This window comes from Bos taurus, chromosome 28 (assembly GCF_002263795.3).
Source record: "Bos taurus isolate L1 Dominette 01449 registration number 42190680 breed Hereford chromosome 28, ARS-UCD2.0, whole genome shotgun sequence".
In the NCBI taxonomy this organism is placed as follows: Eukaryota; Metazoa; Chordata; class Mammalia; order Artiodactyla; family Bovidae; genus Bos; species Bos taurus.
Window position 1 is genome coordinate 8096411 of NC_037355.1, and position 576716 is coordinate 8673126.

Below are 576716 nucleotides of genomic sequence, written 5' to 3' on the forward strand. Positions count from 1 at the left end.
TCCACTAAAGTCTGGCTTCTGACGCCACTACTCTACCAAAATTGCTCTTGATAATGACACTGACATTTATTTTGTGAAATCTAGTGAATAGTTCTGTCTTCTCATATTATATGACTTCTCAGTAGCTGCGACTCGAGAGTCTTCCAGTCTGCTTCAACTTTTCTGGCTTAAGCCACCATTTCCTTTTGTGCCCTAGATGAAATGACTACAACAGCTCATAACTGACTCCCTTTTTTTTTTTTTTTTGGGCCCTGCAGCTTGCAAGATCTTAGTTCTCCATCACGAGATGTAACCCAGGCCCCGGCAGTGAAAGCACCGAGTCCTAACCATTGACCACAGGGAAATTCCCCATGAATGACCCTCTTAACCCTCCCTCAACCCTGCCTCCCCCTTCTGTTATCCTGTAGAACTAGAAGGATCTTCTTCCAGTTTATTTTTTCTTTTTTTTACCTTGTTCGATCCTTCTTATCTTGCAGTTGTCAGTTCAAATGTCACCTTGAAAGTTATCCTCCCCTTACTTTCCTACTTTCAGTTGCTAACATTATCACTGAACCATCTATTTTTTTTTAATTGCACCTCACACAATCTGAAATTATCTTATTTTTTTAATTTATGTGTCATCTGCCTCATACCATTAAGACATACATTTTTTTCCAGGACTGGAACATTGCATCTCTTTTTCTCTGCTAGACCTCTAGTGTCTAAAAATAGTGTTTGGTGCAGAACTGGCACTTACTGACTTGATGCATGAATGATGATACTCAAAATGAATTGCATTTATAAGTTTGTGTTCTTTTGATACAGTGCTTTAAATATGATTTTTACAGCAAAGGTGGGTAAGTAACCCTATCAACCTGTTCTATTGAGAAATCAAGGGATATGAGGACTAAAAAATCACCTTGATGACCTGAAGTTAGTGTTGATATTTGAAAGATAACTGTGGAAGAACTGGAGGGAAAAGAGAAGCCAGAAGTGCAGGCTAAAAAGGATTAAAGTGAGAGGAGGGTGAGGAATGAGAGACAGAATGTAGAGATCTCTTTCAGGGGAAAATTTAGCAGAGAAAACATTTCAAAAAGACGACATGGTTGAGGGAGAAGTGTACAGGATCACTGTCTAGAGAAAGGGACTGAAGGCAGAGAAGTGTCATTCTTTCATTCTAGGCAAAACCAGGGAACTGTTGTCACAACTCAGTGGAGACAGGAAATATTTTACAAAGAAAGGGAATATGCATGTTTCTGTATCCATGGGGCTGGTTTGAATTTGGTGGATGCCAATAATTTTCAAAAACTGTGGTCATTCTCTACCAAAAGATAACTTAAAAAAAGGGCACAGCTCTTCTCAGGACACAGATGAATGTCAGTAAATAACTTATCTTTATTCTGCTTCAGTTTTTGTCTAAATTGGGATCAATGGTATCCTCCATGGAGAAGGCGATGGCACCCTACTCCAGTACTCTTGCCTGGAAAATCCCATTGACGGAGGAGCCCTGTAGGCTGCAGTCCATGGGGTCGCTCAGAGTCGGACAGGACTGAGCGACTTCAGTTTCACTTTTCACCTTCATGCATTGGAGAAGGAAATGGCAACCCACTCCAGTATTCTTGCCTGGAGAATCCCAGGGACGGCAGAGCCTGGTGGGCTGCCGTCTATGGGGTCGCACGGAGTTGGACACGACTGAAGCGACTTAGCAGCAGCAGCAGCAGGTATCCTCCAACCTCCATGAGTGCAGGAGGCTTAATCAAAATAAACAGTGATAAAGCCTATCTGATAAAGCCATCTGTGTCAAACCTGTAGTCTAACAAAATTTATTAAGTTGCTGAAATAAGGAAAACCACACACCAGACGAATTGGAGGAGTTTAACTCAAAAAAAAAGGGGGTGGGGGGACAGGAAAAAGCGGACATAGCATAGAATTTGGTGGAGTGTAGATAAGAATTAAGCTCAGGCTTGAGCTATGAAGTTGACTCCAGGGTCATGTGTTCTCGAAAACTATTAATATAAAGTTAAATATGGAATGTTACATTTGAAAATACCTTATTTGAAGCAGTATGCCTGGGTTGGCAAAGTGTCAGAATGATCCCCAGGACTCAGCTCTGCCAGGCAGATATACGATATTCCATGATTACTGATATGATTTCACACAACAAAGCTTCTGGAAGTTTGTTTTTGGAACATGGTTTCTTAGCCTATGTCCTTTCATTAATCAACAAAAGCAGTTTTTACAGCTTCATAAGGGGCATCTCTATGTGTTGAAATTCTGTTTAATTTTGACATTCAGCTTGAAGGCTAGCCCCCTGAAGTGTTATTCAGTTTCTCTTTGGTTGGAATAAAGGCCTTTTAAAAGCAATAACTATACTATGGACATGATACGCTTTAATCATGTACCAGACTCCGCGACGGGGAAACTTTTATTTATCCGTCATCTCATTTGATCTTCCGGAGCAGGCAATGGCACCACACTCCAGTACTCTTGCCTGGAAAATCCCATGGCTGGAGGAGCCTGGTGGGCTCCCGTCCATGGGGTCGCACAGAGTCGGACACGACTGAAGAGACTTAGCAGCAGCAGCAGCATTTGATCTTCACAACTCTTGAGATATGAGAAAACTGTTAGAAATTAACATGTCTATGGAATTTCCTTTTTCTATTACTGCGTTTACTTTCATTCTGCCTTACGATTCAGCCCGTTAAATTTTTTTCCCCTAGCGTTTGAGGCATCAACACTAGTTTCTTTTCTATGACCACCTCAGACTTCCTATGTGGTAAATTCCCCACGAACATGGAACTGAATCTCATACGGGACTTGTAACTCGCTTCCGTGATAACTAGTAAACTGGAAAGAGCGCGATCCTTCTTTCCGTTATCCCAAGTTTAGGGGGCATCGCGGGGTCAGCCCAGGGGCCGAGTGTTTGGCTGGCTTTGGGCGGGCTGACCACACCTCCGGCTACCCAGACTCTTGAGCTGATTTTCAGCACTGAGATTCAGCTGCCGCAGCTCCCGTCCCCGGGGGCGGGACTTCCTGTCTTCCTAAAGGAGCACTTCCGACCAGAGCCGGAAGCTGCCTCGGGGCAAAGCGCGTGCCAGGGGCTGTCGCTCAGATCACCCTGGCTGGCTGCAGGCAGGTGAGCTTGGGGTGAGTCTGGGTAGCGGAGGAAGCACGCAATGCTAGCTGGCTCGTGACCCGTGCAACCGTGCAGGGCTCTCGGTCTTTTTCCCCTTTCTTAGAAACTTCCAAGATTGCCGGGCGTGGTCTGCTTCTTGAGGCTTTGACCGAATCCATCTGCACTTAAGTCTTTGACCGAATCCCCTTGCATTTGCGGGGGCGGGCGGGGTCTCCGGCCTGGCTGCGGGCGAGCGGGGCACACTGCATTGCACTTCACGGAAAAGCCTGTTGACTTGTCACTTGGAAATAGGTGAAAATGGTACAGGCGACCCACGACTTGGTGTCAGGTTAGAGAACCAACTCTGACCTTTTAAATGCTTTAACATTTATGATGTAGGAGAACTAATGTTAAGTGGGTGGAGAACGTATTTACAAGTATTACCTACTGTTCACTGCTGACAAGAGGACTGTTCTAGGTTGTGGATGGATCCAGATGAGGGTGTGGTATCCCTGTCCCTAAAGAAACTACAGTCCCGTTGTGAAAACAGGACTCACAAATGCCAAACTGTTACAGAAAGAGTAGACAGATTAAGAGTACAGACTTCTCTTGTCTCGCGTTAATATAGCCATGAGGACTGTTGTTTGTTATTTGTCTCAGCTTTTTTCATCTTTTTTAGTTTTAACCTTTGTGTATACTTTTATAATAAAATAGCATATTGCTGGGTATTTTTTTTTAATCTAAGTGGACAGTCTGTGCCTTTTGACTGGCAGCCTTACTGTACTTATATTCAAAGTCATTTCTGAGGTATTTGTTCAAGCCACAACCTTTTGAGTCATCCTTGACTCATCTCTTTCTCACACACATTTAACCTATCAGCAGCAAATCCAAGAACTCAGCCTTCAGAATCTATCCAGAGGCCCAAGCCCTTCTTACCACCTCCCCTTATCGAAATTGCAGCTATCTTTCACCTGGATTCCTGCAGTAGACACCTAACCAATCTGCTTTTTCTTATTTCAGCCTTTCCATCACATCTAGTGATTCTTCTTAAAAAAAAAAAAATCAGATTATCTCCCTCTCACAAAAGTCTCCATGGACTTCCCATTTCACTCAGATTGAAAGCCAGATTCTTTAGAACGACCCTCAAGGTGCTTTCTGATCCCGCCCTTGCTATATCTCTGATGTAATCTCCAGCTCCTCTCCCCCTTTATTCGGGTGCCTCAGGCACATCCTAACCTCAGGATATTCACACTTGGAATTCCTTTGTCTGAATGTCCACAGGGCTTAATCCCTTACCTCCTTCATATATTTTTTTTAACTTTACCTTTTCAGTGAGGACTTCCCTGGCATAGCCTTCCCTTACATTTCTATTGTACCCATCCTCCTCCTGCATATCACCATATGACCCGCTGTGGGATTGGTTCATTTCTCTGGCTCAGCAATGTTTACCCCACAACCATAGAAGCTTATGTATGAGAGCTGGTATTTTTCTGTATTTTGTTTATAGCTGTATCCCTAGTGCTTAAAACAATACCTGGCTTTTAGTGGGCTCTTTATAATTGTTGAAAAACCTTTTTTTGCCATTTTATAATTTGTACTCTCTGCCCTTTTTCTTTCTCTTTCCTTGCCTTTTTTTGAATTGAGGTTTTATCTTCTCTTTTTCCTTCTACTTGTTTGAAGATACATTATTCTATATACTTTATTTCTGTTCTTACAGTGGTTAATTTTAATTTTATTGTGGTTTAAAATTAATGTAGTTAATTTTACTGTGCATAATTGAAACTGATCGGAAAGCTTTGCAAAACTGTATTGTTTTTACCTGTAAGTTACTGGTTTTTTAACAGGCTTCCTGGATCAGCTCAGTATTTATTTTTGTAAGATGTAAATATTCAATAAAACTAGTAGTTGTTACTATTTTCTGGTGGTCTTTATTTTTTCCTTTTTGGTTTATTACAAAGTAAATTTGTCATATACATTAATAAAATATTTACTGTATACTTAGCACTCAAAGTTTTGTTTTTAAATATACAATACTTTTCCTCCCTTACGTTTTTGCTCTGAAATGTGCAAAAGAGTCCACTAGAAAATATGGTAGATATTATTATGAAATGAATATTGCCCAGAAAGCAGGTAGAGACTACCAGAAAGGGAATTTTAACAGTTTGCTGGTTATTAGGAGCAGATGGAATGAATTTGTGGGAGAGTTATATGGGAAGATTTGGTAGTATTTGAAAGTATGTGGAGAAAAGGCACAACCTGGTTCATTCATTTTATTAGTTCTGTTTCATATAGTTGTATAGCTGTGTCATAAAAATTGTAGGTTTGGTGTGGATTTAAGTCATTGGTGTTTGAAAGAGAAAACGTGTCTGCAGCCTCTTCAGAAACCTAAAGCTTTTGGAGGCACTACTTAAAATGATGTGAGACAATTCAGTGTGTGACGGCCAAGGAATACTGTGAGGATGTAGCAGAACTTTGACATGGTCTTTGACATCAGGTATGATGTGCATAGAGGACAGCAGGACATTATGCTAAGTGAAGTAAGCTGGTCACCAAAAGATAACTGTATGCTTTGACTTTCCTGACATATTTAGAGTAGGCAAGTTAATAGAAATGGAAGGTGGGACCTGGGGAGAGGAGGTTATGGGAGTTGTTTAATGGATATAGATTTTCAATTTTGCAAGACAAAAAAATTTTGGTGATTGCACAGCAGTGGGTGAATGTATATAATGTACTGAACTGTGCACTTAAAAATGGTTAAAGTAATAAATTTTATGGTATGTTTATTTTACAACAATTAAATTTCTTTTTAAAAAGGACCACAGGTGGGTTTCTTTAAAATTGGGCTGTTAAAACTCAGAAGTTGTTACATTTTAGGTGGTCCTTTTTGCCCATACTATTCAAAGGTGTTGTATTCCCACTTTCTGTAGTTTCCCATCCTGAATCTCCAATCAGTGAAACCTATCAGGTTTCACAACCTGGAAAGCTTGTTCTCAATTTCTGCTGCAGATTTCCATCAGCTTAATCAGAATGGTTTCCACATGGAGTCTGTCTCACTCTTAACCCTCCTGTTTCTTCACAGTTACTGAATTTGACCCTTACATTACTAATTCTAGGTCTTAATTGTTTACTGTTAGTTATCTCTCCTAATTAAACTCTTAAGTTCCTTACAAGAGACTGTCTTCTACTTATAATCTTGGTGACAGAAAGGTTAATGAGTGTCAGAATTCATAGCTTGTAAGTGCCTGAACCAGGATTACTACCTGGAGCGCCTGAATCTCAGTGCAGCATGTTTGCTATTGATGTTGTTTTCTACTTTATAAGTATCAGTGTGTGAATGATACTTCAGACCTCATGCTAAATTATTTTAATACAATTTGGAACAAATAGCAGGAAAGATACAGCAAATACGTTTAGAAAGATAACAATATGTATTGAAAAGCTTTTTTCTAAAATTAATTCACACAATGCCAGTGTTCTCACTGTTTCTGTTGGGCATCAAACATCATTTTGGATCCCTTGGTGGCTAAACAAGGTAGGAGATGTGGTAACTGAATCAGTACCTACGGGTGGAAGAGGCTCACTGGAATTAGACTTCCCCATGTCAACTACCATTATTCTTTTTTTTAATTAAATTTTTATTGTATATAAGAGTTTAGTTGATTTACAGTGTTGTATTAGTTTCAGGCGTATAGCACCTGATTCAGTTATACATCTGTCCTTTTTCAGATTCTTCTTTCTCTCTCCCTCTTCCTTTCCCCTCTGGTAACCATAAGTTTATTTTCAGAGTCTGGAGTTCTGTTTTTGTTTTGTAAATAAGTTCATTTGTATCATTTTATTTTTAGATTCCACACAGGATATAGGATATACTATTTCTGTCTGACTTAGTTCACTTAGTTTGATGATACATAGGTTCATCCATGTTGCTGCAAAATTCATCCTTTTTATGGCTGAAGAATACTCCGTTGCCTGTATGTACCACATCTCATTTATCCATTCCTCTGTCAGTGGTCATTTAGGTTGCTTCCGTGTCTTTTAACTATAGTGGTTGGATGGCATCACCGGCTTAATGGCCATGACTTATAGCAAGCTCTGAGAGTTGGTGATGAACAGGGAAGCCGGAATGCTGCAGTCCACGGGGTCACAAAGAGTTGGACACAACTGAGCAACTGAACTGAAATAGTGCTGCTATGAACACTGTATGCATATATCTTTTCAAATGATAGTTTTTTCCATATACATGGGCTTCCCAGGAGGCTCAGTGGTGAAAAATCTGCCTGCCAGTGCAGGAGACGCAGGAGACACAGGTTCAGTCCCGGGATCAGGAAAGACCCCTGGAGGAGGAAATGACAACCCATTCCAGTATTCTTGCTTGGGAAATCTCATGGACAGAGGAGCCTGGTGGGCTACAGTCCATACGGTCGCAAAGAGTGAGATGCGACTGAGGACAGCCAGATACATTCCAGGAGTGGCATTGCTTGATCATACGATAGGCTTATTTTTAGTTTTTTAAAGGAAACTCCATACTGTTCTCTATAATTGTACCAATTTACATTCCCAACAACAGTGTCGGGAGGTTCCCTTTTCTCCACACTCTCTAGCATTTACTGTTTGTAGACTTTAAAAATACATATTTATGTATTTATTTTTGGCTGTGCTGAGTCTTTGTTGCTGCCTGTGGGCTTTCTCCGGTTGCCGTGCATGGACCTCATTGTGGTGGCTTTTCTTGTTGCAGAGCATGGCCTCTAGGGGGTGTGGGCTTCATGCCCACATGGGCAGCACATGGGCTTAGTAGTTGTGCCACATGGACTTAGGTGCTCTGCGGCATGTGGAATCTTCCCAGACCAGGGATCAAACCCATGTCACCTGCATTGACAGGCCCATTCTTAACCACGGGACCACCTGGGAAGTCCCTGTTTATAGACTCTTTGATGGCCATGCTGATAGCTGTGAGTTGATTTGCATTTCTCTAATAATTAGAGACGTTGAGCCTCTTTTCATGTGCTTTTTGGCCATATGTGTGTCTTTGGAGAAATGTCTATTTAGATCTGCCAATTTTTTGATTGGACTCTTTTTTTTAATACATAAAGCTACATGAACTGTTTATGTATTTTGGAGATTAATCCCTTGTCAGTTGTCTCATTTGCAAATATTTTCTCCCATTTTGTGGGTTGTCTTTTCGTTTTGTTTATGATTTCTTTTGCTCTGCAAAAGCTGTTTTTTTATTTTGGCTCTGCTGAATCTTTGTTGCTGAATGGGCTTCTCTCCAGTTGGGGTGCACAGGCTTCTCACTGTGTGGTCTCTGTTGTTGGGGTGTGCTGGCTCAGTCGCTGTGTTGCATGGACTGAGTTGCACTGCAGCATGTGGGTTTTCCTGGACCGAGGATCAAACGCTGCATTGGCAGGTGGGTTCTTCACCACTGAGCCATCAGGGAGACCTCTGTTACTGGACTTTCTGTCCGGGTCTGTGGTTCTCTATTGCTGTTTTTATGCCAGTGCCATCCGAACTCTTTTAATTGCTATAGCATTTTCTAAAATCAGGGAGCCTGATTCTTCCACCTTTGTTTTTCTTTCTCAGAATCATTTTAGCTATTACTGGTCTTTTGTGTTTCCATACAGATTTCAAAAATTTTTGTTCTAGTTCTGTGAAAGATGCCATTGGTAATTTGATGGCGATTGCATTGAGTGTGAAGATTGCCTTGGGTAGTATAGTCATTTTAACTGAATTGATTCTTCAATCCAAGAACATGGTATATTTTTCTGTGTCATCTTCAATGTTTTCTTTTTCTCCTACCGCCCCCAGCCCCACCACCTTCAGTTCCTTTCATCATCATCATATAGTTTTTAGAGTACAGGTTTTTTGCCTCCTTTACTAGTTTTATTCCTAAGTATTTTATTCTTTTGATGTCGTGATAAATGGGATTATTTCCTTAATTTCTCTTTCACTAGTGTATAGAATGCAACAGACTTTTGTGTATTAATTTAGATTTCTTTGTATGTTCGTTTGTGTTTTTTGGATGTGCTGCACAGCAGATGTGATCGTAGCTTCCTCAACCAGGGATTAAGCCCATGCCCCTGGCAGTGGAAGCATGGAGTCGCGACCACTGGACTGCCAGAGAAGCCCTTCTGTGAATAAATTTCGTATCCTGCAACTTTACCAAGTGCATTAATTAGCTCAGGAGTTTTCTGGTAGCATCTTTATGATTTCATATGTATGGTAAGAATTGGACACGACTGAGCAACTGAACTAAACTGATGTCATCTACAGTTACAGTTTTACTTCTTTTCCAATTTGGGCTCCTTTTATTTATTTACTTTTTCTTCTCTGATTGCTGTGGCTAGGACTTCAAAAGTATGTTGAGTAAAAGCGGAAAGAGTGGATATCCTTGTCTTGTTCCTGATCTTAGAGGAAAGGCTTTCTGCTTTTCACCATTGAGAATGATGTTAGTCATGGGCTTGTCATATATGACTTTTATTACGTGGAGATAAGTTCCCTCTATGTCCACTTTCTGAAGAGTTTTTATCATGAATGAATAAGTTAAATTTTATTACAAGCATTTTCTCTGTTGAGATTATCATATGGTTTTTGTTCTTCAATTTGTTAATGTGGTGTATCACCCTGATTGTTTTGCAGATATTGAAAAATGCTTCATCCCAGGAATAAATCTCACTTAATAATCTAGTGTATGATCTATTTAATGCATTGTTGGGTTCAGTTTGCTGGTATTTTGTTGAGGATTTTTGCATCTATGTTCATCAGTGATACAGGCTTCTAATTTTCTTTTTTTGTGTGGTATCTTTGTCTGGTTTTTGCATCAGTGGTGGCGACCTAATATAATGAATTTGGGGGTATTCCTTCCTCTGCAAGCTTTTGTAAGAGTTTCAAAAGGATTGGTATTCAGTTCAGTCCAGTCGCTCAGTTGTGTCTGACTCTTCGCGACCCAGTGAGCTGCAGCACGCCAGGCCTCCCTGGCCAACACCAACTCCCGGAGCCCACCCAAACTCATGTCCATTGAGTCAGTGATGCCATCCAACCATCTCATCCTCTATCGTTCCCTTCTCCTGCCCCCAATCTTTCCCAGCAACAGGGTCTTTTCCAATGAGTCAGCTCTTCACATCAGATGGCCAAAATATTGCAGTTTCAGCTTCAACATCAGACCTTCCAATGATCACCCAGGACTGATCTCCTTTAGGATGGACTGGTTGGATCTCCTTGCAGTCCAAGGGACTCTCAAGAGTCTTCTCCAACACCACAGTTCAAAAGCATCAATTCTTCAACACTCAGCTTTCCCTATAGTCCAACTCTCACATCCATACATGACTATTGGAAAAACCATATCCTTGACTACACGAACCTTTGTTGGCAAAGTAAGATCTTTGCTTTTTAATAAAAAAAAAGTAAAATCTTTGCTTTTTGCTGCCTAGGTTGGTCATAACCTCCCTTCCAAGGAGTAAGCATCTTTTAATTTCATGGCTGCAGTCACCATCTGCAGTGATTTTGGAGCCCAGAAAAATAAAGTCTGTCACTGTTTCCACTGTTTCCCTATCTATTTGCCATGAAGTGATGGACCGGATGCCTTGATTGTAGTTTTCTGAATGTTGAGCTTTAAGCCAACCTTTTCACTCCCCTCTTTCACTTTCATCAAGAGGCTTTTTAGTTCCTCTTCACTTTCTGCCATAAGGGTGGTGTCATCTGCATATCTGAGGTTATTGATATTTCTCCCGGCAATCTTGATTCCAGCTTGTGCTTCTTCCAGCACAGTGTTTCTCATGATGTACTCTGCATAGAAGTTAAATAAGCAGGGTGACAGTATACAGCCTTGATATACTTATTTTCCTATTTGTAACCAGTCTGTTCCATGTCCAGTTCTAACTGTTGCTTCCTGACCTGCATACAGGTTTTTCAAGAGTCAGGTCTGGTGGTCTGGTATTCCCATCTCTCTCAGAATTTTCCATAGTTTATTGTGATCCACACAGTCAAAGGCTTTGGCATAGTCAATAAAGCAGAAATAGATGTTTTTCTGGAACTCTCTTGCTTTTCCCATGATGCAGCGAATGTTGGCAATTTGATCTCTGGTTCCTCTGCCTTTTCTAAAACCAGCTTGAACACCAGGAAGTTCACGGTTCACATATTGCTGAAGCCTGGCTTGGAGAATTTTGAGCATTACTTTACTAGCGTGTGAGATGAGTGCAATTGTGCGGTAGTTTGAGCATTCTTTGACATTGCCTTTCTTTGGGATTGGAATGAAAACTGACCTTTTCCAGTCCTGTGGCCACTTGCATGTTGAGTGCAGCACTTTCACAGCATCATCTTTCAGGGTTTGAAATAGCTCAACTGGAATTCCATCACCTCCACTAGCTTTGTTTGTAGTGATGCTTCCTAAGGCCCACTGGACTTCACACTCCAGGATGTGTGGCTCTAGGTGAGTGATCACACCATCGTGATTATCTGGGTCATGAAGATCTTTTTTGTACAGTTCTTCTGTGTATTCTTGCCACCTCTTCTTAATATCTTCTCCTTCTGTCAGGTCCATACCATTTCTGTCCTTTATTGAGCCCATCTTTGCATGAAATGGTCCCTTGGTATCTCTAATTTTCTTGAAGAGATCTCTAGTCTTTCCCATTCTGTTGTTTTCCTCTATTTGTTTGCATTGATCACTGAGGAAGGCTTTCTTATCTCTCCTTGCTGTTCTTGGAACTCTGCATTCAGATGCTTGTATCTTTATTTTTCTCCTTTGCTTTTCGCTTCTCTTCTTTTCACAGCTATTTGTAAGGCCTCCCCAGACAGCCATTTTGCTTTTTTGCATTTCTTTTTCCTGTGGATGGTCTTGATCCCTGTCTCCTGTACAATATCACAAACCTCATTCCATAGTTCATCAGGCACTCTGTCTATCAGATCTAATCCATTAAATCTATTTCTCACTTCCACTGTATAATCATAAGGGATTTGATTTAGGTCATACCTGAATGGTTTGGTGGTTTCCCCCACTTTCCTCAATTTAGGTCTGAATTTGGCAATAAAGAGTTCATGATCTGAGCCACAGTTAGGTCCCGTCTTGTTTTTAATGAGTGTATAGAGCTTCTCCATCTTTGGCTGCAAAGAATATAATCAATATGATTTCAGTGTTGGCCATCTGGTGATGTCCATGTGTAAGGTCTTCTTTTATGTTGTTGGAAGAGGGTGTTTACTATGACCAGTGTGTTCTCTTGGCAAAACTCTATTAGTCTTTGCCCTGCTTCATTCTGTACTCCAAGGCCAAATTTGCCTGTTACTCCAGGTGTTTCCTGACTTCTTTTTTTACTTTTGCATTCCAGTCCCCTATAATGAAAAGGACATCTTTTTTGGGTGTTAGTTCAAAGGTCTTGTAGGTCTTCATAGAACTGTCCAACTTCAGCTTCTTCAGCTTTATTGGTGGGGCATAGGCTTGGATTACCATGATATTGAATGGTTTGCCTTGGAAACGAACAGAGATCATTCTGTCGTTTTTGAGATTGCATCCAAGTACTGCATTTCAGATTCTTTTGTTGACCATGATGGCTACTCCATTTCTTCTAAGGGATTCTTGCCCACAGTAGTAGACATAATGGTCATCTGACTTAAATTCACCCATTCCAGCCCATTTTAGTTCGCTGATTCCTACAATGTTGACGTTCACTCTCCTGTTTGACCACTTCCAATTTGCCTTGATTCATGGACCTGACATTCCAGGTTCCTATGCAATATTGCTCTCTACAGCATTGAACTTCGCTTCTATCACCAGTCACATCCACAACCAGGTGTTGTTTTTTGCTTTGGCTCCATCCCTTCATTCTTTCTTAAGTTATTTCTCCACTGATCTCCAGTATCATATTGGGCACCTGCCATCCTGGGGAGTTCATCTTTCAGTGTCCTATCTTTTTGCCTTTTCATTACTGTTCTTGGGTTCTCATGGCAAGAATACTGAAGTGGTTTGCCATTCCCTTCTCCAGTGGACCACATTCTGTCAGACCTCTCCACCATGACCCGTCCGTCTTGGGTGGCCCCACACGGCATGGCTTAGTTTCATTGAGTTACACAAGGCTGTGGTCCATGTGATCAGATTGGCTAATAGTCTGTGATTGTGGTTTCAGTCTGTCTGCCGTCTTATGCCCTCCCTCAGCGCCTACCATCTTACTTGGGTTTCTGTTACCTTGGACGTCGTGTTTCTCTTCACGGCTGCTCCAGGAAAGTGAAGCCTCTTCTGTTTGCCTTGGACTTGGGGTATGTCCCCACGGCCACCGCTCCTGACCTTGGACATGGGATATCTCCTCTCTGCTGCTCGCCACTCCTGCGCTGCCCAACTGCCGCTAGCCCCTCCTGTACTGCAGGAGGTATTAACTCTTTTCTAAATGTGTGATAAAATTCTTCTGTGAAGCCATCTTGTCCTGGACTTTTGTTTGTAAAGAGTTTTTTTTTTTCTTTTTAAAATTTTTATTTATTTAGGCTGCACCAGCTCTTGGTTGTGGCACATGGATCTAGTTCACTGACCAGGGATTGAACCTGGGCCCCTGCATCGAGTGCAGAGTTATCCAGGGATAAGGGATAGTCTTATCTTACCAGGGAAGCCCCTGTTTATTGAAAGTCTTTTAATCATTATTTCAATTTCAGTCCTTGTGATAGGTCTGTTTATATTTTCTGTTTCTTCCTGGTTCAGTCTCAGAAGATTATACCTTTCCAAGAATTTGTCCATTTCTTCTGTGTTGTTCATTTTATTGGCATATATATATATATATATATATGTTTGGTTTAGTAGTCTCTCGTGATCCTTTTTATTTCTGTGGTGGTAGTTCTAACTCCTCAGTTTTCATTTCTGATTTTATTGACTTGAACTCTCCCGTTTTTTCCTGATGAGTCTGGCTAAAGTTTATCGGGTCTGTTTGTCTTTTCGAAGAACCAGCATTTAGTGTCATTGATCTTTTCTGTTGTTTTCCTTGTCTGTATTTCATTTATTTCTGCTCTGATATTTATGATTTCTTTCCTTCTACTAACTTTAGAATTTGTTCTTCCTTATCTAGTTGCTTTAGATGTACGTGTAGGTTGTTTATTTGGGATTTTTCTTTTTTCCTGAAGTAAGATTGTATGGCCATAAACTTCCCTCCTCAGTTCAGTTCAGTCGCTCAGTCGTGTCTGACTCTTTGTGACCCCATGAATCCCAGCACGCCAGGCCTCCCTGTCCATCACCAACTCCCGGAGTTCATCCAGACTCACGTCCATCGAGTCAGTGATGCCATCCAGCCATCTCATCCTCTGTTGTCCCCTTCTCCTCCTGCCCCCAATCCCTCCCAGCATCAGAGTCTTTTCCAACGAGTCAACTCTTCACATGAGGTGGCCAAAGTACTGGAGTTTCAGCTTTAGCATCATTCCTTCCAAAGAAATCCCAGGGCTGATCTCCTTCAGAATGGACTGGTTGCATCTCCTTGCAGTCCAAGGGACTCTCAAGAGTCTTCTCCAACACCACAGTTCAAAAGCATCAATTGTTCGGCGCTCAGCTTTCTTCACAGTCCAACTCTCACATCCATACATGACCACAGGAAAAACCATAGCCTTGACTAGATGGACCTTTGTTGGCAAAGTAATGTTTCTGCTTTTCAGTGTACTATCTAGGTTGGTTATAACTTTCCTTCCAGGGAGTAAGCGTCTTTTAATTTCATGGCTGAAATCACCATCTACAGTGAGTTTGGAGCCCAAAAAAATAAAGTCTGACACTGTTTCCACTGTTTCCCCATCTGTTTCCCATGAAGTGATGGGACCAGATGCCATGATCTTCGTTTACAGTTAGAACTGGACATGGAACAACAGACTGGTTCCAAATAGGGGAAGGAGTACGTCAAGGCTGTATATTGTCACCCTGCTTATTTAACTTATATGCAGAGTCCATCAAGAGAAACGCTGGGCTGGAGGAAGCACAAGCTGGAATCAAGATTGCCAGGAGAAATATCAATAACCTCAGATATGCAGATGACACCACTCTTATGGCAGAAAGTGAAGAGGAACTAAATAGAGTCTTGATGAAAGTGAAAGAGGAGAGTGAGAAAGTTGGCTTAAAGCTCAACATTCAGAAAACTTTCCTCCTAGAACTGCTTTTAGTGTGTCTCATAGTCTTTGGATCATGTTTTTGTTTTCATTTGTCTCTGGTTATTTTTTTATTTCCTCTGTGATTTCTTCAGTGATCCATTGGTCATTTGGTAGCATATTCTTTAGCCTCCATGTTGCTTTACAGTTTTTTTTTTTTCCTTGCAGTTGATTTCTAATCTCATGGCGTTGTGGTTAGAAAAGATGCGTGATATGATTTCAGCTTTCTTAAATTTATCAAGGCTTGCTTTGTGGCTCAGTATGCGGTCAGTCCTGGTCAATGTTCCATGTTCACTTGAAAAGAATGTGTATTCTGCTGCTTTTGCATGGAATGCTCTATGTTGTTGTCCAGTCGCTCAGTTGTGTCCGACTCTTTGCAACCCCGTGGACTGCCGCAAGCCAGGTTTCCCTGTCCTTCACTGTCTCCAGGAGTTTGCTCCAACTCATGTCCATTGAGTTGATGATGCCACCCAACCACCTCATCCTGTCGCCCCCTTCTCCTGTGTGTCTTCTCCTCCTAATGTGTCGTTTAAGTCTGGTGTTTCCTTATTGATTTTTCTGTCTGCATGGTCTGTCTGTTGATGTAAGTGGGGTATTAAATTCCCCCACTGTTATTGTGTTACTGTCAATTTCTCCATTTATGTCTCTTAACGTTTGTCATAATTCTTGAGGTACTCACGTGTTGGATGCATATATATTTACAATTGTTTTATCTTGTTCTTGGACTAATGCCTTGATCATTATGTAGTGTCTTTCTTTGTCTCTCATAGCAGTCTTTATTTTAAAGTTTATTTTCTCTGATATGAGTATTGCTTATCCAGCTTTCTTTTGGTTTCCATTTGCATAGAAAGCCTTTTTCCATCTCCTCACTTTCAGTCTGTACGTGTCCCTAGATGTGAAGTGTATCTTTTGTAGAGAGCATATATAAGGGTCTCGTTTTTGTATTCATTCAGCCAGTGTGTCTTTTGCTTGGAGCATTTAATCCATTTTTGTTTAAGATAATTAGTAATAGGTATTTCTTATTGCCATTTTGTTAAATTGTTTTGGATTTGTTTTTGTAGGTCTGTTTTCTTTCCTTGCTCTTTTGTTCTCCTGTGATTTGGTGACTGACTTTAGTGTTGTGTTCGGATTCCTTTTTCTTTTTGTGTGTGTTTATTGTAAGTTTTCAGATTGTGGTTACTGTGAGGTTTTTTTGTTTTGTTTTATTTTTTGGCCACACCATTTGGCTGTGGGATCTTAGTTGCCTGACCAAGGATCAAACCTGGACCCACTGCAGTGAAAACAGAGTGGTAACCACTGGACCACTAGAGAATTCCCACCATGAGGTTTTGATATAGCAGTCTACTATACTAGATTGTTTTAAGTTGCTGGTCACTTAATTTCAAATGTGTTCCCAATATTCTGCATCTGAAGTTTTCTCTTCTCATGATTGCTGATCTTGATACCATATTCATGTGTGAATGTTTTCCTCCCTTTACTGTATGTTTGGCTTTACCAGTGAACTTCCTCATTTATAATTTTTTTGTTTCTAATTGTAGCATTTTCTTTCCCATATGGAAAAGTTCTTTAGCATTTGTTGTAAAACTGGTTTCGTGGTACTGAATTCACTTAGCTTTTTTTTTCTTTTTGCTTGTCTCTGAAGTTTTTTATTTCTCTGGCAAACCTTAACAAGAGCCTTGCTGGTTAAAAGTATTCTTGAGTGTGGGTTTTTCCTTTTCGTTACTTTAAATATATTGTGCCAGTCCCTTCTGGCCTGCAGAGTTTCTGCTGAAAAATCAGCTGTTACCCTATGGGGATTCCCTTGTATGTTATTGTTGCTTTTAATATTTTCTTTTTGTCAGTTTGATTAACATGTGTCTCAGTGTGTTCTTCCTTGGGTTAATCCTATTTGGGACTCTCTGCACTTCCTGGACTTGAGTGTTTCTTTTTCCATGTTAGGAAAGTTTTCGCTATTATCTCTTCAGATATTTTCCCAGGCCTTCTCTCTCTCTCCTCCTTCTAGGACTCCTGTGCTGCAGATGTTGGTGCATTTATTGCTGTCCCAGAGGTCTCCTCGGAGAAGGCAATGGCAACCCACTCCAGTACTCTTGCCTGGAAAATCCCATGGACGGAGGAGCCTGGTAGGCTGCAGTCCATGGGGTTGTGAAGAGTCAGACATGACTGAGAGACTTCACTTTCATTTTTCACTTTCATGCATTGGAGAAGGCAGTGGCAACCCACTCCAGTGTTCTTGCCTGGAGAATCCCAGGGACGGGGGAACCTGGTGGGCTGCCACCTATGGGGTCACACGGAGTCGGACACAACTGAAGCGACTTAGCAGCAGCAGCAGAGGTCTCCTAGACTGTCCTCATTTGTTTTCATTCTTTATTCTGTTCCACAGCAGTGATTTCCATCAGTCTCTGCCTTCCACCTCACTCACTTGTTCTTCTGTCTCATTTACTCTGTTTATTCCTTTTAGTGTCCTTTTGATTGCAGTTATTGTATTGTTCATCTCAGTTTGTTCTTTAAAGCTTCTAGCTCTTTATTAAATGTTTGTTGTATCCTCTTGGTCTGTGCCCCTCGTCTTTTTCTGGGATCTTGGACCATCTTTACTGTCATCACTTTGAATTCTTTTTTGGGTAGAGTGCCTGTCTCCACTCTGCTTAGTTGTTCTTCGCGGGTTTTACCTTGTTGCTTCCTCTAGAGTTTATTTCTCTGATGATGTCTCATTTTGTCTTAACTTTCTCTGTGTGGCCTCTGTCACTCAGGCTGCAGGATTGTCATTTTTCTTGGTTCTGATGTCTGCCTCCTGGTGGGTGAAGTTTATCTTTGTGCTTGTGCATTCTTCCTGGCAGGAGGGACTGGTTCTTGCCCACAGGTGGGTGGAGCTGGGTCTTGTCCCTCTGGTGGGCAGGGCCATCTCAGTGGGAGTGTTTATAGGTGACTGTTGTCTTTGGATGACTCGGCAACCTTCTGCTGATGGGTGGGACTGTGTCCCACTTTTTGGTTGGTTGTCCTGAGGTATCCCAGCAGTGGAGCCTGGGTCTTGCTGCCAAAATGGTGATCTTTGGGAGAGTTCACACTGGTGAGTATTCGTTGGGGCATCTGCAATCAGTTTTTGCCCCCAAGGTGAGTTACTGCCAACCCCTGCTCCCCAGGAGACCTTCTGAGACCTGCAGGTAGGTCTGGCCAAGGCTTCTGTGGAGTCGGTGCTTTGTACTGGGGGTCCCAGTACACGTGAAAGCCTGCACACAGCTGGGAAGACCCAGCACAGCCAAAAAAATTTTTAAAAAGAACTGGGAAAAAAAAAACAAACCCAAACGCTAGAATTTCATATGAAACCATTTTTGTGAAATAAAGTTATCAAAATACTTTAAAAATGGTAGTATAATAGTATGTGTGTTTGTTTTCTGTTTTGTTCTTGGCCACTCTGTGCTGCCTGCAGGGTCTCAGTTCCCCAGCCAGGGACTGAACTGGTGCCGCCTGCAGGGGAAGTGCGGAATTGTAACCCCGGGTCTGACAGAGAAGTCCCTTCACTGTGTGTGTGTTTTACTAATATAGTAAGTAACATTCTGGTGGCAGGTGTAATAAATATTATAATTTCAAAGTGGTAATGAATGTAACATTTATTTTGAGATAGCATACCCTTTATTTAGGAAGAGACATTGTGGCAAAGGCTCAGTAACTGAACTTGTGGTCTCAAGGGTCCTTTCTGGGAAGATATATGCAGTACTGTGAATGTCACTAAAACTTGCTGGGATAGGCTTATTATTTGAATGGAAATATATCTTTGTTCAAAACAATCCAACATAAAATTTGTGAGATTGATAGTGTGTATCAGGAAGATACATATACTTGTTTGCAGCCAAGAGTATTGGCATTAGAGTGTTAAGCATAAATGAGAAAAGGAGAGAGAGAAAGAAGAGATCTATAGATCATACGATAAGAGGGAGAGTAAGGTTGTTGCTCTCCAGATTGTAAAAGTAGCACAAAAATAAGATAGAGGTGTGATGGACGATTTCAGTGATCTTAAATTCTGGCAGAGATCCTTTCCTTCCTAGGGACAAGACCATTTTTTTTTTTTTTTTTGAATCACTGCAGATAGTGACTGCAGCCGTGAAATTAAAAGACGCTTACTCCTTGGAAGGAAAGTTATGTCCAACCTAGATAGCATATTCAAAAGCAGAGACATTACTTTGCCAATAAAGGTCCGTCTAGTCAAGGCTATGGTTTTTCCTGTAGTCATGTATGGATGTGAGAGTTGGACTGTGAAGAAGGCTGAGCGCCTAAGAATTGATGCTTTTGAACTGTGGTGTGGGAGAAGATTCTTGCAAGTCCCTTGGACTGAAAGGAGATCCAACCAGTCCATTCTGAAGGAGATCAGCCCCGGGTGTTCTTTGGAAGGAATGATGCTAAAGCTGAAACTGCAGTACTTTGGCCATCTCATGCGAAGAGTTGACTCATTGGAAAAGACTCTGATGCTGGGAGGGATTGGGGGCAGGAGAAGGGGACGACAGAGGATGAGATGGCTGGATGGCATCACTGACTCAATGGACGTGAGTCTGAGTGAATTCTGGGAGTTGGTGATGGACAGGGAGGCCTGGCGTGCTGTGATTCATGGGGTTGCAAAGAGTTGGACACGACTGAGCGCCTGAACTGAACTGAAGTTCTTGGAAAAAACAAAATGAGAGAAAAGATTCCTTTGGTTTGAAATCTCATTGACAAGGAGGAAGAAACAAGTGAAGTAGGAGACCCTGAATGTTGCAGGAAAAGAAACTACTGTTTTTGAGTCTCTCCAGACAAAATGTTGAGTATAATCGAACTGTGTTTTGGGTATCAGGAAAACATATTTTAAAAACAGAGAATTACCGTACTTTTAGGATTCAGTGTCCCAGTCAAAGCTGAATCAAAGTTCTATAAAATCTAAAATTTGGGGGTCAAATTTTAAATTATTTTTAAAATTCTAGTAAAATACAGACACTATAAAATTTACCATCTTAACCTTTTTTAAATGTATAGTAGTGTTGCTGCTGCTGCTGCTAAGTCGCTTCAGTCGTGTCCGACTCTGTGCGACCCCATAGACGGCAGCCCACCAGGCTCCCCCATCCCTGGGACTCTCCAGGCAAGAACGCTGGAGTGGGTTGCCATTTCCTTCTCCAATGCATGAAAGTGAAAAGGGAAAGTGAAGTCGCCCAGTCGTGTCCGACTCCTAGTGACCCCAGGGACTGCAGCCCACCAGGCTCCTCCGTCCATGGGGTTCTCCAGGCAAGAGTACTGGAGTGGGGTGCCATTGCCTTCTCCGTAGCAGTGTTAAGTACATTTATATTATTGGTCAGCTATCAGTACCATCTGTCTTCAGAACACTTTTCATTTTGCCAAATTGAAACTGTCACCATTGAACAACTCATTTCCCTCTTACCACAGCATACAGTAGCCGAGATTCTGCTTTCTGTCTGAAGGTGACTACCCTAGGTACCTCTCTTAAGTGGAATCATACGGTATTTTTCCTTCTGTGACTGGCTTATTTCACTTAGTGTTGTTTTTCTGAGATTCATTCATGTGTCGTGTGGTAGAATTTCCTTCATTTTAAGGCTGAGTAATCCAGTGTGTGTATGTACTGTATTTGTTTTATCCATTCCTCCATCAATGGACATTTGAGTTATTTCCACCTTTTGGCTGTTGTGAATAATACTCCTGTGAATATCTGGGTGTGCAGATGTCTGCTTATGTCTCTCCATTCAGTTGTTTTCAAATTATTTTATTTGAGGAATTGTGTAGCATCTCATCATTAAGACCGTACAGAAAACAGTTTAGATTTTAAAGCCCAACTAAGAAAAAGATCAATAAACCAATAGGAAATTGACAAAGGATTCTGAACATGCAGTTCACAGAAAAGGAGATCAAAATTAATAGATGCTTAGTTCTCCTCATAAGAGGAAATGCAAATAAAATACATATTTCATTTATCAGACTGACAGGTAACTAAAAGGGTGTTAATATTCTGTGAAGGGCAAGGTTGTGATGATATGGGGGCTTATATACAGCTAATGGAGTTATATAGGGTCAGCCTCTAGAAAGGGGTGTTTGTAATCACTTACCAGAATTAAAAATGCACATACCCGTTGACTTAGCAGTACCCATTTTGAGAATGTTTCCTACAGATATTTTTTGCACAGCTGTAAAAGATAAATATATAGGATTAATCCTTGACGTATTGTTTGCAGTAGCAAAAACTTGGGAGTAACCTAAATGTCCATCAGCTTGAAGACTAGTTATATAAATTGTTCAGTTCAGTCGCTCAGTCGTGTCCAACTCTTTGCGACCCCATGAATCGCAGCACGCCAGGCCTCCCTGTCCATCACCAACTCCCAGAGTTCACTCACACTCACGTCCATCGAGTCAGTGATGCCATCCAGCCATCTCATCCTCTGTCGTCCCCTTCTCCTCCTGCCCCCAATCCCTCCCAGCATCAGAGTCTTTTCCAATGAGTCAAATCTTCGAATGAGGTGGCCAAAGTACTGGAGTTTCAGCTTTAGCATCATTCCTTCCAAAGAAATCCCAGAGCTGATCTCCTTCAGAATGGACTGGTTGGATCTCCTTGCAGTCCAAGGGACTCTCAAGAGTCTTTTCCAACACCACAGTTCAAAAGCATGTTATATCTATACAAATCCTATGCAGCTATAAAAAATTTAAACGCTCCTGATATGGCTCTAGGTAAGTCTGTAGGATGTATTATTGAATGAAAATACAAGGAATAGAATCACACATATAGTATGCCATCATCTGTGTAAAGAAAGAAAAGAATATGTTTGCTTATATGTGCATAAAATATGTATGGAAGTATCTATAAGATACAAATAAAGCTGTTGTCAGTGGTAAGGGAGAATGACTATTCAAAATTTAGGTGAAAAAGATATGCATAGAAAAAAGCAAAGGGGATTACTAAAATAGAGGAAGAGAGAGTTCTAAACCAATGACTTAGATCCTCTAACACACCTCTTAAGAAAAATAGCAGAACCTCAAAATCAACATGTGAAAAAACTTAAAAGCTTTTAGGATTGATTTAGACTAAAAAGTAGTATAAGAAAACCAACTCCTTGGGTATAGTAACACATTTCTTTCTTTTTTGTTGCTTTTCGTAATATATTTTTTAAAAACTAAATCTTAAACTATTTTTTGGCTGCGCCACTTAACCTGAAGGCTTAGTTCCCCAACCAGGGATTTAACCTGGGCCCCCAGCAGTTGAAGGTCAGAGGCCTACCCACTGGACTGCCAGGGGTCCAAATCCTAAACATTTTTAGATATATATAAAAAAAGAAAAATGCAATAGTCTTCCTTATCTGTGGAGGTTATGTTCTGAAACAACCAGTGGATTCCTGAAGCTGCAGATAGTACCTCTAATTATAGTGTTTCCCCCTCAAGTTTGTTTATGAATTAGACATGGTAAGAGATTAACAATAATGATAACATAGAACAATTGTAGTCATATAAAAGTAATAAAAGTTGTGTGAGTATGGTTTCTCAGTCTCAAGATATCTTATTACTGTAAAAGTTTAATGCCTTTTTCATTTAAACACTTACCATGCATGTGGTCAAATTGTCAACATCTGTTGGATCATAGAAAAAGCAAGAGAATTTTAGAAAAACAGCTACTTCTGCTTCATTGACTATGCTAAAGCCTTTGACTGTGTGGATCACAACAAACTCTGGAAAATTCTTAAAAGAGATTGGATACCAGACTACCTTATCTGCCTCCTGAGAAACCTGAATGATGGTCAAGAAGCGTTAGAACCAGACCTGGAACAACAGACTGGCTCCAAATTGGGAAAGGACTATGTCAAGTCTGTATATTGTCACGCTGCTTATTTAGCTTCTATACAGAGTACATCATGTGAAATGCTGGGCTGGACGAAGCACAAGCTGGAATCAAGATTGCCAAGAGAAATATCAATAACCTCAGATGTACAGCTGATACCACCCTTATGGCAGAAAGTGAAGAAGAACTAAAGAGCCTCTTAATGAAAGTGAAAGAGGAGAATGGAAAAGTTGGCTTAAAGCTCAATATTCAGAAAACGAAGATCATGGCATCTGGTCCCATCACTTCATGGCAAATAGATGGGGAAATAGTGGAAACAGTGTCACACTTTATTTTTGGGGGCTCCAAAATCACTGCAGATGGTGACTGCAACCATGAAATTAAAAGACACTTGCTCCTTGGAAGAAAAGCTATGACCAACCTAGACAGCATATTAAAAAGCAGAGACATTACTTTACCAGCAAAAGTCCATCTGGTCAAAGCTATGGTTTTTCCAGTAGTCACGTATGGATGTGAGAGTTGGACTATAAAGAAAGCTGAGTGCCAAAGAATTGATGCTTTTGAACTGTGGTGTTGGAGAAGACCTTGAGAGTCCCTTGGACTGCAAGGAGATCCAACCAGTCCATCATAAAGGAGATCAGTCCTGAATATTCATTGGAAGGACTGATGTTGAAGCTGAAACTCCAATACTTTGGCCACCTGATGTGAAGAACTGACTCATTGGAAAAGACCCTGATGCTGGGAAAGATTGAAGGTGGAGGAGAAGGGGGTGACAGAGGACGAGATAGTTGGATGGCATCCCTGACGCAATGGATGTGAATTTGAGTAGGCTCCAGGAGTTGATGATGGACAGGGAAGCCTGGCGTGCTGCAGTCCATGGGGTCGCAAAGAGTTGGATATGACTGAGGGACTGAATTGAACTGAAGCCTTCTTCCCCATTCCTCCTCTGTTTGATTGACAGGATTATGTCTCCTGACTGACTGTATTTTGATTTCAGTGAAACATTTCACAAAGTTCATGACATTCTTGAATGTGAGGTGGGTAATAGAAAGGCTTGTAAGTGAAAAGTGTTAACTCTTTGGTTAGAGTCTTATATTCTTTTCTGTCTTCGTTTTTACAAAACTACACAGGAGAGATAGTTAATATGTTGGACTATTTGATGTTTATATGAATGTAAAGTTCTACATTTATAATAATGATATAATGTATTAAATTCCTGCCTCAAACATTAGTTATACAAATACAGAATAGAGAAGGCCTGATTTGAAAGCTCTTGATGAGGATTCCTGAGAAATAAACAAGTAGATTTTCTCTTGGTGTCAGTGATAGTACTTCTTTTTTGACGAATAAATTGGTCATGGCTTTCTAGAATCTTAAGTGTATTTATTTACTTGGAATAATTGTCTCAAGAATTTTTCCTATGAAAATATTTAAGAGGATACTAATAGTTTTAAAAGATATTTTTAGCTGTTTTCTTTGGAATAGTAAATAATAAAAACATAACAATAGAGAAGCGATTAAATTGTGTTATCTACATGTCAAGAGTAAATTAGTTACTATGATTCTGTGGCTGTATAGAAAAATGTTGGCAGAATGTTAAATAGAACAGAAATTATATATCTGTTTCTATTGTAATGAAATTCTGTTTACATGTTAATGAGACTTGAAAGGACTTTTAAAACTATTGAGAACTGTTTTTTAGTGTAATGTAATAATATATGCATGCTCAGTCACTCAGTTGTGGTCGACTCTTTGCAACCCTGTGGAGTATGTCCTCCAGGCTCCTAGGAGTCCATGGGATTTTCCAGCCAAGAATACCGGAGTGGGTTGCCATTTCCTATTACAGGGAAGGTAATAATTAAATAGTGAAATTTAAGCATTTTAATTTTATGATCAGAAAGTGATATAGTTTATTTCCTTGCAGTCTTAATAACAAGCAGCAGTCTTTCCCATGAAAAGGAGAAAAAGTGAAATGTAATATTAGGCTATATTATTAGAGGTGTGATGTTCAGACCATTGAACCCACACAGGTCATCACATTTGGAATATGGTTTTCAGTTTTAGGTGTTTTGCTTTTGTTTTTATTGTAGTGTAATTGGTTTACAATGTTGTGTTAGTTTCTGGTGTACAAGTGTTTTCATATTAAGAAAAGAATCTGTAAATGAATCATGGAGGAGATCTTGGAATTCACATGAGGACGGAGGTGGGAATGTTTACCCTGTTAATGGGTTTTAGAAGGTGGGGACAGGAAGAGGAGAAAGGGGAAGTAATAATATAATTGACACCACCCTTATGGCAGAAAGTGAAGAGGAACTAAAAAGCCTCTTGATGAAAGTGAAAGTGGACAGTGAAAAAGTTGGCTTAAAGCTCAACATTCAGAAAACGAAGATCATGGCATCCAGTCCCATCACTTCATGGGAAATCGATGGGGAAACAGTGCAAACAGTGTCAGACTTTATTTTTCTGGGCTCCAGAATCACTACAGATGGTGACTGCAGCCATGAAATTAAAAGACGCTTACTCCTTGGAAGGAAAGTTATGACCAACCTAGATAGCATATTCAAAAGCAGAGACATTACTTTGCCAACAAAGGTTCATCTAGTCAAGGCTATGGTTTTTCCTGTGGTCATGTATGGATGTGAGAGTTGGACGGTGAAGAAGGCTGAGTGCCGAAGAATTGATGCTTTTGAACTGTGGTGTTGGAGAAGACTCTTGAGAGTCCCTTGGACTGCAAGGAGATCCAACCAGTCCATTCTGAAGGAGATCAGCCCTGGGATTTCTTTGGAAGGAATGATGCTAAAGCTGAAACTCTAATACTTTGGCCATCTCATGTGAACAGCTGACTCACTGGAAAAGACTCTGATGCTGGGAGGGATTGGGGGCAAGAGGAGAAGGGGACGACAGAGGATGAGATGGCTGGATGGCATCACTGACTCGATGGACGTGAGTCTGAGTGAACTCCGGGAGTTGGTGATGGATAGGGAGGCCTGGCGTGCTGCAATTCATGGGGTCGCAAGAGTCAGACACGACTGAGCGACTGATCTGATCAAATATTTAAATGTCAGCTGGAAAAGGGAATAGTTGTTTCTTTTAGCTGCAGAGGGCAGTACTAAAATCAGTGGGTGGAAATAACAGCAAACAGGCTGTGGAGTCCAGGGTGGACCAGTAACTAACATCCAGTGGATCTGACAACAGGATACAGGGACTTACTGGGTGACTGGCCAGAGGGAGAAGAAACCAAGGCGTAGGGCACCAAGACAAGGAGCCAGTCTCTAGTTCCTTCCAGAAGGTCACAGTATAAAGAAACAATTACTAGAAGAGTTAAGAGACTAGACAGGATCATCAAAAATACATAATGCAGGGAATTCTCTGCTGGTCCAGTGGTTAGGAGTTCACACTTTCACTTCTCGTGGCCCAGATTCAATCCCTGATTGGGTAACTAAGATCCCACAAGGTGCAGGATGCTGCCAAAAAAAAAAAAAACATCATGTAGAACCAGTTATTAACTGACCTTGGCTACCATATAACAGATGATCTTGGATCCTTTGGGCACAACATACAGATGGGAATGAATAGAATTGTCACTAGAGATCAAGTAGAATTGAGCAGGTGAAGGAACTTTAAACTTTTGTAAATTAATTATATGTATTAAAGGAAAATGAGGATGACTTCCTAATGTCTCCTTTCTCACTTCTGCTGTTTATGCCACTTGGTTTCCTAGTCACCAGTTGACCACTGCCCCTTTCTTCTTATCCAGACATCTTGCTGTGAGCGTGATCTATAAAGTGGTCTCCTTAGGCCAAGCCCCATCAAGAACTTCAGACTTATTGTGAGGCTTAGTTGTGAGTGTCTGGGTTTGGATAGCCCGCATGCACTCTAGTTCAAGGAACCAAGATTCGGACTTCTATTTGAACTTCTTGTAGGAATGGTGGTCTATAGTGACCTTACTAGTTTTTTCCTTGGGGACTAGAACTTCACATCAGGGCCCTACCTACTGACTAGACCTCTTAGCTGCATGACTCCACGTGTGTCTGAGCTTGCTAAACCATGGCTTCCCACACCTGCCCTCATCTTCCTGTTGACTTTTCTTCAGATTATCTGAACTGTTTTGCTTCTTCCCACCAATTTGAGGCTCCGGGCTGATTTCCCTTTTGCTTTTCAAACCTGCCAGGCAAGTTTAGATCTAGATGTTGGCTCCTCCTGACTGCCCTGTCTGCCCATGTTTGTCTTTCTTACTTTGCTTTTGTTGATGCCCTTTGATAATCAAACTGTCAAAATTCAGCCTCCCCTCCCCTGCGCCCTTTTTTTTTTTCTTCTTGCAGTACTTGCCTTATTGCAGTGTGCAGTGTTCTGGAATCAAACACAACATCTCAAGAGGTTTGCCTGTATTTTTTTTTTTTTATCATTTATTTATTGTTTTTATTAAATGGAACTATAGTTGTTTTGCAGTGTTGTGTTAATTTCTGCAGTACCACAAGTTGGTTCAGTTACACACACACACACACACATATATATACATGCATTCTTTTTTAAAATATTTTTTTCCATTATGGTTTATCATAGGATATTGAATATAACTCTTTGTGCTATACCAGTAGGACCTTCGGAGAAGGCAATGGCACCCCACTCCAGTACTCTTGCCTGGAAAATCCCATGGATGGAGGAGCCTGGTAGGCTGCAGTCTATGTGGTCGCTAAGAGTCACATACGACTGAGCGACTTCACTTTCACTTTCATGCATTGGCGAAGGAAATGGCAACCCACTCCAGTGTTCTTGCCTGGAGAATCCCAGGGACGGGGGAGCCTGGTGGGCTGCCGTCTATGGGGTCGCACAGAGTCGGACACGACTGAAGTGACTTAGCAGCAGCTTAGCAGCAGTAGGACCTTGTTGTTTATCCATTGTGTATGTAAAAACTTAACATCTACTAACCCAAGGATTCTACTCCATCACTCCCCTTGGCCACCACCAACTTGTTCTCTGGGTCTGTGATTCTGTTTCATAGATAAGTTCGTTTATGTCATATTTTAGATTCCACATACAAGTGATATCATGTGGTGTTTTCTTCCTCTTTCTGACTGACTTCACTTAGTATGATAATCTCTTGTTATGATAATCTCATGGATAGTCATCCATGTTGCTGCAAAGGGCATTATTTCCTTCTTTTGGACTGAGTGGTATTCCATTGTGTATATGCACCACATCTTCTTTATCCATTCATCTGTTCATGGACATTTAGGTTGCTTCCATGTCTTGGCTGTTGTGAACAGCGCTGCTGTGAACACAGGGGTGCATGTAACTCTTTGACATATAGGTTTGTTTGGATGTATGTCCCAGAGCGGGATTGCTGGATCATATGATAATCCTGTTTTTAATTCTCTGAGGAACCTCCATACTGTTTTCCACAGTGACTGCACCAACTTACATTCCCACCAGCAGTGTAGGAGGGTTCCCTTTTCTCCACACCCTCTCCAGCATGTATTATTTGTAGACTTTTTAATGATGATCAGTCTAACAGATGTGAGGTGGTACCTTATTGTAATTTTGATTTGCTTTTCTCTAATAATTAGTGATGTTGAGCATCTTTTCATGTGCTTATTGGCCATGTATTTCTTTGGAGGAATGTCTCTTTAGGTCTTCTGCCCAGATTTTGATTGGGTGGTTTGTTTTTGTTGTTGAGTTTTATGAGCTGTTTGTGTACTTTGGAAATTAAGCCCTTGTTGGTCACATCATTTGCAAATATTTTCTCGCATTCCAAAGGTTGTCTTTGTGTTTCATTTATGATTTCCTTTGCTGTGCAAAAGCTTGTAAATTTGATTAGGCTCCATTTGTTTATTTTTGCTTTTATTTCTAATGCCTTGGGAGACTGAAAGAAAACATTGGTACAGTTTATGTCAGAGAATGTTTTGTCTCTGATCTCTTGTAGGAGTTCTGTGGTGTCATATCTTATATTTAAGTCTTTAAGCCATTTTGTGTTTATTTCTGTATATGATGAGAGTGTGTGTTCTAACTTCATTGATTCATATGCAGCTGTCCAACTTTCTCAACACCACTTGCAGAGTCAGGGGGAAAAGCCAGAAAGAATAAAAGAAAACCAGGTTTTCCTCAGATTCTTTCTTAGAGGTTTCTTCCCTTTCTCTTTTAAATATTATATTTCCCCAGAGTTCTGTCAGTGATTGCTTTTCTTTTCACCTAGTACACTTCCAATCTCATCCACTGTTATACTGAGGTGATGACTCCCAAATACACAGTTCTAGTGAAAACGTGTCCTTTGAACTAGAGACCTACATCTGTCATGACATTCGATAGACGCCTCAAACAAGTGGTTTTCCCTCCCACACTCGACTCTCCTCTTGTATTACTCATGTTGCTGTTTGGTGCGACCATCTACCCCAGACACTATCTTGTCTTCCTAGTCTTCAGTTTTACCATTTCTATCCATTTAATCTCCAGACCCTGTTCTAGCTCTTAACTTTCTCCAAAATCCATACCCTTCTCTCAGGTTTAACTCACTGTACTTATACTCTGAGGCAGGAATCATACACGCAGGGTTTACTGGTTGTCATGTGGGGTCCAGTGTTTCAGCCAGCATGTGGTTAGTGCTTAGTATGTGTCAAATGAAAGGGTGGAGGCCAGTGTCTTGGTTCATTCTTTGCTGGTTTTCACCTGAGTTACAGCACTATTTCCCTAACTGGCCCCTCTGCTTTTTACTTCCTTTCAGTGTGTTGTCTATACCACCACTGTGTGACATGTCTAAAATATGACTTTTAAAAATCTGTAAATAATGTGTATTTCTGAAAGGTAAGGTATTTTAAAAAGCCATAACCACTATGCCATTATCATAGCTAAAAATTTCACAATTATTCTTTGACTTTTTAAATTTTAATTTTTGGCCTCACTGTGCAGCATTTGGGATCTTTAGTTCCTTGACCAGAGATCGAAGCTGTGCCCCCTTCAATGAACGTGTGGAATCCTAACCACTGGTCCAGGGAATTCCCCTTTCCATTTTTCCCCCCAAATAAATTGATTTTTAATTGTTACTGGAGACAATTATTCTTGAATATCATCAGCTATCTAGTCAGCGTTCAAATATTTTCTCATAATTTATTTTGAAAATTATTTACAGTTCTTAAGAGTTCAGGTTCCAAACAATGTTCATACATTGCAATTAGCTGACATCTCTTACATTTCCTTTAATCTTTTTTTTTCCCCCCCTTCCATCTCTTTCTTTTTTATCTGTTGAAAAAAACTGACTTACTGAAGTGGGAGTTGGATCTAGTGATCATTCCTCGAGAGATGATGCTTTTCTCTTGGGCCCCCTATTGTTAGGGTTCTAAATTTGTCATCATATGTGTTCCTTCCTGGCTCTGTGGATTTGTGTGTTTCTACTTCCTGGGCAGAGAATGATGCCTGTGTTGCATGTTTTCTTTCCCTTTTCTCTGTCACCTTGATCCCCCTCTCTTTTCCTTCCCTTCCCATCCTTAGTAAAAGTACACAGTCATGTGATGTGAGCTAACTAGAGTTAAGCAAGGTTTTTTTTTAATGCAGTAAATTATCAAAACGGAGAGTAAAGTAAAATCACATTCTGAGAGTCTGGTACATAAACCCTTAGGTTCTTCTCTTCACCAAAATAGGAAGGCTAAATTGGGTAGAAGCATTGACCTAATGAGCATCTGCATACAGTTAAAAAAAATTTTTTTTAAAGAATTTTACTAAGTTCTTGTCAATGTCATGTTTTTTTCCTAGATCTCATATTTTGGATTCTGGCTATGTTATAATGAACAGCACTTCGACATCAGATGTCATTGGTCGGAGAGTTGAAGTTAACGGGGAACATGCAACAGTGCGTTTTTCTGGCCTTGTCCCTCCTGTGGCAGGTAATTTATGACTTTGTGTGTGCGGGTTTATTTTGTAGTTGTTTCTGTTAGGTGTCTCAGTAGAGGTCTGTAATACCAATTTGAGGATGCTAACAAGCAAGTTATATATGCTCTGATACAGTTTTACTTCAGTGGTATCCATGACTTAATTTGATTATACACTTACCTAATTATTTAATGTTACTATTTTATATTAAGTCATTCTTAAAATATCTTCAGTGTAAACTTTAAACCATAACAAAACTTGAATTCCCATAATCGTAAGCTCAAAAATGAAGTAATATTTTTGAAATTTCTATTATCGTTAATCCATATGTATGTGTAATTCAAATTGATCTGAATACAATTTGTTTTTACCATTTTTCACTTATGATTTGGTATATATCTATGTTTCTATAGCATTATTTTACTTGTATTTCCTTTTTTATTGAGATAATTAACATATTAGTTTCAGGTGTACAATATAATGATGCAGTATTTGTATATGTTGCCTCTTGGCCACCTATAGGTCCTCTTTACAAATATTTTCTCCCAGTTTGTGTGTTGACATTTCATTTTGTTTATTGTTCCCTTTGCTGTACAAAAGCTTTTGAGTTTAAGTAGGTCCCATTTGTTTATTTTTGTTTTTATTCCCATTATTCTGGGAGACAGATTGAGAAAAGATATTGCTGCAGTTTATGTTGGAGAGTGTTCTGCTTATGTTTTCCTCTAGGAATTTTATGGTACCCAGTCTCACATTTAGATCTTTAATGCATTTTGAGTTTATTTTTGTGTATGATGTTAAAGAATGATCTAATTTCATTTTTTTTTACGTATAGCTGTCCATTTTTGCCGGCACCATTTGTTGAAGAGACTGTCTTTCCAACATTGCATGTTCTTGCTGTCTTTGTTATAGATTAAGTGACCATAGGTCCACGGGTTTATCTCTGGACTGTCTATCCTGTTCCATTGATCTATATTTCTGTTTTTGTGCCAGTACCATACTGTTTTGATGACTGTAGCTTTGTAGTATAGTCTTAAATCAGGGAGCCTGGTTCCTCTAGTTCTGTTTTTCTTTCTCAAGATTGCTTTTGCTGTTTGGGATCTTTTGTGTCTCCATACAGATTTTAAGATTATTTTCTAGTTCTATGGAAAATACCAGTGGTAATTTGGTAGGGATTGCATTGAATCTGTAGATTGCCTTGGGTAATATGGTCATTTTGACAGTACTGAGTCTTCCAATCCATGAATATGGTTTCCATCGGTTGTGTCTTCTTTGATTTCTTTCATCAGCATCTTACAGTTTTCAGAGTATAAATCTTTTGTCTCCTTAGGTTTATTCCTTGGTACTTTATTCTTTGTGATAAGATGGTAAGTGAAATTGTTTCTTGAATTTCTCTTTCTGATCTGTCATTGTTAGTGTATAGAAATGGATTTATTTGTATTTGGCTTGTGAGATCTCAGGTCCCTGACCAGGGACTGAACCCTAGCCATGGCAGTGAAAGCCCAAAGTCCTAACCACAAGGCCGCCAGAGCACTCCTTTACTTATATTTCTTAATGGTTACATTTAGTGTAGTACATAGTTTGTTTAATCATTCTTCCTTTTTAGGCATTAATTTCTAGTTTCTTTTTTTACTTTTGTCAATGACAGTAGTATAGTAGACTTATTTATATGTCTTAGTCAATCAGTCAACAAATATTTAAATACCTTCTATATATCAGGAATTGGCTTAAATGTATACAAGGTATTCAGTGGTAAATTTACACCAGAGGGTCTCAAAATATGGTCCTAAGGAGTATCAACGTCACTTGATTACTTGTTAGCAATGTACATTCTTGGGCCCCACCCCAGAACTACTGAATCAGAAACTCTGGAGTTGGGACCCAGCCATCTGCGTTTAAAGAAGCTCTCCAGGGCATTTTACTAGGTTCATTAAGGCTGAGAACCACTGAACTAGATAGTTATGGACTCTGCCTTCATGGACCTAAGATTTACCAGAATATTTAGTATGGAGAGGGTTTCTTCTCTTGTTTTACTTGGATTATTGGTAAATTGAAAGGGAAAATAACATTTAATCTTAAAGCCAGCTGATTAGCAACCTTCATGGCTAATTAAGCAGCATTGTGTACCAGTTGCTTTTATATGCTCTCCACTTTGAACAAGAACATTATTACAACTCTAAAATTATAACAGCTCTAGAATATAGATGTTATTTTTACAGATGAAGAGACCAAGACTCAGGTCTCAAAGCTTTCCTGTAAAAAGCTGGCATTTGAAACTGTGCTTTAGAGCCCATACCCTTTCTGTTATATTGCTTCTCAAGATTATGAATAGTTTACGATGCTTGATATATATTGCCAAGTTGCTGTCTGAAAGTAGTGGATCAATGTCCAATTCTTGGAAATTTTGAATGCACCGGTTCTCTGGGAAGTAGACTGAGATGGAGATTCACATTTAGGAAGTTTACTATTCAAAAATTGTATTAGGTAGTCCTCTTAGAATTGATAGTAATGCAAGGGAAGGGAAGGGAGCCGGATTGGGCACAGGGAGAAGTTGGGCCATGAGTGTTCTAGTCTTCTATTTATTTTTAATTTTTGTTTATTTTTGGCCGTGCTGGGTCTTCATTGCTTCACGTGGGCTTTCTCTAGTTGCAGCAAGCACAGGCGATACCCTTTACTGTGTTTCGTGGCTTCTCATTGCGATGGCTTCTCTTGCTGCAGAGCAGGGACTCTAGGCGAGCGGGCTTCAGTAGTTGTGGCCGTAGGCCCTGGGGCTCAGGCTCAGTAGTTGTGGCACGTGGGCTTAGTGACTCCATGGCATGTGGAATCTTCCTGGACCAGGGATCAAACCCGTGTCTCCTGTATTGTCAGACGGATTCTTATCCACTGAGCCAGGAAAGTCCAGGTGCCATGATTATTCTAAACAAAGGATTTATCTGATCTTGTGGGGGACCTCTGAAGATGGAATGGCCCTTCAGAGTCTTTCATAGTTGAGATGTGATGGTCTATCACTGGGTTGTGGCTGCCTTAGGAAGGAGGTGTGCTCTGGGCCAAGGTGTTTTCTCCCAGTGGAGACAATTCTAAAAGAGGGCCTGCAGCTGAGTGCCAACTGCCAAAAGCCAGTACTGCCAGCACCCAGGGGGAATTCATTCCAGTTCCTAAAGGCAGATTGGAGTGGCACCTCACAAATACAGTAAGTTAGGTGGAACCTATTTAATGGTACTTTAACAACATGGAGGGATGTACATTATTAAGTTGCCTGTGACTTGGACACTTTCTTCATGTATGTATTATCAGGCATTTTTCCCCCAGAAAATTATAATTCTGCCAAGAGGGAGCTTCTGTGTATTTACTTTTTATTAATTATATCATTGTATGCAGCATTTTTTTCCATTACTTCAGTTGGTGCTACTTTTGGATTTCTTGTAGAACTCATCTCTGGGATAGGTACAAAGATGCAGAGAAATGGAACACAGATATAGTACTTACTCCTTATTTCACTGGATGTGGCTGTAGGGCTGTTGGACAACTCAATGAGTTAAAAGCTTAAAAGCACTTAGACCAGTTACTGGTGTTTGCTGAGCACCTGGAATAGCCACGTCTAGCCCTCTGAGTGCTTATTAGGTGCTCAGTTTGTTTGTTGAATGACGGAATGATCTCTCATCCAGTGATGTTGACAGCATCATCCCTGTTTTCTGGATGAGGACATTGAGGCACAGAAAGGTTAAGTAGACCTGAGCTCACCTGGTTAGGAATTCATGAGGAGTTATTCTGACTCTTAACCCCTGAAGTGAAAGTGTTACTTGCTCAGTCGTGTCCTACTCTTTGGGACCCCGGGGACTGTGGCCCCCCAGGCTCCTCTGGTCCACAGAATTCTCCAGGCAAGCATACTGGAGTGGGTTGCCATTTCCTACACCAGGAGATCTTCCCGACCCAGGGATCAAACCAAGGTCTCCCACATTACAAGCAGATTCTTTACCGTCTAAGCCACTGGGAAGCCCTCCCTGAGCTGAGTAAAATGTGAAAGAAACACAAAGGCAGGGCATATTTGGAGCTGTGAAGGGAGGTGTCAGTTCAGGGGAAGGAATGAACCATGGAGTGGGAATTTGATCTGCTGCTCTATGCTACTGATTTCTGGGCTCTGCTGTTTTAGGGCTTTATTTGTTTTATCTGCTTTAGGGCTGCAGTGGGCAGAACTGTGAGCTCAGATTCCAACACTCTACACCTGGTTCCCCAGGTGGCAGGGCCGGGAACTCCCGCAGAGGTTCTGGGCAGGGCCTCTAGAGCGACCTGGGCTGATTGCTGAAAGCAGCTCAGCCCCATCTGCCTTGGCTGATCCTCAGTTCCTCCCCAGGCCTCTCCTTCAGGCCATGGTGTTGGGGAGCAGGGGCAGCCTTCACGAATCCTGTTAACATGGAGTCCAGTTAAGTCCAAGGGGGTGGCTCGCACTAGTATCCGCAGGTAAGATCTCCAGGTGGCCCTGCTTGCATCTGGCTGTCATTTAGGGAAATAATCACTGTTCACAAAAAAGAGCTTCACTCCTTTGCTCCGGTCCGTCTCCTGCTAAAGACACAGACTCTGAACATTTAACAAATGGTGGCTTCACAATTTAGAGGAAGAGCCAGGAGGCACCCAGACCCATGGAAGGAGGACGACAGAGCTGAGGGGTCCCCTTCCTCAGTCCACCCGTATCCTCCCCGCCTGCTCGGTCAGGCCGCTTTGTCTGGGGAACTGATTTTGTTTGGCTTGCTGCTGAAACAGAGCTGAGGGAGGTCCGTTGTCTGCGGCTGGTAGATGGAGACATCTTTGCCTTCCTTTCTTGGGAGAGTCCAGCTTTAGTACTGAGGACGGATGAGGAGGAAGAAGGGTAGGGGGAAAGGAGACTGCTCAGGAGCCAGGGATGTGCTCTCTCCTCAACTCTGGAACCCAGAAGAGTAACGAGGCCCTTGGAAGAGCCCCATGTTCAGCATGGGTAGTGGCCCTATAGCCCTGTGTGGGGGCCTGGGGGCCCTAATTCCTCTAGCCCCTCATGCCAGGGGACTGGGAGTGATGCCCTTAACCCCGCCCTTCACCTCAGTGTGAACAGCCTTCTCTCAAACTAAGAGTGAGCTCCCTGACCACCCACTTGGGGAGGAATTCATCCCAGCCCCTCTGTGCACTCCCCAGGGTGGTCCTGATGCTCAGAGGGCCACCTCGCAGGCAGCCTTTATTAAACTGTAAAACTCCACAAACCCACTTCACCTCAAGAAAGCAGCGGCTGACAACTTGGGCATCTCACAGATACTGCAAAGTAGAGTACGTGGGCCTCGTGGGGAGTGTCGGATCTTGTGGGACATTCTGGAAGCCTTGCTGCTGTGTTTTCTTTCTCTTTTCTTGGTATTTATTAACATAATATGTGACCATGGTAACAATAGAGGACAGAAAGCCTTATGATGAGAGCAGCTGTGTCCAGCTGTGGGTGTTTCTTGACTCATTGTCTGGTGTGTTTTCTTGGTTAATCCTGCTCATTTCTTCAGTGATGAGACGTTTTCTTCTAGGATACCTTTGATAATACCTTTGCATATTACCTGCTTTCCCCCCGCCCCCCGGTGATCCTTTTGGTTAGATATTGGATTTTCTGGATTTATTCTCTATTTTTCTCCTTACTATTTATTTGTTGGAAAAATTGTCTTGTAAAATTTCCCATATTCTGAATTTTTTAGATTGCATCCCCACGAAGTCATTAATATTTAGTTTTTCTGTCCCATACTTTCCCTGTAGGTTGGTAGTTACATACAGGCTTGATCAGATTCAGGTTTGATATTTTATTTTTTGTGCAGATATTTATGTTGTTGTTTAGTTGCTAAGTCATGTCTGACTCTTTGCGACCCCATGGAGCCCAAGAAAATAAAATCTATCACTGTTTCCACTGTTTCTCCATCTATTTGTCATGAACTGATGGGACCAGATGCCATGATCTTAAATTTTTGAATGTTGAGTTTTAAGCCAACTTTGTTACTCTCCTCTTTCACCCTCATCAAGAAGCTCTTTAGTTTTTCCTCACTGTCTGCCATTAGAGTGGGTATCATCTACATATCTGAGGTTCTTAATGTTTTTCCCGGTAATCTTGTGATTCCAGCTTGTGATTCATCCAGCCTGACATTTTGCATGGTGTACTCTGTAAATAAAGTAACAATATATACAGCCTTGTTGTACTCCTTTCCCAATTTTGAACTAATCAGTTGTTCCATGTCCAGTTCTAACTGTTGCTTTTTGACCTTTATACAGGTTTCTCAGGAGACAGGTAAAGTGGTCTGGTATTCCCATTTCTTTAAGAATTTTCCATAGTTAGTTGTGATCCACACAGTCAAAGGCTTTAGCTTAGGCAGTGAAGCAGATGTTTTTCTGGAATTCTCTTGCTTTCTCTATGAGCCAACTAATGTTGGAATTCTCTTGCTTTCTCTATGAACCAACTAATGTTGACAATTTGATCTCTGGTTCCTCTGCCTTTTTAAATTCAGCTTGAACATCTGGAAGTTCTTGGCTCACGTACTGCTGAAGCCGTGTGAAATGAGCTCAGTTGTTCGGTAGTTTCAGCATTCTTTGGCACTGCTTTTCTTTGGGATTGGAATGAAAGCTTTTTCCAGTCCTGTGGCCACTGCTGAACTTTCTAAATTTGCTAACATTTTGAGTGCAGCACTTTAACAGCATCATCCTTTAGGATTTTAAATAGCTTAACCGGAATTCCATCACCTCCACTAGCTTTGATCATAGTGATGCTTCCTAAGGCCCACTTGACTTCACACTCCAGAGTGTCCAGGCTCTAGGTGAGTGACCCCTAGAGTAACCATTGTGGTTATCTGAGTCATTAAGACCTTTTTTGTATAGTTCTTCTGTGTATTCTTGCCATCTCTTCTTGATCTCGTCTGCTTTTATTAGGTCCTCACCATTTCTGTCCTTTATCTTGCCCATACTTTCATGAAATGTTCCCTTAATGCTTCACTGTGCTTCTCTAAAACATAAACACATTTTCTTAAAAACAGTAGGTATACTTTAAACTTTAATTTCGATTCATTTTGTCATATTGGTGAATAGAGTTCTTTTAAACCAATAAGTCAGGTTATTAAAAAACTGTGTTCTTATTAACTTCTTGGTTTACAGTCCTTGAAGATACAAGGTGGAGTAGGTACATTCTTTAATATGGATAATCATATAGTCCTTCAAAATTACATATAATGTGATCTTTCAGGGCTTCCCTGGTGCCTCAGTTGGTAAAGAATCCGCCTGAAATGCCGGGGACCTGGGTTTGATCCCTGGGTTGGGAAGATCCCCTGGAGGAGGGCATGGCAACCCGCTCCAGTATTCTTGCCTGGAGAATCCCCATGGACAGAGGAGCCTAGCAGGATGCAGTCCATGGGGTTGCAAAGAGTTGGACACAACTGAGCCACTAAGCACACACACATGATCCTTCAACATTACAGGTCTTTTAATCTGCTGTTTATGCCGTCAGAATTCTACCCTAGCTTTTTTCTTTTGTAAAAAAAATTATTTTATATTGAAATATAGTTGATTTACATTATTATGTTAATTTCAGGTGTATGGCAAAGTCATTCAGTTATTTATATACATATATCAATTCTTTTTCAGATTCTTTCCCCATATAGGTTATTACAGACTATTGAGTAAAAGTTCCCTGTGCTCTACAGTATCCTTGTTGATTATCTATTTTATATATAGTTGTGTGCATATGTTAATCCCAACCTCATAATTTATCCCTCCCTACCCACCTTTCTCCTTGAGTAACCATAAGTTGGTTTTCTAAGTCTGTGAGTTTGTTTCTGTTTTGTTAATAAGTTCATTCCTATCATTTTTTGTTTATTTTTTCTTTTTTAAAAATTTTAAATTGGACAATAATTGCTTTACAGTGTTGTGTTGGTTTCTGCGTACAATAATGCAAATCAGCCGTAAGTATATATTGTATCCTCTTCTTCTGGAGCCTCCCTCATACCCCCTCCTATCATTTTTTAGATTGCCTGTGTATGCAGTATCATATGATATTTGTCTTTCTCTGACTTAAATTTACTTAGTATGATAAGATCTATCCATGTTGCTGTAAATGGCATTATTTCATTGTTTTTTATGGCTGAGGAATAGTCCATTTATATATGTTCCATATTTTCTTTACCCATTCCTCTGTTGGTAGACATTTAGGTTGTTTCCATGTCTTAGCTATTGTAAATACTCCTGCAGTGAATATTTGCGTGTATGTATTTTTTTAAACAATTTTTCTGAATTAAAAAATTTTAATTTTGTTTACTTCTTTTTGGCTGTGCTGGGTTTTCATTGCTGGTGCTTGAGCTTTCTCTAGTTGCAGCAAGTGGGGGCTGCTCTCTAGACGCCTTCTCCACAGAAGCCTCTTTGGTGTGAGGCTTCTCATTGCAGTGGCTTCTCTTGTTGTAGATCATGGGCTCTAGGGCCCGAGGGCTGAGTGGTTGTGGCGCACGGGCTTGGTTGCCATTTGGTATGGGAAATCTTCCCGGAGCAGGGATCCAATCCTTGTCCCCTGCATTGTCAGGCAGGCTCTTAAGCACTGCACCACCAGGAAAGTCCTCATGTATCTTTTTGAATTATGGTTTTCTTCAGATATATGCCTGGGAATGAGATTGTTGGATCATATGGTAAAGCTCTATTTTGAGATCTTCTTTTAAAAAAAATTTTTTTCTGGCTGCCTTATGGGGCTTGCAGGATCTTAGTTCCCCAACCAGGGATTGAACATGGGCCCCAGAGGTGAAAGTGCCCAGTCCTAACCACTGGATCATGAGGGCAATCTCTATTTTTACTTTTTCAAGGAAACTCCATACTGTTCTCTATAGTGGCTATACCAATTTACGTTCCTATCAACAGTGTAGGGAGTTCCTAAAAGGGAACAGGGTTCCCTTTTCTTTACACCCTCTCCAGCATTTGTTTGTAGACTTTTATTTGATGATGGTTATTCTGACCACTGTGAGGTGATACATCATTATAGTTTTGATTTGCATTTCTCTACTAGTTAGCAGTGTCAAGCATCTTCTCATGTGTCTGTTGGCTTTCTGTATGTCATCTTTGGAGACGTGTCTATTTAGATCTTCTGCCCATTTTTCAATTGGCTTGTTTGGGTTTTTTTGTTATTGAGTTGTGTGAGCTATTTGTGTATTTTGGAAATTAAGCCCTTGTCAGTTGTACTGTTTGCAAGTAGCTGTGTGGATTTATTTCTGGGCTTTCTATCCTTTTCCATTAATCTGTGTTTGTGTTTTTGTGCCAGTACCATATTGTTTTATTAAAGCTTTATAGTATAGTCTGAAGTCTGGGAATCTGATTACTCCAGCTCTATTTTTTTTTTTTTTTGACTCTTCAGGGTCTGTCGTGTTTCCATACAAATCTTAACAGTTTAAAGACCAGAGCTATATTAATACATCTTCTGTTACCCAAACATTATTGACTGGTGATGTTTCAGTATTCACTTGCATAACAAATCTCTGGCCACAGCCATTAGTTTCTGCAAAAATCCCCTAGTCAGTAACGTGTGAAGATTTTTTTGTTCTAGATCTGCAAAAAATGCCACTAGTAATTTAACAGGGGTTGCATTGAATCTGTGGATTACTTTGGATAGTATACTCATTTTGACAATATTGATTCTTCCAGTCCAGGAGCATGGTGTATGTTTCCATCTGTTTCTGTCATCTTTGATTTCTTTCATCAGTCTCTTAACAGTTTTCAGACTACAGGTCTTCTGCCTCCTTAGGTAGGTTTTTTCCTAGGTATTTTGTTCTTTTTGACACAATGATAAATGAGATTGTTTCCTTACATTTCTCTTTCTGACCTTTCATTGTTAGTGTATAGAAATGCACTATACAGTAGATCTACAAATACCGTAGATTTCTGTATATAATTTCGTATCCTGCAACTTTACCAAATTCATTGGTGAGCTCTAGTAGTTTTCTGGGAGCATCATTAGAATTTTCTTTGCATGGAATCATGTCATCTGCAAACAGTGACAGTTTTACATCTTCTTTTCCAATTTGGATTCCTTCTGTTTCTTCTTCTCTGATTACTATGGCTAGGACTTCCAAAACTGCATTGAATAAATGTGGTGAGAGTGGACATCCTTGTCTTGTTCCTGATCTTAGAGGAAATGCTTTCCGATTTTCACCATTGAGTATGTTGTTAGCTGTGGGTTTTTCATATGTGGCCTTTACTATGTTGAGGTATGTTCCCTCTGTTCACACTTTCTGGAGAGTTGTTCTCAGAAATAGATGTTGAATTTTGTCAGAAGCTTTTTTTGCATCTGTTAGGATGATAACATGGTTTTAATTCTTGACTTTGTTAATGTGTATCACACTGGTTGACTAGGGGATATTGAAACAGTTCTATCCCTGGAATAATTCCCACTTGATCATGGTGTATGATCCTTTTAGTATATTGTTAGATTCGGTTTGGTGGTATTTTGTTGAGGATTTTGCATCTACGTTCATCAGTGATACTGACCTGGTATTTTCTTTTTGTGTTTGTGATATCCTTGACTAGTTTTCTGTGAGTATGGTTTCAGTGTGTCTGCCCTCTGATGCCCTCTTGCAACACCTACCGTCTTACTTGGGTTTCTCTTACCTTGGGCGTGGGGTATCTCTTCACGGCTGCTCCAGCAAAGGGCAGCCATTGCTCACAGAAAACTAGTCAGTCTAATCACACTAGGACCATAGCCTTGTCTAACTCAAGAAACTAAGCCATGCCTGTGGGGCAACCCAAGATGGGCGGGTCATGGTGGAGCGATCTGACAGAATGTGGTCCACTGGAGAAGGGAATGGCAAACCACTTCAGTATTCTTGCCTTGAGAACCCCATGAACAGTATGAAAAGGCAAAATGATAGGATACTGAAAGAGGAACTCCCCAGGTCAGTAGGTGCCCAATATGCTACTGAAGATCAGTGGAGAATAACTCCAGAAAGAATGAAGGGATGGAGCCAAAGCAAAAAGAAAACCCAGCTGTGGATGTGACTGGTGATAGAAGCAAGGTCCGAGGCTGTAAAGAGCAATATTACATAGGAACCTGGAATGTCAGGTCCATGAATCAAGGCAAATTGGAAGTGGTCAAACAAGAGTTGGCAAGAGTGAATGTCGACATTCTAGGAATCAGCGAACTGAAATGGACTGGAATGGGTGAATTTAACTCAGATGACCATTATATCTACTACTGAGGGCAGGAATCCCTCAGAAGAAATGGAGTGGCCATCATGGTCAACAAAAGAGTGTGAAATGCAGTACTTGGATGCAATCTCAAAAATGACAAAATGATCTCTGTTCGTTTCCAAGGCAAACCATTCAATATCACAGTGATCCACGTCTATGCCCCAGCCAGTAACGCTGAAGAAGCTGAAGTTGAACAGTTCTGTGAAGACCTATAAGACCTTTTAGAACTAACACCCCAAAAAGATGTCCTTTTCATTATAGGGGACTGGAGTGCAAAAGTAGGAAGTCAAGAAACACCTGGAGTAACAGGCAAGTTTGGCCTTGGAATATGGAATGAAGCAGGGAAAAGACTAATAGAGTTTTGCCAAGAAAATGCACTGGTCATAACAAACACCCTCTTTCAACAACACAAGAGAAGACTCTACACATGGACATCACCAGATGGTCAACACCGAAATCAGATTGATTATATTCTTTGCAGCCAAAGATGGAGAAGCTCTATCCAGTCAGCAAAAACAAGACGGGAGCTGACTGTGGTTCAGATCATGAACTCCTTATTGACAAATTCAGACTGAAATTGAAGAAAGTGGGGAAAACCACTAGACCATTCAGGTATGACCTAAATCAAATCCCTTATGATTATACAGTAGAACTGAGAAATAGATTTAAGGGCCTAGATCTGACAGATAGAGTGCCTGATGAACTATGGAATGAGGTTCGTGACATTGTACAGGAGACAGGGATCAAGATCATCCCCATGGAAAAGAAATGCAAAAAAGCAAAATGGCTGTCTGAGGGGGCCTTACAAATAGCTGTGAAAAGAAGAGAAGTGAAAAGCAAAGGAGAAAAGGAAAGATATAAACATCTGAATGCAGAGTTCCAAAGAATAGCAAGAAGAAATAAGAAAGCCTTCTTCAGTGATCAATGCAAAGAAATAGAGAAAAACAACAGAATGGGAAAGACTAGGGATCTCTTCAAGAAAATCAGAGATACCAAAGGAACATTTCATGCAAAGATGAGCTCGATAAAGGACAGAAATGGTATGGACCTAACAGAAGCAGAAGATATTAAGAAGAGATGGCAAGAATACACAGAAGAACTGTACAAAAAAGATCTTCACGACCCAGATAATCACGATGGTGTGATCACTGACCTAGAGCCAGACATTCTGGAATGTGAAGTCAAGTGGGCCTTAGAAAGCATCACTACGAACAAAGCTAGTGGAGGTGATGGAATTCCAGTTGAGCTATTCCAAATCCTAAAAGATGATGCTGTGAAAGTGCTGCACTCAATATGCCAGCAAATTTGGAAAACTGGAAAACTCAGCAGTGGCCACAGGACTGGAAAAGGTCAGTTTTCATTCCAATCCCAAAGAAAAGCAGTGCCAAAGAATGCTCAAACTACCACACAATTGCACTCATCTCACACGCTAGTAAAGTAATGCTCAAAATTCTCCAAGCCAGGCTTCAGCAATATGTGAACCGTGAACTTCCTGATGTTCAAGCTGGTTTTAGACAAGGCAGAGGAACCAGAGATCAAATTGCCAACATCTGCTGGATCATGGACAAAGCAAGAGAGTTCCAGAAAAGCATCTATTTATGCTCTATTGACTATGCCAAAGCCTTTGACTGTGTGGATCACAATAAACTATGGACAATTCTTCAAGAGATGGGAATACCAGACCACCTGACCTGCCTCTTGAGAAATCTGTATGCAGGTCAGGAAGCAACAGTTAGAAGTGGACATGGAACAACAGACTGGTTCCAAATAGGCAAAGGAGTTCATTAAGGCTGTATATTGTCATCCTGCTTATTTAACTTCTATGCAGAGTACATCATGAGAAACGCTGGACTGGAAGAAGCACAAGCTGGAATCAAGATTGCCGGGAGAAATATCAATAGCCTCAGATATGCAGATGACACCACCCTTATGGCAGAAAGTGAAGAGGAACTAAAAAGCTTCTTGATGAAAGTAAAAGTGGAGAGTGAAAAACTTGGCTAAAAGCTCAACATTCAGAAAACGAAGATCATGGCATCCAGTCCCATCACTTCATGGGAAATAGATGGGAAAACAGTGGAAACAGTGTCAGACTTTATTTTTCTGGGCTCCAGAATCACTGCAGATGGTGACTTCAGCCATGAAATTAAAAGACGCTTACTCCTTGGAAGGAAAGTTATGACCAACCTAGATAGCATGTTGAAAAGCAGAGACGTTACTTTGCCAACAAAGGTCCGTCTAGTCAAGGCTATAGTTTTTCTTGTGGTCATGTATGGATGTGAGAGTTGGACTGTGAAGAAGGCTGAGCGCCGAAAAATTGATGTTTTTGAACCGTGGTGTTGGAGAAGACTCTTGAGAGTCCCTTGGACTGCAAGGAGATCCAACCAATCCATTCTGAAGGAGATGAGCCCTGGATTTCTTTGGAAGGAATGATGCTAAAGCTGAAACTCCAGTACTTTGGCCACCTCATGTGAGGAGTTGACTCATTGGAAAAGACTCTGATGCTGGGAGGGATTGGGGGCAGGAGGAGAAGGGGACAACAGAGAATGAGATGGCTGGATGGCATCACTGACTCGATGGATGTGAGTCTCAGTGAACTCCAGGAGTTGGTGATGGACAGGGAGGCCTGGCGTGCTGCGATTCATGGGGTCGCAAAGAGTCAGACACGACTGAGCAACTAATCTGATCTGATCTGATCTGATCTCCTTGGTTTTGGTATCAGAGTGATGGTGGCCTCATAGAATGACTTTGGGAGTGTTCCTTCCCCTGCAATTTTTTGAAAGAATTTCAGAAGGATACATGTTAACTCTTGTCTAAATGTTTGCCAAAATTCACCTGTGAAGCCATCTGGTCCTGGACTTTTTGTTTGTTGGGAGTTTTTTAAATTCATGGTTTCAATTTCAGTACTTGTGATTGATCTGTTCCTGTCTTCTATATTTTCGTGGTTGAGTTTTCAGAGATTGTTTTTTTCTTTTTTAAAAAATTTGTTAATTTATTTGGCTGCACTGGGTCTTCATTGCTGCCTCTGGGTTTTCTCTGCTTGCAGAGAGCGAGAGCTGTTCTTCACTGTGGTTCATGAGCTTCTCTTGCAGTGGCTTCTCTCATTGTGGAACACAGGCATGTGGGTTTTAGTAGTTGGGCACATGGGCTCAGTACTTGTGGTTTGTTGGCTCAGTAGTTGTGGTGCATGGGCTTAGTTGTTCCACAGCATGTGAGATCTTCCCTGACCAGGGAGTGATCCCATGTCCCCTGCATTGGCAGATGGATTCTTAACCTCTAGACCACCAGAGATGGAGAAGGCAATGGCACCCCACTCCAGTACTCTTGCCTGGAAAATCCCATGGATGGAGGAGCCTGATGGGCTGCAGTCCATGGGGCTGCTGAGAGTCGGACATGACTAAAGCGACTTAGCAGCAGCAGCAGACCACCAGAGAAGCCCTAGGTATTTTTTGGTTTCTTTGACATCTTCAGTGATCCATTGGTTGTTAAGTCGCATGTTGTTTAGCCTTCACATTTTTGTGTTTTTTACAGATTTTGTAATTCTTCCTTGTAATTGAAGATTAGATTAGAATCTTCAGGCAATGTGGTCAGAAAAGATACTTGATATTATTTCAATTTTGTTAAATTTACCAAGGCTCACTTTGTTACCCAACATATGATTTATCCTAGTGAATAATCCATGTGCACTTGAAAAAAATGTGCATTCTGCTGCTTTAGGATGGAATGCTCTGTAAATACCAGTTGAGTTCATTTGTTCTAATGTGTCACTTAAGGCCTCTGTTTCCTCGTTGATTTTATGTCTGAATGATCTGTCAGTTGATGTAAGTGGCGTGCTAAAATCACCCACTACTATTGTGTTGCTGTCAGTTCCTCCTTTTATGTCTGTTAACATTTGTTTTCTACACTGAGGTGCTTCTATGCTGTGTTCATCTATATTTACAATTGCTGTCTTCTTGAGTTGACTTCTTGATCATTTTGTAGTGTGTTTCTTTGACTCTTGTAGCAGTCTTTGTTTTATTTTTATTATTTATTTTTGGAGCAGTCTTTGTTTTAAAGACCTGTTTTTCTGATAATATTGCTACTCCAACTTTATTTTGAATTTCATTTGCATGGAATACCTTCTTCCATCCCCTCCCTTTCAGACTCTTTGCGTCTCTAATCTGAAGTGGGTCTCTTGTAGACAGCATACATATGGGTCTTGTTTTTATATCCATTCATCCAGTCTATGTCTTCTGGTTGGAGTAGTTAATCTATTTACATTTAAGGTAATTACCAATATGTATGTTCTCCTTCCCATTTTGCTCATTGTTTTGGATGTGCTTTTGTAGGTCTTTTTTCTTTTTTTTTCTCTTATGATTTTATGACTGTCTTTAGTGTTGAGGTTGAATTCCTTTTTCATTTTTTGCTGTGTGTGTTTATATATGTGTGCATGCATGCTCAGTCATGTCTGACTCTGTATGACCCTATGGACTGTAATCTGCAAGGCTTCTCTGTCCATGGGATTTTCCAGGCAAGAATCCTAGAGTAGGTTGCCATCTCCTCCTCCAGGGGATCTTCCTGAACTAGGGATCAAACCCAATTCTCCCACGTCTCCTGCACTGCAGACAGATTCTTTACCACTGAGCCATCAGAGAAGCCCATGTATATATGTACACATATATGTTTATATGTACATGTATACATACTTTATGTGTATATATAAATGTACTATATATTTATAGTGCATTTCTGGTTTGCAGTTACCAGGAGGTTTTGATACAGTAGTTAGAGGTCTTTTAATCTCCTGTTTGTGTCATCAAAATTTTACACTAGCTTTTTTCTTGATTAATGTTAGATATGAGTTTCTTAGTAGCCCGAATGGAGAGTTCCAAAGAATAGCCAGAAGAAATAAGAAAGCCTTCCTCAGTGATCATTGCAAAGAAATAGAGGAAAACAATAGAATAGGAAAGATTAGAGATCTCTTCAAGAAAATTAGAGATAACAAGGGAACATTTCATGCAGAGATGGGCACAATATAGGACAGAAATGGTATGGACCTAACAGAAGCAGAAGATATTAAGAAGAGGTGGCAAGAATACACAGAAGAACTACACAAAAAAGATCTTCATGACCCAGATAACCATGATGGTGTGATCACTGACCTAAAGCCAGACATCCTGGAATGCAAAGTCAAGTGGATCTTAGGAAGCATCACTACAAACAAAGCTAGTGGAGGTGATGGAATTCCAGTGGAGCTATTTCAAATCCTAAAAGATGATGCTGTGAAAGTGCTGCACTCAATATGCCACCAAATTTGGAAGACTCAGCAGTGGCCACAGGACTGGAAAAGGTCAGTTTTCATTCCAATCCCAAAGAAAGGCAATGCCAAAGAATGCTCAAACTACTGCACAGTTGTACTCATTTAACAAGCTAGCAAAGTAATGCTCAAAATTCTCCAAGCGAGGCTTCAACAGTACATGAACCAAGAACTTCCAGATATTCAATTGGATTTAGAAAAAGCAGAGGAACCAGAGATCAAATTGCCAACATCCATTGGGTCATCAAAAAAGCAAGAGTGTTCCAAAAAAACATCTTCTGCTTTGTTGACTATGCCAACACCTTTGACTGTGTGGATCACAACAAACTGGAAAATTCCTCAAGAGATGGGAATACCAGACCACCTGACCTGCCTCTTGAGAAACCTGTATGCAGGTCAGGAAGCAACAGTTAGAACTGGACATGAAACAACAGACTGGTTCCAAATAAGAAAAGAAGTACATCAAGGCTATATATTGTCACCCTGCTTGTTTAACTTATATGCAGAGTACATCATGAGAAATGCCAGGCTGGAATCAAGATTGCTGGGAGAAATATCAATAACCTCAGATATGCAGATGACACCACTGTTCTAGCAGAAAGTGAAGAGGAACTAAAGAGCCTTCTGATGAAAGTGAAAGAGGAGAGTGAAAAAGCTTAAAACTCAACATTCAAAAAACAAAGATCATGGCATCCGGTCCCATCACTTCATGGCAAATAGATGGGGAAACAATGGAAACAGTGACAGATTTTATTTTGGGGGGCTCCAAGATCACTGCACATGGTGACTGCAGCCATGAAATTAAAAGACGCTTACTCCTTGGAAGGAAACTTATAACCAACCTAGACAGCATATTGAAAAGCAGAGACATTACTTTGCCCACAAAGGTCCGTCTAGTCAAGGCTATGGTTTTTCTAGTAGTCATGTATGGATGTGAGAGTTGGACTGTGAAGAAGGCTGAGTGCCGAAGAACTGATGCTTTTGAACCGTGGTGTTGGAGAAGACTCTTGAGAGTCCCTTGGACTGCAAGGAGATCCAACATGTCCATCCTAAAGGAGATCAGTCCTGGGTGTTCATTGGAAGGACTGATGCTGAAGCTGAAACTCCAATACTTTGGCCACCTGATGCAAGGAACTGACTACTTGGAATAGACCCTGATGCTGGGAAAGATTGAAGGCAGGAGGAGAAAGGGACGACAGAGGATGAGATGGTTGGAATGGCATCACTGACTCGATGGACATGTGTTTTAGCAAGCTCCAGAAGTTGGTGATGGACAGGGAAGCCTGGCATGCTGCAGTGCAATGGATTGCAAAGAGTCAGACACTACTGATTGACTGAACTGACTGACTGATTATTGTTGTTATTACAATGAATTAGGAAAAAGTACTTTTTAAAATGTTCTTAGAACACTTAATTTTCATCTGTAGGAAAGTAATAATATGTTGGTTTTTGTTAGAGCGTAGTACTTTGCAGTCATCGGTGTGATGAATATAAAAATCTGTAATTACTGGCCCGCAGTGACAGAAAATGTGCTCTTTGTTTCACTAAACTATTACCCTTATCAACCATGTGTTGTAGGACTAGTAACAGATAAATAGAATACCTGTTGTTCAGTTTATTGTAAGTGACTTCAGTTTGGAATCTCTGTCGTTTCACTCTAGAAAGAAGTCTAGCCAAAGTAACATGTCTAGCAAGGGGAGTCTAATGCAGCGTACCTGGGATCTTGTTAGAAATATGAATTTTCAGTTTGGACATGAAGAGATTCTAATTCACTATTTCAGAGTTAAGTTCCAGGACTCATCACATAAAACGTGCTCCCTAGATGATTCTGATGTCCCATTTTGAGATTAAGTTTTTATTCCTTTGGTTGCACCAGGAAGCCACCAGAAAGCAAAATAAAACCATCTGAGCCCTTACAAAACCAAGCTTTCTATCCTGGACTTCGGCTGAGGCTTGAATTAAGAAATAGCCACTTCTGAAACACCAGTGGATATGTTATAAAGATGCTATGAAGTGTGATGTGTTCTTCATTATCTTAATGCCCTTTATACAAACAAACACTCTGTGACAAATTATTGTTAGCTCAGGGAATGGGAAAAAACGGAGATGGTTTTCCTACTGAACAAGAGGATTGCATCTTTTTCTTTTTGCTGCAAGGAAACTCAAAAGCTACTTGACTACTACTATTTCAATTATTCTCTCCTATCCTCTTTTAATGCTTCTTATCCACCCTCCTTCAGCTTTTTTTTGTTGTGTTGTTGTTAGCGATTTTTGATCTTTCAGTATCCAGTTTTCTTTCTTCTGAATAAAAAAAAAATATTATTGAATTATAGTTGATTTGCAATGTTGTGTTAATTTTCTGCTCTACAGAAAAGTGATTCAGTTTTACATATACATATTCTTTCTTTTTTTCTATTACGGCTTAAGCATCACAGGATATTGGACATGGTTCCCCATTCTATACAGTAAGACCTTGTTGGTTATCCATCTTACATATGATAGTTTGCAACTGCTAATCCCAAACTCCCAATCCTTCCCTACATGCCACCCCCCACACCTGGCAACCGCAAGTCTGTTCTCTTCATCTGGGAGTTTTCATTCTTTAGATATGTTCATTTGTATAATATTGTAGCTTCCACATGTAAGTGATGTCATATGGTATTTGTCTTTCTCTGATTTACTTTGCTTAGTATGATAATCTCTAGATTCATCCGTGTTGCTGCAGATGGCATTATTTCATTCTTTGTAATGGCTGAGTAATATTTCATTGTGTACATATACCATCTCTTTATCCATCCATCTGTTGATGGACATTTAGGTTGCTTCTGTGTCTTGGCTATTGTAAATAGTGCTGCTGTGAACATAGGGGTCATGTATTTTTGAATTAAGAGTTTTTTTAATTCTTTAATTCTTGTCTGGATACGTGTCTAGGACTGGGATTGCTGGGTCATATGTTAGCTCTATTTTTAATTTTTTGAGGAACACCCATATTGTTTTCCATAGTAGCTGCACCAATTTACACTCCCACCAACAGTGTCGGAGGGTTCCTCGTTCCCCACACCTTCTCCAGTATTTGTTATTTGTAGACTTTTTAATGGTTGTCGTTCTGACTGGTGTGAAATGGTACCTCATTGTAGTTTTGATTTGCATTTCTCTAATAATTAGCAACAATGTGCATCTGTTTATGTGCCTATAGCCCATCTGTTACGTCTTCTTTTCTCCAGGCTTATAAGTTTCTCTGGAGAAGCAGGATGAAGTTCAAGTTCTTTACCATGTTGCAGCCTCTCTTGACACAGTTGGGTGCAATCTCTTCTTTAGTCAGTTTCTGTTGGCTGTTGTTTTTCTTGGTTTCCAGTCATAGACTCTTGTCTTTTTCCGTGCTTAGTTGTTTTTCTTTGAGTGCCAGATATTGGTTGTAAAGAGCTGTAATTTGAGCTTTGCAGTGGTGGTGGCTTCTTCCAGAGAGGACTGAAGTGAACTCTGGCAGATGCAGAAGGTCCACAGCAATCCCAGATCATCTAAGCACATCTGGGAATGTGATTGAAGTTAACCTTCAGTTGCTACAGGGGTTAGTCTATTTAGGTTGGCTCCTTCTTGCTCTTGGGTTGAAAGCATTTCAAGCCCCAGAACAAAACCTAGAGGGTTTCGTGCAACCTGCACCTTCCTTGGGAGACTCTGATTTTCATTATTTATCTCTTATTCCCTCAAAAGTGAAAGTGAAAGTCACACAGTCGTGTCCGACTCTTTGCGATCATGGGCTATAGCCTGCCTGGCTCCTCTGTCCATGGAATTCTCCAGGCAAGAATACTGGAGTGGGTTGTCATTTCCTTCTCGAGGGAATCTTTCCAACCCAGGGATCGAACCCAGGTCTCCTGTACTGCAGGCAGATTCTTTACAGCTGAGCCACTAGGGAGCCTTAGTCCCTCAAAAGCTCTATCTAAAGCTGAACAAAGCTTTGTTCAGCTTTTTAGCTTTTCAACCTTTTCTGCCAGAATCAGCAGATGCCCAGGGGAAAAAAGTTGCTCTAAGGCTTCGCTTAACTCTGGGTTTCCCTCTTCTCTCAGATTTTGGCCTTATAATTCTTCAGTGCCTTTTTAGCTCTCTGGTGGTGTAAAAGATATATATATATATATGTGTGTGTGTGTGTATGTATTTTAAATTGTGTTAAGTTTTACATAACTGAACTTAACATTTTAGTCACCTTTAATTGTATAGTCCAGTGATTTTAAGTAGAATAATGTTGTACAGTCATCACCACCATTCATCTCCAGAACCTTCTTCATTTTACAGAAGTGAAACCCTGTAGCCATTAAGCAGTAATTTCCTGTTCTACCCTCCCCTCAGCTCCTGGCAAACACCATTCCACTTTCTGTTTCTATGAATTTGAGTATTCTAGGCATCTCATATAGGTGCCCCCAGACTTCGTCTCTGCTGTGACTGAACCACACACACAGTTGGGTTTCCAGGGCAGAGGCCCGGGACACCCCACTGAACCTGGAGTGCCGAGTCCTGCCTCTCTCCCTCCCCGCCCCCACATTCAGCCGCCTTTGTTTGGGGAGAGGCGCTGGGGTGTGGGGTGAGGTCCTATCTGGGTGGCCGAGGATGCCTTCCCCATCATGGCCCAGGAAACGGAGCCAGAAGTTCTCAGACCCCTCACTCCCCATTGCCTGGGGGGTTGTGGAAGTGGAAACACCCCAAGTTAGAAATCCTGACAGATTCCATGGTTTGGGCAGGAGCTCTGGGTTGGAGGTTGCAGGGGTCCCAGGAAGAGACTGGGGACCCATCCCATTGACCACCCTGATTCTACGCCATGTCCCCTCTTCTCTGTTTATGACCTCGAGACTTGGTCGACTGGCTCCCTTTCCACGGCTGTCGTCTGTTCTGGGTTGAACTGAGTTGAATGTGGGACCTCACTGCAAAAGAAACCTTGTTAAAATTCCTCCCACACGTTCTAGGGTTTTTTCTACTTGGACCTAACATTGGTCTCAATTTTGCCCTAATGTGCTCAGCTGTAAACACACATGTTTTCAAGGTTTTCAGTATGACCCCTTTAACTTCAACGGGAATCAGAATACCTTATGAATCAGAATACTCAGTGTTCCCCCTGCCCCCACAAGTCCATAGCAGGGGCATTGGGGTTTATTTTAATTGTAGGACATGATTTCTGTATTTGAGTTAATTTTTATCAGCCCCAGTTATGATGCCTCGTCATCAGTATTGGGTATGAACCTATTATTTAGAAACTTGGGTTTTTTTCTGAAAACATTTCTTTCCTATGCTCTAGTTTCATGATGTGGTTTTAGCAGAGTTAATCAGAAATGACTCAGTTTATACAATTTTATTCAGCTTCAAATTGGTTTGTGCTAGACAAGCCAATCCCAATGTCCTGCCACCCCACCCCCGGACAGTTGCTCGCGCACAGCAGCCACAGCTGGTGCTGAGACCTTGTGGACTCCTTTGTCAGTGCGCAGCTCCCTAGGGAGAGTGCCTCGGGCGTGGCAGCTTCAGGCACGCTTGCCCTTGGTGGCAGGCAGGTGCCAGGTGGACCTGGGTCTAAAGTGCCAGGTGATGGGGGAGCCAGGTGGTGAGTGCATGGACTTGGGGGTGAAGGACTGAACATTTCTCTCTTAAGAAAACCCGGGTGACTCTAGTGATGAAGAACCTGCCTGCCGGTGCAGGACACGTAAGAGATGTGAGTTCAGTCCTTGGGTCCAGAAGATCCCCTGAAGGAGGAAATGGCAACCCACTCCAGCATTCTTGCTTGGAGCATCCCATGGACAGAGGAGCCTGTTGGGCTGCAGTCCATGGAGTTGCAAAGAATCAGACATGACTGAAATGACGTAGCATGAATGTATTGTTTGTTTTTGTGTGTCTGGCTTAGTTCACTTAGCACAAAGTCCTTAGGGTTCATCCATGTTGTAGAATGTGTCAGAATTTCCTTCCTTTTTAAGACTGAATATTCCGTTGTGTGGACAGACCACGTTTTGTTTAGTAATTGATCTGTCATTGGACACTTTGTTTATCCGTTCATCCGTTCACTTTTGGCTATTTTGAATAATGCTGCTGTGAACACAAGTCTACTAATACCTATTTGAGTTCCTGCTGTCAGTTCTTTGGGTGTTTGCCCAGAAGTAGAATTGCTAGATCAGGTGATAATCCCGTGTGTAGCTTGCCCAGGAACCACTGCACTGTTTTCCACAGTTAGCTACACCATTTTACATTCCCACTAGCAATGCATAAAATTAACAATTTCCCCATATCCCTGCCAACACTTATTTTCTCTTTTGTTTTGTTGACACAAGCCATTCTAATTGGTGTAAAGTGATTTTTTAAAATTGTGTATCTAGATTTTCTAGTTCTCCACAGGAGGGTAGATCCAGAAGTGAAACTCTGTGTCTCACAGACTTTGGCACCTAGCCCAGTTCCGTGTGTGTGTGTGCTAAGTTGCTTCAGTCATGTCCAGTTCTTTGCGGTGCCTTGGACTATAACCTACCAGGCTCCTCTGTCCATGGGATAGTGGGTGCTTAATAAATATAGGGAGAAGAGAGAAGGGAGGGTAAGAGAATGCTCTGAAAACTAATGTGGTTTGCAAATATAAGATACGAGTTATACATGGCATAGTATGGTGGGTAAGTATTGGCTTCTGCAATTAGAATGACCTGAAGATGCGTGACTTTAGGTGTTATTTTACCTATATTGAAGAAAAATACTAATTATATATATATATAATTTTACTTTATGAACAGCATATTGCTAGGCTAGGACTCAAAAAAGTGTGTATTTGTTCAGGAACTGTTAAAAAGAAGATAGTGATAACATCTTGTTTGTAAAGATGAAATGTCTGTTGTAAGGATAACATGAAATAAAGCAAAGTTTTTGGTACATAAGTGCTCAGTAGCTATAGTTATTTTCTGCAGTTGTATTTTTTTGTTGATTTTTTTGAACCAAACTTACTGTTGCCTTTGCTGATTAAGTCCTGAGTCCAAGGTTACTTTTTTTTCCTAAAGACTTCTTTCTTCCCCAGTGGTGTCTCTGTGATATGGTTTCCGTTGCAAACTGTATTTGGTTGCAGAGAAATGGAGCCTGACCTTGTTCTAATTTCTCATTTGGGTTTTCTTGTTCTGCCAGGACTCTGGTTAGGAGTAGAATGGGACAATCCTGAGCGGGGAAAGCACGATGGAAGCCACGAAGGGACTGTGTATTTTAAATGCAGGTAATTTTCCATTTTGAACTGGCCTGGTTATCTTTGTTTATTTTTAAAATGTTCATGTGTTATTTGGTTGCGTCGGCTCTTGGCTGCAGCTCCTGGGATCTTCATTTGGGCACTCCTGCTGCCCTCCAGTTGCAGCACACAGGCTTATTTGCCCCCTGGCATGTGGGATCTGAGTTCCCCGGCCAGGGATTGAACCCAAGTTCCCTGAATTGGAAGAGGTTCTTGCCTGAACCCCAGGGAAGTCCCTGACATGGTTATGTAGGAGAATATTTAATAGTTGAATAAAGGGGAATGGAGAAGAGGCATTTGACTCTTGGGGTGGTTATAATGTAGAATTTAGTGTATTCTAAAAAGCCCATACTATTTGTAGAATTTTTTCCTTGTTTTTATTATCTTTTTAATTTGTTATGCTTTTTATTTATTTATTTTTGGCTGTGCTGAGGGCGGGCTTTCTCTAACTGCGGCAGGTGGGAGCTATGCTCTAGTTGCAGCGTGCAGACTTCTCATTGCAGTGGTTTCTCTTGCAGTGGAGCAGGGGTTCTAGGGCGTGTGTGCCTCAGTGGGTGCAGCTCTCGGGAGCTTAGTTGCCCCGAAGCACGTGGCATCTTCTTGGACCAGGGATTGAATCCGTGTCCCCCGCATGGCAGGAGGATTCTTAACTGCTCGACCACCAGAGGAGTCCTTTTCCCTTGTTTTTAAAACTCTCAGTCTTAACCTTAAAAGTGGGATTGCTTTCTTTGTCTTTTTCTGTGTATTTTTGTTTTGTGACGGGTTTTTCTTTTTTTATTGAATGGATATAAACACTTCTTACTGGTTCATTAACAAGATAGCCAATAAGAACCAGGTAATTAAACAAACTATAGAACCTCCAAATAGTGGAATGCTAGGCCACTATTTTAAAAAGCTCTTGTCATGAAAAGAATTATACATTATAGTGCTACTGATATTTTTACCTGTTTGATTTCAGAGAAACTATGTGAAGCTCTGAAAAGGATGGTGGGGAATTTCAGGCAGTCTTTCAAATTTTTATTGGTGTTTATTTTCCGTAAGTTTCAATTTCTTGCAAGAATCTTTTAATATTAAGCTTCGTTGCTGTTCAGTTGCTAAGTCTTGTACAACTCTTTGCAGCACCATGGACTGCAGTATGCCAGGCTTCCCTGTCCTTCACTATCCCCTAGAATTTGCTCAAATTCATGTCCATCGAGTCAGTGATGCAATCTAACCATCTCATCCTCTGTCCCTCCCTTCTCCTTTTGTCTGCAATCTTTTCCAGTGAGTCAGCTCTTCACATCAGCTGACTGTTGGCCAAACTGTTTCAGCATCCATTGAATGTTTAGGATTGACTGGTTTGATCTTGCAGTCTAAGGGACTCTCATGAGGCATCTCCATCACCACAGTTTGAACACATCAATTCTTCTGCACTCTGCCTTCTTTATGGTCCAATTCTTACATCTGTACATGACCCCTGGAAAAAACCATAGCTTTGATTAGATGGATCTTTGTCAGCAAAGTGATGTCTCTGCTTTTTTATACTCTGGCTTTGTCATAGTTTTCCTTCCAAGGAGCAAGCATCTTTTAATTTCATGGCTGCAGTCACTGTCTGCAGTGATTTTGGAGCCCGAGAAAATAAAATCCATCACTGCTTCCACTTTTTCTCCTTCTATTTGCCATGAAGTGATGGGATTGGATGCTATGATCTTAGTTTTTTGAATGTTGAGTTTTCAGCCAGCTTCTTCATTCTCTTTCACCTTTGTCAAGAGGCTCTTTAGTTCCATTGGAGTGGTATCATCTGCATATCTGAGGTTGTTGATATTCCTCCCAGCAGTCTTGATTCCAGCTTGTGATTCATCCAGCCCAGCATTTCACATGATGTACTTTGAATATAAGTTAAATAAGCAGAGTTACAACATACAGCCTTGTTGTACTCCTTTCCCAATTTTGAACCAGTCCGTTGTTCCATGTCTGATTCTAACTGTTGCTTCGTGACCTGCACACAGGTTTCTCAGGAGGCAGGTAAAATGATCTGGTATTTTCATCTCTTTAAGATGTTTCCATGTTTTGTTGTGATCCATATAGTTAAAAGCTTTAGTGTAGTCAAGGAAGCAATAGACGTTTTGTTTTTCTGGGATTGTTTTTTTGGGATTCCCTTTCTTTCTCTATAATCAAAGTGTTGGAATTTTAATCTCTAGTTCCTCTGCCTTTTCTAAACCCAGCTTGTACATCTGGAAGTTCTCTGTTCATGTACTGTTGAAGCCTGGCTTGATGGATATTGAGGATAACCTTACTAGCATGTGAAATGAATGCAAAAGTATGGTACTTTGAACATTATTTAGGGTTGTTCTTCTTTGGGATTAGAATGAAAATTGACCTTTCCAGTAGAGTGGCCACTGCTGAGTTTTCTAGATTTGCTGATGTATTGAATACAGCACTTTAACAGCATCATCTCTTAGGATTTTAAATAGCTCAGTTGAAATTCCATCACCTCCACCAGCTTTGTTCATAGTAATGCTTCCTAAGGCCCACTTGACTTCAGACTCCCAAATTGTCTGGTCTAGATGAGTGACCACACCATCATGGTTATCCAGATCTTTAAGACCTTTTTTGTATAGTTCTTCTGTGTATTCTTACCGCCTCTTCTTTATCTGTTCTGGTTCTGTTAGATCCTTAGTGTTTCTGTCCTTTATTGAGCCCATCTTTGCATGAAATGTCCCCTAGATACCTCCAGTTTTCTTGAGGAGATCTCTAATCTTTCCCATCCTGTTTGCATTGTTCATTTAAGAAGGCCTTCTTATCTCTCCTTGTTGTTCTCTGAGACTCTGCATCCAGTTGGGTATATCTTTCCTTTTCTCCCTTGTCTTTTGTTTTTCTTCTTTCCTCATCAGCTCAGACAACCATTTTGCCTTCTTAGCATTTCTTTTACTTTGGGGTGGTTTTGGTCACTGCATCCTGTACAATGTTATGAACCTCCATCCATAGTTCTTCAGGCACTCTGTCTACCAGATCTGGGATTGAATAAATTCAGTCCCTTGAATATATTTGTCACGTCCACTGTATAATCATAAGGGATTTGATTTGTCATACCTGAATGGCATAGTGGTTTCCCCTACTTTCTTCAATTTTTCAGTGAGAAGCTGATGATCTGAGCCACAGTCAGCTCCAGGTCTTTGTTTTTGCTGACTGTGTAGAGCTTCTCTGTCTTTGGCTACAAAGAACGTAATCAGTCTAATTTTGTGTTGACCATCTCGTAATGTCCATGTGTAGAATCATCTCTTGTGTTGTTGAAAGAAGCTGTTTTCTATGACCAGTGTATTCTCTTAGCAAAGCTCTGTTAGCCTTTACCCTGCTTCATTTTGTACTCCAAGGCCAAACTTGCCTGTTACTCCAGGTACCTTTTGACTTCCTGCTTTTCGTTCCAATCCCCTATGCTGAAAAGGACATCTTTTTGTGTGTGTTCGTTCTAGAAGTTCTTGTACGTCTTTAGCTGTAGCTGAGCTGTAGCTGAACTGTTTAAGTTCAGCTTCTTTGGCCTTGGTGGTTGGAGCATAGGCTTAGATTACTGTGATATTGAATGGTTTGTCGTTTTTGAAATTGTACCCAAGTACTGCATTCTGGACTCTTTTGTTTACTCTGAGGGCTACTCCATTTCTTCTAAGGGAATCTTGCCCACCGTAGTAGATACAATAGTCATCTGAATTAAAGTCGCCCATTCCCATCCATTTTAGTTCACAGATTGCTGAGAAGTCGATGTTCACTCTTGTCATCTCCTGGTTGACATCCAATTTACTTTAATTCATGGACCTAACTATTCCAGGTTTCTGTGCAGTAATGTTCTTTATAGCATCAGACTTTCACCACCAGACACATCCATAACTGAGCATCATTTCTGCTTTGGCCCAGCTGCTTCATTCTTTCTGGAGATATTAGTAATTTCCATCTGCTCTTTCCCAGTAGCATATTGGACACCTTCCAACCTGGGGGACTCATTTTACAGTGTCATATCTTTTTCCTTTTTTATACTGTTCATGAGGTTCTTGCAGCAAGAATCCTGGAGTAGTTTGCCATTTCCTCCTCCAGCGGACCATGTTTTATCAGAGCCCTTCCCTGTCACCTGTCCGTCTTGGGTGGCCCTGCACAACATAGCTCATAGCTTCATTGAGTTACACAAGTCCCTTCACCATGGAAAGGCTATGATCCCTGAAGGGGAATATTAAGCTTATCATTGTTTAAATGTTGTACAGTGAACACATTCCTGGAAATCAAGCAGCTTCATGCTTTGGTTTTAACAATCCTTAGAACCCCAAACAAATCACACTTTACTGACCTCTAAAATGAAGGTCAAAATTAGATAATCGCAAACTGTTTGCTAGTTCAGCAGTCTGTAATTTTGAAAAGTCAGGATAGAAGAATTGGCATGTTCCTAGAGGCCAGTGGTGATGACACATATGTCACAAGGCCAGCTCAGAATCTGTCAAGAGTTTATGGAGATGAAGGGAGCAATTTATGTGTTTAGAAAGATGTGGAAATAGAAATTTCTTATCTGGGCCTATTGATGCCTTACCTGGACCATGACCTCACACAGCCTCCAGTTGAGGGAATGTTTCCGGTGGAGCCTGCTCCAGCACCTCCCAAATCATCCATGGCTACATGTCCTTAGTGGTCTCTGGATGTGATGGTATTTTCAGTCTCTGAGTAGTACAGTGAAGATTGCCTCAGTCCTGGCAGATGTGGGATTTGCCCTGAAGTGCTGAAGGGTGCGGACTTGGTGTTTCAGTTCTTACTCTTGAAATAAGCATCTCCTTGTTTTATCGTGTCTCCTAGTTACAGCCTTGCCTGAGCATCTACACGTCAAAATACATATTATCTTATTATAAATTACTTTTGTTTCAATGAAATGGGCATTTTTTATTGACTTTGAAATCCTATATGGGTAGGTAATTGCATTTCAGGTTGTTTTGGGGGCAGTGTAAAAGGGTGCATTGGCTCTGATATGGTGGGTAACTACTGATCTAAACTAAAGGAATGACCTTTTCCTTTATAGTTGTTAATACTGATGTTAATATTCATTTGAACATGGCTTCAACTAGTAAAGATTATGTCAGTATCTAGGAATCTCTAAATCAGACAAAATAGATTATATCACATGCACTTGTTATTAAGTTAATTCAGATCTCTTACTAACTTTATTGGAGTCTTCCTTCATATTTCAAATTTTACTTGGAAAACCATAATTACAGTTTTTTTTTTTTTAACCATAGTAAGCATTTTAATGCTTTTATGCTGTTTCCATGAAGCCAGAGCAGTTTAACGTTGCCAGATGATAAATGTTCTCATCTTAGACTTGTGAAATAGGTAAATGACAAAAAGGCTTGGTGTACCCGTTCTAAATGAGGCAGGTGAATCAGAAGTTGCCATCTTGATAGCAGAACTCAAGTCTCCATCTCTTCAGAAGCATGTGTTAATATCAAGTGGCCGACATTGTGTTAGACATGCTGTAGCAGTGCAGTTATGTGCTCTAGCACACATGTCTTGTGAAGACTAGTTTGCTGGCCTCTGCACTGTAAGCGGGATATCAGGGTATATTGAATTGGGTGTTTGAAAACCCCCTGCTTCTTGAGTCTCCCCAGCATCTCAAGTTGCTGGGGTGACACCCTGACGCTTGAGAGCAGACCCTGGATAGGGTGGTTTTCAAAGCCCAGCTCAGGGCGTACATTCTGAACATGGGTGCAGGTAATTCCACATCATGTTTAGTTTCAGTCTGATTTCTGTATAACCTAAGGTAAATATGGCAGTCTCTTATTTATAATGTTTGGTTCAGTTCAGTCGCTCAGTCATGTCCGACTTTTTGCGACCCCATGAATCTCAGCACGCCAGGCCTCCCTGTCCATCACCAACTCCTGGAGTTCACTCAGACTCACGTCCATCGAGTCAGTGATGCCATCCAGCCATTTCATCCTCTGTCGTCCCCTTCTCCTCCTGCCCCCAATCCCTCCCAGCATCAGAGTCTTTTCCAATGAGTCAACTCTTCGCATGAGGTGGCCAAAGTATTGGAGTTTCAGCTTTAGCATCATTCCTTGCAAAGAAATCCCAGGGCCGATCTCCTTCAGAATGGACTGGTTGGATCTCCTTGCAGTCCAAGGGACTCTCAAGAGTCTTCTCCAACGCCACAGTTCAAAAGCATCAATTGTTTGGCTCTCAGCTTTCTTCACAGTCCAACTCTCACATCCATACCTGACCACTGGAAAAACCATAGCCTTGACTAGACAGACCTTTGTTGGCAAAGTAATGTCTCTGCTTTTGAATATGCTATCTAGGTTGGTCATAACTTTTCTTCCAAGGAGTAAGCGTCTTTTAATTTCATGGCTGAAATCACCATCTGCAGTGATTTTGGAGCCCCAAAAAATAAAGTCTGTCACTGTTACCACTATTTTCCCATCTATTTGCCATGAAGTGATGGGACCAGATGCCATGATCTTCATTTTCTGAATGTTGAGTTTTAAGCCAACTTTTTCACTCTCCTCTTTCACTTTCATCAAGAGGCTTTTTAGTTCCTCTTTTCTTTCTGCCATAAGGGTGGTGTCATCTGCATATCTGAGGTTATTGTTATTTCTCCCTGCAGTCTTGATTCCAGCTTGTGCTTCTTCCAGCCCAGCGTTTCTCATGATGTACTCTGCATATAAGTTAAATAAGCAGGGTGACAATATACAGCACCCATAATTAATATTTGTGACTTTTTCAGCATACAGTGGTAGTATACAGGTTTACCCCAAATGTGTGGCTGTGAACCAGTCATCAGTGTCTCTCTCAGGTGCTTCTTTTTCTCCATCTCTTGTCTTTTGAGGAGTTGAGTGGTTCAGTTAAGGTGATGAACCTTGAAGTTCTCTCTACCTTGTGTGTGGATTTACAGTGCTTTTTTCTCAACCTAAACAACCTATACTCTAAACTCTTAGAACTGTTTGGGTCAGTATTTTACCCTAAGCTGTTACTGAAAATGTTCGCTTTCTAGGTAATTATATGATTTCTCTGTTCTGGTGATCAAGAAATCTTAAAGTGTGTTCTTCAGCACCATGAATAGAATTTATACTTGGCATCAGAGGGGACATGGTATCTCAAACTTTATCCATGATACTGGCTAACTTAACAAATGGAAGCTTCTTGATTTACTGTGTGTAGCCTAAGATTGTCGTGAAGTATTTTGAAGTTCTTGAATGAGCATTAATAAATCAATATAAAATATTCTCCCTAGGGACTGGGATGAATTGGGAGATGGGGATTGACATATATACACTACTGATACTCTGTATGAAATAGATAACTAATGAGGATTGACTATATACACTGTACAGCAACTATATTGCAATAAAAATTTATTTAAAAATAAGTAAAATATTCTCCTGGTATGGTACAAAGTGCTTCCAGGGTGGCGCTAGTGGTAAAGAACGCATCTGCCTATGCAGGAGACGCAAGAGACAGGTTTGATCCCTGGGTTGAGAAAATCCCCTGGAGTAGGAAATGGCAACCTGCTCCAGTGTTCTTGCCTGGAAAATCCCATGGATATAGGATTCTATAGGATATAGGCTCTAGGCCATGGGGCCGCAAACAGTCGGACACAACTGAACGACTGAGCATGTGGTGTAAAGCGATAGAAGAATTTTTAAAATAATCACTAAGTGTGCTGATAGGTTACAGGCAGGGTGAATCTCCCTGCCTGTAAAAGGTGAGGAGAGAGATTTCGTTTTCAGAAGCTTTCCATGAATCAGGGCAAAATAGAAATTGTGACATTCAGAAGGAATGTGCAAAAAAAAGATGCCTATCTATTCGCCTTTTTTTTTTTTTTTTCCTCCCCTGCTGGGAAAATGAGTTAGTTCACCAGGTCAATTCTTGGTATACGTTAAATGAGTGAATAGTTCTCCCAGGGTGAATGGTTATGGTTGGTTACTTGATCTTGGTGAGAAGGCTCTGGGCAAGCTTGAAACAAGCAAGGTATCAAGATCAACAGTTATCTGATACTCCCCAGGGACCCAGTCTTTCCCAGCACCCAGCATTTAAACCATCCCCAGTTTAAAAAAAAGTTTACTATGGTACTTTTGGGCTCTGTTGGTCTCCCTTTACCTTTGAGTAGAGTTGCTGGATTCACTAAATAAAAAAAGAAAATTCACAGTGAAATTTTGATTTCAGATAAGCAGTAAATCATTTTTTAGTGTAAGCATGGGACATGCATCATACTGAAAAAAGATGGAAGAAACAATTGAAATTCAATTGAAAACCAATTTTTTATCTGAAATCCAGATTTAACTGGGCACCTGAATTTTATCTCTCTGTTGGGCAGACCTAATCTTGATTATAGTGCTTTGTGAGAGTCTTGTTTCTGCAAGGGCCATGGTCAGGATGTGAATTTTGCTGCCTGCATTCTGTAATTGGTGGGCAGAAGGAGGCAGGACCTTGAACATGCTGAGTGTTTATAAGAAAACAAATTCTGTGCTCTTCCCCCTTCACTCCTTCCCCTCCCCCAGTTTTTTCTCTTTAGACAGGATTCAGGATTTCAGTGTTGAGATGCAACATCTTGATAGTTTTTCTGTGGAATCTTTATGAATTACTAGTTTACCTTTGGAGATTTATGGTTATCGATGGGCACTCATTCAGCTGGTATTTTTCAGTATTTGCAGCACTGTTTTGTTTTCTGAGAGATCTGCCAGGAATGTTGCAGAGGAGACTGACCTTGGATGTGATCCTTGATCCGAAAAAGGCATAGCATCTACTTTGTAACCATCCAACACCATTCCTAACTCCTTTCTTCTGCCTGCAGCCAAACTAAACTCTAATAAAGGTCTATTCTTGAATTGTTCGTTGTTGTTAAGTCACTCAGTTGTATCCAACTCTTTGCAACCCCATGGACTGCAGCACGCCAGCCTTCACTGTCTTTTACCATCTCCCAGAACTTGCTCAAACTCATGTCCATTGAGTTGGTGATGCCATCCAACCATGTCATCCTCTGTCGTCCCCTTTTCCTCCTAGCTTCAACCTTTGCCAGCTTCAGGGTCTTTTCCGATGAGTTGGTTCTTTGCATCAGGTGTCCAGAGTACTGGAGCTTCAGTTTCAGCATCAGTCCTTCAGTGAAAACTCAGGGTTGATTTCCTTTAGGATTGACTAGTTTAATCTCCTTGCAGTCCAAGGGACTCTCTAGAGTCTTCTCCAATATCACAGCTCGAAAGCATCAATTCTTTGGTGCTCAGCCTTCTTTATGGTCCGACTCACATCCACACATGACTACTGGAAAAACTATAGCTTTGACTATGCCATGGAATTGTTCATTACCACAGTTTTTCCCTGGTGGCTCAGAGGTTAAAGTGTCTGCCTGCAATGCGGGAGACCTGGGTTCGATCCCCGGGTCGAGAAGATCCCCTGGAGAAGGAAGTGGCAACCCACTCCAGTACTCTTGCCTGGAGAATCCCATGGACGGAGGAGCCTGGTGGGCTACAGTCCACAGGGTTGCAAAGAGTCGGACATGAGTGAGCAACTTCACTTTCACAGTTTTTAAAAGTATACATTTAGGACAGAAATGAAAACCATGGTATTTGTTTTGCATTGTTGTTTTCTCATTTATTATTAAAGTGCTTGTTTTATTTCTTTACTAAACAGCATTAAATAATAATACCTACTAACAGATCTACTAACTACTAAAATTTGTGGTAGTGAGGAGAGTAGAGACAGAGATGCAGGAAAGGATAGTGCACTGGTCATCAGGACTCCACGATTTTTGGTCTTGGCTGTGCACCTCTGCGGAAGGTCCCCTGAAGAGGGCACAGAACCCACTCCAGTATTGTTGCCCGGAGAGTCCCGTGGACAGAGGAGCATGGTGACCTGCAGTCCATGGCGTTGCAAAGAGTTGGATGTGACTGAAGCAACTTTGCACAAGCACAGCTCGTGTACCTCTGTGATGGTCATCCCAGTATCTCCAACTGAAATGGAATTGAATTAGATGAGTTTCTTAAAGTGGGAGCTGAGGTTGCTCTGCATCAGAATCCCCTGGCCGCAGCCCAGTACCACTTAGTGTACATCCCAAGGTGGGTTCTAATAAGCTTTCCAGGTGACTGACTGACTGGGTTGAGTTTGAGAAGTCCTGCATTAGATCATCTCTTAGGTAGATTCCTTTGAACCTTTAAAAATGAGGCTAGCTACATTTAATGTCTTTAGCCGAGTGATAGAAATGTGTTTTATTAAAACAGAACTGTGTTCTTCACACTAGGATCCTTTCTAACAGTTCAGTTCAGTTCAGTCGCTCAGTCATGTCCAACTCTTTGTGACCCCATGGAGTGCAGCACACCAGGCTTTCCTGCACATCACCAATTGCCAGAGCTTGCTCAAACTCATGTCCATTGAGTTGGTGATACCATCCAACCATCTCCTCCTCTGTCATCCCCTTCTCCTGCCTTCAATCTTTCCCAGCATCAGGGTCTTTTCCAAGTAGTCAGTTCTTTGCATCAGGTGGCCAAAGTATTGTAATTTCAGCTTCAACATCAGTCCTTCCAGTGAATATTCAGGACTAATTTCCTTTAGGATTGAGTGGCTTGATCTCCTTGCAGTCCAAGGGACCCTCAAGAGTTTTCTCCAACACCGCAGTTCAAAAGCATCAGCTCCTTGGTTCTCAGCTTTCTTTATAGTCCAACTCTGATATCCATACATGACTACTGGAAAAGCCATAGCTTTGACTAGATGGACCTTTGTTGGCAAAGTAATGTCTCTGCTTTTTAATATGCTGCCTAGGTTGATCATAGCTTTTCTTCCAAGGGGCAAGCGTCTTAATTTCATGGCTGCAGTCACCATCTGGAGTAATTTTAGAGCCCCCCCCAAAATAGTCTGTCACTGTTTCCATTGTTTCTCCATCTATTTGTCAAGAAGTGATGGGACCAGATGCCATGATCGTTTTCTGAATGTTGAGTTTTAAGCCAACTTTTTCACTCTCCTCTTTCGCTTTCATCAAGAGGCTTTTTAGTTCCTCTTCACTTTCTGCCATAGGGTGGTGTCATCTGCGTATCTGAGGTTATTGATATTTCTCCCAGCAATCTTGATTCCAGCTTGTGCTTCATCCAGCCAGGCATTTCTCATGATGTACTCTGCATAGAAGTTAAATAAGCAGAGTGACAATATACAGCTTTGACATAGCCCTTTCCCAATTTGGAACCAGTCTGTTGTTCTATGTCCAGTTCTAACTGTTGCTTCCTGACCTGCATACAGGTTTCTCAAGACGCAGGTCAGGTGTATGGTATTCCCATCTCTTTCAGAATTTTCCACAGTTTATTGTGATCTACACATTCAACGGCTTTGGCATAATCGATAAAGCAGAAGTAGATACTTTTCTGGTATTCTCTTGCTTTTTTGATGATCCAGCAGATGTTGACAATTTGATCTCTGGTTCCTCTGCCTTTTCTAAATCCAGTTGAACACCTGGCAGTTCTCGGTTCATGTTCTGTTGAAACCTCACTTGGAGAATTTTGAGCATTACTTTGCTCGTGTGTGAGATGAGTGCAATGGTGAGGTAGTTTGAGCATTCTCTGGCATTGCCTTTCTTTGGGATTGGAATGAAAACTGACCTTTTCTGGCCCTGTGGCCGCTGCTGAGTTTTCCAAATTTGCTGGCATATTGACTGTGGTACTTTAACATCATCTTTTAGGATTTCAAATAGCTCAACTGGAATTCCATCACCTCCTCTAGCTTTGTTTGTAGTGATGCTTCCTAAGACCCACTTGACTTTGCATTCCAGGATTGCTCTAGGTGAGTGATCACATGGTCATGGTTTTCTGGGTCATGAAGATCTTTTTTGTGTAGTTCTGTGTATTCTTGCCACCTCTTCTCAATATCTTCTGCTTCTGTTAGGTCCATACCATCTCTGTCCTTTATTGTGCCCATTTTTGCATGAAGTATTCCTTTGGTATCTAATTTTCTTGAAGAGATCTCTAGTCTTTCCCATTCTTTTGTTTTCCTCTATTTCTTTGCAATGATCACTGAGGAAGGCTTTCTTACCTCTCCTCGCTATTCTTTGAAATTCTGCATTCAAAGGGGTATATCTTTCCTTTTTCTCCTTTAACTTTCTTTTCTTTTCTCAGCTTTTCTTTCTTTTGAGAAAACTTTCTTTTCTCAGCTATTTGTAAGGCCTCCTCAGACAACCATTTTGCTCTTTTGCATTTCTTTTTCTTGGAGATGGTCTTAATCACTGCCTCCTGTACAGTGTCACCAACCTCTGTCCATAGTTCTTCAGGCACTCTATCAAATCTAATCCCTTAAATTCCTACAGTTAAAGCAATATTATTTCTGCATTCTAATCTACATTAGGTGTGGACAAATACTGTTTAATTTCACTTATACGAGGTACCTAGAATAGCCAAATTCGTAGAATCAGAAAGGACACTGGTGGATGCCAGGGGCCAGATGGGAGTGGGTAGGGACTTAGTGTTTAATGGGGACAGAATTTCAGTTTGAGAAGGTGAACAGTCTGGGAGATGGATGATGGCGAGAGCCATACAACAGTGTGAACGTTGCGTACAGTTCAATTTGTTAAAATAGTATGTTTTATATTATGTGACTTTTACCACAATGAAAAAACATGTGAGAAAAAAAAAAAAACGAAGTATTTTCTAGGTAGCATCTGGTAGACAGTGGTCCTCTGATACCCCAGCAGACAACACAGATTCAGAACATGATTTTGCTGCAACAGAGAATTTAATTTCCTGCATCAACAGTTTCCCCCTCTTTGTAGGGTTATCTTCATCAGCATATAAGTTTCATGCCTTGTCCTGTCTTAAAACATACATTCCCCTTTCCAATAAAACTCCTCGGAGTGAGAGTAATCTAAGCCCAGTCTCCTCTCACTGGAATTCGCCTCACGGCCCCACCCCAGCTACTTCTTCCAGGGTTACTTTCCGATTGCTAGATTTTGTGGCAACAGAGATGTCCAGTCTCTGTCGCCTTCCGGTACGCTGCCCTCTCTGGGGTTCTCACGACCTCGGGGCCACTTTTTGCCTGAGGCATCACTTCTGACTCTGGGGTTACAAATACCTTTCACAATCTGGTAATCTCTCTAGAGCCACATTCCAGAAAAAAACGTATATATGTTTATATTGACAAAATTTATCGTCAGTATTTCATCCCCTTTAATTATGGTGATTTATAGGGAAGTTTGATTTCTCTAAGAGTTAAAGGGCATAAGCCAAAATAGTGTTTATTGTACAGTTTTTGGCGATTCGTGTATTTCATCATTTATTCTCTACTGTGATCAAAGGATACTACCATTTTTAGCTGTTTTGTAAGCATACTTGGATTTCCCTGAAAGTTAGGTCTTGTTGCCGTAATCCAGTGCTGACGGTGAAATGTAATGTGTCTAAAGATCTGTTTTGAGTGTCTTGAAAAGCCTGACAATAGTCCTTACATACAGCAATATGGTTAATATTTTTATTAAATTCTTATAGAAATTATTGCTAAAAATGGCTATAAAACAATTTTGTAATTTAAAATTATGTAAATTATGGTAAATATAAATTTATATAAAATATATAAATGGTGGTAAATATAAATTATGGTAGGATATCCTATACTTCTGTAGAATATAGGATATTCATGCTCTAATTTTATCCCCATATTTGAACTTTCATTTATTTCAGGTTATAATTTGGTCTGATCTGGTCTAATAATTTAAAAATTTTGTATGTAATCCTGTTATCCACAAGTATTTTCATTTCTTTGTGTCCTTATTCAATCTTTGTCTAGCCATAGATAAGATTCTTCTGTAGCTGTGTCATGTACAATTTGGATCAGTCTTTAGAAATCTCAGCATTATTCTGTAAGTAGTTTTCTTAAGTATTACAGCTAGAATACTTTAATGACCTCATCTATCTGGTTCACTTAATAGTTCCTGTCCAGCTGGACATTTTTATGGTTTCCAGAATTCCTCAGTTTTAAAAAATGCTATTATATAGACTCTTTGTAAGTGCAGTTTTGTTTTATTTTTAAATTATTGCCTGCTGACAGATTCCCAGGGGTATGATTATACAATCAAACACTAACTCAACCTTGCAGTCTTTGAATGTTAGGACTTTATTTTTTGCCAATTTTATTGAAAATAGTTTCATTGTTTGCATTTGCTTTTTTTTTAAATTTATTTTTTAAATTTTCAGTTTTTGGCCGTGCTGGATGTTAGTTGCGCTGTGAGCTGCTTCTCCAGTTGCGGCGGCGGGGGTGGGGCGGGCGCTCTCTAGTTACAGTACATGGGCTTCTCGTTGCTGTGGCTTCTCTTAATGTGGAGCGCGGGCTCTAGGCGTGCAGGCTTTAGTGGACTCAGTAGCTTTGGCTTGTGGGCTCTAGAGCACAGGCTCAGTAGTTGTGGAGCATGGGCTTTGTTGCCCTGCAGCATATGGGGTCTTCCCAGACCAGGGATCGAACCGTGTCTCCTACATTGGTGGGAGGATTCTTTACCATTGAACCACCAGGGAAGCCCCAAATTTGCATTTCTTAATCATTAGCAACGTGAAACTTTTCTCCATGGTTTTAATACTCTTTCCTGTTTTATGAATTATCTGTTCTATATTTCTTATCTGTTTATCTATTGGGATTTTACCTGCTTGCATCAGCTCTCAACACTTTATGATCAATTGTATCAATTACGCTTTTTAAAAAATATTCCCTTTTATGCTGTTTTTACTTTTTTAGCATACGGAAAATTTTAAAAACCTTCAGAACATTGCCTTACGGCCATTCTTGGTGGATGATACTTGCTTTCTCCTTCTTTTTAAAAATTGTTTAATTGCTTTTATTTGCTAATATATTTGTAAATGCAGACATTTTACATTTGTGGCAGACTGACAATTTATAAAGGATTTTAATATCCCCACAGATGATATTCTCTCTGTTCTATTTGTCTCCATTTCTAGGCACCCCACAGCTGGATCCTTCATTCGTCCACACAAAGTAAATTTTGGAGTAGACTTTCTCACTGCAATTAAGAACCGCTATGTGCTAGAAGATGAACCAAAGGAAGAGGAAACAGAGCAGATTGTTATAATTGGAAATAAACCTGTAGAAACCATTGGTTTTGACTCTGTTATAAAACAGCAAAGGTAAGTGAAACTGATAATGGTCGAGCTGACTTTGACAGTTTCATCCAAGTTTAGGGTTTAAGTTCACTTGACTGTGTGTCAGTGCTGAGAACTTTGCTCCCAAGCAGGTCTCTTTTCTGCACATCACCAAATTGCAATCAGAGGGATCCAAGGATTGAATGTTTAGGGGAAATTAAAGTTCTTATTTTAGCACAGGACTTTTCTAGATTGAAAGAAAAACATTGATTTGCCCGTTATTATTTGTACCATACTCTACTGTATTGACTAATTATCACGGAGCTAAGGTTGGCCATTTGCTGAGTCAGGGATGGAAACAGAAGTCTGCTTCGTTACCTGTGCCATGTAGCAGGATGGCACCTTCTAAAACCCAGTAGTTCCCGTCTCTGCACACCCTCATCACTGGGCTGCTTTTGAAACGTGCCGAATTCTGGGTCCCATCCCAGACCTACTGGATCAGAATACCATGGGCTCTTGCTTTTAAAATGTACCCCAAAGTGACTGTGTCTAAGGGGCACTAAATGCATTTTGAAAGTGCTGTGTTTGAACTTTCTCTGCACTTTCAAACTCTTTGAACACAGTGATGCTCTTCAGAGAGCCTCATTGCTTATTCTGATGCACCATGTGAACCAGAGTAGAAACTAATATTCACACAAAGCCGTGCACAACTGTGTGGTTTGGGTGACTTCCGAGGCTGCGCTACTTTAGTGATGGTTAGTGTGGTGTGTGACCCTGACCTGGGTGAGGCGTCCTAGTAGTGACCCCTGGTGGCCACTCTGGAGAGTAGATTTGCTGCTATTGACACCTTCAGTCTCTGAGAGAGTTAAACTGGGATTCTGTTCAAAATTAAGTTCTTTGCTATCTTTTTATTGTTCTCATTATTATTATTATGGTGATTTAAACATGATACAGAATTTAACTGCACATGGGCACAAGGTTGAAGAGTAAATACATTTCCTTTTTTAAAATTAAAAAAAATATATTTTTTAAAATTTTGGCTATACCCTGTGGCTTGCAGAATCTAAGTTCCCTGACCAGGGATTGAACCTAGGCCATGACTGTGAGAGCCCGGAGTCCTAACCACTAGACCATGAAGGAACTCCTAGTAAATTCATTTTTCGATATCTCTGGTTTTTAGCATTTTAAACACACACACACACAAAAGAAATCACGATTTTTGAAAAAGCAGTAACTTGACTATTAATTACAAACAACATACATTCATCGTTGAGGATTTAGAAAATATACATTGAACGAAAGAGTCATGACTAATGCACCACTGAGAGACAACGAATATGGATGATTTTTGCTTTATAGAACTTGATTTATAGAACTGTGGGGCTTCCCTGGTGGCTCAGATGGTAAGGAATCTGCCTGCAGTGCAAGAAGCCCAAGTTAGATCCTTGGGTCAGGAAGATCGCCTGGAGGAGAGAATGGCTACTCACTTTAGTATTCTTGCCCAGAAAATTCCATAGACAGAGGAGCCTGGCAGGCTGCCATCCATGGAGTCCTAAAGAATTGGACACAACTGAGTGACTAACGCTAACAGAACTATATCCTTCATAGGTTTAGAGTTCTTTGCTTAATTTTTTCCATTTAAAATGCAATTATTAAAAAAATTTTTTACACCAGAAGAGGTACTTTCTCCCCCTGTTGGTTGATCTCTTTCAGAGAACACCACGGGCACTGTGAGTGTTAACAAGTTGCCAACAGATTTTTCTCCCCTGGTTTATGAACAGCTGCATAACTCAGATTTCTAGTGAATGACTACGCTTGCGTATCAGCGTGTTCACTAATGGGCTAGTGTCTTTCTGGAAAGGACCCAGTGTTGGAGTCAGTCAGGCTGGGTTCAGATGTCAGCTCAGCCACTTTCTTTCTAGTCCTGACACCAGTTAGAGCTTCTTTGGTTTCTAAGCTTCAGTTTCCTCATTTCCAAAGTAATACCTAAGCTGTTAGAACTCTTAGGAATAACAAGTGGTAGGCATCACTGTTGGAGTGATGCTTGCTTTTTTTTTTTAAATTTGGCCTTGCTGTGCTGTGCGTGGGATCAACCTGTGCCCCCTGCTTTGGGAATGTGGAGTCTTAACCACACTCAATATGCCAGCAAATTTGGAAAACTCAGCAGTGGCCACAGGACTGGAAAAGGTCAGTTTTCATTCCGATCCCAAAGAAAGGCAATGCCAAAGAATGCTCAAACTACCGCACAATTGCACACATTCACATGCTAGTAAAGTAATGCTCAAAATTCTCCAAGACAGGCTTCAGCAATACATGAACCGTGAACTTCCTGATGTTCAAGCTGGTTTTAGAAAAGGCAGAGGAAGCACAGATCAAATCGCCAATATCCGCTGGATCATGGAAAAAGCAAGAGTTCCAGAAAAACATCTACTTCTGCTTTATTGACTATGCCAAAGCCTTTGACTGTGTGGATCACAATAAACTGTGGGAAATTCTGAAAGAAATGGGAATACCAGACCACCTGACCTGCATCTTGAGAAATCTGTATGCAGGTCAGGAAGCAACAGTTAGAACTGGACATGGAACAACAGACTGGTTCCAAGTAGGAAAAGGAGTGTCAAGGCTGTATATTGTCACCCTGTTTATTTAACTTCTATGCAGAGTACATCATGAGAAACGCTGGGCGGAAAGAAGCACAAGCTGGAATCAAGATTGCCGGGAGAAATATCAATCACCTCAGATATGCAGATGACACCACCCTTATGGCAGAAAGTGAAGAGGAACTAAAAAGCCTCTTGATGAAAGTGAAAGAGAAGGGTGAAAAAGTTGGCTTAAAGCTCAACATTCAGAAAACGAAGATCATGGCATCCGGTCCCATCACTTCATGGGAAATAGATGAGGAAACAGTGGAAACAGTGTCAGACTTTATTTTTCTGGGCTCCATAATCACTGCAGATGGTGACTACAGCCATGAAATTAAAAGACGCTTACTCCTTGGAAGGAAAGTTATGACCAACCTAGATAGCATATTCAAAAGCAGAGACATTACTTTGCCAACAAAGGTCTGGCTAGCCAAGGCTAAGGTTTTTCCAGTGGTCATGTATGGATGTGAGAGTTGGACTGTGAAGAAGGCTGAGCGCCGAAGAATTGATGCCTTTGAACTGTGTTGTTGGAGAAGACTCTTGAGAGTCCCTTGGACTGCAAGGAGATCCAACCAGTCCATCCTAAAGGAGACCAGTCCTGGGTGTTCATTGGAAGGACTGATGCTAAAGCTGAAACTCCAGTACTTTGGCCACGTCATGTGAAGAGTTGACTCATCGGAAAAGACTCTGATGCTGGGAGGGATTGGGGACAGAAGGAGAAGGGGCCGACAGAGGATGAGATGGCTGGATGGCATCACTGACTCAATGGACGTGAGTCTGAGTGAACTCCAGGAGTTGGTGATGGACAGGGAGGCCTGGCGTGCTGCGATTCATGGGTTTGCAAAGAGTCGGACACGACTGAGTGACTGAACTGAACTGAACCACTCGACTCAACCTCAACTTTAAGCCATTGTATTATCTCCTTAATAATTACAGCTGACCAGCTTTGAGTTTGCAGCGCTGAGAAAAGACTTATAATGAGGGAAGCAAAACCAAATGAAAACCACTGTGTATGGTTTCTCTTTGGAGATGACTGTGGCTCTGACTGAGGTCTGAATTGAGACCAGGATCCCTAAGCTTCCAGGCACCACATGGAACTCACGGGTCCAGCAGGATAGTTTTCATTTTAGAGGGGAACAGTGACATCTGCCGGACATGGTGTGAACTGCTAGTTGCAGGTAGTTGAGTGTCATGATATTCCTCTTCTTTCCATGGTGTCACATACCTGCAAAACTGGGTTTTGGGTCACTCTTGTGCTGAAAGAAAAGCGAGTACTGTATCTCCTGAAAATCATCATGGAACAGGAAAAGGAGGGGTGGGGTCCATTCAGACTCCAGGGTTTGAAAAGTTGCGTAATGCCCAGCAGACACTAGTTTGACAGGACATAAATAATTATAAACTTGTTTGGCCCTAATTGCTTACTAAATGGTACTTTCTTTTGGCCTCGAGGCACTGCGGAAAATGACTGAAAAGTTAAGGGCCCCGTGAACTGAGAAAGTTTGGCAGCCTATGCCCCAGAACTTTGCTGCTGCCTTTCCTTCATTTCTGTGACTGTAATAGCTCATGACTTGCAGGTTGGTCTTAGTATTCCCCCAGAGGTTGTCAGATTTATGTTTACTTTTATAAATGCTTGTAAAATGACTTAGTGTATGTCACACTGTATTCTGAGGGTTTCACAAATACCAACCCACTAAATGATAGCATGTAAAAGTTGTAAAATATACATAATGTAAAATTTACCATCTTAACCATTTTTTTTTAATTTGGCTGCATCGGGTCTTCGTTGCAGTGTGTGGGGTCTTTTCGTTGCTGTATGCAGACTCGGTTGTGGTGCGTAAGCTGAGTTGCTCTGAGGCATGTGGGATCTTAGTTCCTGGACCAGGGATTGAGCCTGCATCCCCTGAATTGCATGGCAGATTCTTAACCGCTGGACCAACAGGGAAATCCCCATCTTAACTTTAAGTGTATAGTTCAGTAGGGTTAGGTACATCCCACTGTTGTGTAACCAACAGCACTGTCCATCTTCAGGACCTTCTCTTCTTCCCAGACTGAAACCTTGCAGCCCTTAAACAGCAGCTCCACATCTCTCCCTCCCCCGGCCCATGGCAGCCACCGTTCTACATCTGTGTCTATGAAGTTGACTCTCATCTGGGTACCTCAGATAAATGCAGGCATATAGTGTTTGTCCTTTTGTGACTGGCCTCTTTCACATAGCATAATGTCTTCCAGGTTCACAAATGTTGTTCCTTCCTTTTTAAGACTGAATAATACTCCTTCATATGGACTGACCGCACTTTATTCCTTGGTCAGTGGGCACTCGGGTTGCTTGCATGTGACCCATTGTGAATAATGCCATCGTGATCACGGGCATGTGGATGTGCCATCTGAGGTGTAGAGATGTTAACACATCCAAGGCCAGAGGAGGGGTGGAATCAGGACTGAACGCAGGCAGTCTGACTCCAGATCCTGTGTTCTAAACACTCTCCGGTGCTGTAACACTTGGGCTCTTCGGATGAACAGAACACAGATTCTCTACACTTAAAAAAGTGTCTCAGAGTATCTAAAAAGGCTACAGATACACACACGTGCTCTCTAGGCTATATCCCTAGAGAGATTTTGCCACGTGAGTACAAAAAGTATACAGTAGTGTGTCCTTTAGCACCATTGGGAATAATCTCCCTGTCACCAGAGGAGCAAATAAATCAACTGTGGTCTCTCTGCGGTGAGACTGCAGGTGTGAACGCATGTATTCCAGAGCACGTGTCCATGTCCTCCCACCTCAGTGCTGAACAGGGTACTGTTGAGGGAGAAAGTGAGTCACAGGGAAATGAAAGTGAAGTCGCTCAGTCGTGTCTGACTCTTTGCGACCCCATGGACTGTAGCCCGCCAGGCTCCTCCGTGCATGGGATTTTCCAGGCAAGAATACTGGAGTGGGCTGCCATTGACAAGGGATCTTCCTGACCCAGGGATCGAACCCGGGTCTCCCGCACTGCAGGCAGACGCTTTACCATCTGAGCCACTAGGGAAGCCGTACGCTACCGTTCATGTCAAATTTTATAATATTCAAAACTGCAATAACTGTTTAGGAACATGGAAATATAGTAAAACTATTAAAGTCAAATAGTAAACTATAAAAAAATAGTAAAACTATTAAGAAATGCTTAAGATTAAGCCAACACTGACCCCAGTGCCCTGGTCCCCTACGGGGAGTGGAGGACGAGAGGAGAGGGCAGTGGAAAGGGGCTCAAGAGGATTTCAGTGTTGTGTATAATGTTTGTGATGCTTTCTTTTTTTTTTTTTTTTCCAGTAAGGCTTTATTTCTTAAGTTGGGCGGTGGATACTGTTATTTCTGGTGCCTTTTTATGTATCTAAAATGCTTTTTAATTTTTTAAAGGGCCGATGGATAGCGTACATGTTTATGTCTGCATGTGAACTATGTGTTTTTCATACAGTCAGCTGAGCAAGTTGCAAGACGTTTCTTTGAGGAACTGCGCAGTAAATGGTGCTGGTGACAAAGGAGAAATTGCCAAAGCTTGTCCTAGTATCCTTTCCAGTAAGAACGTGTCACTGGGGTCGGGCTGGATTGGACACTGGAGCCAGACACCCTGGTTCCCTACCCAATGTCCGTTCTCCTAACGGGGACTTGGTTTCACCTGAGGTTGTCGCTGCTCGGGTAAATTGTTACCTTCCTAGACTATTTGCTTTCAAGTGGGATGTGGGACTCACTCGGACCGGGGAGAGGTAAAATGGAGTGTCTGAACGGGGCTTCTGGCCATTGCCCACCACCCTGCCCGCCCCCTTTTTGAGCACAGACAGAGGGTCCAGGGCTCGGCAGCCAGGCTGTGGGGCGAGAGCCATCCAGGGGAGCCGCGAGGGAAGGCACGGAGAGGGACTGGCGCTTTGGGTGGGACCCGGGGCCACTGCACCAGCCCCGACGACCTTCCTGAGAGGGAGGGAAGTAAATCCTTTCCTTCATTAAGGTTCCTGCTCATGCAGCAATGCGGTTTGAAATCATACCTCAAAAACAAGCTTTTCCAAATTTGTCATCTATCTCTTGTAAGTGTGTTCTTTGTCTTTTGCCCTGTTTCTCTTATGCCCACACCTAAAAATAGAGGAGGTCAGTCTAAAAGAAAAATCATAATAAACTTGCCCTATTTTGTAGTCTGGTAGATTGGAGAAGGAAATGGCAACCCACTCCAGTATTCTTGCCTGGAGAATCCCAGGGACAGAGGAGCCTAGTGGGCTGCCGTCTGTGGGGTCGCACAGAGTCAGACACGACTGAAGCGACTTAGCAGCAGCAGCAGAGCACAGTTCAAGTGCTTCTTGGATCTGCTACAGTCCTAACAAACCTCAAATAAATGCATCTTTTGGCGTTAAAAACAAAAAGTGGCAAGTCAAATAGACTTTCTCTAACTTTAAAAGGTCTTCTCTCAATTCCTTAACCTGCCTCATCTCTGCATAATAGTTTATGCAAAAGACAGCAGCTCATAGGTCTCTCGACTGAGGAGATGCCTGATGAAGAGCTTTCTTTTAGCAAAATATTTCTAACCACTCTGACGCTACCTACCTTGTGATAGGAATTGAAGCATAGCTCCCCAAGCCAGTGTTTCAGAGGTGCAGTCCCTTGGCGCTGGGGTCTGCTGGGACTTGTGACCACTGGTCCTTTCTGCCCGTGAGTAGCGCCCCCACCCCACCTTTGCCCCAGATGCGGTCATTCCCTCTGCAGGTTAGGCAACAGAATCAGGGCATTGAGGTGGGTGTGGAATGGAGCTAGATATGGAGCAAAGTGCCACAGAAGTGCGTGGCGCATTCTATAATCTGCCTGGCCTCCTCCTAAATGGTTTCGGAAGACTGGGAATTGGGTGGTTCAACACTTCATTTTCAGCACAGAGAAAACCTCTGGTCAGCAGAGGGGTTTGGGTGTGCAGATCGGCTGATTGGAGTTGTCAGCAGTGTGCTGGGCAGTCAGCATCTTGCTTGTTTATACCGCTTTCTCCTGGGCAAGAATGTCCCCCAAGACATGAGGCAATGAGGTTTGCTGAGATAATCAAGTCACGGCCTATATTTGCAGACCCAGTGATGAATGCCTTGCACTTGCTGATTGAATTCTCGCCCGAAGCTGAAGGATTGCCTGGTGTGTTTAATCCAGTCATCGTTTCTAGACTGATCCTTCTCTCAGATCCTTCACTGAGCCAGGGCTGACGGTGGTGGGAGCATGTCAGATCGGAGAGCTTGGCTGGGAAGAGGTGTCTCTGAACTTGGGGAGGAGCCTCTGCTCACAGGAGCGAGAGTGACAGAGCCGGAGCGAGAGTGACAGAGCTCCCAGGACTGTGTGCGCTCAAGTGTGTGTGTGTGTGTGTGTGTGTGCACGCGTGCGTGTATGTGCATGTATGCGTGTGGGGCCACTACATCAGGTTGAAGTCCGAATACAGGTGGTCCCTGTGGAGAAGGAAGTGGCACCCCACTCCAGTACTCTTGCCTGGAAAACCCCAGGGACGGGTGAGCCTGGTGGGCTGCAGTCCATGGGGTCTCGAAGAGTCGGACACAACTGAGCAACCTCACTTTCACTTTTCATTTTCATGCATTGGAGAAGGAAATGGCAACCCACTCCACTGTTCTTGCCTGGAGAATCCCAGGGACGGGGGAGCCTGGTGGGCTGCTGTCTACGGGGTCACACAGAGTCGGACACAACTGAAGCGACTTAGCAGCAGCAGCAGCAGCTGTGCTCTGGACAGGCTAGTAGAAATACATATAATTCTAGCTACACAATGGAAAGCACAAGTGAATGGAGAATGACTGTACATGTACCCTTTCCAACCAGCCTGATGGCCTGGAGTTAGCAGGACTGATGAGAATGAAGGGCAGTGGGGGTTTGACCACCGGTCACAAAAAGCGCCCAGCCCAGCCACTGCACGCGGGTCCGCGTCTAGGGTGGAGCAGCGGTCGGGGCATGGCAGCATGAGGGGCTTCAGTGCAGGGGCAGGAGGAAGGGCCCACGTCAGGGTCAGCCCCACCGCCCCTGTGGTGGCTTTGAGACCCTCAGAGTGAGCAGGTGGCCAAGTGGCTGGGGGAGGAGCTCGGGGGACTGGGCACACTCTGTATCTAGGTGGCCCACACTTATAGCCCTTTTTCCTTCCATGTGGATGGACACCTTCAGGTGGCCGCTGTTCTCCTAGTGGTAGAGGCCCAGCTTTTCTCTGCTGCTTTCTCCACTGACTGCCACTCTGCTGGCAGCAAGCCCTGGAGCGTGAACGAGCACCGTTCTGCTCCGTGTTTCATCATCAGGGCCTAAGAATCCTGCCCCCAGAGTTCTGAGTGTTATTCCCAAGCCTTCGTGCAGTCTGTCCTTTCAGATCTCCTTAGGTCAGGAGCTGGCAAGCTGTCCCCTAAGGAGCCAGGGAATAAATACCTTAGGCCTGTGGCCAACCAGCAAACTGGGATATTGTGTGGATGCTTCCATGACCCCCTCAAATGTAACCATTTAAAACTGTGAACACCGTCCTTAGCTCTCTGGCCTCAGTATGCCCATAGCGGCTGGAGCAGGGTACAGGCTCTGATTTGCCGGCCTGCCTGGGTTCATCCCCTTCTGGGCCTTTCCTCCACCTGTCTTCCCCTCTTCCTGCCTCCTTGTGGAGCTTCTTCATTGGCAAGTCTTTCCTCTCCAACCAGCCCTGTTGATGGACGCCACTATTTGTATTAAAAGTGACTTTCTCCATGTTTTATGGGCAATGATGCCTTGTTGCATTGGAGGCTATAAGAAAATGGGTTTGGGGCTGAGGCTGATTGGGATCTAAACTCACAGCCGTTGGCCCACACCAGGCAGCACGGTTACTGACTGCTCGGTTTTTTTCTTCAGTGAAAAAGCAAAATGCTGCCTGCACCTGGTGGGCTACCAGGGCCGTGGGCCGTTGTTCTTTGATTCTGGTCTCTTTCCCTCTGTCGCTGCTCCCCCTCAGTCTGTCTGGCAGGCTGAGGTGCCAGAGGTCAGCACGCCTTTGACCCTCGGCCTTCCTGATGAGACGAGTCCAGCCTGCAGATGCCAGGCTCCTGCACTCCGGCCTCTGTCCCAGTCCTGTCTGTCTACTGTGTGCTACCTCTGTTGGGGTGTCTGTGGTCATCTCACACTGAAATGTCCCCTCAGACATGCTTCTCTGTAGTCTTTCTCCATAACGCGCAGTTCCAGTGACACCAGCCAAAACCCTCAGGGTTAATTTAACTCTTCCTTTTTTCTCGAATCTCATCTGAACCCACTGACAAGTCCCGTCAGCCTCTTCCCTCTGCTGCCCCTCTGGTTCAGGAGCCTCCCGCCTCCCCTTTCTGCTCTGTCTTCGTTTCCTTGCAGCGTGTCCCTTAGCAGTGCAGTAGAATGGCCTTTTAAAAGACCCGAGTGAGCCCACATCAGCAGCTCCCCTTGCAGGCAGAGACTAACAGAGACTTAGCCCTTTGTGATCTGACCTGGGCTCTGGGGCCTCCCTTCCAATGCCTCCACCCTGTCTGCGCTGGCAAACACGAGCTTGCTGCCCCCACCACAGGCCAAACCCATTCCAACTTCAGGGCGTTTGCTCGTGTCGTCCCTTCTGCCCAGATGCTCTTCTCCAGGGTGGCATTCCCTCATTTCCTTCAGCTCTGCTCACAGGTCACCTTCTCGGTAAGGTGGTCTTCGTGAGCACTGTGTATAAATCCTCCCACACCTCCTTTGCTGCAGGCCCAGCTCTGTTACTCTGAGGCATGTCTGTAACTGGCACACCAGAGATGCACATGCTTTTGATGGGCGTGTTCACTGCTAGACACTTGGTTTCCAGTTGTTATTTGCAGGATAGAGGAAAAGTTTCCATACATACTGGAGTAGTGTGTACAGTCCTCCTGGAGCCGGTCCAGCCCTTCAGGCTTTCCTCTGCCTCTTGATGGCACGCACTGCCACCATCCCCTGTGGCATCTGCGGCCTTTCTCTGTCCTGGGTTACCCACTCTTTATTCCTGTACCAGGGATGGTGGGTATCACACCAACTCCATCCAGTCTACAGGGGACCCTCAGAATTCCAGGTCATTCTTAGCCCTTTTGAACATGTCTCCAAAGTAACTGCTCTTGACCCCCTGGAGGCACCTCTCCTTATTTGGGGTCCCTAGGGTGCAGAGTTCAGCAGTAACCCCTGGGAGGAGACGTGCGCTTGACGTAAGGCTGCTGGACAAATCAGTTACCATGTCTGTTGGGTCTTTTCCTTTTTTGTTTTTTTGATGGGGGAGTGATGCTGGAATGGATTATTGTTAGTGACATTCGGTTTGCACTCACTTGATTGCGTCTGCCGCAAGTGTGCACTATGTGACAGTGCACCTTTCAGTTTCTAGATGAACACCTGCATGATTAAAAAAGGGTAAAAGTAATATGTGCTCGTGAAAAAATTTCAAGCAGACTAGAAAGTATAAAGTGAAAAGGTAAAAATCCCACGTTCCAGAACCGAGGTAATGACTGTCTTGTCTCTTACGCATCTTTCCATATTACTGCTTCTTAACACGTGCATTTAGATATTAGAAGCATCGACTTGTCAAAAAATCTGTTGTCATCATGGGAAGAAGTTATAGATATTGCCGATCAGCTCAAGCACCTAGAAGTCCTTAATCTCAGGTATGAACTGGTGGTTGCCTAACTGCACATGATTATGAAGTCCTAATCTCTCCTGCTCCTTCACAGCATCTCTGTGGGAGTGAGGCGGGGAGGACAGCCGAGTTGAATTTATTGAAGTTTAACGTATTCTTTAATATTCTTTGATCCTAGTTTTTTAAATGGTCACATGAGGTGATTCATTAATAGGGAATGTGTTTTACTTTTGATTAGATGGAACATTAGGTTACCATGTCAAACTGGAAGGTCTTCATGTTTTTTTACAAGCCTGACCATAGAAGATGGGCCATCTGGGTACCTTGATATTTAACTGGGGAGAAGGAGATGTGATTAAAAGTGCTTGTTCATTCTGAACCCTCTAGCCTTTAATTGCTTTAGGAATGAGTTATTTTAGTGGAGGTACTGTTTAATTCACTTCTGATAAGGGCTTTTCACTGAGCTCTGTATTTTACTGATGTTTGCCAAGCCTTCTTGAGTATCTGATTAGTTTTAATCTCAGGAGCTAACTTTCCAAGGGCTCAGCCAGGTTTCCCCTTTCACATCTGAGCCAGCCTCACACATACAGGTGAGTTGTACCTGACTCAGGCAGGTTCAGCAGAGCAGATAAACAGGCCTAAATTAATTATTCTTCCAAACAGAGCAAAGAGTATATTTTGACCCATAGTATCACCTCCTCTAGAAATAAGGGTTAATGTGCTTTATTTAATGATATTTTCCTTCAAAATGACAAGATATGGGGTACCTTCTGAAAAAAGATGTGGGGTAACTTCTGAGATTAGGATCTTGAGAGGGAACTTAAAGGGCAGCAATTTATTTCGTCCATACTGACAGCAGGCTTTGTTCAGAAGCAAAATTCTAGCTCACAGTCCAGCACATCTGTAAGAGTCTTGAGAGCAGGACTGAATTTTACAGCATGCAGAACAGCAGCTGACCTCACAGATCGCCGCCTGAGCCTCGTGTTTCAGATAATCTGCAGCCTCACCTGGCAGCCTAACCCTATGAACACACCTTTTCATGTCAGATACCAGTGAATTGTGTATTGTAACTATTAAAAATTAGGTAGTCTTGACACATTTCGTTTTTAATATAATTGCATTTTAAGGTTGAAACAAACCAGACCCCTCATGTTAAATCCCAAACTGTTGCCTTCGGTGACCATCTCAGCTGGGCCTCCTCTGTCGCAGTAATAAGCTTATCATGTCTTTTCTTCTACACAGTGAAAATAAACTAACATCTCCCTCGAGCTCACCATCTCCAACCGGAACATTTCCCACGCTGAAGGTTTTAGTCCTTAACCGGACAGGAGTAACATGGGCAGAGGTAATATGTCTCTTTGGTTTTGTTGCTCAGTTGCTCAGCTGTGTCTGACGCTTTGCTTTTACCTAGTAATAAGTAGTTTTAAATTCTTGGTTAAAGGAGGGAGTGAAGCGCAGCGGTGGCTTCATTTTAATCATCCTGTTATCCAGATAACAAGGGTCTTTTAAACAGCCTAACAGAAGGGGGTGACAAAATCCTCGTAGTTAGTAGAATTTTCTGTCTCTGAATCCGCCCTCTCTTTCTTGGCTCCTCTGGTTAGTTCTGGTGTCTCCTGAGCGGTTTGCACCAAGTGCACACCAAGCTTTGAAAAGCCTTTCAGCTCTCCCAACTTTCCCAGGAGTGATCTTAGGGCTGAGGCCGAGCCGCAAAGGGTTCTCATACCCTTTTCTTGTTTGGGGTTCAGCTCCTCGAAGCCACTGCTCAGGTACCCAGCTGGGTTTGAAAGTGGACTCGTGAGTCCTGGGCCGGGCCGCCTCTGCAATCTAGATCTGGTACTACTCGGCTCGGTCAGAGGTTGACTGACTCCACACATCGAGAACACTGCGATTTCAAACCAAGTGCGGATAAGTGCACCCCAGCCAGGGTGTGCATCTGTGAAGTCCCGCCGGGGGCCTCTGGAGGACAAGTGGCCTTGCCCTTGGGCTGTCCGTGCCTCCACCACCTGACTTCTTCCTTAAGGGCTTCTCCATGCAGAACGGGAAGGAAGGGCACAGTGGAGGTGGCAGTCCCGTCCAGTGAGAAAGTGTAAAAACAGTTATGGAGAAAGTTTGTCCTATTAGCACGTTCTCTATAAACCCAGATTGGCATCGAGACGTGAGGAAAGGTGTTTAACATCAGTTTCCTTCTGTTGGTTAAGTGAACTGTATCTAATAATGAGAATGTGGTAGTTACCATCCCCAGTTCCGCTTTGTACAGGTCAGGATACGCCTGGATGACGGGCGGATGCCTACCCTGATGGGTTCCGGGTGCCCGAAGTTTGTGCTCCCGTTATTGAAGCTCGGTCCCTTAACACCATAGTCGTATCAGCTGTCCACCAGCACTCCTCGGAGAAGGCAATGGCACCCCACTCCAGTACTCTTGACTGGAAAATCCCAGGGACGGAGGAGCCTGGTAGGCTGCAGTCCGTGGGGTTGCTATGAGTTGGACATGACTGAGTGACTTCACTTTCACGCATTGGAGAAGGAAATGGCAACCCACTCCAGTGTTCTTGCCTAGAGAATCCCAGGGACGGGGTAGCCTGGTGGACTGCCGTCTATGGGGTCGCACAGAGTCCGACACGACTGAAGCAACTTAGCAGCAGTAGCAACCAGCACTCCTGGCCTGAGACAGAATCTGTAACAAAATGTCCAAAGGCATTTATTTCTAAAACAGGAGCCACACTGAATTCATGTGGAAGTTCTAGTAATAAACACACGGGGGAGTGACTGAGGCCTCTCCACCCTGACTCGAGTTTCCCCTCAGGTGCTCCGCTGTGCCTCTGGCTGGCCTGTCCTTGAGAAGCTGTACCTTGAATCTAACAATATCATCATTTCAGAAAGGTAACCAGGGTTTACATCAATGCATCTGTCACCATTTAGCCATTCTTTTTATTTTTAGTTCAAAACATTTACATTTATTGAAATACTAGTTTTTCCAAACATCAAGAGTAGAGAGATGTAATCACATTCTCCGAGAAGTAGCTGTATATCATTTAGTCATTCTGAATAAATAAATGCTCCTAATTATACCTAATTTTTAGAAGAGTTTTCAAATAAGAAAAACACTTACTATTCATTGCCCCCTCAAATTAGACTGTCAATTCAAACTTCACTAAGAGGTTCTAATTGAGGAAACCCCATCAGAGTAAAAGTTTTAAGTTAAATATTTTTAAGCTTTGAATTGTATTAGTTTTACATATGTAATTTCTAAGTGGAAGTTCTGTAGGATGACCTGTAAGGATTAAATAATGGATTTTGAATTAGCATTATCTGCTCAAGGTCAGTGTACCAATGTACAGCCCTCCACACCCCCAGTTTTGCATCCACAGATCCAACCAACCACAGATCGAAAATACTCAGGAAAAAAAAAAATTTCAGAGAGTTCCTTAAAAGCCAGACTTGAATTTGCCATGCATTGGAACTGTTTACATCGTATTAGGTGTTTTAAGTACCCTACAGGTGATTTATAATATATGTACGTTATAGGCAAAGACTGTGTCATTTTCTATAAGGGACTTAGCATCCTCAGGTTGTGGTATCCTTAGGGGTCCTGGAACTAATTCCCCAGGGATACCTAGGGATGACCCTGTATGTAAAAAAAGCTTGTTGTCTTGTCAGTTAAGTAGGTTGTCGCCTAATCCTCCTCTCTTGTTGGTATCATTAGCGTGTAAAATAAACATGGACAAGTTTATAGCAAATTCTCCAAGGAGTCCAATGAATGAAATTACTGTTCAGAATGATTCTATTTATTTATTATATAGACACAGTTTTTTAAAAAAAACTTTTAATTTTGGATGCACATACATTTATAAGATGTATATATGTAGCCAGAGATCACCTGTACCCATTCCCCAGTTTCCCCCACTGGTAACATCTTGTAGAGCTATGGTCAGTATCACAGCTAGGACCCTGGCCCGGTCAAGATAAGAACATTCCCATCACCACCAGGATCCTTTATGGGGCCTTTTATAATATCATACACTTGCCTCCCACCCCACCCCCACACCCCTGATCTCTCCTTAACACCAGAGCCAGGTATTTTAAGGCTGTATCTTTGAAAAACAAATCTGTGTGAAAAAATTTTTATCTTCCATACAGGCCAACTGATGTTCTACAGACAGTGAAGTTGTTAGACCTTTCCTCTAATCAATTAATTGATGAAAACCAGCTGTTTCTCATAGCGTATCTGCCCAGGTAACCTGCTCCTAAAATGCCTGTTACAATAGAATTTAGTAGATTTTTAGTGAATGGATCCTATGCTGTATATACTTTCTCAGTGGAAATATAGTGATGATGGAAATCCCAAATTCAGTTAATTCCCTTTGGGAAATTTTTATTTGAATTCACGAAATGACTTGTCAACCACGTACAGTGTAGTCTGTGCCTGTACTGTGATACTCGAAGGATGAATATTTTGGACCTGATGCTAATATCACAAGTTTTCATTCAGTGAGCTTGGGGAAGTCCTTGTCTCTTTCCTGAGACCCATTCAGCACCTGGCACAGCAGGAGGCACCCGGTGTTGTTTTGGTGACTCAGAATTCATCAGAAGGTGGCACAGCAAGTCTGCTTTGTGTGCCCTACGTTGGACTTTATGGTTCCTAAGCATCTCACACAGGATGAAAACCTAGGGTGTAGGAAAAAATGTACATACAGATCTAGTCTGCTCGGATAGCACGTAGCATTTTATATTGTTCTGTGTGATCAAATTGCATGTTTTTACGTTTCAGATTAGAACAACTCATCCTCTCTGACATTGGAATCTCCTCTATACATTTTCCGGACGCTGGAATCGGTACCTAAGATTACCCAGTCCCCCTCCCGCGGCTGCCCCAGCCTCCAGCTTTCTCTCCCTTCTGCTGTGTAACTTAATGCTCTCTCTTCTAGGGTGCAAAACCTCCATGTTTCCTTCCTTGCAGTACCTTGTACTAAATGACAATCAGATAGCGCAGGTAAGAGTGTCCTCAGAACGTGTGCACTGCGTTACTTATTTCCACTCTCGGGATGCTGTTTGTAGGCTCCTGCTCTTAAGGAATATTTTAAGTTGAAAGAGAAACACTTCCTCAGAGTGAAACTCCTCATATAAACCCATACGTCAGTTTCCACAGCACAGTTGTAAAGTACGTGGTTTTCCTGGTGGGTGCTCGCTGTGGGATGAAATTCCTTGTCTCCGATGGAACTGGGGGCTTGCTTTTCTGCTACTGGTTCAAATACTCTGTTGAAAAGTTAGCCTGAAACATGTTTTTTTCATGTGTTTTGGATTTCAGTGGTCCTTTATGAACGAGCTGGATAAGTTGCAGAGTCTGCATGCGCTGTCCTGCACGAGAAACCCCCTGACTGAAGGCAGCAAAGATGCCCAGACCACACGGCAGTTCATCATCGCCAGGATCGGTCAGCTGAGGACCCTGAACAAGTGTGCGGTGAGTGCCAGTGTCCTGGGGAGGTATTTCTTAAACTGGAAATGAAATGGTCCAGTGTAAGAGACGCTGGAGCTGAGGATCATAAAAGCAGTCAGATATCATTTCCTTCAAATGGTATTATCCACGTGCACTTGAGTCGTGGCAGTTCTTTCTGGCCTAGCAGGTGGGGTTACACTCGGACGCCTGCAGAGAAACCACTGTTCGGCTGCTCCAGTCCAATTTATTGTCACTTAGCAGGGCTGGGCGGCGGAATACTAGGAACTCTCTCAGTAAGTCAGCTACTCCAGCCCAACAACCTCATGCTGTGGCCTCGGGCCTCAGGCAGGCTCCGTCCAGAAACTGGTCCATGGGCAGATACACTCATGAAGAAAAGGATAAAACAGAGATCCGTTGTTCTTTTTGAATAAACTCATGGATCTACAAATGTTAAAAAGGAAAGGCAGAAATTTGTCTCGTTGCCTCAGTTTTATTATTCTCTCCGGGTAGGCAGTGGAGAAGGATAGGGTGCCAGACACACATATTAGAAAAATGCTTTAATAGATTTGCTTTTTTCTCACATCCCTGTAGATTGAACCAGAGGAGAGGCGTGGGGCTGAGCTCGATTACCGAAAAGCATTTGGAAATGAATGGAAAAAGGCCGGGGGACATCAGGATCCAGAGAAAAACAGGCCAAATGAGGAATTTCTCGCAGCCCATCCTAGATACCAGGCACTCTGCCTCAGTACGTACTGTGCGCCAGGGCCCTCGCCTGGGCATGGGGGATCCCCACTGGGACAGGGTTTCTTGTGGGTGTTAGGGGAGGTCCTCCGTGTTGTTGCTTTTCTCCGCTGGGCATCTAAATGGACCAGAGGGGCTCCTGCAGCTCTCGGGGAGCAGGTAATTACTTAAACAGTTGTCTTTAGAGAAGGCACATCTGCAGCACCTCAGCGGGGGAGGGGAGAGCAGCTCTTCACCAGAAGCTTGTCTCTCCACGTACTCACCCAGCTTTCAGTTTCAGGAGGGTGGGTACTGCTTCCTCCTTTTAGGAAGGGCAGGAAGGACTCCAGGTCATCCCAACCCTGGCTGTACTCTGGGGAATCTTTTTAATGAAGAGCATTTAATGTGGAACCTAGGCACTGGTATTCTTTGAAGCTCTGCGGGTAATTTTAACGTTCATGAGTTGCACATTGTCTTCCTGAGTGCTCGCCCATCCTGGCGCCTGGTGGGCAAGGCGCTTCCTGACCTGCTCCAGCCTGGCTCCCTGGACACCGACACTCTGACTCCAGGGCTCCTTGTCCCTGATGTACTTTCCATTTTGTTTTGACTTCATTTTTATTCCAAATTTCACTTTTATGCAGTTTCTCTTTTACATCTTTCCTAATATGAGCTCACTGCATAAACGCTTCAGGCTGAAACATCTTTGAGGAACAGCTGCCTGTGGGAATCGCTTTCAGATTACTCCATTAGCTGGCCCGACTTCCTGGCCACTTGAGGTGAATTCTGAATCACTCAGGGGCAGGGAGGTGAAGGATCTAAAGCTGCCCTGCAGGTATGGCTCAGGTCTCCCCTCCTGCCGTGGTCTGGCCAAAGGTGGATGGCAGTCCCTCCTCCTCCTCTTTCTGCCTTGCGTAGAGGCTGCTTTTCTTGGCAGTGTACCTGGCTTCCAGTGGTGGTTCTGAGCACCCAAGCCAGCACTGCGCATACTGGCTGAAACCTAGTGACAGAGCCCATGAGTGGAGTTTTTCTCAGGATCCAGAAGGACAGGAACTGTGACCAAAGGTGAAATTTTGCATCCAAGTACTTGCAGGCACAGCCTCACCAGTCTCTCGGGACAGTGTCTCCCAGGATCAGTGATGTGACAGGCAGATGACAGAAGGGTTCCAGGCTTGGAAGCGGCTGCCGTCTGTCCTTCCCTCCAAAAAATACAGTAACCAAGTAACCAGATAAAAGGAAGCAGAGCCCAGGTTCCCATCCCAGTCGCAGCTGGGTTCATCCTGGGACAAGAAAAGGCTAGGTTGACACTTACCTATACATTTCTTCCCACCCCACCCCACCCCCCACAGTGGCCTTTTGGTTTATCATCCTTCTTTTTCTTTTTTATTTCTTCTTAAACAGAATATGGTGCACCTGAAGATGGGGAACTGAAAACACAACAACCATTTTTGCTCAAAAACCAGCTACTAAGTAAGAACTCCACATTCAAAGACTGCTGATTTATATTCGAGTCCTTAGATGCTAAAACAGATGGTGATGAGTGAAAGTTGCTCAGTCATGTCTGACTCTTTGCGACCTCATGGATTATACAGTCCATGGACTTCTCCAGGCCAGAATACTGGAGTGGGGAGCTGTTCCCTTCTCCAGGGGATCTTCCCAACCCAGGGATGAAACACAGGTCTCCCACACTGTGGGTGGATTCTTTACCACCTGAGCCACTGAGGAAGCCCTGATGGTGACCTAATAAGGATTGTTTTTTTCTCTTAAGTAAATATCTAGACAGGCACTTTAATTTTTAAGGAAACGATCTCAAACATACCTACATTCTAATGTTGAACATACTTATTTAACAGTGTTATAAATGTAGGAAGTATCTGAATAGTGAGTTGAACTCTGATTTGGAAATTCATAAACTTAAAAACCTAGGTAACTGTCAGGAAAGAAGTACTTAAGGGAAAAGGGAAAGCAGTAGAATGTTGGTCCAGCTATTTTTGTTGCTGTAATTCAGTGAAGTAGTAATAGAAGGAATTTCTATTCCTGTTCCTTTAGTGGGATCTGAGCTGCATTCTTTGGTCACTGCTGTTAATATGTGTATGATTTAAACCCTTCCTCCAGCAGGGCTCAATTAATGTCAATCTTTTTACTTTCAAGCACTGAAGATAAAATATCCCAATCAACATGATCAGAAAGTCATAGAGAAACAACTGCCGGGTAAGAATGGATGTCTCTCTCCCCTCTTTCTGCTTTTGAATCGCTGGCCCTCCCATGAGGCAGCTGGAAGCAGAACAGTTCATTCAGAGTGTGGGCTTTTACAGCTTGTAAGTGTTCACTAGTCTTCTACATTCTGAAGTACAATTGATCATGCTAAAACTACTCCTCCTGTGCACGCCTCCCCCCAGAAAGTTCAAGTCTCCCGTAGCTTCTTGGCTTGTCTAGAGAACAGTTTTAGAATCAGGAGCCCCTGTGTGCGGTTACTTCTTTACCCAGAGGAGGAGCCTAAGGGCTCGCCCTTCAGGGGCTCCCACAGGCCCCCTGCTGGCTAGTTCTCACAAGACTGCTCTGGGGGCTCTTCTGGGCCAGAGAAACAGTGGCGTTGGCTTGAGTGCTTGCTACTCCTTACCAGTCAGGAGCCCCTGCAGAGATAGCTCGTGGACACTGTTTAATGGACACATTTGAAAGTTTTCTCTCAAAAGATCAGTGTAACTTACCTTTCACTCAAAAGAGAAACATAGTCTGACTCTTAAGATTAAACTTGATTTACAGTTAAATACTAAAATATAAACAGCTTAAATTTAGTGCAGTGAGGACTTGAAGAAGTAAAATATCGTAAATGACTCTAGTGAAATACCTTTCTATTTGCCTGTCAGTGCAGTGAATTCACATTGATTTTTATCAAATAAAATAAGGTTATCCTGGTATTCTTTATGGAGGGCTTTTGTTGTGCCCAAAGAAATACCTTTACGATTGAAAACCATCATCTAATAGCAACTTACCAGTATTGCTCCATTTTTCCTTACTAGCAACCCAGTTTCTATTCCTGTGACATGTAATTTTGCTACTGTTACATAATGCTGAATTAAAATTAGTGGTTCCCCTTCATTTCTGTTTTCAAACTTAAATATTGCCAGTAAGGACCCTAATGGGAAAAGGCAAGTGAGAGAGGACCAGAACTTTTTGTTAATATAATTGATTTTGGACATGTTTGCATTTTTCCTTCTTTTACATGAAGTCAACTTGCAGGAACGCTCAGGAATGCTCTTATTAGGTCTGTGTTCCTCTAACTGGGGCCGTCCTTTCCCCCTGGAATAGTCACCGTGTTCGTCGGCTGAGCTTTATTCACCTTCAAGTAGAATTAACAGATTAGACTAATATGGAGAAATTATATGTAATAATTATGCTATAAACAATTTAAATCTGAGTCGTATATTCTCTAAACTCAGCAGTCGGAGTTATTAACCCATCACTAACCACCCTGTGAACAAGGAAAGCCAGTCTACCTAAACCCTTTGAAAGGACAAGATTATCCATATTCACAAATAAAAGAGCAAACTATGTCGATCGACATTATAAATGTCCATTTAGTGTCTGTTTTCAATACATAAACAAGAAAAGGCAAGTTTTTATTCTAAAATAAAGATAACATTTATTATCACAAGTTGCATAAAGACACAGCTTTTACAAAAATGTTTGATAGAAAAATATTTTTCTGAATACATGTGATATCTGTAGGAACACCCCACTATTGCTGTACTTCCAGCTAAAGCTTCAGAAAAACTATTTCTCATAATCAGAATTTCCAATATTTACCACAGCCCATCTTTGGAAAGAAGTTCATAGTGTTTTCTGAACGAGCCAAAGCATGTCCTCATTCGGTTACGCCCCTGGGCCCAGTGGTCCCCTGCATGTGTGTGCTGCACACCACGGCGATTAGACTGGGAGCATGTGGGTGTGCTGCACACACACACACCACGGCGATTAGACTGGGAGCACGCGGGGCAGTAGTCTACACACCTCACTTTACAGAGGAGGGAACTAAGGCCAGAGAGACTGATACAAGTCCTCACCGAGCCCAAACCTGACGCCAGCATCCTTCAAGTAAGTAATCACAGGTTTAAAAAGTTAATGATTTCACTCACATTTACTTCTGTGCTGAGAATGATTTCTGGTTTATTCAGAATAAGGGGGAAATATTAAATACCACAGACATGATACGAAAAGTCATCATCAAAGGGCACTTAGGTCTGACATCAGCTCCGTTTTCCCACAGCCTCCCGAACAAGCCCCTAAGTGGTGTGACACCCTGGTCTGGTGGCCCACGCTGGGTGTGAGCTGTCCCCTGGTCGTTGCTTGGGTAAACGGAGTACGGAAGGACAGTGACAGCTCTCGTTACCAGTGTGGTCTTGGCGCGTGAGCTCGACTTACAGGTAGCTGTCACCTGCGAGAACTGATGTTTTTCTTTTCCTTGACAGACTCCATGACAGTCCAAAAGGTGAAAGGCTTGCTGTCACGTCTCCTCAAAGTTCCCGTGTCAGAACTTCTGCTGTCCTACGAGAGTCCCAAAGTAAGTTGCCCAGAAAAAAACGCAAAGTCAAGCTGAGTTTCCCACAGTATGACTCACTGTTAAACTAAGTCTTCATGCAACATGGTTTGGTTCTGAATAGAAACCATACATCTTTGTTGGGGTGTGTGTGGGTATATGTGTTTTGCCACATCTGTCTTAATCACCCCACCTCTCTGCTCTAATTTTAGATGCCGGGCAAAGAGGTTGAACTAGAAAATGACCTACAGCCATTACGGTTCTACTCTGTGGAAAATGGAGACTGTCTCTTAGTGCGATGGTAACAGCAACCAATAAAATTCAGAGGTTTGACAATGTAGCATGACTGGGTTTCACTGAAAATAAATGACATCTTGGGACAATTCTTTCCCAAACAAAAGAGGTTTACAACTTGCTCTAAGTATAGAATAGCTGTATTTTTTCATAGGGAAGAAAACATTTCTAGGCATGTATATAACAGCAATAATAAAGGCTTTGCACCTACTAATGATTTTCAGATTTTATTTCATGGTTCATGACTGTATTTCATTATGAGAAGATGTAAGTACTAAATAGAACCTCACTAGTCTAAAAATCTGAAGTTAATGATGTATTTATAAGTATTAATGGAATGCTCAATTCATACTATTGGTTTAAAAGACTACTAAAATGATTTGGCTGATTTGGGAAAATCTTTAAACTGAAGAAAGCATATCCTCTATGCAATATATATGCTATGATCTCTCTTCTTAGTTGCACTGTTTTTAGAGTGCTCACAAAAATTATGTGCTTTTCCCTACAGTTATACCCTAAACTGAGCATACATTCTTTCTAACGAAGATTACCAGCTCTGATTGAAAATCACTTATATTAGGTAAACATTTTACAATGGAAGAAAGCAAAATTAATTGTTTCATCTATTTAGAAATATCTTTTCCTATGGTATTAAAACCCTGAGAGGTATGATTTTACTTATATTGATAAAATTTTAGCATTAAAAAAAGGAGTATTAATATAGCTGTGATCTTCAGGATTTATGTTAAATGGCAAAAGAATACTTGGAACTTAGTCTACTGAATGAATTTAAAACCAAGGTCCAGATGTGAGAAATACAGTGGTTCCTTTTCAGGTTGCCCACTTCATTCAGAGATTTACAAAATCTGACCTGATTTCCAGAAATCCCCACTTTGGTGTAAGTGACCACAGGTCACACAGCATGAGTTCTTTTTGGCCTGTAATTATCCTACTTAGCTGTCCAGAGCTAGTCTGCATTCCAGGCTGAAATTCAGACTGGAATACTCAACATTTCTGAACTAGGCCAAGTTTTAACCAAAATGATAGGTAATGAATTACTAACTAGAAATGATGCAATAGGACTCAGGAATATTGTTTTTACAAACAATTTGGTATTTTTCAAGTGAGCTTCCAATATATAAGTTTTCCTTGCACTACAGTTATCGGTTGTTTTTTAAAAAGAAAATTTTGTGCAAATGTTAAGAAATATCACATTGGTGAGAAGTGAAAGTGCCAGCCGAGAATTATCCTGAAAGACCGTATAATCTGCGGCCAAACCTCAGGCTTCTGCTCAGCCAGTCATTCGCCCACCTTGACCTTTAACACAGCAGATTGACCTCATCATCCTCTTCCTTCGCACCGACAAGGGTCACCGCAAAGCTCCTTTAGTCTCCACAGCTGCGCGAGCTCCTGAGGAGAGTACTGCGGGGAAGACAGCATTCCTGGTTCACAAGTCTTCTCACAGAGCCACAGGCTGTCCTGTTGGAACACAAAATGCAGGCTGACCCCCTGCTGCAGACAGAACGGGTGTTCAGGGGCACTTCCGGAGCCCGCTGAGGTGGTGGTCATTTCAAAGACGAGCGCGTGTGCGAACGCACTCAACTTATGGGGCACAGGGAGAGGGCACGGCAGTGACCCTGAGACCCTGGAACAAAGAAACAGTGTGGGAACCACAAATGCAGCGTCTCATCTTTGCTACTGGAGAAAAGCTGGCCCAACAGCACTGTGAACAAGAGCAAGTGTTCTGGAGAACCGGTTACGGTAGTTGGGGGGACAGAACCAGGGCTTTCTAGGTATTATCCAGTTTAGTTCTCACAATAACCTGTGAGCTAGGAATTATTTCCTTGTCATGAATGAGAAACTCAGTGAAGAAACTTGCTCCAGGTCACAGTGAAGTTCATGCTGGCAGGCTGAGTAGGAAAGGAGTAAAAAGGAGTCTTATCAGAGTTCAGGTTCTCACCCACCAGCCTACTTCCCAGCTCCATGGACTGGCTTCTTCTTCCAATAATATCAGAGTACAGATTCCATTCAATTTGAGAACATAAAAAGGAAGGACATAATAATCAGACTCCTTCCCACAGACAGCTGTGGCCCTGATGGCTGAGCACCTCCAGGGGTATTAAAGGAAATGGGAGGCTTTCTGTCTCTGCCCTGACCTTAGGTGGGTTGGGGAGGGTCTCCCCTGAGCCCCCACTTAGGTGGGCACACTGCTGGAGTCTCATTCTGTGGAACCGTCTCACGGCCAGGATCTGAAGTCAGCCAACTCCTGTAAGTTTTAAAGCTGCAAAGAATTGAATGAAATGTATAAAAACGTATAAACACTTGACTCATTGTGGGTAGGACAACTTCCATTTAAAACACTTCCTTTTTGCTTTATGAGACCCTGGCCAATGATGGTGAATTAAATCAAGTGCACAGTTGTTACAAGACTTTGCATTCACAGTTTCTGCCCAAGGCTGGATAAGAGAAACCTCACTTACCTCTTCTGAGCCCTGCGGCCAGCCCTGCTCAGGCTTGCTCACCTGGTATCTTTTAGGTCCTATGGCTGCCATCCAAATGCCCATGCTTACATCTTCACCCTACACATGCCCCAGAAGGTTCAGAAAGTAAACATTTCAGTGCTGCCTCATTGGTTAAGACAGTGTCACACCCACTCCCACATGTACTCTTTGCACTTGTTTTCTAATTACTCTAGCATGAAATGCTGAGCACGTTTTAACACTGATACACAAAGTAAAAGCTGCTGGTCATCATTCACATGAAGCAAACACGCCACAATGAAGTGAGACTATACACTAAGCAGGCGGCCAGCCCCTCTGCATGGACCTTAAACTTGCAGCACCAATAGTATGAAAGATACTGTGGATCTGAGACCCAGGCAGAGCTGTTTTATTGACACTGTCACCAGAAGCAGCAAAAAAAAAAAAAAAAAAGAAAGCTTATATTCATAAGAAGGAAGACTAAGCACACTGAAGACTAAACCTTTACACTCCTCCAGGGACTATGCCTTTAAATACAGGCTGAAAATGTAAGAAGTTACGTTCAAAGACGACTTAGGAATAAGATTTACAGCCAAGGTTTAAGGGATAGAAGTGTATCCCTAACCTCTGAGGGCTGCTGATTCCTATATAGAAGGAATACCATACATTCCCCAAGGGAAGCTGTTCTGCTTTTAGGGCTGAAATACGAGGTCGAGTTAAAAAAAAAAAAAAAAACCTGCTTGATGAGTGGACTTTTAGGTCAGAAGTCCTTAATTACCTGGTAGGTCTTCAATCTCCCCGAGTTGCCAGCAAGCCAGTGGACGATGTCCCTGGAGATAACATACCCTGACCCACACGCAAAAGCGGGGTATGCAGGGCTGGGGTACTCCAGCTCCTGCCACTTCCCAGTTCGGTCAACTGCCCAGTTCAGTCTGAAACTAAGATTGAAAGTGAGTCGGCTTCTGTTGTTTGGACACAGGTCCTCCCTACCACTAGCTAAGCCTGAGTCCTTAACTGACACCACAAAGGAACAAATTACAGAAGCAAGGAAAGAAGAGGTTATTTTTTTAGTCTTAAGGGATTAAGTATCTAGTGGTGTTTTTTATATAAAGACTGGTATGTTAAATTCTCTCATGGAGTTTCCGAATCATCTTGCATAGATATATTTAAAAAATAAATGAAAAATAAATCACTACTCCATATTTAGAGACATAGCAAATGGTTTCAGAAATGTATCATACATTTAAGGAAGAGCAGCTTCTAATTTCAGTAGTACTTGTAGGGCACGGTGATGAAAGTCACGTTAATTTCCCCCCTTCATTACATTAGCCTGAGATTTTCCATTTAAAAGTTTTTTCCCCTTTAATTGTAAATTAATAAAACATAGTAACTCAGGAGCCTAACGGGGAAATTTCCTATCTCAGCCATATTTTTTTAACTACATGTGCTCAGTACATGAAATGAACATCGATGGGCTAACAATGTTTAACTTACTTTCCCCACCAAAAATTAGGCCCGTCCAGATTCTTGAGGGCGATTCTATTAAACACAGCTTCCAAGTCTATATAACAGTCGTCATCTGTCTTTAGCAACAAATCAAAGCTGGTTGTTTCCACAGTCCTGTTGGCGAAAAGAGGGATACAGAGTCAAGGCACCCCTCCAGTATCAAGAGCACCTGCCCTAAGAGGAGACGGCTGCTGCCAACGAGTCCTCACTCGATGTTAGCAGAGTGGCCCAGCAGACGGGGGCCGAGCCGATCTGAAAGGTGTTAAGGACAAGAACATGATGGAAAAAAAGATTTGGCTTAAATGGAACATACAGTCAAACGCTTCTTAGGCCTTGTGCAGGTCAGGCCAGCGTGTCTGTCGAGCAGCAGAACTTTGCCCCTTGCATTCCTAACAAGAGGCCGAGGGTGAGGACACAGGTCCTTTCACAGAACACCAGCGCACGGAAGAATGTGTTCTTTGCTGCTGTCTATACTGTACTCGCGTTTTATGGTGTTTAAAAAGCTGAGTTAAAACACTGAAATACATTTCCCCTTAGAAACGATCTTCAGTAGTTCAGCCATCACCAACGACCTTCTGGAAGGCACAAAAGGGTGACTTCATTTATCTAGACGTTAAAAAGTATCTAATGGCAACTACAGACGAAACTGACTCTTCAGTTTCACACTGCCAACCCCTGCACCTCTTTGTTAAAAAACCCAGTCTTGGTAAGTAAGAACCAGTAAGATGACAGAAATTTGAACTAAGAAATCTGGAGAAAAGGTTTCATTAGGTCACAAAATGGTGAATTTTAACAACAGATCCACAACCGAAAGCATAACCCTATGTTTCTCAAGTTTTATTTTCCGTTAACAGCAGAAGATATACATACTATTTACTTGCTAATCAGAAATAAACTTCCGTGATAAGGGACACTGAGGTCACTGATGGAGCCCCTGGATAAAGATGAATGAATAACAAAGATGTCATTTACAGTGTGGAGGGTCGACTGGGACGAGTGGGAAGCGGGTCTGGACACGCAGCCTGTTAACAGATCGCTGCAGTGTCCTGGCAGACATGAGGGCCCAGAAGAGACAGCGGCAGAGAGACTAAGATCACAGAGACATGCAAGCAGAAAAGACAAAACCTGAACTTCCACAGTGGAGAATCAGCTCCCTATAGAAAGCCCTAGAACTCCGCAGTCCTGATCTCCACCACCTGGACCTCCACTACCCCTCCTCACCTCTTCACGTCCTTGCCTTGGCCCCACCAGCAGAAGCCCATCAGTGGCCTCGAGCTAAAAGAAGGTTTTTCTCACTACAGCTGTCAAACTTAATCCTGGTATTCTGGGCATACCCACACCTCCAACTCTTTTTTATATCTGCCCTCTAACCACAAGAGGACTCCAAAATTATACTGACTAGCCCCAGCTATGAAACTACATAAATGAATTTAACTGTCTACCCCTCAGGACCAGAAGTTGGTAATTTCCCATGAGCAACAGAGAAGAACAGAAGGGACAGCCTTTGGGGCTCATCAAGCAACAAGCTCTCTGATAAAGTTTTAAAAAAAGACAAAAGATATACGTATACTTAATGTGTTTGATCTAGACAGAGTTTGAAGGTTTTACATCTATAGTCAGCGTACAGTATCAGGCTCAACAGAAAGTTATGGGACTCTAGAGTAACTTAGTAATATTAACAACTACTTGTATTCAATTAATAAGTTACTATATACTTACTGTTGGTATTAAAAGGAATTACAACCAAGACCCAAGAAATACTGGAGGGTCTGGGAAGTAACAATATGGTAGACTCTAAGGGTTGTTGAATTTCATCTTACTAAAGGTTTTGGAATCAGGGCAGGTAGTTTTTCAATGAGTGGAGGACAGAACAGAAATACAATGTGGATGTTCAACTGAACAGAACTCAGATCAGTAACCTGGGTGTGAGTGACTGTAAATGGGAGATATTAGGTGGGTGGGGATGAAAACCACTTTCAAACTCACTGATTTTCACCTAATGTTGGCTCCAGACAACTATGGAAAAGCAGGAATGACTCAAAGTGAGCCATCTTTTACCTTGCTTTTGATTAATAGCACTCACATTATGGATCTGCTAGGAGAAAGAAGGCACCATTTCAGAAGATTAGTCCTCACAAAGAACTAGGGGATGACTGATCACACCACAGGTACTCAGGGCTCTTAGGTAGGTTGTTTAAAAAAATCTCAGTGGTTTGATGTTATTGATAAACTGCTTCTACATCAAAAGAAAAATAAAACAACACCTACCCAACATTTTTATAACATACCATCTATAGAAGTTCAGTAATTTTGCAGGAACATTTCGATAAGTGTCGACAACATCCACAAACACAATGTCGTCATAGAGGCTGCTTTCTTCCTTTAGTAAGGCATCCTCCTCGTGGAGATTATGTATATGATCGAGAAGTCTTCGAGGGCGAGAATGAAGGGTTTTTAAAAGAGCATCGCCTTCTAAAAGGAGAGAGGGGGTTTCAGGATGGGGAGCATGTGTACACCCGTGGCGGATTCATGTTGATGTATGGCAAAACCAATACAATATTGTAAAGTAATTAACCTCCAATTAAAATAAAAAAAAATAAAGTCAAAAAAAAATAATAGAAAATAAAAATAAATAAAAAGAGTTGGAAAAAAGAGCTACTGCAAGCTTAAGACCTAGAACTTGTAACATTATCACACTAATTCTCCTCCCAAGGCAACCTAACAGAAAACATTTGTTAGGGATTTTGAGGGAGGGAAACCAGGACTCCCACACACTGTTGGTGGGAGGATAAACTGAGGGGCTCACTGTGGGGAGCAATTCCGCAACACCTGGTTAGGCTGAAGGTGTCCGACTGTGTGCCTCACTAAGTCCAATTGTAGGTACGTTCCCAGAGACGTTATTTCACACGGTCACAAGGGTATTTATGGCAGCACGTTTGTGACAGTGATAAATGGAACCAGTCTAAATGCCTACCAATAAGAATGGCTAAATCATGGTATATTCACATAATGGGACACAGCAGTTAAACAAATTAACCTGCAGAGCAGCACTGCTCACAACAGCCAAGACAGGGGAACAACCTAATGTCCACTGACAGATGAATGGGTAAAGATACGGTACATACATACAGTGCAACACTGCTCAGCACAGAAAAGAATGATACAGCCATCTGCAGCCACATGGATGGACCTATCATTCTAAGTGAGGTAAGAAAGCAAGGGACAGATTCCACACGGTATCACTTATATGTAGGCTCTAAAAAACAGTACAAATGAAATTATTTACAAAACAGAAACATTCACAGACACAGAAAACAGACCTGTGGTTGCCAAGAGGGAAAGGGAGGAGAGCGGGATAGACCGGGAGTTTGGGGTTAGCAGATGCAAACTATGTATATATAGGATAGATACACAACAAGGTCCTACTGGGTAGCACAAGGAACTGTATTCCGTATCCTGCGATAAACCACAATGGAAGGGAATATGAAAAAGAAGCACATATGTATACACACACACACACATATATATCTAACTGAAACTTTCTGTACAGCAGAAATTAACACATTATAAATCAACTATACTTCAATAAAATATATTTTTAAAAAATCAACCTGATCTTGGATGTTAATAGGAACAGCACTAAAAAATAATGCTGAGTGAAAAAACGTATTTTGCTGATTGCTATATATACTACAGGTATAAATTATGAGATACTTTAATCAAAGCTGTATGTTATAGGAGAAAGTAGGATAGTAAGACTGGGAAGGATGCACGCGAGCTTTAGGACAGTGGTGTCCGCTCCGAGGGGAGCAGGAGGAGCAGGGGTGGGAAGTCCTAGGAGGGAGGGGCTTCTACTGTATCTGAAATGCTTCATTTCTCCAAAAAAAAAGCAAATATGAAAAAATGTAAACATTTATTAGTTCTAAGCAACAAGGACACGAGTGTTTCTTATAGCACTGTTTCTGGATTATCTGTGCTATTCCATAATAAAAATGATTACCGATGTGCTTAAAAGACAGTTTAATTACCATCTCACAAGCTAATGAATCATTTGTCACATTTGTGCATGGACTGTCCTCAAATAAGGCAGCAATTCTTTCACTGGCACAGGATTTTGTCAACTTAGAAAATCTCTGAAAAACGACAAATGGGTGGCTGAGCGGTGGGGGAAGGAAACTGAGAAGTAACTTAGTGCTCCGCTCTGTAACTGCAGACAGACTGCAGTGCGGGCTGAAGACCTGTTCTGATTTCCGCCTCTGCCACTGTCTGTGGGATACTGGACACACTGCACATTTCTGGGCCTCAGCATTCTCATCTGTAAAAGGGGGAGCTGGACTAAGTCTGTGGTTCTCAGGAATGCTTATGCAATACAGATTTCTAAGCCCCAGGCCTAGAGAGCCAGCGGGGCCCAGGAATCTGTATTTCTAACCTGTGACTTCCTGTAACTTTGATGTAGGTGGACCAGTAACGACCCTTTGAGAAGCACGGGCCTAAATGATCTTGGGTCCCTTCTCAATTCTTACTGTAACATCCTGTCACTTTAAAGGTAAGGATAAATATACACAATTTAATACTTGAAGGAAAGTACAAGTGTATAAAATTATGGCAATAGGAAAATGCTTGGTAACAAGAGCAGAAATTAAATACAGGCTTTTTCAGTAACAGATTGTACACTTTGGCTTATATTGCATATATCTGGAAACTGAGTATACTATCTGTTTTAAATCTGACCATCTGTCTAGGTGCTATCTACAAGAATCATACAGTTTACACCCTCTCAAACGTTAGAGGCATCAAATCCATCTAGCAAGCTTGTTAAAATACAGGTATCTGAGCTCCAATCCTGAAGATTCTTAACTTTCTAACCTGAGGCAGGGCCCAGCCAGAGATGCTAACGCCCAACAAAATTTGAGAATTTGTGTACCACGTGATTCTTAAGAAAACAGCACAAAAATTCTCAATTAAAAAAAAAATTCATAGTCAGCTTTTCAGATATATCCAGAACATGAGAAGTAAAATCTATTCATTCTAATTCCTTTACCCTAAAATTGAGATAGTTCTCTCTTGTCTGAAAGGCATTTTTCTCACCCGAATCTTAATCCTTTGGCCTCAGAGAGAAAATTTAAGATAAACAGTTGTTCAAGACACAGTAGCTGCTCCCTGTTGAAGAGTTCAGTGCCAGAAGTCTAAAGGGCCCCTCAAGTTTTTTAAGTCCCCTGACAGTACAGAGTTGACATAACTGGCACAAGAAAGCAAGCTGCGAGACATTAAGTCAGATGGTGTGTACACCTGTAGCCACCCCCAAGTGTGAGCTGCTTTATGAACCTGGCCTCCTGACCTGAGTTTTCCCCAGGGGACCCATTAGCTAGTCTCTGGTGAGCTAAGTTGATACCACCCCTGGCAGAGTGTTCTCATAGTTTTATGAACAATCTCTGGACTAAAATTAAGGATCCCTAAACTTTACATCTCGATGTTTAATGGCAAGTTTGTGGGCAAAACCTAGGTACCTATTCTGACTTTCCCTTAGGGGTGGTGTAAATACTGTGCGGGAACACTGTATAAATAAAGATGCTACCGGAAAAAAAAAGGCGCCACGGCCATTCCCATCTTCAAACTACATACAGTGGCCTCAAATAGAGGGTTCTGTCCCATCCTCAGTCCTGCACATTAAAGGAGTCCCCCTGAGGAACTGCCTCTCAGAATATGGACTCTGCTTCACCTCAGGGTGACTTCAGGGGAGCTGGGTCCAAATTCTTTCATAGGAATCCCTGATCTACAGAGCTGAGAAATCAGACAGGACCACCACTGGGCACCTTTGTTCTAAGTGATGCTCAGGACAAGTGACCACCACCACCAGCATCTACAATGGCTGTTCTCAGGGGTCACTAATGCAGAATTCTCAGAAGTTCACAAATGGTATTTCCAGAAGCATCACTGAAGACATGGCGACTCCTTTTTGAGGGTGATAGAAACGGTCTGGAATTAGTGGAGATGATAGCAGAATGAAGGATATACTAAAAAGTATGGAATCAAACACTTGAAAAGGATAAGCTATATGGTATATGAATTATTTGTCAATAAAAACTTTTTAATAACTAAAAAAAAAAAAAAGATTACCTTTCATGACTAAAGTATGAAGATGAAGTAGGTGAGATTCAGTATGCTTTTCAACTTCCAACCAGCTGACTTACCCTGAATGGTATAAATAAAACCTCCTGCAACTCCCTCCACACCTTCCATGAATTCATGAGGCAAGGCACCCTCCCCAGTCTGAAAGAAACGAGAACAGAAGTGCTTGATGCTTCATGGCTAAAAATACATTACTTACACTTGAAAATTGATTTTGCAAAATTCATAATGGCACATGAATCCACCTAAGATGCTATCAGGATATCAGCATTCTATTTTTGCTGTTGTCGTCTAATTATTACAATGTCCAAGATAGGTATACCCAATAATCTCCAGACTGGTGTTCAGAATTCCAGCTTACACAGAATCACATATTCTTGAACTTGCTACCAACATTATTACCAAAACCAACTTTATTGTACATCCTCAAACACCCACACTTAAAAATAAAATCACGATCACGTACTTGGAGAATGCCCGTGAGTTCAAATACACCAGGCGCATTTTACAGTGTCTGCTACCATACAGTGAAAAGCCCTCTAAGCCAACGGTTGAACCAGAGGAGCCCTGATGACTAATGACGTTGAAGGTGCCCAGAGATGATTGTGCCAAGAGCCGACAACAGTCCTGTCTACCTCTCAGCTTTGGAGGAGCTGCTGTTTTTAGAGACATGCCTCTTTCCACCTCACAGGTTACCCAAGGCCCTTCCTTGAAGTGAGGGGCTTCACCTTTGGGTATTACACCCCAACTTAACTCGTCTCCCAGCTGCTGCAGGCTGGATCAGACCGTCAGTCAAGCCTCAGCACCTTGACTACATTTTTTCTACATACTCACCCAATCAAGGGGCCTTACTGCCTGCCTAGTCCTTTTTTGAACAGATCCTTCTAGCAGAGCTCTACTGTACAAAGTAATGTTTTAAGGCCAGTGGACACACAAGTGTTCTGGGGTGACTGAGGTAAATCACCATTTAATTCAGAATATAATTTGTAGCTGAATGTGGAGAAAATCTCTAGAGGTGAATGCTACAGATTCCAACTTTGTAGCTCCACAAAAGACTGCACACTTTTTTTTGGAGGTGGGGGAAGAGTTGGTTTTTTCTTCTTTTTAAAAACTACACACTATACAGTTTGGGCTTGTTTAGAACTTGACAGCACTTTATTAACTTCTATCTAAAATGTCACATCTTGGCTTTTATTTTGCTTTTGAAAATTTTCTGAGGTTATTACTTGCTGGCAAGGGAGAAAGGCTTAGGAAAACTTCCAGCTCTGTGCATTTATGATGAAAACCTTTATTTGCACATGGGTTCCTTAGAACAGGCTCCTAAGCAATCAGTTTTGTTTTGTTTTTTTCCAGTTAGCTGAGTATTTAAGCTCCTGTTAACCCTCCACAAGGCTTCCTGGTGGCTCAGATGGTAAAGAACCTGCCTGCAATGCAGGCGACCCAGGTTCAATCCTGTGTCGAGAAGATCCCCTGGAGAAGGGAATGGGTACCCACTCCAGTATTCTTGCCTGGAGAATTCCACAGATAGAGAAGCCTGGTGGGATATAGTCCATGGGATCACATGACTGAGCTTTCACAGCCCTCCACAACCATATTCATTCCCAAAGCAGATCATGTGAATCTTTACCTTAAATCTAGCCCAAAACTCAGAAGTAAACTGATTTCCTTTTATGCAATCAACTGAATAGTATAGAATTCTGTCATGTTTTGCATATTTAAGTTTCACACACAGAGAAGGAGACAAGAAATTCAAGGTACTTGCTTTGAAAATAAGGAAAAAACCCTACAAATCCATAAAACACTGTATATTAAATGAAGGACTTTTCATAATCAAGGATGAAATCCTAAACATGGCCTCCAAGGCTAAGGCTGTAATTACACCTGAATGCGTGGGTCTGTCTGTTTAATGTCTGTCTTCCTCACTGGACTGTAAATCCCCCTGTGGGACAGTTACAGGTCTCCCAAGATTGTGCTTGCCTCACAATGAGTATGCAAAAATGCTTTCTGAATGTACAACAAACCTCACGATTTTCATTTCAAATTCAAGGATTAATTTATGTGAATAAGGTTAATTAATGAAATGTACTAACCCTGTGAATTTAAATGCCAAGTGCTTTCCTAATCATTAGGCCAGAATTCAAGGAGAACAATTCTATGACCACACCACACCGTCATTTATTTATTTAAAGTTCATCGTTTTAAGTCTGCTCACACCTTTTTTTTTATCATCCTACACTTTGAGAAATCTACCTGTTTTAAATTTTAAGAAAATTTGGCAAATGAAAAATAAAAACCACAAAGCCCAGCAATATAAATGACAGTGAACAGTCAATCTTACTTTCTAATACTTTTGTCTACAGTATTGTAACTGACATCATACAGTTAGGTGAGACTGAATACTCTACTACTGAGTAAGTGAACTTAAAAAGATGTTCACCTAAAAACTAACAAGAAATAAAACATCATACTTCCTAAAATTGCACTAATCTTAAGGCAAACTGTCTATGAAGGTTGAAGCTATAAAATCACAGAACATTTGAGTTTTTCGACTTTTATTATCGTGACTCAACAACACTTTCTATTACATATGTTCTAAAACATAAGATTCATTGTTCCATATGAGTTGGTGTAAAAGTAAACTTAAAAACATTTTAAGATTTTAAAAAATGCTAAGGTATGCGAAACAACCTTAAATAAAAAGGAAGGACTTACTGTAACGACTCTGAGAACTCCTCCTCCATCGTTAACGGTCACTTTGTGGAGATTCCTTGACACGAGGCCTTGGAGGTCTTGGCTCTCCCACACGATTGTACCTTCAAAGCTCTTTTGTAGAAAGATGAACACAGAGTCAGTTTCTTTATTGCTGTCATTTAGGTCTTCAGTAAGTTTCCAGGGAAAGGTTTATTTTTCTAAGACACATCAGTTAAAACTTCTATTGTGCACTCCAACACACCAATAGTAACATTTTAGTATATATCTTGGAGTCTTTTTACACACATCTAAATCAACATTTTCAAAGACCTATTTCTGACAGTTTTACATGCTGCTGTTCTGTCATTTCCCACTGCATCAAAGGCATTTCCTTCTGTGACTTCAGCTGTTACGACTGCTCTTTTTCAAGGGCTTGTACCAATGCCACGGAGTGAATGCATCCTGAGTCACTCCAACATCTCCCTACTGGCACACATTTCAGTTCAGTTCAGTTCAGTCGCTCAAGTCGTGTCCGACTCTTTGCGACCCCATGCACTGCAGCACACCAGGCCTCCCCTGTCCATCACCAACTCCCGGAGTTCACTCAAGCTCACATCCATCGAGTTGGTGATGCCATCCAGCCATCTCATCCTCTGTCATCCCCTTCTCCTCCTGACCCCAATCCCTCCCAGCATCAGAGGCTTTTCCAATGAGTCAAATCTTTGTATGAGGTGGCCAAAGTACTGGAGTTTCAGCTTTAGCATCATTCCTTCCAAAGAAATCCCAGGGCTGATCTCTTTTAGGATGGACTGGTTGGATCTCCTTGCAGTCCAAGGGACTCTCAAGAGTCTTCTCCAACACCACAGTTCAAAAGCATCAATTCTTCAGCGCTCAGCTTTCTTCACAGTCCAACTCTCACATCCATACATGACCACTGGAAAATCTACAGCCTTGACTAGATGGACCTTTGTTGGCAAAGTAATGTCTCTGCTTTTGAATATGCTATCTAGGTTGGTCATAACTTTCCTTCCCAGGAGTAAGCGTCTTTTAATTTCATGGCTGCAGTCACCATCTGCAGTGATTTTGGAGCCCCCCAAATTAAAGTCTGACACTGTTTCCACTGTTTCCCCATCTATTTGCCATGAAGTGATGGGACCAGATGCCATGATCTTCGTTTTCTGAATGCTGAGCTTTAAGCCAACTTTTTCACTCTCCTCTTTCACTTTCATCAAGAGGCTTTTTAGTTCCTCTTCACTTTCTGCCGTAAGGGTGGTGTCATCTGCATATCTGAGGTTATTGTTATTTCTCCCGGCAATCTTGATTCCAGCTTGTGCTTCTTCCGGCCCAGTGTTTCTCATGATGTACTCTGCATATAAGTTAAATAAGTAGGGTGACAATATACAGCCTTGACGTACTCCTTTTCCTATTTGGAACTAGTCTGTTGTTCCATGTCTAGTTCTAAGTGTTGCTTCCTGACCTGCATACAGGTTTCTCAAGAGGCAGGTCAGGTGGTCTGGTATTCCCATCTCTTTCAGAATTTTCCACAGTTTATTGTGATCCACACAGTCAAAGGCTTTGGCATAGTCAATAAAGCAGAAGTAGATGTTTTTCTGGAACTCTCTTGCTTTTTCCATGATCCAGCGGATGTTGGCAATTTGATCTCTGGTTCCTCTGCCTTTTCTAAAACCAGCTTGAACATCTGGAAGTTCAAGGTTCATGTACTGCTGAAGCCTGGCTTGGAGAATTTTGAGCATTACTTTACTAGCGTGTGAGATGAGTGCAATTGTGCGGTAGTTTCAGCATTCTTTGGCATTGCCTTTCTTTGGGACTGGAATGAAAACTGACCTTTTCCAGTCCTGTGGCCACTGCTGAGTTTTCCAAATGTGCTGGCATATTGAGTGCAGCACTTTCCCAGCATCATCTTTCAGGATTTGAAAGAGCTCAACTGGAATTCCATCACCTCCACTAGCTTTGTTCGTAGTGATGCTTTCTAAGGCCCACTTGACTTCACATTCCAGGATGTCTGGCTCTAGGTGAGTAATCACACCATCGTGATTATCTTGGTCGATCTTTTTTGTACAGTTCTTCTGTGTATTCTTGCCACTTCTTCTTAGTATCTTCTGCTTCTGTTAGGTCCATACCATTTCTGTCCTTATCGAGCCCATCTTTGCATGAAATGTTCCCTTGGTATCTCTAATTTTCTTGAAGAGAGCTCTACAGGAGATGGCAAGAGTGAACGTCAACATGCTAGGAATCAGCGAACTAAAATGGACTGGAATGGGTGAATTTAACTCAGATGACCATTATATCTACTACTGTGGGCAGGAATCCCTTAGAAGAAATGGAGTAGCCATCATGGTCAACAAAGGAGTCCAAAATGCAGTACTTGGATGCAATCTCAAAAACGACAGAATGATCTCTGTTCGTTTCCAAGGCAAACCATTCAATATCACAGTAATCCAAGTCTATGCCCCAACCAGTAATGCTGAAGAAGCTGAACGGTTCTATGAAGACCTACAGGATCTTTTAGAATTAACACCCCAAAAAAATGTCCTTTTCATTATAGGGGACTGGAATGCGAAAGTAGGAAGTCAAGAAACACCTGGAGTAACAGGCAAATTTGGCCTTGGAATATGGAATGAAGCAGGGCAAAGACTAACAGAGTTTTGCCAAGAAAATGCACTGGTCATAACAAACACCCCCTTCCAACAACACAAGAGAAGACTCTACACATGGACATCACCAGATGGTCAACACCAAAATCAGACTGATTTTATTCTTTGCAACCAAAGATGGAGAAGCTCTATACAGTCACCAAAAATAAGACTGGGAGCTGACTGTGACTCAGATCATGAACTCCTTATTGCCAAATTCAGACTTAAATTGAAGAAAGTAGGGAAAACCACTAGACCATTCAGATATGACCTAAATCAAATCCCTTATGATTATACAGTGGAAGTGAGAAATAGATTTAAGAGACTAGATCTGATAGACTGCCTGATTAACTATGGTTGGAGGTTCGTGACATTGTATAGGAGACGGGGATCAAGACCATCCCCATGGAAAAGAAATGCAAAAAAGCAAAATGGCTGTCTGGGGAGGCCTTACAAATAGCTGTGAAAAAAAGAGAAGCGAAAAGCAAAGGAGAAAAGGAAAGATATTAGCATCTGAATGCAGAGTTCCAAAGAATAGCAAGAAGAGATAAGAAAGCCTTCCTCAGAGATCAATGCAAAGAAATAGAGAAAAACAACAGAATGGGAAAGACTAGAGATCTCTTCAAGAAAATTAGAGATACCAAGGCATACATTTAGACCCGACTTCCCTGGTGGCTCAGATGGTAAAGTGTCTGCCTGCAATATGGGAGACCCAGGTTCGATCCCTGGGGTGGGAAGATCTCCTGGAGAAGGAAATGGCAACCTACTCCAGTATTCCTGCCTGGAGAATCCCAGGGACCGAGGAGCCTGGTAGGCTACAGTCCATGGGGTCGCAAAGAGTCGGACATGACTGAGCGACTTCACTTCACTTCAAATACCTACTAAAGCAATGTGAGGCGTGTTCTAGTGTAAATGTTTATTTTCCCCAATAAATCTGTTTTCTTTTGTTTTTTAAAATAAATCCCAATTTTCTGTATGACACAGGGAACCCAAAGCTGGTGCCCTGTGACAACGAGAGGGGTGGGATGGGTTTTAAGGTTTTAAGAGGGAGGAGATGTGTGTACCTATGGCTGATTCATGTTGATGAAAGACAGAAACAATCACAATACTGTAAAGTAATTATTCTCCAACTAAAGAGATGAAATTACGAGGACAGTAACAGAGATATTTTATATGCATTTCGGCACACACTGCCAAATTGCCTGTCATTAGCAATTTATAAGAATGCCTGGTTTCACTCTCCTTTTCCCAGTATGGGATATTAGTAAAAGAAGAGAAGTTTGAGCTAATTTAGTAGATTTAAAGAAATGATTTTTTAATTGGCGTTTCTTTTGATTTTTGGGAGGGGTGCCACGTGGCATGTGGGATCTAGTTCCCTGACCACGGATTGAACCTGCACCCTCTGCAATGGAAGCACGGAGTTTTAACCACTGGACCGCCAGGGAAATCCCTGTTCCTTCTGATTTTTAATGATGTGTATCAATTATACCATCTCTTCTGGGAAGTGCCTTGTCATGCTTCTTTACCATTTAACCACTGAGTTTTATATATTTCTTATTACTCTGTATGAGCTTGTAATAAATTACCTTAATCCTGTAATATTTTATATACTATTTTTCCAGAATTGTTTGCCGCTTCATATTACAGGTTTCTTTGTTTTTTCTTTCTTTGGCCATGCCACAAGGCCTGTGGGATCTCAGTTCCCCAACCAGGGGTTGAACCTGGGCCACCACAGTGAAAACGCCGAGTCCTCACCACTGGACTGCCAGGGGATTCCGGGTTTTTGTTTTTTTTTTAATCCATAACTTTTATCTTGTCAAATCAGACAAACTTTTCCTTAGTAATTATTAGTAATAAAATTGGAACTTAGAAGTTACGCTCCCGTCCCTCTTTTGAATTCTAGTATCGTCTAATCTCTCTACAGTTCCTGTTTTTAGTATCTGTGCATGGCTGGCTCCTCAGTACTGCCCAGGTCTCAGCTCCACGGTAGTCTCAGGAAGGCTTTCTCTAGAGACTGGACAGAAGGCAGCCAACTCCCAACTTCTATCACGTCAGCCCGTCTTCTTTTCTTAATATTTATTTATTTGGCTGCACCGGGTCCTAGTTGTGGCACGTGAACTCTTAGCTGCAGCCTGTGGGATCCAGTTCCCTGACCAGGGATGAACCCAGGCCCCTGCATCACAACTGTGGTCCGGTCTTAGCTATTGGACCGTCAGGGAAGTCCCCAGCCTGTCTTATTTTCTTAAACCACTTACCACTCTTGACATTTATTTTTCTATTGCCCATCTAACTGCTCCTCCCACTGGACTGCAAGCAGAACAGCAGTGATCTTGTCTGTCTTATCAGCCAGCATTAGAATGCCTGATACCAGGCCTTACTCAAATAAGGAGCTCAATGACACTGAACTCAAAAGCAAGTAGAATTCTGGTATACAACAGGACATAAAAGATACAGGTTTAGCATCCTAAAAATATTTTATGTATTAAAATTAAAAGATAAAGTACTTTATAGTAATGTTTCATTCAACCAGCATTATAAGGGAAGTAGACAGAACTGAACTTGTCCCATAAGCTAGGGCAACGATTTACAAGCTTTTTTTTTAAAAAAAAAAGACCATAAAACTTCTCTACCACGAAAGGTAAGAACATTGAAAGAATCTGGATTCCTTGGGCAGTGTGTCATTTTATATTTTGCAAATGTATCCTTAAATTTCATTATCTGTGAAACTCCTGGTGTGCGTTGCAGAGCCCTAGGGCTCCTCAGAGCAGACTCTGCAGACATAACCTGTGTCATCATTTCCCAGCCTTTACAGCGGAGAAGATGAGGCCTATGTAAAAGGGCTGTTTGAAGATCAGTGATAAAGCATATACTGCACAATGCATTGCCTTTTTAAAGGATTCCATTTCCTCATCTTACAAATAGCTCCTGCTCACTTCTACATTTCCCCTGGGAGACCTCAGCTCTTTATTAAACTTGATGTTCATTAACCTCGATCCTTTCTGTAAAAACAAGAAAATGTTCTCACACATAGATAATGTACACAGAAGCAGAAATTTTTTAAAGACTAGGAAGAGGACTTCCCTGGTGGCCCACTGGTTGAGAATCTGCCTTCCAAAGCAGGGGACGCGGGTTTGATCTCTGCTTGGGGAACTAAGATCCCACGTGCCACGGAGCAACGAAGCCTGCACACTCTGCAGCTGTGGAAGCCCGCATGCTCTAGGGCCCGTGTGCCACAACTAAGACCCTGTGCAGTTAAACAAAAAGACTGTGAAGAAATACACCAACCATGCTGTACAACAGATGGGTGGCATCATATTCTTTTAACTTTTCCGTATTTTTGTCAAGTTTTCAACAGTGAACAAGTATTACTTTCAAACATTTTCATATTTTTATAATCAGGAAAATTTTTCTGGTAACTAAACATGTATATAAAACTAAATTTGGGGTCAATCTTATTCCAGACATGAGCCATTATTTAAACTTTTGAATGTCTACTATGTACCAGGCTGTGGGCTATGTATTTGAAGATTAAAAGAAAAAAAAAAAATAGCCACATCTTTAAGTAAGCATAGTATGTCATAACATGCTCAGTGACAAAGGAAAGTCACTGGTGACGTCAGTCAGAACTTCAACGACTAGGAGAGCTGAGCTTAAAGGAGTTTGAGACCAGAAAAATAGGGAGGAGGCAGATAAAATAACAAATGAAAGGGGAGACTTGAAACAGCACTAAATATTCAGAAAAATGTTAAGTAGTGAGTGCACTACTGGTAAAGCACAAGGCTGAGGAAAGAGAGCAAAAGATAGGCTGAGGCCTGCTCTGTCTGCTCTAGCAGAGTCTGTTCTTTACCAAAGGCAGTGGGAAGCACAGAAGGTTACAAGTACAAGAGTCACACAATCATATTTGCAGTTTTAGAAAGGTCACTCCAGTCTCAGAGAGGCAACAGAGTAGAGGTTGGTAGGGAGAGTGGTAACTGAGTTATTTCAAAAATCCAGGTGAGAATAAGCAAACACCTATCTTAGGAATTAAGACTGCTGAGAAACTGATGAACTCACAAATAAATGTGAAGATATTCCATGATCATTGATTGGAAGAATTAAAAATGTTAAAATGTCGATACCGTTCAGTGCTGCTGCTGCCGCCAAGTCGCTTCAGTCGTCAGTGCAATCCCTATCAAAATCCCAACAGCATTTCTCACAGAAATAGAACAAACAATCCTAAAGTTTGTAAGGACTCAGGAAAGATCTTGAATAGCCAAAGCAATCTAGAGAAAGAAGAACAAAATTGGAGGCATCACGCTTCCTGATTTCAAACTATATGACAAAGCTATAGTAATCAAAACAGGGTAGCACTGACATTAAAAACAGACACATAGCTCAACGGAGCAGAACAGAGCTCAGAACTAAACCTGCACATACACAGTCACTTAATTCACAACGAAGGGACGAAGAATATACAATGGGAAAAGGACGGTCTTTTCTTTTTTTATTTGGTTAAATAATAAACACTGGACTGGATGAAGCACAAGCTGGAATCAAGATTGCCAGGAGAAATATCAGTAACCTCAGATATGCAGATGACACCACCCTTATGGCAGAAAGTGAAGAAGAACTAAAGACTCTTGATGAAAGTGAAAGAGGAGAATGGAAAAGTTGGCTTAAAGCTCAACATTCAGAAAACTAAGATCATGGCATCCGGTCCCATCACTTCATGGCAAATAGATGGGGAAACAATGGAAACAGTGAGAGACTTTAATTTTTTTGGGCTCCAGAATCACTGCAGATGGTGACTGCAGCCATGAAACTAAAAGACGCTTACTACTTAGAAGGAAAGTTATGACCAACCTAAGCATATTAAAAAGCAGAGACATTACTTTGTCAACAAATGTCTGTCTAGTCAAGGCTGTGGTCTTTCCAGTGGTCATGTATGGATATGAGAATTGGACTAGAAAGAAAGCTGAGCGCCAAAGAATTGATGCTTTTGAACTGTGGTGTTGGAGAAGACTCTTGAGAGTCCCTTGGATTGCAAGCAGATCCAACCAGTCCATCCTAAAGGACATCAGTCCTGGGTGTTCATTGGAAGGACTGATGTTGAAACTGAAACTCCAATACTTTGGGTCACCTGATGTGAGGAACTGACTCATTTGAAAAGACCCTGATGTTGGGGAAAGATTGAAGGTGGGAGGAGAAGGTGATGACAGAGGATGAGATGGTTGGATGCCATCACTGACTCAATGGACATGAGTTTGAGTAAACTCTGGGAGTTGGTGATGGACAGGGAGGCCTGGCGTGCTACAGTCCAATGGGTCGCAAAGAGTCAAACACAACTGAGCGACTGAACTGAACAAACATTTATTTCTCATAATTCTGGAGGCTGCAAAGTCCAAAATAAAGTCACCAGCACATTAAGGTGTCTGATAAGAGCCAGCTTCCTGATTCCAAGGTAGCTAGGACAGTCTTTCTTTAAAAAAAATGTTTAGGTCGTGCCATGCGGCATGCATGTTCTTTGTTTCCTGACCAGGGACTGAACCGGAGCTCCCTGCACTGGGAGTGTGGAGTCTTAACCACTCTGAACTCGGCAAGTGCCAAAAGGAATATCATTGTACTAACTTACGCTGCACACAAAAATCAACTCAAAAAGATTAAGAACTTGAACCTGAGACCTGAACCCATGAAACTCCTATAAGAAAACAGGCAGTGAGATACTTGCCATCGGCCTTAGGTATGAGTTTTTGAATTTGACACGAAAGCAAAGGCAAAAATAAACAGGCAGGACTACATCCAACTAAATAGCTCTAGACAGCAAAGGAAACTATCAACAAAATGAAAAGACAACCTACCAAATGAGAGAAAGTACTGACAAATCATAAAATATATAAGCACCCACACACAAAAACCCAAAGAATCCAAATTAAAGAAAGGGCAGAGTATCTGACATTTTTCCAAAGAAGACATTCAAATGGCCAACAGGTACATGAAAAGGTGCTCAACATTACCCAATCATAAGGGAAATGCAAATCAGAATCACAGTAAAATATAACCTCATACATGTTAGAATGGCTAGTATCAAAAAGACAAAATATAACAAATGTTGCTAATGTGTAGAAAAGGGAACCCTTGGGTACTGTAGGTGGGAATGTAAATTGGTGCAACCATTGTGAAAAAAGGTTTGAACTATTATATAATCCAACAATTCCACTTCTGGGTATCTATTCAAAAGAAATGAAAATACTAACTCAAAAAGATGCATGTGCCCTCATGTTCACTGCAGCTTTATTTATAACAGCTAAGACATGTAGGCAACCTAAGTGTCCATCAAGGGATGAACGGATAAAGAAGATAAGGTATTTGTATACAATGGAATATCATTCAGCCATAAAAAAAGAATAAGTCTTGTCATTTGCAACAACAGGAATAAATCCCGAGGGCATTATGCTAAGTGATTTCATCTCATTTATCTTAAACAAACAAAAACAACCGGAACTCATAAATACAGAGAATATATGGGTGGCTGCTAGAGGTGGGGGGTGGGAGGTAGCTAAAACAGGTGAAGGTGATCAAAAGGTGCAAACTTCCAGTTACAAAAAAAGAAGTCTCAGGATGTAATGAACAGCACAGTGACTACAGTTAATAATACTGTGTTGCATATTTAAAAGTTGCTAAGACAGATTCTTGCCCTTGAAATCCCATGGACAGGGAAGCCTGAGGGGCTACAGTCCATGGGGTCACAGAGTTGGACATGACTTACTAAACACCAAGGCAGATCTTAAAAATTCTCATCACAAGAAATGTTTATAACTCTGTCTGGTGATGGATATTAACTAGACTTGCATTGATCATTTTGTAACATATATAAATATTGAATCATTATACTATATACTTTAATAAAATGAAAGTCAGTTATATTTCGATTAAAAAATAAATTTAAAGAGACTGCCCTCTGAGTTGAACTAATTAAATCCTTATAGTAAAGAAAAAAATGTTCCTAGTAACTGGGAAGAGCTCTAAGGTTGAAGCTTAATTAGTAAAATCAATACCTTATAACACTAAAGGAAAGCTGGTTTCAGAGAGAATTCTGGCACTGCAGCAATGTCTAAGGAGAGAAAGATACAATAACCGGAAGGTATGAAGTCTTCTGGTCACATCCCACCTGAATGAGAAAGTTATCAAAAACACTCACCTCCCACTGCTGTAACCAAATTCAACTCCCAAACTAATGGTTCAGATTGTCTTTTAGGTGCCTTGACATACCAGGAGGAAGTTACCAGTTAGTGGCCTTAAGCATTCAAACCACCTTAATGTGCTGCTGCTGCTGCTAAGTCGCTTCAGTCGTGTTCGACTGTGTGTGACCCCACAGATGGCAGCCCACCAGGCTCCCCCGTCCCTGGGATTCTCCAGGCAAGAACACTGGAGTGGGTTGCCCTTTCCTTCTCCAATGCGTGAAAGTGAAAAGTCAAAGAGAAGTCACTCAGTCGTGTCCGACTCTTAGTGACCCCATGAACTGCAGGTCCTCTGTCCATGGGATTTTTTCAGGCAAGAGTACTGGAGTAGGGTGCCATCGCCTTCTCCACTTTAATGTGCTAACACCCATTAAAGATGAATCAACAGACACTCTGGTTTATATATTCTACAAGGTCAACGACAGGACTTGAAAGCTAAGTCCTAAACTCTTTGACTATATGAGGCTGCTTTTGGTTAATCATAAGTCTTTCTCCTGGAAACAACCACGTCTTCCCCTTGGAATATATCACGATCTTCTAAAACTTTAACACTGATAAAATTTGGAAGGACTAATACCAAATATGTTTCAGTTCAGTTCAGTCGCTCAGTTGTGTCTGACTCTGTGACCCCATGAACCACAGCACGCCAGGCCTCCCTGTCCATCACCAACTCCCAGAGTTTACCCAAACTCATGTCCATTGAGTTGGTGATGCCATCCAACCACCTTATCCTCTGTCGACCCCTTCTCCTCCTGCCTTCAATCTTTCCCAGCATCAGGAGCTTTTCCAGTGAGTCAGCTTTCTGCATCAAGTGGCCAAAGTATTGGAGTTTCAGCTTCAACATCAGTCCTTCCAATGAACACCCAGGGCTGATCTCCTTTAGGATGGACTGGTTGGATCTCCTTGTGGTCCAAGGGACTCTCAAGTCTTGTCCAACACCACAGTTCAAGAGCATCAATTCTTCTATGCTCAGCTTTCTTTATAGAATGTTTCTATGAAGACCTATAAGACCTTTTAGAACTAACACCCCCAAAATGATGTCCTTTTCATTATAGGGGACTGGAATGCGAAAGTAGGAAGTCAAGAAACAACTGGAGTCAGGCAAATTTGGCCTTGGAGTACAGAATGAAGCAGGGTAAAAGCTAACAGAGTTTTGCCAATAGAACACACTTGTCATAGCAAACACCCTCTTCCAACAACACAAGAGAAGACTCTACACATGGACATCACCAGATGGCCAACACTGAAATCAGATTGATTATATTCTTTGCAGCCAAAGATGGAGAAGCTCTATACAGTCAGCAAAACCAAGACCGGGAGCCGACTGTGGCTCAGATCATGAACTCCTGATTGCCAAATTCAGACTGAAATTGAAGAAAGTGGGGGAAACCAAATATGTTTAGGAGAAAGAATTGACAGGGCTTAGTGAATGCTTGGATATGAGAGCTGAGGATAAATTCCACGATTCTGGTTTGGAGACCTGAAAAAAAAGGAGACACTATGACCCAGGACTGAAAATACAGGAGGTGAGAATGGGTGGATGGAGATGCTATCACCACTAGAACACCCAGGGGACCTTCCAAGTGGAGGCGTTCAGCTGAAGTGCATACAGAGTTCGTAAGAAATGTGGGCTGCAGACAGACTGAACAGCCAGTAACAAACAGGTGGTAATAGATGAAACTGCCTAGAAGAATGAATAAAATAAACAGAAGGCTGGGTATCAGCTCTTAATGATTAAAGTTTAAGAGGAAAACAAAAGAGGAATAGGGAAGAAGGACTGCGTCAGATTAAGCAGAACCAGAAGGATGTATATCATATTGAGTTGGCCAATATGTTCATTCTGGTTTTCCCAAAAGATGTTACGGAAAAACCCAACAAACTTTTTGGCCCAACCCAACATAAGCTACGGAGAAGACGATGGCACCCCACTCCAGTACTCTTGCCTGGAAAATCCCATGGACGGAGGAGCCTGGTGGGCTGCAGTCCAGGGGGTCGCGAAGAGTTGGACACGACTGAGCGACTTCCCTTTCACTTTTCACTTTCATGCACTGGAGAAGGAAATGGCAACCCACTCCAGTGTTTTTGCCTGGAGAATCCCAGGGACGGGGGAGCCTGGTGGGCTGCCATCTATGGGGTCACACAGAGTCGGACACGACTGAAGTGACTTAGCAGCAGCAACATAAGCTAGAGAAAGCTGCAGTCAACTCAGGTAACGACTCAAAGTGTCCCCTAGAGGTAGCAGTTAGGTCACCAGGAATCTTTGTGATTGTAGTTCCAAATGAACCATATCAAAGTAAAAAGCTATGGTAACCCAAAAAAGCTTCACCTTGAAAACAGAAATCTGGCAAATACGACAAAGCAAGTAATTCTCTTGTCCACTCCATTCAACTGACACTTGGCACCTGACTGCTATTTCTCCTGCCCGGCACCAACTCCATCTTCCTTGACTGGGTCCCAGTATAAGATCCATAATATTGAGCAGGGACTTCCCTGGTGGTCCAGTGGCTATGCCTCAGTGTTCCCAATGCAGGGGGGCCCAGGGTAAACCCTTGCTCAGAGAACTAGATCCCACAGGCCCAAACTAAGAGTTTGCATGCCACAATGAAAGATCCTGATGCTGCAGCTAAGACCTGGGGCGGCCAAATGAATAAATATTAGAAAAAAATAATAATGTTAACTAAATTGAGTAGTTATCATAAACACTCATTGGCTCAAAAGTGATCCTGGTTCATTCACTCAACTTACAGAAGCTGCCAGTTGTTTTGTTGTGAGGGAGGGGAAGCGCTCTCCCTTCCCCACCTCTCCTGCACCTGCTCCATGTCACTGTTAACATTTCTGTTCCCCACTTCTCTCAAATGCCTTCTTCCTACTCTCTGACACAAAGCAATCACTAAGCTAGGAATCTCTGCAGATGCCTAACACCTTGTTTATGACAGTTCCCTGCTAAGATCAAGAAATTAAAGTAAAAGGGAGGGAGACTTCTGGACTTGTGGTTCAGTGGTTAAGAATCTGTGCTCCCAATACAGGGGGCCTGGGTTCAACCCTTGGTCAGGAAACTAAGATCCCACATGCTGCACAGCATGACCCAAAACAAGTATCCCTTGAAAGCAGACATAAAATATGTAATTGCTTCTGAAAATTAAAACATAATTACAAAAGTAAAAGGTAGGAAAGAACAGCACAGTGCAGGCTGGAAAAAAGAGCTCTCACAAGTCCTCTCACCTGTAACGTAAGTGAGCTATCTGCAACCCATGTGGTCCTTCTGTGTCCTATTTCTAACTCATCATGCAAACCAAAAGAGCAGCTTAAACATACACAGTATTTTTGCGCCTGTAACCATTAACAATTTCTTACGGCCTGCAGAGATGACTACTGCTGAAGAATTTTAACTTCCATAAAAAATAAGTATGTAAGTCCCCACGATACTGACAGGACTGTCTCTAGTGACTTGGTCTAATGAACAGGCTTTTTATTGAAATTAGTTTCCGGTTCAGGTGCACTCCTAAAAGAAATACGAAATTAGAGAAATATTTTAAGAGAAACACACAGCAGTCTTCTATTTAAATGTGCGACGCCGCCCCCCACACTGAGATTTCTGCTTTAGTGAGACACACAACGAAAACACTGCAAGAACCCTGCTTATTAGCTGACAAGCCACACTGCTGACATGTTACTCCAGCAGACTGTGAAGTTTAGAGAGAATATGATGATGAACAAATTATCTACTTCTCCCTTGCAAGTGGGATCAACGATCTGTTTTTCTTTGGTTATTCTCTGCTGATGATATGTAGGCAAACCCATTCATCACTAGCGCTTTTTTCTGTGCAAGTAAGTCCAACAAGGGCTTGATGCAGCAAAAGTGAATATATACGTGAAATTAAACAAGCTTTCGACAAAACCAGGATTTTGTGTAAAAGGAAAGGATTTTATTTTTAAAAGTTTTTTCTTTTAATAAGGCTAATATTTATTTCAGGACATTTAAAAAACAGATATATAGAAGAAAATAAAATTCATCCACAATCCTACTCCCTCAGATGTAGACACTATTAAATAAGTGCACGTTTATAAAAAGAAAAAAAGACTACTCGGATGTAATGAAAAATCAAAAGCCAATTTAGCTTAAAGCTTCAAGGGAAATAAAGATCACAAGGCTGGGATTTCCCTAGCAGTCCAGTGCTTAAGACCTTGTGCTCCCACTGCAGGGGGCCAGGGGTTCAATCCCTGGTTGAGGAACTAAGATCTCGCATGCCGTACGGCACAGCCAAAAAATAAAACAAGAATAAATAAAATAAAATCTCAATTAAAAAAAAAAACAGAACAAGGCTTTAGCTAGCGAACATCTTAATAACTGAAATGGCCACTGCCTGATTTGACTGAGTCCTTCCCATCATGAGTACCTTCTACCATATATACCAACCTGAACACAGGCAAGGAAGGCAGCCCTTTGCCCCAACCTAGATTCTTTTTCTGAAAAACTTCAAACCCATAGAAAAGTTCAGATTAACACAAAATCCTCTAGACTCAACAACTGGCAATGTTTGGCCACATGTGCGCTTTTTAATTTAACTTTCTGGCCATGCTGCATGGCACTGGGATCTTAGTCTCTCGACCAGGATCAAACCTGCCCCCCTTCAGCGGAAGCGCAGAGTATTAACCACTGAACCACCTGGGAAGTCCCTGGCTTTATCTCTGTCTACTCTTCTGCTGTTCTTTGTTGCTAAATCACTTGAAAGTAAAATACATTTCACCTTGGCTTCAGCACGGATTTCCTAAGGACAAAGACATTCTAAGGGAAAGTATAATATGGACTAACTAATTAATCAAACTGTAAATCTTTCTATGAAGTGACCAAGATAATGGAGTAGATGCATTATTGCGATTATGCTGAAGTTAATATTAAAGCTTATTTTGTTCCTCCTGGGACTCCTTCCTCTTCGAGTTTCTCAACCTGGGGAACCACTGGCATTTAGGGCCAGGTCATCTTGTGCTGTGGGGACCGTCCCTTATATTGTAGGATGTTGGGCAGCATCCCTGGCCTCCGCCACAGGAGGCAGGCATGTTCCACACCTGGCCGCAGCAACTAAAAGCAACTCCAGACATTTGCTAAGGGTCCCCCAGGAGAAGAGACCCTGCTCTCGAAGAACAAGAACCACAAATCCACATGAGAACCAGCAGTAAGAAGACAGCACACGTTGATCTACTGAACCTCACCACATGGCAGCACGTTCTAAACATTCTGCATCTACGAAATCACCTGAGTGTGTTAAGTGTGTGTGTGCTGAATCGTGTCCAACACTTTGCAACCCCATGGACTGTAGCCCGCCAGGCTCCCCTGTTCATGGAATTCTCCGGGCAAGAATACTGGAGTGGGTACTTATTTCCTACTCTAGGGGATCTTCACAATCCAGGGATTGTCCCTTGTGTCTCCTGCATTGGCAGGTGGATTCTTTACCACCACATCACTTGGGAAGCCCCATGAAATCATTTACATGCTAGAACAATCCTCTGAACTGGGTCTACCTTACAGAGGAGGGAACAGACACAGAGAGGGGAAGAAGTTAGTGCCGGGTCACGGAGCCGCTGAGCGGCAGAGCAGGGACTCAGGCTCACCCACAGGCGCCCAGTCACACACCTGCACCCAACCGTGCCCGCACAGACGTACTCACTTCCTGGTGCGGCAGTTTTTCCTTTCCTACTCATGCTAATCCTCGTGAGTCATTTGTGAAAATCAACCTTCCAGCAGGTTCCAGACCTTTCTGGACAGCACCTAACACGTGCTAGCACTCATGATCCCCACAGAATCACTCTCCTCTCCCTTGGGAATCACACAAGGTCTGAGCGAGGTTCTGCCCAAACTGGCTCTGAGTAGGAAAGGAGGACTCTCATCGATGACTTGCTTCAATCCTAGAAGACCTCACCAACAAGCCAGTGTAGGAAATCTGCTTACAGCTGTGTCTGGGACACAGCAGGGTAAGCACAACATCAATGTCAGCTCTTCTGTCCTCACTAGTTGGCTCGGTGGCTCAGTGGTAAAGAAGCCACCTGCTGATGAGGAGAGCCGGGTTCAATCCCTGGGTCAGGAAGATCCCCTAGAGAAGCAAACGGCACCCCACTCCAGGATTCTTGCCTGGGAAATCACACAGAGGAGCCTGGCAGGCTACAGTCCGTGGGGTCGCAAGAGAGTTGGACACAACTGAGCAACTAAACAACAACCCTCACCAGTACACAAGCGGCTCCATGGGTAGGGCCTGCTGTACTATGTCCTCCGGTGCTTGGCATATACTAAGTGCTCACAAAACATTTTCTGAGTAAATGAGTTAACAAATCAAAGAATGACTTCCTTCAAAAACTGAAATCCGGGATTTCCCTGGTGGTCCAGTGGTTTGGGTCCATACTTCCAAGGCAAGTGATGTGGGTTTGCTCCCCGGTCAGGAAATTATGATCTCATTTGCTGCAGAGCAACGAAGCCTGTGTGCTGCAGCTACTGAGGCCACACGCCACAGCCAGAGTCCCCGCACTGCAGTGAAAGATCTCGCATGATGCAACGGGGATGCCCTGTGCTGCAACTGAGACACGACGCAGACAAATAAACAAATATTTTTTTAAATTAAAAAAAATTGTTATTGGTGAAAATGAAAAATGTCTTAAAAAAACAAAAAATGAGATCCAACACTGAGCCCATCCTTCTTAGTTTGAACCACTATTATTAAGAGATACCTTTGATGGTGCGTATCTCCTTTAACTAGGAAAAAAGTTCATATATGAAATTTAAAAAGGACACAAACAGGTAAACTCATATAATGCTGATGACTATTCAAATGGATATAAACTGCTAAACTGTTCTCCAAAAAAAAATCATATGCCTCAAAAATATGTAAAAATTTGAACCCACAATTCATCCTAAGAAAACAACCAGTTGGGTACCCCAAAGAGAGTGTAAAGATGTTCACTGAAGTCTTTTTTCTAACACCAAGAACTTGGAAATTTTTTGTTTCAGTTTTGTTTTTCTTTACGTGTTTTTCAACAGAAGTTCACATATAGGTGAAATAAAGGAGCTCGCTTTGACTGTCATGGAATTAACACACACAGTTTGACTACCTGTACTCAGCTCCGAAGATCCAGAGCACGTTATAAAATGCGTGACTTTGTTGTTGCCCAGTGTGAACACCACCCACGTGACCGGTGGCAGGAAGAGGCTTCCTGGTTAGCCAGCAGGGCTGGTCAATCATCAGCTTCCACATCTTAATCCAGCTTTGGTGTCCCTGGGTGAATGCCAAAATTGACTGATGGTGTCTGCCAGAGAGGACTGGGAAACTGAGCCTTGCACAGTGGTTCCAAAACACTCTGCTCAGAAAGGTACTCAGACAGACTGGAATAGCCTGGAAAGGGTGAGGCTGACAGTAACGGTCTGTTCACGTCTAACTGTGTGATACACGATGTGATACAACCACATATGGGCTTAACTCCAGGGCTGACGAGGCCCTTGGCAGCTGAGGAATAGTTATGGTTTCAAACATCTTCCACAACTTGGAGAAGTTTAATTTATCTTGGAATGTGACCCACCCTTTGGCATTAGCCTATCTGCACTTCCTTTCACCTCCTTGTTGTTTAGATAAGCAACTATCTGATGTACTCAAACAGTGTCAGCGTCTTTCTAACAACCACACCTGCTACTAACCTTTGTCAATTAGGCAGTCATGCAGTGCTCTACTCCACTGAAGAAGCCATGGTAACATGCAATGCTTTTCAAGGTGTGGTTGGGAACCTCTGGGGCACCATGAAGCTCTCTGGTGGGAGGAGTGCACAGGGCTACAACTTAGTACACCCCTGGTGCAGTGTCATCTGTCACTCTGGAGAGCTGTCCTGGCAGGAAAGTATCAAATGCCTGCCCCTGGAAGCACATCTCCAGGGTGATAATGGCCCGCATCAAGACCAGAGTCTCTTCGTTATAGTACCTCGGGTAAGATGAATTGCTCCACAGGCTTGTACCACAGCTTGTTCACCTGCACACCACAGCTCGGAGGACTGAAGCGAGCACTGAAGAGGGCCTCCTACAGATTGGGTGGGGAAAAGACAAGAAGAAAAACTTCCCATCAGATGCAGCAAGTTCTCACACGGCTGACATTCTAAATTCTCAGTGGCCCCAACAGCGGCTACTAACATTGTGCTACTGCGGTTTAAGCATCATTTGGGCTTTCCAGGGCAATCGTGGTTATCAAGTAAAGCTATTTAAGATCACCAAGGCTGTCGTGAAGTTCTAAAACACTAAATATAATCCACATAACCTTAAAAAAATAAAAACGATACTTTGAGGTGAGGAGCATTAAGGGAAGTGTAAGGTGTTAAGTCAACTCAGTTCCTTAACCCCAAAGGGTTAAGAATAAACTGAAAGATCATAGACTTCTACATAGAACAAAGGTACTCAGCAATCACCCTTCAAAAAGAACCTTTAGAAGAACAAACAGAAACAAAAATGGGAACATTAAAAAAAGACTGATTCTCATTATGTCTATTGTTTTCTTTGGGTCCTTCCTTTTTGTTTTCGGCAAGAACATTTCCTTATTCTCATAGCTATTCTTAGATACCAATTTGCTACAGGAGATGCTTCTGTTAAAGCTATCAAGACCATGCAGAAGTTCAGAACGAAGGGAGTTTAAATGAATTAAGCGTATTTCTTTCATCAGTATTAGTCTATGGCAATACAGTGGTAATACTTTATACACCATGACTACCTGTGAACCCACTGCAATCCACCTGAGATCAGACATTCCTTGAGGACAAAGAGTTATCTCTCCTTGGGTAAAAAAAAAATATGGCAACTAAAAATTAAATTAACATGATAAAAATATTGTACATCTGAATCGAACTACTTGAGTGACAACTCAAAAAGACTACAGGGACTTCCCTGGTGGTTCAGTGGCTAAGACTCCATGCTCCCAGTGCAGGGGGCTCAGGTTTGATCCCTGGTCAGGGAACTAGATCCCACAGACTGCAACTAAGGCCTGGTGCAGCCACATAGATAAAGAAATAAAAGCAGCTTAAAAAAAAAACAAACCCACTACATATACTAAGACAATTAATCATGAAAAAAAATTCAAGATTGATCCTCATTTCTCGGTAAGGCTGACAGTGGAATTCAGAGTACGGCTCTTGCAGTTACCTATTTGAGCTTCAGTATCAATGCAACCTTTAATCACAATAATATATGAACTCCTATACTTAAGTAATAAAGCTCTTTTCACTAGAATCATAATGGCTGGAATCATCACTAAGATTTGCTCCCTCTCTTATATTTATGTCATTAAGCACATTTACAAACTAAACAAGTTCTTTAGAGGATGAAGGAATATGACAAACAAAAAAATTAATATTAAATTGATCTGGGTGTTCTGACATTGTATCTGTTAATAACAATCAACCTTAACACAAAAACATTTTTAAACATGCCTAAAAAAACTGCACAGGGTTCTACTTCCAGTGACAACAAGCCAAGTCTCCTACAGATAACAATTACGAACATGCACAAAGGATACACCGGAGGAAAAGCAATACCCAGAAGGTGAGAAAGGCACTGGATCTGCTTCCCCTATATTTTTTTTTAATGGCTCTTTGTCTGAGGCATACTCAGGGGACAACTAAAATTCTGAAATAAGAACTGCAGTCTTTCTGGTTCCAAATCGGAAGACAGAGTGGAGGCAAACACATTGGCTAACAAGTGAGGAAGAAAAACCCAGAAAGGAAAGGGTCACAGAGTTCTCAATCCTTCCTATTAACTCTGTCCTAGTCTGCAGCTGAGTCAGGAAAGACACATTTGAAGCAGAATCTGAGCAGCTCATCTAAGTCCAAGGGAACAGACTGGAGACATCAGCTGCTGCTCACCGTAAGGGAGACAGGGTTCAGGGTCCATGCCCAGCAATTTAACTGACGGCTAAAAGAAACAAACAACAAAACAAACAAAAGAGACCATAGCAAAAACCAGCAAAGCCAAAAGCTGGTTCTTCGAGAGGATAAATAAAATTGACAAACCATTAGCCAGACTCATCAGGAAAGAAAGGGAGAAAAATCATATCAATAAAATTAGAAATGAAAATGGAGAGATCACAACAGACAACACAGAAATACAAAGGATCATAAGAGACTACTATCAGCAATTATATGCCAATAAAATGGACAACTTGGAAGAAATGGACAAATTCTTAGAAAAGTACAACTTTCCCAAACTGGACCAAGAAGAAATAGAAAATCTTAACAGACCCATCACAAGCATGGAAATTGAAACTGTAATCAAAAATCTTCCAGCAAACAAAAGCCCAGGTCCAGACGGCTTCACAGCTGAAGTCTACCAAAAATTTAGAGAAGAGCTAACACCTATCCTGCTCAAACTTTTCCAAAAAATTGCAGAGGAAGGTAAACTTCCAAACTCATTCTATGAGGCCACCATCACCCTAATACCAAAACCTGACAAAGATGCCACAAAAAAAGAAAACTACAGGCCAGTATCACTGATGAACATAGACACAAAAATCCTCAACAAAATTCTAGCAATCAGAATCCAACAACACATTAAAAAGATCATACATCATGACCAAGTGGGCTTTATCCCAGGGATGCAAGGATTCTTCAGTATCATATGCAAATGTAATACACCACATTAACAAATTGAAAAATAAAAGCCATATGATTATCTCAAAAGATGCAGAGAAAGCCTTTGACAAAATTCAACATCCATTCATGATAAAAACTCTCCAGGAAGCAGGAATAAAAGGAACCTTCCAAAGCAAACCATTCAATATCACAGTAATCCAAGTCTATGCCCCAACCAGTAACGCTGAAGAAGCTGAACGGTTCTCTGAAGACCTCCAAGACCTTTTAGAACTAACACCAAAAAAGATGTCTTTTTCATTATAGGGGACTGGAATGCAAAAGTAGGAAGTCAAGAAACACCTGGAGTAACAGGCAAATTTGGCCTTGGAATACAGAATAAAGCAGGTCAAAGACTAACAGAGTTTTGCCAAGAGAACGCACTGGTCATAGAAAACACCCTCTTCCAACAACACAAGAGAAGACTCTACACATGGACATCACCAGATGGTCAACACTGATCAGACTAATTATATTCTTTGCAGTCAAAGATGGAGAAGCTCTATACAGTCGTAAAAACAAGACCGGGAGCTGACTGTGGCTCAGACCATGAACTCCTTATTGCCAAATTCAGACTTAAAATGAAGAAAGTAGGGAAAACCACTAGACCATTCAGATATGACCTAAATCAAATCCCTTATGATTATACAGTGGAGGTGAGAAACAGATTTAAGGGACTAGATCTGATAGAGTGCCTGATGAACTATGGACAGAGGTTCATGACATTGTACAGGAGACAGGGATCAAGACCATCCCCAGGGAAAAGAAATGCAAAAAAGCAAAATGGCTGTCTGGGGAGGCCTTACAAATAGCTGTGAAAAGAAGAGAAGCGAAAAGCAAAGGAGAAAAGGAAACATATAAGCATCTGAATGCAGAGTTCCAAAGAATAGCAAGGAGAGATAGGAAAGCCTTCCTCAGTGATCAATGCAAAGAAACAGAGGAAAACAACAGAATGGGGAAGACTAGAGATCTCTTCAAGAAAATTAGAGATACCAAGGGAACATTTTATGCAAAGATGGGCTCAATAAAGGACAGAAATGGTATGGACCTAACAGAAGCAGAAAATATTAAGAAGAGGTGGCAAGAATACACAGAAGAACTGTACAAAAAAGATCTTCACAACCAAGACAATCACGATGGTGTGATCACTCACCTAGAGCCAGACATCCTGGAATGTGAAGTCAAGTGGGCCTTAGAAAGCTAGTGGAGGTGATGGAATTCCAGTTGAGCTCTTTCAAATCCTGAAAGATGATGCTGGGAAAAGTGTTACACTCAATATCCCAGCAAATTTGGAAAACTCAGCAGTGGCCACAGGACTGGAAAAGTCAGTTTTCATTCCAATCCCAAAGAAAGGCAACGTCAAAGAATGCTCAAACTACCGCACAATTGCACTCATCTCACACGCTAGTAAAGTAATGCTCAAAATTCTCCAAGCCAGGCTTCAGCAGTACGTGAACTATGAACTTCCAGATGTTCAAGCTGGTTTTAGAAAAGGCAGAGGAACCAGAGATCAAATTGCCAACATCTGCTGGATCATCGAAAAAGCAAGAAAGTTCCAGAAAAACATCTATTTCTGCTTTATTGACTATGTGGCTCACAATAAACTGTGGAAAATTCTGAAAGAGATGGGAATACCAGACCACCTGACCTGCCTCTTGAGAAACCTGTATGCTGGTCAGGAAGCAACAGTTAGAACTGGACATGGAACAACAGACTGGTTCCAAATACAAAAAGGAGTACGTCAAGGCTGTATATGGTCACCCTGCTTATTTAACTTCTATGCACAGTACATCATGAGAAACGCCGTACTGGAAGAAACACAAGCTGGAATCAAGATTGCCGGGAGAAATATCAATAACCTCAGATATGTAGATGACACCACCCTTATGGCAGAAAGTGAAGAGGAACTCAAAAGCCTCTTGATGAAAGTGAAAGAGAAGAGTGAAAAAGTTGGCTTTAAGGTCAACATTCAGAAAACGAAGATCATGGCATCTGGTCCCATCACTTCATGGGAAATAGATGGGGCAACAGTGGAAACTGTGTCAGACTTTATTTTTTTGGGCTCCAAAATCACTGCAGATGGTGACTGCAGCCATGAAATGAGAAGACGCTTACTCCTTGGAAGGAAAGTTATGACCAACCTAGATAGCATATTCAAAAGCAGAGACATTATTTTGCCAACAAAGGTCCGTCTAGTCAAGGCTATAGTTTTTCTAGTGGTCATGTATAGATGTGAGAGTTGGACTGTGAAGAAAGCTGAGTGCCGAAGAATTGATGCTTTTGAACTGTGGTGTTGGAGAAGACTCTTGAGAGTCCCTTGGACTGCAAGGAGATCCAACCAGTCCATTCTGAAGGAGATCAGTCCTGGGTGTTCTTTGGAAGGACTGATGCTATTGCTGAAATTCCAATACTTTGGTTACCTCATGCTAAGAGTTGACTCATTGGAAAAGACTGTGATGCTGGGAGGGACTGGGGGCAGGAGGAGAAGGGGACGACAGAGGATGAGATGGCTGGATGGCATCACTGACTCGATGGACATGAATTTGGGTAAACTCCAGGAGTTGGTGATGGACAGGGAGGCCTGGTGTGCTGTAATTCATGGGGTCGTAAAGAGTCGGACACGACTGAGTGACTGAACTGAACCTCAACATAATAAAAGCTATATATGACAAACCCACAGAAAACATTATCCTCAATGGTGAAAAATTGAAAGTGTTTCCCCTAAAGTCAGGAACAAGACAAGGGTGTTATTTTCACCACTACTATTCAACATAGTTTTGGAAGTTTTGGCCACAGCAATCAGAGCAGAAAAAGAAATAAAGGAATCCAAATTGGAAAAGAATTAAAACTTTAAAGACTCCACCAGAAAATTACTAGAGCATGAATATAGTAAAGTTGCAGGATATAAAAATCAACACACAGAAACCCCTTGCATTCCTATACACTAATAATGAGAAAATACAAAGAGAAATTAAGGAAACAATTCCATTCACCATTGCAACGAAAAGAATAAAATATTTAGGAATATATCTACCTAACGAAACTAAAGACCTATATATAGAAAACTATAAAACACTGGTGAAACAAAGAGGACACTAATAGATGGAGAAATATACCATGTTCATGGATAAGAAAAATCAATATAGTGAAAATGAGTATACTACCCAAAGCAATCTATAGATTCAATGCAATTCCTATCAAGCTACAAATGGTATTTTTCACAGAGCTGTATGGAAATACAAAAAACCTCGAACAGCCAAAGCAAGCTTGAAAAAGAAGAATGGAACTGGAGGAATCAACTTGCCTGACTTCAGGCTCTACTACGAAGCCACAGTCATCAAGACAGTATGGTACTGGCACAAAGATAGAAATATAGATCAATGGAACAATACAAAGCCCAGAGATAAATCCATGCACCTATGGACACCTTATCTTTGACAAAGAAGGCAAGAATATACAATGGAGAAAAGACAATCTCTTTAACAAGTGGTGCTGGGAAAACTGGTCAACCACTTGTAAAAGAATGAAACGAGAACACTTTCTAACACCATACACAAAAATAAACTCAAAATGGATTAACGATCTAAACGTAAGACCAGAAACTATAAAACTCTTAGAGGAGAACATAGGCAAAACACTCTCCAACATAAATCACAGTAGGATCCTCTATGACCCACCTCCCAGAATATTGGAAATAAAAGCAAAAATAAACAAACAGGACCTAATTAAACTTAATAGCTTCTGCACAACAAAGGAAACTATAAGCAAGGTGAAAAGACAGCCTTCAGAATGGGAGAAAATAATAGCAAATGAAGCAACTGACAAAGAACTAATCTCAAAAATATACAAGCAACTCCTGAAGCTCAATTCCAGAAAAATAAATGACCCAATCAAAAAGTGGGCCAAAGAACTCAACAGACATTTCTCCATAGAAGACATACAGATGGCTAACAAACACATGAAAAGATGCTCAACATCACTCATTATCAGAGAAATGCAAATCAGAACAACAATGAGGTACCATCTCAGGGTAGTCAGAATGGCTGTGATCCAAAGGTCTACAAGCAATAAATGCTGGAGAGGGTGTGGAGAAAAGGGAACCCTCTTACACTGCTGGTGGGAATGTAAACTAGTATAGCTGCTATGGAGAACAGTGTGGAGATTCCTTAAAAAACTGGAAATAGAACTGCCATACGACCCAGCAATCCCACTCCTGGGCATACAGACGGAGGAAACCAGAAAGGAAAGAGACACGTGTACCCCAATGTTCATCGCAGCACTGTTTATAATAGCCAGGGCATGGAAGCAACCTAGATGTCCATCAGCAGATGAAGGGATAAGAAAGCTGTGGTACATACACACAATGGAGTATTACTCAGCCACAAAAAAGAATACATTTGAATCAGTTCTAATGAGGTGGATGAAACTGGAGCCTATTATACAGAGTGAAGTAAGCCAGAAAGAAAAACACCAATACAGTATACCAACGCATATATATGGAGTTTAGAAAGATGGTAACAATAACCCTGTATGCGAGACAGCAAAAGAGACACAGATGTATAGAACAGTCTTTTGGACTCTGGGAGAGGGCGAGGGTGGGATGATTTGGGAGAATGGCATTGAAACATGTATAATATATGGGAAACGAATCGCCAGTCCAGGTTCAATGCATGATAAAGGATACTCGGGGCTGGTGCACTCGGATGACCCAGAGGGATGTGATGGGGAGGGAGGTGGAAGGGGGGTTCATGATGAGGAACACGTGTACACCCAAGGCGGATTCATGTCAATGTATTGCAAAACCAATATAATATTGTAAAGTAATTAGCCTCCAATTAAAATAAATGTATTTATATATATATAAAAAAGAAACAAACAAAAGCAACTCTCCTCAAAGACTACAACAGGATCCACAATCTTACAGTGAATTATTCACAGTATCTAGGATTCAATCCAAAGTTACTCAATGTAAGATAAAACAGGAAAATGTTACTGTATGCAAGAGAAAAGATGATAATCAACAAAGACACGCCAAGTGACTCAAATTTAGTATAGCAGACAGGATTTTAAAGCCATCATTATAATCTAGGTCAAAACCACAGAGAAAATATGTTCAAGATGAATTTAGAAAAACAGGAAACTTAGAAAAATGGGATATTTTAGAGAAAAAGAAACTATAAGTAACTGAAATCCCAGAAGGAATGGACAGAAATGGGGCTGGGAAAAAATTTTCTTTATGAAAAATAGGTAAAAGTTCTCTAAATTTGTTAAAAGACATAAATTTACAGGTTGAAGGAACTTGGCAAACCCTGAGCGGAACACACGAAGAAAAACCACACCAAGATATAACACAGCCAAATGGCATAAAACCAAGTATGTATAAAGAGAAAGTCTTTAAAGTAGCCAAGATGACTTTTTCCTCTAATACATATTTAGCTGTTTAGAGCAAAAATCATGATACTGTGTTGTGGGATTTATAGCACACATAGATATAAGGCATGACAATTCGAACAAAAAGATGGGGAACAGTAAATGGAATTATATAGTTCCAAGGTTCTTATATTTTACATGAAGGGGTACAATGCTAAAGGAGACTGAAGAAGCTCAGAACATACATTGTAATTCTTATGTCAACCAGACTGACACAAAATAATAATACAAAGAGCTGTAGCTAAATGGAAAATAGAAATATTAAAATGGAATTCTAAAAAATACTCAACCCAAAAGAGGTAAAAAAGGAAGAAAAGAGAAACAAAAAACACAGGATAAATAGAAAACAAATAGCAAAAAGAAAAACTGAAATCCAACCACTTTAGTAATTGCCTTAAGTGTAAATGGAATAAATAGCCCTTATAAATAGCAGGGATTCTCAGACTTGGATAAAAAGGAATACCTAACTATATGCTTGGAGAAGGCAATGGCACCCCACTCCAGTACTCTTGCCTGGAAAATCCCATGGGCGGAGGAGCCTGGTGGGCTACAGTCCATGGGGTTGCTGAGAGGAGGGCAGGACTGAGGGACTTCACTTTCACGCCTTGGAGAAGGAAATGGCAACCCACCCCAGTATTCTTGCCTGGAGAATCCCAGGGACAGAGGAGCCTAGTGGTCTGCCATCTGTGGGGTCGCACAGAGTCAGACACGACTGAAGCGACTTAGCAGTAGCAGCAGCAACTATATGCTGTCCATAAGAAACACAATTTCCAGCCATATGTAAAAAGAATTAATACATCATGATCAAGAAGAATACCAAGTTGCTTTAACACTCCAAAGTTAATAAATGTAACCCAAAAACAATACAAGAAAAAAGGGGAAAAACCCTGGAAACATCCCTGTTGCCCATCGACAGAACAGATAAATACCATGTATTGCTGGAATACAACTTAGCAATTACAACAAGGCAAAGGAAAAATCTGCTGATATATACAATAACATGGATGAGTTTCTAAAACATCACATTGAGTGAAAGAAGCCTTACTCTGAAGAGTGCTTAGTATATGCTTCTACTTATAAATGAACTCCTACAACAGGCAACACTAGCCCATGATTAAAAACAAGAACAGTGATTGCCTCTAGGGAATGGGGCAGGGTGACAGGAGCCTGGATTACACAGGTTTATGTAGTTTATGCACATTATACTCTGTGATTTTTTTAAACCGTAAACAAATATTAAAATCTAGTTAATGATAAGCACACTGAAGTGTTTAGGGCTGAAATATTATTGAAGCCTGTGAGTTAATCTAAAACACATTTTTTTTTTTTGGCTGTGCTGTGCAATGTGTGGGATCTTAGTTACCCGACCAGGGATGAAACCTGTGTGCCCTGAGTTGGAAGCGTACAGTCTTAACAACTAGACCATGACTTTTTAGGAAAGTCCCTAAAATATATGTGTTTTTTTAAAAGCTAGATTGATGAATGACTGTAGTGCAAGGAGACCCAAGCAGTCCATTCTGAAGGAGATCAACCCTGGGATTTCTTTGGAAGGAATGATGCTAAAGCTGAAACTCCAGTACTTTGGCCACCTCATGCGAAGAGTTGACTCAGTGGAAAAAGACTCTGATGTTGGGAGGGATTGGGGGCAGGAGAAGCAGGGGACGACAGGGGATGAGATGGCTGGATGGCATCACTGACTCGATGGATGTGAGTCTGGGTGAACTCCGGGAGTTGATGATGGACAGGGAGGCCTGGCGTGCTGTGATTCATGGGGTCGCAAGGAGTCGGACACGACTGAGCGACTGAACTGAACTGAATAGATGTCATAAAGCAAATACAGCAAAACATTAACTACTGTAGAATTTACTTGGTGGATATATGGTGTGCTTAGTCACTTCAGTCATGTCCGACTCTCTACGACTCCATGGACCATGGCCCGCCAGGCTCCTCTGTCCATGGGATTCTCCAGGCAAGAATACTGGAGTGGGTTGCCATTTCCTCCTCCAGTGAGAAAGTATGAAGTGAGTGAAGTGAAGTTGCTTAGTCGTGTCCGACTCTTTGCAACCCCACGGATTGTAGCCTACCAGGCTCCTCCATCCATGGGATTTTCCAGGCAAGAGTACTGGAGTGGGTTGCCATTTCCTTCTCTGGATATATAGCACTCACTGTATAATTCTTTTAAGATTTCTATAGTTTAAAGTCCAAGGACAGATCTTTTCAAATACAATGCCTTGCTACACTCCTTCAGACAAACTCTGAACAAATTTGAGGAAACAAATGGGTTTCCTCAAATATCAGAAACAGTAACCCCAGCTGTTTTAAACTTTTATTTCCTCTATGCTCTTATTATAAAAAAGGTCTGACGTATCTGTTAGCCTGTATTATGTTGATAGACTTTTGGGGTTGGAAGGAAGAGGCAATCATACTTGCTTACACCTATGAGTCCCAAATATTTAATACTCATCAACAGCTTTTTAAATTCCTTAAGCTTTCAGGGATTTTAGGTTGGAAATTTCTAATCTGGTCCAACTCCTCCTTTCCTGGGTATAACATGTTTATTCATCAGTAGTCTCTTCTCAAACCAGCATTATAATACACTACACTACAGTGTGTCTAATCATAAGGGAAGACAGGTGGAAGTCTCCCAACCTACGCACTGCCACAAGGAAAAGGCTGATGATTTTGAAAAATAAAAATGGGGCAAAGCGTGTACGAAGCAGTGCATACCTCCTGTTCTGCCTGATAAAGCTTGACAGTGATGTTCCTCTGGAAACCCACATCACCGGCGTCGTAAAACACCCCGAGACTCGTAATAACGATTGGATAGAGAACCCGGAAGCTCACGCTGACAACTCGGTCCTCAGACAGCCCTGATGAAGTGTCTTCCAAAAGACTGAATGCTTCAATCTCCTGATTCAGAACTAAGGAAGTAATAATGAGAAAAGGAGTTTTACACAATCAAACACAATCTTTTATTTTACCAATATGAAGTACGCTTGATAGCAAAATCTTGATTTGTTATATAATTCTTTCACAAATGGCAATACATTTTTAAAGTGCTTCAGAAAAAAAAAAAACTTATTAAGAACAAAATTTTCAGCCACATCTTAGCAAAATAATTATTAGAGGTACTTTAATAAACTTTTGCATATGCATATATGCCTCTGTATGTATAAACACTATAGGGGAGTATTAAAGATTGGATAAATGGGGAAAGGTTGGATAAATGAGGATATTAAAAACAGTACTAATTGCAGTCATAAATAATGAGTACATTTGTCTTGCTCTGCAAATTCCAAAAATCCTACTGCACGTTGAGCACTTTTTGTGATGTCGGGCAGTTATCACTGTACAAAAGTAACTGAAATCAATTCAAATAGCACTGAAAAACTAGCCATATAGTATTGACAAAGATAAACACATTAAGCACAGCATTTCTGACCACCTACTATGTGTCACATACCATCAGATTTAATCTTTACAACTACCCTCTGTGGTTGTGGCATTATCTCCAGTTTACAGAGTCGGAAAATGAGCTCCAGAGATGTATCTGATTAAGGTCACAGAAAGTGACAGAGCAGAAATCAAACCCATATCTACTGACTTCAGATTCAGTGCTCTTTCTATTCCCCAGAGTCTAATCAATGACAAAAGCATCCCTTTTGGGATGCCTTATGCCTTTCTCAGCTACCATAAATGAATCAGGATAGACTACATGAAACAGTTAATATGGCTGAAAATATCAATGCCAGCTTGAGAAATAATCTAAAAACTTATTTTAAAAGATTATTCTACATTCTTTGTATGTTTTAGAGCTATGATTTTCCAACTCTGCAGGTCACACAGGCCCTGATGCAGGTCCCGTTAAAAACATGTGCACACATACTCATATTTATAAAATATATATGCATTGTCAGTGTATTCAATATTAAGGTTACATTTTATTTTCAGATAAGCAGAAATTCTGTTTCCTTCCCACACTCCAGAGGATCATTTGGATCCCTACCTTAGAGTTCCTAGTGTGCTATTTTACGCTTAGTAGCTGCTCAATAAAATAGGATTAAATAGAATTGTTGGCTCCTATCCACTTACAAACATGAGCAGGTGGGAAAAAAGGAGGATACAGATTTTGTCATGGGTTGGGGCAAGCACTGGCCAGACAGTCTAGACTCCAAATATACTGGAAAATAACAAAAATTTTTCTCTTTAATATTTTCAGTAAATAGGATATCCAAAGTGAAGCACGTCTATTAAAGATTATAACATACATATATTTATAAAATATACACATATTGTCAGTCAAGACATTCAATATTAATAAAGATTACATTTTATTTTCAGATACACAGAAATTCTGTTTTCTTCCCACACTTACCCAAATGATCCGCTAGGGTGTGGGAAGAAAACAGAATTTCTGTATATCTGAAAATAAAATGTAATCTTATTAATACCAAAATATTAATACTTAATACTTTAATATTAATACTTAATACTGTAAGTATTAATCTTAATACTGACAATACGTATATATTTTATAAATGAGAATATGTAAATAAAATTATAACCATCTAGAAAAATTATTTTCTATCTAAAACAAACGTAACTTGAACTTCAAGCCATCTGGACACAAGATAGCCTGCTGCTCCGATAATCCTATTAATCAAACTTCTATACATCCAGGGTATCATGATGATTAATGTTCATGATGACCTTAAGGTACTGAAATAAATCTAAATGCCATTTAAATCAAAGTGATAAAATCAGATTCTAAATACTAATTTAGCTATACCTATTTTTACAAATTGGTAACCTAAATATTATATACATGAAAACTTTCTATTAATGAAAATCTTCACTCCTTTACTATTAATGAATAACAGCACTTAAAATAATAGAAAGTCTGGTTAAAGCTTTCTTTAAATTTGGCTTGGCCTGGATTTGAATTTCAAATATAATCTGTTCTCTTACATCATCAGTAATACAATATTTTATTAGGTTCACGGTCCCTTTGGGACCTCAGTGAATGTTAAAGGGAAACATTCACTGTCACCCTCTCCCCAGAAAAACACAGTTATACGTAAAATTTTACTTACAATGTTAACTAAATTCATAGACATCCTAAGTAAGAAACATCTGTTTTACAATACAGACCTGAAAATATGGTCCAATTTATTTAAAAAGCTGATTACAACCCAATTTTATAAAAAGGTGGGTTTTTAAAAAAATAACAGTATTAAACACCAAACATATCCCAGAACTAAATACTTCATATGTATCAACTTATTTCATCCTCATGTCAGTCCTGACGGGGTAAGTATAATACTTTTCCCTCCAGTTTACAGATCAGGACACTGAGGTTGCAAGTTGTAAATAACTGTTTGAAGGCCATACAGCTAGGAAATGGCACAGCCTAGATTTAAAGCCAGGAAGCCTGACTACAGAGCCCTTACTCCTAACCATTACTCTGCTGCTACCTACACAGGCAAGGTGCACATAATCATACACATGTGACAGGTCTTAAAACACCTGAAGTCATACTCAGTAGATTCAAGATGTGGGGAAGTTTAACCTCCCTCAGAACCAGAGCTGAACATAATAGGAAATGCTAATAAATAAAGGTATAAAGTTATCACCTTCCTAAAATTGTTTCCCTGGCAACACAGAGAACCTAATTAGGACCACTTGTCTTTAATCTCATCAGAGCTCCCACAAATTTTTAACTGTAAAGAATAAAATAAAATTATTGTGTTTTCTTTCTTTTTTTTTTTATTATTTCTTTTGTACCTTAGGCAATAGTTCTTAGAGAAAGGTGATTCATAAGATCTGTATCAAGGCTATTATAAATCAACAGGCTGGTGAAATTAGCAGTTTTCTGTAAGTTTAAACTTTACTAACTCAGGATTTATCTACACACAAGGAATTTCCAGACGCGTGGGAACCATACTGAAAAATAAACTCTCCTGGATCCCAAAATCATATATATATTCATAAGGAATCTTCACAGACGCGCAAAGTGGTTAGTTTGTCAGAAAGGATGAAAGATAAATTTCAATGAAAGTTTGATTTTAGTCTGCCAAAAATAGACTGCTATACTATTTATCTCAACAACTCTTCCTTAACATCAAATTTGCACAGTAGCCCACCCACCCCTTAACTGCAGTTCCGCTTTCCCAAGTTTTCAGTTATCTACATTTAACTACTGTCCAAAAACATTAAATGAAAAATTCCAGTAATAATTCATAAGTTTTAAACTGCGGGCCCTTCTGAGCAGCATGATGCAATTTTGAGCCATCCAGCTTGATCCTGCCTGGTACGTGACTCATCCTTGTCCAGCACATCCCACCCATTAGTCACTCGGCAGCCGTCTGGGTTATCTGGTCAACCATCCACGCACTGCACTGCTTGTGTTCAAGTGATCCTTATTTTATGTCAATAAGGCCTCCAGGGGCAAGAGTGGTGATGCTGGCAACTCAGATGTGCCAAACAGAAGCCAGAAAGTGCTTCCTTTAGGTGAAAAAGTGAAAGCTCTCCACTGAATAAGGGAAGGAAAAAACATCATAGTTGAAGTTGCTAAGATCTACCATAAGAACAATAGTCTATCTGTGAAACTGTGAAGGAGGAAAAAGAAACCTGTGTTAATTTTGCTGTCACAATTCAAACTGCCAAAGTTATGGCCATGTGTGATAAGTGCTTAGTTATATGGAAAAGCATTAAATTTGTAAGTAAGATACTCTGAGAGACAGATCATACTCACATAACTTTTATTATAGTATGCCGTTACAACTGTTGCATTACTACTTACTGTTGTTAATCTCTTACTGTGCCTAATTAATAAATTAAACTGTATCACAGCTATGGAGGAACAGGGGAAAACAGTGTACATAGGATTTGGTTCTATGCAAGATTTCAGGCATCCACGGGCCGGGGGAGGTCTTGGAATGCATCTCCCGTGGGTAAGGGAGGACCATTGTACACGACAGTGGTAGGGCTAAGGAAAAGACTTACCTGGATTCGTGATGTTGAGTAGTTTGCAGGAATAAGGATCTTCCCTGTCCTCCACAGGCACAGTGCAGCCATGAGCACCTATTATGAACTTCACAAGGACACTGAGAGATGTGTTGGCATTAACATCAGTTACTGATCTTCACCTCGCCCATGCATGCTTCTTCATGCCCATTTCAGAGCTTTTACTTTGAGACAACGAGTATTTATTAGGATTAATTCTAACTTTATTCTTTTGGTCTAGCAAAAAGGGGGAACAGGCAAACCAGAAGTTGCTAACTGCCAAGTGACTGACGTGGAAGCCCTCTACCACAGGACAATATTAGGGCAAGCCTGGCCACCAGCAGACGCTCGGGCCGTTTAACTGCAAACTATGGTAAAGCCAACTTCTCATGCCCACACCTAAAAACTTGTCTCTATCGGTGAACTTCTTCACTCACTCCCTTCTCTTTCAGAAAGTGCTCCTTCTACTCAAGAGTAGCCTTTCTAGGCCAAGGCAGGGAACATGGGTTCGATCCCTGGTCCAGGAAGATCCCACATGAGTAGCAACAAGAGAAGCCAACGCACTGAGACGCCTGTGCACCACAACTAGAAATTAACTCCTGCTCACAACCAGAGAAAGCCCGCGTGCAGCAACAAAGACCCAGCACAGCCAAAAATAAATAAACAAAAATAATAAAAAAAAAAGTAGTGTTACTATCCCAGGAGAGGACTTCTCCTGAGATCTTGCTTCACTAGCCACCTGTAACCCACAGCTCCTTCCCTACACATAATAAGTATAATGAAGTCCTGACATTAATTTTTATCCACCGTCCTTCCCTCCTTGTCCCCATCCTTTCTTTCCTTTACAGTGAAGTCCTACAAGGGAGAAACTAAAATTGCAGCCTCTGGTTTTCCCTTCTCATTGTATACCACAAAATTTTAGTTTCAGTACCCACCACGCCCACAGAGATGTCTACTACGAATATAACTAGTGATCTGCTGCTTTATCAACACTCCTTACCCTTCCCTACTTGGCTTTCCTGAGCCTGGAGGGTGCAGTTCTCCTTAGAAAGCTCTCTTCCTTTTTCACGTGGCCCTGCTCGGTGGCTCCCAGCTCTTCCGGCCCAGCCTGTCCACTGAGTGGACATCACCCCTGGGCTTTGCCCTTGGATCACTTCTCACTCAACTCACTCTTTTCCTTTGCTCTTTTTGGACATTTTTTTCTGGCCTCGTCACATAGCATTTGGGATCTTAATTCCCTGACCAGGGATCAAACCCAAGCCCTCTGCAGTGGAAGCGTAAAGTCTTAACCACTGGACCACCAGGGAAGTCCCTCCCTGGACAATATTTATTTCTAAGGCTTCAACCAGCTTGGGAGTGATTCCTGAATTAGCATCTCTAGCTTGGACCCATCTTCTAAGGAAAAGATTCACAAATTTATGGTACATTTTCAGCTCGACGGCCCCCAAACAGCTGTGTGCTACAGCCTGCTCCCACTGTGCCATGAGGGCCGACTATAAAATTTTCAAGAATTTTGTGAGCTGGTTATTAACCACAGATTTTATTAAAAATTAAATTATATAAACTTACAACTAAATGCATTATATTAAGAACAAATGATACAAATACTCAGATTCATCATGTCTTAATTATTTCACCATCATCTCTGCTCCTGAGGTTATGTTGTATCTGTGTGGTGGGGATATTACGATGCTATGCCACTGCTGATCTTCCCCAAGTCTGTGTCTAGAGACATATACAGCTTGAAATTGGCCACAGTGGTAATACTTACACCATGGAAACGAGCAAGCACTACAAATAAAGGCTGGATTTATTGTTCTGTTGACTGTCCAGACGTAAAGTGATGGAGAAAATGTTAGTAATTCAGATTAAACTTAAAACTTGTGGGTACACGTATAACTGATTCACTTTGCTGTATAGCAGAAAGTAATACTACATTGTAAATCAACTAGTCTCCCAATAAAGATTCAGTTCAGTTGCTCAGTCGTGTCCAACTCTTTGCAACCCCATGGACTAAAGCACACCAGGCTTCCCTGTCCATCACCAACTCCCGGAGCTTGCTCAAACTCATGTCTATAGAGTTGGTGTCATCCAACCATCTCATCCTCCAAAATAAAATAAAAGCCTTAAAAAAAAATGAAACCACACACCCAAAAATTTGTGGCCATTCCACAGTGAATAGTACAAAAAACTGAGGAAATACTCCTCCCTTGTTCAAAACCTATGATCTGATTCAGCAAGGAGGTCACTCACTCCACTGACTCAGAGTTCTGTCACGTACCACAGCTGTCATTTAGTTTTACACTTGAAATATTCATGCCAGAATTATGCTCTTGTCAACTGCAGCAACAAGCCCGCTATAGATACAAAAGTCTGACAAATGATGAAGACACTCTGAGAATCAACTGGCTAGATGAAGTCTGAGACTTTTATAAACATTAGTTTCTGTCAATTATACACTACACAGCCTTTGTATCAATAAAGTTTATAACAAACATATACATACAAATAAGCATGCTTTTCTTCAGATAGCCAGTGGATAAACATTTAACATCACACCCCTGACTGCAGGTACCTCAAACTCAACAAATCTATAACTGAGCTCCTTTCTCATGAAACCTGCTCTTCTCATCTAGTACTTTTTGTCTCGATGTATGATTTCATTATTCTCCAAGTTAGAAAGCTAGCAAATATTCTAGCATTCTCTTTCTCTTTCTACGTTCAATAGCCTTATTTTCTTAAAAAGTCACCACTTTAGCTCAGCCCTTAGCAGTCCTTGTCTAAATGGGTCTCACCCACCCCTGAACTCTCAACACACTGTCTGGTTCCTGCCTGCTGCTGCTGCTAAGTCGCTTCAGTCGTGTCTGACTCTGTGCGACCCCACAGACAGCAGCCCACCAGGCTCCCCTGTCCCTGGGATTCTCCAGCCAAGAACACTGGAGTCGGTTGCCATTTCCTTCTCCAATGCATGAAAGTGAAAAGCGAAAGGGAAGTCGCTCAGTCGTGTCTGACTCTTCACGACCCCATGGACTGCAGCCTACCAGGCTCCTCCATCCATGGGATTTTCCAGGCAAGAGTACTGGAGTGGGTTGCCACTGCCTTCTCCGATATCACAGCACACATAACATTTTATTACACTACTACATCTATTTCCTTCTACTAAACTCCCAGCCCCCATAAAGGCTCGGGCTGTACTGGATTTATCTATACATAGCACACCACCTGCGCAAAGGATAATAAACACTTAAGAAACTGACAACTTACAGCTTCACTACAAAGGTTTTTAATTAAATAGAGTCCTTGAAATGTATGTGGAGTCTGGCTCCTTCAGTGAAATACAAGACTTGAAAGTAAGCCATAACCACAGAAATGCAAAGGCTTTCTTTTACTAACAGCCAATTATTCCAGAATACTTTTTACAAACTAGAATATAGCTGTTTAGAATAAAAGTATAAACAGAAATGAACAAATGTGTTAAATTATTGCAGATATTTACCGAATTTAAGCTACCTTAGTCTCACTAGATCCACAAAATTACTCTGCCCCAGGAAAAAGTATTGAGCTAATATCTATTTTTATATAGATAGCCCATCATTTTAATAAAACAAATCACCAAGCTTACTTAATTGAAAGCCCTAATGCTATGACAGCAAATAAACTATCGATGAGAGCCTGAATGTTAACTCTACTCATTATATGTAGCTCTCAATCATCCCCTCAATAGTTGTTGAGTGTCTTACTCTGCCAAGTTAGGTTCCAGGTGCTGGAAATATACCAGTGAAAAAAGCTGAAGCCCCTATGCTCATAAAACACAGTTTGTGGGGAAAGACAAAACTTGTAAATATACAACTAAGTATAATAAACATGCTAGCTTGTGATACATATCATAAAAGAAATAAGTCCAGTAAGAGAAGACAGAGTTGGAATGGTACTATTTAACATGGCACTGCCTGCGAAGGTGATATCTAAGCAGAGGCCTGAAGACAGTGAGGAAGTGAGCCATGAGGACATGCGTGGAACACGGGCACAGGCAGGGAATGGCAAGTGCAAAGGCCCTGAGGCAGGAGCACACTGAAGGTGTTCAAGGTGGCCAGGGCAGGGGGAGTAGACGCAGGTAAGGCCAAGGCCACCTGGGACCTCACTCTGAGCAAGAAGAGAAGTTAGTGGAGGTGTATGAGCAGAAAAGTGGCATAATTTGACTATTTTTAAAAGGATCATTCTAGTTACAGTATGGAAAATAAAACAAGGGATCAAAGGTGGAAGCAGAAAGTTCAGACACAGAGGCTCCTGCAGTAATCTAGGTGAGGGGTGATGATGGCCTGAACCAGCGTGCTGGTTCTGATGGTGGTGCAGGTGGGGAGAGGCTGGATTCCAGATCCAACGGAAAGGGAACACTGAGAAGATACGCTAGTAGACTGGATGTGGATAAAGATAACACTGTACTATGAATTGCAAAAACCTATTTTTCTGATGCTCTGACATTCCCCCCAACAGGCTGTGAGCATCCTGCCCAGATGACCAGGTACACGTGGGTGACGAGGCTGGTCCTGCCACAGGTTTGCCCTCTTGCCACCCCCTACCCCGACAGTGACCTAGTGACATTCAAACACAGCAATGAAATGCCCTCACACCTGTCGCTTGTACTTTCCTCTCTGACCCCCAATAAAGGCACCTGCTGTTGGGTCTTCCCTCTCTTGGCTCCCCACCTGCTCGGGTGAGTCCGTTCCCTGGATGCTCCTCCTACTCGGTCCCCTGCACTGGGGTGTTGGACCTCTCTCTCTTAGACCTGTGAGCATAATAAATCCTTTAATCTCCTATGCCTCAGGAAATTCCCAGGGTAATTTCCACTGCTGTGTTGCAATGATCCTTCAAGACCCCACAAGGGCGACTTACTCCTCCATTCACAAGACAAACACCCAAGTTTTTGGTCTGAGCAACTGGGAGAGAAGGTCATTAGTTTCTGAGCTGGGAAAGGCAATCAGAAGTGCAGGTTTTCAAGGTGGTTCTATAGCAGTGATGATTCCGAGGCCCTTCTATCATCATTTCGATCATGAACTAGAGAAACCTGTCTTGAAAAGGAATGGAAGCTGCTATGAGTAAGATAGGAAATCTATAAATTTCACTACTGGTGATGAGAAAATTCACAACCACAGTTCCCTCGTATACTACTCAGTCACAAACATGCCAGCTGTATACGATCCTGAGGGCCTTCTCTGCTTCTCAGTGACTTCACACAGCACAGAAGAATCTTCACACCACTAGGAGTCCACACTTCTCTGCCTCTCTTTCACTAGCCCCTCACTGCATAATCTTCAGAGGCTGCTTTTCCTGAGAAGACTAAGACCTTGGGCTCCTAACCAATAACTGAGCCATCTAATGCCAACACATGACATGCTGGTACTTCCCTGACGGTCCAGTGGTCCAAGAATCTGCCTTGCATTGGAAGGCACTCAGGTTTGATGCCTGGTTGGGGAACTAAGATCCCACACGCCATGGGGCAACTAAACTAAGCCTGTGTGCCACAACGCAAGAACCTGCACATTGCAACAAAAAATCCCACGTAATGCAACTAAGATCCAACAGCTAAATAAGTATTTAAAAAAACAGATAAATCAACTGTACTCCAATATAAAGTCAAATTAAAAAAAAAAACCACAACAACACGTGACATGCTATCAAAGCTCAAGTCTGGAAGGGTGGCTGAGAGAAAAAGAGGATGGCAAACTATACAAATCGTAGACCACACACAGCTAAAACCACCACAGAACAGAAACAAACTAAGTGTCTCCCAGTGAAGTCAGTCCAAAGCATATTTAGACACAAATCCATCTAGTAGAAACTACTCTGGAACAGAACCTTTTAAGGACCATTCTTCTAAATAAAAGCAAAAAAACCCCCAAAAGCCAATAAAGAAAAAGCAAACAAACCAACCACACTAGGTATCTATAAAAACTAGGTATGTGAACCACTGAATATGGAATATACTCCTCTCCAACTATCTTTTGGCTTAAAATCTTGGTTAAGTTTACTTTTAGGGCTCAACTACATGGAGAAAAAGCAAAATGAGATAGTCCTCTCTGCTGGGAAAAAGAGGCCACATATCTGAATTAATAGCTCTGACTATCCAAGAAGAGGTTTTTCAGAACACTCACTCAATATGGCAGGCAAGGTGTGAACTCAAGGAACCTACCGTTGACTTAGTGCTGGATGTTGTAGCAAATGCTTCAGCCAGGTGCTTCTTATCACATTGCGAAGCTGATGGTTATTGCGGGCTGACAGCACACCAACCACCACGTCATAGTGATTAGATTTCCACTGAGGAAATAAGGCCAACTGATCTAGAAATAAGCAACAATAAGCTGAAATGTCATGTCTCAATTACTGTTAAGTCCAATATGGAGCATACAAATGTTTATTACAAAATAATATATGTTGATGCTTGTAAAAAAAAAAAAAAGACAAATAAATACAAAGAAAAAAAATTGTAAAGCGCTCGTAACCTCACCATCCAGAGATATCCACTACTAACATTTTGGCGTAGCCGTTTTGTTTCCATACCTATATATGTATTTGCGCTCACACAGTACGTATGTCGGGCTTCCCTGGGCTCAGCCGGTAAAGAATCTGCCTGCATTGCAGGAGACCCCAGTTCAATCCCTGGGCTAGGAAGATCCCCTGGAGAAGGGATAGGCTACCCACTCCAGTATTCATGTGCTTCCCTGGTGGCTCAGCTGGTAAAGAATCCGTCTGCAATGCAGGAGACCCAGGTTCCATCCATGGGTTCAGAAGATCCCCAGGAGGAGGGCATAACAACCTACTCCAGTATTCTTGCCTGGAGAAGTCCCATGGACAGAGGAGCTGATGGGCTACAGTCTATGGGATCACAGAAGAGTCGGACACGACTGAGCACCTAAGTGCAGCACAGCATGCATGTCAATTCTTAAAAACAAGTGAGATGTTTCTCATGAGAATCAGTTCAGAAGGTCAATGTGGCATAAACTGCACAGCAGTGAGCAGCAAGAGCCAATTAAGCTATAGTCAGAATCCTGGCTCTTTAGCTATAAAAGTTATTTAACTTCTTAAGCTTTAGTTTCCTTAAGTAGAAACAGGTGTAATAATACTTCTCATAGAGTTGTTGTAAAAATTAAACAAAATAATGTGTATAAAGGTCCTGGCTTGGTGCCAGGCAAACAGCAGGCAATCAAGCAACTAACAACAACAAATTTGCTTTCAAAGGGGAAGCCACACATTAATATTGGTTACTAAGTCTGGGAGATAAAGCTGAAGGACTACCATGCTGCAAAGAATCAGAACCCTTATTTATGCCAATAAATTCTACAAGCAGCAAACATTTATCACTTAGTCTAAAGAGGGGAAATAGCATTTCTTTTTTTCTTTTACTTTTTGGCTGCATCACACAGCAAATGGGATCTTCCTTGACCAAGGATTGAACCCACACCCCCCACAATGGAAGTCTGGAGTCCTAACCACTGGACTGCCAGGGAAGTTCCTGAAACATTTCTAGTTTGAAGAAAAAAAAAAAATCAAGTGACAAGTCATTATTTTTACTGTCATATTTATGACTCATTTTCTATTGTCATTTAATGGACAAGATTACATCTTATAAATCTGTCCTCAGAAAAAGATAGAAAGATATTTTGTCCCTATTTATCATCAGCAGTTTCAAAGCTTGTAAGCTACAAGCCTATACATAGCTCTGATTAGGGATCCCATTTCATCTTTCTCCAGTGGTGAAAACTGATCCAAAATGTTTCCAAAAATAAATCATTGAAGGCCGGAGAGTGTTACTACATTAAACACAATGTTTTTGTATCCCATAGGATCTAGTTATTCAAAAGACAACAAAACTATGTTATTTCTTCAAGGGAGAATGATTTAAATGCTTATGTAAAATTAGCAATGACAACCCATTCCCTCCTCCTCCTTTATCAGAGAGACACTGGTAGTAAGTATATTTTATTGACAGCAGTGAGGCAAATGCAGTCACCCACACATAACTGACTGCAGAGCTGACATGCTGCCACAGTATCAGTAAGAAGCTATTCAAATCCTTGGGCCTCAGTTTCCTCATCAGAGAAGACTGACACCAAAAAGTCTTTAGATGCTCTATTTCATCTGTTTCAAAATGTCTTCTCAAAAGATTAAAAAGCTTTAAAAGATTAGAGGAAAATTTAAACGTATCCCAAATGCCTCAGTTATTGACATCGTGAGAAAACAAAGCTGCTGCACAAAAATCTCAACATAACTGAAACATCTCTTTAAATGCCAAACACCACTACCTTATTTTGGATCAGTAATCAAAATAGGTCTTTTATAGATGGATTACATGAGACATAATTCAACCTTTTCTTGATCGCAAAATCTCCTTAAAATTGTTCTCCGATCTCTCTTTCTCAACATTAATTCTAGCCGAAGCATCAACTCAGTTTCTTATCTTTTACTTGGACCTACAAGGGTATCCTAATGGTTTCACCCGGACCTCTTGAGATTTTTCTAAAAATAAACAAACAGACATGAAGATAACCATGTGGTATGTGAAAATCTCACGGATTACCGCTGTAAAGTACTTTTTGATCTTATTTCACTTCTCTCTGCCACTGCCAATCCTCTCTGCTTCTAATCCATGTCTAAGTTGCTTCTATTGAACTGTGTAACTTCCCATACATTTCTCTTTTTCTTGCAGAAGAGAAGTACATGTCAGATTTTCGCCTTCAGAGAACTTCTACTTCCAGGAAAACAGTTTTCTAAAGACTCAACTGAAAAACTCTGTTAGAACTAATAAATTCAGTAAGGTTACAGGATATATAATATACGAAAGTCAACTGTATTTCTATACAATATCAAACTATCAGAAAGAGAAATTAAGAAAACAATCCCAATTTTAATTGCATCAAAAAGAATAAAATACCTAGGAATAAACTTAACCAAGGTGGCAAAAGATCTGTACACTGAAAAGTATAAGATATTGATGAAATCAATTGCAAAACATAAAAACAAAAGATATCCCATGCTAATGGATCAGAAGCATTAATATTGTTAAGATGTCCATACTAGCTAAAGCAATCAACAGATTCAGTGTAATCTCTATTAAAATTTCAAGGACATTTTTCACAGAAACAGAAAAAAAAAAAATCCTAAAATTTGTATGGAACCGCAAAGACCTTGAATAGCCAAAGCAATCTAGAGAAAGAAGAACAAAGCTGGAAACACCATACTGCCTGGTTTCAAACCATATTATAAAGCTACGGTAATCAGTACAGTACTGGCATTAAAACAGACGCACACATCAATGGAACATAATAGAGAGCCCAGAAATAAACCCACATGTGTATGGTCCATTCAATTACAGCAAAGGAGCCAAGAATACACAACAAGGAAAGGACAGTCTCTTAAACAGATGATATGGGAAAACTGGACAGCCACATGCAAAGGAATGAAACGGAACCACTAACTTACCACTATACACAAAAATCAACTCAAAATGGATTAAAAACTTGAATGTAGGACCATAAAAGTCCTATAAGAAAACACAGGCAAGTAAGCTCCTTGATGGTGGTCTTTGCAATAATTTTTTTAGATGTGACACTAAAAGCAAAGACAACAAAAACAAAAATAAACGAGACTACATCATACTAAAAAGCTCCTGCACAGCAAAGGAAACCATCAACAAAAAGTGAACAGGCAACCAACTGAACAGAAGATATTTACAAATCATATCTGATTAATATGCAAAGCACATAAAGAACTCATACAACTCAATAGCAAAAATCCACAGAATCCTAGTTAAAACTGGGCAGAGGATCTGAATAGACGTGTCTCCAAAGAAGACATACAGCCTGCTGTCAGCTACGTGAAACGGTGCTCAAAATCACTCATCAGGGAAATGCCAATCAAAACCACAATGAAATCTCACCACACCCCCTGGCACAGCTAATACCAAAAAGGTAAGAAATAATAAATGTCGGAGAGGACGTAGGGAAGAGGGAACTCTTGTGCACACACTGTTGGTGGGAATGTAAATTGATGCAGCCACTATGAAAAACAGCATGGTGGTTCCTCAAAAAATTAAAGATAGAACTCCCATTCGAGCCAGCAAAACCACTTCTGGATATTATCTGAAGGAAATGAAAACTTCCACTAGAAAAGACAAGAATGGAGATGATATGCATGATAGTGAACATGGGGATGCTCACTGCAGCATTATTTTCTATAGTCAAGATATGGAAGCAACCTAAGTGTCCACTGATGGGTGAATGAAGAAAATGTATTCTTTACACACAATGGAATGTTACTCAGCCACAAAAAAGAAGGAAATCTTGCCATTTGCAGCAACACTCAAGACCCTGCGGGCATTATGCTAAGTGAAGTAAGTCAGACAAAGACAGACTAATAAAACAAAACACCAAATTCATAGAGAACAGATCAGTGTTCACCAGAGGATGCGGGTAGGCAAAACGGTAAGAGGTACAAACTTCCAGTTATAAAATAAGTAAGTTCCGGGGTTGTAAATACAGCATGATGACAACAGTTAATAATACCGTATTGTAGAGAGTTGCCTGGTGGCCTAGTGGTTAGGAGACCAGGCTTTCACTGCTGGGGCCTTGGGTTCAATCCCTGGTCAGAAAACAGATTCCACCAGCAGGGCCAAGAAAAGCAAAACAAAACTGCATTGTATTTAAATGTTGCTGAACAGAGTAGGTCTTCAAAGTTCTCATCAGAGGAAAAAGAAAACTGTGACTACGCGTGGTGACAGATGTTAACTAAATATATTATGGTTAGCTATATATATTTCAGGATATATACGTGTATCAAATCATTCAGCTGCACAACTGAACTGAGGCTTGTTAGTCAATTACACCCCAATTTTAAAAAGAGCCTGTGGTTTCTTCTACCACATGCCACCAATGTGTATCAGTGCAACAGATCTGTGAATACTGTTACACAGTATAAAACTCAAAGGGGACAGCTGCCTGGCGGCCTCGGGGTTAGGATTCAGTGCTTTCACTGCTGTGGCCCAGGTTTGACATCTAGTCAGGAAACCAGTATCCCGGCAGGCTGCATGGTGCAACCAAGGTTAAACACACACACAAACCCCTCCAAGTGGATGCTGTGTAAGAACGCAGCCCAACTTCTCAGACCCCTTCTGTATTTTTCTCACCTCTGCTCAGTGTTCCAAGCATAGGGTAACTTGTTCAATTCTCATGTCTGAAAATTGGGGGAAAAAAAAAACAACCCAACCCAACTAAAAAGTAAACATGGGCAAAAAAAGATAATTCACAGAAAAAGAAATGTAAAGAGCCAACACATCTACGAAAAACAGTTCAACGTCACTGGAAGCCAAGTTTGAATGACAGCAATAAGACACGAGTTTTCTCTTACATTCAAACTGACAAATATCTTCTTAAATGACAATGCCCTAATGATGGATATTTTGAAACAGGCAGTTGTTACCAGGAAAAGGCTACTTTCCTATGCTGCTGACAGGAACGTACTCCGGTATAATATTCTACAGGAAATTTCCCCACGATACATCAAATACCTCAGAATTCTGTAACTTTTGTCCTTAGCTAAAAATACATTTTAAAGAAATAACCGGTGATGCATTAAAAGATCTCTATTCATCACAGAGTCGTTTCTTAATAATGAAAAACTGCAAACTACATGAATACAATGGACAAGGCACTAGTTAAATAAATTATGGTGTATCCACATGCCAGAATACTACACAGCCACTGACATTATGCTTTAAAGAAATCATTAAATATTGTTCTACATCTTATGAAAAGAAGCAGGTTATGAGATCTATGTACATTGAGTGTGTTAGTCGCAGCTGTGTCCAGCTCTTTGTGACTCCCTGACTGTAGCCCGCCAGGCTCCTCTGTCCATGGAATGCTCCAGGCAAAAATACTGGAGTGGGAATTTCCTTCCTACTGGAGCCACTTCCTTCTCCAGGGGGTCTTCCTGACCCAGGAATCAAACCCAAGGCCCCTGCACTGAAGGCAAAGTCTTTACCACCTTAGCCACCAGGGAAGCCCTATGTACTATATGATTCTATTTACATAAAGCACATAAAGCCGGCAAATCTCTGCATTAAAGATTAGGATCCTGTTACCACTCCTGGCCATGGGAGCACAAAGGAAGCTTCTAAGGTGTTGGCAGTTTTCCTGTCTTTAATTTGGGTGCTGATTAACTGGGTGTATTCAGTTTGTATTAGAAATGGACACAGAACAACGAACTGGTTACAGACTGGGAAAGGAGTACGTCAAGCCTGTATATTGTCACCCTGTTTACTTAACTTATATGCAGAGTACATCATGCGAAATGCTGGGCTGGATGAAGCACAAGCTGGAATCAAGATTGCCAGGAGAAATATCAATAACCTCAGATATGCAGATGACACCACCCTTATGGCAGAAAGTGAAGAGGAACTAAAGAGCCTCTTGATGAAAGTGAAAGAGGAGACTGAAAAAGTTGGCTTAAAGCTCAGCATTCAGAAAATAAAGACCATGGCATCTGGTCCCATCACTTCCTGGCAAATAGATGGGGAAACAGTGAAAACAGTGGCTGACTTTATTTTTCTGGGCTCCAAAATCAATGCAGATGGTGACTGCAGTCATGAAATTAAAAAACACTTGCTCCTTGGAAGAAAAGCTATGACAAACCTAGAAAGCATAATAAAAAGCAGAGACATTACTTTGTCGACAAAGGCTCATCTAGTCAAGTTATGGTTTTTCCAGTAGTCATGTATGGATGTCAGAGCTGGACCATGAAGAAGGCTGAGCACCGAAAAACTGATGCTTTTGAACTGTGGTGTTGGAGAAGACTCTTGAGGCTCTCTTGCAGATCTGCAAGGAGATCAAACCAGTCCATCCTAAAGGAAATCACTCCTGAATATTCACTGGAAGGACTGATGAAGCGCCAATACTTCAGCCACCTGATGCAGAGCCGACTCACTGGAAAAGACCCTGATGCTGGGAAAGACTGAAGGCAGGAGAAGGGACAACAGAGGACGAGATGACTGGATGATATCACCAACTCGAAGGACCTGAGTTTGAGCAAGCTCCAGGAGATGGTGAAGGACAGGGAAGCCTGACACGCTGCAGTCCATGAGGCTGCAAAGTCGGACACAACTGAGTAACTGAACAACAAACTCGGTTTGTGAAATCACATCGAGTTTACATTTATGTGCACTTTTCTGAATATACATATCAAAAATTTTTAATACTAAATAATTCCCCAAACATGTTTTATGTATATACATTCAAAAACTGCCCAGTATAGATCATTTTCTTTCATTTTTTTAAAAACTAATTTCAAAATTTTCTATAAGAAGCATGTTTTACTTTTGTAAGTAAAAAATTTAAATCATGGTATGTGAATGGACGGTCTATGAATCACAAATCCATTCATACTCTGCCAGTTTTATCCTCTTGATCCATTCCTTTAAATTACTGAGCACTTCCTACATTCACTGCCTTAGATGGCAAACATATAGCAATAAACAAATCTTCATAATGTCAAGAATCATTAAAACTACACACAAGCTCCCCAAAGGCAATGACCATTTTTCTTCTTTAGTATGTAGGACACCCTGAGAGTCTGGCAATCTGCTAGCCTCTGGACTGAAAGTGGACATTCAAAATTTTATTAAAGACCAGTGGAGATAGAATTCAGAACTGAGTGTTCAAAACAAGCTCACAGATCCTTAAAATTGAGACTGAAATTTCCACTCTTATATGATTGCTCTCAGATGACATCAACCACAGATAGGCAGAAACCTAGAAAATGAAGAAAACATGTAAGTTCACCACAGATCTGATGATCAGGACAATCATTATACACACCAGCAGTACGTTCTCACCAATTTCAGATGCCAAAAAAAACACCTCACTAGCATGGGCATTAGCCTCCATCAAACCACCACTCCTCTCTAACATTCACGAAGTGTTCACCATGAATCAGGCACTCTTCTGGGTGTTTTATTAACAGAATCTTCACAATAACCCTATGAGGTCATCATCTTATAAATAAGGAAACAACAGAAGCACGGAGACAAGATTAACATTTAGGGATCATTTCAGATGAACCAGCCCTCGGCGAAACTGCTAAGCAAGCTCAATTTGTCTTTGACCTTCTACTTGCCCCATGTCAGTTTCCATTTAACAAACTATGAATACCTTGAGAGCTGAGACTAAAAACCCAGCGCTCTAAGGATTTGTTGAATGGCTATGCTTCTTTCCTGTCTTGGTTTCCTTCTTCCCAAATATCCTAGAGAGAAAAGACTTCTTTTGTTACATCATTTTTCTAAGTTAACTGCTAAATTAATTCCTGCTAAGGCACAACCCAAAAGCAGTACGTTAAAACCGAGATATCCTGTATCGTTATTCTCCAGCTCAAATGGCTGTCTATGCCTCTACGGTCCTCTCCTCACCCCAGGTGTGTGGGATTTCACAACAGAAGAGCTGCTTGCTCTTCATCAGCTGTTCTCTCTGACCAGGTCTCACCTGTTCAAGGTCATTAGAACAGCGTGCCTGTGTGCTAAGTCGCTTCAGTCGGGTCTGACTCTTAGCGCCCCTATGGACTGCAGCCCGCCAGGCTCCACAGATTCCCCAGGCAAGAACACTGGAGTGGATTGTCCCCTCCTCCAGGGAACCTTCCCGACCCAGGGGTCAAACCCGCGCTGCTTAAGTCTACTGCATCGGCAGGTGGGTTTTTTACCACCAGCACCACCTAGAAAGCCCCACATTAGAACAGCACCAGGCACTAACCCACCTGACTCAGTGCACTCAGGTTCCTGCCCAACTGTGGCCTCAAACAACCTCCCCGACCACTCTACTTAACACAGCAGCACACCATTCTCTGTCCTCTTACGCTGCTTTATTTTTGCCACCACACTTATCACTCTCCCCTATGACATTTAATAATTACTTTCCTATGTTCTGTCTTCCCTTCAAAATTGTAAACTGCATGAGGGCAGGGACATTATCTTGATTACTGCTTAAATTCCACACCTACAACAGGAGTTGGCAGTGAGACAGCTCTCAAACATCTGCAGAGTCAGCTCTCTAAAAGTTAGAGAGCCTTTTTTAATATTCAGGGGAGATAAACCTCCCTTTTGAAAAATACTGCCATGACTTAATGAAACTGAAGACAAAGAGGCAGAAAAGAGAACAAAAACGAAACTTAAAATGTAAACACCAGGGATGAATACTAACAAACTTTTGGGTTTTCTCTCTCACTTTAGGCTTAAGGGATAAGGGCTGAAATGTAAAAATGCTCAAATGTTTGTTTGAACTGGTGATAACACAATGAGAAAAGGATTTGTGGGAAATTTTAGCAATTGAGATGCTTCTTTTGTTTTTAGTTTCAAAAGTACCAGAAGTGCAAAAGGGACAGTTAGGACTCTCCAAGGTTTCACTTAGATTAAAATACTCTATTTACCATTTGACTGGATGTACAAGATCCATTTAAAGTCAACGTTAACTTACACACTAGTACTGAACTCCTCACTGAGAGCTGTGTCCCTTTCCAAGGTCTCCTTCCTAATTTCCTTAATCTAGCCTGGTCTCACAAGACGGCAGATAAGGCACCATCAAAACTAATGGAGGGGGGAAACTTAACTCTGAAAAAGAAAAAAGTTGTTTACAAAGTTACTTTTAATACTTTGAGGTGAGCCCACAGGACTTTAAAAAAAAAAAAAGGAAGGGGTAACTCCCTCACCCCCAAGAGTGGTCCAGGGAAGACTGGCTACTTGAGTGGAAGGTACCACAAGAGAGACAAGAGAGACCCAGTGCAGACTCAGGGCAAAGGGCTGCCATTGGGGCTGGGAGCTGTGAGCACTATGAGAAAATGCGAGCACGGTGGGACTAGCTCCAGGAACAAAGACAAGCATCAAGAGGGTTGGATGCGAAGTCATAAAACTTACAGAACTGGAGCAAATAATTTTTTAACACAAAAGACCCCAAATAGCCAAAACAATCTTAAGAAAGAAGAACAGAGCTGGAGGAATTAGGCTCCCTGACTTCAGACTACATTACAAAGCTACAATCATCAAAATAGTATGGTAGTGGGACAAAAACAGACACACACATCAGTGGGAACAGAGAGCCCAGAAATACACACACACACTTATGGTCCATTAATCTATGACAAAGGAGGCAAGATGAGACAATGGGAAAAAATCTCTTTAGTAAGTGGTGCTGGGAAAATCGCACAGCTATATGTAAAAGAACAAAATTAGAACATTCTCTAACACCATAAACAAAAATAAACTCAGAATGGATTAAAGACCCAATGTAAGATTCAGTTCAGTTCAGTCGCTCAATCGTGCGTGACTCTTTGCTACCCCATGGACTGCAGCACGCCAGGCTTCCCTGTCTATCACCAACTCCCGGAGCTTACTCAAACTCATGTCCATCGAGTTGGTCATCCTCTGTCATCCCCTTTTCCTCCCGCCCTTAATCTTTCCCAGCATCAGGGTCTTTTCAAATGAGTCAGTTCTTCGTATCAGGTGGCCAAAGTATCGGAGTTTCAGCTTCAACATCAGTCCTTCCAATGAAATTCAGGACTGATTTCCTTTAGGATTGACTGGTTGGATCTCCTTGCAGTCCAAGGGATCTCAAGAGACTTCTCCAACACCACAGTATATAATCTTACATATAATTTAATGTAAGATTAGATACTATAAACTCTTTGAGGAAAAAACAGGAAGAACATCTTTGCCATAAATCACAGCAATGTTTTTGGACCCAACTCCTAAAGGAAATAAAAGCAGAAATAAACAAATGGGATCTAGTTAAACTTAAAAGCTTTTGCACACCAAAGGAAACCACTGACAGAAACAAAAAGCCAATCTACCAAATAGGAGAAAATATTTACAAATGATATGACCAATGAGTGATTGACATCCAACATATATAAACAGCTCATATAATTCACCATCAAAAAACAACCTAATTAAAAAATGGGCAGAAGAACTGGAGACACTTTTCCAAAGAGGAAATGCAGATGGCCAACAGGCACATGAAAAGATGCTCAACATCCCTAAATCATTGCTGCTGCTGCTAAGTCGCTTCAGTCGTGTCCAACTCTTTGCGACCCCATAGACGGCAGCCCACCAGGCTCCCCCGTCCCTGGGATTCTCCAGGCAAGAACACTGTCCCTAATCATTAGGGAACTGCAAATCAAAATCACAACGAGATATCACTCCACACTTGTCAGAATGGCTATCATCTAAAAGAATACAGGGTTTTTGCTTGTTTATGGACCCTAAAAGATATTTAGGTCATAAATATCCCAAGTACACTCTAAAAATAAATTCCAGTAGAGCTCACTCATCAAACCAAAAAAAAAAAAAACTTGTAAAATACAAACACAATGAATCTTACAGAGCATTTATATATATATACACATCTATATATATAGTGCTCTCTCTCTCTCTCTCTATATATAGCACTTTTTCCTCAGGTCCATTTACAAAAGTCTAAAAAAAGAAAACAAAAACAAAATCCTAACCTGTTAAGTTAAATGTCCTGAAATGCTGCACTTTCATTAAATCATTTAAATAGGATCTTAATTCTATTCAGGTCACACAAATAGTCTTTTCAAAGAGCTTGTAGCTTGTCTAAGAGAAAAGGATTTTAAGAGAATGTTACCAGAATAAAGAACTCCAATTATAACAATGAGACTGCTTTGAGGATTGCCAAATTAGTTTCTATACTTTCTACTTCTAAGTTAAGGCACAGAGCCATCTCAAGATTGCAAATATTCAATTCTAATCCTTAAAAATACTGCACAAGCAAACAACTGTCTTGGGAAGAAGTGGTAAGAAAAAAATTCCCAATGGAGTTAAAAACCAAAACGACTATTATCTCATCTTTACAACAGCCTTCCAGGCTTCTTTAAATAATATGTCCTAGGGCAAGCCCTTAAAAAAGAAGACAAGAAAAAAAAGAAACCTTAAGTCTTAGGAGCGGTGGAATTCATTAACAGCAAATCCACCGTGCTGTGGGCAAAGCACTCTATTTATCAGGCTGTGAAGCGAACATGAACAAAGGTTTTCCCACGAAAGAATAACTTTTAGAGCAAACGGTTAACATAAGTAAAGAACTCGATACTTTCGTGTATGTTTCATTAGCAGGCTTTGCAAAGGAAACTCCCAGGAGCAACTCCACTCGGAGCCATTCCCTACTTCATGCCTAAATTTGTTCAACAGACTTACATCAGAGTTTTCAAAAAATACAAAGTACAGTACATTTTTAAAGCAAACTTCTTCCTTAAAAGCAAAACCCAGCCACCTTTTAAAACACGCACAAACTTGATCCCTGGCCCGAAGACCTCAAAGTCTTGACCGAATAAGACCAACAACTTGGGCAGGAAAAAAGCAACCTGGTAGCCCTGCGCTGGGCTGAGCAGCTGCCGCTCGGGGCAGAAGGACCCACGGGGCTTTGCTCCCGGGCAGGCGCCGGGCGACCCGGGCCAGGCCTGGGGACAGCCGGAGGACCTGCTGTCGCGTGCACCAGCCTTGTGGCCATTGAGAAACGCGGGGAGGTGGGAAGCGTCCTCAAGTTTGCCCGATGTTAACGCCCCGCGGATAAAGAGGGTTATTTGTTTCATCTGCGGAACTTCGCGTCGGGCCGCCCTCCCCCCAGTCCGGGACCCGCGGAGGAGGCCGCCAGGAGTCTCGGAGCCGGCCTCCCCGCCTCGGGGCCGCCCGGCCCGGCCCCAGGTCCTCACCTGCCGGGCCAGCCCCCGAGGCGCGGGCGGGCGGCGGGGAGCGCAGCCGCAGCCAGAGGTGCAGCGCGGCCCCGAGCACACACGGGCACAGCAGCACCAGCCAGTTTCGCATTGGCCGCCCCCGCCGGCTCCACCTCGCGCCCCCGCCGCGCGCCGGGCTCTCCCGCGTCCCGGTGGAGAGAGAGGGGACCTGCAAGTCGGGAGGCCCAGGGGAAGCGGCCAACTCCCTCACGACCACTCCGGGGACACCCGCCCTCGCGCCCGCTGCCGTCTAGGTTCCTCTCGGCTCCAGGGCCCGCGACTCACGTTCCTCCGACCGCGGGCGGCGGAGGATCAGCCGGCTGGAGCACCGCCCACTCCGCTGGGCCTTCCCCCAGCCCCGCCCACCTTTTCTCTCGCTTGCCCCGCCCCCTTCTCTCGCATCCCCTCCCGCTCCCACCAGCTAGCCGGGAGTCGAAGTCCCGCCCTGGGCTCAAGCAAGGAGTGGATCAATCATCCCGTGGCTGAGAAACCATATTTCCCATAATCCCAAGAACTCGCTTCCGTCACTCGGCGGTCGCAAAGGCGAAGCGCGAGGCCCCACATTGAGCATGCGCAACCTTCCTCGAGGCCTACTGCCCCCTGATGGCCAAGCCGAGGTAGTGCTGGGCCACCCAGGACTCCGGGACCGCCTTTACCCAGAGAGGGAAACACAGCTGAGGTGAAGTGTGCTGACAGCCTAAGGTGTAGAGGCGATGGAAAGGAGGACTCTTCCTTTAAATCACACAGGGCTTCCTTCTGCCGAATGCTAGTCTTGTGTGGGCGATGGGATCTTGCTGACGTCTCCTTGGCGCAGAGATCGGGGCGAGGCAGTCCAGTTGCCGTCAGCTGTGAATCATCCAGTATTAGTCCTGGTGCAACGTGTACCCGGCTCTTTGCCCTGTCCTGTCCTCTAGGAACTCCGATGACTAAGATCGCGCCTAGGAGTTAAATTGTGGAGTACGACAGTGACGGTCCAATCGAGGGTAAAATTCCACTGGCCCGGTTTCCAACTGGCTCTGGGAACTTGCAAGTAGAACGAGATGCAGGCACACCTGCTGCAGTGCGTGCGCCGGGACAACACGGGCTCCAAGACCCCTGTGCGCAGGACCCCTGCAGCGCTCCTTAGGGATGAGGTGCTGCCCATCGGCCTGAGGACTTGGCCCCTCCGGCTCGCCTCTGGTCAAACGCACGAGTACCGTGGTTGAGGCAGTGAGTGAAGGGGCGAGATGGTCAAGGTACCGATGTTGAGACGGAGAGGGTGAAAATGAGCGCCTGGCTTATGGTGTTCCGATTATTTGTTTTTAAGGTTTCCCAAATTGTAGAAACAGAAGATAACTAAGGGGTTGACCAAAAATTTAGGTTTAAGTAAGAACAAAAGACGCGTTTTTCATTTCTACCAAGGACTCTATTAAACATTCTCACTAACCAAAGGAACATTTTGGCCAACCCAATATATTGTTGGAAAAAGCCTTGGTTGAAAGCCACAGAAAATCCACTCAAACAGGCTTAAGGGATAAAGGGTAATTTATTCAAGTCACTGAACAGGCCAGAAGAGGTCTTAGGCACCGTCAGTACCAGTCTCACTGATTGGCAATTTAACTTCAGCAATTAAAATTACTTTTTATTTGATTGTTTTGTAATGTGGTCTGTATTACGTTTAAAATTTGTTTTAATTGTTGTATAAAAGCTATAAGCCTAAGGAGTTTATACTGTATGTTTGTACTATTTAAGTAAAATAAAAATAATTTAATTAATACAGGATCAAAAGGAATTTTTTCATCTTAAAGGAATTTGTATATTTGTTACTTGTCTCTTTTTATTATATCTCTATTTGTTAAGGGCTTCCCTGATAGCTCAGTTGGTAAAGAATCTGTCTGCAATGCAGGAGACCCAGTTCAATTCCTGGGTCAGGAAGATTCACTGGAGAAAGGATAGGCTACCCATTCCAGTATTCTTGGGCTTTCCTTGTGACTCAGCTGGTAAAGAATCAGCCTGCAGTGAGGGAGACCTGGGTTGGATCCCTGGGTTGGAAGATCCCCTGGAGAAGGTGACAGCTACCCACTCCAGTATTCTGGCCTGGAGAATTCCATGGAGTGTATAGTCCATGGGGTCACAAAGAGTCGGACACGACTGAGCGACTTTCACTTCACTAGTCATCTCTTGCTACCTAACAAATTACTCCAAAACTCTGAAAATGATAACAGTCATTTATTATGCCTCACAGTTTCTATGGGTCAGGAATTGAGGAACTAAATTTTGCTTCAGGATCTCCCATAAAGTTGCAGGCAGAGGTCAGCCGGGGCTGTGGTCATCTGAAGGCTTGACTGGTGCTGGAGAAGCCACTTCCTGGGTGGCTCCCTTCCATGCCTGGCAAGTTGGTGCTCTCTTTTGACCGTTCTAAGTGGGTCTTTCCAACGAGCTGCCTCAGAGTCTTCACACCATGGCAGCTTGCTTCCTAAGAGCTGGAGACCTGAGAGACCAGTGTAGATGGCACAGAGCCTTTTAGGATGAGTGCTGGAAGACATGCATGGTCACTTCTGCAAGATTCTATTGGTCACACAGACCAGCCTTGATTCACTGTGGGAGGGACCACATAAGAGTGTGGAGACCAGGAGGCAAGGATGATTGGCGGTCACCTTTGTTGTTGTTTGGTTGCTAAGTTGTCTCTGACTCTTTGCGACCCCATGAACTGTAGCATGCCAGACTTCCCTGCCCTTCACTATCTCCCAGAGTTTGCTCAAATTCATGTCCATTGAGTCAATGATGCCATCCAACCATCTCATCCTCTGTCACCCTCTTCCCCTCTTGCCCTCAGTCTTTCCCACCATCAGGGTCTTTTCCAGTGAGTCAGTTCTTCACATCAGGTAGTCAAAGTATTGGAGCTTCAGCTTCAGCATCAGTCCTTCGAGTGAATATTCAGGGTTGATTGCCTTTAGGATTGACTGATTTGATCTTCTTGCTGTCCAAGGGACTCTCAAGAGTCTTCTCCAGCACCATTAGTTTGAAAGCATCAATTCTTCAGCACTCAGCCTTCTTTATGGTCCAACCCCCACATTCTGTACATAACTACTGGAAAAACCAAGTGGGCATGTATGTGCTAGGTTTTGACTATATGGATCTTTGTTGGCAAAGTGATATCTCTGCTTCTTAGCTTCTTAATATGCTGTCTAGTTTTGCCATGGCTTTTTCCAAGGAGCAAGTGACTTTTAATTTCATGGCTGTGTTCACCATCTCCAGTGATTTTGGAGCCCAAGAAAATAAAATCTATCACTGTTTCCACTTTTTCTCCATCTATTTGCCATGAAGTGTTGGAACGAGAATGCCATGATCTTCGTTTTCTGAATGTTGAGTTTTAAGTCAGCCTTTTCACTCTCCTTTACCCTCATCAAGAGGTTCTTTAATTTCTCTTCGCCTTCTGCCATTAGAGTGGTAATATCTACGTATCTGAGGTTGTTGATATTTCTCCTGGCAATCTTGATTACAGCTTGTGCTTCATCCAGTCCAGCATTTTGCATGATGTACTCTGCATATAAGTTAAACAAGCAGGATGACAATATACAGCCTTGACGTACTCCTTTCCCAATCTTGAACCAGTCCATTGTTCCATGTCTGGTTCTAATTGTTGCTTCTTACCCTGCATACAGGTATCTCAAGAGACAGGTAAAGTGGTCTAGTATTCCCATCTCTTTTAAGACTTTTCCACAGGGTCACCTTAGATGCAGGCTACTGCAATATACTATGCAAATTTGAGAAACACTACTGTTTCTAAGGTCATGCAGTGATGAATCTGCCTGCCAATGCAGGAGATGCAAGAGACATGGGTTCAATCACTGGGTCAGGAAGATCCCTTGGAGGAGGAAATGGCAACCTGCTCCATATTCTTTCCTGGAAAACTCCATGGACAGAGGAGCCTGGCAGGCTACAGTTCTTGGGGTTGTAAAGAGTTGCACCCAACTGAGCATACACACACACACACACACACACACACACACACACACACACACTCTAATTCTAAACAGTCTGGGGAGTCCTTATGTGTGTGTATGTTACTCAGTCGTGTCTGACTCTTTGCAACCCTATGGAGTGTAGTCTGCCAGGCTCCTCTGTTCACAGGATTCTCCAGGCTTTAGGACGCCAACATATTCTTCATGGCCCCTAAAAGACAAGAAAGAACAATTTGTCATCCTTGTGAGAAACATGGAATTAGTAGGATATGATCATTGTGTCTCCTGGATATATGTCACCAATATCAGTGTGCCCTTGTCCCAGAATAAGGAAGGAGACAATGTCATGTCTAGAATTTTTTTTTTTTTTTTTGTCGCTCCTCACAACCCATGGAATCTTAGTTCCCAGACCAGGGATTGAACCTGTGCCCCCTGCAGTGGATGTGCAGAGTCCTAACCACTAAACCACCAAAAGTCCCCATTATGCTGACCTGCTTTCTATATTTTAATTAAGGAAATTGTCAGAAAGTAACAATTGGTTGTTACTAAGGGCGTCCTGCTTTTTTATCTTCAGAAAGGCAGTAAAATGCCTCTCTTAAAATCCTAAAATTTTCATCGTGTGATTAAAGAATTATAATGAGCTAACCCCAAAAGAGGTATAATCCCCAATTTAGGTAGATCTATTAATTCGTCAAATACTTACTTAGCACGTACTATGTGCCAGGCATTTTTGTAGGCGCTTGTGATAAATTTATGAACAAAAACAAAGGCTCCTGTCCCGTGATGGTGGGGGCTGGGGGCAGAAGACAGACTATAGATATAATCAAGAAATACATTTTACCAGCATGCACTACAGAAAATATGAAAAGTCGAACAGGGACAGGAAATTGGGAATGTGGGACTGAAATGGGGCGGATTGCAGTATTAAATAGCAGTATTTAAACAGCTGTTCAGAATTAGTGAGCATTAAAGGGAGGAATCAAGAAATCAAGTAAGACAGTAGGTGTTGCGAGAGGGCATCAGAGGGCAGACACACTGAAACCATACTCACAGGAAACTAGTCAATCTAATCACACTAGGACCACAGCCTTGTCTAACGCAATGAAACTAAGCCATGCCCATGGGGCAACCAAGATGGGTGGGCATGGTAGAGAGGTCTGACAGAATGTGGTCCACTGGAGAAGGGAATGGCAAACCACTTCAGTATTCTTGCCTTGAGAACCCCATGAACAGTATGAAAAGGCAAAATGATAGGATACTGAAAGAGGAACTCCCCAGGTCAGTAGGTGCCCAATATGCTACTGGAGATCCGTGGAGAAATAACTCCAGAAAGAATGAAGGGATGGAGTCAAAGCAAAAACAATATCCAGCTGTGGATGTTACTGGTGATAGAAGCAAGGTCCGATGCTGTTAAGAGCAATACTGCATAGGAACCTGGAATGTTAGGTTCATGAATCAAGGCAAATTGGAAGTGGTCAGAAAGGAGATGGCAAGACTGAATCTCGACATTCTAGGAATCAGTGAACTGAAATGGACTGGAATGGGTGAATTTAACTCAGATGACCATTATATCTACTCCTGTGGGCAGGAATCCCTTAGAAGAAATGGAGTAGCCATCATGGTCAACAAAAGAGTCTGAAATGCAATACTTGGATGCAATCTCAAAAACGACAGAATGATCTCTGTTCGTTTCCAAGGCAAACCATTCAATATCATGGTAATCCAAGTCTATGCCCCAACCAGTAACACTGAAGAAGCTGAAGTTGAATGGTTCTATGAAGACCTACAAGACCTTTTAGAACTAACACCCAAAAAAGATGTCCTTTTCATTATAGGGGACTGGAATGCAAAAGTAGGAAGTCAAGAAACACCTGGGGTAACAGGCAAATTTGGCCTTGGAATACGGAATGAAGCAGGGCAAAGACTGATAGAGTTTTGCCAAGAGAACGCACTGGTCATAGCAAACACCCTCTTCCAACAACACAAGAGAAGACTCTACACATGGACATCACCAGATGGTCAACACTGATCAGACTGATTATATTCTTTGCAGCCAAAGATGGAGAAGCTCTATACAGTCAGCAAAAACAAGATCGGGAGCTGACTGTGGCTCAGATCATAAAATCCTTTTTGCCAAATTCAGACTTAAATTGAAGAAAATAGGGAAAACCACTAGACCATTCAGGTATGATCTAAGTCAAATTCCTTATGATTATACAGTGGAAGTGAGGAATAAATTTAAGGGACTAGATATGATAGCTACAGTGCCTGATGAACTATGGATGGAGGTTCGTGACATTGTACAGGAGACAGGGATCAAGGTCATCCCCATGGAAAAGAAATGCAAAAAAGCAAAGTGGCTGTCTGGGGAGGCCTTACAAATAGCTGTGAAAAGAAGAGAAGTGAAAAGTAAAGGAGAAAAGGAAACATATAAGCATCTGAATGCAGAGTTCTAAAAAAAATAGCCAGGAGAGATAAGAAAGCCTTCCTCAGCGATCAGTGCAAAGAAACAGAGGAAAAAAACAGAATGGGAAAGACTAGAGATCTCTTCAAGAAAATTGGAGATACCAAGGGAACATTTCATGCAAAGATGGGCTCGATAAAGGACAGAAATGGTATGGACCTACCAGAAGCAGAAGATATTAAGACGAGGTGGCAAGAATATACAGAAGAACTGTACAAAAAAGATCTTCACGACCAAGATAATCACGATGGTATGATCACTCACCTATAGCCAGACATCCTGGAATGTGAAGTCAAGTGGGCCTTAGAAAGCATCACTACGAACAAAGCTAGTGGAGGTGATGGAATTCCAGTTGAGCTCTTTCAAATCCTGAAAGATGATGCTGTGAAAGTGCTGTACTCAACATGCCAGCAAATTTGGAAAACTCAGCAGTGGCCACAGGACTGGAAAAGGTCAGTTTTCATTCCAATCCCAAAGAAAGGCAATGCCAAAGAATGCTCAAACTACCACACAATTGCACTCATCTCACACGCTAGTAAAGTAATGCTCAAAATTCTCCAAGCCAGGCTTCAGCAGTACGGGAACCATGAACTTCCAGATATTCAAGCTGGTTTTAGAAAAGGCAGAGGAACCAGAGATCAAATTGCCAACATCTGCTGGATCATCGAAAAAGCAAGAGAGTTCCAGAAAAACATCTATTTCTGCTTTATTGACTATGCCAAAGCCTTTGACTGTGTGGATCACAATAAACTGTGGAAAATTTTGAAAGACATGGGAATACCAGACCACCTGACCTGCCTCTTGAGAAACCTGTATGCAGATCAGGAAGCAACAGTTAGAACTAGACACGGAACAACAGACTGGTTCCAAATAGGAAAAGGAGTACATCAAAGCTGTATATTGTCGTCCTGCTTATTTAACTTCTATGCAGAGTACATCATGAGAAACACTGGACTTGCAAAAGCACAAGCTGGAATCAAGATTGCCGGGAGAAATATCAATAACCTCAGATATGCAGATGACACCACCCTTATGGCAGAAAGTGAAGAGGAACTAAAAAGCCTCTTGATGAAAGTGAAAGAGGAGAGTGAAAAAGTTGGCTTAAAGCTCAACATTCAGAAAACTAAGATCATGACATCTGGTCCCATTACTTCATTGGAAATAGACGGGGAGACAGTGGAAGTAGTGTCAGACTTTATTTTTCTGGGCTCCAAAATCACTGCAGATGGTGACTGCAGCCATGAAATTAAAAGATGCTTACTCCTTGGAAGGAAAGTTATGACCAACCTAGATAACATATTGAAAGGCAGAGACATTACTTTGCCAACAAAGGTCCGTCTAGTCAAGGCTATGGTTTTTCCAGTGGTCATGTATGGATGTAAGAGTTGGATTGTGAAGAAAGCTGAGCACCGAAGAATTGATGCTTTTGAACTGTGGTGTTGGAGAAGACTCTTGAGAGTCCCTTGGACTGCAAGGAGATCCAATCAGTCCATCCTAAAGGAGATCAGTCCTGGGTGTTCATTGGAAGGACTGATGCTTAAGCTGAAACTCCAGTAATTTGGCCACCTCCTCCGAAGAGTTGACTCACTGGAAAAGACTCTGATGCTGGGAGGGATTGGGGTCAGGAGGAGAAGGGCACGACAGAGGATGAGATGGCTGGATGGCATCACTGACTTGATGGACATGAGTTTGGGTGAACTCTGGGAGTTGGTTTCAGATAGGGAGGCCTGGCGTGCTGCGATTCATGGGGTCGCAAAGAGTCGGACACGACTGAGCGACTGAACTGAACTGAAAGGGAGGAATAAACTAAACCATCCTAATATATTAACTAATCACCATGTTCCTTCCAACTACCAAGATGCTTTAACCTACTGAGGAAACTTCACTGGTGTCTGGTAGGCCTATAACAGAGATATGAGTAACTTTTACCATCTTCAGATATCACCACAGTGAGAGTGGCCTGTATCACCTGTTGACAGGACCAGTCACCCTTCTACGTCCTCGTTATCTTTTATCACCTGATAAACTTAAGACTAAAGTGAGTAAAGCACATAGAGATGATAAACTACAATGGAAAAGAACACTGAAAAAAGAATGCATGTTTATGTGTAACTGAATCACACTGCTGCACAGCAGAAATTAACAGGGACTTCCCTGGTGGCCCAGTGGCTAAGACTCCGGCTCCAGACGCAGGGGGCCCAGGTCTGATTGCTGGCCACAGAACTGAGACCCCGCATGCCACAGCTAAGAGTTTGTATGCAGCAACTTAGAGTTCACATGCCCCAACGAAGATGGAAGATTTTGAGTGCTGGTACTAAGACCCCATGCAGCCAAATAAGTAAATATTTTTTAAAAAGAGAAATTAACGCAACATTGTAAATCAACTATACTTCAATTAAAAAAAAAAACCGTGAAAAAAGGGCTTCCCTTGTTGTTCACTGGTTAAGAATCCACCTCACAATGCAGGGGACACCAGCTGACCCCTGGTCTAGGAAGATCCCACATGGCACAGAGCAGCTAAGCCCGTGAGCTGCAAATACTGGGCCCGCATGCAGCAGCTGCCGAGGCCAAGCACCCTACAGGCCGTGCTCTACAGCAAGAGAAGCCGCCACGATGAGAAGCCTGGGCCCCACGCCTGGAGAGGAGCCCCAGCTCGCCGCAACTAGAGAAAGCCCCCACGCTGCACCCAAGACCCAGTGCAGCCCCAAATAAATAAGTATTTTTCTAAATTGAAAAAAAAAAAATTGGTCCAAAAAAAGGTCAGGAGAGAGACAATCTGTATACTGGGAAGAATAAAAAATGTTAAACGCGGAGATGATGTGAACAGTCAGTGGAGTTAAGATGCTCCTCGTCTAAGATGGGAACAAGATAACAGAGAGTAAGAGTTAGGGAGAGGCAAACCAGAGAGGCTTGGTCACTCTGACTGCAGTTCAGGGTGAGCAGTGCTATGAGAAGGGAACCACGCATGGACTATGATGGCAGCACAGAGGAGGAGCATTGGACCCACCCCAAGGCGCCCCGGAGGAGGCTATCCCCTGAAAACAAAGGGCTGGGGCTTGAAGAGGCCAGTTAGCCAGGCCAGAGGGGGAGAAGGGCATTCAGGAGCATCCCAGGCAAAAATAAACAAAACAGCAAGAAAACAACCCCCAGACAGTGGTGACATGGCAATTAGGGAAATGCAAGCAATTTGGTAGGACCATAGGAAAGTTTGGACGAGGAAATGGTGAGAAAGTGAAGAGAAGGCCCAGGCCAGATCATGATTATATGCTGCTGCTGCTGCTGCTAAGTCACTTCAGTCATGTCCAACTCTGTGCGACCCCATAGACAGCAGCCCACCAGGCTCCACCATCCCTGGGATTCTCCAGGCAAGAACACTGGAGTGGGTTGCCATTTCCTTCTCCAATGCATGAAGTGAAAAGTGAAAGTGAAGTCACTCAGTCGTATCCAACTCTTCACGACCCCATGGATTGCAGCCTACCAGGCTCCTCCATCCATGGGATTTTCCAGGAAAGAGTACTGTAGTGGGTTGCTATTGCCTTCTCCAGATTATATGCTATGCTAAGGAATTTGGATTTTATCCTGAAGGTTCTGGAGAAGAATATTTTTTCTGACTACAAAAGTTGCACAAAATTATAAAAGGGAGTTTGGAAAATACAGAAAAATATAAGGAAGAAATTCTTTTTTTCTTTTTTTTTTTTGCTGTACCACAAAGCATGCAGGATCTTAGTTCCCCAACCAGGGATCAAACCCCATGTCCCTGCAGTGGAAGCTCAGAGTCTTAACCACTGGTTAAAGAAAGTTCCTTTTTCTAATTTTTTTTGAGAGAAGAAATTATATCATATCAAATACAAATCATATATTGCTTTTTCCCATTAAAATTTTGCTATTATACTATAAATAACAAATTTACATCCATTTATTTTTACCTAACATATAAACATTTTCATATTTAATTAGTAGTCTTAGAAAATATAACTTAATTGAGTAATCATTTGTCTACACTACCTGGTCACCTATTGTTGGACATATAGGTTATGCCCATTTTTCCCCTATAGTAAACGATATTGGCACTTCTGTGCATAATACTTCACCCACATTTTGGATTATTTCCTTTATAAATATTATTTTAAGGCTCTTTGTTCATGCTGGCATTGTATCAACATGTATGTCTTCCTTTAACAAGTACATTTCTAACTCATCCTACCTACATTAGCATTAAAAAAATTCTAATTCAAGGAGCAAAGTATTTTTTCATTAATGAGATTAAATATTTTTATGTTTATTAGGTGCTTCTATTTCTTTTGTAAATTATCTGTGTATTTTGGCTTTAATCTATTTGTAAGAGCCCTTTATATATTAAGGATATTAACCCTTTATATGTATATTTGTTGAAAATAGTTTTCTTATTGTCTTTTAATGTAATGACTTTTGATACATGAAACATTTAAAACTTTTATGAATTTAAATCATCAATATTTTCATTTTCCCATATTTTAGGACATTTCTAACCATAAGATCTGATCAATGTAGGCATATCTCATAGATGTTGTGGGTTCTGTCTCAGACTGCTCATATCGCAATAAAGCGAGTCACACAAATGTTTCATCCTCGCCAACACTTTCTATTTCTTGTCTTTTTGATGATACCCATCTAACATGTTTCAGGTGACATTTCACTGTGGTTTTGATTTGCATTTTCCTGATGATCAGTCATATTGGTCATGTTTTCAGGTACCTACTGGCCATCTTTTTGTCTTGTTTGGAAAAATTGTCTATTCAGATCCTTTGAATAGAGTCTAGTTCTTATTTGCCAACCAATGAAGTAAAAATTACCCTTGAAAATCTCTTAAATAGCCAAAATAGTATGTGTGATTTTGTGTATGCAAAAATCTGTGGATTTTTTCTTCTAATTCTTTATCATTAATGTTTCTCTGTAGCTCTTTATTCACTTTCTACCCTAAGGCAACCATCTTGCTTAGTCACTTAAACAGTAAGTTGAATTCTTTGGGCTTATAGTTGCTGCTGCTGCTGTTTATTCACTAAGTCATGTCTGACTGTTTGCAACCCCATGGACTGTAGCCTGCCAGGCTCCTCTTTCCATGGGATTTCCCAGCAAGAATTCTGGAGTGGGTTGCCATTTCCTTCTTCAGGGGATCTTCCTGGACCAGGGATTCAACCCGCATCTCCTGGTTGGTAGGTGGATTCTTAACCACTGAACCACCTGGGAAGCCCATGCTAATAGCTGGGAAACCTTTAAAACTAATCAGATGTTCTTTTCAAGGGTTTCAGGATTACTAGGCAGCCTTTGCCTAGGGCACACGCTGCTCACGTAATGTGTACTATTTAAATGATTCTTTTTAGAATCTTTCTTTTTTCAGCAAATAGTTGAATTCTTTTAAATTAAGAATTAGCTTAAATGATAATAAACAATCACACAATCTTTGCAGAAGACAGCTTTTTTTACACTACCAGATGGAATTCTTAACATTTCAGTCTGAGGCATCTTGTGTTTTGATTGTCCCACTTGTTTAAGGCTTCTCCAAGATGAGTAGGAAAACAGATACTGCCAAACTGTTTTACAAAACGTGTTCAAGGAAGAGGAAGAAGGCTGGTGTAATGGGAGCAGAATGAATAAAGAGGAGAAGAATACAGGATGAGATGAGAGATGTAGTCTCAAGTGAGAATATGATATAAATCATGAAAGGGATTCTCACTTTCACTCTGAAATGGACAGTAGTTACTTGATGGTTTTAAGAGGCGTAACATGATCTGATTGTGTTTTAGCAGGATCATCCACACTGCTCTGTTGAGAATGGACTGGCGGGGGCAGGGGAGGGGTACCTACCAGGAGTATCACAGGGGGAAGATGATGAGTATCATCTGCACTTTGAGGCAGGCTGCAGCAGCAAGGGCCAACCAGGAGGTGAAGGAATGTTTCTAGACTGGAACTAAATAGACCAGGTGGAGCTAAGAGGATGCAGTGATACACCATCAAGATCTCCCTTTCTGGATGGAGAGAGGACTGCTAATGAGTCTCAGCTGAATCTCCTTTTGGAAATCTCAGCTGACCCTGAGCTGAAGGGTGCTGCCTTGCCCAAGGGTACAGCTGTCTCCCTGGAGGCCACCTGCATACAGTGACTAGTTAAATATGGGAAAGAGATCTAGGATCATTCTGAAAAGCCATCCCATGGCCTTTGTTGCAACTGCATCCCAATTCATCTTCTTCCTCTGCCCAATTCGGCTTCCCTGACACACTTATAGGGCTTCCCTGATGGCTCAGCAGTTAAGAATCTGTCTGCAATGCAGGAGATGTAAGTTCAATCCCTGGATCAGGAAGATCCCCTGGAGGAGGGCATGGCAACCCACTCCAATATTCCTACCTGGAAAATTCCATGGACAGAGGAGACTGGTGGGCTACAGTCCATAGGGTTGCAAAGGTCAGACATGAGTGAGCAGACAGGCACTCCATTATAGGTGTCTCCAATAACCAATAAACCTCCTGTAAACACTCTGAGTTTGAGTCTGTTTCCCAGGAAACCTGATCTAAGACAATGAGTCTATTAAAACATAAATAAGGGACTTCCCTGGTAGTCCAGTGGCTAAGACTCTGGGTTCCCAATACAGGGGGCCCAGGTTCGATCCCTGGTCAGGGAACTAGATCCCACATGCTGCAACTAACTATCCTGCATGCCTGCAACTAAGACCCAGCACAGCCAAAAAAATAAGTAACTTAAAGACAAAAATACACAAATAAGACTATCCCACTTCTCAACCTAAAACCCTACAATGGCTCATCAGTTCACTCACAGGGAAGCTCAAGTCCTCACAACGGCCTACAGGGTCCTCTAACCTCATCCCTATTACCCTCCCCCTCTTGCCTTTGTTCCAGAGCCATACTTGGTCCTTTGCCCTCCCTTGAGAATGACACCTACATTCTTGGCTCGGGATCTTTGCACTGTGTGTTCCTTCGCTCTTTCTCCAAGTTCCTTCATAACTCACTCTTTCTCTTCCTTCAAGTCAGCTAAATTGCTACCTTCTCAAGGAAGCCTTCCCCATCCCTTCCACTGAAAATTATTAATACAACCTCCCCCAACTCCTAATCTCTATTATTCTATTCTACATCACTTATCACCCTCTAATATACTGTCCAGTCTACTTATTTTTTTCCCCCACGCAGAGCAAGAACTTTCCTCTGTTTTGTTTGCTGCCATATCCCAAGACAGGCACTTTGTAGGCATTCCATAAATATTTCTGAATGAATGACTGAGTGGATGAGTTAGGAAGTCCTTAGCAACTTGACTGCAGTAGAATCCATGATGTGTGATTACCCAGGGATGGTCTAATAGAGACACAAGGTTTTAGCTACAAGCAGAGGAAGAGGAAATTACAAAGCACACTGAAAGGAAGTCCGAATACAGGAGGAGAGCAGGAGAAAGTGTCACGGAAGATGGGAGTGCGGTGCGGAGGGAAGACAAGCAACTGAGAACAGTGCTGTCAATATACGAAGCAAGGTAAAGACTTACAGACTGGGGTCTTCCCTAGGGTCCAGTGGCTAAGGCTTTGAGCTCCCAGTGTAGGGGCCCTGGGTTCAACCCCTGGTCAGGAAACTAGATCCCATGTGCTGTAACTAAAAGGTCCTGCATGTGGCAAGGAAGATAGAAGATCCTGCGTGCTGCAGCTAAGACCCAACACAGCCAGATAAATAAATAAATGTTAAAAAGAAAGGTTGAATGTGTCCCCCACATTCATATACTGAAATCTCACTCCCAACAGTGATGGTATTTGGAGGTGGGGTCTTGGGAAGGTAGTAAAGTCATGAGGGTGGAGCCCTTATGGTAAGATTAGTGCCCTTATAAGAAGAGACTAGAGAGCTAGGTCATTCCCTTCTACCAATTTCTAGAACAAGAAATTTGCAGTCTGCAAGCCGGCAGAGGGTTCTCATCAAAATCCAATCATGCTGGCACCTTGATTTCAGATTCCAGTCTTCATAACTGTGAGAAATAAACTTCTACTGCTTATAAACCACTCTGTCTATGGTACTTTGTTAAAGCAGCTGGAACTAAGACAAAGACAGAAAGGTGCCTACTGATTTGATCTTGTAAGTGGTAGAATTTTGAGCTACTTAGGGCAGAAGGGAGTGTCCTGTGAGTTGAGGGAAGAATAAGATGTAATAAAGTAGAAATGGTGTACAGATTACTTTTTCAAGAAGCTTGATTGTGAAGGCAGGAAAGAGAATGGGAGCTAGGAGGAAGGTAAATCTCAGATTAAAGATGTGTGTGGGCACTTAGTTGGGAGAGATCAGACTAACTCAAGTATTTCATATGATGGAAAGATCCAGTAATAACCATATAATTTATCATCCACTTCAGAGTTTTGTGAGAAAAAGGACACCAGACAAGTGTTAATTGGATAGATGCCAGGACACCTGGGACTTGTAATAAAACAGGTATGTGCTATGCTGTGCTTAGTCATTCAGTCGTGTCCGACTCTCTGTGACCCCATGGACTGTAGCCTGCCAGGCTCCTCTGTCCATGGGGATTCTCCAGGCAAGAATACTGGAGTGGGTTGCCATGTCCTCCTCCAGGGGATCTTCCCAACCCAGGGATTGAATGCAGGTCTCCAGGATTGCGGCGGATTCTTTACCGTCTGAACCACCAGGGAAGCCCAAGAATAGAGTGGGTAAGATCTGCAGCGGATCTTACCGACCCAGGAATCGAACTGAGGCCTCCTGCATCGCAGGCGGATTCTTCAGCTGACATGCCAGGGACAGAGCTCTATCCAAAGCTCGGGTTCTCTATTCAAGGCAGTCCTCTGTGCACTTGGCAGTCGATTGCATTTTCTACCGGTAGGTGGCAGTAAAGAGCTTGCCGCTTAAAAAAATTTTTTTTTTTGAAAAAGGCGACTAAGTATTGGTAAAGGTTACTTTGAGTTCATTTCAGTTCAGTTAAGTCGCTCAGTCGTGTCCGACTCTTTGCGACCGCATGAATCGCAGCACGCCAGGCCTCCCTGTCCATCACCAACTCCCGGAGTTCACTCAGACTCACGTCCATCAAGTCAGTGATGCCATCCAGCCATCTCATCCTCTGTCATCCCCTTCTCCTCCTGCCCCCAATCCCTCCCAGCATCAGAGTCTTTTCCACTGAGTCAACTCTTCGCATGAGGTGGCCAAAGTACTGGAGTTTCAGCTTTAGCATCAGTCCTTCCAAAGAAAGCCCAGGGCTGATCTCCTTCAGAATGGACTGGTTGGATCTCCTTGCAGTCCAAGGGACTCAAGAGTCTTCTCCAACACCACAGTTCAAAAGCATCAATTCTTTGGCACTCAGCCTTCTTCACAGTCCAACTCTCACATCCATACATGACCACTGGAAAAACCACAGCCTTGACTAGACGGACCTTTGTTGGCAAAATAATGTCTCTGCTTTTCAATATGCTATCTAGGTTGGTCATAACTTTTCTTCCAAGGAGTAAGCATCTTTTAATTTCATGGCTGCAGTCACCATCTGCAGTGATTTTGGACCCCCCAAAAATAAAGTCTGACACTATTTCCACTGTTTCCCCATCTATTTCCCCCAGGCAAATGCTCCAAACAGATTTCAAACTGGGTTTTACTTCTGGAAAATTTACTATGTACCTTTTTGTGAAAAGAAACATCTCTAACACCTCTCAAAGAGGAAATAATATTTGAGCAATTATAAAATATGTTAGTTGTGTTTTCTTAGTGAGTCTTTTGACCTTTAAAATATGAACTTCTCTCTTTCTCCTAATACAGAGTAATTTCTATCAATGCCACCAGTTCCATTCAGTACATGCATTGCTATATGAATACATTTCTTATTTGTACATATAAATTTTTAGTCAAGTCCAATTTTGATAGATCTTGGGGGACCTGGCTATTGAGAGATTACAAATATTTCAAAATGATTACAAATGATATCAAAATTATTTTTATCAAAGATAAGACAAGAGTTGGCCAAAGATTAAACATTTTAGAAGTTGAAAATGATAAAGTGAAAGAGCACACATTATTTAAGTCATCTTGGAAGAATTTAAGACTTAAAATTCAGAAAAAACTCTAAGAGAAAAAGACAGAATTAGAATATTCTTTGCAGGCCCATCAAAGCTGAGTTCAAAACCGAATCGTATTTGTGAGTTATGTGACCTTGAGCAAGGAAAATATATAACCTCTTCAGGTCTCAGATTCCTAATCTGTGAAATGAGACTCACAGGGCATACTTTGAACATTAAATTGTTTTGAACATGAAATAAGAAAACATATGGGTGGACCTTCCAGGCGGTACAGTGGATAAGCATCTGCCTGCCAATGCAGAGGACACGGGTTCCATCCCTGGTCTGGAAAGATTCCGTATGGTGTGGAGCAACTGAGCTGGGGAGCCGTGACCAGTGGAGGCCTCGCACTTAGAGCCTGTGCTCTGCAACGAGAAGCCCCGGCAATGAGAAGTCCACGGCCACAACTGGAGAGGAGCCCCTGCTCGCCACAGCTAGAGAAAGCTCTCATGCAGTAGAAGACCCAGTGCAGCCAAAAATAATAAAAGAAATAAACTAGTTAATTAATGAAAAAAGAAAACATATGGGTAAAGTCGATAAATATGTTTCCTGCTCTCCTTCAAACATGAAGACAGCTAAACTAAAATGGGGCTATTACAACTTTAACTCTTAGAAAATATATCACAAAGATTAAGAAAATGAAATTCTAACAGTTGTTTTAAAACAAGCAAACAAACAATAAAACCCCCAAAAGGGCTGGACATAACTTGTTTTTATTCAATTTTACAACTCAATCCCAATTATTTAGTAAGAAGTTTCCTATAAGGGAATATGGGGACAAAAAATTGCAATATTTGGATTAGGGCCAGAATTCCAACACTTGGTGGTGAGTCCTCTGCCTTTTTTAAACTCAATGAATTGTATTGCTCTGTCACGTCCTCCACTTCCTCTTCAGCTTCATGGAAATGCTAAATGCCATCCACAATATCAACCATATTGAATTGCATGCACAGTGGTCTCAGTACTGGAGGGGTCTACCCCATACCAACTCCCTGTTAACATTAGAGGTCATGGATGTTGAGATGTGTCCTTTGGCCATTCTGGAATTGGCAAAGCCAGAGTCACTAACGGCTTTGACAATGAATAAGAAGTGTCTGCTGTCTCTGCAAGACTCCCCCAAATGCCCTTATTCTAGGAAATTCTACTAGCTCACTTCATCTCATCATGCAGGTGTCTTACCATCTCACATCATCACAAGCAGAAGAATGGTGAGTATACTGCAGTGAAATACTTTGAGGGGAGTTCCCCAGTGATCCAGTGATTAAGACTTCGTGCTCCCAATGCATGGGGTCTGGGTTTGATCCCTGGTCAGGGAACTACATCCCTCATAATGCACCTAAGAGTTCAAATGCCACAATGAAGATTGACGATCTCAAGTGCCATAACTAAGACCCAGCACAGTTAAAAAAATAAAAATATTTTTTTAAAAAGACATTTTGAGAGGCCACAGTTCTATAACTTTTATGACAATATATTGTTATAATCATTCGGTTTTACATTGGTTGCATTTGTTAATGTCTTACTGTGCCTAATTTACAAATCAAACTTTATCATAAGTATGTATGTATAGGAAAAAATAAACTGTATATAGGGTTTGGTACTAGCTGTGGCTTCAGGGTGCCAAAATTGGGGGTCTTGGAACATAATCCCCTGTGGATGCTGCTGCTGCTGCTGCTAAGTCACTTCAATCGTGTTCGACTCTGTGGGACCCCAGAGACGGCAACCCACCAGGTTCCCCCGTCCCTGGGATTCTTCAGGCAAGAACACTGGAGTGGGTTGCCGTTTCCTTCTCCAATGCATGAAAGTGAAAAGTGAAAGTGAAGTTGCTCAGTTGTGTCCGACTCTTCGCAACCCCATGGACTGCAGCCTACCAGGCGTCTCCGTCCATGGGATTTTCTAGGCAAGAGTACTGGAGTGGGGGTGCCATCGCCGGGGGCTATTGTCCATATTTCTCAAATTACAAAATAATTTAATACCCTTTGAGTGACTTGGGTTTTATGCACAAAAGAAGACATTCATTTGTACCCTTCTCTGCCCTGATTTTTTTCATCTTGTTCCTCCTTGTTCATTTGCTACCTGGAGATATGTGAGAAATCTTGCTTTTAGGAGATCAAAGAAAAAGTTTTTCTCCCATACCTTTGTGTTCTGTTTAGGTTAAAAATCAACATTGTTTTTCTACCCGCCTAAGGCATACTATTAAAATTACTTCAAAGCTTCTTGACCAAAATCTGTGCAGAGAAGCCTTATGGCGAATTGCAGCGTGATAATTTTGTAAGAAATGAATTTCAAATGCTAGGAGGGAGGATGGTACTGGGTTTCCAAAACGACAGACATTACATTAATTCAGCAAGCATATTAGAGGCATTCTGAGTCAGAGGACAGGATGATATTTTGATCTCAAAAGATAAAAGGGTAATTCCAAATAGCTAATTATGCATGGGGGTTCATTATCCGCATTGGCATAACTATTAGGGTGAATTTCGTCTGTGACAGTGGTGCCTGATCCCATCTTACACACTGTTAAACAGTTTTTCCTTCTGATTTATACACAATGAGGTGAAGATCTCTCTCCCCTGATGACTAGTGTTGGGGTACAAAGCCTATAATTACCTTCCATGGAGCCGGCAATCAGATGCTCTGTCGACCTCATCTGATCTCTCTAAAGGATTTGGCAGTGCAAGTGGGGTTTCTCGTGAAGTCAGAAGACCTGGTTTGGAATCCTAAATCTGTCACTTACTAAAAGCACAACTTCAGATGAGTTACTTCATTCTCTGAGCCTCAGTTGCCTTGTCTGTAGGATGCAACAAAGAATGCCTACCTCATAGGACGTTTGAAAAAGTAAATATAATAGTGTATGTGAAAACGCTCTGCAGGTGCCTAGAAATGTTGGTTTCCTTTCTTCTAGGAGGCTAGAGAAACACAGAGGGTAGAGAGCTGTGTCAGTCAGTGACTGCTGCATAAGAAACCACACCACAGCTCAGTGCTCACTCTCGTTCATGGATCTGCAAGTCAGGAGGGTGACAGCTGTAGATTGTGAATTGGATGGAGTGGCTCTACTTTGCTTGCCTGGTTCTGGGATTCATGCTGAAGGGACAGCCACTACCAGTCCCTTTTTATGGCACAGTCAGAAGCACAGGTGAGGTTTCTTAAGTTTGAGGCGCAGACGTGTTAGGTCACTGCCTCCCACAGGCCACGCCCAGTGTGTGTTGAAATACTCGCCACCTCCAGCAGGGGGAGCTGTGAAGCCACACGCAAAGGGCATGGATGCAGAGAACTGGGGAAAACAAGTAACTTCTCAGAGAAGCAAGAGCAGCCCCTATACCTCCTGAGTCAGTCAAGGTCAGGCTAATAAAATGCCCTTGTTCTCCAAGAGCGAAGGGATCGGGGTGGGGGAGTGGTCCAAAGAGAGCGTGGTCTGAAGGCGCCGGCCACTCCTCATTTGCAAAGCTATGAACAGTGGGACAGTGAGATTCACACAGCGCAGAGGCCTCTGCAATGTCAGATGAACTCCTTGGTCTAAAAATAGACAAATGACAATGACGAAAATCACTTCTCTGCTATAACAGTCATTTATCAAATGGCATTACAAAGAGGTCGATGGTGAGTATCTGCTCCCTGAATTAATGGACGCTCCCGGATTCTCTTCTCTTTGATCTGGTATCAAAGAGGACAGAAAGGACTCCCCCGACCGCTCACTTTACACTCCAGGAGGAGCTCTGATACGATACAGGGGAAGATGGGAGCTTCTGGAGGACACATGCCAGGGTGCTCAGGGGGAAGGAGTGTTGGGCGGGAGGAGGGAGAGGGCCACTGTTCCCTTCCTCTACTTGGGCTTCTCTTGAGCTGCCACGGGTTTGGAGGGACAAGGCCGGGCTGGGGTGCCTTCTGCTCAGGAGAGGTTGGACCACGGAAGGCAAATAGGATCATGGTGAAGCCCAACAGAAGGAAGGCTTGATGCCTAGGCTTGCCTCTGCTCCTTCCTCCACAAACACTGACCCAGCCATCTGGTGCATAAAAGGCACTGAGCTGAAAGACTAGCAAGGCAAAGACTAATGGAGAGATGGACTAATAAATGATCACAGGGACTTCCCTGGTGGTCCAGTGGCTAAGACTCCATGCTCCCAGTGCAGGGGGCCCAGGTTCAATCCCTGGTCAGGGAACTAGATCCCACATGAGCAACTACGAGTATGCTTGCCACGGTGAAAAGAGCCCACATGCTTCAACTAAGAGCTGGTGCAGCCAAATAAATAATAAACCCCAGCAAACAAAGAGCAGTCACAAAATACTGTGATTAGCACCAGAGGTAAAGGAAACCCAGGTGCTATTGGAATACACCAACCTTGGAAAAGTTAAGGAAGGCCTTGCAGAGGAGGTGTGATTCCTGGAATTAGTACGAGAGTTCAATCCAAGTTTTAGGTCATCAGAGGAAAAGGTGGGATGTTTTGTAGAGTTTGCAAGCACAGCTCATGCACACCAGAAATGCGAATGTGATAAACATAAATTCAAATAGGAAAGAGAACAGGGACTCAGTTGTAATTCTGCCTGTATATATGCCTGGCGAGGTTTAACTCCTTTTCGGTCATTTAACAAATATTCTGTGCCTGGATCCAGCAAAGTTTGAGCCAGACATGGCTCCTGCCTTCATGGAGGAAAGGACAATCAGGGTCACCACAGAGGAAGGACACGTTGCCTTTGAGCCTCCAGGAAGAGGGTGTGACCATGCAAAGAGCATGAGGAAAGGCTGGCAGAGGAAGGTGCTAGCCTGATGAAGCCAGGGCAAGGGAGGAGCATCCCAGAAATATAGATGTTTAAAGTATTACAGAACCTCCCTGGTGGTCCAACGGTTACGAATCCACCTGACAATGCAGGGGACACCGGTTCGGTCTCTGGTCCAGGAAGATCCCACATGCTGAGGGGCAACTAAGTCCATACTCTGCAACAGAGAAGTCAGCGCAATGAGAGGCCCATGCACCACCACTGGAGATTAGCCCCCGCTTGCCGCAACCAGAGAAAGCCCATCACAGCAGTGCAGACCCAACACAGCCAAAAATCAATAAATGCTATTTTTTTAGAGGACTGTAAAAAATCATTAAACTTAAAAAAATATATATTACACAAGGAAATTCAATTCTGCTGTATAGGAAACAAGAAAAGCAACTGGGATGGATAACAAGCAATGAACTTGTGACGCAGAGGCGGAAATTACATAACGTTTTAAGTAATCAATCTGTAAGACATGTCAAAGATAGGATAAATAAAGCACATGTGTGTGCTTTATACACATTTATACACATGTGTATAAATCAAAAGGATGGAGCAAAGGAGAGTGTCAGTCTACACAGAAGGGCTGGGAACACCAAACCAGACCGTACGTATTCATAAGACATGAGTCCTGCCACCCCCAGGTTGATGGCACCGCCATTCCTGCCCTGGCCATACCTGGTGTCATCTACACTGCCCCGCATATGCAGCTCACCCCAGATGCGGGTGAAAGGCATGGAGGATGATCAGGCTGTTGGTGAGCCCCTCTGGCTGGGGTGCTGCCCTGAGGCTCTCTGATGGGGAGATACTGGCCCTCCTGTCCAACCCCTCCTCTGGTCCTCATCATCATTGAGGAAGTTGGTGTGGCAGGGGGAGAAACAAGACAGCCAACATGCAGAACACAGAGTCCTGCCCTGCCCGCACCCCATTCTGAGTGTGCTGACCTGCCCTCTGCCTTTCCCCTCGCTACTTCCTGAGTCTTTTAACAACTTGCCGACTAGAGATGTATTAACATGTCTTGATTGGAGACGCATCAATGTTCACTTACATAACGCATTACTGGCCACAGGCATTAGTTTCTGCAAAATCCCCCAGTCAATAATGTGTTAGGTTGATCTGTTAACCCACGTGATGCAAACTCCCTGATGTGCTGTGTGGGGCTTTCTGCTCTGTGGCTTCCAGATTGTCTGCGTGGTGTTGACTACTGCGTCAGAATCATTTCCTGAGGCACATCGTGCTTTGTGAGTTTCTTCCACAGATCAGTAACCTGAGGTGAAGGACACCTTAAAATTAAGATGCGTTTATCCAGGATTGGGGTTCCACCAGGAGGGCTCAAAGAAAACAGGGTAAGGGGATCTAGGGAGTTGGCAAGATGTAGGTTGAAGATCCTTTCAGAGGATCTAACTCTTAGAGTTGGATCGTGGACACTAACTTGATGAGGGACAGAAAGGAGGAAAATAAAGGGTTATGTGAGTGGGAGGAAGTGAGGGATCTGTGTGCCAGAGGCCTCTGAGGGGATGGAGAAGAGGGAAGGATATGGCTGTGAGTGAGTGACAAGCCAGAAGGATGTGAGATTGTAGTGGGGGTGAGCTATCTGAATGTGTGCCTTATGTTTATCATATAACTTTGAAGTGATGAAGCGTCTACAGTTCAGAATCGCCTCAATGGCACCTCCATCATCTCAGCGCTTAATTCTCAGCACTGCCTTTCATGTGTGTGTAATGACTGGAAAGCCACTGTGCTGTGATACCCTTCATCATCTCGACCACTCCCTCCTTTGTTGATTAACCCATCACACAGCTAACTCAGCGCTTTTAGTGTAAGTTACCTTTCTACTTCCGGAGAAGGCATGGCACCCCACTCCAGTACTCTTGCCTGGAAAATCCCATGGATGGAGGAGCCTGGTAGGCTGCAGTCAGTGGGGTCAAAAAGAGTCGGACACGACTGAGCGACTTCACTTTCACTTTTCACTTTCCTGCATTGGAGAAGGAAATGGCAACCCACTCCAGTGATCTTGCCTGGAGAATCCCAGGGACAGGGAAGCCTGGTGGGTTGCCGTCTATGGGGTCACACAGAGTCGGACACGACTGAAGTGACTTAGCAGCAGCAGTACCTTTCTACTTGATTATACTACATGTTTATAAATGTCTTGACATTCGAATGGTTCAAACATTTTACAAAAATGTTTTGCTATACATATATGGAATGGATAAAAAACAAGGGCCTACTGTGTAGCACAGGGAACTATATTCAATATCCGGTGATAAACCACAATGGAAAAGAATATTTTAAAAAGAATATATATATATAACTGAATCTCTTTGCTGTACAGCAGAAATTAATACAACATTGTAAATCAACTATACTTCAGCAAAAAAAAAAAAAAAAAATTAAAAAGCCCAAATGTCCCGTTTTAAAATTTAATTCAACAAATGATTAAGTAGCTGCTGAGAGTCAGACACTGAGGCAAGCCCTGGGGTCTAACGGTGAAAAGATAAACATGATGCAGGGTGCTTAGGCAGAGGTCTTGCGGGTGGGGACCTTAGGTGACATGCAAATCCATAAGAAATAGGGGGGAAGGGGGCTGGGCACAACCTCTGAGAGAAAGACATAGCCCCAGGGCACAACATAAGCTGCTTAGAACCAAATGGGTCCAAGATGGCAGACAAGTCAACTTGTCTAGACCTTCATCCTCAGTATTGGCTCATTGTAACACACTGATAAGCTAAGTGACACAGTCAGAGGCGCTGTGACAGATCCAAGGTCAGCCTTCAAAGACCAAAATGTGGGCAGTGGGCCAACCCCTGGAAATCTCCACCCCCTTCCCCCAAACAGTTGGCATAATCTGCCCACTCATTAGCCTATGAAATGACCCAGCCCATAAAAGCTAACCACACCACATTTCGAGGCCCCCACACTTGCCCTCTGCCATGGCCTACACTCTGTTTGTGGAGTGTGTTTCTCTCTGAATGAAATCCATTTGTTACCTATCACTTTGTCTCTCACTGAATTCTTTCTGTGATGAGACGCAAAGGACCTGAGCCTCAGTAATCCAGACACCAGCTGAGTGATTCTAATTGAAAGATCATGGGTTCAATTCCCAAGGAGGGTTTTGTCTGGGTTCGAATACCAGCACATGGGCTCCAGTTCCATTCTGAGTTAAACAGTTTCATGTTTAACAGCGGACTCAGGACCACCTCCAAAGCAGCCCACTCACCCACATGAGTTTGAAAACCTCTGTCCCACCGGATGCTAACTTTGTCACACGCAGAACTGAAGCTTGTTTTCATTTGTTGGCAGCTCCCCATAGCATGTGGGATCTTAGTTCCCTGACCAGGGATCAACCCCCTGCAGCGTGGAAGCGTGGTGTCTTAACCACTGGACCTCCAAGAAGTCCCAGAGTTGCAGCTTCCTTGTTCTCTTCTCAGAGTTATCCAAAATAGCGTATTTGGGGAATAGCCTCTGGCTCATGCTTTTTTTTTTTTTTTAAGGTTTATTTATTTGCTCATTTTCGGCTGTGCTGGGTCCTTGCTGCTGCACTTGGGCTTTGTCTAGTTGCGGTGAATGTGCGTGGTTGCTCCCAGGCATGTGGGATCTGCCCAGACTGGGGATCAAGCTCAGGTCCCTTGCATTGCAAGGCAGATTCTTAATCACTGGAGCACCAGGGAAGCCCTGGCTCACGTTTTTACACTTTGACTGTCTGTGTGTCCATCAAAATATGTCATACTGTTTTGCTTTTCAAATCTACAAAAACAGCATATTTTAATTACTGTTCTATAACTTGCTCTTCTCACTCAGTGTTCTATCTTCAAGGCCTTATTTGATATATGTGGACCTAATTCATCCACTTGGGCTTCTGTTTATTACGAAATTGCACCGCTGGATGACTATGTCACAGTTTATTTTGGCATTTCCCCATGGGATGGACATATATACAAGAGTCACAATCTGCTAGGCACGGTTCTAAGTACTTTACAAATTCTCATTCATGTATCCTCATAGGTTGCATCATTTCCACCTTCATTTTACAAATGAGGAAACTGAGACACAGAGAGGCTAGCTAACCCACTCAGGGACACCCAGGGGATAAGTAGCAGAACTAAGATTCAAACCCAGATGTATCTCTCACATCAGAGTGTTTATCCTAACTCCTGAGCTGTGCGGCTGCTTTGAAGTGCTTCCCTGCGGGGTCGCAGAGTCGACAGGACAGTGTGCATGCTGTGAACATCTTACTGTACTTATCCTTATGCACATGAGCAGAGGTTCTTTCCTGGAACTGAGATTGATGGGTCCAGATGAGATCTCTCATTGTGATGAGTTCTTACGGCATTAACTAGACTGAGGAATAAAGCATCAGAGGAACAATTCTGAGGCTTTGACAGAATTCAGAGCAGTTAAATAGTTCTTCGATGTTTTACCCAGCTTTTAACCACAGGCTCTTTTCTGTCACTGTCATCATGCGAGAAGCGTTTAATAGATTATCAGATACTTTGGGAGAAGACAGAGTGGCCCACATCCAATTATCAACTCCTCTGGATTGCTTCATTCTCATCACAAAGGCACTTTCACACAACCATATGTTGCTGTGTGGTCCACTTAGGAATTGAACAATTCCTCTGTTTAATTTCAGCCCATAAATTTCACTTATTAGTCTGCTAAACCACTTAGAGGATTCTGTATTACTCTATATATCATTCTATACACTGGTCTAAACCAACGATTTTGAGCACATTTTTGTAATATTACTACAGTAAGAACAGAAGCTTTTGGTTTTGTAAACAGCCAGCACAACTGGTCTAAGTCCTTGAGGATGTTTGTGTAGGTTCTCTCTTCCCACTGTCTCATCCAGGGACAAAGTAGAGCACCCTTGTCTGAAAAGGACCAACGCACATGTTGCTGTCGTGACCAAGGGCACGCATTAAATTCAACAAATAGAACTGTCTTACAAATGAGATGTCCCCAACAAGCTCAGACATGAAATGGAAGTAGAATCAGGAGCATTTTGTTAATCTTTTCCGAAGCCTTTTTGCTTTGGCTGAGTCTGAAACAGCAAACTCATGGACTAAGACATGCATCTCAGAAATGGTGAGGTCCAAGCTTGATGTTTCACCTCCTTTGGTTCATTCCTGGGCCACTTCAGCAGGGGGCCAGGGGAAGAATGGATTTGTGAGTCTGATGCAGATACATCTTGCCTCCGTGGGCTTGTGTTTGAAGGCTAGCTCTCAGATCGTCAGTAGAGTGGTCCTGAGACAAGCTGGCACCTAAAACCTGGGATTCTTTGCCACCTGGACAAACATTTCCTTGAACAACAAAATACAAAGAAACTACAGGGGACTAAAAATAAGTGCATGCATGCCCAGTTGTGGCAAATTATGAGTAAGAAAACACAAAATCACCAAAAACCCAACTGCCATTTCTGAGGAATCTGGAGTGAAAGCAGGGAACTGCACATGACCCCTGCACACAGCACCACCAGCGGGGTGGGCAGACCACCTAAGCCACACCTCCAGCCCCACCCCTGGGCCCGCCCCCACCCTCACTCCATTTAAGGACCCACCCCAACCTTCACTCCATTTCAGAAATCAACCCACTCCCTAAGCTCCAACAAGGGCACCTGTTACTTGTTTTCACTCCCTCTTGCTACAGCTCAAGTCCCCAGAATGCCTCGCCTGAATTCCTCTGCTGGCCTCTTATCAATTTCTATTGAGTAAAGGGTCCAAGAACCTCAGAAGTAATAATCACTTAGTCTCTGCAAACTGTCATTTCCTAATTTATAAAATGGGGCTAATACCATTTCCTCAGTTAACTAGGGAATTCCTGTACCAATTCAACATTTACTGACTTCTCCAAATTCCTATTCTCAAGTTGCTGGCAATCCAGTAGGGTAATAGATGCCTGTGATTGTGCATATGTGTAATGCCAGGGAGGAAATCTTAATTTCCTAGCAGGTCACAAGAGGCACAGTTTCATTGGATAGATACTATGATACTCCCTTTCAAGGGAGAACTCCAGCACCTGTAGGTGAACTGGTGCCTTGAACTGAAAGAAACTAACAGCGCTACTTTGTGCGGAACACAAAAAGGGAGGCATCTGTTCCTGGGAGGAAGAAGGGAGGAAGGGACCCTCTCCCGCACGGGGGAGGAGTGACAGGGGAGCACCTCAGTTGGTGGAACAAACTTGTCCAAGTTCAGTTCAGTTCAGTCGCTCAGTCATGTCTGACTCTTTGCGACTCCATGAATTGCAGCACGCCAGGCCTCCCTGTCCATCACCAATTCCCAGAGTTCACCCAGACTCACATTCATCGAGTCAGTGATGCCATCCAGCCATCTCATCCTCTGTCGTCCCCTTTTCCTCTTACCCCCAATCCCTCCCAGCATCAGAGTCTTTCCCAATGAGTCAACTCTTCACATGAGGTGGCCAAAGTACTGGAGTTTCAGCTTTAGCATCATTCCTTCCAAAGAAATCCCAGGGCTGATCTCCTTCAGAATGGACTGGTTGGATCTCCTTGCAGCTTGTAATCAATAGAAACTTATTTCTCATAATTCTAGAGGCTGGGAAGTCCAAGATCAGGGTGCCAGCGTGGTTGGATGAGGGTTCATTTCCTCATTCCTAGTGCCTTTTTTCTCCCTTAATTTTTATGACAGTCTAGTTGCTTTACAATGCTGTGTTAGCTTTGTATATAGTCACTGTATAGTACAGTGAATCAGCTTTTCGTATACATATATCCCCTCTTTATCGGATTCCTTTACCATTTAGGTCACCCCAGAGCGCTGAGTAGAGTTCCCTGTGCTATACACAAACAATAAATGCTGGAGAGGATGTGGAGAAAAGGGAACCCTCTTGCACTGTTGATGGGAATGTAAATTGTTACAGCTACTGTGGAGAACAGTATGAAGGTTCCTTAAAAAACTAAAAATAAAGCTGGTGCCTTTTTGCTGTGTCTTCACATGGTGGAAGGGGTTAGGGATTTCTCTGGAGCCCCTTTTATAGGGGTACTAATCCCATTCACAAGTGTTCCACCCTCAAGACTTAAGTACCTCCTAAAGGTCCGCACCCTATCCTCTTTGGGGGTCAGGATTTAAACATATGAATTCTGGGGTCCCACAAAGATTTTAAACCATAGCACTATGTGTGTCCTGAGTTGTGATATAAAATATATTTCTTTTTGTGGACCATGGTAAAAAACAAAAGTGATAAAGCACTCTAGTATAATTATAATTAATACAGTATACAGTATTGTATATATAGTAATAATACAGTATATAGTATTGTATATATAGTAATTAATACAGTATACAGTATTGTGTATATAGTAATTAATACAGTATACGGTATTGTATATATAGTAATTAATACAGTATATGGTATTGTATATATAGTAATTAATACAGTATACAGTATTGTATATACAGTAATTAATACAGTATATGGTATTGTATATAATTAATACAGTATGTGGTATTTTGTATATACAGTAATTAATACAGTATATGGTATTTTGTATATACAGTAATCAATACAGTATACAGTATTGTATACATAGTAATTAATACAGTATACAGTATTGTATACATAGTAATTAATACACTATACAGTATTGTGTACATAGTAATTAATACAGTATACAGTATTGCATACATAGTAATTAATACCGTATACAGTATTGTATACATAGTAATTAATACAGTATACAGTATTGTATACATAGTAATTAATACAGTATACAGTATTGTATATATAGTAATAATACAGTATATAGTATTGTGATTATAATAGTAATCTTGACAGCTCACTCTGCCAGATGCCTAGAGTCTTTATAAGAGGAGTCTTGACACCCTTGTCATTGAAGTACTATTTACAGTTGCAAAGGGGTAGAAGTAACCTTATGTCCATGGAGGGATGAATGGATAAACAAAGTTATGCCCATACAATGGAATATTATTCAACCTTAAAACAGAAGGAAATGCTGTCCTATACCACAACACAGATGAACTTTGAGGACATCATGCTAAATGAAATAAGCCAGGCACGCTAGAACTGTAGGATTCCACTTCTATGATGCATATCTAAACGAATCAAAGTCACAGAAACAAGAACTAGGGACTTCCTGTGGTCTAGTGGCTAAGACTCCCTGCTCCTAATGCAGGGTGGCTGGGTTCAGTTCCTGGTCAGGGAACTAGATCCCACATGCCGCAGCTAAAGATCCCACATGTCAACTGAAGATCCCACATGGTGCAACAAGACCCGGGGCAGCCAAATAAATAAATACAATGAAAATAACTACCAAAAAAGATTAAAAAAAAAAAAAAAGAAACAGGAAGTAAATGGGGACTGCTGGGGGCTGGGGAGGCCAAGGGAAATCAGGAATATAGAATGTTAGCCATGCAAGATGAAAAAGTTCTAGAGGTCTGATGAACAACAGAACATGCATATAACATGCTATAGCGTATACTTAAAAATTGTTGAGGTTAAACTTCTGTTTTGTTTTTTAACACATACACACGTACATCTGTGGAGAAGGAAATGGCAACCCACTCCAGTATTCTTGCTTGGGAAACCCCATGGACAGAGGAGTCTGGTGGGGTACAGCCTACGGATTTGTGAGTCTGACATGACTTGGCGACTAAACAACGACAAGGCACACAAAAGGAGTCTTCACTCTAAGGTTCCCCACCACGGGGATGAGCAGTTCCTACCTTCCTGATTCTCCTACTTGTCTGTCTGCTTTCAAGGTCCTTTGGATCTTTCTTGGCATCTCCGCTGAGCCCCTTTAGACAACCTTCTTGCTCTGGGGTTTGTCTTTGATTTGTGGGAACTCCACTCCCCGCTGGAGGCCACTCTGGCCTCCCAGGCCTGAAGGAAGCTCACCTGGCAGGCTGGTAAGAAAGAGCATTGCAGACATCCTGTGCGTGCGCATCCCCACCTTACCTGCATCACCTACCTCACCGCACAACCTGCTCACAGCCTCCCCTCCACGTCTCCCCAAACATGGAAAACACCTGAAAAGGTCCTGGGCACTTTGCTTCTTTCTCTCTCCACTTTCCACCCACTTGCTTCCTCCTGGTAACAGGACTGTCTGCTCCCTGAAGACATGTGAGCTCAGGGCCATCTGGAGGGTCACGTGCTGCACCATGGGTCCATGTGTCTGGCTCCATGGTTCCTTGGCAGCTGCGCTAACAAAGATCAACTGAAATGGAAGATAGAGAAAATGGAGGTCAGGTCAGGGGGGAATACTCACATGATTTTTCAGTCCTTTCCCCTTACTGTGGTGGCCGGGAGAGTCCAGAATGCAAATCAGATAGATTCAACCCCCTTCCCCAAACTCTCAGTGGCTCTCTGATGCCCTCAGCAAAAAATTCACACCCCAGCCTCAGTTTACCAGGCCCCTCAGCCCCACCCTCCCTCAGCTCCCTGTTGGCCACTTCCTTACTTATAACTCCTCCAGGGCTCCAGAACTGCCTGCTGGGACTTCCCTGGTGGTCCAGTGGTTGAAACTTCACCTTCCCAATGCAGGGGGTGCAGGTTCGATCCCTGATCAGGGAGTTATGATCACACATGTCTCTGGGCCAAAAAACCAAAACATAAAACAGAAACAATATTGTAATAAATTCAATAAAGACTTTAAAATTATCCACGTCAAAAAAAAAAATCTTAAAAAAAAAAAACCGTATAACTACCTGTTGATAAAAAAAAAAACAAACCACATAACTACCTGTAGACACTCCCTCCCTCCTTGGACTCTTGTTTCTGCATTTGTTGGGTTCTCGGCCAGCTCTCGTTTCTACAGCTTTGCGACCTGGCTAATTCCTACTTATTTTTCAAGTCTTAGCAGACTCCACAAGTAAAGGCAACTTAATTGTCTGCCCCACCATCTAAGGAGCCCTCGGGAACAGAGCATTTTCATGAAAAAAAAAAAAAAGAAACAAAACATATAGCATCATTTTTTTCTTTCCTTTTCTTACTGAAGTCTTTAGTTTGAGCCATCAGGCACTTCTTCACTCCTAATTGTGCCTCTGGCTCAAGTGCAGCTCTGGGGACAGTAGGGTCCTTTTCCTGTCCCCCTTTAACACTTGTGAATTATTCCTTCTAAAAACAGGCTAACACAGTGGTTGAGAACACAGTGTGAAGTCAGACTTCCTGGGTTCGAATCATAGCTCTTCCACTTACTGATCGTGTTCGCTGATCTTGAGCAAGTGAGTTGATGGGCTGATGACAGCCAATTGTTAAATTTTCAGGAACATCGCAAGCCTGTTGGTATCATATTGGTAACTTGACATCAGCTTTGATGGAAGCATTAACACCATGAAAATGGACAGAATCTATAAATCCATACTTGCCCCCTTCTCTAACCTGCTTATTACTATTTTTTTAATGTAATTAATTTTAATTGGAGGCTATACTTTACAATATTGTAGTGATTTTTGCCATACATTGACATGAATCAGCCATGGGTGGACATGTGTTCATCATCCTGAACCCCCCTCCCACCTCCTTCCCCATCACATCCCTCTGGGGTCATCCCAGTGCACCAGCCCTGAGCACCCTGTCTCATGCATTGAACCTGGACTGGCGATCTGTTTCACATATGATAATATACATGTTTCAATGCCATTCTCTCAAATCATCCCACCCTCACCCTCTTCCACAGAGTCCAAAAGACTGTTCCATACATCTGTGTCTTGCATGTAGGGTCATTGTTACCATCTTTCTAAATTATATATATATATGCTTTAGTATACTGTATTGGTGTTTTTATTTCTGACTTACTTCACTCTGTATAATAGGCTCCAGTTTCATCCATCTCATTAGAACTGATTCAAATGCATTCTTTTTAATAGCTGAGTAATATTCCATTGTGTATATGTACCACAGCTTTCTTATCCATTCGTCTGCTGATGGACATCTAGGTTGCTTCCATGTCCTGGCTATTACAAACAGTGCTGCGATGAATATTGGGGTACATGTGTCTCTTTCCCTTCTGGTTTCCTCAGTGTGTATGCCCAGCAGTGGGATTGCTGGATCATAAGGCAGTTCTATTTCCAGTTTTTTAAGGAATCTCCACACTGTTCTCCATAGTGGCTGTACTAGTTTGCATTCCCACCAACAGTGAAAGAGGGTTCCCTTTTCTCCACACCCTCTCCAATGTTTATTGCTTGTAAACTTTTTGATAGCAGCCATTCTGACCGGTGTGAGATGGTACTTCACTGTGGTTTTGATTTGCATTTCTCTGATAATGAGTGACGTTGAGCATCTTTTCATGTGTTTGTTAGCCATCTGTATGTCTTCTTTGGAGAAATGTCTGTTTAGTTCTTTGGCCCATTTTTTGATTGGGTCGTTTATTTTTTTTGGAATTGAGCTGTGGCAGCTGCTTGTATATTTTTGAGATTAGTTCTTTGTCAGTGTGCTTATCACTGTTTACCAGCACACACCTGCTCAGTTTCCTCATCTGTAAACTAGGAGTCATAACAGCGAATACTGTCATGGAGAATTCTAGGAGAGTTAAATTAAACATGCTTACTTGTACATGGCAAATACTCAACAGTTGTGAGATGCTCTGGGTGTTTCTCCCATTTTACATGGTCCAGAGCCTTTCTGCCATTACTTCAAACTTGGTACCAGCCAGGAGAAGGCAATGGCACCCCACTCCAGTACTCTTGCCTGGAAAATCCCATGGATGGAGGAGCCTGGTAGGCTGCAGTCCATGGGGTCGAGAAGAGTTGGATACGACTGAGCGACTTCACTTTCAATTTTTCATTTTCATGCATTGGAGAAGGAAATGGCAACCCACTCCAGGGTTCTTGCCTGGAGAATCTCAGGGACGGGGAAGCCTGGTGGGCTGCCGTCTATGGGGTTGCACAGAGTCGGACAAGACTGAAGCAACTTAGCAGCAGCAGCAGCAAAGCCAGTAAAACGGTAATTAAATTGAAAAAAATCACTTAGATTAGTGCCTTAAAACAACTAGCTCATAATTGATAGGAAATGTGTGGTCTAATGTTTATGAGGCAGACACTGATTATAAAATCAGAATTTTTCTCAGTCTAGCATTGATTACTTTTTAAAATTTATTTTTAATTGGAGGACAATTGCTTTACAATGTTGTGTTGGTTTCTGCCATGCATCAATCTGAATTAGCCATAGGTATTCACATGTCCCCTCCCTCTTGAAACTCTCCTACCCTCCCACCCCACCCCTCTAAGTTGTCACAGAGCAACAGGCTGAGCTCCCTATGCTATGAAAACAACTTCCCACTAGCTGTCTTTTTTACATATGGTTGATTACTTTTGTTATATACATTTCCTTTGGCTAGCTGTTAGAATTTCTTTATGGAATTTCTATTTTTTCTGCTCCCAAGTAAAGCAAAAGCTGCAAAGATAGTTTATCACATTTTTTGGTAGTTCAGTAAACAAATATGCTCTAAAAAATGGAAATAGCTATGCTAAAGTAAAAGATGCACTGATAATTCACGTTAATTATATACAAGTTAGTCAAGATTTTGGTGGGCAAATAAACTCTTGGTAATGTGTTGTTGTTATCTGAGTGCTATAAAAATATTATATAATCTATATTATAAATATCTGACTCACTCTGACCACTAAAGAATTAATCACATATCTGTATTTAAATACAAATATTCTACTGGCAAAGCTTAAGTGTAGTGTTTTGTTACATGAGTCTCTCATTTATCCTCAATAGATTTGGGGGAACTTATTTTCTCTTAGTCTTCGTGATTAGTGGAATATTTAGATCTTAAGTTTACTTTATCAGCATTTACACTATAAGAGTGCATTAGTTGCTTAGTTGTGTCCGACTTTGAGGTCCCTTGGACTGTAGCCCACCAGGCTCCTCTGTCCATGGAATTTCCCAGGCAAGAATACTGGAGTGGGTTGGCATTTCCTTCTCCAGCGGATCTTCCTGACCCAGGGATCAAACCCAAGTCTCCCACATTGCAGGCAGATTCTTTACCACCAGGGACGCCCCAAGGAAAGTGTTATTAATGCATAGTTGATCATCACTGAATCATTATAGATTCTGCATCCAGGATACTCTGTATTAGAGACTTCTTCAACCAAGATGTTTAGAAGTTTATCTCTTCAAACAATTCCCCTCTTCATAAAAAAAAATATAGCCTGCTTTTAGGATGTTTATAAAATGTCAGAGGTCAGCATGGAAAAAGATAACAGCTTTTGGAGGACAGGGAATCCTGTTTCCTTCTCCTTCAAGATTCTCTGATGTCAAATTTGTTTGCTTCTGGGAATCCTCTCTCTCACAGCAGTCAGTTTTTTCAAGCCTTTCTCTGTTAGTGGAACTGAATGTGGCCTTAGTGGTAGGTTTCAGGATAATTACTATAAAGGTGTCTCCTTCTCCATAGGCGAGCAGGGACATTCCCAGAGGTTAGTCACCCCCTGGAAAAGTTTTTCTCCCACTTTCCCTTCCTCTTGCCTTTTCTGGTCTCCAGAGTTGGGCTTCCTGAGTCCCACACAATCAGTTCCAATCTGTGTTCAAGTATCCTTGCCCACATCTGTAGAGTTTTGTCCCCAACCCTTCCAAATGAGGCTGACTTGGAAAAAACAGTACCTGTCACCTGGTTGAAATCTGTGGTGTTCTTCTTCTGATCATGTCCACCATCTCTTCTGCTCATGAGGCCTCTGCCCTGAATCCTCAGGCCTGACTTCTGCCTATGCTGTGTCCCAGTCTGCAAGATTAGACTTCTACTACGGTCTCTACTTGGAGAAGGCAATGGCACCCCCCTCCAGTACTCTTGCCTGGAAAATTCCATGGATGGAGGAGCCTGGTAGGCTGCAGTCAGTGGGGTTGCGAAGAGTTGGACACGACTGAGCGACTTCACTTTCACTTTTCACTTTCATGCATTGGAGAAGGAAATGGCAACCCACTCCAGCGTTCTTGCCTGGAGAATCCCAGGGATGGGGGAGCCTGGTGGGCTGCCGTCTATGGGGTTGCACAGAGTCGGACACAACTGAAGCGACTTAGCAGCAGCAGTGGTCTCTACTCCCCATTCTTTTCCGACAAATTCTAGTTCCCCAGACATTACGTGAATCCGGATCTTACTCTAACCAGGCCCATCACAACTGGGGCCTGGCCCCGTGACCTGCCCTGTGGCCATGTGCCAGCTATTCGAAGTTTATGTGTCCCTGTCCCCGTGATGACTGACCGCCTGCTGGGACCCTTTGCATCACTTGCGTCCTTGGTCCCCTGTTTGGCTCCTTGCTATTTTCACTTGAACTCTGGGTGTCAAATATTTTTTTTTTTTGGCTGTACCCCACAACATATGGGACCTTAGTTCTCCAACCTGGGATCGAACCCATGCTCCCTTCATGGGAAGGTGAAGTCTTAACTGCAGGACTGCTGGTGAAGTCCTTGGGTATCAACTGTTACCCATTTACTCCAAGAGGTAGCCTGGTAAAGTGGTTAAGCGCATGCATCCTGGCACTGAACTATCTGGGTTCTAGCTTTGCCTGTTCCTACTTGGGTGACACGACAGTCACTCCACTTCCTGTGCCTCATTTTGTCATCTTTAAAATGGGCATAATCATAGTACTCTAAGTATTGTTCACAGGAGCTATAAAGTGATATTTGCAAAGGGCCTGAAAGTTGGATGGGCACCTGGTAAATTCTATATGAAAATTAGAAAATGGTATTAGTTTGCTAGGGCTGCCATAACAAAGTACCACAGACTGGGTGGCTTAAACAAGGGACATTTATTTTCTCACTGCTCTGCAGGACACAAGTCCAAGATCACAGTGTTGGCGGCATGGTTCCTTCAAAGGCGTCTCTGCTTGGCCTGCGCATGGTGGTCTCCTTGTGTTCTCACGCGGTCTTCCCTCCATGTGTGTCTGTGTCCTAACCTCCTCTTCTTATGAGGACACCACACTCATATTGCATTAGGTCCCACTCTAAAGACTTCATTTTGGCTTGATACCTCTGTCAAGACCCTGTCTTCAGGCTTCCCTGGTGGCTCAGTGGTGAGGAATCCACCTGCCAATGAAGGAAACTTGGTTTTGATCCCTGATTCGGAAAGATCTTTTTTGCTGCAGAGCAACCAAGCCCACATGCCACAACTATTGAGCCTATGCTCTGCTGCTGCTGCTGCTGCTAAGTCGCTTCAGTTGTGTCCGACTCTGTGCGACCCCATAGACGGCAGCCCACCAGTCTCCTCTGTCCATGGGATTTTCCAGGCAAGAGTACTGGAGTGGGGTGCCATCGCCTTCTCTGAGCCTGTCCTCTAGAGGCCGGGAATCACAACTACTGAGCCCACGTGCTGCAACCACTACAGCTTGGGCCCTCCAGAGCCCATGCTCTGCAACAGGAAAAGCCACCCCCATGAGAAGCCCATGCCCCACAACTGGAGAAAAGCCCGAGCAGCAATGAAGACCCAGTACAGCCAAAAAATACATTAATTAATTAAAAAAAAATTTTTAAGACTCTGTCCTCAAATGTAGTCACATTCTGAGTTACTGGGGGTTAAGACACCACCATATGAATTCTAGGGAGCCATAATAATTTAGCCTGTAACAATAATTCAATAACTGGCCCCTGGGCTCTGACAAGCCCCTGCCTCTCCCTAGCAGAACCCCTGGGGACCCCCTCCTCCATCTCTCCTCCAGCATCCAGCTGGGACAACAGGGGAACCTTCCTCACCAGTCCAGCCTGACCTACTGAGCCCCTCCTCCATGTCCTGCAGGATCTGGTATCTAGAGGAGGGGTCCCGCCTTAGCCGTTTTGGTCCAGCATGTTTTCATTCAAGATTGTCCAAGGGGGACTTCCCTAGTGGCCCAGCGGTTGAGAGTCCACCTTCCACTGTGGGGGATGGGGCTTCCATCCCTGGTCGAGGGGCTGGTATCCCACGTGCCACAGGGCAGCTAAGCCCACGTGCCACAACTAAGAAGCCCGAGTGTTGCAACTAAGACCCAACCCGGCCAAATAAAGAAATACTAAAAAACTGTCAAAGGTAAAAACCAGGGGATGATAACAGAGAAAAATCAGCTCAGCCACACAAAGACAGCACTGCTTGGTCATAGAAAGTTCCAGCCATCAGAGAGACCCTTAATGGTTTACTTCCTTGGGTGAATACCGTGGTCCCTTCAGAGACACTGAAGGTTTTACCAAACACTTTGTCCTCCTTCAGATAAGTAGTAGTATCACTTTTTAAAACAGCAATTCTGAAGTTTGCAGACTTACAATTTATAGGCCTGACCTCTGACTCTAATGGTCATGATTGCCAGGCCTTATTTCCTTGTCTAGCATGAGGCCCCTTCTTCACAAGGCTGTTCTAGGTCTGGGGACCTCCTCCTCCTTTACATATATAAAGAAGCCTATACTTCTGATGTGTCAAGGTGCTGGACTATGATGGCTGCTCAGCTACTGGCTGCTAAGCTTGACCTTCTCTCCTTCCTTTTTGATGCCTCTTTGATAAATGACTTTTTTTGGTAATTTTTTTTTTCTAGTTTTTGGCATTCAAGATCTTAGTTCCCTGACCAGGAATCAAATCTGTGCCCCCTGCAGTGGAAGTGTGGTGTCTTATCCACTAGACTGCCAGGGAAGTCCCAAGAAAGTCTTATTTTAACTGCTGAAACTGGTTTTGTTTCCACAATAAACAAACAGAGTCTTATTTTAAATTCTGAACCTGGTTTGGTTTCCACTATAATAAAAGATATATATGGTGGTGGTTCAGCTACTAAGTCATATATGACTCTTTGCAACTTCACAGACTGTAGCCTGCCAGGCATCTCTGCCCATGGGATTTCCCAGGCAAGAATACTGGCATGGGTTTCCATTTCCTTCTCCAGGGGATCTTCCCGACTCAGGAATTGAAGGCAGATTCTGAATTGCAGGCAGATTCTTTTATTGACTGAGCCACCAGAGAAGCCCTCAAAGACATATATCAGTTCAGTTCAGTTCAGTCTCTCAGTTGTGTCCAACTCTTTGCAGCATGAATCGCAGCACGCCAGGCCTCCCTGTCCATCACCAACTCCTGGAGTTCACTCAAACTCATGTCCATCGAGTCAGTGATGCCATCCAGCCATCTCATCCTCTGTCATCCCCTTCTCCTCCTGCCCCCAATCCCTCCCAGCATCAGGGTCTTTTCCAATGAGTCAACTCTTCGCATGAGGTGGCCAAAGTATTGGAGTTTCAGCTTTAGCATCAGTCCTTCCAATGAACATCCAGGACTGATCTCCTTTAGGATGAACTGGTTGGACCTCCTTGCAGTCCAAGGGACTCTCAAGAATCTTCTCCAACACCACAGTTCAAAAGTATATAGTCGGTCCCTATTTATTGAGCATGTGTATGTTCCAGGCAATGCTGAATACTTACGTTATTCCATTGAATTCTTCTAAAATATATGTTGCTATCCTCATTTTTCTAGATGAGGTCATGAAAGTTCAGAGCAGTGGTCGAGCTGGTAAGTGGCAGAGCTGGGTTTTAATTTGAGTCCCTCTGACTCCAAGACCAGGCTCCTTAGCACTCTGTGTTTTTTGGTCCCCCAAATACCTCCAGCCTCAATGATTATGTGTTGACCAAGTGGGGCCTCTCCTTTCTCTTGCATTGCCTTGTTTGCATGTAATTTTTCCTGCAGCAAGATGTGCCGATGGTGATCTGTACTTCTGAGTATGACAGACCAGGCAGAGCTAAGATGAGACAGTACATTATTTGATAAAAAAAAAAACAGGTGTCATAAAGTGGCATCAGCTACAGAGGGCTGACTTTATCAGGGGCAGTGATTGTCTTTACTCTGCCTGGGGATGGGTTTCTACTTAAAATTAAGTTAAATGAAGTTTAGCTAAAAAACCAAACAGAGAATTTAACAAAAAACGTAAAAGCCCCAAGTAAATGATAAGAATGTTCCAAATGCTTGGGAAGGAAAAGTCAGAGAATTAGTACTTAAGTGCACACCTGGGCATGGTAATAATAGGTCACTTTTGTCACAGAAACACATCAGTACCCCCTCCTCCAAACAATAGGCATTTAGGCCGGAACTAAACTGGCTAACGTTCCTTCATGCTTCACGGGACAATGTGTCCTTCCTCTTCCAGCTGTTCTTTCATCACTTACCAGGAACTGCTCTCCCCGGGCCTGAATTACTACAATTAAACCAGCATTCAGCCATACAGTGTGAAGGTGGGTTTACAGCACGCAGGTACTTTATGGTTTTTAAATGGCTTGAAAGCATAATCATACAGTAAAGCAGCGGTCCCCGACCCTTTTGGTACCAGGGACCAGTTTTGTGGAAGACCATTTTTCCACAGACCTGGTAGGGGGGATGATTTGAGGATGACTCAAGCATTACATTTACTGTGCACTTTATTTCTTTTATTATGACATCAGCCCCACCTCAGATCATCATTCCAGAGGTTGGGGACCCCTGCTGTAAAGTCAAGAGGGCTCGGGACTGCCCTGATGGTCCAGTGGTTAAGACTCCATGTTTCCACTACATGGGGGCATAGGATCCATCCCTGGTTGGAGAACTAAGATCCCAGGTGCTGTGGGCGCATAGCATGGCCAGAAAAATAGGCAGACCCAAAATGGAAAAACAAGCAGAAATATGAAGTTCAGTTAAAGTTGGAAAGACAAATAAAATTACCATTAAAAATTTAAAAAGAGCATTCTCCCAGGTTTCCTGGTAGCTTTTCTAAAAAACACAGAGTGAAGGATCTGAAAAGCTTTAAACTCTTATACTCCTTGATTTGACTACAGATGCTCTGGTGGTGGTAAGTTAGAAGGACTGATCAGAATTCCAGGCATCACTTAGTACTTGTTGAATATTGGATGAGTTACTTAAATCAAACTTAGTTTCCTCACATACATCTAAGGAATATCCATCTACAGAATGAGGGTAATTAATCTTACAACACAGTTGCTGTGAGGATTAAAATGTGAACACCTTGGTCGAGCACATTTTTTTCCTTTGCAATAAATGATGCACTCCACAGATAGTGGTTTCCTTCCTTCCTCGCCTCGGTTATTACTTCAGTGCCGTCTGAGGGTTCATTCACACTGGTTTGCAGCTTATGAAGAGCGCACACCCTCAGGGTCGCAGAAGTACTGGTAGTGACTTCCGCTCGCTCACTGGGATCATACTTACCGGGTTTGCATAGTGTGCCAGGGGACATGTTGGGGCCCAGGGATAAAACCCTGCCCTCGCGGAGCTGACGGTGTAGTCAGGGAGGCAGACGGGCACTGAGCGGGTGCACGTACAAATGTAAAACTGCAGCAACGACAGAGTGCTTCGGAGCACAGCAAGACCCTACAGATAGATGTGACTCGGTCAGAGGGTTCAGGGAAGGCTGGCACCTTTGGACTTGAGATCTGAAGAAGAAGACCAAGAGAGGCATGAGGAATGTCCTAGGCTGAGGGAGCAGCAGGTGCAAAAGCCCTGTGGCAGCAGGGAACAGGGCTAGTGAAGTGGACTTGAACAACCACCAGTGTAGGTGGAGCACGGGGTTTTGTGGGCAGTGATGTGTGCAAGTGACTTTGGAGAATAAGTGGGGCCTAAGAGGCCGTTCTAGCTTCCCAAGTGGCTCAGTGGTAGACTGCACCTGCCGATGCAGGAGACTCAGGTTTGATCCCTGGGTTGGGAAGATCCCCTGGAGGAGGGCACGGCAATCTGTTCTAGTATTTTTGCCTGGAAATCCCATGGACAGAGGAGCCTAGTGGGCTACAGTCCATGGGGTTGCAAAGAGTTGGACACGATTGAGCACACACACACACACACACACACACACACACACACACACACAAAAGGCCATTCTATGTCACTGGAGAATCTTTATCTTATTGAAGTACAATTGATTTACACTGTTGTGTTAGTTTTTGCTGTAAAGTGACTCGGTTATACTCTTTGCGACCCCATAGACTGTAGCCCACCATATATATATATGAGCTTCCCGGGTGGTGCTAGTGGTAAAGAATCCACCTGCCAATGCAGGAGATGCAGGTTCCATCCCTGGGTTGGGAAGATCCCCTGGAGAAGGAAAGGAAATGGAAACCCCTTCCAATATTCTTGCTTGGAGAATCCCATGGGCAGAGGAGCCAGGCAGGCTATAGTCTACGGGGCCTAAAGAGCCGGACATGCGCACGTGTGTGCACTCAGTCGCTTTTTTTCCTATTCTTTCCCATTACGGTTTATCACAGGATATTGAACAGTTCCCTGTGCTGTACAGTAGGACCTTGTTGTTTATCCATTCTAAAGGTAAGTGGTCACAATTGCTTCAGTGTTTGATTAACTACCATGCATGGACCCGAACATCTTATAAATCAGTAACTTATTAACAGTTAACACAGAATCAAGTGTTAAGGGTTTTATCAGAAATTGGATGGGGTATCAGGTCCTGACCAGCGGGAGTTGACATCAGCTCATCCACACGTATCTTCAGGGACATTGAAACTGGGCAGACCTCCAGCTTATTCCCCGCCCTTCCTGCTCTGGCTGTGCACCCTGGGGAGGGTAGAGTGGTGTGCACCCTGGGAGAAGGAGCTGGGACATGGGGCAGGGTGGAGAAACTGCCTGTGCCCTGCGTCCTCCCACCACGCTGAAGAGCTGAAGATGAAGTATAGGGGTGAAGTCTGTCTAATCTTTATCTCAGCCCATCTTCTTCTCAGGTCAAAACACTAGTTGTTTTTTGTTTGTTTTGGTTTTTGGCCACATGACACAGCTTGTGGGATCTCTAGTTTCCCGATCAGGGATTGAACCCATGCCCCCTGCACTGGAAGCATGGAGTCTAAACCATTGAACCATCAGGGGAGTCCCCAAACACTAGCTGTCATGACTCCCATGTCAAATTGGAGCAGTCATCAGAACAAAATCCCCTCTGACCTTTGTTCTCTTGCCATGACTCCCTCAGAGGGAAGCTGCTGCTGACTTAGACTCATTGTTGAGTTCTGTGGGGGTGGTGTTCAGCGTTGAAAGTAAGACCTATGGATTTGTGTAGCAGGAGTCCCAGCATGAAGTGACTCTGTGATCAGCCTGGGATCTGATGCATCAGAGCTGCACAAAGGAGAATGGCCAGGCCAGCTAGGAGCTGAGAGACAAGGAGCTCAGAATCAGCCAGAGGTTTGGAAGGGGCCCAGCATTCCTATGGGCGGGGGCAGAGTCGAGGGAGCTGGTTCCCTCCATGTATTTCCAGGTCGGGCTGCCTGGGACACTGGGTTGCATTCAGAAGATGAGTCATTGCAAAGCCAGCTGATGCCTGTAGAGCTCTTTCCCCCAGAGGTGGTGTCTGATAACAGGGCTTTGTGGCCTGTTATCCATTCATTCCAGTGGTCAGAAGCCAGGAGAGGCTGAGAGGAAGTCATCAGCCTCGCTGACAGAGAGGCTGAGCCAAGAGGGAAATCCCAGGAGGATTCCTCACTGTCCTCCCAACAACACAGATTCCACACATGGCATCCACACGCCCCATTCATAGGCTCTGTCTGCAATACTCTGGGAGCTACTCTCTGTCCAGAGAGCTGTGGATTACAAGTACTTTGTATTTCAGAATGTTATCACATACTTAAATGTCCCACTAACGATGTTACACCTAAAGGGGAGTAAAAAGTTGAGCTGTCAAAAAAAAAGTCGGGGTCGGGGGGACGGGAAATAACCATAGGATTCTCAATTGCTAAGCACACTTTTTATTGAAGTACAACATACATACAGAAAAGGGCACAAACCACAAGTGTACAGCTCAAAGAATTTTCACAAAATAGACATGCCCAAGTGACCAGCAACCGGATCAAGGAACAGAACATCCAAGGAACACCCTTGTGCCCATCTAAGAGTAACTTACATAACTACTTGCGAACAGCTTTGCCGGGTTTCTCACTTGATGTAAACAGAACTATACGGTACGGCTTTGCCTCCTCTTGTGAGACTCACAGTGCTGTCTGCGTGTCTGCACGAGTGTCGCTTCTCCTTGCTGTGTGGGGCTTCATTGTGTGAATAGACTATAACTTGTTTATCCGTTCAACATGGGCATGTGGGTACTTTCCAGTTTGGGGTTATTATGAACAGTGCTTCTCTGAATTTTCTAGTACATTTCTCTTGGTGAATATACATACACATTTCTTTTGGGTAGACACCTAGGAATGGAGTCTTTAGGTCATATGATAAGTACACTTGACTCAGGCTATTTCACAGAAGAATGAGGAATTTATTGGATGGAGCTTGAATGCTCACCGAACTGACAGAAAGCTAGAAAGGAGTTAGGAAGACAGGTGGGGGCCGAGACAGCCCAGTGGGGCCAAGGAATGAAGCAGAAACAATCTGCTCAGGACTCTGTCATCCCTAGACACCACCACCAGTGGGCGCCACCCCTGCGGCCTGCTAGTCTCGGAAACCTTCACGATGGGCCACTGCCAGCCCTGGACCATCACAGCTCCCATGAAATGAATCTCAGCATCCCTTCATTTCTGTGTCACTTGCACCAAACTCACAGTCCTAAGCATGGGTGTCCAAGGAGTCCACCCTAGGTCACTGGTCACTGCCTGGTCAGTCTGGTGCTGGAGAAGGGGGTGCACCTGAGACAGGGAAGGCGTTCCCATTTCAGCATCCATGGTGCTGGAGGCGCTGCATCCCACTACATTTGTTTATATGGGGTGATTTCATGATTTCCCCCTTCAGGAAACGGGTCAGGTGTTGGACAGTCAAGCTGGAAACACCACATGACAACTGCTTACTCCAGGCAGCTTCATCGGATCCCTACTTCTGCCGGGGGAGGGTCTTATCCACACACTTGTGCGTCTCACAGCCCATGCGCATGAGTTCGCCTTTACGGGCAACACTGAGTTCAGGGATACATTAGAAGGGGCAAGCCACACAAAATGCTGTAGGTTTGAAAGGCAAAGGTGTAGTGAGAGACAAAAAGCATTTCCTGGAGGGATGCAAGGCAGACAGGAGGAGAGGGAAGAGAACATGGAGGGATGGTGAAAGCGAAAACAAAAGGAAGAAAGTCTGGTGAAGTCCAGGAGTGCACTAGTTCTCTCTTGACCCGGTTTAGCTGGTTTCTGTGTTGTCCCACTGTCCCAGTCTCTCTGATGTGCTTTTATGGATTGTGCTTTGCTTGATCAAGTTAATGATGTTGACATGGACCACAGGATAAAGAGATCCTGGTCATAAACCAAAATAGAGGGAGACTGGAAGTCATATTACCACAGACAGCATACAATTATGCTATAGTTTGAGCACACAGCTTCCTAACAACACTGGTATTGTCAGGGAGCTTTCATGAAAGGAAGAATTGATTTCAACAAAAGAAGCCAAGAATAAAAATGTACTAAAATCATTTACAAGGGTAGCAAGTCACTAATTGATCTGAAAATTATATTGTCTTTTTTGCGGGTGATTTTATATGATTCTTCCAACTGAACCATGGATCTTTGAAGTCACGCATTCTAGATCCCTATACTATAACCTGGCATTCAGTAAATTTACTTGTTTTAAATGATAATCAGAGCTTTCATCTATGTAGCACCTCCCCCTATCTTAGAGCAAAGACAGGAGGAGTTCAGTTCAGTTGCTCAGTTGTGTCCAACTCTTTGTGACTCCATGACTCGCAGCACGCCAGGCCTCCCTGTCCATCACCAACTCCCGGAGTTTACTCAAACTCATGTCCATCGAGTTGGTGATGCCATCCAACCATCTCAATCTCTGTTGTCCCCTTCTCCTCCCTCCTTCAATCTTTCCCAGCATCAGGGTCTCCTCAAATCAGTCAGCTCTTCGCATCAGGTGGCCAAAGTACTGGAGTTTCAGCTTCAATATCAGTCCTTCCAGTGAACACCCAGGACTGATCTCCTTTATGATGGACAGGAGGAGTAACTGCCCACTATCCACAATCTGCAGACTGGAACGCTCCAGGCATACAGTGGCTTGCCTAGAATCACTCAGTGTAGCCACTGCCAGAGCCAGGGTGGGAGGAAATTTCCAAACAAATGGAACAGGGCAAACTTGGACAGAGCATTCACTCTCTACCCTGTGGTTTACTCCCTTCCTTTATTGGAGTGATAGGAGTTTGTCTTAGGTGGAACCTGCAAGTTTGTCTCAGAAAAATCAAAAGCTGTCAAGCCTTCCACGTGGGCAGACACATATCATTTTCCATAAGCTGCCAGAATATGGGACTGACACGTCTGCTCCCAGGGAAGATGGGAAGAGAAGTGTGCTGCTGAGCAGACCCCAGCAATGGTGCTTCGTGGCACACGGCTCAAGCTGTTTTCAGGTCTACCTACCTACCTGCAAACAGGTAGGGCTGGAAGACAGTGGAACTCAGGGGCTTAGGAGTTGGACTGTCTGCACTCAGGTCCCAGCCTTCTGGCTTACTATCTATAGCTTGGGGAAACTACATGGTCGCTCTGTGCCTCAGTTTTCCTCTTTTTAGAACAGATGTATGTTGTTGGAGGATTAAGTAAGTGGATACATGTGAATGCTTTGATCAGTGGAGGCTCCATGGTGAGTTGCTCCCCCTGACTCGCTCCTCTGGGGCAGGGGCCACCCTAGTGAAATCCTGCAGGGCCCAGTGCTGTGCCCAGAACAGGCCCGTATTAATGCAGCCCCTGCAGGGCAGGAGCCAGAATAGGAGGAAGCAGGATGAAGTGGTATTTGGAGAGAAGAAACATGCCCCTGGCCTGCTTGGCTGGAGCACGTAAAGAGAAGTGATGGGGCCACATTTACAGTTAAGCTCACTCCAATATCTACCCACCACCTGCATTTGCAGAAGGACCACCTACAAAGGGAATCAAGGACAATCAGTGGGAAACAGGGGTCTGGGCCCCCCATCTGGGGTTGAGTCACAGGGCCCCCGGATGACCCTATTTAGAAAACCATCCAGTGATGTGGGTTCTTTCTTTTTTAAACAGGATGATGGAAAAGCAGGAAATAGAAAACTTCCAGAACTTTCTCCAGGAAGAGAGATGGAACCTTTACCCACAGACTTCAGTTGGTCAAAATGCTCTAATTTGATACTGAATGATGGTAAATGGGGGGCTTGTTGAGTACCTCTTCTCTTCTCAATAAATTATCCACTGAAATGTATAAACTTGATGTAAGTAAACTTGGGAACTGATGTTTAAAAAGTTTAAGCCCTTACACCCATACTTATTTTTAACTTGGCACATTTGTTATTTGGCTATAAAAAAGGTGTATTTTCTTTACTAATAATGAAAATAACAGAAACATGAAAAGAAAAGGTGAAACTGCAGACAAGGAAGAAAACCAATGAAAAGACAGGCAGCGGGGTAACGCTGGTTGGGCAGGGGTGAGTGTGGGCAGAGCTCCCTAAAGCTAAGAGCATGCGTGGTCTCTACCAGGGATTTTAGAGACAGAAAAGGAGACATTTTCACAACAAATGGAGTCAGAGGATGGTACAAAAGAACTTCTTCTCTCGGAAGGGGTTTTCTGACGCAGGCACTGGGATGATGAGAGGGTCCTCCCTCACATGAGCTTCACAGTAGGCCAGGAGGTCCGCCGCTGCCTGGGAGACCTGGGGGGTACACAGCACAAGTGCAGGGTTAGAGGCCAGTTCACGGTGGGTCCAAGGCAGAGGTGTCGGTCTGGAAAGTGGACAAGCCTAGGATAGGCTGTGCTGCATGCACTGCTGATGACAAGGCACTCCGCGGCCTGGAGAGAGGGCTTGTGCAAATCCAGAGACGGGTTTTGAAAGTTGCCTCTGAGGAAATGTAATAGAGAAGAACAAGCCTGACTCCATATTGGATCTATTCCTTTAGCCCTAACCTTTGTGCTGTGTTATCTGTGCTTTGTCATGCAGGCTCTGCATCTTTCATAAAAGAATGCTCCTCCTGAAATATACAGGAGACCCCATTCTCAAGGCTCTGACCTTTAAAAGTATAACACTTTTCCATTCACAGAGAGATAGAAAGTTGCAGAACAGAGAAGAGCATTTATCTTGTTGGAGGTTTATGGGAATATTGTGACCAGAGCTATGCGGACAGCTGTGAGAACAAAGGATTCCAATACCAAGAAATTTGTAATAACCAGCCACCCTCTCTCCTCCTTTAGTATAAAAGAAACCCGAGTTCTAATTCAGGGAAGATGGTTCTTTGGGACACCAGTCCACCGTCTTCTCCATCTGCTGGCTCTCCAAATAAAGTCAGTCTTCTTTGCCCCGACAACTCGTCTCTCGACTTAGTGGCCTGTCATGGGTCAAGCAGGACGAGCTTGGACTAGGTGACAGAAAGAGGTGCCACCCAGTGGAAGTGTAGATCAATACCAGCAGAGGTATGAGGCACCATCAGGAGGGTCTAGATATCTAGTCCTACTCGGAACTGAGTGATGAGTGATGGTTCCAGGCCAGGAGCCTCAGCAATGACTCTGTAAAACGACCTCTAGACAGATAAAGCCAATTTCTGGCCCTGGTGATTGTAATTATTATTATTAGTGTTATTGTTTTACTGCAATCCACTCTCATGACCAACCCAGGCCCTTGATCCTCCCCAGGAGAACACAGATCATAAGCACATTACAGAGAACACACACACACATAAGCTACACACAACAAGCCCACAGTGAACTCGGAAGGCCAACTCTCTCTGAGGAGAGAGTTGCTCCTGACCAGAAACCTCTTTGATTTTCCTTTCAGGCTTCTCTGAAGCCTGTTGACACTTGGCAGCTGTGGATCAAATTACCTTGCAGGTAATCTCCAGGAGCTCCAGGGGAGAAGCAGGTGGGAGTAGCAAGGCGCTGGGAAGCGTTTGCTAAGAGGAGGAAGAGACCAGCTCATTGGCCCGTGGTCTAGGTCACGAGTCCAGCAAATGACTGGTCTGCCTATTGAATCATCCTGCCGGTTGGCTTGTTCTGCCTGTAAGCGCCTATTAGAGGCCACAGGCTGCAGGAAGTATATGGCAGTCAAAAGGAATCCTTTTCATGCAATTAGTGTCTAAATCTCCCCCAGAATGATAAACATGCTGCAGGTGAAAGAAAAACGTTTGAAGGCCCCCAGGACACACAAGCCATACACCTTCCAACCGGGTTTTAAAAATTGGCTGTTGGTACTTCCCTAGTGGCCCAGTGGCTAAGACTCCGCATTCCCAATGCAGGGGGCCTGGGTTCAATCGCTGGTCAAGGAACTAGATCGTACATGCTGCAACTAAGAGTTCACCTGCTGCAACTATTAACAAAAGTCTCGCATGCCACAACTAAGACCTGGTACAGCCAAACGAATAAATATTAAAAACAAAACAAAAACAATGCCACCAAGGCTCTACACTTAAAAAAGAAACTGGCCCATCTTCCAAAATTTTATAGAAAATCTTCTAATTTCCAGCCTAGATTTACCTATTTCAGCAGTGGCTAGAATATAACAAATAATTTTAGTGGAGATATGTAATACATTTTTCCTTCTGATGAAACAACTAAAAGTTGAGCCTATGAGTCCACCTAAATCCAGACAAAGTCTACATTTGTTGGGAGTGTGGGATGGAGCATCAGGCTTCCCTGTCCATCTTAGCCCCAAGGTGACTGTGCGACTTTAGGTAAGTCACTCAACTTCTCTGAGCTTTAGCTTCCTCATTTATAACATTGGGAGAGTTAGCTATCTCCAAGATCCTGTTTACTCTATATGGTCTGTAGTTTTAGCTCTGATAGCACCACCGCAGTGCTGTAGAGCCTAAATAAAATGGATGTTGGGTTGAATGAGAATGAAGTTTGCAGTGATTTACAGGACACCCATACAGGAATCTCCCAGGTGAGGTGGAGGCCACAGGTTAGGCCTGCAGGGGACCTATGAGGCCACCACGAGGGGCTAGAGAACAGGAGCAGGGAAGCTGACTCTGGAGCCCACAAAGGTGTGAGGGAGGGACTCTGCTGGTGGCCCAGTGGCTAAGGCTCCATGGTCCCAATGCAGGTGGCTGGGTTTGATTCCCGGGCAGGGAACTTAATTCCACACACTGCAACTACTATCAGAGTCATGTGCCACCACTAAAAGATCCTGCGTGCCACAGCAAAGACCTGGTGCAGCCAAACAAATAAATGTATTTTTTTTTAAAAACTCGATAGACATACAAAAAACCAGAATCACACCGTGAGTGTTTGGGTGTGGAGCCTGAGCCTGGCATCAGGCTTGTCACCTTCTGAACCAAAGCCAAGGGCTCTCCCCTGACTGCCTGGGTTGCAGTCCCCTCCTCTCTACTCCAGGCGTCTCCTTCAGCCCACAGAGGCAAGGGGTCTTCTCCATGGCCGCTGTGTTAGGATGACCACAGAATTCACCCAACAGTTCCTCCCACAACCACTGTGAACCGGTCTTCACCACTGCCCAGGCCAGCACGCGCAAGAAGGTGGCGATGTTCGAGCATCTGTCTTCCTCCCTAAGAGCCAGGTCCTCTTAGCTCTAACTTCAGTGAGTTCTTCCAGATGCTTCATTTAAGAAAGTCTTGGGACTTCCCTGCGGGTCCACTGGCTAAAACTCCATGCTCCCAATACAGGGGGTCAGGTGTGATCCCCGGGCAGGGAACTAGATCCCACACGCTGCAACTAGGAGTTCAAATGCCACAACTAAGATCCGGGACAGCCAAATATAAATAAATAAATATATATTTTTAAAGTCTTATCATCATCCCCTATCTCTAGTTTTCCTTTTTCCCATCTATTTCACTTTTGGGGACAAGGACATGCTTCCATTCATTCTGAATTCTCTATAAACCTTACAATTTCATCTAGGAAGCTGTGTGTCAATCTTTCAGCTAATTGAGAGGATATAGGGGAAAAAATAAGGCAAGACTTTTGCTTTCCAGGGGTCTGAGAAGACTCAAAAATTGTAACATTACTAAAATAATCAGGGTGCACTAAAACATCACAGAAGCACAGCTGCACACCTCTGCAGGGCTACGCAGACAGGGGTGTCTGAGTTCCCCACCCCATCCAGTTCCACATGGGGGCAGTTACCCTGGTGAACCTGCCCCTTTTATCCAGAGGCTGGTTCCAGCCAACTGATCCCAGAGACGTGATTTTCTGGCAAGCCAAGAATGGCTCATATCTTGTGGCAGATCCATATTAAACAAATCCAAGAGACAACCATATAAAATCATTAATCAAAATAATAGTTGGCATGAACTGAGTCCTTGTTATTAATATGCACCAAGCCCTGGAGCTAAACACATTGTCATATGTCTTGTGTGTGTGTGCATGCTCAGTCGTGCCCAACTCTTTGCGACCCCATGGACTGTAGCCTGCCAGACTTCTCTGCCTATGGAACTCTCCAGGCAAGAAGTTTGGTGCCGGGAGCCGGCGTGAGGAGCTCTACCAGTGGCAAAGGTCATGAGGAAGGAGGCTCGGCATACGCAAAGGCGGGATCGAGCCTCAGGAGTCCCCCTGGATATTCTCGAGCATCTACCCCCAAAAACCAGAGTCTGCCTACTTTACTGCTTTGTGCTCTCACCTCTGACTTTACGGGGGCTGTCCCCCACCACCATCTCGCTCTCTCTAAAAAGAGTTAACTTACAGCTCGAGTTAATAAAGTTCCTGGGCATTAGGAGTGTTTAAATCCAAACCCCTCAGATAGCTCTCTAACTTGCCTGACAAGTTTACCCGGACTCCTAAAGCTAGTCATATGATTGTTTACAGTCTCCCAGCTGTGAGAGGCATGGGAAGCTTAAGATATTCAAATAGCTTAGAGCCTCTCAGAGAGTTAGAAACTGTCAGAATAAAACTAGTAAAAGATTTCATTGATGAGCCAATGCTTGCTGCCAAGTTTCCATATCCCCCGTATTGTATCCTTGAATGTGTATTAATATAGTTGGTATGTAGTAAAAATAAGTAGTGGCCTTGGTGTTAGCAACTTTAGACCCTTAAAGTAATAAATTCTTTCCTTTGTTGTAAACCCACTGCACTTCTGCCCTATAGGAATGCAACTTTATCTAACACCTTTGGAGGATGGCGCCAAACCTTAAAATAATTACTCTTAGAGAAAATAAGTCTTACAGTTGACAAACCTTTGTCAGAGTCATAAAATGTTAATAGACCTTCTGGCCAGAAGATGATGTAAATCACCTAAACCATTTGTATACGATAAATTTGCAGGAAAGAAATCCTGGTTTCGATAAGGATTAAAGACTGCTGACTTTGCATGATTTCACATCCCCTATTATCCTCTACATGCAACTTAGGGTATAAAAGCCCCTGTTGAAAATAAAGCTACGGGCCTTGCTCACCGAAGCTTGGTCTCCCCACGTCATTCTTTCTTTCACATTCTGGCTGAGCCTCCATCTGGAGCGTGGAGGTCCTCTGCGACCATTTATTTGCCTGGGCTTCTAAGACCCACTCAAGAAGGTGCCTAAGGTGGGGCACCTTCCGCTATTCGAGAGGGCGACTGTGGCCTCTGTGGTCAGAGCTAACCTGATGTCACAGGTTATATTGATTTTCCGCGTAAACCAAGCTACTCAGCCTCTTTTCTCCGCTGAATTTTTCTACTGAGCTATCCTCATTCTATTACTCTTTATATCCTTGATGAATATTTAAATAAAGCCAGTGAACTCGCCGAAGCCGTCTCCCCTTCAAATTCCCTGGATCAGCCGGGGCTGGACCTTGGCAGTTTGGAGTGGGTTGCCATTTCCTCCTCCAGGGGATCTTCCTGACCCAGTGATCGAACTCACATCTCTTGCATCTCCTGCCTTGGCAGGCAGATTCTTTACCGCTGAGCCAAAGCTATGGCTTTTCCAGTAGTCATGTATGGATGTGAGAATTGGATCACAAAGGAAGCTGAGCACCGAGGAATTGATACTTTTGAACTGTGGTGTCGGAGAAGACTCTTGAGAGTCCCTTGGACTACAAGGAGATCAAACCAATCAATCCTAAAAGATATTAGTCCTGAATATTCATTGGAAGGACTGATGCTGAAGCTGAAGCTCCAATACTTTGGCCACCTGATGCAAAAAACTGACTCATTGGAAAAGACCCTGATGCTGGGAAAGATTGGAGGCAGGAGAAGGAGATGACAGAGAATGAGATGGTTGGATGGCATCACCGACTCGATGGACATGAGTTTGAGTAAGCTCCGGGAGTTGGTGGTGGACAGGGAAGTCTGGTGTGCTGTAGTCCATGGGGTCGCAAAGAGTCAGACATGACTGAGTGACTGAACTGAACTGAGCCACCAGGGAAGCCCCATTATATGTCTGGCCTCATTTAATTCTTCTAAATACTATTGTCAGGGACTCTTCCCTCCTGGAGGAGCCATGTATGGTGGCCAGCCCCCCCAGCCAGAGGCCTTTGAGGAGCCACGGGCAGCAGGATTGGAGGAGGTGGGGCCCAGTGACCACTCCCTGCCGCCAGATCCGCACCTACCCTACCAGTTGCTGCCAGGTCCAGGGCAGTATCATCGAGGACTGGTGACCTCGCCCCTGCCTGCTCCACCCGCCCTGCATGAGCCACTCTACTTGCCTTCTGAGTATGAAACAGCCCCCGGAAGCTTTGGGGGTTTTACTGAGGATGTTCCTACTTGCGAGACATGTGGGAAGACCTTCTCATGCTCTTACACACTGCGGCGTCACGCCACAGTGCACACGCGGGAGCGACCCTACGATGCCGCTACTGCCTGCGCAGCTACACGCAGTCAGGGGACCTGTACCGCCACATCCGCAAGGCTCACAATGAGGACCTGGCCAAACGCAGCAAACCGGATCCAGAGGCTGGCCCCGTCCTGGGAGCGCAGCCCCTCCCTGGCTTCCCGACTGCAGACAGACGAGCAGCAGTGCTGGAGGGCCACCCAGAGATTTTGTACTTGGTTCCAAAAACTGACATCGGGGAGAGCGTGCGCTGGGAGAGCGAGCATCCAGGCTTGCTCTTGCTGCCACCAGGGGGCAGCACGGAAGGTGGAAGCACCTGATTTCCTCGCTGGGGACGGAATGAAGATTCTGCCCAGGCTGAAGGTTCCTACCCTTTTCTTCTCTCAGCCACAGAGGACTTTATGGGTATTGCATCTCAGCCAACTCCTCGCCGCCCTGGAAATTTTCCTGAGATGTAATCGCTTCTCACTCTGCATTTTGGACCATAAAACTGGCAGTGAAAGTATTTCTCTGAACCGGTTGGCTGGTTTCTTCCACAAACCTGCATGCCTCCTGATTTTTTCTCCAGGCTTTTTAGGAATCTGACACCTGCATTTGGGGTAGGGGTCAGGTTGCTTAGGAAGAAAAAAGTGAGATAAGGAGAGGGTAATGTAGACTTTACTTAGGAAAAGTATACAAATTAGGTTATTTTACACAATTACGGTTTATTGTGGGAGAAGGCAATGGCAACCCAACTCCAGTACTCTTGCCTGGAAAATCCCATGGATGGAGGAGCCTGGTGGGCTGCAGTCCATGGGGTCCCTAGGAGTCCGACATGACTGAGCGACTTCACTTTCACTTCCATGCATTGGAGAAGGAAATGGCAACCCACTCCAGTATTCTTGCCTGGAGAATCCCAGGGACGGAGGAACCTGGTGGGCTGCCATCTATGGGGTTGCACAGAATTGGACACGACTGAAGCAACTTAGTAGCAGCAGCAGCAGCAGCAAAGTCACTTTACAGATGAGGAAACTAAGGCATGAAAGTTAAGAAATCTGTCCAAGTTCATACAACCAGTAAGAGAGAGACCAGGATTGAAGCCAAGCGGTCCGGCTACAGAAGCTAAACACTACAGTAGCTGCCTGATTAATTGCTCATGAAAACTGTACCTGGAAGGTGGCCTGGAAAGTTCTTGTCTGCTGGGCCAGCACACTCTTTTTGTAGACCAGCTACCTGGGAACTCATGTGACCAGAAGGAGAAGTCCTGCAACTAAAATTTCTTAGGTCATTTGTTTAATCCAGGGACAATTTAAAAATAATCTTTTGGTCATGCTGCACGGCATGTGGGATCTTAGTTCTCTGATCAGGGATTGAACCCACACCCACGGCACTGTCAGCATGGGATCTTAACCGCTGGACCACCAGGGCAGCCCCCCATGGACAATCTTGCCAAGAAAACCATGAGTGTCAGCAGCTGGGACTGGCTTCCTCTTCCTTTGCCCTGGCTTGGATGGATGCTCCAATATTGCTCTGAGACTCCTTCCTCTAGGCTGTGACCTGCATGCTGTTCGTGTATCAACAAGGATGCTATTACACTGGGTTGGCTCTAATTCCTTAGTAGCAGCCTTTTTAAACTAAGGGTTTCCCAGGTGGTGTTAGTGGTCAAGAATCTGCCTGCCAAGGCAGGAGATACAAGAGACCCAGGTTCAATCCCTGGGTTGGAAAGATCCCCTGGAGGAGGAAAATGGCAACCCACTCCAGTATTCTTGCTTGGAATATCCCATGGACTAGATGAGCCAGGTGGGCTACAGTCCACAGTGTCCCAAAGAGTTGGACATAACTGAGCACAGCACAGCCTTTTTAAACTAACGCCTAAGCCAGAGAACTTGAAAAGGTGAAACTTAAGACCACCACAAACAGCCAGCCAGGCTTTCCCACCTAATGCAACTGCTTAAGCTAAACCTGTCAAATAGTGCTTTGCTTCAGCATCTTTCTACAAACACCTTGCCCTCTGCCTGTCAACGGATGGTGCTAACTACCTTTGGTTTAACATTGCCAGCTTCGACTCCACCTGTGTCCAAATTAAATAAAAAAATTTTAATGTTCTTCAGTTTACCTACTAACAACAGGATCCAGCTGGTCTGAAGTTTGCAAATATTATTAGCAGGTATTTTTTGGTTTTTGGTTTACTAAATATCATCACTTTTTTTTTTTTTGGCTTTTTGGTTTGCTAAATATTATTTCAGCTTCCTTCCTCTTGATCAGTTTACTTGTTCAGATGCTTGTCAACATCCATTCATTGTGGGCAGATTTGACTAATTTTCTGAGAGCTACCGCACCGCAAGGGGGCACTGCATCCTCAACCATCCGGCCAAGGCATGGGAGGAGGGGTTCAAAAAATGGGGCTTTAGGGGTCGCCCTGCGGAGGTGCGGTAGTTTGAGCATTCTTTGGCATTGCCTTTCTTTGGGATTGGAATGAAAACTGACCTTTTCCAGTCCTGTGGCCACTGCTGAGTTTTCCAAATTTGCTGGCATATTGAGTGCAGCACTTTCCTAGCATCATCTTTCAGGATTTGAAATAGCTCAACTGGAATTCCATCACCTCCATTAGCTTTGTTCATAGTGATGCTTTCTAAGGCCCACTTGACTTCACATTCCAGGATGTCTGGCTCTAGGTGAGTGATCACACCATCGTGATTATCTTGGTCATGAAGATCTTTTTTGTATAGTTCTTCTGTGTATTCTTGCCATCTCTTCTTAATATCTTCTGCTTCTGTTAGGTCCATACCATTTCTGTCCTTTATCGAGCCCATCTTTGCATGAAATGTTCCCTTGGTATCTCTAATTTTCTTGAAAAGATGCCGAAGAATTGATGCTTTTGAACTGTGATGTTGGAGAAGACTCCTGAGAGTCCCTTCCAACCAGTCCATTCTGAAGGAGATCAGCCCTGGGTGTTCTTTGGAAGGAATGATGCTAAAGCTGAAACTCCAATACTTTGGCCACCTCATGCGAAGAGTTGACTCATTGGAAAAGACCCTGATGCTGGGAGGGATTGGGGGCAGAAGGAGAAGGGGACGGCAGAGGATGAGATGGCTGGATGGCATCACTGACTTGATGGGCGTGAGTCTGGGTGAACTCCAAGAGTTGGTGATGGACAGGGAGGCCTGCCGTGCTGCGATTCGTGGGGTCGCAAAGAGTCGGACACAACTGAGCGACTAAACTGAACTGAACTGAACTGTGGAGGTGAGTTAAGACTGGTCTCCTTCTGGTCTCACAGTTGTATATTTGCTCCCCTCACAGCCCCGGGTCTACAACCATGCCATTAACATGTGGCCTCACTAGCTCTAAGCAGGTCCAACCTAGGGCTTTTTCTGTCATATCAAAGGTGATACTGTGCTTGATGCCACAATTTTTCTTTCAAGAAAACAAGCTGTTCTTAGAATGCCTCCTTTTGTTGTTTCAGGGTCACAGATGTGTTTGCTTAGTTATATGTACACACCTCTGGATTGCAGAGTTCCATCTGGAGCACCTGTACTACAAGAATGAAACCAGAATTGTTAGTACTGGTACCAAGTGATCAGCACCCAGTTTTGTGTGGATCTGGGTCGGCTCCACACAGTATTAGCTTTATTATAGATGCACTCAAATTATTGAGAACATCCTACAGCACAGTATGAGCAAATTAAGTCATTTTACAATAAAAGGAGTTTTCCACCTTTTCCCACCTTCGCCATCAGCTTTATTTCATGCAGTGTCCAAGGTCCCTTTACTCCTGTATAACCAAAGTATCTTGGATAACCCCTGAAGCTTGCTGTAATGGGATCTGAAGATACACACATGTAACGATCATCTTAATGAGCCTTCCAGAGGAAAGGTGACACCCTAACACGCAGTTTAGTAGCCCGGCATTAATTAAACTAAAAACCCACTCCGTAGATTGAAAGGGAGGGTTTCCTTAATCAGCCCTAGATTGATTTTTATGGTTCAAAGTTTCCTTCAGTGTATACAAAATATTGCATGCAGACTTCACCATATCCTAGAAACATCTGCCATCTTTGAAACATAAAATAGACAATTTACTTTCTAAGAGAAATCTTTATTCTGAAATTTAAGACTCCGTTACTGTTTATGTTTTATCAAGCCTGAAGTCTGCTTTGCCTTTAAATCCGCTGTTACAAAATGCCCAGAGCATCTCTGCCTCCTCTCCTTAGTACTGAAGTGTTAAGAGTTACAGGATAACAGATGTTGAAAAGAGAAAAGAATTGGGAGCTAGGGAACAACTGTGGAATTTTACCATTACATTTCAGAGTAAAAGAGGTGATTAAAACAGCTCAAGTTAGCACATAATCCCATTTGTTGCACTATAATTACAAGCGTCAATGATGGGGAGAAAATGTTGCAATTACTAAGTCACATTCCAGGACAAGACAGATGACATAATTACTATTCTGGCTGTGACACCCACTGCATTTACCCTTTGCATCTAAGTATCTAAAGGACAGCAATTCACAGCTATTTTTCAGCAATCCTGGTCTATTTAACAATACTACTTGGAATAGATCACAGGCATTCTTGATGGCTCTGTCTGCTCCTCCCTTCCCCGCCAAGAAAAGAAAAGCGGGATCAGAGTCAAGAGTACAGCCAGGTTGCATCCCCCACTGTGCAACGATACCTTTTACCAGGTCAAACCTGGTACAAGTACCAACAGAAGAAATCATATGCCATGTATCCCTAATAAAAACCCGAGGATATTACATCTATGCCTCACCTCTGAATTCTGAGCAAGAGCTACAGGGTGAATCCTTGTGAATTTTTTTTTTTTCTTTCTTCTAATGTGGGATATTATTTGAGATTAACACATCAGTTTTGCTTTGTTTTTTAAAGAATCTGCCTGCAAGGTGGGAGACTGGGGTTTGATATCCGGGTCAGGAAGATCCCCTGGAGAAGGAAATGGCAACCCATTCCAGTGTTCTTGCCTGGAAAATCCCATGGACAGAGGAGCCTAGAGTTCATCAGGTCACAAAGAGTCAGACAGGACTGAGTGACTAATACTTATTATTTTTAAAGACTTTATTGAATTTGTTACAATATTGCTTCTGTTTTAGGCTTTGGATTTTTTTTGTCCCTGAGGCATGGGTGGGGTGCCATTGCCTTCTCCCAACCAGGGATTGAACCTGGACCTCCTGCACTGGAAGCGCAGTCTTAACCACTGGACTTCCAGGGAAGTCCTAACACCAGTTTTTAAGGGCATTCTTGAGATACTTCCAAGTAATTATGCTATAGGCTGAATGTGTGTGTCCTCCCACCACCCCCTAAGTTTATAAGTGAAACCAAAATCTCCAGTGCCATGGAGATGGGGTCTTTGGTAGGTAATTAGGTCCTGACGGTTGAAACTTCATGAATGGAACTGAGATGGGCTGGGACCTGGGACCCTTTGCTGCAATATTTGCACCTGGTCTCCTTGAGCACCGAAATACAAAGAAACTATAAGGGACTAAAAATAACTGTGCTACAATGTACAGCTGGGGCAAATTATGGACACAACATAGGAAAAGACCAAAACCCAACTGCTGCTCCAGAAGAGTCGGGAGCAAAAACAGGGTGTTGGGAGCAAAAGCTGGGTACTGCGCATGCCCCTTGCACACAACAGCACCAACACGGTGGGCAAACCTCCTAAACCACCCCTCTGGCTCCACCCCTCACCCCATATAAGGAGCCGGCTTGCCCTGCCTAGGAGAGTGAGGAAGCAAGGAAACCTGTTACTTCTTTCCTCCAGACCCCCACCACCAGCTGCAGCAGGAGCCCCAGAAAAGCCTTGCTTGAATTTCTTGTCTGGCCTCTGATCAATTTCTATTGATTAAAGAGGCCAAGAACCCTGGTAGGTGATAAAATTAGTGCTCTTAGGAGAAAAGGTCTCTCTCTCCCTCCCTTCCATGTGAGGTCACAGCAAGAAGGTAACCATTTGTAAACCTAGAAGAGAGGCCTCACCAGCACCTGACTGTTGGTACCTTGATCTCAGACTTCCCAGCCTACAGAGCTGTGAACAATGAATTTCTACTGTTTGAGTCACTGAAGTCCATGGTATTCTGATACAGCAGACATTTGGCTTCTAGTGGTTTCCAGCAAATGTTGTGTATTGACTAGATCAATATTGGAAATTCTCAATCATTGGGTCCTAGGCCACAAACAGCATCTAGTAGGGAGAAGGCAATGGCACCCCACTCCAGCACTCTTGCCTGGACAGTCCCATGGATGGAGGAGCCTGGTAGGCTGCAGTCCATGGGGTCGCGAAGAGTCGGACACGACTGAGCGACTTCACTTTCACTTTTCACTTTCATGCATTGGAGAAGGAAATGGCAACCCACTCCAGTGTTATTGCCTGGAGAATCCCAGGGATGGGGGAGCCTGGTGGGCTGCCATCTGTGGGGTCAAACAGAGTCGGACACGACTGACTCAACTTAGCAGCAGCAGCAGCAGGAAGTAAGGTTATTCCTGGAGGAAACCAGTGGGAGATATGTGTGAATACATGATAATATAACGGAGAGTCCTTCTCTGAATTCTAAAGTCAAATGTCCAGACTAACGAATCAGCTGCTGTTCACTATCACCAGCATATAGGGTTTTTTTTCACATCAAACGTTGATTGCACACTTGCAGCAACACAGATGGATCTAGAGATTATCACGCTAAGCGCAGTCAGACACAGACAGATAGACGTCATGTGGTATTACTTGTATGCAGAATCTTAAAAAAAAATGATACAAATGAACTTACAACAGAAACAGACTCACAGACCTGGAGAATGAATTTATGGTCACCAGCAGGAAGAGTGGGTGGGAGGGATAGATTAGGAGTTTGGGATTGACATGTACACACTGCTATACTTAAAACTGATAACCAACAAGGACCCACTATAAAAGTTGATTACATATTAAGAGGTAATTCTGAGATACTTGAAAGAGAGTTTTAATATCCCCAAGTTAATCTTAGTAAGAGCTTACTATTACATGGCTTTCACCATCAGGAACTGAAAAGCTCTCAGTTCGTTTAGAGTGATTAACCCAGGTCCACCCAGGATCTTGATTTAACCAAACCCTTTTAACAGGTTGATATGTGTCCTACATGACTCTGACCGCCTCTCAGCTTTGACACATCACAATTTCCCACAAAGGAAGCCAAAATTCAGTCATTTTGCAAGCTCACCAAAAGAGTGATGTATTTGGTGACAGAAACTAGTGAGTCACTTTAGAGTCTCCTGGGACTAATGTCGGCGTGAAAGATGAACATAACAAGTGGGTTCTAGCTCCAGTGATTCTAGAAAGCTAGCAGCATCTCAGAAAGGAAGCAGGGGGTTATGAGTCAGAAGACAATGTCCCAGATGGGCGGCACTCAGTTTCCACTCCTGTGGAAACAGCAATACCTGGTAGTTTGTGGCTAAATGACACAATAGATGTATTATATGTACAATGTATTATTATTTCATTATTCATTTGGCTACTTTTTGGTACGGTGGGAAAGCTGTTTGGGCCATAGACATGAAGTGGTTTTTGTTGTCACTAAACTGTGTCCGATTCTTTGCAGCCCCATGAACTGCAGCACATTAGGCTCCTCCGCCCTCCACTGTCTCCTGGAGTTTCCTCAAATTCATGTCCATTGAGTCGGTGATGCTATCTAACCATCTCATCCTCTGCTGCCCCTTACTCCTTTTGCAAGAAGTAATCTCTCAGAAATGATCAGGGCAATTTGATCTCCGAGGCGCCCTCGCCCACAATGTCCCTTGAATTGGGAGGCATGTTTCATCTTCCTGGTCTCCTACTCACATTCTACTCTCTGATTTAACCGAAAGATTTCTCTCCTTTTATCTGATACCTATTTCTTGAAGTGCTCATTCATAACCCCTGTTCTTAATTTTATGTCTAAATCTGATTGTAGAATGTTATCATCTGAATCATTTAAAGTCTAAAGGTCTGGGAAAGGGCTACGAATGTTTCTGGCAGAGGAAGGGGAAATGAAGACAAGGGTTAAACCTCAATTGCTAAACCAGCAGAAGCTGGAATAAGAAAGAGTTGCTACAGAGTATAGAAGAGACATATGAAAAAGGCAAAACTCTACAAGCATTGCCTCTAAAATTTGGCTAAATCATATGACATAACTTATATTTAATTTTTTTTAGAAATGCCATTCTTTCTACTGTAACATCATCTAACATCTTTCAAAAGATATTTATTTGGCTGAGTGGCATGTGAACTCTCAGTGTGGCATGTGAGATCTAGTTCCCTGACCAGGGATTGAAGCCGGTCACCTGCATTGGGAGTGTGGAGTCTTAGCCACCTGAACACTGGAAAGTCCCTATTATCTTAATTATATCCCTTTTCCTGGACTTCTCCAGACCCTTTAAATCATCCATGAGTGATCTATCAGAATGTGAAGATCTGCCCAATTTTGCTTTTTTTAAACTTGTTCACAGGGAACACCATATTTAAAGCCTTACTTCTTTTGTTTTAATAACTACTGACTTTGGCTTCAGAATTTTCTGCACTGGCTTCAGAAACTTCAGTTCAGTTCAGTCCAGTTGCTTATTTGTGTCCAGCTCTTTGCGACGCCATGAACTGCAGCACGCCAGGCCTCCCTGTCCATCACCAACTCCTGAAGCTCACTCAAACTCATGTCCATCTAGTTGGTGATGCCATCCAGCCATCTCATCCTCTGTCGTCCCCTTCTCCTCCTGCCCCCAATCCCTCCCAGCATCAGAGTCTTTTCCAATGAGTCAACACTTCGCATGAGGTGGCCAAAGTACTGGAGTTTAAGCTTCAGCATCATTCCTTCCAAAGAAATCCCAGGGCTGATCTCCTTCAGAATGGACTGGTTGGATCTCCTTGCAGTCCAAGGGACTCTCAAGAGTCTTCTCCAACACCACAGTTCAAAGGCATCAATTCTTTGGCACTCAGCTTTCTTCAGAGTCCAACTCTCACATCCATACATGACCACAGGAAAAACCATAGCCTTGACTAGACGGACCTTTGTTGGCAAAGTAATGTCTCTGCTTTTGAATATGCTATCTAGGTTGGTCATAACTTTCCTTACAAGGAGCAAGCGTCTTTTAATTTCATGGCTGCAGTCACCATCTGCAGTGATTTTGGAGCCCCCAAAAATAAAGTCTGACAATGTTTCCACTGTTTCCCCATCTATTTCCCATGAAGTGATGGGACCAGATGCCATGATCTTCGTTTTCTGAACATTGAGCTTTAAGCCAACTTTTTCACTCTCCTCTTTCACCTTCATCAAGAGGCTCTTTAGTTCCTCTTCACTTTCTGCCATAAGGGTGGTGTCATCTGCATATCTGAGGTTATTGATATTTCTCCTGGCAATCTTGATTCCAGCTTGTGCTTCTTCTAGCCCACCATTTCTCATGATGTACTCTGCATATAAGTTAAATAAGCAGGGTGACAATATACAGCCTTGAAGTACTCCTTTTACTATTTGGAACGAGTCTGTTGTTCCATGTCCAGTTCTAACTGTTGCTTCCTGACCTGTACATATGTTTCTCAAGAGGCAGGTCAGATGGTCTGGTATTCCCATCTCTTTCAGAATTTTCCAGTTTATTGTGATCCACACAGTCAAAGGCTTTGGCATAGTCAATAAAGCAGAAATAGATGTTTTTCTGGAACTCTCTTGCTTTTTCCATGATCCAACTTAATAGTACATGTTTTATCTCTTGCCAAAATAAAACCATAAAAAAATTTTGTTCCTTCCAAAGAATTCACAAACTGGCAGTGCAGCTGCAACTCTTAGGAAATGCTATAAAAAATAAGGATAACATGTACAGATGTGAGACCTGGACCATGAAGAACAGGCTGAGCATGGAAAAACTGATGTTTTCAAACTGTGGTGTTGGAGAAGACTCTTGAGAGTCCCTTGGACTGCAAGGAGATCCAACCAGTCTATCCTAAAAGAAATCAGTCCTAAATATTCATTGGAGGTTTGGGGCTGAATATCCAATACTTTGGCCACCTAATATGAAGAGCTGACTCATTGGAAAAGCCCCTGATGCTGGGAAAGATTGAAGGCAGGAGGAGAAGGGGGCGATAGAGGATGAGATGGTTGGATGGCACCACCGACTCAATGAACATCAGTTTGAGCAAGCTCTGAGAGATGGTGAAGGACAGGGAATCTGGCATGCTGTAGTCCATGGGGTCTCAAAGAGTCAGACACAACTTAATGACTGAACAACAGTGTGTTCAAGATGTATCTATTAGAAGAATTATGATTAAAAAAAAAACCCTGGTTCAAACACACACGTGAAACAAGAATCATGTTGATGCCCAAAGGGCTATGTCAGAAAACTTTTGGACACTTACCACTGGCTGCAGCAAACAGCTCTGGATTATCCAGCTCCTGGAGGAAATGATTAGTATAAAGACAATCCCAACCAAATTTACACTTTAATCTGGAATATAAGTTATGATTTCTATGCAATGTGTTTCCATAAGAATATGCTCATATTTTGCACTGGGCGGTTAATCCTGAAGAGATAGAAAGGCAGATTCTATACAAAAAGAATAATGCACATACAAATAATTAAATTGTTCAACTGAACTGACAGTAGTCAGACACCCCTCCCGGGTTTGAATACAGTGGCTTGGGCTGACGGTGTGGCGGTGAGATCCTGCACGGAGCAGACAGAGGAGCCCCCTTTTCTGTCTCCTGCACTAAGAGGTCACCTTGTGCGGCTCCCTCCCCCTTCAGACGCCCTCGTACTACACAGGTAAGAAGTTCAGAGGAGGGACTTCCTGGTGGCCCAGTGGTTGAGAATCCGCCTTGCAGGGGACGCAGGTTTGATTCCTGGTCAGGGAACTAAGATCCCTCATGCCATGGAGCAACTAAGCCTGCCCGCCACAATCAGAGAGTCTGTGCACCACAACAAAATATCCCACATAACCCAACAAAGATCCCTTGTGCTGCAACTAAGACCCAACACAGATGAATAAATAGATAACTATAAGAAAAAAAAGTCCAGAGGAGGGAGGGAGTGAGTGCTGGGGGAGGCAGCACTTCTGCAGGGGTGTGATTTCCAGGAAGAACTTGACTTTTGGAAATAGCTTTATTGCCTTTATGACAATAATAATCCTTATTTGTCTGTAAAATTACCCCAAAGGACAAAGATGGACATAAAAATCAACAGAAACCCTGCCATTTGGGGAGAACATTTGGTGAACATCTTTACAGACATCTTACTATCCATCTTCGTACACACAATGTCACATGCTGTTCTGCAATATGCTTTTATAATCACTCAGAGCACACAGATGTACAGCATTTAGTCAGATGATAGTGTAACACTGTCTGTATATAACTTCAGATGAAATAAAATTTGTACTTTATGGCAAGACAAGAAAAACTTAAGACACAAAAATTTTTCTCTGCCATTTGGCTGCCTCTCTCTCCCCACTGTGCACTCTGTGTGATGCATTGCACAAACCTCCCCTCTGGCAGAAATACCTGCTCAACCATGAAGTGCAATATTCTCCTGGCATCAGTAAGTTCAGTTCAGTCGCTCAGTTGTGTCTGACTCTTTGCGACCCCATGGACTGCAGCACGCAAGGCCTCCCTATCCATCACCAACTCCCGGAGTTTATTCAAACTCGTGTCCATTGAGTCGGTGATGCCGTCCAACCATCAATGTACTCGTGTACAAGCCTCAGTAAGACAACTCCTCCAAGATGACATTCCTTCTTGACCTTACGGGGTCACATGACCCACCACTTTGCACTTGCAGACCAGGATTATGTAAACTATCAATAACATTATTTGATGTACAGCCTTCTGACTCAAAAAACTTGCGTAACTCTGCTTTGACCTCTAACAGGCGGAACAGTTCTCAGAGCTTTCTGAGATGCTCTTCCCGAATTGAATCCTCAATTCGGTTCCAATAAAATCTTCCCTTTCTTTCTGATTAATTTTTCATTGACACTATTTAACCAATCCATGTGTATGCTTAGTTGCTCAATTGTCTGCAACTCTTTCCGACCCCATGGACTGTAGCCCTCTAGCCCTCCAGAGCCCTCCAGGGTCCTCTGTCCATGGGATTCTCCAGGCAAGAATACTGGGGTGGGTTGCCATTCCCTTCTCCAGGGGATCTTCCCAACCCAGGGATTGAACCTGGGTCTCCCGCATTGCTGACAGATTCTTTACTGTCTGAGCCACCAGGGAAGCCCAACCAATCCCTACTGATGGACAAAAACATAATTTTTTGACATTATAATAGTGCTCTGATGAAATTCTCACAGTCCTTCATTATTTGTGAGATTGTCTCCTTTGGGTAATCCCTAGAAGAGAGAGTGCTGGGTCAGAGCATGCACAATAAACATTTGATACATATTCCAAACCACTCTTTGGGAAGACTGTAGGTTTCCACTCCAACTATCAAAAAACTGCTCACTTCCTTTAACAGTTGATAACAATACGGGGTTTCAGCGACAATTAAAAACATCAATAGTCTGGATCTGTTTTTTTTTTCCCCAAGTGCATCTCACTGTGTTTTGGAGGCACAACTCTTGTATTATTTTTTTTTTTTAATTTTTTTTGGCTATGCCATGCAACTTGGAGGATCTTAATTCCCCGACCAGGGATCAAACCTGCAGGGCCTCCTGCAGTGGAAGTGCAGGGTCCTAAGCACTGGACCACCAGGAAGGTCCTCTTTATTATTTTTGAAGCTAAATGTCTCTTCATATATTGACCCTTTACATGTCTCCTTTTCAAATTGCCTATTCATGTCGGTTGTGCATTTTCTTTTAAAAAGGGAGGATCCTTTTTATCTGCTTTATTTTTTCTTAAAAGGGAGGCTGTTTTATATCTTATTTTTTCAGAGAAATTAAATTTAAAGATATTAACCTTTTGTTACTCAGGTAGCAAATGTTTCTCTTAATTTGTTGATTGGAAGATTTTTACCATATAGAATTTTTTTTTAAAATGCAATTAAAACTTTTATTTAATGAACTGTTCAGTTTAGTTCAGTCGCTCAGTTGTGTCCGACTCTTTGAGACCCCATGAATCGCAGCACACCAGGCCTCCCTGTCTATCACCAACTCCCGGAGTTCACTCAGACTCACGTCCATCGAGTCAGTGATGCCATCCAGCCATCTCATCCTCTGTCGTCCCCTTCTCCTCTTGTCCCCAATCCCTCCCAGAACCAGGGTCTTTTCCAATGAGTCAACTCTTCGCAGGAGGTGGCCAAAGTACTGGAGTTTCAGCTTTGGCATCATTCCTTCCAAAGAAATCCCAGGGCTGATCTCCTTCAGGATGGACTGGTTGGATCTCCTTATAGTCCAAGGGACTCTCAAGAGTCTTCTCCAACACCACAGTTCAAAAGCATCAATTCTTCAGTACTCAGCCTTCTTCACAGTCCAACTCTCACATCCATACATGACCACAGGAAAAACCATAGCCTTGATTAGACAGACCTTTGTTGGCAAAGTAATGTCTCTGCTTTTGAATATGCTATCTAGGTTGATCATAACTTTCCTTCCAAGGAGTAAGCGTCTTTTAATTTCATGGCTGCAGTCACCATCTGCAGTGATTTTGGAGCCCAGAAAAATAAAGTCTGACACTGTTTCCACTGTTTCCCCATCTATTTCCCATGAAGTGATGGGACCGGATGCCATGATCTTCGTTTTCTGAATGTTGAGCTTTAAGCCAATTTTTTCACTCTCCACTTTCACTTAGATTTTGGAATATGCTTGGCCTTCCCAAACTCACATTATATAAAATATTTGCTCCTATTTTACAAGTACTGTTTTGGTTTTGTTATATTTAAATCTTTGATTAAAGTTATAGACTGAAATATGTTTCCCCAGACTCATGTTGAAGCCATAACCCTTGAAGCCATAACCCCTGCAAACATTAATAAAGGCAAGAATACTGGAGTGGGTTGCCATGCCCTCCTCCAGGGGATCTTCCTGACCCAGGGATTAAACTCCAGTCTCTTATGTCTCCTGCCCTGGCAGGCAGGTTCTTTGCTGCTGCTGCTGCTAAGTCGCTTCAGTCGTGTCCGACTCTGTGTGACCCCATAGACAGCGGCAGCCCGCTAGGCTGCCCCGTCCCTGGGATTCTCCAGGCAAGAACACTGGAGAGGGTTGCCATTTCCCTCTCCAGTGCATGAAAGTGAAAAGTGAAAGTGAAGTCGCTCAGTCAGGTCCGACTCTTAGCGACCCCATGGACTGCAGCCTACCAGGCTCCTCCGTCCGTGGGATTTTCCAGGCAAGAGTACTGGAGTGGGGTGCCATTGCCTTACCAGCCTTATTAAAATGGAGCCAGGAAGCCAGAAGGGGGAGCTCTCAGGCAGAACTGTGCAAGTCAATTACAGGAAGCATTTCGGTTTCAAACACCAGCAGAAGAATCCTCAACAGAAAAGAATCATCAGTTACAAGCCCCAACAGGAAAAGAGGTACACGGAATCTCCTACAAGAAATCCACTACCCCCACAACTTGGCCAGTGAGAAACTACCATCACTCTGAACTCTCCTTTTTCTCTATAAAATAACATTCTTCTCCTTTGTTTGTTGGACTTGCCCATAGTTTCTGCTGTAGCATGATCTGCCTGAATTGCAAGTCTCTGCTATTTCCAAAGAAATCCATCTTTGCTGGTAAAGTAGCTGACTTTTATTTTTAAGGTCAATACTCCCAGTCTAACTGTATTTAGAGACAGGCCTCCACGGAGATAGCTGGCCCTCTGTATTCATGGATTTTGTATCCGTGGATTCAACCAACAACGAACTGAAAATGTTTGGGGGAAAAAAAGAAAAACAGAACGTTCCAAAAAGCAAAACTTGAATTTGCTGCACACCAGCAAGTATTTCATAGCATGTATGTTGTATTTACAATATTTACACAGCATTTACACTGTATTAGGCATTATAAGTCATCTAGAGATGATTTAAAGTACATGAGGAACCTCCCTGGTGGTCCAGTGGCTAAGATTCCGTGCTCCTAATGTAGGGGGCCAGGTTCAACCTCTGGTCAGGGAACTAGATCCCACACGCTGCAACCAAGAGTTCACATGCCTCAGCTAAAGATCCTGCATGTCATAACGAAGGCCTGGCAGGGCCAAATAAATGGTTTTTAAAACCTATATGAAAGGAAGAGTGTGGGTTATATGCAGATACTATACCATTTTATAAATGGAACTTGAGCATTCTTGAACTTTGGTATCTAAGGAAGGTCCTGGAAACAATCCCCTACAGATAAGAAAGAATGACTATAATTCAGGCTAGATGAGGTCATAAGGGTGGGACCCGAATCGAATAGGATTGCATGAGTTAATAAGAAGAGACCCTAGAAGGGTCTTCACATGAGCACAGAGGAAAGGCTGTGTGAGAACAGAGTGAGAAGGCAGCTAGCTGTCTGCCACAGGAGAGGCTTCAGCAGACTGCTCAAGTGTCTAAATTGGCAACTAACTTGCCAACACCTTAACCTTGGACTTCCAGCCTCCAGAAGGGTGAGAAAATAAATTTCTGACGTTTAAGCCACATATTCCGTGATATTCTGTTATGCCAGCCCTAGCAGACAAATATGGGGTTCCCTGGGGAATCAGCAGTAAGGAATCTGCCTGCAATGCAGAAGACCTGGGTTGGATCCCTGGGTCAGGAAGATCCCCTGGAGGAGGGCATGGCAACCCACTCCAGTACTCTTGTCTAGAGAACCCCATGGACAGAGGAGCCTGGCGGGCTTCAGTCCATAGGGTCTCAAAGAGTTGGACACGACTGAAGCGACTAAGCAGCAGCAGTTTCAGACAAATACAACCCATCTGATACTTATCTGGATAAAACTAATGGTATGCAACTTTATTTCCAAAAGGGTTAGCAATTTCTAGCAACATTAATAATCTGTTCTCTACTGAGCTGAGATGCCATCTGGATTGTACTTCAAATTCCCAATACACTTGGGCCTATTTAGGGACTTCCTATTTTTTTTCTGTTGATCTATTCCTAAAGGAGTATTATAAATTTTTAAATACTACAGTTTTATAATAAACTTGTAGGAGTATTCAACATATATTGTGTTCAGTCACTAAGTCACGTCCAACTCTTTGTGACCCCATGGATTGCAGCATGCCAGACTTTCCTGTCCTTCACTATCTCTCACTCAGAGTTTGTTCAAACTCATGCCCCTTGAGTCGGTGATGCCATCCAACCATCTCATACTATGCTGCCCCCTTCTCCTCCTGCCCTCAATCTTTCCCAGCATCAGGGCCCTTTCCAATGAGTCAGCTCTTTGGATCAGGAGGCCAAAGTACTGGAGCTTCAGCATCAGTCCTTCGAATGAATATTCAAGCTTGATTTCCTTTAGGATTGACTGGTTTGAGCTTCTTGCTGTCCAAGGGACTCCCAGGAGTCTTGTTCAGCACCACAACTCGAAAGCATCGTTTCTTTGACGCTCAGCCTTCTTTATGGTCCAACTTTCACATCCGTACATGATAACTAGAAAAAACATAGTTTTGATTATACGAACCTTTGTTGGCAAAGTGATGTCTCTGCTTTTTAGTAACACTGTCTAGGTTTGTCATAGCTTTTCTTCCAAAGAGCAAACATCTTTTAATTTCATGGCTATAGTCATTGTCTATAGTGATTTTGGAGCCCAAGAAAATAAAATCTGCCACTGTTTCCATTTTTTCCCCATCCATTTGCCATGAGTGATGGAACCCGATGTGATGATCTTAGGTTTTTGAATGTTTAGTGTTAAGCCAGCTTTTTCACTCTCTTCTTTCACCTTCATCAAGACGGTCTTTAGTTCCTCTTCATTTTCTGCCATAAGGGTGGTATCATCTGCATATCTGAGGTTACTGATATTTCTCCCAGCTCTTCCTCCTCAAATATATATACTTTTTAAAAAATTTCTGGACATTCTCACACATTTATCTAATTGAAATTAGAATTAAGTTTGCTTTCTGCTGTGTAGATATACAGACATATCTCGTTAATTGTGCTTCACTTTTTAGCACTTCATAGATATCGCGTTTTTATTAATTGAAGATTTGTGACAACCAAGCATTGTCAGATGATGATGAGCAATTTTAGCAATAAAGTGCTTTTAAATTTAAATGTAACATTTTTTATACACAATGCTATTATTACACACTTAACAGACAGCAGAATAGTGTAACCGTAATTTTTATATGCACTAGGAAACCAAAACATTTCTGTGACTCACTTTGTTGCTTTACTGTGGTGGCCTTTTAATCAAACCCGTAATATCTCCAAGGTCTGCCTGTATACAGTTTGTTTATCCATTAATCTGCTGATGGACACTTAGGTTGCGTCTACCTCACAGTGTTTCTGAATAATGCTGCTATGAACTAGGTGTACAAATGACTCTCAAAGAGCCTGATTTCAGTTCTTTGGGATGCATACTAAGAAGTGGAATTGATATATCCTATGAGTAATTCTTTAAAAAAATTTTTTTAGAGGAACTGCCATACAGTTTTTCCTAGTGGCCTCACCATTTACATTCTTGGCAATACTGCCCCAAGGTCAGAGAAGGCAATGGCACCCCACTCCAGTACTGTTTCCTGGAAAATCCCGTGGATGGAGGAGCCTGGAAGGTTGCAGTCCACGGGGTCGCTGAGGGTCAGACACGACTGAGCGACTTCACTTTCACTTTTCACTTTCATGCATGGGAGAAGGAAATGGCAACCCACTCCAGTGTTCTTGCCTGAAGAATCCCAGGGACGGGGGAGCCTCGTGGGCTGCCGTCTATGGGGTCGCACAGAGTCGGACACGACTGAAGCGACTTAGCAGCAGCAGCAGCCCCAAGGTTCCAATGTGTTGTTTTCTGTTTTGGTGACAGTAGCCATCCTGATGGCTGTGAGGTGATGAAAAACGTTTTAACACCAATGCTACCCCTTCTAGTGTTCTTGCTTGGAGAATTCCACGGACAGAGGAGCCTGGTGGGCTAGAGTCAACAGGGTCTCCAAGAGTCGGACACGACTTAGCGACTAACAATTTCACTTTCAACCTCAGCTGTAAGTGTATTTCAGGGTTGATTGTTTTCTGTTACATTCTTTTCTGGAATGTGACGAGCTATCTGGATCTGCACATTCCAATCTTCCTTTTAATATTCTTTCCTCAGGAGTATTTTCTGTTTCATCTGGTCTGCCAGGAACATCAGCATTCAATATTGACATGTTGTCAGTCTTATTTCTGTCATTCTCTAACTGCGTTGATCTGTGTCTTTTTCTTCTGCTTACTGTGAGAGTTTCTTAAGTCTGTTCTCTGTGCCATTAATTTTGATTTTCTGTAGCATGTGTTATATTCTTTGTCCATTAATTTTATTATTTTATTGAAGTATAGTTGATTTATAATGCTGTGTTAAGTTTCAGGTGTACAGCAAAGTGATTCAGTTATACGTACATTTATATCTGTTTTTCAGATTCTTTTCCCTTATAGGTTATTACAAAATACTGAGCAGAGCTCCCTGTGCTATACAGTAGGTCCCTGTTGGTTACCTATTTTATAGATAGTGATGTATCTCTCTGTTAATCCCGAACTCTTAGTTTATCCCTCTCCTGCTCCTTTCTCTTTTGGTAACCACAAATAAACAATACTACAATTTGCAAAAATACATGCACCCCAATGTTTGCTGCAGCACTATTTAAAATAGCCAAGACATGAAAATACCCAAGTGCCCATCAATAGACAACTGGGCTTAAGAAGATGTGATATATGTATGCACGTGTGTGCTTGATGGAATATTACTCAGCCACTAAAAAGAATGAAATATTGCCATCCGCAGCAACATGAATGGACTTAGAGAATAATACACTAAGTAAGTCAGGTAGAGAAAGACAAATATCATTTACATGTGGAATCTACAAAATAATATGGCCTTTCCTTGTGGCTCAGCTGGTAAAGAATCCGCCTGCAGTGTGGGAGACCTGGGTTCGATCCCTGGGTTGGGAAGATCCCCTGGAGAAGGGAAAGGCTACCTACTTCAGTATTCTGGACTGGAGAATTCCATGGACTGTATAGTCTACAGGGTTGCAAAGAGTTGGACATGACTGAGTGACTCCCTTTCACAAAATAATACAGATGACTTTATATACAAAAATAATACAAATGACTCTATATACAAAAGAGAAACAAGACTTACAGACAGAGAAAACAAACTCATAGTTACCAAAGGGGAAAAGGGTTGGGGGGAGATAATTAGGAGTACGGGATTAAGAGATACACACTACTGTTTACATAAAATAGATAATAAGGATTTACTGTGTAGCACAAGGAACTATGCTTGCCTGGAGAATCCCAGGGACGGGGGAGCCTGGTGGGCTGCCGTCTATGGGGTCGCAGAGTCGGACACAACTGAAGCGACTTAGCAGCACAAAGAACTATATTTAATACCTTTTAATAACCACAATGGAAAATAGTATGACATATATACACATAATTGAATCAGTTTGCTATACACCTGAAAATAACACAATATTGTAAATCAACCCTACTTCAATTGAAAAATAAAAGAAGTAATGCTGAAAAAACGGAAAGAATGGAAATGCCCAAGAATAGGGGACCAGTTAAACAATTGCACATCAGATGATAAAGATAGTAAAGATGTACATTTTAGGAGAGTATTTACTGACCTGGATATATAATCACAGTATACTGGTCAATGATAAATCAAATTGCAAAAAGTAATAAATTGAACTAAAATTTACATTTTCAGGCAAGATAAATCAAACACAAAGTTCTCTCTCTCTGGGCCTCCTCCCTCCTCCTAACGTGCAGGGTGCTTTTGCATTACACATGAACCAGAGCACCTCAAACATGGGAATGCTTGCTCAGCTGTAAAGAGCATTCCCCCGCTTTCTTCTGATGCTAGGAATACAACTTCTTAAAAGAACAGTGTTCTTTTCCAATGCTGTAGGCCATCATGGTGACTTGCTGCTCCCTTGCTAGCTGTTTACCTGGACTCTCTAACCTTGGTTAACTCTATGTAAAATATCAATATGTCATTTTGATGTACGATCCTTTGTCTTGAAAATGCATGTGACTGTACCTTCTACTTTTAATGGGCAGAACAGTGCTCAGAGCTTCTGAGAGTCTGTCTCCTAGGTTATCAGCCTCAGTGGGCTCAAATAAAGTTTCCTTTTCTCTTAACTTGATTGTTAATTGAACTTTTGTCAAGAAAATATACATTATAACCACAATTTTATAAGAAAACTAGGTATAGTTTATAAGTAAACAGCTAGATGGAAAAACATGAAAATATAGTGGCTATAGTTTAAATTTTCTTTATACTTTTCTATATTTTCCAAAATTTTCTAAAATAAGTGTTATTTGCATGAACAGAAAAATTGCATTATTTTCAAAATGAGATTTAATGCCCCTAGATACAGACATTCTCATTTTAATTTCTCCCTTTCTCCTTGAGGAGCCTTAAATATGCTTCAGGGAGTGTCTAATTCTCTACCACTCATTTATGGTTTGCAGAAAAGTTCTAAATAGAATAAGCACAGCACATGTAACCTCTATCTTGAACACCCATAAATTCAGTTTTTGGGTCTTTGTATTTCCTAACTAAAATGTTTTTTGATCATGTACCTGCGTTTCCTTTAAGCATCAAACAAGAAAATCTCCAAGACCAAAAGTAAATGGGAATAAGTCTTTCTCTAAAGGTATTGCCCTTTTCCAGACTGTTTTCACCAGATTTTTCATACCTCTGATGGAGAAGGATTGTGAACACTTGTCGTTATTTCTTGCAATAGAATCCCTCTTCTTTTGTGTCAATACTTTCAGCACTAACTTCATCACTGCTGCCATGCCTCTGGGTACCTTTGTGCCCACTCATCACCTGCCACTCTTCTTGACCTGCCCTACTTTTTTCAGTAGTCTATAGAAGGGCGGCTGATGGGGACTTCCCTGGTGGTCAGGCAGTTAAGAATCTGCCTGTCAATGCAGGGGACACAGGTTCGATCCCTGGTCTGGGATGATCCCACGAGCCGTGGGGCAACTCAGCCCATGCACCACAACCAGAGAAACCACTGCAGTGAGAAGCCCACGCACCGCAATGAAGAGTAGCTCCCGCTCACTGCAACTAGAGAAAGTCTGCACAACGAAGACCCAGCACAGTCAGCAATAAATAAATAAAATTAGAAAAAGAAAGGAGGCCAATGTGGAACAGGGTGATCTGTCAACAATCAGCAAATCGAGTTTAGGTTGACAAAATTAATTTCAGCCTAAAGGCAACCCTTTGGGGGGATGTGAGCACAAACATAGCTGTTTATCTACTGAAGGTGCATGAGGGAGCTGCGCCTAGTGCTGCTTGGCAAATGTCAGATTCCTGATCCCTGGCTGAGAGCTACTAGTTCACTGAGGGTGTCCATCCTTCCCCAGGGTCTGCCAGGATAGTCCGTGGGGTTGGCCCAGTGGCAGGAGAGTCAGGGCACCCTGAGCGGTGCCCAGTGGAGCAGGAGCTCCCAGCAGCCTTCCTGGGGCCTGGCCTGCTCAGGGCCTCTGTGCCTCCTCCAGGGGATGATGACTTCTCTGGAGCTGAAGTCTTCTCTCGGGCTGGACAGGTTGGCTCTAGAGACCATTTTCTTCACATAAGCCTCTTCTACTTTGCTTAGCTCATATCTGCCTTCAGTTCTCAACAAATTTTCCCTATTTGATGATCCATGCCGTGTATATGCTTTCCCGATAGAATTTTATATTGCTTGAGCCTCCAATGGGTGAGAGTAAGAATCAGGTTATGGGTGTTCTTTTCCAAGGGACCAAAACATCTTCCAAGTTATCTTTACATGCTCTTCATTTTTGTTAGGATCCTGAGTATTATTTTCTAAGCTTTCTGTTTTGGGGGAAGCCATACATGTTGAATCTTTCCTGTACTTACAATGAATGAAGTACATATGGATTTTTTTTAAAGAATTATTATTATTTTAAAAACTTTATTGGAGTATAGGTGGTTCAGACAGTAAAGAATCTGCCTGCAATGCGGGAGACCTGGGTACAATCCCTGGGTCAGGAAGATCCTCTGGAGGAGGGCATGGCAACCCACTCCAGTATTCTTGCCTGGAGAATCCCCATGGACAGAGGAGCCTGGTGGGCTACAGTCCACAGGGTTGCAGAGAGTCGGACACGACTGAGCGACTGAGCACAGCACGTAGTTGATTTACAATGTGTAGTGTCAGGCGTACAGCAAAGTGAATCAGTTGTATACACACATATATCCTCTCTTTTTTAGATTCTTTTCCCATATAGGTCATTACAGAGTCCTGAAAAGAGTTCCCTGTACTACACAGTAGGTCCTTGTTAGTTATCTTTTTCTTTTTTTAAAATATTTTCGAGTGGTTACTATCTGCTAGGTACTTCCTTTTGTTTTTATTTTATTTGTTTTGGCTGTGTCTCAGGGCATGTGGGATCTTAGCTCCCCAACCAGGGACCAAACCCATGCCCACTGCATTGGAAGCACAGAGTGTTAACCACTGGACCGCGCCGGGGAGGTCCCTGCTGCTGCTGCTGCTAAGTCGCGTCAGTCGTGTCCGACTCTGTGCGACCCCATAGACGGCAGCCCACCAGGCTCCCCCGTCCCTGGGATTCTCCAGGCAAGAACACTGGACTGGGTTGCCCTTTCCTTCTCCAATGCATGAAAGTGAAAAGTGAAAGTGAAGTCGCTCAGTCATGTCTGACTCTTAGCCACCCCATGGACTGTAGCCCACCAGGCTCCTCCGTCCAGGGGATTTTCCAGGCAAGAGTGCTGGAGTGGGTGCCATTGTAGTTACCTATTTTATATGCAGTAGTGTGTATACGTCAAAGCAGCTGATACGGTTCTCAAAGTGGAACACCCAGCTTTGTTGGGAAATGGGCTGGTGAGCTTGGAGGTGGGATGGAGAAGAGTCACCCGAATGCTGGGGGAGATGGAGGAGTCTGGGGAAGCAGTCAATAACATTAAAGGAATGCAGGTAGTGTAAGTTGCTTTTGGCAAGAAAGAGCTATCCTCAGGGGGCCCCTTTGTCTTACCACTAATCTTAAACGAGGCGCCCCCATGCTCCACTCATCCCCAGCCCTGGCACACCTTTCAAATCTTTTCATCACACAATATCTTGCCTAACTTGTGGGTTCTCTCCATAGGTCAAAGGAGTGTAATAGAAATGAAACATAAGTAGTGCACAGGTGACCAGATCTCTTCCCTAGCTTCCCCTTCAGGAATCTCCAGAACAAAGTGTGAACAAGACAGTATTTCAGGGAGAATCACAAGGGATCAAGAGGCCTGCACACAAGCCTGCATGCCGTGGGGGGTGGCTCTGATCCCCCATCTCAAGGCTCCACCAAGATTACTTCCCGTGTTTCCCCTTAAAAACTTCCATGGGCTAGCAAAATCCTCAGAGGTGGTTTCTAGGTGACACCAAGTTCACCATCTCCCCAGATTGCCAGCATTCTGATAAAAGCAATTTTTTCCTACCAACATTTGTCTCTCTCTCCAGTATTGATTTTTGAGTGGTGATCAGCTGGATCTGATTTGGTAAGGGTAGGGAGATTTAAGAAGGATGTTGAGGGTGAATGTGGGGAGAGTCTCTGTAACATGTGGGGTTTGCGGGCTGGCTGGGGGCTACATGGTGAAGTCTTCGTTCTATGTCCTACAAAATCTGCAATAAAGTCTACTTCAGTCTACTGCACCAGTGCTTTGGTGCAGATGATGTCTGAGGAGACAGACAGGACCTGAAGATCACAGTGGATGTTTCTACATTATACCTCCACGAACTGCCCAAACCTCTCTTGAGTTCACACTGATACTTTTTCCTACCTTTGCAACCCAAATAGCTGCATAATGCAGTATTTTCCCCCTTCTCTCTTTACTTCCCTGAGCTGCAAATATCATCCTTTCCTTCCTTTCCCCATGAGATACTCTTCCAAGCAGAGAAAACTATGAAGCCTGGAGGTGGGTTCTGCAGTTGGCAACACACTGTGTGAGCCATGGGGCTCGTCCCTGGCTTCCCACCCAACGTGTGTCCTTCCCGGGCTGTCCTCTGGGTGCCTCTACCCAGAGCTGGCTCTGTGGGACTCCTCTTTGCGATTATTTTTCCCACAGGGCCTCCAGCTGTTTCCACTTGTTCATGCCTCTCTCTGGGCTCCGTGGCTGGCATGGCACACAGGGGAACGCCTGGAGTTCCCCTCACTGTGTGAGATCAGAGAGCTCTAGGAACTGCTCCTCTCCTCCTCCCACACAGCTTCCCTCTGTCATTTACCCCCAGGATCCTTTTTTCCTTCTTCATTTCCTGTGATGAACCTTCACCCACCCTAGAGAGGCCACTTCTTTTTCCTGGTGACACTCTTCCAATTTCCTCCCTCCCCAAGGCACCTATTGGCTTCCCTGCTGGCTTAGTGGTAAAGAATCTGCCTGCCTAATGCAGGAGATGTGGGTTCAATCCCTGGATGGGGAAGATCCCCAGAGAACAAAATGGCAACTCATTCCAGCATTCTTGCCTAGAAAATCTCATGGACGGAGGAGCCTGGCGGGCTACAGTCCATGCAGTTGCAAAAAGTTGGACATGACTTAGCAACTGAACAACAAGGCACTTATCATGGTCAATTTGGGGGATTCAATTTGATGGATTCTCTTTCCACATCCTGTTTGTTGTCTGGCTAACTGATATCAATATACATCTTTTTTCCTCCCAAGTTGCATCAAGTAGATTTTTCCCCAAAGCCCTCCTGTGCCCTGAAGCAAGGGGTGTCTGCTGCTGCTGCTGCTAAGTCGCTTCAGTTGTGTCCGACTCTGTGCGACTCCAGAGACAGCAGTCCACCAGGCTCCCCCATCCCTGGGATTCTCCAGGCAAGAACACTGGAGTGGGTTGCCTTTTCCTTCTCCAATGCATGAAAGTGAAAAGTGAAAGTGAAGTCGCTCAGTCATGTTGGACTCTAGCGATCCCATGGACTGCAGCCCACCAGGCTCCTCCGTCCATGGGATTTTCCAGGCAAGAGTACTGGAGTGGGGTGCCACTGCCTTCTCCAAGGGGTGTCTAGTGCTTAAAAATCCAGTGTGAGCTTAACACTCGTTAGAATGGCTATTATTTTTAAGAAGGAAAATAAGTGTTGGCGAGGATGTGGAGCGACTGGATCCCCTGTGCATTGCTGGGGATGAAAGTGAAAAGGGTTAGTCACTGAGTCGTGTTCGACTCTTCGTGACCCTATGGACTACAGCTCACCAGGCCAGTCTGTCCATGAAATTCTCCAGGCAAGAAAACTGGAGCGGGTATCCATTCCTTTCTCCAGGGGAGTCTTCCTGACCCAGGAGTGAGGTTGAGGTGGATATAAAAAGGTATGGCTATCATGGAAACCAACATCGTGGTTTCTCAAAAAGTTGAACATAGAATTACTATATGACCCAGCAGTGCCACTTCTGGCTGCATACAGGGAAGAACTGAAAGCACCGCCCCAAGTGCACTCCATGTTCGTAGCAGCATTACTGACAAAAGGTGGAAACAACTCAAATGTCCATCAACACCCGAATAAGTAAATAAAATATGGTAGATACATGTAACGAAATACTATTCAGCCTTACAAAGGAATGAAATTCAGACACAGGCTACACCGGACAAAACTTGAAGGCAGATGCCAAGTGAAATAAGCCGTACACAAAATACAAATACTGCATGATTCCACTTTTAGGAACGAAGTACCCTGAACAGCCAAATTCATAGAGATGTAAAGTAGAAGAGAGGTTTCCAGGGGCTGTGCGGCAGGGGATGTGGAGTGAGAGTTTAACGGGTGGAGTTTCTGTTTGGAATAACGAAAAGGTTCTAGAAATGGATGACCGCATGATGTTGGGGATGTACATAATGCTATTAAATTACACACTTAAAAACGGTAAAAATGGCAAATTATATGTTATGTGTATCTAATCACGATTTTAAAAACTTAACGTTTGAGGTTGTGTGAGCACAAACAAAAAAATCACATGTGACTGTGAAGCTCTGGCTGGGATGTGGTTCCTGGGGCCACCTCTGTCCTCAGGCAGCCCCAGATCATCTCTTCAGGGATCAAACTCTGCCAGCTCAGAATCAGACCTGTCATGGGCCCTATAATCACCATAGAGGCTGTAGGGGCCCCGGGAGGCCTCTCACAAGATCAAGGAGCTGCAGTTCCACAACCCAGAACTGCAAGAACGGGCCGCCCAGCCCGTGACACCACCTGAATAGCACACTGGACTCTGAGTTGCCCTGTGACCTCCGCTCCTTCTCTGGGAGACTGACATATCCGGCAGTGACTCCTGAAGAGCTCTTCCCCATGGGGACATGTACTCCACCATGACTCCTGGGGTGCTGATGGTCATGAGAGAGGATCTGTTACCATGGAGAGCATCTTCCTTGACAATCCAGAACTCCCCACCAAGGCAACGGCTTCTGCTGCCCCCTGGCCTCTGGCAACGTTATCGACTGTGGTTAGGTCATCCCACGGCCCCAGCTGTTTTCATGGCCTGTTCCTGTGCACACAGCTGCCTTCCCAGCACAACAACAGGCTTCTCTGTCAAGTCCAAGTGCTTGCAATGAGCCACGGTCAGCTCATACTAGCCTTCCCTCCGCCCCCATGTCACTTCGCAACCAACCCCCAGCTCATGGCTCCAGGAAGTCTTCTCTGAGCAACGTGATGGGAACATTCCATTCGTTTTTCTAGCCCAGGACCGTGCCAAGGGCAGAGCGGGTGCTCAGGGATCTCTGTCCAACGAGTGCATCCCCTCGCATCCTTGTCCTCTCAGCAAAAGTCTGTCCTGCCTTTGAACTACTAGTGTCTGCAATGCTCATCCTTAGACCCGTTTCTACACCACTGGGCTCCTCCTCTTTTAGAACTGTTTCTTTTCTTGCTCCCTCCTCTAGGCTAGGGATTAAAGATGTTTTATTTGTAGCTGGTATCAGTATGTGCAGATACAGCCAGTCCGCTTAGACTGATGTGTATCATCCTGCATTCCCTTCTTGCTTTGTATACATCGTGTCACTTACTGGGCATGTTGCTGCCTCCTTGGATAGCTGGTACCCGAAGCTCCCTGGGGAGGGGGATGGATGGAAGCCGACTGATGGAGCTGGTGTTATCTGGTCATAGATCTGGGCAGTGGGAGCCTCGGGGAGGGACTGCTTGCTCCACCAACAGAGGGCAGTAGGAGTCACCCGCTGCCCCACGGATTCTGTCCTGTTTGGTTGAGAGCCCTGGTTTTATGTCCCCACAGGGCACAGACACACTGGACTGGTGTTTTCTGCTGTCACATGCCCGATGCACTTCCAGCTCCATTCGAGTCAATGAACCTAACTAAGCTGTATCTCAGGGCCACTCGCTCTGCCTGGCCTCCTGCTCCCTTTGAAGTGGCATCTGGGGAAGAGCTGGCGTTGTTCCCCCAGCATGAAGACATCTCGGCTCCTCAGTGAAGTGAACAGGGTAGGAGGACGCTGGTACCCTCCTTCCCTTTCCCCCGAGGAGGAGCTGACAGACGCATACACGATTTGACACGGCACTTCCCCCAGAACCCCTGTCAAAATACCTGATGTTGTCTCATCTCCGAGTCACTGGACCAGGCAGGAAAACTACGATGGACTGCATGGTTCAACTCCCTCTCTCGCTTATGGGCATGACAACTGAGTTAAAGAGAGCTGAGATGAACACGGGTCTATTTTAGGCGACTCCTTATGGAATTCACACACACTGTATATTTTGCATCCCTTGGCTCCTCGGGCATGCTTGGAACCCTGGAGCAAACGCTTGTCTGTAAATGTTACAGCTGCCAGCGTTGGCTGGATGCTCTACGGGATGACGTGTTCACTCTCACGTGGCTGCTTTGGACCCGGGGGTACTGTTGTGAGTGGAGTGCTGGTCAGAGGGCAGGCATGCCTGTGACACTTACCTTCACCCTGTCCATGCAGGCTTCCATCTTCAGCTGCTCCACAGCTTTCCGGGCTTGGGAGATGCTGGCGGTGCTGTTATTGGACATGCCTTCTTTCATTCTGCTGCCCCTGGAACAACCAAAGCTAAGGAGTTTGGAAGAGTTGGTTGTCTGAAAGCAGAGTCCCCCTGAGCTTTCTCCCCCTCCCATCCTCTGCAGCTTCTCTGTCCAGGTTGGGGAGTCACGGGAGCAGACCCTCCTGGGATCAGAGGATCACCTGAGTGATGGGAGCAAGACATGGGCTTCTTGGGCCACCTGCCATCCACTCCCTGTCGCTGGGGCTGAGAAAGCCTGACAACAGAAGCCCATGTCTTTCTCCTATCCTTACACCCCACTGCCATAAGGAATACCTTGACATTTGTTCAGTGATTTGTTAGTAATAAGTCATCTTCATACACATTTTTTTTTTTTTTCTTTTTTGCTGCATGGCACGTGGGATCTTAGTTCCCTGACCAGGGATTGAACCCGTGCCCCCTGCAGCGGAAGCGCAGAGTCTTAACCACCAGACCACCAGGGAACTCCACCACTGTCATACACATTCGTTCACTCTTTCCTCAAGCATCTCTAAAAGTTGGCAAAACAGTCTGAGTTTTGTTTTGCACATCAAGAAAGAGCAAAACTCAGAGAAATAAAGCCAAGAGCTTCTTCCCACAGCCAAGACCTGTTGGTCTAGGACTCAAACGCAAAGCGCTGCCGCTTAGCTCAGGGCTCTTTCCTCTCACAGAGCGCCCCCTAGCGTTTACAGTGCAAAGCACATGTTTCCCCTGCAAGAGCTTGCTTTATCATTCATTTTAATTTGCTATTATTCCAAAAAGTTTATATTGTTTTTAAATAACACACACACACAAACACCCCTATATCCCCTATTCCAAGCACGGAAGACCCCTGTGATGCTAACTGTTCTGTAGGAAAGCACACGCCATAGATTACTGTTACCCCGTTTAATGAGAAACTCCCTGGAGACCTACGTGGTCAGGCCTGAGAGCTGGGGGTGTGTCTCATAGGCGACAGTGGTTTTGTGTAGCGCACAGGGAGGTGTGAGGGGGCTGGGCCGGTCCCGGGGTGTGCAGACCACACTCTGGATTTCCTCATTCAAGCAATGACTCTCTGGCCCAGATGAGGCCTGACGTCAACTTCATTTATTCCCAGTGTTTGAAAAATAAAACTTGCCTGTTGTGATACGTGGCAGCCACTGAAGTCAGAGTTAACAGGGTTGTGTTCCTCTCTTGGTTGCAAACTTTTATTCAACAAGAAGAGAAGGAGAAGCAGAAGGGGTTTTGAAACTCGGGGGAGCAGCTGCCGACGCCCTACTCTACAGAGATGTGTGCGCATCTCTGCATGTGTGTTTGGGGCTGTGTCCCTGCCTGTGCCCAAGGCCTGACGGGCACTCTCTGCCGGCTTGTGCGTGCGGCGGTCCCCCTGTGAATGTGTCTGTTTATGCATCCTTGTGTCCACACAAAAGGAGGGAGAAGATGCAGGCCAGTTCCATGCCTCCCGAGCCCAACTGACAGGGGAAAAACGACCCTGAAATCATTGCCTTCAGGCCCTGATCCTCCTGCCCCATTTCTGAATCAATCCTTCTCTTTCCTCATCACCAGCTTGGGGCTTTCCAAGTTAGGGGACTTGGGGGTGGCAGGACCCAGGGGGCTGGTTAGAGGAAGCTGAGCTCAGGATCCGCAGGTGGGAAGAAAGGGAGAAGCGGGGGAGGCAGAGAGGGAGGAGGGGGCTCTGTACTGTGTGCGCGCCTGGGTATAAGGGTACGTGTGAATGTGTGCAGGTGAGGGTGTGTGTGAGTGTGTGCAGGTGAGTGGGGTGTGGGTATAAAGATGTATGGGTGGGGGGGTGTGAGTGTGCACACAGGTGTACAAGTGTGACGATGTGTGTGGGTGTGTGGGTGTGTGTGGTCAGGCATCTTTCTCCTCGGGCACATGGATACACTCACACAGAGAGCTTGCTTGGGGAGGTTCTGACGGCCAACTTTGTGGTGCGTAATTTGGTAAACTCAGAGTCGGGGGCAGGGCAGCGCACGATGCGGCAATCCCCACTACTGCTGATCTGACCTGACTCAGGACAGTCTTTACAGTTTCTGGATGAGTGGATGTCTTCGTGCCTTTTCAGCCATCCTCCCTAACATGCCTTATCTCCACAGACCCTTGTGAAGTGTTGGCTGGCAGAGCTCTGCAGTCCGTCTCTCCGGGAAATCTCTGAAAGACAGCTATTGCCTTTGGCCTGAAGGGACTGAGCAGCTTATACTGTGGGGGGAGGGGCGGCAGTGGTGATGTTGGTTGACAGCCCCCCGCATCCCCTTTGTCATAGCAAGTAGCTGGCCAAGGATGCTAGCCTGAGTAACATCTCTGTTCCTAGGTGGGGAAGGACACAGCTTGATTTCCAAGCCAAGGCCAGCAGCCCATGGAGATGGCTTGTATCTCCTGCTGCTCCCCCATCACCCACTCACACGAGGGATAATGTGAAATGAGGGGTGAAACAGCCTCCATAAGGGCCTTACATCTGGGCTGAGAATGCAGTGATGGCGTGAGGACCTGGCCACACATCGAGGATCCCGACAGCCAGTCTCACCCCAGGCCCACACGTGCACTGCTAGCAGCGACCCCCACCCTCCAGAGAGAACCTGTTCTTGGACAGGGCCCCTCACGTCCTCACCTGCTGAGAGATGGCAGAGTGTCAGGCCTGTGCCGGGGACCAGCTGGTGGCAGGAGCAGCTGACAGTCGACAGACGAGAGGCTGCGTCAGGACCCTGCTGTGAGCTCGCCTGGAAGCACAACCAGAGATGGGTCACCAATGCGGCAGGAGCCAGCTGATCCCCAGACAGCCCGTCCCTCGAAGTCCTGTCCTCGCGGCCAGCAGCTGTCTCTCCTGGAGCAGGCCACAGGGGAGATGGTGAGCTAAAGGTGGGAAGAGAAGCCCCCAAGCTGACAAAGAGCACAAGGAAACATCCAGAGGCCACAGACCACCTCTGCCAAACAGAAACAGTTTATATTTTCTTAAATTCTGAAACAATATGCCCATTGTAGAAAAATGTGAAGATGAAGAAAATTGGCTTCCCTGGTAGCTCAGATGGTAAAGCATCTGCCTACAATGCGGGAGACCTGGGTTCAATCCCTGGGTTGGGAAGATCCCCTGGAGGAGGAAATGGCAACCCACTCCAATACTGTTGCCTGGAAAATTCTATGGACGGAGGTGCCTGGTAAGCTATAGTCAATGGGATCGCAAAGAGTTGTACACAACTGAGCAACTTCACTTTACTTCCCTCCTCTGGGGCTTCCCATGGTGGCTCAGATGGCAAAAAGCCTTTCTGCAGGAGACTTGGGTTTGATCCCTGGGTCAGGAAGATCCGCTGGAGAAGGGAATAGCTGCCCACTCCAGTATTCTTGCCTAGAGAATCCCCATGGACAGAGGAACCTGGCGGGCTACAGTTCATGGGGTCACAAAGAGTCGGACACGACTGAGTGACTAACACACACTCCCTCTTCCAGAAAGGACGACTCTGGGACAATGGAACTCCCTCCCCCTGAACTCCTAGCACCCTGCCCTGCAGCATCCATCTCTTGGGATCCCAGTGTTGTTGTTGCTCAGTCCTATCTGACTCTTTGTGACCACATGGGCTGCAGCATGTCAGGCTTACCTGTCTTCACTATCTCCTGGAGTTTGCTCAAACTCATGTCCATTGAGTTGGTGATATCATCCAACCATCTCATTCTCTGTTGCCCCCTTCTCCTCCTGCCCTCAATCTTTCTCAGCATCAGGGTCTTTTCTAGTGAGTTGGCTCTTCACATCATCAGGTGGCCAAAGTATTGGAGCTTTGGCATCAGTTCTTCCAATGATCTTCTTCAGGGTTGATCTCCTTTCAGTATAGTTCAGTCGCTCAGTCATGTCCGACTCTTTGGGACCCCATGGACTGCAGCACGCCAGGCTTCCCTGTCCATCACCAACTTCTGGAGCTTGCTCAAACTCATGTTGATCAAGTTGGTGATGCCATTCAAACATCTCATCCTCTGTCATCCCCTTCTCCTCCTGCCCTCAATCTTTCCCAGCATCAATGTCTTTCCAATGAGTCAGTTCTCATCAGGTGGCCAAAGTATTAGAGCTTCAGCTTCAGCATCAGTCCTTCCAATGACTATTCAGGATTGATTTCCTATAGGATTGACTGGTTTGATCTCCTTTCTGTCCAAGGGACTCTCAAGAGTCTTCTCCAACACCACAGCTCAAAAGCATCAATTCTTCAGTGCTCAGCTTTATGATCCAACTCTCACATCCATACTTAACTACTGGAAAACCCATAGCTTTGACTATACAGACATTTGTTGGCAAAGTAATGTCTCTGCTTTTTAATATGCTGTCTAGGTAGCTTTTCTTCCAAGGAGCAAGAGTCTTTTAATTTCATGGCTGCACTCACCATCTGCAGTGATTTTGGAACCCAAGAAAATAGTCTCTCACTGTTTCCACTGTTTCCCCATCTATTTGCCATGAAGTGATGGGACCAGATGCCATGATCTTGGTTTGTTTGAATGTTGAATTTTCAGCCAACTTTTTCACTCTCCTCTTTCACTTTCATCAGAGATCCTAAAGGAAATCCCAGAAACAAAGCAAAAACAAAGCCAGACTAGACTCACAATGCTGTTTATTCCCCAGGCTAGAGGGGCCTCCAAACGTGTTTTGGTTTGAGATGTTTGGCCAGTTGTGCGGCTTCACAGACACCAATGCCTTCTGTTTCAAGGCGATTGTTTCTTCCTGTCACAGTAATTTGTTACATCTAGATGTTTCTCATCCCCCAAAAGCTGTTAGGCTTTTATGGAGTCTTATCCTCATCTCCTTCCCTGTTTTGTTTTCTCATTCTCTGCTGTTAGAAAACCCTTTTGGGGCTGTAATTTGAAAAGATACATGCACCCCAGTGTTCACAGAAGTGCTATTTACAACAGCTAAGACATGGAAACGACATAAACGCCCATCAACAGAGGAATGGATAAAGAAGACGTGGTTCATACATACAATGGAGTATTACTCAGCCATAAAAAAGAATGAAATAATGCCATTTACAGCAACATGAATGAACCCAGAGATTATTGTACTAAGTTAAATAGGTCAGAAAGAGTTTACTGATACCAGTTATATGTGGACTCTAACATATAACACAAATGAACTTACATTTGTGTAGAATATACAAAACAAATATGCATAAAATATACAAAACGAACTGACTCACAGACATAGAGGAGAGTCTTGTGGCTGCTGAGGGGACGGGGGAGGGATGGATTGGGAGTTTGGGGTTAATGGATGTAAATTATTATATATAGGATGGATAAACAACAAGGTCCTACTGTATAAAATAGGAAACTATAATCAATATCCTGAGATAAACCATAGAGGAAAAGAATTTTAAAAAGAACATATATATATTTGAACCACTTTGCTGTACAGCACAAATCAACACAACACTGTAAACATTAATAAATTTAAAAAAAGAAAATTCTTTTTGGCCTATTTCCTTGTTTTTTTTCACAGTCCTCTCGAGACCCACTTCCGTCTCTGTCTTCAAGCCACGGGTTTTCCAAGTGGGATCTCCACTGCTAGTTAGTTTCAGTCACTGTGGGGGCCCAGCAGGGTCCCAACTGGAGAAGCCAAGGAGGGTCCAGCAGGGTTTCCACCAGGAATCCCCACTCCCACAATAATCTTCCGAAGGGAGCCAGACAGACGGACAGACATGTCCTAGAGACCCTCCAGATGAGGAGCCAGACAATGGCCATACCTAAGACTTCCATGGCCAGGGATGCTTCCTCGTGGAGCTGGTCCCACCTCAGCAACCTGGACCTCCGCTTCCCTCTCTGCTCTGCAGAGAGATCCTGACATCCTAAGCCTTCCAAGCGAGGCGCGAGTCCACTGGCTCTCAGGCTTTGCTGTGCATCCTAGTCACGTGGGGTCCCAGCTGGTCCCCTTAGGGCACACACTCCATCAGCAGGGCAGGGAGGGACCCACAGAAGCAGCCCTGGGAGCTGGGGGGACAGGCGCAGGATCTCAGCCCCACCCAGGCCTGCGTGGAATCCACATTAACCCGAGTCATTCACATGTACCTTGTAGGTGGAGAAGCCCTCTGTTGGACTAGATCTTGAGCCCAAGATGAGACTTTCCCCAAGACACCTGAGATGGTAACGAAGGTGGCGGGTGGTGGGATCACTGCTCTCCTGACCCTCAATGTGAGCCACAGTCCCTTCCAGCTTTGGGGACTCCTCTTTCAGATGATTAATTCCGGTGGCACTTTAAGAGACCACACATCAGGAAAAAGCTGCATTGATTTCATCCACTTGGCATTTGCAGACAGTGTCTTCCCTCTGCTGCTTGGAGCGTCTTTCAGATGTCAGCCCACCAGCCGCTCTGGTCCCTTGAGGGGCTATAGGATCATCGCTGCTTCTCAAAGGAGGACAGGTGTTCGTATGGCCAGGAACCCAGCTCTTCACTGGCTTCCTTGATCTGGTTGCTGAAACATGCTTTCTTTCTTTAACTGGAGGATAATTGTTCACAATGTTGTGTTACTTCCACTGTACAACACGTGAATCAGCTGTACGTATACATATATCCCCTCCCTCCTGGACCTCCCTCCTACCCGACCATCCCACGCCTCTAGGTCATCACAGAGCACCGAGCTGGGCTCCTCATGCTATAGAGCAGCTTCCCACGAGCATCTATTTTACACATGGTAAAAAAACACTGCTTTTTAATAGCACTAAATGTTACCATGATGTTTTCCAAAGCTTTCCCCCCCCGCCCTGAGGAAAATATACTCATCCCTAAACAAAATGCTGTTGTCTCACTGTGGGGGCCTGGGAAGATCTACCAGGTGGCCATGGGCTGGGAGGAGCCCCTGGTGCACAGAGGTACATGGACGCCTGGGTTCCCAGAGCCAAAACAACCCAGGTCCACGTGGACATGACTCTTGCCTGGGCAAGAGCAAATCCAAGCTTCAGAGCAGTGATGTTAATTATCCATGGCTGCTGTTGTTTCAGATCCTAAATGAGCTAATTTAGCTCCTGGATGTGAAGCAGGGTAACTGCAGTCACATGCATTTGCTGACAGCAATGCTGGGCCTTGAGGAACAAGAGTCACAGTCTCCATCAGGGGTGTCACATGTGGTTCCAAGCATCAGGTTGACGGATGTCTTCTTACACATGCAGCATATATTTCTAAGTGGATGTAGAACCAGGGGACTTGAGGTGGACTGGAGTATATGTGTGGGTTTCTGTGAAAGACTCTGAGGCCAGGGGGCACGAGGCTTGCCTGTCCCCAGAGAGAGCTCAGGGGCCAGAGGAGAATAACTACAGCAGGACTGTAGGGTCATAGGTGTACACAAGCATCCAACAGAATCCACTCTCCCCTTTTCTCATTATAATATAATTGTAGCTGATAAAACAGATGCTCACATACTGAGGTATGGGGAGGTCATTATTGCTTACATACATGCATGACTTGAATTTTAGACTAGCTAAAGTAGACCGTTTGTGGCCAATCAAACCTACATTGTACAGCGGCTTTAAAAAAATTTTTCCCCCAAAAGTTTAAGTATCCTCTTGCATTTTCTGGCCCCTTTATTTTTTTCATTGCATTTTTGTTATTTTTATTTATTTTTAGGCTGTGCCATGTGGCACGCAGGATCTTAGTTCCCTGACCTGGGATGAAACCTGTGCCCCCTGTGTTGGGAGCTTGGAGTCTTAACCAGTGGACTTTCAGGGAAGACCCCAAACATCTGCTTTAAATATTAAAGAAAAGGGCACACTGACCATGTGAAAGATAAAGATTAAATGCCCCTCTTCCTGGGACACTAAGGCTGGGACTCCTTTGATAACAAAGACTCCCTTCCCAGGACCATGTGAAAGATAAAGATTAAATGCCCCTCTTCCTGGGACACTAAGGCTGGGACTCCTTTGATAACAAAGACTCCCTTCCCAGGTGCCAAGGCCATGCCGCCTTGCTGTGTACGTGCTGGTCTGTTTGTTTTTTAAAGTTTGAAGGAATGTATCCATAACTTGTTTCATGTTCTTTGTTCTGACCAGATATAAAAGTGTGCTGAATACCTTGAGAGGCTGTCTTCTGGGCTATATCTTCAGTACGGCTTCAATAGAATTCTTTCCTATTCCTATTATAGATTGTTTATTGATTATTTTCAGTGACATGGCCACGACCTCGACTTTCTCCAGCATCCCCAGCAGGTAGGCGTGGCTTTGTGAGTTTTCTCATCAGTGGAAAATGAGTGGAAAGACAGGCTGCCACTTCCCGCCTGGGCCTTAGAATACTGCGTGCGTGTGTGTGAGTGTGCGTGTGTGCCTCCACACACCTTCCCCACTCCATAATCTGGACCATGGATGTGTCGGCAATCAGCCAGGGCAGGCAAAGACAGGCCCCTGGGCAGCAGTTCCCCAAGCAGGATCCCTGGACCAACAGCCTTAGGATCACCTGGGAGTTTGTCAGAAATGCAAATTCTCAAGCTCTACTCAGACCTGCTGAGTGGGAGTGGAAAATGGTTTAATCAGTCCTTCAGGGGGTTGCAGTGCTCAGGAGAGACTAAGGACTACAGCCCAGAGGCAGGCGTGGGAAACAGATTATAAGGAGCCTGTGTCTCTGACATGCACTTACAGCTCAGCTGCCCCATCCAGCTGGGCTGCTCACCTCTGGCCTTGGAGGTGATGGAGAGAAACAGTTGTATGCATTTTACATCCCTGTCTTTCTGGGGCTCTCTGTTCCAGCAGCTTTGCATCTCCCTAACCAATGATGGTGATTTAGTCACTAAGTCGTGTCCAACTCGTGATCCCATGGAATATATCCTGCCAGGCTCCTCTGTCCATGGGTTTCTCCAGGCAAGATACTGAAGCGGGTTGCCATTTTCTTCTCCAGGGAATCTTCCCAACTCAGGGATCGATCACACAGCTCCTGTATTGGCAGGTGGTCTCCTGCGTTGCTGGCAGATTCTTTACCACTGGGGCACCAGGTAAGTATTTCAGTAGAAGTCTGTGGACTGTGCAAGGGAAACATTGTGGCCTTGAAAAGACTTTTGAGTCTTGAGACAAAAGTACTAACTTAATGCTGAGAACTACACAACATTAAGACGACTCAAAGAAATGGAAAGAGGAGGAGTCAATATTGTTAAAATGGTCACACTTCCCAATCTATAGAGTTAATGTGATCCCTATCACATTGTCCATGATATTTTTCACAGAACTAAGGCAAATAATCCTAAGATTTACACGGAACCATAAAAGGCCCAGAATTGCCAACGTGATGCTAAGGAAAAAGAACAAAGTTGAAGGCATAATCCTCCCAGACTTCAGGCAATATTACAAAGCTACAGTAATCCAAACAGCATGGTATTGGCATAAAAACAGACAAATGGACCAATGGAACAGCATACAGAGACCAGAAATGAACCTACACACTTACAGTATATTAATTTTTAAAGAAGGAGGCAAAAATATATGATGGGGAAAAGACAATCCTTCAGCAAGTGGGGTTGGAAAAGTTATCTGCATGTAAATCAGTGAAGCTAGAAAACATCCTCACATCATAAAAATAAACTCAAAATGGCTTAAAGACTTAAATGTAAGACATGACACCACAAAATTCCTAGAAGAGAACAGAGATGAAACATTCTTTGACAAAAATCATACCAATGTTTTCTTAGGTCTGTCTCCCAAGGCAATAGAAATAAAAGCAAAAATAAGGAAATGGGACCCAATCAAACTTACAAGCTTTTGCACAGCAAAAAAAAAAAAAAGAAAAGACAACTTATTGAATGAGAGAAAATACTTGCAAATGATGCGGCCAACAGGGTTTTATCCCCCAAATACACAAATAGCTCACACAGTTCAACAACCAAAAAACAACCTAATGGAAAAATGAGCAAAAAACCTAAAGAGACATTTCTCTAAAAAGACATACAGATGGCCAATAAGCTCATGAAAAGAACTCATCATCGCTAACAATTAAAGAAATGCAAATAAAAACCACAACGAAGTATCACTTAACACTGGTCAGATTGGACATCAGTAAAAAGTCTACAAATAATACGTGTTGGAGCAGGTGTGGAGATAAGGGAATTCTCTTGCACAGTTGGCGGGGATGTAAACCAGGCCAGCCACTATGGAAAACAACACGGAGGCTCCTCAGAAAACTAAAAATAGAGCTGAAACGTGACCCAGCAGTCCCACTGCTGGGCACACGCCTGGACAAACTCCGATTCAAAAGGATACACGCTCTGCTGTGTTCACAGCAGCACTACTTACAGTAGCCAAGACATGGAACCAACCTAAACGTCCATTAACAGATGCGTGGACACAGAAGGTGTGTACACAGGTGAAATGAACAGCACTTGGCCATTAAAAGGAATGAAAGGATGCCATTGGCAACGACATGGATGAGCCTAGAGATCATCATACGAAGCAAAGTAAGTAAGAAAGAGAACGACAAATACCGTATGGTATCACTTACATGTGGGATCTAAAATACAATACAAACAAACGTATCTACAAAACAGAATCAGACCCACAGATACAGGTGAGACTTGTGGTTGCCAAGGGGTGGGGAGGGAAGGATTGGGGCTTTGGGATTAGTAGATGCCAATTATAGCATTATATATAGAATGGATAAGCAACAAGGTCCCACTGTCCAGCACAGGGAATGATATTTAATATTCTGTGATAAACCATAATGGAAAAGAATATGAAAAAGAGTATATATGTAAAACTGACTTGCTTTGCTGTATAACAGAAATTAACACAAGCTTGTGAATCAACTATAAGTCAATAAATTTTTTTTTTTTTTTACTAACTTGAGAAATTCTATTTAGAAAACCCAATACAAGGAGGCATTGATTATAGCAAGGATTCCACCGTGAGAAGCTGTGTTCATGTCTGGATGACATTTCTGGACACAGACCGGTGGGGTCAGCCTGCTGAGTCTCCGGGGTGCTCAGGAAAGAATCAGATCACTGGAGAGAGAGCCCCAGAATAACCCTGGATTAATAGCCAGGCCTGGGGCTGGAGCCAGTTTCCAGTCCCACATGGTGTCTTCACGTAGATCTGCTCTCTGATCCAGTCCCCACAGGTTAAAGGGGCTACAGGTAGAATGTAAGGAAGTCACTTTGTCACCCTGAGATCCTGTCCGATGCTTGACCCACAGGTGACAATGCTTCTGGCACGAAAATTGGGGAGAGGCTCTCCCGACATTCAGAGTCATCATCTAGGATCCCTTCTCCTCAGCTTTTGGATAAATTGGTTCACAATTGTCACCAAGATATCATGCAGAGTGCACCTTGTGGAGTATCTCATCCCTCATCCGCCCCCCACAATAACGCAGGTCACATCTGCTTCAAAACAAAGGATCACTAAATCACCCCAAGATTCACAACTGCTAAAGTGGCAGAGGGTGCAGACTTCTATATGTATATATGGAAGCCCAAGTGGTGTGTTTAGCCTCACATGACAACCTTTGCTCTTTCTCAGTCATTTTGGGATGGAGATGACGTCTGGACCACTGGAGGGCAGTGGCAGAGAAGCAGGTGCTGTTACACGTACTGGATCACTTGAGCTCCACGTCTTCATGGGAACAGGTCCCCTTGGTCCTCTGAGCAGGGGCAGGGCCACTCCGGCTCCTACTAGAGCTACTTTGCAAATTAAATACAGTTGTAGTCAAGCTTGGTGCATTTTACAATCTGGGTCTCAATTACTCAATTTACATCTTGATTGCCTGATATCATCTGCCTGATCTAATAATAATCACACTGAGGCTAACCAGGCACAGGGTAAGAATCGTTCAGCATGGTATGTAGTGGAGTAGATTTGAGACAAAGCGTCCTTAGGAGAAACACGCTGAGTCTGAACGGTGCTGGAGCCTGCTGGTTACCAGTCCCCTGGTGACTGCCCTTCTTATCTGGTCCCGGTCCCATCACTTCATGGCAAATAGATGCGGAAACAGTGGAAACAGTGGCTGACCTGTTATTATTTTTCTGGGCTCCAAAATCACTGCAGATGGTGACTGCAGCCATGAAATTAAAAGACGCTTACTCCTTGGAAGGAAAGTTATGACCAACCTAGACAGCATATTAAAAAGCAGAGACATGACTTTGTCAACAAAGGTCCATCTAGTCAAGGCTACAGTTTTTCCAGTGGTCATGTATAGATGTGAGAGTTGGACTATAAAGAAAGCTGAGCGCTGAAGAATTGATGCTTTTGAACTGTGGTATTAGAGAAGACTCTTGAGAGTCCCTTGGAGAGCAAGGAGATCCAACCAGTCCATCCTAAAGGAGATCAGTCCTAGGTGTTCATTGGAAGGACTGATGTTGAAGCTGAAACTCCAATACTTTGGCCACCTGATGTGAAGAGCTGACTCATTGGAAAAGAGCCTGATGCTGGGAAAGACTGAGGGCAGGAGGAGAAGGGGTCAACAGAGGATGAGATGACTGGATGGCATCACGGACTCAATGGACATGAGTTTGGGTGGACTCCGGGAGTTGGTGATGGACAGGGAGGCCTGGTATGCTGCGGTTCATGGGGTCGCAAAGAGTCAGACATGACTGAGCGACTGAACTGAAGTGAACTAAAGCCAAAAAAAACTAGAGAAGGTTGGCAGACCAGCTGTCATATTTAAGAGCGCTTGATGAACTGGTGAAAATAAACAAAAGATTCATCTTCCCTGTGATCCTCCAGCCCAGACTCCCTAAGTTTTTCTTTGGCCCTTTCAGATGGAGTCCAAAGTCCTACTCGACAGGAACAAGTATTAAAAGGTCGAATATAGAGCGGCTTCCCTGGTGGTTCAGTGGTTAAGAACCCACCTGCCAATACAGGGGACATGGGTTCCAGAACTTCAAGATCGCTCATGCCTTGGAGGAACGGTGCTCGTGCTCTAGACCCCGTGCCTGGCAACTAGAGAAGCCACCACAGTGAGAAGCTAGGGAGTAGCCCCCACTCATGGCAACTAGGGAAAGCCCCCGCACAGCAACGAAGACCCAGTGCTGCCAAAAAGTAAATAAATTATTTATTTAAGAGTCTAATGGTGCTCTACTGCTTTTACACTGTGGGCCTCCCTGGTGGCTCAAACAATAAAGAATCCACCTGCAACATAGGCACCCCAGGTTCGATCCCTGGGTTGGGAAGATCCCCTGGAGTTGGGAATGGCAACCCACTCCAGTATCCTTGCCTGGAGAATCCCATGCACAGGCTCTCAAAGGGTCGGACTCGACTGAATGACTAAGCACAGTTTTACATCAGCCCTCACAGAGCATGAAGTCACCTCTTTTCTGCCTGCTGGGTTACATGTCCAAGCTGCTTAAGCTGGACCATGATGCTGAGATGCTGAAGGAGGCGGGAGGGTTGGTGTCACAGCCGGAAATCTGAAGATGCTGCAACTGCTGGCTGGCTCTGAAGATGGGAGGGGGACCTCAAGGAAGACATGTAGCCTCTAGAGGCTGGAAAAGACAAGAAACTGGGCTTTGGCTTAGGGTCTCCAGGCAGGGCTGGTTTCTTCTGAGGACCCTCTCCGTGGCCCGCAGGTGGCTGCCTTCTCGCTGTGGCCTCAAACGGTCTTTGCTCGGTGTGTGACGGTGTCCTAACTTCTTTTTATAAAGACACCACATGACCCCATTAATTAGCTCTTTAAAAGCCTATCTCCAAACAAAGTCATTCTGAATTTCATGTGGCACACAATTCCGCTCATTACCCTTTACCCTCTGGGTCCCCCCAAACTCATGTCCTTCCTACAAGAAAATAAATTCATCCCATCCCAACAGGCCAAAAGTCTTAATCTATTTCAGCATCGACTTGAAGTCCAAACTCTCATCTAAATGTCATCTAAATCAAGTGTGGGTAAGAACTTGAGTTGTGATTCATCTGGAAGAAAAAAATGCCTCTCCAGCTGTGAACCTGTGAAATCAGACAAGTTATCTGCTTCCAAAATACCACAGTGACAGGCATAAGACAGACATCCCCATTCTAACAGGGAGACGTCAGACAGGAGAACAGGGTCACGGGGCCCAGGTAAGCCTTTAGAAAGAGCCTGGTGTAGGTCAGACTGTGTCGCACCCCACTTTGACATGACATTATTTCAACAGAAAAGCTCCTTTCCAAAATGGAAAGTGGCTGACAGAAGATGATACTTTCGAGTTTTCCATGTAATTCTTGATTGAGAAAAGGATAAATGCTCTCATATGTCTGCTCCTAGCATTATTTAAGAACAAATTTTCTGTAGGCATTCTTAGGGCAAACCATTCATTTTCACATTTCTGGAGAATTCATCTTTTCAAAAAAAAAGATGATTTTGTTAGAAAGCATCAATATTTTACTCTATATTGTGTGTGTGCATATGTCAATTATTTCCAGTATTATTAGTTTCCTATGAGAGTTCAGGAGTAAAACAGATCAAATAAGATTTCTTTGTTGTCTTCGGCTCCATCACCGTTCTGTCTCACCTTTAGCAACCTGCTATTAGTCTTGGTCAAGGGTGCTATTTACAAACTGGCTCTTGAACACCAGAGACAAGGACAGAGAGTAAGCTGTGGCTCTTGGGAAAACCCGTAACACACCAGTGGCTCTCTTGAACCTAGGGAAGAACTGGCCTTGAAAGCAGCTCCTCGCAGGGGAGCGGCACATGTATAATGACATGTATCCACAATCACAGAATCTAACAGAACAGTCTCACCGCCAAAAAACTCTTCCGAGAATTTGTCCAAACCCATGGAATGTACGAAACCAAGAATAAACCCAGATGTCAACTGTGGGCGTTGGGTGATGATGTGTGTCAGTGTCTGTTTATAACTGTAGCTGTGCCTGATTTGTTGAGGACGCTGATAGCGGGGAGGCTGTACACACGTGGGAGTGGGGGTCCCTGGGAACTCTGTACCTTGTGTTCAGTTCTTCTGTGAACCTAAAACTGCTCTTAAAAAACAGTCAGTTAAAAAAGAAATCCTCAGCGTTCTGGCAGTCCCTGGCAACCACTTGTCTTTTTATTGTCTCCATGACGTTGTCTTTTCCAGAATGTCAAATAGTTGGAATCATACAGTATATGACCTTTTCAGATTGGCTTGTTTTACTTGGTAATATGCATTTAAGACTCTTCCATGTCTTACAGATGGTCAATGGGCACATGAAAAGCTGCTCAACATTGCTAATCATTAGAGAAATGCAAATCAAAGCTACAATGAGGCATGACTACACATTGGTCAAAATGGCCATCATTAAAGTCTACAAAAACACAAAGGCTGGAGAGGGTGTAGACAAAAGGGAACCCTCTACACTGCCAGTAAGTTGGTGCAGCTACTATGGAGAACAGTATGGAGGTTCCTCAAAACACTAACTCAAAAAGATAAGTGCACTCCTATGTTCATTGTTCGTAGTTAGCACTATTTATAATAGCCAAGACATGGAAGCAGCCTAAATGTCCACTGACAGATGAATGGATAAAGAAGATGTGCTACATATAGAAAATGGAATACTACTAAACCATAAAAAGAACAAAATAATGCCATTTGCAACAACACAGATGCAACTAGAGATTATCACACTAAGTGAAGTCAAAAGAGAAAGACAAATACCATATGATACCACTTATATGTGGAATATGACATTTGACACAGATGAACCTATCCACAAAAGATAAAGTTCACAGACAGAGAGGAGACTTGTAGCTGCCAAGGGAAAGGGAGAGAAGGGGTAGGGTGGACTGAGTTTAGAGTTAGTAGATGCAAACTGGGCTTCCCAGATGGTGCAGTGGTAAAGAATCCTCCTGCCAATGCAGGAGATGCAAGACACGTGGGTTCGATCCCTGGGTCAGGAAGATCCCCTGCAGGAGGAACTGGCAACCCACTCCAGTATTCTTGCCTGGAAAATTCTATGCACAGAGGGATCTGTGGGCTACCATCTATGGGGTCACAAAGAGTCGGACATGACTTAGTGATTAAACAACAACAACTTCACGTCTTGATCTTGAAAGAAAAAGAAGAACACAGTAATGCAATTTTCCTTCTAGAAGAAGAGAATTTGTAAGACCAAATGACAACTCAAAGTCAGCTGTCTTTATAAAGAGGATGGAACGGGGCTTCCTTGGTGGCCCAGTGGTTGAGACTCAGCCTTCCAAAGCAGGGCACGCAGGTTCAATCCCTGGTTGGGGAACTGAGATCCCACATTATCTCTGAGGCAGCAAAGCTTGTGCGCAACAACTAGGGAATCCATGCGCTGCAACAAAGACCCAGCACAACCAAAATGTAAAAATAATAATTTTTTTAGGAAGGAAGGAAGAACTGACACCGACTAACAGGGCCAATCCTTTGTCACGTGCATTAACGGGATTTCTCCAAGGCAGTTACTCATACTTTGCAGACAGAATGTTTTGTGGGGCTCAAGTGAACTATGCATGGAGGAGAAAATGTTATCAGCAGTGGAAGAAAAAAAAAAAAAAAAAAAAACAGGTCACATTTAAAAAGCCTGAAAATAATCTGGGTATTTTCCAAGAAAAAAGAGTCTGACCTGAGTTTTTCTTTAATGTATCAACACCCTGCTGAAGATCCCAGTAAAAGCAGTTGTTTGTGGAGAGTAGTCCTCAAGGAAAGGAAGTGGTGGCAATCGGCAGGGCTGGGGCTGGAGGCAAGCAGAGATAAATTCTCTGTTCCCAGCAGCCAAAGGAGCCACAGCCCCTGGGAGATGCTGAGCTGATCTGACCTGTGCCAGCTTCCCTACATGAAGCACTGGAGGAGAAAAAGCTCCTCCTGTACCAAATGGCTGGACCATACTGGGAACGCTCTGAGCCATGTCTGAGTAAGACAGTGGGCCGGGGAGGCTGGCTCTGGCTATTTCTCCTTTTAATCAGAAGTCAACTGGCTGTTGTGAAGAGGCATTTGAGATGGGAAAAGTCTAACTGAGAAAAGACTATAAAAAGCAAGAAAATGGGGACCTCCCTGGTGATCCAGCAGTTAAGACTTCCTCTTCCAATGCAGGGGGTGTGGGTTCAATCCCTGGTCAGGGAACTAACATCCCACATGCCTTACAGCCAAAAAATTAAAAAGCATAAAGCAGAAGCAATATTGTAACAAGCTCAATAAAGACATTTTTTTTTAAAGTAAGGAAATGATACAAGTGGTCCAGCTCACATACAAAATCTCTGTAAGTAAATAGAGAAGGATGCAAAGACCAATGTCCTGTGAACAGCTAGGGACTTGGCCATACAAGGGACTCCCCCCAATCTCTCCTTCGCTATTCACCTGAAACCATCACACTGTTGATTGGCTATTACATGCATGTTAAGTCACTTCAGTTGCGTCTGACTCTTTTCAGTCCTATGGGCCATAGCCCGCCCAGGCCCCTGTGCCCATGGGATTCTCCAGGCAAGAATACTGAAGCGTGTTGCCATTTCCTTTTTCAGGAGATCTTCCTGACCCAGGGATCGAACCCACGTCTCTTATGTCTCCTGCACTGGCAGGCGGGTTCTTTATCACTAGCACCACCTGGCAAGCCCCAATACAGAATAAAAAGTTAAAAAAAAACAACAGTACCCTAATCTGATAAGCAGATAAAATGAAGCTCTGCTCAAACAAAGGCTCACCTGGGGATGGGAGGAGACTCCAAAGCAGAGAGGGGTGGGGAGGTGGGGTCCCTGTGTGATGGCGCAGTTCACCCCACTGATCGCTAACTAGTTCCCACTTGGCCAGGGAGGGTGAGGGACCAACAGCCAGGTTCAGAACTGCCCTCTACACCTACCTGGGGAAGACCCCTCCCCTGAGGGTCTGCACTCACTGCCTGTGGAAGAAAGGAAAGCTGCTTAGAGAGTCTTCCTGCTCTGAGGCCAGAGGCTGATGCAGGAAAGCAATGAGGAAAACGTCGACAGCAAAGATATTTCTCCACAGGACTCGCCAGGCAAGAAAACCAGAGTCGGCAGCTGTTCTCTTCTGCAGGGATCTTCCCAACCCAGGGATTGAACCCGGTCTCCTGCACTGCAGGGAGATTCCTAACTGTCTGAGCCACCAGGGAATTCCTACATATTTAGAACGTTTACCTTAAGAAGACACTGTTAACGAACCAGAGTGTTAGAAACGGAAGGGATTTCACAAACCCTGGTTTCAGTAGTTTAAGCATACGGGTCCCTTCCAAAACAATACTAGTAATGAAAAATGCAGCTCCCTTTATGGCAGTACTTATTCATTTATATACATGGCTGCATAAGGTCTTAGTTGTGGCAGGCGGGATCTTCAGTGGCAGCATGCCAGGTCTAGTTCCCTGACCGAGGTCTCCTGTATTGGGAGTGCAGAGTCTCCCTGGACCACCAGGGAAGTCCCCTTTATGTCAGTACTTTTGATAACCACTGACTCAGGAGATATAAAATGATCTAAAGAACTCAGTAATAGACTGAGATTCATTGTTACCTTATCACTGTGCAGGAAGCATCACTATGAACAAAGCTAGCGGAGGTGATGGAATTCCAGCTGAGCTATTTCAAATCCTATAAGATGATGCTGTTAAAGTGTTGCACTCAATATGCCAGACAATTTGGAAAACTCAGCAGTGACCACAGGACTGGAAAGGTCAGTTTTCATTCTAATCTCAAAGAAAAGCAATGCCAAAAATACTGCAAGTTAGGCTTTGACAGTAGGTGGACTGAGAACTTCCAGATGTTCAAGCTGGATTTAGAAAAGGCAGAACCAGAGATCAAATCACCAACATCCACTGGGTGATAGAAAAAGCAAAGGAATTCCAGAAAAATGTCTATTTCTGCTTCACGGACTATGCTAAAGCCTTTGACTGTGTGGATCACAACAAACTCCGGAAAATTCTTAGAGATGGGAATACAAACCACTTTACCAGTCTCCTGAGAAACCTATATGCAAGTCAAGAAGCAACAGTTAAAACCAGACATGGAACAAGAGACTGGTTCAAAATTGGGAAAGGAGTACATCAAGGCTGTATATTATTATCCTGCTTATTTAACTTACATGCAGAGTAAATCATGTGAAATGCCAGGCTGGATCAATCACAAGCTGGAAACAAGACTGCTGGGGGAAATATCAACTATCTCAGATATGCAGATAATATTCTAATGGCACAAATCAAAGAGGAACTAAGGGGCCTCTTGATGAGAATGAAGGAGGAGAGTGAAAAGCTGGCTTAAAACTCAACATTCAAGAACTAAGGTCATGGCATCTGGTCCCATCACCTCATAGCAAATAGATGGAGAAACAGTGGAAACAGTGACAGATTCTACATTCTTGGGTTCCAAAATCACTGTGGATGGTGACTGCAGCCATGAAATTAAAAGACACTTGCTCCTTGGAAGAAAAGCTATGACAAACCTAGACAGAACATTAAAAAGCAGAGACATCACATCCATATAGACAAACCTATGTTTTTCCAGTAGTCATATACAGATGTGAAAGTTGGACCATAAAGAAGGCAGAGTGCCAAAGAATTGATCCTTTCAAACTGTGGTGCTAGAGAAGATTCTTGAGAGTTCTTAAACTGCAAGGAGATCAAACCAGTCAATCCTAAAGGAATCAACCCTGATCATTCATTGGAAGAACTGATGCTGAAGCTCCAATACTTTGGCTACCTGAAGCAAAGAGTTGACTCACTGGAAAAACTCTGATGCTGGAGAAGATTGAGGACAGGAGGAGAACGGGGCGACAGGATGAGATGGTTGGATGGCATCATCGATTCAATGAAAATGAGTTTGAGCAAACTCTGGGAGACAGTGAAGGACAGGGAAGCCTGGCATGCTGTAGTCCATCAGGTTGCAAAGAGTCGGACACAACAGCAACAATTCAAAAGCACAGCATCCTGTGTTCAGTCTACAGGGTTCCCGGTGGAGATGCGAATTTAGAGAACTCTTGCAGTAATTCTAGGTACCACCCTGAGGAAGCTGCAGGCTGGCAGAGGGGTGGTAACTTAAGTCCCTTAACTTCCTTTAACCAGCCAGTCAGTGGTTGATTATCTGGCCTCACTACACTGCTCGGGTAATAGCTAGGAATCTTTCCTTTCACTTCCATCTCAGGGACCCTGAGGGTCCTTCCTTTCCCTAAACAGGTGAGTCCAGACTAGGGTGTAGAAGGAGAATATTCTGACACTTCGTCTGTGCTTTATTTCCATGCTTCCCTGTTCAGTTCAGTTGTTCAGCTACGTCTGACTCTTTGCAACCCCATGGACTACAGCACGCCAGGCTTCCCTGTCCATCACCAACTCTTGAGCTTGCTCAAACTCACGTCCATTGAGTCAGTGATGCCATCCAACCATCTCATCCTTTATCGTCCACTTTTCCTCCTGCCTTCAATCTTTCCCAGCATCAGGGTCTTTTCCAATGTGTCAGTTCTTTGCATCAGGTGGCCAAAGTACTGGAGCTTCAACATCAGTCCTTCCAACGAATATTCAGGACTGATTTCCTTTAGAATTGACTGGTTGGATCTCCTTGCTGTTCAAGGGGCTCTCAAGAGTCTTCTCCAACACCACAGTTCAAAAGCATCAGTTCTTTGGAGCTCCGCTTTCTTTACAGTGCAACTCTCACATCCATACATGACTTCTGGAAAAACCATAGCTTTGACTAGACGGACCTTGTTGGTAAAGTGACATCTTTGGTTTTTAATATGCTGTCTAGGTTGGTCATAGCCTTTCTTCCAAGAAGCAAGCGTCTTTTAATTTCATGGCTGCAGTCACCATCTGCAGGGATTCTGCTTCCTGTACTTAAGCCGTCTCAGTCGGCCAGAGGCATCCGCAATGCCTGCTCGGGAGCTAGGATTATTAAGGCGAGAAGAGAAAGAGAGGTGTTTTGCTTTTCACTTGAAAGTAGATTCTGAAAGCCCTCCTCAGAAAGGAGTTTTGGGTGCCAACCGTTTGAACTGTACTAGGGAGTCTCTCATCTATGTGCTCAGTCCTTCCATCATGTCCGACTCTTGCAACCCCGCTGACTGTAGTCCATCAGGCTCCTGTGTCCATGGACTCTCCAGCAAGAATACTGAAGTGGGTTGCCATTTCCTACTCCAGGGCATCTTCCTGACCTAGAGAGCAAACCCTGGTCTCCTGCATTGACAGGCAGATTGATTATCGCTGCGCCGCCTGGGAAGCCCCTCTCATCTATGCGAGGACCCCAAAGGCACCTAGAAAGGGAGCAGAGAAAGGCTGGGACTGACCTGTCTCTAGACCCCTGTGTTGAGAGAGAAGGTGAGCAGAACAAGACAACCCAGGGGCCTGGGGGGCGTGTGTAAGGAGAGCAGTCAGCACTGAGAAGCAGACCTTCCTCGTCGCAGTGGGAGACCAGGCATGCAGCAACCTTCGCGTGTCTCATCAATAACCAAGGGTGCTTCCTGACTCCAGAGCAAACAAGGGCGCCACCTGCAGGGTGCTCAGGACCATGGGGTGCTGCTCGCTGCGGGAAGGGAGTTGGGAGGGGATGTCTGTGTTCTAAGGTCAAGTATGCACTGTGCGGAAGCAGGTCTTCAGGGCGAGTAGCTGATTTCCCCATCGAGGAGGCTATCTCGTGAAACTGATGCATGCAGGCATCCTTGAGTTTCCGGAAAACCTGAGCTCCTGCAGGTGGTGTTTGCTGGGAGTTACATCTCCTGGCTCCGGGGGAGGGGTGGGGGAAGTGGGAGAGACCAGCCTGGGAAATGGGCCTCTGGGATGCTTGGGCAAGCTGGGGGTGATCAGACGCAAGGAAGAAGGACCCACAGAGACCATCAGAGGTTTGTAAAACTCAAAAGACAATCCTGGGGGCTTCCCTGGTGGCTCAGTGGTAAAGAATCCACCTGCCAATGCAGGAGACATGGGTTCGATCCCTGATCTGGGAAGATCCCACATGCCACAGAGCAACTAAGCCTGTGCTGTGGAGTCTAGGAGCCACAACTGTTGACCCTCCCCTCCACTGCCTGCCTCTTCCACTCTGCATTCCTCACACTTGGAACATGCAGTGAGGAAAAATCAGCAGAACAGATAGTGAGGACTGTGAAAAAGAGAGAGAGACAGAAGCCCCACTAGGGGCACGTTTCACAATGAAAACCAGAGGGAGCCCAGGCTGGACCCGGGCCCTGGGCCAATCTGTGGGCGGCTTAGGTGAGTTGCCATGGTTACCGTGAAGCCTGGCCAGGGGCCACCAGAGCTTGGGGGTGAATAGAGGGTGACCAGGAGGTTCTGGAAACACAGAAAACAGAGACTCACCCTTGGGGAGAGACACGTTCTCATTGAAGGCTAATAAACCGTCATCCCCGACGTCAGCGAGTGGTGAGAGGTGGCGTGAGCAGCCTCGGATCAAACCCGCCACATCAGGGGGACCAAGGAATCGTAAACAAGGAGCAGGGCTGCAACTGCTCCAACGGCAGAGAGAATGAGTCATCCAGGGAAGCGGGGTGGTGGTGGTTTGCTGTGGCTTCGAAGAGGGGCGGGCTGAGCAGGCTCAGGGACTGCTGGGCAGCGGGGTGGGTCCCTTCTAAGGGATAAGAGAACTTGCAGTAGAAACAGCATGTATTCTATAGAATCGCTTTTGTTTTGTCCCAAACTTTGCATCTGTTCTCTGAAGCCTCACTACTTGGTTTCCCTTCTACCCTCCAGGTGGGCAGTCTCACCCACCACCTGTTACCACCTGGGTACCAGTGGCTGTGGTTCCATCTGCAGCCAGACATCTGCAGCCAGACTTCTGCTCCCCTGGAGGGCAGCTCTCCCTGCCCTCCATCTCCTACTTACTCCTCACAGCAGGTGCAGAGCACCAGGGCTGGGCCCTGCTAAATCCTGCATCTGCTGAACACCTGCCCCGGGGCCTGCTCCTCCAGAAAACACGCTTCCACCTGCCACTCATGAGTCTTCATCCCCTGGCTCTGCTCTGCCTGCTCCCCGCTCCTTGCTGTACTTTCCTGACTCTGAGCCTTCACACAGCCTGGCCCCTCTTGCTTAGAAGGCCCCTTCTCCTTTGTCTGGATTGAAAACTCTGACTCAGCTTTCCAGGGCCAGTTTAAGAGCTAAGCTTGCTGTCAGGTTCTTGCTGCGCCCGCCACTCCCCGGAAGAAGCGATGCTCCCAGCTTCACTGCTCCCACAGCACTTTAAATGCGGCCGTCACAGTGTTAACCTGGGGTGGGTGAGCTGTTTACACACACGTATTTCCCTCTAGATTATGAGTTCTTTGAAAGACATGTCTTATTCATCTTTAAATTGCTTGTGCCCAGAATACCTAGTGCATGAACTCAACTGCTTGCCCCACATTCAGTAAATGAACATCATTTTTTTTTTAAAAAGTATTTGTCTATTTAGTTGGCTGTACCAGTCTTAGTTGCGGCACGCATTATCTTTAGTCGTGGCGTGTGGGATCTAGTTTCCTGACCAGGGATTGAACCCCAGGCCCACTGCATTGGGCATGTGGAGTTGTAGCCACTGGACCACTGGGAAGTCCTCAGTAAATGAACATCTTGAAAATGTATGATTTATGAACAAGGTCTTACTGTGTAGCACAGGGAACTATATTCAATATCCTAAGAAAAACTATAATGGAAAAGAATATGAAAAAGAATATATATATATACGTATATGTACAATTGAGTCACTTTGCTGCACAGCAGAAATTGACACAATATTGCAAATCAACTATGCTTCAATAAAACATAAAATAAAATCGGAAGAGAAAGGCCACATTTTTAAAGAGTTCCCTCCAGTGGGAAAAAAAAATGTATGGTTTACATACAGTCTATCAGCCACACATCTACCACTTTCAGCAAAATATATGCATTGTGAAAGTCCTTTTCTGGTGTTCAGCAATCTGGATGAATGTAGTTTTCAGCCGTAAAGCTCAGGAAAAGCAGAGAAAGGCTGGCCTCCCTAGGAAGGCTGGTCACAGTGAGGATCGGCAGACTCCGTGGGGACAAATCCCCTGACCAAGAAAACGTGTCTGGGTCCAGGCCAACAATCAACTTATTTCAGACACTGTTCACTAAAACAGCTTTCAGCACAAGGAGAGAAGCTGGGGAGTTCAGAGGTGTGTGACCCCGAGGAGAGCACAGTGGACCTGGGGCCTGGACAGGACACACAGTGCTTTTGTCCGATCTCCTCTTAACAGGTCTAAGGGTGTAGAGACACAGCTGTGGTCACACACACTGCACGTGGATGGACGAAGCACAGAAAGGTCCGTGGGAAACAGCCAGAAACAGGCACAACTCGACAAGACCAACCAGGTGGAGAAGAATGCAGCTGAAATATCAAACCCCAACTGCAAGGGAGATGAGGTGAAGCCCCTCAGAGACACGGCTGGGGTGGTAGGGTCACCCGGGAACCCAAAGTCCAAGTCAGCAGAAGACTCCGGTGATCCTGTCCTGTCAGATAAAATTCAGCTGCAGAAGAAAATACAGGAGGCTAACGAAGGCCGGTTTATGTATCTGCACCTCACCTAGTTCTAGAAAGAATCTGGTGGCTGATGTCACTGTCAGCTTCCCTCTGTTATTTCCCTTGAGGTTCAATGCTTCGGCAATCTCCACTCAAGTTCCATCAGCCTTTCCTGGCCACAGAGCCATTAAAACTCCGGAAGCCTGACTGTTTTTACATCTCTGCAACATTTGCTTCCATATCAAACATACAAGGACACACTTCAGTAATCCGTCTCCTTAACCAGGACACGACCCTCCTTCGTTTGCATGGCCCCACAGGTGTCAGGGGCTAAATGAGCATCTACCGACCACCGGAACCCCCGGGTTATAAGTACAATCAACTGGGGCACAGAGCAAACAGGTTTTCCCCAAGACTGATGAACAGAAACTAAAAGCAAAGAGAGGTTAGTCATGCTGGTTTAGGATGCTACACTGGCTATGGGCTTCAGACTTTGCTAAGGAAAGGTTCTGCTAGAAATTCTGAGGCAGATCAGAATGTTATTGTTCTTTAGTCGCTCAGCTGTGTCTGACTCTTTTGTGACGCCATGGACTGTAGCCCACCAGGCTCCTCTGTCCATGGCATTCTCCAGGCAAGAATACTGGAGTGTGTTGCCGTGCCCTCCTCCAAGGGATCTTCCTGGCCTAAGGATGGAACCCAAGTCTCCTGCATTGGCAGGTGAATTCTTTATCACTGAGCCACCTGGGCAGCCTGGGATCAGAATATACCATCCCCAGATGGTGCCACCTTGGTATAAGGATTATTTTGAGCTAAAGGCAGCAGCATGCAGGAGGAACTCTCTGGCCTCCCCCCCTTTCTACCTAAAACCAGGACATAAATTTCTTTTTGTGAAAGTGTTTCCACACTCCCATCACCCAGGAGAAGGAAAACAACCAGTATTACTGAAGAAAGACATCACCAAGATGGGCCTACACAAGTAGACCTCACTAAAATAACCCTTATCTGTCATTAACTTTTGCCACACATATACCCACCCAAAATTTACCACCCCTAGAAGCTCAAACCCCACCCTCACCCGCTTTGTCATTTTCCCACAATTCACCTCCCTTTGTTAAAAGGGTATACAGGCTCTGAAGTGTATTCTTTGGGTTTCTCTCCTTTCCTGCAAAGGGCCTGTGTACATGCATAACAAACCTTTCCCCCTGTTAATCTAGCTCTATTTTCCTGTTATTTTCACCTGTCGTCAGTTTAATTTGCAGGCCCCACGTACAGAACGTAAGAGGGAAGAGAAAAAGTTTTTCCCCTCTCCTACATTCCCATAAAAGGTATACATAGCATGTAAAGTTTTTCCCCTCTCCTACATCTCCATAAAAGGTATACATAGCAGGTGCTCCAGAGCAACAGGACAGATGGCCGTCCTGAGAAAACACTCCAGAGGACACCAATTCTTGGGTATGCCTGGACCCTCATACAGATAAGATGGGAGGGTGGAGGCCACTGAGTGGGATCCACAGATAAAAAGGACGCCCCTCCAGGATGGGAGGGTCCTGACATCACCCACTGTCTGTCACCCTGGTCTTTGCCCCTCAACAGTGTCCAGACTTGAGTCACAGAGGCTGAGGGGCCATCATGGAAAAGAACCTACCGGTAATAAACTGCCCTCAGCAACTTCCTTACTTGCTTTCTATCCTTCTCGATACTCCCATTCCTCCTTGCTTCTTGTTTTCTGATTCCAGTTCTCCTACTTGAATCTTTATACTCACATATTGCTTTGGCAAACATCTCTTGATTTTACATATGTGGGTGATGAAACACTGGAAGAAGTAAATACAGTTGAATTCGGGAGCTACAGAGGGCACATTTATTTTTCACATTAACGCCTTTTTGCTGTGGCTGTAAAGGTGTTGTAATAAGAATTTTGGAACCAATTTAAAATGTTTTCCTTCTTCCTACTGCCATGGCCCTGCTCCTTTGCCTTTGGTGGTGACCCTGGGGAGGGGTTGAAGACAAGGCCCCACAACTGACAGTTAGACACGAGTGCCAGCAGGCGGCACGGGGACTAACGAGAAGTGCAGAAAGCACGGTTCCTGCCAGTTACTGGATTGAGGGCTATTGCTCTGCGTTGTGCTGCCTTTGATGGGGCAGAGAGAATAACGTGGGCCCCAGAGGGATGTCTGAAGCATTACTTCTATCATCTGTCTCTTCTATCTACTTCTTCAGCCTCACAGCACAAGCCCCATTCAGTTCAGTCGCTCAGTCATCTCTGACTCTTTGTGACCCCATGGACCACAGCACATCAGGCTTCCCTGTCCATCATTAACTCCCAGAGATTGCTCAAACTCATGTCCATCGAGTCGGTGATGCCATCCAACCATCTCATCCTCTCTCATCCCTGTCTCTTCTTGTCCTCAATCTTTCCCTCATGAGTCAGTTCTTTGCATCAGGTGGCCAAAGTACTGCAGCTTCAACTTCAGTCGTTCCAATGAATATTCAGGACTGATTTCCTTTAGGATTGACTGGTTTGATCTTGCAGTCCATGGGACTCCCAAGAGTCTTCTCTAATACCACAGTTCAAAAGTATCAATCCTTTGGAAGAAAGATCTCCTGGAGAAGGAAATGGCAATCCACTCCAGTATTCTTGCCTGGAGAATTCCATGGACAGAGGAGCCTGGTAGGTTACAGAGTTGCAAAGATCTGACCTGAGTACACACGTGCATGTACACCACAGAGATTGGTATATGCACTTCCTTGGTTAGTTTAAAAAGTCACCATCACCCACAAAAAGCCTGCCAGAATATTCCTGGATAAAAAGGACACTAAGGGCACATCGCTGTTGTTGTTTTGGCTAAAGAGAAACCTTTAACCTGAAATTAGAAGACAAACCTAGATAGTGTATTAAAAAGCAAAGACATCACTTTGTTGGTAGAGGTCCATATAGTCAAAGCTATGGTCCCTCCAGTAGTCATGTACGGATGTGAGAGCTGGACCGTAAAGATGCTGAGCGCTGAAGAAGTGATGCTTTCAAACTGTGGTGCTGGAGAAGACTCTTGAGAGTCCCTCGGACAGCAAGGAGATCCAGCCAGTCCATCCTAAAGGAAATCAACCCTGAATTCATTGGAAGGACTGATGCTGAAGCTCAAGCTCCAATACTTTGGACACCTGATGTGAACAGCTGACTCACTGGAAAAGACCCTGATGCTGGGAAACACTGAAGGTAGAAGGAGAAGAGGACACAGAGGATGAGATGGTTGGATGGCATCACTGATTCAATGGACAAGAACTTGGGGCAAACTCCGGGAGATGGTGAGGGACAGGGAAGACTGGCATGCTGCAGTCCATGGGGTGGCAAAGAGTCAGACACGGCTTGAACAACAACAACAAAGAGAAACTTTGCGGGTGCACTGTGAGGATTAAATGAGATCATCCGCATGATGGGCCCAGAGGAAGCCTGCTCTTTCCTCCACCCGGCTGCCCCATGCTCCCTCTGCCATCTGGTCCTCCCAGGCTGGGGCCCTGGTGACCTGCAGACACCTGGGAAAATCAAGGCTTTGGGCATAGATTAGCTTGACCACACTCCTCACTTCTCCTTGGACACCCAGGGCCCATTCCTCAAGCATCTTATCTTCAACATACCCACACTCCCCCAGCCTCACAGGACTCGCCATCTGGTTTGCCAAGTTCCACCAGGAAGACTGCACACCAGCTGCCATCTGACCTAACAAAAGCTCCTGGACAATTAAAGTGACTTGGAATGCTCCAGCTAGCTTGTTGAATAATTTCTTTTTAAGGACCCATTGTTTTCCTGTGTAATATTTTCTTTTCTTCCAGCAGTACTTCTCGCTTCTACTTTCTTCCCTAAATGCAAACTTCATTTGCACGTCTTCACTTCTGATCATTTAAAAAGATATTTGGTTTATTCTTCATATGGCTTTAACCAGCTACTTAAGACTTTTCAGTTGTTATTGTTCAGTTGCTAAGTTATGACTAACTCTTTGAGACCCCATGGACTGTAGCCTGCCAGGCTCCTCTGTCCACGGGATTTCCCAAGCAAGAATACAGGAGTGGGTTGCCATTTCCTTCTCCAGGGGATCTTCTCGACCCAGAGACTGAACCTGAGTATCCTGTATTGGCAGGCAGATTCTTTACCACTTAGCTATCAGGGAGGCTCCAAGAACTTTCAGTAGCATTACGCTAACTTCTATACTATAATTGATTTCACTGTTTTTCTTTTCTCACACTCATTCAGCTTCTCTTGACCTCCAATCAAAATTCCTTTGCTGGTTATTGTTGAAAGGATTTTTTGGTAGTATTTTTGGTGTACGAAAGAAGTTAAATTTCAGTTTCTGGTTTGAGAATACTGAGCAATCTCTCTTCCTGAATACTAAGCCTCTTGATGTCTGAGTATGTCTAGAGTGGAAAAAAATTAAAAATGGAGAAAATGTGCAAGGTTAGATACTAGTAAATTCTCATAAAGGTGTTCTGAGAACAAATCAGGTAATATCTTAAAGACATTTTGAAATTCCATTAAGAAAAAAGGGCAATCTACTAGCACATAATGCATTATAAGGTAGTCTTCCTTCTTCAACTAGAACAAAAATGAGACAAGGTAAGAAAAATGTGACAGTGAAATGTGGCTATAAATAAATGAGAATGATCTGTCTAGTAGACTTCAGTCTTTTCTCAGCCATTTGACTGCGTTCTTCAGTAAGCAGTAGTTATGTGGTGAGTCAGCGTGTGTGTGTGTGTGTGTGTGTGTGTGAGAGAGAGAGAGAGAGACATCATACACAGTCACTCCTAAGCCCAAACTCATCCTCCAGAGACAGCTGTCAGGCACTTGCTTCCTGGGAACCTGGGGAACAAGAGGACAGTGTCCAGTTCTCACCATTTCAAAGAATGTAGTAAGATTTGGGGGGCACCATGGATTGTCATTTTGGCTATAAAAACTGTAAAATGAATATAAGGAAAAGCTTTTTCCTTGTTTCTCCACCACTGCCTTGCATGAAATATGCGAAAGGCAATTATCTGGCCAATCACGGCATTACTGGGAATGGCCCTTTTGCAGTGCTTTTTCTCTCAGCTGGCCAAACATCTTCCAGAGGCTTCCCCTGAGCAACTGGGTGTTAAAGAGGCTGAGGATTTGAGCCATGTGTGGATGGAGAAAACAGGAAGCTGGTTGTCCTAAATAGTCATTTCAGCCCAATAACCTCAACATGAGGCTACTCATTAACTAGGGAAGCACCACAATAAACCTTGTATTTACATGAACTAGTTACGACGTGCGGTATCCATGTCTCATCACAGCTGATAACTGAGCCAACCTCACACTTCAAAAATAATTGCCAGTTTACAATGTACCCTGTCTTGTTTCTCAGGACTGAAACAGACTTTCCATTTATCACCTCGGTTGCTCCCACAGTAGCCTCCTGCAGGGAACAGGGCCAGATCAGAAGCTGGGTGCCTCCCTTCCCCCACCCCATGCAAAAATCAGGAAAAGGATTTCCCCAAAGAATCAAGAAGCCAGCCAAAGAGCCCGAGTCCCTTCCCTGCCTCTCTGAGGTGTCTGCCACTGAATTTTCTATGAGAAGGAAGCACCACCCGTGAGGGCTCATGAGCAGATGATAAGACTGGCACGTTTTAATGGGAAACACCAGCGCAGCCCAGCAGGCCCTTCACTCGGACTGAACCAGCCAGCCCCGTGCCAGCCTTTTACAGTCCTGGGAGGCGACAGAAAGAGAAGAAAACCAGTGTCGGCGGGGAGCTGGGGAGAGGGTGGGAGAACGCGTGTCCACGATCCACTTTATCACTTGATGAAACTTTAACATTTTTGCATTTCTGAGCATCCTAGCCCAAGACACACAGAAATAAGCAAGTCCTCCTTATTTTTAAATTACGAAGTCTTCTCCAGTCACACCTCTGCCCGCCGCCCCATCCCATCTTTTTGTTATTATTCCTAAGGTAATTTAAAACAGTAAATCAAAGCCTCCCCAACGCTGCTGGTTTGCGCGCGGCAAGCGCAGCCCATTTCAGCACCAGACTGGAGGACAGACGCCATAAGGGGCCCCCATGGTCCACTGACGCCGCCGGAACTGCTCCCAAAGCAGGTGTCCCGGTGACGAGGAATCAAGAGGGCTTCTTCGGGCCCAAAGAAATTTCCCCCAATAAAATGACCAACTAGCCACTCCATCTCTTCCGCCACTACTAGCCCTTCCACTTCTTCAATGGGGGACGTCCCTGCCATGACCTACTTACGGAAACAGGCTCCCCAGGAGCTTCCTCTGCTTCAAGCCGGACAAATGGGGCGACCGCGATCCCCAGGAGACCCCTTCAACGTTCCGAGTTGTCTGTCCAAACCTGCGCTCGGGTTTCCCAAGGGCTTTGCGGAGGGTCCCGGATTTGAGGAGCCCCCGCCGGGCCGCTGATACCCACCTGTGCCGGCGCCGCGAGGGCCAGGCTCGCCGTGCGCGGCCAAGATTATCACAGGTGTGCGTTTCGCGAGCTTCCTCCGACAGCTGTAGGACGACGCAGGCACCAGACCAGTCTCTCCAGTTGCAGAGACGGTCCAGCCCGAGTTTCCCTTTTGTCTCCGGCTCGTCCCGAGCTCACAGGAGCAAGGGCTGTGCCATCCGTTCCCCACCGACACGCCCCGACAGACCCGCCGGCGGGCGCCCACTTACCCGGGCCGAGGGCGCGGCTCACGCGCGGGCTTTGTCTCCGGGGCGGTGCTCGCGGGGGGCGGCCAGACCGAGTGGCATCGCCCCTCAAGCCCGGCGCCGGTTCCGCTCCGGGACTCCCGCACCTCGATACTGACCGGCTAGCGGTGGAAACGCGCGCCCCGCGCCGCCCCTCCTCCGCCCGCGGGGTCTCCGCGCCGCGTCATCGGCCCCGCCCCGCCCCGCGCCTCCCGGCCCGGGCGGGGGAAAGACCACGTGAGGCCGGGCGGGCGTGCAGTGGGCGAGCCCCGGCCCCGCTGGAGCGTGCAGTCACTCGGACACCAAGCACTCTGTCTGCTCAGCACCCCAGGCCGGGTTCCGTGAGCGCGTCCAGTTCCGGCCCCCGCAGAACGCGGACCCCCGGCCCCCGGCCTCTTCGCGTCCACGTTTTTTCGCGCCCCCTCCACGGCGGGGTCTCGCCGGGCGCCCGGGAAGGGCCGGGAAATCCCGCCCGCCGCCGTCGACGTCACTGATGCGTCACCGGGGCTCCCGCACCGGAGCTCCGCGCCCTCCGCTCGCCCCTCGGCCCGGCTTGCCGACCCCGCGCTCAGCTCCGCGCGCCCGCGGCTCGGCCCCGCGCCCCCCGTCTGGCCCCGCTCTCCACTAGGAGCGCGCGTCGCCCAGGGGCTGGGGGAAGGGAGATGAGGAGTAAAGGCAGGGTCTTAGGGCCGTGGTCCTCGCGGGCTTTGGGGACCAGAGCCTTTGGTATCTTCATCCTTGCTTGCGGGTTAGTTCCTGGACCAACCGTGCTGGGCGCGGCCAGCAGCCATCCATTACTAAAGAATACACAATATACCCACCCCACCCCCATGGGGGGCAGTGAAAGGAGAAATGCTTAATACACAAGGCGTTGTAGATTCACAGGGCATTGTCTCCATTTACCGGGACGTTGCTAAGTAACGGAAATGAGGGGACGACCGCGCCAGCCTAGCGCTTTGGGAGTGGGAACGAGCTGTGCTCCTGGGCTGCGACCAGTGTTCGTAGACAGCAGAAGCAGTTTCCGCGGGGAAATCCTTGGTGATGCTTCATGCCTTCTGAACTGTAAGCGTTTTGCGATGGAGATGTTTTAAATTTCTCCGTTATTATCATCCTTTTCCTTTAGGGAGAAACAGTATAGGCGCCGTCCATTTTTCCAACTCCTGGTAAAATAATACAAAACCTTTGGAATAGGAAAGCTACGTTACACTTCAAACAGTGTTAGCAAGATTGGTAGGAAAAGGAGGCCAATACCGCCCTGCCGTGCGGTAAAGGGCGCGCGGTTTCTTAGATCTCGAATCAGGGTTGACTCGACATTTGCCTTAGACAAATGTGCATCTTCCAAGACGCCAAGTGTCTGACGCAAATGCAGAGGTCAGGAAGGCCCACCTGGGGCCAGCAAACATCTCACACAGATTTTATTTTTTTTCCCCACTGCTTGGAAATGCCCATTTAAGGCACATAATTAAACTATGGTAAAAGGACTCAAAAAAGCCACTGCACTGACCTTTTTGGAAAAGTGAGAAAGATATATGAGTACTGCATTTAAAATTCAACAAATCTAAAATTGGGCTCGTTATTTCCACCCCAAATCGATTTCTTCTGTATTTCCTTGACTCAGAGGCACCACTCCCCAGGTAGCTGGCTAAGCTTGAATCCTCCGTTCCCTTAGTATCCCAACTCTCATCTCAATTAATTCTAATCAGTCGATTTTAAGAGAAATCAATATCGACACTTTCAGATTCCTCACTTATTTTATCTTTCGAATTTCTTACAATATCCCTTAAGATAGAATTGTCCGTTTTAAAGAGAAAGAAGAGGATCATTCGGAGCCAGTGGCTCCTCCACTGAATCCATTGACAAGCAAGATCAGCATCATCTGGGGGCTTAGAAATGCAAATTTTCAGGACCAATCCCAGCCCTGCTGAATGGGATGCGGCCCAGCAGTTGGTGATGTCAGCCTTCCTCTCCAGGTGATTCTGATTCTGTCTTATCTCTGTCCATCAGCCAGGACTGCTGTGTTCACAAAAACTCAATTAACCATCAAGCTAAGAAAAAAAGGGAATTTTATTTGAGCCAAACTCAGGATTACAACCCAGAAGATAGAAAGCTCGGAGAACAGTTAGAAGTCAAAGGCACAATCATATACTTTTTCTAGACAAAAGATCGTATATCAAAATGGCATGTTGATTTTTTACATGAAGTCCCCCAGGGATATAGGATATTATAGTCCAGGTAAGCCCATACATAACCCCCTACAGAGCTGAGAAATAAGCTTCTTAAAAGTAGCTGGTCTTTTAAGACGTTACATTGATAGAATCAGAAGAAAGGGTGGAAAATGATCTTGAGGCATGCACGCTCATCTTGGAGAACCGTCTTGATAATATGCAACAGAAATGTGCACTGCACATTTGGGAGGCAGGAGGTCCAAATGGACAGAAAGAGACAATTTTGTGTTTACATTTTCCTGTCCTGCCTAAAAATGTACATTTTATTTCCTTAGCCGCTGTCACCTGCAACCTGGCTCCAGACCCTGGACATCCATTTCCCTTCCTGTGCCCTGGGCTCTGATATCTTTGATATCCATATAGCCACACAGATTTCTTACAATGGTGTTTGCATGATGTATCTTTTCCCACCCTTTTAAACTTACTTGTATCTTTATTCTTAAAGAGGGAGTCTCTCTTCTTGGAGGCAGCAGAGAGTTGGATCTTGCTTTTATATTCAGCCTGACAAACCTGGCCTTTTAATTGGAGTGTTTGGATCACTTACTTCTTATGTAATTATCATGTGTTTGGGTTTAAATCTAGAGTCTTGCTATTAGTTTGTTTTCTGTTTGTCCTATTGTTGTTCAGAAGTTTTCCTATTTTTTTTTAAATTGAGGTATAGTTGATTTATTAATACAATATTATATTCGTTTCAGGTGTGCAACATAGTAATTCAAAATTTTTATAGGTTATACTCCATTTAAATTTATTATAAATATTGGCTATATTGCCTGTGCTGTATATCTTTGTAGCTTATTTATTTTCTAGATGGTAGTTTGTATCTCATAATCCCAAACCCCTGTCTTGCCTCTCTCCAATTTCCTCTTCTTCATGGGTAACCACTAGTGTGTTCTCTATGTCTGTCTGTTTCTGTTTTGTTATATTCATTCTTTTTATTTTTTAGATTCCACAAATAAATGATAACATTCAGTATGTCTTTATCTTATTTATTTCACTAAATGCCCTCCAAATCCATCCATGTTGTTGCAGATGGCAAAATTTTTATACTTTTTATGGCTGAGTAGTTTTCATTCCATTGTGTATATATATATGTTTATACACATCTTCTTTATCTAAATTCATGTGTTGGTGGACACTTAGGTTGCTTCCATATCTTGGCTATGGTAAATAGTGCTGCTGTGAACATTGGGGTGCTTGTATCTTTTCAAATTAGTGTTTCCATTTTCTTCAGATTTATGCCCAGGAGTGGAATTACTGGATCGTAGATCCAACCAGTCCATTCTGAAGGAGATCAGCCCTGGGATTTCTTTGGAAGGAATGATGCTAAAGCTGAAACTCCAGTACTTTGGCCACCTCATGCGAAGAGTTGACTCGTTGGAAAAGACTCTGATGCTGGGAGGGATTGGGGGCAGGAGAAGGGGACGACAGAGGATGAGATGGCTGGATGGCATCACTGACTTGATGGACCTGAGTCTCAGTGAACTCCAGGAGTTGGTGATGGACAGGGAGGCCTGGTGTGCTGTGATTCATGGGGTCACAAAGAGTCGGACACGACTGAGCGACTGAACTGAACTGACTGATGGTAGTTCCAGGTTTAGTTTTTTGAGGAACCTACAAACTGTTTTCCATTGAGGCTGCAACAATAACATTTCCACAACAGTGCAGGTGGGTTCCCTTTTCTCCACACCCTCTCCAACATGTATTATGTGTAGACTTCTTGGTGATGGCCATTCTGACTGGTGTGTGCTATACCTTATTGTGGTTTTGATTTTCATTTCTCTAATAATTAGCAACATTGAGCATCTTTTCATGTGCTTGTTGGCCACCTGTATATCTCCTTTAGAGAAATGTCTATTTAGGTCTTCTGCCCATTTTTTGATTGGGCTGTTTGTTGTCAATTATATCTCAATAAAACTGGAAAAATTTTAAATAATCACATAAAATCTAAATTTTTTTTTTTCATTTTGGATACTTTATCTCTAGAATTTCCATATGGTTTTCTGGAATCTTTCCTTTTTCTCATTAGATTTGTTTTTCTTTAAATCCTTGAGCATACTGAACATATTTTAATAGCTATTTTATTATGCTTCTCTCTGAATTCCATTTTCTTTCCTTTCTTGGTTTGTTTCCTTCAAATGAGTTTTCTCCAGTTTAGGGTCACATTTTCTTATTTCTTGCCTTATCTAGTAATTTTTAAATTGGATGCTAGACATTGCTAATGTATGTTGTTGTGTGCCTAGATTTTGTTGACTTAATAGGGACTTTGTCCTGGCAGGCAGTTAAGTTCCTTACGGATCAGTTTGATACTTTGGAATCTTATTTTAAAGGACTTCAGCCTCTATTCTAAGGCTAGTTAAGCCTTCCTATGGTGATATGACTCTTCTGAGGTATTGACTGGATGCTTGTATGTTCACCGAAGTCTTTTCCTCTGATTGGTTAGAACTCAATTCTCCTGGGAGCTCTAGGACTTGTTCATCTTACAGCTCCCTGGGAGTTCTTTGCTTAGACCTAGGGGATTTCATCTTCTGCACACACGACTTAGCATTCAGCCAGAGTCTCCAGGGCCTCCACAACTGGGAACCTGGTTCTCTTTGTCTGGGCAGCAACCTTCTGATGAACTCTGTGCCACAAATTCCAGTTTCTCAGCTTCCCCAAACTCTAATCTCTGATCCTCATTTCAAGACTTCTGTATTCTTCAGGAGGAGTCCCTTCTGCACCATGGCTTGTAGGTGCCCCCAGGCAGAAAGCTGAAGCAACAACGGGATTCACTTAGTTTAGCCTCTTTCACAGGGCTCATGGATCTGTGTTGCGTGTTTCCCAGTTTGAAAATCTTTGTTTCACACAGGATCTCCAGTTTCCAGTTGTCTATGATGGCAGGGTGAGTCTGATCCCAATTTCCCCAAAGTGGATGGGAGCAGAAGTCCTTGGTTTATCTTTTTAGTTTCCCCTCATTCCCTCACTTTCACCTTCTGGCCCTAACTCACTGACCACTTTCACTTTCTTATACCTTTGAATCTGGGCAACACTGGTTTCCTTCTGCTGCTGCTAAGTCGCTTCAGTCACATCTGACTCTGTGTGACCCCATGGACTGCAGCCCACCAGGCTCCTCCGTCCATGGGATTTTCCAGGCAAGAGTACTGGAGTGGGCAGCTATTGCCCTCTCCGCTGGTTTCCTCCTTCTGCTGCTGCTGCTGCTAAGTCGCTTCAGTCGTGTCCAACTCTGTGCGACCCCATAGACGGCAGCCCACCAGGCTCCCCCATCCCTGGGATTCTCCAGGCAAGAACACTGGAGTGGGTTGCCATTTCCTTCTCCAATGCATGAAAGTGAAAAATGAAAGTGAAATCGAGTCAGGTCCGACTCTTAGTGACCCCATGGTCTGCAGCCCACCAGGCTCCTCTGTCCATAGGATTTTCCAGGCAAGAGTACTGGAGTGGGGTGCCATTGCCTTCTCCCTGGTTTCCTTCTACCCTGGTCCAAATCTAGTAAGTTTCTTTTTTCTTCAAAATTTCTTATAAATATTTGTGTCCAGTATGTCTAACTCCTATCTAACTAGAGTACACATGAGTGGATTTTACTTGGTTGTAATAAAACACTGAGTGTACAATATTATCTATAGAAAGCACATAGATAATTAACTAATCCTCTAAGAAGAAAACAGAAGTCTTGAAATGAAGATGAAATTAGCTAAGTAACCATTTGTATTTAGGTTATATCAACAAGTATGAAAATTCTTTTTTTTTTTTTCCTAAAAATCTCAGAAAAAGTAGTCTTTTTTCTTAATGCTTGAAATGGTATTCTAAAGGTTTTTTTTTTTAAACAAAATTAAGATCTGAGGATGAAAGAATGACTTATTGTGATTAGCCTTCAGAAATTTTGATAAGAACAGTTTAATTTACTTTGGGAATGAGCCAAATTTTGCCACAAAACACTGTTTTCTAAACTCATCTCTTATTAACTTTGTTCATGAGAGAAAAAACAAGCTCAGCACTTGAGCAAGGATACTGTAGCCCAGACTAAAATGATCTCCTGGTCATTTTTGGCCTCAAAGGACACATTGTATTATTTAGTTTCTCTGAAATAGCTGAGTCACAACCCAGCACCCCCAAATGGCCAGGATGTATTTTTCTGTTCAGCTCACGGCACCCCACCCCAGCACTCTTGCCTGGAAAATCCCATGGACGGAGGAGCCTGGTGGGCTGCAGTCCATGGGGTCGCTAAGAGTCGGACAAGACTCAGCGACTTCATTTTCACTTTTCACTTTCATGCATTGGAGAAGGAAATGGCAACCCACTCCAGTGTTCTTGCCTGGAGAATCCCAGGGATGGAGGAGTCTGGTGGGCTGCTGTCTATGGGGTCACACAGAGTCGGACACAACTGAAGCGACTTAGCAGCAGCAGCAGCAGCATGTAACACAACAAAATTAGTGGTACCTCCTTGCCAACTCAGTGTACAGTCAAGTGTATATATTTTGTATCGACAGATGTAGCTGCTTTTTAAATTGTGAAGTTTAAAATTGAATATAACCTGGGATGGGGGAAGCTGATAAATGCCATGTGTGTTTGTACTCTGTGTGTGATACTCTGAAATACAAATTTATGCTGAACCTAAAATCTCTCTGCTTCCCTTTGACCTCAGTCTTGGATGGTTATTTCAAATGGCCATTCTTTGTTTTACTCCCCCAGCATCCCTCCCCAGCCCAACTGCTCAGGCAATTTTTTAAGCCTGTTAATTTTGAAATGCTTTGGCTTCATAGTATATGGAGTGTTGACCTAACCAGTATATTGCAAAAAAAAAAAAAAAAAATAGAGTTGCTCAAGGATTAGACAGTTTCTAAATAAATAGGGATATTTTGCCTCCAATTTGGGACACACTGGAAATAGCTGAAGAATAATCAGCAAAGTAAGGGTAACGTGGATAATTCAAAACCTCCAACAGTTTAAATGTCCAGATGTTAAGCTATTGAATTTCTTTTCTCCCTGCTCACTTTTCTAAATATTGCCTTGTAACCGTTCTTTCTCTTTTGACAATTTAATTATAATGTATCTTGGTGTGGGTTCCCTTGGGTTTATTTGGAAGTCTCTGGGCTTTCTGGATCTGAACTTCTGTTTTCTTCCTCAGGTTAGGAAGTTTTCAGCCATTATTTCTCCAAATAAGTCTTTTACCCCTTTCTTTCTTCTCCTTCTGGGATGCCTATAATGTAAATATTGATCTACTTGATGTTTTACCACAAGTCCTTTAAACTCTCTTCACTGTTTTTAAATTCCTTTTTCTGTTAGCTGCTCTGATTGGATGAGTTCCACTGCTGTCCCTGTCTTAGAGTTTACTGATCTTTTCTGGTGCTTCGTTGAATCTATTGTTGAACTCCTTTATTGTATTTTTCAGTTCAGTCATTATATTCTTCAGCTCTGTGATTTCTGTTTGGTAGTTTCTTACACTTTCTTTTTCTTTGTTGAGATTCTTGCTCTGTTCATGCATTGTTCTTATAAGTGTCAACAAAAAGTGATCAACAGTCAATCTAAGAAAACATGGAAAATTTTATGTGAGCCAGACTGAGGACTGTAGCCCAGGAGACAAGACAGTCTCTCAGAAAGCACTGAGAACTGTTCTGAAGAGGTGGAGGTGGGGGAGGTCAGGATACGTGATTCTGGTGATGAGTACCTGAAACCAAGCATTCATCTCAGGAGAAGGGTGCTGCCAGCCATGACGAACAGGCATCCTAGTTAATGGGTCTAGTGCTTCTCCAAGTTGGGAAGATCTGTATAAAAAACTTCTCCTGAAAATATCTAACTACCATAGGGCCAGTTCTGTCAGTTTTCCAGAGCACAGAGTACCTCATCCTGATCTTCACCCTGAATTCCTTTCAAAATGTGTTATAGGTCTGTGACTGTAGGGGCTTGATTCTAGGAGAATTGGATGGTAAGCAACATTCTCTATTGTACAGACCCTTCCCTTTTGGTCTTAATTTTGACCAAGATTTGGGAAGCATTTTGTCTTCCTATGCTTGGAATGCCCACCCCCAGGTCAGCCAAGGATTTCGTTGCTAGGCCATTTACTGTGCTATTCCAGACTAGGCCACCTTAACAGTAATCCAAAGCCTCTGGACCACCTGTCTTAACTAGTCTGTTATGGTCCTGAAAATGGTTCCTTCTGGTTGCGTCTTACCATTTCTAGAGTTAAACCATTACAGTCACTGCTCTTATAGAACTATAAATCTGGTCAGTTGTTTCAAGTTGCCTAATCATCTTAATTTTTATCTGAGGCTCAGTCATACATTTGGAAACGCAAGAAATAATAATCTTATAATATAGCTAGTAACATTAATAAGATCCTAAGTAAACATTTGGGATTCCCAGGTGGCTCACTGGTAAAAGAATCCGCCTGCCAATGCAGGAGACATGGGTTTGATCCCTGGGTTGGGAAGATCCCCTGGAGAAGTTATGTAGCTGCTGCCAGGAGGTGGCCATGGGGAAGATGTGGGTCACACTAAATGCAGATGCACCGTGCACACTCTGGGGAGGGAAGAGGAGGCCCAAACCTGCGGAGAAATAGTTTTATGTTTAATTTTTTCTTGTCTTTCCTTAAAATGTGAGTTTTTATTTCATCAGTGCATTGTCCTCCTGCTCTCAGCGAACATCTTTATGACTCTTCAGCAGGGTATAAACCTTGGCCTTGGTCAACTCTCCCCTACCCCCTGATGTTGCTGGTATGCCTGTGTGCAAAACCAGTTTTAGATTGTCAAATGAGCCTCATCTGGGGAATTTTCAGGGCAACACTTCCTTGTATCTTCCTTTCCTTGAGACCCTTTTGATGTCTTGGAGAGGGAACCCCTTCGAGTTGTCAACACTGGGAATGTGGCTCTGCTGTCTAACAAAAACACAACTGGGGACTTCCCTGGTGGTCCAGTGGTTAAGACTCTGCCTTGCAATGCTGGGGATGTGGGTTCAATCCCTGGAGCGGGGGGACTAAGATCCCACATGCCATGCGGCATGCCAAACAAGACAAAACTCAACTGGCTCTGCCCCAACTTCTAGGGTAACTAGGGCTCCTCGGGGAAGATGGGGTGTTTCAATGGACCAGTTGGGGAGCCCCCAGTCTGGTTCTTTACTTAACGGGAGCTGATAGGAAGGAGGTTTCGCTCAGGTCTTCCCTCTTTCTTGCAGTAAGCGCACTGACTAGGAGCCAGCTTTGCTGGTGGCCTGCATGTCTCACATCCCACGTTGGTGGCAGGGGGTGCCGACCTGTGAAGCTTTGTTATTCTTTCCTCCTGGGTTCCCTGAGGTGATGTGCAGCGCTGCCACAGACAAGGCGGCTTGCTTCTTCATCTTTTTCTTCTTCTGTTACATCTTGGTTATTGAAAACCTTCTAAAGGTCACCTCAACCATTCGGGAGGTGGGGGTGTTAGGCCTTGCTGTCATCTTCTGAAGTTTGTGGTGAGTTATTTGGAGCACTCAGGGCAAAGGGAAATAAATATAAGGGGTCTTCCTACAAGGAGAGTGAGGTCTTCTTCCTTGAGTTAGCAGCTGAGCAGGCCTAAGTCTGCACTTTTCCTGGAGTCCCTGCTCTGGTTAAAGGCCAGAAGCATTGCACACAGGGAATCTCATGCCAATTCTCTTCTCTCACAGAACAAGCCTAGTTGGAGCATGGTGCTATGACTTAACGAGCCATTCCCTGGCCATTTCTCCTGGTCACTTAGTTGGTGTTGTGGCCAGACAGCATTACAAAAGAAGAAAGGTGTTTTTTCATCACTGAGGTGGAGCCACAGTTTCCAGTGACTCACAATGCACCCTGATGGACTGGCCAAGGGGACTGATGTCTGGTTGCCCATATCCTTGGGTCTCAGTTGAGGATCTGCCTCTGACTACACAGAGGTCTAGACTAAGGTTTGGTGGAGACACAGATTCTGCTGTTTTTAGACCACTGAAAATTTCCTTCTCTGGAGAGTTGTTCTTCTGTAAGAAGTTCAGTAAGTTCTTCTGATTGGTGAAAGTGTATACTCAGGTCTACCAACCCTCTACAAATAATTCGTTACCAGGACCCTCTAACAGAAGTCAAAACCAGGGCTCCTTTGAGCTGTCAGAGCCAGGACCCTCTAACAGAAGTCAAAACCAGGGATCCTTTGGGCTGTCAGAGCCAGGACTCTCTAACAGAAGTCAAAACCAGGAAGAGACACACAGATTATTTCCCTGAAGCCTTTAGTGATCAGGTGTCCTGATCAGCCTCCACGACTCAGGAAGACAGGGGTGAAGTTGGTATTTCCCATTTTGTCAAAAATACGAGTACTCTTTACACATGCACACAAATACAACACAGTTGCTCAGACAAAAGATCAGACCAGTACAGCCTAACTATTCCATTCCCCTTCCCAGATGGAGACCTGACGACCAGACGGTGATGCTCCCGAGAGAGAATGGCCCAGATAGGCTTGTATCCTGGAAGGGCAGGAACCTGGGGGGATAACCCCCAGTCCCCGCAAGCTGGAGCAACTAACCCCAAAATGAACCGAGGGCTGACGGTAAGTCAGAATACTCCTCAGAGTTCCCACAAGTGACATGACCCCTGGCAGCTCCAGGGGTCACGAGGGAGGGGCTGCCCCAGCCGAGGTCCACCTGCCGCAGGTACAGGCTCCTGGCTGGCTTGTCAAAAACCGTTGCCAAACCCTAGGTTGTGTGCCCAACGCACAGCGAGACCAAACAAACCGAAACATCAGATTTTGGAGCAGAAAAGGGTTTGTTCCGGGATCAAGCAAGATCGGGCAGCTGGTGCTCAGAAGACCCGGACTCCCCAGTGGCTTTCAGGCCAGGGCTTTTAAAGATAGTGCTAGCGGAGAGGGTTGTAGGATGTGCGAGCAGCTTGCAGACCTTCTCCTTCTGACTGGTTGGTGGTGAAATAACAGGGTGATGTTTCCAGAATCTTACCTTCTGGTTCTAGCTGGTCTGGAGTCTACGTGCTTGTAGTCAGCATGTAGTTACTGTCCTTGACCAGATGGGAGGCCTTAGTTTCTTAGAACAGCTCAAAAAGGCTGCATCAAATTGTGTATTTCCCTTAAGGAGGAACGGAGTCCTGCAAGTTACTGATCTCAGCAGTAACTGCTTGAGTTTGCTCCATGGAAGTGAGTGAAGGCCTTCGAGACTAAAGGTTTTTCTTTTTCTAAAGGCTGATTGGAGGCTGGACCCTCAGGCAGAGGCTTTTAAGGCACACAAGTAGCCCTCTTTCTGGGGAAGACTGGAAGAGGCGCAGGAAGCCCTAGGATGTAATTAAGAAATGCTTCTTTGCTACTGTCCCATTGAAGCTGTGAACACAAGCCCTGCTGGCCACTAGAGCCAGGCCATAAGGGATGTGGCCTTTGGGTGGCAACGCTAGAAACGTCAAAAGTGCCTTTCTCTGAGACGCTAGAGACCTGGGCAGGACAGAGGGCCAGCATGAATGTGATACCCACCGGCCTCCCCAGCGCCTGCAGTGACCTCAGGATGTGTGCTTAAGCAGCAGCCCCTCTCCTGCCCCACCGCTGTGAAGATAAGCTCACAGGCCTCTTTCCTGGCAAGACGGGAGCTTGTCTGCTGCTTCTATACTGTTCCCTGGGTGGTGGCTGGTTCAGAACTGTTTCTCCATTTGTTACAGTCCTGTGGGACCTGGGAAAGTAAGCCTGGTTGGCTACCAGAGCCAGGGGATTGAAGGGGCATCCCTCTGGGAGGCAGCCACAAAATCTGGGGCCCCAGACCTGTGCCTTCCTAGGAAATTCTGGGAGAGGAGAGGCTGAGCATGAAGATGGTGCCTGCTGGTCTCGGCTGTCTTTGGGGAGTATTTCAGTGGCCTCTAGAAGTGTGTTAAATGCCTGCTCCTCAGGCTTTCGAGATACGCAACATGCCTCTTACCCAGAGAAGACTGGGCACCTTTCAGTCTGAGGCATCCGTGCTGGGCCCTGTGGTGCTAGCCTGGTGGGTCTGGGAGAGCCCCCGGAGACTTGTTTCTCAAATGCTATAGGCTCATGGGTCTTATGGACTAGGCCCACTGGCTTTCAAAGCTAGATGTTTTTTTTGGGGGGGTGCATCTCTCAGGTACAGGTCTTAAAATCTGGGATGCCGATGTGGGGTTAAAATCCTCCCCTCCTCAGGGAGCATCTGGGAGCTGTTGGTCCCCAGCCCTGACCGTGGGCTGCTGGGCTGGGAGTGGGGTTTGTGGTGAGAGCATGTCTCAGCCTCTCCTACCTGTTCTGATGTGATTTTGCTCACCAGCTTCTCAAGAGTTGCTTCACAAGCTCTTGGGGTTCTTTCAGAGGGAACTGTTCAGTGTGGAGCTGGGGAGTCAGGGTGTCTGTGCATGGGGGTGGGCTTGGGATTGCCCTATGGCACCCTCTGGAATGGGAACCCCCTGCAGCTCTTCTGTCTTTGACTCAAGACATTAATAGGTCATCCAGACTGGCGAGGAGCAGATCTGAGGGGCTAGGAAGTCTGTGGCTATACCACCCTGAACGTGCCCGATCCTGTCTGAGGGGCTGGGAAGAGCTTCCCCACTGCCCCTCCCTCCCCCTCACCTATATGTGGGCTTGCACTGTGCACTGCGGAGCGGAAGAGTCCATCTCAGGCTTGCAGGTAAAGTGAGGACGTCCGGCTGGGCTGGATCACACTGACACACGCTGCTCCTGAGTTCTTTTAGGAACAGAGACTGAGAAGCAGGTGCGCTCTTGGCTTGAGAATCCTTCAGACACCGCAGATGCAAAGCAGAAAAAAAGAGTAATTCTGTGTTCCTGGAGTGCGGTTGGGCAGATGGAACTCACCCACTGTTTTGCAGGGCCCTCGAGAGAAGCCGAGGCGTTTCCTTCACTGGACACCTGCTCGCTGATGGTCCTCAGTCCTTGGCAGATGGACGGCATGGAACACATCAGAGTTCATTTTCACCTGTCAGGGTTCTCGTCATCCATTCGTTGTCAATGACAATTTGACTTTTCTGGATCCCCTTTATCTAGATTGAATCCTTCAGTTACATTCTCTCAGAGGACCGTCTGCCCCTCTCTCACAGCACTGACCACGTCTGTAACAACTCACATCGTGTTGCTGACAGCATTTGCCCCAGGAGTGCAGGGAACCACTGCACCTCAGCACTTAGTGTGGCCCCTGGTACAGAGTGGGGCCAATACAGATATGCTGTTGGTGGGGGAGAACAAAGGGAGGGGCAAATGCTCTTTTTAAAAAAAAAAATGAGTGGTTTACCTTAGGATTTCTGTCTAAACTCCATTTAAAGGTTAAAACATAAAATTTCTCACAAAGACCACAATTCAGAAATGAAAGTTATCCTTTCCAGTGACATAAATTTATAGGGGGGCTAAAGAGAAACTATATGAGTTACCAAAAAAAGCCACCAATTTGAGATGTGGTCATAATATTTAAATTGTATTAAGAACAGGTCCTTAAATCTATTTTTATGAAATTTATTCCCAATTTGAAGTGGCAGTGTATACAAAGGTAACAGAGCTTGTGATAATTTACAGAAATATTTGCTACAGCATGCACATTATGACGTGTTTCAAACATATACATATTAAATTCATGCTGAATAAATAATCCCCCCCAATTTATTTTTTTATTTTTACATAAAAATATAATATTGCACTCTTAACAAGACCAGTTATTTTGCATATTTTCTCTTCAGATAAATGATGAAATTCAGCTTAAAAAAAAAAAAGACTGAGTAGCAATCTGTTCTAATAAGGAACTAATTTAAAGTTCTCAGTAGAAAAATGAATGCTAGACAATAGCTGCATTTTTTTTTAAACAAAGCAAATCACTTCAACGTGAATAGGAGTAATTTCATCTCTGCACCTAATTGGACCTCAGAATTAATAGCTGGTCTGTGCAAACCATGATCTGAATGTAGCCGTGGAGTGTTCTTACCTATGAATGCAACGGAAGGTTACCAGCACACGTGGCCACTTGCTTCCTCTCGTGTTTATCTTGACAGCAGAGACTTTGGAATTGTATATTATACAGTTTTTAAGCAGAATGTTTTAGAAAGTCTGGAAGTTACAAAAGTACTTCTGTAAACACTATATGAATTAAATTTCCATAACAAACACGCAAGTTATTCTTATCCAGGAATATATTTTTTTATCTCATGGTAACATTACTGAGCTTATTTTACAGTGTTTTCAAAGCCAATAAAGCAGCATCCCAAGTACTATCCTGATAGAAACAGACTATTGCAGGGTTCAGGAATTCTGTCTTTATCATGTGTAAGTTCGCTGTGGAGTACACAGATTTTTCTACTGTTCCTAGAATAGGTTAACAGAAACAGTGGGAACTGCTTTCTAAAAGAATAATTCTGCCTCCTATTTAAAACAAAGGAAGCTATCTCCTGTTCTTTGTAATTCTGTTTTGGGGAAGAAAACTCTCCAGCATTTTAGATTAAAAGCCTTATCTGGATTGCATTGCTAATACCTGTGCAAACTTCTTTTGTAGTGGAGGCTTTCTGTTGCAAACTGTTAAGCATTCAGTGCTCTGTAATGCTAGATATTAAAAAGAATTATCATTTTGTTTATTAAATCTTAGTGCCTCAACTAAGGATATTCATTATCTAGTGTTGCGGATTTTAAGTACAATTTTTATGAAGAAACAGAATGTGTCTGGAAATCAAAGATACCTGTGTTGTTATTTGTGGCCGTCAAACAAATTTTGGTTCTACTTTGAGCTAAGAAGGCAACAGGCAAAAACTGCCTAACACTGAGATTCAAATATTCAGATATTCCAAAAAATGTTTGGTGCAGAGGCACCTACTGAACTCCTTACTGCTCAAAGAAAGCAATAATCGAGTCCTGAATTCTCTCTCCTTATCCTTCCTTTTTGGGGGGAGAGGCAGGTGTGTGTGTTATCTTGGCAGAAAACTTTTAAAATATAATCTTTTAGAGCAAATTTTATGTAAACAATTAGCTAACCAATTTAAATTCTACTGGGATTTTTGGGGAGAATAATAGAAAATAATAGAAAACAGAAATAGATGATAAGTTTTTCTTTAGACTCCTCTATGGAAAAAAAAACTTCAAGGATATGATTTTAATTTACTGTGCCAGACTTCAACCTTGATACAACTCTCCAGATCATCACTAAATTAGAACAAAACTTTCCTTTCAGGACCTTGTGAGGCAGCAGAATTTTGTGGAGATGGATAGACTGTACCATTACTTGGATTTGTTTGGTCATCCCTGTCTTCAGGTTTGACCTCCTGAAACTGGCGAAGTCAGTAAATGTAGCCTGGAGTTAAAGTGCTGTGGAGAGTGCAGAGTTCCCCTCACTCATCCGGCTGCGTAGCTGCTGAGGAAGGAATAGAACATTGGATGTTTCAAGCGCTGCTGGTCCTTCCGACACCAGGCGATCACAGTCCCATCGCTGTTCGCTGTGTACAAATGGTGGCCATCACAGGAAAATGTAAGGCTGTTAAAAAAAAAGAGAGTCCCGTTTCTACGTTGTGTCTCTGAAAATTGTATCGGCATATTGGTGATCATGCGGAAATTGGTGTAAGAAGTTAAGAACCTTTACTGGAGCAGAGAGACAGACAAAATGACCACCTACAAGTGGTTTTGACTGTAATAATATGGTGTAATGGTTCTGCAGCCAAGTTTGTGATGCTCATTCTAACCAGGTGATACAGACTAAAACCAAGATCAAAAGATTGGCACACTCTGATCCTTCTTTGCATGTTTTCTTTTCCTTTCCTATTTAGGGTTATTACTTAACAAATACATGGGTATAGGAAACTTCAAAAAATATAACAGTACTACATTTTCTCTATATAGAAATAAATGAGGATTATTTTATGGAGGTATTTTATTTCCCTGAAAGAGGAAAAGATAAAAAATGTGTTATTAACATATAATTTCATTTCATTACACTTTACATTTAGTGAACTAAAAATAAATTTATTTTAATGAAGTAAAATTTGAATCACTTACTCCAATTGAGTTTTTAAAGTCGTATTTGTTAATGGAGCAGAGGGTAAGAGGTTGTTTATCAGTCTTGTCTAGCACACTCCTGTAGCTATCAGTCACCATAATGGTATTTTCAATAATGAAAGGAAAAAATATATAATTTCTACAGTTCAAGAGGCCTTCCCAGGCATGATCCCAGCATGCCCTTCTGTGAGGCTCTGAACTCCTGATCCAGATTTTAAGCTCCATGAACACAAATGCTTTGCCTCCTTCTGCCATGGGGTCCCGGACATCCTGGTGTTCGATAAATGGCCAGTTGTTTATAAGGATCCTCCTTACGTTCCTCTTTACTTCTGTGTGCTTTACCATCTCCCCAACAGAAACAGTCACAGAGTACAGTATGAAGCGGGGAGGGGTGGGGGAGGTTTACCTTACAATAGGCTTATTTGATTTAGGAAACGTAATTTCCCGCACAGGCTTTAAGTCCCAAGTACTCCATAACCTGGAGGAAGAAAAAAGTCATCATCTAATTACACAAACTCAAGTTTCCTTTACTAAAAATTTAACCGACGTGTCTATTTGTTAAAAATCCTCTGGTAAGGAAACACAATAAACGATTAATGTGGTTAATTCTGGGCAGTTTGCTCAGGTGGGTATGGGATTAAGAATACTTTGTGTATTTTCATATTGTTAATCTCAACAATTAAAAAATGAAGATCATGGCATTCAGTCCTATCACTTCATGGCAAATAGATGAGGAAACAATGGAACAGTGACAGACTTTATTTTCTTGGGCTCCAAAATCACTGCAAATGGTGACTGCAGCCATGAAATTGAAAGATCCTTGCTCCTTGGAAGAAAAGCTATGACAAACCTAGACAGCGTATTAAAAACCAAAGACGTTACTTTGCCAACAAAGGTCCATCTCGTCAAAGCTATGGTTTTTCCAGTAGTCACGTATGGATATCAGAGTTGGACCATAAAGAAAGCTGAGTGCTGAAGAACTGATGCTTTTGAACTGTGATATTAGAGAAGACTCTTGAGAGTCCCTTGGACTCCATGGAGATCAAACCAGTCAGTCGTAAAAGAAATCAGTCCTGAATAGTCACTGGAAGGACTGATGCTGAAGCTGAAGCTCCAATACTTCGGCCACCTGATGTGAAGAACTGACACTTTGGAAAAGACCCTGATGCTGGCAAAGACTGAAGGTGGGAGGAGAAAGGAATGACAGCACATGAGATAGTTGGATGGCATCACCTACACGATGGATATGAGTCTGAGTAAGCTCCAGGAGTTGGTGATGGACAGGGAAGCCTGGCGTGCTGCAGTCCATGGGGTTGCAAAGAGTCGGACACGACTGAGCAACTGAACTGAACTGCACCTTTTATAGTTAAACAATATAAAATTTCAAGAATGTACAAATTATTATTTAGAAATAAAACAGAAACACCAGAAGAACCTATATCCTAAGGTGATTTTAAATCTCTAAATATTAAATATTATTATGTTTAGATAGTAAAAAATATTTTTTGAAACTTCTATGTCCTTATGAGCAAAAGGACACAAAGAAATCAAACTCATCTTACCTTACAATTCCATTTTCTAATCCCCCAGCAATCACATTGATAGATATTCCCTCAGGCTGGTTAGAGAAAGCCACGGAACAAATGATCTCTCTGCAGTGTACGTGTCCAACGAGGTCCCCATTCACTGTCCAGAGTCTGAGGTCACTGCCTCCACCAGCTAAAACACCACAAAACCCCACAGGTCACCAGGGTGTGGATGTTGCAGAGCCCCCCACACTGGGCCCCAGAGGGGAATCCCTGAGGGCCTTGCTTGTCTGTCTGATGAAGTTCATAGGCAACTCGTGACTGAAGAGTGTATAAGTGAAACTACTACATAAGGCACACGGAGTTGGCCTATTTATCTAGAGATGATGACTAGTGAAAAAAATTAAAAACTTAACCTACAAGGTAGAGCAACAATGTAAATTAACCATGAATTTCTTTGTAGTCATAATATCTTAGCATACAAACTGCCAAATCTAATTCTGAAAGTACCTATAAAGCTAAACAACCTCCAAAAAGAGAAGAAAATATCCTGTGAAACTACAGTATCTTTAAGAAGTGAGTTATGGGACTTCTGAAGAAGAAATAAGTTACAGTCAAAGTTGAATTAAAAACTAATTCTTAAAAAGAAAGCTAATTCTTCAGAATGTCCAAGAGTGAATCTTATAAATCAATGTCTTATTAAATGAATTTTTTCTTTTCAAAGACCAGGAGTAATCAACTTTTTGTAGTTTTCCAGGCGATGGAGGAGGCAGTAATTGCTAGCCATCCTCAATAAACTGGGGCTGGCGGTCTGGGGCCTTATGGTGATGTGTCCAGCCTTTCTGGAGAAATGTTCTCATACTGATAAAGAGAAAGGTTAAGAGGAATGATAAAGTTGGGATGACATAGTATGTGTTATCACACTTTATTTTATCTCTCCATTAGAACTAACATAAAAGTAGAGAATTTATTTCTCTCCTTTATTAAGGCAGTGAAAAGATTCCATATTTTATAGCAAAGAAAGAAGTATTAGAAATACTTCTCAACTATAGAAATGCTAAAGACCATCAAATACCACAAACCAAAATGCCTAGTGTGTTGCAGTATTATTCACAACAGCCAAAAGGTGGGAACAACCCAGATGTTCATCAAGAGGTGAATGGATAAACAAAAGGTGGTGTATCTCTAAACAATGGAATTCATTTTTATTCAGCCATAAAAAGTGATGAAGTTCTGACAACAACATGGATAAATCTTGAAAATGTTATGTTCAGTCAAGTAACTGAGGGGGTAGGAGAACCACCTGCTACTCTGAATTTTAGAATATTATATTAACTTTATAGTACCACTGGCAATAGGAGAAGGCTATGAACTCTAGTTGAAATGCATGTATTTTTGATATAGTGGCAGAATGATTTTTAAAAGTACAGAAACCGTCTACTATAATATTTACATAGTTTAATAAATTTTATATCTTATCACTATAAAAACCACATCCCATAATAAGCCATGGGAAATCAGGATAAGGAAAGAATGAGTTTGCCAGTGTGTCTTTAGCCTCAATACAGAAAATTTTGAGATTATATATGTGTATACACACACATATACATATTATATATTATATACATACACATACATATATATTTATCTTAAATTTTGATTTTAAAGTTACTTGGATGGTTCTCACTAAAGAGTCAAGATTTTTTGATGGGTTAAATCTGGTTAACTTTCTTCCCTTCCTGGAGTATAAGAATAGGAGAATGAAATGTAGTTCAGGTCACTAAACATAAATTTGTCCTCTTCTAAAAAGTCATTACTTTTATCATGCTCTCGACCAAATGCTCTTTATGCCTCCTCCTGTATATGTACCGCGAGGCCTCAAACAAGTTGAGAAGGCCTTGCTGTTCAAAGTGGGAAGAAAGTTCTACCCATTACTCTACTACACTGTGCGTACTGCCTGCGGACACGTGAATACCCTGCTAGTGAGTTGGTAAAATAAGCAAAAGTAATTTGGTTTCTTGTTCCCATATGAATAGCTGATATAATATCACAGATATAAATCACTACTGGCAGCTGGAAAGTAATTAACTTTACAAAATTCAGCTCCCTCAGGATCAGTTCCAACTTCCAAATGTTGCCAAAACAAGAAAGTAGAGAACTCTAGATAAGTCATCACTATATTTCACCCCCCCAGATTCCCTCTTGATGTGTGTGACTCACTAAAAGCCTCTAATGTACAAATCAAGGAAGAAGAGTTAGCAAAGTCATCAATCATCTGTGCACACTTTTATTACCAAAGTCAACTATTTAAGATCTTTCTCTTTAGTTATGCTGACTGGGGAATAAGAATGTGTACATGACATTCATTATAACTGGAGGCTAAAGCCTGGCAAATATTAATACTTCACATCTGAAATCTTGAAGCATGACTGGAGACATTACTTTTCTTGAATATAAGAATGATGAGTGTGGTATGGTAAAAAAAAAAAGAACTCTGAACTTTGACCCATGACCCTGGCATAGAGCTCCTAAACTCTTGTTAATTTACTGTCTTTTGTATGTTAGGGAGATGACTCCTGGGGAGGTCCTAGACAGCTTCAGGTAGGGGCTGGCCAGCAGAGAAACTGCCCTTACAGCACCTCCCACCTCTGCCGAGGGGAGAGGCACTAGAGGCGGAGGTCAGTTCCTAATGGCCAATGACTGAATATACCAGGCCTACATAATGGAACTTCAAAAACACCCCTAAACAACAGCGGGGGAGACTGATGAGCACAGTCATGGGCCAGGAGGATGGTGCCTTCTGATTCCACAGGAAGAGACCTCTGGACCTTTTCTTGTGGCTGTTCACTTTGTAATGAACTACAGTAGTAAGTACAGTGTTTTATTGAGTTTTGTGAGTTGTCAGAGAGAATCATCGAAACTGGTGGGGGCCTTGAGACTCCCAAGTTTGCCAACTTCAACTAGTTAGTGCCAGAATTGAATTGCACCGTTGGACACCCATTTGGTGTCACAGAACCGGAGACCAGTTTAGTGTCTGGAAAGACCACACATTTGGTGTCAGGAAAAAACAATATAAAAAAACGCAAGCAAAGGATAAAACACTACCCACTGCAGATGTGTCAAAGATACCTGTACTCAGTGGACAAAAAGAAACAGTTTTTTGAAGACTCCTTTCAATTAATGGAAATGCAAACAGAAAACTTATGAGCTTGCCAACTGTTCTTACCTACTGGATGTATCAAGTTTTGTAATACATATACATGAAAATAAAACTAAAAGCCAGACCTTTGATTAGATGATCTTTCTCATGCAAATTTGGGGCACATTGTACCTCCATTGTTATTCTGTAATACTGTCTTGCAGGAACTAGAAGACACACACAATACAAAGCTGATCCTCTGCTGATGCCCTGGAGGAGGGTATGGCAACCCACTCCAGTGTTCTCACCTGGAGAATCCCCATAGAGAAGCCTGGCCGCCTACAGTCCATGGGGTCGCAAAGAGTCGGACACGACTGAGCAACTAAGCACAGCACATGGCTAAATTGATGGACTCAGTCTTCGACTTTATTGTATTTTAATACACATATGACAGAGGATTAGATGGTTGGATGGCACCACCGACTTGATGCACATAACTTTGAGTAAGTTCCGGGAGTTGGTGATGGACAGGGAAGCCTTGCATGCTGCTGTCCATGGGGTCGCAAGAGTCAGACACGACTGAGCAACTGAACTGAACTGAATACACATACATGCTATTCCCTAAGTATTCAGGTCTGGCAGGGACCAGAGGAACGTAATGTGATGGTTTAACCTCTGATGTAACCAGCTGGCTGAGCACACATTAGTACAACCACTCTGCTTTGGGTTTGGGGCCAACTCACCTGAGTCACACACCGTAGCAATGTCACCGGTAGTCTCACTGGCAGAGACGGCTGTGACTGGGCTTTTGTGTCCTGCTAGACTTTGTACATAGCATAATCTGAAAGACCAAAGACATGAATTTGCATATGAACATTAAATATAATTACATTCTTTTATTTATATAATTCTTTTGGTCAGTTTAGGTACCTACTATTTATAAGGGATTCCTGACTCTATTCCTAACTGATCACTTAATTCAATAAGATTACAAAGGTAAAGTCTGTATTTCATGCTTAAAGTTATTATAATGTAAAGATTATTTTAGTGCATCTGTTTCTCACAGTAAGAACTGAAACATTAAAAACAGCTATTTTAGAGCTGGAAATCTTCTGTACCTGTTTAAATCCCATATGATGCAGGTTCCGTCTCTGCTCACACTTATCATTATACTATACGGTTTGCAGACAAATAAACTGCTTATCTCTTCTGTGTGCCCATACAGATGTATCTGAGACTCCATTTCTATCTCTGAAGGCTAAAATTTAAAAAATAAGTATAAGATAAAAGCCATGACAAAAGGTATTCTAGTACTGTTATCTCAAAAACAGAAAAACCCAAGTGACTCAAACATTCGTCTCAAACAATTTTTTTTCAACCTAGTTCAACTTTTTCTAAAGAGTAGAACTAGTTAAACATTAAAAAAAGTTTTAATTGACTGTAATCTCATCAACTGATAAGCTTTTCCAGTCTGGCCAAATATACATGTACTTTAATAGTTATGAATATATCCATATAAATAGTTCTCTATTTCATATTTTATACATTCTCCCATAAGCATTTCTCATTTTTGATAGTGTATTCAAAATGATTTTTAAGTGTTATGATATTCTATACAGTTAGTATACCATAATTTACTTGAACATCCTTTATTGACAGATATTTAAAATTGTTTCCAATGTTTTCAAAATGTTAAATGCCATAAATAAATAAATTTTATTATTTATTTCATAATTCTAAAATGTATGTACATAAGTTTTGTCCCTCCTCTGTATCACTCCTTTAGAATAAATCTCCAGAATCCTCACAGTGGATCAGTGAGTATCACTAATTTTACAGCACTGATAGTGTACTCGCAAAGGCTTCGCACTGACTCCTGATGCTACCGATGGCGATGTATTACTCATCAATAGTTGTGGGTTCATTTTCAAAATCAAAGCTTGCAAACTCGTGTTCCAAGGTCCACATGGTTCACAGATGCCAGATGTCCACAGGGTATAACTTTTGTTTTATACTAGGTTTATATTGTCATAAAGTATTTCAACATTTCAAAGAAAATAGAGAAGTAGAAAGTATAAGTACAATGAAAATCTGAATACTGACCACTCAGTTAAACTAATCCTAACATTTTATAATATCAGCTTAATACAGAAAACATTAAATATTACCTAGTGTGTGTACTGTTTTACATCTTATTTCCTCTCCCTTCTCAGAAGTTATTATTATCCTGAATTTTGCATTTGTTTCCTGTGTATTTAGAATTTATGTTCTACTATATACTACTATAACAATAAACAACATACTGGGTTTCATGTCAATAAACTTTATAAATATGGTATTTATTGTTCTTTAGGCATCCGATCTATTTTGCCTTTTTTGATCACCATTGTTTTTAAAACATACCTGTGTTGACTTTATTAGCTGCAGTTCATCGATTTTAAGTGCTCCATAGTCCAGTGTCTTATTCACATAAAAATACATATTTTTTACCTAAAGACTCAGATGACCAGGCAATACCAGTCTTCCTTGGAACCACTGGCCTAAGTTGTGTGGCAGTGGCTTCTGTCTAGCTAGGGCATGTGGCCTTCAACTGAACACAATCACAGCAACAAGATGGCTCTGAACAAGGCCATGAGTCCTGGGTCTGGGCCCCTTCTGCTTCGCCTCTGGGACCTCCCCACAGGGCCAGGAGTCTGTGGGGCCACAGGGATGTGCCAGCACCCTTGCAGACCATGCTTCAGGGTGCCTGGGACTGAAGAATTGACTGTTCAGAAAGGCTTGAGCCCTTTCCTTCTCTGCTTGCATTTGTGTCTCAGCAGTCATTCTAAATCTTTGAAAATTTCCCAAGTTTTAAATGGCAATCAAGGTTGCTTTTAATTGCATTTCTCTTATTATAACTATTAATAAGCTTAACTTTTTTTTTTTTAAGCTTAACTTTTTCACAAATTCATTTTTTATCTGTAAATTTGTGTGCTTGGTTTTGTATATTTGTTACTACATTAGAAAATTATTTGTAGGGATTCCTCTATTAGTGGAATAGAATGCAAGCACCTTCCTCGTTTCTCCTGGATGACCTGGATCACCATGCCAGTCTAGGGACGCCTTATCCAAAGTTTAGTCTCAAGGATCCTGGACAGCCCAGGGAATTCCAATCTAGGCTGTATATTCAGGCAAGAGTTGGTCCCATCTGACTCATCCTCACTCTCAGGGACCAGCCTTTTGGACAAGAACCTCCTTGGGACCCTCTCCCCTGCTGCCCCCCGATTTTGCTGTGTGCCTTGTTACTTTTTTCTACCATCACTTCATGGGAAATAGATGGGGAAACAGTGGAAACAGTGTCAGACCTTATTTTGTTGGGCTCCAAAATCACTGCAGATGGTGACTGCAGCCATGAAATTAAAAGACGCTTACTCCTTGGAAGGAAAGTTATGACCAACCTAGATAGCATATTGAAAAGCAGAAACATTACTTTGCCAACAAAGGTTCGTCTAGTCAAGGCTATGGTTTTTCCAGTGGTCATGTATGGATGTGAGAATTGGACTGTGAAGAAGGCTGAGCGCTGAAGAATTGATGCCTTTGAACTGTGGTGTTGGAGAAGACTCTTGAGAGTCCCTTGGACTGCAAGGAGATCCAACCAGTCCATTCTGAAGGAGATGAGCCCTGGGATTTCTTTGGAAGGAATGATGCTAAAGCTGAAACTCCAGTACTTGGGCCACCTCATGCGAAATGTTGACTCATTGGAAAAGACTCTGATGCTGGGAGGGATTGGGGGCAGGAGGAGAAGGGGATGACAGAGGATGAGATGGCTGGATGGCATCACTGACTTGATGGACGTGAGTCAGTGAACTCCGGGAGTTGGTGATGGACAGGAGGCCTGGCGTGCTGCGGTTCATGGGGTCGCAAAGAGTCGGACATGACTGAGCGACTGAACTGAACTGATAAGGGGCTGTCTCAAGGTCAGTGTCAATACTCTAGGACTGACAGATAATCCAAGAATATCTAACTCAAGTCTAGAGCTCCCTCCTTGCTTGTTAAAATATATATACATATGTATGTGTATTTTTTTTACTTCATGACTATGAATAATATTTATGGGGTAAACAGAAAATAGGTACCCTATAGTGGTTGTTGAAATTTTAGATTTTGCACTTTAAAATGATTCTAAGAGTCAGTGTTACTAGATGATTCCCCGAGGGATCAGAAAATAATTTCCATGGGTAGAACAGAAATCTTCTGCTTGCGTACTTCTTCAGAAAATGTTCTTGAATTGTTTGATACTACCTTGGATAAATTGTATATTTATTCTCCCTGCCATCAATTTAGAGAATAGAAATACAGGTGTTCACTTATATAAAGATGACGTGGGCACATTAATTAGTGAAAAACGACTCAAGATCAGTTATTTTAGGATCAGTTATCACCTTTGAAGACCTTCTTCTCTAATATAAAAAGGGCTTATAGATAACAGTTCCCTATAACCAATCAACTTTCCTAGCTTCACTAGCTTAGGAAAGTATTTCATAAGATTCCCTTGAAAATATTTTCAAGCAACAATTATTTTAGTTATAGCATACATGGCACTTGGGAGCCTGTCTTTTGCTGTGTCAAGGGCAACACAAACAAGAACACAAATACTTTTAGAACCATGGCATTCAGTGGGTTTGGGCAGCGGAAACTAGTGAACATGAGGTGCTTCCTGCCAACCTCACAGGCACAGGGTCACACCTGCAACTTCAGGGACCCCAACATGATGAGATGGTGCCCAAGAAAAAGCGACAACACCCACAAAATCCCAGGTAACCTTCCCTTAGATCAACCAATGATAAAATCACACAGCTAAGATACACTTTTGGACATGGTTTAAATAGTAACTGTTTATCTCATGACTTGACTACCTATTAGGAGAAAAAGAAAACCCTTATATATAAGCTGAAAAATCAACTTTCAGCAAAGGGTAGAACTGAGGAAAGGTATGCAACATAAGACTTCACAAGCCTACAATAACTTCAAACTAACAGAAGCACACGTCTTGCTGTATTCAAATGATAACAGCTACACCTTTCATCTGCTGCTTCAGAGCTATGCTGTGTACAATTACTCCTATATTGACAACTTAATCCTTTTTTAAAAAAAAAACCAATACTGCATACTGTGTTAGTGTACAATTAAAAATTTAAATTGTAGGGAGAATGGAAATAAGGAAAACTTAGAACAAGACTGTTCAAAGTTTTGGGAAAAGAGGAAATAAAAGATGAAAGATAGTTTTTGGATGACAAGGAACAAATGATCTGAGCACACAAGCAGAGGACTACTCTGCAGCAGAGATCAGAATGTATGTGTAGGAAAAAGGAAAAAGGTGTGCTCAGAAGCGGAAAGGCAACGTCAGCAGTAAATATCAGAGACGTTAGAAAACTGACATCTGATTTAGGCCTTGGGGAGTAAAAAGAAAATGAGACATTCCAAAAGTGAAGGCCCACCCCTCTGCTCAGGCCTGTGTATAAGACCCTCACCTCTCTCAGTTCTACTCTGAACTACAGACAAAGTATCTGCCACTCCCAAACTACCATGCCTTTAATTCCAAGCGGTTAGTGTACTCTGATGAAATACTCTTTCCTCTTTTCTCCACTTAGTAAAATGATCCTTTAAGATCCAGCGCAAGTGTAGTTTTTCAGGCTCCCTGACACCTGGTTGGCCCACTTCTGGCTCTCTCACCCTGTGTGTCAGTCTTAGAGCACACACCCTGCTGTTCTGCAATAATCTGTAGGAGCCCACCTCCTGCTACAGAGTCCTCAGGACAGCTGCCTGCATCACCACAGCACCTTTTAACTGGTACCCTTCCTTCCAGTCTCATGGCCCTGTAAGCGTTTTTCCTTGCAGGCTCTACAGTGATAGTCTTAAAATGCTGATTGGATCATATCACTTTTGCTTCAAGCATTTTAATGACTCCTTAGACTAAGAGACAGAAACAATATTATGGTCACATTTATACCCTAAGGAAGGTGGAAAAGAACCTTAACAAGGGTTTAAAACTGAATAAACTTGCTCAGAAAAGTAAGGAACCTAGTGTCACCCTATGCTAGGAAAACAGGTTTCACCCAGTAGAACATGTTTTATAAAATAATGGAGAAAACTGTAATTAAAAAAGGCACACAGAATGTTCTAGAACAGAATGGTTATCACTGAGTTATCACTCTAAATTTGCCACTACTCTTCAACGGCACCACAGACAGCTGATTCAATAAAGAAATGAGAGTAAATTAAGAGAAGTATGGCATAATGTCTTCCTTTGTAGACTGTTTCAATAATTTAACTCACAAATCTTAAAAGATTCAGTGAATGGCTGAAAAATTTCTTCCAGTAAGTGGGAGAATAGAGACTGGCTACTTGGATTTTTCTGTCATTTAATTCACTCAGAGTGTATTAGGCATTCTGCAGTTCTAAATTTTACAGAATCTTGTGGGATACTCTCTAAGCATTCAGGTCGATACTGAGAACAGCGGGAAGCATCAAAATGTCACGAAAAAGCAGAGCATAACTCAAAATACTTTCTGTCTCTGACCGTATACAGTTATTTAAAAAATTCTTCTATGATCCTAATAAAGCTAAAATAGAGTTAGATATTGACCTTTTACATTATTAGATCTGTGAAGAAGAGATTAAAGTACAAAAAATGTAAGTTGCTCTTACACTAAATAAGTTATACTTTATAAAGGGTTTCTTCCCCTCACTGACGTGAAAATCCCACAAATGTGCCCAGGACCTACCGTGCCGCTTGTGAACCTGTTTGAGTAAGCTGTGATGACACCACACTTGCTCCCAGTGAACAGCTGGCAGCTGTCAGGGACCCAAGCACAACTAGTCACCTAAGAGAAGGACAAGTCAAAGATGAACATGCTTAGAAAGCATGAGAAATGCTTCTACTTTTCTGACATTTATTTTAAAAATATATGCTCACAAAATTAAGATAAATATTTTACTTGAAATGATTAGAATGGTGCAAGACACAGTAATAGAGTATTATGTAACTTTGAGATGTCTAAAAGCTATAAAATGTGATATAAACTGTCATGTTTTGGTTCTCTTATTGCGTTGTCGAAGGAATGCTGTCATCTTTTGAGAAAGTATAAAAGACGACCAGGGACACCGTTTCTTTCAGTTGTCATTGAACACAGTTGGGAATTCAGAATTTTTCATTTTCCAGTGATAACAGAAAAGAGAAGAAAATTTACAGGAATATGTTTCACAGTTAAGAGATCAATCAGAAGATGAGGCAAAGAGAGAGCAGGACCCTAATATGTAATGATGATAATGAAATTGATCAGATAAGTGAAATAGCAGAGTGTGGGTCTTTGTATGATAATATCCTGGACAAGTTTTCTCAAACTAAAGAACTAATAAGTGAATGACATATTCCAAGAACAAAATAAAATATGGTATTCTTATCTAGGGAGTCATTTGATTCCAAGTACTTTATCACACCACGTTTGCTCAAAATCTGGATCATCCTGTTTTGCTGAAAGGACTTGAGGAGAGTGTTTTTTCACCTTTAATGATGTTTCTGTGCCCAACTTCACATGACGGAAATAATTTTGCAGTATTGAAATTCTTACTAAAACTTCTAATAAGGTTGTTTTTCACTGCCCTTTATTCTTACTTTTGTTAGTTTACTAGTAAGCCAGATGACAAAAGGCAGTGACCTTTTTTTCAGGCATACTGAAGATTAAGCAAACAAGTCATTGCTCTCCTTTTTTTCACTGCCAAAAATTCCCTACAAGTAGCTGACTCCATTTCTTTGTTCTTTTTCTTTTAAACACTTTTATTTATTTCTGGCTGTGATGAGTCTTTGTTGCTGCACGAGATCTTCTCTAGCTGCGGACAGAGGGGGCTACTCTCAAGCTGCGGTGCACACTTCTCATTGTGGTGGCTTCTCTTGTTGCAGAGCCGGGTTCTAGAGCGGCAGCAGTTTCAGCTCCTGGGCTCTAGAGCACAGGTTTAGCAGTTGTGGTGCACGGGCTTAGTTGCTCCAAGGCATGGGGGATCTTTCCAGATCAGAGGTTGAACCCATGTCTCCTGGGAAGCCTTCCGTTGACTCCATTTCTAAGGTGCTCAGGGGATGGTGACAAATGTTAGGATGTGTGAGTAGACACCAGGTGTACGTAGGTAATGGAAGTCAGAAAGCAGTAAAAGAACTTCCCATGGAAAGACAGTCAAAGAGAGAAGGTTTAGCATATAATTTAGTCCTGGAAAGAGTTGTGTGTGTGTGTAGGTGTGTATGGTGTTTTATAGTTTACAATATACTTTCACAAACACTGGAGACATTTTTACAACAGTCTTATGAGAGAGTAGTGGGAGTATGACTACTCCAGTTTTAAGCAGGAGGAAAGAAACTCAAGTTGGGAAAGGTTAAGTTACTTGCAAAAGTCTACATAGTAAGTAACAGAGCTAGACACTAACACAGATCACAGGGATGGCAGGGCTTTAGTAAGGCCCAAGGCTCTTTCTACCATGCGGTGATGCCTGAATTCCCGGTCCATTTAAAAAAAGCCAGGTACAGTAGATGATGCTCTGGTTATTGAAAATGACATAGTAACAAAAGGCAAATTAACACTGAGAAAAAAATCAATTGTGATTTTGTTCCAACACTGCTGTGAGCTAATGCTGAGTAGGAGATTATGATACAGTCTCAACAAGAGATGGGGAGAGCAGGGGTCCCCCACTTCTGGGCCACAGACCAGTAGCAGTCCGTGGCCTGTTAGGAAGCGGGCCACACAGAAGCAGGTGAGTGGCTGGCAAGTGAGCGAAGCTTCATCTGTATTTACATCCACTCCCCATCACTCATATTACTGCCTGAGCTCCGCCTCCTGTCAGATCAGTGGCACTTGATTCTCATAGGAACACAAATGCTACTGTGAACTACATATGCAAGGGATCTAGGTTGTGGGCTCCTTAGGAGAATCATCCTGAAACCATCCCCCTATTCCCTGCTCTGTGGGACAAGAGTCTTCTGTAAAGCCAATCCCTGGTGCCAAAAAGGCTGGGGACTGCTGGGGTAGAGAACAAACTCTGGGGACACAGTCAGTACAGCAGCAGTTAGGAAGGCTGTCAGCACTGTAAACAAGGCATATGTCTAGCGTCATCAGCTTCTCAACTAACTACAGGATATTAAAGCCTAGCTGTCATCAGTCTGACTCCCTTTTAAAGCATTATGTTCAATTATTATTATAAAGTACTTCATAAAAATGTTTACCTGATATTGCTGTGAACTTTGTATAAAGTTTATTGGAGGCTCACTTTGTTTACTCTTCAACCTCAAAATGTTATCAGCATATCCCCAGCTCAGGATGGCTGACCACTGAATGTCAGTACTGTTCATGCTTCTCACACCTCAAGAAAGAGAAATAAAAGTATTAGTTGCCACTGATCAGTTATCATTGGACAGCCCACTGAAATGGCAGGTTAAAGACCATTCTGGCCTGTAAGGCCTGAAGTTCACATAGCAGAACATGGTCATTCCAGTACAAAATCATCTTTATAGCCATAGATGGACCAATTTATGTTAGTTTCATTTCTTTAAGGCTAATAGAATTCTAAGGTTGGAACTATATTCTTTTTCTCCTGTGTTATTTTGGTAGGGATTTATTTGACTTAGAACTAAAATTTCTGTTAAGAAATTTTTATAAAAGACAATGATAATTAAGCTTCCTCTATTTATGTTCTGTGATGCTTTTTCTTCTAATAATAAATATGAACTAGATAATGTTTAAATAACTTTCTAGATACCCCATACTAAAAAATCAATATGGAGAACTACTAATGCTAGAAAGGGACCACTGTTGGAGCAGAAGCAATCCTGAGAAGAATAATTTAATCCTGCAACTGCAAGGATTTTGTATGGGGGAACTCCATATAATGAGGTTCTGTTCTTTTCTTGTTCTACTCTCAACATAATATTATGTCCTTTTGGGATAAAGATCTGGACATCCTGACATCCTTTTCCAGTGTTTCTCATAATCTATGCCTTGTTGGCACACTGACTAGGGCTAATGCAGCATAAAAGCTGTAGGTAGCTGGTGCTGCCTGTACAACTAAGAAGCTTTGAGTTCCTTAAGGAGAGTGTGAGTACCTCGCTTAATACATAGCTGTATCTATAATATATAGAATGTGAGTACTCAGCATAATATATAGCATAAAACGTAGCACAATATAATATAAAGCAACAAAACAAATAAATATTTGTTGAATGAATCAAGAGCACATTGAAAATGTAGTTCACAGATTTCTTTTTGTTTTGTTGAGTATAATTCCAAATGTGGGCATCAGTTTTGCAATACAGAAATTAGGATAGCCTTGTTACATATATGCTCCTCTCTAGATAAGCCTCAGGACTTCCCAGATTTTACCACGAGGCCTGGCATGTGGTAAGAACTCAGTAACTGTCCCTGGTTTCTCATTCCAGCAACACAAGATGCACCATCTTTTTTTAAAAAGAAAAATCAACTTCTTCTTTACATATTAGAATAGTAGATCTTAAATAAGAGTTTGCAAGAAAATGACTTTTGGGGCATGTGCAGATTTAGACTCAAGCCCCAGAGATTCTAATTTGGTGTGTCTCCAATGGGACCAACTGAGTATACTTGGAAAAAAAGCACCTCAGACAATTTTGAGGCATTGTCAGTTCTCAAGTAATTGGCCTGTACTGAGCTAAAGACCATTAAACCATGGCAGTTTAGTTGCTATACTGTATTACACATGTGTAACTTGCTTGCTTGCTAAGTCATTTCAGTCGTGTCCGACTCTGTGTGACCCCATAGACGGCAGCCCACCAGGCTCCCCCGTCCCTGGGATTCTCCAGGCAAGAACACTGGAGTGGGTTGCCATTTCCTTCTCCAATGCATGAAAGTGAAAAGTGAAAGTGAAGTCCCTCAGTCGTGTCCGACCCTCAGCGACCCCATGGACTGCAGCCCACCAGGCTCCTCCGTCCATGGGATTTTCCAGGCAAGAGTACTGGAGTGGGGCGCCATTGCCTTCTCCGCATGTGTAACTAGAGGGCTGTTATTTAATATAACAGTGCTCGACACACATGACCTTCCATCTGCTAGCTGCACTCTTAGTCACTCAAGGCCTCTAGGAAATGCCCCTGTGGATGGTTCTACACTGGGTACAGCAGTGAATGCTCAGAGTCCCTGGCTCCAGAGTGCTTACAGTCTGATGGACGTTTATTTATTAAGCACTTAAGCATTTATTAAGCACACCAGAGTCAGGTGTTAACCATTCCTTATATTATTTCAATCAATCATTATAGTGAATTACCCTGTGAAGTAAGTCCTTTTATTACTCCCATTTCATAGATTAAAAGCCAGGACTCGAGAAGCATAAGTAATTTTCTCAAAATTACACAAAAATACACAGGTATTAGGCAGCAGAACTGGGGTGCAAATTCAGGCACCGTGCCACGCAAGCTCATGGCCATAACTTGTATGATACCACTTCCCTGGACACACCTAGATTCTGCCAAATTCCACTTACATTCTATGAGGAAATAAAGTGTAATTTGAAAGAACACAACTATTAAGGGCTTGTGACTGTAGTGGCACAAATAAGGTAGGTTAGCTATTATATTGGACATATTTAAGTCCCACCATGCTAAGTAATAATACCAGCCCCTTTCTCTCTGATCAACAGAGATAAACTTCAATCCATTTTAATTCATTTCTTAAAGGCAAATTATTCACACATTTCGATCCTCTAAGTGTTATTAGTAGTAAACTACTTGTGATGCATCTCATAGCTGACTGCAACATACTAGTGAGAATAAACTACCGATATTGCAACGATGATTAAACAGATTTACCTTACCCTCTTAGTTCACTAAACTTTGATAAAATGGTATGTGGCTTCTTTTATTACTGGCAACTATAAAGGCAATCATTCATCTCATGACAGAAGGGACAGTGAGTTTAAAAGAACTGTGGTCCAGCCAGCACGCTAAATTCCTTGAAGTGGCTGATGCTGGGGCACGGGTCCTGGGGCCCCTGCACTGTGGTGCTCCAGTGGTGGGCGGGGCTGTGAGGACCAGAGGAGCACAGCGCACAGAACCGACACCAAGAGGCGTCAGGCCCCCACTCTGGTTTCCAGGCAAATCTGCATACCCCTGACAGGCACAGATGGATGCCCTCAGTCATTCATTTAGTGCTTAAAGCCCAGGCCTAGGAAGTAGGGAGAGTTCTTTCACATCAAATAAAATGATTAATTTGGAAGGGCTGAGGAATTGCTTGAATGGAAAATGTCACTAGTTTTCCAGTGTGTAGGTGACATTTAGAAATATCAAGAGGGCCTCTACTGACAGCACTTTCCCATGTGTTGCTTTTAGTGAGTCAGTGCAGAGAGGTGAGAAAAAGATTGCTTTCCAGACATATGTATTTTTAAAACCTATTTTCAAGGCTATCATGATTTCCTCATTTTGTTTTACTTTCATGACTGTCTCTTCTGAGGTACTAGAACTGTTGGTCAAATAAGTCGTCTATTCTGGGATTCAAGAACCTCAAAGTGTATATTTCTATAAAATTGATAATGTTTTCATCTCGTGAGACATTTATTTATTCTTGTCTCCTTCAATTCTTCCTCTCATTTCAAATGACACTGCCTTTAGTTCTCATTTTTTTCATGTAGTACGTTTTAATTCCTACTTTGCATTAAATGAACACAAATTTGAATCTGGATTTTCACCAAGGACTCAGAAAACTCAGAAATGAAACAAAATAGCAGCACAGATGAGAGGAAACATTCAAATCTCTTGAAACATAGACCTAGGATGATTTTCATGTTTTATTTTACCTTGTTCTTTGCTATATGTCATCAGAAGACAGAAATTTCGGGACAAACCACAGATTGCTCTAGTGGGCAGAGCCTGGAGAGAACCAAATCTTTCTCCATGGGGCTGGCTGAAGCAGACCACAGGAACTGGAGCACTTGGGGAACCGACATACTCCCCCCATTTCAAGCCTTTTATCCATGACAAAGGACTCTAAAACCAAGAAAAGTAAAAAGTACATTTAAAAAATGGTAGTAAATATAGAATCACTCATAGAAATATGTGTTCTGGTGACTAGATACAGTGATAAACAAGACAGATGAGGAACACGTACTTCCATAGGTGGTGCAAGTGCTATGAACAAAGTCTAAGAAAGGGGAGAGGACTGAGAAAGAGAGTTGCTAGTTAGATGAGGGGTTGGGAAAGAGTCTCTGAGGCAAGCAGACACCTGAGTGAAATGTGTGCTCTATCCGGGGACAGGGCATGCCAGGTGGAGGGAACAGCCAGTGTGAAAGTCCTGAGATGGGAAGGAGGAGTTTAGTATCTGTTCCTATCACAAACAGACATCCTGCTCAGGTCCTGCACACGCACTGACTTTAATTAGCTAATGAGCAATAAGTATAGTGGCAAATGAAATGGTATTTATTACTTTTCAGGGATGGACTGTTAAATTATTTTGACATGTTAAAATAATAGATTCTAGTTAAAAATAATGACCCTGGTAATGAAAATGACTAAAATGATTTGTAAGGCTTCAAAATCATGACTTACACTGACAAGTAAACATAAAACAAAAAATACAGCTTTCAACTATGGAAAACAACATGAGTGATCTGGGTTCAGCAAAACAATATTGTCTACCATGTTGATCTTTCTGCTTGCATTTAACATGCAAATTTGATATATATGAGCTATGAGCATAAAGAGTTTACATTTAGTGTTCTACATTCAGTGTATTTAAGTAACTTTATTATAAGAAACAGTTGTCAAAACAAGGTCTGTAAAAACCATTTCCTCTTAAAGTGGATCACAGATGACTGCAATCTGAGATCTCTGCTTTATCTTACAACCTCTTTCCCTTGTCTTTTCATTTTCTATGATTCCCTTCTGCAAACCTCTTTAACACTTTACAAGTCACAGGCTCCCACTTAAGTTGCTTTAATAATGAAAAATTTAGCTGAGGATTAGAATCCATTTTACTCTTAAGGCTTGCTTGCTTTATTTTTCTATTTCAGAATATAAATTAATACTTAATTCCTACTTTAAGAGGCAATACTTCTTATCATGACAATCTGGAGGGGCCAAGAAATCATGTAATATTTCCCCCTTAATTGTGAACTCAAACATTTACACTTCTGGTCACTACTTCTGGTGGAAGCTGACAACCCGGACCATGCTAGGCATGTTTGCACTGGTTCCTACCCTCCCATTTGTGATGCCTGTTATGTCACTGCCTGGTGAGGCTTTCCCCAGTAATAACCCTCAGGGAGGCCACAATCTGACTTGAGCTCCCAGAGCACTCTCTTCACATCACTAATGCAGCATCTTCTACGCACAGGACTAGCAGTGCGGGCATCTGTATTCACTGCCTGGTGCACACCTTCAGGCTGGGACCATGGTACTCAATTCCCTGCCTCTAAAGTTTGGGAGAAGGCCTGACCTCTCAGGAGTTGAGCCGTGTTTTCCTGAATTCTATTGAAATCCAAATGACATACCGGATAGGTAATTTCCTTGACCTGTTCTCTGGTTTCTCTGAAAGCAAACTGCACCAACAACCCCACGGCGGCAGGAAGCTCCCCTTCGATGTTGAGCTTGGAGCCAGGTCTGCTCGCATGGGCTGACTGGAACAGCTGACGAGGGGTCTGGCCGTAGGTTTTTATCATGGTTTCTAGTGCTCGTCTTTGAACTGGATCTTCAACTGCAGAGACATCCATTCCAAAATACGTCTGAAGAGAAAAAGAGAATGAGAGGAATGTAAAAAGCAAGACTTGGTGATAATACCAAAGGGGAAAACAACTTGTTTTATTCTCCAGGCAATGGACAATGGAAAGGACTTCCTTTCTCAAATTTCAAATGGAAAGGATTTTAAAATGTTTTTGAACAGAGTGATAATCATTAATAGTCTCAAAGAGATCAGAATAGGAATCATCAATGCTTCTGAATGGATGAAACAAAAATAATTTATCTTGACTGGTGTTAATTAGGTAATTTTATAAAATTAATTTCTAATTTAAGAGAATATCATGTAAGACTTCATTTATCTGCACAGCAAAAGGAAACCATCAATAAACTGAAGACAGCCTACTGAATGAGAGAAATTGTTTACAAATCACGTACTGATAAAGGGTTAATATCCAAAACATATAAAGTGCAGGATGTGGAGAAAAGGAAGCCCTTGTGCACTGCTGGTGGGAATGTAAATTGATGCAGCCAGTATGGAAAACAGTATGGAGGTGCCTCAAAAAATTAAAAATTGAACTATCATATGATCAATATTTCTACTTCTGGGCATTTGAAAGTGAAAGTGAAAGTTGCTCTGTCATGTCTAACTCTTTGTGACACCACGGACTATATAGTCCATGGAATTCTCCAGGCCAGAATATTGGAGTGGGTAGCCTTTCCCTTCTCCAGGGGATCTTCCCAACCCAGGGATCAAACCCTGGTCTCCTGCACTGCAGGCAGATTCTTTACCAGCTGAGCCACAAAGGAAGCCCTCTGGGCATTTAAACAACATTAATTTGAAAAGATATATGTACCCCTATGTTCATTACAGCTTTATTTATAATAGCCAAGATATGGAAGCAACTTAAGCATGTATACATGGAATGGATAAAGAAGATCTGGTAAATATATATAACTAAATAGTATTCAGTCATAAAAAAGAATGAAATCTTGTTACAACATGGATGGAACTTAAAGGCATTATGCTAAGTGATATAAGTCAGACAGACAAAGGAAAATACCAAACAAATCAGTACGATTTCATTTATATGTGGAATCTAAACAAAAGACCAAGCTCATAGGACTGGTAGTTACCAAAGGTGGGGGTTGGGCAAATGAGTTAAAGGGGCCCACAAGGTACAAATTTCCAGTTACACAACAAATAAGTCATGGAGATGTAATGTGCAACATGATAACTACAATTAACAACACTGTATTGCACATTTGAAAAGTTACTAAGAGAGTAAATCTTAAAAGTCTTCATCACAAGAAAAAAAATTTTTGTAACTAAGTAGGGGGTGGATGTTAATTAGACTTATTGTGGTGATCATTTCACAAATAACTGAATCAGTATGTTGTATACTGGAAACTAATATAATGTATGTCAATTATACCTCAAATTGAAAAAAAAAGAAAAACAAAATGAGGTTTTTCTTTGGTCTTGTCTTTTAGTAAAAACTGATTTAAAAAATAAACAAATTTTTCAATTAAGTTGATCCAAAATAGCTTCTGCAGGCGATTAGTAAGTGGATCTATTTTTTCTGTGGCTGTCTGTCAGATATTGGTCAGAAAGCTGAGTCAACATCACTTCAGGTGGTCCACAAAATCAAAAGAGATAACAGAATTCAGGGATATGACAACATGGAGTCTGAAGAAAACTAGAGGATCCTGCCCCACTCCAACTTTCTCAATTCATAAGAATGAGAACTCGAAGTTCAAAGCACCTGTGTCTGCCTGAAATTGTGTGATATTCAAATGCCCTTTTGTTCTTTGTGTGAATATGCTCAAAGAAAGAGTCGGATGCCTCTCAAGACACAATGGCTGGTGTCACAGGATGCTTTTGTGTTGCTAACTCATATAATATCCCCCGTATCTTGAAGATGTCTACAAATATCAATTATTGAGATATGTTTTCTTACACACAGAGACATTAGTAAGGAACCTAGATTTTTGTATGTCTATGTCTTTTCTCTTGTCTGGGTTGAAGAATCAAGAGTCTAAACACCAGTAACACTGAAACCCAAGCAAAGTCTTTGTGGTTTCCATCTTGTAAGTTCAAGAGTAACACAACCATGCTTTACTCATCCTTGGAGAGGATTCATTTAATTCCGATTCCCTCTCTGTGTGTTTGCTTTTGAGGTTTCCACATATACTGCTGAACCTGACAAGAACCTGGCAGTGAGAAGACTGTAATGTGATGTATATTCTTTCAGCCCCCCCAGCCAACTCAGTGAGGTTGTCAGTGGAGGAGGAAGGACAGCTTCACCTCCCAGGCAAGGGGCAGAAGACTGGCTGAGAAACAGTCAATATGTTCCATCTTTAACCAAATCACCGCAGAAAGGCCAGCACACAGTATTCCATGTGACTGGTGTCCTCCATGCTGTCACCTTTCTTAGGACATGAAGCTAAAGAGAAAGGCGGGTTAGGGCAGTAATCAGCCTAGAAAAGGAGTAAAAATTCAGGATTTGCCATGCCACTGTCCTTTCTCTCTCCCACCTAATGTTGGTACATGTATCTTTTAAAAAAGACTTCATGTGTAATACTACATTGTTGAAAAAGTCACTTGTCCAAAGCGATATAGGCAAAAATGAACTGAGATACAATGCTGCCAGGTAGCTTAAGACAGTATTATTTAGGTTCTAATGAACTGAAAGAGAATCTGAAAGAGTAGCAGTGAGAACTGCAACCTCTTAAATGTAAAGGGTGTTATTACACCTTTGTTCTTAGTGCTGGAGTCAGACGGAAAGTGAGGTGCATTTTTTAAAGCTGGGTACAGACCTGTCATGTTTGTGTATCCTGCTTGTATGATTTAACTTTCAGTATTTAATCAGGAAGCAAATTCCATTTTCATATCTACAAATAACATTTCTATAAATGCCAAAATAAAGTTTCAAAGGTTCTTTAGAAGTTAAATAATCTTCAACATCTACTCCCCTTGCCCACCACACTCCCACCACCACAAGGGCTCCAATACCTGTTATAAATGCTTATCTAAGCAGACTCATTCTTTATGGTTGTTTAATTTAATAGACTCAAAAATTCAAAAGGAGATTGGAATAACCCTATAGCCAAGGCTCTTAAAATTTACTTTAAAATAGTACTTCTTCACCTTCTATGGTATCAGTTTCTAGTGAACCCCATACACTAGTGAATGATGAATTAAGATCAAAAGGCATTTTTACATTCCTTTTTACAAAGTTAACACTTATATTTAATTGGATGGCAGACATTACCCTGTATACATTTTCTTATTTATGAGGTTGGTATTATTGTTCACATTTTCCAAATCTGCACAAAAGTATAGAGAGGTTGAGGTGACACTGCAGGTCACACAGCAAGCAGCAGAGTCACAGAATGAGGATGTGAACTCAATCCTGGATTCAGAGACTGTGAACTTAAATGCTACACTTCGTTTTGTCCCACGAATTGAGCTTTGTTAAATTTCTAAAACAGGGCATCCCTGGTGGGCCAGTGGTTAGGACTCCATGCCTCCAATGCAGGGGGCAAGGATGTGGCAAAAAAAATAAAATGTATTTAAAATTTCTAGAACAATGGTACCAACTCTATCGTTTATAAAGCTCTAAAGTCCCAAAGAATTAATGAAAAAATCTAGTAAGATGAGAATTAAATGGTATATTTTAGCATGCATATACTTTTAATGTGAATTTTAAATGAGAATAATTGAAAATTTGTGCCAGTATTATAGGCACAGAGTATACTAAGGTTAATGTCCAAATTCTTAATTGCTTTTAATTTGTATTGGAGTATAATTGCTTTACAAGGTTGTGTTAGTTTCTGCTGTACAACAAAATGAACTTAATTGCTTATATTTTTATTTAGCTGTGCTGGGTCTTAGTTGCAGCATATGGGATCTAGTTCCCTGTCCAGGGATCAAACCCAGGCCCACTGCATTGGGAGCGCAGAGTCTTAGCCACTGGACGACCAGGGAAGCTCTTAACTGCTTTTAAAGTTACATTTTAGACCAAATATGAAGCTTAAAAATTATACCTCAGTCTTTAAAACCTTTAAAACTTACATATATACTTCTACAGAGGTATAGTTTACACACAATAAAACACTACAGATTTTTAAAGTACCATCTGATGGAACCATCATGAAAATCAAGGTACAGAGCATTTCTATCACCCAGAAAGTTCCCTGATGTCCTTTAGGCAGTCAATACCCTACTCCCTGGAGGCAACCGTTGTTCTGATTTCTACCACGAGGAGATTAATCTTCCTTGTTCTAGAATTTCAGGTAAATGGAGTGGATTCATACAGGGTGGATCAGGTTTCTTTCAGTCAGCATAAAATATTTCCTCTTTATTGTTGAGTAGTATTCCATTTATTCAATACCTGGAATTGTTAGTCTTTTATTTAGAGTCATTCTCAATGATATAAAGTGGTAACTCACTGTGGCTCTAATGTGCATTTCCCTGATGACTAAAGACATGACTTAGCATATATAAAGATATATATGCTAAGTCATGTCTGCCTCTTTTGCGACCCCATGGACTGTAGCCCGCCAGGCTCCTCTGTCCATGGGATTTCCCAGGCAAGAATACTGGAAGGGGTTGCTATTTCCTTCTCCAGGGGATCTTCCTGACCCAGGGTTCAAACCTGCATCTCTTGCATTGGCAGGTGGATTCTTTATTGCTGAGCCACAGGAAAGCCCTGATGACTAAAGATGCCAGCTTTTTTTCATTTGCTTACTGGACATTCATATATCTTCCCTCCCTGTGTGAATCTTATTCACCTTTGCATCCCCAGAGCCTGGGAAAATAAAACTTCCTGAAAAGGATAGTTTGTTTTTTTTTTTTAATGTAGACTAACAACATTGAAAAATGTACATTAAAGTGTAACAATTCGACTTCTGGGAATTTAAGTCAAAGAAGTAAAGCGGTACATAAAGAAATAATCGGAGGAATATTATTTTTAGTAGAAGAACACTAACAAAATATCCAAGAATACGGGACTAGTTAAATAAATTACCGGATATCCATATTTTGGAATAATAAGTAGCATTAATATTATTATATAAATGGGGGTCTCCCTGGTGCCTCAGTGCTAAAGAATCTGCCTGCCAATGCAGGAGACAAGGGTTTGATCCCTGATCAGGGAAGATCCCACATGCCGCAGAGCAACTAAGCCTGTGCACCACAACTACCGAAGCCTGCATACTCTGGAGCCCGAGCTCTGCAACCAGAGAAGCCACGGCAGTGAGAAGCCTGCACACAGAAACTGGAGAGTAGCCCCCGCTCTCCATGATTAGAGAAAAGCCTGCACAGCAGCGAAGACCCAGCACTGCCATAAATAAATAAATGAAATTCTTTTTTAAAAGATAATATTACAGAAATAAAATCATTATATAAATGAAGTGATATGTGTAGGAAAAAGAAAGTGGTTTGATATTTATCTTTAGATGGTGATATCAAAGTTGATCTTAAAATTTCTTCCTTTTGTAGTCTGTATCTTAGATATTATTCTAACAAGGCACAAATATTGTTTGTACAATAAGGAAAGGGGACGCAATTTAAAAACAGAACATGTATATAGGATGATGTGCAGAAAAGAGTTACACAGCAGGCCTGAACTGCTCTCCTTGGGAAGGTGTGTCTGGAAGGCCTGTCCTTGGCCTTGTCTGGGAACACGCATTTCAGAAGAGTTTCTACCTTTTTTACCTGATAAAAGTGGTTCACTGCACCCAAGCTGGACAATGTGGCATATCTTGAACACCTGGTTTCCTTCCGAGGCCCAGAACTTCTGGACATGAGAGGGTGCCCACATGACCAGTCCTCAATAAAAACCCCGCACGGCAGCCCTAATTCTGTCAGTTTGTTGCTGGAGGAACTGAGTGAGTTCTCTGTGACTCACTGGGATAAGTCTCTTGGAAGCTGGTGCCTGGTGCCCTCCAGCTCTGCCCCAAGTATCTTTTCCCTTTGCTGCTTTTGCTTTGTACCCTTCACCGTAAGTACAACTGTATGCTGAGTTCTTAAGTCCTCATCCAACCTGGGAGTGGTCTTAGGGAATCTCTGACAGACAGTATCTAAGTTATTCTTAAAGAGGTGAAACATAAACCTGAAAAAATCTTGGACAAGTTCCGTGTCTTTGTCAATTATTCTCTTGAACTTGAGTATTATAAAGAAACTGTCTAACTTTTAAATACTCAGGTTCTACCTTATATAAATGCAGAATTTTAAAAGAGTCACTTACAGCAGGATGAAAAACATTGATGGCTTGGACAGAGGCCTTCCCTTTTTGTTTATACCCGAATACCAAGTCAATCCACTGACAGATGTTCTGGGACACATAGTCAGACTCTAGAGCCTGTCGATGGATGAGGATAAAAAGACGGGGATCGTTACGTGCCCAAGGAGGGAGGTTGACGTGATTAACCCGCTCACCGTTCTGACGCACACCAAAATCGAAACCTAAAAGAGAAGATTAATATCAATGTTTATCTCCTCCAAATCATGCTTCCTTTGGCCCACTGAGCGGACCTGAAGAGTTCACAGAAATAGCTATTGTGTGTTATAACCAGGAAAAGGAGCATCCAAAGGATAGTAACACTGCTGCTCACCTGCTGACTTAACGACTCACAGAGCTGCATGGATCAACACTATCTATCCTAACTGAATCTGAAATCTTTCAAATTTATTCGTCCACCTCTTCATATCATATTGAAAAGAAGCAGAAAATCACTGCCTGCTAACTCTAATATTTCACTTATCAAATCTTCAAATGCACCAAGTGTGAAAACATCTCAATTGTAATCTTGATTAAAATAAAGTGAAGGCTTTTATATAAGCATTTCAGAATTATTGGTGTTATTACATAATAAATTTAAGGCTACTTGTGTGGTAAATATTAGCATTCTGCAATTTAAAAAACTCAACAAAGTATATACATTCCAAGAGTGAACTTAGTCTATTTATTTTATGGTAAATCTATAGGTCTGTTTTGATTTCATCTCCACTAAGCATTCCCATAGACACAAAATTATACTTAACATATTAAGAGGGATGTTCTGTGATGTAAATAAGGTGTTATCTAATTGTCTCATTAGACTGCTAGTGTAAACAAAAATCTCAGAAGTGTTTCTTTAAAAAAATTATCCTGGAGGAGTAGGAGGGAGCCTAGAGAGGGAAGGGATATATGTATGTATACATAAAACTGATTCATGTTGTACAGCAGACACTAACACAACACTGTAAAGCAATTATATTCCAGTTTAGAAAACTAAATAAAAAATTTTTAAAAATTATCCTAAACGAAATGTTACATTTGAACAGAAATTTTTTGCGCTATTTTTTATGGAAAGAAAATCTGATCATCATAACAGAACACAAATTTAAAAGAGCCTCTAAAAAGCTGATTATGCTCCATATGAAAGTAAGTTGCTGTCTGACTGCTTTTTGATCTTGTGAAAACAACTGGAAGGATCTTCACTAATTTTGGAAGTACCTGGAAATGACATGATATGATAGGAAATATAAACCAAGGGCTTATATAAAATTAACAAGGGGTGAGGGTCACCTCAAAAAGCCCAGCAGTCATCTGATAGCTGCAGGGTGACAGTGTCAAAATGGACTGGCTGAGCACCTCCAGACTCTGTGTGGCAGCTTCAAGGGAGGCAGCAGAGATTCACTGATTGAACTGATTGAACAGTAGTGATGAGGCATATAAGGGTTGAGCAGGAGAGGGTGAGCAGCAGGGGGCTCGATGAACTCAAATCATTTCTAACTTTCTGGAGCTCTGGACACATCAGAGGGGTAGACACTTCACCCAGAGCGGGTACCTGGAGGTACAATGAAAGGCCTACAGGAACGCTCATAGGAAATGGCAGGATGTATGCTATGGCAAGTTATCTTCTCCAAAAATGGCTATAACAACACTCGTTGCTGTGCATGCTTTTCTAGAATCTCACTACTCCCCTATTAAGTGGCAAAGTCTATGCTCCTTCCTTTTGAATGTGGGCAGGCCCTTGTGACTACCTCCCAAGCAGAATGCACTCGAAGGCCATGCTGTGGCCTCCAAGCTAGGCTGGAAAAGGCCATGCAGCCTCTGCTCATCTCTCTTGGGCCACTCGTGTTAGGAGCCCGGAGTTGCCAACTAGGATGTTGGAGGCTGCATGCTGCAAGAAGTCCACAATAGTCCATGTGGAGAAACCACGCGGAAAACTACAGACACTAAAGAAGGAGCAGCCCGCCAGCCTCATGCTGCTCTGTTTCCCTGGATGTTCCTGCTGCAGCCAATCTGAATGTAACCGCACAAGAGACCCTGAGCCAAAACCACAAAAGCCACCTGGCTGAGCTGTTCCTGAATTTCTGACCTGCAAAAACTGTCATGGGTGATACATTTAATGTTTTGAGTCACTAAGTACGGGCGTTATTTGTTATACAGCTATAGATAATGGGACAGAGAAGGCAATGGCACCCTACTCCAGTACTCTTGCCTGGAAAATCCAATGGATGGAGGAGCCTGGTGGGCTGCAGTCCATGGGGTCGCCAAGAGTCGGACACGACTGAGCGACTTCACTTTCACTTCTCACTTTCATGCATCGGAGAAGGAAATGGCAACCCACTCCAGTGTTCTTGCCTGGAGAATCCCAGGGACGGCGGAGCCTGGTGGGCTGCCGTCTATGGGGTTGCAAAGAGTCGGACACGACTGAAGTGACTTAGCAGCAGCAGCAGCATATATAATGGTAACATACATATAAGAAACCATGGACAGGGAGACAAGCAGCAGACTAACTGAGGCAGGAACCACAAGGCAGGTACCCCAAATTGAAGGTGTTGATATTTCACTGAGGCATTCCTTACTTGGGCAACACTATGAAACATGCTCCAAGTAATTAGCAGCACAGATTTATTAGTGATTATCTAAATAATTTCAGAGAAGCTAGTTAATACAGTAAAAAATTCTAAAGTAATTGGCCAACATGTTAACTTCTCTAAAGATATAATTCTCAATTTCACATATTCCTAAAAGTCACATAAAAATATGAAATTAAGTAGTGAAAGAAAAGACACCTTGTAAAGGATTAACTGATCTTACATTAAAGAGCAGGTATGATTAGCTGAGACTGTTGGTCACTGGCATCACAGAATATCTGATTTTATTTTCTAGTGTCACTTTTCATTATTCAATAACTCTAGTCAGAGTGTTTTACTTCTAACTTGGTCATTACTCATAAAATCATTGACATCTGGTTAATTTAGATTGTTCTTTAATAAATTCATGACTTTTAAAAGTAATCAGCATATTACAACTTTTATAATCAGAGAAAATAATAAAGCAATTTCTGTAACAAAATTAAAATACACATGTTTACAAATGCTTTAATAGTTAATATTTAAAATCCTCAAGCTCATTTGGAAATAAAATTATATACCTAGTAAGTAAAGGCATTTCTCTTATTTGGGGTCTCAAATTTTAGAACTTACAAAAGCTATTTTTATTTTTGGAAAATTATAAAGTAAGTACAAACTCTAAGAAATTTAAATTATAAATGATTTATTGCTGTACCTTCACGGTTAACTAAAAATTCTGGAAGATAGAAAAACTCTGGGATAAGTTCTTTCACATCAGTCATGGACTCAAAAGATGAGAGGCGCCAAGTTGTATTCGTAGAATGAAAAGTTCTGTCTGGAATGTCAAAACTTTGATCTAAAAAGAAATACAAATAACACACTTAAGACACAAAGACTTGATTCCATTTGAAACTTGTTATAATTTACTTTCAATACTTCAAAAATATTAAAATGATTTTATTTGTTCATAATGTAAAAGAGGTTATTTGTGTTCCTGAAAATAAATATTACTCTACATAATTTGAGACTGTATTATTTTTAAACTGTATTATGCTTTCACGTATAACTAGATACATTTATATAACTTGTTTAATTAATATTAAATATCTATATGCCCAAGAAGAATGAAAGTTCCATAAAAGCAGACACCTGGGATATCAACTATACCAAGCACATTCTAGGAACTAGATAATTATTTATTTATTGAATGAATAAATATGGAAGGAAAATTAAAGTTCAAGTAGGTAAAAATAGTTTTTACCCCATCAAGAAGCAGAATTATCGCTTTACCTCTAATCAGTAAAACTATTTTTCTTCTCTCTTTTCTTTTCTCTTTCTGGGGTGACAAGGGCACTGCTTTTTAAATGTTCTAACTCTTAGCTAAATAAATAAAATTCCCTATGAATGAAAATAAACTAATAGTTATTCTTTTAAGCTTTCCTTGTGTAGACTATTAACAATCAAGGACTGACTTTCAATTCTGTCTTTTCTGTCAACAGTTAACAGACTTTCTAGCCTAGAATATGAAATGGTATCTAAACTCCAGCTCTTGAAAACATCAGCAGTGTGGATTCTTCTTAGGCACCATGTGTACCATCTAAAACTCCCCTAACCTGTAGGAATTTGAACATATTTTTTCACCTGGAGACAGAGACTAATTTCAGCATCAAGCAAGGCACAATTTTTTTAAAAATATGCTAAATCTTCCCCAAGCCTGACCTGCTTTGCCAAGCAATGTTTTCTATCACTTTTACTGCCTTCTCCTCTATTCAGCTGAATCAGTTAGAATTGGCTGGGCACTAAATAAAATCTGGGATGAAATGAGGTTTGTAAATTTTTTTGTTTTGGTTTTTTTCCTCAGAAAGTAGGGAGGGCCACTTAAAAAAGTACTAACTCACTCAGGATAAAAAGTTATTAATCTAAATGGAATCCAGGAAAATTAAAGGCAATTCTGTGAGGCTATGGTGGAATCACAATACGTAGAACTGTGGAACAGGAGAAACACACTGAGGCTTCTGTTTGAATTTTTAAATTCTCTGTAGTTTCTTGATTTTTTAAAAAAGTAATACTACAAATCCCTATAATCTAGAACACGTGTGAACTCAAGTGGCAGTTGTTAACTTAGCACTTTTGCTCCCCGGGGGACATTTTTGGTTCTCATGGCTGGTGAGGGATGCCATGGGCATCTAGTAGGTCAAGGCCAGGGATGCCGCTAAATGTCCCAGAGTGCACAGGTCAGTCTCCATTACAGAGAACTATGTAGCTCCGAATGACTACAGTGCCAAAGTGAGAAACCCTGGATTAAAGGAGAAGTCTAGAAATAAATTAAAATGCCATCACAAATCATTTAAAATTAATCAGAAGAATAGAATGGGGACTGAGCTAGTCCCTGTTGTCTTTTTAAAAAATCATTCTTAAATACACAGTGAAGAAAATCTAGCATAATAGTTGATTGAGAGTTTTATATTAATAGATTCTTGGACGACATGAAAAGAAATGAAAGGCAATACCAGTTCTGTTATATACTGCCATTGTCCCAAACCACATCTGAAATAGTTTTTCATTTTTATTATTATTATCCTTTTGGCCGTACCACCTGACTTGCAGATCTTAGCCCGCTGACCAGGGATTGAATCTGTGCCCTCAGCAGTGAAAGTGTGGAGTCCTAACCACTAGGACTGCCAGAGAATTCCTGAAATATCCTTTTTTATTCTGACTGCTACTTTTTAATAACAGCATTCACAAATCAGAACACATCCAGAAAGATGAGCAGAACAGTGACAGGTTTGGAAACCAGAGCAAACATCGCTTAAATAAGTACAAAACTGTCTTACTTATTTCTGCATTCCTTGCAGCAAGCCTTGTATACAGGAGGCTCTTAACTACGGATAATTAGCCTAGGGATAAGCAAGAGTGAGAGGAGGAGGAGGCAGGGTAGTAATATTCAAATACTTGAACAGCTGTCATATGCAACATTTGTTTTGTGTACTGACAAATAGAAGAGGGACAAATACAAGAAAGCCCCTTTCACAGACCAAGTGGTCTACAGAATACAAAATTTATTCCCCCAAGAGGTTGCATGCATATGAGTGTAAATATATAAAGAAGTTCAAGAAGAGTCGAGTAATTGAATGGATAATGATTCCACAAAGGATTCTGTTCCAGGAGGAACAACTACAGGGCTAGTACCACTGACTCACGAGAAACTGACAGGACTTCTCACTAGAAATCAGTGTTCTCATTAGAAACCTACTTGCACACAAAGCAATAAATTCACCGGTTTCAAAGCCATCTTCAGGTGTGTGGGCGGCCACTGAAGATGACTCCCTAGGTGGTTACTATGGTGGAGGTGGCAGTGCAGGTCTCCTAATAGCCACCTACTGATGACAACTTAAAATTCCCCTTTGGGGGCCAAAGATAACAGGTTATCTGAAATCATTCAGTTGAACATTTTAAAAAAGTGAATTCATAACTTTAAAAGGGAGGGTAAAGTTTTTCCTATGTGAATGATATCTTAACTTTTAAAAAGTGAATTGCATTTTTATAAATGTAGAAAAGTTCAATTTGAGGCTGAAATCTGAGACATTATCGAGATGATTTGGCTTACTGCAGGTTTCTCTTAAAAAAAAAATTAAATTTATTGGACTGCACGTGGGATCTTCGATCTTCATTGTGGTATTCAGAATCTTTTAGTTGAGGCATGTGGGATCTAGTTAGTTCCCTGACCAGGAATCGAACCCAGGCCTCCTGCATTAGGAGTGCAGAGTCTTAGCCACTAGACCACCAGGGAAGTCCCAGCAGGTATCTTAAAGAGACTTTTGTTCAGAAAGTAAGCAGAATTCTTTTTCCTATGGTTTGATTAGTTTTAATACATTCTCAGGATGTCAGCAAACTGGTTTTCCCCTGATGACCAATCTGACCTTTGAGGCAGTTAGAAAACCATCCTTACCTTGATAAGCTAAAAACATCTTTGTGAAAGGAGGCATTCTGACCAGGAAGTGAAGCACAGTGCCGCTGTTGGAGTAGTGGGAGCCGTAGTGGTAGGGCTGCACCGGGGGCATAGGGTCGTCTTCCCGGGCTCCTTTGCGGTACTCCTCCTCCAGGTACTGAAGGACACGGGGACCAAATTGGTGATAGTGAGCTCCACGTAGAGCTGGAGAAGCCTCACTCATCTTCTTTGCCATCCTTCTCTACTGCCCCTTAGGTGCCATCCTCCATAGCTTGCCCTCAGCCTTCTGGAGTGTCTGGGGGCCTCCTCCTTGGTGTCCCAGTGAGGGCTGGCCACTCGAGAAGCATTTGGCTCTCTGCACGTTTACCCTCTTAGTCCCTCGTAGAAAACCCACCTGTTCTCAGTGGGTTGGTTCTCAGCCCTCTGGTCCCCACTAATGGCTCATAATGTTTAAACTGATCAACAAATAAGAACTGCCACTTTCACCAGAGATGTCTGCATTTTAAGAGGGCTTCAAAACGTAATGCTGTGTTCTTTAGAGAAATGCTTCTCTCACAGAGGAAGTGCAAGAGAAATGTAAAAACTGTATCGCATTATTGAAATTCTTTAATATAACATTTTATAGCTGTTTTGCAGTAGACTTACACAGAAATAAAAAAGAATTTGGTGATCCTTCAACTACTCTTATCTTCCCATCATAAAGTAAGAAGCTCAACCAAAGTTTTAATATCTGTCACTATTTTCATCTCCCATAGTTTCTGTCTCTAATAAAGTCAGGTGACAGTGAATTTTCTGGAGTCATTTCTTTTTGATTTCCATAAGCACTGCCCCATTTTTAGCTACAGAAGAATCAAGCATTGACAGCTGTAAGATTCCTGGAGGGATCTTTCTGAAATTTTGACATAAGATAACATGGTGAATATGAGAAAACTGCTTCAGCTGCTCCTATCTTCATACTGAGTGAAGAATACAACATATGCCTAATGAGTTTTTTTGAATTTCCAACAGGATTCCATTAACATTAACTTCACGGAAATAGATAATTAACTTCTATTTTAAACTTTAAAATCCAGTATTTTTTGTTAACAAACTTGTGTACAATTTGCTGAGATGAATAACAAGGGGTTATGGTAAACTACAAATATATTGATATTATTATATATAACACTAGGGAATATAAACAGCAGGTCCCTGGACATTTTTGTGATTTTTATAAGGAATATAATTATTTCATACATTTGAACGTAACAATGGATTATGAGCTTCCAATTTATACAATAATAAGTGTATTTATTTTGGGGGGGCAAAGTGTTTTCAGAGAATTAAGACAGAAAACAATATTTAAAATCACATAATGATTTCCAGTTGCCTGTCAGTTGCATACAGAAGTGGGAAACAGAAAAATCAATACTATACATTGAAAATTAGGTAAAATACAAGTCCAATAACCAAAAATCCAGTTTTAACTTATCAAAATACACAAGGAAAAACGGAATCTACCTTGTATGTGTCCACATAACGGTCTTCTTTTTCTTTATACTGCACAGCTATGGGCTTGGAAAGATTTCTATAAAGGAAGGGATGATGGAAAACATTGGAAGTGGGTTAATACTGTCAGAATTAAGTTGCCTCAGATGTGTACAAGTAAATAAGTGATCAACAAGATACTTGGCCCTTGTTTTAGTGCTTACACATGTTGCTTTGCCACTAACAGTCACCATTCACAATTATAATTTCATAAACTGTGAAGACAGGATGTTTCTAAACAGATGCGTATTGGAATTATGAAATTTTGACTTAAAAGTAACCAAGAAGAGTTTCTCCCTCCTCTCCCTGGTTCCTCTACTTCCTCAAATCGTAACTGATGCTGCCCATGGCAGATGATTCCCTGGAAGTTTCTGTCCCCATTTCCTGACCCTACACCCAGTTAGGCAATGAAGAGTGAAGGGCAGTTTGGCCAGGAGTATGATCATAAAAAGATGTTACGTAACTATTAGGTTAGTGAAAATTGAAAAAAACAACACATGCTCACAATGACTATGTTGAGATTTGGAGTGCAAGTATGAAATAAACATTTTATCTAATTCATGCATAGTGAGTGACCTATGTGTATGGTGGAGAGAATGTGGGTAAGCATGTGTATGTCTGTGCTGGTGTTTACACTGTATCAGGGAGGCAGGAAAACTGGGTGAATCCCCACTTTTAAAAGCTACAGAGTCAAGCAGCATGTCTGTGTGGCCCATCAAAGAGCAAGAGAACAAGATCCAACAAAGATGGACATGCTCCTCTGGCTGAGGTGCCCTCTGGTCTGGCACTGGGATGGAGCCACCTGGAGTTTCAACATCTGGTGCCACAACTAGAGAAACATGAAGATTTGCTCACATTTCAGTATGCCAAACCAGGTCTGCTTAGCCAGGGTGGATATATCTATTTTGGAGGAAAATTATTCCATAGGGATATTAAAATTAGCAATTAGAAAACACATTAATTTCATTTTTGAAACTTTCATAATCCTAAAAACTTTGTTAAAAAGTAAAAACAATTTTATATCAATAGAATAGATAAAAAGTCACAACTCAATATAGAAGAAATCATGATCCTGGCATGCAAGTTTTTCTAAAGAGTATAAATAGTTCTTTGTGAACACAAGTAATGTTGTTATGGATGGAAAATCAGAAGTTATTGATGAGGCAAATAGAATAAACCAAAAATCAACCACAATATATCACTACAACATATCTGGAAAGGTATGTTTTCCTCCTTATTTGTGTATGTATATCACTTTAAAATAAAAAGAACCCCCCATAATATATATTTCTACAGTATCATTTTTAACGACTACAATATAGAACAATTTACTCAAACCCAGTGTTGTACATTTAGGTTGATTCTAAATTTCAGTTACTTGCACTGTTACCAGCAATGAACTGGCTCCTGCACTCATGAAGCTCGCTTCCAGGCGTAACCCTTCTGGTCAAGTACATATCCTAAAGTATTTCCTAAGAAAATACTCTACGAAGATATTTCCTAAGAAAAAAGTCCTAGAAGTTAAATTGCTGAAACAGAGTATGCAATTTCTGAAGAGTTCTTTGGTTATATACAGTCAAACTGTCTTTCCGAAAGACTGCATCTCTTTATATCAGTAGTGTATAAATTTAAATGTACATTAGCAGTGTATAAAAATGTCTAAAAGAGAAATAATGTGCCATCTGCTCTTTTTAAATTGACAAATATATTAAACTGAATATGATTTCTTGAAGTTAAAATTAAAATATTCTAATATACTAAGTAGTATATTTGCAGTCAACTTTTTTTTAAAGTAAGAGAATTTTAAACTAAGAGAAGTGTAATTGACATATAACACTATATTGGTTTCAGGTATCCAACATAATGATTCAATATCTCTATATTCAAAATTACAAAATGATCATCACAATAAGTCTAGTAAACATGTGCCACCATATATACTTAAAATTTTTTGTGCTGTTAGAGAACTTTTAAGATTTACTCTCTTGGCATATTATTAACTATAGTCACCGTGCTCTACATCACATCCCCATAACTTGTTTATTTCATAACAAGAAGTTTGTACCATCTGACTCCCTTCACCCATCTTGCCACAACTCCTCCCAACCCCCACCCCTAATGCTTCTGGAAACCTACAATCTGTCCTCTGTATCAGTGAGATTAGCTTTTTGTTTTGTGTGTTTTGTTTTCACTTTTAGAGTTCATATATAAGTGAGATCACACTTCAGTTCAGTTGCTCAGACATATCCAACTCTTTGTGACCCCATGGACCATAGCATGCCAGGCCTCCCTGTCCATCACCAACTCCCGGAGTTTATCCAAACTCATGTCCATTGAGTCGGTGATGCCATCCAACCATTCATCCTCTGTTGTCCCCTTCTCCTCCTGCCTTCAATCTTTCCCAGCATCAGGGTCTTTTCAAATGAGTCAGTTCTTTGCATCAGGTGGCTAAAGGATTGGAATTTCAGCTTCAACATCAGTCCTTCCAATGAATACTTCAGGGATGGACTGGTTGGATCTCCTTACAGTCCAAGGGACTCTCAAGAGTCTTCTCCAATACCACAGTTCAAAAGCATCAATTCTTCAGTGCTCAGCTTTCTTTAGAGTCCAACTCTCCCATCCACACAGGACTACTGGAAAAACCATAGCCTTGACTAGACAGACCTTTGTTGGCAAAGTAATGTCTCTGCTTTTTAATATGCTGTCTAGGTTTGTCATAACTTTTCTTCCAAGGAGTAAGTGTCTTTTAATTTCATGGCTACAGTCACCATCTGCAGTGATTTTGGAGCCCCCCAAAATAAAATCTCTCACTGTTTCCCCATCTATTTGCCAACGAAATGATGGGACCAGATGCCATGATCTTAGTTTTCTGAATGTTGAGCTTTAAGCCAACTTTTTCACTCTCCTCTTTCACTTTCACCAAGAAGCTCTTTAATTCTTTGCTTTCTGCCATAAGGATGGTGTCATCTGCATATCTGAGGTTATTGATATTTCTCCCAGCAATCTTGATTCCAGCATATGCTTCCTCCAGCCCAGTGTTTCTCATGATGTACTCTGCATAGAAGTTAAATAAGCAGAGTGACAATATACAGCCTTGATGTACTCCTTTCCCTATTTGGAACCAGTCTGAAGTTCCATGTCCAGTTCTAACTGTCGCTTCCTGACCTGCATACAAATTTCTCAAGAGGCAGGTCAGGTGGTCTGATATTCCCATCTCTTTCAGAATTTTCCACAGTTTATTGTGATCCACACAGTCAAAGGCTTTGGCATAGTCAATCAAGCAGAAATAGATGCTTTTCTAGAACTCTCTTGCTTTTTTGATAATCCAATGGATGTTGGCAATTTGATCTCTGGTTCCTCTGCCTTTTCTAAAACTAGCTTGAACATCTGGAAGTTCACGATTCATGTACTATTGAAGCTGGCTCGGAGAATTTTGAGCATTACTTTGCTAGTGTGTGAGATGAGTGCAGTTGTGCAGTAGTTTGAGCATTCTTTGGCATTGCCTTTCTTTGGGACTGGAATGAAAACTGACCTTTTCCAGTCCTGTGGCCACTGCTGAGTTTTCCAAATTTGCTGGCATATTGAGTGCAGTACTTTCACAGCATCATCTTTTAGGATTTGAAATAGCTCAATTGGAATTCCATCACCTCCACTAGCTTTGTTCGTAGTGATGCTTTCTAAGGCCCACTTGACTTCACATTCCAGGATGTCTGGCTCTAGGTGAGTAATTATACCATCGTGATTATCTGGGTCGTGAAGATCTTTTTTGTATAGTTCTTCTGTGTATTCTTGCCACCTCTTCTTAATATCTTCTGCTTCTGGTAGGTCCATACCATTTCTGTCCTTTTTGAGTCCATCTTTGCATGAAATGTTCCCTTGGTATCTCTAATTTTCTTGAAGAGATCTCTCCATTCTGTTGTTTTCCTCTATTTCCTTGCACTGATCACTGAGGAAGGCTTTCATATCTCTCCTTGCTATTCTCTGGAACTCTGCATTCAAATGGGTATATCTTTCCTTTTCTCCTTACTTATCTGTATGGTATTTGTCTTTGTCTGACTTTTTCACTTAGCATAATGCCCTCAGGGGCCATTCATGTTGTCACAAGATTTCATTCTTGTTTTTTTTTTTTGTTTTTTATTAACACTAAATAGTATTCTTGTGTGTGTGTGTGTCTGTGTTGCATTTTCTTTATCTGCTCATTCACAGATGAACACTTAGGTTGTCTCTGTATCTTGGCCACTATAAATAATGCTGCAGTGAACATGAGGTGCAGATATTTTTTCGAGTTAGTGTTTTAATTTTCTCTGGATTAAATATCCAGAAGTAGAATGGCTGGAGCATAGGACAGTTTTATTTTTAATATTTGAGGAACCTCCATTATGTTTTTCACAGTGGTTGCACCAGTTTACATTCCCAGGAACAGTTGAGTGCAAAGGGTCTCTTCTCCACGTCCTTGCCAGGAGTTGCTATTTCTTGACTTTTTGATAATAGTCAGATAATGTTATTTAAAACTAAAGAAACAGAATAGTCCCTCATCAACTATGGCTATTTGGTTACTCTAAAATGCAACCGTTTCAGGAAAGGCAGGATAAAAGCTTAATTCTTTTCCTTAGCGGTCAAATCTTAAAAGTAGAGAACTGTTACCCCATCCAACAGCAACCAATGAGTTTAGTTTTGCTTTGTTTTGGGGGCCTTTAAAGAGTATTATTATTAACTTAAGTATTTTCTTTTTACTTAAATGTGTTTCAATCAGTTATGGCCTTTATACTTTTTGATGCTGTGAGAGCATCTTTGGCAGTGAGAGCCACTTCAAGTTGGCTCCTAAGTCCTTTATTTTTCTATAATTATAGTAAAAACAACACACATCACTGAACTTAGCATCTAGCCACCCTCCAGTACCTAGCTCAGTAGTGTTAACTAATTCACACTGTTGTGCAATAGATCTTTAAAGCTTTCTCACTTTGTAAAACTGAAACTCTACACCTACTGAGCAACAACTCCGCAAGTCCCCATCCGCTCTCCTTCCCCACCCCCCAACAAACACCATTTAACTGAGTCTGACTACCCTAAACAACCGACGTAAGTGGAATCACATGGTGTTTGTTATCTTGTGGCTGACTTATTCCATTTAGTACAATATCCCCAAAGTTCTTCCATGTGACAGGACTTCCCTCCTTCATAATGTTAAATAATGTTCCATATTACATATGTACCAAATTTTCCACAACTATTTATCCACAGATAGGCACCTGGGCTGCCTCCACCTCTTGGCTATGTGAATAGAGCTGCAGTGAACATGGGTGTGCAAATATGGCTCCCACTCTTTTGACAAGACTATATTAATTTTCTTGCTCTCTGATACAACAAAATGTCCCAGGCTCATCTTACGTGCTTTCTTCTAATAAACGTACAAGAAATGAGAAAATAGGAAATCACCATTCGGTAACCCCCAGTGAAATCACAGACTCAAGAAATAATCATCAATGAAACAAACAAGTTCAATGGGAGGCTGAACCCACAGATCAGCCTGAGCATCCTTAACAGTGGGATATCACATGCCTCCTGATAGTTCACACCACCACCTCTAGAGAGTTCTTGCTTAAAAAAAAGTTGAACCTGAGGCTAAGCAAGCCTTTAGAAGTAATTTCCAGTCCCTAGGAACAGTGGCTAGAGGAAAAAAGCTAAATGCTAATGTGGAACGGGGGACATTCTACAAGATAAATGACCTTTTTTCCTTAAAAAAAGCCAATGTTAGGAATAAGAAGAAAAATACATACATAAAAATAAGGGCTGTTCTAAGATTTATGTCTTTAGAGACAAAGCAACCAAAGGTGATACTGAGCCTGATTCAAACAAATCAACTATAAAAAGACATCTTTTATATAATCAGGGGACATTTAAAAATAGGCTGGCTATTAGATGATACCATGAAATTAATTGTTTTTATTTTCTTTGATATGATAATGGCACTGAAGTTATGTAACAAAATGTTTTACTTTTTTCTTAAGAGATGTATACTATAGAACATACGAGTGACATAAATGTGTGTGATTTGTCTTAAGAAAAAAAAGATGATGCAAGTTTGGCAAAAATTTTCATAATTATTGAGTTGGGGTGATAACCATATGGGGGTTTATTACACATTCATTCTGTTTTTTGCACGTTTGAAAATTTTCATGAGAAGAACTTTAATGACATAAATTCAGCACACTGACAAAGCCAATAGGTGATGATGTCTTCAGTTACCTGTAGACTGATGGGTCGCTGAGGTCAAGGGTCTCACTAACATAGTCTGCCAGTATGAACGGGAACACTGGATACTGCATGAGATCATTGAAAGATCGGCCGGCGTGTTTGTTTAGGTGAGTCAAATACTCAAAATTAGTAATTTGCCCAGTATACCACAAATGTGTCAGAGCGGTGATATTGCCATATTCCAGAAGATTAGGGAGGTTATTTGTTAGTATACTGTGGTATACATCATTGCGAACCTAGAACAGAAGGAGAAAAAAACAGCCCAGATTTTCAGTCTTGACACTTTCCTCCAAAGAATCCATGATATCATAGGCATGTTACTAATCTCAAGTCCTTAAAGAAAACACTTTTTGCCCAATAACACTGACTGGTGGGGAATTAAGGTTCAACTAGGTCTTCCTCTAAAGGTTGTGCTATATATATTTATTTATTGAAGTACAGTTGATTTACTATATTATATTAGCTTCAGGTGTACAACATAGTGATTCAATATTTTTATAAATTACACTCCATTTAAATGTTATGCAATACTGACTACAGTCCTTGTGCTGTACAGTATATCCTTATGGCTCATTTCCTACATAGTAGTTTGCACTCTGTAACCCCCTCTGCCTGCTCTCCCCCACTCACACCACTAGTTTAGTCCCCTCCTCTTTGAATCTGTCTCTGCTCTGTTGCACTCATTTACTTTTGGCTCTTAACCACTATGTTTTGCAGCTGGAGAAATCAGTAAGAGACTAAGAAGTCTGTTCAGAAAAATCACTTACATACAGACCCTAAAGGAAAAAAATCAATAAAAGAAAATGAAGAGTCTTCATCTACATACATGAAACACGCTGTAGTAGAAAGAGCAGGGTTTTCTGAATTAGACAGACCAGGTTTTTTTTCTTGCTTAAACCCTTTGTGCTGTAGTTCCCATACTGTAATATGGGGACAGTAAGATTTATTTCCTGAGAATGAAATAAAATATCCTACATAAAAACAGGATACCTCATTTTCACTACTGATGGAAAACTAATATATGAACTCTTTTTTAAAAGAGATTCAGAAAAATGCTGTCACAGAAAAAGGGTGTTCTGATTTCTTCTAAAGCAATTAAATGATAATTGGTAATAAATGGAAAAAAATAGAGGAACCAGGCCTTTCTAAAAACAAATCTGAATTACCCCTCTTAAATGTGTATATGCTTCAGGCATAGGAAGATGAGCCAAAGATGTGGATAATTAGGGATGAGAATAAAAGTGAATGAGAAGAATGAGTTTAGTTATGGAACAGGCATAAGACCACAGGGTTTTTAAGAACCTAAACCTGGAGGACTGTTCACAACAATGTGAATATACTTAACACTACTACACTGTATGCATGAAAATGGTTAAGACGGCAACTTCTATGCTATTTTTTTAAAATCAGAATCAAAAATAAAAATGAATCAGTTCAAGGCAAAAATAAAAATCTACCTACAGCCTAAATCTGAAGGTTGCCAGATGCTGAAGCTAAGGTTGGTGGGAGAGAATTTATGACAGTTTGCATACTAAACTCTGCAAGGAAAAGGAAACATGTATTCATTCAACAAACATCGACTGAGCACCTATATACCAGTATGCTCAAGATGCTAGAGCTGTAGCACTTAACAAAACAGTCTTTACATTCTGTTGGGCAGACACTGTTGGAGTCTATGAAGTGCTCTAGAGAAAAGAGAGGAAAGTCAAGGAAACAAAGGGATTCCTGGTACTAGGAGTGAGAAAGGGGTTGCTGTTTTAAATACATAATCAGGGAAGTCTCTCTGATAAGAGGGCATTTGATCAGGGACCTGAAAAAAGTAAGGGTGTGGGTCATGTAGATTTCTAAGAGGAAAAGCATTCTAGGCGGCATTTTAGGGAGCTCTAAGTGCAGAGGTTTTCAGGCATCAGTGTGACTGCTATAGTCAAGGAAAAGGAAGTCTCCACAGATGGACTAGAGAGAGTGAAGGATAGAACAGTAGAAGATAAGGTCAGAAAGAATAAGGAAGTGCTAAGGTTATTCCTAGAGGAGCTATCCCACGTTGAAGGTCAGGAAGGGCGGCGGTGAGGAGATACCCCTCGTCCAAGGTAAGGAGCAGTGGCTGCGCTGTGCTGGAGCAGCCGTGAAGAGATACCCCACACCCAAGATAAGAGAAACCCAAGTAAGATGGTAGGTGTTGCAAGAGGGCATCAGAGGGCAAACACACTGAAACCATACTCACAGAAAACTAGTCAATCTAATCATAATAGGACCACAGCCTTGTCTAACTCAATGAAACTAAGCCATGCCCATGGGGCAACCCAAGATGGGCGGGTCATTGTGGAGAGATATGACAGAATGTGGTCCACTGGAGAAGGGAATGGCAAACCACTTCACTATTCTTGCCTTGAGAACCCCATGAACAGTATGAAAAGGCAAAATGATAGGATACTGAAAGAGGAACTCCCCAGGTCAGTAGGTGCCCAATATACTACTGGAGATCAGTGGAGAAATAACTCCAGAAAGAATGAAGGGATGGAGCCAAAGCAAAAACAATACCCAGCTGTGGATGTGACTGGTGATAGAAGCAAAGTCCGATGCTGTAAAGAGCAATATTGCATAGGAACCTGGAATGTCACGTCCTTGAATGAAGGCAAATTGGAAGTGGTCAAACAAGAGATGGCAAGAGTGAATGTCGACATTCTAGGAATCAGCGAACTCAAATGGACTGGAATGTGTGAATTTAACTCAGATGAACATTATATCTATTACAGCGGGCAGGAATCCCTCAGAAGAAATGGAGTAGCCATGATGGTCAACAAAAGAGTCCAAAATGCAGTACTTGGATGCAATCTCAAAAACGACAGAATGATCTCTGTTCGTTTCCAAGGCAAACCATTCAATATCACAGTAATCCAAGTCTATGCCCCAACCAGTAATGCTGAAGAAGCTGAAGTTCAACGGTTCTATGAAGACCTATAAGACCTTTTAGAACTAACACCCAAAAAAGATGTCCTTTTCATTATAGGGGACTGGAATGCAAAAGTAGGAAGTCAAGAAACACCTGGAGTAACAGGCAAATTTGGCCTTGGAATACGGAATGAAGCAGGGCAAAGACTACTAGAGTTTTGCCAAGAAAATGCACTGGTCACATAACAAACACCCTCTTCCAAAAACACAAGAGAAGACTCTACACATGGACATCACCAGATGGTCAACACTGAAATCAGATTGATTGTGTTCTTTGCAGCCAAAGATGGAGAAGCTCTATACAGTCAGCAAAAACAAGACCAGAGCTGACTGTGGCTCAGACCTTGAACTCCTTATTGCCAAATTCAGACTTAAATTGAAGAAAGTAGGGAAAACCACTAGACCATTCAGTATGACCATTAGGTATGACCTAAATCAAGTCCCTTATGATTATACAGTGGAAGTGAGAAATAGATTTAAGGGACTAGATCTGATAGAGTGCCTGATGAACTATGGAATGAGGTTCATGACATTGTACAGGAGACAGGGATCAAGACCATCCCCATGGAAAAGAAATGCAAAAAATCAAAATGGCTGTCTGGGGAGGCCTTACAAATAGCTGTGAAAAGAAGAGAAATGAAAAGCAAAGGAGAAAAGGAAAGATATAAGCATCTGAATGCAGAGTTCCAAAGAATAGCAAGAAGAGATAAGAAAGCCTTCTTCAGCGATAATGCAAAGAAATAGAGGAAAACGACAGAATGGGAAAGACTAGAGATCTCTTCAAGAAAATCAGAGATACCAAAGGAATATTTCATGCAAAGATGGGCTTGATAAAGGACAGAAATGGTATGGACCTAACAGAAGCAGAAGATATTAAGAAGAGGTGGCAAGAATACACAGAACTGTACAAAAAAGATCTTCACGACCCAGATAATCACGATGGTGTGATCACTCATCTAGAGCCAGACATCCTGGAATGTGAAGTCAAGTAGGCCTTAGAAAGCATCACTATGAACAAAGCTAGTGGAGGTGATAGAATTCCAGTTGAACTATTCCAAATCCTGAAAGATGATGCTGTGAAAGTGCTGCACTCAATATGCCAGCAAATTTGGAAAACTCAGCAGTGGCCACAGGACTGGAAAAGGTCAGTTTTCATTCCAATCCCAACGAAAGGCAATGCCAAAGAATGCTCAAACTATTGCACAATTGCACTCATCTCACACGCTAGTAAAGTAATGCTCAAAATTCTCCAAGCCAGGCTTCAGCAATATGTGAACCGTGAACTTCCTGATGTTCAAGCTGGGTTTAGAAAAGGCAAAGGAACCAGAGACCAAATTGCCAACATCCGCTGGATCATGGAAAAAGCAAGTTTCAGAAAAACATCGATTTCTGCTTTATTGATTATGCCAAAGCCTTTGACTGTGTGGATCACAATCAACTGTGGAACATTCTGAAAGAGATGGGAATACCAGACCACCTGATCTGCCTCTTGAGAAATTTGTATGCAGGTCAGGAAGCAACAGTTAGAACTGGACAAGGAACAACAGACTGGTTCCAAATAGGGAAAGGAGTACGTCAAGGCTGTATATTGTCACCCTGCTTATTTAACTTCTATGCAGAGTACATCATGAGAAATGCTGGACTGGAAGAAACACAAGCTGGAATCAAGATTGCCGGGAGAAATATCAATAACCTCAGATATGCAGATGACACCACCCTTATGACAGAAAGTGAAGAAGAACTAAAAAGCCTCTTGATGAAAGTGAAAGTGGAGAGTGAAAAAGTTGGCTTAAAGCTCAACATTCAGAAAACGAAGATCATGGCATCTGGTCCCATCACTTCATGGGAAGCAGATGGGGAAACAGTGGAAACAGTGTCAGACTTTATTTTTCTGGGCTCCAAAATCACTGCAGATGGTGACTGCAGCCATGAAATTAAAAGACGCTTACTCCTTGGAAGGAGAGTTATGACCAACCTAGATAGCATATTGAAAAGCAGAGACATTACTTTGCCAACAAAGGTTCGTCTAGTCAAAGCTATGGTTTTTCCTGTGGTCATGTTTGTATGTGAGAGTTGGACTGTGAAGAAGGCTGAGCACAGAAGAATTGATGCTTTTGAACTATAGTGTTGGAGAAGACTCTTGAGAGTCCCTTGGACTGCAAGGAGATCCAACCAGTCCATTCTGAAGGAGATCAGCCCTGGGTGTTCTTTGAAAGGAATGATGCTAAAGCTGAAATTCCAATACTTTGGCCACCTCATGCGAAGAGTTGACTCATTGGAAAAGACTCTGATGCTGGGAGGGATTGGGGGCAGGAGAAGAAGGGGACGACAGAGGATGAGATGGCTGGATGGCATCACTGACTCAATGTACGTGAGTCTGAGTGAACTCCAGGAGTTGGTGATGGACAGGGAGACCTCGTGTGCTGAGATTCACGGGCTAGCAAAGAGTCGGACACGACTGAGCGACTGATCTGATCTGATCTGAAGGTTATTCAACATTGTAAGGTCCTGGCTTTAATGCAATGACAAAGAAAGTGGTCAGAGGGCTCTGAGGAGAGGAATCGCACGATCTGACCCATTTTAACTGCTGTGTTGAGAGCAGTCTGAAAGAAGAGGGAGTGTGGAAGCAGTGAGGCCAGTGAGGAGGCTAGTGCAATGATTTATGCAAGAGCTGACAGTGGCTTAGACCAGGATGGCAGCAGTGGAAACACTCAGATTCTGGGTATAGTTTGAGGGGCGAACCGACTGAATAAGAGCACATGATTAAGAGGAGTCAGAATAAGTGGGATGACAGAATAAGAGGAGTCAAGGATAACCCCAAGGTTTTTGAACTGGCCAAGCAGAAAGGTTGGAGTTGCCATTTATGGAGCTGGGGAAAACTGGAGATTTTAGGGGGAAAATTAGAAGTCAGTTTTGTCCATGTTAAATTTGAGATGCCAATTAGACTTTAATGCAGAAGTCCAGTGAGGAAGGTTTTCCCCACACTTTCTTTACAGAAAGAATAATCAGCTGTGTCAAATGCTGCTGCTAAGTCAAGTAAGATGAAGACTAAGAAACACAACTGTAGGGTTTAGCAACATCCAGGTCACTGGTGATGCTGACCAGAGGTTACAGGTAGGGTGGTGAGGAAAAAATCTGACTGGAGCATCTCAAAAGAGAATCTGAGGAGAGGAACTGGAAGCAGCAAGCATACACAATTTCTTCCAAGAGGTTTTCTATCAAGACAAGCAGACACACAGTAGCTGAAGCAATGTGGCAGTCAAGAAAGGGTTTGTCAAAAATGAAATCTACTATCAAGGTTAAACTACTTCAGGTTGGTTATACATTCATTTATTTACTTATTACAGATACAGTCACTCTGGGGAATAAAAATTTAATACAGTTTTGGAGGACAAAAATAGTCCTAACATAACCAAAGATTTACTTTAATCAGTACTAAGAAATAGGGTAATTTTCATTTGACTTCAGAAATAGTTAAAGTTTAAATAAGTTAAAACTTCATTTAGTCAGTATGAGTGTAATTAAACTGATTCCATGATCTTTTTGAAAAAGTATATCTATTAATATAGGCAAATTTACCTTGGTGTTATCAAATGCTAACAGGAGTGTTCTGCCATTTGTTAAAAATATTTCTACAGCATTATCCCTCAACTGCCACCAACGCTTGTGAACTTCTTTAATTTCTTCATATGTCCAGGAAAACGATGCTGGTTCCAATTCTCCTTGAAGGTTCTAAAGTCAAAGGAAATGACATGAAAGCATTTGCTCTACATGAAATAGAATCACTTTAATTTTACATTTTAAAACACTATCAAAATGCAATATAAAGCCTTCCTTCTGTGGCAAAGTAGCAGATAAGATTCTCTAAAAATCTTCCTGCTACTAAACACTTCAAAATGCTGGATAAAATCTAAAAACAACTGAGTTAATAAACTTCATTTAAACTTTGTTAATAGGCTATATTTTCCAGAGAAGTTTTATGTTTATAAACTGAGCAGATAGTATGGAGTTCCCACATATAGCTTTTCTGCACTCAGTTTCACTACGGTGAACATCTCGTGCTCATGTAGTACATGTGTTACAACTGATGAGCCACTATGGAATAGATTATTCTTAACTAAAGCCCATAGTTTAATCTCGGTGTTGTGTAGGTCAAATGGGTTTTGACAAATGTTTAATGACATGTGTCCACATTACAGTATCATACAGAACAGTCTCACTGCTGTGAGATTCCCTTCTGCTCCACCCAGCTGCCGCTGATCTTTTTGTTGCCTCTACTGTTTTCCTTTTTCCAGAAAGTCATACGGTTGGAATCATAAAGTATGTAGACTTTTCAGACTGATTTCTTTTAGTAAGCAAATATTCTTTTAAATGTATAGCTCAGCTTGCAAGAAAGTAAGGGAAAATGAAATCTCTAGGAGTCAAAAATAAAGAGAAATTTGAAAAACAGCAGTAAGGAGGAAGTGACACTTTGGTCTGCTCTATGTGTGTCTTACTGTGTCCCAACTAATTTTTAGAAATAGAGGCAGAAAATATATTACAAGGAAAGCAAAATGTTTTAATGCAAAGGTAATATTCTCATTCTTAAAACCAAATTCCTCCCTGTTTAGCTTCAACATGTAACATACTTTCAATTTAACAAACATTAATTAAGCATCTACAGGCAAGGTGCTTGTTAAGTGCTCTGCATGAAATAAATCTATACATGATAAAAAGGGGGCACAGGATATTTGCACATGTTTTGGAAAGGCAAGACAGCAAATGTCACACAGGAAATAAGCACAAATGCTACAAAAGTACACAGAAAGGAAGGATCCTTCAATTATTAAAAAGCAAGGGTCTTTTTAGAGCTTCCATTTAGGTGGAAAGGGTCATCTTTTGGACCCATCCAGAAAAAAAGCTGATTCATGTATCAACTATTAAACTCTTTTGTTCTAAAAAGATACATCTTTAAAAATAACATAACTATACTTTTGTTAGCTGGGATAAATACTGTAGTAATTGCTATGTAAATCACAAAATAATGCCTATTCAATTTTGGAGGATTACATGAAATACTTTAATGATTTTTTTAACATGATTTACTTTACAATAATATTTTATGTTTTCACTCCCTAATTTCTTTGAATCAAATATGTATTAACCAGTAAATCATACATAGTCTTATTTAAATGCATCCTTATGAATTCCTGGCTTTAGAACTTCTGAAACAAAGAGCCTTATTTCTCCTGTTACAGGACTCTCAAAGCAGTATTTTAATGGCATGTAAATGAATTCAAACAAATAAAATGTTTACTGTACCAAAATGTGAATTGAGTCCTTTTTGTTATTTTCAGATTAATGTAAGTATTTCCAGAAGAATAAAAATTATGACTACTAAGCTAAGTGAACATTAGGATTACTTAAGTTACTAAATCAGACAATATTTTTCTTTCTTTTTGAAGGCAAATGTATGTGACAATAAACAGGGAGTAGCAAGAAGTTTGATGCTACAGAGGATAGTGGTGAGAAAGAACGGACATAAACTGAAATAATACGAATGCTTCAGAATCTGACCCATAATACTTGCTGCTATGAAACTCAGAACATGAGTCAGAGCGGATGGCATGGTCTTCTTTTTAAAATTATCTTAAAAACTGGAATTCAGACAAATTTATACTGAGTGTGACAAGAAATGAACTCTTAACAGTTCTACCTGCTTTCTGGCTGTATTAAACTTATACATGTGGGAATTTGTCTAGATTCATATAAACGCAAATTTAAACCGCTACTCACAGAACACTCAACTGTATCAGAAGCGTTATCTTCCACAAAATACATTCCACATTTACCTGCAGAAAATAATTGGTTGTGAGTTTATAAATGTCTGTGCACTATTATCTTATATAGTTAAAAGCACCTCTGGAGTCAACTGGACCGAATTTGAATCACAGAACCCAGAAGGAGTTCTTAATACTCAGTAAGTATGGCTCAGAGGTTAAAGTGTCTGCCTGCAATGTGAGAGACCTGGGTTTGATCCCTGGGTCAGGAAGATCCCCTGGAGAAGGAAATGGCAACCCACTCCAGTATTCTTGCCTGGAGAATCCCATGGACGGAGGAGCCTGGTGGGCTACAGTCCACGGGGTCACAGAATTGGACATGACTGAGCAACTTCACTTTCACTTTCATTTTTGAATAGCATCCATGAGATCCTGGGCAAGCTGCCTAACCCCACTGTGCTTTAGTTTCCTTATAAAAATAATGGGGTAGGGAGAAGACTCTATTTCATAGGGTTACTATGGGAATTATATAGAATATATGTAAAATGTTTATTAACAGTGGTGCTTAGTGCTAAAAGGTGCTGGCTGTTTATTATTACCAGTATTTTTCTTAGGTTACTGGCATATTACTTTATTTTGTACACATTAACTGAATTCAAGTTATAAACTAAATTTTCTAGCAAAAGAGGAATCCTTAATTATTTTGCTGACTTAAACACTCAATAGGGCAGAAAAGTAACGTGTTAGTCGCTTAGTCATGTTCGACTCTTTGCAACCCCATGGGCTGTAGCATGCCAAGTTTCTCTGTCCATGGAATTCTCCAGGCAAGAATACTGGAGTGGGTAGCCATTCCCTCCTCCAGAGGATCTTCCTAATTCAGGGACCGAACCCGCGTCTTCTGTGCTACAGGCAGATTTTTTACTATCTGACCTCTGATGGCTCCATCAGGGCTCAGACAGTCCCCCCAATTTTCCTGCTTGAGAGGCTGTTAGTAATGCACATCCCTACATCACGTATCCAAACGGTGGGAACTTCCTGGAGCTCTGCACTGGATGCTGGTCACCCTGAGCCCTGGCATGGACAGCTCAGAGAAGGGCACCATCTCCATCCTAGTGACTGTGGGGCTCAGCCCTGGCAAGCTTGAAACTCTGCAATTTAGGGCTTTGAGGCTATAGAGCTGTAGCCTACTGCAGTGACTCTCTAATTTGAGGGTGTGTCAGAATCACTGCAGGGTGTATAAAAATATCATGTCTGGACCCCATCCACAGAGTTTCAGATTCAGTGGCTCTGGGCAGGGGCCTGAGAATTCATTTTTCTTAGACGTTCCCATGTGATCTGGATGCCCCTGATTTGAGAACAACTGGCCCACAGCATACAAATCAGTTCTTTAAGGAAACAGAGACTACGTGGTTTAATGCTATTCCTTCATGTCTTGAGGAAAAAATTTCTCACTAAATGTAACTATCCACGGATAGTCTTGGCCTTTCTCTCAGAAGTACAATGAGGAATATAAATTAAGAATAATCTCGAGGTGGATATATTTCATGTGTATAGGGATACCCATTAAAACAGTAGGCATATAACATACTAATGATTCTTTACTTTAGAATTAAAAACTGATATATAATAAAAAAAACAAATTTAAAAATATATACTCATGAAGAAAATTAACTTTATAAAAATTAAAATGCTGTTTATATGCTTTTCAAAAAATAAAACTGTTCATTTCTTCACATTCATGAGTCATATGCATTATAGACAATGTTAAGGCAAAATAACCTATACAATATTAGAGACAGTTTATCTCATTTAATGGCAGTCTGTCAAAACAATGTTTTAAATTATCTAAGAATAAAATAGGCGCAGTGAATATGTATAAAAATCTTCAAAATGTAACTTACCTAATAACAATTCACCAGCTGTCTCTCTAGATGGTGCAACGCTGATACACCTTCGATTGACTCTGTCAAAACATATTTAAAATTACTATGATTAAATGTTTTGAACAATTTCAGAGAATAAAAGCTTTATTTTATCTAGTAGAAGATTTCAGCAGAGCAGACAAGAGTTTCAAAAGCATATAATGTCTTGTTAGAGTCCACATGAAAATATTTTCTCATTTCTGACATTATAATGGCAGAGAAAATAACGGCAACTTTTAGAAAAGGTGAATGATCCCTACACCCTACACAGAATACAAGACTCAGTTATTTAAAACAAACTTCAATATTTTATATTTTGCAGTACATAAGCAAACATTGGTTCATGCCTCTGAACAAACACAGGAAAGAAACGGAGCGTTCTAGGAGCAAAGGGGGATTCAGAGTCAGAAAAGTTCTTCTATTCTTTAGTCCAGTCACTTAATCTTGACTCTCAAGTTTTTTATCTATAAAATGGGCCTGATAACAACCTCCACTACAACCACAGTGACAGTCCTATCAATAGTTACCATACTGACCCACAATCCTCAACAATGCTATGACATGTTAGGTGTGACTTATCTTCCTCACATAACAGACTAAGACTGAAGTCCAATGAAAACTCCCTATCAAAACTCTGTTCTCTTTGGATTTCGGGCATTCAACTTTGTCCTCTCTTGAGCCATGTTCAGGTCTTTTCTTAAACCATTGCATTATCTAAAATAAGCATCATATAAGCACTGCAATAGACTATTAAAGTATTTAACACATTCAACAAGAGAAGATGTCTTATGGATTCAAATTTACCTTATAGACTCACTTGCAGCTTTGTCTTTTACAGTAGAAGAGAAAGAAGAATGAGTTTTGTCTTCAAATAGGTAAGAGAGTGGTGGCTTGACCACATCTGTTGAGGAAAAGAGATTACATCATCTTTGTGTAATGACCACAGTTATCTGCTATTTATATGTTGAGTCAAGAAGGCACTATTACCTTCTGATTTCTGTCGATCCCTAAGCAGATACTTATTTGGAATAGTTAAGTAACATCTCTGTAAACGTCTCCTCTCTCGATTTGGCCCTTCTGTTGGATCCAACTGCCATGAAGTTGGATAGTAGATGGGGTCATACCAGACTGCTCTACAAGTAGAAAGAAAGGTTCAAGTGGCAATTTGAAGTACTTATAACTTAAAAAAACTATGTAAATATTTAATACATAAGTCAAAACTGATCCACTCAATTGAAAAATCCAACTATTTATATAACTAGACAGGGATATGCATACACATGGCTTTCCAGGTGGCTCAGTGGTAAAGAATCTGCCTGCCAATGCAGGAGACTCAGACAACGCAAGTTCGATCCCTGGGTCAGGAAGATCCCCTGGAGGAGGAAATGGCAACCCACTCCAGTATTCTTGCCTGGAGAATCCCATGGACAGAGGAGCCTGGAAGGCTGCAGTCCATGGGGTTGCAAAGAGTTGGACACAACTGAGCAACCGAGCACAAACACACTGCATACACACAGTACAGAAGAATAACAAAAAAAAAAGTATCCCTCTGCTCTGGAGTCCAGTCTCCTTGCCTCAAGGCAAGCTCTGCTACTAGCTTCTTATACCTATTACATTTTTAAAAAGATACAGCATGACTACTATATATGCTTTGTGATATATTAGACTTAGTATGGTCAACTAAAGAAAAAAAATCAATTTCCAAATAAATTTTTTTCATTTCCCATTTTGTCTATTATCTAATGTAACAAACAAAATTATTCATTTTTGTAGCAATTACATTTCTAAAAATGTTTTAAAATAATTAACATTTGAAATGAAAGGAAATAGTTTTTAGAAATAGATAAAAGAAGTAAATTACCCTTAATTCTACTACCCCAAACATACCAAAATACTGTTAGTGATTTTCATTTTTTAAAATTACAGTTATAACTCATATACACACATATTTTCTTATATACACATTCCTATATCCTGCCTTCTTTATTATTATTTTAAATGGCTAATATTATATTGAGTGAAAAGATCATACTGTATTTATTACTACTGTTATATACTTAGTTGTTTCTAATTCATTCACTAACATAAAAAATGCAGAGATGAAAATCTTTGTTTTTATTGATTTTGCATATTTTGAATATTTTCCTTAGGATAGAATCACTAAAATAGAATAACTGGAACTAGGAATAAATTGTTTATAGGGTTCCTGATATATTATGTCAAAGTATACAATGCCACCAAACCTCTGATCAAGAGCTAAGATACATTCTTCCTACTGTGGAGATGAGTTCCTAAAAAAACTTTTTATTTTAACATAAAAGGTAAAATATAGTATCTAAAAATTTTTAAAAACTAAATTAGCCTCTAGCAATATTCAATTTTTCCCATCTGCTTATTAATTCTATTTGTCTTATGTGAAGAATATATTCATGTCTTTTGCTCAAACTTTTGGGATTTAAATTTTTATTTTCAAACTTCTATGATTTTAAAATAATAAAAATACTAACTTTGAAATACATGCTGAAAATAAATTTTGATGTTTTGTTGTGGCTATGCTTGTTAAATACACTGGAAAAAAATGAAAGTTCAAAGCCATTAATTTCTTCTTTATAGTTTCTTCAATTGTGTTTGATTTTAGGAAGTTATCTATCAGAGTTGACAAATACTCTATTTTCTCCTGCTTTGTAAACTTTTTAAGTTTAATTCATTCATTCACCTGGAATTTGCTTTAGTATATAGCTCCTCAAAGTCATAATACTAATCAGTTATGTTAACCAAATTCAGAGAATACTATTTTAATTTCCCTCTTTTCACTATTTGTGATGCATCTTTTTAACTGTGTTACTGAAGTCTTAACTAGAAAAAGATGTATTTCCCAACTGTCTTGTTTCAGTGATTTCCCTATTCTTTTGCAAAGATATTTTAAAAAGAAAGCCAGTAAACATATTACTCTCTGGAAGAGCTAATGTCTCTCTCATTATTTTTTTCTCCCTCCTAAGAATTAAAAAATTCTCTTGGGTATATTCTTTAAGAGGAAATAAATTACAAATTATTAAACAGAAATATTTAAGCTAATGAGATAGTATTATGAATTTTATTCTAGAGTGAAAATAACATCAATATAAAACATTCGTGCAAGACCACTGAAAGCCCTCCCACATTGCCCACCTGTCATGCGTCAGTTGTTGAATAAGCTCCTGCCAGTGTCTGCTGGCACTCAGATCCACTTTGTACATTCCTCTGATATGCTGGATCACCTTTTTTCTCTCAATCCCTTGGGAAAGAGACACTGCCTGGGTGATATCTGCAGCTATTTTAGATATATCCTTTGATTTTGAATCCAAACGCTGAAAGAGACTAAACAGACAAGAAGCCTGTAAGTTAAGCGTATGTATAGGAACATTAAATGTATATCAAAACATGGTACATTAAAGCTAAAAGCATATGCAAAATATAATGGGGCTCCTAAAAGACATAACTTTTAGCACACGTGAAATCCTACCTTTGCTGATTATTATTAACTGTTTTCTGCCAGTTGGCTTTATTCACACCTTCTTCAGTTTCATATTTCCTTTGTTCCTAAAAGATTTAGATAATAATATACTATATAAAACTTATTATTTATCATTTAACACTGGCACAGAACCCAGCAAACTAAATTTAAAACCAAGTTAACAAAGGAAAAAAAATTGTCTCCTGGAGACCAGAATATTAAAATAATCACCTACTTAAATAATGTTCTAATTCCCCTTTGGTTCCACACACTTTGGGTCACGGAAATCAGGGTGGAATAGTTAACTAGGGCTGCCAAACCCAATGGGTTTGCATAGCTGCTTGCTTCCTTAGTTTGCTTTTTCACTAAAGAACTGAGAACTTGAGGCTGATGATTCAACTTGCTTGTCATTATTAAAACCTTTTTCTTCCCTGAAAGCTAGTGGTAATGAATATGGATGACCAAAGAGAATAAAATGCTCCTTAAAATAAGATTATTTGTTTTCTCATATTAAAAAAGCAATATAAAGTATAAGAAAATTATCATTTGAAATTCACCATCAGTGGTACTCTATAATAAAAAAATCTCTCAATCATTCTTTAGTTACAGTCAATGGGATCTCCTAAGAAAACTGTTTCTTATGGTTTCACTGACTCACCTCTTTGATCACTCTAATAAGGTCTGATTTTGTTGATGCACTGGGAGGGATGCACTTATGACCACATAATTTTAAAGCATTCATAAGCAGTTCTGCTGTGTCTAGTTCTTCTTCAGTCAATTCATCTTTGTGATTATGTATCAACTCTGACAAATACAAAACTAATTTGGCTCCATGCTTTAAAAAAAAAGTAACAATTTTTTTAATTAAAAAATTTTTAAGTCATAAAGAATGTTTATTTCTTACATTTAAATTCTTTAACAGTAAATTAAATTTTATTGCTGCATTTATTTGGCTGAATCTGGTTTAAATAAATCAGCTAAAAAGACATTTTGGGGACAACTGAAGAAATTCTCACATGATTATGCACCGAGTATATGATGACATTAGAGTATATGCTAATTTTGTTAGGTATAATAATGTTGTTATGGTGACATAAAAAAGTCTTTTGAAAAAATGTCATGATTTATATAATTTACTTTAAAATACCTCAGGAAAAAAATTATGATAAATATGATAAAAATACTAACAATAGTTAGACCTATGAGATGGTCATATGGTATTCATTAAGTATTCACTAGTCTCTATTTTTCTTAGTATGTTTGAACATTTTTATTGTTAAAGGTAAAAAAATGGAAAAAAGAGGAAAAAAAAGAAGAAAGGAATAGAAGTAATAAAGGAAAGAAGGAAAAAAGCAAGCACACAAGCTTTTGGGGAAAGAATTTTAGAGAGGGTTTGCTAAAGGAATACAGAAAATAAGCTTGGGATGAAGGAAAATAATTCTTAGTCCTTCTCATATGCTAAGTCACTTCAGTCATGTCCAACTCTGTGCGACCCCATAGACGGCAGCCCACCAGGCTCCCCCGTCCCTGGGATTCTCCAGGCAAGAACACTGGAGTGGGTTGCCATTTCCTTCTCCAATGCATGAAAGTGAAAAGTGAAAGTGAAGTCGCTCAGTTGTGTCCAACCCTCAGTGACCCCATGGACTGCAGCCTACCAGGCTCCTCCGTCCATGGGATTTTCCAGGCAAGAGCACTGGAGTGGGGTGCCATTGCTGAACTGGAAGGGAAACTTTCCTTTAAACTTTAAGGTAAGAGTCTCTTTAATTTCTGCTTAGGAGAATAAACACTGGAGAAAATACCAGAACAAAAAAGTATCTTTGGATCCATTGTTAAGCATTCACTATTCCCTGGGGAGAACAAAAGGTGAAAAACTCTAAAACCAGTTAGGATGTCAGTATTCAGTATGTGAATATTTGGGAGAAGGGTTTGGTTTAGGTTAGTCTTTTATGAACAGGCCCTATAGACAAAATGAAAATGTTACTTAAGAAATGAAAACGGTCCTTCCTAGTGTAAAACTAAACCAAACTTTGATTCACGATTTCTTAAGTGGCTCTTTTTTCTTTTTTTTTGAGCACACATACATACTTTTATTATCTATGCTGGGATTCCAAAAGACATGGCTACCATTTTTGCTTTAGACAATCATTTGACTTTGGAAACGTGAAATTTCATTTTTAGATAAGCTTTGTTTATACCACTTTTATGGGCCTCCCTGGCAGCTCAGACGGTAAAGATCTGCCTGCAGTGTGGGAGACTGGGGTTCAATCCCTGGGTTGGGAAGATCCCCTGGAGAACAGAATGGCAACCCACTCTAGTATTCTTGGCCGGGGAATTCAATGGACAGAGCAGCCTGGCGATCTACAGTCCATGGGGTCACAAAGATTTGGACATGACTGAGTGACTGATATGCACACACATGCCAGTTTTAGTGCTTTTTATTTATTGTGCAGATCAAAGCTTTCTTCCGTTAAGTGGCTCTTTCATGCCAGAGATATTACACTTGATTGTTAAGTGTACACTATATATTATTTAGACATTAACTTTGCCAACAAGTTAAACATGCGTAATTTTATTTTTTAACAATTTGCACTCATACAAATATCACTGTATTTGGCTTTATGATATTTTAAACTGTGAATAGTCAACAAATGGATTTGGAAACTATTACATTTTAGGTGATATTTAAATTCACATGCTGAATCACATCATGTCGTTTCCCAAAAGCATAAGATGAACATATGCAATGATGAAAATAGCAAAGCACATTTTAATGTAACATTTTAAATTAGTCAGGAGACAGCTGTTACCTGACCAAAAGAGAAAAATGAACAGATGCTCTGCAAGTAAAAGGCCTGAAGAGTTGGCAAATAAAGAGGAATGGTAAACGACTAGAATATTTTCATATGTGCATCTTAAAGGTAATAATCTTGATAGAACTCTAAAAATATTTCAGTTTAGTATTCGGTGATATTTTAAAATCATCTTGAAAAACTATCAGAAATGTTTTATTTTTTCATTCTGAATGTCCAAAGAAACATGATTTTCCTAGACACTGAAGCTGTTTCTAATAGCTCATTTTAACATCTTCTGATCAATCATTTATTGACTGTAGTTTCTGGGACTAGAAAAGTTGTTTTTGGAGACATGCACACATAGAAATCTTATTTCCTGCTCTCAGGAAACTGATTTAAGGAATTGAATTTAAACACAAATTCTTAGAAAATAACAAAATGTGTAAAAATAAAATTTTCAATGAAGTTTCAAGAAGAAAGAGTTCTGAGTTCCTACTAAAAGAAGGAAGGAAGGTTTTGAAGGTGGTACCATATGATGTGGGTGCATGGCTAAATGGACACACAGGCATATAGACAGACAAAGTGGAGGAAAGAGAGCGCTGCATGCTGTGGGGACAACATGAAAAAAGCAGCTTATCAGAAGAACCACAAGGGATGTGAAGATGTTATGAGAGAATAGATGAGGAGCCACAGACTGGCTGGAGAATTAACCAGATTCAATAGAAGAGAAGCTTGGAGCTTTAAAAATCAGGCAGACTACAGATGGAATCGAGCTTGTAGGCAGTTATAAAAAAGGCACAAGAAGAGCTCTCTATACTGCTGTGGAACCATTGCAGGATATATTGTTAGCTGAAGAAAGTAGAGTGAGAAGGATCTGTATGGTTCATTACCTTTTTTCATATAAAGAAGTGAGAGAGAGAATACATACACACACCCACGTGTGTGTGTGTGTGTGTCACAAATTTGCTTATACCCCCAATACAAATAAAAACCAAATAAGGATGGTAAGCTACAGGGAAAGGGAAAGAATGAGGGAAGGCTATAGAGATAAAAACTAGAAACTCTTCAACTGTGCTGTATTTCACAATTTTGATTTTGAAACCAGGCTGACATTTTACAGATGGCTCAGATGGTAAAGAATCTGCCTGCAATGTGAGAGATATGGGTTTGATCCCCGGGTTGGGATGATGCCCTGGAGAAGGGAACGGCAACCTACTCTAGTATTCTTGCCTGGAAAACCCCATGGACAGAAGAGCCTGGCAGGCTACGGTCCATGGGGTTGCAATGAGTTGGACATGACTGAGCATGTCCAAGAAATTTCCCTATGCCCTTTTCCATTCAGTTCCCCTTCTCACTGTCCCCTTCCTCACAGAGACAATTACTGTCCTAAATTCCATGACTATATCTTAATTTTGCCTGTTCTTGGGCTTCATATGAATGGAATCATAAAATGCCTACTCTTTGGTGTTTGGCTGTCCCTTTCAATGACACCACAATTCTGAGCTTCATCCATATTAATGGGTGCATCAGTAGTCAGTTCATTTTTATTGCTATGTAACAGTCTATTGTATAAATATACCACAGTTTAGTTATACATTCTCCCACTGACAGATACTTGGATTATTTCCAGTTTTTGGCTATTAGAAAAAAGGCTGTCACGGATATTCTCCTACTAGTCTTCTTATGGACATATGCTTTAATTTCTCTTAGGTAAATATCTAAAAATGGAATTTTAGCATCACAGGCTAAGAGTATATTTAATTTCATAAGAAACCGCTAAACAGAACAGTTACACCACTTAAATTCTCCATCTACTGCTTGCTAAGTGATAGAATTTATAGATTCCAAAACAGCTTGAGTATTTTGATTTTACCATTCCAGATGATCAACAAGTATTTTAACTTACTGTAAACATTTTTGAAATATGTTATATGTACTGCTATTTGAGCCATTCAGTATAGATGTTTCATGGATAATATAATGCTTTAAAAAGTCTTCAAACAGTTCTTAAAGAAAACACTTCAAGATTTAGTAACTAACTATGAAGGATCTTATAAGAACTCAGGTATAGAACTTCTTAAACACTGGAAAAAGGAAGGGGGATTAAACAGATTAAACAAATTGACTCTGGTAAATGGCATCTGAAGAAAGATCTCAGAAAATATTTGTTTGGTTAGAAAACTATATTCATGGTATTTGGCATGAAAATACAGTTTAAATTCAGCTCTTGATTTGTACAGTTTTATAATAGTTATTACTTATGAAGTATTGGGGTACTTACTTGCAGGGATGGGCTAAGACATTCTCGCAGTATTTCCTGATGATTTGGTTCACGAACTATTTCAAAAATTTGCTTTCTCTCTTGTGAAGGGTGGGCTGGAGACAACATATGCACGAGCAGTCTCCCAAGCTGCATTCGGAAGGTTTCCTTACAAGACCATAAGATTTTAGCCCACTGCTGTTTGGAACTACTGGTTTTACCTGAAGCCTTAAATCAAAACAGGAATGAATTAGGATCAAATTTCTTAAACAATAATGTAATAACCCCAACACAGCCCTAAAAAATCATGGAACATGTTTTATTCTAGAATTTTCAAACAGTTGAAATTAGGAAGATATACACATCCACACAAACAGGGTTTTAAAAGAGACGGATGTGCATAAGTGTTTATAGTGGCACCGTTCAAAATAGCCCAAAGGCAGGAACAAGGCAAATACCCACTGATGGATGAATGGGTGAATAAGTGCGATATATACTATCAGAACAGTGGTTAACAGGGATGGGGGGAGAGGTTAATGCGGAGTTACTGTTTAATGAACACAGAGTTTCAGTTTCTGATAAAGGAAAAATCCCTAGGGATGGACAGTGGTAATGGTTGCGCAACAATGTGAATGGACTTAATATCACTGATTTGTACATTTAAAAATTGTGAAAATAGCAAAATTTATGTTATGTATGGTGAGTGAGTGATGTTGCTTGGTCGTGTCCAATTCTTTGTGACCCCATGGACTGTAGGAGCCTACCATGCTCCTCCGTCCATGGGATTTTCCAGGCAAGAGTAGTGGAGTGGGTTGTCATTTCCTTCTCCAGAGGCTCTTTCCAATCCAGGGATCAAACCGGGTCTCTCTCATTGTAGGCAGACGCTTACTGTCTGAGCCACCAGGGAAGTCTTATTTTACCACAATTTAAAAAGGGAGAGATAAAGAAGCTAAAGTCCTAAGACACTTAAAAAAAACTACCCAGGGTTTGGAAATTTTAAATGGCAAAAAAAGAAAAAAAAGAACCATCAAAGAACAACAGTAAATAAGCCTACCTGGATTTTACAATATAAAAGAGAAGCATTCGTAATAGAGGCTTGAATTAGTACTAAAATATTGAATATTGCTGTTGTTGTTTAGTTGCTAAGTTGTGTTCGACTCTTTTACGACCCCATGGACCAGGTGGCGCTAGTGGTAAAGAACCTGCCTGCCAATGCAGGAGATGTAAGGGACCCAGGTTTGATCCCTGACTTGGCAAAATCCCTTGGAGAAGGGCATGGAAACCCATTCCAGTAGTCCTGCCTGGAGAATCCCATGGACAGAGAAGCCTCGTGAGCTACAGTCCATAAGATTGCAGAGTCAGACATAACTGAAGCAACTTAGCATGCATATATAGACTGTAGCCCATCAGGTTTCTCTGTCCATGGGATTTTCCAGGCAAGAATATTAGAGTGGGTTGCCATTTTCTTCTCCAAAGAATCTTCGTGACCCAGGGATCGAACCCTCGCCTCCTGTACTGGAAAGCAAATTCTTTACCACTGAGACACCAGGGAAGACTAAAATATTGAGTAAAACTGTCACAAATTAAGAATTGTATATAAATTGACCATCAATATCCCTTAACAAATAACCAAATAAGCTGTGCTTTCGAAGGTGGTCCCACAAGGGTTAACCTAATCCTGATCAAATATCCTTTATCTGGTTTAAAAATTGGAATTAGTACATTTTAGAGTTTATTTTGAGTTTTGGAAATGGCTCTCCAGTTACTCCTAGTCCTAAGGGCTCTTTGTGAATGACTCAGTTCTAAGTGGAACCTGCAGACAAGAAAATCTAGTTATACTGGCAGAATCATGATTTATGAGTTCTGCTAGAATGAGTGTACTGACCAATTTTTTCCCTATGTTCAACTATATATATGACCCACAAAAACCTAAGTGAGTTGACGATAAATGGAGCCTGATGCTTCTCAGTATTCTCTACATAATTTTGAAGATATTAGACCTGTTTAAGCCAACATCTGCACTTCATAATTATCCATAATAATAACTCTCGAGTAAGCAGCTATAAATAAAGTCCTTTAAAAACAGGTTATTAGTTTAAGCTCTCATAGTAATCATCAAATTCCTATTCTGATACAGAAAAGATACAGAAACTTCTACTCCTGAGAGAGAAAGGGATGACAGAGGATGAGATGGATGGCATCACCAACTCAATGGACATGAGTCTGAGCAAGCTCCGGGAGTTGGTGATGGATAGGGAAGCCCGGCGTGATGCAGTCTATGGGGTCGCAGAGTTGTACAGGACTGAGCAACTGAACTGAACTGAATACAGACACATAAAACCTCTACTCCTTCTTTGTGAATGAACATTTCCCATGTAACTAATTTACTCACACTAGATACTTTGAATCCTTCTACCAGATACATGAACATTTCTTTCTGAAATGGATTGAAAACAGAAGGCTGTTCATGATGAATATTTTCTTCAGAAATTTCAGTCTGGGAAGCTGAGGTCCTGCTTTGAGTTGTACTTTCTGGAGTACTCAAAATGTCAATAATATCTGGATTAAATTCTTTGAATTAAAAGAAGAATAAAAAATTAGTCAAATCACTAATACTGAGCCATTACAAATGATAGTGACAAAAATAATCTATGTAATTACTAATTCAGTTATCACAATATAAACACGTAATAGCTGCATTTGATGTAAAAAATACAATATACTAAAGAAAGTGAATTCACCTAAAACAATGCAGAAATTTAAGCATACAAGTCATGCAATCCTAAATTAAAGCTTTATTTTACTAATGAAGATGAATTAAACTACAAAATTATTAAAGTCATGAAGGTTCTTGTACAAATTGAAGACCATGTGATATTTACATTAGATAGACGTGCAGACCTGTTTAACTGGACATGCTCTCCCATTAAATGCTGTGCATGTGATAACAGTTCAATTTCACAGTTTACTCTAGAGGCTGGTTGTCCCAAATATAAATTAGAAAAGTTAAAAAAAAATGGGTGTCACTTGAAATTTTTTAGGATTTTGGCTTATTTGTATTGTTTTTGAGTATATTTCTTTGCATAGCTTTTTTAGTGTTTGTTATAGGCATTAACGTTCATACATAAACATCTAAATCATTAGCTCCTGTAGAAGTGCACCCTGAAACCACAAAGTTATAGCCCAACATTATATATCAGAATGGCTAAAACTGAAAACAGTGAAACTTCTAATGCTGGTGAAGACATGCAGAAAACTGGATCACTCATACATTGCTGGTAGGAATATAAAATTATACTGCCACTCTAGAAAAGTCTGGCAGTTCCTTAGCAAGAACAAAACACACAACTATCATACCACCTAGAAACTGCACTCTTGGATATTCATCCCAGAAAAGCAAAGACCTGAGTTCACACAAAAACTTTCACATACATGTTTATAGCAGCTAGCTCGATTTGTAATAGCCCCAAACTGGAAAGTACCCAGATCGTCTTTCAACAGGTAAATGATTAAACTGTACATCCATGCTATGGAATATTACTTACCAAAAACAAAAAGGGAACAGATTATTGATACATGTAACATCCAGGATGACTCTCCACAGAATTACGCTGAGTGAAAAAAGTCAATCTTACACATACTGTATGGTTATATGCTGTATGATTCCATTTATTTAACATTCTTCAAATGATGAAAATACAGAAATGAAGAACAGATTGATAGTTGCCAGTGATTAAGGAAGGGGCGGGTGTGGGAGAAAAGTGGATGTGGCTCTAAAAGGCAACATATAGATCTTATAGTGATGGAAGTGTTCTTTTTCTTGAGTGTCGTGATGTCAATATCTGGGTATGATACTGAACTATAGTTCTATGAGATCTATGGGGGGAAACTGGGTCAAGGGCACACAGGATCTCTCTGAAGTATTTTCTAACAATTGCGTGTGAATCTATGACTGTTTCAAAGGAAAGTTTAAAAAATATATTGGAGGTGCTATACTATTTTAACTTTCAATGGTCAGTATAGGCCAGCATTTAACATATTAAAAAGTAGAATTTTATTCAAGGATACTGGGTCCCAATAAATTATTTTACTAGTATGGATACTAAAAATTTTTTAATGCTGTTAAAAAAGCTGAAAGTTAGCCAGTTCTCTTTACTGTCTGAGCCACCAGGGAAACCCCTCTCTTAATTTATTCTCATTTCAATATCTGAGCAAGAACACATTTATTCTCTAGTCCTACCTTGATAAACAATCCTGTTAACTGCAAAAACGGTGAGCCTCTGCAACCTCTGTGCAAGCTCTGTTTCAGTTGCCTGGACAGGGTTCTCTTGGCTCATTCTCCGTTGCATCATCACATGAAGTTCATCACTTGCTACTGAACGCATTTTCATCAGAAGAGAGTCAGTTTGAGCAAGGAGAAATTTTCGAGGACCTTTAAGTATATAAATTAAAATTAAGTGCTGGAGTTAACAAGGATCAAAGAAACCATTTCTGCTATAACTTTTTGATTATCAGACAATGAAAAGAACTTTATTTAATTCAAAGGTAATTTATACAAGGAAAGACAGTGATTAAGAGAAAGTGATGTTTTTCCCTCTTTGAAGAAGTGCAACAGTACCTCTGATTTCAAAGTCCTAAATAACAATGCTACAGCTTGTGACATAGCTTAGTAGGATGGATATCCTTTGGAAAAATTTTAGTCCTCTGAAAAACTCAATTAGAAGGGTGTATATATTCAAACATTTTCAAATACTGTTTCACTTCTTTGTATTCCAAAATAATCAATAGATTTTTAAAAAGCATATCATGTTTTAGCAAGAACATTACTATTTTTGGGTAATTAACATTGCTGAAATGGCACCCCACTCCAGTACTCTTGCCTGGAAAATCCCATGGATGGAGGAGCCTGGTAGGCTGCAGTCCATGCGGTCTCAAAGAGTCGGACATGACTGAGCCACTTCACTTTCACTTTTCACTTTCTTGCACTGGAGAAGGAAATGGCAACCCACTCCAGTGTTCTTGCCTGGAGAATCCCATGGACGGCAGAGCCTGGTGGGCTGCCCTTTATGGGGTCGCACAGAGTCAGACACGACTGAAGTAACTTAGCAGCAGCAGCAGCAACATTGCTAAATTTTATAAATTATTTTTGAGATGTGTATATAGTGACATAGTAGGAATCAGTCAAATACAGTGAAGAACTGAGAAAGGAGAGTGTAATTTCAGTAATTTATTATTAAAATAATTTGAAACATGCATCACATGTGATTCAATCCTACGAAAAGCATTTCCTGAGAAAGGTTTCCTCAGGCTGAAGAGGCAGGAGCGGCTTCCTGCACCATTACTGCACCTGCTCCAAGAGGCACCCCACAGGGAGTGGATCCAGGAGAAAAGGAGGTAACTGAGTCTTGATTTACTGGATTGAAGGAGAAGGGCATCGGAAGATGACCATAGGAACCAAAATGACGTCTTGGTAGGTGAGGAGTAATGGAATCCTTCATTGGAACTGAACCTTTTTTTAAATTATGAAAGCATATATCAAAGTCCACAAATAGCCTCTATAAACATTACTTACAATAGGACTTAATGACTCATCCTGCAAGATACTGAAACATTTTAATAGCATTTTAGATTGTCCAGTATTTTAGGTAATCAGTATTTTTATCAGTTAATACAGCTTGGTGTGTAGAGTCACCTTTGAGACAAAAATGGAGCAAATACAAAGAAAAATTCATATCTGGGATATATTCAAGGATAATATTATCAGATTACGTTCTTAGTTTAAGCAAGTCATCCTAATCTCTGATACCACAGACCTGGAAGGAGTGGGTGTGAAAGGACACAAAAAGATGGGTGTGGGGCCCCATCCAGCAGTGGCTAATTCTAGGCCGTGGTGGATCTGTGACACAAGGAAGCTGGACTGGATGACTGTCAAGGTCTTTTATCAAGTTAAAAATTTTTAGGATACTATAAGCCTCATATATGTGGCTGGAATGTGAAGTCAAGTGGGCCTTAGGAAGCATCACTATGAACAAAGCTAGTGGAGGTGATGGAATTCCAGTTGAGCTATTTCAAATCCTGAAAGATGATGCTGTGAAACTGTTGCACTCAATATGCCAGCAAACTTGGAGAACTCACCAGTGGCCACAGGACTAGAAAAGGTCAGTTTTCATTCCAGTCCCTAAGAAAGGTAATGCCAAAGAATGCTCAACTACTACACAATTGCACTTATCTCACATGCTAGTAAAGTAATGCTTAAAATTCTCCAAGCCAGGCTTCAGCAATATGTGAACTGTGCCCTTCCAGATGTTCAAGCTGATATTAGAAAAGGCAGAGGAACCAGAGATCAAATTGCCAACATCTGCTGGATCATCGAAAAAGCAAGAGAGTTCCAGAAAAACATCGATTTCTGCTTGATTGACTATGCCAAAGCCTTTGACTGTGTGGATCACAATAAACTGTGGAAAATTCTGAAAGAGATAGGAATACCAGACCACCTGACCTGCTTCTTGAGAAACCATTATACAGGTCAGGAAGCAACAGTTAGAACTGGACATGGAACAACAGACTGGTTCCAAATAGGAAAAGGAGTATGTCAAGGCTGTATATTGTCATCCTGCTTATTTAACTTCTATGCAGAGTACATCATGAGAAACGCTGGGCTGGAGGAAGCACATGCTGGAATCAAGATTGCCGGGAGAAATATCAATAACCTCAGATATGCAGATGACACCACCCTTATGGCAGAAAGTGAAGAAGAACTAAAGAGCCTCTTGATGAAAATGAAAGAGGAGAGTAAAAAAATTGGCTTAAACCTCAACATTCAGAAAACTAAGATCATGCCATCTGGTCCCATCAATTCATGGCAAACAGATGGGGAAACAGTGGAAACAGTGTCAGACTTTATTTTTGGGGGCTCCAAAATCACTGCGGATGCAATCATGCAGCCATGAAATTAAAAGACGCTTGCTCCTTGGAAGGAAAGTTATGACCAACCTAGACAGCACATTAAAAAGCAGAGACATTACTTTGCCAACAAAGGTCCATCTAGTCAAGGCCATGGTTTTTCCCAGTGGTCATGTATGGATGTGAGAGTTGGACTATAAAGAAAGCTGAGCATCAAAGAATTGATGCTTTTGAACTGTGGGGCTGGAGAAGACTCTTGAGAGTCCCTTGGACTGCAACGAGATCCATCCAGTCCATCCTAAAGGAGATCAGTCCTGGGTGTTTACTGGAGGGACTGATGTTGAAGCTGAAACTCCAATACTTTGGCCACCTGATGCGAAGAGCTGACTCATTTGAAAAGACCCTGATGCTGGGAAAGATTGAGGGCAGGAGGAGAAGGGGACGACAGAGGATGAGATGGTTGGATGGCATCACCGACACAATGGACATGGATTTGTGTGGACTCTGGGACTTGGTGAGGGACAGGGAGGCCTGGCGTGCTGTAGTTCATGGGGTCGCAAAGAGTCAGACACGACTGAGTGACTGAACTGAACTGAACATTAGGATAAAATCAAAACTCCTTAACATGGCCCATATGACCTGGTCCATGCCATCCTGTAGCACCTCACCTGATGGCACCATCTCATCAAGGACTATACTCCAGCTACATGGTTTTCTTTCAGTTCTCTGAACAAGCTTAGCTTTTTGCTACCTTGGCACCTGTACATCAGCTGTTCATTCTGCCTGTAACACTCACTGACTTCTCTAATTCCTTTCTCATCCCTTGTATTGAAACCTTACTTCCTCAGAGACTTCCCTAACCCTACATGTAAGTCAGGTTGCCCTGCTCTATATGGTCTCTATTTCTATCCTCTGTATTTCTCTACCATTTTATGGTAGAAAGGTAGAATCTGTGTCTTTCTTAATCCTTGCATCTTTAACATTTAACTCAGTGCTGGGCACATGGTAGGAGCTCAAGGGATAACTGAATGAGAACAGCACTGAAGAGAAAGCTAGAGAATAATCTCCTCTTGGAGGAAAATCTTCTCAAACACTATAGTTTAACTTCTGAAACAAAGCAATGTTTTAAAATGTGAGTGATGTAAGAATATAGGAGAGTCAAACTACCTTCTATTTATAATTAAGTAAAATATTATTTAAATACTCACCAGCAATGCTCTTTCGCTTTTGAAACATTGTATGATGGGGAGCAGAAGGCGACTGAAGTGAATCTGTAAGGTTTTCAGAGTCATGATTTGCAGTGGTCCTTATAAATTCCATAGCAGCCTGGAGAACTCTAAACTGTAGAGCAACAGCCATATCTAAAAACAGAAGATACTAGAATGTTTTCAAGCTATGTGATTGTAATCGAATTGACTTTTATATTAATACTAATACAATATCAAAACCGTCAATAATGTTTTATTAGACATAAATTTTAAAATTTTGATCATGGGTTCTTGATGGTAGTAAACATTTTTGAACTGTCTTTAAAAGCAACTTTAAAGCAAATTTCCAAAGGATCACTATAAAAAATTCAATGGAAAAATACTAGCTCACAAATGTATTTCATTTCATGTAATTGTCTTAAAAGAATAGGCTTTTTAATACAGAAGGCAAAAGTTTAACCAGAAATTCTCACATTTTTCTGCTCCATATTCACTTTCATATTTGCCACCAAAGAAAATTAAAGGGTATTATTAGTCAACATAAGCCTTTTAGTTCGACTTGGCAAGAAAAATCAGCAGCTTCTTTTAATATGTTGCCAGCTACTAATTACATCAGGGCATCACTTGTAATTTTTGCCATTTAAAAAGGCTTCTTTTTAAAGCCAGTAAACAAAGTTAAGGGTGAACAATTAGTAAAACAGTTTTCTCTCCTCTAACCCACTCTCTCTATAGAAGCCAGAGAAAGAGATGAGGTTCTAATAACAGTTTTGGCTATTATACAACTGCTCCCCCCAATCCATACAAATTAAATCTTACTTTGGGTCCTCTTGTTTTTGCTATTTTGAAGATATCCAAGCAGTACAATAAGATCTTCAATAACTCTAAAATACTGTGAGCCTGAGGAACTGCAAGCATGAATTGTAACTGCTATGAAAAGTTGCTGTATATCACAAGCAAGTAATCTGTATTCATTCAAAGGAATGCTAAAGAAAAAGAATAAATAATTTAAGGCAAAAAGAACTGGTTTAAATTCCTGTTCTGTTAGCATGCATTCATTCATTCATGCATTCATTTGATATTTATCCATGCTTACTCTATAGCAGGTCATATGAACTACAGGCTAGGGACAGATAAAAAGACAGACTTTGACTCCTGTCAAAATTCAGCTTGCAGAGGACCAGACAAGTGAACAGATAACTATAACCAGTAAACAGTGGTAAGTGTAACAACAGAGACTAACACAGGATACTGTGGGCATGCACCACTAGGTTCCCAGCCACCAGAGGTTCTATGGGTATGAAGAGGTATATTCCGAGGCTTCTCAAACATGGTGACTCTGAATAAATTAATTGACCTTTCTGAATCCCACTTACACAAAGTATGGTTATTTTAAGAGTTAAAAGAGACAAAGGTTTGAACATATATTAATCACTTGCATGTGTGCCCAGTTACTTCGGTCATGTCTGACTCTTTGCTACCCTGTGAACTATAGCCCTCCAGGCTCCTCTGTCCATGGAATTCTCCAAGTAAGGATACTGGAGGGGGTTGCCATGCCCTCCTCCAGGGGATCTTCCTGACTCAGGATTGAACCTGTGTCTCCTACGTCTCCTGCACTGCAGGCAAATTCTTTACCAATGAGCCACTGGGAAGCCCACATTAATCACTTATAAGTTCCTAATAAATATGAATTAGTTACTTCTGTCCCTCAATTTTTAACCTTGATCATCCACCTCAGTGTGTGATATTAAGCTTCTCCACTCCATGTTTTCAAAATCAAGCAAGAGTTAGAAATGGTAACTTTTGAGGCCAATCAATAGAGTAGCGTGTACAGACATTCTGTAAGCACAATTTATTTAAAACAACAGCAGTAACAAACAGCTCTTAGAAGGAGCCTGCTGGTACTCTTTCCAAGTTCTACCAATTTCATGTACTATACTGTAATCAAGACTAGACGTTTTGAGGAAATACAATACTTTGTATTTCTCATCTGCGCAAGACACAGACCCTAAATAAGACAGGTGCCCAGTGAAAACTGAACTAAGCTGACTACGAATTCTCTCTTGTACCAAGAGGGTCTCCCTGGCCTAGTGAGTCTCCCGGGCCTAGAGAATCACTGAGGATATGCTCTGCCTTCTCTGCAAAAGTATATTAATATTTAATGCTTTAACATGCAGTAAGATGGTGCTTCTGAAGATTTGTAACATGAATATTATGCTAATAAAAATGTTACACTGTATATCCTAAATGAGGACACCAAAGGCACAAAACCCAAATAAAAATATAACCTCCTGATATATTTTTCAAAATTGTTAATCAATCTGGTGGGCAACCATTTGCCAATGTACTTCTGACTGAGGGGACATATGTATACTTCTGGCTGATTCAGTTGATATATGACAGAAACCAACACAACATTGTAAAGCAATTATTTTCCCATTAAAAATAAATAAATAAAAAAAAAAGAAATTCAGTATGGTAGTTAACAGTGGGAGAAAACAGTGGGTAGGAAAAGTGGGAGAGTATGTTGACTGTAAAGCAGAGACTTTTGAAGTGAGAAGATTCAGCCTCAAGTTCTCTATTTACTAGCTATATGATCTGCAACAAGTTATTATATCTCTCAAATTCTCAAATTTCCTATTCCAGAGGGGGATAATACTTTCTATAAGACCATAGTGGAAGCTTAGTTAATATATCTGAGGACAGGTAAATTTGTTCAGGGGCTTCCTAGGTGGCTCACGTGGTAGGAATCTGACTGCCAATGCAGGAGTTGCAGGTTCGATCCCTGGGTCAGGAAGATTCCTCAGAGAAGGAAATGGCAACCCACTTCAGTATTTTTGCCTGGGAAATCCCATGGACAGAGGGGTCACAGAGTCGGACATGACTGAAGCGACTGAGCACACACACAAATTTGTTCCTTGTTTTCAGGTTCTAAATACCTAAATGTAGGTCATATAAATATCTTTAAAAAAAAAAAAAACTTTATTGAAAATTATGGAAAATATACCCTCTCAAATCTAATCAGATTTGAAGGAAAGAAATTCTTTGAAAATATTATGGAATATCAAATGCTTTAAAGTAACCTGCTACTCAAGTTTTTTCTTTTCCAAAGTTGTTAATCAGAGGTAGTTTTAAACAATGATTTAAACTTACATCTTTTCTAATCCATTCAGGGTTGCTACTGTATTACATAACACGTAGAGTAGACCATTATCCAACAACATATCTGCTACCTTAGAACAAGAATTTAATATTTGGAGAAGAAGTAAGAGAGCATTATGCAAGAGCACATTGTCGTATAAGGAGGTCTCTATTAGTCCCAGTATAGGAATGACAGACCACTTCTGAAAAAGTCCCATGTTTTTCACATCTTCCAGATCAAATCTATAATAAATAATACACAAGAGCATGTTAGAAGCAACTAACCATGAAATAAGGAAAAAATGATTGCAAAATTGGCCATTTTGTTGATCTGATTTTGAGTTCCTGTATATTATTTGCCTCTGTGATGGAGGTTATGGTTTTTCCAGCGGTCATGTATGGATGTGAGAGTTGGACGATAAAGAAAACTGAGCACCAAAGAATTGATGCTTTTGAACTGTGGGGCTGGAGAAGACTCTTGAGAGTCCCTTGGACTGCAAGGAGATCCAACCAGTCCATCCTAAAGAAGATCAGTCCTGGGTGTTCATTGGTAGGACTGATGTTGAAGCTGAAACTCCAATACTTTGGCCACCTGATGCGAAGAGCTGACTCATTTGAAAAGACCCTGATGCTGGGAGGGATTGGAGGCAGGAGGAGAAGGGGACGACAGAGGATGAGATGGTTGGATGGCATCACCGACACAATGGACATGGGTTTGGGTGAACTCCAGGAGTTGGTGAGGGACAGGGAGGCCTGGCATGCTGCAGTTCATGGGGTCGCAAAGAGTCGGACATGACTGAGTGACTGAACTGAACTGAACTGAACTGATGGAGGGAAGTTATTGATGTGTTTTACACCTCATTTTCCTTATCTGTCAAATGTGTGTGATGATACCTGGTCTACTTTCTTCTCAAGGCTGTTGTGAGAATCAAATGAGATGATGCAGAATTGCTCTGAAAAAGCCAAAAGCTTATGCAAATGAAAAGCAATATTGTCAATGCTACAATTAATAGGTCAATTCCTTGATGTCTGAACTGGCCTACTTGCAAACAAGTAGCAGACACTTAATAAAAAGACACACTTCTCTCTACTTTATCAAATATAGAAATAACAGCTTAACATTTCTGCCAAACTTTTGGCTTGGGATAAAAATGTTCTTTAAGTTTTGCACTTATTCATTAATCCATGAGCATAACACCAGGTCAAAGCTCAGGAGTCGGTATGCTGGTTTACTCTTTTCTCAGATAACCAGCATCCCTGAGGGGAGTTCAGAGCTTGTCTATGGATCCCTCATGTAATCTGCTGCTGAGACTATGGGGGCCACCTTCTTCTCAGGTTAACACTGTATGCCAAATCTTAAATATCACTTTCTTTCATTTGATGCAGCATTTCTTTCTTTTCAGTGCCTAGCTAGTGAATGAAATGCAAAGCAAGAAGTTATAAAAAGAATATCACATGGAAAATAATAAATTGGTTCACCTGGAAAATGACTTCTAGCAGATTTTTTCTAAAAGTGATAGAATAATTTTAAGAGTCAGTTCAATAAATTTTACATTTAAGAAAAAAGATCCCCAATTCTGGTGAAGGGAAGAACCCACTTACTCTTCATCAAGGCCAATACGTCGGCCAAAGAACATTTCAATGAAGCATTCTAATAATTCCTGAGTTCCCCGATGAAGATACAACTGGTTGGCTAGTAAAGAAAACCCACGATTCTTCAGAAATTTATCTTTTTGTTCCTTGGATGCTCTATTAAAATATGCATCTAATAGCTAAGGAAAAAAATTAAGACAATTTAGATAATATATTAAAGTTTTATATAACATATACAAATCAGACAGTGTACTATACCTGTAGTTGTAAGTTGTTTAACTTCACGTGTATAGAACATACAAAGCTCGAAAAAAAGGGCCACCTCTTCAGCAAAACAAACAAACCTAAAACTTTCTGACTACTATAGAATGCTAATGATGCTCTGTCTTGGAGGTCTTAGGTAGCCTTAGTTGAATGTAAGTAGAACATTTGTGCCTAATTCTGAAAAAAGAAAGATTAGTCAACACTGTACAATGCTTTCTCTCAAAGAACAAAAATATATATCCTAAATCTCTATTTTTCTAAACTTCCTGACATTTTATTTATTCTAAGCATAGGCCTAAATTTTTACTTTCCCAGCATCTTAAATGTAACATTTATATAATCAAAGTAATTATTTTTCCTTCCAAACTCACTTCCTTCATGGTTCTGGTCTTAGAGCACAGAAGCACCATCCTCCTAGACTTTAAGGCTGATCTCACTTTGGGCTTTTCTCATCCTGATTGCCCACGTGTAATTAGCAAAATCTCTCTCCTCTATTCCAGGGAAGGTCTCTCAAATCTGTCAGTCCTTTGACTTCCCACTTCCCCAGATCAGGGACTCATCATCTCTCCCCTGGATCACAGTGCGAGCCTGCAAACACAGTGCTCCCACCTCTTTCCCCTGTGATCACTCCCTTACAGTGGTGATAAGACTATTCTTTCCTGAAACACACATCTCTTTACTGTCTTACTTAAAATCTTTCTAAGTTTACAGCATAATACAAAATTATGAATGCTTTTGCATGAATCCTGCCCTTGTTCCCCCATCAGAATTATTTGCTTTTCCTATGCTCCCATTCCTCTTTATTAAAACTACCACTGAAGCACCCATCACAGAAGCTCTTACATTTTACTTAGTTGTGTATATGTCTCTCTCCCACACTGGTCTATAAACTCTTGAATGCAGGGGCTTATTCCCTTTTATATCCCACAGAGCAACCAGCCCAGTGTTTTACACATGACATGGAAGCTAAGTAATTACTGGGTTGAACTGAGACTGCTTACACAATGTCCCACATCAAATTAAAACAGTGGGATTCTTTGAAGACCATTTCAAAGGGTTGTTTCCTAATGGGAACCATTCATATCAAACCTTTATTCACTCAATAATGTACTTAGGACCTTTTATACATCAAACACAAGATGCCTACCCTCATGGAGCTTATATTTCAGTGTGGGAGAGTAATAAAAAGTACATAAATTAAAAAGGTAATTATAAAACATAACTACGATGCTATTATAAAACAAATGAGGAGCAGGGCTAGACAGAAGATGATTAGGGAAAGTCTCTCTGAGAAGGTGACATCTGAGTTTAAACCTGAAGTTAATTGTCTAACATTTGACAATAATATACTCAGGGGAGACCTCCAATGATCTATGTGTTCCTTGTAAGTAGTAGATTTAAAAAACACACTGATACAAAGTAATATATGGAGGAAGGCTTAAAATTGGATGATAATACATATAAAAATTGGGATAAGCAGTAACAAATTATATCAGCTCATGATGCTTAAGAATAAAATAAGATTTCAGGTCTATTTGAATACATACATTCAAACTTTAAAGTACACATATATTTATTCTTCCAAATTAAAGCAACATATTTAGTATTTGCCCTTACTTTAATAACTTCTTGTTGTACAGCAGGTGATGGGTGGTTGACGAGGACTAAAAGTGTATCTGCTTGAATGAGCCTGTCCATCACATCTTCCAGCATAACATCAGGCAGGATGAGAAGAACTCCACTTAAGAGTTCATACAATCCACAGCATATAGGTACCAAGCAGTCTTCGGTTACACTAAAACAGAGACCCACAAAGGGTCATAAACACAATATCAGGGGAAAAAAAGTAGTGCATCATGATTACCTTAAGATGAGTAGTAATAATTTTCACATGTGAAACATAAGTTCATAAGGTTTAAAAATGTTTCCTGATTTAACTGTGATTAACAAATCTGCCATCACTTTTTAATCACCAGTAGTTTTTAGATATATAGTCTACTAAACACTAGTCTGCTCTACCTCTGTGATTTCCAACTGCCACTTGTGCTGTTTAAACTATTTAAAAATTCAGTTGCTCAGCTGCACTGGCCACACTTCAAGTGAGCATGTGTCTTTTGCAGTGGACAGCACAGGTGAACATTGCCATCACTGTGGGAAGTTTCACTGATGGTGCTGATTTGGGGAACAATAATAAACCATATAATTTTCCTGAACTGAAGAGTTTTTCTCTAATAATTATATGGAATTAAATTAACCATTAGATAATCTTTTCTTCAAGAATTATTTATGGTTTAGCCTTTAGTTAAATATGGAATTATCACCTAGTATTAAAGTAAGGAGAAAGGCATCTTTGCTTGTTGTTAACATACACGTTGTACTATGTTACAGAATACAGAGTCACAGAATAAAGAGATTCTACAAGTACAGAAATTCTTCAAAGAACAGTTTAAAAAAAGGGAGGAAGTGGCTGTCATACAAAAACACATGTACCTGTGAGCACCGGCAGTTCGGCTGTGGTGGGGCTCATAACCAAGGGAAAGAGCAAAGTTTTCCCAGTCATCGGCGTTCCTGTCAACAAGACTTGGCCACCGGCCGACAGCCGCAGAGCCGTTCTGTGAGGGGAAAGCTAGCCCCAGGCTGGCAATGGTGCTGTGGCTGCGCTGGAACGAGGCCAGTCCCTTTAGGTAAAGAGGTCGGCGTGGGCAGGACTCGTCCCCAGGACTGTCGTCGTCCGATCTGGGCTCTGCTCCGAAGTCTTTGTGATCTATGTTGACCGCCGGAAGTTCCAAGGCTCCTTTTGGGATATCACTGACAGAGGCTTGGGCCAAAAGGGCAGGTTCCGTTTCACAAACCATTTTTGCAGACTCACAGCTACTGATGAAGGCATCTTGTTTGCTTTTTTCCAGTGTCTCAGAACTCCTCAAAGGGCTCCATTTCTCTGGCTGGGAAGCAACGCCATCATCTACAAAACTCTGTAACTTGTCAATACTACAACCCAAACTTCCAGTCAGTTTTCGTGGCTTTATGTGAGGTGAAGCAGTAGGAAATGCTGGGAGGCTTCTAGAACGCAGCATACTGGCAGTTACCTGCTTTGGAACAGCACTGGAAGAATTGTTTCCTGGTAAGAGTAGACAGGAAAACAGCACTGAAAAGTCAGCTCAGTGGGATCACTTCTCCTTTGTACTGTCAGTCCCAACCACAGAAATAACCCATTTATCCAGTGATGTTCGTGAACACATACAGGATAATGACTGTAGTGACTAATGCTTAAAATTTGTGTTAAAACTATTTTTGTTTCAACTACTTTTAATTAAAAATTTTCCAAAATACCTATCTCTTGTTTCCTTAATAAAATATAATATTGACTGAATGATTCAAAGTTACTGGGATGAATGGTCCTAATGAAGTGAATTAAGTGAAAATCCATTTACCTCAGGCTAACAGTCCCTAGGATGCAGTTTGTTTTAGATTTTTTTTTTTTTGATGTGGACCTTTTTTAAAAAATCTTTTTTGAATTTGTTAACAAAATGTTTCTATCTTATGTTTTTCATTTTTTTTTGGCCACAAGGCATGCAGGATCTTAGCTCCTTGACCAGGGATTGAACCTGTATCCCCTGCATTTAAAGGTGAAGTCCTAACCACTGGACCACCAGGGAAGTCCCGAGGATGCAGTTTAACACAGTGGAAAGAGTGTTGGCTTTTTGATGAGACAGTTCTGTTAGTTAGGTGGCCCTAGGTAAATAATTTAATTATATGAGTGTTCTTTTCTTCAAAGGTAAAATAAGCACATAATAAATATGTGCTGAATAAACAGCAGTGATAGCCGTACTTGGAGTTATTATTACCAGGCTAAATGTCCCTAGACTCTTCTCTCACTCCTCATTTCTGCAGTCACTTTTTGCTGCTATTATTAAGAAGCAGTTTTTCTCTTCTTGCCACAGCTCTCCAGTTTTCTGCTCCTCATATTCTACACAGAAGGAGATAAGAAAAATCACTCTCATCCTTAGTGTATGGGATATAAATGAACGCTCCTGAAGGTGTGGTCTGTGGGCCAGGAGCACGGGTATCAGCACCGCTGTGTGGCTGCTGGAAATGTACATTCTCACGCTCCATCCCAGACCTACTGAATCAGAATGTAGAAGGCAGGGGCCCAGGGATCTGTGTTTTAACAAGCTTTCCAGGTGATTTTTCAGCATCTAAAACTTGAAAAGTACTGATATACAGTAAATAAGGACTGAATGAACTGCTTAGAGCTCAGGCTCTGTGGCAACAGAATAGCTCCATAATTCAGAAGTTCTTCCTAGTTATTTCTGGATTTTGGCTGGAGGAATAAGGCTGCCAAAGGGGTCTGTTCAAATGACCTGGAGAAAATGGGGGCATGATTGTACTAGAAAAAGTTTCAGAACGATGCTCAACGATTTTAAAAATGACATATCCTAAAAAATTCCAAATAAAACTAATTAAAACACAGCCTTAAAAATTATAATACAAGGCCATAAGATGTGCTAGGGAATAACTGAAACTCTTTGGGAGAGAAAGAAAATTGGAGCTTAATACCCAGATACTTTCACCTAGTATCCATGTCTCTATCTTACTGGCCTATTTAATAATCTGTATCAGAGCTGGAGGTGGGACCTAGTCTTTCATTGGCTAGTGAAATCTATGCTGAAAGAGGAAAACAGGCAGAGAAAACTTGGGGATAATGAAAAAGAAACCAGAAAGATAGGAAGTTTTCATAGAGAGTGGGAGACTGGAATTTCAGAGGTGGGAAGTATTCTTTGATGATGTTCAAGATGGACACAAGCAGACTGGAAGGTAAAGTAGAGGGAAGGTCCCCAGGGTCAAGGATCTCAATGAGGCTGCAGTACGGATGGCCACTCACACGGTAAGTGAAATGGTCCAGAATGAGTTCAGATGGAAAGAAGACAGCAGTTTTTGAAGACAAAGTTTTTGAAGAAAATGAGAAAATAAATCAGAAGCCTAATGAAAGACTGATAAAGGGGAACAAAGAATTTCAGAATAAAATAGCATGAGCCTCATCTATCTCCTAAGCTCTCCTGAGAATTACTTGCTCTACTGAGTGTGAGTTACTAATATCAGAAAGTAGTAAATGGAATCCTTAAATATATTCTGTAATTTTAAAGTTTGGCTTTCCATTTATTTAGTCTATCAGGCTGTGCAAACATGCATCTATATTCAGAACTAAATAGGAAAGGGCTACACTTTCATTATCACTTTCGTTTGTTTGTTTACCTTCAGGTGGTGAAGCAGTAAAATCTGATGGGCTTATTATCATAAATCCAGGACTAGTAACAGACTTTCCTCCACTGCTAGAATGCCTCAAGTACATGATTGATTGTACTTTTTCCTGAAAGATCTTGCCATCTAGAATCAAAATAAATTTTGAGAAAATTTTTAAAACGGGTAAGACAAAAATACAATGTTAAAAGCAAGTCATTAAATACAAACAGGTACAAAAATATTCAAAGTCAAAAAAATGGTGTACTTTATACTAATGCACATTTTGATATGTGAGGATACTCTACAATTTCTTACTTTAGACTCTTTTGTTAACGAACATTAGCTACATTAACTTCTATTTTCTTTGAATTCCAACTGTACTTATAGTTATTTCTATAGTGTAACAGCTAACTGTTCACTTTTTATATGCTAACATGATCTTTCGAAGGAGACTGTTCATTTCTTCATTACTTGAGGGAAGGTCTATGTCTTCTGTTTTTACACAGCCCCAGTATGACTCCAAAAATTAATACATCCAGCTTAATCTTCCTTTCTGAGCTTCATACTTCTAAATTCAACAGCTTGATTTCTTAAATGCAACACAAATGCAACAAATCTAAATGTGAGTCATCCTTCTGCCCTAAATTCACTCCTGCCTTGTTCTCTGGTTCCCATAGTACAAGTACCTGTTTCCCATGCAGGATCTGGGAGCCACCCTTGACCACAACCTTTCCTTTACCCATGTCAAGTCAGTCTCCAGGTTATACTGACTTTGTTTCTTGAACTCTTCTCATCCCTAGCACAGTGCTATAATGCAGGCTTTTATCACCCCTCACCTGGATTATCATCACAGACTTCTCAATGATATCCAGGATGGACATCTGGCCACCCTCAAATCCTCATAGCTACCAGCATTCTCTCCATCAAATGGTAAGCTCTGCTTAAAACCTTCCAGGGGCTCTCCGTTGCCTCCTTACCACTCTGGATAAAGTCCAAGTTTCTCATCTAGAGCAATCTCCATGAACTGTCTCCATGCCCCCTTACCAGCCTTCTTCCTGACATTAATGTCAGCAACACCAAGCCATTTGCTTTGCCTGGAAGGCCCTTCCCTTCAATTCCTAGTCAACTCAGAGCAGGTATCTCCTCCTTCAGGAAATAGCCCCTTGCAATGCACTGCTGTGCTTTCTACATGTTATACTTACCTGTTTATGCCTCTCTTCCCTTTACTAGACTGTAAGACCACATTTTACTCATCTTTGCAACTACTCTGTGCTACCAGAATCTTGACATTACTTTATTCACTAGATGTTTGCTGAACCTAATACAAAGTCATGCTGTATAATTTCACTTGGCTTTTTACTGCAGCTGTATCATTTTATTCACTATTACATGGCTTAAAATGGCTGTTTACAATCAGTTCCCCTCTCTAAATTTACTATTTAGCTTTCTCAATGTATTCTCTGGCTTGCTTTCTTACCACATCGCATTTTCTTAGTTTTTTAAAAAATCTCATTATTCCATTTTTTAAAAAAATACTGAGATTACTCTTTCTTGTTCCATCCTTTAAATAGTATTACCAATAATTCTATCCTTAGCTTCCTTGTTTCTCCCAACACTTTTCTTCAGTGGTCTCATCTGTTCCCTAAGCTTCAACTCACTTCTATGCACGTTGTTCCTCTATGCTGAATTATATTGTAATAACTGAGGTGGCGGTGAGGAGATACCCCTCGTCCAAAGTAAGGAGCAGTGGCTGCGCTTTGCTGGAGCAGCCGTGAAGAGATACCCCACACCCAAGGTAAGAGAAACCCAAGTAAGATGGTAGGTGCTGCAAGAGGGCATCAGAGGGCAGACACACTGAAACCATACTCACAGAAAACTAGTCAATCTAATCATACTAGGACCACAGCCTTGTCTAATTCAATGAAACTAAGCCATGCCCGTGGGGCAACCCAAGATGGGCGGGTCACGGTGGAGAGATCTGACAGACTGTGGTCCACTGGAGAAGGGAAGGGCAAACCACTTCACTATTCTTGCCTTGAGAACCCCATGAACAGTATGAAAAGGCAAAATGATAGGATACTGAAAGAGGAACTCCCTAGGTCAGTAGGTGCCCAATATACTACTGGAGATCAGTGGAGAAATAACTCCAGAAAGAATGAAGGGATGGAGCCAAAGCAAAAACAATACCCAGCTGTGGATGTGACTGGTGATAGAAGCAAGGTCCGATGCTGTAAAGAGCAATATTGCATAGGAACCTGGAATGTCACGTCCTTGAATCAAGGCAAATTGGAAGTGATCAAACAGGAGATGGCAAGAGTGAACGTTGACATTCTAGGAATCAGCAAACTAAAATGGACTGCAATGGGTGAATTTAACTCAGATGACCATTATATCTACTACTGTGGGCAGGAATCCCTCAGAAGAAATGGAGTAGCCATCATGGTCAACAAAAGAGTCTAAAATGCAGTACTTAGATGCAATCTCAAAAATGACAGAATGATCTCTTTTCATTTCCAAGGCAAACCATTCAATATCACAGTAATCCAAGTCTATGCCCCAACCAGTAATGCTGAAGAAGCTGAAGTTGAACGGTTCTATGAAGACCTACAAGACCTTTTAGAACTAACACCCAAAAAAGATGTCCTTTTCATTATAGGGGACTGGAATGCAAAACTAGGAAGTCAAGAAACACCCGGAGTAACAGGCAAATTTGGCCTTGGAATACGGAATGAAGCAGGGCAAAGACTATTAGAGTTTTGCCAAGAAAATGCACTGGTCATAGCAAACACCCTCTTCCAACAACACAAAAGAAGACTCTATACATGGACATCACCAGATGGTCAGCACTGAAATCAGATCGATTATATTCTTTGCAGCCAAAGATGGAGAAGCTCTATACAGTCAACAAAAACAAGACCAGGAGCTGACTGTGGCTCAGATCATGAACTCCTTATTACCAAATCCAGACTTAAATTGAAGAAAGTAGGGAAAACCACTAGACCATTCAGGTATGACCTAAATCAAATCCCTTATGATTATACAGTGGAAGTGAGAAATAGATTTAAGGGCCTAGATCTGATAGAGTGCCTGATGAACTATGGAATGAGGTTAGTGACACTGTACAAGAGACAGGGATCAAGATCATCCCCATGGAAAAGAACTGCAAAAAAGCAAAATGGCTGTCTGGGGAGGCCTTACAAATAGCTGTGAAAAGAAGAGAAGCAAAAAGCAAAGGAGAAAAGGAAAGATATAAGCATCTGAATGCAGAGTTCCAAAGAATAGCAAGAAGAGATAAGAAAGCCTTCCTCAGCAATCAATGCAAAGAAATAGAGGAAAACAACAGAATGGGAAAGACTAGAGATCTCTTCAAGAAAATTAGAGATACCAAGGGAACACTTCATGCAAAGATGGGCTCGATAAAGGACAGAAGTGATATGGACCTAACAGAAGCAGAAGATATTAAGAAGAGGTGGCAAGAATACACAGAAGAACTGTACAAAAAAGATCTTCACGACCCAGATAATCACGATGGTGTGATCACTCATCTAGAGCCAGATATACTGGAATGTGAAGTCAAGTGGGCCTTAGAAAGCATCACTACGAACAAAGCTAGTGGAGGTGATGGAATTCCAGTTAAGCTATTCCAAATCCTGAAAGATGATGCTGTGAAAGTGCTGCACTCAATATGCCAGCAAATTTGGAAAACTCAGCAGTGGCCACAGGACTGGAAAAGGGCACTTTTCATTCCAATCCCAAAGAAAGGCAATGCCAAAGAATGCTCAAATTACCACACAATTGCATTCATCTCACACACTAGTAAAGTAATGCTCAAAATTCTCCAAGACAGGCTTCAGCAATACGTGAACCGTGAACTTCCTGATGTTCAAGCTGGTTTTCGACAAGGCAGAGGAACCAGAGATCAAATTGCCAACATCCAGTGGATCATCAAAAAAGCAAGAGAGTTCCAGAAAATCATCTATTTCTGCTTTATTGACTATGCCAAAGCCTTTGACTGTGTGGATCACAATCAACTGTGGAAAATTCTGAAAGAGATGGGAATACCAGACCACCTGACCTGCCTCTTGAGAAATCTGTATGCAGGTCAGGAAGCAACAGTTAGAACTGGACATGGAACAACGGACTGGTTCCAAATAGGAAAAGGAGTACGTCAGGCTGTATATTGTCACCCTGCTTATTTAACTTATATGCAGAGTACATCATGAGAAACGCTGGGCTGGAAGAAGCACAAGCTGGAATCAAGATTGCCAGGAGAAATATCAATAACCTCAGAAATGCAGATAATACCACCCTTATGGCAGAAAGTGAAGAGGAACTAAAAAGCCTCTTGATGAAAGTGAAAGAGGAGAGTGAAAAAGTTGGCTTAAAGCTCAATATTCAGAAAACGAAGATCATGGCATCTGGTCCCATCACTTCATGGGAAATAGACAGGGAAACAGTGGAAACAGTGTCAGACTTTATTTTGGGGGGCTCCAAAATCACTGCAGATGGTGACTGCAGCCATGAAATTAAAAGACGCTTACTCCTTGGAAGGAGAGTTATGACCAACCTAGACAGCATATTGAAAAGCAGAGACATTACTTTGCCAACAAAGGTTCGTCTAGTCAAAGCTATGGTTTTTCCTGTGGTCATGTTTGTATGTGAGAGTTGGACTGTGAAGAAGGCTGAGCACCGAAGAATTGATGCTTTTGAACTATAGTGTTGGAGAAGACTCTTGAGAGTCCCTTGGACTGCAAGGAGATCCAACCAGTCCATTCTGAAAGAAATCAGCCCTGGGATTTCTTTGGAGGGAATGATGCTGAAGCTGAAACTCCAGTACTTTGGCCATCTCATGTTAAGAGTTGACTCACTGGAAAAGAGTCTAATGCTGGGAGGGATTGGGGGCAGGAGGAGAAGGGGACGACAGAGGATGAGATGGCTGGATGGCATCACTGACTCGATGGATGTGAGTCTGAGTGAACTCTGGGAGTTGGTGATGGACAGGGAGGCCTGGAGTGCTGCGATTCATGGGGTCGCAAAGAGTCAGACACGACTGATCGACTGAACTAACTGAACTGGTATCATATTCTTTGGCTCAAAACAAACACAACAAAACAAAATTCTTCAATTACTCCTGAGTAGAACACAGGTTTAAGTTCTCTGATCTTATATTCAAGGACTCATTTAATATGATTTTGTGTGTGGTTGAATAAATGATGATCCCAAGCTATATTTATGATACTATTTCTCTGCTGCTGCTGCTGCGATGCTTCAGTCGTGTCCGACTCTGTGCGACCCCAGAGACGGCAGCTCACCAGGCTCCCTCATCCCTGGGATTCTCCAGGCAAGAACACTGGAGTGGGTTGCCATTTCCTTCTCCAATGTATGAAAGTGAAAAGTGAAAGTGAAGTCGCTCAGTTGTGTCCTACTCTTTGCGACCACATGGACTGTAGCCTACTAGGCTCCTCCATCCATAGGATTTTCCAGGCAAGAGTACTGGAGTGGGTTGCCATTGCCTTCTCCTTTACAAATCTCCTATATTAGGTAAAATTCATTATTCTTTATTTTCTCTATTTTTCCTTGCTTTAAGTCACTCTCTTCACCTGATAGTAATTCTCTAATGCCCATGGGAGATTATTAATCTATTAAATCTCTCTCCATATCTGTCTGATGAAACCCTAACTCTCCTGAAATCAGATCAGTTCTTTTGTATCTATAAGGTACTTGCCAGATGTTATTTATTATAATTATTTCAGCACATACATTTACCCTCACCTCTTGGTTTTTAAGCTCTCTGAAGGTACAGACTATGTCTGGTTCACTGTATGGACCTCTGTCCTGTCCCATTTCCAGTGTGTAACTGAGCAGTTTCTAGCACAGAGGCCATTCAATGAATATGAAGCAAACATGGATCAAATGGGAAGAAAAAAACGAAAGTGGAAACAGCCAAGATCAAACAAAAATGATTATACCTACCTATGTGCAAAGAAAAATAGAAGTTTGTGGGGTTGTGACAAACATAAGTATTAGTAGGAGGATGAACTGCTAAAAGGAAATTGAAGATAATCGTCAATAATTCCAAATCCGGAGGAGATCCAAGGACTTCTGCTGTAATTTTCACAAAGGATCTACAAACCTCTTGGGGCATGGATATAAGCTGCCCCTCTTTGTGTTCCTGAAAAAAAAAAAAAAAAAACTCTCCTTAATTTAAAAAGAACTGTCAACTTAACTAACATTTCTCATTTAAGCAAGATAATTCTGTTTAAGATAGAACTGTGTTGGTTTCCTGCTCTAGACTAGATATTTACCATAAAACTGAGTTGCTATTTCTCTATTCAAGCAATCTTGCTATTAAAATTTATTAAAGCCAATGGCCCCATATAAATGTTAGCTACTACTAGTACTATTATCACTACTGCTTCTGCTACTACTAGTTTGGGTTTAAAAGAGAAAATTTCTGATAGACAAAACTGGTTACATGAACAGAGTATGTTCCAGTCTACAAAGTTATTACTCGCAACAGCTCAGAGAGGTTTTATCTTCATTTCTACAGTATGAAGGCCTGAAGTGATTGTATGACTAACTTAAACCACACAGAAAACATCTCAGTAGTGCAGCACAACTCAAACTCAGACCTTTGATCTCCTTCTACTGCATCATCTACTGCCTGGAATAATCAGACCTGGCAGAATGCTACATTACTGCCAAAAATAAAGACAGATATAAATAAATTACTTATATATTCCAACTCCACCTCCCCAGTGCATAGCAGCTGGCTTTTAGATCAAGGCTAGATCTTTCCTCTCTGTCCAAATACACAGTATATCTCTGCATCCACTCTTCTTCATATATTCTTTTGTATTGCTGAATCAGAAAACTTAAAATCTAGATATTAACTTTAACACAGGTTAGTTTAACTACCTCAGATATACGGAGAGAAGAGGAGTCTACAAAAGTCAGTCAAGATCTCACAATGGCCAAGTCAAGACAAGAACACAGATCTCCGAACTTGCAATTCAGTGTTATTTCTGCCTCAACCATCTTTTTTTTTTTTTTTTTTCCTAAATCGTACCCCTGTGACTTCCCAGTGCTCCTGGTCACCACTTCAATTACTCATTCCTGAGTTCAGCCCAGTCTAAGCTTCTTCAACTTTGCCCTCTCCACTGACTCCTTACAAATAGTCACTGGTATCCTACCTCATTAAAAAAAGAAACAAAAAACCCTTAAATTGACCTACTGTGAAGCTTTTGTTAACAGTCTGTTTCTCTTTTCTTTTGCTGTTGGACTTAATAATCATGTATTCTCACTACCTCCGATGATCCACCTACCACACATGCTTAAAGTTCCCAGAAATCTGGGTCTTGCCTTCTTCATTCTGATGAAATCTTGTAAGCTATTAAGAATTTCCAAGCTGATGGCATTCTCTCTGTCCACATTTTCCGGGAACTTCCTACCTTATTTGGCTCTAGAGACCACCCCTGTCTGGGCAGGTTCTCCTCTCTCTGCCTATTTTCTTTACCTCTTTCATAGGAAAAATTTCATTGGAAGTCCCACAGAATTTCAGTCCATGGTATTCAGTTATTAAACAAAAACCACTGCAGAAAATACCTCCAGAAGTAAAGTTACATAAGGAGTACCTGCAAAACCTGGCAAGTCAGTAGAAAGTGATGAACCACTCGAGCTTTCAATAACTGCTTAATATTAAACATCTGCTGCTGGTGGTCTGCTCTGATGAGGACTTCTAGGGCTGCCAGCAGAGTTTCCCAAACACCGTGCTGAGAAAACAAACATATGCACAGGGTTACTGAAAAACATGGCTCGTACTTTTTAGAAGACATGCAATACATCAATTTAACATTGTGTAAACACTCACAATTTGTCAAAGATTAAATCTGTCTGAAAAAGCAAATCTAAAAATTTATTCCCAGATTATTATTTTTTTTTGACAATAGGTCATTTCTAAAAATTTATGTTCAATGCAATGCTGCATTAGGGGCTTTAGGACACTAACCTTTCTGTGGCATTAAATGATGTACAGTATTTTCAAAAGATGAATTATCTTAGGGAACTTATTTACTATTTACTACAGAGAAACACATTACCCATATAAATTGTTTGCAAATAATTTATTTTGAAAGAGCATTATTAAAAACATATAGACTTCAATGCTAATTTGTGTACTCAGCATTTAATCAAATACTTTTAGGAAAAAAAATGTACTAAACTGAAAATATTTACTGACAGTGTAGAAATTCTGAATTTTTGGATTAATTTACTTTTAAGTCCAAATTATAGAATCCTCCACACAGTTACTAAACATGCAGTTTAAATAATTAGCATCCTCTTAAGGTACTTTAAAATGCTTCTCCCATAGTATTCACAATAATAGTGAAAAAGAAATCTTACATAGACAACCACTACTGAAAGATAATCTTCACCTCATTTTATTACTTCAAATGATCTTTCAACAAAGCTATCAACAAAAAGCAAAATTAACGGGTTTTGGTTGTAGGTTTGCTGTTTTTCCTGCCATTATATGATGGAAATGAATAATGAAAAGGCCAAGGAATTGATAGACTTAATCATACTATTCTAACCAAGGCCTCTCTCTTAACAGGACAGGATCAAGAAGCCCTGAAAGAAAAAGGCATATGAAAATTTGAAGACAAAGCAGCTCAAATATGAAAACCTGATTCAGGACTGAAAAAGAATATTACAACAGAATATTGCCTAAGTAAACCAACAACCAGACAACCAATGAACAAAAACCAGAACAACTCAGCTAAAAAAGCAATTAAAAAAGAAAATTAAAAAAAAAAAAGAAAGAAAAATTTATTTCAAATCCATAGAAGTATCCATGTATACCAGTTTTGAATTTGACCAAAAAATACTTTGCTTACTAGTCAAAAATTTTTAATGCTCAAATTAGCATCCTCTTTTGAAATACTAACACAGCTGTCAATTTTTAGTTAAGATTCAGTCTTATAATCTACAATTAAGCTATTTCTTTATTACATGTTTATATTCATACCGCCTTCGATCCAATCTGTTTGCATTTACTATCCCTATGTTCGTTAGCTTTCTCTCCTTGCAACATCATGGGTATTTTTATACATACGTATATATGTTGTTATTGTTTAGTTGCTAAGTGGTGTCCAACTCTTTGTGACCCATAGACTGTAGCCCATCAGGCTCCTCTGTCCAGAGGATTTCACAGGCAAGAATACTGGAGTGGGTTGTCATTTCCTTCTCCAGGGCATCTTCCTGATGCAGGGGTTGGACCTGTGTCTCCTGCATTGGCAGGCAGATTTTTTACTGCTGAGCAACAGAGAAGCTCACAAATGCATATATATTATATGTGAATGTACATGGAGATGTGCATTCTGAAATTCTGAAAGAGAATTTATTCAGAATGAGAAGTCACAATGAAATAGAAAGTTTTAAAAACTGAAAAATACCATAAAATCTAGAAAAAGCTAGCTGCTTGACACAGCTCCATAATACTTACGCCTGTATTTTGTAGGAGCATATTCTTGGACTGCTTCTTCATATAACAATAATTTGGTAATATAATTTTATACAGGGAGAATAGAAAAATAATCTGTCTCTCCTCTAGCATGTTTGGTCAAAATTTATTTTTGTTAATGATAGATTAGAAAAGTTTTCTTTAGCTTCATAACTTGTTATTGATAGTAAGTCTGGGGTGACTGGTGCCAAATTTGGAAGCAACCAAATATTTTAAAATTGTAAAGGTATACACGTTGAATTGGTCTTCAGTTGCATTTGATGATAATGGTGTTACACTCGAAATAACTCTAGACAATCTACAGTCTACACTAGAACTGAGGAGGCTCTACGAACCAAACCATAAAAACTATACTTTAGCTAGGGCAGAAGGAAAAAGCCCCACATTCACTTTCCTTGCTGGGTCCTTGTGAAGACCACACAATCCATCATCCTGTTGTTAAGATTGCCTAGATCTAAGATCAAAGCATGCTCCTTAGTTTATGCCTACCATGAAGCCAAGACTTCATAGCCTTGCTCCGCAAACGGACACAGCTCTGACTTCTGGACAACATGGCTCCCCTACTCAGAAGTGTGGCCGTTTCCCTCTCCTTGACTCAACTCTACACACTCTTAGCAGGATTCCCTTTCAGAGTTTATGGTAAATGCAAGTCTCTAATTGATTCAAGTGTTTTCCAGCATGAGTACTGCTCTAACTACTTTACTGCTGCTACTGCTGCTGCTAAGTCGCTTCAGTCATGTCCGACTCTTAGCGACCCCATGGACTGCAGCCTACCAGGCTCCTCCGTCCATGGATTTTCCAGGCAAGAGTACTGGAATGGGGTGCCACTGCCTTCTCCAACTACTTTACTACCTGCAGCCAAAGTTCTGATCCTGACTCTCCAGATCAACATTATCTATGGCTGTCTAAAACCTTGCACAGAAATTAATCTCTAGATTTCCATTTACAATTAACGCTACACTGAAGCAGTAAATTTGTTTTGTTTTTGAGGAGACTGATTAGATGAATATTTAAAAGCACTTGTTTCTCTGTGCAGCAAAGAAAACAGTCAACAAAGTGAAAAGGCAATATACAAAATGGGAGAAAACGCTTATAAACCATATATGAGATAAGGGATTAGTATGTAGAATATATAAATGACTCCTACAACTCATTAACAGAAAATCAAATAACTCAATAAAAAAATAATCAAATGACCTGAATGGACATCTTTCCAAAGAACATATACAAAGGGTCAATAAGTATATGAAAAGATGCTCTTCATCAACCAATCATCAGGGAAATGCAAATCAAAACTACAAGTTATTATTACTACCTCATATTCTACAGAATAGACACTATCAAAAAATAACAATTGTTGGTAAGCAGGTAAAGAAATTAGGAGGAGGAAAAGGCAACCCACTCTAGTGTTCTTGCCTGGAGAATCCCAGGGACGGCGGGGCCTGGTGGGCTGCCGTCTATAGCGTCGCACAGAGTCAGACATGACTGAAGCAACTTAACAGCAGCAGCAGCAGCAGGTAAAGAAATTGGATCCTTTGCACATTGCTGGTAGGACTGTAAAATGGTGCCTCTCTTACAGAAAATAGTATGGTATAGTAATTCTGTTTTTTAAAAATTAGAATTACTATATGACTCAGCAATCCTACTTTTGCATATGTGTCTAAAATAACTGAAAACAGGATCTCAGAGAGATCTCTGCACATTTATGTTCACGGCAGCATAATTCACAATAGCCAAAATGTGGAAGCAACCTAAGTGTCCATGACAGATGAACAGATAAAGAAAATGTGGAAAACACATACAATGGAATAGTGTAAGAAAGAAAACAGTCTTGTCATATGTTATAACACAGATTATCCTTGAGGACACAATGCTAAGTCAAATAAGCCAATCACAAAAAGGCAAACTCTGAATGATTTCACTTGTATTAAATATCTAATACAATCAAACCAAAGAAACAGAATGTAGAATGGTGGCTGCCAGGGACTCGGGGGAAGGGAAATGGGGAGCTGTTGTCCACTGGGTAGTCAAACCAAATGAAAAAGTTCTAGAGATCTGCCATATGACAAAGTGTATATGGTTAGTACTGTACATGTAAAAATTGCTAAGAGGGTAAATTCATAACAAACGCTTTTTAGCCACATAAAGTACATGCCTCTGCTTTATTCCATATCTTCCAGTCTAGCAATAGTTCCTCTAACAGTTTAACATCCTGGATTATAGCATTAGACTCTACATCCAACTTAAGTTCTCCATTCTCATTGATATGAATGATATCTTCACCACAGCAACCTTCAAGAAGGGTCTACAGAAAAACAGCATTAATACAAGATGCATCAATAATCAATCCAAAAATTCAACAGAAATATTAAGCTTTCAATCTTAGCAGTCATAACATTAAATTCAAAAGAAAACTACTGAATAACTCAGCAATTCACAAGGTATCTTTACCTTGTTTTGTAAAACAATTGAAGTAATAAGAAAACCCCCAAATTTCAAATATTTATAAATGACTATTTAGTTTCAAATATGGAGTAAAATAAACTATACCCTATATTTAAAATTCAATGAATCTGTTGAATTTTAAACTTTTTCTAAGAAGTATTCATGCCACAAGTGTATGGATCTTGCTCACTTTAAGAGTTGGAGTCTGGGGGCATGGGAACAGGCATTGGTCTTTTGCCTTAATACTAGAACCCTCGGGAAGAAATACTTTCACAACGTTACCAAGTGCTTTTAATTGGAAAGGTATTTAAAAATGTGATTACAGCTGAATCACAGTAAAAAGCTAATACGGCTTTAAGATAATAACTCTACAGCAGCACTGCCTCTTGAGAACGGCACAGCACTAGGTGTCTGGAGAACTGGGTTCGCCCCCATACCTGTGGGGTCTGAAGCAAGCAGCAGTCTATATGAGTCACTATCACCAGTCTACAGAAGGAGGGGCCAGCCCAGGAGGTATCACTGGCTTATCAAGATCTAAAAATCTTAATTTTTTCTTATATTCTTCTAAAATGTTTTAAAGGAAATGAAAATGTAATTATTTAAATGACGAAAAACCCAGAAGAGCCTTCGTTTGATTAAACACATACTATCAAGTTTCCTTAATTTTCTTCAGAAATAACTGAAACACGAAACTCTATTACCAGGAGACTTAATGAAGAGGTAAGTATCACTGCATACGAAACCCTTAGAATAAGTTTTATGAGAACGTACCTTCAAAATGTGAAAGCCAACAATGCATTTTTGTTTGATCAACACCTGATGAATCATGGAAAGTCCATTACAGTTTTCTAACTCATGTATTCTCTGTTGGTTGTATTTAATTAATGAGAGTATAACTCTCAATGCTAACGCTTGAGTTTCTTCACAGCTACTGAGTTCCACAACCTAAAAAAAAAAAGTAGATAAATTTTTTCTAATTTTTTGAGATTAAAAATTTAACATGTGGGGTTATCTTCCATTATGTAATACCAACCTATCAGTTTTATTTGAAAGTTTATTTTTTATTGCTGACACTGTAATTACTTAAGAACTGTAAACAAATAAAACCAATAAGTTCCATGCTCTTATGTCTCAAATATGCTATAAATTAACTATAATAACATTGATATTTAGAAGTCAGTAGCATTTTATTGGTGATCTGAAGTGTCAGCAAAATGCCTCATATTTTTGATGCTTAGTCAACAAACAGGCTCTATGTTCTATGCTGTGGAAGATGAAATAGACTGCTCAGACTGTAAACAGGCAGACTACCTACCTCCAGTGGGGCCTGCTGATAGGTCAAAACATAAGACGTAAGAATAAAAACTAAGGATTGTGACTTGTACTTCAATTCCCCCAATGCTTTCTGGCAACTACTATATGTAAGAAACAAACATCCTATTATGATTTGAAAAGGCAAAGAAGAGTGAGACAATATGAATGCATGAGAGCACAAAAACTACTTCTAACTCCACCCTGCTCAGGATGTGAAGCCTATGTGAAGAAGATCACTGGGAGAGAGAGCAAAACCACAGGAAGCAGGGATAAACAGGTGTCTAAGGGTGGGACGCAGTCAGGAGAGAGATGAAGATTGGATTCACAGTACGTCTAGGAGGCTGCAGGCTGCCTATCTGGCTGCAACCTGGATGGAGGAGATTAAGCTCAAGAGGTAGGCTATACCTGTAAGGGTTTTAAGGAAACTGAATTTTACTTTTGTAGGGGAGGAATGATACTGAACAGAGTTTCTGTATGTAAAAACATAGTTTAAAATTCTTTTTGGCAAGATCCTATATGTATGTGAGATAAAAAATTAATCATTTTTCTTGGGATCATCACTGTGTAAGAGTAATCAAAATAAAATGATGCCCCAACCTCTAATGCTGAAGAAGCTGAAGTTCAAAGGTTCTATGAAGACCTACAAGACCTTCTAGAACAAACACTAAAACAAGACATCATTTTCATCATAGGGGACTGGAATGCAAAAGTAGGAAGTCAAGAGATACCCAGAGTAATGGGCAAGTTTGGTTTTGGAGTACAGCACAAAGGCAGCAGAAAGGCTAACAGAGTTTCAACAAGAGAATGCACCAGTCTTAGCAAAACACCCTCTTCGAACAACACAAGAGACGACTCTCAGTTCAGTTCAGTTCAGTCGCTCAGTCGTGTTTGACTCTTTGCGATCCCATGAATTGCAGCACGCCAGGCCTCCCTGACATGAACATCACCACATGGTCAATACCAAAATTGGATTGATTATATTCTTTGCAGTCAAAGATGGAGAAGCTCTATACAGTGAGCAAAATCAAGACCGGGAGCTGACTGTGGCTCAGATCATGAACTCCCTATTGCAAAACTCAGACCTAAATGAAAAAAGTAGGGAAAACCAGTAGATTATTCAGGTATGACCTAAATCAAATCCCTTCTGATTATACAGTGGAAGTGCCAAATAGATTTAAGGGAGTAGATCTGATGATAGACAGAGTGTCTGATGAACTATGGATGGAGGTTCGTAACATTGTACAGGGGGTGGTGAACAAAACCATCCCCAAGAAAAAGAAATGCAAAAAGGCAAAATGGTTGTCTGAGAAGGCCTTACAAATAGCTGAGAAAAGAAGAGAAGTGAAAGGCAAAAGAGAAAAGGAAAGACATATCCATCTGAATGTAGAGTTCCAAAGAAAAGCAAGGAGAGATAAGAAAGCCTTCCTAAGTGATCAATGCAAAGAAATATAGAAAAGCAACAGAACGAGAAAGACTAGAGATCTATTCAAGAAAATTAGATATACCAAGGGAACATTTCATGCAAAGATGGGCTCAATAAAAGACAGAAATGGTATGGACCTAGCAGAAGCAGAAGATATTAAGAAAAGGTGTCAAAAAAACACAGAAGAACTATACAAAAAAGATCTTAATGACTCAGATAACCACGATGGTGTGATCACTCATCTAGAGCCAGACATCCTGGAGTGTGAAGTCAAGTGGGTCTTAGGAAGCATCACTATGAACAAAGCTAGTGGAGGTGATGGAATTCCAGCTGTGTTATTTCAAATTCTAAAAGATGATGCTGTGAAAGTGTTGCACTCAATATGCCAGCAAATTTGGAAAACTTAGCAGTGGCCACAGGACTGGAAAAAGTCAGTTTTCATTTCAATCCCAAAGAAAGGCAATGCCAAAGAACATTCAAACTACCACACAATTGCACTCATCTCAAACACTAGCAAAGTAATGTTCAAAATTCTCCAAGCTAAGCTTCAACAGTATGTGAACCAAGAATTTCCAGATGTTCAAGCTGGATTTAGAGAAGGCAGAGAAACTAGAGATCAAATGGCCAACATCTGCTGGATCACAGAAAAGGCAAGAAAATTCCAGAAAAATATCCACTTCTGTTTTATTGACTACACTAAAGCCTTTCTGAGGATCACAAAAAACTGAAAAATTCTTCAAGAGATGACCACTTTACCTGCTTCCTGAGAAATCTGTGTGCAGATCAAGGAGCAACAGTTAGAAACTGACATGGAACAATGTTCCATTTCTCAGGAAGCAGGTAAAGTGGTTCAAAACTGGCAAAGGCATATGTCAAGGCTGTAAATTGTCACTCTGCTTATTTAACTTTAATATTTATTTTATATGCAGAGTACATCATGTGAAATGCCAGGCTGGATGAAGCACACGCTGGAATCAAGATTGTCAGGAGAAATAGAAATAACCTCAGATATGCAGATGACACCACTTTTATGGCAGAGAGCAAAGAGGAACTAAAGAAGCCTCTTGATGAAAGTGAAAGCGGAGAATGAAAAAGTTGGCTTAAAACTCAACATTCAAAAGATGAAGATCATGGTATCTGGTTCCATCACTTCATGGCAAATAGATGGGGAAACAATGGAAACAGTGACAGACTTAATTTTCTTGGGCTCCAAAATCACTGCAGATGGTGACTGCAGCCATGAAATTAAGACGCTTGCTCCTTGGAAGAAAAGTTATGATCAACCTAGATAGCATATTAAAAAGCAGACATTACTTTGCCAATAAAGGTCCATCTATTCAAAGCTATGGTTTTTCCGGTCGTCATGTATGGATGTGAGTTCGACCATAAAGAAAGCTGAGCACCAAAGAATTGATGCTTTTGTACTGTGGTACTGGAGAAGACTCTTGAGAGTCCCTTGGACTGCAAGGAGATCCAACCAGTCAATCCTAAAGGAAATCAGTCCTGAATATTCACTGGAAGGACTGATGCTGAAGTTCCAATACTTTGGCCACCTGATGCAAAGAACTGACTCATTGGAAAAGACTCTGATGCTGGGATAGATTGAAGGCAGGAGGAGAAGGGGACAATAGAGGATGAGATGGCTGGATGGCATCACTGACTTGATGGACATGAATTTGAGCAAACTCTGGGAGTTGGTGATGGACAGGGAAGTTTGGTGTGCTGCAGTCCATGAGGTTGCAGAGTCAGACACAACTGAGCAACTGAACCGAACCGACTAAACTTGATGAAAAAGGAAAAACCAAGTATACACATTTTGAAATTATACAAAGCTATAAAAGTAGATCACAAAATGTTGACGAGAAGTTAAATGAAAAGTTTTTATTTTAAAACACTAGTTTAATATCTATTCAACTAGATACTACATGCAAAAAAGCGTATTAAAAATGGAAAAAGAAAAAGAAAGAAAGCTTAGAGTATGGCAGGTCAAATGCTAACCAAGTATTTATTTTATAAGCACAGTAACAATAACAACTAACATTGATATGTCTCTTATTACAAAAGTAATCAAAGGTGCCCCCACTAAAGAAAAAAAAGAAAGGGAGACATATGACAATGGTGCAGAAGTTACACTTAAGCATAAAATTTGGAAGTGAAAAAGATCAGGGTTGCTTTAATTAAACAAGGATTTGGACCACAAGGAAGTAGAAATGATTCATACTGAAGTGAGACCATTTGTACCCTCTATTTGGATTTCAGCAGTCCTTGAAACAGTCATGTACACCACTGTCTACTCCACCTCAGGAAAGAGATTGTTCCAGTCCACAGATGGCTAAACACAACAGATAAATAAACTTAATTCTCTAAAACAGTATCCATGGTGTGAATCAAACTTTTTGACTTTCTCCTTCTCTTTCAAAAAATTTCAATCCCAAATGAGTTATTTTTGTACTTATTTGTTGACCTTTATTTTTCTCCAAGCATATGGAAGTTTCAAGGGAAAAACAAGTTTCACAAATCTTGTTCTAAGAAATACATTTCTTCTCTATTTTTATTATAGCATTTTTTTTCTCATTGACAATATTAAATCTTATACACTTAATAGTTAATGGTTCTAATTACATTTCTAGATAACAGAAGACTCTGACATCTTCATAAATTATTTAATTAATTTATTTATTTGGCTGGACCACGTGGCATGCAGGATTCTTAGTTCCCTGACCAGGGATCGAACCTGTGCCCTTGGCATTGGGAGTGGAAAATCAACCACAAGAACACCAAGGAAGTCCCAAATCTTCATAAGTTAAAAAGAAATTTTAACAAAAAAATTATTGTGGTAGAAACTTTGATGACATTCTAAACAATGTGTGCTTTTTTAATCTTGAAAGTTTAATATAGTTGATACATAGCTTTACTGTTAATCAAAAAAGAATCCTAAAAGTTATCAATAATAAAGAAGTAGTTTCTCTTTAAATAAATTTACAATCAGTGATTCTTACCCTAGCAAAGAGAAAGACAAATATACCAGTTCCACCAATCTCATGCAGAATGCCTTGAAGGGTTTTACATTCAGTGGGCTGGAGATTCTTTAGATGATGAGGTTCTAATAAGATATTGTGAACTTCTTTTGAGCTGAAGGGTCTTTGAGAGAGTTGGGTTTTCATTTGACCTTTAAGTCTAATAACTGGCTCATAGATGGTGTACTGAGCAGGACAGTAAGTTGTATATACAACTGAAAGACTTTCCTGAAACACAAATATTTTCCTTCAATAACTAAACAGTTTAAAAAGTACATTATCAACTAGCAAATGGATTATTTCAAAGTGAAAAGACAAGCAAAAAATCTTTTTCTTTGTTTTAAAAAAGACAGTCACTGCACAAAACAAAGATAGACATGAGAAGCAAGACAGCTCTCCACAAAGAAAAAGACCCATTTCATTTAGGAGTGGTCAATACATGTAAACCATATGAAGGCTGAGAAAAATTCCAGCTTTGATCTTTTGAGAATAAACATGAAATTACACCTATCACCAGTAACAAATCCCTACCGTACTTATGTTCTATGAACTGTTCTATGCATTTATAAATAGTAACCAATCGTTACAACCCTATGAGATGGGACTCTGGGTCAATGTATTCAAATGTATTTTGGTATTGAATTTGCTCATGGGCTGCCTACTCATTTTAAATATGACTCTATAAACTAGAGCATTCTTTCCACTAGAATAAAACTCCAAACTATCAGCATACCTAACAAAGTGAGTATTTCTCCCAACCAAAGGGTAGTTTTGATTAGGTTCTAGCTCTCTGTCAAATATTCTATCAATTACTTTAAAAATTATGGTAAACTTTAAAAACAAAATGCACTCTGAGGTGCTCTCAATGGAGGCCGCTACAGAAGATCACGCTTGTGGAAAATGGTGTAGCAGCTGGGGGCTCTGGGCTTCCATCATTTTCAGCCCACCGTGATGCAAGTATAGTTTCATCAGACATCATCTAGCACCTTTGCAGACCAACCAAACTGATGACACAGTCTACTGTACATGATTATGCTGGGTAAAACAAAATCATAAATCTACAGTAGTTTTCATTAAAAATCTGGTAAAATGCCGATTATCTGAAACAAGTCCCATCTGATACCAACACCTTGCTAGGAGGGCACCATGTCTGTCTGACCTCTTACTGATGTCTCATAACCCCAAAATAGCAAGCTAAAAAAGTCAGGCTTAAAAAAATATGCTTTCAAAAAAGATTTTTCACAAAACCTGTATAATTTTTACTTGTGATAATTTCTGTTGAATTTTATGAATTATAACCTCCATTCTTTTCAGGCAAAATAAAAGGTTAAGAATACGTATTTTTTTGTGAAAAAGGGATTAACCAAAAACTAGAGAGCTAAAATTAATCTGAACAAACATCCATTGTACGAGCTCCTTGGTCTTCCTAAAGCAGAGATACTCAGTATGTGGGCCCCAACCAGCAGCAGCAGCATCACCTGGGAAGTTGTCAAAAATGCAAATTCTTGGGCCACACTTCAGATCTACTGAAGCAATCTATGTTTTGGCAAGTCCTCTGGGTGATTCTGGTTGGATACTACCCGTGCGTTATAGAATATTTACAATCTCTGGCCCCCATTCAATAACAGTGGACAGCCAAAATGCCCTTAACCTCCATTTCTGAATATTCCTTACGGAGAAAAAGATTGTGGGTCTAATACCAGATCTTTAGTTAAATTCTATATCTATTTTACCACAGATACTTAATACCACTCAAGACTTACATGTTTTAGACTATGAAGGATCAGTTTCCTAGTTGCTATAATGAAAAGTATCTATCACAATACTCCTAAACTGTGTATTAGTATAACAATATATTAGAATAATATATAAAATGCAATCAAGAGTCTCATATAAGCAGAATCAGCAATAATTTGAAAGCAAAATTCCTAGCTGCTGTTGTATTAAAGAATAAATATTCTAAAATCTGAATATGTATAATTAAAATTAATATAAATAAAAATTAGCACTTATTTATAAGTATGGAAAGGAAATATAATAAGCAATTTTCAAGGCTACCATGTATTATCTGTTATATCATAAATGTTTTTCTCGAATGATTAACCACAGGTATAACCTAAACTAATACTTAGTATAGAAATATGGTTCCAAGGAAAAGCAGATGAAAATTTGAAACCTGAAAACAAATTTTGAGGAAGTCAAAGTATTTTAATTAAAAAGAAAAACATTTGTAGGTAAAGAAAATGTTGAGAAACAGAAAAACTCTAAAAATCAAATCACAGCTAATTCACATTCAATAAACATACATAACAGTTTCTAAAAAGTTAAAACCTATAAAATGAAAACTTACAATTAAAAGACCAATGTCCACATCTTTGCTGGTCATAAAAAGTTCTCTGATTTGTTCACATTGCAAAATTTCTGTATTAATGTACTTGGAGTAGTCATTCACAGGCTTGCCATATTTACATGGCATTATGGACGTATGGTTGGGTCCACAAGCATACAGATAAAATGCCTCTTGCGAGCCAATCTTAGCCCCTGAATAGCAAAAAAAAAAAAAAAAAAAAAGTTCCTTATTTAAAATACTCCAGAATTTTTCATAAAAACAAGAAATCAGAGGGTTTTTGCTAGATTCTTTAGTTGTTCACTATATCTTTCAAAATTAATAAAGCCTCAATTTTCAAATTGGTGTAATGAGCAAGTAATCTATAGCAACTCTGGATGTAAGATGAATTAATATATATATATGTATATATATAAAGTTATCTGTAAAACTCTTGGTAAAATAAAGTAATATTTATATTTGCTCTTTAAGCTAAAAATAGGGGATTTTTTGGTTTTGTCCTTTTTTTTTTTTGCAAATGGAAATTTTATCTCAGTGAATTCCTTTTAAAAACAACATATGGATTGGTATCATTACTCCTTCATCCATCCATCTATTTATTCAATAAACACTGTCTAAATGCTATTATGTGGCAGGTTGAGTAATACATTTTTTAAAATCATGTATTTCTTCTTCACCTAAAATTTGGTATTTTTATATAATATACTAAAATTATAAGTAAGAGAGACAGCCAGTCTAACTTTACCTGCTATAATGCATTTTCTAGGATTATAAAGTGATTTAATATAAGCTTCTCTTTGGCAGTGGGGTGGGGGAGGATATGTGCCTTTGCATTAAATATATGTATCAATTATAAGAACCACTTAGATTATAAATATGTTAAAACAGTACATCTTGGAATCTTGGAAATACAGTACTTATTAAGTACAAGTAAAGGAACGGGGATAAATACTTTATCCAGGACAATTAACTTAGTTTAATACTTGTTAACTGAAGGAAAAACTTGAAAATGCTTTAAAGGGGAAAAACATACCATTGAAGAGGAGTAAATTTCCCAGGTCCCATTTTCCAGCCAATTGCAAAGATTCTTCTTGGGATGATAAACAATGGCCGATCATGCAAAATGTTTTATTGCTGTCAGATGACAAACTTGTTTTTCTTGGAAGCATAAAATCCAGAGTAACATCAGGCTTCCTACATTAAAAACAAAGTTAAATCAATTACTTCAGGGATTTTTATTTTTATTTATTTTTATTTTATTATTATTATTATTTTTTTTACAATATTGTATTGGTGTTGCCATACATCAACATGCATCCGCCATGGGTGTACACGTGTTCCCAATCCTGAACCCCCCTCCCACTTCCCTCCCCATACCATCCCTCTGGGTCATCCCAGTGCACCAGCCCCAAGTTTCTTGTATCCTGCATTGAACCTGGACTGGCGATTCATTTCTTATATGATATTATACATGTTTTAATGCCATTCTCCCAAATCATTCCCCCCTCCCTCTCCCAGAGTCCAAAAGACTGTTCTATACATCTGTGTCTCTGTTGGTGTCTCACATGCAGGGTTGTCGTTACCATCTTTCTAAATTCCATATATATGCATTAGTATACTGTATTGGTGGTTTTCTTTCTGGCTTACTTCACTCTGTATAATAGGCTCCAGTTTCATCCACCTCATTAGAACTGATTCAAATGTATTTTTTTTAATGGCTGAGTAATACTCCATTGTGTATATGTACCACAGCTTTTTTATCCATTCGTCTGCTGATGGCCATCTAGGTTGCTTCCATGTCCTGGCTATTATAAACAGTGCTGCGATGAACATTGGGGTACACATGTCTCTTTTAATTCTGGTTTCCTCAGTGTGTATGCCCAGCAGTGGGATTGCTGGATCATAAGGCAGTTCTATTTCCAGTTTTTTAAGGAATCTCCACACTGTTCTCCATAGTGGCTGTACTAGTTTGCATTCCTACCAACAGCGTAATAGGGTTCCCTTTTCTCCACACCCTCTCCAGCATTTATTGCTTGTAAACTTTTTGATCGCAGCCATTCTGACTGGCGTGAAATGAAGCAAATGAAGCAACTGACAAACAACTAATCTCAAAAATATACAAGCAACTCCTGCAGCTCAATTCCAGAAAAACAAACGACCCAATCAAAAAATGGGCCAAAGAACTAAATAGACATTTCTCCAAAGAAGACATACAGATGGCTAAGAAACACATGAAAAGATGCTCAACATCACTCATTATCAGAGAAATGCAAATCAAAACCACAATGAGGTACTTCAGGGATTTTTGAAGTGTGAATGTTTAATAACGCGAAATTCTTGAACAAGTTTCTTGGTTCAGTATTGGATAATTGGTAATGGGCGAGAGAGAAGGACTGATCCTCTTGTCTCTTGGTCCAAGGTGCTGGTGGTCCACAACCCCCCAAAGAAGAGGAAGGGGCAGAGACGCCTGGTGATCCGCACCAGGCCAAGGGAAGTATGACTGGACATTTGTTGCAAGTTTCCTTTGCCACTTGACTTCTACATATTCACCTTCCTGGTTTAAAATACAAATCTACCACCTCTCCCTGATTTTACCAGAAAGTCTCCCATCTCAGTACACAATTCCTAAAACCTCATGCCCTCTTCAAAAACTAATCAGGAAGAGTATCACTTCTTCAGGTTTTGTTCTGACAAGGCACTGAAATGCCAATGCTTTTTTTGCATTTTCTGTGTTTTCAGCACTAAATATTGCAGAGCTTTTGATTAATCTCTTGCTTTTCTTCATGGATAAAAGTTATAGGAACCCTCACAAAAGGCAAAGTAGGAAAAGGTAAACTAATGCTTTCTCCTAGAGACACACACGATGGGAGAACTTCATCTTCTTGTTTAAATTGCAGAGTGCCGAGCTCTTGCCTCATTCTAGAGTGTTTTAAACTCTCTTAAGACAATGAAGGTAGCTTGTAAAGACAAAGTTTGTGAATAAGACGAAGCACTTGCTGCTGCTGCTGCTGCTAAGTCGCTTCAGTCGTGTCCGACTCTGTGCGACCCCATAGACGGCAGCCCACCAGGCTCCCCCGTCCCTGGGATTCTCCAGGCAAGAACACTGGAGTGGGTTGCCATTTCCTTCTCCAATGCATGAAAGTGAAAAGAGAAAGTGAAATCGCTGTCATGTCCAACCCTCAGCGACCCGATGGACTGCAGCCCACCAGGCTCCTCTGCCCATGGGATTTTCCAGGCAAGAGTACTGGAGTGGGGTGCCATTGCCTTCTCCGAAGACAAAGCACTTAGAATAAGCTAATAATGAGAAATTCTATCTTGGTATATATTTATTTAAAAATTTTCCCTTAAGGCTTTCTATTCCATACTTAATATATACATTTAGCTATTTAAATAGGAATATTATTAACAAAGGAAAGATGTGATCTAACCTTTTTATTGAAGTTCAATTGACATACAACATTATAGTGAGACACCTATTCCTGTGCAGGCATCTCTCTCTTGAACCAACTAAATGGCTGTAACTGAAACAGTACTGCCACCTAGTGGCACTATGACTTAATTCAGTTCTTAAGGGTAAAGAAAACCTGTAAAATCAATACAAGATGAGTTCAACAAACACTAAAATAATTCACACTATCTACTATGTGCCATATATTCCTACCAGATTTGTGTTCTGTTCATCAAATAAAAATTAGCAGAAAATATTAACAATTTTTTTTCAGTGTCGTTACATCTTGAAATGTATTACTTGTAGAAATAACTTTATTAGTTCTGAGAGTGATAGAGTGCCAAATTTAAATCAAAGGAATAATATATTCCTTATATTCCTTGATCACTTGCTCAATGCTCTTTTACTAGATAAAATCATTAACTTATACCAAATGGTAAATTCAAAGTAATGTTCAAATAAGTGGGTGAGTAAAAATTGAGTGCTATGTTCATAATTTCAGAACTGGCCACAGAGAACATCTAGACACTCATTCTGAATATGTGTAATGATTAGTTTATGATTCCTATATCTGTCAGCCTGCCTGACTCACCAAAAGACTGTAGGGTTAGTAAAGCATGTATGTGGATGGTCAGTCGTGTCCAACTTTTTGTGACCCCCATGGACTGTAGCCTGCCGGGCTCCTCTGTCCATGGGATTCTCCAAGCAGGAATACTGGTGTGGGTTGCCATTTCCTCCTCCAGGGGATCTTCCTCCTGCATCCCCTGCATTGGCAAGCAGATTCTTTACCACCGAGTCACCTGGGAAGCCCGTTAAAGAGAGCAGAGGGTTTTAAAGCAGGGCTCTATCCAGGCTCAGAGTCCAGGTTGAGTTTCAGCCACCCTCCTCACTGCAAGCAGCATTTTGGGTTTCCGCTGCCTCACATGGAAGGACAGAGGCATCTCTTACTTTGTTGTGCAGCTAGAAGGACTAAATGAAGTCATCTGTGCAAAGTGCTTACTACACTGCCTAGTAGGTGCTGAGAGTTCCAGAAATGAGAAGAGTGTCCATCAGACTCTCACAGTCCCATCCCCAATCCCAACCAATTCAAGGTTCTGGAAACATATACTGATGTGCCACAGCTGCCTTCAGGCTTAGGCAGTTGTGAAGACAGAACTTCTCAGAAAATATTTTCTTTGGATTATAGAAATTGAGATTCAATGACATATTTTCATGTACTTTTTAAAATGAATAAACTGTTTCCTTTGGCAGACACTGCGGACTGGCTACCCCAAAGCTGTTCACAAGCCTCTTCTCCCAGCCTTCCTGAGGCTGCAAGGCTGTAAGCAGTTGACTCCCGCAGCCTTCAGAGCAGAGCTGACAGGCACACAGGCTTCCCTTCTTTCTCATAGGCCCTTTCCTCTGCCTGGCTCGCTCTTCCTCCCTCTTGTTCACACAAAACTCCATCTCCTTCCTTCAGGTCTCAGCTTAAATAATCTCTTTCTAGATAGGTCTTCCCTGATGCCCTTCTCTTAAGCAGGAAACCAGGTATTTTCTGTCTCGGGACCCATTTGTTGTCTTCACAGTACCTATCATGATTTATACACACACGTTTAATTGTGTACCTTGCTGTCTGCTTCTTCACTGAACTATGAACCCCCAAAAGGCAGGGGACATGTCTGTCTTGTTTACCAAGCTCCCAGGCCTAATATTGCATGTGCTCAGCACATAGCAATTCCTCAATAAATATTTGATGAACAAATGAACAAAAAAATCAATTAATTTGTGCTGAGGGTATATGTTATCTCTATGATCTAATCTACTCTGAGAGACTTTAGAGAGAATTGGACGATAATGCATATAAAGCACCTTGCAAAAGGTCTAGCAGCCTCATCCTGGATTCAAAGCTGCTGTCACGCAGCATCACCATGCCCGTTCATTTTTCTTTTTCATCATTCAACTTAGATATTCCTTCCAACCAGCTCGGTCCTTTCCTGTGTTATACTAGTTTTCAATTCTGTATTCCCTTTCATGCTATTTCATTCAATAAAATACTTTGCAACTCTTACAAATCCAAGATACCTTACAACTCTCTCTGAGTTAAACTTTACATTAAGATATTTCACAAGATATTTCTTATTAATTTGACTCACAGTTCTCCTGGTTTGTAAAAGTCAAATAGTACTATAACCAAACCTGGTATATTTCATGTGGTACATTTCTAGGTTTCTATCTTAATATACTGGTTTATATTTTTTTCTAGTCATTCTAATTTCTTTTGAAACTCTAGATTTAATTTTGGTATTAGCTTTATTAGCCACTTAAATAATGCCTTATGGATTTATCTTATATGGCCTTGCTGGACTAAATTCATAAATGTCTAAATGTTCAGATTTGTGCATGGTCCCCCAGATCCAAATATTAATCTTCAACAGTTTCTTCTAAGGCAAATTAATTTTGTATGTAAGTGATAAAAAAGAAAAATATCTCACTTGACAGATTCCTATTAAAATACAGTAAATTTCATCTACAGTCTTTTTGTAATTTGTATCAGAAGCTGTAACATAATAATTAAAATTATAACTGAGATTATTAAGTATTTACTAAAAGTGTTTCATACCTCTGTCCAGAGATCCATATGGAGATTTTCCCATGGATATTCTTTTTCCCTTGGGGCTGCTGTAAGTAGGTGAGTACTAAATGTTGCCATTTGCTTGGGAGGAAAATATTCTCCTGTGATTCAACCTGTGCTAGTAACACAACTTTTGTATCATCGTTTGAATCCATGCAGACACTGAACAAAAAGAGTAAAGGTATAGGCTGAAACATGAAATTTCTGGTATCAGTTTTTAACATGTATAGTTAAGTATAACTCTAGATATTTAAGTAAAATTTAAAAACCAGTTCTAGTATTAAACTAACTTGAAAAGTCAGGAGGTCTTTGTTTTATATCATAATCTGCTTGATTATTTTATTATACTATAACCTCAATTCATGAACTTAAAAACAGATTTGGCTCATTTGCTAGTATTAACAATTTGGGCAATAATCTTCAGGATTCAATTTGCAAAAAAAAAATTTATGATTACTATCTATATACCCATTGCCCTTTTAGTGCAATGTTTGCTTCATACAGAAATTAATACATATACATAAATATCTAAATGCTAGTATGTATCATTGGTCTAACCTACTCTGAGGGATTACTAAGAGAATTAAGATATAATTTACATAAACTACCTAGTAACCTTTATAACATTTACAGAATGCAGATCCCTAAGTAAAATATTTTACTTAAATTTTAATAAACATTATTGTAGTTCAGTTGCTTAGCGGTGCCTGACTGTTTGCGACCCCATGGACTGCAGCTTGCCAGGCTTCCCTGTCCTTTACCATCTCCCAGAGTTTGCTCAAACTCATGTCCATTGAGTCGGTGATGCCATCCAACCATCTTGTCCTCTGTTATCCCCTTCTCCTTCTGCCTTCAATCTTCCCCAGCATCAGGGTATTTTCCAACGAGTTGGCTCTTTGCAGCACGTGGCTGAAGTACTGGAGCATCAGTTTCAGCATCAGTCCTTCCGATGAATATTCAGGACTGATTTCCTTTAGGACTAACTCGTTTGATCTCCCTGCAGTTAAAGGGACTCTCGAGAGTCTTCTCCAACACCACAGTTCAAAAGCATCAATTCTTCAGCACTCAGCCACCTTCTTTATGATCCAACTTTTACATATTTATAAAAATAGTATCATACCATTCATATTCACTCAATACAAATAAAAGACTTGTATCTATACTAGTTAACAAAGGAGCCAAGAAAAAAGGACAAGACAGCAATGAGAACCTAAGTCTATGAGATAATGGCTATTAAATATATAATCTCCATGAAAAACAGCTGCCTGTTAACAACATCATAAGATCACTGCAATCAGATAGAATACATCCATATATAAGACTTAAGTAAGTATTTGGTCTAAGATACACTGAGAATTAACATAGTGAACTTAGAGTTTAATTACAGATTTTATATATTATTACAAAGATTATATTGTTTGAATCTACCTTCTTTTTTTTAAATAAGAGTTTTCTATTTTGTCACAATTATCTTTATAGCAGATTTCACATTAATGTCTTTTACATAAATTATTTAAATACCTAAGCTATTCATGGGGGGCAGAGTTGAGGATAATTATTACCGAAAGATAAAAGTGCCGGTGTGGGGATCAGCCCACACTTGGATGATCAGTGCTTTGGATCCCAATGAGATCATATGAACACAACCTTCTTCTATGAGCCTTTCACCAGGATTCACATATGCTGCACCTTCCAGTCTGTTGTTCTCTATGAAAAAAAGATGTTAGGATGATTAGTCAAGCATCTGACAAAAACTGAGTGGAAAAGTAATGTAAATTGAATTTTGCCACCTAAGAATTGACAGGTCTAAACAATGTACATGTGATATTACCGATGAGGTGCTATCTAATGTACATGGAGAGTTTTCTGTATTAGGTCATTTTGCTCTGCTCTTTAGATGTACAATTTATAAAAGAAAACTGTATTAACTACCCAACACATTAAATTATCTGCTAAGATTTCTTAAAAGTTCAACTTCCTAGGCTAACCCATAAAAATACCTAAGTATGCTATGCTAATAACTTGGAAATATGTCTGTGGAAAAGTAGACTCAGAGCTCCAACTGTAGATACCAGGTGACACTTCCCACCCTTCAGTCTTGACAGTGTCATTAAGGTTTTCTTCTCTATCTATAGGTCAGTGGAAGCCAAACCTCTGGCTCAGTCATTTCATTCATTCCACAGACCATAAGAATTAGCCCATTTTCCTACCACCATAAACTGCTTTTTAATGAACAAGTCCTTTCTACCTAGCAGTTTCATAGTCACAAAAGAGTGATTCAATAGGCTGTAGAAAGAACTGGAATGAAATTTATTCTCACTCTGGAGGTTGGCTGATGGGGTTACACATTTTGTGACAGGAACTAGGAGAGAGGCACTGAGGTAAGATACAGCGTAAGAAGGAGAGCTTGAACTACAAGAGAGAAAGGAGATGAAATGGAGGTGGAATGACAGGAGACAGGGAACAGCTAAGAGAAGGATGGTAAAGCGGCTACAGGGTTCTACGCCTTCCTTTTCAAGTATCAGGAGCCACCCTAACCCAGTAATGGGACCACGACAGAGGCATAAAATGGGGCTGGTGATCCCAGAGCAGTTGTGTATGTGGTGGTCCACCTGCCTCCCTCCTCATACTCCCCCTCCCACCCCACCCTAAGCAAAAGTACAGAAGAAAATAGTGTTTAAGGCTGTCCGACCACTCAGGCTTTGGTACGTCAGAACCTACCATCACTCAGGCATTCCATGAAGAACGTGTGGACAGTAAGTCAGAGTATCACTGTGTTCCTAGTGCTCAACTAAAACTGCCTTCTGAAAAGTCTTAGTACACAGATAATGCTGTTGTCATACCTGTTCCATCAAAACTACTGTCCAATAAAACCAGTGACTTGTTTCTTTTCCTTGTCTTCTTTCCTTTTTCTGTGGTACTCTCAGGTTCATGGATACACTCCACATTAAACCACAGGGAAATGCTGAAACCTTCTGACAGGTGTGGCTGTCCGAGCAAAGGCAAATGGACCGGGGCTATGTGCCAAGAGGAAAGCAGCTGCTGGGGAAAACTCTCACTGTCGCCCTCTTTCTTACTCTGTGACACTCTCGCTCTTCTCAACAGCCCCATGGCCTTACTGTTGAGGATCCCGGGGCACTTTTGTGATGAAACACCATTGCTTAAATTTGGAGTATGCAGTAAAGGGAAGGTTAGATACTGTGAAGGACTCATAGTAATGTCACTTTCAACAATTTTCAGAATACCCAGAAGAAGAATTTCCTAAAGGAAGAGAAAACCAAACAAAACTTTACAGCCATGTTACAAGGTACGTAATAATCTTGAAAATCAGGTTATAAACAAAAATACAAACATACACATATGTATATCAGCATTTATATTTAAATAACTTCCTACCTACTATATCATTAAAATTTTCATTTTTGTGTGTTACGATATTGGCTCAGACGGTAAAGTGTCTACCTACAATGCAGAAGACCCAGGTTCGATACCTGGGTTGGGAAGATCCTCTGGGGAAGGAAATGGCAACCCACTCCAGCACTCTTGCCTGGAAAATCCCATGGACGGTGTAGCATGGTAGGCTATAGTCCACTGGGTCGCAAAAAGTCAGACACAACTGAGCAACTTCACTTTCACTTTTCAAAATATGAAAGAGATTTCAGTCTTAAAACATATAATCTCTTGTGGTTAATTTGTTTTAGATTTAGAAGATTTTAAAAAGGTTCAAACCTAAAAAGTTCTGAGCTGGTTTTAAGTATTAGAAATTAAGTACAATGATTGTATCGGGAATCATGTCTACTGTCTACCAAAGAAAGGTGTTTATTTCCAAGTGCACTACAGTTACTTCTCTCAATTATTTTTAAATGAGGGATAGAACCAGAGACCTTGAAAATTCTTTAGGTTTCTGAATGGTATTTATGGCATGACTGACTTCGTAAAATTGAGTGCTCAGTTACTTTCCACCTTATTTTACATGCCTTTTCCCTAATCAAATAAAAAATTTTCATCTTTTTTAGATTTATTTATAATTACAAGTTTCTGGTTAAACTGAAACACAGAATGTACAAAAGAGATGAGAGGAAACAAGTATTTAATTAAAGGGAAAAGCAACGACTAAGGAGACTAGTAAAAAAAAATAGAAAAGATTAAGCCAGTACAATGTCCTACCCATTCATAAAATAACATCTAATGTCGATTACTATGATAAATGAACTCAGAAAAAATAGAACAGAAACATCCCATAAATATATAGTCAGTCCTCAATTGTCTGCACTAGTGGTTTTTGACCTCATGTTCCACAGAGCTCCTTCAGAATCTATAAGGCTCAAGTAGGGTGGTGAAACAGGCAGGGCTCAAGGAACATTCTCCAATCCTACTTCAAAGAAAGTAGCTCCAAGGCTTTCTGTTTTAATGCTTAAGCTTTGAGTCAAGATTTCATTATAAAAATGGGCTTCTCGGCAAAGAAGAGTCTAAAAATCACTAAGTTGCACCAACAGACAAGTGATAGAAGATAAATGAAGAGTGAATAATAATTTTCTAAAAAACATGATAACCTTCAAAATGGTTATCATTACTCATAATTATCTTTAGTAATTAAAATTATTCAGCATTTCTTAAGCACATAGACTTGGGGTGGAATCAGGTAAAGGGATTATGACCCCAATGATGTATCTAGCTTGCCAAAACAGAAGTGAAATAGTTAAAATTGTATAATAAAAAATTGAGAATTTTGTATGGCAAAACCACTACAATATTGTAAAGTAATTAGCCTCCGATTAAAATAAATAAATTTTTTTAAAAAACTCTGCAGGGAAAGACCCGATATTAACAGCAAAAAAAATTAAATTAAATTTAAAAAAAATTGAGAATTTCACACAATAACATGGAGTTGACTGTATAACAGTTACCACATCAAAAGAGGGAGCTTAGTGATTTCTAAAAAAAAAAAAATTCTATTAGGCATCAGTGAAAAAATGTCAAATTATAGCATATTTACTGTACAAGGAGATTTCTCCAGAAATATTCTCAAAAGAAGGGTTAGCTCTTCTGAACATGTTCTTGAACTCATCAAAGATACCAAAAGATCCACCAGTACTCTCTGGCATGCTAAATTAAAGAAAGAGAGAGGGGAAAAATTAAAGCCAATATACAATAATTAAAGGAACTGAAAAAACAATTTCACTGAAAGAGATTAAATATCAATACTATTGTCACATCTTAAATGGATTATAATTAATCTAATAATCCAAATATTTGCTGAAGAAATAGCAATATCACTAAATGAAAACCAACTAACCAGCTGACAAAAAAACAGTAAAACCACTTTTCTGAAAGAGTGGTTAGCTCAAAGTAAAATAAGGTTATTTAAAGAAGCATAAATTAATACAGTATTTCTTAAATAAGCTGACGCTGTTAGGTACTGTAAAAGAGTCTGCTACCTTCTCATGTTGAAAATGTTTAATTTATAACTATAACTTTCTAAAGAGAAAATTAGATGCTATAAACAAAAGTAGAAATATTAAAAATTATGAAAACATTTAAATATCACTAAAGATTAGTTTGCTGGGCATACACACGGAGGAAACCAGAAGGGAAAGAGACACGTGTACCCCAATGTTCATCGCAGCACTGTTTATAATAGCCAGGACATGGAAGCAACCTAGATGTCCATCAGCAGATGAATGGATAAGAAAGCTGTGGTACATATACACAATGGAGTATTACTCAGCCATTAAAAAGAATTCATTTGAATCAGTTCTAATGAGGTGGATGAAACTGGAGCCTATTATACAGAGTGAAGTAAGCCAGAAGGAAAAACACCATTACAGTATACTAACACATATATATAGAATTTAGAAAGATGATAACAGTAACCCTGTGTACGAGACAGCAAAAGAGACACTGATGTATGGAACAGTCTTATGGACTCTGTGGGAGAGGGAGAAGGTGAGAAGATTTGGGAGAATGGCATTGAAACATGTAAAATATCATGTATGAAACGAGATGCCAGTCCAGGTTCAATGCACAATACTGGATGCTTGGGGCTAGTGCACTGGGACGACCCAGAGGGATGGTATGGGGAGGGAGGAGGGAGGAGGGTTCAGGATGGGGAGCACATTTATACCTGTGATGGATTCATTTTGATATTTGGCAAAACTAGTACAATTATGTAAAGTTTAAAAATAAAATAAAATTAAATTAAAAAAAAGATTAGTTTGAACACTTTATTCTATCATGAGGCTTAGTATGAAATATAACTGGTAATGTACAAATTCATAGTACTTTTGAGAGTAAAATAATGAATAATATTTGTATATATTACATATGCTATATATATATTACATGTATAATACACAAATTCATAGAACATTTGAGAGTAAAATAATAAATAATATTTGTAGCATATATATTGCATATATATTAAAGTGATCAAAGTATATTTACATGCATTATCTCAGCTGATCCTAAACAAAAAGTCCTACAAAATAAATATTATCTCCCTTTTGGATATGACAAAATAATTCTGATACAAAACCTAAGAACAGAAGTCCTGTTTCAGCAACATGTTTTATAGAAGCCATGAACTGACACAGAAAGAAAATTGCAAGGAGACTAAGAAATAGCATGGACTTTATCCTGTAAGTAACATGAATCACATATTAAAAAGCAGAGACATTATTTTCCAACAAAGATCCATCTAGTCAAGGCTATGGTTTTTCCAGTGGTCATGTATGGATGTGACAGTTGGACTATAAAGAAAGCTGAGAGCCGAAGAATTGATGCTTTTGAACTGTGGTGTTGGAGAAGACTCTTGAGAGTCCCTTGGACTGCAAGGAGATCCAACCAGTCCATCCTAAAGATCAGTCCTGGGTGTTCATTGGAAGGACTGATGTTGAAGCTGAAACTCCAAATCTTTGGCCACCTAATGAGAAGAGCTGACTCACTGGAAAAGACCCTGATGCTGGGAAAGACTGAAGGCGAGAGGAGAAGGGGTTGCATCACCGACTCAATGGGGATGAGTTTGGGTAAATTCCAGGAGTTGGTGATGGACAGGGAGGCCTGGTGTACTGAGGTTCATGGGGTTGCAAAGAGTCAGACATGACTGAGCGACTGAACTGAACTGAACTGAACATGAATCAGTTACAGGTTTTAGAGTAAGAAAATAATATGACCAAAGTAAAGTGTATGTGTGTGGATTTTTTTTTTTCAGTTCAAAACTAATTGGTTCCAGTTCAAAATGGGGGACTAGAGACACAGACACACACACCCCTCTATCACCACAAAGTCACTGGACTAAAAGTACAGAATAACAAAAAGGAAGAAACCCATAATAGGAAAAAAGCAGGGGAGGCAGTGGGCACTAGAAGCACATCAAGTGAGAGATTTAAAAATATTTCCTGCAGATGGAAGGATAGAGAGGTAAAAGAGAAAGCTGCAGCCTAGGACTCTCTGAATTACAAAGGGACTCAGAGGAATGGAGAGCCAATCTGTGCAAAATCTGGGGAGAAAGTAACAACAGGGCTGCAAGCACAGGGATTAATAAAAGGTTTGTTTGTGAACATGTACCTCTCTCCCTTATTCTGAGTATTCAGCACAGATAATTCATCATTTACCATTAGGCCCCAAACTTGTTAACTGTTCTCTAAAGAAACTGAATGGATTCTGCCAACAAAAGGCAGGATGTATGCATTAGGGCTACCAACTATAACTGTAAAGTCTGCAGACTGGCCGAGTTGCCTAACCAAGGGGAAAAGCAGCAGCAGAAGAGTTGCTATGCAGAGTATACAGAGAGTAACTAGAGCATGCAGAGAATAACTAACACTCAACAACAACAAAAGAAACACCCTGATTTTTAAAAAGCATAAATGATTTGAATAGACATTTCTCTGAAGAAGATATACAAATGGCTAACAAGCACATGAAAAGATGATCAACATCACTTATCATTATGGAAATGCAAATAAAAACTACAGTGAGATACACAATGAAAAAAAATCAGACAAATTCCAGTAGGAAGACATCATGATCAGTCCTCCTTAAAACTCTCAAGGTCATTAAACAGGGAAAGTCTAAGAAACTGTCATAGCCAAGAGGGAACCTAAAGAGGTATGACAACAAAATGCAATGTGAATCCTGGATAAGATCTTTAAACAGAAGAAGAACATTAAGTACATATGAAGGCAATTTGAATAAACTATGAACTCTAGTTAATAATCTAACAATATAGGTACATTAACTATAGCAAATATACTAATGTTAACCTAGGTACTTTCTATACTAGGCTCAAACTCTCTGTAAAACTTTCTTTTGGAGTGACAGAAAAATTTTAAAATGGACAATTCTGAATATACTAAAAGACAGTAAACTGTATACTTCAAATGGGTGAAATATATAGTATGTTGATTATATCTCAAGTACATGAATTATACCTCAATAAAGCTGTTATTAAAAGATAATGGAATAGAATTTCTCAGAGCTAAGATACAAATAAGTCTTCAGATTAAAAAGGTCCATTAAGTGCCAGCACAATATATAAACATATAGCCATAATTAAGTAAATGGAGAAGAAGGGAAGGCTTTCCTCACAGTGTAATTCCAATTAAGAAATGAAGGAATCATGGAAATAGAAAATTCCTATTTGACAAATACCACCATATTAATTATTTCAGTCAAAAATTATCAATGGATACTAAAATGAGTAGGTTAAAGTAAGACAGAAAAAGGATATTTACATAGTCTCAAGCTATCTCCCCACAAGACACTAATTATAAAGAGAAAATAGTAACTTAACAATGGAAGCACCTTGCAAGATATTGTCTTAACCAAGTGATCAAAGGCAACATCATCACTGCTAAGATACAGATATCATGAACCCCTGGATATAATGCACTGAGGTATGCCTGCCCAAAATGCATAACTTGAATTTAACCATGAGAAAATATGTGACAAGCCCAAATTGACAGTTTATGCATGTCAGCCTTAATCCTCCAATTAAACTTTAGGTTTCTAGGGCTAAAATCTAGGGTTCTATCTAGTATATATAATATGACCATATTATATATTCATTATGAATTTCTAAAATGTCTGTGAAAGTACAAAGAAGAGAGTAGGCACTCAAGTAATACCTGACAGAGCAGCAATCCTTTAGACTGGGTTACAGTCTCGTAAGAAACAATAGCTAGAACCAGACATCAAACAATGGACTGGTTCAAAATTGGAAAAGGAATATGTCAAAGCTGTATTTTGTCACCCTGCTTATTTAACTTAAATGCAGAGTATATCATGTGAAATGCCGGGCTGGATGAACCACAAGCTGGAATCAAGTTTGCCCAAAGAAACAGCAATAACCTCAGACATGCAGATGACATCACCCTTATGGCAGAAAGCAAAGAGGAAGTAAAGAACCTCTTGATGAAAGTGAAAGAGGAGAGTGAAAAAGTTGGCTTAAAACTCAACATTCAAAAAACGAACATCATGGCATCCAGTCCTATCACTTCATGGGAAATAGATGGGGAAGAATAGAAACAGTGAGAGACTTTATTTTCTTGGGCTTCAAAATCACTGCAGATGGTGACTGTGGCCATGAAATTAAAGGATACTTGCTCCTTGGAAGAAAAGCTATGACAAACCTAGAGAGCATATTAAAAAGCAGAGACAGTACTTTGCCAACAAAGGTCTGTCTAGTCAAAGCTATGGTTATTCCAGTAGTCATGTATGGATGTGAGAGTTTGACCATGAAGAAAGCTAAGTGCCGAAGAATTGATGCTTTTGAACTGTGGTGTTGGAGAAGACTCTTGAGAGTCCCTTGGACTGCAAGGGGATCAAACCAGTCAATCCTAAAGGAAATCAATCCTTAATAGTCATTGGAAGGACTGAAGCTGAAGCTCCAATACTTTGGCCATCTGATGTGCAGAGCTGACTCATTGGAAAAAGACCCTGATGCTGGGAAAGACTGAAGGCAGGAGGAGAAGGGGACAATAGAGGACAAGACGGTTGGATAGCATCACCGACTCGATGGACATGAGTTTGAGCAAGCTCCGGGAGTCGGTGATGGACAGGGAACCTGGCGTGCTGCAATCCATGGGGTCACAAAGAGTTGGATATGACTGAGCGACTGAACTGAACTGAACAGTCTCGCAATGCCACTTCTAAATGCATGACCCTGAACAACTCATTTGATCACTTGGAATCTAGATTTTCCTCTCTAGAAATTCAAGATACTTATATTATGTCTACTGTATTGGTTTGAGAAACAGGAGAGATGATGCATATAAAGCTACTTCTGAAACCACACGGCACTATGCCAATGGAAGCTATTACTGTCAACTCTTCATTTCACATAACAAAATTATTTCAAAGCTATTGTTTAAAACCAAAGTTTCAACGCACCTTGAAAATCAGAATCAGTCTGTGTTAAAATACTCAAGAATCCTCCTAAAAGATTTTTCACAGTTCCCTGAAGATTAAAAAACAAAAAATTAAAAATTAAATTTCTTACCTCATGAAAGCATGAAGAAGTAATATCATAATAAATTACTTGATAGTATACTGTATATACGGTATATAGTATATACCGTGTATACTCCCGGAGTTCACTCAAACTCACGTCCATCGAGTCGGTGATGCCATCCAGCCATCTCATCCTCTGTCGTCCCCTTCTCCTCCTGCCCCCAGTCCCTCCCAGCATCAGGGTCAAAGATGGACTCGATGGACGTGAGTTTGAGTGAACTCTGGGAGTTGGTGATGGACAGGGAGGGCTGGCGTGCTGCAATTTATGGGGTCGCAAAGAGTCGGACATGACTGAACAACTGAATTGAACTGATACTGTATACATATCTAGATATTTTAAAATAAGTGGAGAGAATGCTATGTGTAGGGTTACACATAATTTTCATTTTGTTTTTCATACTGTTTTTTCTGATTTTTCAAAATAATGACCATATATCAAAATTAAATGCAATTTAAAAAATATTACTTGTTCTCAGAAATACACTAGGATTCTTATAGTTAGCCAATGACAACACTGATTTTTATCCTACTTTGGAAAACTATGGAAGCAGAAGATTTTTAGCCTATCACTTGTACTAAAAATATACCATAAAGTATTATAAAAGGTAAGTAATCATCTGAATTTTAGACAAGTTGGATTATATATAAATAAAGAGATGAGTAATTAGGGCATGTGTGTGATAAATACTGATCACATTTAATTAAATATATCTTTTACCTGTTGCATGAGTAGAAAAATATTCTTTTCTTTCTGTCTGATGATTTTCAAAAAACTCTCAAATACATGGGCAAGCACATCAAGTTTAGCTTTACCAGTAGAAAGCAAATTTAATTCCAACGTACAAATCTCAGGATAAATTATCTCCCCTTGAGAAAGGTTTTCAAGTAAGTCATTTGGACTGCTTGATGCAATGAAACTTTCTGCTTCAGGCTTTAAGTCTACCCCTAAAAGGAGAAAAAGAAAAGGTTATTTTTTATTCCCTTCCTAAGCACTGAAAAAAGTTTCACATCTCATTCACCACTTAGGAGATCTAGTGGCAAAAGTGCTATTTATAAGAAGATGCTCACAAGGTCTTTTCCCACTACTTGATTTTTGACTACAGTAATTATCCTGAATCATCAAGTCATATGGATATTTTGATGATAAACAAGTAGCCTTAAAAGTAATTTTGGTCTTCACTAGAAGCACAAGTACTATCAACAGTAATTTTTATAGACATGTGATGCATATTTAATACACTCCTATGAGACAACTGGAAAAAAGTACTATCCCAAACTTTCTGGTGCCAAAATACATAAATCATAGGGTAGTTCATTTGCTTATATCTCTGTGAAAACAGTAGGTTTGGCTATTGGTTGGATGAATTTTATACTTTGACCTTTTTCTCAGTGGGATATAGATACTGCCTCACCGAATATTACATTCTGGAAAATTTAACTGTTATGCTCTTTAAAGAAACTGCTGTACTCTTTTTAAAAGTTCATATAGGTAAGAAATTTATAAATTTCTACCTGGACCAAAATTCTTTAAGATCTAGTGAGCAAACTTACACAAAGGAGGGTATCTATCATTATTAAATCATGCCTGTATTATGATAAAACTGACACTATTATAGCAATATTTTTCAAAAGCACCTGCTTAGGGGGGAAGGGGGAGTGGGAAGTGGAAGAAGGTGGACTAGGGATGTAACATACCACATGGTGACTATAGTTACTACTGCTGTACGATATACGGGAAAGGTGTTAAGAGAATAAATACTAAGAGTTCTTATCACAAGGAAAAAATGTTTATTTCTTTTCTTTGTATTGTATCTATATGAGATAGTAAATGTTAACTAAAACTACTGTGGTAATCCTCTCACAATATATGTAAATCAAACCACCTTAAATTTATACGGTGATGTATGTCAATTATTTCTCAATAAAGCTGGAAAAAAGTTTGTTTAACAAATCAAGTAAGTCACAAGAATATATATGTATGAGGCTTTCAATCTGTGGCTGTTCCTTTGTTCTTTTTACTCTCTTAATGGTAAAATAAAAAAACAAAAAAAAAAACCACCTGCTATGGGTCCATCAAAGCCCTTTAAGTAGGACATCAGTGATTATTCCCATTCACTCAATTTGAAAGAGACAACAGCCATTGAAGAAAATAACTACTGCAAACTTAGTGAAGACTAACAGTATTGGCACAGTCATAAGACAAGCAAATAAAAAGATAAAGCCCTCCCAGAAATCTCCTGGCTCTATTCAATCCATATCTTCCATTCTACTCCATTCAAGATTTCGGCCTGGAAACAAAGGATCACATGCAATGTTATTTCCATCTTAAGGACAAGCTGGGCTGTGGTGAACTAAGAAACCTATGCTGCAGCATTCTTGGATGCCACAAAGAGATGTCTGTATTCCTTGTATTACTTAAATCTTTGTAACAAACTGCTTTCAAAACTCTTCCTGTCAGTGTCCGCTGGATAGATCTTTTCTATCAAGGCCTCAATGTAAACACATCTTCAGTGAGGCTTTCTTTGACTACCCAGTCACTATCACATCACCCTGTTTTATTTCTTCATACTGCTTATTTCTGATATTTCTTGTCTTTTCCACTAGAATACATATAAAAGCAGAGTCTTCTTCCACCGTGTATTCTTAGACACTCCATCAATGTTTGTGATAACAAAAATATATTTCATTGATTTAAACTGCTTACAGGGGCTTTCCTTAGCTCAGTTGGTAAAGAATCCACCTGCAATGCAGGAGACCCCAGTTTGATTCCTGGATTGGGAATATCCACTGGAGAAGGGATAGGCTACTCACTCCAGTATTCTTGGGCTTCCCTTGTAGCTCAGCTGGTAAAGAATCCACCTACAATGCAGGAGACCTGGGTTCGATCCCTGGGTTGAGAAGATTCCTCTGGAGAAAGCAAAGGCTACCCACTCCAGTATTCTGGCCTGGAGAACTCCATGGACTACAGTCCATGGGGTCACTAAGAGTCGGTCACAACTGAGCGACCTTCACTTTCACTTTCAAACTGCTTACAAGAATGCCAGAATTTGTTGTCAAGATCAAATAATGATGCAATACACTTTACAAATATAAGGCAATAAAAGTTCTAAAGTGATATTATTAAGAACCATTTGCTAGTTAATAATCTGACTTTCAAATGAAGTCACAAGTACTTCAGTGATATTTTACCATCATCCCAGGTTTCACTATCCTCAGGATTGCTTTCACTATCTGCTTCATAACCTTCTTCTTCAACCAGAAGTTTAAAACTGCAACACTGAGAATCCTCAGCTTCTTCTGAAAAATCACCAGGCTGGGATGACAGTTCTTCTTCAGACTGATGACTCTATAAGATCAGTATAATTAAATTAAGGCAAAAGTTGCAATGTTTGTTCATTTTTCTTAAATAAGATATTTATTACTCAAAAGTCATTTTGAAGACAGCTTCAGTATTTTAAGAAAAAAATCTAAGGAACTGATATTAACCATTATACACTATGAAATTCACACAGCATAATTCTCCAGAATTTCTTAGCCAACTTGATTAACACCTCAAAAAATAGGTGTCCTAACAAACTATAGGTCATTTCAGTTTTACTGAAAAGTAGGTCTAAGAAATTCCACTCTAGTTATATAAGAGGAGATGACTAAAAACCACAATGAGGTGGAATTATACTTCTTACAACTTTTTTTTTTTTTTACAGTCTTAAAAATATTATTATTTTTTTTTATTTTATTTTTAAACTTTACATAATTGTATTAGTTTTGCCAAATATCAAAATGAATCCGCCACAGGTATACGTGTGTTCCCCATCCTGAACCCTCCTCCCTCCTCCCTCCCCATACCATCCCTCTGGGTCGTCGCAGTGCACTAGCCCCAAGCATCCAGTATCGTGCATCGAACCTGGACTGGCAACTCGTTTCTTACATGATATTTTACATGTTTTGATGTCATTCTCCCAAATCTTCCCACCCTCTCCCTCTCCTTACAACTTAATGCAAATAAATACATATTATATTTACATATTTGCTCAAGAAAAGATTTTTCCAAAGGTTTTTATAAAGTATTTCATAAATTAGGTAACTAAAGACATGAAAAATTTTCAAAGAAACTGATTTTAAGATTTCAGAATGCAATTGTCTACATACAAGCATCTCTGAAATCAGAGCTCCAGCATTAACTCCCTGTGCAGTATCATGTGGCATGAAATTTTCCTTTTCTTATAAAAATGCTAATAATACCTTCACTTTAAAAAAACACACTTAAAGAAGCTCAGAGTACTTTTATCATTGCAACATTTTAAAAAGAAGAATAATCTTTTTTTTTTAATAGGTAGGTAGATATTTTACCCTACATAGGTATTCTGACATTTTAGGTAGGTATTTTAACATTTTCCAGTTAACCAATTGATTCAGTAATATGATTATGACATTAGTAGTTATTTTAGTAAGTTTTTACCTTATATGACAAACAGTAATGTAAACTATTATGGCAGAAGATTATAAAATGCCAATATGTCTAGACCAAGGAATTAAAAAAGAAGTTACACAAAGATAAACAAAGGTAAAAGAAACATGAAAGGAGAGGTAAATTAACTATGTATGTATATATCCGTTTCACGGAAAAAATTAAAATAGTTCTTTTAGAAAATGAAGTTAACACGAACAACTAAAAAACTATGAGTTCTTTCTATGCAAGGACCAGTCATTTTTATGTTGAATGATTTAAAATTAAAGTGAGAAGAGAGTTCTATAAATATTAGCCATATCACTATAGAATCAAATAAGGCAAAGAGGATAGTTGAGTCATCACTATCCCTGCATTATTACTTAATAAACTATCAGTTATATATGAGACATTAAATAATACTTTCCATCTTACTGGAAGCAACTGTCAGTAAATTTCCAGATTAGATGAAGAAAAGCGTGTCTCACCGCTCTCCTATGTTTTATGAGATGTAAATACAATCCATCCCAGAGGATGGAGACAGAACCCATTGAACTCACCTGACCAAATCCTGGCCCACATGTTCTAACCACATCACAGTGTCGCACTCTGAACCCACACACTTCTGCCTCTGCCAGTCACACCCAAACAGTAACAAGACAACTGTATGTTATTCATACCTTCTCAGTCATAGCATCATCGTGCTCAAAATCTGCTGAATGATTCCCCAGTGCAACTCGAAGCAGGGCATCAAATAAAGGCTTTGCTAATTCTGTTTCCGTCACCTTTGATTTGGAAAGATGATCCCTCATTTCAAGCAATATAGTTTCCACAGACAAGTTCTAAGGTAAAAGCAAAGGAACTAAGAATATCAACATGCTTTAAGAAAAAAAATAAACAGTGAGAAAACAAAGGATAAATTAATATTTATATTAAGTAAAAGCTAGTCCATTTACTTGCAGTTGATACGAAATTAAAATGACTGTATATATATCCAGTGCTTATACAAATATCCTCCTGTTACAATTAAGAATAATATTTTAATTTATCCAGTGCTTTACTCATCTTATTTGCTTTTGAATTTGAATGTATCATAAATTAATTGTATCAGGGGAAAAATGATTAGTTGAAACTCAAGGTTTCCATTAACCATTTCTAGATTTACTAACTCCTTTTCTTAGTGGTTCCTTAAGACTCTAAGAAGCACTTGTGTTCTAATTCTTTTCTCTTCCTCCCTTCTTTACTCCTTCCTATCTGTCCTGGAAGGGAACTCTCACTGCTTGTTCTTCTATTAGGGGATGAAGCCGTAAGGATGAATAGGAAATTGACTTCTCCCTTAACTCTGTCCAGTGGGAGACACAGATACACACAGACAAGATATGATGGAGCAGGAAATGGCAACCCACTCCAGTATTCTTGCCTGGAAAATCCCATGGACAGAGGAGCCTGGTGGGCTCCAGTCCATGGGGTCACAAAGAGTTGGAAGTGACTGAAGTGACTTAGCACGCAGGAAGAAAACAAGGGATCTGCCGTATTTGAAATTTCCTTAGAAGCAGGGCCTGAAACTAAGCATTCCTTTTTGGCTGAGATATGCTCTCAGGGGAAATTTGTAAAGGCATGAGGAAGGCAGAATATGCTGGGGGAAGAATCCAGCCAAAGATGTGGTTTCAGAATACATGTGTCACCCCAGCCCAATTCCATGGGAAGCTCTGGAGCCTGAACTGCACCACAGAGACTGTCCCCACTCCCAGAGCCATACCCATCAGTCACTGGCTCTCAGCACCCCACACCTTGGGAGATGGGTGCAGATGTGAGTCCTTAGCAGCCAACATCTGCAGCAGATGGTGCACAGGTGGATCAGCTTGGCAAGGGATATGGGCCGGGCACCAAACAGAACCACACCAAGACTGTTGAATGTGGACTTTAAAATACAATAGCTGGAGAAGGAAATGGCAACCCACTCCAGTATCCTTGCCTGGAAAATCTCATGGACAGAGGAGCCTGGTGGGCTGCAGTCCATGGGGTCGCAAAGAGTCGGGCATGACTGAGCGACTAACACTTACTTGCTGCTGCTGCTAATTACTTGCCCATTATTATTGATCTGACATCTGACATTTAATGTGTATTTAATGCCTTTCAGGGTTGGTGAATTTTGTCACATGGGTTCTGTATTCCAAACTAAACCCTAAGTTTCTTGAGGGCAAGAACAGGGTCATGTACTCCTCTGTGTCCACCACAGTACCTGGTACTGTGCTAAGCATACAGGAGCACCTCAAAACTCAGAATCTTTGGAAAAACAAAATGACAATAGCATTACATTAGAACTTTAAAAAATTTTACATTACACAATGGTTAGATGAAAGATAAGTTCTTACCTGATTGGGTAACTCCAACTCCAACTTTTGCTGACTAGCTCTGGTGCCATGAAGACAAATGGCAAGAAGGGCTTCCAAAAGTCGTATGCCCTGAAGTAAGGTTTCACTTTCTCGACTCATAAAGACTTTTGTTTCCTCAGGAACAGCTTCCACAGCTGGAATTTGTTCCACATTTATGGAAGAAAGATGCTCTGACTCTAATTTACCTAAACTGTCAGCACTCTTTTTCAGACTACTCAGTTCTGTTGGTGTGGGGTCAATTTTTACAGTCAAAGATAATAAATCCTCCTTCACAGTGATCTCAGGTTGAGAAATTCTGTTTAAATCTTGATTTTCATTCATGGTTCTATCTCCTTCCTTTCTCCCTTGCTCCTCTTCAGGATTTCTGAATAGATCCTGTATTACCATAAATATTAATTTATGGCATACTTGGAAACCACCGAGCCTATAAAACTGTTTCCGGAAAATGGGACTTAACATGTAGATCCAACGACACATGGACCAAACGTCAGCTGCTTGGTGCATGTGTCTGGGAGAGGGCAGGACGAGGCTTTCGAGAGAGAAACATGGCAGCATGTGTTGCAAAGGCTCGCTTGCTGTACTGTCATAGCCGGAAGTATCTTCTGAATCATTGGCTGATTCTCTGTCAGATTCTGCCTCTTTACTTACACACAAGAACGCCACACAGAGGAAGAGGTTAATTGTGCTGATATGAATATCCTGCACCACAGACTTCCGTTTCTTTGGATAAGCATCTTTGAGCCGGGCATAAAATTTACTAAGACTCTGAGAATCTGAATAAGCTTGCTGGTTATACAAAGTACCAACATTTAAGGATGACAACTCCTTCTGTTCAAGGTCTATCCCGTCAATACCTGGAATTGAAGAATCTTTCTGTTGTTCCCCTAGGCTGATTATCAGAGTTTCAAATGCTTTTAGTGAGTGATTTCGGATACCATCTAAGTAATTTAATTCAATTATTTGGTTTACTCCATTACAACTTAAAAACAAATCTCTTATTACCCTGTGAGAGAAAAAAAGTACAAAAGATTTACATATAGGCACATCGTTCATACACTATTTAAACATGTCATTGCTGCATATACTAAACACTATCTATTACAACTTTATCAATTATCGGGCTGAAGTCCTTAATTAGATATAACCAGGATTTCAAGTTGCTTTCTAACAACTTTTACATCCTTCTTCAAACACTGCATATATAATTCCAGTAGCATTTGAAAACAACAGATTACATGTCCCTCAAGTGAAACAAAGCAATTCAGGGAAGAATATTTTTCCGCAAATGGCAAATTTCTCTATATAAATTCTCCATGCCCCAATCACCTCCATATTTGTGATGGACACTCTGAAAGCAGGGAGGCCTTTGCATGCCCATTCATTTGGCTACTTGGTGGTTCACTCAGGACTTTTGTTTATTTTAAATCTGTATGTCATCAAGGGAAAGAAACTAAACTACAGATCTGAAGTTTTTCAGCTCTGTCTCAGGTAAAACTCATGAGTCTGGATCACTGGAATCTGAGAAATAATTTTAGTATAAACCAGCTCAGCAAAGATCCAGGCTGTCCACAAACACGCCACAGAGTTATAAAACTTTCAGATCAAAGACAGTTCTATTTAAACAATGTCAGAATGTCAGGATTTTTTTTAATGGTTGTGAAAATAATGATCACAGATATGTTATACTTTACTGTAAGTTTTTAAAATGGTATACGCATTAATTTCAAAGGCCAACTACCTATCAGAAGCAAGCTTCATTTACAAAATTATTTTTTAAGTATGAAAGTTGACAATCACAAAATCTGCAAAACTCACTGGTGGGATTCAAAGTATCTTAATTTTCTTCATTTTGCTTACCTATATTTTCTAGTTTTTCTACATACAGGTAATAAATGTAAATATGGTATTCAAAAAATAATAATTTCATTAATTTCACTGTTTTGATAATTATCATGCACATACACACTTTATGTACTATATATATATTTTACATAGCTCTAAATAAATGGGTGACTTTTTATTTTTTGTATGCTACTTATAAAATATTATAAGCATTTTCTCATGTCCCAATAGATCCTAGCTAACATTATTTTTGGCTAATAATATTACATCCAGTAAATATAATTAATTTAACTTTGCCCCTGCTGTTGGGTATCTGCGTTTTATCCATTTTTTTCTCAGATATAGATTTAAAACTTTACTTTTTTTTCAGAGAAATTAAAATCAATGGCTCTGTCCTCTTCTCTATAAACACCCCAGTAAAACAAACAAATAAATAAATGTTAAAAAAAAATCCGACATGGGATGGGAAATTTTTTTGTTGTTAAACTAAAATTAAATCCTAGGAAAAAATAAATAATAAAGATATTCAAACATCTTTGAACATGATTTTTCAACAATGAGAAAAAGTATCTACACACATATATAACAAACCTTGATTTAAGCAGGGTAGGCAGAGTTTTTAAATAAATCTGAAGTACTTCCTGGGGCAAACACTGGTTATGATGGCTACATACATGAGTCTGAGCTGAAGAAATGCTAAGCTGCTGACAATGATGTGCTAATTCAACTCCTCTTTGCAGCACAGGATTAAATATGCAGTTATACAGTTTCCACTGAACAACAACATTGCCTTTCTGGATCAAACTGCAAATGTGATTTGCAATCTGTACACTCTGTAATCTGTCCTCTTCGAAAACAAAATTCTGATAAGCCTCTAAGGCATCCCATTTCCACAACAAGTCTTCTGATCCACTGCTGGGCAGGATCCCTTGAAATCTGTAGGATGGACTAGATAAACCTGAGGAAGGTTCAGCATTGTAAGAGCTTCCCTGCAGGGTCTCCTCTAATTTGGCTAGTTGATCTGAGTCAACAGTACAGATGTTGCAAGCTGCTTTTTTAGTTTTCTGTGGTATCTCAGCTCCTCCTAACTGATCCAAAATGAGTTTGTTAAGAATATTCAGTATATGCTGCTGACAGCTTTTCAGTGCTGGCAATTTGAAAGCATGGAGGAGAGGAACAATCACAGATTTGGGATCCATACAACAGCATATGCCGATGTTCTGAACCCCTGAGAGGATCTGGACACACGTGCTGCTCAAGGAAGCCTGCTGCAGTAAGCGTAAACACTGATGAGCACACACAGCGATGCAACAGCACCGCTCAGGGTAATACACGTCTCCATCTGCCGTCTCTTCAAATGGGTTTTTGGAAACCTGGTTTTTAAAAGCCGAGACCAACAGACCTGAGAGGTCTCTATGGTGATGCATGAAGTGGGAATATTCACAACGTCTGTGCCTTTTTCTTGTACACATTGAATGATGCAGCTGCTCTGACTTCACTTTTTTGACAGTGCTCATTATTTTCATGACATTATTGATGAGAGCTTTCAAATGTCCTGAGGCCTCGGGAGGAACCCCATCTCTTACAACCAGCCATTCCATTTGAAGAACTGCTGTTTCAAATAAATGAAATCCGTGATGCTGAATGAATTCTTGGACCAGGTCCATGGCTTGACTGAAGAAGAATGGATTTGAAGCTGCACTTTGAAGACAACAGATCAGGATCTGCAGAACTCCCTCCAGCAGCTCAGGTAAAAGAAGCACTCTATGACAATACTTGGAAAACACAAAATCATCCTGAACCTCTTGTAGTGTTTTCTTCTGTCTTGGGGCAAAAGGGTCAGGTTGCTTTTCTAGGAAAGTTCTAATTTTTAAAGCTGCTCTAAGCAATTCTGTTAAATTTTTTCTGAGATTTTCTGGCATCACCTCTGCCATACTAATATCTACTGACATCAGATGCAGTACTGTTCGGAAAAGCATCCGTTGAATCAAAGCCACTGGTTCTTCAGTCCAACCTGCAGAAACCATCTGACCCTCCAAATTGTCACTGAGATTACAGCAGTCCCCAAAACCCGCTAGGAATTCAGTCAGTGTGGGCACTACACTGGCTGCGAGAGCAGAATTATGATTCAAGGTAATGTCAAACTTACAAACTTTCTCTAATAAAGATAACAAAACATGACATAAATCAAATGGAGAATTGTTCATGTGACTGATGGTAGACAAGGCAGCTGGCTCACTTAAAATGTCAGTGTTTGACTCCTCTCTTGGAATAATTTCTCTGGAATTTTCCAAAGCCATGGTGTCAGGAGGAGTCTGCTCTTTGGTTGATAAGTGGTTAAGCTTAGCTGTAAGGTGGTCTTCTTTAGGACACTGTTTTACAAAATGCTGCAGCACATGGGACCTTCTGTATTTAGTCATTACTATACTTTTGTCATCTGAATTAACTTCTGAATCTGAGGTGGAGAGCTGTGTCTTTCTTGCATCTCTTACAGAATAACGATGGGTAGTTTTACGTTGCCGCCTGCTTTTTCGAAAAACATTTACTTTTGCAGAAACCTGACCAGCCGGGGCACTTCCTTCTAAATATAATTTTTCCTGAGTAGATCTTTGAGAACTTGAGTTCTTTTCTTTGGTCAGGATTATACCAGCTGAGAATGGTAGATTAAAATCTGACAAAATGAAGAAAAAAAATTTAGAATACCTTAATACGTTTTAAAACTCAATATGCATAGGTGATTATCCTCTTACTTCTCTACTTTAGGAGTTTGTCCTCAGTATATTTTTATTATGGGGCTTCTTCTAGCTTTTTAGTATGTCTCTACTCCCCTTCCTCCCCACATCATCACTTCATTTCCTTATCCTGCTCAAAATACAAAGTGGCCCTGAATCAAAGAATACAAATTGATTTTGAAAACAAGGAGAACAGAGTTAGGAAAGCAATGCTGGTATTTAGCATTACTATTCTTACCACTTTACAAATCTCCTCTAATAACACCATTAATTAAGACACAGAGGTATACTATATCCTCAAAACAGTATTTAGTTTATAGCTCTGATATAACTTAGGAACCTTAAGATCTCCCCAAATTATTTCAAAATCATACAATAGATACAAATGTTCTCCAAGACTGGGGTTAAGAGAGATACTGATTCACAATATTTACTGCATGTGCTACGCAAGGAACCTGGTACAGGGGCAGATATTGCTGTTTCACCCTCAGTGCCCAGAACCTAGGGCTGCTGTGTGGTCAGCACTCAAGATCTATATCTTAGAGAAAAGAATAAATTTTCCATACTAATTAAAAAGATAATGACACTGGGCTTTTTCCTTTGCAATAATACAAAAGGTACACTTATAATTTAGAATGAATAAATAAAAATCTAAATAAAAGACTTGTGCTTTAAGAGAGGATTAAAAGGAGTCTGACAAATTCCACATATGCAAAAGATGCAGGCAATGAAGACAACTTCACCAAAAGAACACAAATTAGAGTTCTTAAGTGATTAACAATTTGTGAGTTCTATAAATTCAGAAGAAAATAAGAGCAGAGTCAGTGAATCAACAAAATAAGCAGGATAATATTATTACAAGACCTTAGATAAATCCCTTAAAAGAGAGCTCCATATCAGAAATATATTAAAAATGCATATATGGCATTAAAATACAATTCAAGAGATTTTTTTTTTCAACCTGAGAGATCCTTAAACATCTCACAATCTGCATATTCCAGAAGTGGTGAAGGGGGAAAACGGTTAATCCCTCTATTGAAACATTTAAACTAAGTTTCATGTACTTAATATGATATATATATATTTTTTTTCTGAATCAGAAATTAAAAATATGTTGACCTTAAGTGTAATAACCCTGTCTAGTCCTAACACAAAACATTACTTCAAATTTATCCTTTAAAAGCAACATTAGAAAAACTAAACCACAAACGTCTTTGATAGAGTACTGGTAATGGAAAGCAGTCTTTAAAATAAGCAGAGAATCTTTGATTTCTTCAAACTTTTCACACTCCATTTTTAAATGTTAGGCTGTTCTGCTTCTTCATCTGTTTTCTAATCATTATTACGTTCAAGGAATTCTCTATCGTTTTTATATTAGAAGAAATAAAAATGTATTTGCCTAAATAATTTTTCATATTAAATATCACACTAATATACACTGCTTTGATTTTGAGCTGCTATCAACCATCACAGTGAAGTAACCTTTCAATGCAAGTTTTTCCCCAGTAGAATTTTGATAACACAAGTGATATGACAAAGAAAAGAAACATACCTGTTGCCTTTTCTTCTTGAACAGGTATCTTCCATACCAATGGAAGGAGTGACAGAAGAAGGGTAAGGAGTTCTTCTCTGCATGTCAATGCCTGTATTAGAAATAAAAGAATCCTTCATGCTCTGAGGTCATGAAACACAGTAATTCCTAATACCTTATCTTTAAGTTGAAAAAAAATCCCATTTCTTGAGGAGGAAGAATCAAATTAACCTATCTTAAATCCAATTAAAGCTGTGATACTTTGCAATTTATAAACCCTTCCAAGGCTAGAAGAAGGTAAGGGTATTTGACAGTATTTAGCACATTCTTGCTGCTTTTTCCGAAAGTAGCTGTTACTACCACCATGCACACTGTAAGAATTCCTCACTTACAAAAAGATAAATTTGCTAGGTGCAAATGAAAAGTTAAGCCCTATTAATTAGCAAACCAGTAACAAAAATTACTAGAAAAACAAAAAGGCTTCATGCAGTTAAATTTAAAACTCAGAAAACACAATTTTCAAAAAGAGAAATGGACATTATTAATACAATAGTATATGTAAAGAGAGACAGACTTATTAGTGAAGGTCATCCAATAAGTATTTATTGACTGCACACTAGGTCCATAGCATTTACTGTCTTACCCTTTCTGGAGGATGTGGTCCAAGCCCTGGAGAAGGTCCCCTCATTTGGTCCATAGAACACATACACACAAAACAGTTAAAGAACAGAAGGCACGCAGCATGTGTACATACCCGGGTGTGGCACAGGCATTCAGTTTAGGAGTTCAGAAAAAGGAGCAAGCATTATCAGAGGTGTGGAAGTGCTACACCTGGGAAACTTGGGACATGGGTGGTTGAGGAATTAATGACAAATCAAGTGTAAATTGCTCATGTCAATCTGTGGGGAGGGGGTCAGAGTGGGTCAGGGTGACATAATCAGATTTGCCACTATATAGACAACAGAACTGGTGGGGAGGGGAAGGGACTAATCAGTGTTAGAGGCAGGGAAACAGTAATACAGACGAGATAATAATTATCTGAAGCCTCAGACAGTAACACTGAAAAGGAGGAGACATATTTGAGAAACTGTAAGGGAGAAATGAAATGTCTTGCAGCTGATTAACTATGGGGCATATGGGAGGGGAAAAAAAAAGATCCAAAAGAACTTGAAAGTTTCTGATTTAGGCCACTAGGTAACAAGTGATAACACAGTCATCAAGACAGGACATTTAGCAGTGGTGTTAGGTTGGGGTAAAGATGATGGATTCACTTTTTAGATATTACTGAGTTTGAGATGTCTGTTGGATCTCCAAATGGACTCAGCTTTTTAGTAAACAGCTGAATATACATGACTGGAACTTAAGAAAAAGATGTAAAGTAAATAATTGGGGTGTCATTCGAGCAGAGGTCAAGGACATGGGTGAAATTTCCTAGGACAGTATGCAGGAGGAGAGGGGCAGACTTCCCAGAACAGAGTTCTGGAGAACAACACTGAAAGAACCGCAGATGGTGGTGCTGAAGAGCAGCCTACAAAGGAGACTGATACGTTAACTCTCTCCAAAGAGAAGCAGAACAAGAAGTATCAAGGGAAGAGAGCAGTTCAGAAAAGAAAGAAAAGTTAACCAGGTCAAGAGTTGTTGATCTTTAATTGTGTAAGATGATAGGAGGAAAGCACTTAGCAAATACAGGGTCACTGGTGACCTTAACAAACACAGTTTTGATGGAGTGATGAGGGTGCAAATCAGATTACAAATAGGCTGAAGAGTCAAGGGGAATGAGAAAGTAGAGACAGGATTCCGATTATTACTTTCTAGCATCTTGGTTATGAAAAGGCTTAAAATTCTGCAAAAGCAAAATCTAAATCCCTTCTCAGGCCTGGAAGACCCTTCATGACATGATTCCTACTGACTTGTCCAGTTTTAACTCCTACCACCAAAGCCAACCCCTACCTACATGTATTATTAAGGTTTCCTGAACATCAATGGTCCTTCAAACATCTTCCTCACATGCACTGCTCTTACAATTCTCTCACCATCCTTCCATCTGCCAAGTACCAAATCATCCTTCAGGTCTTAGTTCCTCTGTGGGAAGACTTCTCTAATCGATTGCTCCTAGGTCAAGTAAGGTTTCATGCCCCTGATTTAGTATAGCAACCAATTTGCTGAATGGTTAATGTCTGAATGCCCATTTTCCTCTTTCATTCATTCAACAAATATTTCCTGAGCCTCTACTATGTGCCAGACATTCTGGATGTAGTGGTGAACAAGGAAGACAACACTCACATCCTTACAAAGCTGACACTAGCAGGTGAGACAGAAAACAGTGGTGACAGATAAGAAACTTTCAGACAGAATGCTGTGATATGGAGAAAATTAAATAAGATGGAAAGAGGAACATTTCAATAGGCTAGTCAGGATGGACCACTTGAGCAGATGCTTAACTGATGAGAAGGAAGAATCCATGCAAAGGCATGGAGGAAAAGAGCTCATAGGAAAGATACAAAGGGTGGGAATGGATTTGACTTTTTCATGAATGGCAGGCAGGACAGTGTGGCTGGAGCACAGCAAGGGGGAGGGCACTAAGAAAAGGCTGCAAGGCCAGCCAGGTGGACAGTGCCAGATACAAGGCGGCCTTGGGGAGGGGGGTCACATGAAGGGGTTTGGATTTATCTCTAAAGATGATGGGAGATTTTCCCAAACATACTTTCTCTCAGAGCATGAATTCCAGGGCTCAGGCCCTAGTCCTTAGCAATCACCTCCCTTTTTCCCACTCAATGCCTACTACACAGCTGGATGTTCATAAACATTACCTGCCTGAATGATTTTGAATTCTGGATGCAAAGTAAAAATTGTATCAAAGGGCAATTCTATGCCATTTCTATGTGCTTCACTTCAGAGTCAGCAGATGTCTAGATAACAATTGTATGTAGAGCTTCTACTCGGTACCCATCTCAACATTTTTTAAGATGCCAGCAAAAGATACATTATCTTGCAAAAAACAGTAAACCAATTTTGGACAGGTACATTCCTGCCTAGTCCCTCTAAGTTGAATCTTTATCTTTAGCAGAGGAACTAATAACATTCTAACAGAGCTTGCCAAAACCTCAAGGGTGTGTGAAGAAGTGCTACAGACAGGCTGTCCTTGTAATTCAGCATGTGTTCCTCCACAGTACACTGGCAAATCACCACTGCTGTGTGAACTGGCATTCCTGCCCCTGGCTTCTGAGACACGTGGCCTGGAACTGCTCTGTTTCCTTCCCACTTAGCTCAAGGCTCAATATGCCAAATTAGGCAATATATGACCCAAACAGAGCCATTCCCCGGCTATTCCTAAACTATCTGATCTAGTGAAATCACAGTACTCCTCATTTAATACTTACAATTTTATGTTCTCCCCTCTGCTTGGAAAATGACTGTGTCACACATTTTTAAATTCCCCACTGCAATAACAAACAGTGAGATCACTCTCATCCAGGTGGTAAGAATCATGTTCATGCCACATATCTACCAGGTGCCAGGCACTGTCTCTTCCACAATTCTATTGTTTTGATTGTATTTTATATTAATTGCCTATCCTAACCATCCAAAAGTAGTGATGGCAGGATGGAAGAGAAAGGGCAATTCTATTGGGAGGAAAGGCTGAAATCCCAAATCAGAGGCGATGTTTAGGAAGCTGCAGGCATATGGGCACCAGATCAGTGGGGTTCAAGGATCTTAGGATGACATGTTAAGGAATTTGGACTGAAGTTATTTTAATTTATATTAATGGCATTACTTTTAATTTTGACATGCTGAATTTAATGTTCCAGACATAGCAGAAATATATGTGCTATTTAAGTCCTTCATTTCTTCTATCACAATTTTATAATTATTTCTTAAATGTGTATCTATATACACACATGTGAACATTTCTTCAGTACTACTGTAAACAGAATCTTTTTAAAATTTTCTAGTTGTATAGATTTCACTAAAGGAAACAATATGTTTGTCTTATATTCTATAATTCTGTTGAACAGTTTTCTGGATGATCTTTGGGATTTTTCTGTACACATCAGTTTAAAAATTAACTTTTATTTCTCCATCTTTCTCACATTTAGCTGTCACTATTTTCATATTCCACTTTATTATTGCATGTTTTTAAAACATGATATCAAACAGAATAGTAATAAAGTTATTCTTATGCTGGTTCTATTGCAGAGCTTATAAAAAATTATTTTGATTTCTTCATACAAACAGGTCATACAACTCAATAACAATGAAAAACATCCAACTGAAAAATGGAAGACCTAAACAGACATTTTTCCAAAGAAGATATACAGATGGCCAGCAGGCACATGAAAAGATGTTCATCATCATTAATTATCAGAGAACTGCAAATCAAAAGTACAATGAGGTACCACCTCACACTGGTCAGAATGGCCATGATTTAAAAAGTCTACAAATAAATGCTAGCAAGAATGTAGAGAAAATGCTCCTACACAGTTGGTGGGAGTGTAAATTGGTGCAGCCACTATGGAAAACACTACAGAGGTTCCTCCAAAAACTAAAAATAGAGTTGCCACGTGATCCAGCAATCCCACCCCTGGGCATATATCCAGACAAAACTATAATTCAAAAAGATATGTGTGCTCCTATGTTCATATGAGCACTATTCACAATGGCCAAGACGTGGAAACAACCTAAATGTCTACTGACAGATGAATGGATAAAGAACACGTGGTACATACATACAACGGAATACTACTCTGCCAAAAAAAAAAAGAAATAATGCCATTTGTAGCAACATGGATGGACCAAGAGATTATCATACTAAGTGAAGTAAGACAGATAAAGACAAACACCATATAACAGTCACTTCCATGGAGAATTCTAAAACAGGACACAGATGAACCTATCTCCAAAACAGAAACAGACTCACAGACATAGAGAACAGACTTGTGGTTGCCAAGGAGGTCGGGGAGATGAGGAAGGGACAGATTGGGAGTTTGGAGTTAGCAGATTAAAACTTATTATACATAGAACTGATAAACAACAAGGTTCTAGTGTATAGCACAGTGAACTATATTCAATATCCTGTGATAAACCAAAATGGGAAAGAATATGAAAAAGAATATTCAATGAATCACTTTGCTGTACAGCAGAAATTAACACAACATTGTAAATCAACTATGTGAAATTTGCTCAGTCCTGTCCGACTCTTTGCTACTCCATGTTGAAAGTAACAAAGACTTTTTGCTACTAGTAATACTGTACTAGTAGCCCACCAGGCTCCTCTGTCCATGGGATTCTCCAGGCAAGAATACTGGAGTGGGTTGCCATTCCCTTCTCCAGGGGATCTTCCTGACCCAGGGATTGAACCCAGGTCTCCTGCGTTGCAGGCAGGCTCTTGACCATCTGAGCCACCAGGGAAGTCCTACTCATACCTTAATAAAAATAAATATAAATTTTTTTCTTTATTTCTGCTCTTTTTAGATGAAACTCTATTCTTAATCTATTTTTAGAGTTTTTGTCAAGAATAGATGAATTCTGCTAAATGTTTTTGATGTCTCAGGATAATTACATGTACTGTTTTCCCTACTGATGTCAGATACTATGCTTTGAAAAAAAAAATAGTTTTTCTTTATTTAGACCAGAAGTTGCAAACTTATTTTGTAACAGGCCAGAATGTAAACATTTTAGGCTTTGTGAGTCATATATGGCCTTTGTCCCATATTTTTGTTTCTTTTAACAGTGTTTCAAAAATGCCAAAACTCTTATTAGCTTGTGTGTTGCCCACAAACAGATCAGTGGCAACAGGACTTCGCCTATAGGCTATAGCCTGCCCAACCAGCTCCCAATTCCCTTTCCTCCTCTCCTCCCATCAAAAATGGGTTATTAAGTGGCTATAATACTAAGAGTATTATGTCACAACCCCAGAAAGACTTAAGGTGGTACCTAGTAGGCCCAGAGATTGCACTCATCTCACATGCTAGTAAAGTAATGCTCAAAATTCTCCAAGCCAGACTTCAGCAATATGTGAACACTGAACTTCCAGATGTTCAAGCTGGTCTTAGAAAAGGCAGAGGAACCAGAGATCAAATTGCCAACATCTGCTGGATCATCGAAAAAGAGAGTTCCAGAAAAACATCTATTTCTGCTTTATTGACTATGCCAAAGTCTTTGACTGTGTGGATCACAATAAACTGGAAAATTCTGAAAGAGATGGGAACACCAGACCACCTGACCTGCCTCTTGAGAAACCTATACACAGGTCAGGAAGCAACAGTTAGAACTGGACACGGAACAACAGGCTGGTTCCAAATAGGAAAAGGAGTACATCAAGGCTGTATATTGTCACCCTGCTTACTTAACTTTTATGCAGAGTACATCATGAGTAACGCTGGGCTGGATGAAGCACAAGCTGGAATCAAGACTGCTGGGAGAAATATCAGTAACCTCAGATATGCAGATGATACCACCCTTATGGCAGAAAGTGAAGAAGAACTAAGGAGCCTCTTGATGAAAGTGAAAGAGGAGAGTGAAAAAGTTGGCTTAAAGCTCAACATTCAGAAAACGAAGATCATGGCATCCGGTCCCATCACGTCATGGCAAATAGATGGGGAAATAGTGGAAACAGTGGCTGACTTTATTTTTCTGGGCTCCAAAATCACTACAGATGGTGACTGCAGCCATGAAATTAAAAGACGCTTACTCCTTGGGAAGGAAAGTTATGAGCAACCTAGGCAGCATATTAAAAAGCAGAGACATTACTTTGCCAACAAAGGTCCGTCTAATCAAGGCTATGGTTTTTCCAGTAGTCATGTATGGATGTGAGAGTTGGACTATAAAGAAAGCTGAGTGCCAAAGAATTGATGTTTTTGAACTGTGGTGTTGGAGAAGACTCTTGAGAGTCCCTTGGACTGCAAGGAGACCCAACCAGTCCATCCTAAAGGAGTGGGTGTTCATTGGAAAGACTGATGTTGAGGCTGAAACTCCAATACTTTGGCCACCTGATGCGAAGAGCTGACTGATTTGAAAAGACCCTGATGCTGGGAAAGATTGAGGGCATGAAGAGAAGGGGACGACAGAGGATGAGATGGTTGGATGGCATCATCGACTCAAAAGACATGGGTTTGGGTGGACTCTGGGAGTTGGTGATGGACAGGGAGGCCTGGTGTGCTGCGGTTCATGAGGTCGCAAGGAGTCGGACACGACTAAGTGACTGAACTGAACTGAGTAGACCCTGTTAGCCAGACAAAAGTAGAGTATTACTAAAAATTTTAAGGGTGTTTTTCCACACAAGCGTTACATGCCCAAAGTAGAAATCTGTCTGAAAAACAGAAAAAGGTATGTTAGAACACCTGCCTAGCTGGATTTCACTGGATGAGTGACTGCGAGTGCCTCCTCTCACTCTCCCTTGTTGAATACAAGTATGTATTGTGGTTAACTTGTTCCTGTCTCATCACTGTGTACAGGGTGTATGGGGGTGGATAATTTGTCTTTTTAGTTCACGAGTCTCTCAGTCAAGAAAAGCTGCTACTAAAGTGCTGCACCGGGAAGCCTAGAGTGCATACAGAACTGATGCATATCGTGAGCTCGTGGACTTCCGATCGGACGCCACGAGGGAACATTACTCTGAGAGTCCTGGGAGGGAGTATGGGAGAGATGCTAATAATCATGGCCAGAGGGAAAACACTATGGTAGATAAAACATGGCCACAAGTGATGTCCTCCCATCAAGTGCTGGAGTCTGTGTTCTCATCTTTTAAATCTGTGCTGGCCAAGTGACTTGCTTTGACCAACAGAATGTGGCAGAAGTGAGATTATATGACTTTCTTCAGCCTCCCCCTGAGCCTCTTGGAGTGCTTCCATCCATGGAAAGAAGCTGAGACTAGCCTTCTGAAAGACGAGAGGCCACATGGATGAGAACTGAGGCAGCCGGCCAACAGTCCCATCCAGCAGCCCTCAGTCTTCTGCCAACCAACTGCACATTTAGATGTAATCCCTGCTGACACCATAAGGAGCAGAGGTGGTGATCCCAGCTGAGCCTGTCTGAACTGCCAACCTCACAGAATCATTAGCAAATAAATCATTTTTTAATGCAGCCAATTTTTTGAATTGTGGTTTGTTACATAGCAATCAACTGATACACTCACTGCTCCTGTCTACTAGCCTAGGTGTAAAGGAGGTAATGCAATGGTTGATCTACTGCTGTCCAGTGGCTACCATTTCCACTGTGATCACACTCCCACTCTTCCAAGAAGTAGGAATGTCAGCATCTGCTATGCTCCCTCATCCCTGTTAGACCAATCATACACAGATAAATTCTGGCATATGTGTAAACAGAATCTGTAGATCTAGATGTAGTAATTTAAAATCCATTCATTGTTATTACCTTTACTAAATTGAAAAGTTTGCATTATTCTCCAACTGAAACAATTCTTGCTAATAATATTGTCAGTGACTGACTTGTCAAATCTGAAGAATACTTTTCGTTGTTTATTCTCTTACTTAAAAACCTCCCTAATATTTTCAGAATGAAATTAAGATTCCTTACTATGGTAGACTGACTTACTATGGTAGAGCCAACTCTTTAAAAAAGACCCTGATGCTGGAAAAGTCTGAAGGCAAAATGAGAAGGGGGCGGCAGAGGATGAGATGGTTAGACAGCATCACCCACTCAATGGACATGAGTTTGAGCAAACTCAGGGAGACAGGGAAGGACAGGGAAGCCTGGCGTGCTGCAGTCCATGGGGTCACAAAGAGTCACACATGACTGAGCAACTGAACAACAAAACTACAGTAGACAAGGCTTGCCATCAGCTTCCCCACTAGCCCAACCTCCACATGCAGCCTTTGCTTTAACCCTCCTAGGAGATTCTTCTCCAGAGCTCAGTGTGTTTGCATTTGCAGTTCCTTTGGTCTAATGCCTCCTCCCCCTTTACACTGCCAATTCCTGTTTACACATGTCAATCTGTCTAAGAAACATTTCCTGAGGACTCGCTCCTTTATATGCCCCAATAATTTTACAGTTTGTCATCCTTAAAAAACAAAATTTGTCCATCCCTTCAAAAGCGCTGAGTTCCTGGTAAAGACATCTCTATTCTTCTACCTCTGTATGTAGCACAGGTGCTAGAACATAGTAGATACTGTTGAATAAACCAGTGAATGAATTGTGTAGCCACAGTTTTAAAAGTCTGATATTTTCCAATTAAACTTACTTTATGTATTATGATGGTAGGCCAATTATATAGTACCACATATTAAAGAAACAATACTACAAAAATGTAAGAAGACTAAAGTATTCTCTTACATATAAAATAGCAAAGGTTAAAGAAACCCATTATATTTTTAAAACTATACTCTGTTCATAAATGTATAGCCTGTTCTTGATATTTTACTCAGCAAAATAATTAACAACTTTATAGAACATCCACAAAATGTGAATAGGTATGGAAACTATATAAACTGGAAATTTTAAAAGCAGAATGTTATATAACACATGGTTGTGTATTCTAGTTCAATTTTGATATATTTTTTTGGTAATAAATCATGTTATTTTTTACTCATTACATTAGAATTAAGTGATATATGTCCATGATTAGGGTACAGAAGAAATTAGAAACCATTACTATCAAATACAACATAGAAATAAATCACTTTTATGTTCGAAGAGATCTTTGAAGTCATCCAACTAGATGTATTTATGTTACTGATGTATATTACATTACTAATGAGGATACTGAGATCTGGAGCAATTGGGTCACCAAAGCCACCATCTAAATGATACTGATACCAACATTAAAATCAAGAGTAATTGTTGTTTTTTTAGGCTGGGCAGTTTTCAAGTTTCCAGTCTGTTATCTTTAACCATTAATAAGATTATATTTTTTCTATTTAAGTGTTTTTCCCCTAAGAATAAACAGATTAACATTTCTGTATATGATAAACTATGACCAAATTGGGTTTATTCCAGGAATGCAAAGTTAGTTCAACATTTAGAAACCATCAATGTAATCCACCTACATTAATAGAAAAAAATAATACGATAGTGTCAATAGGCACAGAAAAGGTATTTGACAAAACCTAACATTCATTCAGGATACAAACTCTCAACAAACTGGGAATAAAAGAGAATTTCCTTATTGTGATGAAAGGCATCTGGGAAAAATCTAGAGCTAACATAAGATTTAATGGAGAAATACTGACTGCCTTTCCCTCAGGCCAAACACAGGCAGGCTGTCCACTCTCATCACTTCCACCCACCACTGTACTAGAAGCCAAGGAAAAACACAAGAAAATGAAATAAAAGGCATAAAAATTTGAAAAGAAGTGAAATCATTTATAGATGACATGACTGTTTACACAGAAAATCCTAAGGAATGCACAGTAAAATTTCAAGATAGATAAGTAAATAAATTCAGTAAAATCACAGGGCACAAGGTCAACATACAAAAATCAACTGTATTTCTATGAGCAGCAAGCAGCAGAAAAATAAAAATTTTAAATGCCATTTATAATGTCATAAAAGGGATAAACTATTTAGAACAAATTTACCCCCAATTACATAAGACCTCAATGCTAAAAACCACAAAATACTGTAGAGAAATTTGAGAGGATTCAAACAAAGAGATTTATATCATGTTCATGGATTGAGAAACTCAGGACTGTTAGCATGTAAGATGGCCATTTTCTTCGAATTGATTTCTGGATTCAACAACATCACAACTGAAATCATAACAGGCACTTTGCAGAAATAATAAGCTGATTCTAAAATGTATATGGAAAGGCAAAGGATCTAGAATGTTCTTCAAACATTTTGAAAAAGAACAAATTAGAGAACTTACACCATTTAATTTCTGGAATTACTATAAAAGTTACAGTAATCAGGACAGTATAGTATTAGTGAAAGAAATTACAGAGTAGAAGAAGAGTTTAAAAATAAACTATAAATATATGGTCAATTGGTTTTTAACCAAGGTGGCAACGTTTTTCAGTAAGGGAAAGAACAGACTTTTAAGAAGAAATGTTGTAGAACAAATGAGTGGATGGGCAGAAATGAACCATAATTCCTACCTCAAATCATATTCAAATATTAATTCAAAATGGATCACAGACCTAAAAGACCTAAAAATAATAACAAAAGAGCCCCTAGGGGGAAAAACACTGGAGAATATCTGTGCAACTTTGGGTTTGTAAGACCAAGATTTCTTAGACAAGATATGAAAAGCACTATTCACAAAGGGAAAAAATTTGCTTTCCTAAAGACACTGTTGAGAAATGTAAAGGCAGGACCGTCCTGGTGGTCCAGTAGATAAGATTCTATGCTTCCACTACAGGAAGCACAGGTTCCTCCCCTGGTGGGGAACTAAGATCCTGCATGCCTCATAGCTCAGCAGGGAAAAAAGAAAGATATGAAAAGACAAGCCACAGAGAAAGTATCTGCAATTCAACAAAGATTTTTATCCAGAATACATAAAGAATTATAGCAACTGGATTATAAACAAATAACCTGAGTTTTAAAATGAGCACAAAACTTGAACAGATATTCACAAAAGAAGATATACAAACGGACATTAAACACACTAAAAAGTGCTCAACATCATCAGTTATCACAGAAATGCAAATTAAAATTGCAATGAGACACTGCTTTACATTCACTCAGAACGCCTAATACTAAAAAAATTGGCAATGTCAAATATTAGACAGGATATAGAACAACTGGAATTCTCATACACCACTGGTAGGAATGAAAATTCTCATACACCACTGAATGAATGAACAAAGTGGTAACCACTTTGAAAAACAGTTTAGCAATTTCTTATACTGCTAAACACCTACCCTGTAGCTGAGCAATCATATGCCTGGATCTTTATCCAGAAGAAATGAAAATATATTCACACAAAGACATTTATAAGAATATTCACAGCAGCTTTATTCACAATAGCTAAGTGTAAACAACCCAAATGGAGAAGAAAATGGCAACCCATTCCAGTATTCTTGCCTGGGAAATCCCATGGACAGAGGAGACTGGTGGGCTATACAGTCCATGGGGATCACAAAAGAGTAAGACACAATTTAGCAACTAAAGAACAACAACAAAACAACCCAAATGGTTAAACAACAGGAGTATGGTTAAAAAATTATGGTATATCCATACAACAAAGCACTAACCAGAAACAAAAAGTAATGAACTACTGATTTAAGCAACATGGATGAATCATCTCCGAGACACAAGCGTACACACTGCATGATTACATTTATGGGAAGTACTAGAACAAGCAACACTATACTTAGATGTTAAAAGTCAGAATAGCGGTTATCTTGCAGTGGGGGAAGGGGAGTGGCTGAGTGAAAAGGAGTATGACAAACTTTTCTAGGGTGGTGGAAATTTCTAACCATTGGTTTGGGTGGTGGTTATAGAAGTTACATATTTGTCAAAACTTACCCAACAAAATACTGTGCATTTCCTATACGTAAATTACGTATTAATAAAAAGTCTGCTTAATTCCTTATATTAAATATCTGTTAATAAAGCAGAAGTATTGCAAGGATTTAAACTGCCTCTTCTCCAGAGTATCCAAGAAGTGTTTCAACATATGAGAAACAGATAAAAGCTAGTTTCTCCTGTACAGCTTTGAATCCAGTGCTTTGATTTCATCTTAAATGATTAAATCTTACATAGTTAAATTCCCCTTAAAGAGCCTAAAGATCATTCTCCATTTTCTGGTTTAAACAATTAAATCTTGGGAAGTCTTATTTTTTAAATGGCTATTCATTAATATTTTATTTTCACTCTTCTTCTACTGTCCCTACCACCATTGCTACAGATATTCCAAAAAGTGAGTAACTAGGGAGAAAGAAGACATTAAAAAAATATTGCCATAGGAAAAAATGTTGCAATTATGAGTTGAATGAGTTCAATCATTTAATGGGCTTCAGATGGTAAAGAATCCACCTGCAACGCAGGAGACCCGGGTTTGATCCCTGGGTCAGGAAGTTGCCCTGGAGAAGGGAATGGCAACCCACTCCAGTATTCTTGTCTGGGAAATCTCATGGACAGAGGAGCATGGCAGGCTACAGTCCACGGGGTCACAAAGAGTCGAACAGGACTGAATGACTTTCACATTCACATTCAATCATTAAACAGTACAGTGAAAGATACTTCACAACTCAAAAGAGAAAGACAGAAAATAGATCAGTGTTTGCTGAGGGCCAAGGCGGATGGGAGGGACAGGGAAGTAATGGCTAAGGGCACCGGGTTTCTATTTGAGGGGGTGAAAATATTCTAAAACTGACTGTGGTGACAGTTGCATTTCTGTATGACTACACTGATCTTCTCTGGTGGCTCAGATGGTAAAGCGTCTGCCTACAATGCAGGAGACCTGGGTTCAATCCCTGGGCCGAGAAAATCCCCTGGAGAAGGGAATGGCAACCCACTACAGTATTCTTGCCTGGAAAATCCCATGGACGGAGGAACCTGGTTAGGCTACAGTCCATGGGGTCGCAAAGAGTTGGACACGACTGAGCGACTTCACTCAAAAACCTCCAAGTCGCACATATGAAATAGATTAATTCTTTGATATGTAAGCTATATTCCAATAAAGCTGGCATTTTAAAAAGCTACTGAAAGTTTGGGATTATATTGGAATTTACAGAGCAATTTGGAGAATAAAATATATTTATTATATTGACTTTTTCCCAGTACATGAAAATTATGTAGTTCCACCCTTATTTGGGTATTCTTTAGTTTCTCTCAACAACATTTTATAGTATTTTATAGAGAAATCTATATATAATTTATCAGATTTATTCCTGGATAACTGGTATTTCTGATGCTATATAAGTAGTATCTTTAAAAAAAAGAGAGAAAAAACACAGAATTGTTCTAATGTGGGGTAAGAAGATAAACAGAGCATGATATGTATACTAAATCATCAAAATTTTGAAATATAAAATCACTACATGTGGTCTAACAAATCATTTTTTATTTTAAAATTTATTTATAGAAGCCATACAAATATTTAAAAATTAAATTCCATTTAGTCATATTTGATCAATCACATTAAAAAAAGAATAAAATTACATAAACCTATATAATGTTATAAATCAATGCTACCTCAATAAAAATATTGGAGAAGAAAATGGCAACCCACTCCAGTGTTCTTGCCTGGAGAACCCCAGGGACGGGGGAGCCTGGTGGGAGGCCGTCTATGGGGTCGCACAGAGTCGGACACGACTGAAGCAAATTAGCAGCAGCAGCAATAAAAAGAAATTAAATTTAAAAATATATAAACCTGAAAATATTCTGAAAAATTCCATGACAGGTAGATACCACAGTGAACAAATACTTCCTGATTTATATTGTTAGGTTTCTTAGCTTATAGTGAAAATAGCCGCTTTAATTTTAGTATCTATATTTACCCAATATATGTATTTCTTAGCAAAATGCTTTCATGACAAGGAAATTTTATTTTACAACAGTTAAATTTACACTTAAAGTGTTTAAAGCTGTCTATCATACTGGTGCTACAGAGTGTTTATTATTCTTTAAATTTAAATTAATTGAAATATTATTACCTAACTACGTTAGTTAGTAGATGGTGAAAGCAGATGGTGGGCTTTTCTTTCATAAAATAAATATTTGTTTTCTAATCAAATGAAATAGATAAAAATTGCATTTAGGCTTCAAGTTAACCTTGTCTGAGTTATTTAATGTTTCCAGACCTCAGTCTTTCATCTACAAAAGGAGGTTAGATGAAAACATCTCCATAGTCCCAACTAGCTTTAAAATTCTGTTAATTCTATAAAAAGGAAACAGCAAAATACCATATGGTCTTACCATTGTTTAAGCAAACACAGTAATGTACGAAAACCAGATGATTTAGTAATTATTAGTTTACACAAAGGATTCTGTATTTTCACCCCAGAATTGGCACATTCTCTAAATATAATTTACACTAAACTTTAAAAAAATATACCTGATACTTATTGAAAGTACAAATGCAGATTTTTCTGAATCATGATCTTATCTCTACTAACATAGTTATCTCACACTGATATTAAAATTAAAAAGCATAGTGTATATGAAAGCATTTTAGAAAAAAGGTTGTTTATAACTGTAAGATATTTTAGACATTTTGGAAAGTATTCAAATAAACAGTATGTTCATAAATGGAGTTACTTTTCCTTGTCTGAGTGATGTGAGAGACAGGACTTTATCTCAAAAAGACTATCAGAAATTATGCAACCTAGAAATTACTTATCTATAATTAAAATTTACTGATTAAAAAAAATGATTTGATATGAAAATGTTACCTGATCAATGATAGAATTTAGCTTCGTAAGTAACAGAAATCCTCGGCCATGGACAAGGTATTGTCCGAGGGTTGCCATGTGGGTTTCCTCCTCTTCTTCCTCCCTGGCCTCCACTCTCTGGACCACTGCATTGCAAAGCCGGTTGACATCGGTCAGAAACTCACGTGCCAACGAGTTACTGTCAGTGCTCATGACCGAGCTATAAAATAAATATTACATAAAAGATTAGAAAAATAAAAATGTTGTATAAAACTATTAATATGTGTTTTTATTGCTATTTGTTTTTAATTGAAGACTGACTTTAAATTATTGGGCATTGGTACCTAACCTTATAATCTTTTCAGACACAGTTCTGATCTAGTCTGCTGCTAAGTTGCTTCAGTCGTGTCCGACTCTGTGCAACCCCATAGACGGCAGCCCACCAGGCTCCACCGTCCCTGGGATTCTCCAGGCAAGAACACTGGACTGGGTTGCCATTTCCTTCTCCAATGCATGAAAGTGAAAAGTGAAAGGGAAGTCGCTCAGTCGTGTCCGACTCTTAGCGACCCCATGGACTGCAGCCTACCAGGCTCCTCCATCCATGGGATTTTCCAGGCAAAAAGAGTACTGGAGTAGGGTGCCATTGCCTTCTCCTCTGATCTAGTCTGGTACTCCTTAAATATTCCTGCATGGCAGAAATCAGTCCTGGGTGTGCAATGACTGAGAAAGCACGGGTAAGTCACAGTGCTGGGAAAGAAAACACTAGTGGGTGGTGGCGGCTAAAGTAAATGCTGACTTCCTCTCTAAAATGGCCTCACTCTAGAATAAAAATAAACCCATTACTTATAAAATACTCTTGTTGTACATATTTTGAAAGATAAATGGATCTTTAAAAATATAAACTGTTTTTCACCTGACAGAACCCAAAGACGCTGACATCATTCTGTAGGTTTTGAGGCTGTGCACATTTTTTAATCTTACCAGAGGAGACTGGTAGAAAGTAAATAACCAAGAAACACGGAAAATTCATCAGATGTAGTACTGACAATGCACATAACTCAACTGAAGGGCTGACACTGTGAACAGCTATGACCAAGTTCATTCAAGGGTACGCAAGAATATAACTCTTCCACAAATGCAGCCCACTGACTATATAAGACATCATCAGTTGCAAGGCACACTGAAACTTTAGAAATTTTAAAAAATGTGAAAAACAAAAAAACTGTGGTAATAATTAGGGCCTATCTTCTAGAAATTAAGATAATAGAAATTAACATGAATTTTTAGACAATTGATGAGGAAATAAGTTCAATCTCACTTCCTAAACACATAAGATGCCATGTCAGTAAAAACAATTATATGCAGAAACATTTTTCCATATTTAAAAATGTATATAAAATACATACACAGTTACATATATAGGGTATCATATATAAATGATCTATTACCTGATTGTTTCATTTAGATAGTTCAGAAATCTCTACATGAACTCTTTCTCTGTTTAACAGCTGTATGCTTACTGTTTTTAATACATTCCACTGCATGTGTATTTTACATATAGTACATGTGTTTCATTAGTAGATGTACTATAACAATGTAGTCAATTTGTCATTGTTGAATATTTAGGTTGTTTCCAGCTTCTTACTATCATAAACAAACTGCAATAAACACCTTATAATACCTGCACATTTATCTTATTATTTCCTTGAAGTAGAAATTACTGTTATATATTTCTGTTAGGTTTATTCCAGGTGTCGTATAGTTTTCATCATTATTCTGAATGGGATTTTATTTTCCATTATATATTCTACTGCTAAGTCGCTTCAGTCGTGTCCGACTCTGTGCGACCCCATAGACGGCAGCCCACCACGCTCCCCCGTCCTTGGGATTCTCCAGGCAAGAACACTGGAGTGGTTTGCCATTTCCTTCTCCAATGCATGAAAGTGAAAAGTGAAAGTCAAGTCGCTCAATCATGTCCGACTGTTAGAGACCCCATGGACTGCAGCCCACCGGCTCCTCCATCCATGGGATTTTCCAGCAAGAGTACTGGAGTGGGGTGCCACTGCCTTCTCCATTATATATTCTAACTAGGATACAAAACTGGTATATAAGGGGCCTATAGGAAGTAGATTTATTTTGAGATATATATTCTAACTAGGATACAAAACTGGTATATAAGGGGCCTATAGGAAGTAGATTAATGTTGAGATATCCAAACCTTACTCCTATATCCAAACTTCCTACTGAACTCTCTTATTGATCTTCTTGGAATTTCCAGATCTAAAACCGTGTCAACTACAAATTACAAAAAATGTAAACTTTTCCATCCAATATGCACACACTTTTCACTCTTCTAGCTGCATTAGTTATTAACAGCACTAGCAGAACAACACTGGCAGGGGGGCACTTCTGCCTGGCACAGTAAGAAATACTTATTTCTTCCCACACACCTAATAAGAATGCTGAATTTAACTGAATGTTTTTCAGCCATTCTGAATGCCAACTGAAAAGATGATTGCATGGCATTTTTAAAAGATTTTTTTTTGGAACATTTCAAATGCCTGGAAAAAAACAAAGATTCTATAACGTGAGATTATAGCAAATACTCAGACCTCAGATCTAGCAAGTATTAACATTAAACTATGTTCAGTTCAGTTCTCGTGCTGGGGGGATGGGTGTGTGCATGTGTATGTGTGTAGAGAAATCAAACCTTATAGTACAGGAAAGCTACACTCCACCCATACCTCTTCCACCTCCTTAGTTGTTGTTTTATCATTTCCATATATATTTTTATAATTTTGATACATCATAGTCATAACATATTTAGTATCATTTATTTTTAAAACGTATGCACCTTTTTATAACTTTGCTTTTCCCTCTCAACATTAAGTTCATTCCTTTAAACCATTGCGCAATGAGCCACAGTATGAATAAACCATAATTTACATGTCTAGAAAGTTTAGTTATTTTCACTTTGGGTTTAAATTAACGTCATATAACTATTAGTTTCAAAGTCTTAGACTGAATCAAGTATTTTGGCTGTTAATATATGTTACATTAAATACTCACCAATCTTTCAACACTTCTGTAACATTTAGGGTCTTTATAATTTGAGTTCATGAACTGGACGAAACAAATATTCTTAGAACAAAGCTACACCTACCAAAAAAAAAAAAAAAAGCAGGATAAAACAAAACAAAACAGGATAACCATTTATGGCAATAGCTAAACACAAATAATTTTAAAAATTAAAAATCTGACACAAAAACCAGAGGCTAGTCTTCATATTTGATGTATGAAACAGCCAACAATTTTTTTTAATCTCAAGAGCACACTAAAAAATGCCTGTAGCTTTAAGAATGGGATCTTGAGAGATGAAGTCTTGGAACATATTTGATAGGTACAAGACAACCTGATCACAGCTCCCTACACCTCCTCTCCCAACTCCTAACTTATAACCTCCAGTAAACCACTATAAAGGAGGAAGAATTTGGCATCATCTGTCTTCTTAATAATGAAATCTAGAAGGCAGTAGAATATCATCTATATACTATGACAGTCAAGTTATTACTTTCCTGTAAAAGATATTTGAGGATACATGAGAACTCAGAAAATACTACAGCCAACAAATGAATAAACCACCACCAAGTTTCCTACCCTTTCTGAATTTTTAAAAATGAATTAATCGCCTATGTATAACACAGTGAAGGCTATTTCTAGAATATCAAAGGATAAATTCCTACTTCTGGGATAGCAAGAAGATGCTTCTCTGTAGTTTTCTCCTTTACTATAACTTTTACCTTTTACAGGCAGAGGCATGAAAAATATTTTCTTATTATAGTTATAAGGCAAACAGTAAGGTTTATTTTGAACCACAAGCTTTTAAAGTCAAAATGACCTTTAATTGCTTAAAATGCTCAAATCTAGAGCATTGTCTTGAATTCCGTTCAGCTTGACAGACGGTTCTTGTACTACACACTATTCTAGGCCCTTGAGAATAAAGTAGGCAGGAAATAGGACAGAACTGCCCTTAGACTACACAAGACTTTGTGTGAATTAGGGAAAAAACACTTTTCCTAGGATGGTGCAGCCCATGGCACACAGCTACCAAAGCACAGACTGGATCTCAGTCTTACTTGCCCACTCCACTGGCCAACCACCAGGGCATCAACTGCTCCATCAAACAAGAGAGTCCTGGAGTGGAGTCTCAAAACGCCTTCCATACCTGCTCCTACTGTATCATCCTTATATTTTTAACTCTAAAATTACAGACGAGGAAATCACCTATCGAACGATGAGCATAAGGAGGTAGTGTATAAATTGCTCTGACTATTGGCACCCTCTAGCCTGGATTACTACAAGATGGAGCCATTTATCTCAGATGCTAAAACGATTCCAGCTAACTCAGGCTGGCTACTAGAAGTGAAAGTTGCCAGAAAACTGGATCCATCTGTTTCTCTTACTGAGAGACATTTCCAGGTCAAGCGGAGGGACTTTTTAATGCTCTTACAAAGCCCCTGACATGGTTTCTTTATCTCCATATTGTACACGGTCCAGCTTGGATATCCATCCAAAATCATAAGCCCACCCACCACAACAATGAGCTGTGTCCTCCTGCACTCTGCCTCCTGCACTCATTATTCACAGCTGTACTTTGACTTTAAAAAAAATCACTCAATATTATGCTAGGTGTCCATAAAGTATGGAAATACAGTTTTTTAATAAATTGAAAATGTGCCTTTTAGAACATTACATGTTTTTGCCCCTGTGTAGCTACTTATCTGATGACTATCTTACCTCTTAGGTAACAAGTTCCTTAAGGCCAGGGACCCTGTCTTGTTACTTTTTGTACTTTATAGCAAAAATGCCAAATTTCAAATTCATCATCATTACAATTTTCAACTTATAACTATTGTTATAATGTCATAATAAATAAAACTTGCTCCCAACAATATTACTAGAATTTTTATACTCTTAAAATTTTACCATAAATGAAATGAATCCTAGCAAAATGCCTATAATCATATAAATGACCTTTTCAGAAAAACAAGAGGTTTCATTTTCTCTAATTCAGCGACTAGCAAAGTGTAAAATATAAAATAACCAAAAAAAAAAGCAAACAAAAAACTGACAGTGTATCAGTTATAACCTCTGGTTTTATGTCATTAGAAATGACATAAGTGTCATCATCAGTATGCCATTTAATTAAACAAACATTTATTGAACAGTTACTATACACCAGCTATTATTTTTGACACAAAAAGAAAAATCCCTTTGCTCATGGATTCTAGTGGGGCAGAGACACAAAAAATAAATGTAATGCCAGTGTAAAACAGAATAAGGATACAGAATGACAGGAAGGCTACTTTAGATAGGGTTGGCAGGGAATGTCTAAAGAGGACATTCTGAGCAAAACCCTGAATGAAGTAACAAAACAGTCCATGTAAGTATCTGGGGAAAAAGTATTACAGGGCATTGAGACTAGTGTATATTTGATGCACCAGATACTGAATACAAGAGAAAAAAAGAAGTTAGATATTACTACAGAAGTATGAAAAGTCACTCACTCTTACTTTTCAGGGACTGAAGTAAGATGTAGAAAGAAACAGGGGTGTTCCTCTGGAACGGTCTCTCCCGAACAGTGGAAGTCTCCTTCCTGCCCACCCTCCTTTCCTTGCCTAACCTCCAAAAATTTTTTTTTAAAAAAAAGAGAGACTACCAAGTTTTTTTTAAGGCTATGTGAGGAACAGCCCAGATCATTTATACATAAGACTGTTTGGGAGAGAAAGTATAGTAAAGTTTACCCTTAGCTCTGTCAAGTCTGACAGGTCTCTTAAGAAGCAAATAAAGGGTATCAGGTAGGCAGCTGGATATACCAAGCGGGTTCAGGTGGGAGGCTGGAACAGGTGAATCAGTTTGGGAGTTATCAGCATGCAGATGCATTTTAATGAGATAATATGGATGAAATAACCCAGAGGAATGCCATCTGAAAGAACTTTCTGCAATGATGGGACTGTGGCTAGTGGCTAGAGTACTCAACGCAGGGGCGGGGGGGGACGGGGACCCAGAGAATGAGTGCAAGTGGAGCAGAGAACAGGTTCTAGGACTGAGCCCTGGCGTCTACATCACTGAGTTAGGGAGATGAAGAGATTCCAGCATAGGAGGCCAGGAAGGAACAGCATGTGAGGCAGAAAAAATTCAGGAGCATGGTCCTTCCCAGAAACCAAGTGAGGAAAACCTGAAACAGGAAAGAGTGATCAACTGTGTCAAATACTGCTGAGAGGTTGAGTAAGATGGAAATGGGGAACTGACCACTGGATTTATCAACACGAAAGTTACTGACAACCCTGTCAAACAGTGTCTTAGTGGAGTGGCAAAGAATGGCGCAGAAATGGAGGCAAGGTGTTAGAAAACCCTTTAGAGGAGTTCTGTCAAAAAGGGTAGCAAGGAAATAGGTGGCAGCTTGAAGGGGACTCAGGATAGGGGAATTGTTTAGTTTTTTAAGAAAAAAAGATATTATGGCATGTTTGTAAGCTATCATAGCATATTCATGTAGCATGTTTCTCCAACAGAAAAAGGAAAACAGATGAAAAGCTACAATGAGGAGATAACACCAGCAACAATGAGGAGGCAAAATAAAGAGGCTCCAATGTGCAAGCAGAAGGAACAGTGCACTTGAGTCAATGGAGTAAGAAGCATGACAGAGTTCACAAGTACAGATGCAGGAAGACTCGTGTATCTGGCAGTAGGAAGACCAAGATTTGGAGGCTTCTATTTTCTCAGTGAAATAAACCACAGGGTAATCCAGCTGAGAGTGAGAAGTGGGAGGTGTTAAAGTGATGAGTGGAACAGTGTCAAAAGCAGCAGCCTCTAAGAGATTTCCCACACGGCTGCAGTAACTAAAATCAAGTTCCGCTGTTCAATAACTGTACCTATACTAGAGCCCAGCTCTCCATGTATCCCCCAAAACAGAATGATAGAACAGATGACGTCAAATACCTCATGGGATTCTATGTATATTACAGCTGCAGCATTCTCTTGATCTGCACATGTACATCCCTATCAAAAGCAGAAACTGGGTCATCTGCATGAATTAGTTTTAGAGACTCTCCTTAACCTTTCCTGTCCATCTATTCTTTCTGTAAACATTTGCAAATCTTTTAAAATGATCTTTAAGAAGCTTTTGTGGAGATAACTTCAAACTCACTAAAGTCTATGGAATCTACATTCTTTTTTATAATTTTGGAAGTTTATTCCTCACAATCTTCTAAAAGTTTTCAAATTCACTGTAATAACTCAAAGATTACCAGTTGAGCAATGACATTAACAAATTTTCTCAGAATCTGAACCTGAGGTGTGAATTCATTTAGAACAACCAGAGGTTCTGGTACAATCTCCTTCTCAATCTTGGGCTTACATTTTCTCCTATTATTCTTCTCACTTCTACCCTTATTAATCTGTGTATAGATCATTCTTCATGTTAGAGAAGATGCAAAGAAAACAGAAATTGAGAAGTTGCATTTATTCTGTCTCTGATCATAGAGTTGGTTTGTTTAAAAGAAGAATCTATTATTTGCTTGTTATTTTCATGTTCTATATATAAAATGTAAAGGTCAGTTTTGACATTTTAAAAATCTTAGCTCATTATTCTCAGAGGGTTGTGTTCCTCTTTTATATATAAATAATTTTGTTTTTGTTATTTGTTTCTCTTTCCTTGTCCTGCACATGTTATTTCAAAATGTGAGTTCATTTGGCCACATTGCCTCTACTTTTTCTTCACAAATTATTTCCAACTGTTCAATAAAGCCTCTGTCTATGGACATCTTACAACCACTTTCCCTTCTAGAAACTACATATGGCACCTTATCTATCTTTTCTTTGCTATTTAGGAACTCTGTATCTCCAATTCTCTATATTCCAGCTTTGCTTCAAGTCTTCTTTCTGTTTATTATTTATTCACTTACCTATAACTTACTAAACACCTGCTTTGTGCCAGGCACAAAGAGCACAAAGTGGGAAAGCAGTCCCAGTCTCTGCCCACCCCCAGGAAGATCACATTATGTGGTAAAGGCAAACCAATACACAGGGCACTGTGTACTGGTAAGAAGTACTGAACCCAATCTGAGTGGTCAGGGAAGCCTCATGAACGAGATAATTTTGAAAAAAGTTGAACAGGTAAAGGGAGAAAAGGAGAGAAGAAAGGCATTCCAGACAGGAAGAGAGGCTCAAGTCAAGTCCCCAGAACAATTACAGTAAGTTTGGTATCAAAAAGCAAAATGGGAAGCAGGAAAACAAGGATGGAGAGAATAGTGATCAAAGATAAATAAAAGGATTTCCTGGGGTGCTGGCTGAAACCTGTGAATTTCTGATGTGATCAATTTTCTCAAACGTTTCAGATTCTCCAGGATTCAGCTGCTTGGATCTCATAATAGAGAATACAGACTGTATCACTGATCTTGAAATGAGGGTTCTGGTGAGTGGAGGCAGCAGAAGCATAAGAGGAAGGAATCAGGGGTACAGGTGAAAGAATAATTCGTATGGTCAAAAACGGGGTACAAGCTGGGTAGAGAAAAGAAAAAGGCCAGACACATGTTGCCACACAAAGAGGAAATTCAGGTACTCAATCTCTATGAGAGAGAACAGAGAATGTAGCAAGGAAGATATGGGAATTTATAGATTTCTGAATCAAACAGTTCCAGATGATGACAACATTCAGAGTGTGACTCTGCATGTCAGTGTTGGAGGGGAAGTGAAAGGTCACTATAGTTGAGTAATCATGAAGTTAGTTTTCTGGACATTAGCTCTTCCCATTATGTTCACTAACAAAGCCCTCACAGAGGGTCAAAATTAGGCTCAGAGTATCAGCTCCCCGAGTATTTCCTTTACCTTCTGGAAATGCAATGGTCAATAAAATGAGCTTTGCTTTTACTGAGTGAGACCTCCCACAGACATTTTAGGAAGGCTGACTTTGATATTTTAGCTCTGATCTGGTTCTGGTTCTGGCTCTGCCACAACCTATTATCCAAAAGATCACAGAATTATGCTATCATCCTCAGTACAATGTATTTTTCAAACATTCACCTTCGTGAAATATGGTAGGGCTACTACACCTGCCCCTACACCAAGTCATGACTACATATTCTTAACTTTTAGGCATTTTTAAAATATATTATCGATTCTATGCTTTAAGCAGTGCTACTGATGATACTACATTTACCACAGAAGACAAAATCTCAACAATATGGCAAAAAGTTCTCCAGTGGTCACTAAGTTTCTTCCTCAAGAACTATTAAATAATGAGTGGTCTTGGTGATAAGGAGGACAGAGTCTACTGTGCTACAATTCACTTTTTCACTAATTCATTAATTCAACCAATATTTATTACTTAATAAATATTTCAATAAATGTGTACTAGTCTGTTTTTGCTAGTTTCTGAATCTGTTCTGAACAGTCAAATTATTAGTATTATAACAATGGTGAAAACAAAGGCGGGAGATTTGGAATCAAACAATTACTGTCCAGTCACACAGAGCTCTATGTGTGAAGTTTGGCCTCCTCCCCATAAAATGTCCACGGAGTTGCTATGTGGATCTTCAGAGATTATATGACATCGGTAAGCATTTTCGGAGAAGGCAATGGCACTCCACTCCAGTACTCTTGCCTGGAAAATCCCATGGATAGAGGAGCCTGGTAGGCTGCAATCCATGGGGTCGCTAAGAGTCGGGCACGACTGAGCGACTTCACTTTCACTTTTCACTTTCATGCATTGGAGAAGGAAATGGCAACCCACTCCAGTGTTCTTGCCTGGAGAATCCCAGGGACAGAGGAGCCTGGTGGTGGGCTGCCGTCTATGGGGTTGCACAGAGTCAGACACGACTGAAGCGACTTAGCAGCAGCAGCAGCAGCAGCAAGCATTTTTGGTAAATGTTTTATGCAGTTCAATTTTAAACGCTTCTGTTAGGTCCATACCATTTCTGTCCTTTATCGAGCCCATCTTTGCATGAAATGTTGCCTTGATATCTCTAATTTTCTTCAAGAGATCTCTGGTCTTTCCCATTCTGTTGTTTTCCTCTATTTGTTTGCATTGATCGCTGAGGAAGGCTTTCTTATCTCTTCTTGCTATTCTTTGGAACTCTGCATTCAGATGCTTATATCTTTCCTTTTCTCCTTTGCTTTTTGCTTCCCTTCTTTTCACAGCTATTTGTAAGGCCTCCTTAGACAGCCATTTTGCTTTCTTGCATTTCTTTTTCTTGGGGGTGGTCTTGATCCTTGTCTCCTGTACAATGTCATGAACCTCCGTCCATAGTTTATCAGGCACTCTGTCTATCAGATCTAGTCCCTTAAATCTATTTGGCACTTCCACTGTATAATCATAAGGGATTTGATTTAGGTCATACCTGAATGGTCTAGTGGTTTCCCCCACTTCCTTCAATTTAAGTCTGAATTTGGCAATAAGGAGTTCATGATCTGAGCCACAGTCAGCTCCAGTCTTGTTTTTGCTGACTGTATAGAGCTTCTCCATCTTTGATTGCAAAGAATATAATCAATCTGATTTTGGTGTTGACCATCTGGTGATCTCCATCTGTAGAGTCTTATGTTGCTGGAAGAGGGCGTTTGCTATGACCAGTGCATTCTCTTGGCAAAAGGACAGAAATGGTATGGACCAAACAGAAACAGAAGATATTAAGAAGAGGTGGCACGAATACACAGAACTATACAAAAAAGATCTTCATGAACCCAGATAACCATGATGGTCTGATCACTCACCCAGAGCCAGACATCCTGGAACAAACAAAGCTAGTAGAGGTGATGGAATTCCAGTTGAGCTATTTCAAATCCTAAAAGATGATGCTGTGAAAGTGCTGCACTCAATATGCCAGCAAATTTGGAAAACTCAGCAGTGGGCACAAGACTGGAAAAGGTCAGTTTTCATTCCAATCCCAAAGAAAGGCAATGCCAAAGAATGCTCAAACTACCACACAATTGCACTCATCTCACACGCTAGTAAAGTAATGCTCAAAATTCTCCAAGACAGGCTTCAGCAATACGTGAATCATGAACTTCCAGATGTTCAAGCTGTTTTTAGAAAAGGCAGAGGAGCCAGAGATCAAACTGCCAATATCTGCTGGATCATTGAAAAAGCAAGAGAGTTCCAGAAAAACATCTATTTCTGCTTTATTGACTATGCCAAAGCCTTTGACTGTGTGGATCAAAATAAACTGTGGAAAATTCTGAAAGAGATGAGAATACCAGACCACCCGACCTGCCTCTTGAGAAACCTATACACAGGTCAGGAAGCAACAGTTAGAACTGGACATGGAACAACACACTGGTTCCAAATAGGAAAAGGAGAACGTCAAGGCTGTATACTGTCACCCTGCTTATTTAACTTATATGCAGAGTACATCATGAGAAACTCTGGGCTGGAGGAAGCACAAGCTGGAATCAAGACTGCTGGGAGAAATATCAATAACCTCAGATATGCAGATGACACCACCCTTATGGCAGAAAATGAAGAGGAACTAAACAGCCTCTTGATGAAAGTGAAAGTGGAGAGTGAAAAAGTGGGCTTAAAGCTCAATATTCAGAAAACGAAGACCATGGTATCTGGTCCCATAACTTCAGGGCAAACAGATGGGGAAACAGTGGAAACAGTGACAGACTTTATTTTTTTGGGCTCCAAAATCACTGCAGATGGTGATTGCAGCCATGAAATTAAAAGACGCTTACTCCTTGGAAGGAAAGTTATGACCAGCCTAGATAGCATATTGAAAAGCAGAGACATTACTTTGCCAACAAAGGTCCATCTAGTCAAGGCTATGGTTTTTACAGTAGTCATGTATAGATGTAAGAGTTGAACTCTAAAGAAATCTGAGCACCAAAAAATTGATGCTTTTGAACTGTGATGTTGGAGAAGACTCTTGAGAGTCCCTTGGACTGCAAGGAGATCCAATCAGTCCATCCTAAAGGAAATCAGTTCTGAATATTCATTGGAAGGACGAATGTTGAAGCTGAAACTCTAATATTTTGGCCACATGATGCAAAGAGCTGACTCATTGGAAAAGACCCTGATGCTGGGAAAGATTGAGGGCGGGAGGAGAAGGGGCAACAGTGGATGAGATGGCAGCACCGACTCAATGGACATGAGTTTGGGTAAACTCGGGGAGTTGGTGATAGGCAGGCAGGCCTGGCGTGCTGCAGTTCATGGGGTCGGAAAGAGTGGACTGGACTGAGTGACTGAACTGATTTTAAATGCTTGACACCAGCGTAACATGTTCCAACAGAGAGTGCCATCTAGAGGAAGAAAAGATCACTACACTCTTTCCTCAGACCAGTTTGCAGAAAAATTAAGGGTATGCATATGGCTTCCGCAATATGTGAACCATGAACTTCCTGATGTTCAAGCTGGTTTTAGAAAAGGCAGAGGAACCAGAGATCAAATTTCCAACATCCACTGGATCACGGAAAAAGCAAGAGAGTTCCAGAAAAACATCAATTTCTGCTTTATTGACTATGCCAAAGCCTTTGACTGTGTGGATCACAATAAACTGTGGAAAATTCTGAAAGAGATGGAATACCAGACCACCTGATCTGCCTCTTGAGAAATTCATATTCACGTCAGGAAGCAAGGGTTAGAAATATAGACATGGAACAACAGACTAGTTCCAAATAGGAAAAGGAGTACGTAAAGGCTGTATATTGCCACCCTGCTTATTTAACTTATATGCAGAGTACATCATGAGAAACGCTGGGCTGGAGGAAGCACAAGCTGGAACCAAGATTGCCGGGAGAAATATCAATAACCTCAGATATGCAGATGACACTACCCTTATGGCAGAAAGTGAAGAGGAACTAAAAAGCCTCTTGATGAAAGTGAAAGTGGAGAGTGAAAAAGTGGGCTTAAAGCTCAACATTCAGAAAACGAAGATCATGGCATCTGGTCCCATCACTTCATGGGAAATAGATGGGGAAACAGTGGAAACAGTGTCAGACTTTATTTTTCTGGGCTCCAAAATCACTGCAGATGGTGACTGCAGCCATGAAATTAAAAGACACTTACTCCTTGGAAGGAAAGTTATGACCAACCTAGACAGCATATTCAAAAGCACAGACATTACTTTGCCAACAAAAGTTTGTCTAGTCAAGGCTATGGTTTTTCCTGTGGTCATGTATGGATGTGAGAGTTGGACTTTGAAGAAAGCTGAGCACCAAAGAATTGATGCTTTTGAACTGTGGTGTTGGAGAAGACTCTTGAGAGTCCCTTGGACTGCAAGGAGATCCAACCAGTCCATTCTGAAGGAGATCAGCCCTGGGATTTCTTTGGAAGGAATGATTCTAAAGCTGAGACTCCAGTACTTTGGCCACCTCATGTGAAGAGTTGACTCATTGGAAAAGACTCTGATGCTGGGAGGGATTGGGGGCAAGAGGAGAAGGGGACGACAGAGGATGAGATGGCTGGATGGCATCACTGACTCGATGGACGTGAGTCTCAGTGAACTCCGGGAGCTGGTGACGGACAGGGAGGCCTGGTGTGCTGCAATTCATGGGGTCGAAAAGAGTCGGACAAGATTGAGCGACTGATCTGATCTGATCTGATCTGATGATGGAGTTTCCAAGGAAACACTGAAAATAAAAGCAGAAAGTATCTGCATTTTTTGCCTTTTTCCTTGTCTTGTGACTTCTACAGTAAACAAGAAGAAAAAGAAAACTAACAAGAAAAAATGTTATAATAATGAACTTTATTCTTATGGCCTGATTAAAAACCATACTTTTCCTCATCTAACAGCATCATCTAAAGGACTCAATTCTTAATTTTTCACTGAACACCAAAATTTCTGGTAAATTGTCTTTTAAAATAATATTGGATTGGCCAAAAAGTTCATTTGCCTTTTTTTGCATGATGTTATGGGAAAATGCAAATGAACTTTTTGACCAACCCAGTATTAGGTACATACTTACTAAATCTGCTACTTACAGTAGTATTAGAGAAATTATAATCACAAAGAATATTTTTCAGAAATGTATTAGGTACCAAAAAATAGAAGACTACTAAAAATCATAGGATTATTGTGAGACTTACACAAAAATTACACAAAATAATTAGTACTCAGTGAATTCTTACTCAATCAGAATCTGTTGCAATCTGAAGCAGCTTTCATGAAAATAAGGGTTGTTCACATGAACTCTTAACTATGCTAAATCCCATTTCTTCACAGAGTTTAGTATATATTGATTATAAACTGATTTATGACTTTGCCAAAGATCTCACAGATTCTTTGCAACATATCACTAAAGATCAAAAAAACTTGAGGAAAAAATGATAACACTATTTTTATCATTTCGTGCAGTTACAAATGGCAGAAACTTTCCACTTCATACTCTCCAACCCCACATTCTATAGGTGACAATAATGAAAGCCAGCATTTCAAGGTCCTATGACAATTGTCTTGGGAGTTATATTATATTTTTAGAGCTAATTAACTGGAACTAAAATAACGACATTTAGAAGACACAGCTTTTTTTCTGTCAGGTCAATTAAAAATCAATGGGTAAGGAAGTTTCCTTAACACTGCCTCTAAACATTGCCCAGAATGTTGCCCAGAATCTTTACTCAAAGTTCACTAGTCTGCAATCTGTACACCTGTAAACAAGATTCAAAAATCTCCCCCTACACAATTTTGTAACCATAGCACAGAGCCAAACATACAAGAGATTTGGATGGGGGAAGGGAGAATATACTAGGAAATGATCTTGTTCAGATAATACAATTCTCTTTAAAGAATCAGCTAGATAAGACATATCGGTTGAGTTAAATTATACAACATCTAAGAAGCAAATATCTGCTAACCTAGGCTTTACCTTGTAAATGTTTGGTCATACTAGATATATTAAATAATAGCTATCAGAATGATTCCCAACTACAGACTTAAGACAGAAAGTTTACGATGATATTATTTACATACCAAATTTTTTTCTTCTTACAAATAGCTTACTTGCTTTTATTCTAATTGAAGTATAGTTGATTTATAATAATATTACATTAGTTTCAGGTGTACAACATAGTGATTTAATATTTTTATAAATTATCTTCCATTTAAAGTTACTACAAACTAATGGCTATATTTTCCCGTGTTGTACAATATACTCTTGTTGCTTATCCATTTATTACCTATATTTATTAATATAAGCATCTTTACAACCTATGTTATAGTGGAAAATAAATATTCTCTTGAGAAAATTGAAGTAAAATTTGATAGTCATTGAATATGAAAAAGTAAAACATATTTCATGGGCTTATTTTTACAAAATCCTTGGAATTTAAAATGAGAATTAAAGGGTGTGACACTTCAACAAAGTTCTAAATTAAATAGCTAAATCGGAGATCCATAAAAACTACCTTACTGCTGCTGCTGCTAAGTTGCTTCAGTCGTGTCCAACTCTGTGCGACCCCATAGATGGCAGCCCACCAGGCTCCCCTGTCCCTTGGATTCTCTAGGCAAGAACACTGGAGTGGGTTGCCATGTCCTTCTCCAATGCAGGAAAGTGAAAAGTGAAAGTGAAGTCCCTCAGTCGTGCCCGACTCTTAGCGACCCCATGGACTGCAGCCTACCAGGCTCCTCCGTCCATGGATTTTCCAGGCAAGAGTACTGGAGTGGGGTGCCATTGCCTTCTCTGAAAAACTACCTTAGTGATAATATAAACCTTTTTTGCAAGATAAATCACAATCCCATAATTACTGATAATTCACCATACTTGAGGATGATGTTCAACTTCCATTTAATGATTAACTTCAAAAGAAATTATGACAGTTGTTTCAGATTATAGCTGTTGTTTAGAGCTCAGGTGCTTCTTGACAAATATTGAACTTGATTTTCCGAATTCTGCATGAAAGAATATCTGGTTCACAGTCAGGATGTCACACATTCTTATGAAGTTTAGACTGGTCTCCAGCTCCTTGAATACTAATGTGGTATTCATGGGAAGAAAAAAAATGTCATTAAAACTTTGAACTTTGGACCCTAAGGATTCTGAGTAACTACCCCAGTCCCCCTGGGGAACTCAACTGACAGTTCCAATTCAGATGGCTAAGAACACATTTGTCATGCCCCCAACCCAGTTCCCTGTCAAGCAAGGGGAGAAGGTGTTCCCACACATCCAAGTCATTTGGGGTGGCCCTGATGATCAAGGAAAGGGCTCCAAAAGTAGGGTAGCACATGTGAGGCAAACCCTAAGGCCAGTTAAGCTTGATGATGTTAACACCAGAACTTCCCCAAACCTTCTTCCCAGGGTTCTCTCACAATGCCACTTTCAGGGACACTGTAGTTTAAACAACCTAGAGAAGAGCCTTATAGATATAAATACCTCATATAACATTGTCTGCAAAGGCAAATCGTTTACAGTCTGGATAACTATCTTAACAGAGCCCACTCTAATACTCTTGCCTGGAAAAAATCCCATGGATAGAGGAGCCTGGTGGGCTGCAGTCCATGGGGTCGCTGAGAGTCGGACACGACTGAGCGACTTCACTTTCACTCTTCACTTTCATGCACTGGAGAAGGAAATGGCAACCCACTCCAGTGTTCTTGCCTGGAGAATCACAGGGATGGTAGAGCCTGGTGGGCTGCCATCTATGGGGTCGCACAGAGTCGGACACAACTGAAGTGACTTAGCAGCAGCAGCAGCAGTATCTCCCTCAAAATTTTACATTAATAGATAAGAACCCTAAGACAGATGGAGGTTAAGAGATTTCCCAAAAGTCACAGGGCTTTACATCTTCAGATTCCTATCCAATGTTCTTCCTAATACGGCATTAAATTTTTGAGAAATGTCGCATAGCCAAACCAAAAAAGAATCTGCCTGCAATGCAGGAGACCTAGGTTTAATCCCTGGATCAGGAAGATCCCCTGGAGAAGGGAAAGGCTACCCACTCCAGTATTCTTGCCTGGAGAATTTCATGGACTGAAGAGCCTGGCAGGCTATAGCCCATAGGGTCACAAAGAATCGGACATGACTTAGTGATTAACACTTTCACAGCCAAACTATATCTTTTAGAATATTACCTGTCAGCACATTCTAGTGATTGGGTCTGGCACTAAGTGTAACTATAATTAGGCAGTAATCATGCCTATCTGTCCTCCAGGCAATATATCCTGCCATCCTAAACTTCTCAAGGTCTTCTACAGGTTCATGTTATCATTTTCCATGTTTCCTCATGTCTCATTCACATCAAGAAGTGAACTGAAAAAAAGAAAATTCTGCTCCTCCTGGAAAGAAGTATTTATATTTTAACAACAAGTAACACCTTCCGCTCTAATGGGGATTGCAACATAAGAGGGATAAAAGTTGACTGGCTCTGACCTAGTGTTCCATATTAAATATATCAGATCAGCTCAGTCGCTCAGTCGTGTCCGACTCTTTCGACCCCATGAATCGCAGCACGCCAGGCCTCCCTGTCCATCACAAACTCCCGGAGTTCACTGAGACTCACGTCCATCGAGTCAGTGATGCCATCCAGCCACCTCATCCTCTGTCGTTTCCTTCTCCTCCTGCCCCCAATCCCTCCCAGCATCACAGTCTTTTCCAATGAGTCAACTCTTTGCATGAGGTGGCCAAAGTACTGGAGTTTCAGGTTTAGCATCATTCCTTCCAAAGAAATCCCAGGGCTGATCTCCTTCAGAATGGACTGGTTGGATCTCCTTGCAGTCCAAGGGACTCTCAAGAGTCTTCTCCAACACCACGGTTCAAAAGCATCAATTCTTCGGCGCTCAGCCTTCTTCATAGTCCAACTCTCACATCCATACATGACCACAGGAAAAACCATAGCCTTGACTAGACGAACCTTTGTTGGCAAAGTAATGTCTCTTCTTTTGAATATGCTATCTGGGTTGGTCATAGCTTTCCTTCCAAGGAGTAAGCGTCTTTTAATTTCATGGCTGCAGTCGCCACCTGCAGTGATTTTGGAGCCCAGAAAAATAAAGTCTGACACTGTTTCCACTGTTTCCCCATCTATTTCCCATGAAGTGGTGGACCAGATGCCATGATCTTCGTTTTCTGAATGTTGAGCTTTAAGCCAACTTTTTCACTCTCCACTTGCACTTTCATCAAGAGGCTTTTTAGTTCCTCTTCACTTTCTGCCATATATAGAACTATATAATAACCCTTAACTAGTAAATGTGGAGGAAAATTTGATTGGCTCAGAAAGGAGAGGTCATCCTGGCTCCTTGTACAAAAACGTGGCCAGGAAATAAGGAACCCAAGCACAGTGTAGCAAGGCAGAATTTTAAAGGAAATTCCAAGAAAGTCATACCCAAGTGTATCACACTAAAGCCCTTCAAAAAGCAGTTCGTTTTCTCTAAAACAAATTGGACAAGCAGATAACTCAAAAGATTATCTGTATTTGATCCTGGGCACCATAAAAGAATGGAAATTTTGAGACATTGTGGCTGCACCAAAAGGAACGATGAAGGCCCGTCAACTAAATCATCTCTCTGGGCTGTACATTCCTACTGGGAATAATTTTGCTAGAAGTTTTACACTGAATAGCTCATCCATCTCCGTAACAGATCTCTAGATTTTTACAGAATGATAATGATGGTGATACACCTAATACCTACCATGTTTAATTACTACACACTGGGCACTTCCATAAGCACTCTATTGGAGTGGTTGGTTTAATCCTCATAACAGTCTTGTAACTACAAATATACCCTTATTTGTCACATGTTGGAAATTGAAGCACAGTGAGGTTAGGTAACTGTTCAAGGTCACAGAGCTACAAGTATCAGACGCAGGATTCAGAACCAGGCAGTCTCTCTGTATTCTATCAAATTTCTCTTCTTCAAAACAAACACTGACTCCTCCCTCCAACAAATCAGCTCTTCCTTCCTCATTCCTGTTTCAGTTAATGGCCTCTACCCAGCCACTCAAGAGAAAAAGAAAGAATAGCACTTCATCTGGGTAGTCAATTCTTCCTCTTGACAGCTGGCTGGTTCACCTCTGCATCTCCTACTCGCTTATTCTGTGACCTTAGACTTGATTTCCTCTAAGTCTCAGTTTCTTATCTATAAAACTGAGTTCCTAAGAGCACCTCGAGTTGTTGTGAATGTTAAAACTAAATGAGATAGCACTCTGCCTGGCAGACTGTCAAAAGATCAATAATTGTTAGCTGTTATGATCATCACCTTGAATCTGGTCCTTGCCCTCTCATCTTATGACGAAGCATTCTCCGGTCCTCATCTCTCTCACTTGCAATACCAACAGCCTCTTAATTGGTCGCTTTTCCTGGTGCATTTCCATTCAGTTCAAATTCTACAACTGCTAAAAATGTCAGCCACATTCCTTAAAATAATAAATGGTACTTCAATTCCTAGGGAATAAGATCCTAATTCCTTATTATCATGCTATGGAATTCCCTCCGCTAACTTTTGTTTTTAATCTCTCAACACATCTCAAAACACAATGTACCATGCCATAATTCCTCCTAAAGGTTCTCAACATTATTTCACTTTTTTTTTTTTTTTAAATCATGTTGCTGCTGCTACGAAATTCCCACTAACTACCAATTACTTTTCTAAATGCCTGCATCTTAGGACTCACTACATTGTATTATGGGATTACACTGTTTCTTTCAAAGCTAGATTATATTTTATCAAGGGAAATCAGGTCTTATTTGTTTAAAAATAAGTCAAATAGTAAGAGGTCAATAAATAGAAACCAATTCATTTAATACTAACTTTGACAGTAAACATTTTGTTACTCAAATTCCTTTATGAAATATTCCCACACCTAAAGCACTGAGAAATAAACAGGCACATTTACAGGAGCCTTTCTCCATACCACGCAAGAACTTAATGTATTAAGGAAAGTGCTACAGAAACACCTAAAAACCTTTACTAATATTTAGATTAGAAACAAAAAACTTCAGCGATAAAAGCGTAGATGTTTATTCTTCCTATGTTAAAGAGTATGATTCGGAGTTTACAGTTTCAAAGTTCTTTATTTATTTATTTTCTCCCTCACCTCGGGCCGGGCCGCCGCCGCGGCGCGTGCGCGCGCTCACCTGCAGCCTCCGCCGAAGCTTCGGCGGCCCGCGCTCCGCCCCCACCCAGTGGGAAGCGCCTCAAAGTTCTTTAAAATCAACAGTAGACATGGTGGTTTTCCATACCTCCTAAAGAAACACACACACACAAAATCCTGGAGCCTTATGCTAAATGTGAAACAAAAACAGTAAAAAATAATTTATAGAGTAACATCATAATGATGAACAGTTTTTAACATATATATTGTATAAGGTAAAGGGCCTGCAAAATAAGTTTCAAAAATACTGAACACAGGTATTGACAAGCTTGAAAGACTTCTTGCAAATGTAGATTGTTCTGGTTTCCTCATTCCTCTGTAATTCTTACAGACACAATGAAAATTAGCTTCCCTTCTAAAGAAAAAAATTCAGCTGAGGCAATTATAGACAAATGTGTTTACTATTACAGAAGAGTTCACAGCAAGAAAAACAACAGTAAGACCAAACTGAGATCTGGTTGCTTCATCTGCTGTTCTCTAACCATTCATGAGGATGGACAGATAGTAGGAGAGAAGGGCACAGGGACTGGGAGTGATCAAGAACAGAAGTAAAACAGAAATACATATTAAACAGTTTCTGAGATAATGCATTTCAGATTCAACCTACACTTTATATTGTTTTTCAACCACACTGGTATCATTACAATCTAGTTTCTATCACTGTGATCTGCATGTAGACATGTGCAAAGAAAAAGGGTTAAAGTTACACATGAACTACATACTAGAAACCAAACACCATTGTTTTCCATGTTGTATAAGGCATCTTTTAGCTATGGGATTACATTTTTTAAGTGTATTAAAATATTCAAGAATTTGGTGGTATAAGAGAAAGAATACTAGACTAAAAGTCAAAACACTTTCAGTTTTCTGTTTTGCGTCAAATTCTTTGGGATCTCAGGCAAAGTGCTTTTCTGATCCCCATTCTTCTTATACATATTCAAACAAAGACACAAGTAGATGATCTCTAAGTATTTTTTAGGCTATGGGCTTTCGTTAACAGTACAATAGTCAGAAAATAGTAATACTGTAATGCTTGTGAACTGTGGTGTTGGAGAAGACTCTTGAGAGTCCCTTGGACTGCAAGGAGATCCAACCAGTCCATTCTGAAGGAGATCGGTCCTGGGTGTTCTTTGGAAGGACTGATGCTAAAGCTGAAACTCCAATACTTTGGCTACCTCATGCGAAGAGCTAATTTATTGGAAAAGACTCTGATGCTTGGAGGGATTGGGGGCAGGAGGAGAAGGGGATGACAGAGGATGGGATGGCTAGATGGCATCACTGACTCAATGGACACGAGTTTGGGTGAACTCCGGGAGTTGGTGACGGACAGGGAGGCCTGGCGTGCTGCAATTCATGGGGTCGCAAAGAACTGGACACGACTGAGCAACTGAACTGAACTGAATAGTCATATAGTAACTGTAAGCATCAAGATTAAGATTAAAATTACACATTCTAAATGTTTCTTTAAACTGCGCATCATTAGGTTTTGTCAAAACCAGAGATTCTATTAAAAAAAAAATAAGATGTAGAGAAAATAAATACATTTCAGTAATATGGAATGTATGACTTTAGAAATAGACTCCAAAATTTTAAAATAAAGCTAACAGAGAAAAGCAGGAACAGTTATCAGCATTACTGTCTTTGGAATCATCGTTAATAGGAAATCCAGAAAATGGCAAAGGATTTTAATCTTTAATAGACTAAAAGAAAAGTCATAGTGTATTAAAGGTTCAGATAAGTAAATATCAAAAAGTAGTGTAAGAGTGAGCTGACAAATATAAACAGCTGCCCTACAAGTCACACCAGCAAAATTTCCTCTTACCATTGGCCAGGATACACTGATTTTTGCACTTCAATGAACGAATATTCAGAAAATGTAACAATGAATGCATTTTATGAACTGACTAATGTTCTCCTTGCCTTTCAAATAAAGTACATAGTTATAATAATTGAAGAACCCATTCTCACCATTGTTTTAATTTTACACTCATCTAAACTTTGTATAATAATTATGTTGTTGAAAAAATATTTATGCAATTAGGGCTTCCCTGGTAGCTCAGACAGTAAAACGTCTGCCTACAATGCGGGAGACCCGGGTTCGATCCCTGGGTCGGGAAGTTCCCCTGGAGAAGGAAATGGCAACCCACTCCAGTACTCTTGCCTGGAAAATCCCATGGATGGAGGAGCCTGGTAGGCTACAGTCCATGGGGTCCCAAAGAGTCAGACACAACTGAGTGACTTCACTTCACTTCATGATTATTACTCTTCAACCTAAGGAACCAAGACAAGTGAACTACAAAACTAGTAAGAATTCCACTGCAGCAAATTACATTTTGATCAGAACAAATTTAAAGAGGGAAGAAAAAAATTAACATACTATTATTGCTCTTTATATGTTCATAACAGAAAACATGTATATAGATATGAATTCACTTTTGTTAAATAGAAATTACCAAAACCAGTGAATTCAGCCAAGAATCAAATGTAACCACAATAGAAAACAAATATACTTAACCAGAAAATATTTCCAATGTACAAACACAGTTAACTTTTAAAAAAGCTAGTAAGTGAGAATTATAAGAACAAATCCATAGAAAATAGCAAATCCATTCTAATAACAACCTTGGAGATGGAACATGGTTCTACTATTCCACAAAAACACAGGATTAAAAGTAGAGGGGGAAAAAAACAGAAACCTAGAGTTAATCCACAACCTAGATGTCACTTTCCAATATTTCATCCAAATTAGGAATTCCCTCCTTTCTATAAACACTCTCCACCCATTTCAGTTTCTGACAAATTATGGTTATTATGAAGTTTGTCTTCCTTGATCTAAAATATTTCTTTCTCTCACTTTCACTCTTCTGATTACTACAAAATTACTGACTAGACATTATTAGGAGGCACTGCTAGCACTTCCATTTTCTTCTCAGTTTTTAACCCTTCATCTCCATTGGCTTTTTCTCTATGTTTAAAAAGAAAGAAAGAAAAAAAGCCTGTTGACATCTTCCTCTTTCAAGATTACTCAAGGGTAATCTGCACTGGAAGTAGTCTTTTCACTCCCCCCCCCCCCCAGCCCCCTGCCACACACACATACTCTGTACACAGCAGCTTGGATTTTGCACATACCACTCTACTGAAACTATTCAAGTCAAGACCAACAATAAACTTCTAACTGCCAGACTCAATCCAACGGATATCCTTGTCTCGTTTGACCTCTCTGAGGAACATGAGGCATCAGTCAGTGAGTCAGTTCAGTCACTCAGTCGTGTCCGACTCTTTGCAACCTCATGGACTGCAGCACGCCAGGCCTCCCTGTCCATCACCAACTCCCGGAGCTTGCTCAAACTCATGTCCATTGAGTTGGTAATGCCATCCAACCATTTCATCTTCTGTCATCCCCCTTTCCTCCTGCCTTCAGTCTTTCCCAACATCAGGGTCTTTTCAATAAAGCATATGAGATTATTAATCACTCATTCTTAAATTTCTCTTGTCTCTTGACATGTGTGTGTTCATGCTAAGTTGCTTTAGTCATGTCTGATTCTTTGTGACCCCATGGACTAGAGCTGGCCAAGCTTCAGTCTGTAGCCTGTACAGCCTACAGTCTGTCTGTGGGATTCTCCAGGTAAGAATACTGGAATGGGTTGTCATGTCCTGCTCCATCTCATGACATGGAAGATGCCAAATCTCTTTTGGTTTTCCTCCTGCCCCTCTGACCTCTCCTTCTGTCTCCTTGTCTGGATGCTTCTTCACCAGCTCCTTCACATTGGTGAGCCTCTGCATTCTCCCCTCTGCCTCACTTCCCTTTGTGTTCTTTGACAATCTTATCCATCCAAGGTTTCAGGGGTCATCTATATAATAATGGCTTCCAAAATTTCCTCTAGAGATTAATTCATAACTTCCTTCAAATTTCCAGACCCTTATAGAACAAGACATACCCAGAACATTTCAGGGCAGTGTTGTGGGGTTAGAATAATCTTAGGTTAGTAAGCTCCATTCACGTGCCTCTAATTCAAGGCTCAATTCATTTCCCAACATCTACAACCCCTTTCCAGGGTGGTATGTCATCAGGTTACCAATGACTGATATGACTAAATAGCTTGATTTGTCCAGGACAGTCCTACTTTATGCTTGTTGTCCCACAGTAATTATTAATGTCTTTTCATTTTCAAAATAACATCAGTTTAGTCAATATATAATCAGCCTACCTGCCACCATCCTTTCTGATTTTTAATGCACAACTAGATGAGTCCTCCTGGCTCAACTCTGAATTCTTTACTCCCTACCATTAGAATCCCTAGTTCTGTTGCTAAGAAACTTTCCTATATCCTCTACTTCCACACAAGAGGATCACTTCATCTCCTTCTCTTAATAAATCACTATGGACACCCAGATCCCAGGCCAGGAAGACAAGTCAGTACTATTCTGGTTTCCAAAGGTGATTTGGACATTATTATCCCACTCCATCCCCTTTTAAGGCTATAACTATAGTTATAGTTGTCACTGACTGACCTTTGAGTCATTCATTTATTGAGAACTTTGTCATACAATTTCTGTCTTCCTCTCCACACAAGATCTGTTATTCCAGGGCTTCACTACCCATGAGAAAATTTAATGCCAACACACTAGGATTTAGAGTACTTTGACTTCCTTTTCTTCAATGACCCCTACTTGGCAGAAGGCCAGCATGATTTAGGAGTTGGGCATAAATAAGGGTTCTGGGGCTAGAAAGACTCAGGTACCTCCAAGCTGTGTGCCTTGGGGAAAATTACTTAATCTCACTAAGCCCCAGTTTCTTCATTTGTAAAATGGAGCTCCTAATATGTGCTTCACAGGATGGTTGTGAAAAATAAGTTCGATTTAGTATTAAATAATAATAATGCTCATAGGTTTATTATGAGAAGCTCATAATTAATCCATAAGAAGCATTCAGTATAGTGACTAGCACAAAGCACACAATAAACAGTTGCTTGTATTAGTATTAGTATTGTAATTAGTGCTATTAATCTTTACCCACCATCATCGGTCATACTTTGGCTCTTATTTACCAGAATCTTAAATTTAGGACTCTCACATCACATTTTTCCATCTCTCATACTCCTTTACTTCCACTAGTCCTACAGCTTACTCATGGGATTCTTCATCCTCTTCATTCTCCACATTTGTCAGCCCTGTCATGGCTTCACTTTCTTCCTTAATCAAGCAGGATACTTAAAAGTTCAGCCCTTCAGTTAACAACCTCATCACCACCGGTAATCTCTTGACTTCACACCACCCTCTACCCAAGTTCTCCATCATACCTTCCCTTCCAATCCCCATCCAGGTTCAGCCTATTTGCCTTCTGCTCTGTTACAGGAACTGCTGGAGAAAACTGCTTCAGCATGGACAGCCTCTTTCTATGTTTGTGATTGCAGGGGCGTTAAACACTATCAGCGATTAGGTCACTTGTCCTTGGTCAAGGCCACTTTCCAATCACAGTGGTAACTTGTACTTTCCCCACAAAAATACCCCAATCCATGCTCTTCCTTCTCAATCTCAGCAGATAACCTTGCTCCACAGAAACAAATGAAACTATCCTGGCTACTCATTTGTCTCTGTGTCTACTCCTTATATCCTTTTCCTTTTTCAAAAGGAATATGCATCACTACTTTTCTTTAGGATAACCCTTTCACCTGTGCACCTGTACTCTTGTTCCCAATCCTTCCACTGCCTCTGAGATTATGTCTATTTTCTTCCTTCTCTTGTGACTTCAATTTTCCCTCCTTTTTAATAGCCCCTTTCCTGCAGTCCACTAAAGTATCCTTTTTCTTCCATGTTTGAAGAAAAACAAACCTTCCCTAATCACATCTCCCTGCTCAAATCTCCACCCACTGTCCTCCCTGCTTTACCAAAAGTATTTGAAAGAATATATTTACTGAATGAATGAAAACTTTTTTTACTTGGTTCAGACTTCTCTCCTGAGCTCCAGACCTACATATGTTAAAATTTTAAATTATATGTGACTCATTCCAGATTCAGTTTCAAGAAACAAAACAGCTACTTCACCAAACCGATGTTAACTGATCTCCCTATCTACTCCTCTCTGTCTTTTTAGAATATCGATTACTAGCATCACCATTGGCACCCCACTCCAGTGCTCTTGCCTGGAAAATCCCATGGATGGAGGAGCCTGGTAGGCTGCAGTCCATGGGGTCGCTAAGAGTCGGACAAGACTGAGGGAATTCACTTTCACTTTTCACTTTCATGCATTGGAGAAGGAAATGGCAACCCACTCCAGTGTTCTTGCCTGGAGAATCCCAGGGACGGCGGAGCCTGGTGGGTTTACGGGGTTGCACAGAGTCGGACACGGAGCCTGCCGTTTATGGGGTTGCACAGAGTCGGACACGACTGGAGCGACTTAGCAGCAGCAGCAGCAGCATCACCAGCAGCAGCACCACCATTCACCTAATCCAGAATCCTTAACGCCCTCTTTGATTCCTCCCTCTTTTTCCCCTACCTCGTATCTAAACAAGTCCTTGCTAAAATCTCCCATGAAAGTGAAAGTGTTACTCAGTCATGTCCGACTCTTTGTAACTCCACAGAGTGTACACCCACCAGGCTCCTCTGTCCATGGAATTCTTCAGGCAAGGATACTGGAGAGGGTTGCCATTCCCTTCTCCAGGGAATTTTACCAACCCAGGGATCAAAGCTGTGTTTCCTGCACTGCAGGCAGTTTCTTTACCATCTGAGCCACCAGGAAGCCCCAAATCTCCCATATGTGTCCCTTTTGTGTCTCCCCAGGATCCCTACTGTTGAGCCCCTCCTCCCCTGATAGTACTTAACAGGGATGGTGTGAAGGTTAAATGAGATGCTAAATGGGAATGCATTCTGTAGTGAGGTACTCATAAAGATTATTTAATATTATTATATCCTTGGCAAAATGAGCATGAGGTTAGCATAATATGATGTATTCTTTAAAAACCTATTCTGCATCTTAGTAATCAGTACTTTATTTCTAATCACAAATCACAAAGCATCTGTTTGGCAATCTGGTCTACAATTTTTATAGAAATCAGTCAGTGCCAAGATGTTTAACGTATAGTTTCCAGGCTTCACCTCCTCACACATTTTTTGATTTAAAATGTGCAACTCTTCGGGTTTCTGGCAAAAATCTATTCTCTTTACTTTTTATAGACGAGTGGCAGTAGTTGTAGAGAATATGTGTGGTACTTACTCTACCTTATTATTCATCTATTTCTTCCACTTATCTAAAGTGGCTAAAAGTTCTCTAATTTCCTGATCTGTCTTGAGTTTCAACTTCAAAGAATCACATTTGAATGGAATAATGACCAGCCTTTTGGAAAACTATTTGATTTCTTTCTTGGCTAATTAAGATGATTACACCTTTTAAACATTACCCTTTTATATTATTAGATAAGATTTTTCTTTGTTTTTTTTTTTTTTTTTTGTCTTCCCAGAAGTTAGACTTGGATAGCATTCAAAACTTCCCAATGTCTCAATTACTGTAAAACAAAGCCAGGAGAATTAAGAGGCACAGGATAAACACTGGTGAGAAGCAATAGCAAAGAGAATACAGACTCCTTATCAACTCTAAGATCAGTTTATAGCTATTTATGTATGGATGTGAGAGTTGGACTATAAAGAAAGCTGAGTGCTGAAGAATTGATGCTTTTGAACTGTGGTGTTGAAGGCTCTTCAGAGTCCCTTGGACCGCAAGGAGATCCAACCAGTCCATCCTAAAGGAGATCAGTCCTGTGTGTTCATTGGAAGGAACTGATGTTGAAGCTTAAACTCTAATCTTTTGGCCACCTGATAGAAAGAGCTGACTCACTGGAAAAGACCCTAATGCTGGGAAAGCTTGAAGGCAGGGGGAGAAGGGGACGGCAGAGATTGAGATGGTTGGATGGCTTCACCAACTCAATGGAGACGAGTTTGGGTAAACTCCAGGAGTTAGTGATGGACAGGGAGGCCTGGCGTGCTACAGTCCACGGGCTCAAATGAGTCAGACACAACTGAGCGACTGAACTAAACTGATTTTTAGATACTTATGTAACATACTTATCTAACATGTTTTTATATACTTTCATGTGTTTTGGTTTAAAATCCTTTTTAAAATATTAGTGTACTACTGGGGTTCTGAAACTGTTAAGGGGTAGACCTTAAATATTAAGACCATAATATATTTTTCATACAAGTTGTACAGATCAAATTCTATTGCTCCAAATACTGCATAATTTGATGAAGAAAATCTCCACTGAATATGTGATGGCCCATTTATGTCAAGCAATCTTTAATGAAACAGAAGAATTAGGATAATCTCTGTATATTACTGACTACTAGTAAAGTATTAAAAATACAGGTCATTTCCATTGTAATTCACAAATGGCCAAGTGAAGCCACATTTGATAACAAAATTCCTGAAGCTTGAAAAAATTCTTGAACTTAAGCCAGGTATCCAAACACAATTCAGAAAAAGGTTAATCAGATGAAGGTGTTCAAGTTAGATACAACAACAAATTAAAAATGTATTCTGAAATTCTGGATTATATGGCTTTCTCTACAACTGAAACAGATGCTCTAAGTGCATGCAAGTAAAAACAAAGCTACATTTGATGAAAAAGATGATTAGGTTGGTCCAAAAGTCTAGAAAGAAAATGAGTATGAAAAAAAGTTGGCAGTTCATGGTTGAAAATATTAAGTCCCTATTATAGTCAAGATAACATAGAAGTGTCTTCAATACAAAGTCACTGGGTCTACTACTACTAATCTCCACTTGGAGTCTAATTTCATTATTTTCTAACCAACTTCTAACCTTCTCTCAACCAAGTTGCTCCTCTCATGAATCTCACCTCAATATATGTCTACTCCATCTATCTACTTGCTCCGGACAGAAATTCTGGTGTCCTTTAAGTCACCTGTTGACCTTACCCTCAATTTATTGAGAAATCAACCACTCTACCAATTCTACTATGGTCCAAAGTACAACCTCTCTGGCCTGGATTATGGGAAAGGTCCTGGAATTGACATCACAGCTTCTGCCCAACACCTCACCCCACCCCAGATTAAATCTATTCTCCATCCAGCCACCAGAGTGATCCTTTTAAAAGGCAAGTCTGATTATATGTCTTCTCTATTCAAAAGGATGAGCCCCCTTCCTCCTCAGAGTGGAAGCCCAAGTCCTTCAAAGGCCTACAAGCCCTTGCACAATCTGATTCCCCATTCCCACTTACCCCTCTCCTGCATTTCCACTGCTTTTCCTTTGCTCACTCCACCACAGCCAAATCAGCCTCTGCTGCCCTCAAATGCACCCAGGACACTCCTGCCTCTAAGCATTCTGCAAGTGCCTTTCTTTCTGCTTGAACACTCTTCCCTCAGAGAGGTGCAGGGATTGCCCTTTCACTTCCCTGTGGTCTTGGGCTCAAATGTCATCTTCTCTAGGAAGTCTTCCTTGGCTATCTCTAGTTAAAGCTGCAAGTCTCTTAGACAACAGATCTGTGGTTGTCAAAGGGGAGGGGACAGAGTGGGAGGTTGGGGTTAGCAGATGTAAGCTAGTATATGGAACAGATAATCAACGAGGTACTAATGTACAGCACAGAGAACCATATTCAGTATCCTATGGAAAAGGTATTTTAAAAAAAGAATGTATGTGCGTGTGTGTGTATAAAACTGAATCACTTTGCTGTACAGCAGAAATTAGCACAACATTGTAAATCAACTATACTTTGATAAAACAAAATAAAACTGCAAGTCTCTCCCTCATCCATGCTTTTTCTCTATAGTACTTAACACCATCAGACAAAGAACATATTTTATTATCTGCGATCCCCTACTAATGCAAACTTCCTGCTGGAGAGGATATTTATCTGTTTATAAAACTGGTACACAGTAGGTACTCAAAAATATTTACTATATTCACATATAATCTTATAGCTTACAAATTCACTTTAATGTAAATTAAACTATATAGTAACTCATTTCCTCCCGATGCTCCCTCACTTCTCCAAATTTTCCAACCTTTGTAGTAACAACGTGGATGACAACAAAGAGCTGTCAGAAAAAAAAAAAATGTTGCTGGCTACTTGCAAAGCTCTTTAAAACAGATCCCCCATATTAATTAACTACATTTATAAGATGAAAGCACAAAGTCAACATCTTTATTAGCATAAGGTTCCTAGGTGTGGAAGTTTAAAGTAACAGAGCAGAATAGCCAAGGATCATCAGGAAGAAAAGACCAATTCAGTTTGTGCAATCTGCTAAACAAACCCCAAGGAAAGTGCAAGCTGAATTCAATATTCAAGGAAACATTCTGGTCTGAATTCAACACCAAAGTATTAAACACGAGATTCAACTCTCTTAAAATGTTGTATCTGCTTAAAACAACCTCATCAACTACCAAGTGCTATCGCTGGGTGTGTATGGTTGTTTTGTTTTGTTTAACCCAGTAAGACCCAGAGCTAGGAAGCGTTTTTTAAAGCCTCTAAACCTTACCCCCTCTGCCACCAAGCAACCAACTGGCCTCCACACTGTGGTGCTGGGGTCTCCCTGGGTTATTTCCCATACAGAAAATTATACAGTTATAATCCCACCAGAGGCCAACCCGCACCTCAGACAAGACGCCAATGATGCCCGGGACAGACGGCAGATGTCTCAGAGGATCCTCTAAAGAGTCTCTCGCCCGGGCATAGGGCTTTACAGGCAGGGGAAAAAAGGCAGAGGGCTGAGGCGCAGAGGAGATGACAGGTGGGCGAACACCCGCGGGGCAAGATCTTACAGCGCGACCCGCAGGGTGGTGGCGCCGAAACTGTCAACTCCAGCCGTCAACCTGCCGGTGTGGGCCCGGCCCGGGTGCAAGTTGTGCCGGGGCAAAGGATAACAAATGCAATCAAGACCGCAGCAAGTCGCCGCCAGCTTGCCTGACCTCCGCCCTCTAAGCGCCGGGAAATAAAGTTAGTGGCCGCTGGCCGCCGCAAAGGTCCAGAGAAGCCGGGCAGAGCTCGCGCCCGCCGCTCAGGTGCTGTCAAAGGCTCCCCGGGCGCGGCGGGGAGACGTCCCGGAGCCCCAGAGCCGGAAAGAAGCCTCGGGCCGGCGCGTCGAGGCCGAGTCCCCCGCGCCCTCAGCCCTGCCACCGCGACCCCGAGCCGGGGCTGACTGCCACCCCCAACCGCCTTCCCTCCAGGCCACCGATAGGATCCGGGACCCCCAACAGCGGTCGGCATGCCCGGGCCCGGCGGCCGCCTTTACCTGCTCTCTGGCCGCCAATGACGCGCGTTCCTCCTCACCGGGAGAATCCCGAGTCGACGCCGCTGACGCCGCCGCCACCGCCACCACAAATTCCCTACCCCCCGCCCCCTTAGGTAACCCAGGAAACCGGGTACACCACCCCCTCCCTCCCCCCCGTCCGGCCCCCAGACTCGCTCCTGCGCTTGCGCACTTGCCCGCCTCACGCGTCCCGAGCCCCGCCCCTCGCCGGTAAGGCAGCGCCAGCGTCGCAGTCGTAACGCGTGGAGGCCGGAGCCAATGAGGAAGAGAGGAAGGCAGGCCGAGCTCTCGGGGTGGGGCCGGGGCCGGGGCCCGGGCTTTCTCCTCGCGGCCGGGTGGCTGGTCCCGCGTCCTCGCTCTTTCAGGGCTTTGCGAGGCGGGTTGCGTCACACCCTAGGTAGAGCCTGCTCCGTTTGAAAAGCACCAAGTCCATGCGTAGCGTCCTCTCCCTCCGTTCAACATAGATAATCATACTGTGCCCCTTCTCTGGGTCCGGAGGATGGGAGAAGAAATATGGGAAGGGGTTGGGAGAGGGAGAAAGGGTTACCCACGAGGAACTCTGCCCTTCCTCCGGGGCCTGGAAAAAAGAAACATTTTGCAAAGGTTACTGTAGGCTTATTACAAAAACGTAAAGAGGTTTACGAAGCTACTTTAGAATTAAGTGCAAAGGTGTATGTTTAACCCTCTTCACACACAGGCAGTGTGCACTGTCAAAGTTGTGTGTCTTACAATAGCAGTGCCTCCAGAGGGTGGGAACCATAGGTTAAATATAAGGCTATTTTAGCTTCATCACTGACTGTCAGGTCCAGCATATGGCTGACAGGCTACTGATGCCGTAGTTTGGCATCACCACCTAGTCACTGCGGCTGGCCTTGCGGTGGAATGTCTAAGATACTGGAAAAGAACCTGAGCTTTGAGGCTTCAAAGTCTAGGGTTCAAGTCCTACCTAATACAAGGTACAGCTGACCCTTGAACAAGAGGGAAGCTATTAGGGGCACTGGCCCGCTACTAGTTAAAAATCCTGCCTATAGCTTTATAATCATTACTCCATCTATGGATTCAACCAACTTCAGATGGTGCAGTACTGTATTACAGATTTAGTGAACAACTTTTGCATGTAAGTGGACTGGTGCCCTTTCAAACCCGTTGTTCAGAGGTCAACTGTATAAGCAATGGTTTACTAATTGAAATGAGCTGGTTTAGAATCAACAACTTTACATGGGAATCTAGAAATAATTCAGGATATTATATCCCAAGGCTGTGTACCATCTGATCCAGTGACTTCCATCTGATCCAGTGACTAACCAAGTAAATAGGTGCCCAGTGATGTGGTTTGAAGGGGCTCTTGGGGAAATCCCAGACTTTACAATCTTCCCACTGACTTCTACAGTTCAACCATTGACAGTTCACCCACCTCCTCCCACAGTCTTTTAAAACTGGACTACTCCAGGGATGGGCAATGCATGAAATCTCCAGCAAGTTAATGAAAGAGATGCGATTTACTTAACAAATATATAGTGACACCTACTTGTGTTGGTACTGTGTGCTAAGTGCCTAAGATACTTTGGGGAATTTCCCTGAATTCAGAGGAAGAGGAAGCCAAATGACCTACTTCACAGTTTTACCTATAACCAAACCTACTCTTATTTATACGCCAACTTTCACACACTAATCTCAAAAACACCCTTTTTTTTCTTTAATGGCCAAAAGAGATCAGAAGTGTTAAGTAACAAGCTAGTTTCTGTTTCTCAAATGGGAAATAATAGACAGTCATGATTTTGTTAAAGGCAAAGAGAACAAAACAGACTTTATATGACAATGGTACACAATTGGCCCTCAAAGTATTATTTTCTTATAAAAGGCACAAAGTAATGTCTTTTGTGACTATTCTTTTCTCTTTCTATCTGAGTTTTAAAGTATTTTAACCATGGTATTAACTCTGTATAAGAGTATCTTAGAACATAGATGTTAAATATACATATTAGATAAAACTTATTTAAAATATTTCAGATGAACACACAAAATAATGTGTAATCAAGCACACGCAATAGAAGGAAGAATAAAGACAAGTGACAGATATCTAGAAGGAAGCCCTACTTATGCATTTATCACATGCTGGAAAACTTCATAAGTGGGCAGTTCTCCAGGTAATTTGACTCTAAAATTAGTTTCTAAAGGGAGATTCTAAAATCAAGGTTTTAAAAGATGCAGTTAATGTATATGTGCATAATTTCACAGCCAAGTCACCAAAATATGTTAAAATAATCGTTTTGTGGCTACATGCATATGTAAATCGGACCATGTCACATTTCTGCACAAAACCCTGTAGTGGCTCCCCATTTCACGCAGGTAAAACCAAAGTCCTTACAATGGCTTGCAGAATTCTGCACCAACTGGATCCCCATAACTTCATCTCTTCCTACTCTGCCATCTTGAAGGCACACTGGCCTCTTTACTGTTTACCAACCACTCTAGATACATTCCTGTCCTAAGGCCTTGGCAGTGGCTGTTCCCTCTGCTTGAAATGCTTTTTCTCCAGAGAGCCACATAGATAACTCCCTTACCTCCTTCCTTTCTTTGCTCACATTTCATCATCTCAATGAAATTTACCTCAACACTGCCATTAAGCCTCAACAAGAGGGGACTCTGCCCATACTTAAGTCTTCCTCATATCACAAATACCATTGATTCCCATTCCCTGTACCAAATTCATAGGTTGGAGCCTTAACGCATATGTGACTCAGTGTGGAGACAGAACCTTAAAGGAGGTAATTAAGGTTAAATTAGGTCATAAGGGTGGAGCCCTCATCCAGTGGAACTAGTATCCTTATGAGAAGGGGAAGAGTCACCAGAATTTTCCACACAGGCATACAGGAAAGGCTATGTGAGAACATAGTGGAACTATGGCTATCTGCAAACCAGGAAGAGAGGTCTCATGAAAACGAACTCTGCTCGAACCTTGATCTGGAATTTCTATCCACAAGAATGATGAGAAAATAAATTTCTGTTGTTTAAGACACCTAGGTTGCAGTATTTTGTTATGGCAACCCTAGAACTTATGAAATGTTATCATAAGAAATCCATGTTTGCTATCCATTTCTATTCAAAAGTCAAGAGCCCAGGGAATCAGCGCAGATTAAAAATTCACAAGAACCCTCATGGTAGCTCATTCAGAAGACCAGAAAAACAAAGGAAGAGTTCAAGGTATCAGCAAGTTCACAGAACAGAATATTACTTGACCAATTCAAAAGTTGGACCAGTCAGGTTCAACGTGAGGAACAGGTAAAGATTTATATGTGTTTCACTGCCTACTCAAAAGAACCCTGTGCTACCTAAGAAGATTCTTAATTCTTAATGTAAATTATATATATTAATATATATAATATATATTATATATATTAATTATATAATAATCTCATACATGCCATTAGTTTCAACCATCAAAAAATATCCCTAAGTCTACCTATCACCACAAATGGAATTCACTAGTGGAACTGTAATTAACACTGAGGCATTATTTCAGGCCATCATTCAATTACTGAGTCTTTTGGATGTACTTGTGATGTCTGAGGCTTTGAGATGCAGAGATAGATGAAAGACATTCTACTATGGAGAACAATATGGAAGTTCCTTAAAAAACAAAAATAGAGTTACGATATTATCCAACAATCCCACTCCTGGACATACATCTGGTGAAAACTATAATTTGAAAAGATACATGCATGCCAATATTCATAGCATGATATGGAAGCAATATAAATGTCTATTGATAGATGAATGGATAAGGAAGATATGTGTATATATAGATGTGTGTGTGTACACACACACACACACACACACACAATGGAATATTACTCAGCCATAAAAAGAATGAAGTGCTATTAAATTTTTATCCTAAGGATCCCCAGGGATCCCGGGGGCACTGTGGAGGGACATCCAACCCCATCCCTGGGATCAGAAAAGCTGACTCTAGACTTGAGACTTAAAAACCTCAGTCGACTTCAGGCAGGCCAATTTTCTCTAACTGATTTTACTGCTCCCGTGTGCATGCTAAGTCGCTTCAGTCATGTCTGACTCTGAGCAACCCTATATGGACTGTAGCCTCCAACTGCCCATGGGATTCTGCAGGCAAGAATATTGGAAAGGGTTGCCATTTCCTTCTCCAGGGGATCTTCCCAACCCAGGGATCGAATCTGAGTCTCTTAAATCTCCTGCATTGGTAAGTGAGTTCTTTACCACTAGCGCCACCTGAGAAGCCCTAGTCCAGGATAAAATTTTTAAAATGAGACCAATATAGTGAGTTTTTCCACAAAGTCAAGTTTATTCAATTCAAAAGATTGCCCTCTATTCTGAAACTATGCCCTTCCTACTTTTTGGAATTCAAATAACCTTTCTTTATGATACGGCAATTAGAGCCTAACATATGTTTAATGGCCTTTCTTGACCTTAATCAGCAATAAAAAGTTGGGAAGCTGATGGGTCCCTGAAAGAGTTTATTGTTTTGTCATTAGTATGGTTATTACTTTTGCTTTTTCGTAGCAGTCTCTAAAATCCATATGTCCAGAAACCGAAACAGGCCTGCAGGATGTTCTAAGCTCATGCTCCCCCATGGACAAGCAGCATCAGCATGTGAGAAGTCCAGAGCCTAGGGCCATGCCCCCAACTCACTGAGTCATACCTGGCATTTCAACAAGATCCTCAGATGACTTCTATGCACACTAAAGTTTAAGAAGTACTTGTCCTGGAGGAGAAAGAACATATGTAAAATCTGGTGAGAGGGCAGACACAGAGAACAGACTTGTGGTTGCCAAGATGGGGTGAGGTAGAGATGAATTGGGAGTTTGGCGTTAGTAGATGCAAACTATTATAAATAGAATGGATGAACAACAAGGTCCTACCATATAGCACAGGGAACTATATACAATATTCTGTGATAAATCATAATGGAAAAGAATATGAAAAAGAATGCATATCTATGTATAACTGAATCACTTTGCTATACAGTAGAAATTAACACAACACTGTAAATCAACTATACTTCAATTAAAAAAAAACTGGTGAGAGAGATAACAGCGCTTGAAGATCCTTTTTGAAATAGAAAGAGTAAAGGCCACATTTCAGGAATGTTGACGGTGATGCTAGGAAGGCGGGTGGGTGAAGATGACTAATATATCCCTCTGCTCCAACTGTATGCAGGTCAAGAAGCAACAGTTGGAACCAGACATGGAACAATGGACTGGTTCAAAATTGGGAAAGGAGTATGTCAAGCCTGTATATTGTCACTCTGTTTATTTAACTTATATGCAGAGTACATCATGTGAAATGCTGGGCTGGATGAAGCACAAGCTGGAATCAAGATTGCTGGGAGAAATATCAATAACCTCAGATATGCAGATGACACTACCCTTATGGCAGAAAGTGAAGAGGAACTAAAGAGCTTCTTGATGAAAGTAAAAGAGGAGAGTGAAAAAACTGGTTTAAAACTCAACATTCAAAAAACTAAGATCATGGCATCTGGCCCCATCACTTCATGGCAAATAGATGGGGAAAGAATGGAAACAGTGAGAGACTTTATTTTCTTGGGCTTCAAAATCACTGCAGATGGTGACTGTAGCCATGAAATTAAAAGACACATGCTCCCTGAAAGAAAAGCTATGACCAATTTAGACACCATATTAAAAAGCAGAGACATTACTTTGCTGACAAAGATCCATCTAGTCAAAGCTATGGTTTTACCAGTAGTCATGTATAGATGTGAGAGTTGGACCATAAAGATAGCTGAGCACCAAATAATTGATGCTTTTGAACTGTGGTGTTGGAGAAGACTCTTGAGAGTCTCTTGGACTGCAAGGAGATCCAACCAGTCCATCCTAGAGGAAATTAGTCCTGAATATTCATTGGAAGGACTGATGCTGAAGCTCCAATACTTTGGCCACCTGATGTGAAAAGCTGACTCTTTAGAAAAAGACCCTGCTGCCAGGAAAGATTGAAAGCAGGAGGAGAAGGGGACGACATAGGATGAGATGGTTGGATGGTGTCACCGACTCAATGGACATGAGTTTGAGCAAACTCCGGGAGTTGGTGATGGACAGGGAAGCCTGGCGTGCTGTAGTCCACGGGGTTGCAAAGAGTCGGACACAACTGAGCGACTGAACTGACTGACTGCTTCAACTGTAGCCAGGTAGATAATTGCTCCCTATTTCAACCTGGTTGTTTCTAGCTAAGCCATGTTCCATGTTGCTTAAAATGTCTAGTCACTTGTTGAAGAACCTCAAAGCATAGGTTAAACTCTGTAGAGTAAAGTGAAGTAGCTCAGTCGTGTCCGACTCTTTGTGACCCCATGGACTGTAGCCTACCAGGCTCCTCTGTCCATTGGATTTCCCAGGCAATAATCTTGGAGTGGATTGCCATGTCCTTCTCCAGGGGATCTTCCCAACCCAGGGATCGAACCCGGGTCTACTACATTGTAGACAGACACTTTACCATCTGAGCCACCAGGGCAGACGTTAAACTCTGTAGGACAAATAAATGTCTTATCTTGGGCCTATTGTGTAGCAATTAGCAAAGTGCTGATAAAGCACATTATAATTATAATAATAGGTTGTGCTGATTCTCCAGAGGAGCTGGTGGAGAGTCTGTTTTAATAAGGACCAGACATGGGACTTCTCTGGTGGTTCAGTAGCTAAGACTGCATGCTCCCAATGCAGGGGACCTGGGTTCAATCCCTGGTCAGGGAACTAGATTCCACATGCCACAACTGAGAGTTCACATGCCACAAAGATCCCTTGCACTGCAATTAAGACCCAAGAGAGCCAAATTAAATAATAAGTAAATATAAAAAAATAAGAACCAGCACCAAAGGATAACGGTTTACCCTAAGCCAGGGTGTGGCTACATCACACTGATGGAAGGAGCCTACCCCACCCAACTGCTTCAATGTCTCAATTAGTCTTTGTCCTGTATCAGCAGAAGACTGTAGTGAATGCACAAAAGGCACACTCTTGCCTGTTTCGTATTTATAAGTTAAGATATAAAGTATGCATTTTCTCTTTTATCTGCTAAGAGGGAAAGAATGTCCCAAGTACATGTGACGGATAAGCCAGAACACAATTGAATACAGTGGTCCTTCCTTTTGTCTGTTAACTCCTGGTGAGTCATGCATGTATGTGCGCTCAGTTATGTCTGACTCTTTTCGACCCCATGGACTGTAACTCGCCAGGCTTCTCTGTTCATGGAATTTTCCAGGCAAAAATACTGGAGTGGGTTGCTGTCTCCTTCTCTAGGAGATCTTCCTGACCCAGCGATCAAACCCACGTCTCCTGCAGTGGCAGGTGGATTCCTTGCCACTGTACCACCTGGGAATCACTGTAACTCCCAGTGTGTGTTATAATCACTCAGTCGTGTCTGATTCTTTGCAACCCCATGAACTGTAGGCTACCAGGCTCCTCTGTCCATGGGATTCTCCAGGCAAGAATACTGCAGTGGGTTGCCATGCCCTCCTCCAGGGGATCTTCCAGATCCAGGGATTGAACCCAGGTCTCCTGCATTGCAGGCAGATTCTGTACCATCTGAGCCCCCAAGGAAGCCTGTAACTCCCAGTATGTATTGTTTTTTTTGTAATTTTTTGTCTTCTCAAATACACTTTGAGTTTAATAAGTTGTGAGGGCTGCATTTTAACTTTCTGTATTCCCAAATGCCTGAAACAGTAGCTGCTCAGTATGTTTTTATTTTAAATAAACGAGGCAGAGGATGATACAGAAGAATATAGCACCTGAAAGAATTCTCTATGGCCTGTGGTCACATTGTAAATTGACTATACTTCAATTAAAAACAAAACAAAACAAAAAAAAGACTGGTGATTATGGTGGTTTGAAAATCCTTTTAAAAATAGGTCAATAGTTGTTAGAGTTGTGTCTTTTATACTTTGGGAAATTTTATTCAAATCCTAATTTTTGTGTCTGGAATACCAGACTGTTTCATACCTGTGTACATTCTGATGTGGCATCCTGTTAGTAAAGTGTTATTTTTATGAATGGATAAATAAGATGGGATACTACTCAACTGAGAATGAAATAATGCCATTTAACAATGTGGATGAACGTAGAGATTATTATACTAAGTAGCACACAAGTAAAGTAAGTCAGACAAAGATAAATACCATATAATATCACTTATATGTGGAATCTAAAATAGGACACAAATGAGCTTATCTATGGGAGAGACTCACAGACATAGAGAACAGACTTGTGGTTGCCAAGGGGAAAGGCAGGGAGTGATGAATTGGGAGTTTGGGGTGAGCAGATGCAAAATATTATACATAGAATGAACAAATAACAGGGTCCTACTGTATACCACAGGGAATTACATTCAATATCCTGTAATAAACCATAATGGGAAGGAATATCAAGAAGAATATATATGTATAATTGACTCACTTTGCTGTACAGCAGAAATCAACACATTATAAATCAACCATACTTCAATAGAATAAATTTTTTTTAAATGCTATGTTTTTGCAATGAGAAATCAAACTTGTAAAAAAAATGCATAATCATTTTCCCAGTTCACAATGCAAACTAGTCTGAGAGGCAGAGACTTGTTGTATATTTGGGATCAGAACTGAATATTAATGTAGTGTGACCCCACCTTCAGCCTAAGCCATGTTTACCTGTCAAATTTAGGTGGGCCCTAGTGGGGCCCTCCATGAACAGACTTACATGAGATATGGAAGAGTATTCTGGGGAAGCTCTCATTCTAAGTTTCTCTGGAACACAAGCTCATCAAAAATAAAACTTGGGCTGCACAGGACTTCCCTGGTGGTCCAGTGGCTAAGACTCCACACTCCCAAGGCTGGGGGCCCAGTTTCCATCCCTGTTCTGGGAACTAGATCCTGTATGCTGCAATGAAGATTGAAGATCCTGTGTGCCACAACTAACTCCTGGTGCAGCCAAATAATTAAATAAATAAAAATAAGTATTAAAAAAAAATCCAAAGGAACAACTTGGGCTGCAGAAGGGAAGAGATGAATGTACGTACAGCATGGGATCTGATATCCAAATTTGCTCTTCACCAGCATCTGAGACATTTCTAAGTCCTGGGATTTCAAAGATATTTCAAAGGCATCTGAGATTAAAAACAAACAAACAAACTGAAAGGTCTGCTTTCACTAAAATGTCTGGAGAATCTCTGGTGCCAGGCAGCACTGCCTTTAAACAAGTGGTCACAGCAGAGAAAAGAGAACAGCTCTACTGTGCCATGTGGAAGGGCCTGCAGTGCACCAGCCAGAGTGGAAGGCGGGCACTCACTTCTTTAGATTTGCCTGGAGCCTTGACTTCAAAGCAAAAACCCTCCTCTCTGCCCAGCTTGTGCTGACATTAGAGCAACGTAGGACATGAAGGACTCCACGGGATTCACTTTGTAAACAGATGGCTTATGGCCAACTTTTGCCTTTTTCATGCAACTACTCCATGAGTAAAGTGCTGCGACAGTTGTATTATTTAATAGTATGGATGCAGCCCAGGCATGCTATCCTATTGAAAATAAAATATAGACTCTGTTTGGGGCTTCCCTGGGTGGCTCAGATGGTAAAGAATCTGCCTGCAATGCAGGACACCCAGGTTTGATGCCTGGGTCAGGAAGATCCCCTGGAGAAAGGAATGGCAACCCACTCCAGTATTGTTGCCTAGAGAATCCCATGGACAGAGGAGGCTGGCCGGCTATGGTCCATGGGGTCCCAAAAAGTCAGACACGACCGAGCAACTGACACAACAACAATAGACACTGTTTGGAAATATAACAATATCCAAGCATAAAAAGTAATCCAAAACACACAAAAATATTGGGGAAAATTCAGACATTTTGTTCGAAATAAATCACTGAAATATAAAATTAAGAAGGGTGGGGAGTTCCCTGGCAGTCCAGTGGCTAGGATTTAGCACATCACTGCTGGTGGCCCACGTTCAATCCCTGGTTGGGGAACTAACATCCCACAAGTCAAGCCAGGTAGCCAATTTGGAAAAAAAAAAAAAAGGGAGAAGACAGGGTGTTTCTAGATTCTAGAAATCTGAGGAATACAGGTAAGACATTTTAAAGCACTTTTGGGAACTGTGAAGAACCTTAAAGAAACAAGATAGTTAAAAACATCTGGGTCTATTTAATAACATTATCTTCTGGATTTTCAATCCATATTTTTAAAAAATCATCATGTTGCCTCATATGGGTCACTGTGGTAGAGCAGTTTAGTTAGCAAATCCCCAAGGCAACATGCCAGGAGCAGGTGAACTCAACCTTCAGCTGGATGAAGACTCCGGGCCAGGAGATAGTCTTTCCAAAACGCAGTGCCTCCCTGGGCAAGGGGGAAGCTACTTTGTGGCAAGTGACTGTGGCCCTCTTGGTGGTCTTTGTGGCCAGGGTACAAGCTACTATTTGACTCAGATTCTTCTGAATTCTATCTGATTTCTGAAAGATACCCCACTATTTTATACCTCTCTCCCTTCCCCTCCCAACATGCCTAAGAATCAGATAATAGCCACCTGAAAGAAAAAGAACAATGCTAGAGTTTCTTCTCCAGTTGTTAAAAGCATCAACCGAGATTTTGTCTAAAATGTACCCTCCCTGAAGGTAGGGATTTTGTTTCCGTCTACTGTATCCTTGGTGCCTAAAAGAGAGGCACTCATAAAGATGTACAGATGCTCAATAAAGGTTACTATGCGGAGAAGGCAATGGTACTCTACTCCAGTACTCTTGCCTGGAAAATCCCATGGACGGAGGAGCCTGGTGGGCTGCAGTCCATGAGGTCGCTAAGAGTCGGACATGACTGAGCGACTTCACTTTCACTTTTCACTTTCATGCATTGGAGGAGGAAATGGCAACCCACTCCAGAATCCTTGCCTGGAGAATCCCAGGGACAGGGGAGCCTGGTGGGCTGCCATCTATGGGGTTGCACAGAGTTGGACACAACTGAAGCGACTGAGCAGCAGCAGCAGCAGCAGCAAAGGTTACTATGATTATTGTTGCTGAAATTATTATTATTGTTGTTGTAGATAATATTATTATATTATCTGTCACCAGGCTTCCCTGGTGGCTCAGACGGTAAAGAATCTGCCTGCAATACAGGAGACCTGGGTTCCATCCCTGGGTTGGGAAGATCCCCTGGAGGCAGGCATGGCAACCCACTCCAGTATTCTTGACTGGAGGATTCCCATGGACAGAGGAGCCTGGCGGACTACAGTCCATGGGGTCACAAAGAGTTGGACACGACTGAGCAACTAAGCATAGCACAGCACAGCACACTGTTGAAATTATTGTTGTTGGTGTAAATAATATTATTATTATAGATAATATTATTGACAGTTTTCTTCATTCTAATATTTGGAATGACTCTATGTGATAAATGTCAAATACATTTCTTAACCAGTGTATTCATGACCATCATTTTGCTGTTCCTCATATTTTATCTGTTTGCAGTTGTAACTTTCAAATCATGTATTTTACAAGATAAATCACTTTTGCTGTCACATTTGCTGTCCTTTGAAATCACAATTGCTGTCACATTGCCTCTGTTTACCAGATAAGCTATATCACTAGAACACTTACTTTGGATGTCTGAAGATCTTTCTGAACATAATGTGAGCCAATAATTCTAAAGCTTAAATATGCTGTTTTGGTATTATTCAAGTATATATAATCCAATACTAGATTCAACTGAATAATCACAAAGAAGCATCAACCAAGAATTTGAGGTCACCTAATCAAAGGACTAGAACAGCAAGGAGATCCTTGGACAGCAAGGAGATCCAACTAGTCCATCCTAAAGGAAATCAGTCCTGAATATTCATTGGAAGGAGTGATGCTGAAGCTGAAACTCCAATACTTCAGCTGCCTGATGTGAAGAACTGACTCGTTGGAAAAGACCCTGATGCTGGGAAAGATTGAAGGCGGGAGAAGGGGATGACAGAGGATGAGATGGTTGGATGGCATATGGCATCACTGACTCAGTGGGCGTGAGTCTGAGTAAACTCTAGGAGTTGATGATGGACAAGGAGGCCTGGCATGCTGCAATCCATGGGGTCACAAAGAGTCGGACACGACTGAGCGACTGAACTGAACTGAGTCAAAGGAATAGCTGGCCAGGAAATATACTATAAAGCACAGTCACAGGACCACTTGCCCCTCAGGATAACCCATCCTGCCTCGTTTCCTGCCCTGTAGCACTCTTCTGGGACTCAGCTGCTGACTGATAATTAGGTATAATTTAGAGCAGGAGGGTTTCCTGACGGGATGTAGAAAACACTGCATTTCCTGGCAGCTATGCCCCTGCTAGTTGTTGGAAACCTGGCTTCTGACCCTTTGCTTGCTCTCTACCACACCCAACTCAGGCAGCTTAGGAAGCCAGCTGCTCATATACCGAAGGCAGTGCTCAGGTAAACATCCTACCCACAGTGGCTGATTCTTAATGAAGAGACATGGTTTTAGAATGTTCAACCCTGAGGTGAATGCACAAGCAGGTCTGTGGGAGTTTCCTGAGTTTGCATAAATTCAAGTCTGACCTATTATAGATGTCCTTGAAAATAAGATAAATCCCTGGCCACAGGAGACTGGTTCACAAGGAGGGGTACAAGATGGTGAATGGGTGAGTGCCAACACTATGTACTCCAAGTGCCACCTGTGTTTCTGGGCTTCCTAGCCAGACGCCTGAGGACTAGGCTGAAAGACACCATTTAAAGGGAAAGAAAACAGGGAAAGACATTTTCCTCCAAAGGGACAGTCTCTTGTTTCAATACCATACATTATACTCATCTTTCCCCCTCTCATTAGAAATGTCACTTTATTCCATACTAAAGTTCTTTGTCTTTTCCAGGCTGTCTCTGAATGCTCTAGAATAGAGAAATATAGATCTATATAAACCAGTAGCCCTGAAAAAGATCTCAGTCTTTAGAAGAACTGCTGTCTCATTGTTTTCCTTCTATTTTATTGCTATTACATATATAACACTGTGCCTTTTGTCTTGTATATATAAGTGATTGATTATGTCACTTGAATTCTATAATTGTTCCAAACATGCATTCTGTTTACTGGTCACTTCTTTAGTTTCAGGGAGAGAAGAAGGAGAAATGGAAGAGGAAGAATATATCCCATTCAATCAATTTACTATTCTACATGAAAAAAATAGATCAGCAGTCTTGCCTTATCCTGCCTTCTCTTCTGGAGAATCAACAGCACAGACATTCTGAAAACACAGAAGACAAGAATGTAAGATCTAAAAGTAACTTTATTGGTCAGTTCTCCTAAGGCAAGAAAGCTATGCTAATTTATTGCTCAGTAAAACTTTTATGATTTGGCACCAGCATCTTAACAGTGACTCCCAACATATCTTTGCTACTCCTAAATGTACCATAGACATAAGCATGTGAAGTAGGTTTGGGTATTTTTTTCTACCTACAAGTTTTATAAAAACTCACATTGATACTGCCTGCATGGAACGCACACATATTGTACAGGACTTATCATCTATTTTTATCAGGAGAATTTTTAATAATCTTGGCTCTGATAATAATCAGGGCCTTCTTTCTTTGTGCCTACTTCTTATTTATGGAAAACTGTCTCCTTGACTGCCCAGTGTTACAATTCCTCAAGCAGCTTTCCTATCACTTTTCAAATGCTCCTGGAATTCCACTGCTTATTCAAAGATTTTTCATATCCAAGTGGGAATAATCAAGTACGGCTGTACTTTCAATCCCACTCCTGGGCAAATATCAGGAGAAAACCATAATTAGAAAAGATAATGCGGCCCAGTGTTCACTGCAGTACTATTCACAATAGCCAGGACATGGAAGCAACTTAAACGCCCACTGAGAGAGGAATGGATCAAGAAGATGTGGTACATACAGACAACGGACATATAGACAGTCATAAAAAAGAATGAAATAATGCCATTTGTAGCAACTTGGACGGACGTAGAGACTGTCATACTAAATGACGTAAGTCCAACAGAGAAAGATGTATCATACGATATCACTTGTGTGTGGAATCTGAAAAGATAATACAAATGAGCTTATTTACAAAATAAAAACAGACTCACAGACTTAGAAAACAAATTTATGGCTACCAAAGGGGCAAGGTGGGGGGCAGGGACAAATCAGAAGTTTGGGACTAACATATACACACTGCTGCTGCTGCTAAATCACTTCAGTCGTGTCCGACTCTGTGCGACCCCATAGACTACAGCCTACCACGCTCCTCCATCCATGGGATTTTCCAGGCAAGAACACTGGAGTGGGTTGCCATTTCCTTCTCCAATGCATGAAAGTGAAAAGTGAAAGGGAAGTCGCTCAGTCGTGTCCGACTCAGCGACCCCATGGACTACAGCCTACCACGCTCCTCCATCCATGGGATTTTCCAGGCAAGAGTACTGGAGTGGGGTGCCATTGCCTTCTCCGAACATATACACACTACTATATATAAAATAGACAGTTAAGAAGGACCTACTGTATAGCATAGGGAACTCTAATCTGTATTTTGTAATAACTTATATGGGAAAAGAATCTGAAAAATAATGGATATATGTGTATATATAATTGATTCACTTTGCTGTACAGCAGAAACTAACATCACAAATCAATTATATCCCAATACAAAATGAAAATTAAGTTAAAAACATAAGTTCCATTCAAACCTCAAAAAAATATGGTTGCACTTTATCCTTTAAAGAATTCCATTTAGCTTCCTTTGAGGAAGGACATGAATCTGATACACTACTCTTCAGGTCAACTAAATAGGCTCCAGTGTTGCAAAGGGTGCCAGTCACTATGATAATTCAGATGATCCTTACTTTGAAGTTACCAGAATGCTTTCACTTAGATTGCTCTTTTCTCATGAATGTATTGGGGTATTTGTTATTTTACTGATGGTAAAATTAAAGCCTAGAAAATTAAGTTACTTGCTGTTAGTAACAGGCAGGGTGGGGCTAGAGTTCAGGTTCCTTGATTCCAACTGTCTAAGCAGGTCATGACAGAGTAATAACTACAAAATTTACTAACTGGATTTCTTGAAAGGATTGTCTTAGAAGCATTTTGCCAGAGTTTAATTTTAGAGTTCAAGCGTTAACCGCATTGTCATGTTTCAACTGGTTTGCAGCTTCTCTATGTGGAAAACCTACTTTTACTACAGGGAAAAGTCACATATTCTTTCCAGGGTTTTTGTTGTGCTTTAATTATTAAACATGGCTCCAAGGGAATTCATATATAGCTACATTATTACATTGAAGATGCACACTTATCATGCACAGTTACCTTTGAGGGAAAAGAGTGGGAGCTAGAATGACCATATGATCCAGCAGTTCCACGTCTAGGTATTTTCCCCAAAGAACTTGACTTGAAGGAGGACTTGAACAGACACTGTACTTGTAACTCTGATGTTCATAGCAGCATCATTCACAATAAACAAAGGGTAGAAGCAACTCGAGTATCTATAGGTGGATGAATGGATAAACAAAATGTGGCCTCTGCATCCAATGAAATTTAATTCAGCTTTAAAAGGGAAGGAAGTTCTGATACTTGCTACAACATGGATGAACCTTGAGGATATTATGTTAAATGAAACATATCAGCCATAAAGGGAAATGTATTACATGATTCCACATATATGAGGCACTTTGAATAATTAAATTCATAGAGATGTAAAGTAGAATGACAGTTCCCAGGGACTAGGAGAAGGGTGTATTTAATGGGGAAAGAGTATCACTTGGGGATGATGAAAAAGTTCCAGCAATAGATGGTGATAAAGTTTGTACAACAATGTGAATGTACTTAATGCCACGGAACTGTACACTTAAAATGGTTAAAATGACGAATTTGATGTTTTATATATTTCAACAGACACACACACAGGAAACAGAACAATTACTTCTGATCTGGAGGAAGGAGTATAGGAAGGCTTCTCAGAGGAGGTGCCTTCGTGTTCAAAGATGAGAAGAGGTTTCTTAGGCAGGAGAGAAGGAAAAGCTCTTCTAGACTGAGAGAATAACTTCAGGAAATAGGAAGGCAATTCCAAGGTTATATTCAAGGACTAACAAATTATTCAGGTGACTGCAGACTTGAGGGTAAGTTACAGGAGAGGAAGTTGCAATGGCAAGGTGGGCGCAGGGATCTTGAAGCCTCCTGCATGCCATGAAATGAGTTTGGGCTTTATTCTGCCAACAATGGGAAGACTGGAGTCCTTTAAGCTTGGTTTGTGTGTGTGTGAGTCAGTCAGTTGTGTCCGACTCTTTGTGACCCCATGAACTGTAGCCCACCAGGCTCCTCTGTCCATGGAGTTCTCCAGGCAAGAATACTGGAATGGGTTGCCCTTCCCTTCTCCAGGGGATCTTCTTGACCAGGGATTTCCTGCATTGCAGACAGATTCTTTACCCTCTGAGCCACCAGGGAAGCCAACCAAACTTGCAGTTTAGAAGGATGATGCTTAGCAGTTGTGTGAGGAATGGGTTGGAGGGGGAAGACTAGAGGCAGGGGGATTGGTGGGGAGACTGGCCAAAGCTCAAGAGGAAGAGAATGAAGGCCACACTGAGGGGATGTGGGAATGGAGGGGGCTGTTTAGCAAGACATGGGAACCAGCAAGAGGTGTGGAGTGGGAAGGCCCTTGGGGTGGACCACAGCCCAGGCCACTTGGCTTCTGAGTAGACAGAGTTGTCTTTTCATCTCTTTATCTTCATCCACATCTCCAGCCAGGCTGACCGACACACAAGCTCTCCTGGTCTCCTGGCTCAGAACAATCACCCAATACCCCTCCCAAACTTGACCTTACTTGGGCTTATTCTTCCTTCCCGATACCTAAAGCCCTGCCCTCTATAGTGTCCTCAGCCCCTTCTCCATCCAGCAGACATTCTGGCTCTTCCTAGCTTTTCCTCTAATCTCATTCACAGGCTTTCCCTTCCCCTCTAACTCCAGCCTTAGACTTTCTTATTTATCTCTTTGTAATTCCCCACTCCAATCCTTAGTTCTGTGCTGTCTCCCTCCTCCTCCTAGACCAGTCTTTACCTGCAAGATAGAGGGACTGGAGCTATCCTTAGCATAGATCAAGAATACAATAGAAACTCAAAGGTTAGAGATCTGGTAGTGGATGTGTGTGAGAGAGAGTGCATGTTGGATATGCTGGGTTTGATGCACCTTGTCTAGTAGCATCCCCCAGGAGCCCTTCTACATCCACTTGCTACATGAGTCCTTGGACCTATGCCATGCCCAAGACAGACAACCTCAGTTTTCTGGCATCCAAGAATCAGAGCTGGAATCTCCCCAATGAGAGTCATTGGTTCACCCCCTCTACAGGAGTGTCTTCATTCTCCTTTCTTTCTGCGCAGTATCTCCAAGCAAGCAGGGTGTAGCAATCAGCCCCCGAGAGCCCTGGGGCTGCCAGGAATTCAGCTGCTAATCATCTTCCTCAGTGGCTCTAAAGCTCTTAGCCTGTACCCAGCCTGCCCACCAAAGCTTCACACATGCTTGACTGGCACTGGGAGGTCTCAGAAACACTTTAACCTACCTGTACAGTGATTACCTTTCTCAGGTGAGCAAGGAGTTCTTGCCTTAGTCGTCACTCTGAGGCATCTTCACTATAGGCTATTCAGCAACCACCTACTCTGCGTCGCTGCAGTGAAACTGGTCTCTTCCATGCTGTTATGCAAGCCAGGTCTCTTACTTGCAGTTAACTTCTGGCTTCTGTTCAGCTGCCTTAGGATAGGATCATTCTCCTAGCATTATAAGAACAGGCACAGTTGAGTCAAGCAGCCAGAAACCCCATTAAATGGCAAAGGCAAATCCTGCTGCACTCTGATGTCATCGGAGGAAGATACGGGAGCAGATGGTAAAGAAATAGCTTCATGCAGCACAAGAAGCTTCCAATACCACTTCCCCATGGGAGAATGACTGCTTGGTCAAAAGAGGCAATGTACCCAACACTCTGGCATTACAGCTGCTCTTTTCAAAACCAAATCATCATTGGAAATGATTTCTTGTGAGCTCTCTGCTGCGTTTTCATTCGGGGATGAGGCCAGACAACGTCTGTGTTGCTGGGAAGGCAAGTGGCCCTCTCTTCCCCTGGTTCTTTGGCAGATGGCCATGCTTGGATCACATGGGGAATTTGGCAAATCGAGTCCGATTCCTTTGCAGTGCAGCTGCAGCAAAGATTTCCAGTTACTGATTTTCTGGTGGCTCCTATGAGTCAGAGCGCCCTGATTCTCCTGCAGAGGGGCAGAGCCAGAGTTTATCCCTGTGAAGATCATCATTACTCTTTTTTCTGAGAACTCTGCAGTCCTTAGAGGGCCTAGAACCACACTAAATGCTAGAATGGGAGTCCTAAGCCTTGTCACTGCCACTCATCACCTGGTTACAAACTTTCACCAAGCTGGCAGTGTAATTTTTTTTTTTTTTTTTGCCCTTCTTTTGTGCTGACAGCTGCCTCTCTCTTTTCTTTCCCCAGTGTTTATTCTTCTTAAAAATTTTGATTTAAAAATGCGCGTGTTCCATCGCTCAGTCGTGTGCAACTCTTTGTGACCCCTTGGACTGTAGCCCGCCAGGCTCCTCTGTCCATGGGGTTTTCCAGGCAAGAATACTGGAGTGGGTTGCCATTTCCTCCCCCAGGGAAACTTCCTGACCCAGAGATTGAATCCACATCTCTAGTGTCTCCTGCATTGGCAGGCAGATTCTTTTACTACTGCGCCATGTTTTAAATACCACACCTACTGTGAATTTCTGAACTAATATTTTCATTAAAAAATTCATGTGCATATATATGTATATATAAAAATGATAAATTGTTACCTTTTTTTGAACTTTTAAGCCAGGTCCTAGGTTAGTATTTCGCAAACATTATTGTACTTAATCCTCATAACAATTCTGCCAGGTAAGTATTCTTGTTTCCATTTTATAGATAAGAAATTTGCTACTTGTCCAATGTCACACTGCTTTTATTCTTTTTACTCTCACATAGTTGCTTTATTCTTGTCAATTATGTGTTTTAATATTTATTTAAAAATTTTTTATTGATGTATAGTTGATTTACAATAATGTGTTCATTGGAAGTGTATGGCTAAGTGATTCCATTTATATGAATATTCTTTTTCAAATCCTTTTCCATTATGGTTTATTATAAGATATTGCATATAGTTTCCTGTGCTATACAGTAGAACTTTGTTTTTAGCTGTTTCATAGATGGCAATCCACTCCAGTGTTCTTGCCTGGAGAATCCCAGGGACAGGGGAGCCTGGTGGGCTGCCGTCCATGGGGTCACACAGAGTCGTACACGACTGAAGTGACTTAGCAGCAGCAGCAGCAGATAGCAGTTTGTACCTGCTAATCCCAAACTACTAATTTATCCCTCCCCTCACCCTTTCCCCTTTCCTCTTTGAGTTATGGTAAGTTCGTTTGTCATGCTGCTTTTAAATGGCAGTGCGAGCCAACTTAACTTCCAGTTCTGTGTTCTTAACTATTTACTAGGCTACTGTGTGTATGACACGTGTATGTATATATAGACTGTATAGACGATGTGCAAGAAATACTTGTTAAATTTCTATTATGTATTATATATGCTTGATCTGAACTTTCAGTATTACTACTGTACCCAGAAACTGATGCTAATTTTGTTGTATTCTGGACACAGGTTACAACTAAACAAATTCATATTGTAACATCATGGTGGTGCCTAGAACAATGGCTATTAAAGTGGAAGCTTATAATATAGGTATTATCACATTACTTATGGTTCTCAACTTCCACACCCAGCTGAACACTAAAGCACCTGGCATAGTTCCTAAACAAAGAGTTGTAAATGTATTCAAATATATTCTGCGCCGTGTACATATTAGACTCTTGATGAATATCTGCAATAAATAGTGATCGCAGGCCCTGCTTGTGATGACTGTCATTGCTTGGGCCATGTCTGGGACTCCCTGAGCCACACTCAGTGAAATGAGCTGCTGCTGCTGCTAAGTCGCTTCAGTCCTGTCCAACTCTGTGCGACCCCATAGACGGAAGCCCACCAGGCACCCCCATCCCTGGGATTCTCCAGGCAAGAACACTGGAGTGGGTTGCCATTTCCTTCTCCAACGCATGAAAGTGAAACGTGAAAGTGAAGTCGCTCAGTCGTGTCCAACTCTTCGTGACCCCATGGACTGCAGCCCACCAGGCTCCTCCGTCCATGGGATTTTCCAGGCAAGAGTACTGGAGTGGGGTGCCATCGCCTTCTCCGAGCGAAATGAGCAGGTGGACCGTATTTACCACCCTTGTGTTAGCTCTAGTTCAACTCAGTGGCATACACCCAACAGAGATGTAAGGGTCAAAGAGACTGAGAGAAAGTTCCTTATCCTTAAAACGTGAATATTGTTTGAATGCTATTGATAATACAGTCACCATCAATGTATACCACTAAGGAAAAAAAATTCCTTCTTTACTTTGAAAGGTTTACTAGCTGTGTTTCCTGTTGTAATACACACCAAAAAAACCCCTGAAGTACTTTGAATACCTGTGAAGATTTACCTCTCCAAGAGTTCCTTGCATTTATCATGAGGCTTCCTGACTCATGATACTTATATACTTTAATACTTGACTTTAATACTTCTGCTGGGACTTCCCTTCCTGGTGGTCCAGTGGTTAAGAATCCCTCTTGCAATGCAGAGGACTCTGGATCAATCCCTGGTCAGGGAGCTAAGACCCCACATGCCTCATTAAAACCAAGCTTGGGAGTTGCAGCTACTGAGCCCACACCTTGGAAGTCCGTGTGCCTCAATGAAAGATACCACATGAAGCAACAAAGATCCCACAAGATCCAATGCAGCCAAATAAAAAAATATTAGAAAAAAATACCACTGCTGTATAACTACCTACCACAGTTTGATATACTGAATTAATGTTTTCTTCCCAAAAGCTTTCTGGAGGAAAAACTATCTTGGCCCAATTAGGAATTAGATCCTTGTTAATAAACAGGATGCAAATGGTTCATTTGGAAGACAGAGCTCCTGCCTTTACAGGTTTCAATAATTTAGTTAAATACTCTTCTGAGGCACAGGGTGATACTGAATGGCTTGAAAGTTGATGCAGATTCCAAAATGCCTACTCACATTTTCAGTAGCAGTAATCCTTTCCTGGAGGTCTTAGAGATCCTGATTTTATGACATAAACAGGTCATTTGCTAAGTCACTTCAGTCGTGTCCGACTCTGTGCGACCCCATAGACAGCAGCCCACCAGGCTCCCCTGTCCCTGGGATTCTCCAGGCAAGAACACTGGAGTGGGTTGCCATTTCCTTCTCCAGTGCATGAAAGTGAAAAGTGAAAGTGAAGTTGCTCAGTCGTATCCGACTCTTAGCGACCCCATGGACTGCAGCCTACCAGGCTCCTCCGTCCATGGGATTCTCCAGGCAAGAACACTGGAGTGGGTTGCCATTTACTTCTCCAATGCATGAAAGTGAAAAGTGAAGGTGAAATCGCTCAGTCGTGTCTGACTCTGTGAGACCCCATGGACTGCCGCCTACCAGGCTCCTCCGTCCATGGGATTTTCCAGGCAAGAGTACTGGAGTGGGGTGCCATTGCCTTCTCCAAACAGGTCATTTAGGGCAACACAAACAGTAAACTAGATTTTCCCTGTTTCCAACTTGAAGAATCTGTATAGTTCAATTACTATAGTGCCCTAAATGAGACCCAGGTAATTTGAAAGAGTTAACTTCATAAAGGTGTGTTAATATTTTCATTTATTCAGAATTTATATCTTGTCTGGTTTTGAAAGGGCACAAGATAATCCCACCCCCCTCCCCACACACACACACAAAAAAACCCATAATAAAAATGGAGTAATTTAAGGTTGAAAATACAACAGGGACTCTGTCAATGGGTGAATACAACCAGTTACCTGAGGTGAGCTGCTTATTATAGTTGGGCTCTGAATTTGGTCTAGATTCCTAATGTTGCTGCTGCTGCTGCTAAGTTGCTTCAGTCTTTTCCGACTCTGTGTGACCCCACAGATGGCAGCCTGCCAGGCTCCTCCATCCCGGGGATTCTCCAAGCAAGAACACTGGAGTGGGTTGCCATTTCTTTCTCCAATGCAAGAAAGTGAAAAGTGAAAGTGAAGTCATTCAGTCGTGTCCGACTCTTTGCGACCCCATGGACTGCAGCCTACCAGGCTCCTCCATCCATGGGATTTTCCAGGCAAGAGTACTGGAGTGGGGTGCCACTGCCTTCTCCTATGGTCACCATAGGCCAGACCAAAAAATTAAAGGAAAAAGTTTTAATCTTATATCTGATTAAAGATAAATGGCACTAAATCAGCATTAAATTCAGTTCAGTTCAGTCGCTCAGTCGTGTCCAACTCTTTTCGACCCCATGAATCGCAGCACGCCAGGCCTCCCTGTCCATCACCAGCTCCCGGAGTTCACCCAGACTCATGTCCATCGAGTCAGTGATGCCATCCAGCCATCTCCTCCTCTGTCGTCCCCTTCTCCTCCTGCCTCCAATCCCTCCCAGCATCACAGTCTTTTCCAATGAGTCAGCTCTTCACATGAGGTGGCCAAAGTACTGGAGTTTCAGCTTTAGCATCATTCCTTCCAAAGAAATCCCAGGGCTGATCTCCTTCAGAATGGACTGGTTGGATCTCCTTGCAGTCCAAGGGACTCTCAAGAGTCTTCTCCAACACCACAGTTCAAAAGCATCGATTCTTTGGTGCTCAGCCTTCTCCGTAGTCCGACTCTCACATCCATACATGACCACTGGAAAAACCATAGCCCTGAAGCATTAAATGAATTAACATTAAATTCAAGGGTGGGACCTAAACCGTTTATGCTTAAAGAGTTATTATACTCTTGAAAACATATCAGTAGAAAAAGAAAATGGTCATTAAATATTTCTCCTATTTATACATTGTCTACTATTATTATTAGAGATGAGAGAATGGCATATTAAAAATGTCAGGACTTCCCTGGAGGTCCATTGGTTAAGACCACTCTTCCACTGTGGTGGATGTGGGTTCAATCCCTGGTCAGGGAACTAAGATCCTTCATTTGTGCAGTGCAATCAAAAAAAAGTCAGAGTTAGAGCGGAGTAGTGGAGTGAGGAGAAAAGCTCAAGTTACTGTCATTTACAAGCCTTCAGTACCTGTCCATGTGGTTTGGAAGTGTTGAGAGAGCAGTTGGGTAGGAAAGATACAAGGATTACCACCCTGCTGGGTGGCTTGTAGAGCACTATCTTACAGAGAGGACTGAAAAACTCAGTTAGCCTCCTTTCTAAGGAACTCTGCTTCTTGATAATTGGAACTACCAGCCCTCCTCCTCCCCACCTTTCCAGCCCCTAGAATCCTTTCTTGAATATATGAAAAGGGGGACTCATTTGGCACCTCCTCAAAAAGTTAAACATGGAATTACATAGGATCCAGCAATTTTACTTCCAGGTATATACCCTGAAGAACTGAAAACAGAGACTCAAACAGATATTTACACTCCCATGTTCACAGCAGCATTATTACCAATAGCCAAAAGGTGGAAGTAAGCCAAGTGTCCATTGACGGATAAACGGATAAACAAGAAGTGGTCTAGCCATTGTTGCTCTTGTTCAGTCACTAAGTCGTGTCTGGCTCTTTGTGACCCCACAAACTAGAGCACACCCTGAGTCTTCTCTATTTCCCTGAGTTTGCTGAAACTCACGTCCATTGAACTGGTGATGCTATCCAACTATCTCATACTCTGCCACCCCCTTCTCCTTTTGCCTTCAATCTTTCCCAGCATCAGAGTCTTTTCCAATGAGTTGGCTCTTCACACCAGGTGGCCAAAGTATTGGCACTTCAGCTTCAGCATCAGTCCTTCAAATGAAAATTCAGGGTTCATTTCCTTTAGGACTGGCTGGTTTGATCTCCTTGCAGTCCTAGAGACTCTCTAGAGTCTTCTCCAGCACCATGATTCAAAAGCATGAGCTCTTCAGTGCTCAGCCTTTTTTATGGTCCAACTCTCACATCCATACACGACTACTAGAAAAACCATAGTTTTGACTATATGGACCTTTGTCAGCAAAGTAATGTCTCTGCTTTTCAATATGCTGTCTAGGTTGGTCATAGCTTTTCTTCCAAGGAGCAAGTGTCTTTTAATTTCATGGCTGCAGTCACCATCTGCAGTGATTTTGAAGCCCAAGAAAATAAAGAAGTCTCTCCCTATTTCCATTTTTTCCCATCTATTTGCCATGAAGTGATGGGACCAGATGCCATGATATTAGTTTTTTTAATGTTGAGTTTTAAGCCAACTTTTTCACTCTTCTCTTTCACTTTCATCAAGAGGCTCTTTAGTTCTTCTTCAATTTCTGCCATGGTGGTGTCATCTGTGTATCTGAGGTTATTGCTATTTCTCCCCACAATCTTGATTCCAGCACTAGAGAGATACATCTGTATATCTGGGATTGTTCATATTTCTCCCAGCAATCTTGATTCTAGTTTGTGGTTCATCTAGCCCAGCATTTCACATGATGTAGTCTGCATAAAAGTTAAATAAGCAGGGTGACAATACATAGCCTTGTCATACTCCTTTCCCAGTTTTGAACCAGTCATTCCACATCTGGTTCTAACTGTTGCTTCTTGACCCACATATAGATTTCCCAGGAGACAAGTAAGACCTTCATATAGTCAGTAAAAATAAGACCAGGAGCTGAATGTGGCTCAGATCATGAACTCCTTATTGGAAAATTCAGACTTAATTGAAGAAAGCAGGGAAAACCACTAGACCATTCAGGTATGACCTAAATCAAATCCCTTAGGATTATATAGTGGAAGTGACAAACAGAAACAAGGGATAAGATCTAATAGACAGAGTGCCTGAAGAAATGTGGAGGCAGTGATCAAAACCATCCTTAAGAAAAAGAAATGCAAAAGGCAAAATGGTTGTCTGAGGAGGCCTTACAAATAGCAGAGAAGAGACGCTAAAGGCATGAGAGAAAAGGAAAAATATACCCACCTGAAGTCAAGTGGGCTTTAGAAAGCATCACTACGAACAAAGCTAGTGGAGGTGATGGAATTCCAGTTGAGCTATTTCAAATCCTGAAAGATGATGCTGGGAAAGTGCTGCTCAATATGCCAGCAAGTTTGGAAAACTCAGCAGTGGCCACAGCACTGGAAAAGGTCAGTTTTCATTCCAGTCCCTAAGATAGGCAATGCCAAAGAATGCTCAAACTACCACACAATTGCACTCATCTCACACGCTAGTAAAGTAATGCTCAAAATTCTCCAAGACAGGCTTCAGCAATACGTGAACCATGAACTTCCAGATGTTCAAGCTGGTTTTAGAAAAGGCAGAGGAACCAGAGATCAAATTGCCAACATCCGCTGGATCATGGAAAAAGCAAGAGAGTTCCAGAAAAACATCGATTTCTGCTTTATTGACTATGCCAAAGCCTTTGACTGTGTGGATCACAATAAACTGTGGGAAATTCTGAAAGAAATAGGAATACCAGACCACCTGACCTGCCTCTTGAGAAATCTGTATGCAGGTCAGGAAGTAACAGTTAGAACTGGACATGGAACAACAGACTGGTTCCAAATAAGGGAAGGAGTACGTCAAGGCTATATATTGTCACCCTGCTTATTTAACTTATATGCAGAGTACATCATGAGAAACACTGGGCTGGAAGAAGCACAAGCTGGAATCAAGACTGCCGGGATTAATATCAATAACCTCAGATATGCAGATGACACCACCCTTATGGCAGAAAGCGAACAGGAACTAAAAAGCCTCTTGATGTGAAAGAGGCTTGAAGTGAAAGAGGAGAGTGAAAAAGTTGGCTTAAAGCTCAACATTCAGAAAACTAATATCATGGCATCTGGTGCCATCACTTCATGGCACATAGATGGGGAAACAGTGGAAACAGTGTCAGACTTTATTTTCTTGGGCTCCAAAATCACTGCAGATGGTGACTGCAGCCATGAAATTAAAAGACGTTTAACCCTTGGAAGGAAAGTTATGACCAAGCTAGATAGCATATTCAAAAGCAGAGACATTACTTTGCCAACGAGAGTTGGACTGTGAAGAAAGCTGAGCACCGAAGAATTGATGCTTTTGAACTGTGGTGTTGGAGAAGACTCTTGAGAGTCCCTTGGACTGCAAGGAGATCCAACCAGTCCATTCTAAAGGAGAACAGTCCTGGGTGTTCATTGGAAGGACTGATGCTGAAGCTGAAACTCCAATACTTTGGCCACCTCATGCAAAGAGTTGATTGACTGGAAAAGACCCTGATGCTGGGAAGGATTGGGGGCAGGAGGAGAAGGGGATGACAGAGGATGAGATGGCTGGATGGCATCAGCGACTCGATGGACATGAGTTTGAGTAAATTCTGGGAGTTGGTGATGGACAGGGAGGCCTGGCGTGCTGCAATTCATGGGGTTGCAAAGAGTCAGACACAACTGAGCGACTGAACTGAACTGAACTGAATGCATAATTCCAAAGAATAGCAAGGAGAAATAAGAAAACCTTCCTAAGTGAACAATGCATAGAAATAGAGGGAAAAAATAGAATGGGAAAGACTAGAGATCTCTTCAAGAAAGTTAGAAATACTAAGGGAACATCTCATGCAAAGATGGGTTCAATAAAGGACAGAAGTGGTATGGACCTAACAGAAGCAGAAGATATTAAAAAAGAGTGGCAAGAATACATAGAAGAACTATACAGAAAGGATCTCCATGACCCAGATAACCACGATGGTGTGATCACTCACTTAGAGCCAGATATCCTGGAGTGTGAAGTCAAGTGGGTCTTAGAAAGCATCACTACGAACAAAGCTAGTGGAGGTGATGGAATTCCAGCTGAGCTATTTCAAGCCCTTGTAAACACACTACTATGTATAAAATAGGTAACTAATGATAACTTGCTGTATAGCACAAGGGACTCTACTTAGTACTCTGTAATGTATTGTATATGGGAAAAGAATCTTTAAAAAAAAAAAAAAACAGAAAAGTGGATATATATGTGTGTATAATTGATTCTCTTTGTTGTACATCTGAAACTAACGCAACAGTGTAAATCAACTACTCCAGTAAAGTTTTTAATTATGAAAAATAAAAATAAAGATTCCCCTTTCATGTCTGTTTATTAAAAAGTAACTATGAAGATAGAGATTCATAGAGGCTCTCACAGAGAAGGCATAGACAGCCTGCCAAGTAGGACGGGTCCAGGCTGACCAGGAAAGTTAAGAAAGGGGACGTGCCTGGCCAAGGTCTCTGGGAAAATAAATAGGCTTATCAGTTATCCTTTGACCTGCAAATACTGTCCTTTTGTCAGGAAAACAGACCATCCCATTTTCAGATTCCAGAAAGTTAACCCAGAAAGAGGTAGGTGTGTTTCCTAAATTCTCCCACATGCAAGCATCTGGTGCTAGATTCAGAGGTAGAGAGACAGCGGACATGAATTTCTTATTTGTGCTTTTTCTATAATTAACACAAAAAAGGAGATTATGCACAGAAGGGGAGGAGGGAATGGGGAAGAAGGAATAGGGGATTTCAGAGTCATTCAGTTATCTCACTTCAGCTTTTAAGGGCTGACATTAACCTGTAAGACAAGGTTACTTATGATAGTGCTGAAGTGAATATTTGAAGTGATAAGTCTTTGTTTTCTCTATTAATTAATCTAATTTCTTTTGAAGGTTTTACAAAGTGTCCTAGATTGTAAAATTCATTTTATAGACACCTAGAATCATAGGTTTTTTTCTAACTTAAAAAATATTTTTATATATTCATTGGACATGCCGCATGTGGGATCTTAGTTCTCCAACCAGGGATTGAATCCATGCATGCTTCCATTGGGAGCTTAGCGTCTCAACCACTGGACCACCAGGGAAGTCTTATCAGTTCAGTTCAGTTGCTCAGTCGCGTCCAACTCTTTGCGACCCCATAACTGCAGCACGCCAGGCCTCCCTGTCCATCACCAACTCCCAGAGTTTACCCAAACTCGTGTCCATTGAGTCAGTGATGCCATCCAACCATCTCATCCTCTGTTGTCCCCTTCTCCTCCTTCCTTCAATCTTCCCCAGCATCGGGGTCTTTTCCAATGAGTCAGCTCTTCGCATCAGGTGGCCAAAGTATTGGAGTTTCAGCTTCAACATTAGTCCTTCCAATGAATATTCAGGACTGATTCAGGAAATCCCATAGAATCACAGAATTTTAAAGAAGGATCTTTATGGATTTTATAGTGAAATATGATTGTATGTTACATAAAGTTAGGTCTTGGCAGTTCTACTTTCTTGAAAATAATCCATGTTTACAGGTTTATTAACAATCAGGCACAACGTCATTTATGCTTCCAAGTAGAAATGGATTTTCTCACTTTATGGACTGATGTGTGTAGTCCAAAGACCCTTGAGCCAGAAGACCTGAGTTCTACCCCAGTCCTGCGGTCACCAGATTTTTGACTGTCCATGAGAAGTGAACTGCCTGTATGTGATTGCTAAGAGGCTATAATCAATGTTGTTCAAAAAGCAGAATGGACATTGGCAAACATAAAATCCACATGATAAGTATACATAGATTATACTATGATTATACTATAATGTTAAGCGAGAAAAGTTGCTCTCACAGATTATTAGCAAAAGAAATTCTCTCCGGAAATAATGTACATTGAAATTGGTTGAATATTGATGGAACCTTCACCTTCTGAATTAGAAGGGCCTGTGTATTCTCTTCTGAATGGTTTTCAGAAAAGGAGTTTAAACAGCTCTCCCAGGTAATTGTCTCAATGTCTAAAGAGCCTAATAGTGAGCAAAGCTCTTCCTTTCTCTTATTCCACTGCTAACTTTGGTCTTAATCCCAGGAAGTGGAGCAGAAAGGGCACAGATTTAGATACAAGCCTGTGCTGGCTTTTCCACCTCCTGGCTTTGTGTATGATCCAGAGGAAGATAAATTATCCTCTGTGCCCAGGTCCCTTATCTATTAAGTGAGGAAACCAATAATGCTTAGAGCCAGTATCCATAGAAAACACTTTATAAGGTGACAAAAATGCTGATGATTATCCTTCTAAGGTGTCATATTTAGAAAAAGATAAGGTATTAACATGCTGATTTTAAGCGATTAATTAATGTGTTGCAATTCAGTACAACCTCACAGAAGAATTGCATGAGACATAATGTGAAGTAGAGGAAGATGGACTCAACACAGTAGTTTCTAAGTGATTCAACAGAGGGGGCTTCTGGGGTCTGGGAACGTTCCCTTTATCTGTTAGTAACACAGGTGTGATCAATTTGTGATCACTCACTCATTTTGAGATTAGGATGTGTGCACTTTTCTGTACATATGCCCTATTTCAGGCTTCCCTGGTGGCTCAGATGGTAAAGAATCCGCCTGCAATGAGGGAGACCTTGGTTCTATCCTTGGGTAGGGAAGATCCCCTAGAGGAGGGCATGGCAACCCACTCCAGAATTCTTGCCTGGAGAATCCCCATGGACAGAGGAACCTGGTGGGCTACAGTCCATGGGGCCACAATGAGTTGGACATGACCGAGCAACTAAGCCCTATTTCAATAAAAAACTTAAAAATTTTGATCTACAAAAATTAGATATTGCGCATAAAAAACAACAGCAACAACATTAAAAATCTCCAGATTTCTCCATGTTTTGGAGACAGTGAAGAGGTTCCAAACAAGCATCCCCAAAACGTATCACTTTGGCACATGGATTATTCTGAGCTGAAGGCAATCGAGACGCAGCAGACTCAAGGAAACTTTTACCTGCCCCTCACTTTTTTTTTTTTAATGTGGACCACTTTTAAAGTCTTTATTGAACTTGTTAGAATATTTCTTCTGTTTTTTTGTTTTGGTTTTTGACTGTGAGGCATGTGGGTGGGATCTTAGTCCCCTAATCAGGGTCTGAACCCGTACCCCCTGTACTGGAAGGCCCGTTAAGAGAGCTAGTACTAGACGTAACTTACATCTGAAAAACCTGCTGTGTATTAAGGCAAATATGTAATTACCAGACATCTGCTCTTAATACTTTCCTGTGAATGACCCGCCTCCCCTTTGAAGCCTCAGGCCCCTGTCCAGCTGTTCCTTAGCTCAGGGTGGCCTATGAGCATCAGCCGCCCCACCTGCCCTTGAGTCTTATTGTCTTTGTAGGACTCCAGTATGTACATAGCTAAATTTGTTTTTCTCCTGTTAATCCGCCTTACCTCATTTTTTGTTGTTGTTAGACCAGCCACAGAGCCTAAACGGAGAGAAGGAAAATTTTTTCTGTCCTGACTGTAGGCACTCTTAATATTTGGATATTGATCCTTCCAGAAAGTTTTCTCTATATATAAACATATATTTTGTGAAAATGAAATCACACTCTACCTCTTTTGGCAACCCAATTTCATCACCAGTTAAGATTAATATATTATAGAGTCCATGCAGTAACATTGCATGTTATCAACTGCACAGTACTGAAGTCTATTTTATCGATGCCCTATTTTGTTATTACAAATACTGATAAGTAAGACTTGCTCAAACATCTTGGCTCAGTATTGGGTTTATCTTTTTAAGATTATAAAAATGGAATTGGGGGCTCTAAGGCACACATCTCTAAGGCATGGGGTTCTCTTCTATAAAGACTGCACCAATTTACTTTCCCATCTACACTGGTTGAAAATTCCCTTTTCCCCTGTTGCCTTGCCAAAAATTGATATTATCACCCTTTTAATCTTTGCCAACCTGGAAGTTTTGCATGACTGAGCACAAGGGTCACAGAAGAGGCAACAGGGGTGTTAAGTTCCATCTCTGAGCTAGAACAGGCTTGGGTCTGCCTCCCCGCTCCGAATCTCAGCTTCCTCAGCTATAAAATGAGATAAAAGATAATGTTTCCTAAAGAGAAGAGTTCAATAGCTTAACACAAGTCATGACCACCCCTGACTCCAAAACTCCCTCCCATTCCTGTCTGTCCCTAGCATCGTAGATGGTTCTCTATGAATGTAAATCACACTCCATCACTCCTTTCCTTAAAACTCTTCCTTGATCATTGTACGTAGAACAAAATCTAAACTCCTGGCTCCGTCTGACCCCACCTGCTCTGCTTTTGCCTGCCTCCCTGGCAGATGTTGGATGTTGGCAGGACTTGCTTTTCCTTGCTCAGCTTTTCGAGGCTGCACTGGCCTCTTTCATTCCTTGCTCAGGCCCCAGGCCAGTTTCCTGGACTGCTCCTTCTCCTGCTCCTTCCTGTCCTTGTCAGCTTTTGTTGTCTAGTCGCTAAGTTGTGTCCAACTCTTTTGTGACCACATGGACTGTAGCCCACCAGGCTCCTCCATCCATGGGATTTCCCAGGCAAGAATACTGGAGTGGGGTGCCATTTCCTTCTCCAGGGGCTCTTTCCAACCTCGGGATCAAGCCTGTGTCTCCTGCATTGACAGGTGGATTCTTTACCATTGAACCACCAGGGAAACACTTGTCTACTTCAGTTTAAAAACCACATTGTTGGGACTCCCCCGGCAGTCCAGTGGATAAGAATCCATGCTGCAGGGGCCATGGGTTCTGTCCCTGCTCAGGGAACTAAGACCCTGCCTGGCATGTGGTGTGGCCCAAAAGTTAAAAAATAAATAAATAAATAAAAGTAAAAGGAACTTCCTTAAAAAAAACAAAACAAACCACATCCTTAGATAGACCCTCCCTGCCCTATCTGCTGTTTTCTCTCACAGTATCCTGTCTAGTCCCTTTACAGTTTTAATTACCATATGTAACTATATATTTCTTTGCTTATTTTGGTATTTCCTGTCTTCTCACTGCCTGGTAAGTTCAATGATGACAGAGACAAGGCCTCTTTGGTTCACTGCTGTAACCTCTGTGCGTGCCTCCTTAATAGATGCTCAATAAACACTAGCTCACTGAGTGAAGAGTTGTTTCACTTTCCCTTTGGTTTGGTGGCTTATAAACCAATAGCACTGTGATATGCGAAGTTAGTCACTCGGTCCTCTCCGACTCTTTGCAACCCAATGGACTGTGTAGCCCGCCAGGCTCCTCTGTCCATGGAATTCTCCAGGCAAGAATACTAGAGTGGGTAACCATTCCCTTCTCCAGGGGATCTTCCTGACCCAGGGATCAGACCTGGGCCTCACGCATTGTGGGTGGATTCTTTACAATCTGAGCCACCAGGGAATAAGTGATATGCAAGGTAGCTAATCTGTGACCTGTCTATCCGGGCAGCTCTCTTTTGGATCTGACCCTCACCCAGGTCATTTCTGACCCTTCCCTGGCCTCCATCCCTGGGTTTCTGTTTTCTATTTCACCTTCTGCAGGTCTGAAAAGAAATATCTGCTATTTTGTATTGCTTGTTCAGTGTTTGAAGTGCCTCCCGTCAACATAGGGAATCATCAGTTCAGTTCAGTTGCTCAGTCATGTCTGACTCTAGATGGACCTTTGTTGGCAAAGTAATGTCTCTGCTTTTGAATAAGCTAAGTTGATCATAACTTTCCTTCCAAGGAGTAAGTGTCTTTTAATTTCATGGCTGCAGTCATCATCTGCAGTGATTTTGGAGCCCAAGAAAATAAAGTCTGACACTGTTTCCACTGTTTCCCCATCTATTTCCCATGAAGTGATGGGACCAGATGCCATGATCTTCGTTTTCTGAATGTTGAGCTCTGAATGTTGAGTTTAAGCCAACTTTTTCACTCTCCTCTTTCACTTTCATCAAGAAGCTCTTTAGTTCCTCTTCACTTTCTGCCATAAGGGTGGTATCATCTGCATATCTGAGGTTATTGATATTTCTTCAGGAAATCTTGATTCCAGCTTGTGCTTCCTCCAGCCCAGAATTTCTCATGATGTACCCTGCATATAAGTTAAATAAGCAGGGTGACAATATACAGCCTTGACGTACTCCTTTCCCTATTTGGAACCAGTCTGTTGTTCCATGTCCAGTTCTAACTGTTGCTTCCTGACCTGCATACAGATTTCTCAAGAGGCAGATCAGGTGATCTGGTATTCCCTTCTCTTTCAGAATTTTTCAGAGTTTGTTGTGATCCACACAGTCAAAGGCTTTGGCATAGTCAATAAAGCAGAAATAGATGTTTTTCTGGAACTCTCTTGCTTTTTTGATGATCCAGCAGATGTTGGCAATTTGATCTCTGGTTCCTCTGCCTTTTCTAAAACCAGCTGAAACATCTGGAAGTTCATGGTTCACATATTGCTGAAGTCTGGCTTGGAGAATTTTGAGCATTACTTTACTAGCGTGTGAAGTGAATGCAATTGTGCAGTAGTTTGAGCATTCTTTGGGTTACCTTTCTTAGGGACTGGAATGAAAACTGAGCTTTTCCAGTCCTGTGGCCACTGCTGAATTTTCCAAATTTGGTGGCATATTGAGTGCAGCACTTTCACAGCATCACCTTTTAGGATTTGAAATAGCTCAACTGGAATTCCATCACCTCCACTAGTTTTGTTCATAGTGATGCTTCCTAAGGCCCACTTGACTTCACATTCCAGGATACCTGGCTCTAGGTGAGTGATCACACCATCGTGATTATCTGGGTCATGAGATCTTTTTTTTATAGCTCTTCTGTGTATTCTTGTCACCTCCACTTAATATCTTCTGTTTCTGTTAGGTCCATACCATTTCTGTCCTCTATCGAGCCCATCTTTACATGAAATGTTTCCTGTTTTTTCTAATTTTCTTGAAGAGATCTCTAGTCTTTCCCATTCTATTGTTTTCCTCTACTTCTTTGCAATGATCATTGAGGAAGGCTTTCTTATCTCTCCTTGCTATTCTTTGGAACTCTGCATTCAAATGGGTATATCTTTCCTTTTCTCCTTTGCTTTTCACTTCTCTTCTTTTCACATCTATTTTTAAGGCCTCCTCAGATAGCCATCTTGCTTTTTTGCATTTCTTTTTCTTGGGGATGGTCTTGATAACTGTCTCCTGTACAATAGGGAACAATAGGGAACCATATATTATACCAATCTAGTTTCTTCAAATGACACTCCATTTCTTGATGTACTGAAATGTTAGCTACTCAGTTGTGTCTGACTCTGTGACCACATGTACTGTAGCCTGCTAGGCTCCTCTGTCCATGGAATTCTCTAGGCAAGAATACTGGAGTGGATTGCCCTTCCCTTCTGCAGGGGATCTTCCTGACCCAGGGATCAAACCCAGGTCTCCTGTATTGCAGGTAGGTTCTTTACTATCTGAGCCATCAAGGAAGTCCTGGGGTACTGAGGGGATTGATAAATGTTAATTCATTCAGTATTTACTTACTAAGTGCCTACAGAGTGCCAGGCACTCTATTAAGCACTCAGGGTACAAAGATGCATACGATACAGCATTTCCTAACTTCAAGGAGCTCCTAGTCTGGGGAGGGAAGCACCTAATTACAATATCCTGTAGCAGGTGTGATGATTTGCTGCATAAAAGACAAAGTCTCTTAGGGGAAGGAGATCTAATCCACTTTGAGCGAGAGGAAGATCCGGCCAGTCTTCCTGGAGGATATGTCATTGGATCTGAGTTAGATAAAGGGGACGGAGGCATCACAAGTACAGGGAATCACAGGAGCCCAGACATGGACCTGAAAAGCACCATTCTGTGCATATATAGCACCAGTGGTGCTAGAAAACAAAGTGCAGTCAGAGAAATAAGTCATAGTGATGGGCCAGGGCCTGATCAGGAGGCTCTGGAGTCATGGTTAGAAGCCTGGACATTTAAGTAGGAAAAGGTCCCTAAACATTTTAATGAGGGGTAGGTGATGGGGCAAGGCGATGGTTTGAGAGGATGCGTTTGGCGCTAGGGAGACCAGGTGAATTGGATGAAGTTGTGGCCTGGGGCAGAGGTCACAGAGAGAGAGAGTTAGGGACAGTTTGAAGCATCTTTAAGAAGTAAAACTCATAGGACTTGGTTACTGATGAAGTGTAGGGCAGGTTGGCTGAAGGTTGCTGAGAGAGATGAGAGTCCAGAGCTTGGGTGAAGCAGAGATGATGGGATTGCATCAGCCAAGGGCACACTGGGGAAGCAGGTTTGGTGAGCTGGAGTGAGGTGACCCCTCGGGTTTGGGATGTGTTGAAGCTGAGGTGCTTGTAGGAACCTGGGAGAAACATGCCCAGAGCTGAGGGTTGGAAATCAAAGTTTGGGTGTCATTAATCCCCTGAGAGCATGTGAAATACAACGAGTAGAGACCCAAGTATGGTACCCAGGGAAACCCCAAAATTTGTCCTCAGGTGGAGTGAGAGAAAGGTAGATGTAATCTGCATCCCCTCTAGTCATCTGTTCTGCCACACTTGTTAACCTTGTTCCCATTGCCTTCAGATTTCCCCTTGAGTAGGCTTGGGTAGCCAATCCCTTAATAGCTAGAATAGCTGTCATTTATTGAGCACTTACTAAGTGCTACATATATTCTAAGTGCTTCGCCTGCCTTGATTTCTTTACTCTGTGCAAAAGCCCACCCTATGAGGTGCTTTCCATGTTGGGAGAACTGAGTGCACAAGTGAGCAACCTGCCCCAGGCCAGACTATTGATAAGTAGGGGGAACAACTGTATGTGGGGACAATTCCCTTTCTAGGAACAGAGTTGTTCTCCATCACAAACCAGAAGCAAAGCTCTGTCTTTCATTTTCTCTGTCTTTCTCTTAGACAGCTGCAGTGTTGCTTATGAACATTTCTGAGCCCTAAAGAATGACCAAAGGGAGAAGGAACTTTTTAATGAGGTCTAGATTCCAATTGGAGAAGGCAATGGCACCCCACTCCAGTACTCTTGCCTGGAAAATCCCATGGATGGAAGACCCTGGTGGGCTCCAGTCCATGGGGTTGCTAAGAGTCAGGCATGACTGAGCAACTTCACTTTCACTTTTCACTTTCATGCATTGGAGAAGGAAATGGCAACCCACTCCAGTATTCTTGCCTGGAGAATCCCAGGGACAGAGGAGCCTAGTGGGCTGCCGTCTATGGGGTCGCACAGAGTCAGACATGACTGAAGCGACTTAGCAGCAGTAGCAGTAGATTCCAATTAGCCTTATTGTGAATTAATTTTGGTTTTTCTCTCAAGTACCAGGGTTCAATACAATGCTGCTGAGTATGGCAGGGCACCATCATCCTGATGAGCACACAATTCCTGTAAATATCCTTTGTTTTCGAATGCACGTATTAGCGAGGCGAGACACAATTCCTTTGAATAACAACAGAGATCTCACATGTGTCACAGCTACTCCATGGTTGAATGGGCCTTCCCCATACTCCCTTCATGATTTCAATGTTGAACAGTATATTATAAAACACTCTGTGTATAAAAAACATAATTACACAGCTTTATCATGTTGTGTCATTATATAGTTTGGGGGGAATAGTCCAAGGCTCACTCTTATCAGCCAGTCATTTTATAGAGAATGTTTTCTGTAATTTTTTGGTAATGTTATATTTTCTGATGTTATAATCCAAAGCTGGATAATGATGACCTGTTATAAAGCATTCAGAGGAAAAATATATAAAGCTAGGAACATGAATCTTTTATTGGTGTGTCAGTGAAGGTCTGGAAATATTCTAGAACTCTTTAATATGATTGCTGGCATGAGAGTGTAAATAAGAGTTATTATCATTAAGAACTTGTTTTAAGTTAGAAGTAAGACTTTATTTATTTTTAAAATATTTATTTCTTTATTTGTGCTGGGTCTTATTTGTGGCACATAGGATCTTTGATCCTTATTGCAGTACACAAGATCTTTAGTTGCACATGCAACCTCTTAGCTGTGTGGGATCCAGTTTCCTGATTAGGGATCAAACCCAGGTCCCCTGAATTGGGAGTGTGGAGGCTTTAGCCACTGGACCCACGGGGAAGTTCAAGAAAACAATCTTATTTACAACTGCATCAAAAAAGAATAAAGGACTAAACTAAATCAAAGAGGTGAAAGACTTGTATACTGAAAACTATAAGACACTGATGAATTGATGAAGACACAAATAAATGGAAGGATATTCCATGCTCATGGATTGGAAGAATTAATCTTATTAATTCCATACTACTCAAGTAATCTACAGTTTCAATGCAATCCTTATCAAAAGTCCAATGACATTTTTCCCAGAAATAGAACAAACAATCCTAAAATTTGTATGGAACCACAAAAGATCCTGAATAGCTAACACAATCTTGAGAAAGAAGAACGAAGCTGGAGACATCACATTTCCTGACTTCAAACAATATTACAAAGCTATAGTAAGCAAAACAGTGTGATGTTGGCATAAAATTGGACACTTAGGTCAGTGAAAGAGAATAGAGAGACCAGAAAGAAAACCATGAAAAATGGCCAATGAATCTACTACAAGGGAGCTGGAGAATATATAATGAGGAAAAGACAATCTCTTCAATAAATGTTTATGGGAAAACTGGACAGCCAGATACAAAATATTAAACCTTAAGCATACCAAAAAATCAATCAAAATGAATTAAAAACCCAAACATAAGCCCTGTAGAAGTCCAGGAAGAAAACATAGGTGGTAAGCTCCTTGACATTGGTTTTGGTGAAGATTGTTTGGTTTTCACACAAAAAGAAAAGGCAGCAAAAGCAAAAACAAACAAGGGGGACTACATTAAAAACTACATTAAACTTCTACACAGCAAAGGAAACCATTAACAAAATGGAAAGGCAACTCACTGAATGGCAGAAAATACTTGCAAGTCAGATATTTGATAAAGGAATATATCCAAAATATATAAAAGACTCATATAACTTAGGGAAAAAATCAAACAGGCCAATTAAAAATGGGTAAATTAGACATTTTTCCAAAGAAGAAACAGGAACAGACTCACAGATGTAGAAAACATAGATTACCAAAGGGGAAGGGGTAGGGGAGGGATAAATAAGGAGTTTGGATTAGTGATACAAACTACTATATAGAAAACAGATAAACAAGGTCCTATTGTATAGCACAGGGAACTACAGCCAGTACCCTGTAATATACCATAACGGAAAAGGATGTGAGAAAGAGTATGTGTATATATGTAAATGGAATCACTTTGCTATACACCAGAAACTAACACAACATTGTAAATCAACTATAGGTGTGCGTGCTAAGTCACTTCAGTCATGTCTGACTCTTTGTAGACCCCATTCTCCAGGCAAGAATACTGGAGCAGGTTGTCATGCCCTCCTCCAGGGGTTCTTCCAGACCCAGGGATGGAACTCTTGTCTCCTGCATCTCCTCCATTGTAGGTGGATTCTTTACTGCTGAACCACTGGGGAAGCCTCAAATCAACTATACTTCAACAAAAAAAAAAGCACAATGAGATATCACATACCTGTTAGAATGCTATGCTATGCTAAGTCACTTCAGTCGTGTCCGACTCTGTGTGACCCCATAAACGGCAGCCACCAGGCTCCCTCGTCCCTGGGATTCTCCAGGCAAGAACACTGGAGTGGGTTGCCATTTCCTTCTCCAATGCATGAAAGTGAAAAGTGAAAGCGAAGTCGCTCAGTCATGTCTGACTCTTAGCGACCCCATGGACTGCAGCCCACCAGGCTTCTCCGCCTATGGGATTTTCCAGGCAAGAGTACTGGAGTGGGGTGCCATTGCCTTCTCCAACCTGTTAGAATAGCTATTATCAAAAAGGCAAGAAATAACATGTTTTGGCCAGGATGTAGAGAAGGGAACCCTTGTGTACTGTTGGTGGGAATGTAATTTGGTACAGCCACTATGGATAACAGTTTGGAGGTTCCTGAAAAAATTAAAAATAGAACCACCATATGATTCAGCAATTCCACTTCTGGGCACATGTCTGAATGAAATAAAAGTACTAAATTAAAAGATACACACATCCCTATGTTCATTACAGCATTATTTTCAATAGTCAAGACATGGAAGCACGCTGAGTGTTCATTAATGGATGCAAGGATAAAGAAAACGAAGTACACATACACAATGGAGTGTTAGCCATAATAAAGGAAAGAACTTCTGCCATTTGAAACAACATGGATGGACCTTAAGGGTATTAAGTGAAAAAAGTCAGACAGAGAAAGACAAATACCATAAGATCTCACTTGTATGAGGCATCTTAAATGAAAAAAATAAAACCAAAAAACCAAAACCCCCAAACTCATAGATACAGAGGTGTGATACAGGGGTAGGCAAAATGGGTAGAGGGAGTTAAAGAGTTCAAACCTCCAGTTATAAAATAAATAAGTCCTGAGGATGTTATGTACAGCATGGTGACTATAGATAATAATGGGGTTATAGCTTCCCTGGGGGCTCAGATGGTAAAGAATCTGCTTGCAGTGCAGGAGATCTGGGTTCCATCTCTGGGTCGGGAAGATCCCCTAGAGAAGGGATTGTCTACCCACTCCAGTGTTCTTGCCTGGAGAATTCCATGGACAGAGGTACCTGGTGGGCTACAGTTCATGGGGTCATTAAGAGTACTGTACTGTAAACTTCAAAGGAGCTTGTTGTTGTTCAGTTGCTCAGTCATGTTCGACTCTTTGCAACCCCATGGACTGCAGCACGCCAGGCTTCCCGTACTTCACCATCTCCCAAACTCATGTCCGTTGAGTCAGCGAAGTCATCCAACTATCTCGTCCTCTGTCATCCCCTTCTCCTCCTGCCCTCAATCTTTCTCAGCGTCAGGGTCTTTTCTAATGAAAGCTTCTAATAGATCTTAAAAGTCCTCATCACAAGAAAAACAATTACAACCATGTGTAGTGATGGATGTTAAGTAGACTTAATGAGGTGATCATTTTGCAATGAATGCAAATATCTAATCATTATATGGTTCACCTGAAACCGTGTGTGCCATGTGCTCAGGGTCTTTAACTGTGACTCCATGGATAGTAGCCCGCCAGGCTTCTCTGCCTTTTCATTCTGTTCATGGGGTTCTTTTCATACTGTTCATGGGGGGTTGGATGGCATCACCGACTCAATGGACATAGCAGGCTCCGGGAGTTGGCGATGGACACAGAAGCCTGGCATGCTGCAGTCCATGGGGTCACAAAGAGTTGGACACAACTGAGCGACTGAACTGAACTGAGGCTTCTCTGTCCATGGAATTTTTGAGGCAAGAACACTGGACTGGATTGCCATTTCCTACTCCAGGGGTTCTTCTCAAACCAGGAATCAAACCCACATCTCTTGTGCATGCCGTATTGGCGGCAGATTCTTTGCTACATCTGACACTAATATAATGCTATATGTTAAGTATATCTCAAAACCAAAACCCCACAGAATTTCTAATTCCTCATTGGGCAGAAATAACCATAAAAGTTAGATATTATTTCCAAATAATTTGCAAAGTAAGGCAAAAAAGGAGAAATCATCTATTTCATCTATTAGTAAAAAGCCAAAGCACCGAAAATCCATCTTAAATGTTATAGACAAACTCATGCTTTTATAGAACTAGTTCATTCAGAGGTGTTAAAAATATATATGTATATTAATACATCCACATATATAATGTATCTTGATAACCAAATTGTGTCTCTTTAAATTTATTTTTTTTAATTGAGGACAATTGCTTTACAATGTTGTGTTGGTTTCTGCCGTACCACAATGTGAATCAGTCATAACTATATATATATATATCCTTCCTCTTGAGCCTTGCTCCCACCCTCAACCCTATTTGTGTCCCTTCAGCATTGCCCAACTTTTTTGGCACCAGGGATGGGTTTCGTGGAAAACAGTTTTTCCGTGGACCAGTGTAACGGGGATGGTTTCAGGATGAGTCAAGCTCATTGCATTTTTTGTGCACTTTACTCCTATTACTATCACACCAGCTCCACCTCAGACCATCAGGCACTCGGTCCCAGAGGCTGGGGACCTCTACCTTTAAATATTACACCAGAATCTAGTGCCCCATACACCTCACTATCCCCAGCCCTGAAAATCAAAACCATCTTGAGGAACTTGTATATCACAGAGTTTAAGGCATGAAGGGAAAGCTGCCCACACACAATCTCTTCTGCCAACACTCAAAACTCACCATCTTGAATTTATGACTTTCTGATTATTACTGTTCTTCCTCTCTCCCACATGTACACATACAAAACACTCCACAAACACACACCTTCTTTCTCTATAGTCCTTTATTAAAAAGTAAACACAATGTTGTAATAATAGCTCAAATCTACTAATAATAGCTAACTTTGCGGACTGTCTACTTTATGCCTGATGCCATATAATCTATGGAATACTCCGGTGTGGAACTTGTTATAATAATGTCTCGTTTTATGATGAGGAAATTGAAGCTCAGAGAGGTTAAGGAGTAATGCAGCCTTTGGCCACAGAGTAGTTTCTGGGTTTACCTGTATCACAGTTTCTATGACTTAATCCCCTTGAGACTCACATTTCTTTTGAGAGCAATATGTGAATGCTATTTGTCCAAACTTCATAGATCTACTAAGGATTAAACATGATAATCTATTTGAGGAACTCAGCTCAGTGCCAGGCACACAGTAAGCATTCAAGTGACGATTATTCTGCTGCTGGTGGTGATGTAATTGGCCAAAAGTCAATAGTCGCTAGAAGGTGAAGTCATGCTGCTACTGAACTCCCAGAATCCCTTCCATTAGAGGCAAGGCCTCACCTCTGGGTAGGTGGCAAGATAGAAGTTAAAGGGTATCTATTTACCTCCTTCAAACTAATGACAGATTTTGAACAACCACAGATACCATTTTCAAAGTGTCTCTTTACCTCGACCTTTCCCATCAGGTGAACCAGTCAGAGAATCAGCAGTGGGACAACACCTCAAGCCATCTAGAGTCTCGGTCTCTGCAGCTGCTCTCAATATTTCAGTTCTGTTGTGACCTACATGGGAAGGAAATCCAAAAAAGAGGGGATATATGTATACATTCTGGAGAAGGCACCCCACTCTAGTATTCTTGCCTGGAAAATCCCGTGGATGGAGGAGCCTAGTAGGCTGCAGTCCATGGGGTCACTAAGAGTCGGACACGACTGAGCTACTTCACTTTCTCTTTTCACTTTCATGCATTGGAGAAGGAAATAGCAACCCACTCCAGTGTTCTTGCCTGGAGAATCCCAGGGACGGGGGAGCCTGGTGGGCTGCCGTCTATGGGGTCACACAGAGTCAGACACAACTGAAGTGACTTAGCATAGCATATGTATATATTCGGCTGATTCACTTTTCTGTAAGCAAAAACTACCACAACATTGGAAAGCAACTATACTTCAATCAAAATTAATTTAAAAAAAGAAAAAAATTCCAGTTCTACCATCCAGTCTTGATTGGCAAATGGTGCTATTTAAATCTCTTCTTTGAATGGCCATTTTACAACTGCCAACTATACAATTTGCCTGTTTCCCCTACTACGCTTCCACACCCCCTCTCCCAACACGCACATTTTTTCCATCTGGATTCTACAATTTATCATTTAGTCAAAAGTTTTTTTGTTTTTTTTTTTAACATCTCCTTTGCTTAAATTTTGTTCAGTTACTAACAGCTCAAGAAAGGAAACTGAATTTAGCTTCTCTCCTCATCCTTCTCCGCCTTTCTCCTTGTTCCCCTGAATGAAGACCCTACTCCTTCTGAAAGGCTTCTAGTTTTCTCAAGGACTTTCATCCCTTTTATCCAGCATCTTCAGTTTCTCCTTTTAAAGAGAAACTCGATGTTTAAATGTAGAAACTAAACTAAAAGTCTAAATGTCTTATGGGCATAGAAATTATTTCCAAGGTCCTATCTTTACCAAAGAACCTACGTTTTCCTCCAGCTAGGGTCCAGCTGCTTGGCTGCCCTGCCCAGGAAACCTGTCGACTTCCTTTTCTCTCTTCCTCTCTTCTAGCTCCTCCGGCTGGCTCTGGCCCCTCCCCTTCCACTAAGATTGTTCTCTCAAGGTTGTCAGAGACAACATGCTGCCTTTTAAAATTGCAGCCTTATCAAACAGTTATTTCTCTGTCTTCATTTGACTTTACTTCTCGGCAGCATTTGGCAAAATGACCACTCTCCTGCTTAAACATGGTCTTTCCCTGGCTTCTGGGATTTCTCCTGGGTTTTCCTGGGTTCTCCTGGGTTTTCCACTGATCATTTCTTTGCTGGTTTCTCCTCACCCACTGGGTCCATTTTGGTGAATTCCAGTTGTATTAGTTTTCTAGAGCTGCTGGAACAAATTACCATGGACTGGGGGGCTTAAATGACAGCAAGGTACTGTCTTACAGTGCTGAAGGCCACAAGTCCAAGATCAAGATGTTCAGCAGGCAAGGAGGAGGGCAGTTGGGGAGGGAAGTTAGCAGATGCAAACTAGTATATATAGGATGGATAAACAGCAAGGTCCTACTCTACAGCACAGGGAACTATGTTTGATATCTTATGATGAACCATAATGGAAAAGAATGTATATATGTACATATGTATACACATATATATGTACACATACATGTGTATATATATATGTATGCTATACATATGTACAGCAGAAATTAACGTAACATTGTGAATCAATGTTACAAAGAAAACTATACTTACCAAAAAAAAAAAAAACAAACCAGGGTTGGTTCCTTGGCTTCTGGAGGTTTACTGGTATTTCATAAAGGTATGAAATACCAAAGAATTTTAGATTTCTCCAGTATTCTTGCCTGGAGAATCCTATTGACAGAGGAGCCTGGCAGGCTACAGTCCATGGGTCATAAAGAGTTGGACACAACTGAAGTGACTTAGTACATATCCACGCATATCTTGTAGATCTCTGCCTTCACCTTTATATGGCATCCTGCCTGTGTGTGGATTTCCATGTCCAAATTTCTCCTTTTGATAAGGACATCCATCATATTGGATGAAGAGCGCAACTTAACTGACCTCATCTTGACTAACTATATCTGCAGCAGTCCTATTTCCAAATAAGGTCACATTCTGAAGTACTAGGGGTTAGGACTTCAGCATGTGAAATTTTTTTGCAGGGGGGATACAATTCAATCCATAACATCAGTCTTGGGGCTTTGTTCCACCTCAGATGATCCTGCATCATCCTGTGGCTTAAATGTTGTCTGTATTCCAAAGTTTCCAATTCCAGATCTAGCCTGACCTATCCTAGAACTGTAGACGAGTTCTCAAAGTGTGTTCCCCAAACAGGGCCACCAAGGTGACCTGGGGAATTGTTTAAAAATGTAGATTTTCAGGTCTCACCTCAGACCTACTGAATCAGAAAATCTGGGAGCAGGGCTCTGCAGTCTGTCTTAACAAGCACTCCAGGGGAATCTGATACAGGCTGGTTTTAAGAACCATGACTCCAGACTCACCTATCCAAGAGTCTATCTTTAAAGTTCTACTTGGAAACCTAATAGGTTCCTCAGACAGAAGTCCTATTTTTACATCCTCCCTTGCCCTGCCCTCCCCATTCAGATCATTCCACTCCATCCTCACCTTAGAAAATGGCACCACCGTATCACAGTGGGGGAATATTCCAGATAGGAAAAAGCTAATGAAGAGAGAAGAAGCTCAGTGTGTGCTCAAGGAACAGAGAGATGTATAGTCTGGTTGCAGTGGAGAATACAAAGAATGGAGTGACACAAGCCAGGTGTGAAGGGTGAGCGGGGAGGCAGAGGCTTTGGGTGTTGTGCAGACGCATAATGGTGACAAACACGTTTTGTGGCATCCACATCTTCCACGGTGGAGCTCCCTGGCCTTCTGGGAAGTGGCCTTTCCTGAAACAGCAGTGAGGACTCAACTCAGCAGTTAGCAGAGCTCATCATCATAGATGTAAGGAAGCCCTGCCCAGGTCCCTTTTACTCACAGGTGCCTCTGTGCCCCAGCCTCTATGAGGGCTGGCTGAGGACAACTCCCAGCCCAGTCTCCTGGGAATGGTCCCCTAGCAAACCAGAATCATGGCTCCCACAAGGCCACGTCCCATTCTCAGCAGACTGTCTACACCCAGGCACAAAAACTCACGCCCCTTGTGTTAAGGGGGACTGGCTACATAGTGGGGTTTCCAGAGCTGCCTGGAGGGATGAGCTTGAAGTCAGCCTCTGAGAGAGCTCATCCTTATGTATGTTGATAAGCAGCCCAGGGCCCTCAAGGAGGAAGGGGTCCAAGGCCCTGGAGAAGGATAAAGGGGTCCGAGGCTCTCAAGGAGGAGAAAAGGACAAGAGTTTTTTTTCTACACTGCTTTGTCTTAGTCGGACTTCCCTGGTGGCTCAGACGGTAAAGCGTCTGTCTACAATGCGGGAGACCTGGGTTCGATCCCTGGGTCAGGAAGATTCCCTGGAGAAGGAAATGGCAACCCACTCCAGTACTCTTGCCTAGAAAATCCTATGGACGGAGGAGCCTGGTGCAGGCTACTGTCCATGGGGTCGCAAAGAGCCGGACACGACTGAGCGACTTCACTTACCCTTGTCTTAGTCACTATAAGAGTGTATCTTGCTTGAGGACATGTTTCTCCTTAACAAGAACCTTCTGACTAATTGTGTTATCTTAAGACATATATTGTGGGAGTGGGTCTGGTAAGATCTTTCTATTGTTAGCTCTAATCTTGTTAATTTAGGATGTATGTTGTAGGGGTGGGTCTGGTAAAAATATATAAGGCCTTGATAAGACTAGTTGTGGGGGGCACTCTCCATCCCCCTTCTGATGTCTATGTCAGAAGATTTCTCTGTCTCCTTTTATACTTTAATAAAACTGCTACACTAAAGCTCTTGAGTGATCAAGCCTGGTTCCTGGTCCCGAAGCTAAATCTTCAGAGATCCTGAATCTGACATCGTTCACCAAACCTCCAGCTAAGACCCAATCTTGCTTGGGTTTTCTTATGTCCTATATTACTTCCCTCACTCCCCTTCTCCTAAGAAAACTTCCTGCTTCTTGAGAACCCCATTTGCTTTAGAGGGGAAGCTTCTTAGAGGGCTTGAGTAAGTGGGGTGTTGGTTGGCCACAGTTTCAAAAGCCCACAAAAGTAAAGAGGGCCCTGAAGAGGAATTTGATCCCTCTGGACAGAGGCTGGGGGTGTTGCTGATGATAATGGGGTTGCCTTTATCCAAAGTGAAAAGTCTCTTATGTGAGGATTATTGGCTTTGGTTTATTATTATTATTTATCCGTTGGGCTGCACTGGCTCTTAGTTGTGGCATGTGAGATCTTTAGTTGCAGCATTGGGGATCTAGTCCCCTGACCAGGGATCAAACCCAGGCCTCTTGCATTGGGAACATGGAGTCTTTAGCCACTGAGCCAACAGGGAAGTCTCTACTGGCTTTGTTAAATCATAGTCCTAAATCCCTGAATCTGAGGCATTCATCAAACTCCTAGCCTATTGATTGTTAAGGTTCCTGATCTATGGGACAAGTTCTTTTCTAGAATAGTCTGCTGTACCTTCCCATCTCTGCTCCTCACATTTGAAAATAATGTGACTGAAGGCAGGTGGTCTTTGGTGGTTGAGTCCAACTCCCCGTCACTCCCAGACCAGACTGGCATCCTCATTGGCTCTGTGTACCCTTTGCTTCCCTAAAGCAGCACTTACCAGACTGCATTGTCCATATTATTGCCCATCTATTGCCCACTCCAGTACTCTTGCCTGGAAAATCCCATGGATGGAGGAGCCTGGTAGGCTGCAGTCCATGGGGTCACTAGGAGTCGGACATGACTGAGCAACTTCACTTTGACTTTTCACTTTCATGCATTGGAGAAGGAAATGGCAACCCACTCCAGTGTTCTTGCCTGGAGAATCCCAAGGACAGAGGAGCCTGGTGGGCTGCCGTCTATGGGGTCGCACAGAGTCGGACACTACTGAAGCGAATTAGCAGCAGCAGCAGCAGCAGCTTTGCCTAATAAGGCCAGGAAGGGAATGGCTACCCACTTTCCTGGGAAATCCCATGGACAGAAGAGCCTGGTGGGCTACAGTTCATGCAATCACAAGAGCTGGACGTGACTTAGTGACTAAAACAAACAAACAAGGTCAGAAAGAACCAAGAACACTGAGCATAATTCCCTTGTGGTCTCATGGAAGATACTTAGAATATATACGTGGAATGATAAAAACTGACACAGTTAATGAATGAATGATCAATATTCCAAACTGCATGAATTACATGCAAATGAGAATTTGTTTTCACTTACACAATGTCCCTTTGCTGTCTTTTTGACCTGTTTGCCCATGGGTGGTGAAAACTGTCTTCCAGTCCCCTTTGATCATTGCAACAGACAACAGAACTAGTGTGTGATTGAGTACTTAACTTTGAATTAACCAATTAACATTTATTTCAGCATAAGTCATTTTAAAAATAGAGATTTAAAAAGTGTTCTTCTCAAAAAGACTGTCTTGTTGAATTCAAATGTAGGTTTGGCTTGGGACTTTCCCAGTGGTCCAGTACTTAGGACTCTGAATGTTCATTTTTTGAGGATCTGGGTTCAATCCCTGGTCTGGGAAATTAAGATTCCATAAGCTGTACAGCTAAAACATCCTCTCAATTTGGTTTAATATCTGTTCTTTTGTTATTCTTTTTGTGGAAATAAACTTACAAATCATTAAAAATTTCTTCTGCAGATCATGTAAGCACAGAGCTCTGACTGTAGGTGCAATCAGCACATGGTATTGCTTGGCTAGAAAGGCAAGCTTGCTGGTTCAATTCCTGCTCTGTGTACTTGTAGGGGAATCAGCACCCCGATAGCAGGACATGTTGGAATCTGAATCCAACTGAAGGGTGGGCAGGCCCACTTTAAACACCAGGTACCTTGAAAGTTTTGGCACTAGGTCTCTTGCTTCAGGCTTTGAAATAAAATCAAAGCTGGCTTTGGCCTTGACATGAGCTTTCGTCTAATGATAGTCTGGTAGGTATGCCTACAGCAGCTTTTAAAAATTTAAATTGTACCCTTTAATGACAGGAACACAAAGTCTTTGAGTTTCTTGGCATCTGAGAGGTGAGTCATGCATTTTATAGACACAGAATTGAAAGAGGAATGACCTGTATGAGGCCAGACAGAATGTAGTGACTCCATTACCATGAGGCCGCCCAGAACAACTGGATTTGCTGCCCATCTTCTCATCCCTCCGCTGGACCAGGTGAGAGCCTTAGAGGAGAAAAGCCATTCTGGCCACCGAGGTGAGAAGAAACAGATGCCAAAGTACACAGCTCTTAAAATGGTAGAGACAGATCCAGGGTGTACTTCTGCTGTGCCCCATTGAGGTGTGGAAATACAGGCGATGGCTTCTTCCCACCTGCTCCTGCCCCACTTGACTTCTGAAAATCAGCCAACACTCTTCCTTCAGCAAACATGTGCTGGGTTCTGGGCAAAACAACATTAAAATAAAAACAGAAAAGGTGAACCATGACATTGACTAATTGCCCCAAAACCCCAAAGCTAGAAGACATGTGATCCTGCATTTTCTCATTAGAGATGGAGACAATTTACTTGTCACTCACAGAAATTCTCCCGGTTTCTTGGGCATAATGGATGTTCACAAAAGCATTCTTCATCTTCTGAATACCTATTTAAGCTAGATACCACTGGTTAGTTTGTATGGTCTCCATTTAATCCTCAGTACAATTATTATTGACTGGGCAACTGTGAAGCACTGACATTGTTGGGGACCAGAGATACAAAATGAATCAGGCACAGTTCTTACTCTCCAGAGTTTTACTGTCTTACGTTGTTCCTTTGCTAAGTCATGTCTGACTTTTAGCGACACATGAACTGCAGCATGCCAGGTTTCCCTGTCCTTATCTCCCTGAGTTTGCTCAAACTCATGTCCATTGAGTCAGTGATGGCCTCCAAACATCTCATCCTCTGTCGTCCCCTTCTCTTCTTGTTCGCAGTCTTTCCCATAATCAGAGTCTTTTCCCATGAGTCGGCTTTTCACATCAGGTGACCAAAGCATTGGAGCTTCAGCATCAGTCCCTCCAATGAATATTCAGCGTTGATTTCCTTTAAGATTGACTAGTTTGATCTCCTTGAGTTCCAGGGGCTCTCAAGAGTCTTCTCCAACACCACAATTCGAAAACATCAATTCTTCGGCCACTCAGCCTTCTTTATGGTCCAACTCTCACATCTGTACATGATTACCGGAAAAACCATAGCTTTGACTATATGGACCTTTGTCAGCAAAGTGATGTCTCTGATTTTTAATATGCTGTCTAGGTTTGTCATAGCTTTTCTTGTCTAGTGTGGAAGATATATTCATGATCAAGAAATTAAAGTACAGTAAATACAATGGAATATCAACTCACACTAGTGAGAATGGTCATCACCAAAAAACCTACAAATGATAAATGCTGGAGAGGGTGTAGAGAGAAGGGAACACTCTTACACTGTTAGTTGGAAAGTAAATTGGTACAGCCACTATGGGGAACAGTATTGAGGTTCCTTAAATCTAAAAATAGTACTATGTATTCTAGCAATTCCATTCCTGGGCATATATACAGAGAAAAACATGATTCAAAAGGATACATGCACCCCAATGCTCACTGAAGCACTAGTTACAATAGCCAAGATATGGAAACAACATATATATCCATGGACAGATGAATGGATAAAGAAGACGTGGTACATATACACAATGAAACACTGCTGCTGCTGCTGCTAAGTTGCTTCAGTCGTGTCCAACTCTGTGCAACCCCATAGACGGCAGCCCACCAGGCTCCCCTGTCCCTGGGATTCTCCAGGCAAGAACACTGGAGTGGGTTGCCATTTCCTTCTCCAGTGCATGAAAGTGAAAAGTGAAAGTGAAGTCACTCAGTCGTGTCCGACTCTTAGCGACCCCATGGACTGCAGCCTACCAAGCTCCTCTGTCCATGGGATTTTCCAGGCAAAAGTGCTGGAGTGGGTTGCCATTGCCTTCTCCACAATGAAACACTACTCAGCCATTAAAAATAATAAAATAACACCTGTGGAAACAATATAGATGGATCTGAGATTATCATACTAAGTCAAGTAAGTCAGAGAGAAAAATATCATACAATATCACTTATATGTGGATCTTAAAAATATACAAATAAACTTATTTACAAAACAGAATCAGACTCATAGACTTAGAGAATGAACTTATAGTTACCAGGGGGCAAGCAGGGGGAAGGAAGAGTTAGGGAGTTTGGAACTGACCTGTACAGACTGCTATATTTAAAATAGATAACAGACAAGGATCTACTGTAATAAACAAAATAAACATATATGTTTTTTAAAAAGAAATTACAATACAGTATAATAAGGGCAAAGAGGTGAGCCCAAATGGCTATGAGATCACCTAGGAGGAAAGTCTAACCCAGTTTTAGGGTTCCCAGGAAGTCTTTTTGTGGGAAGTGATATCTAAGCAATATTCAATGTGAATTATTATCTCTGGAGTTACCTATTAGCCTCAGAGTTTGTGGAAGACAGAACACTGGCCCCCATTTCTTAACAAACTAAAAATAGAACTACAACATGACTCAGTAATCCCACTCCTGGGCATATCCTGGAGAAAGTCATAATTCAAAAAGATATATGTACCCCAGTGTTCATTGCAGCACTATTTACAATAGCCAAAACACGGAAGCAACCTAAATGTCCACTGATGAAGAAATGAGTAAAAATATACTATAAAAATACAATGGAATACTACTCAGTCATAAGAAGGAATGAAATCGTGCCATTCGCAGAGACATGGATGGATCTAGAGACTGTCATATAAAGTGAAGTAAGTCAGAAAGAGAAAAACAAATATCATATATTAATGCATATATGTGCAATCCAGGAAAATGGTATCAGTTCAGTTCAGTCGCTCAGTCATGTCCAACTCTTTGCGACCCCATGAATCGCAGCACGCCAGGCCTCCCTGTCCAAATCAGCAGTGGCCACAGGACTGGAAAAGGTCAGTTTTCATTCCAATCCCAAAGAAAGGCAATGCCAAAGAATGCTCAAACTACCGCACAATTGCACTTATCTCACACGCTAGTAAAGTAATGCTCAAAATTCTCCAAGACAGGCTTCAGCAATACGTGAACTGTGAACTTCCTGATGTTCAAGCTGGTTTTAGAAAAGGCAGAGGAAGCAGAGATCAAATTGCCAACATCCGCTGGATCATGGACAAAGCAAGAGAGTTCCAGAAAAACATATATTTCTGCTTTATTGACTACGCCAAGCCTTTGACTGTGTGGATCACAATAAACTGTGGAAAATTCTGAAAGAGATGGGAATACCAGACCACTTGACCTGCCTCTTGAGAAATCTGTATGCAGGTCAGGAAGTAACAGTTAGAACTGGACATGGAACAACAGACTGGTTCCAAATAGGAAAAGGAGTACATCAAGGCTGTATATTGTCCACCCTGCTTATTTAACTTCTATGCAGAGTACATCATGAGAAACGCTGGGCTGGAGGAAGCACAAGCTGGAATCAAGATTGCCAGGAGAAATATCAATAACCTCAGATATGCAGATGACACCACCCTTATGGGAGAAAGTGAAGAGGAACTAAAAAGCCTCTTGATGAAAGTGAAAGTGGAGAGTGAAAAAGTTGGCTTAAAGCTCAACATTCAGAAAACGAAGATCATGGCATCCGGTCCCATCACTTCATGGGAAATAGACAGGGAAACAGTGGAAACAGTGTCAGACTTTATTTTCTTGGGCTCCAAAATCACCGCAGATGGTGACTGCAGCCATGAAATTAAAAGACGCTTACTCCTTGGAAGAAAAGTTATGACCAACCTAGATAGCATATTCAAAAGCAGAGACATTACTTTGCCAACAAAGGTCCGTCTAGCCAAGGCTATGGTTTTTCCTGTGTTCATGTATGGATGTGAGAGTTGGCCTGTGAAGAAAGCTGAGCACCGAAGAATTGATGCTTTTGAACTGTGGTGTTGGAGAAGACTCTTGAGAGTCCCTTGGACTGCAAGGAGATCCAACCAGTCCATTCGGAAGGAGATCAGCCCTGGGATTTCTTTGGAAGGAATGATGCTAAAGCTGAGACTCCAGTACTTTGGCCACCTCATGTGAAGAGTTGACTCACTGGCAAAGACTCTGATGTTGGGAGGGATTGGGGGCAGGAGGAGAAGGGGGTGACAGAGGATGAGATGGCTGGATGGCATCACTGACTCGATGGACATGAGTCTGGGTGAACTCCGGGAGTTGGTGATGGACAGGGAGGCCTGGAGTGCTGCTATTCATGGGGTCACAAAGAGTCGGACATGACTGAGTGACTGAACTGAACTGAACTGATGGCTGATTCATTTTGCTGTAAAGCAGAAACTATTAACATAACATTGTGAAGCAACTATCAGTTTAGTTCAGTCGTTCAGTCATGTCCGACTCTTTGTGACCCCATGAATCGCAGCACGCCAGGCCTCCCTGTCCATCACCAACTCCGGAGTTCACTCAAACTCACGTCCATGGATTCTGTGATGTCATCCGGCCATCTCATCCTCCCTTGTCCCCTTCTCCTCCTGCCCCCAACCCCTCCCAGCATCACAGTCTTTTCCAATGAGTCAACTCTTCGCATGAGGTGGCCAAAGTACTGGAGTTTCAGCTTTAGCATCATTCCTTCCAAAGAACACCCAGGGCTGATCTCCTTTAGAATGGACTGGTTGGATCTCCTTGCAGTCCAAGGGACTCTCAAGAGTCTTCTCCAACACCACAGTTCAAAGCATCAATTCTTTAGCACTCAGCTTTTTACACAGTCCAACTCTCACATCCATACATGACCACTGGAAAAACCATAGCCTTGACTAGACGGACCTATACTCCAATAAACATGAACAAAAGAACACTGGCCCCCGAAGATGTCCACATCTTAATCCTCAGAACCTAAGAATATGTTGTGTTACATGGCAACAACAACAAAAAAACTTTGCTGATGTGATTATATTAAAAATATTGAGACAAGGAGATCATTTGGAATTGTCTGGGTAGGCCTGATGTAAGAACATCCCTTATAAGAGGGAGGGAGAAGGTCAAAGTCAGTTGTGGGAGATGTACTGATAGAACCAAGAGGTTGAAATGATGAGAGGCAGAGGCCACAGGGAATACAGGAGGCCTCCAGATGCTGAAACAAGTAGGGAAACAGAACCTCCTTGAGAGCCTTCTAAAGGAAACTGTGCTGCTAACACTTGGCTTTAATCAGTAAGACTCCTTTTGGACTTGTTCTAGAGCTGTGATCACATACGTTGGTGCAGCCTTAAGCCACTGGGTATGTAGTAACTTGTCACAGCAGCAATAGAAAACTAATACAGATTTTAAGTAATAACTTTTCCAGCGTCACAAATGAGGATGAAGCAAGGATTAAAACCAAGAGTGAATATTCCAAAGCCTGGATGGTCTTTCCCCCAAATTTATATTACTTCTTAAGAAACTCCTTGGGTATCTGCTCAATATGTTTCTTTTTTTTTTTATTGGAGTATAATTGCTTTACAATGTTGTATTGGATTCTCCTGTATAATGAAGCGAATCAGCTATTGTTGTTGGTTGTTCAGTCGCTCAGTCGTGTCTGACTCTGCAACCCCACGAACTGTAGCACTCCAGGCTTCCCTGTTTTTCACCATCTTCTTGAGTTTGCTCAGACTCCTGTCCATTGAGTTGGTGGTGCTGTCTAATCATCTCATCCTCTGCTGCCCCTTCTCTTGCCCACAATCTTTCCCAGCATCAGGGTCTTTTCCAATGAGTTAGCTGTTTGCATCAGGTGGTCAAAGTATTGGAGCTTCAGCTTTATTATCAGTCCTTTCAATGAACATTCAGTGTTGATTTCCTTTAGGATTGACTGGTTTGATCTTGCTGTTCAAAGAACTTTCAATAATCTTCTCCAGCACCACAGTTCAAAAGCATCAATTCTTCGGTGCTCAGCATTCTTTATGGTCCAACTCTCACATCCGTACATGATTACTTGAAAAACCATAGTTTTAACTATATGGACTTGTGTCAGTAAAGTGGTATCTCTGCTTTTTAATGTGTTATCTAGATTTGTCATAGCTTTTCTTCCAAGGAGCAAACATCTTTTAACTTCATAGCTGCAGTCACTGTCTGCAGTGATTTTGGAGCCCAAGAAAATAAAATCTGTCACTGTTTTCACTTTTTCCCCATCTATTTGTCATGAAGCAATGGGACTTCATGCCCATGATCTGAGTTTTCTGAATGTTGAGTTTCAAGCCAGCTTTTTCACTCTCCTCTTTTACCTTTAGTTTCTCTTTGATTTCTGCCATTAGAGTGCTATCATCTGCATATCTGAGGTTATGGATATTTCTCCTAGCAATCTTGATTCCAGCTGGTGATTCATACAGCCCAGCATTTCACATGATATACTCTGCATATAAATTAAATAAGGATGGTGACAAAATACAGCCTTGACGTACTCATTGATGTACTCCTTTCCCAATTTTGAACCAGTCTATTGTTCCATATTGGTTCTGTTTCTTCTTGGCCTGCATGCAGGTTTCTCAGGAGACAGGTAAGGTGGTCTGGTATTGCCATCTCTTTAAGAATTTCGCACACTTTTCTGTCTTCAACTATATGTATACATATATCCCCTCGCTCTTAAACCTGCCTCCCACCCTCCACTAGGGCATCAGAGTCTTTTCAGTATATTTTGAAGAGCTTGTCTGCCAGCCTCCTTCCCTTCTCTCTTGCCTAAGGCACAAGTATGTACTTATGAAGATAGTACATGGTATTTGGTGCTAACATGCTGGAATGCCAAACAGAGGACATCTGTGGATCAGTACATTGTTTTCTGAATAGCACAGTAGAAGGAGAACTGGATTAATGATAAGAGATTTAGACTCTAGTTCTAATGCTGGTGGCTCAGACGGTAAAGCGTCTGTCTACAATGCGGGAAACCTGGGTTCGAGCCCTGGGTTGGAAAGATCCCCTGGAGAAGGAAATGGCAAGCCACTCCAGGACTATTGCCTGGAAAATCCCATGGACAGAGGAGCCTGGTAGGCTACAGTCTATGGGGTCACAAAGAGTGGGACTCAACTGAGCGACTTCACTTTCACTTTCACTTTCACTTTCTAATGCTGTAACCAGCTCTGGCACTTGAGCAAACCCCTTCACATTTCTGGGTTTCCTAGGTGAGGTGCTAGTTGTAAAGAATCCACCTGCCAATGCAGGCGACAAAAGAGAGGTGGGTTTGATCCCTGGGTCAAGAAGATCCCCTGGAGGAGGGCATGGAAACCCACTCCAGTATTCTTGCTTGGAAAATCCCATGGACAGAGGAGCCTGACAGGCTACAGTCCATGGAGTTGCAGAGTCAGACACGACTAAAGCAACTTGGCACACATGCATGCTTCATATTTCTGGGCTTCATTTTGCTCATCTGCAAAACAAGACCTTGAGCGAGATGGTTTTTCATGTTGCTCTAGTTTTAACCTCCTACAATTTCTAAAGACTTCCAGGATGTCCTATCCCTCCTTAGCACACACTTTGAAACCAGTAAGCCCCCAATGGGAGCTCAATTTTAGCAGCTTGGATACCAGTTCATTTATTATTTAATCAAGGAAATGGAAAGACTCCTCTCTTCTCTCAAAGAGGTCAGTGTTAGCAGAGATCATCTGAAATACCCTGAGTTTCAGAAACTCTGAATATCAAGCTGAAAGGTTAGTTAGCAACTGGCAAAGTGGAAGACAATGATCTTGGTTTGTAAATTCTGTCATTGCACATCAAGTATTACGTGAATGGTTCTAGAGGTACAGCAGTTCTAGCTCATTCTAGGAATGGTTACACTCTATGTTAGCTGGTGCCCCAGAGACTGAAAGGAGAGCCTGAAATAAGATCTGGATCTTTGGCAAATGATCTTAGGGGCCTCGGTACAAAAGAGTCAGGTCTGTCTCAGATTATGTTTTCAAACTAAATGCTAATTTGTTAACCCAGAGCGATTCTGAGGCTTTAACTCTGCTGGAGTGATACCCTGTGGGTTTCAAGCAACCTTAACATTTGGCATGTCACAGCTTTGGATCTTGGATGCATGGAACCTGCAGCACAAATTTCTTGTGACCCTTCTGTGCTGGTCTTGGTACAATTCTATGAAACCTGTTGATGCTGTCCAAGTTGCTTCCTCCACAATCCTCTGCTTTCTGCCTGCGAATGCCTGGGAAGACTTAGGCAACATACTGACTATTAATCCAACCAGTCAACAAATAATAAACAATACAATGGCCTTAAAATACTTTTCCTTCTTGACCTTTCTATACAGAGCTTGATGTAATCATCACTCTCTTCTAGAACACGTTTCCATCTTCTTCTAAGATGCTTTACTCTTTCCACTCCCCTTCTCTGCTGCTCCTGCTTCATCTCCATGTCTGTCTTCTTCCCTTGGCTGCTCATCTTAGTCTTCCATTCCTATCCTTGATTTTCAATTCTTTCCTCTGCATGTTACCTCCCTTGATAACCTCATCCAATCACAGTGCTTGATTAGCATCCTAAAGCTGACAGTTCTGGAGTTGACAGAGAGCTTGGAACCTCTCTTGAGCCCCAGTTTCCACTATACTGAGGTGCTGGGGTCACAGAGCCCAGGCTGGATCTCATTTCTGATACCCAGAAAAGCTGTGAGAATGTGGACAAGTGACTTGAGCCTCAATCTCCTTATTTGTACAATGGGAGGATCACACAATAGATCTCAGGATGTTGTAGTAAGCACAAAAGAAGTAAATGCTATAAAGTGATTGGCACCTAGCAATCGCAACCCATGCTATCTGTAATCCTTATTTGAATAATTGAGCTTTTTCCCAGGAAAGAAAAAATAAATATTTAATATCTCTCAGGTAGATACTTTCATCTGATAGGAAATAAAATTTGAAATGTGTTCAGTACCCACACGTACTAAAGTGAAGAAGAGAATATAAGGCAATAGGTATTTAAGCCAAACAAAACTGAGCAAGTAAGGCCATAGTGGTCACAATGATGTTGATACATTTTGGTCAAAGTGGATCCTGTGTCAGTGCTCTAAGTTTGAATGATTGAGCTTTACTCAATCTTTTTTTTTTAATATTTTTTTTATATATTTTTTTAATCTATGTATTTTGGTGTGTGCTGGCTCTTTGTTGCTGTGTGGGTTTTTCTCTAGTTGCGGAAAGCAGGGATTCTTCCTCATTGCAGTTCTCGGACTTTTCATTGCAGTGGCTTCTTTTGTTGCAGAGCGTGGGCTCAGTAGTTGCGGTTCCTGGCCTCTAGAGCACAGGCTCAATAGTTGTGGCTCATGGGCTTAGTTGCTTTATATTCTCTTCTTCACTTTAGTATATGTGGGATCTTCTCAGATCTGGGATCAACCTGTATCTCCTGCATTGGCAGGCAGATTCTTTATTGCTGAGCCACTAGGGAAGCCCAGTAATTGAGGTTTTTAATTTGCATACTTTGTTAGCAGATCCATGGGACAACTCTCCTCCCTGAAAAATGAAACAGTTCATGCAACCCCTCCAATAATTCCTATTTCTGTGAATGGTGTCACCTGACTTCCAATTTTATAATCCCATGAGTTTGAACTCAACTTTGAGTCTTTCTCTTTTTGATCCCTATATATGATGAACAGGACTTCCCTGGTGGATCAGTGGTAAAGAATTCACCTGTCATTACAGGAGATACAGGTTCGATCCCTGAGCCAGGAAGATCCCCTGGAGAAGGAAATGGCAATCCACTCCAGCCTTCTTGCCTGGAAAATCCTATGGACAGAGGAGCCTGGTGGGCAATAGTCCACGGGATTACAAAAGAGTTGGAAATGCCTTAGCGAGTAAACAATGACATCTGATGAATGGCCAGATCCTTCCTCTCAGTTCAAAACTGTCTCTTCTTCTCCATTCCTGTCCCCAGTAGTCACTGCTCCCTAACAAATCTCCCTTAGTCTCAGATTTTTGTGCTGCCAATCCATGAATGTTCATCTTGGCCCAGAGTTGTAATTTCATGCTCTCCTGGTCTTAAACACACTTCCAATGACTCATCCTTCTTGTTGAATGAAAGCCAGTTCCTCAGGGTAACACTCAAGTTTGTACAAAGCAGGGTTGAGACTTGGTGCAGGGTGTGTGTGTGAGCGGAGACAGGACTAACCTTGTGATGCTGGAATAGGCATCAGCTTGGGGTGGGGGAAAAGAGGAGTCACTTGGTTGTTCTAACTGGCAGAGTTGGAGGACTTCCCTGTGATCCAGAGGTTAAGATTCTGCACTCCCAATGCAGGGGTCCCAGGTTCAATCCCTGGCCAGGGAACAAGATCCCACATGCCACCACTAAAGACCTTGCGTGCTACAACTAAGACCCAGAGCAGTCAAATAATTTTTTTTTTAAGTGGCAGAGAGTCTATGTATAAACAGAATACATAACTGTAGTCTGTATAGCAGCAAATATAAAAAATCATATGGGTATGAATAACATTCAATCACAGATATTTATCAAGCATCTACTACATACCAGACAGGATGGCTGGGTGTTGGGAATGTAGCAGTGAAGAGCTCTGCTCTCAGAAATTTACAGGTAGAGAGGGAGCTGGGGAAATCCACAGGCAGTCATAACACAGCATGGAAAATGCTGAGGGCTTCCATGGGACTATACAGGAGTGGCTCCCATCCAGGTGGAGGCAGGTGGGGAATGAGAAAACCTCTAGGAGGAAAGGACATCTTAGTGGAGACGGATGTGCTGGACTCATTCAGCCAGGTGAGGGTGGAGAGGTAAGGGCAGGAGGGAATGTTTCAAGATGGGGTCTCATGGGCCCACCTAATGACAGAGACCCTTGGTGGCTTTGTGCCAGAGGGATGAGGCTTAGCTGGGGCCAGAAGTCAGGGGTGTTGAAAGAAGAGACTAAGGAGGTGAGCAGGGGCTGGATTAGGAAGAACTTATTTTGGGGGCCATGCCTAAAGAATATGGGATCTTAATTCCTCAACCAGGAATTGAACCCACACCCCTCTTTCACTGGGAGCATGGAGTCTTAATCACTAGACCACCAGGGAAGTCCAGAAGAACTTTCTTTGCCATGATAAAAGGGTTAGATGTTTTCCTGGGGATAAACAGGAACCACTGACAAGTTTTAAGTATGGGAATGTGCTCATCAGATTTTATTATCAGAAACTGAGAAAAAGGCCAAAATGTTAGCTGTGGATAAATATCCCAATCATTAGAACTCAAACAATTTCAATAAGAGGTGTACCCTGGAGATACTGTGGGTTTAGTTCCAGACCATTGCAATAAAGCAATGCACACGCACATGAATTTTTTGGTTTCCCAGCGCATACACAAGTTATACTTACACTATACTATAGTCTATTGTGTGATAGCATCATATCTAAAAAAAGGTGCATGTTTTAATTTAAAAATACTTTATTGCTAAAAAAGGCTGGCCATCACCTGAACCTTCAGTGAGTCGTAGCAGTACCAAAGATCACTGATTACAGATCACCATAACAATGAGAATAATCATGAAAAAGCTTTGAAATATTGCCAGAATTATCAATATGTGACACAGAAACATGAAGTGAGCATAATGGCACCAATAGACTTGCCTGATGCAAAATCGCTCCAAACCTTCAATTTGTAAAAAACACAGTATCTGCAAAGCACAATAAAGCAGAAGGCAATAAAATAAGATCTGCCTGTACTTCTGTTTGGATATCTGGCACAAATTCAATTTTAAGACCTCAGTTGTACTTAGTTCTTTACCTCTGACCCCTGAAGTTTATAAGTAACAAGGGAAGTCATCAACTGATTTATGTGCTGCTGTCAAGATAAATATTTATTAGGATCGCAATTTAGGATGTCAGAGTCAGAAAAGAATCCAGATGGGATTAGCTTAAAAATAAAGATGCTAGTGCACAACATGATGGGTTCTGATTTTTTTTTTTTTTTCTGATTTGCTGCCTTGATTTAGCAGCATCTGTCTTCTGCAGCGCTGAGTAACTGCAGAATAACCCAAAGTGGAGACACCATACCTGGATGAGCACCAAGGGGGGGCCCTAGGCCTGGCCAATCCCAAAATGCCACTTCTCAGGGAGATGAGGCTATGGCAGGTGCTGCAGGAAAAGCCTGAAGCAGGTTCACCAGGAAAGAGAAGAGAATGGGGTGGTGAGGTCAGGCTTCATAGGAGGGGACTTGGCACCCTTATGTTAATGGACATTGGCCTTTTTAGCCTAATTTTAAAAGACAGAGATATAATCTTCCCTCCAGGTCCAGACTCAAAGACTTCCTTAATAGACCTTGGTCCTAGGAAGCATATATCTTTAGGGAAAAAATCTGTCTTAAAGGCTTAGTCATCACAGAGCTACTGTAGCATACCTCCACAGCTCAGGAAAAGGGAATTAGTCACAGAGTGGAGACGACTTAGATTTGATTATTTCCCATGATAAAGATTGAAGAAGTGGTTCCCCAAACCTCATGTATTTTTGAAAATCATTGAAAATTTCTGCATCACCCTTAGCCTACAATAACTGGTGTCACCAATCTAGGGGACCTCTCTGGACTTTAAGTTAATGCTATAGAATGTGCTTACATTTCAGAAAGCCATGGCATTTTTGTTCCATCTGTGTAACAGTGAGATTTCATATGCAAGCAATATTGTACAGCGCAGACTCAGTGAGAGACCTGCTTCTGTTCATCATTTGGAACCACCATTTATCTACTGTGTGACTTTGAATAAGTTACTTAACCTCTCTGTTGGGGAGCCTCTGGCCAAAAAGAGGATACAAATTATCTAAATGGGGATTAAAGATATCTACATTATAGATTGTTCTGAGGATTAAAAAAGAAAATTCAGGGATTTCTCTGGTGGCGCAGGGGTTAAGATTCCATGCTTCCACTGCTGGGAGCATGAGTTGGATCCCTGGTTGGGCAACTAAGATCCCACATTCATCGTAGCCAAAACAAAAAAAAAGTAAAAGAAAGAGAGGGAGAGAATTCATGTAAAGTACTCAGCACAGAAAAATCATTTCAGAAACTGTTTTTTTGTTTATAGATTTCTGTTATTCTGTTGGAATAAACTCACACCAGGGAAAAGAGGTAACAGGGATAAACAGCACTGTAAATGTTATCATTATCACCGTCCCATTCACACCCCAAATAGTCTTGTTTACTTGTTACCTTACTGATGGTGTCAGTTATGACACTAGCTGATTAATGTCAACCTATTAATAATATTTTACTTCTTCTGGGGGAATTTGTGTTTCTTCTGATTCCTGGTGGCTCAGACCATAAAGAATCTGCCTGCAATGTGGGAGACCTGGGTTCGATCACTGGATTGGGAAGATCCCTTAGAGAAGGGAATGGCAACCCACTCCAGTATCCTTGCCTGGAGAATCCCAAGGACAGAGAAGCCTGGTGGGCTATAGTCCGTGGAGTCACAAAGAGTTGGACAGGACTGAGTGACTAACCCTTTTCCACTATAATTTACCTGCTCTTGGCATCTGTTTATTTTTCAGTTAGGGGCAAGTCATCTTTTCCTCCTTAATCTCAATTTAAATCTACCTGCACACATTCACCTCACAGCTGTGTCAAGGCTCAGACCTTGAGAAAACGAAGCAGCCCTGGCTTAGATCTGCATCGAAACATGGAAGGTTTCACAAGCTCCTTTACAGTTTGCTCATCATCCTCTCACACACTTTCCTTCTATTGCATCATTTCTTCCACAAGAACACTTAACACTTTTTTTTTCTTTCTCTTAGTCCTTTTGCCACTTCCTGTTTTCCCTAAATACTTAGTCTCCCCTCCCCGACTAAAGAGACACTGACCAGGAGATTTTGTACATAAACCACTATGGATCCCAGAGGGAAAACTGAAACCAAAGGAAAAACTGCACTCTGCTCACTCTGGTGTCTTCTGCAACATGGTTGCAAATTATAAGTACTTAGCCAATCATTTACCATCTACTGGGCACTCACATGTGTCAGGCAAGCGGCTGGCACCTGTCCAAGATGGAAGGCTATGGACCAAAGCTCAAGGATCTCAGACCAAAGACAAGACCCCGAAGGATCTTCCAAGGTAATAGAAATAAAAACAAAAATAAACAAATGGGACCTAATCAATCTTATAAGCTTTTGCCCATCTAAGGAAACCATAAAAAAATGAAAAGACAACCTACAGAATGGGAGAAAATATTTGCAAATTATGTGACCAACAAGGGTCACTTTCCAAAATATAGAAGAGCTCATATAAGTTGCTGACAAAAAAAAATCCAATTGAAAAATGAGCAGAAGGCCTAAGTAGACATTTCTCCAAAGAAGAAATACAGATGACCAGGAGGCACATGAAAAGATGCTCAACATCACCAATTATTCAGTTTAGTTCAGTCGCTCAGTTGTGTCTGCCTCTTTGCGACTCCATGGACTGCAGCACGCCAGGCTTCCCTGTCCCTCACTAATTATTCAGTTCAGTTCAGTTCAGTTCAGTCGCTCAGTCGTGTCCGACTCTTTGAGACCCCATGAATCACAGCACGCCAGGCCTCCCTGTCCATCACCAACTCCTGGAGTTCACTCAGACTCACGTCCATCGAGTCAGTGATGCCATCCAGCCATCTCATCCTCTGTCGTCCCCTTCTCCTCCTGCCCCCACTCCCTCCCAGCATCACAGTCTTTTCCAATGAGTCAACTCTTCGCCTGAGGTGGCCAAAGTACTGGAGTTTCAGCTTTAGCATCATTCCTTCCAAAGAAATCCCAGGGCTGATCTCCTTCCGAATGGACTGGTTGGATCTCCTTGCAGTCCAAGGGACTCTCAAGAGTCTTCTCCAACACCACAGTTCAAAGGCATCAATTCTTCGGCGCTCAGCCTTCTTCACAGTCCAACTCTCACATCCATACGTGACCACAGGAAAAACCATAGCCTTGACTAGATGGACCTTTGTTGGCAAAGTAATGTCTCTGCTTTTGAATATGCTATCTAGGTTGGTCATAACTTTCCTTCCAAGGAGTAAGCGTCTTTTAATTTCATGGCTGCAGTCACCATCTGCAGTGATTTTGGAGCCCAAAAAAAGAAAGTCTGACACTGTTTCCACTGTTTCCCCATCTATTTCCCATGAAGTGATGGGACCGGATGCCACTAATTATTAGAGAAATGCAAATCAAATCTGTAAAGAAGTATCACCTCTCACCAGTCAGAATGGCCACTATTAAAAAGTCTACAATAACAAATGCTGGAGAGTACACAGGGAAAAGGGAAACTTCCGACACTTGGTGGGAATGTAAGTTGGTGCAGACACTATGGAAAACTGTACAGAGGCTCCTCAAAAAACTAAAAATAGAGAAAACATATGATCCAACAATCTTATTCCTGGGTATATATCCAGACAAAACTGTAATTCAAAAAGATACACGCATCTCTATGTTCATAGCAGCACTGTTCACAAAGCCGAAACATGGAATCAACCTAAATGTCCATTGAGAAAGGAATGGATAAAGGTGTGGAAGATACATACAATGTGGTACATATATACTACTCAGCCATAAAATGAATGAAATAATGTCATTTGCAGCAACATGGCTGCAACTAGAGATTAGCATACTAAAGTGACGTCAGCAGGAGAAAGACAAACACTATATGACATCACTTATATGTGGAATCTGAAATGTGACATGAATGAACGTATCTGTGAAACAGAAAGAGAATCGCAGACGCAGAGAACAGACTGGTGGTTGCCCAGGGAGGGGGTGTGAGGGGTGGATTGGGAGGTTGGGGTTAGCAGCTGTAAGCTTTCTTATATATAGGATGGATAAACAACAGAGTCCTGCTGTACAGCACAGGGAACTATCAATATCCTTTGATAAACCATAATGGAAAAGAATATGAAAAAGAATATATATGTATAACTGAGTCACTGTGCTGTATAGCAGAAATTAATACACTATAAATCAACTATACTTCAATTAAAAAAAAAAAAAAACTGAAGGAAGATACCAGACTTGGTGAAGTGGTGGCTGTGAACCTATGAATGGGGGCCATACTGATTTCTGTGCTATACAGCAGGTTCTTATTAGTTACCTGTTTTATATACAGTGGTGTATATATGTCAGAAAAGTGTGGAATACTTCACAAATTTGCATGGGGTATACTGCGTGTAAAATATGTCTGTGCTGAAGGCATTTGTATTTTAATGTTTGTCTGTCGTCTTCTCCTTAGTGAAGTCCTAGAAGAGAGAGTCATCATCATATTTTTTCTCAGAGCATCCAGGGCTTTGTCCACAGTGCCCCACAAGCAATCCTTCCCTTCCATCTGCATCACGAGCCGTGGGGTCAGAAAACCAGGATACAGTCAGGCCAGCACAGATTAAGTGCCAGCTGACTTCTTCTCCCTCGTATGGTGGGTTCAAGTCCTGATTCTATTGCAACCTGGTACAGCAACAGAAGGGGCTTCCCAGGTGGCACTAGTGGTAAAGAACCCACCTGCCAATGCAGGAGACATGAGACACAGGTTCGATCCCTGGGTCAGAAAGATACCCCAGAGAAGGAAACGGCAGCCCACTCCAGTATTCTTGCCTGGAGAATCTCATGGACAGAGGAGCCTGGCGGGCTACGGCCCATAGGGTCACAAAGAGTCATACATGACTGAAGCGACTTAGCATGCACATACAGAGCAACAGAAATCTGCACGTGATACAGCAGTTGCTTTTTGAAATGCACTTATTGTGCTAAGCATTTTACACAAATTATATCTTTTCATTCTCATAGCAAGACTATAAGGTAGATACAGTCATTAAATAACTCGCTCCAGGTCACACAGCTGATAAGTGGTGCTTTCAGACTATGAATCCAGGTGGGTCTCTCATAATACTATACTATACAATACTGCTTGCCCATGCCATCTGTTTCACAGATGAAATTTTAAAAGAGATTATACACTTGGTAGATTGGCAAGGACTAGGAAGCTGAGTGATGTCCAGGCAGGGGAGAGCCTGAGAACAGTGTGCTTTGCTAGCCCTTGTAGATGAGATGATGGATCTTTCCTCCTCCGTTCCTAAGTCAGAATTTGCTCAGGTAGCCTCCTGTGTCCAGCTCCAGAATGGAATCCAAGTATTTCAAGCCATTATTTTCCAAACCATCAACATGCACTTTGCTGATTCCCAACCAGTGTCTTTCGAAAAAATGAAGTTGAATAAAAACAGTGTATATTGTACCTTTCCACTGGAGTTCTGGTTTGTGTGAGAAGATAAATGTCTTTATTCTTAAAGCCAGTTTGTGTTGGGATTGTTGCTCCTTTGCAGCTGAAAGCATCCTGGATGATTCACTGACGGTGTGAACAGTGCGATATTTTTGGAGGGCCATCTGACTCCATGCGTCAAAAATTTCAGTAAACATACTCAGCAATACCACTTCCAGGAATATGTCTCAAAGAAGGAAATGTGTGTATGTGCCATTTAAAAGGATGTTCATGGAATCAATATTTTTAATAGAAAGAAACAGGACTAAATAACTGTCAATAAAGATGATATAAAATATGTTGTATTCCCAATTCTAGGGCTTCCCAGGTGGTTCAGTGGTAAAGAATCCACCTGCCAATGCAGGAGACACAGAAGACTCAGATTCAATTCCTGGGTCAGGAAGACCCCCTGGAGGAGGAAATGGCAACCCACGAATCCCATGGACAGAGGAGCCTGGCAGGCTACAATCCATGGAGTCACAAAGAGTCAGACATGACTGAGCGACTAGACACGAGCACAAATACAAGCTGGATTCTACGCAAGGGAAAGCTATGCAACCAGTAATGGACGAGATTTATAAGTCAGTGAATTGTCCACACTGTCTTAGGATAAATGACACAAACAGGAAATTATTTGAGCATGGAGTTAAAAAGTTAAGACAGTTTGTTTGGAGTGATTTTTGATAGAGACAAATATCATCACTAGATGCTGACACCATTGGATAAAGGATGGTGGAGAAGGATGTGCACATGTTCTCAGAGGATCACCTAAGGTTCTTTATTGATTACAAGGCTAGGGGGACTTTATATCAGACTGCAGTTGCCACCGTAACCAAGCGATCAGACTTTGCAATCCCAACAACGAGACACTGTGAGCCTCCTGACACGATGCCTTGTAAACTACCACCCAGGTCATATCCTTGTCAGAAAGATTACGCCAGATATACTCAAAAGGAAACAAATTCAGACTGGGGGGCCTTCAACAAGACCACTGGCTTGGACTCTTCAAAAATGTTCATGTCTGGGAATTCCCTGGTGGTCCAGTGGTCCGGACTCCAAGTTTCCACTGCTGGGGCCCAGGTTTGATCCCTGGTTGGGGAAATAAGATCCTGCAAGTCACACAGTGTGCCAACAACAACAAAAATGTCAGCATCACAAGAGGAAAAAAAAAGACAAGAAAGAAATATTCTAGAACTGTGCTGTCCAACAGAAATGTAATATGAGCTATATATGCAATTAAAAAATTTTAAATAGCCACAGGTAAAACTAATTTTAATAATGTATTTTTTGCCCAATACATTCAATGTATTATTATTTCAATATGCAATCAATATGCAGAATTACTGATGAAATAATGTACATTTTTTTGTGTGCGCTAAGTCTTGAATACACTCAATTTGGGCCAGCCATATTTCAAGGGCTTAAGAGCCATATACAGTGCTTGCTTTGGCAGTGCATAGACTAAAACTGGAATGATACAGAGAAGATTAGCATGGCCCCTGTAGAAGGATGACATGCAAATTTGTGGAGTATTCCACATTTTTCTGACATATATACACCACTGTATATAAAACAGGTAACTAATAAGAACCTGCTGTATAGCACAGAGAACTCCGCTCAATACTTTGTAATAGCCTATTTAGGAAAAGAATCTAACAAAAATTAAGAGTGGATGTTGTATATGTGTAACTGAATCATTGTGCTGTACACCTGAAGCTAACACAACATTATAAATCAACTATACTCCAAAAAAGGTTTTTTTTTAAAAAACAGTCACATACAACCGGGGACTTCTGTATTGAATGGCATAGCTCTAGAGTAAAGAAGGCTGGGGGTCCAGTGGTTAAGACTTCGCCTTCCAGTGCAGAGACTGCAGGTTCGATCTCTGGTCAGGTAACTAAGATCCCACATACCACATGCCTCGTGGCCAAAAAAACAAAACATAAAACAGAAGCAATATTGTAACAAACTCAATAAAGACTTTAAAAATGGTCCACATCAAAATAAAAGAAAGATGAGTAAAGAGACAGTCGCCAAATGAAATGTGGGATCCTGTATTGGAACTGCGTGTCTAATGGGAGAAAGTGTAGACTGTATATAAGATACTATTATTATATGTATGGTAAAGTTCTTGGTAAAAATAGTAGTTAGTTATATAAAGTGTGTGTATATGTTCAGTTGCTCAGTTGTGTCTGGCTTTTTGCTACCCTATAGATTGTAGCCCACCAGGTTCCTCTGTCCATGGGATTTCCCAAGCAAGAATACCAGAGTGTATTGCCATGCCCTCCTCCAGGGGATCTTTCCAATCCAGGGATCCAACTTGTGTCTCCTGTGTCTCCAGCATTGCAGGCGGATTCTTTACCGCTGAAAGAATGATGCTATTCTTAGGAGATATATGCTAAAGTAATTGAATGTCAAGTATAATGCCTGCAACTTACTTTTAAATGGTTCAACAGTGGTGCTAAGTCGATAAATAGAGATTGAAATAGATACAGATGTACAGAAGAAGGGTGCAAATACTAACAAACAACTGGTGAATCTAGGGAAAGAATATTCAGGTATTTATTGTACTGCTTTTACCAAACTTTTTTACGGTTTGATAGGCCTGAGAGAAAAAACAGATTACAGTAATGATAATGGCATTTTAGATTCTTTACAGTTCACAGCATATTTTCATATATATTGTGAATTTAATCCTTTCAAAGTCTATGAAGGTAGATATTTGGCATGTTTGACCTTTGTTTTATAGTAAAAACAAAAAAAACCCAAAACATTTCTTTGGTGCCCAAACACATGCCAGGCACAACACATACATTTTCTCTTTTAATTTTTCAAAGGACTCCCAGCGGCAGGTGGAGTCTCTTCCATTCATAATATCTGACATCTGGGGCTTTGGTAGGTCAGGGGATTGCCAGGGTCACAATCTGGGCAAGCTCCAGAGGTAGGGTTTTAATGCATCTCTGTCCCCCTCTGGGGACTGAGCTCTTTTCTCTCTTTGCCTCCTGTTTGTAAGTCCTGTTTCACAAATGTAGAAATGGGGAGCCCAGAGAAGTTAGGTAATTTTTTCAAAGTCACATAGCTACCAAGGGGCAAAAGCAGAAGTCAAACCTAGTCTTCACTCTGTCTCCAATTCCACAGCTCTTTGTTCACAGCAGCCAAACCAGTGGAATGGCCCCTCCCCTCCAGTGAATGCCCTGAAGTCAATCTGGGCTCTAATGGGGTGACTCATGTGAGAAGAAATCTTGGAGAAAGGGCCCTTGGCACAGGAAATTAGTTGAGTTGTTGAAGTGGTGCCAAGGAAAGGCCCGCGATCTAAGAGCAGGCGTGGCTGCAGAGAAGCTTTGTCAAAATAAGAGCACGACTGCACTAAGTCATCTGATGCTCTGATTAAGAAGCATGAGTTGCCACACCATGTGATGGGGTGGCCATAAGCTCCAGCCCTGGAGACATGACCTGGCACAGATTCTATTACTGGAGCACCAGGGTGGTATTCAGGCAGGGTTATGTATGGGGGGAGTACAGTGGGGGAAGCAAGTCAGGACTACAGTCTCACAACTGTGCTGAACTTTTACAAAAGTAAATATGAATACTTTTCCATATTCAATGAAATTTCATTTAAATTTTTAAATGAAAACTAAATTTTTCATTTTGATTTTAATGATCCGAATAAAAGACTGGGTGCTTTACTGAAAGTCACAGGTTGGAGAACAATGAAGTCATTTGTCCAAAAACTCAAATAAGAAAATAGCCATCACAACAGGAATCTGAGGGGACAGTGCATTTTACATCAGAACAGCCTCAGGGCAGTGAGGACTTCTAAAGGGTGATCATCCCTTCAGGGACCACTTCATCCTTCCCATTGAGTAGGAGACTCCAGCAGGGGCTCACGAGGGGGCTGTGAAGCTGAGAAAGTCATCCTTCTGTTACTGAGTCCAAGCTCATACTGCTCGCCTCATGACAGGCTGATAAATTGAGAGATGAGTTGTTGGGGCAAGGAACTTTATTCAGAAATAAATGCAGATGGAGAAGATGGTAGACTCATCCCAAAGAACCATCTTGCCTGGGTTAGAATTCAGGCTCCTTTTATACTAAAAGGAGAGGGAGTAAAGTCAAACATTTTCTGGTTCTTGTCTGTCTCTGGAGGGAATGTGTTAATTTCTTCCTCCCTGTAGTCATTCACAGGTGGGCTTGGTCAAGTTGTTTCTTGTGAGATAAACAAAGGTATTTTATCTTAATGCTCATTACCTGGGAAGCAGGGTTCCCATAGATGGGCTGCTGCTGCTAAGTCGCTTCAGTCGTGTCCAACTCTGTGCGACCCCATGGACTGCAGCCTACCAGGCTCCTCCATCCATGGGATTTTCCAGGCAAGAACACTGGAGTGGGTTGCCATTGCCTTCTCCGGCCAGAGATGGGCAATTGTATATAATTTAAGCTTATAGGCAACATCCCTTTAGAGATTACCTTGTAATAGAATACAAAAGTTCTTCTCTGTTACATTCTAAGCGCAGATCTTGAACTACGAATCACTACCTGAACTGCTGGAGGGAACTGACTGGCTATCCTAGCGGAGTCCTGGACCTTTCCAGGCTCAGCCTCCTAAGACAGCGTGTGTCCTTAGGGAATCCTGGAACACACTGCAAGACCCTCACCCTGCCTGTGGCATAGCCTAGACTGAGAGTCATGATGGCCTCTTTTCTTTTTTCAATTTTATTGACATATAGTTGATTTACAATGTTCTGTTAATTTCTGCTGCACAGCAAAGTGACTCAGTTATACACATATGTGTATATATATACATTCATTTTTGTATTCTTTTCCATTATAGTTCATCACAAAGTATTGAATATAGTTTCCTGTGCTATGCAGTACAGCCTTGCTGTTTGCGCATGCCCACCAGTAGATACCAGTCCCCAGTAGGGTAGACCTGCTGGCAGAAATCAAGGCTAGCAGCCAAGGTCTGTCATTCAGATATCCCACGTGGGTGTGACTGCTGAGTTAATAAATTCTGCAGAACTCCATCTTCATCCTGAACTGGCCTTGTCATATGGTCAAGTTCACCTGAGACTTTCATCCAAACTCATCGGAAAGGGATATGACATGAGGACTACAAAGACTGGCAGCAAAGGCTTACACCGAGACCCTTCCAAAGCAACCTCCAGACTGACCACCAGCATGTCTTCCCTGTTGTTCAGTTTGAATCCCCATTGTTTTTTAATCCAAATCTTTGCCTTGCCAAGCACTAGGAAAAGCAGGTCTTACCCAGTTAAGGGCTGACACAAAGGGGTCTCTACCTGTGGCCTGGTGACTCTGCAGCCCAGAGGGGCTCACACTGTCCTGGGTCCCCCAAGTTCCCACTGTGCCCCAAGGTGGGGGACCAGACCCCAGAGCTGGAAGAAACTTGTGTGGCTCAGAGTCAGCAGAATCCTCTGTGCTGGAAAAGACTTCACACTGACCACAGCATCTTGTGACTCACAGTACCAAACGCTGCTCCTAGCTGGAGGAAATGATGACACTTCCAGCCCTTAGAGGAGATCTGTGGTCGCTGTAATCAGACTAGTACCCTGTTCTGTTTCAGTGACGAAGGGTCACATTTTCCTTTGAACTGAGAAAATTCATGTCAGGCGTAATCATACCACCTCCCTCCTTCTCGTTCCCATTCTTCCTCTCTTCCCTCCACCACACTTTCTTTTACCCTTTCCTCTGTGTTTACAGGAATGTGAAACTCACATAACACACAATGAACCATTTCAAAGGGTAGGGCCCAGTGGCATTTCATGCATTCAGAACTGTGCAACCATCATCTCTCTCTGTTTTCAAACCTTTTCATCACCCCGAGGACCCCACAGGGAGGAAGGAGTCATTCTTGTTTCCATTTCTCCAAGGCCCTGGCAGCAGCAACTAACATGCTTTCTATCTTTATAGATTCACTTATTCTGGACATTTCATATAAAAGGAAGCATGCAATATTGCAGGGGCCCCCGAACTCTGAGATCTAATGCTTGATCTGCGCTCGAGCTGATGTAATAATAATAGAAATAAGGCTTACACACAATAAATGTAATATGCTTGAATTATCCTGAAACCATCCAGGAAAAAAGTACCTTCTATGAGACTGGTCCCTGGTGCCAACAATTTGGGGACCCATATTGAATACGGGACCCTCTGGTCTGGTATCTTGCACTTAACATTCTGATTTCAAGGTTCATCCAAGCCATCGCATGTAACAGCACTTCATTCCCTTCTATGACTGGATAGTATTCCATTGTATGGATATGTCACAATTTGTTTATCTAGTCATCTACAGATGGGCATTTGGGTGGTTTCCACCTCTTGCCTATTATGAATAACACTGCTGTAAGCATTCACGCACAAGTGTCTCTGTAGATGTTTTCATTTCTCTGGAGTGTACACCTAGAATTTTAAGAAAATATCAAATGTTTTTCCAAAGCAGCTGCACCAGTTTGCATTCCCACCAGCAGAGGAGGGTAACACTTTCTTTCATCTGATGAAACAAAACAACATCAAAACAATTGGCTCATCATAAAATAGTGAGCCTGCTGAGGACGTTTAGATAACCAACCATCTTTTGCAACAGTGATTCACCAAGTGTGGAAAGGTGAGCTTGAAACAAACCCGCCCAGCTGGTCCCCAGCTTTCCCTGAAGGGCAGAATAAGATCTTTGAGTAGGGAGAGGCTTCACTGAAAGTTCTCTCCCCTGTGCTGGCTCTCCAGCTGCTCTTCTCATTCAATTCTGGCCCATCAGTAGGTCGGCTTGGCTGGATACCCACTGAGCACAGAACACTGACCGGGCCAGCTGGTGGGAAGATGCACAGAAAAAGGTGCCAGGGGTATTCAAGGAGCATACGATAATCCAGACAAGTCTGAACAGATAATACAAGGGTGGCATTTTAGAGCTGGAGAGGATTGTGGGATCTCAACTCAAAATCAGGCACAAGGTTGGAGTTGAGGGAACTGAACCCCCAGCTTCATGGACTCACATCTGGCCAGTCAGTGTCAGGACATGAGAAGTCAGACCCGCCGTGGTGAGAGGAGCCCTCATCTACTTTGCTGGGATTCCTGGGTTGGTCCCATGAGGCAAGCTGAGAGGTTGGGGAAACACAGATCCTTCAGTCCTGCCCAGACCAACCAGAACCGACTCTCTCGGAAGATCTGTGCTCTCAGAAGATCTGATCAGGAAGTTTGGGGAACCTGCCGCCAAATGTAAACAATGATAAAGCTGATTTAACAGCACCAAAAGTGCCTAGTCTTAATTTTTAATGTTGATATGGCCTTACATTTGAGTGAAAAATTGGAAGTCATCATGTTTACTTGATATGTGGTTTCTGTTGGAGCTTGCCTTAGGCTCTGGTGGTCTGATGGTTCAGATAGTCAATCTATGGCATGCATGTGTCACACCCACCCACCAACCCCCCTGCACACCACACACACACACCCAGAATGGATGGAGGTTGCCCCACCTCTTTTAACCCAGATTATAGCAACTAAACTCACTGTTCTATACCTTGCTTTGAAAACAAAACTAAATCCCTTATCTAATCTGATAATAGTCATTAATAAAAAGCCTGTGAAATAGATATTTTTTAAATCCTGATTTCACAGATGAAGAAACCAAGATTCTATGGGTCTCAGCTACTTGCTTAAAGTCATGAAACCAGTGATGGGTTAAATTCTGTCCCCATGAAAGGGTATGTTGGTGTCCTAACCCCCCGTAGCTTAGAAGGTGACCTTATTTGGAGATAAGATCTTTATAGAAGCAATCAAGTTAAAATGAGGTCATTAGGATCTTATAAAGTGGGAAGTTTAGACACAGACACCCACAAGGTGAGAACCTCTTAAGAAGATGAAGGCAGAGATCAGGGTGAGAAAGAACACTGGATTGCCACCCACCAAAAGCTGAGGGAGAGGACTGAGACAGATTCTCCCGTACAACCTAGAAGGAGCCCACCCTGCAAACTCCTTGATCTTGGACTTCCAACCCTCAGAACAGTGAGACAATATGTTTCTACTCTCTTAAGTCAGCCAGACTGTGGTCCTTTGTATGGCAGCTGCAGCCAACTAATATACCAGCCAAACTGAGAATCAAACACAGGTCTGTCAATATCTAATTAGACTGTGCATGACCGACTCAGGGAGTCTGGAGTATAGTGGGGGACAGATGTGAGCAAAAACATTCGGCAGTTCTCTGACAGCTCTGTGCCAAGACCAGAGGAGCACAGAGTAGGAGTGTGGGGGATGGGAGGGAGGGGTTTTAGAGGCAATTTCCAGCAGGTGGAGTCTGGATATGACTGTGTGCTCAAGTCAGTTCCAGGGTTGTAATCTAGAATGCTGTGCAGCAAGTACATGCAGAGGGCTCATAGAGCTTGCCCCTCCCCCCCCCCCACACACACACACACAGGTGTGAACAGTACCGTGGACAGTGGAGAGAGATACCCCCTAGGAGGCAAACACAGAGTCCTCGCTCCCTTCCATCTCTTGGACAAGTCATATAGTCTCCAAGGCCTTGGTTATTCCAGCGATAAAGTCAAGAACATCATATCTTCCTAACCTAAAGGACTAGAGTCCCATTTAAGGTCCATATATGAGGGTTCTGTCTGGGAGAGGGTGGCCTCCTGTGAGGCCAGTGGCTCCCAACCTTGGCTCAGCCTGGGAAACTTTTGAACTATCCAGATTCCAGGGTCCCTCTCCTATAGCCTTTGATTCAGAACTGCCATATTGGAGAACGGCATGGCAACCCACTTCAGTGTTCTTGCCTGGAGAATCCCATGGACAGAGGAGCCTGGCAGGCTACAGTCCATAGGGTCGCAAAGAGTTGGACACAACTGAGCCACTAACACTTCCTTACTTACCAAGGCATGTACGTGTGTGCTAAGTTGCTTCAGTGTGCTAAGTGCACACATGTATATGTGTACATACACATGCACACACACCTTGCTCAGTTGAAGGGCCGTGCTACAGAGGAGTCATGGACAGGTCTGGGTAGACCATGAGAGTTCTGCTGGGGTAAGTGGGGGCCACAACTGCAGGATCCGCACCCAGCACATGAGTAAAAATAAACATTGCTGTGCCTGAGTTGAGGAAAATTCAGGGCATGGGGATGCTGGCAGTGTGAGGGGTATAAAAGCAGAACCCAGTGAAAGGTGTTTAGGAAGACTTTTGTCACCATGAAATGACATGCCAGGCCTGGTGGCTACTTAGGAGGAGTTATGGGGTCAGAGAAGAGGGTCTGATAAGGAACTGTGAGCAGGCCCCTCTGAGTGGGGGTCTGAGAGACCCGAGGCAGGTGAATGGGGAGACTGGATATTTGTGGGTAGCGTCAAGGGGAATGTTGACCCAGGAGTCTGAAGTGCCTGCTAAATCGCTTCAGTTGTGTTTGACTCTATGTGACCTGATAAACTATAGCCTGCCAGGCTCCTCTGTCCAATGGGATTCTCCAGGCAAGAATAGTAGAGTGGGTTGCCATGCCCTCTTCGAGGGGATCTTCCCGACTCAGGGATCAAACCCACATGTCTTTACACCTCCTGCGTTGTCAGGCAGGTTCTTTACCACTAGCACCACCTAGGAAGCCTGGGCTCACTGTGTAGGGATGCACTGTAAACAGTGGCTGGAAGACACATTCTGAAATTTTAATCAAGGGGAAGGAGTGTTTAATATTGTCAGATACAACAGACATGCTTAATTTAAATAAGCTTGTTTTGGCATTAACTGACTTGCTGACTGTCGGGAGCTGCGTTAGGCATTACTGACAAAATGGAGGCACGGCCCTAAACCTCCTCCCTTTGTTCCGCAGGCACGGACCCGGAATGAAGGAGTTAGGCTTTGTGATTCTGACTTGTTTTTCCCTTTCCTCAGATGAGTTGACTGAAGAGAATATTAAGGTGCTTATTGTTTTTGAGAGGAGCACGAGAAGGCATAAAGCCTTCTGCAGCTGTGCTCAAAGAATAATTCATAAAGTTAATCACTGACATTTGTTCAAGGACTTTTACAAAAAAGTGTTCCAGGGTGAGCACACAGGCCGCAGCTTGAGGCCATGGGAGGGATTGCTATCTGAAGCCCATTTGTGAGAAAAGTGTTTATGGTAAAGGAGTTTGCCAAATTGAGGGCTTAGGAATAATTAAAATAGTTAGAAGCTAAAGATTTAAGGACTGCTGTAATGTTAGCATATTCTACTATAGCTTATAGAAATTAGGGACTTTAGAGATATTATTAGGTAGAAGCCCTTTCTAAGAAATAGTGAGCTTGGAATACTAGGGGCAAACAGGACTTAGAAAGATAAGAAATAAACTGAGGAATGTTGTATGCAGCCCAGACATTAGCCTGAGTTACAGTGTATTCACAAGGACACATGAGAAAAAGTAGATAAGAAAATCGCTGAGGAAGGAACTCCTTTTGAGGGGCAACATGATTTTTGGAGAAAAATAAATCTGGGTCAATGGGACCTAAAAATATCAAACCTCTGACCTAACGCTTTTGTAAAAGTATAAAAGAGAATCATAAGCTTGAAATAAACAGGCAGTCCAAGAAAAATGAGAGGCTGCCTCAGTTTCTCACCGGCACCACCCATCCCTTCAGGTTGAATCCCTGGCTGCCGGAGCTGAACTCTGGCAGCTGACGCAATCACTAGTGATCTATCATGTGTAGTAACATGCGACATCAGAACCCAAAGGTCAAGGGCATGGTGATGTCCCAAGGCTAGTTCCTCATAAAGAAATGAACACTCTACTGACTTGTAGGAGTTACAGGCAAGTAGACTTGGGGCTCAATAAAAAGGATATTAAACTAAAGTCCAAAACATTTCTCTATCAATAGAAATAGCTGACTGATATCTAGGGGAGCAGAGCTGAGTTGGGTAGTGAATTTATCCTAAGTCATTCAAGTGACTTAGGATATTGGGCTTCCCTCATAGCTCAGTTGGTAAAGAACCCGCCTGCAATGCAGGAGACCTCAGTTTGATTCCTGGATCAGGAAGATCCGCTGGAGAAGGGATAGGCTACCCACTCCAATATTCTTGGACTTTCCTTGTGGCTAAGCTGGTAAAGAATCTGCCTGCAATGTGGGAGACCTGGGTTCGATCCCTGGGTTGGGAAGATCCCCTAGAGAAGGTAAAGTCTACCCACTCCAGTATTCTGGCCTGGAGAATTCCATGGACTGTGTCCATTGAGGTCGCAGAGTCAGAAACAACTGAGCAACTTTCCCTTTCACTTTTCATTCAAGTGAGAAAAAAAAAAAAAAACTAAGAGGTGAACAGAGGCTGTAACCTCTGGAGTGTTTGACCTGAAGTGTCAGACAGAGGAAGTCAGGTTCAAATTTCAAGTCCCAGGGGGTCAAGGCAGGTCAAGTCAAAGCAGCCCTGAAACCAAGTAGGAAAGCCCAGAGCTGGAAGCCAATTCAAGCCTGGAGCAGAGCAGGATCCAAGGCAGAAGGTCCCAGGTACTTACTGTGTGCGAATGTGCCACCCGTAGCTGGTGGCTGAGAGAAGCTTACATGTCCTGGCAGAATGGCTACATACTTTGTGACCAGTGTGAAATAAGAATTCAAGGTCTCCTTGGTGAAAAACTGAGAATTTCAAGACAGCAAGAGCAGGGACCGTTTTTTTTTTTTTTCAATGTGCACTATTTTTAAAACCTTTATTGAATTTGTCACAATATTGCTTCTGTTTTATGTCTTTGTTTTTTGGCCTTGAGACATGTGGGATCTTGGCTCCCCAGCAGGGATCAAATCCGCACCCACTGCATTGGAAGGCCAAGTCTTAACCATTGGACCCCTGCAGGGCCCTTCTGACTGTGGGTCCCGTGCAACTCTACAGGTCGTTTGCCTGTGAAGCTGATCCTGGGGACGGGTTTGGTGGGGAAGGAAGGCAGTAAGCTCATGGCTGTGTGTGTTACAGCGGAATCTGGTAAGCCCATAGTGGTCATGTCTGTGCTGGATGAAACAGCCCAGAGAATGCCGACTAAAGCCATCCTGATGCTACGAGTCTTTCATTCTAGCAGCTACAAGCACCCTGGGAGTTGGTAGACTGTGTCACATGGTCCAGAATAATCAGTAAAAAAAAGACAAAGCCAAGGTCCCTCAAGACTCATGTCTAACAATCCAATCACAGGCTCTCCCCTGTATCATGTTCTGCAGCCTATCCCAGCCAGACTACAACTTGGCTGTAACTGAAACAGGAGAGCAGGACAGTAGCAGTGGTACAAATAGTCTTGGGCAGGTAGGGTTCAGCTGACCACATTCATGACTTTCCTAAGGTTACCAATACATTCTTGGTACCAGAGATCACAGGCCCTTCATCTCTTTTGAAGGGTCTATTTCCTTTATGTCATGCAGAGTGATGCTTGAAAGGTAGGAAGTGGAAGGGTGACAGTGTGGTCATTGGAATCACGCTACGATGTTGTAACACTCTTGCCTGAGAATAGATCATGGGGGAAAGTACATTCAATCTCCAATCAAAGTCAAGAATCTAAGCAAACCACTGTCCCTTCTCCTCCTGGAAGAAAAAAAGATGATCTGCAATGTTGAGGTTAACAGCCTGCAGAACTTAGAGGTCACACTTAGAAGTCAATCTTTTACCCATATAGGTATACACACACATTCTCCAGGCAAGAATACCAGAGTGGGTTGCCATTCCCTTCTCCAGGGGATTTTCCCAACCCAGGGATCAAACCTAGTCTCTCTGTGAAGAAAGCTGAGCACCGAAGAATTGCTGCTTTTCAACTGTGGTGTTGGAGAAGACTCTTGAGAGTCCCTTGGATTGCAAGGAGATCCAACCAGTCCATCCTAAAGGAACCAGTCCTGGGTGTTCATTGGAAGGATAGATGCTGAGGCTGAAACTCCAGTACTTTGGCCACCTCATGCGAAGAGCTGACTCATTGGAAAAGACCCTGATGCTGGGCGGGATTGGGGGCGGGAGGAGAAGGGGACGACAGAGTATGAGATGGCTGGATGGCATCATCGACTGGATGCATATGAGTCTGGGTGAACTCTGGGAGCTGGTGATGCACAGGGAGGCCTGGTGTGCTGCGGTTCATTGGGTCACAAAGAGTCGGACACGACTGAGTGACTGAACTGAACTGATATGGGGAAAATGGATTTCTCCCATGTCTGCCAGTGGCTGGGGTTGAAATTACGTAGTGCAAGTGTCAAGCTCTTTCCTCCCCACCTAGACTTGCCAAACGTGGTTTGCAAAGCACGTTTCTTCCTCATGCAAAGAACCAGGAACTCAGAGGTTAGACATAAGACCACCAACTGGTTAAAAATAAATAAAAAGAAAGGAAAAAACACCCCAAAAGATTTTCGAGGCCTAGCTGTCTTGAAGCCGTGCACTGACAGAGCTGCAACTTAGTTCTGTATATACTCCAGTGGTATTTTGACTCCAGAATAAAGGTTGGGTGTTTTCACAGTCTACTTTCTGCATAGGTCTGGTGATGCCTGAGGTTTAGAGAAATCAGACACTGAACCAAACAGGTGGAGAATGTGAAAGGGATCGTTCAGGTGTTTCCTCAGATTAAATAGAAGGTTACTCCACAGGCAGTGGCACTAATGGCTCACGTTGATAGACCATCACTAGTCCAGGCCATTTACTATTTTACTTTAAGGATTTGTCAAAGATGCCAATGTGTATAGAGGAAAGAGTGGGAAAGTTGCACACACGTTTATTTTACTTCTTCACACCAATTGGACATCATTTGTATTTGGCCCTTGCGACCAAATACAGGTGCTACTAAACACAGGTCTGTTGTAGACCAAATACAGGTCTACAGGTGCTCTCTTCACCCAGGAAGAGGGGCTGAGGTCACAGTTATTTTAGGAGGAAATTGTGTTTTGGGTAAGTCTTGAAAAGCAAAGCTTACAAAGTCATGGTATGTGTACCTACATGCTTAAAACGATGGTAGACTAAGAGAAAAATCAAGATAGAAAAAATTATGAAAAATATATTAAACTGAACTATTATTTTTCCTGAAAAGTAGTCTAATGTTTTCATTTCTCTCTTCAACTCTAAACCCTATGAAGGCAGGGTGGTTGCCATGTCTGTGAAGTGCTGACTGTTGCTTGCAAAATGGGACCCTGTTCTCTAACAGTGTGTAACAGAAGACCTCCAAAGGGACAGAAGAATAAATTAATGATGGGGTGGTGAACAAGTGTTGGAGCAATAGAGCGCTGATAATTGCACATCATCAAAGTCCTTAATGCTACTGAACTGTATGCTTTCAAATGGTTATGGTGGTAATTTATGTGTGTATTTAAAATTCAGAAGTGAAAATGAATAAAAAGCTCAAAGCTTCCCTGGTCCATTGTCAGATGAGTCCATACCATAGTTCAGTTACCATACCATACCATAGTTCAGACAGAAAAATGTCATGAGTCAAATCACATCTACTCAAGAAGAAGGAACCCCACATATATCGTGGTGAGCCTGTCAGACTGACATTATGTCTGCTATCACATTGGAATAAAAAAAAACAGCAAAAAAAAAAAAAAAAAAAAAAACAGCAACTAGACATTATCAAAAGGAAATCCCCTAGACTGGCAAAAAGTGTCTGTAAGGGGTTGGCGAATTGTGGTCCCCGTGTTGAATCCAGCCCCATTGCGTGTTTTTGTGTCTTGTGGGAGCTAATAATGGTTTTCATTATTTTCCAATGGTTGAGAAAAAGATCAACAGGAGAATACTGTTTTGTGACCCATGATCATGACAGGAATTGACTTTTCAGTGCCCCTAAGTAAACCTTGACTGGAACACACCTCCTCCCCATTCCTTTAGGTATTGTCTATGGCGCTTTAAAGCCATAATGGCAGATTTCAGTAACAGCAATGGAGACCATATGTCCTGTAAAGCCAAAAGTATTTCTTATGTGACTCCTTATTTAAGCAGTTTGCTGGCCCTTGCTCTGGAGAGTGGCCACTGCTGGTAGGAGAGAGTGGGCCCCCACCTGCCCTTGCTCCAACATACCCTCACCCACATTGTGTTTTTAGATTTTTTTTGAAATAGTTGATTTACAGTGTTGTAGCAATCTCTGCTGTACAACAAAGTGACTTAGTTATACACATACATGCATTCTTTTTCATATTATTTTCCACTGTGATTTATCACAGGAAATCAACTACAGTTCCCTGTGTGTGTCAGTAGGACTTTGCTGTTTATTCTGTGTATAATAGTTTGCATTTGCTAACCCTAAACTCCCAGTCCTCCCCTCCCCCTCCCCTGGCAGTCACAAGTCTCTCCTCCGTGTCTGTGAGCCTGTTTCTGTTTCATAGGTAAGTTCATTTGTGCCGTACCTTAGACTGTAAATATAAGTGGTATCCTTCATATGTCTTTCTCTGACTTACTTCACTTAGTACCATAATCTCCAGTTGCATCCATTTTGCTATACTCATTTCTTTTTTGGGGGGGCCACATTATGAGGCTTGTGGGATCTTAAGTCCCTGATTGAACCTTGGGTCACAGCAGTGAAAGCACCCAGTCCTAACCGCTGGACTGCCGGGGAATTCCTACACCCTCACCTACATTATCTGCTTCCTGCTTTCTCCCCTTTCAAAGCCTTCATACATGCATGACAGTCCATGTCCCAAGTATACCAGCCTTAAGAAGCGGAGGGATGGAAGCACAGCTGAGGACCTAGTCGGTGCCCCGTATTTAAATATTAGCTCTTTGAATCATCTCTGCAACTCTCCCAGAAAGTAGGCTTTATTCGCTCCATTTTGTAAATAATATTAGCTACTTCTCCCTCCCTTTTTTCCTGAGTGATTGCCATGGACCCTAGCATTATTCTATGAGCTGTACACAAATCATTTCATCCTCAGAACAAGTCTACAAATAAGTAGAATTATACTCATTTTGCAGTTGAGGTCACTAAGGTCAAGGTATATTAAGTAATTTGTCCAAAGTCACTCAGAAAGGAAACACAGGATCAGAATTTGGACCCAGGTGTCTTGGCATGGAGCTAGGACTCGAATTGCTCAGCTAGTAGGTCAGCTCCCCCTGCAAACGTGACAAGAGGTTCTTGATTTTGCTAAGGAAACCCAGATGGTAACAACAGTGGTTGGCATTTCAAACCAACATATCTTATTTCAAAGCCCACCTTCTTTCCACCACTCCTTAACCGATCTTATCTCAGGATAATAGCTTCTATTAGTCAAGGGACCACTACCTATCACATTTCTAAATCTTCTCTTCTGAGGCCAACAATGGGGCGAGCTGTCATTATCTCCTTCTTTAAGCAGAACTTGACTGGTAACAAAGTGAAAACCTGTCCTTTTTCTGATCAGACTGACCCTCCTGATCTGAGTGAATAATGGCTTTTCAACCAGATATTTTCAGAAATGATACTGATTTGTTGAAGGAGAGAAAGAATATCAACTCTGTTATTGCTGTACATAGGACAGTGACTAAGAGGAGCAGCTTTCTCTGATACATGAAGTTTATCCAGAGATGAGAACTTCTTTAGCTCCAAACAGGCTAAGAAGGCTGAGGGAATGATTGAAGAGAGAGCTGTCCATGTGTGACTGTCCATGTGTCCATATGTAACTCAGGTAGCAAAGACAAGTGCTTTTTCTAAAAAAAAAAAAAAAAAAAAAAAAAAAGAGGCATTCACAGAAAGCAGTGTAAAGGAGTCAGCAACAGACTCCACTTGAAAAGTTTGCTGGGGACACCAGTTCTGCACTCTGGGTTCCTGAAACTCATATCTGCCTAAAATTGATTGCAACTTGTCAAGAGCTCCTTGGAAAAACCAGAAGTTGGAATGATATGGAAGGCCAGATGCAAAATGCCTGTGAGCAGGAGCCCCTCTTTCTTGTTTCTAGAAGCATCTGAGTGTCTGACTCAGCAGGTAAAGGACAGACTGGACCGTCAAGTGTTTCCTCCTTCACCAACTACTCCTTCTCCCCTCCCACCCTGCTCCTGCCTGGAGTCTGCAGCAGAGACTGCACACGCCCCAGGGCCTTGCATGGGACAGTGAGGCAGAGGATGAATCATCAGAGGTGTTTTGCAGGTGTGTAAATGCTACCCGGATGTAAACAGGAATATAGGACCAAGCTGGCAAGAATGTTTGAGTGAATAACATCGAGGGGGACCATGCAGTTTGAATTTCTAAAGTGGAGAGGAAAAAAAAGATCAGAAGCCAATAAGGTGGCAGTGAGACCCTATTATGTGTATAAGAACTGGTATTCGTTTTAGCCAGCTATAAGGGCTTCCCAGGTGGCACTAGTGGTAAAAAAGAAAAAAAATAACCTACCTACCAATGCAGAAGACATAGGAGACCTGAGTTCTGTCCCTGGGTTGGGAAGATCCCTGGAAGAGGAAATGGCAACCCACTCCGGTACTCTTGCCTAGAGAATCCCATGGACAGAGGAGCCTGTGGGGTCACAAAGAGTCAGACACAACTGAAAGTCACTTCAGTTCAGTTCAGTTGGTCAGTTGTATCTGACTCTTCGCAACCCCATGAACTGCAGCATGCCAGGCCTCCCTGTCCATCACCAACTCCCAGAGTTCACCCAAAGCCATGTCCATCGAGTCAGTGCTGCCATCCAACCATCTCATCCTCTGTCAATCCCTTCTCCTCCCACCTTCAATCTTTCCCAGCATCAGGGTCTTTTCAAACGAGTCAGCTCTTCACATCAGGTGGACAAAGTATTGGAGTTTCAGCTTCAACATCAGTCCTTCCAATGAACACCCAGGACTGTTCTCCTTTAGGATGGACTGGTTGGGTCTCCTTGCAGTCCAAGGGACTCTCATGAGTCTTCTTCAACACCACAGTTCAAAAGCATCAATTCTTCGGCGCTCAGCTTTCTTTATAGTCCAACTTTCACATCCATACATGACCACTGGAAAAACCATAGCCTTGACTAGACAGACCTTTGTTGGCAAAGTAATATCTCTGCTTTTGAATATGCTATCTAGGTTGGTCATAACTTTCCTTCCAAGGAGTAAGTGTCTTTTAATTTCATGGCTGCAGTCACCATCTGCAGTGATTTTGGAGCCCAAGAAAATAAAGTCTGACACTGTTTCCACTGTTTCCCCATCTATTTCCCATGAAGTGATGGGACCAGATGCCATGATCTTCATTTTCTGAATGTTGAGCTTTAAGCCAACTTTTTCACTCTCCTCTTTCACTTTCATCAAGAGGCTTTTTAGTTCCTCTTTACTTTCTGCCATAAGGGTGGTGTCATCTGCATATCTGAGGTTATTGATATTTCTCCTGGCAATCTTGATTCCAGCTTGTGCTTCATCCAGCCCAGCGTTTCTCATGATGTACTCTGCATATAAGTTAAATAAGCAGGGTGACGATATACAGCCTTGACGTACTCCTTTTCCTATTTGGAACCAGTCTGTTGTTCCATGTCCAGTTCTAACTGTTGCTTCCTGACCTGCATGTAGGTTTCTCAAGAGGCAGGTCAGGTGGTCTGGTATTCCCATCTCTTTCAGAATTTTCCACAGTTTATTGTGATCCACGCAGTCAAAGGCGTTGGCATAGTCAATAAAGCAGAAATAGATGTTTTTCTGGAACTCTCTTGCTTTTTCGATGATCCAGCGGATGTTGGCAATTTGATCTCTGGTTCCTCTGCCTTTTCTAAAACCATGTTGAACATCTGGAAGTTCACGGTTCATGTGTTGCTGAAGCCTGGCTTGGAGAATTTTAAGCATTACTTTGCTAGTGTGTGAGATGAGTGCAATTGTGCAGTAGTTTGAGCATTCTTTGGCATTGCCTTTCTTTGGGATGGGAATAAAAACTGAACTTTTCCTGTCCTGTGGCCACTGCTGAGTTTTCCAAATCTGCTGGCATATTGAGTGCAGCACTTTCACAGCATCATCTTTTAGGATTTGAAATAGCTCAACGGGAATTTCATCACCTCCACTAGCTTTGTTCATAGTGATGCTTTCTAAGGCCCACTTGACTTCACATTCCAGGATTCCTGGCTCTAGGTGAGTGATCACACTATCATGATTATCTGGGTTGTGAAGATCTTTTTTGTACAGTTCTTCTGTGTATTCTTGCCACCTCTTCTTAATATCTTCTGCTTCTGTTAGGTCCATACCATTTCTGCCCTTTATTGAGCCCATCTTTGCATGAAATCTTCCCTTGGTATCTCTAATTTTCTTGAAGAGATCTCTAGTCTTTCCCATTCTGTTGTTTTCCTCTATTTCTTTGTATTGATCTTTGAGGGAGGCTTTCTTATCTCTCCTTGCTATTCTTTGGAACTCTGCATTCAAATGGGTATATCTTTCCTTTTCTCCTTTGCTTTTCACTTCCCTTCATTTCACAGCTATTTAAAAGGCCTCCTCAGACAGCCATTTTGCTTTTTTGCATTTATTTTTCTTGGGGATGGTCTTGATCCCTGTCTCCTGTACAATGTCATGAACCTCCATCCATAGTTCATCAGACACTTTATCTATCAGATCTAGTCCTTTAAATCTATTTCTCACTTATACTATATAGTCATAAGGGATTTGATTTAGGTCATACCTGAATGGTCTAGTGGTTTTCTCCACTTTCTTCAATTTAAGTCTGAATTTGGCAATAAGGAGTTCATGATCTGAGCCACAGTCAGCTCCTGGTCTTGTTTTGCTGACGGTATAGAGCTTCTCCATCTTTGGCTGCAAAGAATATAATCAATCTGATTTCGGTATCGGCCATCTGGTGATGTCCATGTGTAGAGTCTTCTCTTGTGTTGTTGGAAGAGGGTGTTTGCTATGACCTGTGTGTTCTCTTGGCAGAACTCTACTAGCCTTTGCCCTGCTTCATTTTGTAGTCCAAGGCCAAATTTGCCTGTTACTCCAGGTGTTTCTTGACTTCCTACTTTTGCATTCCAGTCCCCTATAATGAAAAGGACATCTTTTTTGGGTGTTAGTTCTAGAAGGTCTTGTAGGTCTTCATAGAACTGTTCAACTTCAGCTTCTTCAGCATTACTGGTCAGGGCATAGACTTGGATTACCATGATATTGAATGGTTTGCCTTGGAAATGAACAGAGATCATTCTGTCGTTTTTGAGATTGTAAGATGGACTGGAATGGGTGAATTTAACTCAGATGACCATTATATCTACTACTGTGGGCAGGAATTCCTAAGAAGAAATGGAGTAGCCATCATAGCATAGTCAACAAGAGAGTCCAAAGTGACTTAGCATGTGCTATTAATACAAAAGGATGTGAGAGCTACGTTTTGTTTTAAACTTCCATCATATTCCCTCCCTCCTTGTTTTGATTTTGCCAACACTTACTGAACAGCTAATCTGAACCAAGTCCTGTGCCAGCTTCTATGAGAAGAGGATGAATTGAGCACAGTCCCTGACCAGAAGGAGTTCATATCTAGCATCTCCTACAGACCTCTGAGGGCTAGACCCTGAGTGTCATACCCAGGGTGTCATACTTGCTGACTTGTGCTTTTGATGGGAGAACACAGCAGGCTGGGACTCACAGCTGCCACCCCACGATTCCAGGGCCCCCCACCTGCTCCTCTGTTCCCCACCACCCACCCACAGTGGGTGGAGTGGCTTGGATGGATCTGTAATCTCAGCCACAAAGAGCAGCCCCACCCTTTGTCCTAGTGAAACTCCGGGTTGTCTTGTAATGATGGCCACACTGCAACCTGGTGCCATCTGATAAGGACAGATTTCAAAATGATGCTCATGATTGATGTCAGTCAGCATCAGGCATGAACGTTGACTGACCTACTTGACCTGGGCTCAGTGTTGAGTGCGCAGTCACTCCCTCGCACCCACATGCCCTCTCCCCGTTCTTTTGACTCAAGCATTTATGTGACTCCATCCCCCTTTCTAGAAGAGAAAGAGGAAGTGGTCTCAAGCACAGTGTTTTGAAAAATAAACATGAGCAATTCAACAGCTTTGCAGAGAGATCAGTGGGGCAGTGCTGGCTTCCCTCTGGTTCTTATACAGGAACACACCCAAGGGGAGTTTGAACCAGAGTGATTGCCGGTCCCTGGGAGTTGATCAGGAAGGGTCAGATTTGGTGTTTAGAAAGTCAAAGGTGCAGGCCTCACTTGGCAGAAGTTACTGGTACCCAGCCCATCATATATCAGCTGTGTTCCAAGCATGCAGAGATGTTCTGAAACTGAGCTAGTTCAGCAATCTTTTTTGGGTAACAAATAAGAAAAGGATGCTAATAGCTAAGAATTTCCCAGAATGCCTGGTGGCCCCAGAGTCATGATGAGGACTTTTCTCATCGCATTGGCTCATAGAATTCTCAGCACCACCTTCTGAAGTGATCATCTGTGACCAGGTCCATTTCACAGATGGGGAAACTGAGCCCTAGTGAGATTATCCCTTTGCCTAAATGTCATGTATCCCTGCCTCATGCTCACCCATCTCCTCCTGCAAGCAGGATAGCCCCTGAGAGGACCCTGGTCCAGCCCAGGGGGCCCTGCCCCTGCCCAGAGGGCTCTGGTCCCACCTGGGGGGCCCTGCCCCTGCCCAGTGGGCCCTAGCCCCACCCAGGGGGCCCTGCCCAGAGGGCCCTAGCCCCACCCAGAGGGTCTTGGATCTGGAATGCAAGGATGAGGGCAAAGTACATTCATTTCTTTGTACTTGACAACCAAATCTCCCTTCCCAGTTGTTTGTGGACCTCAGGTACATTTGGTTGAGATAACCCTACACCTCAATTCCTGACACCCTGTCATCCATCCAGGCAAAGATGATCTCTTGTTTTATTTTATATTTTCCCCCTCCGTTCCCTTCCCAAACATCAATTCTTATCCCATTAGGTTTGCACACTAACATGTTTATGCACATGTCCTGGGGTACAGGAGTACACCTGAGTGTGGGGCTTCCCAGGTGGCACAATGGTAAAGAATCTGCCTGCCAACGCAGGAGACTCCAGAGACGTGGATTCAGTCCCTGGATTGGGAAGATCCCTAGGAGGAAGAAATGGTAACCCCCTCCAGTATTCTTGCCTGGAAAATTCCATAGACAGAGGAGCCATGGCAGGCTACAGTCCATGAGGTCTGTAAAGAGTCAGAGACGACTGAGTGACTGAGCACACACATACATGCCTAAATGTACACTCATATGTACACGTATACACATGAACACACATACATATGACATTGTTCTATAAAGGTGTTTTTAAATTCTGTAAGTGGTATTGTGCCATCAATTTTACTCTATGCCTGCTTTCAGTGGGCTATGTTTTTAAGTTCTGTTCACACTACTGTTTGTAAATCTAGCTTATTATTTCTGACAGTGCCAAGTATTCCATCCCTGCCCCTCTCACAGTACCTCTGGTGTGAGCTCATGTGTGTGCATTGCAGGCATGTGGGTAATGCTTGTTTATTGTGTGTTAGCACACTCTGAAGTGTATGTTCCATGAGAGCAGGAAATGTGTTTGAACCACAACATATCCCCAGCAAATAGAACAGTGCCAGGCTAATAGTGCCAACATTTTGTGAACTCACTTCAGTCGTGTCCAACCCTTGAACGCTATGGACTGTAACACACCAGGGTCCTCTATTCATGGGATTCTCCAGGCAATAATACTCGAAATGGGTTGCCATTTCTTTCTCCAGGGGATCTTCCCAACCCAGGGATCGAACCCATGTCTCTTAAGTCTCCTAGCTTTGGCAGGTAGGTTCTTTACCACTGGTGCCATCTGAACAAAACATTCTTAAATAAATGTTTGTTGAATGAATACATGAGTACAAATACATCACAGTTTACTTATTTCTTCCTCTGATGAGGAACCCTGAGCTGGTCTTTTATTCCCTGCTACCATCAACACCATCCAGAGTAGAGTTGCTGGGCTGGAAGGTGTATTCATATTAAACACCCCCGCCCCCCATGCCCTCTCATCCTTTCCCCCTTCCTCCTTCCCTCCCTTCTCTCTCTCCCTCCCTCTCTCTCTGTCTCTTCTTCCATACATTTTACATATATACCATTCAAGGTATATGTAATATACCCCACAGGCAGAGGAAAAGAAGGATATTTATGTTCTTGGAGGCCTCACCTCAATTAACCATGAATGAAATCTTTCTGAAAGGCATCTCTGCTGAGGCTTTTATTCCTGAGCAGATATCCAGAACCTCTGATCATCTATTTTTAATGTGTTTCTATTTGACAAGTATTCATGGAGTCCCTGGTCTATGCCAACCTCAGTGATAGGCAAGGAAGCGGGGAGGCGGTTTCAGGAGTACACCTAGTCCTCAAAGGGGAGCGGGTACACAGGGAGGAACATACAACTTGGGGGGGCACCCAGGTGCAGGCGAGGACATGTGGCCTTTCGGTCTGTTATAGAAACCACAGTGTGCAAGTTTGAGAGGAGGATATTTACTGTTTCTTAGCACCTCCTCACAGATTAAAGCTAACATCACGTGCCTCTTGGTGTGACACAGTAAGAAGATATTGTTATGTAGCATCTCTGCCAAAAGGGCCTCATCTCAACCTAATTGTGGAGAATAAATGAGACAGACCCGAATAAGGGGTTATCTACAAATTCTTTAGAAAATGACAGGAGAGACCGAGCCAGGCCAAGGAGTTGTCCCCTATAAAAGGAGATTAAGGTGACTCGGTCACAGTACGCAGTGTTCAATTCTGGAAGGGAAGAGCAATGCCTCTAAAGGACATTCATTACTGGATCAGTTGGTGAAATTTGAATATGGCATGTATATTAGATCCTGTATTGTGTTAATGATAAATTTCCTAACCATGACGATTGTGTTGTGGTTATATAAGACAATGTCCTTGTTCTCAGAAGCAAAAGCAAAATAATGCAATTTAACTCTCGGATAGTTTAGGAGAAATAACAATAACAATAGCATGTATGTATACAGAGAAACAAAATGATAAAACAATTGTGGCAAAATATTAAAAATCAGTGGATCTGTGCTCTTTGGAACAAAGATGGATGAACCTAGAGGGTATTATGATTAAGTCAGACAGAGAAAGACAAATATTCTATGTTATCACTTATATGAGGAACATAAAAAATAAAATGAATGGATATAACAAAAACAGACTTATAGAAAACAAACTAGTGGTTATCAGTGGGGAGAGGGAAGGTGAGGGGCAAGACAGAGGTAGGAGATTAAGATAAACAAACTACTATGTATAAAATAGATAAGCAACAAGGGTATATTGCACAGCACAGGGAAATATAGCCATTATTTTGTAATCACTGGAAAAAAAAAAAGGAAAAATATACCAAAATATTAAGGGCAAATTGGCTTATGTTCTTGTCTTTTGTTCTTTCTATCAGTGCTAAAAAATAATAAGAATAAAGAATAAAAAGTTTATAATAGAAAAAGAAGAATATCATCACATAGAACATTCTGGAACCTGGGGCCCAAAATGTGGTTGCTTACCAAATCAGTGGCTGAGAGCAATGAAACAGAAATGAGTGACTACAGAAGTGAGAGCTCGTTTGGGACAGAGAAGTCATTAGGTGCAAAACCCGCACAGAGCAGGAAATGCACATTCCACAGGAAGACCAGAAACCACAGCAGAACGTTCTGGAGTTCTAACCTCCTTCTCTTTCTAGGCCCTTTCCTGTATTTCATGGTAAATATCACATCCAGAACCATCACCGGCATGGAATCCCAAAAGCAAGATAGATGACTCATTCACGTTTGGGTCCTGTTCATACTGACAAAATCCTCTGGGTGAGAGGTAGGAGGGCTTGACTCTGTCTGTCCTTTTCTGTCTCTATACACACACACACACAGTCACAGCATCACACCATCCAGGGTTCTCTTGGTCTGAATCCCCACCGGTGTATATATAACGGCACAACGCTCTGTCTGGCATGCTAACCACCCACTGCTCTGAGCAGCTTTTCTGTTGGGGATGACACAGTTCCCTCGAGTCCCTGTGACAATCTCCCCAGGGCGAGAACAGGAACTCTGCTGTTTCAAGGCAGATAGGCTCAAAGGGCTATCTTTGACCACAGTTGTTCCTTGTGGGATTGAACAAGCTGAAGTTGAAGGTTATTTATAGAGAAGGAATATTAGCAACCTAAAAGTGAATTAGCAATCTGGAGGTCAAAGTTTGGTGAAAATGATGATGGATAGGTTGTGGTTGGGAAAACTAGATGGAGATGTCCATAGAAAGAGGAAAAAGTTGGAAAATCTGAAGACAGTATCTTATAGCCCATCAGCAAAAACTAATCTGAAAATGTCAAGGAACAGGTCAAGAGAAAATAAACTCAGGAATCTGGGCATTTTGGAGGCAACTGACTTAGCTAACTGGAACTGGCTCCTATTTCCCCCTTGGAGCCTGGCTAGACTGAAGGCAGTGAATTTCCCACCAAGCCTGCTGGAGGGTGTGATGGGTAAGCCGGAGGGAGCCAAGGGACTCAGATATCCTGCAGATACAGCAAAACTTTGGAAGGTAGGCTTCAGGTAATAAAATCTTTTAATCATGTGAGTGTAGGTTTAAATTTCTCTCTCTTTCTCTTTAACTGAAGTATAGTTCCTGGTGGCTCACATGATAAAGAATCTGCCTGCAATTCGGGAGACCTGGGTTCGATCCCTGGGTCAGGCAGATCCCCCGGAGAATTGCATGGCAACCCTCTCCAGTATTCTTGCCTGGAGAATTTCAAGGACAGAGGAGCCTGGCATCCATGAGGTCACAAAGAGTCAGACATGACTGAGTGACGAACACACACACAGTCGATTTACAATGTTGTGTTGATTGATATATAGCAAAGTGACTCAGTTACACACATATATACATTCTTTTTATATTCTTTTCCATTATGGTTTATCCCAAGAAATTGAATATAGTTCCCTGTGCTATATAGTACGGAGAAGGCAATGGCACCCCGCTCCAGTGCTCTTGCCTGGAGAATCCCATGGACAGAGGAGCCTGGTGGGCTGCAGTCCATGGGGTTGCTAAGAGTTGGACATGACTGAGCGACTTCCCTTTCACTTTTCACTTTCATGCATTGGAGAAGGAAATGGCAACCCACTCCAGTGTTCTTGTCTGGAGAATCCCAGGGACAGGGGAGCCTGGTGAGGTGCCGTCTATGGGGTTGCACAGAATCAGACATGACTGAAGCGACTTAGTAGCAGCAGCAGCAGCCATATAGTAGGACCTTATTATTTATCTACTCTATATGTAATTATTTGTATATATTAACCCCAAACTCCCAATCCATGGTTTAAATGCAGGTTTAAATTATTTTTAAGGACTTCCTTGGTGGTCCAGTGGTTAAGACTTCACCTTCTGAAGCAGGGGTTACAGATTTGATCCCTGATCAGCGAGCTAAGATCCCATATGTTTCACAGCCCAAAACCCAAAACATAAAACAGAAGTAGTATCGTAACAAATTCAGTAAAGATTTTAAAAATAGTCCACGTCTAAAAACAAAAAAAAAGTCTTAAAAAAAAAAAACAAATTATTTTTAGGTGGCTGCCAGTAAAATGTGAAATGTCCTCTGGGACTTGATGTCACACTCTTCAGTTTCAATATCACATTATATCCTTAGCTGCTCCCTGTCTCCACATTGCTCATGAACCTCAACCCAGCACAAGTTCTTAAGGTCATTAAGATGGACAGTCAAAATCCATGTAAATATCCCCACTGAAGTGAGTAACCATGGGCCCAGCTTCCTCCCAAAGGTGCGTTTATATATTTATGTCAAACGAACAATCACAACCCTTGTGTGTTATCGGCCTGCCTGTGATGAAAGAGAATATTTTGTTGAGGGGGTTGAGAGCCCTGGAAGGAAGTTGCTTAATCTAAGTGGAAACCAAACCCTCACTTTGGTTTCCTTGGGAAATTTTGCAGTAACTGCTTCTCTATAATTAGTGAGCACGGGCCTGGCCAAAGTTGTTACCTAGACCCCACCTAGCACGTGTAGACACCAACGGTGCCCAGGCCAGGGCCATCACAGTGGTCCTCTTTGCCAGCCTGGAGCCATAGGTGGTCTGAGTCTTGGAAGGAACCACCCAGTCTGGTGGGCTTTCAAATTTTTGTTCTAAGTCAGGGTTTCAGGGGATGGATTGGGAGTCAGGGATTAGCAGATACAAATTGTTATATATAAAGAATGGATAGACAACAAGTTATTAGTGTACAGCACATGGAACTCTATTTAATATCCTGAGATAAATCATAATGGAGAAGAATATGAAAAAATAAATGTACATGTATAACTGAATCTGTACAGCAGAAATTAACACAACATTATAAATCAACTAAACTTCAATTAAAAAAAGAAACCAAAAAAAAAGAAAATCAAAATTTTTTGTAAGTCTACTGTGGATGGAGGGAAGAGAGGAGAGGAGGAAGGGGAGGAGGAGAAAGATGATACTTTGGCTCACAGTAGGGTCACCTCCCCTCGTCGCACGTAAGCAGGTCCAGATTTTAAAGGGGTTCCTTTAAGAGGTAGTTAACAACCATGGAGCAGTTTTTGCCATTTCACTGATGAGGAAATGAAAGTCCAGAGAGGTTAAGCGCCTGGCCCCAAGTTTTGAGTTACAGGAAGTGGCCAAGGCTGTGACTTCACGTCCAGGGCCCCTTCACCAGCCAGTAACACTGAGGACAGGGGCTGAGGAAAATCTGCAGGGGCAGATTGACAGGGGATCAACTGATCAATTACCTGTAGATCCCTACTATGCAGGCAGCAGGTGGCGCTAGCGGTAAAGAACCGGCCTGCAGGTGCAGAAGACTTAAAGAGACATGGGTTCGATCCCTGGGTTGGGAAGATCCTGGAGGACAGCAGGGCAACCCACTCCAGTATTCCTGCCTGGAGAATCCCATGGACAGAGGAGCCTGGCAGGCTACAGTCCACAGGGTCACAGAGAGTCAGACACGGGACTGAAGCGATTGAGCACACACACAAGTGCAGGCAGCATTGTGCCAGCTTCTGAGAGGTACAGAAAAGGGTTTAAGTCATATCATCTTTCCCACAAAGAGCTTACCCTATACTTGCAGAGACCTGACAAATGTTCAAAACGTGTAAATAACAGTGCAAATCCAGGATGGTAGAACACGGAAATCAACGCGGGGGGAGTATGAAGAGGGAGAGGGCTCTAGGAGGGAGCTCAGTGGGGAGGCTTCCTGGAGGAGGTGAGCCTGACACAGCCCAGGGGGCCCTGAGAGGACAGTGTCAGCTGCAGAAACAGAGGGGTCCTGAGGACATAAAGGAGTCTCCTGACGTGGGGTTTGTTCACACCGGGAAATACTGAGAGAAGGCAAACAGGCGGGAGCCAGAGGGTTGATGAGCACCCAAAACTCAGTGTGGACAGACAGAGGGAAGATGAAAGGAGATGCTGCTCAGAGTTGCCTGCACCCATCAGCTTCTGCATTCTCCCCCTCGCACCCACTGATCTGAGAGTCACGGTGAGGCTGCATCCCATAGACACCCACTGCTGGTCCTTAGATCAGACTTTATCACCCCACCTCCTCCTGGTCCTCTCTCTGCTCCTCTGGCCCCTGATCTGCCTTCCCCACCCTTCTGATGGCCACCAGAATTCTCTTGCTCAAAAGCCAATACCACCATGTCCTCACTCTGCTTTAAGATCCAAGGACCCTGTTGTCTGTAGGTAAGTCCACACTCCTATGCAGGGCAGACCAGACCCTCCAAAATCTGCCCACACCTGCTTTATGGCCCCTTCCCTCTTCCCTCTTCCCATAAACCACTAGCATTCCCTCTACAGCTCTCTGAATCCTCCATGCCTTTCTGGCAGAGTACATTGTTTGCAGCCAGTCTATCACTGTCTTCTAACTTCTGTTTGAAGTCACCTCAAATGCATCACCTCCTCCAGGAAGCCTTCCTTCCTTGATGCTCAGCTTCCTGACCCTGAGCTTCAATAGCACATCATTCTGCCTATTCAGTCTCCATTTGTTTTGTTGTTGTTTTCTTTTGTGTGGCATGCCATGCAGCATGCAGGATCTTGGTTCCCCGACCAGGGAACAAACCTGTGCCCTCTGCAGTAGAAGTCTGGACTCTTAACCACTGGACCACCAAGGAAGTCTCTGTCCCCATTGATTCAAATATCTCCCTCTAGGAGCCACAGCTGGGAACCCACAGCTGATTCTCATTCTGTTCTGCGCAGGGCCTGATGTGGATCATGATTCATAGACAGTGGCTTAATAAAGGATGAATGAACAAGTGGCAGAGTATGAGAAAGGAATAAAAACTGAAGCCAGGTTTTCAGGCTATTTGGAGTAAATGAATAGAAGACAATTTGGACAGAGGTGGCCCCATGGATTGCTCAGGTTGCCTTGCTGGGGTCACCCCCTGTGTCACTGACACCCCTATGCTTTCATGCTGGGATTAGTCTTCCAGGAGGGGCACCCCTAGACCAAAGCTTACTTCAAGGATTATTTTGATGTTAGAAGTCCAAACATAACACAGTAAATCAGAAAGAAAAAATGGATTTAGCCATAATACCTCAATACAATCAATTACTATTACGTTTTAATTTTCCTTCCAGTCCCTTATGTCTTGTGATAGTTTTATGTATCATCATGACAGGGCCAAGGGATAAACTGGCAAAATATTATGCTATATGTATCTTTGAGGGTGATGCACCCCACTCCAGTACTCTTGCCTGGAAAATCCCATGGACGGAGGAGCCTGGTAGGCTGCAGTCCATGGGGTCGCTAAGAGTCGGGCATGACTGAGTGACTTCACTTTCACTTATCACTTTCATGCATTGGAGAAGGAAATGGCAGCCCACTCCATTATTCTTGCCTGGAGAATCCCAGGGACAGAGGAGCCTAGTGGGCTGCCGTCTATGGGGTCGCAGAGTCGGACACGACTGAAGCGACTTAGCAGCAGCAGCAGCAGCAGCAGCAGCAGCAAAGGAGATTAGCATTTAAGGCAGTAGATTGGAGTAAAGACCTGGTCTTCCCTGGTGGTCCTGTGGTTAAGAATGTGCCTTCCAAGGCAGGGAGCTCAGTTTCCATCGCTGGTTAGTTAACTAAGATCCCACATGCTGTGAGACACCTAAGCCCATGCACTGCTGAGCCTGCATGTCGCAACTGAGGCCTGACACAGCCAAATGAATTATTAAAAAACAAAATTCTTTCTCAGCCTCGTGGGAGGGTATCGTCTGATCCACTGAGGGCCTTGATAGAACAAGAAGGCAGAGGAAGAGGGAATTCTTTCTTTCTCCTTGAGCTGGGACACCACCTTCTCCCCTTGGACATCAGGCTTTCAGACTTGGACTCAGACGCACACCTGGTTCCCAGGCCTTCAGATTTGGACTGAACCACACCACCAGCCTCCAGCTTGCAGATGGCAGACTGTGGGACTTCTCAACATCTATCAAGGAGCCCATCCCTCATAATAAATCTCTTCCTCAAATCGACACATTGTACACCTTACACTTACTGACAGGTCATATATCAGCTATTTCTCAATAAAGCTAGGGGGTGGAAATCTCTTTCCATATATCTGTACATATCCTATTGGTTCTGTTTCTCAGGAGACCTCTACTAATATATATCTACTGTTGCAATTCTGGCTTTTTAAATATAATATGTAAGTGGGAAATCAAAATTCTTGATAAGACATCTTTTATTAGCTTCCCAGTGTTCTACACACAATGGGTGCTTAAGAAGTCATTTGAGGCAGACTGGCATGTAACCTGACCAGACGCTTTCCTCAAAGGCACTGTCACCCTGGCCGTGATTCCTGCAGAAGAAGCCTGTGATCATATCTCTCCATCACATCTGGTCCTTGTTTTTCTACCCCAAACCCACCTTTTCCCTTTAAATCTTTCCCCTCCCCAACTTGTGGGATCTCAGTTCCCCAACCAAGGATCCAACCCAGGCCTTTGCAGTGAAAACACAGAGGTTCTAACCAGTAGACAGCTAGGGAATTCCTTCCCTTTGAATCTTGTTTTTATTCCTTTATATTCATTCGGTCAACATTTTAGTCAACAAAGAAAGAAAGTGAAGTAGCTCAGTCGTGTCTGACCCTTTGCGACCTCTTGGACTGTAGCCTACCAGGCTCCTCTGCCCATGGAATTTTCCAGGCAAGAGTACTAGAGTGGGTTGCCATTTCCTTCTCCAAGGGATCTTCCCAACCCAGGGATCGAACCTGGTCTCCCGAATTGCAGACGGACGCTTTACCATTTGAGCCACCAGGGAAGCAAGTACTAGCCAACAAACGCAAGTGCTAACTACTGAGCGGGCCCCAGACTGGGCCTTGTGCTCACTTCCCTGGGGCGTGGGCTGCCTGCAGCCTGTACGTTGCCCCCACCAGCACTCCTGCAGCCCCACTGCCCCCAGGACCCTGTATTGTTCAAGACTCTTCCAGTTCCAACCAGGAGTCCTTGTGCCCCTGCTGCTGCTGCTGCTAAGTCGCTTCAGTCATGTCCAACTCTGTGTGACCCTATAGACGGCAGCCCATTAGGCTCCTCTGTCCCTAGGACCCTTCTTTTGTGTGAGCTGCTCTTGGAAGCAGAATGACTGTCCAGCTGCACTAAGAAAGCCCACAGTTGAGATTGCATCAGCGAGCCCTTGTTCCGTTGCTATGAAGGCTGGGCTGTTAGGTAATAAACCATTCCAAATGGAAAACAAGCCTTTTGTAAAGCCTGAAATAAACTCTTGCCACATCACCCTGAGGCCACCAACAGTCCCTTCCACTCTGAAACAACGAGGCTTAACTAACCATGGAGAGCCCAAAATGTCGTTTCTAACTTTAAAGAGAATGGGGACTCTGACCTCAGGGAGATGAGGGGTGAGCTGCTTGAGGGGAGCTCCAGGCAGTGGGGTTGAGGCAGTGGGTCTCCCCTGGGCAGGAAGCTGCCTTTCCCAAGCTGCTTCTTCAGGAAATGTCCAGGAGGGTAGGCTCAGAAATGTCATGTTGCTGAAGGATGGGGCTCGGAGAAAGGGATTGCTTGGATGGAGGCAAAATTCTACACCAGCTTGGAAGGAATTCACCTCCAGTCCTGAGACCTACAGAACCATAGGCCCCCGGGACTGGGGTGGGGAAGGGTTGGTGCCTTAGCCTCCCCATAAACTCAGGATGAAACAGGAAAGAAAGTCGAATTTCTCACATACTGCACTCTGATGGGGCAGGCGGCTGAGCAGTGTATCCTTCAGAACTGTCGACTTTCCATATGCACTCGCATGCACGCACGCATGCACACACACACACACACACACACACACACACACGGTCATAGGCTGAGTTGAGTCTCCCTAATACCTACATGTTGAAGTCTTCACCTCAGAACGTGACTATATTTGGAGACGGGGCCTTTAAAGAGATGATAAACATAAAATAAGATCATTGGGCTGGGCCCTAATCCAATATGACTGGTGTCATTATGAGAAGAGGTCATCAGGGCACAGACAGACACAGAGGAAAACCACGTGGACACGGGGAGAGACGGCCGTCTACAAGCCAAGGCGAGACGCCTCAGGGGAAGCCAAGCCTGCAGACACCTTGATCTCAAACTTCCAGCCTCCAAATCTGTGAGGCAATAAATACCATCTGTTTAAGGTGCTCAAACTATGGCACTTGGTTATGGCAGCCTGAGCAGACAAATAGTCTTCCCACAAACTCACACGCGCACACACCCAGACACACTCTCTCATACAAAAATCACTCACCCACATGAGGCTCACACAGACTCTCACAAACACTTACCTCTGCCACACACACACTTACCCCCTTCCACACACAAACACTTATCTCCCATCCCCATGCCATCTACACAATACTTGCTCCATTCACACACTTTCTCACACGCTCTCACATACTTCCTGAGGCCAGAGACTCGGGCTGTGGTTTTGACTGTGGCTCAGGCCCACACCGAGGCCAGTTCCCTTCCTTGAATGGTGGGCTTTGCTCTCTGTCAAGCTCACTCCTCTCACTAGAACCGATGCATCCTGGGCCTTTTGCGAGCACTCTTGACTTCCTGCATCCTGATCCTAGCAACATGCTCTGTCCTGACCTTGGCCTGGACCAGGAGCTGGGAGGCCTAGACTCTGCTGACCATGGCAAGGAGCAAACACTCAGAACCTCAAGATCCTCACCTCCAAAATCAGGGTTTATGCTAGCACAGCAATTCTCAAAGTATGGCCCCCAGACAGCGGCGTCAGGACCACCTGGAACTTGTTACAGGAACAGATGCTCAGGCCCCACCCAGACCTACTCATCAGAACCTAAGGGAGGCAGGGGAGAGGAGCCCAGAAGTCAGTTTTTAACATGGTCTTCGGGCAGGACTGGTGCAGGCTAAGGGTTGAGAACCACTGAACTGGAAGATCTCTAAAATTCCTGCCAGGGAGGATAAACCTACCAGACGTGTGGTCATTATGGTGGGTATTATTTATGAAATAACTTCAATGTGCCCAGCTCTTTGCAAACATTGTCTCTATAACAACCCTCTAAAGTAGGTGTCATTAAATGTATTTTCCATGGGAATGAAATGAGGCCCAGAGAGGTTAAGTAACTCACGAAAGGACACACAGCTGGAGACAAGCAGGAGGAAGCTTTGCCCCCCGGCCGCCTCATTGCGTGCTTCCCCACCACTCCACCTGGGCTACCACACTGATGAGGGCCTGGCCCCCTGTCAGCATTCTGTGGAGGTTGCTCACTTTCTGGTGGTCCTGCGACCTGCTCTTCCCACCTTAACAACTTGCCAGCCTCCCTCCCTGCCCTCCCTATTACAGTACCTTCCAGCTCGGCCCCTCCTCCCACCCTCAGTCCAACGCCAAGTCCTGCCCTCCTCCGACTTCCATGGCAATGAACAGAGTCATCACAACCGGTCCACAGGTCGACACCACAGTTGGAGCCAACTTGGCTCCTAGGGGAAAGAGACCAGGCCTAAGTTCAAGCCTGTGATGGTCTGAAAAAGCACAGCCTCTCCCCTCACAACGTCCTCTAACAGAAAAGCCTCCTGCAGGTAATGTCTAGACTTGATCCTCATGTGATGCAAAATCCTGTGGGAGAACAAGGCTTCCCCCTTGTTCTTGGGGCCTGTGGGCACCGAGCAGAAGGAGGGCCCACCACAGGACTGGTGTGAGCAGAGAAGCCAGGGCCCCCTGAGGCTGTCCCTCCTGGTCCCCTAGCACCCGCCCCCTGGTCTCCTTAGCAGTGCACCCCCGGGCCCCACCAGGACAACAGGAGTTCTGTCTGTCTGCTCTATCCTTAGTTTTTCCATACAGGAAGTTCCAAATTTATTGACTGAATGAATGAACTCTTGTTCCAGCTACTAGATTTTTCATCAGGGGCAGCTTTGTATACACGTACATACACACACACGTGCTCATGCTCTGGGGCTGGTGGAGGAGCCAAAGGGAGGAGAGAAGAAAGAGACAGGACAGGGCCTTCCCTGGTGGTCCAGTGGCTAAGACTCCACACTCCCAGTGCAGGGGTTCCCGGGTCAGGGAACTAGATCCCGCAGACTGCAACTAAAGATCCTGGGCACCACAACGAAGGGGGAGTTCCCAGGTGGTGCAGTGGTAAAGACTCTGCCTACCAACGCAGGAAACAGAAGAGATGCAGTTTCAATCTCTGGGTTGGGAAGATCCCTGGAGAAGGAAATGGCAACCCACTCCAGTATTCTTGCCTGGAAAACTCCATGGACAGAGGAGCCTTTACAGCCCATGGGGTCAAAAGAGTCAGACACGACTGAGCACAGCCCCACCATCACAATTAAAACCTGGTGCAGCCAAATATTTTTTTTTTTTTCTTTTTTATGGCAGGACATGACAGCTGGGCAGAAGGAGGCTGGGAATGGGGCAGGAGAAAACCACAGCGGGACAGAGTGTGAGAATGGATCATCACACAGTGCAGGCCTATGGAGACAAATCCAAGCTGAGGCTCAAGGAAAAGAAACACAAATTGGAAATCAGGCCTGAGACCTGATCATGCATGAGGTCTGCTTATAAAAATGATCATTTGTGCTGAGTACAGAAAGGTCACTGACGCGACCACAGCCGGTTCCGCACCCATCAACTTGGCTGAGAGTGGACTCAGACCCAACCGGCCAGTTTCCTTGTGGGCAGGGCTAATTGGGCGGGATCTGGAGCCTCACCAAGGGGGGTTTTGTGGGCTGAACTTTCACCGTAAGTGACGCAAGGTTTGGTTTCACTTACTATTTGTGGACGAGTCCTTCCTTCGCTGCTTTTTCATTCAGGGAAAGGTTTTGCATAATGTTACATCCGGGTTTCTTTCTCAGGACGTCCTTGTCACGTGACCAGACTGGGACCGGCCCCGCCCCCGCCCCCCCCCCCCCACCAACACACACACATGCCTTCTCTGTCCATGTTAAGACCTGATAACCTCCAATTCCTTCTCTTCCCCTGGGCTTGGCCCCTCTGACTCAATGGATTCTCTGGGAATCCTGGATAATACCATGAGCTGAGGCCCAGCCATCAGCTGCATGGACTTGGCTCATCTGTTTCCCTGTATTCCTCTGGGATGGTCCAGAATTTGGGATAGATGGGCCCCTGCTGTCCTCTAGGATCTGGAAACAGAGAGCACCTCCCAAACAGATGAGCACTCCAGACAAAGTCAGGAAGCTCCTTGCAGTGATAACCTCGTGCAACCGGTGGACACAGGCCAGCACACCACCAGGGGCACACGGGCTCACCAGGGCCCGTCAGGAGGCAGCCGAGGCTCAGAAAGGTGGAGGGGTACAGCCAGCCAAGTGGGAAATCAGAGCTCCAGGCTGCCACTTCTGCCTCCAGATCTGTGTTCCTTTTACCGTTCTGTAAAACTCCGGTAATAACCGATGGGCATGGTTCCTAGACAAGCTGCCTCACTGGGATTCAGTCCCAGAGAAGAGACGTGGTCCCAGCGATGGGTTTACTCGGTTCTGGAGGGAGCTCTGTGGCGTTCGTGACCCAGCCTCGTGAGCAGTCTCCTCTCTCATGTTATGCTTGGGGCTTAGGGGTGATTGATGCCAGCTGAGGTTTTCACGGAGGCTCCACGCAAACAGGTAGTGAGTAACATCACAGGTGTTGAGCTTCTCCTGCTCAGCACAGCCAGGCAGATGTAAAACAAACAATACATCTTACCGTGACAATGCATTTACAGTGAAAGAGGTCAAGAGGTACAGACTGCAGTTACAAGATAAGTAAGTCCTGGAAAGGTAACATACAGCACAGTGACTCTAGTTAATAATACTGTATTGTGTATTTGAGTATTTTTCTCTCCATTTTTGGCCAAGTCTCATGGTATGCGGGATCTTAGCTCCTCAACCAGGGATTGAACCCAAACTCCAGGTTTGGAAGTGCAGAGTCTTAACCACTGGACCAACAGAGAAGTCCCTGTATTGTGTATTTGAGAGCTGCTGAATAGATCTTAAAGATCTTATCACAGGAGAAAACAGAGTTTGTACCGACTGTGGTGACAGATATTAGCTAGACTTACAGTGGTGATCATTTCATAATATATACAAATGTTGAATCATGTTGTACACCTGAAACCAATAGAATGTTATGTGTCAATTATATCTAAAAATTTTTTTAAATAGCTGTGAAGTTTTGTCAGTAATCTATAAACACTGGGTGGATATTTGAGTAGTAATGAAGAAAATAATATGGCAAAGAGAGTCTAATCATTAACAAAACCCACGCTAAAACTGCTAATCCCCTTACATTTTTGAAGGACCTGTTAATGTTGAGCTGATGATACATTGCCCCAGGGCAAGAGTCCAGTTTCATCTTTGCTGAAACTCTAGCTGAGAAAGTAAATTCTATAAAAGTTAAACGAGTGACCAACAACCTCTAGCTTTTCAAAAGAGGAATTATTTCTCAATTGTAACACCAGAGTTTATCACAGGCAGGGAGAGCTTAGGAAATCAAACCATTAAAGGACTAAGCTCAGAGCTGGGATGATCATAAAGCTCTTGACCCTCCTGCTTCATTCCTGGCCCCAGCATTCTGATAAGAGCAGGGGTGGGCGACAGCTGGCCCAAGGGAATAAGACGGGGGGATGAGGGCTGCAATCAGGTAGTAGCCATAGCAGCAAATGCAAGAGAGGAGAAGGGAGAGCCACGTGGCCCAAGACAGAGCCAGCTGGGTGGACAGCCAAGGGCTTTTTGAGCCCCTCTGCCCCGGACCCTGCTGACCTGTCGTTCCTTGAGCTCCTGCGCTAGTAGCCTTTCTCTTGAGGTGACTGAAGCATCTCTGTGTCCTTCGCATCCCCCGGGACACTGGGGACCTGGGATTTGATTACTGTAAGAACCTCTTTCATTACTGTAAAGCCTCCTGTCTGGCTGTTAGACGCTCTGATGTTGTTACAGGCTGAGTTGTGTCCCCCTAAGTCCACCTGCTGAAGTCCCAACCCTCACTACTTCAGAATGGGACCATATTTGGAGGTATGATCTTTATAGAGGCCATCAAGTTACAATGAGGTCATTAGGGTGGATGCTAACCCAGTTTGACAGGTGTCCCTATCAGTTCAGTTCAGTTCAGTCGCTCAGTCGTGTCCGACTCTTTGCTACCCCATGAATCGCAGCACACCAGGCCTCCCTGTCCATCACCAACTCCCGGAGTTCACTCAGACTCACGTCCATCGAGTCAGTGATGCCATCCAGCCATCTCATCCTCTGTTGTCCCCTTCTCCTTCTGCCCCCAATCCCTCCCAGCATCAGAGTCTTTTCCAACGTGTCAACTGTTCGCATGAGGTGGCCAAAGTACTGGAGTTTCAGCTTTAGGATCATTCCTTCCAAAGAAATCCCAGGGCTGATCTCCTTCAGAATGGACCGGTTGGATCTCCTTGCAGTCCAAGGGACTCTCAAGAGTCTTCTCCAACACCACAGTTCAAAAGCATCAATTCTTCGGTGCTCAGCCTTCTTCACAGTCCAACTTTCACATCCATACATGACCACTGGAAAAACCATAGCCTTGACTAGACCATAGAAAGGGGCAATTTGGACACACACACTGAAAGAATGCCACGTGAACACGAAGATGGCCATCTACAAGCCAGGGAGGGAAGCTGGAACGGATCATTCCCCGATGGCCTTCAGAAGGAACCACCCCTGCCCACACTTCCACCTCAGACTTCCAGACACTGGAACTCTGAGACAACAAATGTCTGTTGTCTAAATCAACGTCTGTTGATTTAGGACGCTGACACAGCCAGTGGGGTCCTCTGCCCAGCCCAGGAACTCTCTGACCAACACAGTCCCACATCTTCAACCACTTCAGTTCCAGCCCTTTAATCTCTGGTCCCAAAATGAACCTTCTGATTTTGTCTTTTATTTTATTTTGTTTTAAATATTTCAGGATGACTATATATGCAGTTTTAAAACTCAGGTTGTATAAACAGGTTCCTATTAAAAGGCAGCAGCTCCCAGCCTCTTGTCTTCCCAGCCCAGTTCCACTGCCTAGAGGTGAAGGGCTCTAATCGTTCCTATGTTTAGCTGTCAGGGACAGCTCTCCTCAGCAGAGCGCTGACTTGTGCCCTGTTCCAGGAGCACCCTCACTAAGAGCATTCCTGGAAAACGCCAGAGAAGGTGAAAGAAGATGTCTTCCTGAGGAAGCAGTGAAAGTGAAATTGAAAGTGTTAGTCACTCAGTTGGGTCTGACTCTTTGTGACCCCATGTACTAAAGTCCACCAGGCTCCTCTGTCCATACATAGGATTCTCCAGGCAAGAATACTGGAGTGGGTTGTCATTCCCATCTCCAGGAGATCTTCCCAACCTAGGGATGGAACCTGGGTCTCCTGCATTGCAGGCAGATTCTTTACCCGAGAATCTGAGCCACAGGGGAGTTTTGTGGGGAAGCAGGGGTGTTATAAATAGCCAGCCAGCTGGCTTGCTAAAGGGACGCGGGTGCTTGCGAATGGGATGCTCAGCCCCCAGTGTTCCGTGGCTCCTGTCACAGAGCAAGGACAGGACCCAGAGCAGATGAGATGGCCAGCCTGGAGGCCGTGGGGCAGAAGTGATCATTCCACTAGACTGTCCTGCCATACCTCTGTGCTTCCTTCCCAGTGCAGTCCCTGGCACAGAGAAGACCCTTGATTTGTAAATATCTGATGCTAATCATGGTTGCAGGGAGAGATTATTATAGCTACACTGACACTTCCATATTTCTATGTGTCAAATAATCAGTTGGCAGAGGCTGCTTTTCGGTTTTTTTGTTGTTGTTGGGGTTTTTTTTTATGGACTTTGTTTTGTGAGCTGTTTTATATTTACAGAAAAAAATGAGCAGAAGAAAGTGCATAATGAAGACTTCCCTGGTGGTCCAGTGGCTAAGATTCTCTGCTCCCAATATAGGGGGCCTGGGTTTGCTATCTGGTCAGGGAACTAGATCCCACATGCTGGACTAAGGGTTCACATACTGCAAGGAAGTTCAAAGATCCTGCATGCTGCAACTGAGACTCGGTGCAGCCAAAATAAATAAAACATAACAGATCCTATTTTTAAAAAGTACATAGTTCCCATATACCCTTCTCACATACACACACACATACACACACATTTACCCAATTATTAACATGCATTATTGAACATGGTACACTTGTTATAGTAGATGAACCAATATTGACACACTGATATTGAATAAAGTCCAATTTACATGAAAGTTCTCTCGTGGTGCTGTACATTATGTGAGTTTGGCCCAGTATAATGACATGTATTCACTAACACAATATCAACACAATAGTTTCATAGCTCTGAAACCCCTCTGCACTTTTACCTATGTATTCATCCCCCCACCTCCCTGGAAACCATTGATTTTTATACTGTCAGTATAGTTTTTCCCTTCCAGAATGTTATGTAGTTGGACTATATATATATATATATACATACTATATAATGATATATATAGTTATATAGTATGTAGACTTTCAGATTGGCTTCTTTCAGTTAGTAACATGCAATTAAGGCTCATCCATGTCTTTTCCTGGCTTGATAGCTCATATATTTTTAGCACTAATATTCTACTGTTTGGATATACCAAAGTTCATTGATCCATTCACCTTCTGAAAGACATTTTCATTGTTTCCAAGTTTTGTCAATTATGAATAAGCATTTGTGTACAGGCTTTTGTACTATGGACATAAGTTTTCAACTTCTTTTGATAAATACCAAGGAGCGTGATGGCTGGATCATATGGTAGGAGTACATTTATTTGGTATGAAATGATCAAGCTGTCTTCCAAAGTGTCTGTTCCATTGTGAATTCCCACAGAAATTAACAAGAGTCCCTGTTGCTTGACATCTTTGTCACCGTCTGGCATTTTCAATGTTCTGGATTTTGGCCATTCTAATAGGTATATAGTGGTACCTCATTGTTGGTTAAATTGAAAATCCCCTAAGTACACATGATGCTGAGCATCTTTTCGTATTTGTCACCTGTACATCTTCTTTGGTGAGATACATAGATCTTTTGCCCATTTTTAAGTTGGGCCATTTGCTTTCTTACAACTGAGTTTTGAGAGTTCTCTGTGTATTTTGGATACTGATCCTTTATCAGATACATGTTTTGCAAATATCTTCTCCCAGTCTACGACTTGTCTTCTCATTCTTGTGCGTCTGTTCTCCTTCCAGATGCTTAGAAGGGCCAATGAGGACAGATACCCAGTGTCTCCAGCGTATATTATGTGTGCCCACACTCACAGGGCAGCAGGCTGACGTGCGGGGCCACATCTAGGCGGTGGGAGATGGATGGATTGGAGGAATGGATGGAAGTATGTCAGCTTTCATTGTACTAGCTCCATCCATCCATCTGTCCATCCACCCAATACATAAGGTGTGCCCATTACGTACCCTGCCTGATTCCAGGCATTAGGAAAACAAAGATGAGTAAAAACAGAGTCCTCAGCTTGCCTTCTAAAACCACACAGGCCAGTCTGGGAAGTGGAAAAAGAAACAGGTCATTTCAGTGCAGGATGAGAAAGTGCCTGGTAGGTACAGTGGGGGTGGGGAAGACCACTGGAGGGGAGGAGAATCAGGGTGAAGGTCTCACCTACTCTGTGGTCTTCAGGGATCCCCAGGAGAGCACAAGGGAGCATCCCCCTACTGGCTGAGCCTTTTGCAGATGTGCCAGGGGCATTTCATCCCCAGAGGGCAAGGGTCAGACCTCTCCCTACTGCACTCTCACTGTCACGGCCACAGCTTCCTCTTTGTCACTTTCACGTGGCCCCCAAACAGGAACTGCTGCAAAGCCCTGAGCACCTGTGGGTGAAGCAGCTCTGGAGATGGGTAAGGGCGGGGGCCTTCACACCCCAGCGGGGCAACCAACAGCTCAAGCTTCAGTGCAGCAGCAATGGCTACACTCACGGTCAGCCTAGCCGAGGACCCTAGGGCGGGCAGTGCCAGATGTATTCCTTTCGGTGTACCCATCATCCTACCCACCCCCTCCCCACAAGGAGACCCTTAGGAAGGTGGTTATCACACACTTGTGAAGGGGAACCAAGCAACTTCCCATTTTCAAGTTTCTGTAACAGGCAACATCGGGGGAATCTTTCCCCATCTCTCTCTACTGGAAGTTCTTTTAGTTGTCAAGGCAATGCATGCTTCTGGTTAAACCTTCAACGACAGAATGACAGTAGAGGGTAGTCTAGGCTGAAAAGGTAAAACCCTTCTCATTAATCCACCACCACATTACTCTCCCCAGAGAGGACAACAGTCACCACTTCTTGTGTCTCCTTCCCAAAGTGAAAAACATACATATCTCTGGCTGGAGGGAAATAGGCAGTGGGATAGAGTGTTCTGTGAGCTCCTTCTTCACTTATCTCTACATTTTGGATATTTTTCCATGTTACTATAGACAACCCAACTTAACCTTTTCTTTTCATCAATCCCTTGTCTGTTTTTCGAGGCAATGGCTTATGCTCATGAAAGACCATAAACTAGAACTGGCTGGGGGCTATTGCCCACCGCAGTAGCAGAAGAGGCCACGGAATGAAACAGAAAAAGCATCCGACAGATCCAGCCCAGAATTCCAGTGTGCTTGTTGTGTTGCCTTTGTAGATTTCTACACTTCTATGGGCTCAGATGCCACATCCATAAAATGCAGATTACTGCATTTATTAAAATGCATTTATTGATTTAGGTTAAGGGTTGGAGTGTAACAGTTGCTCAAGAATTGTACTGATGAACCTATTTGCAGGGCAGCAATGGAGATGCGGACATACAGAACAGACTTGTGGACACAGTGGAAGGAGAGGGTGGGCGGAACTGAGAGACTAGCATTGAAACATGTGAATTACCATACGTAAAATAGAATTACCATATGTAAAATAGATAGCCAGTGGGAATTCGCTGTATGACGCAGGAAACCTGGCGCTCTGCGACATCCTAGAGGGATAGGATGGATGGGAGGTGGGAGGGAGGTGCAAGAGGGAGGGCACACGTGTATCCCTATGGCTGATTCATGTTGATACATGGCAGAAACCAGCACAATGTCGTAAAGCAAGTATCCTGTAACTACAAATAAATACATTTTAAAAATAAAAACTTCCAAAGTTTATATAGTAAAAAAAAAAAAAAAGAATTGTAGCTCTTCTTAAATACACGGAGAGACATCCTATGTTGATGGATTAGAAGCCTCGATGTTACTAAGAATTGAGGGTGTGCTTGCTAAGTCAGTTCAGATGTGTCTGACTCTTTGCAACCCTATGGACTGTAGCCCGCCAGGCTCCTCTGTCCATGGGGATTCTCCAGGCAAGAACACTGGTGTGGGTTGCCACGCCCTCCTCCAGGGGATCTTCCTGACTCAGGGATCGAACCCGAGTCCCTTACGTCTCCTGTATTGGTGGGCAGGTTCTTTACCACGAGTGCCACTAAGAATTAAGTAATTCTCCGCAAATTGGTCTGTAGATGCAACTCCATCCCCGTCAACATCCCATTGGGGCTTTTTTTTTTTTTTAAACCCCTGAATACTTGCAATGGTTCTCACCTGCTGCACACGGGACTCATTGAGTTTTGAGTGAGCTGGGCCTTGCGGAGGCTCCCGGCTTGGGGTTGTTCACTTCGCAGCTACTGTTGGTTTGCCTTCTTTACCCCATGTGCTCCTTAACTTTCAGGAATTCTCACTTTGGTAATAATTGAAGTGGGGCCTCTCACACATGTATTCGTTCCTGGGGCTGCTGTAACAAAGAGAACAGCATTTATAGTTTTACAGTTCTGGAGGCCAGAAGTCCAGGGCCGGGGCTGGTTCCTTTTAACGTCTGGGGAGGAATGTGCTCCTAGCTTCTGGTGCCCTGATGGTCATATTTGACATTTTGTTGCAGATATACACCTCAATGCCGGCTTCCACTTCACAGTGTTCTCCCTGAGTGCCTATCTGTCTCTATAACCAAAGTTCTCTTTTTCATCAAGACACCAGCGCACACTAGATGAAGGCTCACCCGAATGACCTTTTTTGAATCTAATTATCTCTATAAAGACCTTAACTCCAAACAAGGTCACATTCTGAGGTCCTTGGGATTAGGACTTCAACATTTCTTTTTGAGGGGACACAATTCAACCCATAATGGGCGGTAAAAGAATTAAAATGATGCTCTACATTTAAAAAATGGATACCTTGGGACTTCCCTGGTGGTCCAGTGGCTAAGGCTCCATATTCCCAATCCAGGGAGCCCGGGTTCCATACCTGTTCGGGGAACTAGATTCCACGCGCCTCAACTAAAGATCCTGTGTGCTGCAGCAAAGGTCAAATATCTCTCTTGCCATGACCAAGACCCAGCGCAGTCCAATAAAAACGAACAATATATTTTAAAAACACTGGGGTTAGTGATACTATTTGTGTGTGTGTGTCTATTCTTCAAATTTCTGTAACATCATGAAATAACTTTTGTTAAATATTAGAATGATTTATACTGCATGGAAATACCCATTTCTGCCTCTGTCCACAGTTTGTCACAGACATGGCATGGATTTGAAAATCAAGGGCAAGGTTTTACTTTAGGAGATTATCTAATAATACACAGACACACCTCTTTCTATTGCCCTTCCTTCACTTGATTACACTTCAGTGATACTGCCTTTTTAAAAAATAAAAAACAAACTGAAGGTTGGTGGCAATCCTGTAGTGAGCAAGACTATGGGGTGCCATTTTTCCAAAAGCATTTGTTCACTGAGTCTCTGTTACATTTTGGTAATTCTTGCAGTATTTCAAATCTTACTTGTTATGATCTGTGATTAGTGATTTTTGATGTTGCTTTAACTCACTGAAGGCTCAGATAATGGTTAGCATACTTTAGCAATAAAATAATTTTTAATTAACCTATGCACATTGTTTTTTAGCCATAATATGATTGCACACTTAAGAGACCACAGCATAGTGTAAACATGACTTTTATATGCACTGGGAAACCAAAAAGTCATGTGACTGCTTTAGTACAACATTTGCTTTATTGGAGTGGTCTGGAATGGAATCCCCAGTATCTCTGAGATACACCTATACAAATCCTTCTACTCCAATTGGCTGATACGATTTCCCAGTCCAGAATTTACAATGAATTAAGAAAATGAATGTGCTCTATTTAGCTTCCACGAGCTCTTGCTTCTCTAGTATGTAGATTTCAGTTGATACCTATGGAATCAGGACTGAGAATTCTTTGTCTCTATTTTCAATTTTTTTAAAATTTGTTTTGTTTTGTTTTTAAATCATTTGGCCTTACTACACAGCATGTGGGATCTTAGTTCCCCGACCAGGGATGAACCCCATGCTCCCTGCATTAGCAGCATGGAGTCCTAACCACTGGACCACCAGCTGCTGGGGCTGCTGCTGCTAAGTCGCTTCAGTCATGTCCGACTCTGTGCGACCCCATAGATGGCAGCCCACCAGGCTTCCCCATCCCTGGGATTCTCCAGGCAAGAATACTGAAGTGGACTGCCATTTCCTTCTCCAATGCATGAAAGTGAAAAGTGAAAGTGAAGTGGCTCAGTCGTGTCCGACTCCTAGCGACCCCATGGACTGCAGCCCTCCAGGCTCCTCCACCCATGGGATTTTCCAGGAAGAGTGCTGGAGTGGGGTGCCATCGCCTTCTCCGCTGGCCCACCAGGGAAGTCCCTATTTCCCCTTTTCACAAAGGCTCATTGATGGTAATGGGGGAGATGTTACATTTCAGAACCTGTCTGTTACTTCAGTTTTACAGTTGTTAATTTTGTTTTCCTGGACCTTTGAGGCAGGAGCCAGACTATACACCTGTACCTGGGACCAGGAAAGGAAGACGGGAACTCAAGAAAGCCAGGACAGGCTGCTAGCTCCGTGCTGCTGATGTCTCAGAGCCATGCCCTCTGAGGGCTGGAGAGGCCAAGATGAGAGCCATGAGTGGGTACCAGTCATTCTGGGGGGCACCATGGACCAGTCATGCCCTTCCTCCTTTCTGCAGGGTAGGCAGAGGTACAATTCATAAGTAATGCTCATTAGAGACCTCAGGGATCGATTTCTAGGAGTCCTGCTCTTTTGTGTTCCCCTTAAAGAGACCCATTGGACTTTCCTGGTGGTCCAGTGGATACGAATCCCACCTGCAGGGGACACGGGTTTGATCTCTGGTCCAGGAGGATTCCACATGCTGCAGGGCAACTAAGCCCGCGTGCTCCAACTACTGAGTCCACGCACCCCCGGGCCTGTGCTCTGCAACAGGAGAAGCCACCCCAGTGAGAAACTTGAGGCCTGCAACTGGAGAGCAGCCCCTGCTCACCACAACTAGAGGAAGCCCAAGCGCGGCGGTGGAGACCCAGGACAGTCATAAATAAATAAATAAAATTATTTCTAAAAAGAAGAGCGGCCCATTGTGTCTCTGCATGACATTTCCGAGTCCCAGACCTCTGTTCAGTCTCTTCCTGTTTTTTCAGTTTTCACAAAGGCTCTGGCATCACTGATGGTCATGGGGGAGATGACGTATTTCAGAACCTGTCTGTTACTTCTGTTTCACCGTTGTTGGGTTTTTTCCTGGACCTTTGAGGCAGGAGCCAAGCTACACACCTGTGCCTAGGACCAGGAAAGGAAAATAGGAACTCAAGAAAGCCTTTGTGAAAACCGAAAATAGGGACTTCCTGGTTGCCCACGCTTCCTTTATCTGCTTTGTAAACTCCTCTTTCCCTTCAAGATTCAGCTCAGGCATGGCCCTCCCCATGCTCCTGTTTATCTCTGCCCCCTGCCTCACCCCCAGCATCTGGCACAACACAGATGCTCAACGGATGCATATGTTAAATGCATAGGATGAATGAACTTTCAGGCAAGGTGAGTGGATTATGGAGACAGCATGGGCTCCTGACGCTGGAGAGAGGTCCATTTGCATCTGAGACCTGAAATGTACCAACGGGGAGACCTTGAACAAGAGATTTAACCTACATGTTCCTCGATGTAATCACACAGGAAACAGGACAGAAGTATTTTACACTGCATTATCCACAGCTTGGCTAAGGTGAAAGCATTATGTGAATTTTCGAGTGCCTCTGCCAATGCCAGAAATAACAACACTCACAACCAGCACTTCTGTGTTCTTGCTGCACGCAGGCTCTCTCACCTGCTATCCCAGGGAGCCCCACAGTGACTGGGAGAGGGATATTAAAACCCTAAGTTTACAAAGAAGAACATGAAGATTCAGGCAGGTGCAGGGACTTGCCTCAACACATGGCAGACCCAGGCTTTACACAAATTCCACCCACTCCCTGGTGGCTCAGATGGTAAAGAATCTGCCTGCAATGATGGAGACCTGGGTTCAATCCCTGGGTCGGGAAGATCTCCTGGAGAAGGGAATGGCAACCCACTCCAGTGTTTTCGTCTGGAGAATTCCAAGAGCATGGGCTCGCAAAGAATCCAGCACAACTGAGTGACTAATGATGCCACCCCCAGAAGGCACGTCTGCTTGCTGAGTGGCAGGAAGGGGCACATATCCCAGAACAAGGACCCCAAAGAGCTCGACTCTGATTGGCGATGGCTGAAAGGCTGGCAAACAGCCGCTTACTTATGAATTATTCAAACCAAAACCCCAGTGAACCTCTAAACACACCAGAAGTCACTGTTTATCTCAGATTCACAGCTTATTGCTTCCCCTCTCCCAAAGGATTCTACTCTTGCCTCAATGCTAGAAGGATGTTTCTGCATCAAATCAGGTTATTTCCTGATTTGGTAGGACCAAGTGAACGGGGACACAAAGCAACTTGAAATCTGACCACTTGCCAAGATGTATTTCAGGACAGCCAGAGACCAGGGGACCACTCTTCCTCTTCTTCTTGTTTTTCCTGTTGAGTAGAAGGAACCAGGTGCTTCTCAAGAGAGGACAGCCCACCCGCTTGCTTACAGAGTGTGTAGAAGATCCTCTGTGTGTCGGCCACGTGTGGCAGGGCCAAGGATTCAAGTTCTGTGATATACGGCCCAGAGAGCAGGATCCGCCTTGCTTTGTGTCTGTCTACATTTTCCAAATAAGAAAACTGAGTAAGGGCCAGGGCAGTGCTAGTTTCAGGGCTTTTAGTATCAGTCAGCCCCAGTGAATGCCAGCTATTCATTGTTGTCTGATGAGTTCTCCCTAACCCTGAGCTGAAAACAATAATCATTTTATTATTGTCTCCTACGTTCATGGGTGTGAACTGGGGTCACTTGAGCTGTGCCCTTGGGGTTGCTGTCAGGCAGTGGCTCGGGTGGGGGGTGGTCTCCTTACCTGTACATCTGATAGTTGATGCCTGTCATTGACTAGGACCTCAGGGAGGGCTGCCCTCCCAGACACCTGCCCGTGGCCTCCTTGTGTGGCCTGAACTTCTTCACATTATGGAGGCTGGGTTCCTAGAGAGAGAATCCAGGAGGACCAGAGGGAGGCTGTTCCACCCTGCATAGCCTGGCCTTAGAAATCACACTGCAGCTCCTCAGTAGTCAGTCTTCCCCCCTCCCAATTCAGAGAGGGGACATGAGCTGCTTCTCAATGGGAAGAACGTCAACATTACATCAACGCAACAACACGTCAACTCAGCATCACGTCAACACAACTCTTTAAGAACATATGTGATGGGAGATGGTGCTGAAGCCATCTTGGAAAATATTATCTGCAGTGTGGAGCTGGACAAGCTTGACTTCGTGACCTCTAGCTCAGTGCTTCTACTTCAGTTCACTGCTTCGGGAGGCATATGGGGTAGTAAAGTTGAGCAGTTATAGATTAAACCCTTCTATAATGGCAACGCACTCCAATGTTCCTGCCTGGGGAATCCCAGGGACGGAGGAGCCTGGTGGGCTGCCGTCTATGGGGTCGCACAGAGTCGGACTTGACTGAAGTGACTTAGCATATGATACAGAAACCCTCAAAACAAAACAAAACAAAAAAATCCCTGGGGTATATTAGTTGCAATATCTGTGACAAAAAGCCTGTTGCTGTTGTTCAGTCACTAAGTCATGTCCAACTCTTTGAAACCCCATGAACTGTAGCACACCAGGCTTCCCTGACCTTCACCATCTCCCAGAGCTTGCTCAAACTCCTGTCCATTGAGTTGGTGACGCCATTCAACCATCTCATCCTCTGTCGTCCCCTTCTCCTGCCTTCAATCTTTCCCAGCATCAGGGTCTTTTCCAATGAGTCAGCTCTTCACATCAGGTGTCCAAAGTACTGGAGCTTCAGCTTCAGCCTCAGTCTTTCCAATGAGTATTCAGGATTGATTTCCTTTAGGATTGACTGGTTTGATCTCCTTGCTGTCTGAGGGACTCTTAAGAGTCTTCTCCAGCACTACTAGCTTGATAGTATCAATTTTACAGTGCTAAGCCTTCTTTATGGTCCAGCTCTCATATCCATACATGACTATTAAAAAAACCATAGATTTGACTATGTGGACCTTTGTCAGCAAAGTGATATCTTTGTTTTTTTAATACGCTGTCTAGGTTTGTCATAGCTTTTCTTCCAAGGAGTGAGCGTCTTTTAATTTCATGGCTGCAGTCACTATCTGCAGTGATTTTGGAGCCCAAGAAAATAAAATCTGTCACTGTTTCCATTGTTTTCCCATCTATTTGCCATGAAGTGATGGAACCATATGCCGTGATCTTCGTTTTTTGAATGTTGAGTATTAAGCCAGCTTTTCACTCTCCTCTTTTGCTTTCATCAAGAGGCTCTTTAGTTCCTCTTCACTTTCCTCCACTTTCTTCTAGGGTGGTGTCATCTGCATATCTGAGGTTGTTGACATTTCTCCCAGCAATCTCAATTCCGGCTTGTGCTTCATCCAGCCGGTATTTCCCATGATGTACTCTGCATATAAGTTAAATAAACAGGGTGACAATACACAGCCTTGACATACTCCTTTTCCAATTTGGAACCAATCCATTGTTCCCTGTCTGATTGTAACTGTTGGTTCTTGACCTGCATACAGATTCCTCAGGAGGCAGGTGAGGCGGTCTGGTATTTCCATCTCTTTAGGAATTTTCCACAGTTTGTTGTGATTCACACAGTCAAAGGCTTTAATATATTCAATGAGGTGGAAGTAGAAGGTTTTTTTTTTTTTTTTTTTTGGAATTCCCTTGCTTTTTCTATGATCCAACAGATGATTTCACTTTGATTTCTGGTTCCTCTGCCTTTTCTAAATCGAGCTTGTACATCTGGAAGTTCTCGGTTGAAATACTGCTGAAACCTAGCTTGAAGGATTTTGAGCATGCTCTTGCTAGCATGTGAAATGACCGCAGTTGTAAAGTAGTTTGAACATTCTTTGACATAGTGTTTCTTTGGGATTGGAATGAAAACTGACTTTTTCCAGTTCTGTGGCCTCTGCTGAATTTTTCAGATTTGCTGGCATATTGAATGCAGCACTTTAACAGCATCAACCTTTAGGATCTGAAATGGCTTAGCTGGAATTTCATCACCTCCACTAGCTTTGTTCATAGTAATGCTTCTTAAGGCCCACTTGATTTCACACTCCAGAGTGTCTGGCTCTAGGTGAATTAACTTTAAAATATATAGGGCTCTGGCACTTCCCTGGTTGTCCAGTGGCTAAGACTCTGTGCTCCCAATGCATACGGCCAGGTTCGATCCCTGGTCAGGAAACTAGATTCACCTATGCCACAACCGAGAGTTCACACTGTTGCAACTACAAGTTCTGCTTGTTTCAACTAAGACCTGGTGCAGCCAAATAAATAAATGTTTTAAAAATATGTAAAGCCCTTATAAATCAATGATTGTCCCAATATTTAAAAAAATAAACACTTAAAGAGACAATTGAAAGTAAAATGAGAAGTATACATTTAAAAATATAAACAACACCCCTCCCGTGTGTATTTAATCTGACTGTCAAAGGTGAAAAAAGAACTTTCCAAAGGCAAAAATATTACGAATCTCAAGCACTCCTGCTGGCGGGAGGATAAGTTGGTACAACTTTCTGGGAGCAGTTGGGCAATATTTATTAAAACCTTAAAAACTTTAATCATGAGTTGGAATTTACTCTGGGCTTCCCTGGTGACTCAAGTGGTAAAGAATATGCCTGCAATGCTAGAGACATGCGTTCGATCCCTGACTTGGGAAAATCCCCTGGAGAAGGAAATGGCAACCCACTGCAGTATTTAGAGAAATAAATAAGGACTTGTCATATCAGAGCAAGGTGTCTCCCTTCTCCTCTCTTCCTCTTTGGTAACTATAAGTCTGAAGACTATCATTTTTAATGACTGTTCATCTGTTGTATGAATGGGTAATAAACTCACCAGCTCTCCTATCTGAATCACTTTGCTGTGCGCCTGAAACTAACATCCGCTAGAAACCAACCATATGCACTCAGTTTCTCAGTCATTTCAACCTCGCGGACCATATCCTGCCAGTCTCCTCTGTCCATGGAATTTTCCAGGCAAGAATACAACAGGCAGGTCGTCATTTCCTTCTCCAGGGGATCTTCCCAACCCAGGGATCGAACCCATGTCTCCTGCAGTGGCAGCTGTATTCTTTACTGTTGAGCCACCAGGGAAGCCCCAAATTTCAGTTTTAAAAAATGACTCTGAGAGGAAACACTGGGCTGTTTAGGGGAAACCTGTATTAAAATGTAGAGGCTTGAACACATTTGGGACAGTAAAATTTAGAGTTCCTCTGGTAGCCGCTTAGGCAACTGGCCTTAAGAAAGTTCTTTAAGAATTCCCTAAGGCATGCTTCCCTGGTGGCTCAGTGGTAAAGAATTCGCCTGACAATGCAGGAGACACCAGGTTGATCCCTGATCTGGGACGTTCCCACATCCCATGGAGCAACTAACTGAGGGCCATAACTATTGAACCTGTGCTCTAGAGCCTGGGAGCTGCAACTACTGAGTCCATGTGCTTCAATTACTGAAGCCGGGGCACCCTAGAGCCTGTGATCTGCAGCAAGAGAAGCCACCGCAACAAGAAACTCCTGTCCCTCAACTAGAGGGTAGCCCCTGTTTGCTGCAACTAGAGAAAGCCCGTGCAGCAACAAAGACCCAGCACAGCCAGAAATAAAAATAAATAGATAGATTAGATGATAGATGATAGCTAGATAGACAGGTAAAAAGAATTCCCTAAGTGTCCAGTATGACACCACCCTTATGGTAGAAAGCAAAGAGGAACTAAAGAGCCTCTTGATGGAGGTGAAAGAGGAGAGTGAAAAGTTGGTTTAAAACTCAACATTGAAAAAACTAAGAATATCATGGCATCCGGTCCTATCACTTCATGGCAAATAGATGGGGAAACAATGGAAATAGTGATGGATTATTTTCTTGGGCTCCAAAATCACTGCAGATGGTGACTGCAGCCATGAAATTAAAAGACACTTGTTCCTTGGAAGAAAAGCTATGACAAACATAGACAGCATATTAAAAAACAGAGATATTACTTTGCCAACAAAGCTCGGTCTAGTCAAAACTATGGTTTTTCCAGCAGTCATGTACAGATGTGAGAGCTGGCCCATAAAGAAGGCTGAGCACCAAAGAACTGATGCTTTTGAACTGTGGTGCTGGAGAAGACTCTTGAGAGTCCCTTGGACTGCAAGGAGATCCAACCAGTCAATCCTAAAGGAAATCAATCCTGAATACTCATTAGAAAGACTGATGCTGAAGCTGAAGCTCCAATACTTTGGACACCTGATGTGAAGAGCTGACTCATTGGAAAAGACCCTGCTGCTGGGAAAAATTGAAAGCAGAAGGAGAAGGGGACTACAGAGGATGAGATGATTGGGTGGCATCACCAACTCAATGGCCAGGCATTTGAGCAAGCTCTGGGAGATGGTGCAAGTCAGGGACGTCTGGAGTGCTGCAGTCCATGGAGTCTCCAAGAATTGGCCACAGCTCTCAACCAAACAACGAGGGTCCAGTAGTTAAGACTCTGTGCTTCCATTTCAGCAGGCATGGTTGACCCCTAGTCTGGGAACTAAGATTCCATAGGCAGTAGGGCCAAAAACGTTCTTTAGCAGAATGGCGGGGAAAGCCTGAAACACAGCTTCTTTTGGGGAGGTTGTCTGATCACCGGCCCAAGCAGACATAGACAGGTGTTTCCTGCCCTCTAGTGGTCGCTTCTGGAATTGCCTCCTAGGAGAAACCTTGACTCGGGCTGGAGAGCTCTCACGCTCTCATTTGGGTCCATCTTTCCCCAGGTGGCTCAGTGGGTAAAGAATCCACCTGTCAATGCAGGAGACAAAAGAGATGTGGGTTTGATCCCTGGGTCGGGAAGATCCCCCGGAGGAGGGCATGACAACCCACTCCAGTATTCTGCCTGGAGAATCCCATGGACAGAGGAACCTGGCAGACTACAGTGCATAGGATCACAGAATCGGACATGACGGAAGCAACTGAGCACGCACGTGTCCTTCACCTGCACTTCACTTCAAACCACCAGCAGCCAATCTCAGAGCCTGTTGTTCATGGCTTTTTGGCCCTTCCACCTCATAATGGTGTGTTGTTTTGACAAGGGCCCCTTGTAAGCGTTCTTCTCCAAAATAAGGGACTCTCCTTTAGGCATCCTGGGTCAAGAGTTTGACGAGCAGCCAGGGCTGGACCTCTGAGCTGCAAGTGGGCAGTGACCATCCCGCCAGAGTGGCTGGGTCTTTCCAGTCCTCCTCAACCTGCTTGCTCCAGGATCTGCTAAAAGAATTTTGCAAAACCAGATTTCCTCTTGCATTTGTATTCGAAACATTTTTCAACAGAGGTTTGCTCAGTTACAGAAAGATGTAACTTCAGGTGTGCTGTCCACATTGATACTTAAAAATTAAACTGTTACTTCACTCTACTAATTTACTCAGCAAACCCCAAATACAAGAGCATTTTAGATCTTCTGTCAGTGGTTGAAAAGAACTATGAATAAATCCCTTACGTCCTTTCTCTCTTTGTACTTGTATCCCCGTTTCCTAAAATGTTATTGTAAGGGGATATGTTTTTGCCCTGGAAAGTCGTTTACTCACTACGATGAACTGAATAATCCAGATCAAAGGGAAAGGAAAGAATGCTGGAGTGAGGCACCCCATGGGAAAGGGCAGAGAAGCCTGTCAGGTGGTGGTCCCTGTTGATCAGTCGTTCGGTCCTGTCTGACTCTTCGTGATGCCATGGACTGCAGCACACCAGGCTTTCCTGTTCTTCACTATCTCCCTGAGTTTGCTCAAACTCATATCCATTGATGCCATCCAATCATCTCCTCCTCTGCCGTGTCCTTCTCCTCCTGCCCTCAATCTTTCCCAGCATCAGCATCTTTTCTAATGAGTCGGTTCTTCACATCTAGTGGCCAAAGTATTGGAGCTTCAGCTTCAGCATCAGTCCTTCCAATAAATATTCAGAATTGATTTCCTTTAGGATGGACTGGTTACATCTTCTTGCTGTCCAAGGGACTCTCAAGAGTCTTGTCCAGCACCATAGTTTGAAGGCGTCAGTTCTTCGGCACTCAGCTCACATCCATGCAAGACTACTGGAAAAACCATAGCTTTGACTAGACGGAGCTTTGTCGGCAAAGTAATGTCTCTGCTTTTTAATATGCTGTCTAGGTTTGTCATAGCTTTTCTTCAGGGAGCAAGTGTCTTATAATTTTGTGCAGACACACAGAGAAGGGAGCAGATGGGGTTCCAGGTCTGAGGAGCGAGGCTGAGGGACACGGAGGGCTGCCTCATGGACTACTCACTATTATTCTCCATCCCCGTGCTTGCTTCTGGAGGCTCTGACACCTCACTGCGGTACCTGGAGCACTGCTGCGGAAGGAGGTTGGGCGGGGGGGAGGCAGGGTCTGTCCCCTGCTCTGCTTCT

At 41.8% G+C, this 576716-nt stretch overlaps 4 protein-coding genes and 5 non-coding genes across 35 annotated transcripts; 4 read left to right on the top strand and 5 right to left on the bottom strand.

The window, feature by feature from the left end:
* The first annotated feature begins 3036 nt into the window (after positions 1 to 3036).
* TBCE (tubulin folding cofactor E) lies at positions 3037 to 92029 on the top strand. Of its 4 annotated transcripts, none has more exons than XM_005226206.5 (17): positions 3037 to 3126; positions 30720 to 30850; positions 54454 to 54538; positions 69457 to 69642; positions 75692 to 75780; positions 80762 to 80861; positions 82076 to 82178; positions 83637 to 83713; positions 84971 to 85066; positions 85602 to 85666; positions 85759 to 85823; positions 86139 to 86291; positions 86859 to 87012; positions 88386 to 88454; positions 89136 to 89195; positions 91454 to 91545; positions 91734 to 92029. In XM_005226206.5, the coding sequence occupies exons 2-17, from the start codon at positions 30751 to 30753 to the stop codon at positions 91824 to 91826; spliced, it is 1587 nt and encodes a 528-aa protein (XP_005226263.1). In that variant the 5' UTR covers positions 3037 to 3126; positions 30720 to 30750; the 3' UTR covers positions 91827 to 92029.
* B3GALNT2 (beta-1,3-N-acetylgalactosaminyltransferase 2) lies at positions 90602 to 156645 on the bottom strand. Of its 4 annotated transcripts, none has more exons than XM_015460919.3 (13): positions 156325 to 156630; positions 143759 to 143906; positions 137569 to 137669; positions 133291 to 133484; positions 122448 to 122543; positions 104643 to 104753; positions 101993 to 102071; positions 98090 to 98273; positions 95790 to 95915; positions 95074 to 95233; positions 94338 to 94394; positions 93153 to 93294; positions 90602 to 91529 (listed from the first exon to the last, which is right to left on the bottom strand). In XM_015460919.3, the coding sequence occupies exons 1-12, from the start codon at positions 156434 to 156436 to the stop codon at positions 93157 to 93159; spliced, it is 1506 nt and encodes a 501-aa protein (XP_015316405.1). In that variant the 5' UTR covers positions 156437 to 156630; the 3' UTR covers positions 90602 to 91529; positions 93153 to 93156. The 4 variants fall into 4 exon arrangements, with proteins under 4 accessions (XP_015316405.1, XP_010818712.1, XP_024842266.1 ...); NM_001103343.1 differs by having other exon boundaries at positions 91130 to 91529; positions 93127 to 93294; positions 156325 to 156645; XM_010820410.3 differs by lacking the exon at positions 122448 to 122543 and having other exon boundaries at positions 93127 to 93294.
* A 12688-nt stretch (positions 156646 to 169333) lies between these two features.
* Positions 169334 to 169406, top strand: TRNAG-CCC (transfer RNA glycine (anticodon CCC)). The gene has a single exon. It is a non-coding gene; the product is annotated as a tRNA-Gly (tRNA).
* A 7498-nt stretch (positions 169407 to 176904) lies between these two features.
* TRNAW-CCA (transfer RNA tryptophan (anticodon CCA)) lies at positions 176905 to 176977 on the top strand. The gene has a single exon. It is a non-coding gene; the product is annotated as a tRNA-Trp (tRNA).
* A 22212-nt stretch (positions 176978 to 199189) lies between these two features.
* On the bottom strand, positions 199190 to 268473 carry GNG4 (G protein subunit gamma 4). 2 transcript variants are annotated; one of them, XM_005226202.5, is made up of 4 exons: positions 267970 to 268473; positions 239633 to 239741; positions 236933 to 237041; positions 199190 to 203044 (listed from the first exon to the last, which is right to left on the bottom strand). In XM_005226202.5, the coding sequence occupies exons 3-4, from the start codon at positions 237029 to 237031 to the stop codon at positions 202916 to 202918; spliced, it is 228 nt and encodes a 75-aa protein (XP_005226259.1). In that variant the 5' UTR covers positions 237032 to 237041; positions 239633 to 239741; positions 267970 to 268473; the 3' UTR covers positions 199190 to 202915. The 2 variants fall into 2 exon arrangements, with proteins under 2 accessions (XP_005226259.1, NP_001096794.1); NM_001103324.1 differs by lacking the exon at positions 267970 to 268473 and adding an exon at positions 267722 to 267789.
* Positions 268474 to 281619: 13146 nt separating this feature from the next.
* Positions 281620 to 457873, bottom strand: LYST (lysosomal trafficking regulator). 20 transcript variants are annotated; one of them, XM_059882415.1, is made up of 56 exons: positions 457809 to 457873; positions 455798 to 456059; positions 442245 to 442453; positions 429561 to 429650; positions 426513 to 426711; positions 411238 to 411328; positions 407545 to 409624; positions 405091 to 406114; positions 403396 to 403557; positions 401458 to 401614; positions 398987 to 399213; positions 398149 to 398215; positions 392756 to 392865; positions 390603 to 391020; positions 389322 to 389466; positions 387748 to 387921; positions 382734 to 382894; positions 381704 to 381894; positions 379336 to 379581; positions 374371 to 374544; positions 373310 to 373459; positions 369266 to 369403; positions 367605 to 367803; positions 361644 to 361775; positions 358881 to 359508; positions 358008 to 358185; positions 356136 to 356305; positions 354546 to 354776; positions 352212 to 352378; positions 351396 to 351548; positions 347525 to 347716; positions 345677 to 345855; positions 343306 to 343512; positions 338891 to 339067; positions 338242 to 338318; positions 337908 to 338096; positions 335727 to 335872; positions 335544 to 335640; positions 334719 to 334780; positions 332834 to 332889; positions 330638 to 330790; positions 324101 to 324345; positions 317828 to 317894; positions 316328 to 316484; positions 313094 to 313234; positions 309779 to 309996; positions 303341 to 303571; positions 301649 to 301838; positions 298062 to 298198; positions 295579 to 295677; positions 289933 to 290072; positions 289558 to 289655; positions 285712 to 285868; positions 285387 to 285506; positions 284556 to 284627; positions 281620 to 283631 (listed from the first exon to the last, which is right to left on the bottom strand). In XM_059882415.1, the coding sequence occupies exons 5-56, from the start codon at positions 426702 to 426704 to the stop codon at positions 283493 to 283495; spliced, it is 11511 nt and encodes a 3836-aa protein (XP_059738398.1). In that variant the 5' UTR covers positions 426705 to 426711; positions 429561 to 429650; positions 442245 to 442453; positions 455798 to 456059; positions 457809 to 457873; the 3' UTR covers positions 281620 to 283492.
* Positions 316096 to 316168, bottom strand: TRNAR-CCU (transfer RNA arginine (anticodon CCU)). Its single transcript has one exon. It is a non-coding gene; the product is annotated as a tRNA-Arg (tRNA).
* MIR11982 (microRNA mir-11982) lies at positions 457307 to 457367 on the bottom strand. Its single transcript, NR_162267.1, has one exon. It is a non-coding gene; the product is annotated as a microRNA mir-11982 (primary transcript).
* A 66269-nt stretch (positions 457874 to 524142) lies between the features above and the next one.
* Positions 524143 to 524247, top strand: LOC112444788 (U6 spliceosomal RNA). The gene has a single exon (XR_003033158.1). It is a non-coding gene; the product is annotated as a U6 spliceosomal RNA (small nuclear RNA).
* Positions 524248 to 576716: the final 52469 nt, after the last annotated feature.

What these genes read in the sequence shown, in the direction of transcription:
- TBCE (XM_005226206.5), top strand. Translation starts at nt 30,751, where the DNA reads ATGAACAGCACTTCGACATCAGATGTCATTGGTCGGAGAGTTGAAGTT. An exon ending in ACTGTGTATTTTAAATGCAG is followed by an intron (nt 54,539 to 69,456) that starts GTAATTTTCCAT and finishes CTCCATTTCTAG; the next exon opens with GCACCCCACAGCTGGATCCT. An exon ending in GCTCAAAAACCAGCTACTAA is followed by an intron (nt 88,455 to 89,135) that starts GTAAGAACTCCA and finishes TTTACTTTCAAG; the next exon opens with CACTGAAGATAAAATATCCC.
- B3GALNT2 (XM_015460919.3), bottom strand. Translation starts at nt 156,436, where the DNA reads ATGCGAAACTGGCTGGTGCTGCTGTGCCCGTGTGTGCTCGGGGCCGCG. An exon ending in CATCCAGCACTAAGTCAACG is followed by an intron (nt 137,670 to 143,758) that starts GTAGGTTCCTTG and finishes CACATCTCTCAG; the next exon opens with TGTCCTTGTGAAGTTCATAA. An exon ending in TTTTATTTATACCATTCAGG is followed by an intron (nt 98,274 to 101,992) that starts GTAAGTCAGCTG and finishes CTCTCCTTTTAG; the next exon opens with AAGGCGATGCTCTTTTAAAA.
- GNG4 (XM_005226202.5), bottom strand. Translation starts at nt 237,031, where the DNA reads ATGAAAGAAGGCATGTCCAATAACAGCACCGCCAGCATCTCCCAAGCC. An exon ending in CCTGCATGGACAGGGTGAAG is followed by an intron (nt 203,045 to 236,932) that starts GTAAGTGTCACA and finishes TGTACCCCCCAG; the next exon opens with GTCTCCCAGGCAGCGGCGGA.
- LYST (XM_059882423.1), bottom strand. Translation starts at nt 426,704, where the DNA reads ATGAGCACTGACAGTAACTCGTTGGCACGTGAGTTTCTGACCGATGTC. An exon ending in CAAAAACAAGAGGACCCAAA is followed by an intron (nt 351,549 to 352,211) that starts GTAAGATTTAAT and finishes TTCTGTTTTTAG; the next exon opens with ATATGGCTGTTGCTCTACAG. An exon ending in TTATTAGAGTGATCAAAGAG is followed by an intron (nt 338,319 to 338,890) that starts GTGAGTCAGTGA and finishes TAAATCTTTTAG; the next exon opens with GAACAAAGGAAATATGAAAC.